General features: G+C 46.3%; 7 protein-coding genes and 1 long non-coding RNA gene across 32 annotated transcripts; 5 read left to right on the forward strand and 3 right to left on the reverse strand.

Moving 5' to 3' along the window:
- Positions 1–28754: 28754 nt before the first annotated feature.
- On the forward strand, positions 28755–48478 carry TSKU (tsukushi, small leucine rich proteoglycan). 6 transcript variants are annotated; one of them, XM_080375162.1, is made up of 4 exons: positions 28755–29106; positions 31598–31679; positions 43363–43462; positions 45067–48478. In XM_080375162.1, exon 4 carries the CDS (start codon positions 45074–45076, stop codon positions 46130–46132), a length of 1059 nt encoding a protein of 352 aa, XP_080231288.1. In that variant the 5' UTR covers positions 28755–29106; positions 31598–31679; positions 43363–43462; positions 45067–45073; the 3' UTR covers positions 46133–48478. The 6 variants fall into 6 exon arrangements, with proteins under 6 accessions (XP_080231288.1, XP_080231284.1, XP_080231287.1 ...); XM_080375163.1 differs by lacking the exon at positions 28755–29106 and adding an exon at positions 29528–29873; XM_080375158.1 differs by lacking the exon at positions 43363–43462 and having other exon boundaries at positions 28761–29106.
- Positions 30283–31591, reverse strand: LOC308058804. Its single transcript, XR_013925974.1, has 2 exons — positions 31149–31591; positions 30283–30609 (listed from the first exon to the last, which is right to left on the reverse strand). It is a non-coding gene; the product is annotated as an uncharacterized lncRNA (long non-coding RNA).
- Positions 48479–85830: 37352 nt separating the features above from the next.
- ACER3 (alkaline ceramidase 3) lies at positions 85831–155404 on the forward strand. Of its 2 annotated transcripts, none has more exons than XM_080375156.1 (11): positions 85831–96096; positions 116421–116531; positions 124731–124783; positions 129282–129334; positions 131553–131634; positions 132747–132782; positions 140808–140866; positions 144114–144215; positions 146888–146992; positions 148722–148767; positions 148987–155404. In XM_080375156.1, the coding sequence occupies exons 1-11, from the start codon at positions 95469–95471 to the stop codon at positions 149038–149040; spliced, it is 1329 nt and encodes a 442-aa protein (XP_080231282.1). In that variant the 5' UTR covers positions 85831–95468; the 3' UTR covers positions 149041–155404. The 2 variants fall into 2 exon arrangements, with proteins under 2 accessions (XP_080231282.1, XP_080231283.1); XM_080375157.1 differs by lacking the exon at positions 85831–96096 and adding an exon at positions 96534–97884.
- Positions 155405–173092: 17688 nt separating this feature from the next.
- CAPN5 (calpain 5) lies at positions 173093–230660 on the forward strand. The gene is made up of 13 exons (XM_080374781.1): positions 173093–174554; positions 190691–190867; positions 208805–208936; positions 219867–220075; positions 220509–220701; positions 221270–221463; positions 222199–222276; positions 222800–222995; positions 224002–224124; positions 224644–224840; positions 225209–225327; positions 228361–228497; positions 228819–230660. Exons 1-13 carry the CDS (start codon positions 174345–174347, stop codon positions 228999–229001), a joined length of 2148 nt encoding a protein of 715 aa, XP_080230907.1. The 5' UTR covers positions 173093–174344; the 3' UTR covers positions 229002–230660.
- Positions 208943–218585, forward strand: OMP (olfactory marker protein). Its single transcript, XM_080374785.1, has one exon. It carries the CDS (start codon positions 214077–214079, stop codon positions 214554–214556), a length of 480 nt encoding a protein of 159 aa, XP_080230911.1. The 5' UTR covers positions 208943–214076; the 3' UTR covers positions 214557–218585.
- Positions 230661–230797: 137 nt separating the features above from the next.
- Positions 230798–345233, forward strand: MYO7A (myosin VIIA). 6 transcript variants are annotated; one of them, XM_080374780.1, is made up of 51 exons: positions 230798–235280; positions 236534–254653; positions 277109–277222; positions 278183–278335; positions 281365–281382; positions 284823–285007; positions 286483–286604; positions 288165–288307; positions 288409–288522; positions 289399–289552; positions 290191–290267; positions 291171–291290; positions 292538–292680; positions 293056–293266; positions 293746–293881; positions 294270–294376; positions 297541–297597; positions 302857–302994; positions 306723–306881; positions 307229–307321; positions 308984–309078; positions 310220–310304; positions 311193–311411; positions 311579–311686; positions 312242–312451; positions 313001–313204; positions 314026–314202; positions 315968–316057; positions 317348–317475; positions 318858–318984; positions 323629–323748; positions 324476–324649; positions 325823–326050; positions 327273–327443; positions 328459–328576; positions 328867–328993; positions 329107–329276; positions 329386–329576; positions 330129–330253; positions 331068–331225; positions 331750–331903; positions 332018–332173; positions 332600–332705; positions 334310–334423; positions 334894–334981; positions 335613–335719; positions 336635–336820; positions 337591–337707; positions 338841–338924; positions 340171–340290; positions 341019–345233. In XM_080374780.1, the coding sequence occupies exons 2-51, from the start codon at positions 254636–254638 to the stop codon at positions 341106–341108; spliced, it is 6609 nt and encodes a 2202-aa protein (XP_080230906.1). In that variant the 5' UTR covers positions 230798–235280; positions 236534–254635; the 3' UTR covers positions 341109–345233. The 6 variants fall into 6 exon arrangements, with proteins under 6 accessions (XP_080230906.1, XP_080230905.1, XP_080230901.1 ...); XM_080374779.1 differs by having other exon boundaries at positions 254596–254653; XM_080374775.1 differs by lacking the exons at positions 230798–235280; positions 236534–254653 and adding an exon at positions 260546–273977.
- GDPD4 (glycerophosphodiester phosphodiesterase domain containing 4) lies at positions 344574–389409 on the reverse strand. 3 transcript variants are annotated; one of them, XM_080374783.1, is made up of 17 exons: positions 383536–389409; positions 372021–372087; positions 367861–368069; positions 367135–367238; positions 365988–366081; positions 360246–360305; positions 358564–358662; positions 356435–356528; positions 354375–354520; positions 353943–354025; positions 352930–353080; positions 352141–352365; positions 351174–351331; positions 349418–349565; positions 348222–348304; positions 346543–346625; positions 344574–345678 (listed from the first exon to the last, which is right to left on the reverse strand). In XM_080374783.1, the coding sequence occupies exons 3-17, from the start codon at positions 368041–368043 to the stop codon at positions 345647–345649; spliced, it is 1743 nt and encodes a 580-aa protein (XP_080230909.1). In that variant the 5' UTR covers positions 368044–368069; positions 372021–372087; positions 383536–389409; the 3' UTR covers positions 344574–345646. The 3 variants fall into 3 exon arrangements, with proteins under 3 accessions (XP_080230909.1, XP_080230908.1, XP_080230910.1); XM_080374782.1 differs by lacking the exon at positions 372021–372087; XM_080374784.1 differs by lacking the exons at positions 348222–348304; positions 372021–372087.
- Positions 389410–395470: 6061 nt separating this feature from the next.
- Positions 395471–468985, reverse strand: PAK1 (p21 (RAC1) activated kinase 1). 12 transcript variants are annotated; one of them, XM_080374813.1, is made up of 17 exons: positions 467391–468248; positions 465998–466114; positions 442499–442577; positions 426540–426750; positions 420739–420839; positions 419169–419316; positions 418005–418042; positions 415994–416110; positions 415499–415673; positions 412172–412235; positions 411162–411210; positions 408498–408610; positions 402651–402768; positions 402093–402192; positions 400084–400280; positions 398471–398608; positions 395471–396685 (listed from the first exon to the last, which is right to left on the reverse strand). In XM_080374813.1, the coding sequence occupies exons 4-17, from the start codon at positions 426727–426729 to the stop codon at positions 396599–396601; spliced, it is 1635 nt and encodes a 544-aa protein (XP_080230939.1). In that variant the 5' UTR covers positions 426730–426750; positions 442499–442577; positions 465998–466114; positions 467391–468248; the 3' UTR covers positions 395471–396598. The 12 variants fall into 12 exon arrangements, with proteins under 12 accessions (XP_080230939.1, XP_080230932.1, XP_080230938.1 ...); XM_080374806.1 differs by lacking the exons at positions 465998–466114; positions 467391–468248 and adding an exon at positions 468946–468985; XM_080374812.1 differs by lacking the exon at positions 465998–466114.
- Between the last annotated feature and the right edge of the window lie 24519 nt (positions 468986–493504).

The following is a 493504-nucleotide window of genomic DNA, read 5'->3' on the forward strand; positions in this document are numbered from 1 at the left end:
CGGGCAGGACAAGGCCTTTAAAATCTTCATGCCCACCTTTTCCAGTAACTCATGGGATGAGGACAACCCTGTTGTATGACGAACTCTGCCTGCTGGAAGAGTATCACTGACATTGATTCCCACCTTGAATCATCAGGTTTAAAGTCCTCTCCAAAATGTATTTTTCTCGGCTATGACAATACATGGTAACTCCTCATGTAAGTAGGGTGAGGGGATGGGAGAAGGACCCTGTCTCACTGACAGACAAGGCTTCATCTCAGCAGAACACCCCAAACATAACCCTGTACCATGGCCAAAGTCTGGGAAAAAAAGGCAGCCTGGAGAAAGGAACAAGCTGGTCACTTTGGGCTGGAAGTAAAACATCATGCAGGCACAGAGTGATGCTTTTGGGGTACTCACGGAGCCCATCTGGGTACCACACAGGGTAACTTAACCCTGGGGCTAAGCTCACTCTCAGGTGTCCTTGGGAAGTCCCAGAGTGCATCAGTGACTCCTCCTGTTCAGCAGCTACACTATTACTGGGGTATCCCTGGACCTCACCCTGATATAGCCCAGTTAGAGGTTGTCCCAGTTAGCTGTGTAAGAGGGTATGAAAGTCAGGAGAGCATGCAGGTGGGGCACCCACTCATCATTATACAGAAAGGATGGGAACAGAGCAGTGCCCAGTCTCAGCCCTGAATTTTGTCTGCCATGTGCTCTCACAGAACGTTCAGGGTTGGAAGGGACCTCTGGAGACCATCTAACCCAAACTCCTGCTAAAGCAGGTGCACCTAGAGCAGCTTGCACAGAATCTTGTGCAGGTGGGTTTTGAATGTCTCCAGAGCAGGAGACCCCACAGCCTCTCTGGGCAGCCTGTCCCAGCGCTCCGTCACCTTCAAGGTAAAGAAGCTTTTCTGCATATTCAGATGGAAGTTCCCATGTTGTGGTTTGTGCCTGTTGCCCCTTGTCCTGTCGCACGGCACTGCTTAAAAAAGCCTGGCCACCTCCTCCTGACACTCACCCCTGAGATATTTGTAGGCATTGATGAGGTCCCCTCTCAGCCTTCTCTCCTCCAGCCTGAACAGCCCCAGCTCCTTCAGCCTTTCCTCATCAGGGAGATGCTCCACTCACCTCGTCATCTTCATAGCCCTCCACCAGACTCTGTCCAGTAGCTCCCTGCACTGGACCCAGCACTGCAGGTGGGGCCTCACCAGGGCAGAGCAGAGGGGGAGGATCCCCTCCCTTGATCTGCTGGCCATGTTCCTCCTGATGCCCCCTAGGATCCCACTGGTCTTCCTGGCTACACGGGCACACCACTGGCCCATGGGCACCTTGCTGCCCACCAGAACACCCAGGTCCTTCACAGAGCTGCCCCCCAGCAGGTCACCCTCAGCCCGTGCTGGTGCCTGGGGCTGTCCCTCTCCAGGTGCAGGACCCTGCACTTGCCCTTGATGAACTTCATTCGGTCCCTCTCCGCCAGCTCTCCAGCTGCCTAGGCCTCGCTGAACGGCAGCACAGCCTCTGGTGTATCAGCCGCTCCTCTCAGTTTGGTATCACCCACACACTTGCTGAGGGTGTACTCTGTCCCTTCAGCCAGGTCATTGATGAATAAGTTGAACAGGCCTGGACCCATCACTGACCCCTGGGGAGCACCGTGAGCTACAGCCTCCAGCTCAACTCTGCGCAGCTGATCACAGCCCTCTGAGCTCTGCCATTCATCCCATTCTCAATCCACCTGACTGTCCACTCTCCTAACCCACACTCCCTGAGCTTACGGGAGACAGTGTCAAAAGCCTTGCTGAAGTCAAGGTAGACAGCATTCACTAGCCTTCCCTCATCTACCCAGCCAGTCATTCCATCACAGAAGTCTGTCAGGTTGGTCAGGCATGATTTCCCCTTGGTGAAGCCATGGTAACTACTCCCAATGTTCTTCTTCTCCACACGCTTAAAGATTATGTCCAGGATGAGCTGTTCCATCACCTTTCTAGTGATGGAGGTGAGGCTGACCAGTCTGTAGTTTCCTGATTCCTCCTTCTTGCCCTTTTTGAAGACTGGAGTGACACTGGCTTTCCTCCAATCCTCAGGCACCTCTCCTGTTCTCCATGACTTTTCCAAGATGATGGAGAGTGGCTTAGCAATAACATGTGCAGCCCCCTCACTGCTTGGGGGTGCATCCCATCAGGGCACATGGATCTGCAGGTGTCAGGTTTGCTTAAATAATCTCTAACCCAACCCTCCTCAACCAAGGGAAAGTCTTCCTTTCTCCAGGCTTTCTCTCTTGCCTCCAGGGTTGGTGATTCCTGAGGGCTGGCCTTGGCAGTGAAGACTGAAGCGAAGAAGGCATTCAGTAACTCTGCCTTCTCTGTGTCCTTCATCACCAAGGCACCCACCTCATTCAGCAGCAGGCCCACATTTTCCCTTGTTTTCCTTTTCCTACTGGTGTCCTTGAAGAAGCCCCTCTTGTTGTCCTTGACATCCCTCACCAGATTTAATCCCAAACGGACCTTAGCCTTCCTTGTCACCTCCCTGCATATTCTGACAACATCACTATATTCCTCCCAAGTTGCCTGTTCCTTTTTCATCATTCCATAAACTTCCTTCTTCTGTTTGAATTTTGCCAGAAGCTCCTTGCTCATCCATGCAGGCCTCCTGCCCACTTTGCCTCATTTCTTACTCATAGGGATGTACTTACCTTGAGCTTGGAGGAAGTGATGCTTCAATATTAGTCATCTCTCTTGGACTCTTCTACCTTCTAAGGCCCTAACCCATGGGATTCCTCCAAGCAGGTCCTTGAAGATGCCAAAGTTAGTTCTCCTGAAGTCCAGGGTTGCAGTCCTACTTATTGACCTGCTTCCTCCACACAGGATCCTGAACTCCACCATCTCATGGTCACTGCAGCCAAGGGTTCTCCCAGCCTTCACATCCCCAACCAGTCTTCTTTGTTTGTTAGTACAAGGTCCAGCAGTGCACCTCACCTCATTGTCTCCTCCACCACCTGCATCAAGAAGTTATCATCCGTGTTCTGCAGGAACTTAATGGATTGTGTGTGCCCAGCTGTGTTGGCTTTCCAACAGATATCAGGGTAGTTGAAGTCCCCCATGAGAACCAGGGCCAGTATTTATTTACCTGCCTCTTACAATAGGTGTAACCCTTTTCAGGGAGGGGACAGAAGGCAAGTATTCACCACCACCACAGCTGTTTTTAGGGAAAGTCCTCCAAAGTGGAAAAAGCCACAACTGAGCAAACATGATGAAGGATTCTGAGTGGCCTAGAATGCAGACAGCCAAGCACCACCCTGACTTTATCCCTCTGTGTATGACATGGAGTCAGGAAGCAGAGGAGCTGAAGCCCAGAAGATGTGGCTGGAGTGATAATTACATGTGGGAGGTTGTAGCATGGCTCTCTCATGGGATTTTCTCTCAGAGGAGCAAAGTGAGGACCATACCTGCCCAAGGAGCATCCTCTCCTCTCCCTGCTGCAGCACTGTGCTGTGCTTGGGCTTTTTCTCCTGCTCCCCCATTACCCCAGCCTGCTTTGCACAGCAGATGGGTCATAGGGGGTGAAGGGAGCAGCAGCACATAAACTCTCAGTGTTGCTGTACAGGTTGGGCTTTGCAGGCACACCAAGGAGTAACAGAGCTGCCATTGCCCATGCCAGTCTCTAGTGGTCAGCCTGTCAGACGGTCCTGCTCTCCACCAGGTCCTTGCAGGAACCATACCAGGGGAGACAGGGTAAAAGTCCTCCAGGAAGCACCAACATATGTCCTGAAGCCACATAAGTGACACCTGTCAAGCATGGTTTGGCTTCTTGTCTCAGTGGGGACTCCTCACCTTGCAGGACCTTCCTTGGCTTCCAGCTCTAGCAGAAGGACAGACACCATACTTGTCCCATTCTTCTATGGTGTAAACCAGTGAGACCCTCTACTCAGTTCAGTGAAGCTGCTTAACTGACATGTTTTGGCAGGTTTTTCCATTAATTTGTTTGACAGAGAGTCAACCATGGAACCAGTCTCAAGCTGAGACACTATAGCACTCTAATTTTTGTGCAGTAGCATCCAGAGCTTTGCAATGGGTACTATCCAGCCTTTGGACTGGAGATGCATTTGAGCAACCTTCAGTTTAGCTTGCAGAAGGCTAATCTTCCCCAGCCCCGACTGGTTAAAGCAGCAACAGGCTGTTGACTATGTCTAACTCCAGAGGATGCTTTTTCCCACTGTCCTGACACCCCTTTATCTTCCACCCTTTAGACCAGCAAAAGATGGAGGACTCCTGTCATCACCTATGGTGCAAGCACACAGCAAAGTCCTGGGATGTCGAATGGCTCCTCCAAGCAGGATGTAACCAGTGCTGTCTAAAGCAGCTTGCACCAAGCGTTTAAATGTGCACTGTGTGGCTCTAGGAATGCAATCCAGCCTCTCTGCTGTCTCTTCTGCTCCTAACTATGGTCTCTCAGACATTTCAGAGATATTTTTACCATGATCAGGCATTCCTTTCCTGGCTAGTAGCCCATTTTTGATATTCCTCCTGTAAAGCAGAAGTTTCTCTCTCAAGTGTGATGGTCCCAGCTGTTTCAGGGGCTGGATTCATTCAGTTTGTCTGTGCTGGTGTGAGAAGCTGGTGTGCTTCTCTTGAAACCAGTGATGTTACTCCTCTTTAAACTTTTAAAACAAGTAAGGGTTATGTGACTCCTGTAGAGTGAAATCAGGTTGAACACCCCAGTGTGAAGTCCCAGGATAACTGGAGCTCAGCTCACAGCCCCTCAAAACCCACACCGAACCTCATTTTCATGCTAATCATCCCTGATGCCTCGTTCCTGCCCATGACCCCACCATGCCCTGCTTGGGGTACCCAGGAGGGAGCTGCATGAAAGGTCCAAAGGGCCCTCCCAGTCAACCCCTTTCTGTGGCTCCTCCATTTCTCCTGTGTCCCAGCTCACCACTCAACTCATCATCATCCGTGGAAGAAAGGGACCTGCAAGACCTGAGGTTGTTCTTTAATCGCTGTCTCACAAAGCTGTGTTTGATTTCACTCACATGACACCCACAATACAAGCCCTGACGTACTCCTCTGGGACATGGTGATACCTCAGCCAGGCACCACTGGGGCAAAAAGGAGAAGCAAAGGTTATGCATGTTTTGAAACACTGCAGAGTCATCCTGGAACTGCTTACAGAAGAAGTGCCTGTTCATCGTGGCCACTGTTCATCAGCGTTGCCTTGGCTTTTGCTAATTTACAACCCAGGAAGGCTAGACTGGGCAGGTTAGGGGAGTTCATGATGTGAACTGCTACCTAAGCAAATACAGGCTGTGATGAATAATTAACAGGAGCTGTAATATTGAGCTGTCCTATGAAGGGTGGGAAGGAGCAAGGAGAATATCAAGCTTGTAAAAACCCAGTGTTTTCTGACCTTGACACAAAGCCTGAACTCTACCTGTTCCGCTTATCTCTGATCCAGGCAGAATCCAAAGCTCTCCTCCCAGGAGTATCATTAGAGGAGAGAGACAGAAGGTGGGGGGCGGTTTGTGACATGCTTTGCAGGGCATTCAGTGAGGTCTGCATATAGCCAGGTTTGCTCTCTGCAGAAAAGCAAAAGAAGGGAGTGTAAGTATCTTCAGACCTGAATTAGGTACCCAGTTTCCTATTTACTGACGCTGGTGGGGCTGAATGCCGCCTTCATACCTCTACAAAGCTTTTTCCCTGAAATGAAGTTCCTGTCAAGATACAGCCAGGAGGCGTTTGCTAAAGTCAGCTCTGAAAGGCTATTGGCATCAGAGAAATGCTCTCTGCTTGAGCCAAAACCACGGAGTTGAATATTTTCCCATTGCGTGCACTGTGTTTTTGCTCTGCTGACTCAAAGTCACGTTTCCCACCCCAGCGGAAGGAGCACTGTCAATCATTAGGGAGAAATTCTTTACTGTGAGGGTGGCGAGGCACCGGCACAGACTGCCCAGAGCAGCTGTGGGTGCCCCATCCCTGGCAGGGCTCAAGGATGGGGCTGGTAGGAGGTATCCCTGCCCCTGGCAGGGGAGTGGAACTGGATGGTCTTGAAGGTCCCTTCCAATGCAAACTATTCCATCAGTCCATGATCTACCACTTCAGAGCAGCCTGTGCACCCCTGGTGAGGTGCCTGCTATGGTTTGGGGATCCCCAATGCTTCCACCGGTGCTCACTTGAAGAGACTGGTGCAGTTGAAGGAGGCACCTACCCACCCAGCAGGCCAGCCTGGCTCTCTTGGTGTTAAACAGGAGCTCACACACTAACCCACTCTCATCCAAACTGTTCAAGGGTGAGCATTCTTCCCACCTGTGACTTCAAGGGCTGTGTCCTGGGGCCCTGAGAACAGGCCAGCTTTGGAGCTCAGGTAACCAGAGACCCCAGCCTGCAGATTGTTTTGCTTGTTTCATGCAAATCACTGCTCCTCCAGCTCACTCTAGGTACCTTCTGCAGCTGTTTATGGCCATTTTAACCTGTTGAGATACCTTCTTTTGCCTTGAACTATGTGTTAAAAGTGAATCCAAAGCCTGTAGCAGCAGCACTGTCAGCAGCAGCTCATTTTCCCCACCAAGAGAGTGCTGCTGCTGAAAATAGGAAGAGAAGAGAAGAGAAGAGAAGAGAAGAGAAGAGAAGAGAAGAGAAGAGAAGAGAAGAGAAGAGAAGAGAAGAGAAGAGAAGAGAAGAGAAGAGAAGAGAAGAGAAGAGAAGAGAAGAGAAGAGAAGAGAAGAGAAGAGAAGAGAAGAGAAGAATAGACTATTCAGTTCAAAGGGACCTATGGTGATCATCTGGTCCAACCACCTGACCTGTTCAGGGCTGACCAAGTTAAAGCATGTTATTAAGGGCTTTTTAAACACTGACAGACCTGGGGCATGGACCACCTCTCTAGGAAGCCTGTTCCCCTGTTTGACCACCCTCTCAGTAACAAAATGCTTCGTAACGTCCAGTCTAAACCTTCCTGACTCAGCTTTGAACTATTCCCGCACATCCTATCACTGGATACCAGGGAGAAGAGCTCAGCACATCCCTCTCCACTTCTCCTCCTCAGCAAGCCGTAGAGAACAGTGAGGTAGCCCAGTGTTGCATGGATTAATCCTTCTCAGCTTCAGCATAGCCATGCACACAACAAGAGCCCCTTTGGGGTGAGAGGTAGTTTCCATGTTCCTTTGATGCTTTAAAATCTGTGTATCAGCATAGCTGAGCAGTGTGGTCCTTGACTCATGCCGATCCTAATACACCAGGTGTTCTCCTACAGTCTCTGCCCGACTCAGCCAGCATCTCAGGGCACGCTTTCCAGGGTTGGTCTGCACAGGGTGCACCCTGAGGTGCTATCTGGGGGAGCCATGCTCATCAAAAGGAGGTGGTGGCTGTAGTTTAGCATTTTGGCTAATCGTTGCTGCACCAATTAGTATTTGCTGGTGGGAAGCGCCAGACAGCTGAAATACAGGAGGCAAGGGAGAACTCTATACTTTATTTGCAACGTTGTACCAAAGAGGCATATTTAATCTATTTATCTCCTTATTTCTTTCATAGGTTGTTTCATTCTTTCAGGCTAAAAATCCTACACCTGCTCCAGCATTCAGTGGTGTGTGTTTTCAGCTCGGGTATTTGACTCTCTTCTGCTGCCCAAATGAGACAGCTTTCCTTTCAGGCTGGAAAGGACCAGCCATGGCTCTTTTCAGATTGAAGAGTTTAAGGTTTTCCTATGTTTTCTATATACAAAACAAACCCAAACAAAACAAAACAAAAACAAAAACCACACAAGACCTGGTGTAAGAAGTTTCCAGTCTTTCTAATAACACTTCTACACATGTGGATCTGTATAGATTAGTGAAGTGTTTTGATCTTGTATTACTCAGAGTCTGGTTTATGCAATCAAATAGAAAAGAAATCACAACTGCTTGTGCTCCTTCCCTCCCTCCCTCTCCCCCTGTATCTACCTATGATCTGTGCTGTCCTTGCAGTAACTCAATAACTTCCCCATAATTCAGTGGCAACTGAGAGGTTCCCAGTGAGCTTCCTAGAGGCTGTGGAAGGGTTGACAGGGTTAAAACACCTTCTGTGGTGAGGTTCAGGGCTTGGATTTTGAGATTTAATTTTCTTCGCTTCTTGATATTTTTCTATTGGGTAAAAACAACCTGCAGAGTACAGGAAAAGTTTTGCAGAGGGTATGTGTTGGTCCTCAGCATCATACAGATTCCTGGGGAACTTTTTCCCAAGCCCTAAACCAAACGCATTGCAGCTGGTTGGATGAAGCTGTTCCTGGTGGGAGGTCCTCCAGCCTGGTGCTTAAGGACCTCCCACACCTCTCTATGATCCTATTCCCTGGGGAATTTCCACCGCTCTTCCTACTTCTTTCTGGTTTGAATTTCTCAAATTTCAGTTTGGCAAACTAAACTCCTTAAGCGAGAGAAACAGCTTGCTGGGATTGGTATCAGTTTACGTAGAGGTGCTGGGGTAAAAGACAGACGTTGTTTGGAGTACTGGAAACAACAAGGACTGGTGCACGAGAAGGGTCAAGGCAGGGTCTGAGGAGGAAAGGTGGACACCAGCTTATTTTTCTTTCTCTCACTGAGCAATAGCATTTGAAGGAATCGATGAGAGAAGATGTGACCTGATATGTGTGTGAGGAGTACTGCACCAAACTTGGAAGCAGAGATGAGGAGGCTCTGAGGTGCCCAGGTCTGAGGGAGCTGGGATCTGGCTGTAACTGGTGCTTGGATCTGAAGTTTGGTTTGGAGTGGGATCCAGTTCTCACTTAGCCACCCCTTCAGGCTGCACAGAGGGGTGGGAACCACCAGACCAACCTTCTAGCAGCTACCCTCCCATCCCAGCTAATCTCCTTCTCCTCTCTTCTGCCATCCTGTTGGCACTGCATCTTTTCCAGTCTCAGATCTTCCCATCCCCTAAATCTGGAGCAAAGGATGGAGAAGGCAGAGTCGAAGAGCTAAAGCTCTTTTATCCCTCTCTAGCACACAGTGGTTTAAGAGATGCTTTACACCACTGGTAGTTCTGGACCCAAGGCAGGAGCGGTCTTGATTGGATGATGTATATAACCCCTGCCCACGGGGGCTCTTCTCTATGCACGTCCCCAAAAAGCCAATGTACACATCTGGCTTGTCTACAGGGTGCTGGGGCTTTGCTGGGGATATGTATGGTATGAAAAGCTCCTGCTTTTCTCTCTGGGGCATGATGAGGGAGGGTTAGCAGGACAGGGAGCAACACATGATGAGCCAGCGAGAGGGTAAGAAGAGAAGAGGACAGGGAATGTTAGCGGACACGCTAGAAATTCTTTGTAAACTGCAGAATTTTGTGGTTTCAAAAGCAAAACATCTTTGTTTGCATTTGTCTTGCAAACAAAATACGTGTGACTGTTTCTCCTTTATTCCTGATTTGGTGTCTAGTGGCAGCTCTGGCTCTATGAAAAGCCAGGAGCAGTGTTATTGCTCCTGGTATGCAAAGATGAACTTGTGGATGAGGGCCAGGCCAAGGAATCTGGCTCCTCTGCCAAGCCCTGCAGCAGGCTGGCTGCCTCGGACACACAGCACGGCAGCAAGCATCCCTGCAGCTTGAAACACTTAGCTGTCAAGCAGTCTCCAAGGGCATCTGGCTCCAAGAAGAGTGAGAAGAGGGAAGGGGCAGCTTGCCCTTGCCAGCTTGGAAAATGTTGAGGAGCAGCTGGAAAAAAAATAATTTTCTTCTTGAGTTGGACAGCTTTTCATGATGAGGATTCACAGCAACTTCAGATCAAAATCTTATATCAGAATACATGTTTTGGGCATTAAATCTGAGACCCTTTGCTCTCTTTGTGAAGGTCAGAGAAGTGCAGTCAGACACATCACATACCTAGTTCTCTTGGGCTCACCCATCATTCCCCAAACCAAAGCCAGCATCTCCTGGCCCCATCCTGGTGCTCCAAAGCTGAACATCTTCTGCCATATGATTCATGAGCTCCCACCCCATCAGCTTTAGAGAGGACATGAGATTACAGGTCGTTAACATATTTTAGGTGGTAGCCTCTGTATTGTACCTAATGTACGTGTTGATGTGTTATGTTTTGTCATGTTAATGCTTGCAAAGCCCTTGAGACACTTAGGAATAAAAAGGATTTGGGGATCAGGTGATTGCACACATTGCATATATTGATTTGCTGAGCAGGGAGTGGACTTAAGCCCACTTATAAGGGAATTTTAAGCTTAAATGCATCCTGAAGGCATCCCAGTTTGTTTTTATGCAGTTCTTCTATGACAGCACCTGCTGTAATATTACCCACTACATTGTTCACACCGAAACTTAGGAGATCCCTGTGTCTGCAGAGTCATAACAGGGTGGTATTTTCTTGCTGGTTTCTCTTTCGATTCCTCCCTCCTTACACAAGCTGTTATGTGTGGGCTGTAAGCTGCAGGCTGCCTACTTTCCCCTCTTGCTGAAGGTATCACTGCTATTTCAGGTAGAGTTTTCCTTTCATACTCTCCATTTTTATCCCATGTCAGCAGCTGGGTTAATCTTTAAGGGTTTGATCTGCAGGGGGGGTGAAAGCAAGCAGCCACGCAGAGGGAGATTTCTGAGCCTGCCAGGCCAAAGCAATCTCTTCTTTCTGTATCCCTTCCCATGGTTTTATTGTCTGCATTGGCCAGGCTCTTGGTTCCAGCTGCAAGTTTTTATTATTCCAAGAGGAATAATAGTTTGGCTAACAGAGACCTCTCCCTGCAGACAGAGGGAAGGAACAACCCAAACTGATATTGCAGATGGAGGTTCGCTTAGATCTGGTCACAATACCAAAGTAAAATAGAGATTGCAAGGGGTTTTTAACTGAAGTATTTACTTTTTTCCTCAGTTGGCCTTTCTTTCTCTCACTCAAAAAACCCCAACCAAACAACAAAAAAAAAAAAACAAACCAAAACCTGGAAGAAAAGCAATATGAGTGGATAATTGCATAACTGGAAGAAAAGCAGCAGAGGGACAGACCTTCAGGTCCTTTAAAAGACATATTCAAATCCAGTGGCTTATAGAACGTTGGGATCAGGTCCTTTGGAAGAAATGCAAAAGACATCCAAGTGAGGAACCTACAACACCCAGTTACCGTGGGTTGTTGTGAGCCCTGGAGTGGCTGAATGGCTCCTCATTCCTTGAACCAAGGCATTAGAAAAGGAGGTCTGAAAATGGCCCTTGTGCCCCAATTTCTCACCCGTCAGATGGGAGTCATCACCAACACAGCAATGGGCACAGAAGGTAGGGAGGGCACCACTTACCAGTCAGGCGACACAGGTGCCCAGGACTGACAGTGAGAACTGTCCTGGATACAGAAACATTATTTGATCTTTTTTCTCTTTGGTTAAATGCCTGGGTTTGCTGACCAGGTTAATTCCTTTCTCTGCAAGGTTATCATTAATCCCAAGCAGCAGTGCTTCCCTCCACAGTGCACAGCCAGGTTTCTGCCATCGTAGCGGGGAGCAAAACACATGTCCAAAGTGCAATGCCTGTCGGTCCCAAGCAGACTACTCTGCCTGCAAAAACACCCAAGCCTTCACTTTCCCTACAGCAGGCTATAGTGCTGCGGTCCCCGGTGATCAATCCTGAGTTATTGTTGCTAATACGAACTCTACACTTAACCCACAGTTCCCAGTTGCTCTCCACAAGGGATCCAGATGTATTCCTAGGCTCCACAGACTTCACTTTTCCATAGTCACAGCTGCGTGACTCAGTGCTGCGCAGCAGTTTTCATTTCCAAAGTGTTTTGCAAACACAAGCTGACTAAGCTCTGCCAGACCCTATCCTTTGCCAATTGGACTGAAGGGGCTTCTGAGGAGCATGGCTACAGCTCAGCCCAGAGATGTAATTTCATTTTCAATTGTATAAGCATTTGGGGGGAGGTTGAGATACAAAGGAAGTTGTTGTTCAGTCACTGCTGAGATTTTATGCCTGTTTCTAAAATGCATTTGCCATGGCTGCTTGTTCAGAAATACAACAGCAACGTAGATGCTGGTTAGAAACTCCTTTCAAAGCATGGGAACTTCTGGGCCCCAGGGGGAAGTCAAGAAAGGTGATATTTAATGCCTCTCCAGTTTTAAAATCTGTGTCTATAAGAAAGCTGATATCCTGTTTCTAAATCTGTAATCCATCTTCCTTGTTCCACCTCTACCCCTAAGGCTGGAGGGAATTAGAGCAGGGGTTGCTGTTTGTGCAGATTAACAATTCTGGCTGCAATATATCAAATGGGAAAGCAAGTTCTGGTTTCTCAGATTTTTCATGCCATAGCCATCTCCTTTCATCTTATACCACCTGGAGACCTTCCCCGTGTCGCACTGGTGGTGGCACCGCATAGACAGATGGGTGATGTTCTGGGAATAGAGTAACATCAGGAGAGCATTTCCATTACATACCTTCCCAGCTATTTCATAGGATCACAGAACAGTTTGGGTTGGAAGGGACTTTAAAGACCAGCCAGTCCCACCCCCGGCCAGGGGCAGGGCCCCCTCCCCCCAGCCCAGGCTGCTCCCAGCCCCGTCCAGCCTGGCCTTGAGCCCTGCCAGGGACGGGGCACCCACAGCTGCTCTGGGCAGCCTGGGCCAGCGCCTCGCCGCCCTCACGGGGAAGGGTTTCTTCCTCACGTCCAACCGAAATCTCCCCTCTCTCAGCTTCAAGCCATTCCCCCCTGTCCCACCGCTCCCTGCCCTTGCCCAAAGCCCCTCCCCAGCTTTCCTGTCGGCCCCTCCAGGCACTGGGAGCTGCTCTAAGGTCTCCCCGGAGCCTTCTCCTCCCCAGGCTGCACAGCCCCAGCTCTCCCAGCCTGTCCCCACAGCAGAGGGGCTCCAGCCCTCTGACCAGCTCCGTGGCCTCCGACGGGCCCGCCCCAACAGGTCCGTGTCCTTCTGATGCTGAGGACCCCCGAGCTGGACGCAGCGCTGTGGGGGGGTCTCAGCAGAGGGGAGCAGAGGGGCAGAGCCCCCTCCCTCGCCCTGCCGGCCAGGCTGCTGGGAGTGCAGCCCAGGGCATGGTTAATGATTTCAGCCTTCTTAACGACTAGTATGATCCCAAGTTGGCGTAAGCTAAACTTGCTGCTGGGACAAGTGTCAGCCCAGTGGTTTAATGCATAAAAATGTGGGCCAGTACTGGGGTCTCTGAGACCAAGGCAGGAGAGTTAAGTGCTCAGATCCCAGAGAAAGAAATTCCCTGTATGACTTCAGATTTCTTGCCTTCCATCTCTGCAAAGAGCTGGGATTTTTCAAACGGCCTTTGTATTTGGAAGTCTGTTTTAATAGGAAACATGTATCCAGATGTCCACAGGCAGCTTGGAAAACCTCTCCTGTGAGTGCTAAGTTTTATCACTTTTAATGTGTTTTGATGGAAAAAGGAAGCAGAAAGTGTCACTGAGGTCACTTCCAGTGGAAACCATGAACTTCTCTCTACTCACCATCACAGACATCACAACATAGCATCGAGTAATCCTGAGCTATGCTTTGGCTTTCAATAACAGTGACTGTGATTTAATTAGGCATCCTCTGAGAACCGAGGTCTGTGGACCAATGCTTTGAAGATGGGAGGACCAATGGTTTGGATGCCATCACTGCCTTCAGCTCTCTCCTGCGTCTCTTGGGATGGTTTAGTTTTAGGGTCTGTGTGCTGCAACCCAGGAGAAGAGAAGTTTCTGCTTAAAACACTGTCACAAGATGTACGTCTATTTGGAAGAAAAGCTCAGTTTCATCAGAGAAGACCTGGCCTGGGGAAGAGCAAGTCAAAGCAAACTATGGTCCAGTCTGTACCATCTTGCAGTCTAAGACAACAAATGCACACGTATCGGGGCTGTGCAAGAAGTCACTCAGAAGCTCAAGCCACCCCTCGAAGGCCTAAGACGAAAAGAACAGCCAATAAAATCACCAGAAGAGGAAACAGTGTGTTGGCAGCTCTCTGGTCTGACCAGGGGTCTGCTGATTGCTACGTCCTAGAGAGTAGCTTCAGCAATTTGATACCTTTCATTGATTTTCCTAAATGTAGACTCTGAGCTATGTATTTTTGACAACTGTCTATTAGTTTCTCCCATAACTAAGTGTATATTTCTATTTAGGTATTGACTGTTCCTGTAAGAGCCTGTGAGTTAAGAGTTGAGGTCTCCTGACACAATGTGCTCTGGCATAGTCAGTCCCATACTGACGAGTGAAATTTTGTTCCTTTAACGATACAGTAGGTCAGCTTAGGTGATCATGCTGGTTCCTTCCAGCCCTGGGATCTCTGAATCATTGTTGGGACTTTGCCTATGACTGGTTAAGAAAAAATATGTTACATATGGTTTTGTCCTTCAGTGTCCTATTCCAGCCTTGGTTAGGCCTGCTGATGTGTATTTTAACTGTTAAGGAGGGAAGGTAATCCACAATCAATTTACACATCGGCATTAACGGTTCGCAGAAGGGAATGAACTCCATGATCACAGAAAGATCACAGCCGATCTCCATTTTCACCAGTCAGCTTAGATCTATTTCTCTTCATCAACACCAGTTGCATGTTGCTTTTTCTACATTGAATGCGATGAAACGTGAACCAAGCTGTTCTGCTCATCACATATCAGCTCTTCCCTCCATGCAATGTTTTCAGGCATGCTCCAGTTGTTCAGAAGTGCCATTATGGATCACTACTGTTTCTAGTTTGCTGTGCATTTGGAACCCTACAGTCTGGGATCCGAAGGAGTGTCTGCCTGCGGGATACTGGTTGTGCATAGTAGGAATTTCACAGAAACACAGAATGGTCAGGGTTGGAAGGGACCTCTGGAGATGACCTAGACCAACCCCCTGCTACAGCAGGCTTTCCTAGAGCAGGTTGCACAGAGCTGTGTCCAGGAGGGTTTGAATGTCTCCAGGGCAGGAGACCCCCCAGCCTCTCTGGGCAGCCTGTCCCAGCGCTCTGCCACCCTCAAAGTAAAGAAGTTTTTCCTCACATTCAGATGGAAGTTCCCGTGTTGCAGTTTGTGCCCGTTGCCCCTTGTCCTGTCGCTGGGCACCGCTGGAAAGAGCCTGGCCCCCTCCTCCCTGACACTTGTCCTTAAGATATTTGTAGGCATTGAGGAGGTCCCCTCTCAGTCTTCTCCTCTCCAGGCTGAACAGCCCCAGCTCCTTCAGCCTTTCCTCATCAGGGAGATGCTCCAGTCCCCTCATCATCTTCATAGCCCTCTCCAGTAGATCCCTGTCTCTCCTGAACTGGGGAGCCCAGCACCAGACACAGCACTCCAGGCGTGGCCCCACCAGGGCAGAGCAGAGGGGGAGGATCTCCTCCCTTGACCTGCTGGCCACACTCCTCCTGATGATGCCCCCAGGAACCCATCAGCCTGCTTGGCCACATGGGCACACTGCTGGTCCGTGGGCAACTTGCTGCCCACCAGAACACCCAGGTCCTTCACAGAGCTGCCCCCCAGCAGGTCACCCCCAGCCTGAGCTGGTGCCTGGGGTTAAATTCCCAGTGAAACTCTTTGGGAATTGCCCTGGACTTACTCATTTTCACCCCACAAAATGGTACCAAAGATCACCATTCTAGCCATACCTCATACTATTTTGCAGTGGTGATTTGGGCTTGGCTGCTTCTGGGAGAATTCTACGATTCTACAAAAAAGTTGCATTGAGTGTCCACTGTAAATCCAAATTCTGGATGTATTGAGGTGGTAACAGAAGAAGGTTAATTTAAGCTGACAACATCATTCCTTGAGGGAGCTGACTTCCCTGTTGCACCTTGGCGAGACACCTAAGCGTAAGTGTCTCTGTGGTCATCTGAGACCACCAGAATCGGTGGAGATTTGGTCTGTGTGGGTGATGGGGCTGCAAAAGGATTCAGTTGCCTCTAAAACCCAACACCTGTGTTTGTTTAGCTGAATCTGGACTACATTTACAGTGTTGACTAGAGGCTCAGCTAGTGCAAATGAAAACATCAACTGCCTTTCGAGGTGGCATCGGATATCTGACACATCCACGTGGTGTCAGATGATAGGACACAAGAGCTGTTCCCTTCTTTGCCCTAAGGGACTGACAGTTGTAGGCCAGCAGGAAAGCTCAGCCAGCATCTCACATAGAACTGGCTGGTTGTATTTAGGCAGAAATTACATTTTCTTTCACTGCTGTGGGAGCTTAGATGCCTATCTCACATGCAGACACCTAATGCATAATGCAGACACATGAACGTAGGTACCTTAATTTCAAATGGAATCCCATCCTTTTATGTCTTCCTCTGTTCACTGCTTTTTGTACTTCAGCATATTTTAATACACATCTTACCACATATCCTAAAAAATAAAGGAAAACAGGTTGTTCCTATGCTGAGATACAGACCCTTTGTAGATCCACACTTAGGTGATGGATGGGAATGACCCGGAAATGTCACATCAAATATTACTGAATAAAATGTAATTTATTTGTCTAAGGAAAAAAAAAAAAAAGTTACGTCTTCCAGTTCACTTCACCTTGTCTGGGTAGTCTATGTAGGCAGAGGAAAACTAGATTTCAAGTCAAAAGCTTCAGTTGTGGTAGGCAAGATTTGAAGGTGTCACTGATACCTGTGCCAACATGTCCTGCAAGGGATGGTGAGTCTTTCACGTAAATCAGACAGGCATAATCAGTCATTACATCCCAAACATGTTGCAGGAAGAGATTTGCAATTCAATCTGACTGATGGCCCGAACACATGAAAATGGTCATGGAGATTGGAGAACAGCTGAACACACCACACAGCTTCTGAGGTGGGGTCCTGGACCTTCCTCTCACCCCAGACCAGCGAGCAGCACAGCGGAGCTATGCATCCACAGCTGCAAACCAGAGACACCCTGGAGGCACAGGTAATTTGAATATTACACTTCTTTCTTCTTTTCTTCCCAGATGAGTAATATTGCCTACATGTGCAAAAGGAATAAGGACTTCTGTGAACAACAGGAAACTAGTGCCTGGGAGGATCATCACAGCAATATTTACTGCAGCCCGCAGTAATCTCTGACTGGCTGTGATTTGCTGTTATGCACCAAAACAAGTTGCAGAGAGGGGAAAATATAAATTTTATCAATATGGCATCTGAAATGAGGCCCCAGCTTATAAGGCCATTGTAAAGGTGAAAGCTGGGAACATAGAGGATGAAAGCAGAAATAACAAACCAAAGAATATGCTGGGCCACATGGGACTGGGAGGAGTTGAGCTGGTGAGAGAAGCTGAGTAGCTGCTGTGAGGTGCATCGTCTGATCACCGATGGCATTTGGCTGCCTCATGGATTTACAAAGGGTCACCAACTGGTCACACACAAAAACAGATGGACCACATGATTATCTGCAAAAGGCACAACGGAGTCACTGCTGGATGTGAAAGTCTATAGCAACGCTGAAGGGCAACAGCGATCATGAATTAGTTATTGAAAAGATGACGAACACATTAAAGCCCAGGGGAAAGATGGGTGACACTGGAACTAAATTTGATCCTGCAAAATTAAAAGGCAAGTTGTTGAGAGAGACAGGGAAGGTAATGCTTGGAGAACGTTTCAGGCCATTAATCTGGAATGATAAAGAAATCTCAGTAGAGACCAGATGGGAAATACTTAAGGAAGCAATAGAGAACACAGTGGGAAACTTATTGGGAGGCCTAAGCAAACAAGGAGAAGCTGGACAAACATCAAAACAAAAGCAATAGAGGGAAAATGCAAACAGAGCCAGGGATTATGGGAGAGGAGAGTGGAAATAAAAGCACAAAACAAAGCCGAGGAAAATTTCCAAAGGGGAGTAAACCTTTTCATGATATAGAGAAGAACAAGGAAAACAAGGTGTGAAATTGAGATGGAAAAAGATAGTGTTCCATGGGAACAACAGTGTGCCAGTGTTAGGAGTGCCAAGAGGAGTCCTGGTGGCCTGAGAGCAAATGTGAATGAGGAGATGGAGCCATGGAAAGAGTATTTGGCCAGAAACTCTCACCTACCTGCGTATGATCACAATAGACCACAATCAAGAGCACAGCTTGCATGACAAAAAAGCTGTCAACTCTGAGCCAAGGACAGATGATGAAATGGAAATGGAAAGGAAGATACAGCAGCAATGGTCCCTTCCACCCTTTTCCCAGTGTATGTGCCATGGCTGTTAGAGACCATCCCACACCTGAGGAAAAGAGGAGGTCAAAGCTAAAGCACATGTTACTGCCAGCAGTGAAACTATAAAGATGTACATTATAGGGCAGTGGGAAAAATCACAATGGAAGTAATTGTTGGCTGGTTCAAGTAAATTACATAGGAAGCAACGGGTGGAAAACACTAAAGTGTGCAACCAGGTTAGATTAAGTGTCCATGCTATGACTATGAGTAGAAAAAGAGTGAGGATGGCAATTAAGGTGTTTTTGAGGATTATTTTTTTCCTTTGAGAGAAGCACCATAGAAAGTAACAAAATCAGGCATGTTCCAGATAAAAACATTATGAACAGTTGCTCTGTGGAGCAGTAAGAGCAGGAAGAAAGTTAAGCAAGGGCTTCCAGCCAGAAGGCTGCTCAGAGTAACTGTTAACGTTTCCTCATCTTCCCATACAGTGTAGTAACAACCCAAGCTGAGAGGAATCTCATTACACTGGTCGAATGCCATTAAGATTGTTATCTTATGCAAATGACACCAAGCAAGGGGCAGACATATCAGAATTGGTGACAATGGGATTCACACATGGTAAAAATACTTTCGTTAACACAAACTTCCAATAAACACTGAAGTGGCTGGTGCAGGAGTAGGGACAGCAACTGGAGAGAGAAAAATGCAGGAAGAGAACAAAAATATTGATCTGTATTTCTCAGGCAGCATAAGCATATTCATCCAGAAGGAGCTTTGAAAGACACATTCCTTCAGTAATGCTGTTGCATAGAAAGTCACGGACTCAGAGACTAAGGGTGCCTTCATGGAGCTGTATCAGTCGGAGGTACCTACAGCACTGCTGAGGGCAACAGGATCACCTGCCTTCTGTGGAATTCATATGAAGCAGAAGGACCTATGGATGTATCTGGGCCAAAGCAGACACAAAGTAGAGCAGTTTTAAGATTAATAAAGAAGCAAGGGGAGAGGACTCAGGTCAAGAGAAGAGGAGAATCAAGGAGCAACTGGAACAGCTGAAAGGTGGTGGAGGTAAGACAGAAAGTAAAAAGATGGCAGAAGACCAAAGAAACACATTCAAGCATGATCAACATGGCTTATTCAAGAGGTCACCATCCACTAGCAGTTATGCACTCCAGCTCCTATGAGTGATCTGTGTTATTGGGTGGCAGTGGACAGAGAGAGGAGACTCAACTCCAGTATATATGAAGACCCAGAGAAGTCTCTTTCTGCTCCACCCATCCTTTGGCACTTGCTCTACTGGTGTTGCCTACAAGGGCAACATTAACACTTTTCCAGGCATTCAAGAAAATCCACCTGATTGAGTTTAAAAAATAATTTTTCATGCATCATTCTGATTGGACCCTATCTGTGTGAAGCCTGAGGAGATAACCCATATTCACACCATCCTAGAAGCTGCAGCACCAAGGTTCCAGCTGTCACTTAATAAAGCTTGCAAAGTGCCAGTATAGCTATTTTTTCTCATTACCGACACCATTACCATTTCTCTTCTACCGGTGGGAAGAAACTCCAGGCTGTCCCAATTGCGGTTTACCCGCACGAGGTGGAAGAACGGGACAGAACCCCTTGCCATCAGACTTGGGAGATGTCTCCTGTGATAGCATGGGATATCTCCATTTAAAATGAGAAAAAAATAAATTTACCACCAGGCAATAATCACAAAATGGGCCTCCAGGAAGCTGCAGTCCCTCTGAGACCCTTCAACCTCATCACACTGTTCTAACCATAGAAGACAAACTATTAGAGACATCCCTCCTACTGAGATGGTCTCACCACATAAGTCAGAGCTTCTCCTTGGTCCTAAGAAATCTTTGTGTTTAGCCTGCTTTTCTATGAAATTAGGTTTTTGCATCACTCCTCCTCTCTGCCTTCTCCTCTCCATGTGTTGTTGGCCAACAGCACATCATTGTTGGCCAACAGAGGGGCTTGAGGGTAATTACATTTCCTTAGGCTTGGAGAAAGCAGACTTGCCCTGAGAAGCCCAGGTCTCAGCTATTCACTCATTCAACCAAGATAATGTCTAAAACCATAAACAATTTGGACAATAGAATCCAGCAGCCTCACCAAAACACTCAGTGGGAGGAGGTTATGGGTAGAGATAGCAGAAAATCTTCATATCATTCAGGGGAAAAGATAATCTGCTCAGAGAGCCAGCTCTGTTGGAAATACAGCCTCATTACAGCTGGCACACACAAACATGTGATTTTGCCTTATCAGGAATAACATGCACAAGCCCCACCAAACCAACAACAAGGCACTTCGGGTGTTTACACATTGAAGGAGGGTGCTGATTCCCACAAACGTGCCTCCCAGTAAAACAGAGCTGACTTATCTTCCTTGCCTTTTTTATTTCAGAATAACTCTGGCACCTTCATTACTCTTGTAAGGAAAACGCTCCCATGGAGCCCACTCTTTGCTGTGTAGCTCCCCGGCACACTCTGAGCCATCAGTGTGCTTCAGAGGAAACCATCAGGCTAGATGTTCAGGATCTGGGTGGGAAGTGAGCTCCTGGGGAGCTCTGCTGCAGGCAGGAGGGCAGAGTAAAGTAAAAAGGGGTAAAGGAGAGAGACGAAATCACCAAATAGATACGGTTTTCCCCCACAGATATGAAATATGGTATTCCTCAAAGAATGAGCAAAACCTTCTGAGCCATTATATCTATGCCTGGCTAGCTCTATCTCACAACTCGAGACACAAAACATCACATTTCCAGCTATAAGACCTTTCTGCCCCATCATATCCTGTTGTTCGTGTTCCCGAGGCAGCTTTCAGCTTAATTAGCTCTTTTCCATCCCGTGTTTACATCCCCATGCATTTAGGTAGAGAACTGTATCTTCATTCAGCTGTTTGGCAAGGCAAAGGCAAGTAAAGGCTCGTTCCTTCAACCTTCGTGTTTACTTCTTGAGTGGGAGAGGATGAATAAAAGGAAGGCAACACGTCAAGCTCAGTGCTCAGGACGGGAAATGAGAGAGCCTTTGTTTACTGCACCGCATTATGGAACCAGCATCCTGGCCAAGGATATGGCTGGTTCCATATGGAACCAACCCAACCAAGGTTGCTGTGAAGTCAGGTTGATGCCAGGGACTTTAGCAAGTCCCTTTCCCTCTCTGTCCTCTTCCCACCCAAAGCTGTGTGTGCCTGTCACCACTGAGATGTAAAGTCTTTGCAGAAGGCATCATCTTTTACTAACCCAGCTATCATCTCAGTGAAGGCTTCTGGTGCTCATCTCTTGCAGTAGAAATAAAGTCTCCTTGTTGCTGAGGGACTCCCAAGGGTGGAGACAGGCTGTGTTAGCAGTTAATACTGCCCAACGCACCCTTCTGTAATGGAGAAGACCAGCTTCTGCCTCTAGCATTAAATTTTGAGCTTTCTCTGCAGCTAACTCCTCATAAGTTGATGTAAATCTTCGAAGCATTGCTGACAACTGTCGGCTTGTTTCATTATGACACCGTCCTTGGGCTCACAAGGCTTCTGTGTATTGATGGGTATGTATTTTGGAGCATGAACAAACAGCCAATAGATCAATGTTCGCTGGTGCAAACTTGCTGAGATAAAATATTGGCTTCATTTGTTAAACTTTAATGACTGACCTGCCGAATAAAGCCAAGAACGCAATAACTCCCATTTCTCCAGGCATGTTTCACTATTGGGTAATTACACTTTAAGCTCAACAAACATTGTTTCTTTCAAAATATTTCCTCACTGCTCAGTTAAAAATACATGTAATTAAACCTCAGAGGAACGCACCACAAATTTAACGTCCATGCAAAGCTGGTTTGAATGATAACCCACCAGGCTTCGCGGCACCGGCAGTTCAGCGGGTGACCCTGGCAGCTGCCCGCAAGGAGATGCAAACCCATGAAGTCAGCATACGTATGTCCTTTGGGGAACTCTGCAATGAGGGAAGACTGCAGCCTAAACAGAGGAGCTATTAAAGCAGGAAAAGATGCATATGTCATCTTGTCTGTGATACATACCATGCTCGGTTACCATAGCAATGGACATTATAGGTAGCTTCAGAGGAGGGAGAGATTGATTAGCAGGCAGATAAGGGAGAAGACTGTGCTGTACCTCTGCAGTCAGAGTATTTTCATCAAGATTACAAGAAACGGGATCTAGATATTAGACAGCAAGTTTTTTTCAATCTTGTCCTAATCTAACTTTAAAAGTATCAGCAACAAGGACATCCCTTGCTTCCCTCAGCAGGCAATTCCACCAGATGAGATTTTCCCAGTATTTGGCCTCCTGTTGTCTTTATTTCCCACTATATGGTGCTTAATCTTCTCAAGTGACAAGCAAAAGCACTCCAAGTCAATGTTTTCTTTTGAAATTTGGCTGCTCAAAGGGTAACATAATTGAGTAATGATTTTGTGCTTTGGGATAAAACCTTGCTTCCAAGGCTTCAATGCATAGGTGAATTTTATCTTTCAAATTAAAAGGAAAAAACTTTCATAACCATTTTGTCTTTGACTGAGAAAAGTAGAAGAATGGGAAAACTGCTGCCTTTTATTGGGACTGGAGTTATTTAGCTCTTCTAGCCTGGTTCCTGAACAAAATGATGCCCATGTGGTCTTTTGCCTGGACATTAAGCATCAACATTTTTAAGCCTGCTGGCCAGTATCACCCCACTTTCAGGAAAAGGTCTTTGCCACTCTGTGGGGGAAGTTCCTGCAAGTTTCATGAATATCAACAACTAGGGAGAAGAGAATTAAAAGCAAATTAAAAGAGAATTAGTTGTAAATTAATATATGTTACCATGGGTCCACTAATGGAAAGGCAATTCCTTACTCATCCTGCAGGCAGCAGCCAACTGAGCAATCAGCAAATGTTTACTAGTCCACCAGCTGGCACCTCAGGGCCCTACCAGCAGTACTGTAAGTTGCCCTTTCCTGACTAAAATAGTAGGGGACACTGGGAGGAACTGGGAGTACCTCAGGATGTAAATGTGCAGGGGCCAAGGAAACCAGGTTTCATTAACTAGGGAGCAAGAAAAGTGTGTCAACAGCTTTCTCCAACAATGGTATTTAAAACGCATCTAAATATTGTCTATTGTTTCCTTTTTTTCCACAACACGTCGCTGCAGGGCTTGTTTCAGCAGCTTACTTGTACCCACACATTTAACAAAGGCCACAGGTGTTTAGTGAAACACACAGTCCTCTGCAGAAGTGAGTAGAGCCTTAGCAAATGCAAAATGTTATGTGGTGTTTAAGAGCTCTCTGGGATGAAAGCTGGACTTTGGAGTTTTGGACCAAAGACCTCCAGTGATCCCTTCCAGCCTAAATTATTCTTTGAGTTTGCATCTTGAGAGCTGTCTCTGTGGTCTGTATGCACAATACACAGCCCTTACCTTATTCTTCCTTAGTTCTCACCTTGTCAACGTAAATCAGTCTTCTATTCCAGACTGTCCTCCAAGAGGATTTTCAAGTGTCTCATTGTCTGGATAAAGGGCCTCAACCCATGCCTCAACGTCGTTTTGGGGGATGAGAAGACCAAAGTAGCTTACAGCATCCAAGTAGGGTGCTGGTTCCCTGAATGCACCACACAGACTCTTTCTGTATAGATTGACAGAGTAAATATGGGCCACATATTCTGGCTTTGATTTTCAAAGACTTCCACTTTCTCAAAGGGATTCTGATTCCATCTAGCTTATGTGGAAAACAGAGATGAAGAAACATCTGAGGATCTGAGGATCCAAGACATGGAACTGAGCAGAAACCTCAACAAGGCATTAGAAAGATGCCAACACTCCTTCTGTCTGCTGAGGCTAACACGAAGCTGCTAAAAGAAATCAGAAGAAAACAAAAATGAAAGCCCCTGTGCTTTACTTCCTTTCTTTTATGAACCATGGTGACTCCAGATAGCATTCAACACAGCTGAGGATGTGACCTTTCATGAGCAGAATGAACTCAATCGACAAATACCATTGCAGGAACAGGTCTTGAAAGTGTGACAACCATTGGCCCAAGTGCTTAACCATGAATGATAGCACAAAGAGCTTAGGTCACATTGGTTTCATCCAAGTAAATCTAAATATTTATTAACTCAAGAGCTAATTATTGACTGATGTCAAAGAGAAGTCAATATCTGCAATGAGAGACTCAGCATACGTAGAAAGGAAACAAACAGTCCGGTGAGCAGCTTGCTGGGAAACATCCACCCACTTGCCAGGAGCAGCTAATACAGCCAGATGGACAAAAGCCCACACGCCCCTTGGGCAGGCTATTTGAGCTTCACGATACTCAAAAAGTAGATGCCCGGCCCCGGCGTGGTGACAAAACTGTCATAAATGCCCAGGCCTCCTCCGCTGTCAGCAGAGCGGAGGAATCTAGGGGTGATTCAGTGGACCTGAATGAGACCCTTCTTACCTCCCTCAGTAGATGGGACCTGGGCAATCCCACAGGAGGCTCTGTGCTCTTGGATGTTATTCTGTGAGTCAGGCTACCAAACAGCAAGGGGAGGGAGCTGCCCTCCCTTCCTGCTGCTGAATTTTGATCAAAAAGGCCTCCTCAGCCCAAGGGAGGTGAAATCCATAGATGCTACTAGCCAAAATAGTGTCAAGTCCACCAGGCTATGGAGCAACTGAGGTGAGGGGACAGCAGGGGCAGGGGACAAACAGTGAGGAAGGGGCTGTCCTCTGTTACTCTTGCCCAGGCTGGGTCGCCAGACACTAAGGAGAGTAAATTCACGTGGCCAGGCAGAAAGAATGATCAAGAGGGACCTCAACTCTTGCTGACAGCTGTGGGGCTTCCAGCAGGAGGAGCTGGGTTCTGCCTCCTTTCCCAGATACTTTTTGTGTATTTTTCCTACTGGCCTTCAAACGAGAGATATAATCAACATGGTGAGCAAAAAGGTGACACAGTTTTGCATGCAAGTCCATTGATCAACACAGACCAAGTGAGTTGACTGCAGCCAACCACTGATGAGTGGACTACTCTCCATAAGACATGGTGCAGTGACAAAGGGTGAGGATGGACCTGCAGAACAACCTGTATTCTTGACCAAGGCTGTATATACCAGCAAAGTGCAATGTGTTTCCAAGTTTGCCAAGTTCCCCTGGATGCCGTAGGCACAGCTGCAGGTGTTTTTTAAGTCTTGCTTGTTACAGGATTAAAAAAACCCCTCTACTTCTTCTTACTACAGGACTCGCACAAGGATGGGAAACATTCCCAAAGCAGGCAGACCCACCCCTTTTATGTTTTCCCAGTGGGAATCAGTGGTGGTTGTTTGCTGTGGGCAGCTTTTTTCCTAACCTCTTGCAATAACTAAACTCCTGCACAGGTAATTATGCTGGTTGTTGCTGTGGGTGCTTCCTTCTGAGAAATCCCATCAAATGCAGACAAGCTTGGACAACTTCCTAAGACATCTGCTCTATCTCAGCCACGAAGGAGAGAGTTCATGAGCAATCATTTTCACTACAGAAAGGGAAGGCTCCTTCCTCTGCAGGAATACCCAGGGAGGGGGACACGTGGAGGAGACAATCAGTTGGGGATTGCAAGGCACCCATCTGGCGCTGTAGCTTTTTCCAACCATCTGGTGCATGAAAAACTTCCTTTTCAGGGATTGCATAAGAGAGGGAAAGGAAATGAGATCTTAGGGAGGGACTCAAACCTCATGGGGCAAAACTCCAACACTAGCTCTTCTTACTAATCGGGTTTAAGTCGTCATTCACTCTTCAACTCCTTTTACCTCATATGCGTCTATTAGAATTTATTCAGAGGAAACTCAGAGTGACTCAGATATCTTTCCTTTGGCTTCAGAGTTGCCTGGGTTTTAACAAGCCAAACCATCCGTGATGTTATCAGATGTTGAGAAACAAGGAACTGAGCTGGTGTATTCTGGGAACAGGAGGTCAGAGGAAGGCTCGGTGTGGCCCTGGAAGAACTAAGCTGGGGGAAGATGTCTTATCGTCCCCAGACCTGTTAGAGTGTCTGTAGCATCAGTATATGGGGGCTCTTTGGAGTGAGGCTGTTCAGGGCCGCAGGATCAGACAGAAAACTGAAGATCCATCTGTGCTGGTGTGGAGCTGAGCTAGAGTGATGGGCCACCAATGAAGACCAAACCATCACACCTGGAGACAGCAAGAGAGGAAAGAAGCTGAGCTGAGGGACAGCATAGAGATCTGACTCTCAGCTTTCTGATATTTCAACAAGGTGCTGGCAGAATTCTATCTAGACCTTAAAATCAGGGTGAAATGGAGTAATTTTAGCAAACTGCCTTTATCTGCTTTTCCAAAGAAGGGTGGGTAACCCATGGCTACAGCAGTGCCTAAAACCACAAGTGACGTCCTAGCATCATTTGGTGCTGCATGACTCTAATAAAATTCCTTTCTACTTCCATCTTTCATCCACCCTGGTGTATATAGACAGTGAACTGTCCGAGAGAGGTGGGGAAATTTATCCAAACACATTGTGGCTGGCTTTGCATGTGAAGGTTCAGCCCATGGGACCACCCAGCCCTAGGAGAACCCTGGTTTATCTTTAAGAAAATGTGTTCCCATGTGGCAAAGAAATAGAAATAGTAATGGTGGGAAACATCACCTTAAGACTAAATGTCCTCAAAAAATTACTTCGATTTTATCGTGACAATTAACTGCATTTGATCTGCTGGAGGGAGCATCCATCTATGGACTGCCCAGCCAAGGCACTCTGCAATGGAGGGTTTCATGTTAGAGGTGTGGACCACAGCAGCATGAGGCATCACTTGTCATCCATCTCTGCAGGGCACAGACCAAGCATCAGGAGGAGGACCCCCACTTTCAGGAGAAGTGCAGATTTCAGTGGGAGATGGTTGAAAGAGCTAAGAAGCAGAGGTGGATACACACGGGGACTAATTTTGTGTTAGTATCACACCAGGGCTAATCCCTTACCCCCAGATCACCCAGCATTAAATTCTCAGCTCTCTCCCTAGCACGATTTTGGCCAACTCCATCAAACTGGGAAATTTTTGATTAAATTCTCTCTTAGCATTAGAAGTTCAAGCCAGAAGACCTCTCAGCTGATTACCTGAGCAACAAAATTTCTGAGTACACAGTTTCCCATGTCCATCCACCACCAGCTATTGCAAAGCATGCTCATTTTAGGCTTCAAATAAACCCCCCAAAATTTAAAGGTATTTCCTTAGCAAAATCTCAGAGCTTTTAAACCAGGTTCTTGTTTTTCAGTTCTTCCTTCCAAATCACCAGACCTGGCAGTGCTGACCGCTGGACTTTATCTCAGCCAGAGGGTTTAATTCCCAATTGCTCCAGCTTCAAACTGGTGTTTTGCTTTACTGAGGCCAACTTTGGCATGGCAAAGGCCTAGCGTGAGGCACGGAAAAATGAACAAAATGGAAAATCAAACAAAAGCTTCCAGCTTAGCAACTTCCCCCACCCAGAGCTATAAAAATGAACAGCGCAAAGGCTTGGTGAATGGATCCCTGCAGCGGACCGTTCATGTCTGTATATAACACTGCCACTTTTACGTGAAAAATCACAGCCTGGATTAAGGGGTCTTCCCAGGGTTTTCCGTCAAAAGCACTTGGCTCAGAGGAGAACTGAGCACAGATTTCCTCTTTCTGGCTTCCTGGGGCTGCTTGTCCCCTCCTTGGCAGAGCTCTCAGAGTCAGTCTGATGGCGATTCCCAAAAAGCAGCTCCTAAGATGTAGGCGTCAAGTAACCACATAACCCAGACAAGCCTCACTCAGAAGTTCAGAGGGTGGAGAGGAACCACTGTGATCTCCACTTGATGCCCCTGGTATCCCCTGCTTCGAGCCCCAGCGCTGGGTTTGCTGGAGGGGGGTCACCCCGCAAATCTGCAGGCAGGTCGCGGAGTGATGCGCTCTGAGAAAGCAGCTAAGTAGAGAAAAAAACTCTGCCTTTTCGCCACCTTTTCAGCACAAAGAGATGCTGAATGCAAATCTCAGTCACGGTTTTGCTTGAGGGCCATTGGTATGGGGCATGTGGTGCATTTCAAAGCACAGGCTTGACTGAAAGTAAACACAGGGAGCCTGGTTGTACCTTTATAACCTAAACTTTTTAAGAAACAAGCAACCACACAGCCTGGGACCTGGCACAGGCCACTAATGATGGCTAGTGCCCGAGGGGTGCGGCGTGGGAAGCTGCAGCCAGGCACGGGTGAGTCCCCTGTGACTCATGACCCTTGAGGTCCTTTTTGCCTTGTCCAGTGTCACAGCACCGTGACACTAGGTAGGTTCCTGATTCTTTTTCCAGTACCAGCATCACGACTTGAGCCTCTGCCTGGCCATTACACCTTAGTCAAGAAATTCTGATCCGGGGTTGCTCTTTCACAGTCTCCTTGGAGAAGTCCCAGAGACCGCCCATCCTACAGTGATGGGGTCAAGATTCTCTGTTTCCTAAACTGGATTACTACCTGCTTTTTGGGTTTTTTTTCTCCTTTATCCTATTTCAGGGCTTGCACAATACAATTTATAAGCGCCAGTCTCCTGCCTGCTGGCATTACTCAGACCTTGGTGCTGCCTTGTCCTACCCTGCACCCTGGGGTGCCGGAGCTGACCTTGGCCCCATACGCCTGGAAAACTGGGGGCAGTGCTCAGGAATAGCACCCGTCCCTGCAAATACAGGGTCTCGCTGGGAACACAGCTGTGCTGCTGTCAGGGTGACTCTGGGGTGATCCCCAAGAAAGCTAAGGGACTGCAGGGGATTGTAGCCAGGGGGATGCCAAGCAGCAGGGAGGGGGAGTGTGTGTGTGCAAAGCCGGCTTGACACCCCCCACCCCGCCTTTTCCCCCATGAGGGGGGTCTGCCAGCTCGGGAGTGGCACAGCCGAGCCTAAGTCCTGCCTCCTGCCTCCTTCCTCCTCCTCCTCCTCCTCCTCCCAGATGTTCCCTTGTGTGCAGCCATCTGTTGAGCTCCCTCCTCCCTCCTCCTGCGGGGAAGGGGGCAGCCCGCTTGCCCGGCCAGCTGCACGCCTTGGACGAGGAGGAGGAGGAGGAGGAGGAGGAGGGAGAAGGAGGAGGGAAGAAGGGGACACCCGGCCCCAAGCCTCGCTGCTGCCGGCTCCCGCCGTGGGAACCGACCCTGGCCCCGGTAAGTCCCCCCCGCCGCCCCCAGCCAGGCGGGCAGCGGCCGGGGCAGGGGCTGCAGAGCCGCGGGGGGGGGGGGGGGGGGGGATGGGGGGGCTGCAACCCCCCCGCAACCCCAAATCGCATTTTTGGGGAGGGGGGGAGCTCGCTGTAAAGGGGAGCTGGGCCAGCCCTGGGGGCATTTGCTCGGACACCACCACCACCCCCCACCCAGCCTCCGAGTGGTGAAACTTTTTTGGTGTGATGAATTTGCCTCGAGTGGGAGCTCGCGGGGGGGTGGGTGGGGGTGGGGGGGGGCACCGGTTGCAAAACACCTGGGGTGCTGCTTGAGGGGAAAGACAGAGGTCTCCGGTGGAGGTAAAGTACTTTTTTGCCTACCTCTGGCTTTGCCAAAGGATGGCGGGAGGGGGGGTCAGATTTTGGGGTGCGTACGAGCCCCCAGCCTGGCTTCCCGCCCCCGGGGGGCTGCAGCCGGGGCGGGATGAAGCGTCTCCAGGCGGGATCTCTTCCCTTCTCCTTCCCCCGGTGCAATGGTGGTTTGTGGAGTGCTTGGGGATTGCCACGGCTGCAAAGTAATCCGAGCAGCAGCTGGAGGCTCCGCACCGCCTCCCGTGCCCGGCTTCGGGGCTTTGATTTCACGCAGGGCTCCCTGTCTCCCCCCTCCCCATCCCCACCCTCCCCGCCCTCCCCTCCCAGCACGGCGGGGAGAGGAGAAGCTTTTTGGTCGGGTTCTGGTGCTGGGAAGCTCGCAGGGTTTGCAGCTAACACGAGGTAAGGGGAGAAAGGAGGAGGGGGGAGGGGGTAAAGCTTAAGAGGGGGTTGCTTGGCTGGGGTAAAGAGTCTGAAGGTGCTGGGGGGTCTTCTCCCCCGGGTTGCAGAGATAAAAGCAGGGCAAAGCTCCCTGCCTGGGAATTTCCCATGCCTGTAAGTGGATTAAGCTGGAGGGGAAGGTGTGTTTGGGGAGGGGGGGGCAGAAGGGAGGGGAAGCAGACCAGGATTTTTTTGTTCTTATTGAAAAAAAAAAAAAAAAAAGAAAAGGAGAAAAAGGCAAGAAAAAAAAAAGCTGCTGGTTGTGACTTTTGAAGCAGGAGGTCAGAAAGCACGGGGTTCCCCTGATAACGCACACACCCTGTAAACTTTTAAGCAGCTCCATGGAAACTCGTTATTAATGCTGCAGTCATTAAAAGGCACAGACCACGGCAGATTTATTAGCCCAGTTAACCACAACACGTGCCAGCTCTCTGGAAACAAAAGGGTCCGTCAACTTTCCTCCTTAGCTTGGGATCTGGGAAGGCTGGGAGGAGGGTGGCGAGGATGGAGCCGGCGGTGGCTTGTGTCGTGGGGAAGTGGCATCGCCTCCGTTAACTGACGCTCCGTCGTGGTTAGCTAGCGTGGTTAGCTAGCGTGGTTAGCTAACGTAACTCGGTGGCAGCAAGCTCACGGCGTTCATCGCAGCAGCCCGGCGAGGATCCTCCGGTCTCCCAAGTCGACAGATTTCCCCGGGTGCCTGCCATGATAAATCAGCTGCCGTTAGCCTGAATAACCGCATTCACTGAAGTTACAGTAGGAAACTTGTCTGGGTGGACACTGTGCCATTGCTCCGCAGAGAGCAGCCGGCGCTGATCGCTGGCGTTGCGCTGAAATATTGCATTGATCGCCGCTCCGGAGCCCGCCCGGCAGCACGCAGGGCTCGGCTGCCGCGGTAGAGAGCGAGGCGAGTACCGGGGGAAGAGGCGCTGTGGAAAGACAGGGTTAGACCAACGCCTTGCCGATCTCCCCGGGAATAAGGAGCACGCTGGATGTGTTAGATGCTGAAAGGACCGGAGGGAGCCCGGTATGTCCCTGGGAGTATTTGCAGCCTAAACTTGGCTGGCTGCTCGCCGTCGGCGACCAGGCGCTGCAAAGGCAAAGCGGGTTAGCGTCTGCCGTCGTCCTGGCGCGGGGCACAGCTCCTGTCCCCTCGCAACCCACGGGAGCCTGTCCCGGAGAGGACACGGCAGGTGCTGGCTCACATGTAGGTTATAAATGGCCCGGCGAGGCCCTGACCTGTGCTTGGCCGTCGCCTGCCCCCGCTCGGGTGCGGGGTCCCGCTCCGGAGGCGGTGGGTGCGCGGGTGAGCGGTGCTGGCAGGAGGGTGGGTGGCAGCACCCGGACGGACGGGTTCTCCCTTGCGGCATCCTGGAGCAGGCGTGCTGCGGGGGCACGCTGCTGGTTTGTGAATGAATTTGAGCAGCTGCTGGCAGAGACAGTGGGGAGCGATTACAAAATGCTCCGAGGCAGCAAGGACGTGGTGGATATCCCAGGGGACGTTAATTTCTGACGGCAAGGTGGGCTGGCGAGGAAGGCTGTAGGGTTGGGGTGAGGGTCTCCTGCACCCCTGTTCTTTTAAGATTGAGTGCAAGGAATAAAACAGCATTGAATGGGTAGGAGGAAATAGCGAGAAGAGCTGTAAAACAAAAAGCGTGTGCAAAAGTCTTTTATTTTTTTGGATGTAGGAAAAAGGATCCTGTGCTCCCCAGCCCTGCAGTGAACAGCGGTGTGTGCCACCCCAGCGTCAGACAGAGCTTGGGAAAAAAGGTGAGCCACCGTCTTTCAGAGGTTTAGACTTTTCCCTCCATCCCTAACTGCTTTTTTTTTTTCTCCTCTTTCAGTCTCTTCTCCCTCCTCCTCGCTTGTCAGCTGGTTGGTGGGGAGAAGCAGAGGCTGGAGGGTGGGATAAGACAAGGCATCCTTGTCTGGCAGCCCTCCTGACCCCTGGCACCCCCGGGCTGCACACAGTAGCCACAGGGCTGGCTGCCTGGCAGGCTATCAAAAGAAACTTCCGAATGCGGAGAGGTATTGAGGGCTGGGAAGAGATAAAGGCTGGCTCGAGCAAGCCATTTCTTGTCTTAAAACTTGGCACCTGGAGCTAGCGAGGTGAATGTATGAGCGGCTCAGCCATTCAGTACAGGGAAGCCTCGACATTTTCATTTGTATTGCAAATTTTACATTATTTTTTAAAATTTCCTGGGAGTTTCCATTGTTCCCTCTTGGAATATTCATGATGTGCAGCAGTGGGGGGGGAAGGAAATAAGTGTTCTGAGAATCACTCCGGCCTCCCCCCTCCCTTGCAGATGCTGCAAGCGATTAAAACAACCTGCCTGCCTTAGCACGGGACATTCCTGAGTTGCATTAACCAGGCTGGAAATCTGCCTGTTGCAGCAGTGGCAAACTGGTAAAAAGCACTTTATCTCTGCTGTAGCTGAGTGGAGGGCCATGTGCTGTGTGTAACAGCTGAGTGCTGGCATCTGTGGCTTTTCTTTTCCTTCCCCTTTTCCCCCTCCTGCTTCTTTTTTGCTCTCCATGTATCTGTGATACTGACTCCTCTCCTTTCCCCTGGTTTATGCCTGGCAGCTCAAACCCGGGTATAGGGAGAGAAATAGGGATTTTTTTATTTTTTTTTTAAACAACTTTGAATAAGAGAACCATTGTCAGGAAAAACTGAAACTTAAAGGCAAAGCACTGCTGGGGCAGATGGGTCAAACCTCATCATGTCTGAAGTCATATAAGTGCACAGAGCTCTCCAGGTGAGGCAGGACATGTCCCTGACCCCAAAATCACCCATTTTCCTCTCATCCTTAGGAATGAGATGTCTGTAGCAAGAAGCATGGTGAGGCCAAGCTTCACACAGCAGGACAGAGGAGACCCTTTCTCCAAAGCCCTTTAATTCCAGTGCAAAGGCTCAGTTCCCACCCAAGGTGCAACCCCTGTATCTACCCAGGACCAGGGTGTTGCGACCTCTTGCAAGAGATCTCCAGCTGAAAGGATTACAGGATGATAGGGTAACTCTGAATTTAGTCAGTCTTATGCACTGGAGGAGAGGACTGCTCTTCTGGACTGTCCCCAAAGGTCTCATGGTGATGTCCCTATCTCCTGTCTTCACAACATGGTGCATGGTGGCCTCCCCTGGCATTGGGGAGGGGAACAAGGTGCAAGGGTCCAGCACCATGTAGCCCGTATAGGGGGGCACATGTGAGGATGCTGTAGTTTGGGAAGTCTTGTTCTGCTGGTCAGTGAACTCAGGTCAAATCGGGTCAGGAGGTGGCTTAATAGAGAGTGAAGTGGTCAAGGAAGACGGTTGTGTGCATCCTGGGTGACCTGCAGCATCTCCACATGGCATGGCAGAAATGCCACAGAGCTGCACCAAAAACAAGGGGACAGGATGGAGCCAGGGGAGGTGAACAGCATGGGTGGGCAGAGGTCCCTAGAGAGGCAGGCCTGATGTTCACAGCCGCTGAGACTGCAGGCACACTTCAGAGTCTATGAATTTGAGGCACTTAGATACTTCTCTACCACAACCACCTCCTCAGGTGTCACCTTCCCTGTCCCTTAGCCTGGCTGCCCATTTTGCAGAGGGCAAAGCAAGGCTGGTTGTCCCGAGTGTCCAGGCAAGGCAGGAGCTGAACGTGGTGCACAAGGACAGTGGTGGCATTTGTCTGGACCTGTTGTGGCAGTGGTGGTGTTGGCTGGGGTCTTCTGTGTGGGGTGAGACTGGGACATCTTGTCTTGTGCTCCCTTCTGGTGCGATTTGAACCTGAGGATGGTACCCCCATCCCCACACAGGAATGACCACCTCTCAGTCCTGGGGTTAGTCATCCTTAAGGTGTTGGGAGGGAAACTGAGGCACATGAATGGGGACTCGTGGTAACATCAGCAGTGAGAAATGGGTCCTGCCGGAGTTGTGTCTCCCAACACACTATAGATGATCTTTCTCTCCAAAATCCCACACTGGCCAAGAGGGCATCCTAGGCCAGGGAGAGGAGTCAAAGGACTGAGGAGATACTAAAGACCACATCACTGGGGCACTGAAGCATCATCTGGGGTGGGAACTGTGGCTGGGGTGATGCCCCGCTGGTAAACCCTTTATCAGCTTTATGTAGATCCCCTTCCCCTCCCCAAATCCACCCTCGCCAAATCTTGCAGGATACCCACTGGGCATAGCCAATGTCTCACAAGCTTCCTCAGGGTGGGAGCAGCTCCTGAAACCCCAGCTGATGCTCTACCAAGCGGTTTTGTTGGCATTCATTGTTCACAGTGTCACATTGCAAGAATTACTGGGGGGAAGAAAGGCCAGGAGGGGAATGAGACGGGAGCCTCCAGCTGTGCTGTTTGCAACAATAATGGCCAGGATTGTATTTATTATCTTCTTGGTGGAGGGTCTGCAGCTGCACACGGAGAGCCACAGGCAGCAAAGAGGCCCAGAGATTATTGTGCATGGAAAAAAAAAAACCCAACCACAAAAATAAATAAAAAGCCCACAAAGAAGCCCTGGGCCGGCTGGAGCAGTGCTGAGGGGCACCCAGTGTAACATCACCTCCTTGCTTTGCCCTCCCTTATCGAAGCCAGCAGCCCCGCAGGGCTATTGGGAGGAGGGAGGTTGGGAGCTGCTGCCTTTCAGAGAGCTGAGGCCACATGGTATCTATCCTCTTAAAACCCTTCCAGCTCCTGCCAGGGCTGGAGGCATTGCCCAGCTGGGGTGAATTTCTTTTCCGTCTCCTTTACGCATGATTTCAGCTGGTGCTGGCTGCCTCTGCTTGCTGGAGTCGGGCACAGCACTGTGACTGAGGCACGACGTCGGGGGCAGCATGTGGACATCTGATTTGCAGCCACTTCTGTTTCAAGGAGAAAGGGCTGCAAAGCCCTTAGAGATACAGGATGATGGGGCTGCTATGAGCTGTTCAATCCTGGCGGGCAGTATCTCACCAGGAAGGGCAGAGGCATCACCCTGGGATATATCGCCTTCCCCTGGCACCATTCCTCCTCTCTTTTCCTTCCTTTCCCCTGCCCAGCTCATCCTCTCCAGGGGAACCCATCCATGTCCATCCATGCAGCAAGGTCCTTCTGCAGCTCAGGCCAGCCCACTGGCATGGTTAAAAGCAAACCAGGTGAGGGATGTGGGGTACATCCATAGATATCACACCTTTCCCTCATGGACCAGACAGCTGCTGGTGGGTCCTTGCAACCTGTGCTCCCCTGGGATGGAACGTTGTGTATGCCACCCCAGGCTCACCCATGGCAGATGGCATTTCCCAGCTTGGGCACAACGACGTGGCTGAGTGGCTCTGTTAACAATGAAACCCAAAAAGTGTCCATTGTGGGTAGGAGGTTTCTTCTCCCCGTGCTGCAACTCTTGAAGTTTCTTGCTGGCGGGGTGTATGGTGTTCGTCGCAGAGTGCATTCCTCTTGAATTATATCATGTCTCGGGGAGCCGGAGTGCCGTGAAAAAGTATCACCACAGCAGGAGCTGGCACAGGAGCCGGCTGGGGTTGAGGGTCAGATGTGGGAGAGCATCATCAAGGGCTGAAGCTACAGGAGAAGGCTGCTGGGATCACTTTAGCTTCCAATAATGATCTGTTAAGAAATGAGGCCCTGCCTCAGTTTCATGCTTTAAAAATTCACGTCATCTTGCTGGCTTTCTTAGTCTGGCACCAGGAATGGTCAGAGAGGAGGGAGAAGCATGTGCAACCCCAAAATTGCAGATGAAGCTGTGATCCATCATTTTTAAATTGATCTTTTTGCAAAGGGGGACACAGCCCTGAAGAAAGAGGATTTAATCCTCCCAGGGTTACTGCTGTGATCTGGGTAAAGCCTGGGTACTCGCATCCTCCCTTCGTGCATCAGAGCGAGCCCTTGGGCGTCAGAGATGATGGGGCAGGGGGATCTGTTGGTAACTTTACCAGGTCCCCCTACAACAAAATGCATCAGAGTTGGTGTAAAACTCGGTGTAAACCTCTCCTTTTGCTGTGAAGCGCCATGCTGAAGGGCTGGTCTGTCCTTCTGTTTGTGCCAAAATAACTCCTCTGCAACACAGACTGCCCGTTCTGGGATGTGTCGCTGGGTTTGTGATAAAGATCCTATTCGGGCTGAGTTTGAGACAGTTAAGAAAATATTTGTGTTCCTGGCTGAGATGAGGTCTCTGTTATGCTCAGCGAGCGCCAGGATAGCGAGACCTCCTGTTCCTGGAAATGCTCACGGTAACGAAGAGAGGGGGGTGGGAAGCAGGGGTTGCTGGGGATAAAAGGATTTGGGGTGGTCACCCCCGGGGTGATGCTGGGGCAGGAGAAAGCCCTGAGCTCCTGCATACCTTGTGGGCACCTTGTTTGATCCCATGTGTCTAGTGCTGCTGGGAACCGGTGTGGGGCTGACGATGCTCCCAGTTTGATGCTCCCCAGTTTGAGCGGTCCTGCAGCTGGCATAGCCAGGAGCCAACAGTGGGGCCAGGATGCTCACATTCCGTCTGCTCCCCGCAAGCCCCGTGAATCCCCCGCCGGTGCTGCCGGGAGGTTCCATGCCGTGCTGACGCCTGCCTTCCCCATCCACAGCCCCTCCGGAGGCTTGGCAAGCTTCATTTCCTTTTGGGAACGCCTCCTCCGGGCACAAGCACAGCTCAGCATGAGGCTGGCGAGCAAAATTGCTTTCAAAAGCCACGGGAGATTATTTCCCCCACCCCAAATAAAGCTGCTATTAACCTGACAGTTTCCCCGGGCTAAGTGAGGAAGGGGAATTTTTGTGTAAAACCCTGGTGCCACAGTAACATAATTCCTAATTTGCTGGTGCTGGAGGTGGCACCAGCTTTTTCCCACTTGAGGTGAAATTCCTGGGAGTTGGGCTGTATTGTTTGCTTCCAAGACGTGGCTTTTTGAGACGCACTGCTCTGGAGGTGGCAGAAATAGTCTGTATTTCAGCCATGGATGTAAATCAGCTGGAACTCACCGTATGGGCTGGCAGATCTGCCCACGCAGGTTTCCTTTTGCCAGAGCCCAAAATACACCACACTGCACCCTGATTTCCTGCTGGAGGGGGGAGACTGCACAAGTGGAATAAACTGTTAGCTTAGTTTAAACACTAGGATGATAAATTACCTGTGGCCTTTTGCAAAGCAGATGGGATTTGTGACATTACAGTTGGAGCAAAGAATATTTTAATAGGTCTTTCCCATTCTTTTATGAAGAAAGGATTTTTTTTTTCCTTTAGAGAAAAAAAAATAGAGCAGAGGCTGTTTCAGCTGAGCGAGGGATGTCCCATGTTTGAAAGCAAACCCATCATGTGAAGCTGTAGGGTTTGGAGGTGCTCTAGATCAATCCCATATGTCTTCTCTGAAGCCCACGTGGTGGGTTGCAGGGCTGCTTGGTTTTGGCTTTGGGGTTGGGAAATGCTTATGATGCTTAACAATTTGGCTTTGCTCTTGCTTATCTTATCTATCCCATCCCCTGTAACATCTATGAAAATCTCCCTGAAGGATGGAAAGCATGGGTGGAATGCTGGTTAATCATGGTGGTTTTGGCTCAGTGGTTTCTCTGTGTCCGGAGATGAGAAAAGTGAATGGAGATAACTGAGATTTGGGGAAAATGAGGAATGGTGTCTTGTTTTTTCCTTCCCTACCCCTTCTGGCTGTCCACAACCCAAATTCCATGGGTTTTGGTGAGATGTGGACTCGATGCAGAGCAATGGAGTTCTTGTCCAGATCTGGGAGCAACATCTCATCTCTGTTTATGGCAGTTTTGTCCTCTCTTGAAATCACTTCAGTGGGGACAAAGCACCCCACAGAGCAAATAAACCACTGGCTCATGATTTCCTTGTCTTGGCTGCCACCTGTGATCCCTGGGGACCCAGGGTTAGAAAGAATGAATCCTTCCCTGAGCCCATCCATCCCCATCATGCCACTCACCCTGGTCTGCCTTAAATACAACCACTTCTCTGCACTGAGGGAGGAGAGGTGACTTTTTCTTTCCATCCCCAGTTTGGTGCCTATTGTACTTCATTCTTCCATCACCTGGTAATGTCAATTTCTGATACCACTGGGCTAATTGCTTGCTAACAACTCCCCCTTTGGTGGTGAGGCTCTTGACTGAATGCAAAGGAGGTGCTTTTACATACATTATTAAAAATCACTAAAGCAGAAAGGAGTTAATAGAGAAATCATTCCCCCCCCCCCCCCCCCCCCCCCCCCCCCATTCCCTGCATTTAGTTTTGATTTCCCCCAGTGAGTGGGATGACGGGGCAAAAAGTGTTCAGGCACCTGCGGGATGATTTCAGCTCCTGGTCAGGCCCTTTGTGTCTCTGTACATTGAGCCATAAGGGCTAAAGCCACTGTCCCAGTGGCTGAGTTTCCCCCCATCCCAGTGCTTGCCTGCACTGGTGGGGGAAATAGGGTGAGGAGAAGGAGAAAACTGGGTTGCACATCCCTTTCCTTATATCCTGGTGGGTGGCTGGGGATAGCTCTGCTGTCTTTGCAGAGATTTGCACTTCCCACTGACAAAACCGTCAGTGTGAAGGGTGATAACCTATCACCCCAAAGCAACTTGTGCAGTGGCTCCTGATGGAGGGCTCCATGAAATTAAGCTGAATTTAGAAGAGCCAAGAGACTAATTCTCACCCTGCTGTCACTTACACCTAAAGCAAGTCCACTGAACTCCTCCAAGCCCATCTAAGCAAATGCAGGGTCAAACCTAAATAGCATATATATATGGAAGGAGTTTTACATTTCACAGGCTGTGACATTAGCTGTATTTTTTCCTTATGATGTTGCTGGGCAGGAAAAAATAGATCTCAGTGCAATTTAGACACTATTTTTTTTCCAAATACAAAATTTATATAATTTATATATATATAAAATAATGAGAATCTTGGACTCTCATTAGCTCTCCTCTCCCTAAATCCAAGGAGTCATGAACACCGAGTACAAAACCAGGGCTGGTATTTGCAAAGTGTACCCCAGTCCAGCCAACAGCAAAAAATACCGAATGGCTCAGGAAGCCCTGTTCCCATTTACACCAGAACTCCTTTGTGAGGAAGCACTAATTGGTTTAACGGGCTTTATAGAGGGGGTAAACGTAACTCTTTGCTGCATGTATGTAGGGAAGCCTTCTGCAGGGAAGAGCCAGTCTGAAGCAGGCAGAGCAAAAGCCTGGATGACCTTTTACTGTCAATAGATTTGCACAAAAGGAAAGGAAAAGGAAAGGAAAGGAGAAAAGAAAAAAAAAAAGAAAAAGGAAAAGAAAAAAGAAAAGAAAAAAAGAAAAGAAAAAAAGAAAAGAAAATAAAGAAAGAGTAACCTTGTCAGCAGCAGTTTCTTTATCATGTGAGGGGTGTGAGCCTGGGAGTTAAGGGATTAATGGTTGCTGGCTGTAGGCTGGTTTGAGCCAGCTCCACTGTCTGGTGTATGGGATCTGGAGACCGGGCTGTGATTGCATCTGTGGCGTCATTTGGACTCAGCCCCGGAGAGTCCACACTGGAAAAGTGTAGCTGTTGCTAGCGCTGCACTTTACTCGATAATTATTCTTTTTTTACAGAATAATTAACAGGAGGAGACAGGGGGAAAGGTCCCTGAAGCAATTTTATCGTTGGAAAAGCAACTCAGGAGCATCATGGTGCTCCGAAGCTGCCTCTCAGAGCCTCCCAAGTATTTAAAGAGAGAAAGAGCCAGTTATCTTTGGTTTCGTTATTTTTTCTTTTGCAGCCTGGAGGACTTATGGCCTGTATCATATCCTATGCAGCTTGTTTCACTTTCCCATAACGTTCCCTTTCCCCTGCCCCCAATTAGTGATTGCAGCCAAGTGGGCCTTGTGGGCCTTGCTATAAAGACTTTGTTTTTTCTTTACTTGGCTGATGCAAGAGACAGAAGACAATCCCCTAAACTTCTTCCTGATGAAATATTGTTGCTAATCCAGCTCCTCTGTCCTTTGCTAGAACAGCAACTCTGTTTGGGATAGGTGGACTCCTGGCCTTCCTTTTTGCTTCTTTTCTCTAAAGGTTGTTCTGTTGTTAATCGAGGATTTCCAGCACCACATTGGCAAGAAACCTGGAAATTGCCAGGATCTTTCCACCATGCCTTAAGCACGCAGGGATTTGCGTCATACGTGATCTGCTGTAATTGTGGGCTGCAGTGGAAAAGACAGGTCCTTTTTCCCCCATTCCCGTGTCAGAGCCCGATTTGCAGGAAAATTGACCCACCAAAGGGGGAAAAGGAAGATTAGGGTTTTTTTGTTGGATGAGTGAGCTGAACTGATTCATCCTGGGTGCAGCTGGTTGCTGGGTGGGACTTGGGTCTGGAAGATGCAGCCAGGGGTGGGGTGGGAAGCAGTATACCGGGGAGACTAGGCATCCTATTCCGCCACGGACAAGGTAGACATGGGGCATCCCCAAGGATGGGTCTGCTCTTAGGTGGCTTTCATACCCTCCTGGAGCAGTTTCTCTCTCTTCACCCCACTGTAGAGACAACCTGTGTTTCTGCACTTCTTACTTATGTACCTTAAGCTTCATTGGGTGACTTCAGGTCTTCAGCTCCGACTTCTGCTGCATTTCAGCTGATGCTTTGACAAGTGGCATATTCAGGGGGGCTGAGGAGTGCAGTGTGAAGAACAGGGCAGCCATTTTCTGACTCCATCAAACAATGAACTTTAAAACACCTCCTCCTTGTATTTTTTTTTTAATTAATCCTTGATTTTTGGTGATAGGGATTTCTGGCTTGGTGGTTGCCAGGGCAACCGGAGGTAGCCTAGGTAGCATCCTTTTCATGTCTGCATTCCTCAAGGGGGACGCATCCCCAAGCAATGGGCTTCCATCCAGGGTGGGATGTGTTAGCACATCTCCCTTGGATGGGAACGAGGTGGAAAAGTCTCAGCTGTGGATTGGGGAGGATAGTGGGAAATGTCTTCTTTTGAGGAATGAACAGGAGAAGGAGGAAAGCACGTGCAGTGAGAAGTGTGAATTTGCAACACCACTGTAACAGGGATTACCTCTCTCCTACCCCACGCCCTGACCATCAGCTGAGACCTGGGTTTCCTCTGAAGACTGGTTTTAAAATAAGATTATAATGTTCTTTTTGGCAGAGAAACCTCAGTGTGAGGTTTCTGCTCAAGTCCTGCCACATGACATTGCAGGGGATGAGCAGAGCAGGGAGGAGACAACAGGGCATCTGCAGGCTTAGGGAGAGATGCGGGATGTGGGGAGAAGGCTAGCACCCTGCTAGGAGCTTGGCCCCCAACCTTGGCTCCATTATCCACCACCGGGTCTCCCTGGGGTTGTCTCAGGATATTTGCCGTGCAGAAAGGATGAGCAAGATACAAAAACCAGAGCCCTGCAGCCACTCTGGACACGTAAAACGTGGGGGACAATACTGCACCCCCCACAGCTCCTGTTAAAATCAGGGGGTATAACAAGTCCCTCTGACCTGTGAAATGGCCAAAATTTATCCCTAGGATCTCTCCACACCACAACTCCCACAGAAGTGAAGAGGTCATGGCTGGACTAGCCCAAGGGTGGGCTGCTTTCTCCTGGTGACTTTCCCCCCACCATCCCAGGCGATGGTGCCAGTGGTTTCTGGTCCATGGTGTTCCCTCCAGGTGAATCTCCCCAGCGCTGCAGAAGGATAACTCATCTTCCTTTTACAAGGGGATACCTTGGCCTCCTGCCTTTATCAACAGAGCAGCTCGCAGGCAGCAATCCAAAGGCAATTTGATGCGGTTTCAGATGCACGCTGTACACAGATGAACTGTAAATGCCTGTGGCATGTCTCTTTTCCCATTTCAAGGAGCACTGTCGATCGCTCCATGCAATGATAAAGCATGCCTGTACCTGACTAAGCTTTTCATTGATTATTTGGCAATGCAGAAGTCTCTTTCTTGGACTGGAAGATGACCAGAACGTTTATTTCTCCCATCTTTTATCAGAGTTATTAGCCAAGTGGCTTGTTAGCCAATGAATGCTTCATGCTGCTCCGCAAGGGAGTTTTTAACTGGTAGTAGTGGATTGAATCTCATCTGCAAAGCAATTGCAGAGCCAGTAAGAGAGAATCTGGGGTAGTGCTGCGAGAAGGGAGGAGGCAGTAGACACTGTGCAAATATCTAAGCTGAGCTTTCCATACTGCATTTCAGCTGTGTAATGTTTTGTCCTTGCTGCTGGCTGGAGTGATGGGTGTTGCAGTGGGAGTCACTGTATCTGCCTCCTTCTGGTGATAATTTTTGGGGCAGATCAGGAAGGGAATTCCCATGTCAAAAGGGGTTTGAGCAGCTGCATAGCAAAGCCCAGTGCTGGCTTTGATTGTCCTCTCAGTTTATAGAATCACAGAATGGTTTGGGCTGGAAAGGACCTGAAAGGTCATCTAGTTCCACCCCCCTGCCATGGGCAGGGACACCTTCAGCTAGATCAGGTCACTCGGAGCCCTGTCCATCCTGACCTTGAGTGTTCCCAGGGATGGGGCACATACCACCTCTCTGGGCAACCTGTGCCATTGTCTCACCACCCTCATTGTAAAAAAATTCTTTCTTATATCTCGTCCAAATCTCCCCTCTTTTAATGTAAAACCATTACCCCTTGTCCTGTCGCTACAGGCCCTACTAAAAAGTCTGTTCCCAGTTAAACTAGGACTTTGGAGATTGTCCTCTTGCTTTTCTTTGGGTGTCCCAGCAGGAGCCCACAAAGGTCTTAGCAGTACTCAGAAAGCCAAGTCTCACACTGATGTGTCTCTGGACCTGCTGGGGTTTGATCCGGTTCCCATTGGAGCCAACGGGATGCCACAAGGAACTGAGCTGGGCTTTTGAAGAAGAAGTTAGGAGGTGCTTTCCCTGCTGTAGACAACCAGTGGGGATAGCCACTGGGTGGGATTTGGGAAAAAAAAACACCAGTAGGCTGAGCTGACGCTAATGCAGGTACTTCCCTGTATATGAGACATGTAATGTCTGAGGTTTTGGGGTTTTAGTTTCCAAAGAGCTCCCCACTGCCATAATTTCCCCTGGTAATAAAACATTTAAGTGTGTTCCAAATGCAGCTTCACGGGGTGGGAAAAATAAAAAAATAATAATAAAAAAAAAAAAAGCAGCAGTATTTAGTTTTGGAGGGACCACAGAAGGGAGCAAGCTGTGGTCTTGTCTGTACAGAACCAGAGGGGAACAGCCTTGATGTCACTAGGAGAGGGATATCTGGAAATGTGTCTGCAGGCAGGAGCTCTACCCACTGTGTCCCCTCGGCACACATACGTGTTTTCTCAAGAAACAGTTGAGATGGGCTGGAGTAGGGCTCGTCTTACTGAATTTCTGTTATTTCTATAGAATAATGGACCCCAGAGGACTGCATGTTGGCCTTCAGCAGTGCTTTGGTTGCATGCACTTTGGCCAGAGTCCCAGTCTCTGCTCTCTGTTTGCAGGAGGTCTGGGAGTTACTGCCAGACAAGTCGTACCAGTGATCAGGACAATATTTTTGCAACTCTTTTTCCCCTTTGCAGTTCTTTTGCACATTGGCAAGTAATTCCTGGTCGGTCTCCTGGGAAGGAGGGCAGGGCCGAGAAGACGGTGCTGAAAAGGGAGAGTAGCTGCTGCCAAGGGGTGGGTGAGGGAAGATGAAGTGTGAACTTCTAGGAAATGGTCCTGGGAAGGTGCAAGGGCTGTGGGGAAGGCGCCTCAGCCAGATCAAAGGCTGTGTGGGAAAGATGATACTGCAAGGAAGTTAACAAAGTGCTTTTAAACAGTGATGGAAAAGGTGAGAATAGAGACCAGGGGGGCTGAGATGGGGACTGGAACATGTATTTAAAGGGAACTTTTTTCTTTTCTTTTTTTTGGCTAAATGAGTGCTTGGCATGTGTGTCTTTGTTTATGGCAATCAGCATAGCCAATGACCAGTGCTGATGGATCTCGTGCCTGGTTTGGTGGGAGTTTTTGTAGCTAACCTCCTGGAGACCTTGCTGATAAGGCACGAGGATCCATCACCCATGACTGCAATGGAAACAAATGAGGACAGCCCTTGCTGCCTCTGCTGACCTGCGGGATGCTGGCATGCTCCAATTTACCCTCTCCAGAGATGCTTTTTTGGCTGGCTCTTGAAATTACACACTTCTGTTCCCCACAGTTGTGAAAAAGAACTGGTAGGGTGCAATCTGAAGAGGCCCAGCAAAGTCAGGTCAGCTCTCTTCCACCCTCAGCTGTGAGGCTGGAGGGACAGAAATGTCTTAGATGGAGGAGGGCCAAAACCAGAGGGTTGGAGACAGCTCCTTGCTTGTTGGCATTGTTAATCAGAGATAATACTTAATGTATTTAGCAAAGACTGCCCAGAGGCTCTATATGAAATAAATTGGATCTTTCCACTTGATGCCTGTGCAGGAGGCCAGGCCCAACACAGCAGAGTCTGGGTTAGACTGAGCAGTTCTTGGTTCATTTGCTCTGGCAGGCAAGGAACCAAGTGGCTGTTGCCTGTCCCACCTGCCACCAGCCTGAGAAGGGTTGGTTTTAGCCACCTGATATAAAGCAATGGTCATACCTACCTAAACACTTCTAAATTTGCATCTGAAGTCTATGCAAAGGACACGTGCTGTCCATTTGGGCAGTAGGCAGGTGGCCTTTCTAGCTGTTCATCCGCGATGATGTTCTGATGATGCCATTATCTCTGTAATCTATAGGAAATCTGAACGGAGCTTTGGTTTTTCCTTTCCTGATAATACTTTTGGACACCTAAGGCTCCCACTGGGCACACAGCCCAGAAAAATGATTTCTCCAACCTGTCAATGCAGGGTCTTAAACCCAGTGCTCCCCAAACTTACATACATGCCGTGACTTGAAGACCTCTCTGTACTGGTTTGCTAGGCTGTAAAATGGCTGTTTCAGCTGTCATTTAGCTTCTTCCATGGTCCAGTCAAAAGGATGCATGTTGGATAGATCTTTCTTCAAGGCAGCCTGCTTTTCTTGCAGCTAATTTCCAGTTGCGTCTTCACTTGGTTGTATCTGCAAAGACTCTTGACCCAATTTTTCTTCATTAAATTCCTGCTAGGGTTCGTAACATGAGAGACAACGTGTTTGGGATATCCATGCTATTTAAGACTGTACTTTATCTATCCCTTTGGAAAGACAGAGCGGAAGACTGCACAACTCAAACTACATCTACAGTAGGGTAATTTCTGTGGCAATTAAATCTATTTCCTTATCTTCTTGTTTTCCAGGTCAACAATGCAGTCCCTAGCCTGGTTCAATTTGCTGCTTCTCCTTCCTTGTTTTGGTACGACCAAAACCTGCTTCCCTGGCTGCCACTGCGAAGTCGAAAGCTTTGGTCTCTTTGACAGCTTTAGCTTGACCAAGGTGGACTGCAGTGGAATAGGCTCACACATTGTTCCCGTCCCAATCCCTCTGGATACCTCCTACTTGGATCTATCATCAAACAAACTGGAAACAATCAATGAATCGATGCTTACTGGCCCTGGGTACACCACCTTGGTAAGCCTCGACCTGAGCTACAACAAAATTGCCAAGATTTCCTCCACAACCTTCTCCAGGCTTCGGTACCTGGAGTCCTTGGATCTGAGCCATAACTCTCTGCAAGTCCTTCCGGAGGACTGTTTCTCCAGTTCTCCTTTGGGTGACATAGATTTGAGCCATAACAAGCTCTTGGATATCGCTATAGACATTTTTGCTTCAAAAGGTCAAGGAAAACCCCTGAATGTGGATCTATCCAATAATAAGCTCAGCACAATAACGAGGCACCGTGAGAAGAGCATCCCCAACATCCAGAACTTAAATCTTTCTGGAAACAGGCTAACATCTGTGCCAAACCTTCAAGGTATTCCTCTCCGATACTTAAATCTTGATGGGAACCCTCTAGTCAAGATTGAGAAAGGAGACTTCACGGGGCTGAAAGATTTGATTCATTTATCCCTCAGTGGCCTGAGTGGCTTTGGAGAGTTATCTCCTTACAGCTTCAAGGAGCTACCAGCCCTCCAAGTTCTGGATTTATCCAGCAATCCCAACTTGAAGTCACTGACTGCTGAAGTTATCTTTGGTCTGAACTCCCTACAAGAGCTCAACCTCTCTGGAACAGGTGTGTCATCCTTGCCAAAGACTGTGCTGAAATACCTGCCTTCCATCAAAAGCATCACCTTGGGGAAGAACATACAGTGTCTTAAGACCATCAAAGAAGGCCAGTACCACCGACAAATTGGGCTGACCAAAAAAGAGGTCCTCAGTTGCCACGACAGTCACGGCTCCGTAGCAGCAGCACCTTACGTTTCGTGATGAAAGCTGGGGAGAAGGGGTGGGTGAGGGAGGGGGGGGGGGGGGGGCGTGGGGTTTGTACAGATGTCGGACTGAGATGGCTTGCAGTGTGCCTTTTGTAAAACTGTCAATAATTTATATATTTGTATATGCCAATACTTGATTGTTTGTGAATTTTATAAACTCTCAAAAATCCTGGCCCATGTCATCTGCAAGCTCCAGATTTTACCTGGTGCGTTGAGGTCCTCACAGAGCCAGTTAGCTCAAGAGTGGTGATGCTGCACAGCGGGGACCAAGATGCTCTGCAGGTCCCAGGGCAGAACAGTTGGCCTGGAGCAAACTTTTGTGCTCCGGACATGTTTGTAGGAGCAAAGCTATGTCTCTCCAGAGCACACACCAAAATGTACCAACTTTGTAGCTACTTGCTTAGAAACCCATGTATCATCCTATTTTTAATTATTACTCCCGAAGAAGTGCCTTCTGGATGTTGCCTTCATTAGCAGCACCCTGTTCCCTGTCATGCACTTTCAGTCTTGAAGAAACATTTCCAGACAAACCTGAATACAGGGTGCTCCTAATGTGCTGGTTTTTACATGTTATTTGCATAGGTGTGCAGTGAACGTTGAGTAAGTTGAGAACTTTTCCCACAGTTTTCTCCCTGTTTTCCCGTCTCAATCCTTTTCATGTCTAATTACTTTAGGTCCAACCTTGGCAACCTCCTGTCTTTCTAACCTTAGCGAGCCATGGCTCAGAGGTGATGTGCAGCAGAGTGAGGGAAGCAGAGGGGTCTGCCAGCAGTCACATCTCACCCAGGAACCAGCCTCCGATGAAGCAAATTAACTGAGTTGCAAAGCAAAGAGATCATGTAGCCTAGCGTAAATAAATAAATAAATAAATAGAAATCCCTCCTCCCTTTCTGGGGAAGCTTGGAAGAAAATTTTGGCAGGGATTGTCATCTTGACAACCTTATCAAACCAAGAGGCAGACCCAGAAGACGTGTGAGTAAGCTGTTTTTCCATGATGACGTTCCTCATCTAAACACATCTGCGACTCAGCTGGGCACGTGTGAAACAATTTCCAGCACCAAAACACTCTTCAGAATGTGCCACGGGAAAAAATTAACACTGATTCCTGCAACTCTGGAGTGTTTTGTCTATCACAGGAAAGATCTTGGGTTTTTTTTTTCCAGAGTTGTGGTTTTTCTTTCTCTCACACAGCTCCTTGGCTGCCAACTGAAAGCTGATAAAAAGCCTGGTCCTCAGAGATTTACTCGTTTTTTTCCTCCATTGCTGAAATGCTGGCAAAGCAAAGGGGGGCCCCTTTCGTCCCTCTTCTTCCCCAGGCTAGGAGAAAGGGGGAGAAGGCAGCACAGCATGACTCAATGCCACGTGTGAAGCCTTCAGCTTGCTTATAGGAGCTCCTATATCTGGCACGCTCTGCCCTGAGGGTGGGATGTTGTGGATGGGGGGGTCCTGCTCAGGCTGATCTGTGCCTGGGTCTCTAAACCCAGCCTTGCATCAGGGCAACCTTCAGTGTTCGAAAGGGATTTAGAGAGGTCCATGCAAAGGTGATGCAGATATAATACCATCCCACAACCCTCCTTGGGAGTGTTGGGAGGAGCTCAAGCTTCATCCTCACACCCCCAAAGATCTTTGCAAATGGAAACCCTGTTGCCCAAAGCAGCTGTCTCCAGGGATGGCTGAAATCCACTAAGGCCATAAAAGCCAAAGTCAACACCTCATTTTAGATTCTGAAATCCCTCTCCCACATTTTCATCTGTCTCTGGCTCAGTGATTTGTTTGGGGACCTGAGGGTGGGATTTTAACCTTTTCTTTCAGTGCTGGGGCTTTTGCCCCTCTGCTGAATCTTTGCAATGCTCAACCAGCCTTCACAATCACAAGAAACACGATTTTCTTAAAAAGGCAATGGGACTGCCTACAGGCAGGGATCTGGGGAGGAACAGCAACCCACTGCAGTGCAAGACGGGGGCAGTTTGGGAGGAAGGGGGTGTTTTTTAGTGGATCTTGCCTTTTTAAGAGAATTCTTTTCTGCTGGCAGAAAAAGTAATTTTTTTAAAAATGTTTAATTTTATAAATCTGTACGTAGATGAAAAGTTACGGGATCACATACTGTTAAAGTTACTGTCTTTGTGCCACTGTGGTAAATTTAAAACCCAATGTGACAATCCAACTGAAGACTGCAAGATTTCCTTGTGTAATCTCACACTTGCTGCTGGCTAAACAAGTCTTAGCAAAAGCTGGCAAATACTGTCGCTGTGTTAGTTTGTTTTTTTTTAAAGAACCTCTGCAGCATTGTAAGGCTTTGTGATTACTCACAATATAATAAAGTGATTTGGAGGAGAATAAACCCAGATCCCCCAGATTTATTGTCTTAGTGCTGGGAGGGTGGCAGCTGTCACCGGGTCCAAAGTGCTTCTTTCCTTGCTCTGCTCAGCCCCACGGGTGTTGCATCCCCAAACTGGGGGCAGGATTTGTCCCACAGTGTTTGGCTCACTGGGCTCTTCGACTGGCAGACAGGCTTGAGAGCTTCACTGGCTGACTCGAAGGAAATTACGGACACATGGCAGTGGAGCAGCCCAAGAGGATCTGGAGCAAATTTCCTGTTCCAGGATCTACTCCAAAGCTTGTCAGAGATGGTGGGGATCTCTTCATGGACTTGACCAATGTGGGACACGGGCTGTTAGGGTTGAAAGGCTGCATTTGCGGAGTGGATGAAGTGGGGAGAGCCCATGAGCTGTTTCACAAGACCATGGGGGCGGGAGGAAATGAAGGGGTGCAGGAGTGATGCCACAGTACAGAGAGCCGCACGCTGCCAGACCGCAGAGCTTTCAGCGGTGAGATACACGTGGTCCAGTCTCAGCACTGCTCTCCAGGGAGCGGGGGCTGCTGTGTGGAGGGCTGAGAGCATGCAGAGCCATTGCAACTCAAGAATAAATACAGTCCTCTCAGGAGGGCTTTGCTGCTCTTAAATAGCAGATTTAATTTTAAGTACTTCTCAGTGCTGTGTATAAAAGCAGTGTGAGCAGCACCTCAGGGAGAAAACTGCCTCTGGGAAGCTGCAGTGTTCCTGGTCCTCCCAAGCCTGAAGGGGCAACAGCATCTCCCACCCAGGCAGGCAGAGCTGTAGGCTGCCTGGAGGAGGCTGTTGGTTCTTCATCTGCCTCCCAAAACTGCCCTGTCCTCCAGGATGGCATGCAAGGTACAGTTGGACTATAACCTGGGGACTGACATCTCTAGGCAAGGCCAGATCTTGCTCCCAACACTGTTATAGACTGTAGGTCCCTTAGAGGTGACCACTCCTCTGGTGCCCACCATTAGGCTGCGATCATTAGGCTACACCACCATGCTCCTTCTGGGTCGGATCCCTCCTGCCCTGGGATGCAGGCTCGGTCCAAGCGGTGGAGAGTGTCCTGCTGTCCTGGGGAATGTCACTGTCCTGGGAGCGATGGTTCTGAGGCTGGATTCTCCCACTTCCTCATGAATGCCCCACTTATATGATGCCCCAGCACTGTGCTGGACCTTGTCCCTCCCAGTACTCCTTGCCTTAACATCTTAGTTTTTTAGTGATTTTTATTATTTTTATTATTTTATTTACCTTTATTTAAATAGCCTTTCCGAAGTCCTCTGGGTGGGAAGAAGCATGGAAGCCCCTGTGAGAAGCATGAGCCCCCACATTGCCCATGCATGCCATCCCTTTCCACCATGGGATGTGGACACCTGAAACAGAGCACTAGTGTCCCACAGAGGAGAAAAAGGCACAGGGTGGCTTTAGGCTTGGAAAAGTTGAGGAGGCCCTCAAGCCAGTTTCCTGAAGCTGCTGTCAGCTTGGTAATGAGGTGTGATGGACTAAACCCGGTGTCAGACATACCTCAGCCCTCACGCCAGGAACGACAGCCGAGCTGGGTAGCTGCAAGCTCTGGCTGTCTGCAGGACCGGCTCAGCTCTGCGGCCGGATACGTTTGCCCTGGCAAGCAAGATGGGCGTTTTAATTAGACTCGGTATTTTTAGAAGCAGGAAAACCTCAGCGGAGGCTGGGCAGTAAGGATGGGCTGGGTTAGGGAGGGGGAAGAAGTGGCTGAGCTGGCATTTGCTTGCAGCGCTCTGTCCCCTGGGGGGTTATCAACATCCCAGCCCCCAGGATTTCTTCTCCCCATCTGCCTCATGTCTGGGGGGCAGCACAGGACACTCTTCTTCTCTTTGCTTGGAAACATGCACCTCTTGGTACTCAAAAGTTCCCATTTTCTTCTCGCCCGTCTGCTGGAGCTGTTTCTCCGGGTTGTCAGCTGTCAGCCTACAGAAATCCCTTGCTGACTGATTATGTGACTGACTTCATAGCAGCAGTAGGTGCCGTCCTTTTTAAAAATAGCTGCTCCTCTGTACACTTTCCATTTTGCAGGAGGTTTTTATTTCCAGCACGTTTGTTCCACACACCCTGGTTTGGTCAGGCCAAAAAGCGCAGATGCACTCTTGCCGTGCCAGAAAATAATGCTGCATGGCTGGGCATAATCCTTGTGGCTGACCCAGGATCTGCCTCCTGGGAAAGCTTTGGGGCAGCCAAACTCTCTGCCCCATGCATGTTTCCAGAGGCAGGGATGTAGCATTATTCCTGCCCCATCACCCCCGAGACATCCCCTTCCTTCCCCTTTTGAGGGGACAAGCAGACCTGGGAACCTGATTAAAAGGTGGAAAATTGGAGCTGAAACTAGGCCATCAGATAAATCCTTTCCAATAATAAGCAGGGAGTTAGAGCACTGGCCCTTAATCACAGCCTTTGTCTCCTAGCATTTGTATGCCTGTGTGCATGCATCCCTCGGCACCAGGACAACCCCTCCCCCCTCCTGCCCCATCCCCACCCCTGCACTGCCTTTCATGAATGGCATTAAAATAAAAGGGGATCGCTCTGCTATGGAGGAGCACCCCAGAGAAGGCAGCTGCCTGCTGTGCCAGGTGCTGTGCATCCTTCAAAAAACCCCTGCCAGCTGCGAGGGGGTGTGCTGCCACCCTGCCCACCTCCATCCCCTCCAGTGGTCCAACCTCCACTCCAGCTGCACCCCAGTGGGATAAATCAGCCTGAAAAAAAGCAAAGTTTTGCCCCTGGAAACTTTCCCACCGCTGAGGTGATGCCCTTTAACCCCTGCTGCTGCCTGCCTGGACCTCTGCACCACACGCTCCCTTCCTCTTCCTCATTAACGGTGGATGTGTGTCACGGCACTTGCTGGTAATTGACTGGGGCCGTGCTGGGAATTTGAACCTACATTTCAAAGAGATTGTTAACCTCCTTTTCCTTCTCTTTGAACTCCTTCGCTTTATTGTAGGTTAAAGGAAATACATGGTTTCTTCCTCCCAGAGCCCCCTTTTGACAGTGTTTCCTTACCAGCAATGATGCTGGTGGTGGCATGCTGTTAAACGGCGTGTGATGATGCATTCTGGTGGGCTCAAGCTGCCCATTGATTTTGGAGGAGATTGCAGGTAAAGGAATGGTCCAGAGATGTCCAAAGGGCTGGCAGAAGCACATAACATTGCTGTCCCGGCCAACAAAGGACCAATGAAGGGCCACAGGTTATGGGTCACTCACCCAGAAAATGGTTTCAAGCCCCTCTACCATGCCGGACTTTCTGGGTGGGCTTAGGCACATAAATGACAACTTTTCCGAGGTGTGTTTCCACAGGTAGTTTAAGTCACCCTGTGACTGCAGGGCAGCAGGGGGAAGTCGTCTTGACCTTCCTTTCCATTACATCAAAGCCAGCATTTGCACAGCCCTTCACTGTATCAAAAAAGCAAAAAGACCAGTTTTCAGACCCGTCAGTGAGCTGAACCAAGCCATCAGGTGGCCATCAGGCACTAGCAGAAACGCACAGCGAGAAGAGCATGGTGCCCTGTACAATGAGCACCCTGAGTCCCTCTCCATCTGGACTCTACGAGCGATGCCTGCATCCATTTTACGTTCTAAACAGGTGGACTGAAGGCTCCCAAGTACCTCTGAGCATCTTGACTGCTTATAACCTATAATTTGACCCTGGCTGGGCTGCTATGAAGACAAATGTATGTAGGACTGTGAGGCATTGGACTATTAGATTAACGAATGTCTTGACAGAGAAGCTCTGCATCACCAGAGCTGACACCTGCATTGGTAGGTCTCTGTTGAAAACCAGGGTCATCCTTGGGCCTATGGTCCTAAAATCCTTGCATTATTAATGATGCTTTCTCAGCTGACATCAGTTATCCTCTTTGCCCTTGTTGTGCTTTAACCCCAGCCAGCAACTAAGTACCATGCAGCTGATCACTCACTCCTCCTGTCCCCTGGTGGGATGGGGAGGAGAGTTGGGAAAAAAAAAAAAGATAAAATGCATGGGGTAGGATAAGAACAATTTAATAATTGAAATGAAGTAAAATTTAATAATAGTAGTAGTAGTAGTAACAGTAGTAATGGAAAGGGAGATAACAAAAAAGAGAAATAAAACTCAAAGAAAAAACCCAAAACAAGTGATGTACACTACAATTCCTCACTGCCCCCTGAGCGATGCCCAGCCAGTCCCTAAAGAGTGATCCCACCTTCCTGGCCAGTTCCCCCATTTTATATATGGAGCATGACACCATATGGTGTGGAATACCCCTTTGGCCAGTTCGGGTCAGCTGTCCTGCCTGTGTCCCCCCCCAGTTTCCCATGCCCCTCCAGCCCTCTTGCTGGCAGGGCCTGAGAAACTGGAAACTCCTTGACTTAAACACTACTCAGCAAAAATTGAAAACATCAAGGTGTTATCAACATTATTCTCATCCTGAATCCAAAACACAGCCCTGCAAGAAGAAAATGGACTCTGTCTCAGCCAAAACCAGGACAGCCCCCATGGCAGCATCTCTGAGGGGCTGGAGTATATTCAATACCCCTCTTGTTCAGTAAGAATTTGAGAGGAATTATCTCAGTACCTTCTTCTCACCTCCTGGGACAGGACCAGGTATGATGGGAGGGAAGAAGGTCAGGGATGGAGCAGAGATGAATTTGGGGTCCTTCATGGGGTACACACCTCTACGGTTCTGATGAAATCTATAAGGCCTGAAGCTCTCTCCAAGCAGTGCTCTTTTTCACCTCATCTTGACTTCATTTCAGCTGCCCTTGAATGTGGAAGGCAAGTCTTTCATATCCTCATGGCTCTACTACTGTCCCTAATTTCACCACACCAGGCTGTTAAGTCTCCTTCTGCCAATGACTGTCCTTACCTTTTTGTAGGACTCACCCATGCAATAGTTATCACAGCTCAGAAAATGCCTAGATTTCAGCTCAGCCCTGCTCACTCACCAAACCTAAGCTCTTAGCTTCATCTGTCGGGAGGGAGAGCACACCAGTGTGAACTTCAGTCAGACTTTTACACCAGTACGTCCTACCTCGTGGTTGCAATGAACCAAGTGCAGAGAGCTACCACAGGGTGGCCAGCATTCATAAAACCTCATTGTGTTGGTCAAATACCTGAGGACTCACATTAAAGCATAAATCAATCTGTGCTGCTCCATAACCTTTAGGATATTTCTGAAGAACAATATTCTACAGTCTTTTCTTGCTTTACAGGTACTCACTGCTGTCATTTCTTTCATCATTTCAGTGATTACAAAACCTGAAATAATGCATAGGTTTGTTTGCTGGAAGAACTGGGCATCTCTGGAGGTAGTTCTCAGACCTGCTGATCTGCTGTGTCTGTCTAAGGTAAGAAACTCCTGAGGAGGGAGTAGTTTTTCGTGTGAGATACGCCAAGGAGAACAGATTCCTGTTTGGTCCCTTCCTGCAGTCTCTCTTGCAGGAGCACAAGGGGAAAGGCTTTTCCCTATTTTGCCACCAATCTTAATCATCAGCATAAAAATTCTCTGTTTTCCCCACAAGTATTCATTCATAAAATTTTTCTTATTTAATTTTTTTGTGAAGTGTTTGCTTGTCTTCAAAAACAAAGCCCACTCACCAGCTGTCTGTTTGTCATGGTGTCATCTGGGACCTGCACCCTAGAGACCGCAGAGGTGAAAATCCCATTGAATAAACAGGGAAGGAGGAGGGCACAGAACATATCCCTGCTATATCCCGTGGGAAATGCCTGGGTAATCCATGATGACAATTGTGCCACAATGCTATTTTTACCACTGTTTCTTAAATGTCCTGTGGCAGCATTCTCAACCACCCAAGACCAATGCTCCTCCACAGCTAAAGTGGGAAGGATCATGTCCCAGAGATCCTGCAACCACAGAAGACCTCCAAAGAGGATATTATCACAGAAATATGGGAAGATTAGGACTGTGTTTCAGTTAGGTTTCCCAAAGCCTCATCACAAAGTGTGGTTTTTTCTTGGTAGCTTTGGGAACCCACACTGGCTCCATCCAGTCCATATCTGCTTGCTGTAAGATCGCTTTAATGGTGTGTCAAGCCTTTTGACAGGTCCAGTGGACTTCTCCCTTTGGAGGCTATTTCACAGCTGAGTTTATGTTGACCAGTGAGACCTCTTTTCACCCCAAAATATTTCCTGTAAGAATATTCTTGTCTCTACTTTTGCTCATCAGCTATTTCTATGTTCATACACAAGTAGGCCAGTCTCTACTCCACAGAAGGAAGAGTGTAGACACTTGCTGATGCCAGGGAAAGAGGTGCTGTTCTGGGAAAGAGCACTACTAGGCTCACAGTGTGCTTCGGTTTATTGCTTTGGGGGAAAAATAGTGCTTTTCTGTGGTGGCTCAGCAAATACTGTTTGCTGAGTTTCAGCAGCCCCAGAAAAGCCATGCTCAGTCCTCTATGCATGAAGAACAGCCTGCAGCCCATGGGCAACCAGTTTAGGTGGGCAAAAGCTCTGTCTAGAATTGCTTCAGCTTCCCCCTTCCTGAAGCTGAAATCAAAGCTATAAAGCATGCGTTGTACCAGCATCCCAAAGCAGAGTGGAAGCACTGCAGCTGGCAGGGACACCATCCCCTAGAGAGGGAATATGGAAATTATGGTAACAGCCCCAGTAGCCTGATGGAAACGAGGTGGTAAGTCCTTTGTCTTGTCTCCTCTAGCCGCAGGAGAAGGCCCTCAGGACAACCCTTGTGTCAGGACGTGTTCCCATTCCAGTGCCACAGATCCCTGCATTACCTGCTGCAGAAAGGGAACCGGTTGCTCCGTCTGAAGCCACAGTTTCACACGGCAGAGCAGAGTTATGCAGTTTCCAGCAGAGCTCTGGAGCCAGCCAAGCACCATTAGCCTAGTTTTTCATCCAAGCAAGGAAGTCCTGGCTTCTGGCAGGCTTATTAGCTTTGGCACTGAGCTCAGCTGACATTTGGCCAAAACATTCTGGCTGCAGCTGGACCAGCCTGGCTTCTGTCCCACCGGCTTGGGTCTCTCCTTGTCACACTTTCCTACCCTCTTGGTTCAGCACGGACAGAGCAAGCTTGTGTGCCTGCCCAACAGAGCAATGGGGACAGCTACAGGCTTGGGAGTTAGAGGGGCTCTTCAGACTCCAAGCCTCTTCATATATCCCAAAATCCCTGAGATTCAAACACTTCCTTGCAAAGTACTTGGTTGTCCAAGAACAGAGATTTCCCTTCTGTCTGACAAAGGTGGTGCTGGGCAGCTGGGCTCAAGCAGGGGCAAGCAATTTGTTGTATTTGTTTTTAATGCTTATCTTCTCTCCCTCAGACTCAAGGTATGCTTGAAAGCCTAGAAGAAAGCTGCATGGCTCTTCCCAGGGATTGAACTAATCTCAAAAGCAATTGGAAAAGAGGACAAAATCCTGGTAGGTGACAGGCTCTGGAGATCCAGTATGTGGTAGATCTTCCCTAATGGTTGCAAAAATCTACACTCTATTCCTTAATCCCCTTTGTGATGGCTAGGGAGAGAGGAAGACAGCCTGCACCCATGGCAGTCCTGCCGCACACCCACTTCTTTTCTTTCCTGCCCCCTTCCACCAGAGCAGTCCTGGGCAGAAGTACCCTTGGGGTGGCAGAAAGGATTGTCTCTGCTCTGGGAACCCAAAGCAAGGTATCACGTTTCTGTCCCCGTCATAGTGCCTGCCCCCATTGCTGTCCCCATCAGAGCCAGCAGCTGGCTGGGCAGAGACTCTTACCAGGGCTGGCTCCATCATACAGCACAGATGCTGAGAGTATCCCCTATCCCTCACACCCTTGACTGTCCGTACGCATCCAAGTGTGTGAAGGCCATAAAACGCTCCCATACATGGGAATGGTTGCTTTCAGCATGGGAGCTAAGGGCTAACAGCACACTCCGACCTGTTCGCTGCATCCATATTGCTCTGTTATAGATAAAGCCCAGCACCTTGGCTCAAGTCCTTGAACCGGGGGCTTCAATAGCCAGTTCACCCATGGCATCAGCTTGGCATCAGCCAGACTGACACTTTCTGACAGGAGCATGTCTCCGTTGCTCCTGCGGACCTGCAGCAATGGAGATGCCGTATCCTTTCTAAGGAAGAAAATGACAGCCTTTATTTTGTCCTCATCGTAGAATTATAGAACCATGGAATGGTTTGGGTTGGAAAGGACCTTTAAGGATCATCTAGTTCCACCCCACCTTCCAAGGGCAGGGATGTGTTTCCCTAGATCAGGTTGCTCAAAGCCTCATCTAACCTGACCTTGAACGCTCCCAGGGATGGGGCATTCACACCTTCTCTGGGCAGCCTGTGCCAGTGTCTCACCACCCTTATCATAAAAAACTGCTTCTTAATGTCTAATCTAAATGTGCTCCCCAGCTTCTAACCTGAATCTTCCCTAGCTGCAGCCTGAGCGGGCGACTCCGTGTCCTTATTCCCACAGACGTGATGGCGAGGTCACAAAATTAATGACTGACAAGCAATGACGCGGCATATCAGCTATGTTCGAACCGTGGAGCCCCTGCTGAAGGCTGGTTCCTTCACTTACCACTTTCCAGCACCAGGCACAGCCTGGGACTCAGCAGATAGCATTTTTATCAGCTTTTCAAGAAATTAACTGTGGGACCTGCTCTTCTCCCAGACACCTGCTACGCACTGCAGGTTAAACACGGAGCAGGCAGCATGCACAGAAAACAAAGGGGATGCTCTGTTGGGAGGTGATAAGGAGAGAAATTGCCCCATGATGGTGACGTGGGACAGAAATTGACCCATTGCTGGATAAATAGTGCTGGCCAGAGGCAGAGCTTCTGCTAGCCCCAGTCAGGATCTCTTTGGCCTAGGACAGGCAGAAGTGAGGCTCAGAAGGGACTTGGGGTCTGCTTAGAGTAGCAGCCTGTGGATCAATCCCCTGCACAGACACTGCAGAAAAGCGGTGCTACCAGCACACCGAACTGCCATGGGAGATGTCAGGGTGACATGAGTTATCGCCATGTGTTCTGAAGCTGCATGCATTCATAGAGGAAAGGAAATTATTAGATACCACCTCCTCCTGTAAATACTGATACCTTTTCTGGCCTTGAGATAACTTTGTCAGGAAGACACGCCACTGCATCTCCTTGTGGTGGTGGGTACCAACTCTGCTGCCAGTAGGAGGGTCTGGTGTTAGCATCAGCAGAGATGCAAGTCATTGCAAAATACAAAGCACAGCAAGTCTCTGGGCATTCTTGAAGCAAAAGCCTGGAGGTCTAGTGTGTGTGTCTGCAGATCACTTTGTCAGGCAGTGCCTGCCAATTTCCCGTGACACCCGTGTTGACATGAGTCAGCTAGACCAACAGAGGTGTAGCACAGCCACCAAACTCATCCATGCAAAGACATGGCAGTTCACCAGAGGAGAACGCATCCATCAGGGATAAAGGCCATGGCACTAGGAAATGGACTACCCACACTCTTTCTGCCTTGACAACAGGCAAAAGCCCTTTCCTCCTGGTGTATCCCGTCCAGAAGGACTGATTTTGCTGGGAACAGAGAATGAGTTGGAATTAAAATTCAGCCCTTGGCTCAGGTTAACCTCCTTATGGCAGAAAAGTTTAGGTGAGCATGGGTGTGAGTTCTTTTAGAACCAGGTTAGATGAGATGTTCAGCTCATCTGATAGATCCTTGATGGGCCCTGACAGCCTGTCTTGGGGTCTGAGAGCTCCAGGTCTGAGTTTCAGAGGCATCTTTTTAAAAATTTCATCCATACTAAAAGAGCACAAGGTCAGGACTAGGCTGATCACTGGATATTCCTAGCAGGACCACAGTCAGTGACTCAGGAATCCCTGATAGACCTCTCTAGTCCCTGTTTGAAAGGAGGCAGCATGATGAGGTGAATCTTTCCAATCAATAGGCCTGGGTAACTCACGGCCAGAAGCCATGAAGAAATGACCCGAACAGGCATTAACATTAAATCTAGCATGTATTGGGGAATCTCAGGGAAGAGGAATGGGCTGGCACAGGACTCGGGTCATGACAACGTGTGCAGAGAAGGGGACAACCAGAAGGGTGAGCACCATCCATTCTTAGCAAAACAAGAGAGCAGTTATTTTAGTATTTCATCAATGAGATTGTAATCTGGACAAATGTACGTATGTCTATAAACATAGTCAGAGGGCAGAGCAGAAAACCTTCATCAGCATTCACCACATTTCAGCCTCTGAGCCTCTGCTGATAAAGGTAGCTCTGCTGGTTTAATACATCACAGTTCCTCCAAGGCATTCAGCTTTTTTTCCTTCTAAACTGCATTAGATGAGATTACAAAACATGCATTAAACGGTGTCAGAACCGGTCCCTGACAGCTCTTGAAATGTGGCTGTAAAGGGATGGGGTTATAACCCTTTTCTTACTAGTGATGGCTTGATGGATGGGGACGGCAGCGGGGAAGCAGATGGAAGCAGGTCTGAGCATGGGGGATTAAAGGGCTCAAAGCCCAGAGGCAGGCTGAGGAGGATGGGCTGGGGAGGAGGCACTGGAAAAAGGTACAGAAAGACTTCAAGAGGACTGAGAAGCAGACAGGGTTTGCAGGAGCAGTCCCAGGGGCTGTGGTATGGGAAACGTACTGGGCTAATACACAGGTACATGCACAGAAGGAGAGAGCGTCAAAGGGGTGTCAACCTGAAGGGCAAATACCCCATCAGAGGCTATTTCACCTCTAAAGGGTGAGAGACTGCCTTGAACTGCAGTGAGCTGGGGACAGGTGAGAGCCAGCCAAGGTGATGTGCCACACAAAGGTCCTGTACATCCCAAATGAAGAAAGGTCCCTCAGAAAGGACACCTTCTTCTTGCCCTAGTAGACAGGAGGCTAGGGCTTCTAGGAGGTGATGGGTCAGTTCTGCTGGCCATGCACCGGGGTCTGGGGAAATAGCTGAAGGCCAGGGATTAGATGCACAACCTGTCAACATAAACATTTAGGAAAGTAACCTTATTCATCAAAGAGAAGGCTGAGAGGGATCATTACATATTGGTATTTACATAGGTAAAAGCTATCTGATAGTGAGGCAGAGAAGGGGAGGTTCTTCAGCCATGCCGATAAGGGGAATAAGAAGCCATGATGGGTAGAAGATAGCACTAGATTAATTCAGCCTTTGAAGCGGACACCAACTCAGTGCTATGAAGGCAATCAAATATTGCAACATCTTAGGAGGCTGCCAAGTTATCAGTGCTTCTTATGTTGAAATAAAGATTGGGTATCTATGAAAGGAAATGCTCTAATCCAATTTCTGGGAAAAATCTATTTTCTATATACAGAAGGTCAGATAAGATGATCCTCGTGGTGCCTTTTGACTGTGCAGTCTGTGGGTTTAGGAAGCATAAACTCCCCTGTGTAAGGATCCATCTTCATCTGGTACATGACGTGTCAGGCAAATCAAGGGGAAATGCATAACACAGGCTGAGATCCCAGCTCAAAAGCATGTCTCCAATGCTGGGACAAGAGCTCAGAAATTCCTGGCTCTTATCCCATTAGCCTACTGGAAAATAGATAAGCCTCCACATTTCTTCAAACCTCATATGAATCATGGAACTACTTAGAAGTTTTTGGTTTTGCCTGGTATTTATATTGCAACAGCAATAAAGAGGCGCAGTCTGATTGTGCTAAATTGATAGTGGATAGAAAGGTGTCCTCTGCTCCAACAAGGTTTAAAATTTTGCTGAGGACACGAGGCAAGCAAGGAAGGACTTGCCTGCCACTCAGCAGTGGCAGCCTGCAAACAGTCCTCCGACAACTCAATGAGATCATGCAACCCATACCTCTGCGCCAGAAACAGGAGGAAGAAAAGCTGGCGAACCATGGAAGAGCAGATAAATAGAACGGTTGTGATGGAGAAAGGGATGCAAGCCCCAACGGGACGTGGCCAAAGCCAGGATCTATCCAAACAAAGAAAACTTCTGGATGGTGTCATCTCCAGGGAAGAGAATGGCCAAGAACCACCAAGAATAAGGGCTGGGAGTCATCCAGCCACACGAAGAAGTGTCATAATAGGCCAGATGGATAAACTCTTGAAAGCGCCTGTTTCTCCCCATGGGCTTTAAAGGGAGCCAGGGATGATTGGACCAGATGGAGACATTAACGCTTGAGACATCAGAAGTCAGGTGAGATGAACTCCAAAGAGCCAGTAGAGGCCCAGACTGAAGCAGAGTCTGAAGCACTCTCTGCTGTGGCAGAGAGGTATTTCTCTATGGCAAAGGGCTCTCTCTAACTCAGTTTCTTAGCTGTGAAAAAGGACTTTCAATATAATCTGTCTACAATAATCTCATCTAATGAGAAAAGAGACTTTCAGAGGGACTGAAACTGCCTTCAAAACCAGGTTGCTGTGTGGCCTTCTATACCAGCTGGCTAGAGAGGATGCTCAAAAATCCCATTCCAGCAGTATCAGAAATGAAGTGTGACAGCCAAAAGTTCAGACTGGTGTTTCTGCACACACACACCTTTTTTTTTTTCCTTTAATGATCCAAGAGGGGGCAAAAAAAAAATCAAACAAAAAAGGTAAAGCTAAGACATACCAAATAATCCAGAATAAACCCAAAACGTTTCATTACGGACACAAAGGGAACACTGAGCATTAAGCCACAATGAAGTGACTTTCAGTGGGTTTTATTATTTGGTGGGGGGATTTAATCATTCTGCTGAAACCCCCTTGGAAGGCCCCTTTTGCTTCAAGCAGAAATGATTTTTTCTTTTTTCTTTTCTTTTTTTTTTTTTTTTTTTTTTAATCTTCTTGATTTCAGTCACTGAACCACAAAATCCAATTTCAGTTCAGGTCTCTCGGAGAGCCCTGGGTACTGGTGACAGGGAGGCCCCTGTTCACTACGCATCCCTGCGTGGGCAGGAGCAGAGGGGAGATGGAGCAGTCCCAGCGAACACGCATGCACTTACACACTGCCGGAATGTGTTTGCAAGGGTCAGGGCAGGCAGGGTTTCCATCTCTCCCTCTTCCTCTGCTGTCTCAGGTCCCTGCTGCCAGTGGGAGCAAGAACCTTTTAGCCTCCTCCTGCGTGGTCCTGCCTCCCGTGGGCTGAACCTACTGCAAGGTGACCCTGCTGCCTGCGGGGCCTGATCCTGATCAGCAGTGACAGGGCAAAAGGGATCCTGCAAATGCTGAGGGGTGACCATGCCACGTCACCGGCAGTGGGCTGGTGGGAGGGAGGGACAAATAAAACATGTATTGGCCAGACCAAAGTCCCCCTCAGTGTCCCAGGAAATGCCTGAGAAGAGGACAAGTACAGGTGCTGTTTCCCAGAGCATTTTCCTCCACTCCAGTCACATCCCTGGATCCTCAAGAAGCTCCTAAGCTGGGGTTGGTTTCTAGTAGTCTTCAATGGGTTTCTCTTCATGAACTTGACCGGTGTCCCTTCGAACCTGTGAAGAAAAGAAAAGAAAAAAAGGAAGGGAAGGGAAGGGAAGGGAAGGGAAGGGAAGGGAAGGGAAGGGAAGGGAAGGGAAGGGAAGGGAAGGGAAGGGAAGGGAAGGGAAGGGAAGGGAAGGGAAGGGAAGGGAAGGGAAGGGAAGGGAAGGGAAGGGAAGGGAAGGGGAAAGGGAAGGGGAAGGGGAAAGGAAAGGGCAAGGGCAAGGGCAAGGGCAAGGGCAAGGGCAATGGCAAGGGCAACGGCAAGGGAAAGGGCAAGGGAAAGGGCAAGGGAAAGGGAAAGGGAAAGGGGAAGGGGAAAGGCAAGGGCAAGGGCTAGGGCAAGGGCAAGGGAAAGGAAAGGGCAAGGGCAAGGGCAAGGGCAAGGGCAAGGGAAAGGGAAAGGGAAAGGGCAAGGGAAAGGGAAAGGGAAAGGGAAAGGGGAAGGGGAAAGGCAAGGGCAAGGGCTAGGGCAAGGGAAAGGAAAGGGCAAGGGCAAGGGCAAGGGCAAGGGAAAGGGCAAGGGCAAGGGCAAGGGCAAGGGCAAGGGAAAGGGAAAGGGAAAGGGAAAGGGAAAGGGAAAGGGAAAGGGAAAGGGAAAGGGAAAGGGAAAGGGAAAGGGAAAGGGAAAGGAAAGGGAAAGGGAAAGGAAAGGGGGGGGGGCGGGGAAGAAAAGAAAAAAGTAAAAAGAGGAGAAAAAAAGCTACCCTGAAGCTGCCCCTTTAACTCCCTCTCCATCCAGGGTTTTCTGCCACAGCAGAGATGGAATTACAGTGCTGGAGGGAACTCAATGAAATAATGATTACCCTTTGGATTTAATTATCACAAAGCTGAGGCGGTGTCGAACAAGCATGTCCGCGCATTCAAACATTCCTTGTGGCGCCGGGGAGCTCAGACCCAAACCACTGGGGCCTGCCAGGCACAAACTGGGCATGGAAGGCAGGCACCTGGCTGTTCCTTCCCTGCCCGTGGTGCCAAGCCATGCCCCAGCAAAGGTATGGGGCTGGGGAAGGTCCTTTACCCCTCAGGTCCATGGCTCCAGAACTCTGTCATGCTGTGCACTGCGCAAACCTACCGAGGGTGACACCCTCCATCCCAAAAGAGCAGGAGGTGATGGAGGGAAGATCACCCCATCATGGGGCTTCATGTCCTCTGTCTTACAAGGCACAGCCCTTTCTCTCCAGGCAAGTTTCTTCCTCACCCCAAAAGAGCCACCAGTTATTGACACTTCACAGTGAATTGGGATGAAGCAGGGGGGTATTTCCAGAGTTCAGACATGGAAGAACCAGCCCTGAGACATCTAAGCTTCTCCAGCAACCAGATGGGGCAGAGGGGCTGGAAGAAAGCCCCTGACATGGGGCAGGGCTGTGATGGCGGTTCAGGTGGCAATCAAAAATCCTACATCGTGTCTGATGTTTGGTCCCTCTGTTTGCGGAAAAACACTACAAGGAAAGCTGATTTCCCCCTTCTCTTGTCCACAGGCACTTTGTTTCTGGTGCAGTTTCTTCACTCTCAAGTGAGTCATCTGTGAGATGTCTCTCAAGTGAAGAGCACTCAAGGAGGCTGTGAAGCCCAGCATGCCTGAGGAGCCCACAAACACAGTCATCTCCAAGTGCTTGGCTCCCCTTGTTCTCCAAAGCCAGTGTCATTAGCTTCCTTTTACAGAGGGGGAAACTGAGGCAGAAAGCACCGAGCTAGGAGCATAATGTACCCATACCACCTCCCACATCACAAGACAGCAGCAGGAATAAGTTCTTGTCTGCTCATTCCCAATGGACACCCTGAAAGACCAATCCTGTAATTATAAGGGCCAGTAATGGGAAGATGTTGGAGGTGAGTAAATGAAGGCAGGCTTCATTAGCAGGCAGAAAAAAGACACTCAGAGGAAATGGCAGGTCTTCGGTTTCTAAGCTACGCTGCTGAGACCAAGAAGAGAAACACAACTCTCTTAATTTTAATCAACTCTTTTTAATTTTAAAAGATTTCATGGTAATAGCTGTACTTCACCAAGAGCTTCTGCTCCACCACAGTCGGGGAGCCTTTAGAAACTGCTCATTTCATACCCACGGAACAGGAGCTCAAAACTAATGTGAGACCAGAACCTGACCATTTCTATCTTAATTTTCTGTCCCGTCCCTATATGCTCTTCTTCCTTTTTATTACAGTTAGATTTATCCCGCATGTGTTTGACTTTTATCCTGCAGGTATCTGCGGTGATTTGGGGGACAGCAGCAGTATGCGAGCCCCATCCCCCAAATCACAACGCTCCCCACTCATTCTTCCATCACCTGGACACATTTATTAACAGCTCAGCAGGGGAAATTGCTGTACAAATTATGCTGCTTAGCTGCATGTGCGGCTTTTGAGATCCTCTCACCATGATTACAATGCCAGACGAAATCCACAGGACCCAGAAGCTGCTTCTTCATCCCTCTCCCAAAAAGGGTTTTCCTGGGATTACCCAGAAAATGAACAAGTTTGTTCCTACAGCTGGTTAACAGAGGGCTTGCAGTAACAAGATGCACACTGTGTTAGGTTTAAATGAATAACATTGTCAGCTACAGGGTCTGCTGAGTGCTGGCAGCTGATCTCAGATGTCATATAGCTTAGAAAAGAGCATTAAAACTGGTTGGAAAAATTACAGCTAATTGCACTGTCACGACATTAGTACTGTAGTTTCCAAACACTTGCAACAAAAGACTAATGTCGCTTCTGGTGGCTCCCAGCACCACCACAGAGGCCTGAAATTTTCGAATTCTCCCATTTAATGGGGATCTACAGAGTGTTTTCCATAGCTTGGCCAAGCATGATAGTTCTGCTGTCTCAAAATACCCAGTGTCCAAGTGTGATTTGCTGTTTTGTGTAGCTGACATGCAGCCTTACCAATGGAAAGACAGCCACGCAGCTCCAGGCAGCTTAAATGGCCCCAAATTATTGACTTTTTGGTGGGTTGGAAACTGAGATTAAGGAACCCACTCCATCGTCCCCTCGCCTGCATGGCCAAGAGTTGAACCAGTGCCTATTAAACCCTTCTTTATACAGCTGATTTTGCTCTTTATTGCAGCCTGTAAGCGGAGGATTTGGGGTTGGAGCCATTTCTCTAGTACCAGCCACGAGATGGGGTTTGCTCCTTTAAAACAAATAGCTGCCTGCTTTATTGTCCAGCTTGCCATGCTCCCCTTTTTGCTGTAAATGGGATTCCACCCTGGACAATGGGAGATCTCAATGTGCTGCTCCTAATTAGAAAGGCTTTCAGCAGAAAAGAGGAACGAATAAATAACCTCCTCATAAATCATTTGCAATGAAAGGGGCGGGGAGGCGAATGATTTTAAATTGATACTTTGGCAATTCCTTTAATGAGAAGGAGCAGGTAATTACGTTGACCTTGGAGATCACATTATTCTCCTTGGGCCAGAGGAAAGAAATGATGAAGGATTGCCTAGTGCTAGCCAAGCAAGGGGCGATGTTACAGAAGACTGCCACAGTCAGTAGCTAACCTGGTGAAGGTGGCATTTGCTATATTGTCTCACTCCTTTCCTACCTGCTAAGTGTTTGTTCTTGTGTCTGGTTTTCCTTGCCTTTTTTTTTTTTTTTTTCTTTGATAGGTTAGGGCCCTCAGGTTTGATTACTTGCTCCTTCTTGCAGAGGCAATGAAATGGATTGGAGGGTGGGTTCAGAGTTGTCTTTGCATCCAGAATTTTATCCAGAAGCCAACGGGCTTCAGTGAGACCTGCACAACCCAGACCAACAGAAGTTATGCCCCCAAACCAAGCTGCTCTTAGAAAGCAGCCTTCCACCACCCCAAAAAAGGGAGGAAAACTTCATTTTACCAATGGACCAGAGTAGGGAATCCTCAGGGTTCACCTCTGATCCTATCCAATGTCATCATGTAATCCCACAGCTGTGTTACACTGAGTAGGGGTCTTTCTGGTTTAGAGCTACTTCCTATGAAACCCTGAATTCTTTGAGAAGACACCCTGCTATGACTGCTGAGGGTCTCTATACCATGAAAAAGCTGAGCACGTTGGGTCAAAAATAAAGACAGCTTGGGAACCAGGACAAGACACAGGGGTGGGAGGTGGGGATTTGTTTTATCATGTGCAGACATCTCCATTCAAGCTAGCAGCCCACACTCAGCAGAGGGGAACAGGCACTGCTTTGTATGAATCAGCTCATCCAGGAGTGAAGATCTGAAGCAGGGCAGATGGATCACACCACAGATGTGCCAGTTTCCCTCTGTTGACTATTAAGGAAGCCCATGGTGACCAGCTCCATGATAATCCAGCGAGGTGAAACAAGTCCCACTGTGAGGTTGTTCAGAGAAACAATTTCTTCTATCCCTGCCCTGCCCCTAGCACGCAAAATTTTGGAACAAGTGGGAGAAGAAATTACTCCCATTTTCCTTCTGATTCCACTTAAGTACTGGACCTTTCACAGTTCTACCTGGTTTTCCCCAGTGGAACAAAGGTGCAGGCAAAGATGGGAATGAAAACAAGCATTCAACCAAGCAATCTCTCTTCTCCCTCATTTCTCATTTTGCCAATAGCCACCAAAGGTGTGAGGCCAGAGAAAGAACAATTTAGGAACTGAAGCGAAGCTGTGCAGAGTCGCACTGTATGATCGCCTCTTTCAGAGACTGATGCTTTGGGCAGACGCTGTCAGCCACGTGTCTTAAAGGTTAGACCTGAAATTCTCCTCCAGAAGAGCCATTGACAGCTTGTCACACTGAAGTTTCACCCTTTCACATATCACCTGGCAAAGGAGACAGACTTCAGCATCATGTGTCACCTCTGTTCGTTAAAATATCATCCAGACAAACGAGTTGCAATAGTTGGGCGGCAGTAAGGTGGCACGGTGAAAGGCTGAGGCTCTGATGGAAGCAGTATCTGTTACAAGAAGGTAGGGCAGGGTCACTTACAAGCTTGAATGCCAGATACACTTGAGATGTAAGAAAGCCTGCTGTTAAATGTGTGTAAGAATACATAAATCCTTTCTTTTCTGCCATTTATTTTCCCCTAGTCTGCCCCATTTATGCCACAGAGACTTTCTAAAGAAAAATCCACTCCAGTCTACTACAGCCAGATGCTAGGACCACCCAGTCCAACATTTGAGTTTTGTCTAAATTTGCCACACTGACCCTCATATCTCTATCCAAACAAATAAATTCCTTGCCTGGCAACATCCCAGTGGGGACCACTGCTAGATGAAGCATGCAGGAAGTTTGTTAAGAACCGAAAAGGGAAAGTTAAATAAAACTAAGCCATCTGAAGCTTGTGAAGGAGATGGAGAGTTTGATGGGATAAGGAGCTGCTGTTCTGCAGCGTGGGTGGAGGAGAGGACTTGGCCCGGTGGGAACACGAGTGTGCCAGCTTTCTCCTTCCTTTTCATGCATGCCAACCAAAGCTCGGAGGTCTTGCTCAGGGAAGACTCCTGTTGCCAGATGTCAAAATACTGAAGTGATCAGAGAAGATCCAGTAAGACTGTGCCCAAAACTTTGTCCAAAATATGTTCTCTTCCAGGTCTGGGGAAGAAAGAGGGAGCAGAAAAAGTGTGATTAGCTGAAGTGCAGGAGCCCGAAGCAGACAGAACTCTTAAGCCTACAACCAGCCCATTCATATTGTACAGTTTCCTTCCTGCTTTGGGTTGGACTCACTCTAAAGAATGGCCTTGCTGAACCTGGGCCATAATCCAAAGTAGCTTAATTGACTGTTAACACAATTACAGCTGATAGCAGAAGGTATTTCTCACTCTCCCCTGAAGGTCCTGTGCCTCTGCCTGCACGGATCCTCTCTGCCTACCTACTGCTGTACCTGGGTGGTCACACCAGCCTGCCTCCCCATCAGTCTCCTTGCAGCAGAGCTTTGCACAAGGGGAATTTTCCCCATAAACCCACTCGTCTGCAAGTGTTTCTGCCATCAGGTATCATCCTACAAGAGACAAAGAGATCTCAAGCATGTGATGGAGATGAACTGGGGGGTACCTGTGAGCACCAGAATGGAGAAAGACGAAAGAGCATTCTCACAAGAGAAAGAGACCAGCAGAAATAGGGTGTGCAAAGGTGCAGTTGTACGTATGTGGGAGGAAAAAGTGAGAGCAAACACACGATCGCAGGAGGGAACAGCACCAAAGTCTGTGTTTGAAGGAAAGCAATCTCACAACCTCATCCCAATTTGTTCCACATGAATTTCTCCCCACTCTTGTTAAAAGGTGGCACTTGGAAGTTGCCTTCCAGCACACAGTGGCAACCAGCCACTGACATTGCATGTGTTGAGCAAGCCATCAAACCACTCTCCCAGGGAGCACAGTCATTGTGGATCTAATTAAAGCTTGTCATGCAGCTCTGCTCGGCTGACCAGCCTCTGTGTGAATGAGATGACCTACGTTAATTTTATCTGACAATGAACATTGCATCAGGGTCAAATCCCTGCATGGGACTTGACACCCACCAGGAGATGAACACAACAGCCAGAGCTCTGAGGTTGGAGGCGGACCTGGAAACCCCAGTTGTACACATGGGTGGGTCTGGCTCTCTCTTGTCCCACATGGTGGAGGATGGTGCCCACTGTCACGTGTCTGTTGGTCAGAGAGCAGGCTGGCAGAGCAGGGCAGGCAGAAATGGCTGGAAAACTGGGTCTCCTCTAGGCAAAAGCATCATCAACCCTCTTCGAGAAATATGGGACCACCTCACACTGTCACTCAACTCCACCGGTGCAACCTTTCAGAGAGGAAGTGTTATTTTTAAATGATAAGTCTGCTTAGATGTGGAACAAAATACGAATGACCTACACTTTGCTGATTATCACTGTGCAGAGATCTCTGTCTCTCTACCAGCCTCTGGAAAGGATTTTGAGGCAGATGTCTCCTCTCCACCCATGCTCTGGGGTTTCAAGCAGTGTGGCTGTGTTCCTGTACCTGTTCCCTGCACAGAGTTGTGTCAGGGCTCAGCACTGTGCTAACCATGTCCTTGTGGCCCCAGACAGCTTGGAGCACCAGGGGAAATAGCAAAAGGCTGGTCTAAGAGAGGCTGCTCAGTGTGGCAGAGATATAAATGCCTGTCACATAGTGATACAGCTCCTGCATCTCTGCCTCTGCTCCCTGAGGGTCAGCAGAGGGGGAGTGAACATTACTCAGATGCCTATTGGGAATGGTTCGTGGCCCACGTTATCCCTTGAAACCTGCTCATAAATTCAACAGAGGTGTGAGCCAAGCCACAGACCAGTGTGGCAACATAGCAAGAGATAATTGAACGGATGCTCCAGGCCCCAGAGCATGCCCTGGCACTAATTAATCGATTAATTCTGAAAAATGGGAGCAGGTTTTGGATCATATTGTCCTTCATAAGTTCCCTGAAGGAATAAGGTTTGCAGGAATGAGAGAGGAATCTCTTTAACCGATGTTGCTTATTAGTAGCATTTAAATAATCTCTCTGAAGGCACATGTACCCCTTAGGAACAACAAAGGACCAGCAAACTCCTGTGTATCTGGTGGTAAACACAGGCCTGGGTGACCTCTGGGAATTTGATAGATCTGTAGTGCATCTGAGGTGGAATCACTGTGATGGACTTAAAACAGTCATAAATTTCCAGGTAAATAACAGGGAACACAAAAAAAACCCCACCCATTAATCTATGTGGCAGCAAGACCAGAACTGAAAACCTCAGACAACATGAGGTCTCAGCTTGTTATTGTCTTGTTAGAATGTAACTGCCTTTTTAATATAAAAGCTTTTTTACTATAAATACTTCTAAAATAATTTTCTTGGAGTCGCAATGCGGAACCCCCACAAATCTTTCAGGATCGCTCTGTCTTGTTCTCCACACCAGCATCCACAATTCTTCCTGATCAAAAAAAAAACCAAAAACCTCCTTGCCAAAATCCAAAGTTCTCATTAGCATGATCAGTTAATGAGTGGTCATCTCACTGTGATTAATTTAGCATGTGTCTGTTGTATGGCAAACGCTTCACCTGCTTTGTTTCCTCTCTTCTTGTAACTGAAGGTCCCATTTGTGAAGGGACTCAGCATCTGGACCACAAGCTGCTCTCCTGGCTCACGTGCTGTGTGTGTACAGGAGCTGTATCTCCAAGCCATCCTGCCAGGTGGGCACTCGGATGGTTCATGTGACACCCATTGCCTGGGTTTTTATAGCACAGCTTTGAGTATGAGAAACCACAGCTGAAACTTGATTAAATCTAATAGTTTCCTCTCTGCATCCATCTCTGTTCACATTGCTGATGGAAAGAGACAGTTTGGTGTTACTGCATATGGGGTCATTACAGATTATCTATAGCCTTGGAATCCACAAGCCAGGAAGATATTCTGGGTGGCTTCTCCTTTTGTTTTGAGTAGACACTCAGAGCAATCTGGTCTTGGAATCCAGGTTGCATCTTGTGAAGCTACAACAGAAACAATCAACACGCGACCAAGTCTCCTCCATCTAGGATGAGTGGGTGATTTCTTGAGCTCATTTAAGATGGCACAGGAAGATGAGATCTTTGGGAATCTCACAGGAATGACACAAAGACCAGAACAACATGAATGACATGAAGACTTTGGAAAAACATGAAGACTGTGAGTTGTGGGCTCAGTTGCTTAGCTCAGTCAAAGTCACTTGACTATGGCAACATTTTTCTGACTCCTGATTGTCTACCTGAGAATGAAGTAATGATTTTTTTTAAATTCAACCAGTCTGAGAGGATCCTATACACCCATTCAAATCCAGGTATTTGTGAGGCATCACAGAGCAATTAGTGGGTGCTTTGAAGCTTCTGAAGGGGATTTTAAGAAGACATGTAAAACCTGCTGTTAAAGAAGGTTTCCTGACAAGCCAGCTTCCAAGAAGGTTGATTTGAAGCTCGTTCCTTGGTGATGGTGATAGCTAAGAAGGAAGACACCCAAGCTGAGTCTTTGATATGAAAATAGGTAAACAATCAAAGGAAAGAATCTGGGAGGGAGACAGGGGGTTGTTTTGTCTCCTTCAGGCTGCTCACTAGGAGTTGCTCTCAGGCAGGAGGTTCAGGGTCTCTATATTTTTATTGCAAGGACTCTCTGTTCAACATCACCTTTTCCAGTAAACACACTGACTTTCTGTTTCTCTCCCCAAATTGCCACACCTGAGGAATTTTCTTCTTTGTCCTTGGGTACTTTTTTTCCAGTACCTTTGCACTGTTTATTGCTTTGTCTCCCTTCATCCTGTGTCCCCAGTGTCAGGCAACTTGATTCTAACACTGATGCTCTGCTGCATCACCTCAAGGTAACTTTATCAAAATAGGCCAGAGTCTTTGTTTAATCAGATCGATGAGTCCCAGTTAAATCAATAGCTTTAGCTTTTACCTTACTGGTAAAGCAACCATCTGAAGATCCAGCCATGTGATGCTACTCAGGCACCAAGCAACAATACTGCAATGGAAAATCAAGACCACGTAATACTGTTAGGTTTTATTACAGCAAAGATGTCCCTTTAAGTTGGAATCACAACAAAGACATTAATGTTCTGATCCGACTCCTCCAGCTCAATGTGTTATCTCTGGAAGATAAAAAGATATTAATTCTATGTGTAAAGAACATCTGGTAAACCGCCAGATTTTCTTTTTTTCCCCTTTTAATTACTGAAAAGGAAGATGGGGAACTGGCTCCTTACCTAAGATCTGGAGCTAAAAGAATTTCATGAGGAGAAATAACTTGAGAAAACATCCTTCCCCTTATCTCTCAGTTCCTCTAGGCTCATTTTGATATTTTTTTTCTTAAGAACAAATCCTGTGTAGCTAATAAGCAAGGTGATAAAAAGAAATCAATGCTCCATATTCAAACTGATGTACTTCTGCTCTGAGCACAATTTTGCCAGCACACCTCTTAAGGTCTCAGTCATCTTTCTCTTCATTTTGTTTTTTCTTTGGTGGCTATACATCAAATAAAAAGGGGGAAAAGGGAAACCAGGCTGAAAGGTGGCATGTAAGATGTGGAGGTGTAGAGAAGGAAAGGTACAGGGCATGTACCTGAGGGAGAGGCAGCAATGGTCTGCAACAGGCATTGGTTTGCGAGTGTGAGAATTTCACAGTCACTGCACTTACCCTCTGTCCTCGTCCTGTCCCAGTGTTTAATGTCTCCACCTGCCACGACTTTGCCCTAGGGCTAAACAGGCATTTTGTATCATTATTGATGCCATTGATTGAGCCCTGCACATTTCAGCTTTGAGTTCCTCTGTCTTTTCAGTGCTTGCATTAATTACATTTCCCCTAGGAACAGAAGGAGACTCCAGGGCATAAAGGGATAAGCTCTTGTGTGGTGTGGCAGGTTCACTCCCAATTTGCTGCTGGCTTTGGCCTTGCATCTATCTTCCATGAAGGTTCCCCACAAAGTGGTTATTGGTCTCAGAGCACATGGGCTAGGAGCCTTTACACGAGGACTTAAGACTCCTTCTTTGCTTTTACTTTCAACCCATGTTCCTAATGCCTGAAGACACGATCACAAGGTCACGTTACTCTGTCTTGAGATATTGCTCATCAGCTGCCTCCATGCACTTTCCAGCCTGAAGATAACAAGAGATGATCTAGTTTAGGCCCATTCTCTCTGCTCATGAGCTAAGCTCAGACCAGTAAGTGTTTTTGCCCAGTGATGAGTTTACACCCAAGAAATTGCTGTGGCTGAGCTGATTTGTTGCAATCTGCTCATGCAACAAGAACCAACCACTTCCAAAGCTGTGGTAACAGCTTGCTCCAACGACAGCAGTCACAGCTTGTCAGTGAGACCGTTTTGCTTCAAAGCGCAGGCTCCTCCAGACTCCTTGAAGAGCACTGCTGTCTTTAAGGCTGGTAGCACTAGGCTCTTGACCTCCCTTTGGTTCAACAGCTATTGCTGAGAAGAAATAGGACTCTAGTGCCGCTCAACAGCTTGGAGCTACTGCATTCAGACGGTCCCTTTGCAGCAGGGATGTTTACGGAATGGGAGCAATACATGGAAAAGTCGCCCTTGTTTAATTCAGTCCGTAAAAAGAGAGCTGTTTCCTGCCTGCATTTTCATGAGCAGGCATTCCTGGCTCGAGTGAATTAATGAGTTTCATCTAGTTCTCCTGCATATTTGATATCACATTGTCTTAGAGCGTCTACAGGAATGAGGTAGGGTGGTTTGTGGTTGGTTTTTTTTTTTTTTCCATCCACGAGAAAGAGATGTGTCACCTCTTTCTTTATCTTTGATTTCACCAAAGGTTTCCATTTGTTCAGCCTATTAAAATCCAGCAAAGGGAGACATTTGAAAACTCTGTTGTGCCTTGCAGAGCTCGGTCACAACAGATTTCACAGGCCATGCTGCCCCTATAAAAGAAGAACAGGGTTTAGTCTCGCAAGACCTTGTCGAAATGCATCAGTTTAATTAGGGACTATTTTGCAAGGGTGGAAAATAATTATTGTGCATACAAAGTGGAAATGACCAAAAATTGCCTCATTAACGTTGATTCATTGTAGCTGGCGCATAACGAGTAGAGACTGGAGCCCCCTCATGAATGACGCTCCCCCCACGCCAACACACTCCGCATCCATCATGGCTGAACATGGCTCATTTCATGGGAGCAGTGGTGTGGGGACGAGGCAAGGCCACAGACAGGCAACCTGCACAAGGACCAACACAGCGGTGTCACCCGGCCCCTGTGTAGTAGCCCAGAGGCTGGAGCTTGGAGCATCCCCAAGGGGATGGCTCGTCCTACTCATAGCCCCCTACCCCAGTCTGGGGTCTGCCCTGGGGATGAGGCAACAACAGCAAATTAAGGGAAGGGGAAAAACTGGGGGCTGAAATTGGGAATTGTCTCTAGTGAGGTCTTGGCTGCCCTTTTATTACCACCAGCTTCCAATACAAATTTTGCCTGGGCCGGGCCAGGAGTCTCCGACCACTCTACGAGTCATGGCCTGTGGCTCAGGGATGGCACATGGTCCATGGTGCCTTTCAGCATCAGGCGAAGGTCACACAGGGGAGGACACACCACCACCCCACACAGGCTTCTCCCAGATGAAAAAATCAACATGCCCTAGGTCTACAGCTACAGCAACAGCAAGAAGCAACACCCCTGAGTCTGAATCATGATGGGTGACAGGGTTTGCCATCAACTGACTTTAACACAGATGTCAGGACAGCCCAGAAGAGGACATGTCCTCTGACAGTGGTTTTCAACCTGGACTGGACAAATTCCTCCACAGTGCTACAGACTCTTGTAGAACAGCTGAGATGGCTAAGCCTGTGGTTTGTACTTCCCACTGGCCCTCTGGGGAGGTCTGATGGACTCATGAGCATCTGAAGGCCAGAGGACTAAACTGCTCTCCTGGTACACCGCACGGGAGTGTGACCTTCAGAGAAAACTGAAGCACTGCTTAATACATCTGGGGTTAAGAGTTGTGTTAAATTGATCTTTACCTATGTTCTTAAATGCTTGGGGGGGGGAATCCTTTTGCTGATCAGGCACGTGAGGCTCAGTGAAGTAGCTCAATCTTCTACAATTGGCATAGGCGACCCAAGTCAGTGAGGAGTTGTTCCATTTTATCTTATATATGATTAAGACACATCATCTTACTTATCCTAAGGCAGGCACATAAAATGGGCTGGTGAATTGCTTTAGTGGTGGCCATTTCTCTTCTGTGACTAAAAATGGGAGCTGAGGGTGACTCAACAAAGTGGAGACATTTGCACTTAGATGTGTGAAGGAAAATTAAGTTAAGCCCACACCGTGACGGATGTCCCTTGCGTATAGCAACACAAGGATGCTGGGCAGGGTCAGGAAAAAGAGGCAAAACACACGAAGCCCAGTCAGTGCTCAAACTGCAGAGCTGCTGCTTACCTGATCTGTCGAAGGGCTCAGAAAACTCCCTGAAAGAACACAAGACAGCACTCAGACCTTTCCTCCTTGCTTACTAGATGGCAGCTGACTCCTAATGCTGAGGCTTCAAAATGAGATCAAATGCTTATACGTGGATCTGCTGGCACTCACTGGCTGAATTTTGCCCTGCCGATTAAGCCCCAGTGTTGTAATGACTACTGTAAATGGGAATAATAATAATCTTGTATTGTATGCATACATCACAGAAGAAGATGGAGGTTGTATCAAGAAAGCAGAGAGAGAAGCAGGAAAGAAGAAAGAAGTGAAGCAGCCTGGAGACCATGCTCATGGAAACTCAAAGAGCCAATTGATTGCATTTGGAATCCTTTGCCATTCTGATCACTGCAGCTGCAATTCAGTCTTAATAACAACCAGGGTATCTCTATGACCTTTAATGGGTTATATAGAATATAGATGGGTCATACAGAATTTTTCATATTCTATGAAATAATGTCACTTTCTGCTGCAGCACAGCAAGGGAAATGTCTACTGCAAGTGATTTACTGGGTACCAGTTTTCCTCCCTGAGGAGATGAAGACACGAACTCCTGAATCCAACCAGAAGACCTTTTATTAGTCCAAAGCCCATGCTTATATATCCTCGTTCGCTGTTCACGCGCAACATACTAAAATATCATTGGTTAATCAATAATGTTCACACACTTCTTGGCTACATATAATTGGTTAATTACTAAGCTACAATGCACTAAACTTCTTGCATTTTTTTTCTCTCTTCTTTCTTATCTCTGTCAGTTTCATGTTCAATTGCGCATCCGCTCCAGCCTTGCTTCATATCCCATTTTTCTTCTAGGCGTTCAGCCAACCTTATCTTTCTTTCTTTCTTCTTCAGCCTTCAAGGTGCTTCACAGGCATCGTGGCCTCCAGCACTGGCCACAAAGCTCTCTACACCTCCCTTTTTCCAGAAATTAATTCAGCAGAAGAGACATCCTGGATAAAGATCAGCACAAGCCTCGAGAACAGCTGAAATAAGCAGTGAACTGCACTCTCCTCTCAGGACCAAAGTCCATCCATAATCAAGAAAAAGCAGAACAGGAGGGAAGTTTCTCCCAGGGACTGAGTGTGATCTGAAAACCTGGATCCCTCAAAATCCCAAAGGTCAGTAAACACCAGTCCAACCTGACAAAGACATTTTTAGCAGTAAAATAAGGAGGATAAAATAAGGAGATCTGGCTGGCCGCGCTTCTAAGTGAACAGTTTCTGATCAGCTCTCCGTCAGATGACCTCTTCAGATGGATATGTCCTTTTGGAAAAAGCCAAAAGGAATGAATCAAAATGGGAACTCCACTTTAAATCCATTTTTTTCCTAACTTTCTTCTCTGGAGAGAAGGAAACCTATTTCTCTGTGTAGACAGGGATTTATACACACACAGGCATCCAGAGCAGCAAACAATAACCCAACCGTCTCTAGTTTTCAGGCTCCACTTATCATAGTCACCTGTTCAAAAATATCCATAAAAAAATTTTACATTGGGATGCTTAGAAAAGAGCTCTCTTTCTGCCCCATTGGGAACCAGGTGGTGCTGGCAGGCCAGCAAGGCCCGTTTCATCTCAAACATCTATATTTCCATCTTCTTGCATGTGTAATTTTGCACCTCATTGCTCCTAATTGAGTGGGTTTGAAAACTGTAGAGCTATCCATTATGCTGCCACAGTCACAGTGTCAAGGAAAATAAGTTCTCAGACACTTCCATCTATAAATAATTCTGCTTTTGTGAGGTTATCCACAGGCAGTGTTGACAGCTATCTCATTACTGCCATATTTCTCTGTTTTCTATCAAACTTCTTGTTTCTTCCCCCAGACTCTTCCCAAGAGCAAAGGGACAGGAGGATTGCAGGGCTTCCTAAGCAGCATTTCCAGTACCTTCTTCCTCCCATGATGGATGCCACAGCCACCGCAGGAGCTGCCATCCCCAGGATGGGACTCAGGAACGAGACTCATGGCCCAAAATCCTTCACAGCAGTTTTCTGGAGTGAAAGGATGTTAGCTGTAGTCACACAGCCAAACTCCAGCTCTGGTAATTATATCCTGCTAACCCAAATTCCCCCTTACAGTTTGAGCAGGACGCATGAGTCTTCTTACTAAGCAGTTGCACAGCATTGAACTTCTGCTGTGGTTTATATCAGAGAGAGCTCCATTTTGGTGGGGAAAATGATTTCTTGAGATTTGGCCAAGAATATCAGTTGTGAGTTTTGGAGCAAACACCATAATGTTGGCTTTTCTTGGCTGAGCATCAGCAGCTCTCCAGCAAGAAAAAGTTGTTACTGAAATGGGAGCTTGGGGGATTCCCCACAGAAAAAATAAATGTGTTCATAGCAGCTATCGAACAGAAGGACTCAGAAGCTGCAAAGGCACAAAACTTGGTGTCTGACCTGACCTCTCAGCCCCAATACTGAAGCATTCATGCCTCAGGTAATGCAGGCAAACCTTCACCTCTTGCTATCGCTTCCCCACAAATCATCACCGTAAAGCAAACAGTTGTGCAGCCCAAATTTAAAGTTTCTGCACTGCTTTTGTGCCAAGGCATCAAGTGCTTGCACACTCTGGTCTCTACCGCTGTTATATTTAGTCCATAATTAAACAAGCAAGGGACATAAATAGCTGACAGCTTAAAAGCACTTTCTTACACTCTTCTTCTTGCTTTGTAAACACAGACCTTACTTCTCCCATAAACTACAGAATGCAGCTACAACTCATTCTCCCCAGCACTGCCTTTTTTTGCCCGAGTCCAGGGTATATTGTTATCAGTTGAAATGCTTTTTTTGACTTTAAATTTGACTTTTTATCAGAAAATTGTTTTGTCCATCCCTGAGGATTGCTGGGTACATCTCTGAGCTGGAACGAAGTCTCATCAAAGCACTGTCCTCAAGCCAATGTGGGATGAGGATATGCCAATAAGATACAGGTCACAGGTTTTTTATGAGCAAGTTAGAGGAAAGAAATAGTTGAGCTTCTCCAGAACAGGATCAGCTCTGATGAAAGAAGTTAATATCATTTTCATCTTAGCTTGGAAATCCCCACACACACCCCCCGCCAAGGAAAACCGCTACCGGTACAAAAGGCCCTGGGGGATGGATAGAGCTAGAAGATATTATAACACCTATAACTTTGAAACTTCGTCTTGAGCATTTGGCCCTTCAGAAGCTTCAAGTTGCAGTGCCCAGGGTGGGAAAGGCCTGAGCAAAGAGAGTGCTGTGGGCTGCTTGTGCCGAAGTGCCCCTGCCTCGGGGTGCGGGGCAGAAAAGCTAAATTTGGGGTCTTAGAGCACCATCTGCTGGCACCTTCCCCCAGAAGGAACCGGGGCGGCTGGCAGCCAGCCTCCACGCTGGCCGGGGCTGCAGGCGAGGCATGGCTGAGAGTGGAGCAAGGCTTCTGGAGAAACCCCAAGGTCTCCTTTGAACCTCCAGGGGGGAATGGAGCAAGGGAAAAAAGAGGCAAAACGCACTCCGTTCTCTGCAAGTGGAACAAGCACTGAAGTGGGGTGGGTGTCATCTAACCAGCAGAGAGGGGAAGGGACGGAGGAAGGGATGATGGCTCTTGTCACATGGCAGGGAGGACCAGACAAGGTTTGTCTGGATGAGCCCACTATTCCAGCAAGGGTTTCTGGATCATTTCTGTACAGCTTCTTTGCTGTTGACTTGCTGATTATCACTGAGAGGAGGGTACACTGCTTCCACCAGATCCTGGGAACCACCAGGCTGTTGGTAGGCACATCTCCCAGGTCTGGGTAGAAATTCTTGCTGGAAGGGGAAGAATTCAAACCTCTGGCTTTCCAAGGTGTTTCTGATCTCTGGGGCAGTAGATTAAGGGTGGAAAGAAAGCAACCACCTCCCTACCTGCGCCACTTTGGGAGAGGACCCAGGCATTATGTGCCGTATGAGGGAGACCTCGGTGTGGCACATCCATCCCAGAGATCAGAGGATTTGGCCCTGTGCAATGTCCTGCCTGCTGGCCAGCTTGGTGGTTCCCGTTTTGTACTGACTGACTGCCCTCCCACTGTATGGGGACCTGGGTTTCCCCACTCTGCCAAGGGGATCCGATATCTGAGCCCTCTTGTGTGTGCCTCAGCATTTGTGTTGGTTTTCTTCTTCCAAGATATTCCTCTTTGATACTGAAATTAGGTGTCTACATGCGGTGTTTGGGCCATTAGGTGCTTCAAAGCAGCTTGTTCTCCATAGGGCATTCTCAATCATTTCCTCAACCATCTTTTCTCTCCTTTGCTCCCTTTCACAGAATCACAGAATGGTCAGGGTTGGAAGGGGCCTCTGGACACCATCTAGTCCAACCCCCTGCTAAAGCAGGTTCTCCTAGAGCAGGTTGCACAGAGCTGTGTCCAGGCGGGTTTGAATGTCTCTGGAGAAGGAGACCCCACAGCCTCTCTGGGCAGCCTGTCCCAGCGCTCTGTCACCCTCAAGGTAAGGAAGTCTTTCCTCACATTCAGATGGAAGTTCCCGTGTTGCAGTTTGTGCCCGTTGCCCCTTGTCCTGTCGCTGGGCACCGCTGAAAAGAGCCTGGCCCCGTCCTCTTGACACCCACCCTTAAGATATTTGTGTGCATGCATCTCTCCCCTCTACCCTGTTTTTAAGTTCACAGTCCCGCAGGCCATAATGGCTTTCAACAACAGCTTGGCTCTTCAGCCCCAAAACCGTCTACTGTGGGGTAGACCCAACAGGACAGGTACACATATATGTATGTATACATATATATATATATAAAAAGGATTCTTGGCTGCTGAATCTCATCTTGTTCTCACCTGTTCTACCACACCTCCAAGACAGAGGTCTACAGAGTCTACAGACACCTTACAGTTGTGGTGTATGATGAAAATTTCATTCTCGGTAAAAGCTTAGTTTTGTGGAAATAGAAAAGATATCCCTGTCCATGGGGACCAGTACTCTGTTTTCACAAGCCACCCATCCTATAATACCCTTCATAAATCTTTTTCTCACACCTGTAATTTAGATGGGGTCAGAAGTTGAAGCATTTCTCGCATTCATGCAGGGAAATAGACAGCGTTCTGCTTGAAGGAGGTAAACCTTCTGCACGTAATAGCAGAGCAGAAGTGTCTGGGATGACAGTCAGAGAGGATGTGTAAGTGGCATATTGATTTTTACGCGCTGCAAATAGCAAAAGGCAGTTGTCTCTTGATACACTTGGATTAACAAAGCACATTTGGCACTGGAAGCGTTGCTGCCACAAATCAGAAGATGGGACCATCATCTCGCTGCCTTAGATGCAAAGCAGGCTGAAGCAGTTAAACTGCTGCAGTCCCTTGTAAAGCTGATTGTGAGGCATTCATCAAATGAGTCACCAAAACTTCATCTATTGAGCCTTTCACTGTTTTCGTTTTCCTCTGTGCCACTGTGTATCCTACACTGTGGGAAGGTGAGGAGGCAGGGCTGGAAGAGGGGTGAGTTCCAGCTCTTGGGATTGTGTGAATACAGGGGACTCAGTCTGAATTATTCATTTCTAACTGTCTTGGCTCTTAAAAAAAAAAAAAAGTTGGAAAATGAGAACCTGCTGTATCTTTTACAGAGGGAAAAAAAAAAAAAAGAAGAAGAAAATTCCTACAGAATTTACTGGTGTTTTAATCTCAAGGGGAAGCATGGCTTGAGTTGAGAACATGTGAGCTGCTTCAATGACCCCTGTTGAACTGAGCTATGGTAGGAAGCAATACCCCAGTTCACCCAGCTCTTCTGCAACATGGGACATGGGTGCCAGCTCCTCTAAGATTAAGGTGGTGAGTGAGAAATGTCCCAGGACCTGGGGCTCATACAGTGGCCACCAAGAGATATCCTGAAAGCACAGCTGAAGCAGCAGGATAGGAAACACGGAGAAGAACATGTGCCATTTGTTGGATGAGGCTGGGCATCAGAGACAAAAGCTCTGGTTTTTTGGTCACTTGTCTTGCCACATAGCACAGGGGTGCACAACCTTATCTCCATGGATGTCCTGTCCCTGTCACCTCTGTCTTTTCTGTCTTTTGGCAGAAGGAACTACCTGTACATTGGCCAGCTCAGTAAGACTCTGAGCTTAGATGCAAATGTTGGTCTTCATCACAAACAGAAAACAGTTTTATTTAGGTACATGTCTGTTTAGGAATCCATAGCAGCCTTTGGGATTCAGAGAGTGATGTCCAATAATCATTAAACACTCCAGCAGCATCACATCATTGATATGACCACCTTCACAAGTGGTCCTGTCCTAACACAGGGCATTCCTTGCTGAAACACTCCAATTGGCAATTCTTTTGTATTTACTGCTAACCAATTTTAGACCTGACACAGACAAAAATACATTCCCAGTTAGCACAAAGGAGCTTTTGTTTGAAGTAAAGACGGACTAAATAAACACTTCTGCATCAGTAGGGTAGAGATCACTTAATCCTTAGTGGATTTAAAGCACAAACAAATCTGGTTCAGTGCACTTTACCATCACTATCCTACAGGAGAGCTTTTAGGTAACTATCTTAGATCTACCTGCACACAGAATATTTCTAACAGTTGCAGTGGTACGGCGTTTTTACAGTATCTCTTGATATCACTGCAGCAACCACAAGTCACAATTCAGTCCCTAGGGGATGGCACCATGCAAAGTTACAGGCAGGGCCCGTCCTGAAGACCTATACATTGTGTAGGTGAGGGATATTTAAAGATTCAAGGCTACAAATGTGCCCAAGGTCAAACAGAGGGTTTTGTGGCTGAGATAGTAACAGACTCGAGAGCTCCTGACTGCCAGCATTCACTGCATCACCCCACGATCATCTGCAATCCAAATTTCTCTGTGCGTCTGTCCCTGGCCTAATTCACTCCAGTTGTCTGTTTAATTAAAAAACGGTGTGTGGGACAATTGATTATCACAGGCTGCATGGTGAAATGGCTGCTCTCCGCTGCAAATTTCAATTTCAAAGTAAAAAAGCAAAGGAAAAGTTGTAATTTTTCCTGTTTCAGTGAACAGTTACCTTTTTCATGCAAAGAAACTTTCTTGGAGGAAAGGCATTTTGGTTTCCCCTGCCCTGACTGCATTGGTAAAAGATGTTCAGCAGGGTCATTTTCAGTTGTTAGCCTTGCTATCAGTTGCAGTGCACTGGGACCCACTCTCCATCCATAGGTTAATGCACATGGAAGAGGTAAACCATCCTGTGAGCTACTGCTTGATGCTAGCCCTATGCCAGGAAGGGAAGACGAACGGCAGGAGGAATGCAGGATGGAAACCACAGCCTCATGGAGGAATGAAGGCTCCAGAGATGTAGAAGATGTCTTGGAATGTGGAAGATGTCCTGAGATGTAAAAGATGTCAGTATTCAAAGCCTGATCTCTGAGCTGAACTATCTCTATTCCACATATGCATGCTGCAGGGGCCTCCTGCAATATGATGTTTTCTTCTGACAAGGCACTTGGAGTCCCAGCAAGAAAAATAATGAACCCATTTTCCCAGGTAACAAATTATAGGACAAGAGGAAATGGCCTCAAGTTGCGCCAGGGGAGGTTTAGATTGGGTATCAGGAAAATTCCTTCCCCGAAAGGGCTGTCAAGCACTGGCACAGGCTGCCCAGGGAGATGGTTGGAGTCACCATCCCTAGTGGTATTTAAAAGACATGTAGATGTGGCACTGAGGGACATGGTTTAGTGGTGGACTAAGTGGCACTGAGGGACATGGCAGTGCTGGGTTAACAGTTGGGCTCAATAACCTTAAGGGTCTTTTCCAACCAAAGTGATTCTACGATTCTATGGTAAATCAGGGTCCACCAGGAGCCCTCAGGAAGGGCTATAAGGTCTGAATCAGACCAGGGCCAGGGCAACAGACCTTACCAGCCGGCAAGGGGAATAAAGTAAATACACCCAATAAATGAACAGTGAGGGACTGATATGTTCAGTGAGAGATGCTTCAGACAGGTAGGAAATTATCTTCAAAGCCTGAGCTGCAGCCTAGACACACTTGTATGCATGTCCTTCCCTGGAATTGCGTCCATCAGCACAGACAAGCTGGTTTGTTGATGTGACAGCTCTCTGTAACATCAGTGTCTCCATGGCCTTGGAAAGGAATAGTGTTTTCTGAGTATCAGGTCTTTTCAGGTACCTCAGATAAGATAACTGACTGAAAAGTCACACTAACAAATTCAGCCTGATATCTGGAAACTTAACACAGGCGTAGCTGTCCCTGTGTTCACCAGCATAGCTATCCCCAGGCTGCTAGGGGTGCCAGCCAGCCTCCATTCACATGCAAATTCACTTATTTAAACACAAGACCAAGCTCTGGTGTTGGCTTGAGGCAACCTTGAGTAAATCCTAACTTCCCAAATGGGACCTGACCTTACTTGTCAGCTGCTTCTGCATGTCCCTTCTACCCTTGCAGCAACACTGTATGATCAATGGATCCTTCTAGGAAGTGTTTCCAGGATCACCTGTCTCAAGGACATCTCAGGTCTGCAGACAAAATCGGGTGAAGTCAGGACAGAGTACAACTCAGGGCTGGATTCCCATCACTTCAAGACGTCTTGAAAGACATCTTTAAGATGTCTTAAGACATCTGAAGACTTAAACCAATTCCATCTAAGCTAGTCAGCCTGGGTTCTGTGTATGATTAACAGAAAAAAAGAAGACAATCTTATAGCATGATTAATCTGACCTCTATTTAGACATCTACTTCAAGGTTAAATTCTAGTCTCTGCTGACAATAATGGGCATCTGTGGTAACCAGCTTGGATGGAAACACCTACTCTGTAGATATTTGTATTTCATCCAAAAAGTTCAGTCTCTGAAGTGTTACAATCCAAATGTTGTGCAAGGGCAGAGAGGAAGCATACCGTATGTGAAGATAAAGCCAAGAACTTCTTGTTGGTATAATTGAAAACTTAACTCTCTAATTCAAGAAACATTATTATTCTCAATCTAATTTTTAGGAAAATTAAGAATCAAAATTCCATATGGAATAATCCTATACAGAAAAAGTTTCAATAATAGTAATAATACAATTAAAATTGCATTAGTTTAGGTTCTATCCCTTTTTCTGATGTTACACTCGCTCTTCTATTGGGACATTTTGTCTTAAAATCAGTAACTTTGGACCGCTGGAGAGGGTAACACTGTAAGTCATCAGCCTCTGGTGTGTTTCACTAGAATAATATGGTTTTTATGTTACTGAATATCCTTCCCTCACTCTAAAACCTACTTTGGGTCATTTTTATATGCGTGTTCATATCTCTCCATGAGTCTACAGCTCCAGGTTACACGCGAATTTGCTATATGCATGGTATGTATCTTAGATACTATTTCTTTGTTTTCATTGTTACTCCTAAAACTAATTTTGTCCAGATCCAGGTCTGCATTTCTGTAAGTACCCATGGTTGAGGTGTTTATAGCCATGAGGTCTCCAGTGCCAGCCCATGCCCCATCTTCTCTCATATCATGCCTGTGCTTCTCAGCACCGCATCCATTTTCTCCACTGCTTGAGGTCTCTGCGATCACAGCAGCCCTGTATTTCTCTGTCACATCGTTGTGTTAGGGCTATGTCTTGTTTTTCATAGAATAACCGCTTGTTACTGTTACTGATGTAAAGTATGGCTATACAAAAGTATAGCAAACTAGCTGGAGACACCTGGTCAATCAGAGAAATCACTGTCACAGCTAAACCAAGTAAAACAAAGCATAGGCAGCTGAAAAGAAGTTCAAACAGAAAACCTGGCGTGGCTCAGCCCTGAGCCCTTGCAAACTTCATACAAAGCTGATGGTCTGTTGCTACCACCAGCAGTACTGGATCACACCACACATTTACAAAAGACAAGAAACCACAGTGGCACTACAATGCCCGGAGTCCAGGAGAGCACTGGGCTCCAGCCTGCTTCATCCTACAGCATCCCAATATCTGAGAACAGAAAACCAAAGTGGACCAAGCCCCCCTCATGAGACAGATCATCTTCCTGGACCACCAGTTTCCTGGACCACCAGTAAGTGCTCCAGAGAGTATTTCACAAATACCCAGTTAAAACACCCTCGAGGTAACTGCAAGCATTTCGGAAGACAGTCCCCATCTTCCAAAGTCTCTGTATAAAATAAAGTGAGATCCCCTGTGGAAGCCCCTTGTTAGCAGCAGCATAGTACAGCAATGGGAGGAAATCCCAGGGTGTTTTTCCTAATTTTAGAGACCCACACAGCACAGAACAGAAGCTTGTCCTAACTACACTCTCGAGAACAATGATGGGGGCTCCAAGGAGCCACTTATTTCAGCTCACCCACCTGGTTGAACAGGTAAATGCAGCAATTTCCTTGCTTCCAAAAGAAGCTGTTCTCCTGGATTTCCCCCAAGCACTTTCAAAAAGCATATTCTTGGCTTTGGGAGAGCTCACGCTACAGAAGCTTGCAGTTTTTCTAGGGAACCCCAGGAAAAGAGTTCTGTGCTGTGCAGAGAAGCACTCCCAGGGCTGACCTAGACTTTGATGGGACGTAAAGCTGTCCTGCTTTCCTCCCTCCCCAGGGCTAGCTAGTAGGAACTAGTGTCCCTACTAAGCAGCAGACAGATGAAATCACAGTCAAGCCCAGAACAGCTCGCTCAATGCAGGAGCCTCACGTCCCTCTCCCTTACAGTGGTTGCATGCCCAAGTTATTCTGCTAACACTTAAACCAGCTATTTTGACATATCTTTGTGAGCAAAAGTTCTTGCTCCAGCTGTGGATCTCCTTCACAACAAAATTTAGGAATACCAAGGCTCTTTGTTTTCACATGCATTGCTCTTGTCCTATGTATAAATAGTCCCAAAGACTGTCTGGTTTAAGCCCAATTTCAGGCCCAGGCTGATGTCCATGTTCTTCACATAGGTGCACACAGTCCAGGGCACAGCTGAGAAAGGAAAGCTAGAGCTCATGCTGGGTGTAGTCATGCAGGTCCCAGCTCTTGTTCACATTACCCAGTGGGGGGCACAGGAACTGGCAAGGGGGCAGTTTTCTCAGCTCAGCTATTCCTAAAGACGGCATGGAAGTTTTGAACTTCTGCTGCAGGCAGGCTCATAGCCAGCAAAGTGTCCACGCTGCAAGACTTATGAGTCTGAGTCCTCTTTTCAGAGCACAGCTCAGGAACTGCTTCAGCCTTGGAGCTGGACCTGTTGAGCACCACTCACCACCGCTAAATGAATGCCATCGTAAAACAGATATCACGGAAGAGGAGGGGTGGCCAGGGTGGGGTGTTGTTACGCACGATGGTACCTGTTTGGTTTGTGCAGCAGTGTCCCACCTTTGAAAAAGAAGTAGGGCTGTTCATTTAGTGATGCACTATCTTTTTAACAGGGGTACTGCAAACAGCAAGATAACTTATTTTCCTATCTTACCAGAAACACTAGAGAATTAGACATTAATCTTTCATCCCAGATTGCTGAAACAGGAGGCTTCCCGCATGCTGGCAGCAATGCCCTCCCTCCTACAACCAGCCTCTCTGGGATAATAAGCAAGTCTCATTAAGAAAATCCCCAGATTCTGCTTCCTCGGCTCCTGCTCTGACGTATAGCTGAGCTATAAGCCCCAGCCACTTCCTCCTGCTCAGCTGAGGGCAAATCATACTTTCCACAAGCTAAGGCAAAAATAAAAATCAGCTTTCACACTGTGGCTCCCCCTTTCCCCTGCCTCCCTGTACCCGAGGTTCCTCTCTGTGCTTTGAATTAGGAGGTATGTCAGGCTTGTGGAACCAAGCCCAAACTTTCCTGAGAAAACACAAGAGTCAAAGGCATGTTTTGAAAATAAATATCAAAGCTGGCAAGCGAGGACGATGGAAGATGGAACCAACATTGTTAGAAGCTGGTAGGAGCAAAATAAGAGAGACTTTGCACGGCAGTTTCACACAGGACTCAGCCTCCTGCCAACAATATCTGGGGAATATTGCTCAAAGACCAAAAAGAAAGAGCATTGAGTCTCAAGCAGGGAAGAAATTAGAGGTGTCTGTCTCCGCCACTCCGATAACACAAGGAATAATAATGGGAGAAATAAGTGTGGAGAGGGGGTTAAAAAAAAAGAACGAGGAGACTGGGCAACAGAAAAGCATGTCAGAGTTATAAAAAGAGACAGAGAAGGGAATTTTATTCATGAGCTTTCCAAACAAATTTGCCATTATTGCAGGCATGAGAATATTATTCTGCTGCTGTCAGGGGGCATGTGACTGGGGCTCCAGCCATCAGAAAATCACTGCCAGCTGTCAGAGGGCCAAGCCATTAAGGGCGATGGGCCAACACCAATCACACTGTCAAGAAATACACTTGCTTGTCAAGAGATTAGCAGTCTGGCCTCCAAAGCCTTGGGAGAGCATTGGATTCAAAAATGGAGACGGTCATGTGAATTGTGCAGTCTCTGGCAGTGGAAGCAGTGGGTAGAAATGTTCCTTTTAAAAGGCAAATACAAGAAGGAAGGTGTTAAACTGTTTCTGGTTTGACTTTGGTACATCAGGAGCAGTAGATATCATCTTTGCTCTGATGGCATTTTCAAAAAATTTAATTCATCCAGAAACACTGCTTAGCCTTTGATCAAATGGGCTGATGTACAACACTGACCTCTAAGCCCATCACAACCTTCTTTGGGAAGACCGGCATGAGAGGGCAGCCAGTCTGTGCTGCAGTCTTACTCAATTTTATTCCCCTTTCGTTCCAAGCATTGGCAGTTCCCTAACCTATGTCAGTCATACCTATTCATGAACGGGGCATGTGGTTTGGGTAGCCAAAGTGATGCAGAAAATTCAGTCCTAGAGGAGTACAGTTCCCCAGCCTTGTTCAGCAATGGTCCTAGAGAAAAGCCAGCCCGGGACCAGCAGAGCTTATTCTATGGGCCCTTTTTCTTATTTTACAGGTGATAAATGTATAGAATTGTTTTTTGAAGTCTAGCCTACAAGGGACCTGTATCCCTTTCCCAAGACAGTCACACTCCAGGTTCTACCAGAAAGGTACCGAGCTATTAATATGGATCACAGAAATCATGCAGCATTCACAGAGTGTGCTCTAGGGTTTTTGCTAAGCATACTGGGTGAAGTTTAAACCATGTATTAGCATTGCCTAACTTTTAGGTCACACCTACTGTGGCATTTGAACTCAGAAAACCATGGAATGATTCAGACTGTCCACAGCTGCCACGCTCAGCACTCGGTACAGGGAGAAGTTGTCCGAGACAGTAATTCAGTATTATCTCAGATTGACTTACCACTGCAGCCATAACGCCTTCGCACAGACAGAATTCTGCATGTGATTCATGCGCATGATGTAGCTTCATATGCTGTAATTAGGCAATTCACACTGTAATTAAATAATTATGGCACACTTCTGTACGAAACTTTTCAGAGAAGCGTGTCATGATGCACCCACTTCCATCTACAGCTTTGGTCTGACACATGTATGAAGTTTGGTGTGTCCATCTGGACACTACCATGCCCAGAAGCCAATTCTCTTTCATATAAATACAGGAAGGGTGGGGGCCTCCCCAAGGTGATCAAAGCGATGGCTTTCTGTAATACCAGCTGAAGTGACTCACTTCTCGGCAGCTGATGCCACCAAGAAGTAGTGTCAGCGGTACAAAAGCTCCAGAAAACTTCTTTCTTCCCCTGTCTAGTAATGAGCTCTCCTACTGAGGCTGATCATCAAACATTTACTGCAGGAATGACCACGGGGCACAAGCCAACCCAGAAAAAAAGCTGCAAGTGGAAATGTATTATTGCATTTCCTTCTGTTTCCTTTTATCCCCCTTTTAGTTCACAGGTCTGAAATATCCAAGCTATGCTAATAAAGTCAATTTGAACTGTCTGAGCAGTCCCCTTTATTAATACTTTTTAAAGGAAAGAATTTGGCTGAGGTGTAAGTTGATTAGCTCACTGGTAATTAACTGATATCCAGAAAAATAACAAAGGATTTTTGCCAAGTAAGTAACAGCTTGATCTCTTTCCTCTCCTCCTCCTTCCTGCAGTAAATGAGAGAAATATAACAATGGTTTCTTTACATGAGCAGAATTGAAAATTCAGGCTAGGTTGAAAAATTTGCATATGCTTGGGATAAATATGCAACTTTCCCAGAGATCAAGGAAGAGAATAGCAGCTGCCCTCCCCACTGCAGGTGCAGTGTACCTGAAGATATTCCAAGCATTTATTTTTTTAAAAATTCTTTTAACATTTGACATTTTAATATATCTGTACCTGCTTACCACTAAGACTGCTTGGTCCTAGTGGTTTTCCCCTTTTGTTGCAGAGGTTTCCAAGAGCAGCAATAGGAGGAAACTGGATTCCCTATCCATGGGACCACGTGCCAAGCAGTGCACAATTGGATGGGCAAGGGTTTTATAGAGCGTGAGGTGGGATATATTGCCTTCCAGGTTCAGACACTAATTGATTCATTATACAAGACACAGTGAACAAATGGTTTGTTGGTGCTTTCTTCCCTAAACTGAAAATTCTAAGAAAAGGGTGAGACACTGGCAATAGCTAGTTCCTCTAAATGCGTTCCTGCTGGGTGTTTGGGGGTAAAAAACCTTCAGCTTTTATCCCCCACCGACTTTAGATTAGCCTATCTTCCAGAGTTTCTTGCTTCTTGACAAAATTTTCCCTTCAAAATTTGCCTTGAGTCACCCCTATATTGTTGGGACTTCCAATCCTGCAGTAGGTGGTCACTGCCTAGTCTTTGCCTAGTCTCTATCTGATCATACACACAAACGGGTACAAGTGGGAAGGACAGATACACACCAGGAGTTGGCAGTTGAAATCAGTGGTGCCAGAAACTTCAGCTGCATAACCGTAGGTGGGAGGAGGCCCCAACTTGAGGAGTTTTAGCTGGACAGGTTAGCAAACCGATGCTGAAACCCAAAAGCTTGCTATTTATGGCCATCTGCCTGCGCAAGGTAGCCGCTAATACCAGGACATTCCTGCCACATTCACCCAAATGGCTTTGGACACTGTCACATAGAATGTGGAGACTTCAAAGTCTTTCCTGCAAGGTTGAAAATACATTTTTTGTACAACTGTCTTTCCTCTGTGCCACAGCAGTATCATGATAGTACGTACAGATTCTTATTTTAACTGCAAGCTGCCAGCGCCCTCCCTTCTCTTCCCCAAAAGGAGGTGGTTGTAAAAGAGAACCAGTGATGTGCCCTCCTCCAAACCCTTTCTCAGCTCCATTCATGGGGAGGGAGCTAGGATAGGAACAAAAAGAGAGGAGCACTGCTCCTGTTCTCACCAATGAAAAGGGCTACTGCTATTTTTTGAGTCCCAAATGGACTCAGTACTGACTGTTCCAGTCTTGGAGAGAGCCAATGTTTTGTGGCTCTTGTCTTCCAGTATATCTTTCCTCCCAGATTTCATATAGAATCACAGAATCATTTAGGTTGGAAAGGATCCTTAAGGTCATCAAGTCCAGCCATTAACCTAACACTGCCAAGCCCACCACTAAAGTGAGTTTATAGCTGGTAGTAAGGACAGTTTACTCCAATGAGTGGTATAATATCCAGAAGTATGGCTGCTTCACAGAATCACAGAATGACAGCCTGGCTGGGGTGGGAAGGGACCCCTGGAGCCCACCCAGCCCACCCCCCTGCTGAAGCAGCTCTCCCAGAGCAGGTTGCACAGAGCCACGTCCAGGAGGGTTTGAATGTCTCCAGGGCAGGAGACCCCCCAGCCTCTCTGGGCAGCCTGTCCGAGCGCTCTGCCACCCTCAGGGTAAAGTTTTTCCTCACATTCAGATGGAAGTTCCCGTGTTGCAGTTTGTGCCCGTTGCCCCTTGTCCTGTCGCTGGGCACCGCTGGAAAGAGCCTGGCCCCCTCCTCCCTGACACTTGTCCTTAAGATATTTGTAGGCATTGATGAGGTCCCCTCTCAGTCTTCTCCTCTCCAGGCTGAACAGCCCCAGCTCCTTCAGCCTTTCCTCATCAGGGAGATGCTCCAGTCCCCTCATGATCTTGGTAGCCCTGAATTATGCTTCCCATCAATGCCTCCATTCTAGTCAAAGCAAGTCCAAGAGTCGATTAATCATGTACCTTCCATGGATGCTGTTAGTACAGAAAACATAACAGGAGCTCCACTGACCTCAAACCAGCTTGGGGTGATTGTCTGAAGAGAGTATGGAGCTGGGAATCATGACCTCACCTAACTTGATTCAGCCAAAAAAGCCACAGACCTAAACTCAACTGAGTTGCTAAAACACAGACATTTAGTGCTCTTGGACAGAAAGCAGCTGAGAGCTGTGTGGGGTATGACACCGGATCTAGGGAAGATCCAGTGACCCCAGGGCATCCTGCCTGGCCTTCAGCTGCTGCTCTGAAATAATCTCAAATGACACAAGACGCCAGCATTTAAGGAAGTGAACTGAGCCTTTAAGGCAGGATCCAAACTGAGATGAACACACTTAAATACTGTTACAAATTTCATGCAAATCTCTTCATATTGAACTCTGTGTATGTAAATTAGCAGGCAGAAAAATCCAGCTTGCTGTATTTTTCCTAACAAGAAAGCAGTTTACAAGTGTAAACAATGAATTGCTACAGCATTTGCTTTTGCTTTCTTAAAGCAAGAGAAGCAATCCAAAGCACAAAGGCAGACCAAACCCCAAATTTATTTGAAAGTCAATGAGACTGAGGAACATGCCTTTTGTGCTTCTCAAAAACCTCCCGCCCATGACAGATTTTCCTTTGATATTTCACCTTGAACTGGTGTATATTTATCACAGATATTTTGCAGCTGATAAGGGCTCTGATTCACATATAAGGGTGAAATAAGTTCAGATGACTGGAAAAGTTACAAAACTCAGCTCTCCTTCCGCTTTTTTCCCCGCTGTCAACCGCTTCTCCCTCAGGAATGGTTGAACAGCAGGCTTGTCTCCTCCCGCACCAATTTCAGCCCTGCAAATTAGTGCAAACTGACATCATTTTTATTTCATGCTAATACAATGGGTTGAAAGCTGCAGGTGCTTGGAGACACCTACACATGCTGTCTGTTTTCAGGGTAGTAACCACTGGGTACAGGTAAGCTTCAGCTTAATCCACTGCTACAGGAAAGCAAACATCCTGATTTTGGTAAAACGGGCCCTGCTGTGGATGGCATGACCTGCCTCAGCTTTCCGTTTGAAAGGTTTTGGGATACATCTCGATGGACCTGATCAGATAGGCTTGTGCTAGGAAAATGGAGATGAATGATGCCTCCCTAAAATCCAAATTGAGGATTGTATATAGGACTGAACCATCCTCTGTCCTCGGCAGGTTGCACCTCCCATCCTAAATAGCCGCACTGAGCAGCCCCTGTTTTCATCAACGCTTTATAACACTATTCAGGTTGTTGTATTCGTATCTGAGCCCTTCAGGGCTGGATGCTCACAGCATCCACAGAGCTGAAATCTGTGATGCTGTCATTCACCACCACAGCCATTTGCCCAAAATGCGTACAATAACCTTGAAAATATGACTAAGAACAGTCATATTACACAGGAGAGTTTATGAATATTTATATGGATCTAGGACTTCAGTCCCTTTGATGACGCTTTACAAACACATGACTCCATTTAACTCCAGCACAGACATTTCTGCTTTGCCTAGCTATGAATAGGGAATCGGTTCTGCTAAAGTCTGCTGAAGTTTCTTGGATCAGATCCTTCTTCACGTTAGGAAATGACTTCTCCTCTACAAAAAGTCTGATTCAGCCTCTTATAATCCTGCTTTTAGCATCTTACTCACGCTATCTGCATATAAATCAATGGGATAAATTACATGTTACACAGGATCAGGCTTGCAGGATCCAAAGGTGTTAATGACCTTTTTCTATAACCAGTACAGACTAGACAATTCAGAAAGCTGCCAATAATGACATTTTGAGCTGCAGTATTTGGAAACTGACATTATCAAGGGGTGCAAGACTTCAGAGCTGAGAGTCCTGACGCAGGATTCCATACCTAAGATGTTGCGTGTGCTATGACCCAATAAAGTGAGATCCTAGAAGAGGCACAGTTTCATAATTAACGTAAAATTTGAACAGGCAATTTGTAGCACAAAATACAGCTTTATTTATGTGATTGATACCTTTAATTTAACATTATTAGAACTAAGCAGTGAAAACATCTTCAAGATTTTGTGTCAATTTTACCTTCCCCTTTGCCTGCATACACTGATGAAAGGGAGTATGTACAATCTTCTCCAACATATGTAGCCATAACGTAGGGCTGGAGCACCTCTCCTATGAGGACAGGCTGAGAGAGCTGGGATTGTTCAGCCTGGAGAAGAGAAGGCTCTGGGGAGACTTCAGAGCAGCCTTTTAATATATGAAGGGGGCTTATAGGAAAGATGGGGACAGACTTTTTATAAGGGCCTGTAATGATAGGACAAGGGGGAATGGCTTTAAACTGAAAGAGGGGAGATTTATGTTAGATATTAGGAAGAAACCCTTCCCCGTGAGGGCAGCGAGGCGCTGGCCCAGGCTGCCCAGAGCAGCTGTGGGTGCCCCATCCCTGGCAGGGCTCAAGGCCAGGCTGGACGGGGCTGGGAGCAGCCTGGGCTGGGGGGAGGGGGCCCTGCCCCTGGCAGGGGGTGGGACTGGGTGGTCTTGAAGGTCCCTTCCAGCCCAAACCCTTCTGTGATTTTGTGAGTTCTAAGCAATCTGTTTGTTAGGTCTCATTTTCTGCCGAAATCAAAACAACCAGCAGCACAAGCCATAATAAATGTTTGCATAGAGCAGAAAGAAAAATGTTCTTCTACAGGTGTCACTCCCTGTATTTCATGGATCACAAAGAGAAACAGCTGAACATGTGCAATTTTTGATCAGCTGCCCTTTGCCATTCCCAAGCAAAAAAATACTGGATCCATGTACTAAATTTACAGTGCTTACCCCTCTAGTGATGTAAACTGACATGACTCAATTAACCTAACTGATTAATTAAGCCCTGAGGTTTCAGGGCAACATAAAACTGTATGGAAAGAGGATCCTTTGCCACAGGCAAACTGAGGCCACCGGAAATCACTCTCTTGGCATGTCAACCACATATTTAGTAATACTGAAAACGAGCATTTCAGGAGCTCTGTGTTTGTTTCTCTTCTTGTTATTTCAGAAACAAGACATTCCCTCCACAGGCTGTACAGATCAGACAAAGAAAATCCAACACCTAGACATAGGTGGGTTTGACCATTTAGTCAGATAGACCACATTTAGATGCAAATAACTTCAGGCTGTCACATTATATCCAGAGCAGTAATGTACACTACGAAGTGTAGCTCAGGGTTACAGAGGAGAAGTATTGCTTTTAATATGTATTATTGTAACAGTTGAAACGGTCAAAGTTGGTTTTGTCAAAGATGAATTTACCTTTACAGAACAGTGTCAGGGAAAAAAAAGCATGTGCTGTAACAGTTTGTGGCTGCCTCTTCAATACTATCCTTCTGAGCGCAATGACTGAAAGGTTCGCCGGAGTTCAAAAGCAGAGAACCAAACCACAGAGTAAGTTAGAACTAAATGCATATTGTGATGGAGAACACTACAGAAATGTGTCAAATAAATAAAAGTTCCCTAATGATTCAAATCAAGGGCTAGCTATAGCTTTTTGCTTGTCTTTCTATCTAGAAAAAACCAAAATGGGTAACAACCCACATCATTGTTATCTACCCCATACAATCTGTCATTTATTTATCTAGCCCGGTTTTAAAGCCATTTTCATGTCTGACATCTGTTTCTATTGTGGTTATAAATCTTCTCACGTCCAGCCTGCATGTGATGAGAAAAGAAATAAGCATCAATATTATTAATTATTTATTTAAAGTCAACTGTAATTGAGTATACAACAAACTGCTTGGTTTTTCATAATGCTCCATTTTGTGCTCCTGGTGTGCAAAGGGGATATTTATTAGTCTTCAGTTTCTGAACAACTGTGATTTCAAACTTTGAACTATTTTTCTGTTAAGAACTTTAAATCTTAAAATGGTTAACAAAACATAGACCTGAGCCCTACAAACTTCGATACTATGCAAACTGAACCTTCAAAAGTCCAAAAAGCTACAGTGCATCGAGAAGGCTAGAATCATCTTTATTGTTTACAACTGGTTTTGTGCTTCTGAATCAGTTTGGTACTCTTCCAGACCTCAATCTTCAAAATCTAAATCTGGGGAGGATAATGTAGCTCTGAAAAAAATAAAGACAGTACTGCAAAAAAAACCAACCAACCAACCAAAAACCCCATAGTGATTTTGATGATGTTTTGACAATTTAAATATTTTATCATTGCCATCACTAAAATCAATTTTGCTTTGAAGGCTGTATATCACTATGAAAAATGTTAAAATACATCTCTCTGATGCTGAAAGCAATTACATACAAGCTGAACTGCAGAAGGCAGGTTATTCTTCACGACAGATGTATACCTTATGAAACAGCAGCATTTACACTAGGAAAGGTCTGTGTTTAGATTGGAGTTGTTTAGCTTACAGAAGGGGAGGGGAGGGGAGGAGAAATAAGGCGTGGAAAAAGAAGTTGTGTGCTTATATGCAGGTATAATAAATTCTGCTGACTTGTGGGGTACAAGCACTGTGTACAGCCCTCAGGGTCTGTCTGAAGCTTCCCATCAAATCTTTGGACCTTCTTCCAAAACAACAAAAAAAACCAAAAACCCACACACAGTATTATTAGGCCTTTACTTGTGTGTTTTATTCTTTTCCCATGAGTTTCAAGTCTTTCCCTTTTTAGACTCTACTTGCCTTTGGATATCAACTACGCTTGAAAAGCACTTTGCGTATGATGGGTGTAAGTATAGTACGCGTAGTAAGCAAGGAGAGAACTAAATATGGCATCAGAGGAGAGAAAACCCCCGTGTAGTAGGCAGTGCTATAAAAATCCTCCTTCCTCCTCCCAGCCCACGAGTAGGAGAAACACCTCTTCATTTAAAACCACGACGGTAGCGTGCTGCCTTGCTCGCGTTGCAAACCCTCCCCGCAGCCTGAGGAAAAGCACCGAGAGGAGCCATCTCAGCGCCACCCAGCCGGGCCGGGGCGGCAGGGCTCTCCCTACCCGGGCACCCAGCCTGCCCCCGGCCGCACCTTCCCCCAGGCTTTCCCTAAATCTGCCGTTATCACCTCAACATTCTCTACCCCGCCGAGCTTCCCCCCTCAGACGAGCCCGGGCCTGCCTTCCCGCGCCCTCAGGCCGCAGCCCATCGCCATGGCAACCCGCGGGCCGCGGCGGCTCCTCCCCGCGCCGGGCGGGCCTAGGGCCGGTCCCCGCCCGCCGTTGCCGCCGCGCTCCGGGCCCGGCGCCGTTCGCCCGCCTCCCCCTTCCCCTCGCTGCCCTCTGGCCTGAAGCAGGCGCCGAGATGGCTCCGGCCGCTGACAGGGAGGGTTACTGGGGCTCGCCGACCTCCACCTTGGAGTGGTGCGAGGAGAACTACGCCGTCTCCTACTACATCGCCGAGTTCTGTGAGTGGCCGCTTCGGCCCCGGGGGCTGCGTCCCGCCGCCGCCTCGGTCACCTCTCCCGCAGTCCTCCGTGCCCTCACCCCACTGAGCAGGCCCCGCGGCAGGGGAGCCCCCGCTTCCGCGGCCCCGCTTTCCTGAGGGGGCAAATGGCGCGGGGACGGGGCCCCTTGCCCGCAGCCGGCCCCGGCGGGTGGAAGTGGGTGTTTTCCTGTCCCCTTTCCCCCCCAAGCCGTATCTTAAGGAGGTGGCGGTGTAGCCCCTCTCTCCCTGTGCCCTAGCATGTTGTTTTGGCACCCCCGTCGCAAGTCTGTCACTTTGGCCTGTCTCCAAAGTGATGGCAGGGCAGGAGGAGGGTGGCTGGGGGCTTGGGGGGTGGCTGAGGGGGGTGGCCGGGTGAGGTGGGTCTCAGGGGGCTTGGCACTGGGGCAGGGGGGTGTGTGGCACTGCGTGGATGGCTGAAGAAGGGAGTTTTCACTGAAATCGTGCTTGGGGTGCCACGCTGTAAAGCTGCACAGGTCTGCAGCGCGGCTCCCCTTGAGAGGAGGTGGGAGTATCTGCTCGGGCATGGGTGGCCAAACCACATGAAACTGTTCAGGGAGAGCAGAGAGAAGAAGGTGTCTTTGTACCGAAGAGGCATCTTTATCCAGGAGAGACACTTGCCCAGCTGGTCTTTGGTGGGTCTTGATCATCATCTGTTGCAGGTGGTGCGAGTTAGCATAGCTGAAAGGGTCACTCTGCAGCAGGTGCTGGTCTAGGATGGCTCAGAGCAATGGTGGGAGAGAAGGCTGTTGTTTTGACCTCAGAACTCTGTTATTCAGAGGCAGTCAGGAATTTAGATACATTCAAGCACATTTTAGGGAAAGAAGGTGTTTTGAGTACAGGATCATTCAGCAGGTGGTTGAGAAGGGAGTATACTGTGGTAGCTGGTAAAGGATCAAGCCCTCTGTCGCTAATGTTTTACTGAAAAATTAAGTATTTTTGTATCCTGCGCAGTGACTTTAAAGGGTGTAGTAGTTGTAGTTATGTGCTGCCACCTGATAGACACCCTGTCCTATAAAAAGCCTTCACATGTTTAAGATAGGCGGCTGCTTTTGAAGTGTTAAGACCCTAGGAAAGTTGTACTAAAGTGAACAGGCTCACCTACCCTGAAGTGCTTGGAGTGGGCAATCTGAGGAGGCCTTTTGCATAGCTGGGGTGCTTCAGCAGCACTTTGGAAGAGCTTGGCATGCAGGAGGTGGAAGGTTCTGGGCATCCATGCCAGGCTGTGAGTCCTGGTTACAAGCACTGACATGAGTGAAGGACCAGAATTAATAGTTGTGAGAGGTTTCAGAGTGTGGGAATGGGAAGGAGTACAGAGGATCTGAATAACAGTAGCATAGGCGGCAAAGAAACTCAGAGGAAAAAGGAAGTTGGTGTGTAGATTTATGGCTGAGAAGAGGAAGGCCGGCTGAAGAGGGAACAAAATTAAATACTCCTACAATGGGACAAACCTAGAAATTTTTAAATAGAACAAGACTTTTGCAGAGTGTGTATTTTTGTGTTTTCCTCGTGGTAAAAAGTAATTTGTGAGATAATTCTCATAGGGAAGAGGAAGCTCAGTTGTTTCACCCACATAAAAATAAATTTGACTAGCATGCAAATTTTTGAAATAATCCCTGCATTGTTGGACTTGTGAACTGATATTTTTCATCCGCTTCTAGATTATGCGGGAGAAGGAAGATGAGGACGAGATTAATGCTGGGAGGTGGAGAGGCATGTGTTCTGAAGAAAAAGGGACTAATTCTAGAAGGTCTGGTCCCTCCTTAGAGTTTTGGTGTTTGGGACCACAGTTTGTTGGCCTGTCAGTTGTGCTGACCAAAGTGTGTATAAGGGTTGTGCTCTAAATTAAAGCATTTAAATGGTCCAAGATTAAAAAGCAAAACACTAAATACGACCACTTTATTTTGGAGTTAGCTTAATAGCAGGTAATTTCAGTAAGATGTCAAGATGGTTTAGATTTTCCTTAGCAATAATTCTGTAACTGCACTTTCAGGGTCAGAGGAAATAGTTGTGGGTGTTTTGATTTTTTCTTTTCTTGATTATATGAACCCCACTGCACTTAAATCATAGCCAGCAAAAGTTGGTTGACAATGTCTTTCATAAAACGACTAAAGAGTCTTTCCCAACTTTCTCTAAAATACTTAATGTGAAGCTAATTACTTCAGAAGATCAGAGAGATGTTACCCTGAAATCTAGTTGCTTCAGCAGAAGAGCTGAGAAGTATATCCAGGATCTGCGTGGCCCAGTGGTCTTCTGTCAGTTGCTGTGCCTTTATTGCTTCCTTACTCTCAAAAGTTCAAATTTAGAGAACAAACAAGCCAGAAAATAGAAAAATATTTTTCTTATCTCTCTCAGAATTCTCCCTTTGGTAATTTTTGATGTTTCTGATACTGGTTTTCATGCACAGCCTGCATTAATTAAAATATTAAGAATTAGACTTATTATTTACACAGAAGACTTGAAATTGGTTTCTGAATTCTCACTGTCTCTGTACCATACAGTGAAGCTGATGGTATTTAAAATTTTTGCATTAAATATTTGTTATAAGTAATTTATAAGAAACTGTTGGAGGCCCAAAGCTTGGAGGATACTGGCAGGTTCAAATAAAATATTATTTTCCTTAGCTTGCAGGCTGAAGAGCCAAACTGAAAGCTAGTTGTTCAAATTAGGTCTTTGTGCTGTTTAGTAATTTGTTTTTAATATGCTATTTTAGTACAATTTGCTACATTGTGTTCCAGAAGCCTACGTGTAGTTCTTTGCCATTGACTCTGTAAAGAACTAGTGTAGATGATGGCAGCTAATTAATTGTATATATTCAGAGATGTGAAAGTGAGGTAAGGTGTTTTGTAGCACTTCACTTTGCATTCTCTTGATGTACCCCAAACACAATGACCTATATTCAAAGATTAATTTTTTTATAATGAAAAGTGCTTTTTCTTGCCTTCCTGGCACAGCACCTAGCCAGTTTTCATCCTTTGTGGAGGTGGATGACTAACTGGTCTACATCCTTCTGTAGAATATTAAACCAATTGAAATGGAAAACCAGTTGAATTATTTTGCCAGCTTAACTACATTAAACCCTAAAATGACTCTTGTATCCCTCACTGACTACATCTATTGTGTGGTGTACATAGAACTCCTTTTTCAGGGTTTCTCAGGAGTTCTGGATTGACTCCTGTGTGCTAGAGGGCAAGTAATAGAGATGTTTGGTTTTTTTTAACCAATCTTTTCCATCTGCCAGTGCTTCTGTGCTGAATTACCCAAGCTTTTGTACACCAACTTAAGCAAAATAATAATAATAATTATAATAAGGGGAAAAAACGCAGCATTCTTCCACCCAGGCTAACAGAACAAGGTCAAACGTAAATGCTGTTCTTTAACACTTAAGTGCTTAAATGTTTTGAATTTACTCCTTATTTTAGCAGGGTTGGTGTTTCAGGCCAGGTTAGTCCATTTACTGTTCGGTGTTGGGGGTCTGTTTTGATATGAATGTCTATATGAGAAGTGCCTTACCCTTCTTGCTTTCACTGTCATTGCTGTAAGAAGGGCTTGTCTTGTAGAGTATAAGGAGAGGATATAACTAATCTTCATAGATATCCTTTGTGGAAAACATGGAGAGTAGTATCAATTTAAACAAATACTTTACATTCAAAGGAGCCCTGTGCAGTACCCAAGGGCTTATAATTCCCAGTCAGGAGAGTCATGGGGGCAAATTTGTTATTATCAACTCTGTGCTGTGCTTCAGGTTGAATAAAACTTGAGTGATGTTTCCTGGTATGTGAAATACTGCCTTGAGCTATCGTTGTCCATGAATAATGTGCATCATCTACAACATGATTGCTTTTGAGACAGTATATCCTTATGTTGGCATTTACAGCAACAAGCATCTGTAATATAGCTTCGGGCTTCTTGAGGAATTGGTGAAATTGTTTCTTTCTTGGCTTCTGGTCCTGTTTCAGAATGTTCTGCTACCTTCACATAAGAAAAGTTTGGGTTTATTTATTTATGTATTTTTATCACTGGAGTTAAATCCATTGCTTTTTGTTTTCATTAGCAATCTGGTAAACAAATACTTGTAACTGTGCTTTCCTTATGGGTCCCTTATTTAGAAAAAACAAAGTAGATCATAAGAATCTACCCATGTTTCTAGCCACCTTTGCTGTTCTTCCTTAAATGCTTCCTATTTTTCTTTCAGACAAGACATAAGAGATTGAGATGACTGTTACCTGTATTGTTAGATGTGAGATACCTCATTAACGCATACTTTGCCATCAAGCATCCTCTACATTGTGAACAGTGACACACAAATACTGTTATTTTTTTTTCTTTTAAGTTTTGCTCAAAAAAGACGGCTGTCAAAGTTGCACAGATCTCCATTCTGCATGGGAAGCATTACTTTAGAATTTAAAAAATCACAAAATTTATTCAGAGTTAGTGTCTGTATACTGAATTTCAACTCCCACATGTGTACTGTCACCTGTTCCACTTGGGTGTCCTGCTGTATTTTTGCCTCTTTTGCCAGAGGCTTTGGAAAGCAGCCAGGGACTGTTGGGCTAGGTACTATCCATGTGAGTTAAAAAAATATAATAAAGCCATCTCTATCTGGCTTCAAGAGCTCTGTCTGTTCTTTCAGAAATAAAGTGGTAGGTGAGGGAAGAATCATCAGGATTAATTGGGTGTGATCAGCCCAACTGCCTGGCTGCGGCTGAATTATTTAAAGACATCATGACACAGATGAGTTCTAAAGTGCGATTTAAGAGAAGGCGATGTCACAGCCTCACAGATTTTAAGACTGAAAGGGATAATGACCTAATTGCAGGAAGCCCCATCACAGGTTTCCTCTTTAAATTCATCAGGCTCCTTGAGGGAGCTTCCTCAGCTTAGGGGACAGTAAAGACAAAAAGGTAAAGGCAAAATTAAACTTAATTGATGGTGGCTATAAAGTCAAGTAGAGTGTACAGAACAGTGCTCAGCTGTGGGATGCTTTTTAAGATGAACCCTTCTGGCTTGCTTTTTGTGCTGTGGACAGAAAGAAATTCAAAGAGGGGTTCTTCCCTTCAAAGAATAATATGGTGGAAGTAAACTTGTGAGCCAGACAGATGGTCTCTGCTGTCCTACTTTCTTATTTCTTTAATGATTTTAAATGATTTTGAGTCAGTGGCCAATACTGTTGCATTAATTTATTTCCCTTCCTAGGCTGTAGATGTATATACTTAGCCTGAAGATAATCTTGTGGCACTGTTTCACTGTTTTGTTGCATTTTGCCACAACTAATGATTTAAATATTTTTTAAAATTCTTCCTTTTTTTTTTTTTTTTTTTTTTGTGTGTGTGTGTGTGTCTCTTTGCCACTTTCTAATCCATGGTGCAGCTCTACCTTTCATCTCTTAACAGCTTAATTTTCTGTTTTCCCAACAGCTTTCATTGAAAGACAGGGCCAAAGGCTTTTGGAAAGTCAACGTTTGTCCAATCAGTTCTCATTTATCCATCACATGGATATGCTTAAAACTTGATAGATGCTGTGGTCATGGACCACATGTGTGTTTATTTACTAATACTTCTCTAGTTATTAAGTGATGATAAAATTCTTAAGTATGGATTAGCAAAGCGCTTCATTACTCTATAATTAGCACTTCATATTCAGTACTTGGACAGCTGGCAATTGGACATCTGCCACTCCAAATGGTAACAGAGCAGTGGCATTTGTACAATTTGATTTTGCTTATGTGCAAGCTAAGGCAGACAGGTTTATGAACTGCATGATGCAAATTTGCAGAGTATATATTTGTAGCTAGAAATAGGAAGATTAATGAAAAATAAATCATGGTAAAGGAACGCTGCTGACTTTTAAATGCCTTTAAATGAGCCTTTAGTCACAGATAAAAATGACTGTTGTCATAATTGAAAGACAGAAATGTCTTTTGGGGTTTGTTGTATGTTTTTGTGTGTGTGTGAAACTGCTGTTTATGAAATGCGTTTTCCATACTTGCTGGAGCCTTTCGCAGACCAGTAGGGAAGATGTTTTTTTAAACAAAAGAAAGATTTAATAATCACTGCAGAAATGTTCAAAGGAAGTCTGGGAGTGGTCTCCAATCCCAGCAGCTCAGCAGTACGTAGTCATTTTATCTTGCAACGCACAGAAATGCTAACACATTTGACTGTTTCTCTGACTATCTCAGAAGCTTAAAGAAGATCATAGAAATGGATCATGAAAGGTTAAGAAAATGCAAAGAGTTCTTCTAATTCAAAATACATATCAAAAAATGAAATTTATAATGCTGGAAGGGAACCTGCTTACAAGTGGTTATCAGGGAAAAGCTACCTACCTTTGATTGCTTTGAGTTTTCTGGGTGTGGGGCTCTTTACACCTGCTTCATTAATTACATCCATTTTTCAGTCCACTAGCAGAGAATCTGAGCTGCTGCGTGAATTGAAGATGTTTGGTTATCCTGTAGTTGTGGAAGTACTGCAAGGAAGGTAGGTGTCAGGAAGAGACACGTTTCTAGAGAACGTTAAAACTAAAAAAAAAGAGCAGCACTGCTTTAGTGTCAATCTTTTATCATTAATTGATCTGACTATCCCCATACAGGCAAGCTCTGGGTAGAGTCCCAGTGGTTTTGCTGGGCGCTGTTTAAATTTAAGGTTTCAGGCACAGATCCTTTTGTGCAGTTGGAAATGCAGCTGTAAAATACTTGGGCATTTTGTGCTAGCTCAAAAACCTGAACTGTCTGACCAGGATATTTTTTCTATCCATTTCTAAAAATTAATTTCCTTGAAGAAATAGGCTGCATATGCCCTATGATCAGTGACTGAAAAACTGACGTTTTATAAGTGATCAGTGCAGTCGTCATCTGCAGGATCGTTATCTCCTTTGCAGTCAGGTCCATCAATCTCTGGCAGAGTTTGTACTTCAGTGTGCCTGGAGTTTGGGAGACAGATGCAGCCCTCTCTCTCAGTCCCCAGCAGGGAGATGCACCCTTTGTGCCTCCCCCCAGCCTTACGAGGTTCCTCTCCAGTTCTTTGACTTTCCAGTAGCTGGTGACTGAGCCTGCCCTCCATGTTGCAGAGCTTTCCTGAGGGAAATTCCAAACTTTATTTCAAAACTGAGGTTAGTGTCCAGCAGTGTATCTGTTTCCCAGCTGTGTCCTGGGGTTTTATTTTATTTTATTTGGGTTTGCATTATTCCTTGGTTCCTTTGGGCTTGTTTTCCGCATCCATTGTCCTTGTAGTGACCCTGGAATGATGTGTGCAGAGTGTATGTCTCTTTAAGGATCTCCAGCTGGCTTCCGGTATTTTCCCTTGCAGCCTAGTCCAGGCAATGGTGCTGTGATCCTTCCTTCTAACCAGAGGAGCTGGAGAAGGGGGCAAGAGCATGGGCTGGTTCAGCATAATGAGGTTTAGGATGTTAATTTGAGACCTGACTTTCAGGTTTGAGGAGAAGGCACACCTTGGTGGTCTTTAGGCAAAAAAGCAGGTGAGCCGAATTTAGGAAAAGGTGTGGCACTGGGGGTGAGCTGAGCATCCGCCTCTACCTAACAGCAGGAGGTGAGTGAAGCCAGAACAGTGTACATACACTAGGTATGCCTCTTCCTTCACATCTGCTTCTCTGTGAGTCATGGGTGTATGGCACAGGACACCAGAGTATGTTTTGTATGAATTCCAACTAGTAGGATTTCAGTGTATCAACTTTATGATTGTAAAACATGACCCTGTAAGCTCTCTGATTTATACAGTGCTTTAATGAGCTCGTTATTTGCAGTGGAAGCTCAAGATTCTACTACCCTGTAGGCTGGACTTTTAGTAATTGGTAATTCCAGTTGGATAAGGATTTTCATTTGAACAAATCCAGCATCAAGGAATCAGATGCAGTATTAGATCTAAGAAGCAGTTCTGTAGACTTTTGTAGCACAAATGAGAATTAAAAATAGTCTGGACACTGACAGTCTAGGGACAGTATTTCTGTATTAGATCCATCATTTGTTCATCAGGTTTTCTTCCATCTTCCCTGGCTAACACCATTTGTTCAGGCAGAGACTGGCCTCTCACCTGGAAAGCACACTACTCTTTTTTCCTTCTAATGGGTGTTTTGACCTTACAATGAGGAAACCCAACGGTTCCTGAAAAATTACTTACATGTCTTTGAGAAACAGGACTGGCAGATCTGGCTTTCTGTGAAATCAAATAGTCACCTACAACAGTGAGTGGAAATGACCCAAAGAACTGATTTTATTGTCACAGAGTGGAATTCACATTTCTTCTAAGTAAAATGGGTATATTTTTCCTCGAAGATTACTTCACAGGGTTTGCTGTGTAAGAAAGAGTATGTTTGTGTGATTCTCATAGACCTGATTGCTCTTGGGGGTAGTTTGCAGGGCTGCTCTCTTGCCAGAAACTGTCAGGTCTAGTGGTGGCCCCAGACTGCAGCAGGCAAGCTGTGGAGCCTGCTCCGTGCGTTATTACACTCAGGAGGAGCGCTGCAGGGTGTATTTATACAAATATTCCCTGCATTCCTCCCACAGGATACAGATTTTTTTTTTTTCAGGTTTTAAATCTTGTAGACTTAAGAAAACAAATACAAAATATATAAACTCAGAATTGCTTCTGGTGATATTTTGCTCATGAATGAAAAGTGATGCCTTTATATGTTTGAGTTTTTTTCCTTTGGGGTTTTTTTTTTGAAGTCCTTTTCACAGTTGTGGAAATGACCCATATAAGCAGAGACAGAACTAACTGTATGCAACATGCTGACTAGCGTATGAGTAAACAGCCTGGAAGACTGAAGCAACTAATCATTTTTCTTTCTTTTTTTAAATTTAGTAACAAATTTAAAAAGTGGGTTGGCAGTGTGCTTCTATTCATAGTGCCCTGTACCTGCAGATCTGGCTTCTGCAAATGGTCCTGTTTACTGCTGTCTCCATTCAGCTGCAGCTAGCAGCAGCGGTGTGGAAGTTCACAGCTTTCTTTACAAATAGCAGAGTGAAAACCGGATGAGCATTGCCAGTTTTTATAACTTGTGCCTTTTTGAGCTGGTGAGTGCAGTCTCTCATAAGAATCAGCTCAACTGTATTGCGTAGATGCCTTGGAAAGCAGCAGAGAAGTGCACCGTGGTAGTGAAATCATACAGCAGATGTTATTTTCGTTGACTTAAACAAACTGCTAATGGCTTTGTGATCTGTGATATCACAGTTGCTTTTCACTCAGAGTTTTGGGGTTTGGTACCTGTTAAGTCTTTCAAGGCCCAAGTTTTATCTTCGTGTGAGGTCCCTCAGTATAGTCTTCAGCATGTCTAATGTCAGAACAGTACTCATGCTAATACTCTTCGAGTTCATTCCAATTTAATTTTTCTTTTTTTCCTTTCTCTGTTCTAGGCTGCAGAGAAATATTTTAAAGCTATTTCTTTTTCTTAATAGCATCCCCTTCCAAGTTCTTCCGTTCTTTTTCCTGCCTTTAAATTATTCCATGCTGATTTCCACATGGCTTTTGTATTAACTTATTTTTTTCTGCTTTTGTTGTACTTTTTCTACATTTGTTTCAAACCTGTCCTTGAAACATTTCCTCTGCCAGCCACCATTTGTGCTGGGCACCTGGCTGATTTTATGTATGTTTTTGACTGTATCACATCATTGTTCAATGAAAGTGACTTCTGCCCGAATGTTTGCCACCCACCTTATGAATTGTTATTTTGTAGGTACTATAATAAGTTATATTTATGAGAAAAAGACAGCATTTAAAGCTCAAACCTTCAATGTTAGCGTATCTCTTCTTGTATTTGGTTTAGACAATGAGATACTTAAGATTTGGACTTTGACCTTACTGTCTTTGTGGAGAAGCACCTTCATTTTCCTCTAGATAAACAGCTTTTGCCGAGGTTTGTGGGTGGATAGGCAGCTACCTTTTCTTTCTTTCTTTTCCTTTTCAAGCAGGAACAAGAAAGTTGTCTTGAAATAACAATTGGACAGTAACTAAAGAATAGACCTGGAATTAGAAGTTGCAGACCAGGAGCAACAACCTTTGAGTTTTGGGCTGGTGAATTAATTGGGTACTGTTGAAAGTTCTTGCTGGAGGCTGTTGTATTGACTGGAAAAGGTTATAAAGATTTTACAGAAAAGTAGTGCCTATATAAAAAAGTATTCAGGAGTGAAGAACAAGAGTCAGAGTCATTCCTGAGATCAGATGCCTGCCTTTTATCACATTCCAGGTAGTCTTAGGACTTTTCAGTTAAGGGAGTCCTGCAAAAAAAGATAGTTACGGATGGGATTTTCTGCTAGTACTGCTGATCGGAGAGGGTTCACCGATCAGTGTTTGAGTGGTTGCTGTACATCTCAATCAGGCCGTGTTTGCTGATTAGTTTCATTATTCGTATGTGCTCTGTTTTAAATTTGTCACATAGCGTCTCACCTTTAATTTCCTACCATCCAAATAGAGCAAAATGCAAAAGAATGACATGAGTCATTAATAGGAGAGACTTTAATTGTTTTGGACACCCAGGGGAAATCCACACCAGTAGCAAGAAAGGAAGGAAAGCAAGAGAATTTGGATTTTGAAGAAAGGCTACTCAAATTAAAGCTACAAATACCTGGAAAAGAGCACTGTTCACACATCATTCTTGTGCCATCCAGTGAGTGTACTGGGCTCCCCTAATGCTCAGCTTTCATATGTCACTGCATGATTCCTGGAAGAGTCCTGCCAGAGCCTCTGAGATAATGCCCACAGCTTACTATGCCTCAAGTTGGTATCTCTGTTTGTGGTGAGGACTGTTAGATGCTGGGCTGGATGTACTCTGGTAGCTCTAACCATCAACTGCCAAAAGCTGTGCTTTCTGCTCTGGACAGACCCTTAGGCTTAGGGGAGTTGGTGCAGACACTGAGCATGAAGCCAGGATGCTGATACCAGCATAAAATAATAAAGGTTGGAAGGAGCAACTCCTAGTTGCTGTATCTGACCCCTCCTTCTCATTTGTCCCTTACAGTTTTTCTCATAATAGTATGCCAACATCTATGTAGAGCTAGATTAATGCAGCATTTCTTTGTTATGTACTCACTTTATCATATTTTTCTACGGTGTTTTATCTACCTTTAATTTTATTATTTCTATGATCTATGTGAACTTGCTCTTCAGATTTCTGATCATAACATTGTATTGGTCACTGCTTAGTTTCAGCCATAGCTGAAAGGTAAGCTTCCGCATCTCGATTGTTTCCTTCTAGTCTTACCTCATCAACCTGTCTTAAAATAACACTTGAAATATGTTTTATTTTGTTTTCCGGTGAAGTTTATAATAGAAGTAAATCTGCCCTTCAACAACAAGCTTATTTCATGTAATATTCTAACTTTACATCATCTCAGCCTAATCTCTAGGCTTTGATTGCATTTTCCAGCCATAAGCACTAGCTTTTAGTGAGCTTTCTATATTGATATTTCAAATGATCTGCCTATGTCAACTGTTTTTACTTTAAATTCACTTGCAAAATCCTTCCAGGTATACTTCAAAGTAATTGTTCTGCTTGCTATCATCTTAGGTGCACATTTATCAGGGAAATGATGCTTTATTTTCTACGAGGCTTCCCCACACTCTAGTAAAGCAACATTAAAATATGATAGGATGTCGTATAAGCTAATTGTGATACAATTTATTCCTTGTCATTCAGTTAATTGTGGCTGTATTGGTTCGGGAATACTACGTCCTGTAAAGGAGCTGTGTACTATTATATTTGTCCAGGCTTCTTCCTGCAGTCTCAAAAAATGGCCAAGGATAGATGCTAGTACTTCTGTTACATCCTTAAACACCATTCTTTTTTATGTAATGTGTCCCTTCAAAACCCCAAACCATTTATTAATGCTTCAGAATACCCTACACTTCTGACAGGCACAGGTGTGATAGACATAGTTAGAGCCACAGCAAGATAATTAGCAAAACTGGCTTCAGAAGCGAGGAACGTGTTACACCATCCAAGTTAAATCTGTGGTACGACACTAATGTTGGATTTCTGGCATTGCAAGGCTATCAGTTTCTTATAAAGAAGTGTGGACCTTTAAAATTTGGACTTGTGTAGTATTAGCTTTCACTTATTTATTTTTAGCGTAATACACATAAGAAGCGAGGTCAGCATTAGTACAGTCTCCTCTTTGGTTCTAATTTTCTGGTGTCCTTACTGCACAGTAGCAAAGCGCTTTGCAGAGCGGTGAGGGTAAAGAAAAGGATGGCTTAATTGTAACCTAGGGCAGTTTAATAAGAAGTACTTTTCTAAGACGTGCATATCAAAGAGAGGCTTGTGCATTAGAAAATACACCCACGCTTTACAGGCTTGTGTGTGCTTTGTTAGTCAGGACTGTTGAGAGCTTTTTCTTCTAAATACCTTTTGATTGTTTTGAAGAACACAAATGTAATGTGAAATACTGGAATCAGAGTAAAACCATCTACAAAAATATTAGCTGAACTAGTATGATGAATGCCAAGGGAATGAATTCTGCAGCTGGAATATAAAGTAAGGCCATAAATCAGAATGTATCACTTGACGCAGCATGTTGGAACGGCTCATAAATGAGCACTAGGAATAAAAATCAAATTGTTGTTAATAATTAATTTTTTCCCCCTAAAATTACCTCATTACCCCTCCCCAATCCAGTAAATCACTAAAATGGTACGCTGATATCCTTCTGAACATTTACATATCTTGGAGGAATGGAGGTCCAGCAAGGAAGAAGCAGCCTGGAAGATCTAGAAGCACTACATGCTGACTTTAAAACCTCCCAGTTGGCCACCAGCTCTGCAGCAGCAATGCTGCCTTTAGTTTTTTTGGCCTTGTCCCAGCACTTTGACTTACTGGAATTGGCTGTCTGTTGCGGCTGGGGCTGAGACGCATGCGACTGGAACACAGTGTGCTCACACTCGTGGTATGCATCTGTGTTGGTGCTAGCCTTGAGAAGGCAGCTGTGTTCCTGCCTCGTTTGCATCCTTTCTTTGCCCATGGTGGATTGTTTCCTTCATGCTACCTCGCAGCGTGTTGTCCACTTTTGTTTGAAACTGTTTCAGGATTCATGGCCTCTTCGGGAGACGTTGCTGCTGCCAAATAAACTTGATTTCTAGATGTTCTACCTAAACTTTCCTTTTCCTTGTTTCAGTCTGTTAGTGCTGATCAGAATGCTGTTCTTTAGTAATACAAATAATTATTTTTATTTTTTTCAGTCCTTACCCCATGTAAATCTGTTGGATTCCATGTTGCTTTCTTGTAGCTGCTGCCAGGCCAAGATTTAGGCAGCTTCTCTTTTTTTTTTTTTAAGTTTTTTTATTTTCTGATGTAGTACTCCTGGTTGCTGCATTTGACCCCTCCTTCTCATTTGTCCCTTACAGTTTTTCTCATTAATAGTATGCCAACATCTATGTAGAGCTAGATTAATGCAGCATCTCTTTGTTATGTACTCACTTTATCATATTTTTCTACGGTGTTTTATCTACCCTTAATTTTATTATTTCTACGATCTATATGAGCTTGCTCTTCAGATTTCTGATTTTCTTTTAAATACCTAGGGAGATCTAGTAGTCCCACTAATAACCCATTAATTTGAAGTGTTATTTATCCTGACTGCTTTTTATAGTTCTTCAGGAAGCTTTCATACATAGTTTGTACAGTTCAGTAATTGCTTCGCCGTTTTTTTTCTTCAGTGTTTTTCCCATTTTGTCTTTAGAAATGTGGTGTCTAATACAAGTTGCAGCTGAATTGCTGTAGTTGCAACTTCAGTTAATGTCCATGTAAACAAAATCAAGGCTTACTTAGTATTTGGAAAGGAGAATTACACGAGGTAAGAAATTGATTTTGTAGCATAAAAATAAACACTCTAAACACCCAGCACCCCCACTTCTTTTGTTTTTCAGTCTTCATTGTTCCTCTGCTCCAGCCTGGAGTAACACTGTGTTGTGTTTCACTGAGTAACAGGAAGTTTATATTGATCCTTCATGCACATTACTAAGTAGGAAGTTTAGTAATTACATATTGGCAGAATTCCTGTGGGGATGACTCTGTTTTCTCCCCTTGAGGTCCTTCTGAAATATCAAATGGAGACAGGAGTTTTCATTTCCTGACACTCTGAAGTGCAGTTATTGTAAACTTTGAAGTAGAAGATATTAAAAATGGCTGGTGGAAGTGAAACTGTAATTGCTACACAGCCCTCCTGGTGATAAGCCATAAGCGAAAACGGCACAAGATTGAAGTTAGTGGCCAAACCAGCCAATTCTGTGCAGTTGGGTCTTCTAAAAAATCATGAAATGCCTGCACTTTGAAGCATCAGTGATACAAACCTCCTCTGGGCTCTGACTGAGTTATTATTGACTGATAATATATAGCATATACTGTATGGAAACTTGCTGGATTTAATTCAAATTAATTCCTCTGTTCACACTTTCAATGCTGTGATAGGTGAGCTTTGAAGTACTTGTATCTTAGCAAGGACTCTCATATTAGATTTTAACGAGTTTCTTATTCTTATAAGGAAATACTTTAGATTCCTCCTCAGTCTTTAAGCTGTGAGGCTATCTACTTCTCCAGTTCAAGTCTAATCTCCAAACACCTTTTTGTCTTTAATTGTTTCTCCTTACCTTGGGGTGCTGGGCCACAGGACTATCCTTTTTACACCTTTCACTGTTATTCTGTGTATTCATTTTTGGTTTCATATCCCCAGAGATCCTTTCAAGAGAAACATCTTTCGTTAACAGAGAGGGCTCCTAATGGTAGATGGTTATGTTCTCAAATGTGCCTGAAGTGCGTTGCTTTGCAATTTCTTTACATTGGGTAGACTCTAATAATGAGCTGTAGTTTGCACCAGAGCTGTTTGAGATGATTCCAGAAACAAAAGCCATGACACGAAATTCCTTATATCTGAAAGCAGCTAGAAGGATGATTCAAGTTCTGCATGACGACATCTGATAGGCTTTATTTTTTATAATTATTTTTATTTTCTTCATGCAATGATGGACAAAGAAAAAGCTACATGATCCAGGAAGTGCACCGTAATTGCCTGTACAGAGTGCCACGACATCCAGACAACGCAATGGATGTTTTCAGCCTCAAAATCTCGTTTTCTTGCTTGTTTTATTCAAAGGGACACTCTGACTTTATTGCAACTTGGGTATCTGGTTTAGAAAACAGAAGCCAATTTCTTTTCTCCTGTTTCACACTTCAGTGCAGTTGTCCTTAAGGGGAGGCTGTGGAGGCTTGTAATGAATATTATGGTTTTTAGTCCTGGTTTTAAATAAACTTCTTACATATAGTCAACCTTTTTAACTGCAATTTTTTTTTTCTCTCTATCAGTGTAACATCTGTTTCTGTTGGTTTTGAATCTTGTAGAAATCACAGCAGAGTGAGAAATCTATTTGATAGAGAGAAAGAGAATTTTAACTTTTGAAAAGATCTGTGCACCTGGTAGATCTTGCAGTCATTCTGTGTACAAACACGAGAAGAATGAGTAAGAAGAAATCTCTTAACACTGTGTAAATCACATTGATCATCTTGTCAAAAGCTGAAGATGATAATTTTGCTTCTTTTTTTATAATAACACTTTTTCTCCCTCACTGAAAACATCACCTATATTCTAACTCCTGGTGTTGTGTTCCTGATGTTTTTTCATCCTGCTTATTATATCTTTATGACCATGTTCTGTTACAACTGAACTTATATACAACTTATTTTATCCTTTTGATTCTTCATCCAAATGTATTGTAGAAATGACTTTCCTAATGTATAATTAACTATATATTTGGGGAAATTGAGACTTTATGAAGGTATGGTCCTTCAAATTTGTGTATGCTCTAACTGTACCAAGCTGCCTGTATAACAGTAAGCAGTATACTGTGCCTGTGTTTGCTGGCAAATACCATTTTCTCTTCGGATTTATGTTGAGTGTCTTCGAGGTGGTCAGTCTTTGTGCATTTATAATAATATGCATTTTTTTTTTAGCACCTGAAGATAACTCTGAATGTACATGCAGCATAAAAAAGAATTGTCAGGTTTTGCTGTTGTATTCGTAGAACAGGGTTGCAGATGTGATTTAACACTCCTACAGCTGTCCTGCCCGTAGACAGAGCCCTGTGGAAATTGTTTTGCATAAATCTGGTTTTGTTCTGCTGCCATATAGCATTCTCTAAATGAATAAAGCAGTATTTTGAAACAGTGGCTTGGAGTAAAACAGCCTTGAAAGACTTTTGTGAACAATTTTAAGGCCAGTTACACATCTGTATTTATCGTGATTAGGCATTGATTTAGCACTTTACCTAGTGCCATGTATAATCTTTGTGGACAGTGTGTTTTACTAATGTGATGGGCCACCACATCGTGTACTCTGGCTTTTGAGCTTGTTGAGCTTTCCCCTCAAAGCAGGAGGTTCATCATGCTACCCATTTCTGTTGGGGAGCAGTTGTAAATATTTCCTCTTCTGTGGGAAACTTTCGTCTTCATTATATCCTGCATTTGTCTTGGGCTAGTTTATATCTATTTATTCTTTTGTCCATATTATCCGTTAGTTCAGCTAGCTCCTTTCCAACCTTGGCATTTATCCATGTGTTTACAGAGTGCAGTTTTATTCCATCCAGCCATTCTTCTGTTAGGCTTGGTGACCTAAGCAATTGTTGTCCCTTCTGATGTTATAAGCTCCCATTCGTCGCTCCCATTCGTCACTCCCATCTGAGTGATGCTTCTTGGTGCCTGATGTGTTTTCTCTTTTTCTTTTATCAATAACTAGAGAATAACTAGAGAGTATTCTACTATTGGCTTGCTTGAAGGCATTAGTATTTTCCCTGCCTCTACTGAAAGTAAATTTAGGGGGTTGGGTGCCTACAGTGATGTCTTATGATCAGTCATCATGCAGTCTTTATTCACTTTTCTGCCTCTTCAGATAGATTAATCCTACATTTTGAATAAGGAGTCATATTCACATTGAAAGACGTGCTCTTGGCCATCATATTTAATCCTGTTCCTGTCATTTCAGGCCACAAGTTCTTTCCTTTCTTCCTCTGATAACCTAGTCTTCCTTTCTGTTGACAGACTTGCTGAAGATAAAATGCTGAGAAGCAGTCTTGGGTCAATAAAGAAAAAATAGATCACTCCCTGGACCAGTATTCAAGGAATCCAGTACTGAAATAGAAGAATGCTGTACAGAGTTTAAGCCCAGGTCCATCCACATGCATGCATCTAAATCCTGATGTACTGTATTTCTTATAGGCATTAATCAAGAATCTCTTCTTTAATTATTTTGCATACCTTCTGCCTCCTGCCTTAGTTACAAATTCTCCAATCTCTGGTCTTCCCAAGGAGGTCTGCTGCATGAATTTTTTTTCCTTTATTTTTAAAAAGGAGAATATGTTGAAAAAGATTAGGTTTCTTGACAGTTTAACTTTTTTCTCATTTTCAACTTTCATATTGCTTTCCTTCAAAACTGGTTTCACTTCCTTATTTGTTAATTAACTTTAGAGTTATGGGTCTGTAGTTACCTTTTTCTTCTTTCTTGGTATTGTTTGCTAATCTCCGTGCATATCCTACTGCCATCTTTTGATGGAATTGGGAAAAAACCCTTTTAATGAATTTATAAGCTATTCTATGTGAGGATAATCCTGTAAAGACTAGTTAGACTTTTTTGAAAGATGTGCTTCTAGTGACCTTGAATTCGAAAGCAGCCTTGTAGTTTTTGTTCTCGAAAGAAGTAATTTTTCTAGCAGCACGCCAGAGGACTTCATTGTTTCCCTGCCCACATTTCCCTTTTTGAAAAATTTGCACAACTTTCAATGAATATGTTTTGCAAATAGGCTTGCCTAATCTGTGCTCTAAATGTTCTGAATAATGTGGATCAAAAAGTGCAGAGAAGGAGTGGCAGGAATTTACAGCTAGATTAGGTCTACGGTATTTCCTCTCTCAGCAAGACGGTCCTAGATTAAATGCTCATACATTTTCAATGATTTAACATAATTATAGCTTTACAGGAACTGTTGAAACCTTGCTTTCCTACAGAAGAATCTCTTTTCTGCATTCTTACATACATCTGAAGTTTGTTATCCTGCTGCCACTCTCTTCCAAAGTCACGTGCCTTCCTCATTGTGGATAAACATCATGATATTTCTTTTGTTCAGCATTTTCATATTTGAATTTTTGCCAGGATTTTGGCGGTTTCATAACAAAGTGACCTTGAGCAGTGATATTTCTATAATGTCTAATAACCTGTGTTGAAAATGGGCATAGTTGAGAACCGCCTTAGAATGCCGAAGATTTTTTTTATCCAGACTACATAGCCTTTACTCTGCTTTTCAAGGCGGGATGACATCTTTGCATGATTTATGGGTGGACGTGGTAATGGTCAGTTTGCTGCACAATACTGAGTCTTAGTGAATTTCTTCCAAACGTGGTCTCCACTGAAAGTGAATCACTGCCCATTGCAGCACTGTGGGACTGTGGTAAAAGGTTAATGATTCCCCAGAGGATTTAAGCATGAAAAAGGCCTTTTATATTGGTATAACTTGTATGTCTTTGCAGAGGTGTTTTGATTTCAGCTGGGCTCTTCTTTTACGTGGAGGAACTTACTGCAGAGCTGACTAGAAGAGTAAGATCTCTGGCACATCTCTGTTTTGTTTGTAACTTGGTGAATTCATGGTTGTGTGCGAGGTGATGTTAAATCGATAAGGAGGTGATTTAAAGGTCTGATAAACATCAGATGTGGTTTTATCTGGTCAGGAAGACTCAAACTGAGATTTGAATCTACTTTGTGAGAATTTAGAAGAACTAACTTGGTAAAGTAAACTAGGTACACTGCTGCTTCATGTGGTCTCAAATAACCTTTTTTCCATTTGGATTTGAAATTTCTGTAAACTTCTAAAGTATGGAATTTTGTATCCAGAGGTGCTGTAATAATTTGCAGTTGCATGATCATAGTTTGGTAGTTTTCACTTTTCTTTGGAATGGTTCTTGGGAAGTAGGACTCCTGAAAAGATAGGTGCTTGAATTAGGGGAGTCATTTAGGTGTGGCCTGCTCATTCTTGTTTTAGAAAGTGAAACCCTTTCTGAGATTTCCTGCTGAATAAAAAAAGCCAGAAATAGAGGGGGGGGTTCTCTCTCCATAGCCTCATACATTGTTCTTTTCATTGAGATATTTGGAAATTAGAGTTTCAATGTTACATATGTTTAACTGATGGCATGTGAAAGCATGCAATGTTCTGCGTTTTTTAGTAATTCGCTCTTTTTCCCAAATTGTATGTTATTTTATTCCCATTACATAACCTTTATTTTCAAAATTATGATTTGTGGTTAGGCTAAAAAGCTAAATCTGCATCCCTTCTGCTGAGAAAGGTACCGTTTCCTTGTGCTTCACTTAAACTTCTCAGTATTTCATTGTACTTTTGCATAGGCCAGGACAGTTTGAAAAAAACATCTAAATCGGACTGGGAAAGAGAAAACAAAAAGGTTCCTTCATCTTCCTCAGTGCAGGAAGAGTCGATATGAGCCCTGATACGAGAGCTGGGCTCCTGGCTTGTACTTGCTTTCTCTGCCATGTGTCATTTCTTTGTATTGCATCCCAGGAGGGATGGAGAGCAGTGGTGTCTTGCTGAAGTTCAAGCTGTTGATAAGCTTTGACAGTTGCCTATCACGCTGATCAGTAGTGGCTTCTGACTTCTTGCTGTTCCTTACCATACCCTCTTACAGTCTTTGGTCTTACATTATGATCTGATAGGTAAGTATCCTGTCTGGCGTGTTCTGTGTGCACACAGTGACTAGCACACTGATAGTAAACATTGAACTGGTTTCACTTGGGAACGAGTCACTTGGTGACCTTAAAGTATCTGAAGGGAGTGTGAAGGAGAGAGTTCCAAGAATAGATTTAAGAAAAGAAAAAAACCCCAAACAAACAGCTCTCTTAAACAGTTCAAGCCTGGTATTTTGTGGCTTATATCTCCTTAAGGAACTGGGTTTTAGTTCATAAGCTGTGCAGTCAAGGTAACCATGTTTTTCTCCTCCTGCCAAGAAAGTAAGCACCATCTAAGTCTAACTTTTTAGTTAAATTATCGTTTAATTTCTATCCATACAAGTGAAAAAAAGACAAAAGAGTTAAAATGTTCCTAGTCTTCAAGTAGTTAACTGAATTGTACTAAAATTTAATTTTGTGTTTTGGGTGAAACCAGAAGACAACTTCCATAAAGGTGTAACTTTCCATAGGAAAACTATTGAACCTGTCTTTAATGAGTGAATGTACCTCTATTTATTTAAAGTGCATAATACCTAATTCTAAAATATCTGCTTTTGGTTTCTGTCCTACAGGGAACACAGTGAGTAACCTGATTTTCATTCTACCTCCAATCTATGGTGCGATTCAGACCTATAAAGATGGCCTTGAAAAACGGTATTTAGCTGCATATTTGTGTCTTACAGGTATGTGTAAAACTTAATTTGCTTTTTCATTATAAAGAGAGCTCAGATGTGCAATGAAGAATATGAAAATATTAGTAAACAAAGTAGTTAGCTTACTGTGTCCTTTTATGATGATTTACAGAAAATTTCTTGTGTGTCCTACTTCCAAACAGTTTCACACTATTAATATTTTTGTGGCATTTGTATGGAACAGTAATACAAGAAATAGCAAAGATCTTGAAGGAACTGGAAAAGCATTCCTTTATGAGTTTGGTTTGTTTTCCGTTCCTCTTTGGCATATATCGCCCAACAACCTAACTGCCTTTGTATCTGGGAAGTTTTGCAAGGATGGAAGAACAATGGGACATCCATGCATAGGTGACCTTAAGGGCATTCTGTTTTTTTCTAAAATAACAAAATCCAGATAGAACCAACTTCTTTTAAAACATTAATTGTGTAACTAGAAGTTGCCTAGAAGGAGCCTCAAGAAAGTTGGAGAGGGACTTTTTACAAGGGCCTGTAGTGATAGCACAAGGGGGAATGGCTTTAAACTGAAAGAGCGGAGATTTAGATTTAAATTAGATATAAGAAAGAAATTCTTTACCATGAGGGTGGCAAGGCACTGGCCCAGGCTGCCCAGAGCAGCTGTGGGTGCCCCATCCCTGGCAGGGCTCAAGGCCAGGCTGGACGGGGCTGGGGGGAGGGGGCCCTGGCAGGGGGGTGGGACTGGGTGGTCTGTACAGCTCCCTTCCAGCCCAGACCATGCTGTGATCCTATGATTCGGTAAGCCATGTTCCTTTTGAGAAAATGTTTGAAGATGGTTCAAATTTGCAGTTGGGTCTCAAAGTAGATTTCACAGAACTTCTGTTTCACATGATTCCTCTGTTTGCTGTAGCTCCTATCAGTGTGGAGGCTATCTTTCTCATTCTTCTTAGTGGCAAGAGATTGGTTTATTGTAAATGTTACTATTAAGTTTGGCATACTTATGTATTTAGAGAAATACTGTTGAAAACCACATATCCGTATGCTAAATATACTCTTGATGCCAATTAAACTGCAATATATACTAGGTACAACTTCATGGTTTTTCAGTTATGTTGGATTTGCTGATATGTGCTGATAAGCAGCAACAATGTACAGCTTTGGATGTTTTCTGAACACTTACCAAATAGCCACTTGTAGACTTTGTATGGTTTTGAGTAATTATTCATTTTTGTTTCAGTGTAAAACAGTTTGGCAGAAGAAATTCTTGAAGGTCAGGGTTTACTTTTAAAAAAGACAGGGAAAGAAATGGTGTGTAAGAGTTTGCTGAAATTAACTCTTTGCATGTTCTTGAATTTAAGTATCCTATACTGCCATTCTTTCTTAAAAAAAAAAAAAAAAAAAAAGGAAGGTAAAACTGTGTTTGAGACTCAGTGTTCACCATAACTTGTGACTATCTCTGTCAGTGACGCTTCACTATGATCAAAGTATACCACTACCTAACCAGAACGTCAGGCAGCTACGCTGCAACTGCCCTGCGTGGGGATTTCTCATATACCCTTTAATGTTGGGTTTTGTTTGTTTTTTTTTTTTTTAAATTATCTGTCTTTGATTGTGATAAATGCTATGGACTTCAGTTTTGTACTGTTCTTGGTGTTCATGAAGGGGAGCTCAGCCTGCCTATTTGACAGCAGTGCTGGAGGACAGCCCGGAGTTCTGTCTGGGCTCTGCTCATCTGTGACAGGGCTGCCTTTGACTCCTGTCTGAAGTGATAAATGCTTGTGTGGCTTGATTTTTTATCTTGTATGTTGGAACCTAATATTAAATTCCAAAAATGTTTCTCTTCTGCTTCAGTATTAGTAACGCTGGACTTTTACAGCAGTTGAAAGATGTAAAGTAATATAGAAGGTTTTGTAGTTTCTCAGTGAAAAACGGGAACAGGATGGTTTGGAATCAGTAATCGCTTAACATTTGTTCTACTACAGAATAAAAGCAGCAAATGAGAAGATAAACAAGTTTAAATACAGTTGAAATATGCCAGGAACATTGGCATTTTTTCTGTGCATGTGACTGAATCAGAAGCATACTGAAATAGAGTAAGAGTACAGAAATTTATTTTTGTAAGAAGGTACCAGAGAGAATTCTTTGTTATTATAATCTTAGTTAATAACAGATTTCACTATACTTACTTAATTTGTAACAAATAAGTGTAGACTTAATCTGTAAAGGGATAGTGAATTTAACACAAACTTCTGATTTTGCTTCAGGCACCATGCATCATCATGCTCACTCATATTTTGACAAGTACAAAGCTGGTAGAATGTCTTATTGCACTGATGGTTTTTGTGAAGTACATCTTCCTTAGAAACATCGTGATCCTGAAGTTGTCATGAGAAGGGTATCTAAAGATAGTTTACAACCACATCATTAAAGACCATAAAGCAGAGCTTCTAACTAGCTAACTAGTTAGTAGTGTCTAAAGGTTGTTTTGTTAAAGTAGAAATTCTTTAACAATTCTGCTATGAAGATGGGAGTGGAAGGGACAGCTGTCAAAGCATACATTAAAATTAAATCTGTTAGCATTTGAAAACATAAGTAGTGTTGTTTCTAGATGTTATTTTGATCCAAATCAGCTGTTTCTTTTGGATGCTTCCAGACGTTTAGCTGATTGTCAGTTCCTTTGTGTTTTACCACACCATGTTCAGTGCTTCACTTTATACCCCACAATTTCTTTTGTTGATATTTGTTTCCTCTTTGAACCAAATGCATTTTCAATTAGGGAAGGTCTGTTCATTTCACATACATGCTATGATTCTTGTACTTGGCAGGACAAGAAGGGGGATTTCTAAATAACTGTTCACATAAGTTCTTGTTCGTACTGATGCCAACTGAGTTGCACTTTTCAGCAAGTTCTTTGAGATACAGCACGCTGTTCTCAGCCCTTATTTCTGCTGCCTTCCAGCTCAAAGAGTGTGTTATCAGTGAACTCAATAGGAACTGGATGCGATTTTTAAGCTTTAGAGAACTATTTAATCAACCTATAAATTATGAAGAATAATCTTAAGCAATTATTTTAGCATGTTGCATCTCATGAAGTAGGTGGAACAAATTGTCAGACTGTCACTACCTCGAAGGATAAGCAGTTGTTTTTGAATGGTTCCTTATGATGCTGTGGTATTTTATCACATTCTACCATCTGTCATTTCCTTATGGTTTGTATTCTAGAATGATCTTTATTTAAAAAAAAAAAAAAAGTAATGATTTTTAAAGGTGTGTAAATTTTTTTTGGCTCTAAGAAGATAAGAAAAAGCAGTCAATGGAGTCAATACTTAATTAGATGCTTTACTTGAAATTTGGAAGGACTGTTCTGTTTTGCATTTCTTTGGTCTGTTTAATAAGACTTAGTCATTCCAGCTGTGCCAAAATGGAGGAAAAAAGGGTGCAAGAAGTTTTCTGTGTTAGACATAGGAACTCGTAAGCAACTCACTAAACTTAATTTCCAATGAAATGCTGTATCTCTGAAAATAGTTGTTAGCAGCCCTTCAGAGTTAATTCCCTTATTCTTACCTAACAGCTGTAGAGAAGGTGCTTAGGCCATCAGTGTTAGTAAATCAAATATGCTCAGGAACATTCCTGAGTGCTGAAGCCAGGTAGTGTGGAATGGCCCATGTCTGTTTGTCTTACCCTCCAGAAGGAGGTGTATACGTACAAATTCCCTTCTGGGCACAAGCCCTGGGCTCTTTGGGCTGCTGGGCTGTGCCTGGGAGCTACTCAGGGAAAGTGCTAGTTGGAACAGGCCAGATTCACACTGCAGAGTGTTCTAACAATTAACTAGCACAGAGGGTTGCGTTATAGTGCCTGGTAGCAGTCCCGGCTGTGCTGGAATTTACTTCTAGAGCTGTACCCTTGGAGTAACCAAGGTGTCTCCTGTCTCTTACGCTGTGGAGGGAAACCATTACTAAGTAAAATAATTGAATACAAATTGTTCACTTAATTCTGCTTTTTCATCTTGTTTCATTCTTTGACTGTTTATGTTTATTGTTGTTTATCCTTAGTTCAGTTCTACCATTGTAAGAAACCATAGGTGGAATTCAGTTCCAGATTCAAACACCTAAACATGTGTCTACCTGTGCAGAGAGGTCTGGGAGACAGTGTGAAGTCTGGAGAACCATTTGGCTCATCCTAAAATATCCTCTTATATTTGGCCAGCTGAATTACTCTTTATAATGTCATTCTCTTTAGTGGAAGCTTTGACACCTAGGTTGTGTGTAGACACCTAAATAAAGGTTTTTGTATCTAGAGCATTCTTCCTTCAGAATGTTTTCATACAGTGCCTGTAGAGTTTAAATCCAAACCATGTCTATGAAGTCCTAATAAACTGCTTTTTCTGTAAAGGCTTTAGGCTTATAATAAAAAATTTGGATGTTAGTGGGTAGTCTTATGTCAAAATGAATTATCACAGATTATTTGATACTTCTGATTCTTCCTACAACTATTTAAAAATTCTTAGGGAACTTGTGTGTTCCTGTAGGGTTCAGATCCAGAGATTTTATATGGTTCATATATGGAGCTGCATCTTGTGTATAATGTCACATTATTTCTAGCATGGATCGACGTCTTTGATGGTGTTGAAGCATAGTGAAATAATTGTGTATGAAGTAAAGTTTGCAGATACATTGCTTTTTACATCCTCACTAATATAACTTTTTTATCATCTGGCAGTGATTGCACATTGTATTTGCTGCAGGGCAAGAAAAGACAATATTGTTTACATATAGTAGCTAACTTGACTTTGCTTTTCCAGTCTCCTTAAGTGCTATTCTGATCTCATCATATTGTGACTTAATGTGTATTGCATGCTTAATACATAATTTATATATATCCCCTGTAACTAGAGAGATTCATTGATGTAAAAATGCTGAGTGATTTGTATCTATGAAAAGTGAGTTACAGTAGTTGGAGAGGAAATGGTATTGCTTCAGATGGTGTTAAAACTTCCCAACCAATATGCAGCTTTTAGTGAGTTAAGCTCCTTTGCAAAAGGAAACACCTAAAATGAAAACTAACCCCTGCTTACAAAATAAGGAGCAAATCTGCTGCTGTGTTTGTCAATGGCTTTATTGCTGCTGTGTTTGTCAATGGCTTTATGGGGAAATTGATTGCTGTAATTGTAGTGATCATGCTCACTCATATTTTGACAAGTACAAAGCTGGTAGAATGTCTTATTGCACTGATGGTTTTTGTGAAGTACATCTTCCTTAGAAACATCCTGATCCTGAAGTCGTCATGAGAAGGGTATCTAAAGATAGTTGCATTCCTGTACAACCACAGGTAGAAGCTACTTGTGAAGACATTTGAGCTAAGTATTAAATCACTATTTACTGGAGACAAAAATATACATCCAGCCCCTTGTAAGTTTAGAAGTTAGACTTTTAAGTGCAACAAAAAGGTAGCGTCCTCCGGGCATAGCAGATTTCCTAGATTTGATAGATAAGATTTTCTAGTCCTTGGCATGTGATAGGTGTTTCCTCTTTTTACTTCACAGTGTTTTCAGCACTGAACACTAACCACCCTGCATTAAGCAACTCTCACTAGCACAGCTCTTGGCCCAGTGAGTGCAGTATTGGAATTAATTTCCTTCTGCTGAAGTTTACCAGTTATATAGTGATGTTAGTGAAGCAGAGTATGACATACGCTTTAGCTGCTGTGGTTCAGTTAATCTCTTAATGCAGTTTCCTCCTTCTTTCTGTTTAAACAGATTAATGAAGCTTTTTGTGCAATTCTGTGTTAAGATAGAATATATGCCAAATGAGAAACTTGGTTCTTAGCTCATTTGATGTCTAGATGTAAAACATTTTTAAGTTATTCCTCTGCAGTGTAAAACGTGTTTTTAAGTTACACCTCTGCAGTAAGCAGCTATAAATGGGATACGTAAAGAATCATGTTTCATTCCTTAGTCTTCATTTAATCAATCTTTTCAAAATGCTGCTATTGTATGTAGTTGCCACGATAGTGTTTGAGGAAATGTCTGTGCAATCTTGAGAGGGAGAGTGTCATCTGATGAATAATCAAGTCATAAAATTTCTAGTCATATAACATTCTGGGTTATCTGCTGAATGCACTTAAATACCAGACTTCACAGTGCTCATGAGCTCTGTCAAGACTGCAGCAAGCAGTATTACAGCCATTTCCAGTAGAGATTTTTATTTTGGGAAAGACCACCTGATGAGTCCCTGTAAGCTTCTCTTTTTCAGATAACTATTGTATTGCTACAAAATATAGCAAAAGTATCTTTCTCCAATGCATAGTAAAATTTCATAATCAAAGAAACTCCCAAGTGTGATCATTACACAGAAGCATGAAGAGGTTTTATTATTTTAGGAAATTAATTGTAGTCACAGGATTTATGGCCTGAAACACTAATATCTGCAGCATTCTTGATTTCTGCAAAGACCGGAGAGGAAAAATAATCTAGAAATAACTTCTGATCATATAGGAGGAAGTGGAGGAGTTCGTAGCTGATTGTTGAGATTTATTAACCCCAGTAACATTAACCAAAAAAAACCCCACAAAAACCTCACCCCACAAAAAAATAAACCCCCAATTACATATTTTGTTAATTTAAAATCAGTTGAAATTTCTTATGCAATGATGTTACCCATATTTGAAAACTACACTTGTTACAAATTGTAAGCATTTGTATCATGGAGGTGCTGAAATGACTGTGACAGCCAGGATAATGGATGGTACTGTTTTAATGATGATCTTAATGGGGTTTTTTCTTCAGAATGAGCAGTAGTTGTGATATATTCTGTATGCATAGAAAAATGGCTATGAGAATTTCTCATTAAAATCTCAATGAAGGTGAAAAAGAGTTGTTGCTTATTGTTTGGAAAGATTTTTCAGTAGCAAACCAATTTAATCAGAACTTAAAAGAAGTGCATATTGTTGTTTATGTTCTGGTAGACAGCCGTGCTTAATTTTCCCGGAGAATGAATCACCTTAAAGTATTTGGCAATAAGTTTTTAAATCTAGCTGTAGTACAGCTTTATGTTTCAGTACAGTTATGTGCTTAGGTATTTCATTTAACTGAGTATGTGTAATAATCACAATTCTGGTCTTACAGCACCTAAAGAAACATCTCCAGACATTCCCATCAACTGTCTTGGGAATCATTTACAAAATGCACGGTTTATTAGACAGAGGTCTGTTGGTGTGTCAGTGGAATCTAACTTGTGTGTAGAGAAGGTTAGCCTCTTGCAGCAAAGCACAGCAGCCCTACCCAGTGATGAAGGTTTGAGTGCAAATTACTCTGTTTTCTCTGAAACCACAGTCTGAGGTAAAACATAATTTCTTGAAGGAAGACAAGACATCGCATTAATGTACTTGTTCTTGCAAAATAAAAATGAGCTAGTGCTTAATGAGAGTTTTTAACTGATCACATTTCAAAGTAATGAATGATACATTAAATACTTCCCCAGCTTTGCTCTCAACAGTCGAATCTAACTTCCAAGATATATTGTCCTTGTCTAACTGAAAAAGCTGTGTGTAGGCAAAGTAGATATTTCATAAATTGATTTCAGAAGTAAATTTGGACTTTAAAAATAAAGTATTTCAAATAAATGAAAATCTTTGCATAGAGGGATGAGCTTCCAAGAAAGAGGCTTGGAAATGGCAATTTCACAAAATGAATCCATACTGCATGGGTTTTGTTTACTCTGAATTTCTAGTTCTGAGTTCTAATAGCAATTAATTCCTACTTCTAGAGCTGACTAAAAGCTCCTTGTAAAATTTACCTTCTAAAACTGGACAGTAAGCAGAAATATCACAGGCTTTCAGGAGTACTAGCAGTTGAATCGCACTTTGCATTATAGAAGGTTTGAGATAGATAAATCTTAATGTAATTAAAATTAAAAAAAGAGGAGAAATAGAATTGTAATGTTCATTCATTCTGGGTTCTCTCCGCTCCTATCCTCCTTGAGATTATACCAGTTCATAGGAGACAGTATTGAGAGGAAGGAAAGAGGACATCCACCGTCCAAGAAGTATAAACTTGAGGGCATCACTAGTGACTGAAGTGTAAAGTAAAAGGCTGTGGAAGACTTGAGGTTTTGTCCCTGCAATGGGATGCTGATGTTTTAATTTTTCTTCCTGGTAGAGTTAATGCATTGAAGTTAATGCACCTGAAAGTTTTACATGTTGACTTTTATGCTAACCATAGTTTTGATTTGTTTTCAGCTGTGGGAATGGGATCTTGGTGCTTCCACATGACCTTGAAGTATGAAATGCAGGTGAGCATTGATAAGTAGCTGTGAATTATTTTATGTGTGTATCTCACTGTATAGTCACATTGTCGTTTTTTTGACTAGATGAAACTCATGTAGTGTGAGTTATTCTACCTTAAGTATCATTGTACGTGACTCCTGCTTTCAACAAAGTGTAGTGCAGGTCTTGTTTCAGTAGATATTTTCCATCAATAGATATGTAAGTATATATACTTGCATCTAAAGTAAGAGCTATAATCAATTGCTTATGTTGGTAGAAGACACTTTATCCTTTGGGAAATGATAATCCCTTTTCACTCAAGTAGTTATTTTAAAATTCCTACGTATTGCTTAATAGCAAGCAGTATAGACTGGAGTTAGTGTTCTTTAATGTATACTTTTTTGCATCTTAATGTTTTCTATTTTTGTTTTCTATCTATCTAGATGTACCGGTAGCATTAATACTGAAGTCAGTGTCTTCTGAGTAGCGATAGTTGAGCCTTATTCTCAAGGCATTCTGTAATAAATCCCTGGGTGTAAGGATTTGGTCCTGGTGGTTCTCGTTTTCTAAAGGGACGCAAGGAGTCTTGTCCTGTTGTCCTGTTTTAGGTCTGAGAAGATTAAGAAAATTAATCTTTTTAATCAAAGTCAGGGTGGAGTAGGATTCAGTTCGGAATTAAGAAACCTACATTAAAAAGTGTGTGCTGGAAGTCTGTGCTGCCATCGTAGCCCATGGAAATACAATTAAGTCAGTGGAGTTTAGAGAGCCAGCTGGCTGGGCTGAATCGTTCTCTAGTCTCCATTGGCAGTCATGGAGTCATGGAATATTGTCATAACTTAATTTGTATTAATGTCCTTATAATTTAAGTCATAGCTTAAATAATGTTTGTTTGAATACAGGTGTGTAGTGTCGTTTGAGACCGTGTGTTGTCTGGCCTCCAGCTGCCATCCCACAAAGGGTTCAGGTCTCTCAGATGCACCCCACACCCCCCATCATATCTGCCAGTCTTGGGTGTGTGCAGAGCATCTCAGATCCATTAGGGACCTGCGCCCTGGCAGCTAATTGTGTCCTGGGTTCTACTGGTCATGATGAGATGGGACACTGAATGTGTGGACACCAATAGTTAGGTGTCTTAAACTTGAACTCAATTACAATCAATAGTGACGTTTGCCTCCAGAATGTTCTGTTTTATATCTCTGGCACGTGCTGTCAGCTTCCATAGAGCATGATTTTGACGCCACGTAAGAATATCTGCTGCTTTTCCTGGCATGAAGAAGGTGGTTTCTAGATCCATTTCACCATTCCCTCCCAAACTGAGGTGTGATTTACCTATATTCTTTTCAGTGGTGAAACTGCCTTGAATTTGCACCTTTTCATCTCTCTTCCCTCAGCTGCTTGTTCCTAACCCTGCCAGTGTTTCCTATCGTAGAACCATTTAGGGTGGAAAAGGACCCTTAAGATCATTGAGTCCAACCATTAACCTAGCAGTGCAAGTCCACCACTAAACCACATCCCTAAGCATGACATCTACACATCTTTTAAATACCCCCAGGGATGGTGACTCCACTGTCTTCCTGGGCAGCCTGTTCCAATGGTTGGCCACCCTTTCAGTGAAGAATTTTTTTCCTAATATCCAATCTCCCTTGGCACAACTTGAGGCCTTTTCCTCTTGTCCTATTGCTTGTTATTTGGGAGGAGAGACTGACCCCCCTTGTTAAGCTGATGCAGAGGTGAGCAAGGGCGCCCTGAAACCTGGATTATTAAAATTATTCAGGCTTAAAACATTCTTACGTGTTTTTTTGTTTGGTTGGGGTGTGTGTGTCTGTGTGTGTTTTAGAGACCATTTTAATCCAAGTCACTTTAATGCTGTTTATCATTTACTTTTGGTGTTGCATCAGAAGAACTAAGGGGCTCATGAACTGTGGTAAGTAAAGGGGTGGGCAGAGGCAGATGAGAGGGGAGCAGGAATGTCATGCATCATTTTTCCAACTGGTGTAAAAGGCTTCCTGTGAGGCAGAGAAAGTACTCTTAGTATTTTGGCAGCCAAGTGAAATCTGCAAGTGGCCCGTAATTACTTGATTGCTAGCTCACGAAGAGGAAACGTTTCAACCAGCAAATAATCTTTTCTCATTCAATTTATCTCTTGTTATGATTTAAAGTCAGCATTGATAGCTGTTTGAAGAGATTTTTTTTTTTTAACCTTTGTTCTGCAATGTTAATACCATAAACTGTCAATTCAGATTGCTTAATTAAGAGAAATATGAAAGCTTCTGTTCTTGAAAGCAGTTATTTAGAATACTTCTGAAGCAATCACCTCTCATTTAATGGGAATCTGCTTGATTGTGCATTCCTCAAGAATCCAAAATGCTTATTTAACCAGAAAAATGAGCTCACTGAGTTTACTTCTATCCATGTTTCTTCATTGTTCAGACACGTTCAGACATGCTGTTGACAGTATTTCTGGAAGCATCAATTAATTCCTTTGGATACAGAAGCCATTGTCTTCTGCAAGCAAATTCTAACTAGGATCCTTTAAGAGGCTCTTTGATGTTACCATTATGTTCCTGGGATGCTGCCAGCATATAAACTTAAGAGTGTACTTAGCTGTCCATATCTGAAAAACTTTGCTCTATTGTATTTCTTACTTGTTCCCGCCCCCCCCCCCCCCGCCATTATCTTTAGTGAGGCCTTGAATGACTCACACTCCTGAAGAGTTTTTCATGAATTAATCAGACTTGATAAAGCATGTCACTGAACTTATAAATAATAACTGTTAGTATAAAGCTGATTTCAGTTATTGCTTCCATTTTTTCTTCTCTAAGGCATCACAGCAAAGATAACCTGATGTGATGGCAAGGTGCCACCTAACGTGCCTGTTAGCTTCAGCTGCCATCTATGTTTCTGCTACTTTATTTGTGCTACCTTTTGTGGTCCCTGACCCTCTAATGCACGGATTCAGGGATTTAAACCTTTTTCTGCAAGGTCAGTTGTGTGCTGGATCATCTGTTGGATCTGGCTCACCATGGATCAGACGAGCACAACTGCCTCGCTTGAAGAGAAGCAGTAGGAGTGTGGGTGAAGAAGATGACAGATCTGCCCTTTCAGGAGCAGCTAGTCCATAGATCTGTTTAGCAGTATTGTGAAACTTTCCTGATGTTTCTATGACCAAAACCACAAAAACCTAGTATTTCCTACTCGGGATAATACATCTCTGTCCTTCTGTAAAGAACTAGTTAACTTTTTTGGCAGTATCTAATTTGAAATCTAAAAGAAAGTTTTTGTCTGTGCAGTTAGAAACATTCTCCCAAACCAAGTAGAATCAGGCTGGCTTTGTAAAAGGGTTTGTGAAAGCTGCTATTGCTTTTAATGTGTTTCATTATTCAGAAAAACATGGTTCTGAACATTAAGTACCCTGTAACAGTAGTAGCAAGGTAATTTCTGTACAGACGTGGCCATCGAGAACTTTCAGAGTGATAATGGGAAAAGATCAAAGTCTTGTTTGCATTCAGTTCTGGTTTTTCATAAGAGTCAAACCTGGTCTAACTATTCTTAAGATGCCTAACTATTAACCTTTGCTTAACATATAAGAAATCAGAGGCAGTGGATCTTCATTGATCTGTTTGTATGCTTTTGCGTTTTCATGATTTTCAGTCTTTTATAAGAGGAGGTAAGCATAACTCTGTGTTTAGGAGCAGCAATTTGTTAATGTTCTTTGATGAAAAAAGTCTTAGAAGAAAATAATGCTACGATTTTTTAATTTTTTTCCCCCCTCTAATGATAAATAAACGGCAATTTTGAACATACCTGTTTTTGAGAAATTACCTCTCTTGTGGTTACTATTTTAATGCTGTCTTCATTAAGGTAACAAGTTCCTGGATAAATAATTGGCTTAGCTGTAACACATCAGTGTTCTCCCAAAGTATAATAATTACTTAAGACAATAAAACATTATGTGGCAGCCATAATTTTGAAAACAAAAAAACAAACCAGGAACCCCACAACAAACCAACCAACCAAAAAAACCAACCCTGCCTCTGAATTTAAACAACATAAAAAATTTCCAAAATTAGGAAGTAAACATGCAAGCACATCACAAGGTACTTCCTAATGGGCTAAAGTTCTGGTTTTATGTTATAGAAAACATTTATTTCAGTTTCTCTGTGAAGTTCATACAGAAGTAAGAAGATGCCACTGGCTGTATTGAGCAGGCTACAAATGGGGTAGTCTTATTCAATCTGACTTTACACAACTAATTCTTTTAAATGTTTCAAGAGGCACAAGCAGTGAAAATGGCATGATTCTTTGAACATGCCGACTTTTATGAAATGTAATAGTCAAAAGATTCAGAGAAATAAGCTTATTAATGAAGCAAGCTTTCAGTAGAAGACTACGATTTAGCACTGCTGTGTACTGAAGTAACAGTCAAGAAGGTGGGTATCCAAATGACTTAAAACTTATTTCTCCATAATTAACTTACACAAGCTAAAAGTAGTTTTCATGTTTTGATGTCTTTGCTTTTTATAGCTGTTGGATGAACTGCCAATGATATACAGTTGTTGCGTGTTTGTTTACTGCCTGTAAGTATTTGTTAAATATTTTTTCCTGAATATTTATGAAATACTAACTTCTGAAATGTAGATTCTGTGAAGCCCAATCTAGTGTACAGAGAGGGTGACACTAAAGCTTCGACTGATTTCAGTGAGATCTCAGTTTTGCTAACAGTACAACATTATGACTTGGCCGTTAGAGCACCAGGCTGGCCTTAGTGCTAGTTTTTGCTAATTTAGAGATGTTTGCTAATTTAGAGATGTTTTACCAGTGTTTCTTTAGGAGAAAAAAAAAAAAAAAAAGAAAAAAAAACAACCTCTTGTTAAAGACTTTATGTAGTATGCAACCAGAGCTCAGTGTTACTTGGTATGTAAACAGTAGGCATAATAACATCAACTTCAGTAATGCTGACAAATTTCTCAACATTGTAACTTATTGGAGCTGTATTTCTGTGATGTAGTCTGACTCCAAATGCAAATTTCAGATTTCTGGTTAAACCCGCTTTCCACTCATCTGGAAAATTAAAGAAATTCATTTTATGAAGAGTGCATATTTTTGTGGAGAGTGTCTTGAAACATGCATGCCAGCTTAATGCTATGCCAGGATGTTTTCCCCTATTTAATTTTGGGAGCAATGTAGCATTTGGTGACTGTAAAGATACCATAAGTTGGCTTTTTCTTACCTGTTGCTGCAAGGCCTGGATTTAACATGACTTGTTCTGTTGCTTGGAAAATCCAAATGATAAATCAACTTATTGCAGTCAAAAAGACAAAGGTTATCTTTCTGCTTTTAAACATATCAAATATTCAGTCATTGAAGATTATAATGTCTTTGGTGACAATTACTGGTAGCTTGCAATGGAGATGGGATGCTGTAGGACTAAACCCACTTCTGTGGAATTACTGTCAGTTTGTGATTCATACATTTATATGATTTGTGCTAACTCAGGACCAGAATCATAATGCCTCTGTTAGTGGAAATATTTGCATTGTAGCTCTCTATCTCCTTGAAATTCCCTTTGTATTTATTTTGTCTGATTTGAGTGTGATTGGAGAAAAGGATGAGAAGTGGCTATAAAAATCTGTTTGGAAAAATAATCGTTCTTATTTTGTGCAATGGTTACTCTGTTCTCTTCAAGAATATTGAAGCCTGTTACAGCATTTATAGCTCTAATAAGATTCTGTGAATGTATGCTTGGTAGTAATTAAAATGTTCTGAAGAATGAGCTAATGCTTAGTTTAGGAGGCCTTTAATAATCATTTTGGTTTTCTTCAAGGTAGGTGGTGGGGTGGTTTTGCACAGGACATTCCCTTATACGTCATTCAGTCCTACTGACTCTCAAGCTGTATAATTACTGTGGCAAACTGTTTTGCAATGTAGCACAGTGCGCTGTCTTAAAATTAATTTTTTTCCCACAGATATTCCTGCATGGTTTTTCTTTGTTTCCGTTTAATCATCCATGATAGTGTCTGTCTGTTTTCAAAAGATCATAAACAAATAAACTAAGTGGATGTAACTTGGAGTTCCATAGACAAGTTCCTCTAGCCCTAAAGATTTTGTGCTTCTCAGAGTGCAGTTTTGTTGGGATTTTTGGACCTTATTTCTGATAATCTGGTCTGGGATGTGTAATTCCATCACAACTGTGACTGAAGTGTAGTGCAGAGATTGTGAAGTAATTTTAATTAGTTGTTTTACATACTGGGAGCAATTAGTTGTTGTTGGGTTTTTTTACGTTTCACTTATACCAGTGCCCAATCTAGCAAATTTACTGCGCTGTGACTGTAGTGAAGCCATAAACAATCTGGATTTTAACAGATCTCTCGAATTCACTGTTTGGTAAGCAGTCCCTTTCCCATACTGCCTTTAGCTCACAGATGTAATGTTTTTTGGCAGCTGTATTGCATTTTAAACTCATTTCTAATTTGCCATCCATTATCACCCCTTAAGCACCTTCTTGAAAACATTTCTGCTTCCCAAACTCTTTCCACTGACTGCATTATTTTTTGTATATGCATGAGGTTATTGGGTTTTTTTTGCACTATATATTTTTTTAAAACAATTATTGTAGAAATGTGAATTTCTATATTAAAAGGATACATCTTTATTGGAGGAGCTACAATTTCTTGAAGGGCCTAAGACTTATTTGGATAAATTTTCTCACAAATTTTGTGATAATATACCTTGAAAAATGCATCCTTTATATGGTAAGTGATGAATGTTATTCTTCTCCTTTATGTTCTGTTCCAGGTATGAATGTTTCAAGTACAAGAACACAGTCAATTATCCACTGCTTTTCTTGTTAATAACATACAGCTTCGTAGTCAGCATAGTAAGTAACTTTTTTTAATACGGTATTTTCACCTGTAGATTGACAGTTTTCCTGCCAGTGAGAGCACATTATACATGCAGTACTGAATTGCTCTCACTTCCAGTCAGGAAGAACAAATTGTTCTTTCGTTGTGAAAATTGTGCTGGCCAGAGAAACCTGAAACCTTTATCTAAACCACTGTATAGAATAGATGAAGAAGAAAACTAGTAATCCAGTTGCTAGAATAGGAATGTGGAAAAACAGTGACTGTTGACTTGTTATGAGACCTTGGACAAACTGCATTCCTCATCTTCCCTTACTTTAATTCATCTACAGAAATGAGAATAATCCTGTTCAACCAACTGTGAAAAGTGAACTGCGATACACAGTCAGGTTATTGACTGGTGTTTTAAAACAGCCAGAATAAGAAAGGAATGTAGCTGTTAAAAAAATTAGAAGAATTTCAACTGTCATGGCTAACTTGATTGTCTTTCTCAGTGCAGTGTGCTACCTTTATTTATAAAATTAGTATTGTGCTGGCTGTCACCTACAGAGAAATCGCCTTTGTTATTTTTATTGATAACTATTTCTTAAAAAAAGTACTATCATAGATCATCTGCCTTCATGTTCTCTTCTGTGCCTCCTACAATTTTTTGCACTTGTGGCATGCTATTCCTAAGGTCTAGTGCCCTTCTCTTCAAAAACAGAAATTAAATGAACTGCATTAACAATAGGAAGAACTATTAGCTTTCTGTAAAATGAGGCATTGAAGCATTGTCAAAAACACTAATCATAGCAAATCAAAGTAAATTTTCTTATAGTGCCTACTGAGAATGTGTCTAATTTCTGCATCGTTTTTGTATGTAAGTCTATTAAATGAGGAGATTCTAAATGTTAATGTCTCTATTTGTGCTTCTTAATTTAAAGTAAGTCTTCAGTTAAAACCTCAGGTTTTGCCAGTGGAAGCTGGAAATGTTTAATCAACTTTAATGGTGCATGGGTAGGCACTCACATCTTGGTTCTAACAGAACAAGTATTGGCAATATTTAGATGAGTAATGTTATGATAGTTCTCTATTGCAAATTATTTATCTTTTTCTTTTTTTTTTTTTTTTTTTTTTTAAATCTTTCCAGGTTTACTTAAACTTGAAAGAGCCTGTATTCCATCAGGTAAATCTTGCTCAGTTGGAGAAGCTAATCTTGTTTTTAAACTATGCTGTTTTAGCGGAATGTTTCACAGGATTTTATAGCTGGAAGGAAGATGGAAGGCAAGCGCAATTTGCCTTTTTCTTTAAGCGGCATTGCTGTCTGTCACGTTGCTGTCCTTTTACTTGGTGACCTGAAAAACTAGAATGGTTTAATGCATGCTGTGTTTTAGCATTTGACCTAATATTCCATGTGGTTTTCAGCAGTGGCAACCCTTGCTATGGGCTAAGGTGTGTGTGAGAGGGAGGGCTTAATGAATCCGTGTTCACTTCTTGCCATTAGTGGCTGCTGTGAAATTGTGACCTGACATCATAATGTGGCTTAGCACCATGTTCTCCTCTGCACTTAAACTTATGAGGTTGGTTGGTTGGTTGTTGTTTTTTTTATAAACACAGCATGTCTTCTAGGGTTACGTAGCAGACTGGCTGTTAATGGTCTTACAGGCTTAATGGCATATTGGTACAGGTTCCTTTTGTAGCAGCCCAAGAGTATTAACATGGATGTGTTGCCTGTGGGGATAGGACTTCTATCACTTCTCTTCACAGGAGGTTAGAAATCACGCTCGTTTATGCATGCCATGAGTAGTTTTCCAGCACTTAGGATATTTTTATTAGGGGTAACAGCTGAAAAATTGCCAGGCAAAACAATGAGCTCTTTGCAGGACAGAGTTTTAAGGCCTGGATTTCTAAAATTGGTGGTGCCATCGCTTGTCAAAATGTGCCTGCTGCATCAGCATTTGTAAAAATGATACGTGATTCCTGTTGGTGGATTAGTGAAGCACTGATGAATAAAATAAATATCCAGCTGCTCCAAATAATCTCTCCTAGAAACATGAATTGTTACTCTACCTATAGAGAGAAATAGAAATGTGCAGGGTTTGTTTGTTTTTATATATAATGTTAATTAAAGACCTTTTTTTCCCCCCTACTTATGTTTCTGGCAGGAAGATACTGGCTGGGGTGAAAGCAGCAATTTATGATGCTTTTACTGAGCTGGTTATAACTGGTTTTCTATGAAGTGACTTAAAGTAATTTTGTTGACAAAGTAGCAGAATTTACTACTGATACTGGAATTTTATTTCTTTAATCAATTATCTACTCAACCTACATTTATGGCAATAAACACATCACAGCTTCACTGTATTTCAGTTTGGTGCATTGGCATAGGTATTGTCCCATGTCACAAATACTAAGGTGACGGATACTGTGATATGTTGGGAAAGAAGGAAATTGGGAAACTTTAAGCTGTTGCTCCAGACCTTTAATTTTTGGCATCTGGTTTCTCTTAGGTTTAGAATATGAATTCCCTGTTACAATATATACATGAGGAATCAATGTAGAAAAGATTTAGGGCCATAAAAGCGCTTGCCTTCTTACAAGTGCTCTTTCCAGACTGATTTTTATAGAGAACATACAGTTATGGCCAAATTCCAAGTGTTCAAGTACAGCACTCATTTTTTCACAATCTTTGCCAGATATGTTGTAAATTCGGAGGAAACATTTCTCTGTCTGCACCACTAAGCAAGGTTATTTTCTTAATGCTTGTCCTCATTTTAGAGTGCACATGGGGAAAAAAAATAACACAAAACCCTTCAATATAATTTCAGTAAGTATTTTCCTACTGAATGGGTTTCATAGACTTAAAGCTAAATATGATCGTGCAATCATAGTTTAAATCACAGTCTCGGTCCATAACTGTATTGGAAAGCAGCATCAGGAGACAGAGCAGCATTTTATTCCTCTAGCTATTTGTCTGTGATCATCATCATTTGTCAGCCTTGCAAAAAGGGGAATAACTACATGGACAACTTTATATTGTTCATTGTTTCACTAGGGTTTTTTTTTTCCCCTGAAAGGAGAGCAGTAAGAATGGAAAAAGACCCTATTATATTTAGTAGCCAGGATCCAAGCCTCATTTTTTCAGTGAATTACTTTCTACTTTCCTTCTCAACTTAAGACTCATAAATTGCTCACTGCCAGCAGGGTATGAAGGGGATTTCAGTTTGTTATTCATGGCACAGTGGCAACAGAGACCAACTTCTTTTTCTTCGTCCACATATTGCAGATCTCTGAAGGCCTTAGCGCTTTAACCGCAGGAGGGATGAGATGCATGCTTTGGTCAGTTGGAGGCTACACATCATTAGAAGGGAAAAAAACACCTCCCTGCCTGACAATGGTCTGGTATTTTTTTACTGCCTCATCAATTAAATGAAAGACAGCAGTGGCCTTTACAAGCATGTATTACCTTGTTTATGTCAAAATCTCTGTAGCACTGTTATATCTAATTTTCATGGTGCCAAAGAACCCTACATCCCAGTTTTCTAGTTGTTTTAAAGCCAGCACCACTGTCAAAGAAAACATCTGTGCCTCTCCCCTCTTTCCCATCTGGCACACAAATCTACTCTCTGATGTAAATTTGATTGGGGAACAAAACAGGTTAAAGTCTCCTAAGAATTAATTTTAAATCAAATGAGTTGCTTATTCCTGTTTACCACATGCATGTTTGTGCTTATACAAGGAAGGGGATGGGGGAAGTCTGGCTGCTGGTGTGGGGTGATCCATAGATACACAAATATAAGATGGCCCTGGAAGCAGAAGAAATTACGCTGGCAGTTAACCTTTTAGACTCAAGCCTTATGGGTAGCTCCCTTTTTAATATGATACGGCCTAGAAAGCTGTCACCCACAAAGCATTGTTTTCTATCTTGATGTGTTTACTTGCTACATACCATGTGCTGGCCATACACTTCTAGTGATCAAAACCCTCATTCAGCTAGCGGGCTAAGTTATGTGAATAATGAAATAGACCTAAAAACCTGTTTTATTTGCATAGTCATCTGCTGCAAGAGTTTGAAGCAAATTTTGAGCAAACAAATAATCAAAAGGTAAATAGAAAATTAGGTTAAATAGCTGTTTCTTTTACATTAGGAAATGTGATTTTTTAAATGTTTTTTGTATGGACATTTCAGAAGTGTTGTTATGGTGTCCCATGAGAAACTAAGCAAACTGGAGAAGTAGGTCAGTATGAGAATTGCAAATAGTGTTAAGGGAGTGACTAGTGCAAAATGACTAACAGAGATGATGAAAAGCAGTCTCAGTCTGGACTTTCTCGGATCAGTAGTGGGACTGTTTTTATTTAATGACCTGTAGCACAAAAACCAGAGTCATGTACTGTGAATACTTGTGATACTTGTGAAGATACACAATTCAGAGGCATCACTGAGTACAGAGGAGGTGATGCAGAGATAACCGGGAGACCTTGAGGATTAGGATGATAAATGATTCAGAACGGAAGAGCATGCACTGATGGGCAAATATGAACTATTATTGTTCTAAACCGCATACAGATCACCAAAGGAAGGAGGGAGGGAGTGCCTGGATGAGTTTGCTGATCATGGCATAATAATATGACCAGTGAATTTTCTGCAACAGTGATAGAAATAAAATACCATTAGATTTACCAATTAAGATGACTTTGGGTAAGAGGGAGAGTGAGCATGGGAGAAAAGGTATTTCATTTGCCTCAATGAAAAAAAAAAAAAAATTGTTCTCCACAGGTGTGTTAAATATGCAAATGCATTGAAAGAAGTGAAAACAGGATGAAACATGTATGTAGAAGTAGCTATGGGAGCCTGAAACTGCATGAAGAATATGTTATGTCAGGGAACAACCTGTTCAGACATGGGACTCCCCATTTTGGGGAATCTGTGTGGACTCACTCAGTGTCCTGCAGCTCTCCAGAGTCCCTCCTGCTGCTAAGGCAACAGTTAGTCGTAGGCTTGTGGCTTAATATATTGTGCCTTTTAGTGAAATATGTTCTTACTTTCTACATGTTCCGGTTGCCAAGCAGTCTGTGAAAAATGACCTTTTCAGGGCATGTCTTCACCACAGAGCTTTTTCTACTTGGGCATTGCCTTGGTGAAGACCACGTGTAAAACTAATTTGAGAGACATTTCACTCTGTTACACAGCTTGTTTGGGGATGTCTTCCAGAAAGCGAGTACAGCTTTCATTCTGGCTAGTACTTCTACGTGCACAATAGCTTAGGGAATGTGGAAGGATGCTCTGACTCTCCAAAGGATCAGCTCTACAAGTCATTGAAAGGGGAGGCTCAGTTTACTGCTGCAGACAGTGTTCCAGAAGCTCTGGAGAGCTGCTCTGTGTTGTGCAGCAGCAGTGACTTGTGTGTTGCTTTGCCATCACATACGTGCCTCTAAACGGGACCAAACTTAGTAATCTGAATTAGTTAGTTCAGGAGCTGTCAAGGCAACATGTAGTACTAAACCAGCCGTAACTATGCTGAGTTATTTGGTGTTTTCAGTGTCATTGTGGGGATTGCCCTTCCTTTTTCTCTCTCATCAGATTTCTTTTCCAGAAATCCAAGAACATGTAGAAGTCTGGTTTTTTTGTTGTAAATTGCAAATAACAATTTCCAGCTCTCAAGTACTTAGGCTAACTATCTTTTGATAGCTGGTTGGTTTATTAATAGGTAAGCAATGGTTGCCAAGAATCCAAAATCTCTTGGTGCGGTTTCCAATGTGTACACTAATATTTGAGGCTGATAAATGGGCTTTATTAACCAAGGATGGGCAGAAGGCCAGGAGCAGGGGAAACAGAGAAGTGGATATAACAGGCTGTTGCTACTTTCTGCACTAGAAGGGTAGATGGAGAACCAGTTTTGTATGCTTTCCCCCAGTGTGGAGTACCAGCCTTGCCTCCAACTTGCATAAATGAATCTGCATCACTTGCTTAACTGCCTCCGCATCAGAAATGCTGCCAACACTAAGCCCTGAAATGCTTGCTTCCCATTTGTGAATTAGAAGGATGTTCTTCATATTTGGCCTTCATACCAGGGAATCCACGGGGTGTTAGTAAGACTTTGGGGTTTTCCCCATTGCAAAGATACAGGCTTCAAAGCTGAAATACAGGTCACTTTATTTGCATCCTAAACAGCAGAGGGAACCGTCTACTGATAACAAAAGATGAGTTTCTGTTGTTTCCTTTTGTTTCGATTGTAGTGCAAGGGTGTTCTTTGGCTTACAATTTAAAAGTGCTGTGAGACAAAACAGCACAAAACTTGCTTGGTTTTGATCTGTCACTTAAGTGATGTGGTAGTTGAAGAAGAAGAACAAACGGAGCTAAAGGAATTGAAAAATTTGAGTCAATACTTTAGATATTTTTTCTTTTTTAGTTCTTTCATACTTTATCCTTCTTTGGATTACGGATAATACCTAACAAATTTTTGGCATGATGAGAATAGTAAATCCATGGGTGGTAAAGGAATAAAAGTAAGCACTGCTCCCTGAAGTATAAACTAAGTTGTTTAACTTGGTTTATAGGCTTCTAGTAAGAAACAGCTGTAGTGAAGCGTGCAGCTACAGTCTCTGCATATCGTGGCAACGCCTCCTTGGTGCTTGCCTTCAGCGTGGAGGATTGGAGCGTGCAGAGCAGAACAGTTTGTTGTTCCAGTCTTTCACAGGCTTTTAAACATGAATGTGTTTTACTGCTAACAACCTGTTTGTGTGGGGGAGTGGAAAAGGCAAGAAATTGAAGTGTCAACTGTGGGCATATTTTTCTTCAGTCACTACAAGGTTCTTTGTATTTATTTCTTTCCTTTCCTCCCTCCATTAAGACTGTCCTATTCTGCAAGCCATTAAGCAAGTCACTAGGAGATACCGAGCCAGAGGCTTTACAAAGAAAGCTTTTCTTAGCTTTTGCTCTTTCCTGCTTTTAGCAGCTGCTGTAAAAAAAATAGCATTTTTAGCCTGTGTTTTACCTGGGGTTTGGGCTCTGTATAAGATGTGTTTCTCTTGGCGCAGTCTGACACTCTTAACATCTTGTGCAAAGAACCTGAGAGCAAATTGGGTAAAAGCAAAAAATAAAAAGGTGGTTACACTCCTAACCAGTATGATAGAAATTTCTCTTCATGGGTTAGTTTTTTCCTGTGTCTCTGCTGGAGAAGAGCATTTTAGCAATGGAAGTTATAAGAAAGAGGACATGAGCAAGGAAAGGGCATTATATTGTGATTTGTGTTCCAGAGGAGCCTTTCTGTGAGTTTCTTCCTCTGTGCAATCCCTCTCTTAGAATTATTAGATTAGAAAAATGAAACAGGCTGTTTTAAATGAGGCTGATGAAGTAAACGGTACTTTAACTTTTAAATATAGTCTGTATTTCTTACATGATGGGGTCTTTTTAGGCAAAATGTCAGTGATACAGAATTGTACCTGCATGCAGCGCCTAGCACACCTGAGCAGTCCCCTTTCTACCTTTAGTGTGGAACTGATAAGCACTTAATATTCAGCCTGTGTCTACCAGGTTTTTTGGGGGTTTTATTACCCCCAATTTGTGCTGTACCCCGGCAAGGGGACTGGAATTTGCTAACAGTTTTGTATGAAGTACAAGCCAGAACCAATTAGCCTTTCAAATACTTTTGCTTTGTTTAGCTCTACAGAGCAGAACACAGAGTAGTAGTAGTTTACTGAAGTTATTTGATCTCACTCTGAGTGCAAATAAAGAGCTGCTGTGCTGAATGACTTTGCATAGTCAATATTGGAGCGTACTTTTACCTGTTGTCAAACATAAGGGCTCTGTTGTCTGTCTTGTTCTGTATATATGCACTCATAATATGGTGTGTGTTACTAACCTCATCCTTAAAGCTAAACAAGTTTGAAAATTTGCCTTTATGGACTTTTGAAAGGTAGGTTTCACTTTGCATTATTGCAGCAATGTGGTTTGTGTCAGGTGACTAGACGTGTGCATATGCTTGCAGGATGGTAATAGCCGAATGCCCCAGTTACAGCAGAGTAAGAGGCGGGTCCTTGTCTTGAAGACAATGTAGTTTAAAAGAAGAAAAGTATGAGCAGGTCAGGAGAACATGGTAAGGACACTAGTTTCTAAGCACAACTCTGTGAAGTTTAGTGGCTTTTAAAAATAGGCAGCAAACGTTTGTCATTTTTCTGTTTCACATGAAGAAAAAAAAGGCAGCATTAGCTGGGAGTTAACTAAAAACAAAATGAGAAAGGAAAGTCAGTGAACAAGGAAGTGGAAAAATAGTGAGGGGCTTGTGAGCCACTGTAGCAAAGCAAAGAGCAAGGCACAACTGCTTGCAACAAACTGCCTTTTGGCGGGAGGAAAACAGTGTTCGGAACAAAAAGCATGGAGAGTCATTTCATGTCACCAGTGTCTGAAAATCCTCCCTGCTGCAGTGGCTTCTACATCACTTTTCAGGCATGGATGATCACATTTCTTCTCTTCTTTAGTCTGTACGTCTTGGAGATGGTGTTATGTGGATACTAAGCTTGTGAAAAAAGAGAGTGATTTAAAGATCACAAGGCAGAAAATAAATTATTACTTTGACTTTTTATATAAGTCAGGCAATTACATTCAGATTCATCAAGCCTACAGTGAGCCAGATTTTGCTCAGGGATCTTTTCAGAGCATGCAGCCTTCCCACTGTATAATTAGACTGCATCCCGATAATCTGTAAATCTGTTTTAAATGCTTCCTTGGAAGTTTCTCCCATACTGGTGCTCAGTATGGGCATGCTGCCTATGCAGTCTCAGGTATTTGCTTTCAGGAAAATATATTCATCAAATATCAGTGAAGAAAATGCAGGTTTCAAAAACGGTGTTAGCTGATGCTTGTGCAATCCTGGGCTAAAATGCACAGATAGAGAAGAGATGGTAGGAGTGCGTTACCATTTTGGTTTCAGCGTGCTTACTGAGTGCCATCTAGTGTTTGCTTCCTAATTCAGAAAAGGGAAAGTTTTGCACAACTGACTTCCTGTAATTGCGTAAAGGGCATGGTTTATAATCACACTTATATTTGAAACTTTTATGGAAAACTGTCTGGAGAGGAAGTTAGAGAGGATGCTATTTTTATGAGAATAAGAAATAAGAATTAACAGAGGCTTCAAAATTTTTTTACTCCTGTAGTGTTTTATAAAGTCTCTTGAATCCAACTGCTAAATTTTATCTCTGTTTTTATTTCCAGGTCATGTATGGAACACTAGTTTCCATTATAGTTCTAAGATCTGTTTATATAGTATTATGGTAAGTAACCATTTAGTTCAGCATTATAAGATATAACTTCGCATTTGCATCTTTTTTGGTGGGCTTAACATGAGAAATTGGCAATGGCCAAATTTTTTTAGCTAGGTACATAATGCTAGCTCGTGCTGTGATTGGTTGAAAGGGAGTGGTTCGTCTTCTTGCATTTTTTGGGAAGCCACTGGGATAACATTAAACAAAGCTGAGATCTCTGCACTTATGATCACTGTTCACTGCCAGGTGTTCTGCTAGTGGCTTCAGCTGTTAGCCTGGGACTTTAAGGGAAATGAAGTTTCTGTCTCCATATTGCTGGGTAACATGTGAAATCTATTGCCAGCATCCAACTCTAATGATGATAATTGGGGAGAGGTGAGAGTAAGACCACAGACCTGAACCATCAGTTAATATTTTCCTTTGCCCTTCCCTACTTCAGTGTCTAAAATTCAAATGTAAAACATAGTAACACAGAACACTAAATGATACTTCCCCTTACGGTTTTGACTGGGTGCAGTCATATGTTATGGAAATTGAAATAGGAGCTATGTATAACAAAAAAAAAGGTATTAGAAATGGCAGGAGACATTGAGAAATGTTTGCATCATCGAAGTACAGACTTGGTGGGTAGAAGTGACGAAGAAAGAATTTAGTCTGTTGGAGTAAACACATACCTTTAGCTCTCAGGGGCATTGGTTGCCCCTTACTCTCTCTCCCCTGTGAACAGTTGGTGTTCTCATGTGTTTGGGGTTTGCCCCTGAAAATTACTGTTTTCTCTCTACTATCTTCATTCTAAATGTGCTTTTTGTTAAACTTGGTTGTTACACACGTATCTGTTCAGAAAAACACGGAAGAATTTAACAAAAGGTGTGAAATTAAAGTAGATTCATTGAATTTCCTTCCAATTGCAGTTTCAGCTAATTTGGTTTGACTTTCCCCAAGAGATCCCCACAGACCAAGTGTAATTGTTCAGACTTTCGTTAAGCAAGAAGAACTTAAAACTGATGGCGTGTTACTTGCAGCTTTAGAAACAATCATCAGTTTAAAGGCACTTTTCAAACCCATGAACATGGAAACTTTAATCCTAGCTTGGAGATCTTAAATGATGTTACCTTAATCTGAAACGATTCTGTGATTTTTAATTCACTTCCAAGGGAAACTAAGTTGAATCAAGTTCAAGTGGTTTTAATTCCATTCATATAAAAGGATTTAGCACAGTTCTAGTCACTTAGATTAGATTTATTTCTGTCTGTATAGGCAAACCCTTGGCCCTGCTATCTTTCCGGTTCTGCAAATTCCACACACTTGTGCATTCTCATTATTTCTAGAGAGTTTCATTGTCTTCCTCCAGAAAATATCAGTCTCTGAAGTTCCACCTACTTTTTTGCTTCAGTTTTAGGGGTTTGGGAGTGTATTTTCTTAACTAGCTAGATCACTTCGTTGTAACATGGCCCTACTTGCTTCCCCCTGTGGTTATGTTATGCAAGCTGGTTAGAAAGTTGAGATGAGGAGCGAAGTAGGTTTAAACTACTTCTAAATTTTAACTAAAGTATGATTAATTTTAAATTAGTTCTGCTAGATCAGTTGTGTCAACTGGAAGGTACCCTTTCTTTACTCTAGAAGTCATCCCCAAGTACACTTTTGGTTTTATTTTTCTGGGTTGCTAAAACATATTCCTGTCTCTCCATTAGTGGCACTACACTTGTCCAAGCCCTTTTCAACTTACATATCTACCCCAATTTCTGCTTATTTTTTTTCTTTCTTAATATATATTAGCTTCCTATCACTCCTATTCCATAGCGTGGGGCTTGAAGTTCCTCTGAGCTTAAGAGTAAATATCTCAAATAGCAGCGTGTTATTCTTTCCAGGCCGCTGCCTCCTCCGATCCTCATCATGCGTTGCTGTTCCTGCCCGATTCCCCTGCACTTTCCATCTCTTTCTTGGGTCTGCTTCCTTCCCAAGATAACTACTTGGGAAGTGTTTTTTGCTCACGAAGCGTGTTCCCCATTAATAAGTGATGCTAGCTTCTCTCTCATTCCCTCACAAAATGCCACCATTTATTCCCTGAACAATTCTAGCTATAATTACCTAATTACCAGCATGTATAACATACCATTTAGTGCTTTTTCATGTCCTGGGCTTGCTATGTCTCTAGAGCACTGAGTTGGGAATATTAACAGTGTAGTCTCTGCCATGTATCACATGGTGCTCCATGCATTTATTACTAGACTAAAATAATAATTTTGCTAGTTTATATTGGCAGTACTCTTGGTGTGAACACATACAACATGCTTCTGGTTAGCTTGCCCTGTGGAAGAAGCTCTGCCTGTCGTGTTTTGCACGTTGCCAGTGCTCACAGGTCTGAAACATGCGCTGTATATAATACAGTGGAGAAAAAGCAGCTCAGGAATGCTTTTTAACCCAGAATCTAAACTGCATTCAGAACGCTTAAAAATAACTTGAACAGTATTTCATGGCAACCTTTTAGGGTTGGAATTGGATTTGCTTTTGGACTCATCTTATTAGTGGGAAAGGAGCAAATGCTCCCAACTGCCATGTAGGAAGTTCACAATTCCATTGTCCAACCTGAATGCAGATAGTGAGGGTAAATTTATTAATGATGCACTTTCTTGCATCTCGTTCTTCAGTGTGTTTCCCATATTCTAAACAGGATTTTTTTTTTTTGTCTTAAAATGAAATGGACATTTTTCCATCCCCAGTAGCACTCAGTGATAAAATAGAGCAGGAAATTACTGTTTTCTAAACCCCTTCATTTGCTTGGCTGTTGGTCATGGTGGTCTATGTTCACAAAAGTAATTTTGAAAGACCTTATTCCTAGCATAAGCATATTATGCTTTGGAAAAGAGCCACCTCCTTTGGGAGAGTCCTAATTTGTAATCTGGCTATTTTTTAACTGAAAGATTATGCACAGTACCAAAGAATTAATACTTTTTAGCCAACTTCAGTTTTCCCACTTACTTGTGGTGTTAGGAGAGAGCAGTATTTTGGGGAACAATTAGAAATACAGAAGAAAAACGTTTAAAAAACCAGTCTCAGAGAATGTGAATTCAGGAGAGAGGGGAGGTGGTAAAATATAATACTTGAACAGATGAGATTTGAAGTTGGTGTTTTTCCTTTTAGGGAAAAAAATAAATTACTAAAGTGGTTTATTTGTATGTAATAGTATTTATGTATGTTACAAGCTGCCTTTGAAACATCTTGAACTAAATTTTGCATTTTTTCTCTCTCTCTCTAGGGTATACCCATGGCTTAGAGGTCTAGGCTATACATCTTTAACTGTATTTTTAATGGGATTTTTTCTCTGGAATGTGGACAACATTTTCTGTGATAAACTGAGGTGAGCTTTTTCACTTTGTTCAGATAACTCTTAATAGTCTTTTAGCATAAAGCTTTGTATTTTCTGTGGTGTATAGTCAAGTCCATGTCATGGTATGTATGGTATGCTGCCTACAGAACATTCCATGAGGGTTTTATGCAGTTTGCTCACGACTAGATTCGGCACTCAAGAGCTTTTTTAAATCCATGAGTATAAATTTTTTTTAAAATAACTGATTTTTATTTTTAACTTCAATTTAAATTGAGAGAAACTAATGTCACTGAAGTATTTTTGAGGATCTGTATCTTACTAAAGCCTACTATTCACACTTGATTTCATCTGAATGAGTTCTTTATCCTGCTTTTTTTTTTTCTTTTTGTTTCTGCTCTTGCCATTTCCCAGGAAAATACCAAAAGCAGTAGTTCTGCACATTAAAGAAATATCTATTGCAATATATCTGTCACCAGTAAACAACAGCTGTTTGAGCATCTCAAAAAGAACAGTAACTCTGTGAGCCAGTACACTGTGCTTGGCTGTCATTATTAGCCTGAAGTCTTCTGGCTTAGCACTTGTAGAGGAGGCCAGGAAAGACTTCCTCTCTGTTTAGTGTATTGCCAGATGGGGTAAAAAAGGCCCCCAGACAAAGCTTGTAGGAGTCCAGCATCTCATCATGTGGTTAGGTATCCTGTCTGTGCATGAGAGAGCACCAGTCGAACAGGTTGTTCCCTTAATGTGTGTTACACCAGAACTGGACAACTGCATCATGGCACCTTTCTTCCACTTAGTTGTGGTACTTGTGTTCTGCCGCAGGCTGGAGGAGATGGAAAGGTTGATGCCAGCATCCAGAAAATGTACTCTTGGCTATCTGGTGCACTGTTATGCTGCTGAATCTGTGGTATACAGAATCGTCCTAGAAGGTTGCTTTGTCAGGGTCAGACTGCAGCATGCTGTAAAGAGGTCTAGCGTTTTCCATCTGTCCTTGTTGGCTCTGTAGTCCCTGCACTAGGTTAAGCCAACTTAAAGTTAACTTCAATGGAGTTTTCTTTAAACTTTAAAAAAAAAAATATAAGTGTACTTAATATAATACATGGTGCCTTGTCCCTAGAAATGCTTGATACAGATGGGATAGAAAAGCTATTTGCCGACACAAATGGGTGGATATACAGTGACTTTGCACATACTGGCATCAGGGTTGATTTTTGCAGCTGCATCACATCAGTGGTGAGATCATAACCCCCAATTCACCGAGCCTGCTGAGCTGCTGCGGGTCCGTGGGGCTTTTGAACTTTTTCCTAGACTCAAAGATTACACCAGCTGCTGAAGCACTTTTTTCCATCTTTATTTTGTAAAGGGAAAAAAAAGTTAGCATACTTTCTGTAATATTTATTTGGTTGTGGTGCTGGAAAAAATTAAATACACTTGTTTACTAGCTTTAATCAAATGTCTGCAGAGCCTTGAATTTCTCCAGGTGGTACTACAACTTGAACCTTTGGAGAAAGTATATTCCAGTTCCTTGTAAATTTTTATTCTCTAAAGATCTAACTTGTGAATCATCCGCCTACCTGCTCTTTTGGTTTTAACGTTCAAAATTGTATTTTGGTTCAGGTTTTGTTTTTCTGTATTTCATTAAACCTAGAACTTATTTTTTAAAAAAAACCAAAAACATAACACCACGTCTAAAGCACTTAGCTTCCCTGGTTGTATCCATGCACTTTTGAATTTGAGATTTCCTGCCATCCAAAGCCTCAGAGGCTGTGCTGGGGTGATCAAAACTCTTCATACGTGTGACTGAGCAGCTCTGGAAACTAAGCAGTAGCTCAGGGATTAGTGTTTAGTCAGGGGGACTGAACATTGTAACATCAAGCAGTAAATAAGTATTACAGAAGCTGCAGATTTTTCTTCCTTAACACCTGCAATTATAATTTTCCTTTTTTTGTTTTGACTGAATGTGAAATGAAAGTCAAGAAAAAAGACAGATGGAAACATTTGTTCCACCATCAACCAAAAGAGGCGTTATCTGCAGAAGCCTAGTGAGCAGGAGAAATCAGGGAAATGGAGTTCCTTCCCTTTCTCTGTGTCCATCCCTTAGCCTCTTCCCAAGTAGTTCACACCCCATAACTGTGCAATGTACAAAGCATGTTGGCAGAGTATTTCAGACCCTCTATCATTGCTTCCTCACTGAACACCCATTTTATCCCTGCTTTAGAGTACAACAGAGGAAGGCAACCTGAGCTTCCATGGAGGTGGAGAACAGGTGGTGTGATTGCCAAATGTAAAGTGGTGGCGTCTGATGGACCCCATTTCCTCTCTCAGACCTTAAACTCAGCATTTCATCCTATGGACCGTTGTTGATGGGGTTTTGGGGAGGAGAATGGTAGAACTCATTTGGGACTGTGGGATGCTGTACATAGATTCCCTGAAATCTGAGTCCAGAAGTAACTGATTACTCATTGTGTAAAGAAGCATGTGTTTTCTTTAAATGTGAAGAAAGCCAGTTTGCTAGTATCTTTCTATAGTGGCAGCATGAGCTTTAACTGCTGTTCCTCAACTGCTGAAAGCCTGAGTCATGAAGCACATGCCTGAGATACAGAAACAGTAACATGTGATCTGACAAATGAAGCACCGCAATTTCAGATTGCTTAGCTTGGGGAAAAAAAGAACAACCAACGTTGCATAGTGTTTCTTTCTTTCAGAGCACTACGAGAGAAGATGCCTCCTGTTGTGGGAGCTGTGACACAGTTTCATGCATGGTGGCATATCCTCACAGGCCTGGGCTCTTACCTCCATATCCTGCTAAGGTAGGAAATGTTTCCTAAACTGTAAAGCAGTCTTAAGAGTTTTCCCACGTTCAGCTGTACTTCAAAATGTATTGTCCAAAAGAGCAGGAAAATGACTTCTTACTAAACCAATGGGAGTTTTTCTTTCCTCTTTGCAGCTGGTCTAAAAACTTTCTAAAAGCAATTTATATTCTTCGAAATGTAATCATTAATCTTTAATAGTCATGGTTTTTCAGGAAAATGTAATTCAGAAATTGGAAACATGTAGCAGTTAAACTGGAAAACTATTTGACAGAGCATTAATTTCAAAATGTGAGCTATTAATACCTTTCTGTTCTTGAGCAGCAATCCCGAAGTACTTAAACATGTTTAATTTTAGAAGCATAACTAACCTTTTTGATAGGCACTGTCCCTCCTGAGAACTAGCGCGCATCATGCTGTAGAGCAAAAGGGTGACGACCAAAGTGGTTGGAGCAGAGCCTGTTCCCAGAAGGGCAGGATATTAGTTTTAGGAGATTTAAACATGAACCCAAGTTGGCTAGTCTGCAGCCCGCAGATGTCTGTCGCTTTTTTTCTATACTACCATCTAGTGGAACCAGGAGCAAAAATAGAATTTAAGCTGGAATCTGAAGAATTTCTATAGTATATATGGTATAATATATAATGAAATAACATTAACGGTAAATTGCCGTTTGCCCATAACCAAAAGAATTTCTCTTTAACACATACATTCTATGTAGTGAGGAAACTTCAGTACGTAAGGTTTTTGCTGTCTAACGTAGTGTTCTGCTTTTTCGTCAGGTGTTAAAATAGTTAGTAAAAGAGAAGTGCAGGGAAAACTGCAGTTCCAGTATCTGATCTGACAGCTCTTATACACGTGTATACATATACATATATATGCACACATATTTACACGTATGTGTATTTATGTACATGTATATATGTACATTTATTTGTGTGTGTATATATGTATATACATTAAATATGTCAGAGTATGTGGAAAACAGCTTCTCCATTTTGGCTGATGGGTTGCCGGCTGCCCTAAAGGCCCCAAGATAATTTTTTGAAGAAAATTCCTCGCAGAAAGCAAGTGATACAGTAAGTTTGGATAGCACAGGCAAGGTTTTTACAGCATGCTGCACAGAGAAAATAATTTGCGTTAGCATCCTCCAGCCCTTGGGGAATGTACAGATTTGTCTGTCCTACCTGAATGAACTACATGCTTTCCCTGCAGTAGTTCCCCTAGTATTTTGTCAGCCACACAGTGGCATCAGCTATGTCCACTTAAAGAGCTGAAGTTATATACAGGAAAATATCTGCTGAGGGGAGGGAGGCGTGTAAGAACAAAAATGAGGTACAGAATCAATCTATGTTGCTTACCCCACCCCCCATGTAACATCTGCTACGTTTTGTGGTACATTGATCTAATTTCATCCTTCCAAAATGACAGGCTGTAGTCTCTGCTTAGTCCTTTCCATAGTGGAGAGAGAAATTAGTTCTTCAAATTTCTCTCTTTCTCCCCACACAGGTAATAGGGTAGATGAGTTTGCTAATCATGGTCTAGTACAAAGGGGTTTACTGTAGGCTCATGCTTCCTATTTTGCATAGATCTAGGTGGAGTGGGTAGCTCTGTAATCACAGAAGCAATACTTTTCTAGTTGGAAAACAAAATTTGGATTATTGCATCATTATTATTTTATGTGCTGTGTTATACATGAGATTTTAAGCACACTTTTCTCCTTTTCCTCAGTTTATACACAAGGACACTTTTCCTGAAACACAGGCCGAAGGTGAAGGTAAGGAAGCAATATTTTGTGTCCATCGGTGCACCTGCAGCGTTTGAATGTCTTGTGCTTGGAATATACATTGGGGCTAACTGATTATGCCTGTTAGGGTACTATCTTTGATTTCTACTACATCCCAAGAAATGCAGTTGAAATGATGGTTAAACCGTGTTAAACCGAGACATAACATTCCAGGAAATCTTTCCCCTCTTCCTGTTTTTGTTTTAACAGTTTGTTTTTGGAATATGGCCTGTTCTTCTGGTGGAGCCGCCCAAGAAGCTTTGACTGAGACCTAGGCAGTCACGTGCGATCACCTAGCCTGGCTGAATAAAGCAATTCAACAGTTACTGTGGCTGAAGTATCAAAATTATGGATCAATTCAAGCACCATTGCTATAAAAGGACTTCTCTGTCTTACTAGGCCAGCCGGCCGGAACAGAGCAAAGAGTTGGCACACTAGGGATATAATGTTTAGTACAGCTTTATTCTAAGTTGTTAAAACAAAGATTAAGACACAATATTTTTATGTATATATTGTATAGCTGATGATACTGAGCTAATATTTCGTGCTGGTCACAGAAAACTAACCATTTTTGAAGTGGATTGCATAGTTATTCATTCAGTTGTTGTTCTTTCTGTGGTTTAAACTGATACTAGTAACTGAATGACAAAACCAGGCCATGGATGGCCAAGCTAAGCATTTGCGTGGCCTACAGTGAACTGAATGCTTAACCCGAACTACTTTAATCTTGCACTTTTATACAATTAATGAAGTATGTAATGATTGATTTAGGGCTTTATCTTGCTTTTCCACAGCCTCCTTTGCAATTTATATTTTAAGCAAAATGGTTGGGATACCTGTGCCATTTAGTTCGCTTTGTACCGAACTTCCATTTTCTCTTTAGTCCAGCTGATGTACATCGTGGAGGACATTCCAGGGTGTGACCAGCAGAAGACACTTAGATGAGAAAGCATTATAGGGGTTCTTGTTTGTGTGTTGAAACTGAATTGTTAATTTCTTTGACCAGTGATCCATCAGGAGGCTGCAGGGTGACTGTATAAACACAAGAAACACTTTTTTAAATTTTTTTATAATTATTACTTACATGCCTCCCTTTTCTATCCCTGCTTTTTACTGCCCATGTCCCATTCGTACTACAGATGGACAAACACCTTAGGTGTGTGCTAGTTCAGCTTTGAGCTTTGAAATCATCTCTTTCGCTTTTTTTACAAGTCTTAATATTGGTCAGACTTTCAGAAGCATGTTCTTACTCAGAAATATTGAAGAAAGAGTAAAGAACAAGATTGATGTTGAGGATACCTCAAAATATAATTGGCAGCACCTTGATTGCTTGCTCTTAATCTGTCCATCACATGGTTACTCTTGAAAATATGACCACCTTTTTAAAACCAATTTTGGGGATTAATGGGGGGAGGGAACCCACTGATTTCTGCAATATTTATCTACCCAGCTGATGAAAGTTAATAAGTAAGCATAAAGAAAACATTGAACTAACACAATTTTTCAAAATATACCTCATATTGGAGGCTGTGGTTTTGACTCTTCAGATCTTGAGGAGACTAACAGAGTCTGTCTCTGGGCCTACTAGCTGCCGTGCTATGCAATTTTTGTCTGCTTTTGATGCTCTGAGGGGCTTATCCATCTTGCCCTGAAGGAGAAAAGAGAAATGCTGAGACTAATTGGGAATTCCATTCTGTATTGATTCAAATCATGCCCACAGCAAGGCACGGTAGTGTAGCTATAAAGCTGTCTCCCGGGTCACAGAGTCCTGGCTATTGTACAATCAAGCAATGACTAAAATGTTCTCCTCCCTTTAATGTCTTTTTTTCTGTTTGCGGCTCAGCTGCATCTTCCATGGCCATCAGTAGCGCTCCTACTGATGTGAGACTCTAAATAAAATCATGGCTTTTGTTATGTGGCAGACCCTGGACTCTTGGGATCAAATAGACCCAAACTCGGGGCTAGAAAAGTGACGTCAGTGAGGTTTAAGCATGTGCTGATAGCAGGGCATTTCAACCTGTAAACCACTATAAAGACTCCTGAATGATAATTTTAGAACAAATTTGTTGTCAGTAGGCTCCAGTTCCGTAGATACAGTCAGCATCTGGGTTGGGAAATTGGAGTGATCTTTGGTCTGAGAGAGGTTGGAATAACTAGAATAGAGGTAGGAAAATGCTGTCTTGGATCAAGTGTCTTTGATTATCCAGAAGGCATATTTTTTGTAAAGAGATTTGAGAACTGTTTTTAAAATGTAGCTTAAAAATAAGTGCCTGCCTGTTCACATCCAGGCTCTCTCAAGCATGCTTCTGCACACTGTATGCAATTTTCTTTCACATTTACTTGTTTTCCTAAGTTAGGGAAAGAGTCCCATAATAGGAGCAGTGCAGCAACAAGACATATCAACAGTCAATTGTGACATCTGCTAGGTATGGTATTATTTTTAAGAAAATGCACAAACCCTTTATTTTAGTGGCCTTAGCTTTGTTACTGGAGGATCTGGGGGCTCTGGTTTCCCTTTAATTGAGAGAACCAGTGTGCTGAAAAGCCACTCTCTTATTGGTAAGGTATCTCTACAATGGTATATTTTAAATATATTTGTTGACTCTCCTACACATTTGCAACTAGGAATTGGTTTGGTTTTGAGTTTTGGTTTTGGTGGGTTTGTTTTTTTTCAGATCTTGTTGAATTGAATTGTCAGGATTTTGAAAAAAGTTGGAAAAGCCCTTGTTTTAATTTTATGCGTCTGTTAGCTTTTCATTCACATATCGTTTGTCACTGGTTTTATCTTTAAACAAATTACGCAAATTGGCTTCTCCATTCCAAATGACCAAAACCATGCACACCTCTACCAGCCTTCCAGCAGCCTTTCTTTCAGGTTGTTGTTAGACCCTGAAGAATGTAATTTACGTATTTGTCCTTCTAAGCGTAAATAATCTAAAATTATGGGTGCTTTGGTTTAATTGCCTTACTGATCTTGTGAGTGATATTGAAAATGGCAAGCCATTTTTAACTGCATGTCACTGAAATTCAGACTTGCCTTTTCTAGTGCCTGGGAAGACATACATCCTTACTCCTGTAATGTCTTAAATGTCTGTTAAATTGCTTTTTATTTATATGACTTGTATGACATGCTGATTATTTTTTTTTCTACAAACCTTAGAGCAGCATATCCCAAACTTTTCTTGCACTACATCTTACAAGGTGGGTCATCTTTGATCCTATTTTTTGAGTAGGATTCAGACAACAGCTACTTTAAAGAGAATTATGGAAGTAGCAGGTGTTGTTCAATATGAATCCTATAGGATGTGTTGGACAGACTTGATAGCAATGAACTCTTCTATTCTTTAACATCCATGAAGAGCCAGGAAATCTGCCACCTTACGACCGTCAGCTGGGCACAGATCAGCAGCAAGTAGTTCTGCAGACCGTGAGGTGAGAAACTCTTCCTTGGGAATAAGAGAAAAAACCTCAAAATTACTCTCCCAGTGCAGATCAACACCATACCTTATGCTGGGAATCTAGATTTTTTTTTCTGCATACAGCTCAAGACATGCATTATCCAGAACTGAAGCTAAGACATGATAAACAAAAATCTGCCATCAGGAGGAATCTCATCTGTGTTTTGAGGACAGTGTTTGTGGGCTAGCAGTATTAGTCATCTCGGGACTTCATTTTAATGCTTTTTCTTTTAGCACAGGGAAGATGTGCTACCCCTAAGTTCAGAAGACTACTCCATAGTCAGAATTGGAATATGCAGTCGAGCACTTGCCGATCTACCTCTGTCATGTATTGTACAATACCCATGCTCTTAATTATATATATATTAGAACAGCCTGACTTAGACCATGCAGCTCCTGAGGTTGGCAACAATATTGTACTGCTCTGTGGCTGACTCTCTTCACTCCATAAACATCCTGACTTGTTCAGTGTTGTGTCAGTCTTAGCTTGTGCTCAGTCTGCTGTTGATCTGTGTGCAGAAGTCTGGCTGCTTTAGAAAGAGACACAAGTAGGAGAATTTCAATTCAGACAGGTGAAGTGAAAGCTTTTTGGAATTTAAGTTACGTTTAAAACTAAGATGCAAACAAAATAACATGGTTTACATGATTTTGGGAGAGATGTGATGAAAAATACTGTTTCACAATTTGTTTTATTTCTCTTTTAATCTAGTATTGTGCTGTATTCATCCCTGGGCTTGTCTTGTTTGGCTAAAGCAAAATTGTGTGTTTTGAAATGCAGTTGATTCTTTTGGCCATAGTGCATTTGCTTCCAACACCTGGTTTCAAACAGCTAAATGAGTTTTTTGGCTAGCTCTTCCATGTGAAACTCAGCAACAGAAAGTTCACCCAACATTACTAGTGTTTCTCACAGTCACTACCACCTTGTTTAGTCTGCATTCCAGAATTTCAGTAATACTGTTTTTTAAAATCTGTTTCTCTTAGTGGATATATTTTTGGCATTTGATAGCTGGTGGTGAAACAAACGATTCAATACAACATTTCTCGGTTGAAGACAAGCTGTAATGAAGAAGCACTGTTGTTTTCTTCAGTAGACCTCAGAATCCAGGAACCACGCCTTCATTTTAGTGGAATGTGTGCCCCATAATTTAAATAAATGTATTCAGGTAAAGTGGTTTACTTTAAGGAGACCCCATCTGCACTTTGTAAGTAGGTGGTGGGAGGCTTTAACTGATAAGTACTGTTTGTTTAACTGTGAGACTTCAGTAGGAAGAGGGATAAATGATGGAGTCTTTATTACCCATGAGAACCGAAAAGCCAGAAGGAGATTGAGAAATCCTATGTGGAAAGAGAATAACAAAAGATTAAGCATAGAATCCCATAGTATTAGGTCAACCACACTCCTGGGAACTGCACTTTAGATACTTCGGTAACAAGCTTGAATGTGTTGCTATTTTTACCTTTAACTTTCCATGCTGACTCTGCACTCTTTACCATAGGAGTGATGTAGTCTACATTGAATTCATTGTAGATTACTTAGCTGCTGTTTTGCGAGGATGGAATGTGACAGGGATCGTTTCATACGTGAATGAATACCTTTCTTACCCATCTGGAACATCCTCCACCAGCTTTGTTTGAGAGTCGGTAATGTAACTACAAAGAATATACTCTTAAGGTCGGTTTGGGGTTTCTTTGTTCAGTTTCTCAGTGATGACTGCCTACAGCTGCCAAGTGCCTGATCTCTCTGTTGCAAGTCTTTTCTGAGAGCTGAGGCTGTGTTTTCTACTGGGGTCTGGAAGACAAGGTCCTTGGTAGGTGAAGGGTCACTTTGTTTTTTGTTAAGAATTCTCTGACTGCAGGAGTCACAGCACTCTCTTTAGTCGCTTTCCAGAAACACAGTTACCCAGTATGTGTGCCTCTGCTTGGCTCGGACTCGAGCCTGACTACTCCATGTCCCTGATGCTGTTGCATCTTTTCAGATTTGGAAAGCTGGCTGAGGGATTTAGCCCCACAGCTGGTGTGTGTTTTAGTGTGTGTAGTTCCGTGACGGGCAGTGTGAGGGCGAAGCGGTCAAGCAAGCACTACATGCAGAGCCCCGTTACTGGAGCTCCCAGCCAGATGCTCCAAACAGGACTGGGGATGTGGGGGTTCATGTATACAAGTTTGGGGGCAGGGTTGATGTCTGAACCTCTTCCTTTACTTCAGAACTCTCCCTTTTTACTTGTGAAGTGTTTAGATTGGATTAAGCATGTATTTGCAGATTTTGGAAGAACCAAGTTCGGAATCCAGCTAATTGAAGACCCTAAACCAGTGCCTGCAAATTTTTGTTGCACATACTTCACACAGGTTGAATCTGCCTGATGTTTGGAGCAGATCGTTGAGATTTCAAAAATGCAAAGATAAAGGGTCTTCTGGTTATTTGTCCACAGGAATAGCTGTAAGCACAACCTCAGATTCATCCTTCTTTCCCCAAATCTCTGGAACACGCATATGTTTCTCCAGAGCCAATGTTGAATAGCGTGGGTTTTCACACATGCTCATAGCAAGTCATGTACCAAAATGTTTTCTAAATTAAAACCTTGGTCAGTTGCTGCAGAAGAATTTTTGTTGTGCATACTATTGCTTTTGGAAGAGAGAGTTTCAAGCAGTGTAAGTAGCAATTACTCCTTAAACTGACCAGGAACTGGTTTTTCTCTTCATATTCCAGACTGATGTTGACGATATGATGTTGACTATTGAATTCAGTTTAGTGCACTGATGATGTTTACCGTCTTGGCAAGTAACGTCTGTCTACCTGTAAGGCACATGAAATACCCCACGTGTTTTGTGACCAAACTTTCTAACATTGACACTATTAGTTCTAACGTGTGTTTGGGTTTGTTTCCTGAAATTCAGTATATTGTTGCAGATGGGTAACAACACTGTGACAGATGAATAGCAGTTGACAGCCGCATTGAGCAATGCTTATTGACAATTTGGATATACTGAACTGATTCTTCATACCAAACCGGCTGGTAACTAACATCAGGCTTATGTGTATCAGCATATCTTGTTTTGCAAAGCACAGTAGCTTTGAAATATTTAATGTATTTCATTTGTTATTCATGCTGCAGTCAAGCACTAATTTGTGTCTTTATAGTTAAAATTATTAAAGAATTTTGTTTTAAATACAACTTTTTCCAGGTGTTTCTTGGCTTTTGTGTTGCACAGGGCTGGCTGGTTCGTCTTGATTGCTCTTCAGTAGATGGCTGGTTGCCTGTCTTGGCAAGTGGGTGCACAAGTCAGATGGCAGGATCGCTATGACCTGCATTGATGGGGAAGCTGCCTGCCTTGCAGCTACGAGGATGTGAGCTCCCATGGTAGTGTCACAAAGCTTGATCATCTTGGCTTCTTGCCTGCAGCCATCCAGTAAACACAGAAACGTTTTAAAATGGAGATCTGCTTGCATTTGTTTTGAACTCCAGTGCAAGGCTCTGGAGTTTCCCAGTCTTTACTGCCTTGTGCTGGGGCCCTTCGAGCACTGGCCCTTGCTCAGAGGTGTAGCTGACTGCAGATAGAGCAGGATCTTCTCCCTTTCAAAGGCCTTCCCCAACGCACAACAGTTAGAAGGGAACTCAGGTGCTTGACATGGGTGGGAGATGAAAATGCAGGCATCAGATGAATGTGGTGTTAGCTTGGAGCGTGCAGTTTGCACGTCCTTTGCCTCATGCTTTTCCTGTTTCTTCCAGTGAGAGAGGAGAGTAATCACTGCAGGGCAGGGCCTCCCCAGGCAGAAATCATGGACCAGTAGGCACTAATCCAGCCAGTCTCATCACACCCCAGCAGCCAGGATTAGTGACCATCAGGTACTTCCCCCACTTCTGGCAGCTCTCCTGGGTCCTACTTAGAGCCTCCATTTTCTCCCACTGTGTATTTTACAGCCATGTCTCTGCAGGGACAGTCTTGAACTAAATATCGGGGGAGGGGGGGGGGGGGGCAAACCACAGAGCAGGAAGCCTCATAGCTGTGTGTAAATGTTTGGGGGAGCCAGTGCCACCCCCCCTCGGTGCTTGCTGCGTGGTGCTGCACACAGAGGCACATCCAGACTCTGCAGTCAAGCATCGCCCGAAGGCTGGGCTGGGTGAAATCCAGCTGTGTGTTTTGAGCTTGTGGCTAGCCTGGAACTGAGTAATACTTGGAAATTTCCCTGGGGATAAAAACATTGTGGTTCTGTCAAAAACCTCCTCCCGACCAGAAAATTCAATTTTGAGCTTGACAATTCCCTTTCAAGACTGCCAATTTACTTGCAGCTTTATTAATTTCTTATTCCCTCTTCCCCCCGCCCTTGTTTTTTCTTTATTCAGCCTGTTCAAGGGCTAAAACTGAAGCTGTATATTTGTAACATTTACTCCCAGTGGCTTTAACCAGAGACCTGGCTGTGCTCGGTGCTGCACCCACAATGGGGGCAGTTGCTGCCGGTTTGGCAGAGGAGCTGGTGATCCAGCCTTGGACCCTCAGCGCTACGTACATGGAGATGGTGGGGATAATGGAGTCACTAATGGAGCTATGATGGATCTCTTTTCTCTGTGGGTGACTCCTTTTTTCTGCAAAGGTACCTCAAGCAGCCCAAGTGATCTTGGCTTGGCTCTTCTCCAGAGGGATCAAGCACTCAACATGCTTCTGTTGAAGGCGCTTGTGTTATCTCTTGGCCTTATCAAAAACAAGATTTGAACTGGCCAGAGGTGAGATCAGTGCTTTGGCATTACCTAAGGGAGTTCTGTGTCCTCAGAGAACATCCTCAGGGCAATCTGCTCTGCCTCCCCAAACAGCCTCTTCGGCAACAGCTAAGACAGGGCAAACTGGGGTTGCCTGGAGGGGTAGGCCTAATACCAGACTGGGGTTCAGCAGGGCTCCTCTGGTGGGTCCCCACCTTGCTCACATGCAACAGCCAGGAGTCTTGGTGTATGACGCTTTCAGCTGCTACAGCAACCCAAATAGCTACTGAAAACCGGCCAACCTCATTAATCTCCTTCATTGAGACTGACTTTGTAATTTGCATGCAAGAGGCACCGGCTGACTTAATGAAATTAGCAGTAATTAATGGTGCTGACATGCATGTACAGCCAGCACAGGGACCAGCTGAAGCTTGGTGTGTGCTGCTCCTATGGACCGTGCGGCCACAGCACCCAGCAACGCCTTGAGACATCAAGGGCTCTGACTGGTTCCTCATCACTGACATCAGGTAGGTGGATGCTAATGAAGAGCATCTCGCATGATCCCACAGAAATGGAATTAACCGACTTACTCTGCTGATGTAAACTGATGTCAAACCCCTAATATTTATAGGCTGGCCGAACGTCGGAGCTGCGGTGATTTATGTGGATGCCTAACCTTAGTACTGCTTTCCCCTCATAGCTGGTGTGTTGACTCACTGCCAAAGCACAGAACAGAGTAAATTTGTTAAAATAGTGCAGTATTATAGAAGCCTGGCAACAAGTCCAGCGTCTTCTCCTCAGGTAAGAGAAGTGATGAACAGGACGGCCAAATCCACTCTGCACCCAGGCAAACCCTGCGAGTCATTGCTTAACAGGATTTTGTTCATTTAGAGTTCTCCAAAGGATTTGTTTGTTGTTTTGTAGTTGTTGGTTTTTTTTTTTCTTCTATTTGTTTGGTCTTTTCTTTAGTCTTCTTGTTTTTAACATCCCACCTTGGCTGGAACAAAGCCAAAATGAAGTGCTAGTTACAAGATGAAAAACAGCAATGGACCTGTGAGCAACAGCACCAAAGTAGAGCTGTTACAGAAGTGGTATTTTTATACAGGTTATCTGAAAAGCAAACAAACTCCAGCTGTGTTTTCTTGCTGCTGGTGTTAATTGAATCAGGAGGGCTGATTAATATCGTGGACTTGTTTCTGCTGAAGATCGCTCTGCCATATCCCCCTGAATTTCACTATCAATTTGCTTTGCAGCAGATACAGACGCTCATACACACCCCTCTGGAGTAGTTGTGGCTCTTCAGTAACACCCAGGACATCAGATACTCAGTGGGTTTGTCCGTATGTGGTGTTTGTGTTCAGGATTGAGTAAAAGAACTTCTTCCTGTACCATGATCCATTTAACATCCCAGCAGACCCCTTGCTCTCCAGTAAGCATCACGGGGCACATCAGCAGCCCCATGTCAGGTTTGTACAACCACCACAGCAACAGCCCCAAGCCAACCCATGATGAGATCTTGCAATAGATCAGGCTTTAGGGGAAATCAATGTTTAAACACCACTCAGGACAAACCATTTTAAAGATGGAACCCCAAATGAGCATAAAACCCTGGCCTTTCTTGCCTTAAGATGTAACAGTGCTAGGCAGTGTGCCTAGCAAATGCCTCCAGCAAGGGTGGTGATGTGTATCTGGAGCAGAAACATCCTCAGGTGGCAAGGCTGGAGATGGAGAGCATCGCTATTCAGCCTACAATTTCAAATGAAACTGTTTTCCTGCCTGAATCCGTGTCTTGCCTGAATCCTATCTCTGTTTAGAGAGCTGTATTTTAATTTTTTTGTGTATAACTATACCATCCAATAATAAAGAGAGATGACTCCTGCAGCTTAAATTCAGAAGGCAGCAAATTAGGGACTGGAAGAGTCTGCGGTGTTATTCATTAAAGTGTGACAGTAGCAGTAAGTCTAATATATCAGTCCCAGAAAGAAACATGTATCTGTATGAGCTGTGAAGGTACAGTCCATGTCAATGCGGAGAGTAAAGCCCTACTGCACTTGTGTTAAAGGCCTCATTTCTTTTATGTTTTTCTTGGCTTGGCTAATGAGAAGTAACCCACCCAGTTCTTCACAAGCAGGCAACATGATTTCCGCATCGCTCATGCTGACCCAGATATGAGGCTGTGGGATTTCTCCTGGCAGACCCTGGTTTGACAGCATCAGTCTGTGGGTACATCTGGAGCAACACTTCCTCAACTGAGGTGCCCGGAGGCAGGGACGATGCCCCATGTCCCTGGCTGAGCTGTTTTACTGATTAACAACCCACAGAAACAGCCCCCGAAGATAAAAACTGGCATGCAGTGGTGCTGTGGTGGTGGGAGCCATACCCAAAGGCACAGGGGTGCTTATGCCTGGGGGATCACCCCATTTCCCCTTGCTAATGGGGGACAGTAAGAGCCAGTTAGGGCCAGCATGATGCTCCATCCCCCTATCCTGCACACCCCAGCTGCCGTGCCCTAGTGCGATGCAGCCTTTCCAAGGTGGTGTTTGAAACCTCTAGGGACAGAGATGCTACAGCCTCCCCTGCCTGCCCACTCCAAAGCTAGACTTGGAAAGTTTTCCCTAATAGCTCAATTAGATACAAGCCTTGTCCCTCCTTCGGGCTTTTCTCCTTGTAAGAAGCTGAATGTGAAGGGGATTTCCATCTTACTTATTTTCTCTAAACTATGTTGCTGAGCAGGAATTTTTTTTTAATATCACTGAACTGGAGTATTTGGCTTTTTTCCTGTCTTTAGAGCTGAAATAGAAACTTTTTAATTCTGAAACCCTTTTTTCTTCTATCTCTTGTTGGCATCAACACCTTCTTTCTGGCAAAGACATACAGCAATGAAAAGATACTTCATTGGCTCTGTATATCTAGACTTATAAGAATACCTTGTGCAAAGAGGAAAAAATCTGGATGCTTTGGGATGAATTTATATCCTTGGGCAGTATGATTTCCCAGCCTCACACATGGCAATCGGTCTTTTTGTGTTATACAACCTCTGCTGGGTCTGTTTTTTCTCTATTTTTCCACTTTAAAACATAGGGATGCCCATGTGAGACAGTGCCAACCCCCGGGAACCCTTTGAGCAAGACCAAAGGCTCCCACAGGATGTAACACCCAGGTCGGGCATCCCAAGCCTGTCCCACTGGCCCCACGCAGCAGCAAATATCTCCTTCCACAGCCCAGACCACCTGAGGTCCACTGAAAGCACCACAGTAAGTCCCAGGGCTGCATTTAGGCTGCAAATTCTTACCCAGATAAAACAAGAGGCTTCACTGAGAATTTAAGGCAAAGCTAATCATTTTGTCTTTGCTTTTCCATACCAAATACTTCACACAACACACTTGCTTGCTAATTAATACAGCCATTTCTTCACAATGGGCAAGTAAGTGAGATTACTTGAGTTATTAAAAAATGAGGACCTGAGATTGTAAGGAGGACCATATAATTATCTAGCTGGCTGCTGTCCCCTATTGCTAGCTTGGGATATTAATTATTTTCCTGCTGATTCAGAGGGAAGATAGCCAAGCTGTGAATCAGCCCTGCCACTTCTTGCAACACCTGTCTTTTCCCTAGATCTCCTCTCCAAATCCCAGCCAGGTCTGGCAGTGCTTTGTTAATGAGATCAGGCGTAATTGCAGCACGAGCAGGTAGGGTTGCAAAGCTGGGAGAAAATTGGAGTAACAGCTTTTCCTTCCGCATTGTAAAACAGAAAATGCGAGCTGTAAGCTGGATATATTTTTCTCCAAAAGACGGATTAACATTTGCTTTTTTGCAGAATCAGAGGGTTCCTGTTTCCTTCTCCGGTGATCTTCTGGTTGCCTGCACAAGTCAGACTCCTTTAAAAAACACACTGATAATCTGAAACACAAAAAAATTGCTTAAATTCTCAACTCATGTACACTGCCCAGCAGCCAAGATAGGCATCCTTGTGTGAGTGGAAGTAGATATGACACAGATTTAATGAGGCAAAAGCTTCTTGGCAGCACCACAGGTCTGCTCAGAAACTGCATCGTTATTCATTTACTTGACTAACGCAGTTGTGTTGTGCAAAGGGGTGGCGGGGGGGTAGTAAATGGGGTTTTTAAATGGAGGGCCAAGTAAAAGTTTTTTTTTAAAAAAAAAAAAACAAAACAATATAGCTAACTCAGCAAGGTTTTCTGAAGCTTAGGTGGGCCTTGGGCATATTGTAGTTTTGGGGTTGGTGGAGAAGCCTTCCTGGTGTTGAGTACACTGGGAACCCTCTGAAGATTTAGGTGTCCTCATCACCATGTATGCAGTGCCCGAAGCTGCACTGGCTAAAAAAAGCATTTTAAATTACTGTTATGTTCCCAGTATCTCTGACTGAGACGCTCCTGTTCTCTAAAACTTTGGAAAAGAGGGGGATCAAGGCACACAAGATGCCATTGCTATTGTTGTCATCTGCATTACTGGTGTGTGAGGTGAGTATCTGCACAATGCAGGTGGTAACCAGCAATCTCATCCACAGTGCTGGATAATTGCTGCTTTTCCCAGTATATGATAAAAAGGTGCATCTGGAGCTTTTTCAGAAATTGGTGGAATCCATTTCACAAACTGGCAGCGATGAAAAAACCACTGGTGTCAAAGATCCTTTTGAAAAAAAGTATATTTGGGAACATCTCCTACGCACTCGCTTTGGCAACAGCACAGTATTTCCCCCTGAAATACAGAAGTTGCAGAGGAGGAAGGGGCAAAAGCCAGGCGCTAGACACCGCAAGAAACACGGATGATTTCGGAGCATGCACTGAGGGGCTGTACCCAAGTCAAGGCTCTTGTGGACTCCCAAACACAGCAGCTGAATTACGGTTCAGGGGTTAGACAAGGATGCTGCACAGTGCCTTGCTGCTGGGGTTTACATGAAGAATTACATCCCTGTTGTTTTTTCCCACACCCTCGGCTCCACCTTTCCAGTCAGTCTGTACTGCAGCAAATAAATCTTGATTGCACTAATAGTGTTATGCTTGTCTAACGTTTGAAGCTAAGCCCGGATGATGCTGAGATGTAGAGGTGACCTTTCTAATTAATACTCAAGCAACTTCCCTGAGCTCTGTAACCGGAGACAGTCCGGGAGCAGAGGTTGGAGTTGGCTTCCTCACCAACTGCAGGAGTCAGCACAAGTGCTGGAGTTGCTGCATGCTGATGTTAGGTCAAGGTTAGGCTGGTAAGCGATATCTAAAGGAAATACCCTAGAAGCCACCAGGACATGCCCTAGAGATGTGTCTTGCTGAAGAAAAGTAGGTTGTGGAGTGAAAATACTTGCCTTGGAAATGGTGGGGAAATGCCCAGATAAGTTCTCATGGGATGAAAGTGATGGGAAACGTGTATGCATGGTTCCTGGTGCGGGGGTGTGATGGGACACACGGTCACCACAGCAAATTATCCTCGGCCCTTCTGAAACCTCCGTTTCCTTGAAATGCAGGGGGTGTGAGTGGCCAGCCCACAGGTCCTGGTGGATGTTGGAGGTAGCTCAGTCAGAAATATATTGCACAAAATGAGTAAATCCCTGAGGAAAAATTCAGATCCACTGGCTGCTTGTCTTACTGTCTTGTCTTGTAGGGAATCATGAGTCATTTTAGTTGTCTTCTAGGAGCTTTGCTCCACATATGTAATAGCAAGGACTTGGTCAAGGGTGTTCCCATGAGGTCTGGCATTTGCCTGCTCCTCCTCCCCGGAGTTGGCCGCTCCAAAAGCCAAGGAGGGCAGTCCAAAAGTGACACCTGACAATCACCATCTGGAAGGACAAAGTCCTTTCTGATGCAGGAACCAGGTGGTACATTGAGGTATCTACACATTATAAATGGGCAGTATTGTTAGGCAGCTGGGGAATAAGGACAAGCTCAAAACACAACAGTTTTTTAAGATTTACTTAGGAAAAGCAAATCTTGCCTTTCTGTGAGTTCTTCAGAAACAAGCCACCAGTTTGCGTAGTGAGTGTGACTGGAAGAAGAGGGAAGCTGTTATCAAGCAAAACTCAGGCTCAGTTACACCAGTACAAATCCAAAGTCATTCAACCGATCCCAACATTGATTTAGGCTTGTGAAGCCGAGATTAGAATTTGTCCTGATTTCACCACAAGCTGCTTATCTGCGAGAAGAGTTGTGTGGAAGAGCCTTGATGTGTGGCTCTGCCTTGCCTGGCTCTCTGTATGCTCTTGGGAGCTGCTGGAAACAGGAGCTTCAGATGTGTCTCTGCTAGGAGCTAAAGGCAGAGATGGTGACAGAAGGGGGAAAAAAACCATGGTTTTTTTGGTTTTAATTTTTTTTTCCCCTCTGGGGCGAGGAAGAGAATCAGCAGGAAAATTGCCTGAAAAGTTCTTGGCAGGACTATTTGGAGTCAGCATTTGTTAGGGCAGCTTCTGACCTGCCCTAAATAAAAAGCAGCTGAGAGGAGAGCGGTGCCATTTGCTCCTTCCCTTTCTCTCTGCTCCGGGGGAATGTGGGGTTGCTGGCAACCCACTTGTTTTCCAAACCATTTTGCTTCTCGCTGTGGAAAACCCCATGGAAAAATCAAGGTAATCAGCTGACCTCCTATAATGCAGCATGCTACCAAGCAGAGGTGCATCCCTGCCAAAGCAGCTGAGCCCTGGTCCCCTCCAGCCAGGTGATTATGGCTGAACAACGACCAAAGTCCTGGAAGGTTTGTGACCAGGAGATGGTATTGACTTCCAAGTGTTCCAGTGCTGCTGCTGCTATGAGAAACCCTGGCAAGGTGGGAGCTCTTGGCCAATGCCTTTATCTGCTGATGTCTCAGGGCTTTGGCAGAGGGCAGCACCCATAGGTCATTACTGAATGACTCTGACCTAGTCCTGGCATTCCGCTGGGGTTTCCGGAAAGATTTTGTTATTTTCAGTTGAGGAGGAACATAAGGAACATGGTGCCGGGAGTGGTTATCTTCTTGCTTTCTTTATTAGTCCAGCAAAAGGATGGATGGCAGTTAAGATGGAGGTTTACCACTAGCCATTACTCAGTTCTCTGCTGTTCCTAGGTCCATCAGCTTATGTGGAAGCCTTGAAAATTTGAGGGTTTCTCTTCTGTTTTGGCAAGATGGGTTCAAGTTCTTTGAAAATCCAGGAATAGAGGAGCCATGTCACACTTGACTTCTGGAGCCCAGAAGGAATTACGGTGGGTTAAGAGGCTGGGAAATGCTCATACCTGCATCCTCCAAGCTGCCCTTTAGGCGGTATCTCCCCATTCTGTGCAGCTGTGCAGCTGCAAACCCAGCTGAGGTTTAGCCAGGACACTCGCCCCAGCCCTGTCTCCTTAAGTACAGATTACCTCGAAGTCCTGCAGGGCTGGGCTGGCACGTTTGAGTTTAATATCACAGCACATCCCTAGACCAGGCTTTGCAACACCATCTTTTTTTTCAGCACTTGGGCATTTTCCTCTGAAGTTGCTTGTTTATGAGCAGGTGAGTACTCACCTACGTAGATCAGATCGATGTGGGGTAGGAAAGCTGTTAAGAGTAAGCCCAGCTCTCCTCTAATTACACATTGCTGAGCAAAAGACTGCTCAGATGGCCAAGGAACTGGGGACATGAGCACTGTTTCCCACACTTGTGTCACCCGGTGTCACCATCAAGGAGGAGGATTCAGGACAGAGGAGAAGGGTAAATGCTCAAGCAGCCCTGTGCTGCCAGACCTTGATCTGTGATACCTGAGCTGCCTCCTGTAGATAGAATCACGGACAACCTTTCCTCTGCTGATTTACCTTGCTAGCTTTTCAGAGGAAGGCCAATCTCTTAGCATCTCCCTGGGCCACAGCTCCCCCACAATCTCAGCTGCAGCATCGAATCTCTCCTCCAGTATAAACCCTGATGTCATGTTTTCGTTTCTCTTCAAGCAAGCTTCTTGCTATTTGACTTCTTGTCTTGCTTAACAGCGGCTGTCCCATTAAAAAGCTCTCTGATTTGTGGCTGTGCAGAAGTAAGTGCTGATACAGACAATTAAGTGGAGAATTTAATGGTATGGATTTCCCAGCAGAGTTATCAATTAGCGTGAGCTGTTTGCCAGCCGGCCGCTGTGCAGTTCACAGCGTGGGCACGTCCTGAACTGTGGCCGATGTGTTCATCAGGTCAGTGAGGCAGAGGGCAGTTTCATCAGGGCTTATGGTTTCCACCTTGCCTGTTATGCAGGAACAGGGTGAAAATGGGCCTTTTCCTGATGAATGGTTATGGGTTGGATCTTTGGTTGAAAACGTCTCTTCTGGCCAGGCGTTCCTATCATTAAAGAACTGAGTGCCGTGATCATGCTGCTTTCCTGTGAAAGGCCATGCCATAAGCTACAAGGTGTGGATCTGTTGGCTCCCAGTGACTCCAGGTCATACTTGCCCAGTTTACTCACTGATTTTTTGCTGTGGTTCTATGATATTCCTACCTTAGCTGGTCCATGGTAGTGCATGGTAGAGAAGAATGGAAAGGGAAGAGATGCCTGGTCTTAGGGAGCTCTTAAACTAGGAGGAAAAGGGTATTACAAGGTCTAATAGCTGCAAGAAGATGCTGGTGAAGTTCAAATGGGAAATGAAATACAAATATTAACAGAAGAGGTATGCAGCTACTGCACTGTCTGTCAGGAGAGGTGGAAAAATCTCAGGTGAGGACCTGTTTGCATGAGCGACTAAAGCATCTCAGATGCCCTCTGAGACCTTCACCCAGCCGCTGCCCAAGCTTTTTTGTGGGAGGAGCATTACCAAGCTCAGGCCCCAGCTGCATTTTGCAAGGGGGCTCTCCCTGGACCATGCCTCCTGGGGCTTCACAGGGCCTCGGTGAGCATCACAACACTGCCTTTCAATAGCTTCAACTTCTCCATCATAGTCAAGGACAGCAATTGGGCTTCTCATCCAAGAGCTGCTTTGCCAAAAAAACAAAAGGAGTTGCTATAGTTTCCCTTTTTGTTACCAACTGCTGGTCTTTTGGTCACGATGACCCCCATAAATAAAACAGCTAATTAACGTCCTTCTCATCCCACCAGTGATTGACTATGACCTTGAATGACTTTGCTTAATTTAACTTTCTCAACCAGCTATTTTTGACAGCGAATAATTTAACATCCTTGTGACCCCAGTCTTGTCTCTCTCCTGCCAACTGACACTGCAGTTTAAATGAACAGCAATAAATAAATACATATCTGCAGAGGGACCTAAATGACTCCCATTACTGGAGCATCTGAAGGCCTGCTTAAATAAATCAAGTGAGTAGGAGATTATGCTGCAATCATGTGGAGAGGGAAAGGAGAGAATACATTACTGGTATTTTAGAGGCTGCAACCAAGGCAAAAAACTTTGTAGAATCCAGAAAAATTAGTTTTAATTCAAGTGCAAATGGATGATCAGAGGAATCACAGTAGGCTCATTTCTTGATATCTTCAAAGAGGAGCAGAAGGCTGCAACCTGATGGAGGCAAGAGTGCTCAGATTGCTCTCGCCAGCTAGCTCCTGTGCTGGGCAATGGGGCCGTTGGAGGTTGCTCCCCACATCTCCACAGCATGAAAATGAGGATATGGGCACCAACCGCCCACCTGCAGTCACCTTCTCACTTTCCTCCCCCAAATGTGCCCTCGGAGTGGGAGAGCTGGCCTCGTAGGAGCAGGGGTGGCAAGAGTGTGTAGTTCTTCTCCCACCACCCTGGGCAGAAGACCCTCACCTTGAAGCACCTCAAGACCAAACCTCATGTTGGGGGTCTGCTGCATGAGCAAAACCAACAAATTATTCCCACAAGGGCGGAAAACCTAAGTCATCTGCTTTGAAATCCCAGAAGGAATAATTAAATTTCATTTGTTGAAGGAATGACCAGCTGTAATTTTCCTCCTCCACTTTGCCTTTCACCTTATTCCTACTTATGTTTGGGGTCTGGTTTTAAAGCATCACTATTTCTTCCTTCCCCTCTGTGTAGCTCTCATGTCACTGCCATCACCACGGCCTCATTTGCATCACGCTGCCGAGCAACAAAGTGTCGTTATAAATCGTATTTACATAATTTCCCTTTCCTTTCTGAGGCTGAAATTGAAAATGCAACTAAGTTAATCAACAAGATCTGGGCCTGCAATGAGAGTGAGCTCAGACTCCATGTCCCTGCAGAGAGATGGGAGCAGCTGGGGACCCACTCGCTGCCTTAATTCAGCAGAGGAGCTTTTCCCTAATGTTTTCCAGCTTTTCCCTAATGCTTTCCAGCCCGTCAACTTAATAAAAGCTGGACTCCTGCTGCTGCTTTGTCTCAAGAATAAGCATATTTTCTCTTGTTTTTCAGTTTTCCTTCCTCCTCTTTTTAATCCCTTCATCTGGCACTGCACAGCATCACCCATCACCCCCATGGGTGTCAAACTCCCCCACGTGTACCCCAGTCCCCACATCCCCCACAGCAAGATACTCCCCCTTAGCAACTTTGGGGTCAAATAAGTGAAATAGTGCATTAGAAATTTACCTATTTACTTTCATTGCCATTAAAGCAAGCTAACTGGGCGGGAGGTGTCTGTACAGGTGGGAGGAATGACGGGTGATGATAATTAATTAACACTGATGGAGTTTCACCCCATTTAAGCACATCGCAAATCAAAATGGGCTGTATGCCCTCCCTGCCCACCCAGGGAGCAACAGCAGCACCCATCCCTGCCCTAGTCTGCCTGGCAGCTGGTTTTTGGGCTGCTACCGATGATTTTAGGGCTGGAGACCTTTTTAGGATCATCTCTTCCCCCTTACAAGCCTTCAGAGACTGAGAGTTTCTCTTATTTTTATTTTTTTTTTCCTTTGCCTTTTGCTGCTGGAGTTTCTCGCCGTGGTGGGGTTGATGGTTCAGCACTGTACGTGACCAGGTTCAGGACCTAATATGGGGTCCTAAATACAGTGTCCTAAATCCCTGTGGGTTTTAGGGTTATTTTCCTAGGTGACTTTTGATGAAGGGAGAGAAAAGGGGTGTGTGAAACAGGACTCTTCCACTGACCCAGTTCTGGGCAGAACCAGATCACAGCAGCCCCAAGATCTGTAGGAGAGAGGGGAAAACAAGCAGAAGGAAAACATGACAAAATGTCTTTTGCTGCCAAAGAAAGTATTTGTGGAACAACAGATTTTTGGCTTTCCTATTCCTTCAACTAATACAATTATTTAAATGCATTTAACACAAGTATCACACAAACTGAATAAGTAATGAAATTCTCATAAAATTAACAGGAAAACACTAAGAACCTTAATATGAAAAGTCCAGAAGGGTTTCAGATAATAAGAAACTTGAGGAAATGGCCCTAGAGAAGGCAAATCACCCATGTGATTTGTGGTGACCATGTGCCATTGCAGGTGACACCGCAGTCGGAAGAGGAGCGCATGCCAGGCCAACGCTGCTCCCGGCACAGCCTCCTATCTAATTTTATAACAAAAATTTCACTGCATTACTGCAAATGTGGCAAGCAGATGTCCTTAAGTGTTTGCTTTGTCATAAAATCACAGAATTGTTTAGATTGGAAAAGACCTTTAAGATCATCAAGTCCAACCATTAACCCAGCACTGCCAAGGCCATCACTAAACCATGTCCCTAAGAACTGCATCTATGTGGTTTTTAAACACCTGAATCACCACCACCCTGGGCAGCCTGGTCCAGCGCCTGACCACACTTCTGGGGAAGAAATTTTTCCCAATCTCCAACGTAAACCTCCCCTGGTGCACCTTGAGGCCATTTCCTCTCGTCCTGTCGCTTGTTACCTGGGAGCAGAGACCAACCCCGTCACTGCAGCCTCCTGCCAGGCAGCTGTAGGGAGCGAGAAGGGCCCCCCTGAGCCCCCTCTTCTCCGGGCTGAGCCCCCCCAGCTCCCCCAGCCCCTTCCCCAGCCCCTGCCCGGCTCTGGACACGCTCCAGCCCCTCCGGGTCTGTCTGGGGGTGAGGGGCCCAACGCTGAGCCCAGGGCTCGAGGGGCGGCCGCACCAGGGCCCAGCACAGGGGGATGGGCACTGCCTGGCCCTGCTGGCCACGCTGCTGCTGACACCGGCCAGGGCGCTGCTGGCCGCCGTGGCCACCTGGGCACACGGGGGGCTCATGCCCAGCCGGCTGCCGACCAGCCCCCCCAGGCCCTTCCCCGCCGGGCAGTTCCCAGCCCCCTGCCCCCAGCCCGCAGCGCTGTGGGGGGCTGGTGTGACCCACGGGCAGGGCCCGGCACTCAGCCCCGTTGGGCCTCATACAACTGGCCTCGGCCCCTCGGCCCGGCCTGCCCAGACCCCTGCAGAGCCCCCTGCCCCCCAGCAGGTCACACTGCCCCCAGCTCGTGTCCTCTGCAAACCGACTGCGGGTGCGCTCCAGCCCCTCGTCCAGGTCACTGGTGAAGACATCAAACAGGACTGGCCCCAGCGCTGGTCCCTGGGGACACCACCTGTGCCCGGCGCCAGCGGGATGTGACTCCATTCCCCACCACGCTCTGGGCCCGGCCACCCAGCCAGCTTGTTACCCAGCGCAGAGCACACCCGTCCCAGCCCTGGGCACCAGTTCCTCCAGGAGATGCTCTGGGAAACGGTGTCAAGGGCTTTGCTAAGGTCCGGGTAGGCACCATCCACAGCCTTTCCTGCATCCACCGGGTGGGTCACCCTGTCCTAGAAGCAGATCAGGTTCATCAAGCAGGACCTGCCTTTCATAACCCCACACTGGCTGGGCCTGATCCCCCAGGTGTCCTGCACGTGCCCTGTGAGGGCACTCAGGATGATCTGCTCTATAACCTTCCCCAGCACCGAGGTCAGGCTGACAGGCCTGTAGCTCCCCGGACCCTCCTTCCAGCCCTGCCTGTAGATGGACATCACACTGGCTGACGTCACGTCAAGTGGGACCTGCCCAGTCCTCCAGGACTGCTGGTAAATGATGGAGAGCGGCTCGGTGAGCACTGCCAGCAGCTCCCTCAGTGCCCTCGGGTGGATCCCACCCAGCCCCATGGACTTGTGCATGTCTCAGTGGTGTAGCAGGTCACTGGCCATTTCTCCATGGATTACGGGGGCTTCACTCTGTCCCTGTCCCTGTCTCCCAGCTCAGGGGGCTGGGTACCCCAAGAACAGCTGGTCTTACTATTAAAGACTGCTCCAAAGGCATTAAGTACTGTTGGGGTTCTGCAGACCTGCTGCAGACCCCAACAAAGTACCTCAGGCTTTTCCTCAGCTTGTGTCACTGTGTTTCCTCCCACATGCGATTAAGGATGTAGATTCTCCTTAGCCCTCCTTTTCTTGCTAATGTTTTTATAGAAACATTTTTAGTTGTCTTTTACAGCTGTAGACAGATTAAGTTCTAATTGTATGTTGGCCCTTCTCATTTTCTCCCTGCATAACCTCTCGACATCCCTGTAGTCCTCCAGAGCTGCCTGCCCCTTCTTCCAAACGTCACAAACTCTCCTTTTTCCCTGAGTTCCAGCCAGGCTGCTTGTCTTCCCCACCGGCTCATCTTTCAGCACGTGGGGACAGCCCGCTCCGGTGCCTTTTAAGTATTCTTTCCCGAAGATGTCCAGCCTTCCTGGGTCCTTCTCCGGTCAGGACAGCCTCCCCTGGGACTGTCAGCCAGGCCCCGCAACAGGCCAAGTCTGCCCTCCAGAAGTCCGAGGTGGCGGTTCTGCTGATCCCCTCCTTGCTTCTCCAGGAATTGAAAACTGTCGTGATCGCTGTGCCCCAGATGGCCTCCAGCCATCGTGTCACCCACCAGTCCTTCTCTGTCTGCAAACAGCAGGTCCCATGGGGGCCTTCCCTCGCTGGGTGCCTCACCAGCTCTGTCGGGAAGGTCTCTCCCACACACTCCAGCAACTCCCAGACTGTTCCCTCTCTGCTGATGGCATTTCCAGCAGGCACCTGGTAACTTGCAGTGCCCCATGAGAACAAGGGCTCCGATCGTGAGACTTCTCCCCGCTGCTTATAAAGCATTTCGCCTGCCTCTTCGTCCTGGTTGGGCGGTCTAGGACAGACTCCCACCATGATATCGGCCGTGTTGGCCTTCCCCGATTCTTACCTGTAAAGACTTGACCCTTTCATCACCATCATCAGACTCTAGATAAAAACACTTCCTAACATAAAGGGCTGCCCGACCACCTCTCTTTCCTTGTCTATCCCTTCTGAAGAGTTTATAGCTGTCCACTGCAGCACTCCAGTTCTGCCAGTCATCCCACCATGTTTTTGTAATGGCAACTATGTCTGTTGAAATTTTGAGGCCCAACAGGGCTGAGTGCCGGGCCCTGCCCGTGGGTCACACCAGCCCCCCACAGCGCTGCGGGCTGGGGGCAGGGGGCTGGGAACTGCCCGGCGGGGAAGGGCCTGGGGGGGCTGGTCGGCAGCCGGCTGGGCATGAGCCCCCCGTGTGCCCAGGTGGCCACGGCGGCCAGCAGCGCCCTGGCCGGTGTCAGCAGCAGCGTGGCCAGCAGGGCCAGGCAGTGCCCGTCCCCCTGTGCTGGGCCCTGGTGCGGCCGCCCCTCGAGCCCTGGGCTCAGCGTTGGGCCCCTCACCCCCAGACAGACCCGGAGGGGCTGGAGCGTGTCCAGAGCCGGGCAGGGGCTGGGGAAGGGGCTGCGGCACAGCTCGGGGGGGGGGGGGGGGGGGGGGGCAGGGGGAGCTGGGGGGGCTCAGCCCGGGGAAAAGGGGGCTCAGGGGGGACCTTATTGCTCTCTACAGCTGCCTGGCAGGAGGCTGCAGTGACGGGGTTGGTCTCTGCTCCCAGGTAACAAGCGACAGGACGAGAGGAAATGGCCTCAAGGTGCACCAGGGGAGGTTTACGTTGGAGATTGGGAAAAATTTCTTCCCCAGAAGTGTGGTCAGGCACTGGACCAGGCTGCCCAGGGTGGTGGTGATTCAGGTGTTTAAAAAACACGTAGATGCAGTTCTTAGGGACATGGTTTAGTGATGGCCTTGGCAATGCTGGGTTAATGTTGGACTTGATGATCTTAAAGGTCTTTTCCAATCTAAACAATTCTGTGATTTTATGTCATATTTATTCTGCTGTGCAACAGCTTCCAGCTCTTCCTGTTTGTTGCCCATGCTGTGTGCATTGGTGTGGATGTACTTCAGTTGGGCCATTGATCCCACCACCTTTCAGGGAGAGAAGCCCTAATTCCTATGTGACTATTCTCAGGTACTTCCGTGGTTTCCAACACACCAGTAACCCTAGCGTCTCCGTCCCCTGCCTCCACTGAGACAGCAGACCAAAGGATCTCACTAGCACACCGTCCCTCAAACATTGGTGTGCTGCCCCCAGGCTCTCCTCTAGAGAGCCTGGATTTATCCCTTTCCCCCTTCAAATCCAGTTTAAATGTCTTTCACTGAGTCCTGCTAACTCCTGCACAAGGATCCTTTTCCCACTTGGAGACAGTTACACCCCTCTGTGGCCAGCAGGCCTGGTGTCATGTAAACTGACCCAGGATCAAAAAACCTAAAATTCTGCCAGCAAGCTCAGAGCCAGGTATTGATCTGCTGGGTGTTCCTGTTTCTTCCCTCATCGTTCCCTGGAACTGGAAGGACAGGGGAGAACACCACTTGTGCTCCTGATCCCTTAACCAGTTGTCCCAAGGCCCAGAAGTCTCTCTTGATTGCCTTCGGATTTCTTGTTGCAACTTCATCGCTGCCCACCTGAAAAATCACTAATGGATAGTAACCTGAGGGCCATACCAGGGTGGGAAGCTTTCTCTTCACATCTTTAACTCAGGCCCAGGGAGGCACTAGACTTCCCTAAGAAGTGGGTCTTGTCTGCATATTGGCCCTGCTGTTTCGTTCAGAAGGGAGTCCCCTATGACAGCGACCCATCTTTTTTTCTTTATGGAAGCAGTTTTGACACAGGACATAGACCAACTTAACCTTGGTGACACCTCCATGCTAGACGAACCACCATCCTCATCGTTGTTTGGTTCTATTTGCAGAGCCTTGTACCATCATGCACAGGCACTTGGGATGGTGGGGTAGTCACAGAGGGGCTGTGCCTGCTGCCAGCCAGGAACTTGTCACCATTGTCCCCATTCCTTCAGTCGCTGTGTTCTGCCAGGAGGAGAGGACAGGGAATCCTCTGTGTCATGCATCCTGTCTCCTGTGGGGACTGTCCCAGGGAGACAGTCCTATAAAAGTCCTATAAAAGCCCAGGGAAAGTGGGGTGCAATTCCTATTGCTGGCAGGTTAACAGGGCAGGCTAACCTTTGGTCCTGGTTTTTTGTCATCTGAATGATTCTAATCACCCATAATTTTGAATATGAGAAGTTTATTCCCATCATTTACAACCATTCTCTTCATTTATTCTTCCCTTGCCATCTCTTTTTGGCCTAACTTACGATAAACCCTGAATACTGCCACTAAAGCTAGTGTGTCAAGTCAGAGCATCAGATCAGGGCTGCCCAATGCCAGAGAGTCTGTAAAACCCCACTGGCCCCTTCCCACCATGAGGGATGCACTTTTGGGTGGGTCATGTTTATTTTTCCCCTCCTGGATGTGTGTTTGTGGGCTGCAAGTGCATGTTTTCCAGCGTGGGGGAACAGCCAGTATCATAGGGACACAGCCGGTATCACCAGCCCTGTGAGACCTGTTGCATGTCCACCTCTGTGGATGTGGTGCAGGGGGCCCAAGTGCTTGCCCAGCCTTTGTCCCCCCTCCCCAGTGCCTCAGTTTCCCTCTTGCACAACAGAAAAAGGGAATAACGTTGGTCTTGGGCTGGAAAACATGTCTCCTTCAAGCCCTGTGGTCCTGCCCAACACCATTCCTGACTGGGGGACGTCCCCTCTGCACCCACATCCTGCAAGCCCTGATGACTCTCCCCTGCACCCTCCATGGGTGATGTCCTAACGCACCCCAGCTGCCTGGTGCCTGGGTGGCCCTGGTGTGCAGTGCCCAGCTGGTGTTGGCGCGTGGTGCCCCAGTTTGCCCAGTTCCCAGTCCCAGTGTAAGGTCCCAGGCACAGCCAGTAGGACCATGTCCCAGTGTCTAGTGCCAGGGCAATGCTGGTCCCAGTGCTGGTCCAAGTTCCAGTGCCTGGGAGGTCCCGGTGGCTGGTCCCAGCCCCCAGTACCTTGGTGGTGGTACTGGTGCCTGGGCAGCTCCAGTTTCCTGCTCCAGTCCCCCATTTGGGTGGTGCCAGCCCCAGTTCCCACTGATAGGCCCATTTCCCGGATGATCCCAGCTCTTAGGGCCTGGGCAATGCCGGACCCAGATCCTACTCCCCAGTGGGGTTCCCAGTTCACCAGACTGGTCCCCAGTCACAGGCGCAGGTTCTGGACCAGCGCCAGCCAGTGCCGCTCCCCATTTCCCGCTGCCAGGCGGTGACAGTCCCAGATCCCAGCGGTGGGGAGCGCCGCTTCCCGGTCCCAGTGCGCGTTCCCGATCCTGGTTCCTGATCCCGGTCCCCGGTCCCGGTGCCGGGTGCCAGTTCCCGATCCCGGTCTCCGTTCCCGGTGCATGTCCCCGTTCCCAGTGCCGGTCCCCCTTCCCGGTCCCCGGTCCCAGTGCCGGTCCCCGTTCGCGGTGCCGGTCCCAGCGCAGGCGCGGCGGCGGCGGCCGCTGCCCGCCCCGTCGGGGCGGTGCTTGCGGGAGGCGAAGCGCTGCGGGCAGCGGCGCGCCCGGAGCGGCGGCACCGGCCACCGGCATCGGGGCACCGGCACCGGGCAGGTAAGGCGAGCCCCGGCCCCGGGGAGCGGCGGGGGCGGCTTGTCCCTGCACCCCCCCGCTGCTGCTCCCGCGGCGGGGAGGCGGCTCCGCGCCCTGCCCGGGGGTCCAGCCACCCCCTCGGGGGATGCTCAGGTCACCTGTGGCTGTGGGAACCCCCGGGCAGCTGCATGCTGGGGGGTGGGGGTGTGTAAGATCGGGGGGGGGGGGGAACGCAAACAAAGCTATAAGCGGGCCCCCGCCCCCTCCCCTGCGCTGCCTTGCCGGGAGCACGGTGCTGCCCTTGCCTTTAGGGGGCGCTGGTGGGAGGTCGCGTTTTCGGGGACGCTGGAAGTCGGGGTGCGTGCGGCTGGTGCATCTGCAAGTCGCACCCCGGATGGTTAAAACCCCTCAGCTGCTCCCAGTCCGGCTTGTTTCTGCTGGCGGAGCCAAGCTGGGCAGAAACTTTCAGCCATGAGGCCTCGGTGCTGGCTGGAGAAGGAGGATTTCTGCACTGGGAAAAAACCCTGAGGTTTCAGTATTGTTCTTTGTTCCGTTTTTTTTTGGGACAAACGCAAGGGCTTTTAGAAAGTCTCATGGAAAGTTAAGGCGAGAGAGAGCTCCTGCCCGTGGGGCAGACCAGGCTGCTACTGGGGCGCAGGGCACTGGTGGCTTTTTGGATTTCTAAGCAGAGATGTGAATCTGAATTTCCCATATATCCCAGAGGTAGGAGGCACCATCCATTTCTCCCTTTCTTTTTGCCCTGAAAAATATAATTTCGGATCTGAGAAACCAGGCCGGTGCTTTCTGATGATGTCCGATCAGAAGTGGCTCCGGTCCTCTGTCCCTCACCTCCCACTCCAGTAGCTGCCAGGTGAGCACAGGCTGCTCGCCTGGCTCCGCAGATCCACCTGCATGCGATGCTTGGATTTGTTACTAATTATTAATTACTGATTACCATTATGTTTCTGCCTGGATGCTGTATTAGCTCTGAGCTTGGTGGGGAGTGCAGGCAGACATGGCAAACAGAGATGAAAGCAGGGCAGCAAGCACAGTGGGTCGCAGAGGATGCTGTTAAATCCTCAGCTGCTTTTCTTGCTGCATCCAGCAAGGACTGAGCTGCAGACTTTCCCCGGGGTGCTTTCATCTCCACCCACTCTTCCATCTTAGGGGGCTTGGATCCTCCTCCCGGGCTCAGCCTGGTGTCCGAGTGTGCTGAACTTGTGTTATACCGGGGTGAGGGCAACACAGCGTCCCTGCAGCTGCATCTCCCACACTCTGCACGTGGCTGTTGGGTAGCCCAAGGCAGATGCATCCATGCCCGCCCATGCTGCTCGGGGCAGCAGTGAACTGAGGAGGAGCAAGCTTACAGGTGCAGGTGAAAGCAGGTGTCACCTGTTGGGAGCATCCTTGGGGCTGCAAGAACCAGGGAGTGGGAAAAGCAGAGCCAGGTGAGGATGGAGGAGCACTGCCTGATTGGGGTGCTGACCACTTAGCTCCTGCTCAGTGCAACATCCTGCTATAGGCACGTATGTCCTGGTGCAATCTATTTCCCTCCCGGGAGCATCAGCTGCCTCCTTCTTCCTTAAGTAGCTCCTTAATGTGAATCGCCTGGGGCTCAGCTCCAGCCCGTGAGCCAGGCAGCAGGGTTGCAAAACCCAAGAGGGGCTGATGCATGCTCTTTGAGAGACCCTCTGTCCTTGGGAGCTGGATGTGAGGTCTAAATTCTGTCTGCAACAGGTGTGTGCATACAGATGCTGCTGTGTACGTGGGGGCTGGCTCGCTTGGTGTCTGGTGCTTGCCAGGAGTCATGTGCTAGAATTGGTTGGGAAAAACTTTCTCGTTGGCAGCAGAGTTGAGGATCAAGGCATTAGTGAAAGGAAAAGCAGGTTTTGAGGAAGGCAGCAGGGCTTCTATAGCAGGCCCTGCTCAGAGTAGAAATCAAGCCCCTTTATCATGTCTTAGGGACACCCCATGTGACATGCAGAAGCAAAGCGGTGACACCTAAAAAAGAGGCAAAGCAACATGACTAAGGCACTTGGGAGGTTTGTGGCAGACTCAACTCCAACCCTGCTGTCTGCCATCTGCCCCCCCGCCCTTGCCCATTCTGGTAAGAAATTACTTAGGTGGGGCTTTGACATGGCCGTGAGCCCAGCAAAATCCCTGGGTGGCTGCCGTCTCCCCTGCAGCGCTGTCTGTTCAAGGCAGCTCTTCCAGCTGGTGATGGATGCCCATGGAGAGCTACCTCAGGCATCCTCAAGCCCTGAGGTGGGATGGTGGGGTGGTGGAACCCTAGGACTGTTACCAAGGGGGCTGTGCTTTGCCTGTGGGTTTGCTCTCCTTTTTAGGCAAAGGAGATGATACAGGTCTCCTTTGGACTTGAAGGGGCTTTACACACCTGGCATGCGGGAGTATGTCAGTGGAGAAGACTTCTGCCAAGGGGTGGGGTGGGGTGGCTAGGGAAGGTGGCAAAGGACACTGCTGGATGGATTAACCCCATGCAGGAGAGCTTAAATCTGCTTGAAGCTTTTAAGGGAAGATCTGAGCTCATTCTCTTTTTTAATGCTGTGATTAACCTGCAAAACCAAGCTGAGAGGCACCATCCGTATGGGGTGGATGCGCTGCTCGGCCAGAGGGAAGGGGCTGACCTCGAGGGTGAATTGCAGTGTGTGGGCACGTCCTCTAGGACATCTATCAGTGGGACACTGTATGGCTGGGCTTTGTGCTATGTTTGGAGGCTGAATCATGTTGGGACAGCCGAGACTGGGGGTTCAGGGCCTGTTGGTGCTGGGTGCCACTGGGAGTACTGCAAAAAGGCAAGGGGAACCAGGCAAAGGGTGTTTCTGGGACAGGGTTATGGAAGAGTTAACACGGAGGAATGGGGCTTTGAGATCTGGTGCTTGAGAGGGATTAACTCAGCCTGGAGCAGGTGCAGTGAATCTGGGCTGTGAGGCTGATCAGAGGGATGGAGAGCTATTATACCAGGCTATAAAAGCTCAGCGAAACAAAGGCAGAGAGGGGATGTGCTTGCTGAGTATAAATACATCCGAGGGGTGAACACCAGGGAAGCAGAAGAGCTATTTAAACTGGAGGACAGGATTGGCGTGGGGACAAATGGGTGTGAATTCATTTAATTTAGCTTGGGAGGCTTATCTAGAGGCTCTGCAATTGCATCCCATCGGAGGAGGCTAGGAGAGTGTGAATTAGAGCACATTACCTCTCCTCTAAGGTGCCTGACTATGATATGAGGAGGATTTGGGGCTTGTCAATGTAGGAGGCCAGGACCCTCTGGTCCAGACACCCGGTCCTGGTATCTCCTTTGGGAAGGGCTGTTAGCCAAGCAGGTCTCACCACCTGCCTCATGCAGGACCAGACCAGGCACAAAGCAGATGAAGCCCAGCCATGTCACCGAGATAGTTTTTTTTGTCTTTGATTATGCCTCAAAAAATCCCAGCTGTCCCTTCCCTGGTCGCTGTACAGATTAATAACAAAGCATCTATGCTTTAAGAAGGCTTTGGATCTGATCCCAAGAGATTTAGATAGTGTTTGTGCTGGAGTATGGTGATATTAAGAATGGCTGCATCCTCAAAATCTGCTCATACTTGTGCTTTCATTACTGGCTAATTTTGGCCAGTCCAGGGGTGCTAAGACCCCTCTCCTGATGCTTACTCCAAGCAAGGCAGCAGCAGGTTAATACAGGGAGAATGAGAAGGATACAGCTGTGCCTTGAAGGCTGGGGGATCAGGCACTCTCCCTCCTCCTCACTAGTATTCGGAGGTGTCAACTCCTTTCTCTGCAGATGTCCAGAAGTGAAGCAACTTCCATACTTGCAGGAGGGTTTCAGCCCCCAGAGAGGCGTCCATGGTCCTTTGCTCGTGCTGTGGTGTCATTTGGCACGCTTGGGTACCGTTTATTTGCTGATGTCTCCATGCCTTTGCCTGCTCTTCTGAGCTGCTTGTGGAGCACAAAGGCTCAGCGATGGGCTTGCATTGACCTGCTTCAGGCCAGGCGGTGCTCCTCCATCTCCTGGCCCCGCAGGCAGAGTCACGGATGGGGAATGAGGTGCAGTGATTACTCTGGCTCTGCACACTTCCAGTTGATTACCCAGGGAGAAAGGGCCAGACTCTGGGCGCTGCAGAAAATGGACGCAGACCCATTGGATTCATGGGGGCTGATTTTCACAACAGTCGGACATCTGTCTGGCTGCAACATTAACCCTTCCCCTGCTCTTAGCTCTCCTCTTTGCACCATGAAGCCTTTTCATCCATAGGTTATTCCTGCTAAAATTGGCTTAGACTGTAGGAGAGACCCCCGTTCTGGTGCCTCAGTATAGGCGTAACTTCTTGAGGTCGTGGTGGAATAGGGATGCTTGCCATTGAGTTTTTCTCCCCCTATGGGAAAAAAAGTCCTTTCTGCTCCACACTCTGGGACCCAGGAGGTTTTAACAGTTTTTGCCATTCTGCACTACGCATTAGTTTTCAGCCAGTATTGCAGATCTTCATGCTTTGGGGATCCTCCTGTGCTGGAGAAGTGACAGATGATACCACTGCAAAGCCATGCTGGAAGCCCACGGGGTTTGCAGCATGTAGGTCAGAGAACCAGCTCCTTTGGGCCTGATCCAGCCCTTCAGAGGGGGCTGGACTGAGCTCCTCACCCCCTGCCTGCTCGTGCATCCCTTAGGCAGCTTTCATGTGCTCTAGGAGGCATGTCCCAATTCAATAACACTTTGATGCATTTTACCTTAAAATACTCTTCTGGCACAGAAAAGCACTCCCTGCCCCTTCGTTTGTCCTTGCGCAAAAATGACCAGACTTAGTCCTCGTGCCGTCCATCTGAGCGTTGTCTCTGCTCTCTCAAGTCCTGTGACTGCAATCAGTCATGAACGTAGGTTATGGGGAGAGCGGACTGTAAAGCATCCCAACCACCTTAACTCAGCCCCACGCTGGGAGGCTGGCAACCTTAGTGGGAAGCTCCGAAATGGTGTACGGGAGAGAGCTTCTTCTCCCCACCCTGCAGGGACCTCCTTAGCTGATCGGGCAGATTGTCTCCTTGGCTGGCTGCGGCTGACCCTCAGATGAGGGAGGCTGTAGCCCCGGTTTATTCCTTTAAGGTTTATCCTCTAATCTGGCTGTAAGTAACCAAACAAGACTGTGGCAGCCCAGGGCAGGGCTATGCTTTTACCACCAGGGAAAGGGACACGTAATACTCTCTATGGAGTTACAACATGACAGACAGCAGGTCTCTGATCACTGGGTGAAAAGGGTAAGGGCTCTGCTGCTGCCTGGCCTTCCCTTAAACCAGGATGCTTTTTCCCCACTGTGTTTTTGTTGTTGCTGGGTTTTTTGGTTGTAACTCTAGATAATTCATACAATGAATTCCCTGGCTGAGAAAACGTATTGCTCTGTTGCAGTTAGCACCCTCCACTCCAGCTGACATTGCATTTCTACTTGTTTGGGGTTCCTTGGCTCCTCGGTGCAGGATGCAGGTGGCTCTGGTTGACTCCATCCCTTCTCAGCCCAGCCTGAGCTGTTCCACCGTTGCCCCCAGACCCCATACAGAGAAGGAAGCACCCCTGTTTGTCCCACAGGATTTCGGGTTGCTTTGTTTTATTTTGTGCAAGCCACACCCTGGTAAGCAAGAGCTGCTTACAAAGTATTTGCAGGCTTGCTGCTCAGAAAGCCTTGCAGAGCTGGTCCTACCAGTTGTCTGAGTATGTGTAAGTATTGTAAGGCTTGCTCCGGGGTGATAAAGGGACGTGATTTCTCTGCCCAGCAAAGGGAAGTCTTGCACTGGTACAAGCTGCAGCTGCAAACTCGGCTCTTGCAGAGCCAGGCCACCCGCTGCTGTGTGGGCGTTGGATGGGGATGGTGTCTGTTGGCTGCTCGCCTGGCAAGTCTTGCCTTCGGCTGCCCGGCAGGTCTTCGTGCAGGAGCAGGAGAGCAGTGATTTGTGCCTAATGCGGGGCTGTGGCCGTGGCTGCAGTGAGTTCCTGTCCCATGAGGGGAAGCGAAACCCTTCCCCACGTCAGGGTACATCTGGTACATACCCTGTGAGTTGCTGCTGCAGTTCAGGGCTGCAGCAGCATGAGGGTATCTGAAGAGATATGGAGCAAGGACTTCCAGCAGGATGCTTGCTCTGTACCTCCATCCCAGAGCCCTGTGCCCGGCCCGTGGTCTCCCGCTTGCCGTTAACTGTGTGGTAGTAACATGCCCTGAGCAACCTCCTTGCAGATAAGCTGGTGCCTGCTCCAGCTTCGGGCAGAGTTTCCAGTTTCCATCAGAGCGGTGACAGACGTTATCACTGGGGTGAGAGCAGGGGTGATGGATCCAGCTGCCAGCCGTGGCAGCAGGAGTAAGCACAGCCATGCTGGGCTCCAGCAAAGCAGGAGAGCTTAAAAAGAGCAGAAAACCTCATCGGGGAGAAATCTTTTGAGCTGGGTGGACAGCTGCTTTTTATCCTGCCTGTGTAGGGTCTCCCCTGATGCTGCTGCCTGTAATCCTGGCCTCTGGGAGATGTACCTCAGGGGCAGCCCTGGGAAGGTGAATGCCACAGGGCAGTGGATGCTCTCAGAGGAGCGGTGATTTTGGATTTTAGCCCCAAACGCGAGGTTGGAGTTGCAGTATGAGGAGCAGGGTTTTGGTCTTACTGTTCAGGCTTGTGGCTTGGCGATGGGTTAGTTTGACCTGGGGAGCCTGCCTGAGGGCACAGCTCAGGCTGCTAAGAAAGGGCTAGCAAAGGGCAGGGTCTTTTTCTGGGTTACCACAGGAAGGGACCCAGAAGACCATGTGGAGCCCATGGGTGCAGAGTCCTACCTTGCCCTCTGGACCACATGGAGCAGGATGACATGGGGATGCAGCACATCCTGATGGCTGATCCTGTTACAGAAGTGCTGGGAAGCAAACGCAAACAAAGGGGAGCATGACCCCCTACCCAGGTCATGTTGAGATGGTGCATGGAGACCTCTTGCACGTTCTGGAGCCTGCTGTACCTTGTGAAATGGATCAGTCTCTCCCTGAATATTTCTGCTGTGCACAGTGTCTCCACAGCAGGAGACAGTCTGTCCCTACCCTAGCAAATATTGCACTGCTGTGGCGTGTCAGCCACGGTGCATAGCAGGAGTGGTGCTGTGGTGTTTGGTTGGCTTTGGTCATCCAGCTGTAGGTCATGGACCAGATGTGTCTCACAGGAGGTATCCATCCAGCCTCCCGCTACTTGACAGGGAAGATGCTTGGTAGGGAGATGAGGCTGAATGGAGGTAAGCTGCGGTGCTCAGCATCGTGACCTGTACCCGTCTCCCTGGGCGAGGGAAGTGGCATCTAGTCCCTCCTGGTGAAAGGCTGCAGCCTTTCAGCTCCGAGGGCAGCGTGGCAAACTCTTGCCTCTATGTTAGAGAAGAGCAGCACTGCTGAAATAAAGGAATAAGGGGGCAAAAGTTGACTGGGAGGTTGGGGTTGTTACAGCATCCAAGGCAGAAACACAACTCGGAGAGCTCAAACGGAGACATCGGGATCTTACGTTCAGACCTTTCAGCTTGCAAGAGCTGTGTGGCTCCAGTAACGAAGATTTCTAATAAACCCCACACATCTGAGGTGATCCAGTTGACCTGAGAGAGGCTTCCCTCTTCAAAACACTTAACAAATTGAGTTGCCACAAGCCTTTAAATACCACTTTTGTACTCGCAGTGCTGTGGAGGAGTCACAGAAAGGAAAACTTATTAAAGGCAGGGAGGGAAAAGGAGGTAAATTAAAAAAATGGCTGATCTTGCTGGCACATCCTGAAGGTTTTGCAGACAAGGAGAATGCTCTTCTGAAGTCAGGCAGTACCTAGGTGTGGTCTGGATATTTGCTGTTGTGGCTATGGGATTTATAGGACGTGGGGCTCAGGAAAGGGCTGGCAAGGGGGTTATGAGCCTCTCAAAGGGGAAAACTGAAAACGGAGGACCCAAGCAGGCGGCAGGCAAGGAGCAGAGTGCCTCGGTGCTTTTATTCAGGTCTAGATCATGCAAAGAGGAAATACTAAAACTGTTTATTAGCCAAAGCTGGGAGAAGTTGTCTTGGCAGAGGTTTGAGTCCTGACTTGGGTCCAGGAGCTGGAGGGTTGGGACAAAGCCAATCCTCTGTGGGGTGTGGAGCCCATCATCAGAAGCAGTGGGGAGCGAGGAGCCCTCGCTGGCTGAAATTGCAGGTGATGGTTGAATCCTGCTTGGTTTGAAGTGGAGCAGGTCAAGGGACACATTTCTGGTATGGCCAGGAGTCTCTCAGGAGGACACCTGAAGGACTTGGTTGTACCTCCAGGCCTCCAAGAGGACAGTTTTGGGCTCTGCCTGCAGCCAAGGGGTGAAGGTGAGGGAGAGAGAAGAAACCCGTAGCCCTGGGGAAGGTGTTGGTGTTATGACGTGGTCTGGGCTGAAACTGCAGCAGGGATGCTTAGGATCAGCCAGAAGGACAAATAGCACAGCTTGTCTGGGAGGGATGATCTTGTAGGATCCAGCTGCCTTGATTCTGTCTTTTGCAGAGTAGCTGCAGCCCTGTTATCTCTTCTGCTCCTCAGGCATGCGTCTCTGCATCTTTTGAAGTTCAATTGCTTTAATTATCCTAGAGGCTGCAGAAGCTATGGAAGGCAGAGCATTTGTGTGGAGACGTGCTGCATTTTATCTGTGCTAATGATGAGTTTTCTGAATGAATTTTCCGGTTACCCAAATCCCTTAGTTAAGCACCTCTGTGACCCATAATGCTCAAGAAGAAGGCTCTCTAGGCTACCTCAAGTGGTGCCCTGTGCTGCTTCTGTCCTTCCCTCTAGCCATACCACAAAGGTACAGGTCTGTCTTTAGACTATAATTTTTTTGCCCAGCTGGCAAGAAAAACAGCACAAGTGTATTGACGTGGTGCAGGGCTTCCAGTGGAGTCAGTGTGACCAGATTTAAAAGAATCTGGTCCAGACATTCAATTAGAAGTCCTGAATAAATAATAGAAATATATGTTCAGTCCACTCCTGCAAAGATAGCATCCTTTGGGTTTGGTTTTTTTTTTTTTTTTTTTTTTTTTTTTTTACCAACGGTGATCAAAATGGATGCTGAGAAGGGCTCAGCACTCCTGTAACCTCATGGGGTGGGTGGTCTGTGTTCAAAGCAGTGCATGTGTGGGGTGACAGCCCTCTTGGAATAAGCAAGGTCCATGTGGCTGGATGACCATAGATGGAGGTGGCTCAGTTCTGCATGTGTGACTGCTCTTCCTAGGCTGTGTTTCTCCAGTGCCTGAAAACCTGCTCTGAGTGAGCAATGCCATGTTTGAACCTAGACCTTACTACGTGAGTCCAGCCCCACATCCCTGTGCTACTCCATCCTGGTTTGAGCTGCTGTATATAAAGCTGGGGGAGCCCTGGAGAAGGTTCCCGCCACCAGGAAGGGTTGTTTGGGGAAGCCTCAGGGCTGCTGAGGAGCTCAGGAGTGCTTTGTTGTTGCTGGTGCTCTGTGCTGCTCCTGGCAATTATTAACCAGGGTCAAGGTCTGGGTGCTGGGCCACGGAAGGGTTAGCAAAGCAGAGCAGTGCATTTCTCCAGGGGCTGGGTGTAGGCAAAGCCCATTAATTCACCTTTCGGTGCCTGTCCTGCAACCTCTGCTGATCTACAAGGGTTTTTAACTCTGCTGTGGTCTGGAGAACAAGCCTATTGTAACATGTGCTTGCCATGGTAAAGCTGGCCCAGGGCTTGAACAGGACCTGGGGCTGTGCTGGGGGATACCCAAAACTGAGCTTTTACGTTTTCCCCAAAGCATGAGTGGGTTGGGATGAACTGGACCCAGAGTGGTGAATATCTTCAGCTCCCCTCTGCATGCCTCAGCCAATCCTGGCTGCTTGGTGACACGTTCTAGCCTTCCTCTTCCCCCTGTTTGTAGGTCTGTCCTTCTGCCATCTCCTTCTGCTGTTCTTCCACCCCTGTCCCTGCTAGTCCTGTGTCTCTCCAGCCTCCTGCTTTTCCCAGCCTGATTGGGAATGCTGCCACCAGCTTTGCTTTGAGCTTGTTACTCCTGCCTGTGCCAGGATGCCTTCAAACATATGTCCTGGTCCCATCTGACCTTAACGTCTGTGCTGAGCAGAAGGGCCAGTCTGGCTGGTGCCACAAACACATCTTGTGTGCAATGCTCTTGCCAGGCAGTGCTTGCCACCAGCACAGGGTTATTAGGGTGTTTACGGTTCAGGGCTGCCCTTTCTTCCTGCAGCTCCAACAGCGACTGTTTGCAAATGGTGACTCATACCTGCAAGGAACGAGGAACTCCTGATGCCAAAGGTGTCCCCAGTGTGAGTTATCCAAGCAAAAGGGAACTCCTGGCCATCACACCCAGCTGGTTCCTTGATTCCCAGACCCCCAGACTCCCATTAACCCCAGCCTTCCCAGGAAAAAACATACACAAAGGCTGCACATACCCAAGCCCTCTTGCTGGCTCTGTCTCCCTGCGCTGTCTTCTTGCCATTAAGCAACAAGGGAGCAATGTTCTGGAGGGAGAAAACCAGAGGAAATAAAGGCAGCATGATAAAAATCACCGTGCATTACTGGAAACAGCCTCCAAATCCGACATACTCTCTGTGGCCGATTTTGTGCGGATGTGGCCAGCCAGGCTTGCCTTGGTGATACGGAGTCACATGCACTAATTCTCTGCTAGGATGAGTGACCCTGGCTCCTTCCCTGGCAGTGCTGCAAATGCATTTTAAATGAAAGACTACTTTTTTTCCCGAGTTTTTTGCAGTAATAGCCAGCTGCTAGACAGTAACTTCCTCTTTATGTCTCTGAGTGCTTTGCAGGAGGGACCAGCATCCCTGCAGATGGAGGATGATGCTTTTTCCCACTCCACAGAGGAGGAGATGTCATCAGGGAGCATTTGCTGTACTTAGCCACTTTTGCAGAAAGCTTATCGATACAGCAAGTTTACCCAGAACAAACAGCCTCTAACCACATCAAGGATTTTTTTGAGACTAAATCCACTATGCCGAGTTTCTGAGGGGGAGCGGCTGGTCCTCATGTACATGCGTGCAAGATTAACCCTCTGGCTAAACAGTGCTGTGTTCAGGTGTCCGGATTCTGATCCCACCTCTGCTGCAGTAAATTACTGACAAAAGTCAGAACTTGATATAAATATAATTAAGAGTAAAAATGGTTGTTCCACCTTTAGCCTAGTGGAGTTTTTAGCTCTTAGAGGAGAACAGGGATACCACCGGATGAAGGGAAGAGATAAAGCACAGAAAGGCTCATTCTGTTTTCTATTCTTCAGCAGTTTTGTTTCAGCAAGTAACCACTGTAAATGCTCGTTAATTTGCATTTTGGCTAAAGCAGCTGCTCTGGAAAGATGCCCAACTCTGCTCAGAAACATCTGGAGGTGAACTACCTATAAATTCCCATAGGAATTAGCTCCCCTGGTTAACCGCAGTCAATTTAAGAAGAAATAATGTCTTTTTTTCTAATTTTCGTCAGTGTAGCTTCACCTCCCAGTCCTTCTGGACATTGCTAATGCAGGATGCTATGCGGTGCGGCTGGCTCTGGGCCATGGCACTCCGACTCCAAGCCAAAACTACGGTAGATGTACAACTGGGAGTGGGAAAGGGCTTTGGGGATGCAGCTCAGACCTGCTGTGGACCATGTGCTGCCGGTCCTGATAGCCTTTCAATGGGACTGTCACTTTTTAGCCTGTGACTTGGGGCTTTTTTGTTCATAGACATGTTGGCTAAAAGGTGTGGAGCGCTTATCTTGTGTTCAGTGTAGAGAGTGATTCACGGTTCAACTGCATCTTCCCTGGTTTCTGGAGAAAAGGCATGTGAAGCTGTCCTTGTGTCGGCAGCATCTCCCACTGCTGAGCTGGACTTTTGTGTTAGCAGGTGGAAGGTCAACCCCAGTGTTGTCCTGTGTCTGTCAACAGAAACACCCAAGGAGACTGGAAAAAAAATTAAATAACATTTTTAGGAAGAGCCTGGCTGCTCTGAACACCCTGCTATTGGGCTGCAGTGTTGTAGGTTGCCCCTACCAGGTTGCACCTGGTTGCAGACTGGGCAACCACATGCCTGGTTCCTGCTTCATCTTCTTGGCTGATGCTATGCCTTTACAATGTGATATCAAACATATCTCGTGTTTAATGAGAACAGAGCTGGAGAACACGGGCCAGCAGATCCTGTCCTCTAAGGACAAAGTGTTTTGTCTGACCTAGAGGCAGACAACTGCAGAATCTCCAAGCAAGGAGCCCTTTGCTCCTGGACGGGGTGCAGACTTGAGATAAAGCAAGTGTGGTTAGCCTGTGCCAGATAGCTGTGTGGTACAGGAGCCTCTGAGCTGGAAGGGAAGGAGAGTAAGCAGTCTGTGGGGGAGGAAGGAAGAGCTTTTCAGCAAGTACCTGGTCCTGGCCAATGCAAGTGCTTTCAATCCTTCTCCCCCATTGCAGTGCTCAGAGCCCTGATCGTTACCAGCTGGCAGGAGCTGGAATGCCTGGATGATGCTGGAGGTGAAAAGGGCCAGTGTGCAACACCCCTGAGTCATAAGTCTGGCTCAGTCCTCCAACAAAATAGTTTCCTGTTTAACTCCTTCAGGGTTGGACTGAAGTTGGGCTCAGGCCACTGTTGCCACAAATTTGGCTCTGCTAAGAGCTGTGAGTGCAGATTCCCCTCCCTGCTCACACACAAACACACTCATGTGCAAGTGTAGGGTTGTTAATTTGGACCAGGCATGAAAACGCCCAGTTCTTGTGCTCCTGGAGCATCCTAGCTCAGTGCAAGAAGGCAAAGAGTAATTAGACAGCCCTTAAGCATTTTAATGTGGCAGATCTGAAGTTCAGCCTGGTCAGCATGAAATTAGAGTAATGGACTTTAATACTGCCCTAAGAACATATCCCCTATCCCTTCGTTTTAATTATTTTTCAAGTTTGTTCATTTTTTTAAATTATTCTGAACAATATCATTTCTTGTTCTGCATGACATTTCCTTTGTAGCTCAAACCCATCTCTGCCCTCTCATGTGAGAGCAGCCCCGCAGCGAGGACAGATGGCTGTCTAGGTGACAGTCACTGTGGGTTGGGACAGGAGGGCAAGGCCCTTTTCTCCCAGGTAAATTTGGGCAGCAGAAAGGCTGGAGCACCTCGGTCGAGAGCACCGCGGTCCTGTTCTCATAGGGATGGACATTGCTCAGGGTGTCTCGTGGAAGTCAGAGTTGCAAGGGTCATTGGAAAATACAGCTCCAAGCTGTCATTGCAGAGCTGCCTGGGGAGGAGCAGTAATTTTATGAATGAGCAGCCAGTGCCAGCACTCAGCCACGGGACAGACTGTGGAGCAGCGTCCAGCATCTCCTGCGTCAAACCCATAACTCCTGCCTTAACTCAAGCGTGGCTTTTCGAAAGGCACCACACCTCCCTCCTCTCCTTTCCAGGCTCCCTTCCTATATCTCTCTGGTTCTGTCTGCACACCCTCCCGTGGAAATGTCCTTGTCCATCTGTCAACCCAGCTCATGCAACAGTCCAAGCATCTCTGCTTGGACTCGGCATCCTGCATCTCAGTCCAAAGCAGCATCCTTCTCTCTCAGCCTGTTGTATTCATGCAGCTGGCAACCATCCTGTCCCAGCACTGCCACTTTGCATGTGTCTCTCTGTAGCAGTGAGTGCTGAAACTGCGAAAGTCCTGCCTGATTGTCACTCAAAAGGAGCTCATTCACTGTTAAGATGTCCCCGTGACCTCCCTGGGGACTTCTCCCCGTCCTTCACCCTCTTCCTCAGCTGGAGGTCCAGAGGTTAGCTCCTTCCCTGATGCTTTTAGCAGGGTGGGTGCATGTTTTGGCTACTGGGTGCATTCCCTGACTGCTCAATGAGGCTGTCTGCTGTTCTACAAGGAGTAAATCTGGTGTATTATTTAGATTTTCCTATTGGGCCATTTATTTTTAAGGCTTTTCTGAGGGCAGGTGATGCACTTGGGCTTCTTTGTGGCATCTGGAAACTGGTCCTGATGCCAAGGAGAAAATGCTGTGAGCATTGCTATAAGCCCTGTATACAACAGCACTTCAATGCATTGCTGAGCTGCCTGCAAAGGCTGCTGCATGAATTAAAACTTCTGTAACTGGCCTTACGCAGGCAAGGTCCTAACCTTGGTTTCCAAATAGAGCTGAAGGCACAGCTGCTCTCCCTGTCTTTGACCTGCAAGCTAAGACATTATAAACTCTAAAATCTCAGATCAGCAGTTCTGGAGGATCATCACTAAATGCTCCCTATGTTCTTCCTCCACAGCAGGGACGTGGGAGTAGAGAGACACTGGGGTAGCTGGGTTGTAGCTGCATCTCCCATGAGGAGACCGTTGGCACTGGATGGCCAACCTGTTGCCCCTATCCACCCTATGCAGTCCACCCAGGGTGGTGCCTCTTTTGCAGTTCAGACCATGTTTAATTGAAGCCTAATTGCCCCTTCGTGCAGTTTTTGCAGTTGCTGTATCTCAGGGCACGGGGCCAGGACACACCAAGCGATTTGGAGAAAGGTGGCTGGCTGGCACAAAGCACCCCCCAGGCTGCTTCAGCGGCAGGGACCTGTGGAGCAGCCAACAAGGGGGTTATTTTGGATTCACTTAAGCTCTGAATGAAGAACACTTGTGCTGCTAATCAGGTGATAAATACTGGCAACTAAAACTTATCCTTTGCTCTTCTGCTTTGCAGAAGTGAAGTGTTTTCCTCTCTCCCAGATGAGAGGAGACTGGCTGGGTGAGTGATGCTCTTGGAGGATTACTCTGATCAGCACAGACATTCATTTAGCACTCAAACACCTACTTTCCTTCAGTTAATCCTAGTGGTTCATTAACAAGGGATGTGACACTGTTCCTAAATTGATGTTCAACTATAAGTGATCATATAATCCCTTGGATTTTAGATGTTTACAGATTAGGTGCTTCATATTAGCCTTTATTGCAACTGTCTTGTCCCACCACTTGTGATAATACCACAATAAGCATATGGGTTTTGTATGTTTCATAGCGAGCAGTTAGAGGTCAGTTTGCTGGATGCATCTGCCTGCTGGATGGGTCACCCATCATTTTACTATGGATGGTGCTGGAGACCATAGTTGGGATTATGTGGCACACAAACCCCCATTTCTTTAGGAAACCAGCCTATATGTTTTCGGACCAGAGTCACTAATGATCAACATTTTAAAAAGGACATCCTGTTTTGGGGAGAGAGAAGGATTGTACGTAGCTGTTATAAATAAATACAGAGAAACCGTAGGGAAGGAGCTTTGGAAGGTCTGTGATTTAGTAGAGGGGAACAAGGTAAAGCATCTGCTTTCCTTCTGCCTGTTGTGGGGGACAAGGAGGTGCAGCCTGCAGGGTGAAGGGATGAGGACCTGAACAAAGGGGTTGGTACGTGACTGAACGGCAGGGGTGATGGAGCAGTGGTGAAGAGCAGGGGGGCATTTGGGCAACGGTTTCCTGCTGTCTTCTGGATTGCTAAATTCACATCTCTGCCCTGGAAGCTAGGCGCTTGTCAAGACAGAATAATTAATCTAGAAGCACATGGTGCTCTGCCAGGAGGCCTTTTTTTAATTAAAACCAGATATAATAAAGTCTACTGAGAAACTGGCATCTCTGATGAAACCATGAAGTGTATGTCCATGATTCAAGGCTGCACGGTAGGGGTGCTCTGGGTAGGGCTCAGCCCCCATAAAACCTCTGCACACCCATCTTGCAGAGCATGTTTTCTCCTCCTTTGCTTCAGAGGGCTGTGCTTTTCCCAAATGAGTTACAAATTCACTAAGAGGCAGGACACCAGCTATCATCTCCTACTGTGCCTGTTTTGGTGGCATTTGGCCACCTTAAGGGGTAAATGGGAGTCCATCGTCCAGGGGATCAGCAAGGTACACTTGGGCTTAAGGGGGTCATCTGTCCCTCCTCACTTGGATGCAGAATTTTACCTGCTTGTTTAAATTGGTGATGAAGCACACTGATACCTCCTGGAGTGAGCCAGAGGTGCTTCATGGGACTATAAATGTGTGGTCTAGTGATGTAGGTCAGCCAGATCTGGGGAAGGGTGGAGACAGAGGATGGGTGGTTATCTCCAGTCATGATGTCTTGGTCTCACCACTTGGGTGCTGCAAAGGAGGACTGAGTGTCCCTGGCCGGACCCTGCCCCATCTCACTCCCACTCTGTCTGTCCTCCCAGGGCCGGTGGGGAAAGATGTTTTCCTCAGTGAAGCCATATGAGAACCAGCGCTACGCCTCCCTGAAGAAGGCATGCCAGCGGCGGAAGCAGCTCTTTGAGGACCCGCTTTTCCCTGCCAATGATGACTCGCTCTTCTACAAGTCAAGGATCCAGGGAATTCAGTGGAAGCGCCCAAAAGTAAGTGCACTCATCCCCTTGCCCCTCAACACTGCTTTCCACCATCTCTGCTCTCAGGCATCCCCGAAAATACACAGTGCATCCTTCACCAAGGGTGCCAAGCCTCAGCCAACATCTCCTCTCCATCCCCAGCAGGGTTTATTTGCCTAGACTTGGTGTTGTGAGACTCTGGGATTCCAGGGAGCCCTGCTGCACCCAGGTCCAGGCTTTTCTACTGCCAGGGAGGACCAAGTGCAAAGGAGGCTTCACTGTGACTTGGTTTCCTCATGCATAACCCAGAGAGATGGTTTGCAGCCAGGTTGGTCTGGTTAAGCCTGGTGGGTCCAGCAGGGCAAACTTATCTCTGAATACTCTTGGTGGTCCATTTGGGAAGTGAAAAGAAGATAAGCTTTGGGTAGGTGAGGTGGTTTTGGGGTCTTTGGGAGGTGAGTGGTCTAACCCATCCTTCCTCTCCTGCACAAAACCTGCATTCTCTGCATGTCCTCTGCAAAAAACACTCTGCACGTCCTCCATACAGCAGTGTGTCATGGAGGCAGGTTGTGGGAGGTTGAGGGTAATGCTGCCTGTCCCCCTTCTGCTGTCCTCAGTGCCAGCCCAAATGATGCATGTCAGGGTCTGGGGGCACTATGGGGAATTTGTGTGTCCTGGTATGGCCAGCTGCTTGGGGTTAACCATGAACCCGCTTCTCCGACTGCCATGAAATACAAGGAGTCCCAGGGAGCAACGATCATTGTGGCTGGGGAGAGGCAGTATCACAGCATCTAACACACCTGGGTTTCCTTCCTTGCCTGTGGGTAGAAGCAATCCTCTCTGCCCAGCCCATGCTGTTTTGCATGCAGCTTGGCGGCATTTCAGCATGGTGGGGTCGCCTGAGCTGCCTTTGTCATCTTCAGCCACGCTGGCAGCCCAGAAAATCAGCTGGCCTTTTGCAAGACAGTGCTGCGTCTGTCTGAGTGAGGGCAGTCTGGAGGGGTGGACAAAAAGGCTTTGTGTGAAGGGAGGGATGGAGCTGAACTGACTCTTTCTGTGTGGCAGGAGGGGTTGAGCCCCCCAGCATCCTACCAGGCTCCTGGTGGGAGGAGGTCTGGCTTCCCTCTGCTCTGCCTTGCGCTTTTCCACACCAGCTCTGCCTGGACACACAGGGTTTGTGCAAAGCTCTGTGTGTGTTTTAGTTTATTCTCCTTGTCTTCTGGAGTGGAAAGATGCTCTATGCACAGCTGCCTTCTGAAGACAAGACCCACCATGGTGTGGTCTCGTTGTGGGGGACAAGGTGAACACACCTTGCACATCCCATTTATACAGCAGATAGGTGATGCCTGAGACTTTCTAAACAACTTTCTCTGGGACTAAAAGATAGGGAGGTATTTGACACCCCCTTGCTGATTTCCATTCAGAGACATGCACATTAATTCAGCCCCATGTCTAATGACAGAGGACTGGATCCAGTTGTAGAGGGACAAAGTTTGCCTGTCCTCTGCTGAGCATCTGTGTCTCAGAGCTTTTCTCCATCCGCTTTGGCTTTCAGCTCACTTACAGCCCTCGATGTTCAGGCATGTAGCATCCACACTTGCTTAGGAAGACATGAGGTCAGCCAGCAAGGTATCATCCACTTGCTGCCTTGCTGTGGTGAGCATGAGATCTTTCTAAGAAAGCTTTCTGGGCCTTCTGGGCTTCACCTGCAAGGTGGCACCCTCATGTAGTCCAAGGCCGTCCCTGCTGAAGCACGGTGTGAATTCAAGCCCTTTGCAACCAGCCAGCTCTGCAGTTTCATAGAATCATAGAATAGTTTGGGTTGGAAGGAGCCTTTGAAGATAAAGCAATTAGCAGAGGATGGTTGAACTGGGGCTCTTTCTGGCATGGGCTGGCAGCGGGAATGGGTGCTGGAAGCGGGTCCCACATGCAAGCAAGGTCCTGTATGCTTAACTAGACATGGAGATGGCCCCTCTATTGCTGCTTCTGTACCAGAGGAAGGGAACTTTGCGAGCAATTTTGGCATTAGGAGTCTGTGCAGAGCAATAGCAGACTCCTTGATCGTTTGATCAGACCTGTCTAGCTGCCTTGACCACAAAATCACCATAAAACAAGAAGTTGAGCTCACATCTGCCCTGGTTACTGCTGAAGTTTACAGAAGCTTCTTTCTCTAAAGGCTTTGCCCAGGTTCTTTCTTTCAGTTGTTCCTTTTGGTAAAAGTGACCAAATTTCAGAGGGAGAATGGCTTTGTGCCAGCCAGCTGATGCAAAGTGACGTTTTAGTTGCTGGACCCAATTCTGCCTGAATTCCTACCAACTCTCTGAGGGGAAAAGCCCAGAAAAAGGTCCCAGCATCTTCTGCAAGAAAGCAAATGCGGTGCACCTGGGTGTTAGGGATCTTGATATATATCTCACCATTTTGCTGTCCGCAAGAGAGCTGGGAAACACCACCGGCTTCTCCAATTCAATACAGTATTTAGTCCACAAAGTTCAAACCAACTGCTCTGCCTGTGTGGTAATTGCACAGTACAGTTACTAAGCCACACGGAGTCCCTGCAGCATCCTCTTCCTATTACAACCAGCAAATCTTCCCTTAGGCAATCATATTTCATTCTTGTTTAGAAAAAACAGATAGAGTGATAATCCTGACTTTTGATATGTGCTGGTTTGGGGACTTCCCGACCCAGAAATGGAGTCTGCCGGTCTCATGGATGCTGTTTGCAGGGAGGGGATGGCATGTACACACCTCTGTTATCTCTCAGGGTGGCCATGGTTTGCTTTGAAGAGTTTCAGCTGAAAACGCGTGATAAAACATAAGAGCTCGCCATACTTTGCGGTGAGAGCAGAGTGGGTGGAGAGTGGAAATAAAAGCTGTCAGCTATTAAAAACAAGTGTTTGCTTTCTCAGAAAGATTATCATGTGATCTAGTGAGATCTGGAGAGAAGTGATACGTAGGAGCTACGTTTTTCAGACAAAGCACTTGCATGTGAAAAGTAACTGTAGTGAACTCGCTGGTGTGCTGGGAATGAGCTTTGGCAGGAGCGGGATCTCATTCCCACCTATTTTACATGGTACTAGTACAGGTCTAAAGAGCCCATCCCTCACCTGTGCATCCCTTCCTTCCCCACCACGACCTGTCCTCATCCTTTCTGCTCCTCCACGTGCTCCCAAAGCCTAAGCCTAAGGCTGCTATGGAAAAAAAATTAAAAATATCTCTGCAGTGTGCTCCCTCTTGCTTGAGGTTTCTCTGGGCGGGAAGGAAAAGGGGAGGCTGAAGGGCTTTGCTGGAACAGCTCATGAATAACCCTTCCCAGGTCACTCTGTTTTGCTTCAGCTTCCTCCTGCATCTGGCGCTGCAGCCTTTCCTGGAATGGGCTCGGCCTTTATTCTTTCCAGCGGGGTGTCCTCCCTCCCTCCCTTCCTCCCTGCTTCCCCCTGGCCTGGAGCCCTGCTCAGGATGCCAGACCTTTGCAGAGGGAGCAGCTGTTCCAGCCCTCTGGTCCGGCCTCCGAATGTCTCCGTGATGCAGCAGGACGAAGCCAGAAAGCTAATTGCTGGAGTGTTTCGGAGGGAGGGAAGCCGTAGCATCAGCCCAAGCTGGGGAGCGGGTCCCGAAGAATGTTGTTTCACTGCATCCACTTACAAATTAGCCTGGCTGCTCACTGCTGAGCCAAAGCAGATTTCGGAGCTGGCTAGGGCAGAGATGCTAGGGCAGCATCAGCGTCCCTTTCTGGCAGCAGCACTTGCCTATTGCATTAGAAATTAAACCTAGCTTTTTGGGCTAAGCCCAAATCCCAGCACCTTGCTTGAAATTCCTTTCCCTTGCGCTCTGCCTGTTACCGTATGAAGAAGAGGGCGGTCTCTGTATTCAGGCAAGTAGTACCTCCCATAGAGAAAGTCTTAGCCTGATCCTCAAGCTCTGGGTTTTGCCCTCCCAGTTTGAGACAGGAATGCTGGTAGTGCAGTACGGGGGCAGGAGTTTTATTCTGTGCACTGGGTGCGCTGGTCTGGGCTTTTTTGGGAGCTAGGTGAATGGGGAGGGGAAGGGGATGGATGAGGTGCAGGCTGGGTGGTAGAAATAAGGGGAGATCTGGGGCACCCAGCTGTGTCTGCTCATCCCCTGGGGAAAAACCAGTGATGGTTGAGGGTGGAATTGGCTAATCTACTCTGTGAGGAATGTTCATCTCTTCTAATCATCACAGTTCCAGACTCTCTTCTTGGGTACAGACTGCTTCCAGTGACACCATGGGGTTGGTACAGGGTTAAATTTGGGTCGTTAGTAACCCTGGGCTTTAGCCAAGACTTGTTTTCTCTCTGCAGCAAGGTGGGCCACACAGTTCAGGTTCAGTCCACCAAGCAATGACCTGCTACTGAGATGGGTCACTAGCCAGGACGAATTTGGGCATCACTATGCTCCTGCAGGAAGCAAGTGATGTCTGGGGGAGACTTACACTGTGCACAGATGTGATGCTGAACCACCCAAACTGCATGCTCTGGTCCTTCCCCGCTTCCCAGGGAGACAGATTGAGCCTGGAGAAGGCTTTTTCTTCCCTGGCCTGAGAGGCATTTCCCCGTCCACAGCAGTGTGTCACAGGACCTTGCAGAAGCACCTCGTGGTCTTCCCTGAGATGCAGAGTGGTTGGGACAAGAGATCCCACAGGTGCTTGGGGGGACACCAGGTGGCAACTCAGTGCCGAGCTGCACCAAAGGTAATGTGATGAGAAGCACAAGGGCTTCCAAGCAGGCTGTAGTCACAGTGACTGGGTGGCTCAAGGTGACGTGCGGTGATGGTTGAACCTGAGCTGCACCTCTGCACTGTGAGTTCAAGCCCGGCTGGTTGCAACCACCAGAGAAATTCTCTTGGATGTAGTCTACACCTTCCCGTTTTCAGGGGGAGAGTTTTGCCTTCCAACCCTGTTTCTCAGTATTTTTATCTCTCGCCAGTATTCGCTTGCAAGCACCGAGTTACCTCTGCAGGGATTGTCAAGGGAGGTTGTCACTGATTAAACAGCATAAAGGTAGATTCTTGCTAAATGGCAGTATTATATCTGGGTGAAGGCAGTGTCGTTTGGAGGGGAAGGTCTGAGAGTCAGAGTAGTTTTGGGGGAGACAGAGGGGCAGCTCTTTTGGGAAGGCCTGTGGGAACCGGGAGGTCCTAGGGCAGCAGGGCCATGGCATTTGCAGCCCTACTGTGGCACCGGGGAGGGATGCTGTCTTGCACAGCCCTGGATTTTTGTTTGATTTTTTTTTCTTCCCCCCCACCCCCAGCCAGACAAGAGAAATCTTGTTTTAGAAACCAAGAAAATATCATTTTGCAGTAGCCAATTCCCTGTTGGCCTGACATATATCTAGCCTGACTTGCATATAGGGGTTTTGTCCATTATATCCATTGTCTCCTGAATTCAATGTTATTGTGTTTGGAGGATAAGGAGATATTGCAGGATGGGAGAGTGTCTCTCAGATCCCCTTTTCCTTGTGCTAGTGAGCACTTAGCTCCTTTTGCTTGCTGAGTGAGGGTTATACAATCAATCCCCGTGGGGTTTTCCTGGAAGGGGAAAGGAGTCAATGAACTAATTCACTAAAAGCAGGACCGGCACTTGCCTGCCCACAAGTTTCTGCATTAAAAGGTCTGTTCCCCAGTGTATAGCACAGGCTGGGAAGCTGGCAAAAACACAAGGGTGAAGATAATGGGGAAGACAGAGGTTAAGTTCTTGCATTTCTTTGCTCTGAAAGCTCACTCAGAGTAGGCACACAGAGGCAATTAGAATGGTAACAGTCAGTGGGAGCAATAACCTCCTGGTGCCCCACTCGGAGCTTCTTCTGCCAGAAATACTAACCTCTGGGCACCTGCACTCCAGGGATGCCTTTGCTCAGCTTTTTGCAGCTTTTTGGCCTGTCTCACTCAGTTTTGGTCCTGCCCAAAGGATGCCTGCAGTTGGCATTGATGCCGTGGCTCGTCTGTGCTGCTGGATGGACCAAGGAATCATCTTTTCCCAGCAGAGTCTGTCATCTGTCTGCGATCCATCATGGGAGTCAGAGTCCTTCCAGATCTTTGTTTCTCTCAGCTTAGGAATTTATGAGCTGCTGATCTGTTAATTTATCTGCTGTTTTCAGTAAAGCGTGGATCTAATTGCCAGTCTGGTTGCTCCTTGCCAGGAGAGGATTTGGTCACCATTTAATGCAATCTCTGAACTGACCTTGTTTTTAAGCCATTCACAGGCTCACCCCATCCCTTCCCCTCAAGGATGGAGAAGATAATTTTTGGTATTATTTATGCTTATTTTAAAAGGTGTCTCCTCTCATTACATGTGATGCTGACCTTGGCTGTGTTCTAGCAGACCTTGCTGGATCCCCCCAGGGCCACAGCCCCATGGTGCCAGGCAAACACACTCCTCTTCCCCCTTGGCCCCAGTGAGGATGGGGGGTGATGAGCTTCCCAGCATGAGAACAGCTTACTGCAGCCTTTGGTAAGAAATTAGCCAGCCAGTCAGCTCTGTCCTTGGCATCAGAAGGACATGCCCTTAAATGCAAAAGTAACAGTAAAATCAGTGGATTAGATTCATTGCCTGCTTCCTTATGCAACTGCGTGTCAGTGTCTAGAAATTATTGTGTGGGTAATGGGAAAGAGCATAGCGATAGCAGAGGGTGTTGCAGAGAGGAGCCCTGGGATTCTGCTGCCCTCTGAGCTCCGTGGGAGGGAATGGTGCAAATCCTCCCAGATTTGGCTCTGGGGTGCCGAAGGGGCACATTTCAGCCTGCGGGGCAGGTACAGAGCTAGTTATACCCTGGATCAGCCCAGGCTTTTAATCTTCGTGCAAGACGGTGAGCTCTAATATTTGAGCCCTCAGAGAGAATGGGATTTTGGGACGATTTGCCTGTGTTAAGGGCAGGCTCTGTCCTGCTGGAACAAGTGCCTTTTGCCAAAGCCCTTCAAAGGCCCCGTGCAAAGACTTGATCAGGCACAGTGCTGCTTCTTGCAGAAGGAAAATAAAACATGAGGTGCGGTAAAGCCGAGGGCTGAGTCCGGCTGCTGCGAGAAGTGGCTAAAGAAAGAAAAAAACAGAAGGAAGTGTTGGTGGGGGGACGACAGCCAGAGCCACGCTGGCCCTGCAGTTGGAGCAGAAAAGGAGCCGTTTCCTTGGTCTGGTAAACGTGAAGCTAGAGGAAACCGTCGATGCGTCGGCTGATTTCTGCGTAACGAGAGGTCATGGCTTCCTTGAGTTAAGTCCTGTTGAACTGAACTTGACCTGCTTCCTCTAAGCACTGTGCAGGTTTGTTTTTCCAGGAGAGGAAAATCCTCCATGATTTTGGATCACTTGCTTTAAGACCAGTCCCTGCCTCAGGATTTGCTTTTTTTTTTCTTCTTTTTGGCTTAACTTCAGCGTACACCCTTTGGATCTTGTGTGCCCACTTGCTTGCTTCTGCATTTCTGTTCCCTTTAAATGTATGGTAACCCTGTAATGCATATGTGGTTGGGGCAAAGCGTTACCTACAGCTGTAAAGAAACAGGTACAAACCCTCCCTCCATCATCTTTCCTTCTTGCCTTGCTCAGCAGAGCCTGGACTCCTGTCCAGTCCAGGAGCATCAGTGGGTTGATGGGGGCTGAATAAATGCAGCTAGCGTCTGTCTTTGTAAACACCCCAGGGCAAGGGCTTGTCTTTTCCTCGCTGCCAAACAACTTGACGCTGTCTGAACTATTTGTTCGGAGCATTAAATTCTCGGAGTCGTCCCTTTTTAAGATAAAACCCCAACGTTATTTGACAGTGAGTGGAACGGCACTGTTTCTCCTCTGTTATATATGATTTAACACAGAGACTGTTCAACTACTCCCCCAAAGCCCTGAAAAGATTAAAAACCTGTTTATGGGGTGGAGTGAAATGTGCAGTGCAGGGAAGCATGGTACGGTGGGATTTTTGTCCTATGCGAAGGTGCTTAGCCCAGTGCCATCATTTAGACCTGTGTACACTGAAATGATGTGCTATGGGGGGATGAAGTCCTTGGGATGGTGTTGCCTGGCTTGACGATCCTACCCGTGCTCCTGGCTGCATGCTGCCTCGCTGCCGTGTGCAGTTGTAGGGACCTGGTGCTCAGCTCCCTGCTATGCCCCAGCCACCCCTATGGACAAGACAGTCCTGAACTGGGGCACTTGGAGAAGAGTAGGAGAATGAATAACATCCTTGAGAAAGGACAAAGCCTTTGGGTGTCAGCGGTGCCCTGGAGCACAGCACACAGCACAAGCACTTGGTAGTTGAGCTCACCAGCACCAAGCCTGCGCAGCAGGCTGCTAACCTGCGTGATCTGTTGACCCCTTCACATCCTCATCTGGATGCTCATCTCTGTGAAACCCCACCAATAGGCCCCTTTTAGACCGTCCTTTGGCACAGAAAGCGTAGTCAAGAGCAGCACCCCAGGCTGATGCTGTTAAGGGAGTTTGCCATATGCTCTGGCTTCACCCCCACCTTTTCACCCCCGGCTTCTCAAGTGCCCTAAAGCAAATCAGTGCTTCAGCTGCTATTCCCTGTGGAGCAGGGGCAAGCTGGCACCACTTCTCCACCCATTGAGGTGGGTAGTGTCTCACTCAGGTCTTACAAGAAGAGATCAAGTCAGCAAGGGCGAGCTAAAACATCTGTCCTCTTCAGGTGATAGCTGGGGCCAGAGGAGCTGTGTTGACCAACAAGGCAGCTATCACCTGAAGGGGGAGACCTGTGTGTTCACGTAGAGATGAAACAAAGCATCCCACATCTTTGATATTTCTGCATCTTTGGGAAGAAACCACCACTCAGTGATGCATTCCTCCCAGTTCCCCTCCAGAAGGAAAAGGGTGGACGAACCATCTTAATGGAGAGTGGTCAGGGATGGTTAAGGCTTGACTGTGGTCTGGTAAAAATACCATTGATAGAGTTACATAAGAATTAATGATGGAAAAAATGTAAACAAAGTGCTTAAAAACTGGAGAAACTGGCTTGAAGTCTAACCATATGTGTTTAACTTGTGTATAGCCTGTGTAAATCACGTAGTAAGTTTGTGTGGAGACCATGTGCTACCTGTTGCTGCAAGAGCTTGTTCGTTCCATTTCTTGGAGCTGCTGCTGCTGTACCTGCATTGTTGTGTCTCTCAGTAAACTGGCAGCAAACTGAGCATGAGCTGAAGGCTTCAGAGTCCCACCTGGAAATACTGGGTATTGCCTGTCTTAGTGGGAAACTCAAACAGGTCGGGAGAGCACCATAGGGGAAAGCAGTGCTACCGAGGAGGGATGAAGCTTGCTTGAGTTCGACATCTCTGTGAACTCCTGAAACTTCGTGACTTGATCCCGTGGCCTCTTGGGAAGATCCTCATGGATTGTTAAATACAGGCTTCATCCTTTTTGGGGAACACCCCCTTGGAGGTGCTGGAAAGCTAATACTGGGTGCCTACAGCCAACACTGCTGCCAAGTTAATTTCTGCATCCTTCTCTCAACAGTGGCAGGAGCTCAGCCTTTTCCTGGCGGGTGAATATTGAATCATTTTCTCTAAATAATGCCCCTTTTTTTTCCTTCTCCCAGCTAACAGAAGCTCATAGTCCACATTTCTAGAGGGTGGTTTTCTCATAAAGCAGGTTTCTCTGTTTGTAAAACTACACCCAGGGTATGAATAACCAGAATAGGCGTGGGCTGGATGTATTTTCTTTAAATGGCTTAAACCCATGATAACCTCTTCATTGTCATTGCATAGTCAGGGATTGATTTGGGCTGTGGTGGGATCAAGTCCTGGTCTCGGTCTCCTCTAGATGCTGCTGTGCTATAAATATGACACAATCATAAACCAAAGGGTAGTTGCTCGCTCTGGGACAGTATGGCTTGAGGCAGTGTGGGAGGTATTCCCTGTGGAAAAGTAGTTAGGAGGTTTTTATCTGAGATATGCACAGTGGAGGGTGGGGATAATTTTCCTTTGCAGTTTTAGGTTCTTTGTTTTCCCATCAATAACCTGGATCTTAGGATAATTTAAGAAAAATAACCAAACGACAAACAAAACAAAAAAGCCCTGCATGGTTTGGATTCCTAAACCTGTTTTAGAAAATTGGCTTTTGGTGAGACACAGAAACGGATTCGGGAAGGGCAGCATTCAGCAGGCACGAATGCCAAACTTGAATTATGTCACTTGGAGGCAGAAACAGTGCAGCTGAGCTCGTGGTCATGTCAGCTTGCTCCAGGATTTCACAATAGCTCTGTGATGAGTGGGTGGGTTTGGACTATTCCTCCCAAAATACTGTGGTTTCTCGCAGCAGGGCTTACTTGAATAGGTTCCTCCCTTCTCACCAACATGTCCCCACCACCATGTCCTCCAAGGTGGCTCTAAAATGGTGCAAGCTGTGGGACAGCCTCGTGGCTCATGCTTGTGGTTCATGGTCCCTCATTTGTACCAACAGGACCGGGAACCTCCCCAAGTACAAGTTTGGGGCCTAATGCAGACAGTTTCAAGCCAAAGCAGTTACTCTGGTTGAGCATAGACCCCACAACTGGAAGTGCTGGTGCAACTGGTGAAGGGTCTGGAGCACAAGTCTGGTGGGGAGCAGCTGAGGGCACTGAGGTTGTTCAGCCTGGAGAAGAGGAGGCTCAGGGGGGACCTTATCGCTCCCTACAACTACCTGAAAGGAGGCTGTAGGCAGGTGGGGGGTGGTCTCTTCCCCCAGGTAGTAAGCAATAGGACAAGAGGAAACGGCCTCAAGTTGCACCAGGGGAAGTTTAGATTGGTTATTAGGAAAAATTTCTTCACTGAAAGGGTGGTCAAGCACTGGAACAGGCTGCCCAGGGTGGTGGTGAAGTCACCATCCCTGGAGGTGTTCAAAAAACACGTAGCTGTGGTGCTTAGAGGCATGGTTTAGTGGTGGACTTGGCAATCCTGCAGTAACGGTTGGACTTGATGATCTTAAAGGTCTTTTCCAGCCTAAATGATTCTATGATTCCGTAACTGAGGGCGCAGTGTGTCATGATGAGAGGATGGGCTTTGGAGGGCAGGTGTGTTTTAAACCCATGATGCTGCCAGACCAGGGTTGTACTTATCCCTGCAAGTCTTTAGCACCATCGCAAGTGAGTTTAGTCAAAGGAGATCCATAGGAGAGCTCAAGACTGGGATATGATGGAGGGTGGGGTGACTTGGGAGAAGGTGGCCAGCAGCACTGTGGTGAATCAGAGAGGTGTATCTGCCAGAGAGTGTTAAAGTTAAAACAACCATGGGAGCTTATTTTTGTTCCTCCTTCTCCACCTCTCCGGTATAGTTCTCTAGAGCCCATGCCTACATGTACCAAGATTTAAGGGGAGGAGATCCAAGTGGAGCCATCTTTGAGAGCTGCTGTGTTTGCTCAGTGTCCTTCACTTCTTGAACCTGTGGTTGTGTGCACTCGTAAGGGTCAGGCTGGCTCAGGCAATGCAGCAGGAAGAGGAGCCAGGTGACATCATTTCCATAAAGGAACAATGGCTCATGCGGTGACCAGACTGTGTTGGGACTTGAAACTAGGAGGGACCACCTCTGCCTCTGAATGGGGTAACCTGGGGGACATCACCTCTGAGCATCCTATCCCCCAGTTTGTCAGCGAGGTGTTTTAAGACTTCCGTGCTTCGGTGCTGAAACCTGCAGATCTCAGGGCTGTTAGGATCCAGGGAGTACTTTTTCTTAGTGGCTCTGCAACCAGACGTGTCAAAAAAACTCGTTGTGGGAGAGGCAGTCTGGGGAGGGCTGCGTCTGAATGTGTGGAGATGCTAAAAGCTGGGCTGTGGTGGCCTCTGCATCAGTCTTGCCTGGGTAGAGACCGAAGAAGTGTTGGGCTCGGTAATGGTGAGGCTTTCCAAGAGCGCATCCCTGGAGAGCATGGGCAGAGGAATGGGAATGGCAGTTCTGAGGTCTCTGCACTTGTTCCAGGCTCCTTCCCATCCTTTTCCCTCTCTGCCTGCTCCTGCAGTGCTCTCACAGCGTGTTGCGTCTCTCTACTTCAACAGAGAGCTCTTTGGTGACTTTGTGCTTTGGATACCTGGCAGATAAAAACTGCAGAGGGACCTGTCTAAGGCTGCAAAATTGACCTTTAGATCTTGTTTGTCACCATCCCTGCTCTTTCTGGTGCCAAAGCAAACGGCATGGCGTGGTGCTGAGGTACACAAGCAGTCATGGGCTTGGTGGGGGCGTGTTTTTTTGATGCCTCCCTTTACAAGCAAGTCCTGTTGGCTCTGGGCGGAGTGTCCAATGCCCTTTGCATGGCACAGGGGCTGATAACAGATACAAATGTGTATACACTGAGATACTCTGGGTGGGTTAGCATTAAAGACGCCTGACTGAGGCAATACAAACCCCCATGAACAGTTTTATAGGTGCAGATATTGCCAGCCAAACCTGCCCTTCACTGTGGGTGAAGCCGAGCCACTGAGGATGTAATTTTCAGTCAGGCTTGTTGCGATAGGACAAGGTGCAATGGTTTTAAACTAGCAGAGGGTAGACTTAGACTAGAAATAAGGAAGAAATTTTTTATGCTGAAGGTGGCGAGGCGCTGGCCCAGGCTGCCCAGAGCAGCTGTGGGTGCCCCATCCCTGGCAGGGCTCAAGGCCAGGCTGGACGGGGCTGGGAGCAGCCTGGGCTGGGGGGAGGGGGCCCTGCCCATGGTGGGGGGGTTGGACTAATTGACCTTTAAAGGTCCTTTCCAACCCAAAGTGTTCTATGATTCTGTAATAATCCATTGGAATACATGGATCCCTGGTGTTCTAAACTCACCCTGTTCCCCTTCCCTTCCTTATGACACTCAAGTGCAATTTTTTTTTTGCAAAATTGCATCCCCGTGCAGGTACCTGCAGCAAGGCAGTGCAGGGACCTTTGTGTCATCTGTGTCACCGTTGCTCACTGTGCTTGGATGCCTCCTGCTCTCTTGGCTCTGTGAGTGACATTTAGGACGCAGGATCATTGTGGTTCCCCATTGCCCAGGAGGGGGGAAGCGCACCCACACTAATAGATTATCTTGCTGGTTTTGTAAGTCTGAGTGAAAGCATTGATCCTGAAACAGGCAGACTCTGCAATCCAATTAAACTAGTCTGCTCCTTGCAAAATCTTGTTAGCAAAAAATGGTCCTGGCATGCAGCAGATGTTGTATCTCACAAGATTATTTCCCCCCTTAGCTTTTTCCCTCCCTGCAGCTGGCTTGACACAATCCAGATCCCCAGTGAATCTAAAGCTCAGAAATCTGCACTGGGAAACATTTATGGCAAGACAGTCACCAATTATAAAGCCAATTAGGGGGTGATTTGCTCATTACTACTCTGTGTGGAATTGGACTAGCTGAGGGTGATATTTTCTGGTTTAAATACATTTGGAAGAAAACTGTGTGCTGGGGGAAAGAGTTCCAAAGGGGAGGGCAGAGGAAAAGCCCGCATGCTTTTTTGGTGGGAAGCAGTATTACACCAGCGAGTGCAAGAGAATTGTGCTGATCGGGTCTTTTTTTCCTTAATCCACCTCAAAAACCCAAAGCCAGAGGCAGCAAACTGGCTCATTCTGCATAAGCCAGACTTGGTACCTCTGCAATCAGCCTCTCACTGACCGAGAATTCAAAATCCTCTCCCAGCCCTGGCTCTGGTTTCCCCCTCTGTCCCACATTTTTGCAGGAGGAAGGATGTGGGAGGGAGTGTATGAATCACCAGAACTTTGAATCACTGGTTTGGCCCTCCCTGTATTATCAGGCGATATCTTTCCGTAGGACCATCCACGCAGGCTTTCTCTAAGTTGTATTTTGTTGCCTGGAGCTCAGTGGCCATTTCAGCAGGCACTTTTAGGGAGAGCAGATCATCTCTGATGGTGCTTAGGATCTTAGGGATCCTGCAAGACAGGTTCTTCTTGGGAGTAAAGAGGCATGGATGTCTCTCTTGGCTGAGATGGAGTTAAGGGCGACACATCAAAGCCATAGCTTCCCTGCAGCCATAGCTCTTGGCTTTCTCCTGCTGTTCCTTGCTGTTTACCATCTGTGTCCAACTAGGAGTAGCCACAACCCAGGATCTGGCTGTGATGAGATGAAGGACAGGATGGACTCCCTGTTTGCTGAAGTCTTGGGTGCCACGGGGCAGTTTGAGCTGGTTCTGTGGTGATTGGTACTTGAAGCTAGAAGGCTCCCAGGGTGTGCGTGGGTGTGCACGTTTGTGTGCTTCCTTCTTCTCTAGGGTTTGTGGTGCTGAGAGTGTGACCTGGTATTTGCTTTCTGGAGAAGCGTCCATCTGGGTAAATGTTATTGCTCACCTGGTTTCTGTCTGCTGCATGGCAGGAAGGGGAGGAAGCCAAGGGGATGACCTTCTGTGACCAGAGCATCTCTGCATCTTCCCTCCCCTGGCACATACAAACCCCAGGCCCTGTAATTCAGCCTGGCTGCTGAACAAGCTCTTCGTCTCTTTCAGCTCTGTCTGCAGGGGGAGGGAAACAAAATTAAATATTTTCTTGCCCCTTTTTGACCTGGTTCCCTCTGGTTTCTAGTTCATCACCCACCTCTGCATGTGGGCATGGTGCTGCATGGCTCTGAGTGTCCTTTGCACCCTGAAGGTGCTGCATCCTGCAGCGGGGCCCCACTGTGCTCCATACGATCCTGGGGGCATTGCAGTCTTGCTAAAGCAGCACCATGGTCCTTTGCTTCCACCTCAGTACAGGCACCTAGGGAATGTCATCTCTGCAGTTTGAAGGCCACATAGTCTAGACCAGGGCCAAAATGTGTGAGTGGGAGCTCAGCAGCTTCAGTGGGAACTGAAGAATCCAAGTAATTTAATATTGGGAAGCACCAGTCTAAGGGATTTGGGAAACCTCAGGAGGTTTTGCTGGGGAGACTGACCCATGGGTGAGTCTTATCCTGATGGGATCAGCTCTGCAGTGTTAGAGCAAGGAGGCAATGCTGCCTTCCCCTGTGCCAGTACAGCAAAAGGCCATGAAGATGATCATCAAAGGACTGGAACATCTGACACTAGGAGAGGCTGAGAGAGCTGGGACTCTTCAGTCTGGAGAAGAGAGGGCTCAAGAGGATCTTAACAATGTGCATAGATACCTGATGGCAGGGAAAGAAGAAGACAGAGCCAGACTTCTAGGTGGTGCCCAGTGACAGGACAGGAGACAGTGAGCATAAATTGAAAACCAGGAAATTCTATTTAAACATGAGAAAAGCCTTTTTTACTGTGACAGTGGTCCACACACTGGCAGAGGTTGCCCAGAGAGGTTGTGGAGTCTCCATCACTGGAGATATTAAAAATCTGACTGAACACGGTCCTGGGCAACCTGCTGTAGCTGACCCTGCTTTGAGTAGGTGGGATGGACTGGGTGATTTCCAGAAGTTCCTTCTAACCACATTGATTTGGTGATTCTGTGCTTAGCACCACTGGGACTGAGCTCGGTCCTAGGACTTGGGGGTGCTGCATGGTCTTTCTGCAGGGAAGCATGGCAGCCCCTCTCTGCCCTTCAGCCCTTCAGGCTGGACTCCTGGGAAGATTCATTGAGCATTTTGGGATTTGCACAAGTTTTGTGCAGAGCTCACGTGGTGTTTCCTTCCAGCTGGGCTTGTATATTGTGCGGGGCTGATCCTCATGCAAAGCATCACTCCTCCTCCAAAGCCTGATGCATCTCCAGGCACCAGGCCATGCAAGATCCTAGATCAAGGGAGAGGCTGTCACCCCCTGCCACAGCAGAGGATTGTGGCATTTAGCAGCCTTTGTGCTCCTAGGAAGCTTCCAATTCAGCTGCAGACTGCCATGGGGTCTTGCACACTATGAGGGAAGGAGGTTAAAAAGTCCACAGGCTGCTCAGTTGTAGAGCAAGTGTGTGCTTTCAGCCACAACCATGCCGGACCAAAAGCACCTTGAAATGCCACATCCAAGTGTGCACCTGGATGGGAAATGCCTACTGCAGCATCTGAAGAGCTGCCTGAGTGAATCCTTCAAGAAGGATATACCCTTAGGGACCAACCTGCATTAGTGGGAAGAGAAGCTGAGTCAGATGAGCATTGTGTGTGGCAGCAGGAGCCCGCCCTGGCGTGAGTGTTTTCAGCTGCAGCACCTTCATTGCTGCTGTGGGTCCAACAGAGTAAGGTCTAAGGAGCTGCACCTTTCATCTGTGCCAGGGCAGGCTGCTCTTTTGATGAGTACACAGGGCTTCTCTCTATTAAAATGAGCAACCACGGGGTTTTAATTTGCAAACTTTTTCCTGGTGATGGGGAAATCACAGCTAACTGGCAGCTCTGCTGTTAGGAAAGGTCCCTGAGCATCTGACACCTTCTACCCTATGCTAATTTCTGCCGAGCAGGATATGTTTTTCGTGCTTTCTTGCTCTCCCCTGTCTACATAATACCAAGTGACTCCTGTTTTTTGTACAATGCAGATTCACCCAAGGGTAGAAGGGGCAGCTGTGGTCCTTAAACGGGGTAAACACAGTGCCTCTGCCCCCCAGAGCAGGATCACTAAGAGCTGATCCTGCAGACATCCCCGACACCAACAGACAGGACAGCCCCATCCCCTGCTGCTAGCTGCTTCCTCGGTGGTATGGGAGAGCAGGTAAACCCCACTGCTCCTCTCCCACCCCCGTCTGCACGCCGCCATGCCTTTGGTGGCTGTCAGCTTATCTCAACCTCCTGCAACGCCAGCAGCTAGGAGGGGGTCAGTCCTCTCCCTTGGGTTTGGTCCCGGCCCAGTTTGTGTCTGGCTGGAGCTCAGATTATTTTTCAGGTGTACAGGGCTGGCTGGGTTAGTTGAGAATAGCATTGAGAATAGCAGGAGGTGCTTATGGAGCAGCTATTCTTTTTCCTCCCGGCGGTGGGCAGAGGCAATACAAGTCCTCATGTGTAAAGCGGCAGGGAGCATGTTATTCTGGATGCAACCAGCCTGAAAAACTGATGGGGGAAGAAGGAAAATCTGCTTCCCCCCCCCCCTTCAAATTAAATGTAATAACAAAGGAGGAAAGTTTCTTTCAGCTCTTTGTCTGTCCCATCTGCTCCCAGCCTCCAGCTGGACGTGTCCTTCCAAACTGGATTGATCAGGAGAAAAGATGTCAAAAAAAAAGTGCAGTGTTTCACACGAAGCTTGCTCAGCATCCTCTGTTATTTAAATGCTTTCTTGGCCAGGCTCTGAGTGGGAGTGGGAAGAAGGGAGGGCAGCCTGGCAGGGGCTAGGCAGAGGAAAGGTGATGTAGTGGGCACCTGAGTGGTTGGAGGGATGAGCTCACCTCCTAGCTGGCCTCCTAGCCAGGTTTCCCAGCTCATGGTATCCATGCACAATCCACCATGCTGGTTTTGGTGTCAGAATGAGCATTTGATCTTCCTGGCCCTGCTGCAAAGCTTTTAGCTCACTGAATGTTCTCCTTCTGCTATGCTAAGATCTGGAAGGAGAGACCTCCCGGGTGAGGACATTTGACTTCTTGCAACTGTGGCTGAGCCCTCCATCTGTGTTGAGCTTTCCTGCGCGAACCACCTCATTTAGGCACTGAATTCATTATCTAAATGCAGGGTTATATTTTTTGAGGGCTCCACAAGTTCCAGTATGGGAGAGAGTAGGTTTGGGTGATGCACTCATGCTGTCCAAAGCAAAATAAGAGAGGGAGAAGCTTGTAAAGCAGTCACAGAGCAAGCTGAAGGGCTTATGAGAGGTAACAAAGAGTGGACGTAGAAGATGGAATGGGTCACTAGGGCTGTGATGGTATGAAAACGTACCATTATCATGTGTGGTAGTTATAGCAAAGCTGTGCTGATGCTGGAAGAGAATAGGGAGTGGATCTGCTGTCACTTTGGTAGTGATGCTGCCTGTATCCCAATGAGAGCAGAAGGCAGGACAGGGTCCTCCTTCCACTGGCGTGATGAGTGAGGCCAGCAGAAAGCTGCAGGCAGGACTCAAATGGAGCCTGAGGAAGAGAGAGAGAGATTTTCCTTTGCCAGGAAGGCTTCCTCCTGATTTCCCTGTCTCCTCACTTACCCAGTGTGTCTGGTTTTCTCCTGTCCCACAGGAAATCTGCAATGATCCACGTCTCTTTGTGGATGGCATCAGCTCCCATGACTTACACCAGGGTCAGGTTGGGAACTGCTGGTTTGTGGCTGCCTGCTCCTCCCTGGCGTCCCGGGAGTCTCTGTGGCAGAAGGTAAGTGGTTCCCCATGCCAGGGGAAAGCCTGCCTTCAGCATCTTGGTTTCACGTTGCGTTCGTCCAGCTAGAAAACTGGTTCTTCAGGGATGCCTCAGATCCTGAAAAACTGTTCATGTGCAAAAACCTTCCTTAAAGGACTATCTGTCAAGGGGAATTAGTCATCCTGGCTGCAGTTACTTTACACTCGAGCCAAACCCTTGGCCAATTTCTCCTTAACCAAGTAAACCAAGTCCCGTCCTGTCCTCTGTATCCAAAATCTGACCCTTCCTGCCCAAAAATAACCTAAAAAACAACAAGAAGAACAAAATTCACGGTGTTCAGCTGCAGCATTTGGCCCCGTTTCCCTAGTCCCTATGGTGTTACCTCGCTTTGGCTGCTCAGTGTGTGCCCATCTTGGCAACGAGACACCTTGCGCTGTGGCAGGTAGGGTGATTTGAGGGTATAAGTATCTCTCCCAAGGTGCTGCTTCCCCAAAGCGTCCATCCCTGACATGTCCCATGGCTGGATTGCACCTGTAATAGTGCTCCTTCGAGTGTGGGGTCCAAAGGGATGGTGTTGTGGGCCATCGAGCCACCAAGGAGCTGCACCAGAGCAAGGGGCTGCAGACCCAGGGAGCAACCACAGAGGTACAGGGGGAAGGAGGTGCTTAGTACCACGTCCTTGAACAGTCTGTGCCCATCACCACCACGTCCTCAGCATCAGAAGAAGTCAGTCCTGTGAAAGCCAAGGCGGGGGGGGGCTTCAGACCCTGGTACAGGCATGTTTCATAGTAGGACAAGAGACCAGCAAGTTGCAAGCACCCTTTCCTAGATTTTACTGCAAAAGGCAGCCACCAAAGTCCTTTGGTGTGTGCAGACAGCATCACCTGCTTCACCCACTGCCTCCTACTGCAGTGGACCTAAAAGGGGTCCCCTCAGTCCTACACCTTTGCATCCACGCTGTGTGCTGTGGTACTTCCATTCTCTGCTGCGTGTGGTTTTTGGGATCATGAACACTGAGCTCAGGAATTTGTGTTCATTTCAGCATCCCCATTTTCTGTTAAAAGCAAGGTTTTTCTTTAGATGGGAACAGGATAGCTGTTGTCGGCTTCTGGATAAGCAGTAAGGTTGCCTCCCATCGTGGCTGTGGTGACTGTTGTGGCTCTCAGGTGTGTGCAAGGGGTTGTTTAGCTTGTTCTCTGCCAACATCTCCCAAGGGTGAGCGGCCGAGTTTTCTTCCCTCCTCACCATTCATTTCCAGCCCTGCCCTGGGAAATGCCAACCAAACAGAAGCCGTGTCCCTTTGGACACCTCATTATTTCAGTTTGCCGACGGCTTTGCTTTTCCTCCCTTGGCAATTTGACTGTGTGTGTTTGTGACTTTCTCATTTTCCATGCCCTTAACTCTCAGAGGCTCTGCTTTACCTGCCTCCCCTTTCTTTCAGAAAGATTTGTTCTGTGGCGAAAGCAAAAGCTGCAGCCCCCTCCCCAAGCCTTCCTCCCAGTGATGTTGAATTTGCTGTGGTGTTTGCTACAGGGCTTTGGTCAGACATATTTCATCCCTGCTTTTGGAGACCTGTGGATTAGACGGGACCTTTGCTCACACTTTGCGAGTTGCTTTGAGGGCTTATGGTGAATAGTGAGGAGTAAGCATGGCTATAAACTGCAGCAGGAACTTTTAAAGCAAAATGGGAGATGTCAAGTGCACAGATTAACCCCTTGGTCCAAAGAGACAGCAGCTCTGCTGCTTGTGCTGTGATTAGAGCATGGTCCTTGCTGAAGAGCTTGGAGCCCTCGGTCGGGTTGCACACACAATTGTGATAACGTTGCTGGAGGTACCTGCTGCTCCCTGGCCCTCAGGCAGCTCCACACATAGGGCAAACCTTTGCTCCTGAGTGAGCAATATGTTAATGCAAGCAACAGCTGAGAGGACAGACTTGGCAGCAAACACCAGGTTTTTAAACTGTCATTAGACACCAAAAATGTCTCTGGTTCAGGGTCTGGAAGGAGCTGAAAGACATTGATGCAGGTGGTGTTAGTATCACTGAAATACCAGGACAGGGATCCTGGCCCACCTCATTGCTGCTGGAAAATGTAATCCTGATTTACACCAGGATGTAACTTAGGCTCTGAGTGTCCCTTGTTCCCGCTTCAGACAGTAAAATTGTCTCTCTCAGGTATGGGGAGGGGGAGTACCTTCAAGGGAATAGGGCAAGCCAGCCCATCCCTGTGTATCCCAAGAGATGATTTTGTTCATGCTCCTTCTTCTACCTCGCCCCAAGGCTCCCCCCATGTCCCTACTTACCATTAAGCCTCTGTTTGAGTCACTGAGTGTGAATGTGGTACTGGAATTTAATTTAGAACTGTTTTCTAAATTCCTGAGTCTTGGCTGACCCTGCATGGCTTTAGGTGTGATCAGGCTCTATAACACCCTTTCTGTGATCCTTCATATGTTTCTCACTCTTATGAAAAGAAATGGAGGCCCTGAAATGGGGGAATTTAAATAATTTCCAGCAGCACTTTGTCCGAAAGGGTTGTCTGGATCTGTATGTGTGCTCCCACAGGTTGCATTGGTATTGCTCAACAAACAAGGGACAGGGGCCGGCCTCTGAAGCCAAGTGGTTCAGACAGCCCTGCATCTCCACCACCTAGCCTGGTCTTTTTCCCCCTCATCTGCTTCCAGACTGCAGGAAGGGATGGGATGCCATGAGCAGATGGCTCTGAGGGCAGTGACCTCCAAAAGTTCAGTTTGCATCGGTCTTGTACAACCTGTGGTTGGTTATTGCTCTCTGAGAAGACTCTGAAGGCTGATCTTGTACCTCAGCAGGGCAGGGAAGGAACATCAGATGTGCCTGGGGACTGGACCCCCACTGCAGTACTTTCATCACCAGGTGCTCCTACTGCCACCACATATAGGGGGTAAAAGAAACAAGGCAGCCCAAGCAAGGTCTGTGTGACGTTGTCACATGTAGGTCAGCTCCAAAAGGTCTCTAGGGTTACCTGAAGGCATTTTTAACTTTTAAAACCCAAAGGTTGGGTCAACAGTTGTTGCTAAAGGTGTTTTAAAGCTAATAAACAAGTGAGGCAAGAGCTCAGAGACCAGCCAGAAGGGTCAGGTTTCCTCAGACCTCTCTTGTCCCTTCAAATGGGGCTGTGTAGCTCTTAGCTTTCGTGACTTTGTCCTCAGGTTCTTTAGTAGTAGAAGCAGACCGGTGACTGCAGGACAATTCCCAGGAAAATGACCCACCTTGGGCCCCTGGTGTCAGTGACTTGTCTGGCCATGGTCAGCTTCTGATGGTCTTTTTTTGGGACTTCTGGAAGTCAAAGTGATAGCCTCCAGGGATGATATTGGGAGGTTGTGAGTCAAATGTGGCACAGTCCAGGTGCTGGCACAACCTTTTGTAAAAATATTTTAGAAATTTTCCTGGAGTTCATTTAACACAGTTGGAGCTCCTCAAGCGCCCTGCAAACATGTCCTGTGGCAGGAGCCAACCTGAGTCACAGGTAGGATGGAGAGAACCCAGACAGCTTGACTCCACATAATGTCTAAAGCTTTGTGCTGGAACCCCTGCATCTCTTAAGTGTCCAAACCAGTAACTACATCCCAAAGATACCACATCACACTTGCAGGAGTCGGGCTTTTTCCATGGTGCACCTAAAACCACCTCAGTGATTTAACCATTGGTGAGGCTGCTCAGCAGAGGGGAACATGGTGTGGCACCTCTCTTCAGGGTACACAGCCTCATGGAGCCACCCAGCACCCTGCAAAGAGAAACACATTCACCACTGTTCCCCTTCATGCCATCCACTGTCTGGACAATCCACCAGCACAGCGCTGGTGCTCTGGATTTAACCATGCCCAGCAATTGCTGAGGAATGGGTGGTTCCAGGTTGGGAATAATGGTCTTGCTGGTGTTCGTGTGGTCTCAGAGCATCCCTATGGTGCCTGGGAAGAGTCTGTTTGCGTTACTTGCATCTTGAACGTGCTTAGCCACCTGGCCCAAGGAGACAAGTGTTAAGGCACAGGCTATGCCTGAGTTCCCCTCTCCCAGGCACAGTAAGGTGAAGCCCACCTGCCAGCACCCTCTGCAGCTCTGTGCCAGTCTGTTGGAGGGTGGGCAGACCCACGCTGAGCTGCTGGTGCCCAGCTGCTGCTGCAGGAGCAGTGTGGAGCCCAACTCCTGCCAGCTGTGCGATTCAGAACAGGACATGGGGTCCTGAGGGACAAGCCCACTGTAAGCCAAACGTGCACCACGGCAGAGATGGGGGCCAAACTAACAGGAGTGCAGCCAGCAGGGTGAGGGAAATTATTCTTTCCCTCTGTCTGGCATTTGTTAATCCCCACCTGGGCACCATTTTGGGGTCTCCAGAAGATGACAGTGGCACTGAAGCAAGCCTGATGGAGGCCACCAAGATGGTCTGGAGCACAGGATGTATGATGAGAGGCTGAGAGAAGTGGCATGTGCATCCAGGAGGAGGCAAGATGAAGGAGGAGTCTATTGCTGCCTGCAGCTACTTAATGTGAGCGTGTGGAAAGACAGAGCCATACTCTTGCTGGGGATGCACAGTCACAAGACACAGGACAAGCTGCAGATTATTGTGAGCATTGAGTGTAGTCAGATAGTGGAACAGGGGTCCAGGGTGGCTGTGGGCCGTCCATATGTGGGGATACTCAAAGATGCGCTGGCCAAAGCCTCGAGCACCCTGATTTAACCTTGAAGTAAGTCCTGCTCTGAGCAGCAGGCTGGACCAGACCCCTCCAAAGTCTTCTTCCAACCTGGATTATCCCATAAGCCTACACTCAGAGGAAGCCACTGCTACCCAGACCTGTTGGGTGGCATCCCTGGCTGCGCGCCTTCATTTCAGGATAACAAGCCATGGTTGTCAGGGAGGTTGCCAGGGATGCTGACATCAGACGTCCCTTCCCTATAGATTATCGTGCACAGCAGCACCATCAGTTCCTAATCTGCAAACGAGGTTGGAGGGCATCCAGAGGAAGCCTCAGGGGCTGTTTTGCATCACTGGCCCAGGTTGCCTAGCACTGCTGGGACTGTGGAGAGGGGGCACCAGCTCTAGGGGCTTGGCAGCTTTTTTCCCCCTGTGTGTTCTGCTTCAGAGCCAAACGTTGCTGAGGACGTAGCAGAGAAGCAGCCGAGGTGATGGCAGCTGAGGCAGGGATGCTCAAGCTGCCCTTCGTCCATGATGACCAGCTTACCCGTTGCATGAGGCTGCGATTCCAGAGCCTGCAGCAAAAAAACATGAGGCCCCAGGATGGCGAGAAACTGTTGCATTCCAATGAGCATGTCTACCGAGTGGATTTCATCCGACAGCACAATCTGCGCTTCCTCCGTTGGGACATCCAGCTGGAGAGACCTGGGAAGGTCATGGTGACCGGCACCTCCCAGCACTGGACTCCTGATCTCACCCACCTTATGAATCGGCAGCTGCTGGAGCCAGTGGGCATCTTCTGGAAGAAGCCAGGGGCCAAGGAGGTAGAGTACAATGAGGCAGATGCCCAGGAATTTGGGGAACGGATAGCAGAGCTGGCCCAGATCCGCAAGGTGATGTATTTTCTCCTCACTTTCACCGACGGCCTTGAACCAGCTCAGCTGAAGGGCTCCATTATTTTTAAAGCCTGATCCCCTCTTGTTCTGCCCTTCTTGCTCCAGCTATGCTTTTGTCTTCGTTATTCTTTCTCTTAGTTCAGTGTTTGTGTGGTTCACTGCAAAAAAGTGGAGGACAGCTTGGCACCTCTGGAGCCCCTTAGCCCTGAGGAACATTCCCCATACGTGCTGTCCTCTGAACGATGGGGAGGAGAGGGCCATGAGCTTGCTGCTGTATTTGCCTAGAATATAGGACTGCATGCTTGTAAATTCAGCAGGGATTCACCAGGTCTTGCTGGCTGGAAAACAGGAGGCTGCCTTAACCTTTCCAACTATGGCAACTGCATACCAAAAGCCTGATGGAAAAATAAGAAATTGCCATACTAGAAACAGGAGAGACAACGTGGAGAGCGCCCTGACTTCCAGTTTCCATCCTAGCCATTAAAAAGGGAGGGCTTGTTTGTGATGGGGTGCTGCTCCTTGAAAGAATGCTGAGTGCCTGCGGGCTGCAGTGACGGTTGCTGCAACTGTAGCTGCTTGGTGTCTCTGAAGACCAGTCCCGTGGAGGATCACTTTGCTGTGAAGCTGAAGTACATCTGGATATGCTGTATTCTGCAGATTGCAAACCCGCTGGACAAACGGGTCCAAGGAGGCTGGACCACCCTTTTCCTGACAGCTGCCACCTTTTCTTGCAGGGGGTCACTGTGAGGAGGTGTACTCCAGCATGTTGCTCACCTTGTGCTGCCTGGAGGTGGTTGGTCCCGAGATGGGTTGGACCAAGCATGCATGTGTGTGCAGAGCCGGGCAAGAGAGCCAGCAGCTCAGAGGAGGCTGTAGGTCTGAGCCAGCAGCGAGTCCCCCACAGCAAAAACAACTTGTGCATTGTTGTGGCCTTAAAGCAATCATGAATATATCTATTTTGAAGCATCTATAGAGAGCCGTGAGGCTGCAGAGCACTTTGCAAACCACACAGCAGGAACCTGCTGCTGCTGTCCCAGAAAGCGGTGTCTCCTACCCTCTACAAATGCTGAGGCAGGGAGCAGTGTCTGGGTGGCCATGGGAGCAGAGAGGAGAGATGGTACCTTTGCAAGTTTAGGAGCAGGAGGGTATTTTGTGCCTGGCTTGTCCCATGACTGTGAAAAAACTAACTTTGGACATTCCCTTTTCCTCCAGAAAAAAGTGGAGGGTACTTTGGTGAAGCTTCTTGAGACCCACAGGTAGGGATGTCCTTTGAAAGCATCAGGTATTATTACAATTGGTCCTTTGCTAAGCTTGCACTCAGATGTGGGTGAGCGCTCCTCAAGGTGTGGCCTGAGATTTTCCTGACCTGTGTAAGGAGAGGGCAGTGATAGGAAAGCCAGGACAAGGTGACCTTCTACCCGTGGCCTGCTGGTTTGTGCGGACCATCCCCAAAAGGGTCCAACCTCTTCTTCAAAGCCTCCAGAGATGCAGACTCGATGCCCTCCCCAGCCCAACAATAGTGTATAAAATGATATGCACAAGCTGTGCTAGGCAGAGAGGAGAAGGAAAGCAGGAAGATCAGCTACTGGCTGAAGAGGTGGTGGGAGCTTTGAGTCTTGCCCACAACCAAAGCTCAGCAACCACTGAATCATACAGCCATGCCATGAGCATTGCCGGAGAAGTTGATGTCTTTGCTTAGACCCCAAGAAATGCTGGAGTCTGTGAGGAGAGGTAAAAGTGGATGCATCCCTGCTCGGCCATAGCATAGACCTACTGTAGACCAAACCCACTTCTAAGGTCCTTGCAGATTTTCCCATATGAGGCCCCTCCTTGTACATCCCAGAGCGGAGCTTGTGACTGCAAACCACATTAAACCTGATAACCGGAGCCACTGCCAACATCCAAAGGGGTTTTTGCATGCCAGGTCTCACAATGTGCCATTGCTGTGTTGCTGGTTGCTGGAGTACAGTTCTTGCTGCACATACTTCGCTGGGTATTGATGTACCCAGTAAATACTGATGTACACAGTAAATAAAAGCCTAGTCAACAGGGTTCCCCTTATGGACTGAGGCTGTGCGTGTCTTCTCCATGCCCTTTTTGGAAGCTGCCCCAATCCTGCACCCAATAAAGCAGCACCCACCAATTTTCAACTCATTGTTGGTACTTTTGAGCACCTACCTTTTTATTTCCCATAAAAAGTAAAATGAACATTTACCTTCTCTTAGTGTGAAAGGCTTCATGGAGCATTTAGCAGTTTTGTGTGGTTTCGGGAGGGGATTGAAGCTGGGTAGGGGAAGGGAAATGATCCTCAGGTGGATCCTTAGGTGGATCCTCCTTTCCATCAGAGTTGGGAGTGGGAGGTGCATGGGGCAGTGTGATCTCTGTCTGCAGGGAGGATGAGCATCTTTATATCGGTCACTGAAACTCTCCCTACATAGTTTCAGTATCCCATGAAGGCTTTCAGATACACTGCTCTGTCCTCTCCCAGGGGAATTTCATCCTGGTTTGTACCATGGTTCAGCAAATTGGCACAGTTGGGTCCCTCCCTCCCCTGCCTGAGCTGGCAAGTTCCCCGCAGAAGACCCCCTGCTTGGAGGAATCAGCATCTATCAATTCCTCCTTCTAATCAGGGACATTTCTCCAGGGTCTCAAGTGCCTTTCCTCTTAATTAGCCACTCTTAGAAAACATGAGAAAAGCCCTAAACCAGCTTAGGGAAACGAACCTGGTGTTTCTGGGCTCCCAATTTACCTCTCTCTGAGCCCTTTCACTGTAAATTTGTCCCACTAAAGGGGACAGCTCCAGCTGTTACAGCTCCAGCTTTTGGGACCGGAAAGAAAAAAGCAGCACAGCTGGGTGAATAAGAAGGTGTGGTCTCCACCGCATCAGTGCCACACGGCCAAGCTGAGTCCAGGACTCAGTGGGATCCTGGGATGGGTGGTCCATGGCATGCGCTCCAGCATCCACTGAGGAGGGAGGGATGTCTGGGAAGGTTTCCTTGGAGTGGGTATAAGCCGCAGACTTCAGTCACATGATGATCTTCTGGGGGAGTCTGGGCTCCAGCAGCTGCTGGGGTTTGTAGATGTGCCCCGGGTTGATCCTTTTAGATAATATGTAGCATCGGGTCATAGGCAGGGGTTGTGCTGTACGCCTTGAAGTGTGGTGTCCCAATAGGCACTGAATCCAGAGCTGTCACCTCTCCCTGACAGCCAGGGCGGTCACAAACATACTGGCCAGGGGGTGAAGCAGCTGGAGGATCCTTGGCCTGGGTGGGATGCTTTGCTCTGGGAGGAGCTGGGGGGAGGAACCTGCTGTTTGAGCTCACATCTTGCACTTTGGCAGGTTGAGGCCAGATTGGGCTCTGGAGATCAGGCTCTTCTCATTTCCTCTTGGGTCCGTGCAGAAAAATGACCAGCCTTTACTCCTGGATCCTGCTTTCCATGAAGGCTGGCCGCTTTTGCTACTTTTGGCAGCAGAGGGTGTTTTCAGTGCTGTCCCCAAATGAAGGGATGGAGGAGGATGGTGGGGACCAGTATCTCCTGCCACCAATGTAATGACACATCTCAGAACCAGCCAGCTGGAAGCTGTCGCTACCAGCTCTGGCTGACAAGCTGCCTCTAATCAATGCTGTAATCATTTCTAAGCCCACATTAATAGCAAGTTGATTAGCACAATGGTCCTCTATGACAATTCATTAGGATGAGCTCCAGTCAGGACAGAATCGATGGTTTCTGATGGAGGGCTGTCTGACCTTTCCTGGCACTCCCATGGGGAGTCTGGGGCATCGTTGTTAGCACTCATGGAAAACACCAAACACTCCAAAAGCAGCTCTTTTTCATGGCTCTGTCTGCTCTGCTTCTATTGATTCAGACAACTCAAGAGTGCCAGTGAGCTTGCAGGGCTGATAGCATCATTAATATTTCAGTGTAGGAGCAGTAAAAGCCCTGGGCTTGGATTGTTGCTAGTAGCTAAGAAGTCAGGGGCTCTCCAGAGAGAAGCATCTCTGCAGGGTTACGGCTTCATGACACCAGTCAAAAAAAAAGAAAAAGAAAAAGAAAAAGAAAAAGAAAAAGAAAAAGAAAAAGAAAAAGAAAAAGAAAAAGAAAGCTGAAGGTTCCAGAAGCTGGACAAAGGGCCAAAGCATGGTGCAGGGGGTCTCCCCATGGCCTGGGACTTCCTGAAGACCATGCATTGTAGCTGTGTCCTTTCCTGTCCCACCCCACCACTCAGAGCTGCCTCCACGGGACAGTCATTAGTTGGAACATAATTTTCCCCATGGGCACGTGCAGGTTTTTCCTCGCTTAGCTCATGATGCTTTGAGAGCAGGTAAGTAAAGAAGCAAAGGTGTGGGACATTACTGCAGCTGAATAGGTCAGTCCTTGTCGGCTATCCACTACATTAACTGTACGTGGCCTCACAGCCCACCCTGGCCATGAAGTAATACCACATTGCCTTCACCCTCAACAAAAGCTAAGCTGCGGTGTGGCAGTTTCTTGCTGTGTGCCCCAATGTCCTGGTTCTAAATAAAAAGCAGATCCTCCTAGACGTAGCATCTGCACGTGGCTGTGCCTGTTTGTCTCCCAGCTGTTGTGTGGATTTTCTATCCAAAGCAAAGCTGGTGGTGCCTGCAGCCATGAAGGACTATGGACGTTGGCAGCTACGCTTCGCTTGTGCCTGTCCCACTGGCAGTGCAGATGGCAGTGACACCAAACCGGCACTCCCTCAGCCCCTCAGCTGCTCTAGGGATCTTTCACGGCAGGCCCTTTTCCTTCTTTCAGCAAGTCACCTCCCTGTGCTTGCTTGGATGAGTATGGTAACTCTTTACAGAAAGGAATGGAGATCTTGTGGGAATGGGGATCTTGCTTTTCCCACTTTTATTCAGCAGAGTAGAGGCGCCCAGCGTCTGGTCCCTGTTCATTGCCACCGGGTAGGTGAATACAATGCTTGCTCCTGGGCCAATCAAGTCACACCAGAATCAAGTAAGCAAGTCAAAAAAGGTGCCCTCTCTTAGTGGTACCCTAGTGACACTACGGTGAACAAAAATCTGGTCATAAAAATAACCAGTTCTGGTTGGACCGAGGACTCTCCTGCTCCAGTAGCCTGTCTACAGCAGCAGATGGCAGCAGATCTCCAGGGTAGAATTATAAGAGGGCAAGGAGCTTCAGCTCCATCTTCCAAGGTGTGATGAAGGCTACACTATTCCAGTACATGTTAATCTAGTCTGCATTGGAGGAACCAGGTCCAAAATCTGGCCCTGACAGGCTGTAAGCTAGTCCATCCACCTCATATTCTTCCTGTCATTGATACTGTCTGCGTTAGTTCCGGGATGAGAGTCAAACCCAGCAAAAAAGGGAGTAACCTAGGTGCATGTGCCTCCTCTCTTGCAGGTCATCCCAGACTGGAAGGAGCAGGAGTGGAACCCCGAGAAACCCGAGAGCTATGTGGGGATCTTCCACTTCCAGTTCTGGCGTTTCGGTCAGTGGCTCGACGTGGTCATAGATGACCGCCTGCCCACACTGCACAACCAGCTCATCTACTGCCACTCCAACTCCAGGAACGAGTTCTGGTGTGCCTTGGTGGAGAAAGCTTATGCCAAGTAGGTATCCAGGCAGTTACAGGACAAACTGGGACCTGAGCACCCTGTTTTTCCTCTCTGTTCATTCATCAGCTGGCTTGCACCAGTGGAAACAACAGCTGTCCTGGGGAGGCATAGGACATATCTCAAACGGGCAGAAACTGTAGGAAAAAAACCACCCTTCTCTAGCTTTAGTTCACCCCCAAAGCAAAATATCCTCCAGCTCCACCTTTAAGTAACACCTATCCTAGAGATTTCACATTCCTTTTACTTTGTCCTATGACAGCAGGAGTGCTGTAGGCAGCATGAGTCTTATTTTTTCACCCTACTTTGCTGTCCTCACCCCCTGGAAGTTTATTACAAATCTCTATTCTCTGAGCTGCCCAAGAGCTGTCCCAGACCCCTTCAAATGTCAAGCCAGTGTTTCTGTGCCATCCCCGTCACCCTCTTCCAGGTTATCAGGCTGTTACGAGGCCCTGGATGGAGGTAACACAGCTGATGCCCTGGTAGACTTTACTGGTGGGGTCTCTGAACCTATCGACCTGACCGAAGGGGACTACATTGCTGATGAAGCCAAGCGAAACCTCCTCTTTGAGCGTGTCTTGAAGGTGCACAACCGGGGAGGCCTCATCAGCTGCTCCATCAAAGTAAGCAATATTACCTGTACGGTCATGTTCTCATGGGAGTAGGCGTTTTAGGATGCAAGTTGTCTTACATCGGTGGAGACTTTTAAATTAGAACAGATAAATTAAGGCCAAGGGTTCCTACTTCTTGTGGATGGCAAAAGGAGTCAAGCCTGGATGCTAGCCCTCTTTATTCCTTACTGTTCTGTCCAAGAGCCTGGATTTATCCCACCACAATTTAAATGTTAGGAGAGAATTCTCTTCCAGAGGAAGGTGTTTTGGTGTCTGCATGTGGACACCTCTACAAACACTGGGTGCCAGACCTCCCATTATAGCCAGTAGAATGAGCTTTATTGGTCGACAGTATGGGAGCTCGGAGGCCTCATGTGGTAGATGAAGACCAGGAAGGATCTAGCACCTAAAATGGCATCTAATACATCTGCCAAAGCAATTGACACTGTCCCTGAGCATTGGTGTTCTTTTTTCGGGCTCCGAGAAACCTACGGGGAAATCTGAGTTCCTCTTTTCTCCAGTCCCTGCTAAGGCAATCACATCCCCCCAGTACGAGCGCTGTCTGTGTCCCCCTGCCCAGGCCACGTCAGCAGCTGACATGGAGGCCCGCCTGGCCTGCGGACTGGTGAAGGGCCACGCGTACGCAGTGACAGACGTGCGGAAGGTCCGCCTGGGCCACGGCCTGCTGTCCTTCTTCAAATCGGAGAAGCTGGACATGATCCGCATGCGCAACCCATGGGGCGAGCGGGAGTGGAACGGCCCTTGGAGTGACACGTGAGTTAGGATGGGCAGCAGCAGCACCTTTTTTTTTGGTGGGAAATGCTGGGTTGGAGCAAGCTTTGAGCCAGGAGACAATTTGACTACGTCCACACCCATAGGATAGCATTGTATGGGCAGCTCTGGGATGCTGCTTCAACCCGCGTCCTAAACCTGCTGTTTCACTGGGGTAGATTCATTCCTTGCCCTGGGGTCCCTGGAGATCGGCAGGAGGGTGGCTGAGCTTGGCAAACTTTCTCATTAAGGCTCTGGCAGGTGTTGTGATGAAATTGCCCAGCATGTTCACACTAGTGAAGGATGATTGTAGCTCACCTTTCTGCTCCCAGTCTTGTTCCAGCAAACATAGCACCCAACAGAACCTACCTCTGTCACCAGTGACTGCTGTGGTGTCTGTGGATGGGATGAAGAACCAAGGGCTGGTGTAACCAGAGCCTTTGGCCAGAGTCCCTTTTGTTGTCTTCACCAATAGGGTTGTGATTGTACTAGCCAAACAAAATCTTGCCGAGCTGGATTCAGCTCCATTAGCCAGGAAAGAAGTTGAAGCTCCAAGCCATGCTGCAGTCCCCCCTTGTTTGGAAGGTGAGCTAACCAGAGCAGTGTGGGGACTGGTTGCATGGCTGGAGCTTTATACAGGGCTTCTGCCCTTGACAGATCCTGCTGAGGTCAAGTAGCCTCTTGAATTCTTGTCTGTCCCCTCGCCCTCGCAGTAATGATCCTGTACTCTTCCCACAGCTCTGAGGAGTGGCAGAAAGTGAGTAAAAGTGAGAGAGAGAAGATGGGGATGACAGTGGAAGATGACGGAGAGTTCTGGTGAGTCCCTCCTAGGGTTGTCACCGCAGGCCATGCCCACAGAGTCCTCCCACTCCATGAAGCATGCTAGTCATTTCCATGCATGCAGCTAACCAGAGCGAATGGCCTTCCAAGCCCTAGGATCTTCAGTGTAGCCTCCTCCTTGAGCCCGTGGGTGTTAGCTTTGGATAGCCCTAGGATTGCAAGCTGCTCAGTATCACACTGGGGTCCCAGTCATTTCATGAGGGTACTGTTACGAACTTAACAGCCTCACCAGATAACGTTTCCATACCATGTGTACCCATGAGTGGAGGAAGGGCCACTACGCTGCTTCTCCCACTCCAAAACACATAGCTGTGTTTTTCAACTAGAAAACAAGTATTTACTGCATGTGTGGAGAAAGGTATCTCCATCTCTTCTGTTATGCATCAGCCATCAGAGGCTACCCACCCTCAGTCTCCAACAGGTGATCAAGAAAATCCCTGCAGCGTATTGTTCAGGGGAACGAAGCAGCACAACTGAGCTCTGTCCTGTCCTCACTTAGGATGACCTTTGAAGATTTCTGCAAATACTTCACAGACATCATTAAGTGCCGTCTCATCAATACATCCTACCTGAGCATCCACAAGACCTGGGAGGAGGCAGTGCTACATGGGGCATGGACCAGAAACAGTGACCCCTTGAAGAACCGCTGTGGAGGTTGTATCAACCACAAGGACACCTTTTTGCAGAACCCCCAAGTGAGTCATGGAACAGAGTACCTTCTGGAGCCTTTGCATGTGTTTCCAAATGTTTAAGTCTCCTACAGGGACCTAGAAGGCCAAAATGGCTACCAGACCTCAGTAGGTTAACTGTGCTCTCAGCCATTCTGTGGCTGAGATGCCTGGCACAGCATGACCAACATCCAGGCCAACTCTATGACCCTTATCCCTCCTACCAGGGAGACTGCATCCAAGTGCCTGATGTGGAGCATCTTGGCACAAGCAAACAGCAAACTGTGCCCCAGGGTAGCAGTGAGAGTTGGTGCCCGTCAAACTGGGTCAGGAACCTTTTTCCAGCAATTTGGATGTCTGAATGATCTAATTCCAGTTCCTTTGCCCAGAGCTTGGCACTGTTAAATTTGCCAGGACAGGTGTAGTCTATAGGGCCTTTTCTTCTAGCCTGGCCTTCAGAAAAGACCCTGCTCTGAAGTTCATGTCCTGGAGCAAGCTCTTCTGTCCTGTACTGCTCTGATCTGGGATTCTCAGTAAAATGAGACAAGTTCTGTGAGTCCTTCATCTAACAAGCAGACAAAAAGTGGTCTGGTCCATTGCAGGAGTTGTCATCAAGGATGTGGGAGAGTTGTTTCCTGCTTCCAGCTTTGTATTAGCCTTCATCTTAGGTCTCTGTAAACGTCGGTTCCTCCTTCCATACCTTGTAGGAGGACCGGTGGCAGACTGCAAGGGGTGAAAGTCTCTGGTATGAGACTGCATCTAGACACCTTGGATTCTGCCAAGCAATTCAAAGACTGGATTTCCCAGTCTTTTTCTAAGATGAGCCAAAAAGGTCTCTGGCTTGGCAAGATGATGCCAGTTCCCAGGAGAGGTGGGTATGGGTTCTCAGTGCTGCTACTGATGCCAGGCTGTCCTTGCAGTGAGGCGGGTGAGGAGAAGCTGAGGTTAACTCTACTGTGTGCCCACCCGACCCGTGCCTCCATGATCCTGTATTAGTACAAGTCCTCCCTTACCTTTCTCCCTTTCCTTCTAGTACATGTTTGATGTGAAGAAGGCAGAAGACGAAGTGCTGATCTCCATCCAGCAGAAGCCAAAAAGAACCAGTCGCAAAGAGGGCAAAGGAGAGAACTTGGCCATAGGCTTTGATATCCATAAGGTAGACCATGGTTCCTGCATGTTGCCCTGAACACCCCCATAAATTTCTTAGTGGTGGAGCAACAAGTCAGTACTGCATGACTATTTGTATTGTTCAGTTAAGCATTATCTGTGTGCCTCTGGGGTGCCTTCAGCACAGTGTGCCCCCCTCTAAATATGACGAGATTTCAGAGATGAACAGTGACAGCATGGACAAGTTCTCCTTGCTAAAAGCAATGATTAGTCTGTCATTAGCCTGTCTTCAAATGTTGAAATTTGTGAGACTTTGTTAGGCTGATCCTTATGTGTTGCTTTTTGGGGGGAATGCAAGAGATAATGAGTCCCTGAGCCAGCAGTTGGGAGAGCCATGTCTGCACTTGTTTTCCAACCACCCCAGTTGGAACCATTTTGCTGGTTCTCTTAATTCTCGTTCTCCCAGCACTGTGGGTTCAGTCCTTGCAGTCTGGACCCCCGGGGCGGATACCAATACATTGTCAGTCAGCGCCATCCTGCTGACCGTCCTGCTGTGGTCTCTGCCAAGGTGGAGCTGAACAGGAACTACCGGATGCACACCCTGCAGCAGAAGGTGGCCAGCTCCATCTACATCAACTCCCGCAGCGTCTTCCTGAGGACAGACCTGAAGGAGGGACGCTATGTCATCATCCCCACCACTTTTGACCCCGGTCATGTAGGCGAGTTCCTTCTCAGGATTTTCACAGATGTGCCTTCAGATTGCCGGTAAGGAGCAAGAGCAGAGGTGGGGAGGAGCTGGCTATTTGGAGACAGCCCTGTGCTTCTGACATGCGATTTTCCTGATCGGAATTGGCCGTGGCCTTGCCTGGAGCTGGCGTTTGGCTTCCTTTCAAGCGTGGCCAAGAAACAGGGCACCTTCACAGGTCTCACCACAAACATGCAGGGAAGCTCCCACTCTGCTTCTAAGCATGACATGGGGGAACATCCCAAACCCAGGCTGAGGAGATCAGAGCGGGGAGCAGAGTCTGACAGTGGACACTGCATGGTTCTGCCATCCTGCTAGAGCAAACTCCATGGCTTGCCCACGGGGTAAGGCTGGGCACCTCTCAAAGGCCACGTGTTTTTCCTTCCAGAGAGCTGACACTGGATGAGCCACCACACACCTGCTGGAGTGGGATGTGTGGTTACCCGCAAGTGGTATCCCAGATCCACGTCCTTGCTGCAGCTGGGCTCAAGAATCAGGACTCCCAAGGTACTGGTCTTTCTCTGCCTCTCGTCTAGTGCCGGAGGAGCTGGGAAGTGGTTGTCTCAGTGGGAAAAGGGGGAGGTGGTTTCTTGAGGTGGGACATTGCTGGGATTTATGATGTCCTCAGATATTATTTTCAATGTACATTTCAGTATACAGTGTCAGACACCAGAGGAGGAGAAATTCCATGGAGAATCAAACTCACTTCTTGCTCTGGGCATGATCTGGGAGCTGTTATATTTAGGCTGTTGTGTAAGATCCTTGGGAGATCCTCCTAAAACTTCTCTAAAGCCTGTAGCAGTGGTCCTATAGCAATCCAGGCTTTCCTCCGGAGTATGAGCAGCTGTAAAAGTCAGGAACTGTATTTAAAGGCTTTTTAATAGGAAGGACAGAGAAGTGATGGAACAGGCTGATGTGTTGGGGTAGTGTTCATCACCGGAGGCTGGATAAATAAATATCTATCAGTAGAGGGTATGGCAAATATAGCTCATTTTGGGATGGTGGGGATCAAGACCCTCTCCCTCTTTATTTCCTGTAAGTCCTGCTCCATGCTTGGCTCCTAGGAGCCCTCTGAGATGACTTGAGCCACCACCAGCACACAGCGTACTGTGTTTCTGCCTTCTTGGCCCTCTACAGGTTTATTTTCATGGTTCTACCATGCTATCATGCAATTTTGACATCCAGCACTTCTCTTGCATGAAAGACAGCAGCAGCACCATGCCTCACCATGTCCTACAGCCATGCAGAAGTTCATGGCAAGAGCCCCATCTTCAGTCCTCCTGGGGCATCTGGACCAAGAAACCCAGGACTAGTGATGACTTGCACCGGGAGATCGTTGAAGTATAGATGAAAGGTCTAGAGGTTGCAGTTAGAGAAGCAAATGCCTTTCCACCATGAGAGCAGACCAGGTCCTAGCTTTTCTCCCCAGTTTCTTGAGTCAAGGACATGTTTTGAATGGGGCAAGGTTCAGCCAGCCACTTTCAAGCCAAATTTAAAGTATAAAATTGAAAACTTAATTTTTTTTTAAAAATCGAAATTAAAAACTTAATTAATTATTTTTTTCACCCAAGCATTATCGTCAGGGCTGCGTATCACCAGAGCCCTGGAAGTAACTGCCTTAGGGCAAGGACTAGCCCGATTTGATTATTTATCACATGCCACAAGGGGAGTCCTTCTATCCTGTCTGATGTCTGGGGAGGGAATTTTATCCGAGGTAGGTTGTTTCTTCTTGGGTTACTCGCAGTAATTCAGTGTATGGGGAATGCAGGGGGAATCTGTAGCCAAAGGTCTCTGAACTCTTCACAGCAACAAGGAGATTTATCTTTCCTTCAGACAAGGGTACATGTGGTTTCTGGAGCCATGAAACATTTTTTCAGCAAGAGGCCCTTGGGAATGGCTTTTTTCCAGTTGTTTAGTTCCCGCCACCAACAGCCTGCATGTTTGGTGCTTCCTAGTGTAATGGCATCTCTCGTATCTCTCAGCCTTTCACACTACTTTGGAAATAATGATTTACAGATAGGAATTTGGCTCCAGCTTATGGAATATGAGGATTTAACGGGACATCCCAAAAGACGAGGCTAGTTTGGAAAAACAGCTGTGAAATCCAGCAGCTGTGTCTCACCAGGGGAGCCAGGTCCTTGCAAACAGAAAGCTAGCGAGGAGGTGGTCTGGCAATCAAAGATGTGGTTCTTAAATCCCTGGCCCTCAGAAGAGAATGGTTTGTTCCTCCTAATTTCCACATTTTTCTTGGACAAGAAAACTCATCCACCTGGTCTGTGTTTCCATCACAGCCACTAAAGCTCATGGTAAGAAAATGCATTCTGGCAGTTACATTTCCATAGCAATTGCTCATTCTTTACTGAAATTCCCAAAACGAGCACTTGTTTTGTAAGGGGAAAATGTTCACTAATTAGGGACTCCTTCCCTCTCCTGGAAGCTCAGGTACAATCCAGCTGTGGGCTAGTAGTCTGTGAACTTGGTAACTTTACTCTCATCGTTGTGGCTTGCTTGTTCCCCATGACTGCCTTGTTCCAGCTGGGATATTGCAATAACTTTCCCACTTTCTCCTCCACTTCCCACTCATTTCCCGTGATTGCCCCTTGATGCCCAGTCTTTTTCTTCCCCGTGTCTCTCACTGCCATCGATGATCCTTTTTGACATTTTGACCTTCTTCCTGAATTCTTGCCCAAACAAATATTCTAAGAACCATCTTCACCTCTTCAAAAGCCTTTCAAATACATTTCCATCCTAAGGCTCCCCATCCATCAGTTGCTCACCAAACCTCCTCAGTGCCCAAATGGTCTAGTTTTTTGATCTCATGAATTAGCACATCTTAACACTTCATTTTGGCTCAGCATTGTGCCATCTCTCATCACCTTGACCACCCAGCATTTTTCTTAGCCCAACATTAGTCTGACAGCCCCTGCAGCACTGGAGTCTCACTAAATCCAGGAGGAAGATGTGCCAATGATTTGTGCATAGGGGTGAAAAGCAGAGTCCCTGCTGAGGTAGCTAGTTACCACCTTGAAGTAAAACCAAGGTTAGTCTGGCTTGGGAGTGTATGAGCTGCAGTGGAAGCAAGTGGAGTTTTGCAGCTGAAGGCCCTTGCCTTCTTGCGTGAAATGACCTCTGTGACCTCTTTCTCTTCCCCATGGCTTTATTTCTGCCTGCCTTCAGCAGGGCAAGCCCTGAAAGGAGAGTTGAGCAGAGCGGTGTCTTCCATAAAATATTTATCCCAAAGGTCAGAGGATTTGGAGTGATAAAGGAGTGTTTAGGTAGGTTATGGAGTCAAGGAAGAGGTGGCCATTTCATAGCAGTCCATTACCACCTGCTGCCCAGGTACAATGTCACCTAACAGGAGTTGGCCTGAGCCCAACAACTGAGCTTCATGAACATCATCTGGGTTGTGATGAACTCTTTGGCAGATATCCATCTCCTCTGGTGGGGTATGGAGGAAAAGTGCTGCATGCCATCCTGGAAAAGGGCTCTGAGGAATTACAGGAGCTACAACAAAACAAAAAGCCCCTTTTCTTTCCCCAGGAGCTGACCCTTATGTGATCATCAAGTGCGAAGGGCAAAAAGTTCGTTCTCCGGTGAAGAAGAACACAGTGTCTCCAGAATTTGATGTGAAAGGGCTCTTCTACCGCAAGAAGCCAGGACAACCCATCATTGTTCAGGTAACCAGGAGGCGAGCAGCAAGCCGAGGGATGGAGACTCTGTCTCGCTTGGCCACCCCACCTGCCCTCTCCTCACACTGTCCACAGTGGATCTGTTCCCCAGGGCTGAGCTTCATCAGTTCATGCAGCTCAGCCCCTCACCACCACGGCTGAGCGGTGACATCTGGTAAACGCACATCCTTTGCCCCTCACACATGTCTCTGAGCCCCACATCTCAACAACCTCCATGGCTCCAGCTCAGAGCAGGTCCCTCCCCTCTGGTGTATGAAGGTTGGCTGCATCGCTCAAGGCGCTGCCCTCGTGTCTGTTTTGTTTCCCCAGATCTGGAACCACAACTTAATAAGTGACGAGTTTTTGGGCCAAGTGGTGCTCACGGGGGACCCCAGCGATCGGCAGTCAGTGCACACACTGCACCTCCAGGACAGGGGGAACAGAAGATCGAATGATCTCTCTGGGACCATTGCTGTGATGCTGCTCAGCAGCAACATCCTCACCAACGTCTAAGTACTCAAGAACTCTTCTTCTGGTGCCACAGATGTGTATATAAACATGCACACATACATACATACACACATACACACACATAGCCTACCTACCATCTGCAAAGCCTATATGAACTATGCATGCATTCCATTCTTAGGAGCCAGTCTTGTGTTTTCAATGTTAAAAAGTGGTGCCTTTTTGGGGAACCACAACAATCCTTCTGCTGGCATCCTCTGCAGCCCCCATCGCCGCCGTGTGCCCTGGGGGATCGCTGCAAGCACGCTGTGTGTCCTGACAGCCAGAGCACAACGCCCTGCTGCTGTTTGTTTACACAGGCTGGCACACACGTGCCACCACGCACACATGTGGCCACCGCGGTCCTACCAGCTGCTTTCATGCATCTTTGATGTGTCTGCTTGGTTTAAGAGTAGTGTGTGTGGAGTCGTCTCCTGTGAAACTGCTGTTTAATCGCTTATCTGTGGAGGCACCTCAGCAAAGGAGAAGTGGAAAACAAGATCAGGCCCTTTTGAATGTGGTGCTGGGCATGGGTTTGCATATTGCAGTTGGAAAGAAAGTGCACCAAGGCAGTCCCAAATCCCAAATCCACAGGGGCAACAAGACTAAAGGTTCCATCATTTTAGGGACAAGCTGTTTCCTCCTGAGTCTTGTTCAACCCCATGAATACAAAGATGCCAACAACTATGATGCCAACAACTATGGTGGGGCAACTGTTCTTTGGGGTCAAGTTTTTGAACCAGTCTGGACTCAGCTCCTGCATGTGCCTCGAACTGCCGTGGTGCCTGCTCTCTCCATGGCTTCATGCTGTCCCCATCCCAAGAGCTCACCCCAGTAGCTGGGGTGGGTTGTCTACTGGGGCCATTCAGTGTTTAGATAAGAGGAGACCATATCCTCTGAAAGCCAAAGCATCAGGTCCAAGGGATAGGGAGCTTTGCTCAATGGGCTCCATCTTTACTGCTGCATACAGTGCATCATATCTCAGTGCCTCGCATTCCCAAATTCTCTATGAAAATAGTGGGATTTTAGCTTGTGCTGGAGGAGCACTGCTCCCAGCGCAGCCTGAAAATGCTGGGAATCTTTGATCCATGCCAGTGTTCATCTCTCACCTTTAATTTCCAGTCTCCTGGCCTGGAGGATGAGTTGCACAGTGCTAGAGCCAGTCTCACAAGCACAACCCAAGCACGTCCTCGGGGACATGTTTAGGGCCATGGTCTGCTTCTGTTCATCATGAAGACTGGATGTATCTTCCTTGTTCCACTGGGTGGCAGAATCTGGCTGCTTCTAAACCATCCCAGCTAAGCCAAACAACAAACCCTCCTCTGGCCTTTCAGCAGCTATCAGGGCAGGTTTCAAGGCATTTTTTTTCTCCTGTTGTTTAGGTTCAGGGGTTTTTTTAATTAATGTGCCTTTAAAAATGGTGCAAGTTAAGGGTTTTCTCTGTCAGGTTTGCTAACAAGAAAATATTTTGCCGCCACCTGCATGCAAGTAGAAATGGATACATATGATGATGTAATCTTTTAGTCATGGTAGATTTTGACCTGAGCAGAGTCCTCTGCCTGCAAGGACAAGTGAACAGGAAAGCCTTTTGTTGCCATAACAAGTAGAGTTTCTGCTTGTCCTACTAAATGCCTGTGTTTGTGCTGCAAGTCTGTATCTTTTTTTTTTAAAAGTCCCTAAAGATCTGCCAAACCTGTAACGTCGTAAGACGTTCCCCAGAACCACATTACCAGACAGCTCAACTCTTGGTGCATCCAGAAATTTACAGTACAACTAACTTAATCGATTTTTGCAGGCTGTTTTTCCCCTTTCCTCAGCTTCAGAGTTTGCCTCCTGGTTATGAATTGGGTTTTTGGCCAAATTGCTTATTTTCTTAGGTCTTGTTTTCCAGGACTTAGAGGCAAGCAGTGGCCCACAGGATGCTCTTTCCAGGTCTCAGTTATTCCTGGCTTGCACTGAGCACCCTCCGATTCCTGGTGCCATCACTGCATGTTGCAGAAGTGCTTCAAATACTCCTGGTTTGGTAAAGTGACATTTTGACCCCAAGGTAAAGACAATTCCTTGAATCTGGGCAGACTGATTCAGAGGTATTTTGACTTTATACTGGGTTTGTTCATGGGACTCATCACTGAAAAGAAACGAAAGCAGCATTGTGGGGTTAGAAGGCGTGATTTAGGTCTTAGGTGAAGATCTCACAGGCTCATGTTCAGCATGGTATGTGAGAGGGACCATGATGCCCAAAGATACCTCACCTGGCAGGGAAAAGAGCTGTTTAGCTAAGGGAGAGCATCACAGGAACATCACAGGAGCTTTGCACCATCATCAGCCGATGGGGGTAGCCAGCCTGCCTGCATTTGCCTTGTTTTCTCAGCAGATCGGGCTACTGATAGCTTCAGCTCAAGTGCCCTGACACGTGCCCAACTGCACCGTGATCCCCAAGGAATGGCGTTGGAGCTTGCTGAGGAGTAGCGGTGCCCTGGTACCCATGGACAGCATCCTTCCTGCCTACAGAGAATCAAGCCATAAAGAGAGGAAAGGCAGCTTTTAAACAGCTTCAATAATAAAAAAAAAACATCAAACTATATCAGGACCAAAATGGCTTAACATCAGTAATATCTATCCTTTTTTTTTTACCCCAAACTTTTGAAAATCTAAAGCAGAAGCCTTCTTCCCCTTACATTTCCAATGGAATAACAAAAATTACCTTTGTTGCTTGCTTTTTTTTTTTTTTTTTTTTTTTTGTCTTGGTTGTAGAGCAGATGAGGGAGGGTAGTTATTAAAATGCCATTCCTAATGTGGATGCCTTTTCTCTTTGAATGAAGTAAACAGAAATATTCAGGACTTTTTGTCTGAGAGGAGGACAGGTCTGATAAGCACTTTCCAGAGCCTCCCAAGTAGTGTAGGACATGTCTTTGATTTATTTTCCACTTCTTTTGTTGATCATTTCAATGGTTGTGAGTAGCCTGCCGTTACACTCTGTGAAATCCATTTCTTTTTGACATGTCCATGTTAAAACAGGCTACAACTTGTCTTCATCTCCAAAGGCACTGATGTGTCATGCTGCACAAGCTCAGAGAGTGGTCCAAACAGAAAGCCAACGTTGTACAGCTGTAAACCTCCTATAAATAAATTGTGTATATTTTATTCGGACCTATTTTGCTGTGTTCTTCCAGAATGCTTTTGATGGGCACAAGGTGGCTCTGCAGAGCCTTTTTCATTTGCTTGATTCACTAAACTCCATTCAAATTCTTTTCTCTGCGGACTTTGAGACTGAGGCAAGGCAATCTGCATGAAGGTTTCACACAAGGTTGCACTCATGTTCACTGGGAAAAGCCACGGAGGGGAGGGGTAACCTCCTCTGACTATAAAACCTTTGCATCCTATGCCTCAGAGTCACCACAATGCAGGGAACTTGGTTTTTTTGAGCCTCACCTGACTTGGAAAAAACTCTGAAGACTGCTAAAAAGGAAAAAAAAAAAAGGGGGGGTGGATTTTGGGCAAAGCAGCAGGAGGATGTGATTTTAGGAAGTCTTTCCCTTGGAGAGCAAACCTGCACGTTGCACACTGGGAGCATTTGAAAAGTGAACAGCCTGTCCCTGCCCGTGGCAGCCTCCAGACTTGCTGCGGTAACACATGGTGCTGAAGTGCTGGCACTGGGGTCTTGCTTCCATCTCAGCTTCCCAAAGTGCTGGCACTGGGGTCTTGCTTCCATTTCAGCTTCCAGCCCCCAGCTCCACCATTTAGCCTGTGCTCAGGTCTTTGCAGCATGGAGGAGCTGTGCCCATCTACAGCTCACCCTCCAGAGCCTGGAGCAGGCAACTGGAAAAAGCCTTTTTATTGTGGGATGAGGACACCCATCCAGAAAGCCCTGCTCCTGGGATCATCCCCTGGGACAAAATATATCACCAAATGCTAGGCACAGAAAGGAGCATCCTACTCTATCACTGAAAGAACTTGCAAGGGGCATTTTTCAGGGGAAGGCCTCCCAGACATCTCAGCCTCACAAACATTCTAATACTCTCCTGGAGGATGTCCTGAGCAGTAGGCATGGCTGAGCACCTACGGGGCTGTGACACTTGTTGCTAGATATAGCACAAGAGCGAGCTCTGGTGTAGACTAGGTAGCTTTATTGAGTCTTGCTTTGTGCACTTTCAAAAAAAGGGCTATGGAAGCCTGGATAAGCCACAAATCACCCTGTAGGTGTGTGTGGAAGTCATGCATCCCCACCATCACCCACATCTCGGTTTTGCTGGTGCTGGGGCAGTGGACTTGAAAGTGGGGGTTGCTTTGCAGCCCTGCCTGTCCCAGTGCTGGTGGTACACACCGATGTGGACTGGCAACATGGGCAGGGATGTTGGAATTAGTGTGGGATCCCAACACATCACTGTGGAGATGTGGGGAGTATGTGCATGTTTGGAGACTGGCAGCAGGTAGTAGAGTGGTGCACAGCTCCAGGCAGGATTCAGCCCAGGCTTCCCAAGGGTACTGCAGCAGCTCTGCATCCCTCCAGCGCTGCCATCTGCCAAGAATTTCTGCTCACTAATGTTAAACTAAAATAACACTTCAGAACCTTCTTTTGACCTGCAAGAGCACCTTCATGGAGGAACAGACATCCTACCATAGTTGCAAGATGACACTGGAATATTTCTTCTTAGTGTTGGGTTCCCTACATCTTGCAGCTTCCCACCCCAACACCTCTATACATTCCCCCCAACTGCCATGTGGATATGAGCCTTCTGCTGCTTAAAAGGACCAGGGATTACTAGGAAGAAGGGCTACAGAGGTAGCAGGGCTTTCAGCAAGGGGATGGGTTCATTGCCTGACCCTCAGAGCTGCTCAGGTGCTTCCATATCCTTGGCCAATGTCCCAGGTATTAAACCAGGGGTTAGCCCATGACCCACAGCCATGAGATGCTGCACTGAGCGTTGCCCAAAGGCTCCTCGTGCTTTTCAAATCCCACCTCCAAACCCAGTGGTGCAGGCAGAGGAGCATGTCTGGCCCTGTGTCCCTGGCAGAGTCTCCCTTGCTGCCTTCCCACACGCCCATGGGAGACGCTGGGCACAAGAAGGGGCTGCCCGAGGCTGGACCACTTCCAGGCACATCGGCTGTGGTCCAGAGTGAAGCAAATCCCAGGCACAGCCAATATCTGCCCTCGTACCCACACAAACCACATTGGCACAGTGAGTAGGGCTTAAGTGAAACCAGGCACGGCCCCAGGTGGCCATGGTTTGTCTCTCTTGTGCTTAAAGTCAACTGATTCTATTCACAGCTGGTTCCTCTGAGAGGACTGGGCAGTGGCAGGGAGTTCCTCGGGGTTGAGCAAGGGACAGGGTGGCTGTGCTGTGACTTCTCCCATGTTTTGAGCAGAGTTCCTAGTGTGGTTTTGGAGGAAAGAAACTTCCTCTTATTGCTCCTTACTTCTGCAGTATCACCAAAAAAAAAAAAAAAAAAATATTCAGGTGTCCTAGTCCCCAGGAGGGGTTCAGGCCCCCTCGTTCTAAAGCAGAGCTTAGAAACACCTTGTGTGATAACGCTGCAAATAAAAAAGCATGTTTTGCACCATTTACTGGCTAAAATGCCGTGTTTCATACCTAAGTGAGAAACCCCCGTGATGGGACACAGCTCAATTAAAAGCCACCCCCACCTTCCTCAGCAGGAAGGAGGAAAGACACTAGCTCAGATTTGGGCAGGGAGTCACCAGGTCAGAGTTAAGCTTCTAGGCAAAACCTCAGCTCTGAGTTTCCTGCTCCTCAAGCATTTTTCTGTCCCAGTTTTCCCGTTTACAAGCTCAGGCTGCTGTGTTCAAACCAGAATGCCTGTCAGCTGCTGGCCCCATCCCACGGGGCCTCAGGACGGTGCCCAGTGCAGCCCTGAGTGGGCTTTGCGTGAGGCAGCGGGATCCTTCCAGCCATCCCTTTGCCCAAAAGGCTATCAGGGCTCTGCACAGCGAGGACTTGAAAAACGCAGCGTAACTCACAGCAGGGCTCTTCATGGGTACCACGTTCTGGGGCAGACCCGGGGGATACAGGAGGATGCACCCTTGGGGTGTGGGGACGCTTGGGGAGCGCGGCGCTTGCGGTGTCGCCGGCCTGGGAGTGTCACACGCACATTCACACTCACACACACCCCCCACACACACCGGGGGCCGGCTGTATCCCGGCTCCTCCCCCGCTAAGAGGCTCAGGCAGGGCAGGCGCTGCCCTCGCTCCGTGCCGGAGGCAGCGCGGCTCCGCGCCGGGCACCAGCGCCCCTTCCCCGGCCCCCGGCCGGCCATGCCCCGCTAAGGTAAGGCGGAGGGGGTGGCAGGCGGCACCCGGGAGGGACCGGGCTGAGGGCTGGGGATGCTCCGGGTGGGGTGCGATGGGTGCAATGGGGGTGCGGTGGGCTGGGATGCAGCGGGGGTAGCCCCGGTGGGGCTGCGCGGCAGCGAGCCGGCGCTGGCACCCGCATCAAACCTGGGGAAGGGGCTGGGCTGGCTGCGGGGGGCGATAGGACCGCAGACCTGCCAGAAATGCCCGGCAGCCCCGAGCCAGCTGGGCTCCTGCAGCACGGATTAGTGTCTGACTAATTTCTAGCTGCTGCTTAATTTAGCTTGGGTCACCTAGCAGTGAGCGGGGGCGGGGGGCATTCCCCTCCAGCGCTGCGCCGTGCAGCCCCCCACCCCTTCGCTCCACAGCCCTTTCACATCCAGGGATACGTTTGCAGGTGCTTAGGGACGGGGATGTGCCTGCTGCACGGACCCACTGGCGTTGCTGGCACGAGACCCCAGGTGTCCCCCCCGGTCCCATCGGTCCCGGGACCACTCCCTGCCCTGACCCAGCTCCGAACGCACCACCCAGGCGGTGAAAGCACGACCTGCCCTCAGGCAGAGAGCAGCAGGGCTTTCCCCCGGTTCCAGCATAGCACACCTTGTGTCCAGGCTATGTTTTGGTGGCAGGTTCCCTGGGTCACAACAGTGCTCGTAAGCAGTGCTCAGGACCTTCCCAAGCTGTTGACATTATTAGGACAGTCCCTGAGCATGGGATAGGCAATTCCCATAAAGCAGTTTGCATTTTGCTGCCTGGTTTGGGAGGGCAATGTTATGTGGACGGGCTGTGCTGGACCAGCTGAGCACCAGCCATAACAAAGAACAGCCCCCCGGCTTTCCTAGGGTAGTTATCCTAAGGAAGGTGGACCAGGCATCTCTTGGTGCCTCTGGGAGGACTGGGGTATATAGTGGAGGACCTGTCTTGTAGGCAACATAGAGGGAGAGTTTGAAAGGCCAGTGAGTCTAAAATTGCCTGGTTGTCCCTGACTGCTAAATCCCCCCTGCAGAAGGAGCTGGCAGGAGCTGGAGGCGGTCTTCACACAGCTCTAGTTGTTACATTGGTGTGAGAGTGCTTCTTTCCATAGTCTGAACAAAAGGATGCCCAAGAGCCAAGCTTATGGGGTTATCCTGTGCTTTACATCAAGATGTCAACTACATGGCTTGTGTTGTAAGCTGACCCCTCTCTCTTCCTTCTCCACTATATGATGGGTTCTATCTTTCTTCCCATGAGGTGAGGGACCGCAAGGTCCCAACAAAGGTGGTGTAAAGGCATGAGATGGTTTTGCAGCTTTGGACTGAGCTTTGCCAAAACTTCAGTCAAAACCTGGATCCCTGTGAAAGCCTGTGTGACCCTGTGCAAGTGTCTTCCCTACCCTGTGTCTAAACTGCCCCAGGGACAGCTGAAGAGGGACAGACAAGGGCAAAAAACAGGACTGCATTTCCCTCCTCTTGGTTGATGGACAAATTTGTTTTTTCACCTGTGGCTTTGTGATCTCTGAGCTCTGCCGATTTCCAAATACATGTCTCTAAATCATGTGTAGTGTTTAAGTCGTGGTGATGGGCAGGCGACAAATTGTCTTACTGTCTTTCTCTTCTACCTGACCTCGTTGAAAGCTTTGTGCTTCTGAAAAAACAGTGTAGGGCCAAAGTCTTTTCTTGGGCTTTTTGGAGTGAGACTGGAGTAACTTCATGAAGTTACAGTATCTCCCCACTGACACCAACGTTTATGAGATCTGAATCCAGGCCAGGGATGAACCTCTTTTCTAAGGCAATATTATTTCTAACTCATTTCCCCTCCTCAGAGCAGCTGATTCATCTCACTCACTATTAAGTTTCCACAGACCGGGACTGCTGTACAGTGTTTCTGTCTTACGCTTGCTAACTTGTGACTTCGCAATCCATGGGTTGCCATGGAAAGGATTTTGCTGTGATTAATGAAGGCATTGTCAGCTCATAGGTTTTTTTCAAAGCCTTTCCTGGAGCTGCGGAGAACAGCTTCCAAGCCCAGCAGAAAGGGGCAGACAGGACAGGCGGCTTCAGGCACTCGGTCCTGGGCACATTTTTGGTTCCCCACACTGACACCATGCTGTCGGGTAGTAGTTGCTGCCTGCACTCACTGCCAGATCAGGTCTGCTGGTCCCTTTTGAGGGAGAGGAGAGATAGGGACTTCTGTTGTTCTCTTGGGACAGAGCCAGAGTCTTCTTGCTCCCGAAGCAGAGTAGGACAAGTGTCGCTGTACCAAGGGGCTGGCAGGATGTGGAGACGGCGTGTAAGGGAGCTTTGCACCGTGAAATGCTCCTCTGCTAGGCAACGTGCAAGGAGAACCTGACATGGGATGAGATGGTGTGCTTGTGACTGTCTGGTCCCCCAGCCAAACTGCTAGGTAGAGCCAGCAAGCTTCTCAGGACAGGACTGCCCCGGCAGTGCCCATGCTTAGGCTGTCCACCCATCCCCAGGTAGCACCCCCAAACCCCACTGCACCCAGAGCTGTTCACAAAAACCCTGTTCTAAGAAGCTCTTCCAGTCTGGATACTGGGAGAGAGCAGATACAAGCAACAGGGCAAGAGGGAACAGCCTCAAGTTGCTCCAGGGGAGGTTTAGATTGGATATTAGGAAAAAATTCTTCATTGAAAGGGTGGTCAAGCATTGGAACAGGCTGCCCAGGGAGATGACGGAATCACCACCCCTGGAAGTGTTCAAAAAACATGTAGATGTGGTGCTTGGTGATATTGTTTAGTGGTGGATTTGGCCTGGGTTAAAAGCTGGACTTGATGATTTTAAAGGTCATTTCCAACCTAAATGATTCGATGATTCCCACTTCACAAGGAGAGAACAATGTGTGGAAATTAAATGAAAATAAGTCATCTGAAGTAGGTTGAGTGCCAAATAAATACAGAAAAGTTCAAAATCTAAAGCAAAAAGTCTCTGGGGACCCCTTCATTTTTTGGCACCATTGGCTGAGTCCTCCCCAGATCTGCCCAGCCTGAGCAGCTTGGTACTAACTCCCACCTCAGCCCAGCTGGGATCCAAAAACTGAGTTCTTGATCCCACTGGCAGTTTTAGAGCAATGGCAGAAAAGTATCGAGCTCTTCTTGGACCTCAGTCCTAGCAAGTTCCTTTCACAGCATGTTGGTTCAGCTGCTGCCATCCCCTTTCATGCATTTAACCTGGTGTAATAACCCAGTGTTTACCCGGGGCGCAGGTGACCTGAATACATTTTCTACATGCATGAAAGGAATTAAAACTTACACTATAGGTTGATTATAGACTTAGGAGCTGCCTTGCGTGGAGGTTTCCACTGCCTGTTGCTGCTGCATAAGCAGCCTGGCCTCCAACTTTAAGATGTGTGGAGGAAGGAGGGCTCACGGAAGGGCATGCCTAAGGTTATTCCGAGTGTTGGGAGAACTGAGGCTCTGTGGAGCTTGGTCTTATCCTCTCTTCCCCATCTGACACTGGGCTGTATGGTGGGAGCTGTGCTGTGCTGGGGCTTCACCCCAGGAGGCAAAGCCACCCACTGCAACAGTTCCTGACTTTGGAAATGGTAAGATAAATCTGGGATCACAGCAGAGATGGAGAGAGGATGGGCCCAACGTGAAGGTTGGCAGAGGGGGACGAACAGAAAATGGCAGGTATCCGCAGTGTCTGAATGAAGGCAGCTGTCGATGGCACTGTGTAGATGTGAAGACTTTTAGGAATATTATGGTTTAGTCTCATAGTGCTTGCAAGTTGCAGCTGTGAAATACCTTCCACCTGAGAAGGCTTTGCAAATGCTGGGCAAGACTCACCTGCCCAATACGCTGAGGCATAGGGAAAAGGTGCTCTGAGCCCTGCCTGGGCTGTGCTAGACTTGGGACCAGGATCCATCTCTTGGGACCAAGTCCTTGTGTGCTCCCCAGGACATCTGTCATTGTCCAGAGAGCACATTTCATTCCTCTGCTGATTTATTTCGAGTAATCCAAAACAAACAAACAAAAAGATTAAACAGATGTCAAAAGGGGAATGAGGATTGAAACAGCATTGTGCCTTTGTGAGTCCCTGGTGTAACTGCAACTGGAAAAGTGTGCACTGTCCTGGTCCCTCCATCTCCAAAATGATGTAGGTCAACTGGGGAGAATTCAGAGAAAAGAAGGGTGGCCAGAGGTCTGGAACAGCTTCCGCACAAGGAAGGACTGTTTAGACAAAGGCTCCAAGCTGAAAAGAGATAGGATGAAGGTGTGTTCTAGATCCTAGAAGACCATGCTTGCAGGTCTAGGAAAAAGGAGGATTTTCCTTTGCAATATAAAAATTAGAGAGAATCGAATAAAGCTTATAGAGACCAGGCTGAAATCAAAAGGGAGTTCACACAACCTGACATCTGTGGTACTCCTTACTGCAGGACCCTGGGGATCCTTAAAGTATTAACGGGTTAAAAAATGACTAGGACAAATTTGTTGATGAAAAGCCTCTCAAAAGCTTTAAAATACATACATTAAAGAAGAAAGCTACCATTCTTTGGCTCTAGAAGCTCTTGAGCTGAAAATTATAGTGTCTGGGGGAGTACTATGGAGTAGTGCCACTAAATCTTCACCCTGCTTTTATACTGCTCCCTGGGCATCCTCTGTTGTCCGCTGTCAGCAAACTAGAATAGATGGGGAGCCCACAAGCTGGACCTAGCATGGGCTGTTTTATGCAGAGCTCATGCTTCCATTCACCAAGAGTTGTTCATGCCCTGAGATTCTCCTTGAAACAATTCTTCTGAGATATTTGCCTTGCTGCACTTCTTAGTTGTCATGAAGAAGATAAGGTGTCAGCCTCATCACTTCATTAGCAGTGCCATGTATCATGTGGGTCGAGGAACAAAAAGCCTCTCCTCTTCCTTTTTCATTGAAAATACTTTCATGCCAGCAAGTACGGAGAGGAACTTAATGGAATTTCTTGCAGGCTCTGTGTCAGATCTCTTGTAGACCATTAGGGAATTGCCACAAAGATGGTGATCAGCTAGATCGCTGCTAGACAGAAAGGAATTTGCAGGAGGTTCCCTGTGAATCCCAGAGCTGAGCCATGCTGTTGTGGGGCTGAGGTTTGCTTTGTAAGTCAGCAGGATGGTTTTCCATATACCCAGCATGTGTTGGTGTGTGGGGGGTTGTATCCATGCCAATGGGAGAGGCTGGGAGAAGAACATGCTTTGCCTCTTGGTGGCACCGAGTTCCCAGCCTGGGCAAAGGTCCCACTGAGCTCATGTGGGCCCAAGGAGCTTCACAGAAACAGTGAAGCTGAAAGGGAAGGGGGGAGCACCCACAAAGCATAACACCTCCCATCATCAGAGACAGGGCTCCCTTGCCCAGCTGAGGCTGTCGGGAGGACGCGCAAACCTCCTGCAGTAGGACAGAGGGGTGGCAGGTGTATGTTGTAGTGAGATGGAAGGAGCCCCGTAGGCCTAACCAGAGTGTGTCAAACTTCTGCCTCCTGCGTCTGAGCCTTTGGGGGGTTTCCAGCACCAGTGGTGGTTGCTATTACATTGTACAAGCCCAGCTATTTCTATCCCGCTTCCTCTCATCCCTCCGCTTGGCTGGATCAGTGCCATCAAGGCCAGCAGATTTACCCTGGGCTGAGATGAACTCCAGAAACCACCACCGCTCCCCCGCCCCCCCCCCCCCCCCTCCCCAGGGTTTGTCTCTCCTACAGCCTGCAGAATGTTTCAATCTGCAGAAATAAAGGTGGTGGTTATTTCATCTGTGACCTCCGTGCCAGAGCATTCCTCAAGCCCATTGAGGAGCTGCACGCAGAGGGCTGTTGAAGTCAGCAAGATGATCCCCCTTTGCTCTTCAGCTCCTCTGCTCAGCTTCTCGGCTGCCTTTAATCCCAGGGGAACAGCAGAGCCAGGATAACCCAAACTTCTGTGTTCTGTCCTTGGAAGTAAAGCCCAGGAAAAGGTCTGGCATAGCTGGCTTTATGTGGAGCATTTTTATATGCTGGAGAGCTGCACGGGCCCAGAGCAGTCTTTGGCACAGACATGAGAAAGCATCGTATTGCTGGAATTACTGGAAGTCCCCATGAGCTGTTAACAGTGTTAGCGATATACCTCCCAAACATGCCCCCCTGCCAGGCTGGTGGGGCTACAGCATCCTTGACCAAAAAAAAAAAGGCTGGATAAAACTCTCCACTAGTCCTTTAGGTTTTCCTTTCATTTCTGCAGGATTTCAGAGCTACCAACCATCCTAGAACACTTGGGATGCCAAGATACAGCCCACCCAAGGATCAGGATCCCTAGCAAGGACTATTAGATGTTTTACATAATTCAGTAAAGTGGTACATGGAGACGTATAAACAATTAATGAGCAGGTCAGCCCAATCTGCTGTCAGGCAAGGGAGGTCTCTCAGAGCAGGTATACTGCAGGGACATCATCCCTCCCATGTAAGAACTCTCTCCTGTCCAGAACAATACAGGGGAAACATTGTCTGGTGATGTCACCAGTGCTTGTGGTTAAAGGAGCAGGTCCTTGTCCCACAGGGAGGGGAGTTTTTGAGAGTGCAGCTGTGTTAACTCCAGAAAGGCACTGAGACGTTACTTTCTTCACTGCTAAATGTCATGCCTGCACCCAAAGCATCAGGGGGGAGACAAGAGAGCACCCGGTGATCTTGGCCAAATGGCTTGGAGAGCCATGTCAGCTTGGGATGCCACCATGGGGCAAATCGGGACTGCTGTTCATTCAGGTTACTCGTACCAGCACAGATTAGGGTGGCGGGTAACAGAGGATGAAAGGTGTTTGGGCAACCTTATTGCTGTTAGAAAGAGCCCTCTGGATCTCCCCCAATGCCCTGTTATAACTGGGTTTTGTGCAGAGCACGCTCCTGTTTGGACCTGCAAACTAGGTCCTGTCCTCCCAGTACTGAGCTCAGCACTCAGGGAAGGTATTAAGTGAAAATGGCTGGAACAGAAGTCAAGCTTCTCAGGTGCAGCCGTGTTGTTGAATTCAGCCCAGGGAGTGAAACTTGTCTCCAGCAAACACCGATTCCTTACGTGTAGCTGAGAGAGAATCACAAATAGCAACAGCCACCCCTTTTCTGGGAGGGGTATCCCAAGACACGGCAAAGGAGGGTGGGGATGGAGCAGCTTGTTAAAACTGGCATAAGTTAAGTACCTGATTAGAGCCAACTTGCTCATCTAGTCTGATTTCCATAGGAAACGAGGCTGTGTGGTCACATTGCCTGTCTCTTTAGATGTGTCACCTAATCATGGTAGTTTGCTGACCAAGTTCCCTTGAAATTTGACAGAGCTGTAGCAAGGGAAATGAAGTTCCTAGACACTTCATGAAAATACATAGGCGAACGTGGGAGAAATCTAGCGCCCCGCAGCATGCTGCCAGGTCCTGTTGGACACTGGCCAGCCCAGGTGGGGTGTGAAAGCTGTTCTGGATGCTCCACCTGCAGAAAAGGCTTCTTGGGGGGACTACACCCTATTGACCATCAATAAATATTTGGAGTTTTGTGGTTGTAAAAAAGGCTTTTGTTAGCTTTGCTGCTCACAGGGAATTCTGTCATTATTTTTGGCCCTGCTCTTCACCAGGTGGGAACTTGGCATGGAGTAAAGTCACTTTACCTCCTGGAGCCCCCAGTTCTTTCGCCCATCCAGGCTCTTTGGGGCTGCAGTGACTTTTACTTTATGTCTGTGCAACACCTGCCAAATTATAGAATCATAGAATGATTTGGGTTGGAAGGCACCTTAAGGATCACCTCATTCCATCCCCCCTTCCCCGGGCAGGGCCTCCTCCCCCCAGCCCAGGCTGCTCCCAGCCCCGTCCAGCCTGGCCTTGAGCCCTGCCAGGGATGGGGCACCCACAGCTGCTCTGGGCAGCCTGGGCCAGCGCCTCGCCGCCCTCACGGGGAAGGGTTTCTTCCCAATATCTCATCTAAATTCACCCTTTCATATGTCCTTTATTCTAACTCTGCTTTGGCAAAGACCTATAAGCATGACTTCAGCTCAGCCAGATGATGCCCTTGACAGCACGGAGCATCCCATGCACTGAAGAACTCTCAGTGACTCAATATGCTATCAAAACGTGAAGAGCAGCAGCCAGCCCCTGTGACTCAGCTTCCCCAGCTGAAAAATTAATAACATTTTGCATGTGCAGCCAATGAGTCAGGGAGTGCCTGTCCCCCTCTCACCAGTCTGTTACAGGGCCGATGTCCCCTGGCACTGCCTCCAGCTGCCCTCAGGGATGCAATGGTGACTGCACCAAAGGCACCCGGCAAGGGCAGAGCAGAACTCTCTCCTTAATTTGTACAGTCCCTCTTCAAGCCAAACATCCTCTGGAGTCATCAGGAGTCTTAGCAGGATAAAACAGGGCTGGTATCTTCTGATTTGAACCCACTTAATCCTCCTAGTCCCTGCATTTGGAAGCTGACCCCAGCCTCTCTGAAGGGCCGTCCTGAATTTTTCCAGGACCACGAGAGATAAGAGGATAGTGTCAGGGCAGGCCGAGGGAGGATTTCACTGAAAATCCCAGCAAAGGGGTTTCTGCTGAGAAAAAAACCCCACAGGATTTTAACAGCTTGCAGAAGCCCTGCTCCAGCCAGCACTAATAGCACTGGAAGGAAAGAGACCGCACAGCCCAGGCCAGACCATTAGGGACCAGCAAGAGTAGAGGGTAAAACAGCTGCTTATTAGAACAATTTAAGGACAGTAAAGAGCAGGGGAGCTGCCTTTATTAAAGGCATGTTGATCTGGAGTCATAGGCGCAGCCTTGGGTGTCTGCAAGAAGCACATTGCACCTTCCTGGTTCTCCTGCCTGACCTTGGGGAAAGCCATGTCCTCCGTGCCTCAGTTTCCCTCTGTGTGAAATGAGGGTAGCATCATCTCCTCCTCCATAAATAGGCTGGGGTTCGTGTGTGTGTGTTGTGGTTTAACCCCGACTGCCTATGAAGTGCCATGCAGCCGCTCACTCACTCCCCCTCTACAGCAGCGTGGGAAGGAGGATTGGGAAGAAAGTGAAACTCATGGCTTGAGATAAGAATAAATTAATACTTGAAATAAATTAAAATAACAACAACAGCAACAATTGTAACAAAAAGGAGAGAGAGGGACAGAGGAATAACACACACACACACACACACACACACACCATCAAAAAAAACCAAAAACAAAACCAAAAACAACAACCCAAGTGATGCACAATACAGTTGCTCACCAGCCACTGACTGGTGCCCAGCCAGTCTCCAGCAGCAATCGGCACCTCCCAGCCAGCTCTCCCCAGTTTATATACTGAGCATGACAATATATAGTATGGAATATCCCTCTAACTAGTCTGGGTCAGCCGTCCTGGCTCTGCTCCCTCCCAGCTTGTTGTGTACCTGCTCACTAGCAGAGCATGGAAAACTTGAAAAATCCTTGATTTAGAGTAAGCACTACTAAGCAACAACTAAAGCATCAGTGTGTTATCAACTTTATTTTCATACTAAATCCAAAACACAGCATTGTACCAGCCGCTAGGAAGAAAATTAACTCTATCCTAGCTGAAACCAGGACAGTGAGGGAATAACAGCATAGTAGCTTGCTGGACTGAGTACTGAAACAGTGGCCGCAGTAAAGACACTATTTAATGAACCTTTCTGTAGCAAGCATCAGTGGGTTAGTAATTAAGTTATTGGACTGCCATTAGTCTGGTGTTCAGATCTTATCTCTGCCATACGTTGTCTGGGTAGTGGCAGATCATCTAGAGACTGTTAAAAGGGAGCACCTCAAGGGTGTTTAGAAAGAGCCCAAGTACCTAAATCACTCTGGAACCACTTCAGGAACAAGCTCCAGTGTGCCACAGGACAAATCACCTGATACCCCAAAAATTTCATTTTGAGACCCTGGACCCAGACTGCAGTGGGTGCAGCGCTCCTTCTCCTGCCCTCTGGCTTGGAGCAAGGCCTATGGTCTTGTAGGTTGATGAGATAGAAAGCTTGGAGGGCCAAAGAGATGATCCAGTCCAATCTCCTTCATAACATGGCCCAGTTTTTCCTAACTGGAGCCAGTAAAGTAGGATTGGCCGGAGTATATACCTAGGGAATATATCTATCTTTCTATAGGAAGTGTATATATAGACATGTACAAACCTTCCTTTGGACCTTCATGGAGTTGTTCTCAGGTGGTAGGTGCAGTCTTTGCAGCTGCCTGAGCAACAAAACCAAAGGATTAAACCTGTGTCTGAGCTAAGGGCTAATGGATGTTGTTGAACTGCAGGGCCGGCAGAGCCCAGATGGCTGGGAAGGTTGTTGCCTCCTGATCCTGGCCCAAAAGAGAATGCACTGCACAGGAATCTCCTCCCAAATCCATGCACACATTGTCAAACACACCAGCCTGGAGTCGACCACCGTCTGTGTGTATACCTTGCTCTGTCAGTGGCAGGGGTTGAGCAGCCCATGAAGGACCACATCTGTGGTGGCTCCACCAACACTTGTTGGTGTTGGTCTGCTCAGCCTAGGCTAGTTGGGGTTCCCTGAGCATGGGTGGGCAGGATCTGAGCTCTGTTCTTGGCGCAGTGCTGGGTGGACATCCCAGTGAGCTCAGGACCAGCAAGGGGACTTCCAGGACAGCCCAGCACAGTGAAGACAACCCTACTCCAAGGAGTCTTGAGAGCACATGCATGTGCTAAATCACCCTCAATTTCAAATATAGGCTTTATTTTAATTTTTTATTGTTGTGTGCCAGGCCCCATGTGCAGGTCCTAGCAACACCAGCAGTTCATCTATGGATAAAGAAGAGATGAAAACAGACTGCAAACACCACGTGGTAAACCTGCAAGTGCAGCATTTTGCCTAGATCAGCTCAGCCTGCTCGGTCTGGATTATGCTGAAATTACACCTGGCCTTCTTGCAAAAGGATACTTTATTTGATTAATTACTGTGGCTGTTGAAAAATACTCAATTGCCGGTAGAGGCTGATGCACAAAAGGAAATTGGCCTCCTGAGGAGGCTGTGCCGAGTGCTCCGCGGCGAGCTGGGATCGGATGCCGCCGTGGTCCATTGTTCTGCTCTGGCTACGTGAAAGCACAGGGAGGGAGAAAAGGTCAGGGCTTTTGTTAACTCCTCTACCTGCCGGGCTTTTCGGGGGGATTGAATGCAAGGCAAATCTATTGAACTTCCTCCTGGACACCTGAAAAATTGATGCCCGTTTCCTGACTACTCTCAGATGAACAGAGGCTGCGTATTGATTCTTTGACTTTCCAGAGGCAGGAGTTCTCCGTGGGTTCTTGCTTTAATGTAACCTGTTTGGCTGGGGCTCATTCAGTTGAGGTGTTTCTCTCTGTGGCACTGCTACCAGGACCCTTCAAATAGAGGTTTGAGGGCCAAACCAGTCCCACAGAGTCAGCTAAGTGGTCTTGACACATTCCCAGCTGCTCAGGGAGCATAGGGATAGAGAAAGGAGGGGGCATACAGATGAAAGCAGTCACCTCAGGCCTCCTCTGCAATTTATGGACAGAAATAATGCTGACGTTTCCAGCAGATGCAGTGAACCAGGCCTTGGAAGCACCTGTTTGTCCCCACAGTCGCGGAGGTGATCCTGGCTGACTTGATGAAATGCAGTGTCTGCATACGGACAGCTCAGTCCCACTTTGGGCGTCAGGTGGGACTTGGAGCACACAAAAAAAGATCGAGAGCCACAGTCACCTAAATGACAGCATTGTCACAGGAGAGGGCACAATGTGTGCTGATGTGGCATAGAAAGCCACAGCAGAGAGGTATGCTAATGGACTCCCATCCTAGAATTTTCACGCTTCTGCCTTACTCTGTGGTCCCCAGACTCGTGTGAATAAATACCAGCGACAGATATTAGCTCCCAGCTCCCTTCTGATCCGTGCACGTGGCCAGGAGGAGCCAAGGAAATGCTCAGGCATTGCACCGTTCCTAGGTAGTAAGTGCATTGCACAAGGGGTTCTTGGCTTTGTGGGAGCTTTGGCTTTGGTCTGGAGCTCTGTTTAAAATCACACCCTGACGTCTGCAGTGTTTTGGGGTTAGTTTTATTTTCTTTAATAGTAAGACGTCCTGTGAATCCCTGGTGTCAACTCAGTGTTGCACTCTTGTACCCTCAGTGTAGCCAACTACACGTGCAGTGTCAGCCTCACTGGGAAATTGTCAATCTTTTCCTAATGTGAAATATGAAAGAGTTTGGGTGACTCTGTGCGGGGATTGGTACTGACATGCAAAGGACCAAACAAGCTCTGAAATCCTCTAGCTGGAGTTGAGTCCTTTCACCGACCGACCGGTGTGATGCTTTGCAAAGGCAAACGGGGTGGCACAGCCTGGAGCTGTCATCGTGGGCTGTGATTAATGCCTGCAGCTCCTGGCAGAGGAAGGCACAGAGGATCATATTCCTTTCACTGCTGTCTTTTAAAACCCTTCACACCCAGTCTTTGACCAGGTCACCGCCTTGGAATTTTGTGGTGCCCTGACTCTCAGCTTGTGGAAAATGGCACGGTTGCATTGAAGTCAGTTGTATCTCAATTATTTCATATCACTGGGGGTCTGGCCAGAGGTTTTTTTCAGCTGGGTCAAAAGAAACAGCAGTGTTTACATTTTCAGCTGATCTGTAGTCAGCCTGACCAACGAGGAAAGTTCAGGACATGCTTTAAGTGCTCAGTTTTCAGGGAGAAGACAGATTTTTCAGAAGACTTCAGTGCTACCTGAGGTCTGTTGAAAATCAGGCCCTGATTTTGTGTGCTGAAGCCTTTGGCTGGAAACTATCTACTGCACAAGCCCTGACACCTCTCTGTCACTCACGTTGAGTAGATTACGTGCTATTTATTGGTGGTTTCAGTTACGAGCATCATTTCCCTAGGTTTCAGTTGCACTTGCAGAATGACAGACTGCAGTGGGCATTAGCACTGCACTGTCTTCCTTGAGCTACTTGCATGAAAAAAACTCTAATATACAGAAATGCAAAGTATCTGTGTATCTAATGCATTAAGCCTACTCCCACCCTGGGCTCTTTCACTACAATAAGAAATCTTGGTGCCTGCAATCTTTTCTCGCTGTAGTTATTTGGCTAATTGATCAGCAGGCTGGCTGTGTTGCTCTGTGCAGGAAAAGTTGTTTTTATTTTGAGTAGCTGGAATTTTCTGGGTTGGAGATCCCAGATGTGCAGGATGACTGGGCCATCCCTTTTTGCGGAAAAACAAAACAAAACCAAAAAACAACTAACAAAAAAAGAAGTCCCAAACCAAAACACCCACACACACACAAAACCAGCAAACTACCAGGTCTTTCCTGGGAACAGCATCCGCCCACCAGAAGGAGAAGCCCGACAGGAGCACCCTTAAATCTCATTAGTGCCTAATCCTGTGGATCTCATCATTGTAAGGCTGAATGCTGCAGGAATAGCTAGAGAAAAATCTGCACGTTCCCTAAAACAGCCCTTGCAGGCTGTCGTTTAGTTGCACAGTGTTGCATCCATGACTGGGCTTCATCCGTGACATGAGGAGCTACTCTGAGGATCCAGGGCTTCACAATAGATCTCTACTTCCCACTATCACCTACACCTTCACGTGTCAGCTTGCAGCTCCATTTGAATCTCTCTTCTCCCCTCACTTCTCCAGGCAGCTGGACCTGCAGCTGATGGGGAGGTAATTCTTTACACCAAAATTCACCTCTTGTTCAAAGCAGCTGTTCCTCTGCCTGCTGATACCAGCGTTCACTGGAAATCTGGTGGCCACTCAAAGTCTCATCCAAAGGTGGTAGGAAAGGCTTTTCTTGACTTTCAGTGAACTTGGATCAGAGTTCTGCCAGGAAAACATGCGCTGGGCTCATGGTGTCCCAGGCCATGCAGAGCCCCGTGTCACAGATGCATGTGAGAAATGGTGATTCTAATGTTTTCTGCAGCTTATTGCTGTTGTGACCTGCCTTGCTGAGGTGAGACAGCTTCCTTGCATTCCTCACATCACCTATCAGCGCGACCTCAAGCTAATCCATCCATGCGGAGGCAGCAATTAAGTCATAAACAGGGGAACTTTCTCAGTGCTGTGGCAGGCAGCGTGCTGGCCAGGTGATGCTCGCTGTGTCCTCACATCTCCATCACAAGAGTCTCATACTGTTTTCTCACTTGTAGAAACTCAGGGAGTGCCATTCTGTGTGTAAAAAAAATTAGCAAATACTCTGCATGAATTCCTGTTGCCATTGCATTCAGGGCAATACTTTTGCTTTTAACGGGGATGTATTTTTTTCTCCACATTGAAAGAGATGAAGTGATGGCTGGGTTTTACGCTCCATGTAATTTGCACTGGGGAAATTAGAAATTATTATTTCTTCTTGCAAGGATGAAGATATTTGTGCCACGAGAAGGGAAGGTGTAAGTGAATGGCCATTACCATGAAAATTTCAGTCCAAAGCTCAGATGGGGGGAAAGGGGGAGATGCTCAAGTTTTAAGCAACACTCCAGCAGTTCAAGCACTCGTCTAGCGAGACTCAAAGTCTGGGTTCCTCCACCAAGGTGGGGGTTTAATTCGAGTTACCCACCTCTCAGCAAGTCCTGGACAACCAGCCTTCACATAGGCTTTGAGGGCAAACCTGAGCAGCTGGGAGAGCTCACCTTCTGTGCAGAAAGGAAAGGAGAATGGGAGTCTATGGGCCAAGGAAACAGCGACGTCCCAGGCAGCACTGGATGGCAGGAGATCACACATAGCTAAAATTTACCCAAGACAGGCTCAGGCACCATGACAGGTTGTCTGAAGTTCTTACTGGGAGAGCCTGAGCGTTTGGTTTATTGAAAAGCAGAGCGAGAACCGATGGGAGTAGGCTGTGAGTGCCTCCACAGGGAGCAGATACCCGGCACTGAGGCTCTGACAGGCCAGTAGACACAGGTCATACCAGGGAGAGGCCTCAGTCTGATAGCAAAGCTAGGGCACGTGCCTCTTGCAAAGAGTTACCCAGACACGGTCTATCATCCTGGCTCCCCTCCGCTCCATGTCCTGGTCACCACTCCAGGCTAAGTGGTGCACAAGATCCCAGCATGAGGGAAGTGGAGGTGCAGCCCTGGGGCTGGGCCCTGCCGTGTGGGCCCATCGATGGGTCGGTTGTGGTTGGTAAGGTATGACTGGCCTCATCTGGGAAGCTGAAGGCAGATGCAGATGAGCAGTTACTTGTTTCATTTTAAACACTAATGATGATTTGACTTTTGGAGCTAGTTACCTAGAGAAGTAGTGGGTAGTCTCTGTTAAAAACTTGCTTGTTGATCATGCTAGCGGGGAAGACACCTGTTAGTCAAGAAGATGGATGGTGCCATATTCAGACTAATATCTTCTGACCTGAAAGCCCTGGTTCTGATTTGGGGCTCTAGGAAGAACACAAAATACAAACTGCCATAGCTTCCCAAGCATGCCAGCTTTCAGCAGGACAAAAAGCAGAAGGAATGGTATGTAGTGGCATTGCCTTCTTCCTCTCCACTTGCTGTCATGCGCATTCGGTGGTTAGAGTCCGCTGAGCTGGTTAGTTTAACCTCATTCAAGAGCCATTGTTTTTCTTCCTGATCTGAATCCTGCTTTTGATAAGGACAAAGGCGCTTGTCTCCAAGGGTACAGGTCTGACCTTTTTATTCACCATTTCTTAGATGAACAGTAAAATACATTGCAAAATCTTTAATCCTTCTCAGATCCACTGCTGGAGGGGAGGGAGTCAAAGCAGCAGTGTGCAGAGAGCATCGGTGTGTTAAATCTTTTTGCTCAGCTAAGGTGATAGATTATGTTTCTGCCAGTCAGATGAAGTAGACATAAGATGAATGAACTTCTGATTTTTCACGCTGTTAAGTGCCCAGGGTTTCTCCAAATGACAGGCTCTATACCACACTGGGTGCAGAGGGGGACTGGCTGTCACTGAATGTGTCACCTCATAAATAAATTATTCAATTTCTTTGCTGCATTTGCAGACAGGAAAATCATGTGGCACGTGGACTTCAGGAGAAAGGAACAGAATTTACATTTAGAATTAAATACCTGAATGTCTCTTAACCAGTGCTTAATGAGCATGTGCTCTGGAGGATTAGCACTGTGGAGTGATCCCCCAGGCAGTATGGCCAGTCATGTGGTTGGACTCCGGTCCCAAAGTGCCAACAAGGAGCAGAAATGCCAGTTAAACAGATTAGAGTAGCAACACCCCTCTTTCCAATTGCATGATAACGGTTTTGTCCAGGTTTCTCAGCCTTTCACCCTCCAGAGTCAAGCTCTGTCAGGTTCCTCTTGCATTTGGGATCTCTTCAGATCCAAGAAAGACATGGCTGAGGTTGCTGTGGTGCAGACCTTGTACCGAAGCACTCCTTGGCTTCTGTTGACCACTGCTTGCAAGCAAGAGGTGTATATAGTTCCGTGTCGCACATGACCCTGCATCCAAAAGTAGTTTAAAACCCTTTCAGCCTCACCCACTGCCTCCTTCAGATGCTTTGTTCAGATAATGCTCAACTAGGGATGCCCACAAAGCTGCAAAACGAACCAAATTTACAAACCCCCCACATTTTCCAGAGGAGTGTCTTTGTGCTTTTGTTTTATGTGTGAGTGATTCTGGGGAGGTGTAGGGTACATTTTGTTTAGCTCAGCTCATTTTCCATACCACAGCCAGCTGTAGAGCTTCACGTAGGAGATGAAGGTGGGAGGGTTGGAGGGTCCAGATGGCCATTTTTTCCCCACCAAGGCTCCCATGAATTAGTGGGCAGCTTATCTATCTCCCTGGTGCTCAGACAAGTTGAATCCTTCTTACTGATCCCTGTGGGAATAACAAGGAGGGCAGTCGTCAGCTCCCCCTACCCTTCCCTTTTGGGGTTTTCCCTCTTGAGCAAGCCCTGGGGAAAGCCAGCTGTCCATGGTGTACAGCCTCGCTTGCAATAGCGTCGTGAAGGGACTGGTGACTTGGGCTGAAGGTTAGACCTTCAGAAAATAACACCAACATCAACACCCAGGCTCTGGGTACCAAAATCCTGTTTAAAAGCAGTGTGGGGAGTATGTAAATACTCTTCCAAACCTGGCACACCTATTCAGCATCACCACAGGCTGTGCTGAGCAAGATGCCCACATACAGGATAGTTTTTATGCCGGGAGCCAGGGCAACCATGAGCCAGTGCTTTGCTTCAGCAGCAGAAGAATAAATGACTAAAGGAGCAGTTCTGAGACCTGTGGCTCTAGCCCAGCCTGTGGGAGGAGATCCCCCATATATGTTTTTTTGCAATATGTACACTCAATGGGGCAAGCCCATTTGGCTGATTATCATGCAAATAATGGCTGGACTACTTAGGAGCTCCCCTGTTGGGTGAGATCTCTATTTTTCAGAAAGGGAAACTGAGGTGAGGAACTATAAGATCCCTTGTCCATAGCAGATATCCTTCAAGCAAGGAACCCAAACTGCTACCCAACCCCGTGTTCAATGCTGTACCTACAATCATTGTGTTACGGACCTGAGAAGAACCTCTGGAAGACCTCACCCAGTGCCTGCTCCGAGACAAGCCAAGTTTTCACTGACTATTCCCAGTGGAGGAGACCCTTCAGCATCCCTAGGAAGTCTGTCTCAGGGCTTACTACGTGGCAGGGTTAGAAAGTTATTTTCAAGCCATATGAATTAAGGAGAAGAGGAATAATTTAATGTGCTACAAGAAGATTCAAACTGAGGATTAGGAAAATTGCCTCACAGTCTTTCAGATGTTAAAGTGGGCGCATGATTTTCCACCAGTCTTCTGTCTTCTAGAAAAAGCAAAATTAATTTGTTAAATATGGTCTGTGGCCAATACTGTCTAGTGAGTATTTCCTAATGAACATGATGTCTCCGCTGCCCTTAGGACACCAGTTCCTTTTCTGGGCAATGCAGAGGGATCATGTAGATGGGTTCAACAGCTGGATGTTTTCATTAAGGTAGTGAAGGCACATAGATGGCCAACTCCTACAGCTTTCAGTGGGGTAGCTATCTGCCTTCAAATATGTGGTCGCTAAAAATGTAGAGGTGATGCAAGCAGCATGGTGAGGAAAAGGGGAATAACTGGAAATGCTGTTGAACCTTTGCAGTCCCTGCAGGAACTAATACTTTCTAGCTAGGATGGGAACATCCATGTTTCCCACTGCAGTTGAGAAGCTACAGAAAATTCTGCAGGATCAACACCAAAGACTAAGACCTACATCACTGAATGGGACAAGTGCAGTTGCTGCTGGTGGGGAAAAGAGATCGCTCTCCTTGCCATGAGCAAAGTGTGTTGGGACACTGGCATGGGGTGTTATCACTCCTTTTTTTTTTTTTTTTTTGCAAGGCTGAGTCTGTCCCATATTGTGTCTCTTTAGGGCATCTCACCTAGAGATGGCTGAAGCAGGGTGGAAAGACAATGTTATTACCTCCTATCCCTCCAAGAAATGTTCTTCTTTTGGTGGGGAAGGCACAAAAATAAAAATTATGGCTAAAACCTGAAACAAAATATTTAGGTTTGTATGATGAGTCTGGACCAGTTTTTCACTGTGAAGGGAAATGTCCTATGTCCTGTAAGATCATCCTTCCTCAGCCTTCACATCCCCAGTTTCTTGTGGGAGCTGTTTAACAGAATGCCTTTTTGCCTGCTTTTTAAGGCATGAGTGTTATTACCATACTGGAAAATGTTCCACATCATAAATATAACAACAAACAAGGATGACTTGGAGATAAAAAGCTGTAGAAATTCAATTCTTTAAAAGAAATGTTCACTTATACACACCAAACCTGTATAATGCTGGGAGCACCATGAAGTGGCACCACATACCAGCAAGCACAAACCCAGGAGCAGCACGGGACTTTCCCATGAAAACCCCCAAAAGGCACAATTTGCACCACAGGCAGGAGCAGAGCGTGGAGGTAGTCCAATCCAGGCATCACTTGCAGGCTGTGATGGAGGCCTTGGTATTTTCTCTCATCTCCTGAAAGCAGTTTTGATAGAAAGATGATAATCCAGCCAGCCTTGTGGGCTGTAAGGACAGGGCTCTCCTTCTCCATGTGCTTTAGTTCATACCATGGGATCTGATGACACACGTAATAAATCAGTATCAGTCTGTTTGTTAGGTTAATCCTTGGATAACTTTCTAGGACTCAGTTTACAAACTATTACTTGCATAAGCAACTTCCAGTCTCAGTCTCATTAATGCAGGCATTAATCTGGACGTATTAGAGGATTGTCTCTGGCTGTCTGCAATTAATATTATGAAAGCGTTGAGAGTTTAAGAGCTCCTAGCCCTCTTCCACACCTAGGTGCTGCATCTGTCCCTTCAGGGTTGGGACAGTCCCTGAGCTGGGGTCTATGAGTCAGGGTGTCATTTCATTAATTGCCGATTTCTCTTGGTTTAGGTCAATTCCTGGTGATTGCTGATGTGTTTATACAGGAACCATGGTCATTCTACGACAGGTAAGTGAAGCATTCCTCTCTTTAGCATTTCTAATTTTACTCCATCACTCCAAGGACTAATAAAAGCCTTTTTTTTTTTTGGGGGGTGTGGGGGGGGGGAAGGTCAAGTCAGTCTATTTTTATCCTATTCTATTTCCCTAAAACGACTGTTACAAGATACAGAGATATTCATTAGCCTTAATCCTCGATTGGCTTAGAGGAAATCATTGCTCTGTGTGTGTAGTCCAGATTAACCTCGTGGAATGTTCCACTTCTATTTTCTCATCTGGGATGGCCCAGAAGCTGCACAAGAACAAAACAGCTTGCTGCCTGCCTTGAAAAATATTCTAGTTGAGAACTGATTTTTCAGTTTCCAGGAGTGGTGCTGCTTTGGCCGTGTGAAAATAGAGTCCTTTTGCACATTTAGAAATAAATTGGGTTGAAGAATTAAGTTGCATGTCAGGTCTCATGTAGATTCTGAAATAATTTAGGGCTTCAAATTGAAGTGTTTTCCCTGTGTCTAGGCATAACTTGTCTCTCTCACTCTTGGCTTCTGGGTTGCCTCATTGCAATGTCTCACCTGGGGGGGACTGACAGTACTGCCACGTGTCCTGGGTTGGGGCTACAGATTGAGACTCAAATATGTCAACACAGCCAAGCGTTGAGGTGATGGAGCAAATCTACCCAGCAGTTTTGATTCAGCTCTGTGTCTGTCTCGGTAAATGAGCTTTTGGCTGCAGCTGGGCAGAAAGCACTGGGCCTTCAAAGCTGCATGCAGGAACTCCCGTGGGATCAGTTTATACCACTGAAAAGAAGAGCTGAGAATAGCTTTGAGGGTGGAAGGAATGCCAAAGATCTCATGGAGCAACTGAAATGCTCTTTACAGAGTTGCCCTGACTGTGGCCTCCCAAAAACCAGGCTGCACTTTGGTAGGGGTGGTTAGAAGCTCGGCCGTCCTGACTGGTGCAGTCTGCAATGCCAAAGAAAATGGGTGTGGGAATTAAAATGAAGCAAATTCATATGCTGATTTGAAAGCTCAGACTAGCAGTTGCGGCTCTAAGAAATGCCCTATAACAACTCTTGTCTGGGATGGTATCACTCCAGGCTGCCTGTAACGTCTCCCTGCTCAGGGTTACCCCTCTGTGGTTCAGCTACTAGTTCAGTGTCTTCTGTATCACTCTGAATTCACCTTTTGCAGAGCTTTAATCAAATAGACCATCTTCCTGGTGTGTCTTGTGTATACAGGGTGCTTCTCAAGTAATTTCCTTCCCACCTGTCTTGGGGTAGGTTGGATCTCCTTTCTGAAGCTGTCTCTCTCCCTTGTCTACCTGAGCTCTATGTGAGAGTGGCTTAGCGCTTGACTTTTAGATGGACCCAGCTGTGAATGGAGAGCTGCAGTACAGGGACATCATTCTTCTCTTCTGTCACCCTTGCTACCATGAAAGTAACTTACAGCAAAGGGGACAAGTAGATGGCTCCAATAACATCACCAAGGCACTTCAGGCCATGCATCTAGGCACTAATTAGCCAGTCCCAGGTTCCAGCCTGGGATCTGGCTCCTTATTAAAACCTCAGGATGTGGTTGGTCTGGTGTGGAAATGGGGCGGAATTCTTGGGCTTTTATCTCTCGCGTCTGTAGTGTTACAGCAGTAAAGCTGGAGCAGAGCAGGAGTGACGCTGCCCTTATGTTAGCTGACGAGGGGTTATTTCTAGGATGTTACAATGGGAGGAAAAACATAGTGGTATTTCTGTACTGAAAGCTGAATGCTGGAGAATAAACCTGGAGCCATTTGTGACTCATGTGTATGGATCTCCTGACTGTTCAAAGCCCATCACCTCCAGGCAGGTTTTACAAGAACCCTTAGCAGTGAAGCCTTAATAGTCAGCATGCATGTTCAGTCTCCTATAGGCTTTTTTAGAGAAGATACTAAGTTGTTTTCCAGGCAAACATCTTTTAGTTCATAAAGACAGGTTGTCAAAAGTGTATAAAGAATCTCCAAGTGAATTCCTAGAAGTTATTAACAATATTTGATACACTACTTTGGGATTAAAGCTTCTTATTATTAAACAAGAAAAGACCCTAGCTCCCTAAAACAACCTGCAGTTTTCAAGAAGCTCTTCCATTTCTTGCTGTTCTTGATAGTTTTGAGACTAACTCTACCTGTGACTTCGGAGGCTGAGCAGGGCATGACAAATATCAGGGAAACGGGTTTGTGTGGGGTTCGTTGCTTGCTGCAAACATGCCTCTGCAGCACAGATGAGGTAAGCAAGGATCCCTCCATAACGAAATAACAAAACCCAGTTGTTAGCAGATAGAGGCTCGTCCTGAGGTCACTTTATACAAGTTTACCCCATTTAAAGGTCCAGTCTGAGTCACACTTGAACCACTTTGCTCTCGGTGGTGCAAAGAGCTGCTGTTTATGGTGTTGCTTAATTGCAAGCAGCAGCAATATATGTATTTTGCCTCATTCAGTTTTGCTGTAAGATCTTAGAGATACATCTATGCTGTTCCTGATTGTTATGACTTTCCAGTGAGCTTCCCTCTGTCTTTTCTTTTTTTTTTTTCTTTTTTTTTTTTCTTTTCTTTTTTATTCTTGAATGCACATAACATGTTTATGGTCCTTCCTTCCCACCCCTTTTCCTGTGAAAACTTTCTCCAACGTGATCAAACAAAAGATGGAATGATGGTCTGAGATAGATCAGCACAGAGCTTTTGGCCTTCACAGCTTACTTTCCCTGTCCTTAACCAGCTATAAATCCAGGAACTTTGAAGATGAGCCCTTGGCATTGCACCCCTTCCACCTTCCCATGAGACCAGTTCGCACCAGGCTCTCCCGCAGAGGCTGGCCCTGGGCAGCTGAGCACAGAGGGCTCCAAGTGCACAGCTCCGAGCAAGGAGGAGAAAACACACAGAGCTCCTGCCCTCTGCCTTCCACCCACTCATTCAGAAGAAAAACCAATATTGTTCCCCAGCAGGGGCCTGCAGGGAGCCAAACTTATCAGCTTTAGTTTCTAGCAAATTACTCATGGCAAGTCCATTTCCATGCACAAAGAAAGGGAAGATGAAAAAGGAGGGTTTCCTTAATTCCTGCCTTGGCAGCCTGACAAAGCCGTTTGGCTCCGCAGCACAGCAGCAGCTCGTTCCCTCATGTTCTGTCTTTTGTTTAAAGCAGAGATGTTTTTAGAACTGGCGTGGAGACAAGGAGGGTGGGGTGGCCCCAGCCGCAGATGACCACACAGCCTGGCGAGGGGCACATCACAGCTCCAGAGAGTGCATTATTTGCCACTGAGGTCCTGGTGGCAAATAACGAATGTTTGTTGCTTGCTGAGTGGTTGTTTTTGCAACTCCATCTTCTCCCTCATGTAGGCAACCCTCATACAACCTGATCTTAAATCCGGGATTTCCCAGTGCTGCAAATTTCCTGCTGCTGGGCCAGACCAAGAGAAATCAAAGCCACTTACCTGCTGGGGAATGAAGCGTGCTCACAAAATTTAAGTGTTTTCACGTAGGACCAGGTTCAGCATCCCACAAAGCACATCCACTAAACTAAACTTGGCATAAGATAGTATCTGTGTTTCTGTGGTCCCCTGACCGTGTCCAGACCACATGAGAAGCATTGCTGCTCTTGTGGGTTTCTCTCAGCCTTAGTGCCTCCCCAGCCTGCTCCCGAGCTTATAGGGCGAGAAGTAGACATAGGAGTGAAAAGAAACAGCCGAGACATAAGCTAAATAGATGAAGGAAACCACAGCTCAGCCAGAAATTAAGGCCTTGAGGGATCAAGCACTGTGGATGCCTCTGCTGTAAAGCTCTTTTTAGCTCAACACCAAAGCAAGGAAGGTGTCTCCAACTAGTCTGAAGCTTTGCAGGAGCCAAGACTTGGTCAAAGACTTCAGCTCTGCTCTCCTGGCTGGCTGTGCTCCTGGTGAGGTGACTCTTGGGGACAATGCCAAAACCTCGCAGTTTCTGTGCAGCCATCCATTCTGCAAAGTCTGTGCATTTCTTTGAGTGTAAAACTCCCAGTACAGCTTCAGCTTTAAACTCCACAAAACAAACCCTACATGAACGAGACTGTCCTTGGTATGTTCATGACTCTGTTTTTTGAGGGTATTTGTGGCTTCATGTTCTTGTGCCTGGACTGGCTTTTAGCTAAAATTATCCTTTCCCCTTCTTGCCATTTCTCAAGTGTTTGAATAGACAGCAATCACTTTCCTTCCTAGCCTCGGAACTGACCAAAATCCTACAAAACCCCTTTTTTGCCCCCTTGTAAAACAAGCTCTGCATCCTTCTCATGACGGTGGCAGCCCTTTCTTCACCTGTTCCAGCTTAATTTCTTCTTGCTAAGGGCAGAACTGCACACTGCACTGCAGGTGAAAGGGATTTGTGCAGTACACTAATGAGCAGGAATAGATTTTGTGACCACTGGTGTTTACAGAGACTCAGTTTGATGCTCCAGGAGATGCTTTCCCTTGCTGGGAGTAAAATAGCAGAGCCCAGATTCTGAAATCTTTCAGTTCATGCACAAACGTTTCCCAGCTGGGGTCTGTGAGCACTGGTTTTACCTGGAGCTGACATACACTATTTTGGGTGTTATTGGATAATTTGCATTCAGCTTTGCTAAGTGATTCATTGTGCTATATATTTTGTTAGCAAGGAGGAAGGGGCGGGGGGAAAAAACACAGCGTTATTGTAGATCTTCTCAGGGCTGATCTGTAATCATGTTATTATAAAAAGCAAAGTGTAAGTCCACTGTTTGGATTCTCTTTCTCATAAACACTGAATAATTTAAGTCTTCTCCCATTTATGCCTTATATCTGGCTGATCTATGAGTCTGAGGCTTCCCTGGATAGCTGTAATGCAGCAATGAAAAGTCCAGCACAAGCCAACCAAAGGGCACATTTGCATATAGATTGAAACATGAATCGTTGGGAGCCATTCATTAGTTGCAGTGCTCAAGACATTTGGCATTTTAACAGCTCCCTGCATCAAATCCTTTCCATCAAATTTATGGGACAATTAAAGTGCTAGGGTAGCTGTGTGCAGAAAATGAAACTGCAGGCTAGGGAGATGTTCTTGCAGTACTATGGCTGCGGAATATAAATTGCATGATGTCAAATAAAGGTAGGGTGAGCAATACCAGCCCTGGTGTAGAGATACCCTGCCTCTTAGAGCCCCTGTCTGAAACACATTTTTTCCTGCTTTCTGATACCTCAGACAAGCCCCCAGGATCCATCTTCTCTCAAGTGTATGCACTGAAACTGTAACTATTTGATCACAAGGTAGAGAGAATGCTTGGAGTGAGAGCTGTCATATATGTGGGTAAGTTTAGTTCTACTTTTTTAAGAGGCAGTAGCAAAACACCCAGCCAATGGGACATTCATTTGAGGGTATAGGAAACTTCAAAGGACTCGATAACAACATTTACCTTGAATTAATCTTGGGACCTTAGGTTTCCCCAGGGAAAATCTACATCCCCGGGGACAGCTCTTGCAGAGCAGCTCACATATCATCTTGTCTTGCTTGATGGTAACTCCTCCATGTCCGTCAGAGCCCTTAAAGATGCCATTTAACTTGCTGAGACCTGACATTTGGAACACGAAGAGAGAAATTCAGCCCCTCAAACTGCTTCTTATAAGCTTTCCAACTCATCGTGACCTCAAGTTGTACCAGGGGAGGTTTAGGTTGAATATTAGGAAAAACTTCTTCCCCAAAAGGATTGTCAGGCACTGGAACAGGCTGCCCAGGGAAGTGGTGGAGTCACCACCCCTGGGGGTAGTTAAAAGATGTGTAGATGTGGTGCTTAGGGACATGGTGTAGTGGTGGACTTGGCCATGCTGGGTTAACGGTGGGACTCAATGACCTTAAGGGTCCTTTCCAACCTAAATGATTCTATGATTCTGTAACCCGAAGCTTTCTGTAAAGAAAAAGCCTGTAATAAATCTTGAACCTCACACGACCGCTGTGCACCAAGTGGTGGAGGTAGGGGCTGCTGGCCCATCTATCAACCCCTTTTCAGGAGTGAGGTTTGGGGAGTGAGGTCAGAAATCTTTAATTCCAACCCACCTCCATCCCACCCCACTCCTTATCCTGCTGCTGGGGATCGACACAAGGGTTGATTTCCCTTGGTCCTCATTCCAGCCATTGTGCCTCTGATCTGTGCATAACAGGAGGAAGCATCTTCATCCCAGCTGTGCAATCAGAGCGGAGTAAAGGGGTCCCTGTCCCATCCCATCACCACCCCTGCACACCTACCCCCTTCTATCTGCCCTCCACTTCCTCCCAGATGTGTGATACAGCTGTTGGCTGGACCATGTTGTCCATAATTTCACAAAAATCCTATGATTTACAAGTACTTAAAAAACCCTTGAAGAAAATTTATTATTTCTTACTTATTGCTGCTGGTTTTACTCAGATCAGTTCTCAGACAGGATATACAGAGTCATGACTGGAGGGATTTGGGCAAAAGGTAGACATTTAAGCCAACGTGGCTGCTGAAAGAAATGTTTGTGATGCAACATCCTTAATGCAGCATGGGACTGTGCTTTTCATCTGCTCCTTGTACAGATAGCTGTGCAGTGGGCTCTCCCTGCTTGAGGTGACCTTTCTCTTCATCAAATTCCTCTTCCAAAACTGGAGAACACTCAACAGGAAGGCATTAGAAAGGAAGCCCTCAACATTTCATGGATTTGGGGTCGCAGGCACATCTGTGGCATGACCCTGATGTACACTAGTGACAACAGATTTGGCCCTTATGGTGTAAAATTCATTCCTTTTTCAAGCCACAGCATCATTTGCTGGCACAGTGTAGAGTTGATAGCTATTTTACTAACAAAAAAAAAAAAAAAAAGCAAACCACAAAATTCCAACCAACAAAAAACCCCAAACAAATCAAACAACAACCCTTAGCTCTGGCTTTCTGCAATCAGGTTCAAGAAGCTGCACACAGCTCCCGGGGCCCAGGGGAGGGAAAGCAGTAACAGACCTTTTCAATAGCACAAATTGAAAAATGTTTTTTCTTTCTCAGGAGAAAGTTGAGCCGTCAGTACAGAGAATATCTGCTGAGATGTCATTGCCTGGTCAATAAATAAAATAATTTTACCAGAAAGGAAAGATTACCTTGAAGACAGAATTCCCATGAGGATGTCAAAATTATATGCTCCATGTCAGTCTTTAGCCAAACTCAAGTGTTTTCATGAAAAGATTTGTTGGTATGTTTTTCCTGCATTTTAGGTTTTGGTGAAATGGCATTCTCTAAGAAAGATTTCTTGTAAGCATTTTGGAACAGTAAATCTATTTTTAGTTGTTTTATAAATATAACCAAAACAGAAGGAGGATTCAGATGTTTGCTAGAATACACATAAGGAGACTGTTCTGAAAAAAAATACAAATCTCTTTAAGAGCAAAGAAAATTCAATACTGTGGGTGAAATTGCCTGAGATATGCTGGTAAGGCAGCTGGCACTTCAGATTCCTCTGCTGGGGCTTTCAACAGTGTGGAAATGAGATGAATGAGAGAAGACTGGGGCTTGGGAATTTGTACGCTGATGCTTTTGCATTTCCATTTTGCCACTCCTGGGTCTATTTACGGATACTGCTCTCGTGGTCAGCAGCACTGAGCAGCCTGTGCAGGGGTTGTACATTAGACTGTCAATGGAGGGGAATTGCCTTTTCCCTGTTGACCATCTATATGAATCTGAGTCCTGCACACACGAGAAGGTGGTACGGTGGATCGGTCCTCCTTTCCTCTCCTTCCCAAATCACCCTTGCCGCTATCTGCAGAAGGGAAGTGGCACCGGTGGAGGGATGCAGCTGCTTTCTTGCACTGAGGAAAGGTCAATCGCAAAAGTTTGCAAGGATTTCATCCTCCATTAGGCAATTTTTGTGAAAACTTCACCATCTATAAATTATATGGACTTCTGTTCCTGAACAGAAATTATTATACAATTCTGACCAGACTTACAGTGTGATGAAGTTGGGAAGACATATAAAATGACCATATCTGTTCAGACCCAGGTCTGTCCTGCCTGGTATTATGTATCCAAACTGACTGTTGGTGAACACCAAGGGACAAGTAAGCATACAGTGTAACTTCCTCACAATATTTTCCCATCCTTCAGCTAATTTCCTGGCCCTCCCGTATAGACATACAGCTCCATGATTTCCCAAGCCTGATATGATTTATTTTTTTTTTTTAGTAATCCCTAATGCATCTCCCTTCCAACCACTTGTCCAGCTTCCTTACTTCTCCGCTTCTCCACCTATGTCGCTTTTTGCTGAACCTAGTCCCTACTGACTTTGGTTGATGTCTCCTTATTTTTGGACTGGAATAGTATTTTAAAGAAGTATCTCTACAGACTTGTCCACTCTGTTCTAGGCATCCACATGGGCAACTGGTGAAGGTAGAACGCAGCACTAGATGGTCCTTTGGTGTGACTTAACCTTGCACACCTATTTTCATGTCCTGCTTGAGGCAATTCCACTTACACCCTGAATAGTGTTGGTCCCTCCCAACTCTTCTAAGATGATCACAGAATCACAGAATTGTTTGGGTTGGAAGGGACCTTAAGGATCACCTCGTTTCAACACCCCGCCAGGGGCAGGGCCCCCTCCCCCCAGCCCAGGCTGCTCCCAGCCCCGTCCAGCCTGGCCTTGAGCCCTGCCAGGGATGGGGCACCCACAGCTGCTCTGGGCAGCCTGGGCCAGCGCCTCCCTGCCCTCATGGTAAAGAATTTCTTATATCTAATTTAAATCTGAATCTCCGCTCTTTCAGTTGAAAGCCATTCCCCCTTGTGCTATCACTACAGGCCCTTGTAAAAAAATCCCCCTCCATATTTCTTACAGGCCCCCTTTAGGTACTGGAAGGCTGCTATATGGTCTCCCTGGAACCTTCTCTTCTCCAGGCTGAACAAACCCAACTCTCTCACCCTGTCTCCATAGGAAAGCTGCTCTAGCCCCTCTGACCATCTCCATGGCCCTTCTCTGGACTCATTGCAACAGGTCCATGTCCTTCTTAAGTTGGGGACCCCCAAGATGGACACAGCACTGCAGGGGGGTCTCATCAGAGCGGAGCAGAGGGGCAGAATCACCTCTCTCGGCCTGCTGGCCACGCTGCTTTTGATGCAGCCCAGGACATGGATGGCTTTCTGGGCTGCAAGCACATGTTCCTGAGTCATGTTGAGCTTCTTGTTAACCAGCACTCTCAAAGCATTCTCCTTAGGGCTGCTCTCAATCCATTCTCCACCCAGCCTGTGTTTGTGCTTGGGATTGCTCCAACCCATGTACAGGACCCTGCACCTGGCCTCGTTGAACTCAATGAGGTTTGCATGGGCCCACCTCTCCAGCCTGTCAAGGTCCTCCTGGATGGCATCCCATCCCTCCAGCATGTCAACTGCATCACACAGCTTGGTGTTGTAGACAAATTTGCTGAGGGTGCACTTGATCCCACTGTCCATGTCCCCAGCAAAGATGTTGAACAATACTGTTCCCAATGCGGGTGCCTGAGGGACATCCCTCATCACTGGTCTCCACCTGTTCATTGAGCCATTGACCACAACTCTCTGAGTATGACCATCCAGTCAACTCCTTACCCACCAAGTGGCTCATCCATCAAATCCATGTCTCTCCAGTTTAGAGACAAGGATGTCATGCAGGACAGTGTAAAACGATTTTACACCAGTCCAGGTAGATGACATCAGTCACTTTACCCCTATCCACCAATGCTGTAACCCCATGTAGAAGGCCACCATATTTGTCAGGTACAATTTGCCCTTAGTGAAGTCACGCTGGCTGTCACCAATAACCTCTTTATTTTCCACATGCCTTAGCATAGTTTCCAGGAAGATCTGCTCCGTGATCTTTCTGGGCACAGAGGTGAGACTAACTGGCCTGTAGTTTCCCACGTCTTCCTTTTCCCCATTTTCAAAAACTGGGGTTATGTTTCCCCTTTTCCAGTCCATGGGAACTTCACCAGACTGCCATGACTTGTCAAATTTGATGGATAGTGGCTTAGCCACCTTATCTGCCCATTCCCTCAGGTCCCACAGATGCATCTCATCAGGTCCCACGTGCACTTGTACACCTTCAGGTACCTTTGATGGTCTTGAACCTGATCTCCTACAGTGGCCAGTTCTTCATTCTCCCAGTCCCTGCCTTTGCCTTCTGCAACTTGCAACATTTACCAAGAAGCAGATGCCCTCCATTCTTTCCCTAGAGTCACTTTAGCAGAACTCAGGAGAAAATGAGGTTGCCTTATTTCACAGGCTGAAGAAGAAAGAACCAAGTGCTGCTTGTCTTTAAGATTGGGGGAAACAGCTGTCGGGGACAGAGCCTTGCCAGTGATTTGCACACCACTATTCAGAAGCCTTTTGTGCAGCCAGTGTGAATGCAATGTGAGCAATTTATGTGCATCTCCTACCACCCAGCCAGGCATTTTATTGCCAGCACCATGGCTGGCAAATGACTCTTAAGGTCACACACTGCATTTTCATGATCTGCAAATCACTTTGTAAAGGCATTTTACTGCCCCTTAACCCCATTAAGTTCCTAGATTTGGTGTGAGACAGACAGGCAGCCCTTTTCTATTAAGTAGATGCTTGATGTTAAAGAACATTTGCATCCAGCAAAATGCAATGGAAGCATTAACCATATTTCCATGCTGGTACTCTGTCAGCCCATTCTTTATGGAAACATAAGCATAGTTGGTATATCTATGTGATAGTACTCTTGCAGTCTCAAAACTAAGGCTATATGGCAATTACCAAGTTTCTCAAAACAAGTATAAAATTGATGAGCATTCTTTACATGAATTAATTCATTCCCCTTTACACGGTTTAGGTTTTCACATGAGCACCAACCAGCTGCCTGTTGCTGGACCAGGATCTCTGCCAGGCTAGGTACCTTGCAAACCCGCAACAAACCCAAAAGTTTGGTTCCAGGAGTAACATTTAACAAAACTAATTTGTAATGCAACCCTTTTCATTGTAAAGTGGATAAAATGTGAGACAAAACTCCTTTGAGACCACATCTGCCTGTGCAGCATATGCAAGATGGACTGTCCGTGTAATAAAACACCCATGAGGCAAATAAGTAGCAAGAATACAGGAATTATTTGCTGTGCCAAAATCATGCAGAGCTCATTTCTTTTATGGTTTTATTCTTCTAGCTGCTAGAGTTCAGGATGTCAATATGAAAGTCTAATCCCACTGGCGATCTTACCAGCCACTGTTCCTTGATAATTTCATGTAAGAAATAGGTCCAACTTGCTTTTTCAAGCTGTGGCAATTGCTTTGTTTGTAACAGCCAGTGATTATTTCGTGGGACTTGGATTTTGAAGGAAGTTTCTGAGTTTGTGTGTGTAAAAAGGACTGATGTTCAGGATCTGGCTTCTGATCTCTTTCTGAAAGCCAAGTCTCTTCAATATGTGCTCAACAAGCTATAAACCATCAGCTGTCAAGCTGTCCAAAGCTTACAGTTTGAAGGCATACACAGTACACACCTGTACATGTCCTGACCCAACCAGGCAACTGTCTTGGCTGGGTCTGCCAACTACAATTGTGATTTGAACAGTGATGATTGTCCCTACCTCTGTCATCTTGTGCCAGCCTAAAAACACCACTGTTTCTACGTCTGCAACCTTTTGGTTAGGGTTTGTCTCGCTGGACTTGCTGACTGATTCCTTCAGACCCTTAAGTAACCTCGTTGTCCTCTGGACTGCTTACCTTCTTCCAGAGCTTTCTGGAATTTCACATCTTCCACAGCCCAGCGGTGATGGTGTGAAATTTGGGATAAAAATGCACACTGTCAGTCCTCATTCTGCTTAGGGTACTATTGGCATGAAAGTTTAATTAAAACCCATGGAGAAATCATCAGAAACAAACCTCCTGATGCACTTGGTAATTCCAGAGAGTTACAGCAGATGGGGCTGGTATTGTGCTGCTGGGAGCCCACAGCGCAAGTCCGCTGATGGTCCACCTCCTCCCTTGGAGGGACCCACCACCAGCAATTTGGGAAGTGTTCCAAACAGGATAGGCAGAGGGGGCTTGAAGAATCAGGGCAAGTGCCTGCAATTACCAGCCTGCTCCTGATTTCCATTTCAAGGGCAGTTTTGCATGGAGCCAACCCTGGAGACTTCAAACCCATGAAGCAAGCAATGAAATGGATGATTTTGCTGGGTTTAAATAAATACTAGTAGGATTCTTTTTGTTTTCTGTTTCCTGACGACAAAAAAAGTTTGGGTGCTTCACGTTCTCAAGATTTTTTAACATCTGGGAGTATCCTTTCTTCTTTTGGATGAATGCTACTTGTATCGCAACATCTCTGTACCCTTGTGACTGGCACCTAAGGAACAAAAACCAGGATCAAGATGTTTTGGATTGCATTGCAGACATGGCCTGCATGATTTTTTTTGTTTTCCATTATGCTTTCTCCCACCAACCATCCCTCTGAGGTACTGGCTTTTCAAACACACCTCTGGAGCAGCCCACTTCTCCCTTCAGCAGTCATATCACCGACTCCCTCAAGATGCCATTGCCTGAGCTGCAAGCTAACCTACCCCCCAGACCCCCTCACTCTCCTCAGTAACCAAGACAACCCTCAGTGCATAAGCAAAGGCAATGTATAAAAGGGGCAGTGCTGCTCAGATCTGGCATGGTAGTGAGGAAAAAGCAGCATTAGTCCCGCTTCATTCAATACTTCCGAAGATGAGACATGCTATTTTAAGTAGTAGGGCTTGTCTAGACATATCAGTGTCACTTTGGCTAATGTAGACCCTTAGCATGGGCATGTTTCTGCTGGGAAAACTGCGTGAGTATAGATTACTACTATATGGGGAAAGAATACATTTTTACTAGGACTAAACACTTCTTTGTGCTATGTCTACATTTCTGTTCATGCAGGAATAGCTGTGCAGATTACAGTAGTCCCATGTCAATTTGGTACGCAGTTACTAATTGCAGACTAGATCCCAGTGAGGTTGCAAAAAGGCAGGGAGGGGGTAAGGAGGAGCCTGAAGTAAAGAAGTGAAGGAGAAAGGATCTTCCCAGAGCACAAAAGATGAAGCTGAAACTCTGAAAGAGAATTTGACAGGTTGCATGTGAATAGTAGAAGAGATTTGTATTGCAGATGGTGAAAAAATCCTGGTTTGTTTCCCCAGGAATAAAATCAGATAAAACAATTGAATTCATGTGGTTGCTTTTAAGCTTCTTTGAGCAATCTTTCTGAACCAGGATGAAAAACATCCCTTGCAATTTGCATTTCTGTGTATGATCCTTTTTTTTTGTTGTTGTTCTGGTTTTTTTTGTTTTCTCCCTTCATCAGTACTGTACATTGGAATTCAAACCGTGTCCTGTTTGCCAATCATTGCAATCTTGAAAGGGCTGTATGCCTCAGAGGCAGAAAAATGTTGGGTGGAAATATCTGATTACCTCCATCTGTTGCACAGTTCTGTAGCTCTCGTGCTCATCAGCTGCGACTCTTCTTTCATTAATCAAATCAAACAGGTCTCTGCCCTCACCTGGGAATAAAGCTTATCCATGAGCAAGGCAGAGCATCCATCAGTGCCACTCAGTGATGCCACAGCAGATACCTGCACAGGCAACAGCTCCACTCCCCGGGATGTGCTGCCAGCTGTGTGTTCTTGCTGCTCTCCCTGCTTCTTCATTGAGTGCCTGATGAGCCAGTTCAGGGGCTAAACCAGCAAAACACTTTGCAAAGACACGTGAAAATGTTGCTGCTGGGTTATTTTCCTGAGCCATTTTACCATGGGATCAAATCAAAGAAAGGGGTGGGAGCATGCAGCTGAGCTGTATTGTCCAGCCATAGGGACCTGTTGGAACCAGCATCCCTCCCCAGTGGTGCTCAGAGAAGATGGCCTTCCTTTAGTCCCATCTTCCTAAAGTTTGACATACAGAACAACTTGCATTTAAAGGAGAACATAGAAAATCTTTGCTTCTGGATGGCTAGGGGCAAGGGGTTTCCATTGTGCCTCCTATTGCAAACCAGGGAGCTCTTAGCAGCACCCTCGGTTGTCTGGGGGCAGAGGGGAGGGGGCAGGGGTGACTGTTGTTGGCAGATCCAGAGTGGACCCAAGAGCTCCCAGTGTGGTACCAGTGCAACCTTTCTGCTCCCAGGACCTTAAGGAATATGTCTTGGTCTGACTACTAAATTACGTGCTCCCATTATAAAGTGCTCCCCCTCTGATTCCTCCTGGTTTTATTTTTCCCCTCTCCAGTTTTCCAGATTTGTACATCTTATGATTGCTCTATCATCTGCCTTCTGGATACTTCCATTTGCATTTAGGACAGGAGCCAGCCGTGGGGTTAAAAGGCTCAGTCTTCATTTCCTGTTCCACTTCTGCATCTTAGCAGGGTTTTCAATCACATCCCAAGCGGTGCCTATCAGCTTTTTGTGTGAGACCTGATACACAGTGCTCTGGCACGGCATTTGGGGGTGATGCCCAGGGCCTAATCTGCTTGTAACGTCAATGGATTGCTGGATTCTCCACTTTGCCCGCAATGGTAATGCCATAGGAGTAGTGGATTAAATCTTCTATCTCCGTGTTTGTCTGCACGTTTATATCGCACTCCTGAGCCAAGAGATCCCGAACTGTCAACAAGCAGCTTCTTGCCAAAAGCCGGGGATGAGGTCAGACATCACTGGGAGCTGAGCCTCATTGCACCATGCCAGATTGTGCCCCTGCAAACCTGATTAAATCCATCATTTTGAGGGGAGTCTTTGACTATCCCTCAGCACTAGAAGGGAAAATGTTGGGATGAGTGCCACGTTTGTGGGTAATTTTTTTCCCTCCTGTCAGTATCAAAGTTACAGGATGAGGGAGCAGTGCATTGATTATTGAATTATTTAACGATTCCTCTTGCATCTCTGCCTGTGCTTCAGAAAGCCTTTGTGTGTAGCACGTTACCTTGGCTGACAGCTGGTGCCTGATGTGCTACGATAAATTGGGAAGAGAATCTTATTTATTTATGAAACACAAAAAATTCTTAGGGTTACTGACAGCCAGCATGTGTGTTTCTTGCACTGTGGTTTGTTGTCAAGTAGAAATTCAAGTTTTTTCTTCCTTTCATACCTTTTCTTGCTGCTAGTGGCAACTGCGCAGCTAAAGGCGAGTGTAAAGAATAGAAATTAGCAGTTCTAACTGTCCCTTGGGCTGTTCAGCTGTGGATCCAGGAGAAACTCCATTAAACTGAGAAGGCTACACCCATGTAATCGAGAGCTGAACTGAATCAGACAGGTGATATCTAGAGGTGGTGATACATGGTTTTAGCGGAGCACAGACATTATACTGCCCAAAGGATTCAGGTAGCTGCTGAAAGTCTGCACTGGCATAATAACGTGCTGCGATACACCAATACATTTAGATTTCAGTCTACTCTCCAAATGACATTGAAATTTGGAGCTGGGGGAACGCCTGTGTTTGCATTGCACTTGTGTCTGTGTGCACTGAGGATTTTCTGCTTCAGAGACTAGCAGGAAGGAAGTAAAGGATTCAGCTTGGATCTAGCTCTCTGGAGACCTGGGTATGTGATTGTGCTTGTTTCAGGAAAAAAAAAAAAAAAAAAAAAAAAAAAAGCTGCATAAACAGGTTGTTTTACATCAGTTGTCAGTGGTATGGCTCACAGATCAGATCTGGCCCATCATTCTGCAGGGTATCATCTTTCCTTTTTTAGAAAAGTAAGTTCAGTGCTGCAGGGAGTAATTGGGAGGGCACTGCTGACCTGAGTCCACAGACAGCTTCCGATAACCAGTGGTGTTCCACATCCTTCAGCAATTTACATGAACGTCAGCCCTTACGGACTGCCAGCAGCCATGCTAGGCGTAGGAGCCACCTTAGCTAGCTTTTGACACCTGACAGTAGATTTCTACCTCCAGACTGTCCTCTTCACACACCCCCTTTAGGTCAGTATCATCCAATCTATTTTAATTGCCTGCTTTATGCAGAGGTGACCATAGAATTGCCTCTTTCTTTCGCTTTAATGTAGGATATAATAGGATAGGATAGAATAAGGATAGGATAGGTTAGGATAGGATAGAATAGAATAGAATAGAATAGAATAGAATAACAGAATAGACTATTTCAGTTTGAAGGGACCTACAATGATCATCTAGCAAAGATCTTGATGCCTTGCTCAGAGGTGGGCACATGCCCTGGGTTGGTTGAGTCCCACCTGACCTGTCTCACAGAATAACTCAGCTTTTCAGTGACAGCTGAAAAACAACTGGTTCAAGAACATTTCCTCAGTCTTGGCAGTGTCTGATGCATTTTCTTTGGGTCTGAAAAACAGGTTGGGGCAAAGAAACCCAAGCTTTCCTTGAATTAGGTGGTTCTCCTGCTGTGAGGGTGTTTCCTGCAGGTGGCATTTCCCTTTTTGATCCAGCAGTGATGTCCACACCACCACAGTAGCACTTAACAGGAGCTCAGGTCTCCGCAGCAGCATAAACCTATTGCCTGGGTCACATCAGTTCCTTAGGATAAGCATTTGCCCCTTACTATGCGTGTGCCCAAAATGTGTCACAGCAGGACCTTGATCTCAGCTGTGCCTGCTGCTGCAGAGGTATCGTGAATCATCAGATCAGGGTCCAGCATGGCTCTTTGGGCTCATACTTCTATCTCTTCAGTGGAGAGTCTAATGTTACCCCGAGGAGCTGTAATCTAAACCGGATGGCATTGCTGACGGGCTCCCAGCCAGCTAAAGGTTCGTTTCCCTCCATCGCGTCCCTCCCCTTATTGTCCTAAGTGTGTTTCTTTGTTTCCCACATAAGGCATAGCATGTTCCCTTAGAAAAAGCGTGCTGATAGGAGGCTTAATGCTGTTGCTCTGTCCCTTGATGCATACGGAGGGGAGGCTTGTTTCCAACGTGTTTCCAAGCCAGGTCATCCCTTCGGAGGGATGGGATTTCCCGTTTTCAGGAGGCAGCATGCTCGGGCCATTCAGACAGCACTGCAAATGCCAAGTGCCTCTGCCTAACACATGTGAGACTCTCTAAGAGTCCTCACAAAATCTCCTGCTAGCAGTGGAGCAATGCAAAAAGTACACAGTGGAAATGTGTGAAATTACAGACCTTCAGCAGCCCCAGCGTCAAGGGAAAAATAAGCACGCTCATGTAATAGGACTGCAGGGACTGGATTCAGCCCTCTGGGCTCCCATCTCTACTTCGCTCCAAGGATAAGCTAGGACAGATCATTCCCACTCCCGTGCTCCTTAGCTTACTCTTTGGCAGCACACAGAGATACCCGGCTTCAGAAATACGGTACAGAGTGTAGCTGAGCAACGATCATAACATCTGCTCCAGTGCAAAGTGAGATAAATACATCGGCTGCTCTTTCTCGGATCTGCAGCTCCCACACTGCTCCAGTTACGCTGGCACAGCAGTGAGGAAAGGTGTGCTGATGAGCAAAGAGCCTCTAAGACCCAGCTGAAATCCAAAGAGCCCATCCTATGGGTCACTTTATATATATTTATTCAGTCCTTCCTTCCACTTGCATCCTCTCATTGATTATTAGCTTTGATTTTACATCTATCTTGTACTTTCTAGGGGAGCAAAACCACAGTCATTTACAGCACTGTGGGTTCAGGTCATGCTGGAGGTAGACATTCCCGTGAGACTGCGACGTTCCATCTATGTCTCCTTCTCCCTACATTACTATTGCACCTCATGTACATATTTGCTTGCTCCTTTGGTAGACATTCATCTCATTAATCTCTCCCCTGGCTTCTTATCCGTGAGACTTGACCTCTTCCTTAATTCACCTGCACTGCTACAGGAATTAGACACCTCATTGTTTCTTCATAATATAGCTTAATCCTACAAATTATCTGTCCTTTGGGCAAAGGTCGCCTCGCTGTTTTCACTGCTGTTCAGTGATGATCAGAAGTAGCTCGGTATGAGCTTGATATACCCATCATCTGCTGCTGTCCTTGGTGACTGTGTCCCATCAAGGGGACATATCCAGCCTTCTTTCAGCTAGAAAGCTTTCCACCAAGAATATGTTCTCTGCATCATGAACAGATGGATTCAAAACCCCGTGGAATCAAGGCACCAGTAAAGTTTTGCATTAAAATAGTGATAAATGAGAATGGTATGGAAAGCTCATCAGCTGCACCATTATCTGGTCATGCATTGCTCTGGTCTGTGTAAATGACATCCATTTAGTATCAAAATTTCTATGAAAGAGACTGGGGCCCAGTTAGAGTGGCCTTAAATTCTCTAAATGAGCGGAAAAGCCTTTCTTAGATGAAAATGAGAAATCTTAAGTGTATCAAAGATAGGACAAGAAAAAGCAAATCTGGGGTGACTAAAATGCCTTGTGCTCTTCTGGTTGGGCCAGCAGTCCTGATCAGTCCTGACTAAAACAGTCCTCCCTACATAGAAGGAGAGGTTGCCGGAGCGGGTCTGCAGAGCAGTCAGGTGCAGGGTCAGTGCGACCTCATCATCTCTGTGGTCCTCATGTTCAGCACATTTTCACCCACAGCTCAGGCTCTCCTCTCACCTATAGGCACAGAGGCCATGCTGCTCTGCACACCTTCCACTCAATTATTTAAAATTCAGTTGCTATGGTTCTACTCAAGGCGATCAGTTTAAAGAAAATGCAGATGGCCTCTGGTTTTGAGTTCCCGCTGCGCTTTGGTTAATTTGGTATGTAAAGGTATTAGGTTAATTAAATGCCATGTGTTGCATGGGGACTGACTGCATTTGTGGATTAATAAGTACACGAGTGTGTTCTGTGCTGTAAGCCCTCAAGCTGGCAGAGGGTTATTTCACTAAGAAAGGAAGGTAATGGGGAGAAGTCATGGGGAAATGAAGAGGTTTCCTGTTAATGCTGCAGTCGTTTTTCACGAGCGGGTCATTGAAGTGCCCTTCATGTCTCTGACCCAGTATCACCCCTCACTGGAGAGACTGGAAGAATTTCAGTGAAGAGAGGCAAAGTTGTTCAGTTGGCTTTGAGACTCCTGCTGTGCTGGTCATATGGAGGGAGTATGGTAGCTGGCCAGTGGAGGATCATGGCAGGCGCATGGAAGTTTTTCTGCTAGGAGAAGATCTTTACCAAGAGCCATATTGTGAATCAGGTGAGAGGGTGTCCTGCAAGCAGCAGGCATGGTCACGCTGGAGGTCTAAAGCAAGCTGTCCACAGCTCTCTGGCATTCATGGTGGAATACACGTAGAAAGCAGACAGAGACAAATACTACTGCAAGGTTTTGGAGATGTTGAAGAGGAAGAAAGTTGTTTTCGTTCAGCCATGCCCCGAGGTGGTGGAAGATCAGGAGAGAGACCAGGGCAAATGGACACTACTCCGCAACGTCAACCAGGCCCTGAAGCCCACAACCATTTTAGCGGTAAGATAGGGGGTCCCACACTCCGAGCATGGCTGGAAGCTTTCAGGCTAATTTGAAATTGGTCTCACTGTTTGTTGGGATCCTTATACTGCTCGTGTGAGCTTCTCCCACCTTCTTCACTAGTCTTTGCTCAACCCCCAGCACTGCGGTTCCCCTGTGGTGCAACCTTCTTGCTTTTTGCATTTGGAAGCTCCTCCTAAAGATCCTCTTCATGACTTGTGTTGATCTGTGTGTGTGTGTGCACCCATCGTGGTGTTTCCTCCTTTTGCACCCCTGTGTGGTTGTCACTGCCTATAGCTTGTGAGGTCCTGAGGGTCTGCCCCAGAGCGTTTGGAAGGGCACTAGCACCCAGCAGCTGCGTTGAGGAGGAACAGCTGGACCATGCTGATGCTGCAAGGTGGCTGGTGGTTTTCTCACTTCTCCAGTACTCTGTTGTGCATGTTAGAAAATAAACTACATCAGTCTAGGCATGAGGCAGGTTATGCAACTTATAAGCCAGTCTGCCCAAGCTGTCAAATGCATGAATCACCCCGATTTTCCCTGAAATCCCCAATATTTCTGCTGCTTTTTGGGCTGATCCAAAGGCGATTGTATCAGCGGAAGGAGTGTGACTGACTTCCACGGCTTTTATATCAAATTGATTAAAGTCAAGGGAGGAAATAGGTCAGCATTCTTAATAAGTGATGTTATTTTTTAACCTCCCAGACCTTTCTGAGCTTACCAGCTTAGCCCATCCCATAAGACTTGCTTTTTTCAACAGTATTAAGAACTGCACTTTAATGTGTTTAGAAAGAGCATTTTGAGAGGATGAGCACTCTGTGCATTAGGCAGGCACAGCACAGGAGTCCTCTTAGCGCTAGTACAGTATCAATTTACCTCGGGTAGAGCAGGCTGCCTTTTTATCTCAGCTGTGTGGTAATAGAACATATGAAGCAGGCTGCTTTTACAGCTGTTGAAAACTAGAGATTTTTTAAAAAAAACTAGCATTACATTTCTTGTTTTCTTGATTGAGAGCAATTTTTTAACAGTTGCTGAGGTGTCAGAAGGGCTTTCTGTTCAGCAGAACTCTTCTCTTGCTGACACCTTGATCAAGTTACCCACCCTGTGCATGAATTTGCTCAGCTTTGCAGCAAAGGTAACAGTGCTGAACACTCTGAAATGCTTTAAGAGTCTGGGATCAAAGGAGCTAAGAAATAAATATTAATATAATTGGATTCATAATGTATCTATGCTTGACTTACTGTATTCATTAGCTGTTTCTGGGTTGTTTTTTGGTTTTTTTTCCCCTTTTTTCCTTTTTAACTGAGTTATGAGATGTGAAGGTAAGGCAGTTAATGGGAAAAAGGTCTGAATAGTATATTTTTATGAACAGGGTAAAGATACTTGCAACAGTGCTGTAGCGCAACCCTCTGAGGAAAAGAAAACCCCAACTAGGGGCTGCATTCGCAGCTCCATGGAAGCAGGATGACTTTGTTAATATCCCGGGTGAAACCTAGCAAGCAGCTGCCAAGGGTGGAGTCTTCCAAAAAATGGCTGGGGACTCCTCGTGTGCAGTGTTTCTCCACGTGCGAGTCTCTGGATGTAGCTTTACATCCCTGCGACACTCACAGGTTAATACCGCTCGCAGTCCTGGTGTGCGATGACTTGGATGATGGAGGTTTCATCATGGTTTATATTGCTAGATGTCTCCCGGCCCCTCCACCTGGAGTGGAGCTGAAGGTTGTTCAGCAGCTCATTGGGTCAAACCAAATCTATAAGCACTTTGTCCACAGAAATGGTCGATAGTGGATGCTCAGGAGAGGGGTTATATCAGAGCACATGCAAAGTGATCCCTCCTATTTTTCACTTTCCCTTCTCCCAGCAGTTTTTCCATAATTCCAAAGGCAAGTAATGCATTTGCATTGTGCTTAACAGGTACAAGTGGAGCTGGCCCCCAGAAATGTGGTGTTAGGTGGGGCTGCAAGTTCACAACATTAAACTCAGCTGCATGAAAAAGTACATTTACTTGCTTGATGCAAACATACCTGACAAAAATTTAACTAGATGGCTCCCAGTTTTAGCACCTCTTCATGTCGAGAATAGGGGTAGGAAATAATTCTGCTGTGTTCCAAACAGTGTAGGTCTGCTTGGGAGTTTAGTTTGGGGTTCTTTGGGGTTTTTCTTTTGTACTGAGGAAAACAGCTTCTTTAAAAGCCTTTTTGCATTCAGGTAATTTAATATCCACAGAGCTGATGAGCAGATAGTCCCTGCCCAGCAGGACTGACAGAGGTCTATAGGATCACCAGCAACATGGAGTGAGTGGATAGGGGTCAACTGCTTGCTGTGTCTTTCCAAAACAAAACCACAGAGGTCTCAAATGAAAGAGGTAAAACATTTGAAACGTGCAAAAGGACGTTTTCATGCTATTTGTAGCTAAATAGCTTTTCATGCTATTTGTAACTAAATAGCTTTTCATGCTATTTGTAGCTAAACTCTTCCTTTGAGGTTATGGATGCTAAAACTTTGCACAGCTTCAGGAAGCAACTGGACATGCTCACAGTAGAAAAACCCACTGAGAAGTATTAAATGCAAAAAGCCCACCTAGAAATTGCTGTAGCTGGAAGACCCCCTGAAGAAGTACATATATCAACCTCTTTGGTATGTTCTTAACCCTTCTTTAGTCATTCCTTTTCACCAGTCTCCAAGGTAGGGCAATATATATTTTATAGTGGTTATTTGCAAGGAAAGGATGTGCCACAAGCCTCCAGACAAGGCTTTCCAGACCTCAAAACTGTCTCCTAAGCATCGACTTTCTAGCTTTGTACATTGCACAGATGGAAACCTCTGCCTGAGTGGGCTTTTCTGCTCTGCAACCTGCTTGCTGCTGGATTCAGTGTGTGGCCAACAACCACTCATAAGTTCATGGCACGAAGACATGGTGCAGTGGGTGCCTGCTATGTGGAGCGTGCCCTGCTGCTATCACCTCGCAGGGTGTTTCCTGAGCAGCTGTGAAAAAGGGATGGTTTGTGGTTTGCAAAGTAATTGATTTGATTCATACCAATGATTTGGATACAAAATATGAGCAACTTGTATCCCAAGGGATGCTGAACCTTCTGCAGCCCTGAGTGTAATTGTCCTCTCTTCGGTTCCAGGGGGATTATGTGTGGATGGACCTGAAAACCGGACGGGAATTCGATGTCCCCATTGGAGCAGTGGTTAAACTGTGTGACTCTGGACAGATCCAGGTTGTGGATGATGAAGGCAATGTACGTACAAAGGGTTGTGATGACCCTTCTTCAGCTCTACGGCCTGGCTAGACCAGGCTTTGTCACGGACTTCTCCTATGTCCTTGGGAATCAGCTGTGCCATAGGTTTCTATTTGAATGTATCCCTACTTTTGTGGCTGTACTGGGAGTGAAAGGTTGAGAAGCTTCTTGAGCACAATGGTAATAGAAGCCTCCAAAATACATTTAGATAGTGCTTTGGGCAAACCCACCCTGACCTGCTACTGTTATCCAGTCTTTCCTGACCTCCTACAGGGTGTCCCAAAAAATGGTTCCCCTTCAGGTTCCCACCTCTGCTTCTGGCTGTTTCACAGTAACACCTCTATCACAAGCAGAGCATGACCTGAGCAGGTTCTCTATAATTTTTTCCCCCCAGGCTGAGATAGTTATGATTGCCGTCATTCCCTTCAAGGATGGTAGAAAGAGATTTGGTTTAGCAGGGTCCTTGTATCCAGTTTCTAGTGGCTTTCGAAACCCTTTAGAAGTGATCAGTCTAAGCAACATTGTCAATAAAAGTTGCCAACCCTATGCATCCCTCTCCTTTTCTAAGTCATCTTTTCTCTGCTGAACAGTATTCTGTGGCAGAGGGTTAACCAGTGATGTGAAAACACAGTTGTGTGAAGGGAAGAACAAATCTGCTGTTTTGTAAAAACTCCCCTTGTGCTGGATGTCCACGCTGCCCTGGATGATACTCCTGCCAGGATGACTCGTGTCTCATGTCTCTTTGCTGCTCCACTAAACCAAAAGATCTTTTCCTTCTGCTATGAATATTTCAAATTAGTCGCTGTCATGCACCAGGAATAGAAGCTGTGGCCCATGGTGCTAATGCTCTCCCCATGTATTTTCTTCCTCCTGGTCCTTCTGCCTGGGGTGGGCTGTTTCTGTCTCATCCCAGTGGTACTTCATGTGACTTACCTTTCCCTGCCCTCGCTCTCTCCCCAGGAACACTGGATTTCCCCACAGAATGCCAGCCACATCAAACCCATGCACCCCACCTCCATCCATGGGGTGGAGGACATGATCCGCCTGGGTGACCTGAACGAGGCAGGAATCCTCAGGAATCTGCTGATCCGCTATCGGGAGCACCTCATCTATGTGAGTGTCCTCCCCACCTCCACCTCTTGCTCTGCATTTCACCCTCCTCTCTCCTCAGCTCTGGGGAACCCACATAGGGGAAACCCTGATTGAACTGAGCATCTGGGTTTCTACCTTCACCTGGGCCAAAGGGGTGGGGAGCTTCTGCACTATAAAGGACACACTACAGAGTTTATGGATGCCTCAGTGAAAGACCCCATGAGTTAGGTAATGAGCAAAGTCCATGTCACCTCACTGTGTAGCCCTTGTAGAAGTTTTGGGAACGTGCCTGAGCTTTCTGCACGCACAATAACCAGTTCAACCCAAGCCATGTGTGTGTTGTAGTAATCCTAAAGCAAAAGCCTTGGACAACTGTGTGCTGGATGTGGCCCTTCTGCCTTCTCCCTCTGAACCACGAACTCATTCAACCCAAGTGAGTGAAGGCAACAATTGCTGGAGGTGCAACAGTGGAGGAAGGATGAGGAGGTGCCTGCATGAAATATGCATGGGAACAACGAAGTGAGGAATTCCCAGAACAGCTCTAAAATACCTTCCCCACCTGTGTTTATGACTTATTAGCTCTGGGTTGACTGGGGTCCCAGCAGCTGATCTCTGGGGGGAGCAGTGTCCTGCCTCAGCTCAGCTCAGTCATGTCATGCCCAGTGGACCCCGTGCAGCCCCTTGCCAACCCAACAAGACATTCAGAAATTGAGGGTTTTACAGGGAGACAGCCAGAACTGCATCTTTTTTTTTGCAATAACATTGCAAAGGCCACCTCCTCAGCAGGGCAAGAGTCAGCACCCAAGTCTGTGCACTGGTTTTATCAGTGTGCTATATGCTGGGTGGTCTGGTGCACATTCTTAGGTAGAAGTGCAGAGCATGTGTGTGTTTGCCACTAGCTAATGTATTCAAACAGCCTATGCAAATGTGGAAAATTTGTATTGCTTTCAAATCCTACAGTTTTCGGGCATTCAGGTAAGTGCCTGCTGTGCCTTTGAAGGCCTTTTCAAAGCCACCTGGTAATCTAATTTTTAAAAGGCTCTAGAGACTACTAGATTTTCAGGGCAGAGGGAATTGCAGTGCAGTCCGACTTCCCAGGTAGCAGAAGCTAACAGACCATACCCAGGATTTTATCTGTGAAGTCTGCTGGTTTCTGCTTGATGTCCAGTGCATTTTGATAGGATGGTTTTGGATTAGAGCTGGGCAGTGGTGACCACACCACTCTGTTACGCAGGCTGTTCATATGGTTGACAGCTCCCTGCCCCCAACCCTGGAAGATAGCCATCTCTTCTTTCAGAGATGGAGTTCAATCCTAGAGGAAGGCAACCTGGCTGCTGAAAAGGCACCCATACATCCCCAAAACTCGGAGGAGAATAGAGACCCCCAAATTCCTTTCTCATTCAGACACCTTATTATTTATGCATGATGGCTATGTCCCCTGTACTGTCAGTTTAGAGAAATAGGCATGACCTGAAAACTATTCACACATTAGATGAACCGAGTTACTCCCTGGAGCTTCAGGGAGCCACAGCCATTTATAAGGATAAACTAGCAAAAGTTAGCCACCCAAATTCATGCTTGAGGTGGTGTCTCCATGTGCACTAAGCACCCGTGGCTGTCACCAGGGATACAAATACAACCAACAGAGCCAACACTGCCTTTCAGCTGGGCAAACATAGGTGCCTGTTGGATGAGGTGACTGCTTTAGAGCTGGCTGAAGCTTGGGTATCATAGAAGAGTTTGTTGTGGAAGGAAAGTTCAGGTTGGAGGTCGACAGTCCAACCTCCTCCAGCTTAGAGCATGTCCATCTTCAAGGCTAGATGTAGTAGTCATGCGGATAACTAAATTCAAGCAACCTGAATGCCAACCAAGAAGTACAGATAGCACAATATTTGTAGCTGATTGGATCATTCAGGGAACATGTACTTATCCATGGAGCATTCCCCCTTTTCCTTCTGTTTGTGGGCACCTCACAGTGGTACCAAGTGGATTCCTGCAGCTCTCCTTTGCTCTCTGAGAAAGTCGGGATCATGTTGGATATGTTTTCAGTGGTGTCCATGTTTCTCTCCTGGGGTCTCTATGTCATCAGGCAAGCACTCATTGCCTCACTAAGTGAACAGAGGTCCTCAGGTAAGATTTCACCTGTGCAGTATCAGATTGCCTGTGAATATACCCAGCTTTTTCACGAAAGCTCTGCCTCTGAGCTCCCTCACCAAGCTATTCACAGGCATCCAGGGGGATTATGAACACAAACGAGCACTGGGCAGAGCATTGTTTGGCAGCATCATACTAATAAGGGCTAATGCAAAGTGCAGCTTCTAACCTGGAGGTGAACGTGGGTGGTGATTTGGGCTGAAGTGACTCAGCAACCATGTGGTTTCTCTACAAGTTATTCGGGTCTGATGGTGACAGTGCTGTGTGTCCTACAGAGCTACTGCATAAGCGATGGTCACATTGCACAAAGGGATTTGCATCACAAAGCTTCCAGGTTACTGTGCCTTAATTTCTCCATACCACTAATGGCTTTCGCATGCCAGCCCATGATCCTGGGCACAATGCAGCCATTACAGCCATCTCAAAATCAGAATGACACTCTCAAAGTGACATAGAGCGCGTAGCTTGATGGAGTGGCACCTAAACCACCTCTGTCTACATGTGTGTTGTTGGAGGCTCAGGTACTCAACTTTAGAGCTCATGTTTTAAGAGCGGTGGCACTAAGAGGGGTAGATTTGTGTCGAATGTGGTAAATATTAGTGGTAGTTTTTCAGACCTGAGGTACCGCATGGATGCCATGTGGTTAGGTAACACCCAGTCTCTGAAAGGTTTATTTTCTGTGGTATAATATGCTCTGCCTTAAAGGTAGTGAAGCTCAGTGTGACTTTACCTTCACTGCTTGGAAGGATTTCTGAGCCTGCTGAGTAAAGGGTGACTTTTTCCATAGGACTTCAGTCCCTCTTGTCTCCTCATCTCCTTAGCTTTGTGGAGAGTTTAATTCTGCTCTAATAAAATACAATTTTCTTTTTTCTCCTCCCTCATATTTTACTCGTAAGACAAACTGCGGTGGGAGGGTAAGTATGACTCTCGGCACTGTCATTTGCAATCGCTGTCATGCCTTCCACTGGATCACTTGTTTCTGTTCACCATTGTGGCATTCTCATTTACTTTGCACCATCATTGCTGCTGCTTCACAAATGCACCAAAAGCATCAGCCACTTTGTCACAGAGCTTGACCCTCATGGTGAAGTTGTGACACCTTCCCAGAGCTGGAAAGTCCCCAACCCGTGAATGTGGTCAAAGCTGTAAGTACTTCTCAATAATGACCTCAACTTGAAGGAGAGAAACTTCTGCAGCAAAATAATAAAAACTTCAACAAGGGTTTGTGGCCCATGGTTTGTCTTGCATGGACTAGGAGAAACTATGCTGAATAGTAAGAGTGTCTGGTGGGGAGTTTGGACTCGTGAGTAAGGTTAAATCTGTTTATCTGGAGACAAAACCAATGCCTGCTGCTGCTCCCGAAGGGCTGCCAAAATGCAGTAGTATTTGGTAGAGCTTTAACCCCATAAAAATCCAGATGAAGTCAGCTGTGGTGTTCTGGGTAGCAAGGGAAGCAAGCTCAGAAAGGATTTGTTTGGGGCTAATTAAAATGTAGGTCATGTAGGCAGTAATGAATTTTCTCTGAGATGTGGTTCCTGTGGCCAGCTACGGCAGAGCCTCTGACTATCAGGAAAGCTTTATTTCCCCAAGGCAGAAGGGCTTTGCCCTCACCCATCAATAGAAACCCCAGAGACAGTATTTCCTTGGAGGTGCCCTTTGGCCCCTCATCAGCAAAGCAGACAAGGTTTTGCATTCCGTCAGCTGCAAGAATCGGGCAAATGGTATTTATCAACTAGGAATGACCTACAAAACCAGGCAATAGTACAAGAGTTTGTGCTGACAAAGTATTTTGTGGATCACAAGGGAAGGGTCAGTGAGAGCATCCACAAAGCATTCCTGCAACTAATGGTTAACTGCTTTAAAGGTCTGGCTGGCTGCGTTCAGGACAGGGCAGACCAGTGTGACTGAAATGCAGGGATTTCAGAGATCTCTGCAAAGAGTTGGCCTTTTTGGAGAAAGGCACAAGAAAGATCAGAAATGTCCCTAAAATCAACCTGGTAGTAAGTATGAAGAGGAAAACAGTCTTCCAAGTATCTTGCTCAGGACTGGAAGGAGTTTGGGGATGCTTTGAGAATCTTGGTGACACAAACCCATTCAGAAATTGAGCTCCTTCCTTCTCCTAAGCACTAAGCTTACCTGCTCTGTCCCTGTTGAAGGCTGCTCTGGGACTTCTCGGCTCCCTTTTTTCAATGCCACCTTCTTCTAACATCCAGCCTACATGATTTCACAGCCAATTTCTACCCTTTGGATTTCTGACAACTTTCTTCTTGAGCTTAAAGAACTTTTTTTTTCCTTTACTGGCACGTAACCCCCTATTACAGGGAAGGCTATTGTGTCCTTTCTCAGTTATCACTGTAAAGTCAAACCTCACTGGGGAGCGAGCAGAAAGTTGCTCCCTGGTGTTGGCCATGAAGCTAGAAAGTGAGAAGTCCTTAAGGGCTTTCAGCATCCCTACTATAGCACACAGTTGCCACCTACTGGCTGCCTTTCAGGAAGCCTGAGCTGGTGGCAAGTGTTGTGTAGCTGCTGGCAAACAAATGATCTCGCTCTACTCAAGCCCTTTCCATCAAGATTGAGGAATACTGGGCCTGGTGGGAGAAACTCAGCCTAGGGATTCCATCTCCAAGTCTCCCTTTCCACTCCTCTCACCAGCAGTGTTAGGTTTCTTGCTGCCCACACAAACGAGAAACAGTGAGGAGATGAAGACACAGACTCCTGAATCTGACCAGAAGACCTTTTATTAGTCCAAAACCCACGCTTATATATCCTTGTTCGTTGTTCACGTGCAACATACTAAAATATCATTGGTTAATCAATAATGTTCACACACTTCTTGGCTACATATAATTGGTTAATTACTAAGCTACAATGCGCTAAACTTCTTGCATTTTTTTTCTCTCTTCTTTCTTATCTCTGTCAGTTTCATGTTCAATCACGCATCCGCTCCAGCCTTGCTTCATATCCCATTTTTCTTCTAGGCGTTCAGCCAGCCTTATCTTACTTTCTTTCTTCTTCAGCCTTCAAGGTCCTTCACAGGCATTGTGGCCTCCAGCACTTGCTGTAAAGCTCTCTACAAAACAGCTCAGACTTGTTCTAGAAATCAGCCAGTTTGTAATATGCACAAGAAGAGGAGCAGCTAGCAGAGCACGGAGAGGTTTTCTTCTCAGTTTGCAAGCATTCTTGCCCATGCCATTTTGCTGCTTCATGGCAAAGGCTTATTGTTGTTTTTAGGCCACACAATTAATTATTTTTATGTTTAAATGATTTTTTTTCCTTTTCTGAAAAGGCTATATAGACAGCAGTGGGACAGTTTCACAGCTGGTCCCACCAGGAAAGAAAAGTGAGATTAATCTTGCAACTTTAGCTGCCAAAAGTTAACCTAGAGAGGGTGACTTGGCTCCTTTGAAGTCATGGAGTGAAAGCAGCCTTCACCTTATGCCCTTTGGGTGGCCTGAGGTGGAGCCGTGTCACTTGCTATAGACACTAACAAAAGTTAGCTGAAGTCGGCAGAGATCCTCATTCTCTGCCTTGAGCTTGGGATGTGGCCAAACCTTCTAACGTCAGAGCTGCACCTGAGTAAGGTCCTGAGCTCTTCGGTGAGAGGTTTGAGAGAAATGGCTCCCGGAAGGGCAGAAATGAAACAGCAAGGCACTACAAAGGGATTTTCTGCCCAAGGCTCAGAGCAGCTCTGCTCATTTGAGTGGCACAGAGAGCATGGGGTGGACCAAAATTTCCAAAATTTCAGAAGTAGCTGAGAGGGGGTGTGTCAGGACTTGGTGGGCCATATCCATGTGCACAGGACAGGGTTTGAACTGCAGCGTGGAGAAGTTTGGTTAGGCAGAGATGGTAGAGAAGAAAGTATTGCAGAGGGAGGCTTAGCAGCTCTGTTGTGGATTTATAAAAACAGGTTAGACAGACATCTGTCAGGAATGCTTTGGATCCAGCTGGCCCTGCTTTGAGAAATGGCAACAGTCTTCAGATTTCTTTCATCTCTGGTTTCTCATAATTTGTGCAACGCAATAGGTATGTGTGGATATGTGTTGGCTCTTATTTGCAAATATAAGCTTGACTTGAAACTCTGAATCTTAACTGAGTAGCATCTAAAATATGAATTAAGGCTTGAATTCATGCTGTGCATGAGCAGGGCTGAGTATGAATTGATTTAGATAGCTTGGGACCTCTGTTCCAGTTTTGCTCCAGGCTCCATCCTGCAAGCATCTTTGACTTGACCATCATCTTTCATCCAGCTTTTGAAAAGCCTTGATTTTTCTGGCCTCCACACTCCATCCAAGCTGCCAAAGCCTCTCAGCTCTATCTCACTGTCCCCATAAACCTTCATGTGCTTCTCCTCCAGACATACACTGGCTCAATACTGGTGGCAGTAAACCCCTACCAGCTCCTACCCATCTACTCACCTGAGCAGATACGCCTGTACACCAACAAAAAGATTGGTGAGATGCCACCACACATCTTTGCAATTGCGGACAACTGCTACTTCAACATGCAGCGCAACAACAAGGACCAGTGTTGTATCATAAGGTGAGTTTGTGAATTTCCAAATGGGCCATATCCTGAAAATGAATGCTGAGCACCTTCAGCGTTGGTTGAGAGGGAACAGCTTATCAAATAGACTCGGCAATCTGAATGATCTATTAGATCTTCCATCCACATATTCCCAGTGCAGAGGTGGTCTCTGTGGTCGCTGTTCCTAGTAAAGATGTTTTATCGCTCCTTTGATACTTACCCTACAACCCAATAGATCTCATGTTATCTTTGACCTTCCCTTTTAAACTTAAACTCAATACTCCTATAGACATCAAAGATGCAAAGATCTATATGTTCTGCACAAGGAAGGGCAAGGGACAAGCTTGATCACTGGACCTGTTGTTCACATTGCTGAACTGGTGTCTCCGTGCATGGCTCTGCTCCGGACTGATCAACCTTGGGCACCAAGAAATCCCTGGTCACAGTTATGGGTATAGTTCATTCCTGTATCTGTCCCAAAGGGTGATATGATCCAGATTTGGTTCCCTGAGTCCTCCAACACGATCCTGTCAAGTTCTGAGCCCTCAGACAGTCTTTGTGCTTTCAAGACACCACTTTTCTCCGACGCCTGCCTACCCTAAGTTTTGTTGCATAACAACATAACTTGGGAGCATCCCGTGCACAGTATTTCAGGTACATGGGACTAAAATGCCATGCAATAATGATCACTTTGCAGCACTAAAGAAGCATCAGAGGAGAGTCAGGGTCAGGCGTGATGCAGTGTGACAGTGGCCAGCCAGCCCTCAGAAGTGAGGCAGTTTGGCCATGGAACCAGGGCTGGTTACTGAACACCAGGAAGGTCCATTTCAATTACTTATATTGGCTCCCTCATATATCAGGCTGTAGACTCACACCGAAAGATGTCTGCCCAGCTCTTCCTCTCATACCATCACAAGGTAACGGCAGTTATCTTCCAGTGGAGAGAAAGCTTTGAGGAGTAACTCTTGCTTCCTGCCCCACGATCTTCTCCTCTCCTACCTGCCCATTGGTAGGGCAAGCCTAGGGGACCTGTGAAAGTGTCTTTCTGCCACTTAAAAGGCAGTATTTCACAGTCTGCTTTGTGGTGCATTTTGGTGGTGAAGATGCCCCAGGGGACCAGCTAGCCCCTGGATCACAGGTTCATGGTCTGCTGTCCATAGCTGGAAAAACACTGTCTGAAAGTTCTTCATGACCTTCTCACTGCTGATTGAATGATGGTATTTGCTGGAAAGACCCAAACCCAAGCAACAGGTTGGGCCAAATGGGCTGTAAAACAAATCTGGATCTCGCCTAGAAGCTGTCTGGTAGTGTGCCCTACCATTTATCCTACAACCATTTCTCAGGATGCTGGAAACCCATCCGTAGTGGCCTCACCCTACCTATGCTCACAGAAGAGGCACAGAGACAGCAGTCCTTTTGGAGACAGAGAGAGGGACCCGGGCAGGGATGCAGCAGGCTTTCACTGACCTCGGTTCCTGTTGTCTTTGCAGCGGTGAATCCGGAGCAGGGAAGACAGAGAGCACAAAACTGATTCTGCAGTTCCTGGCGGCGATCAGCGGTCAGCACTCCTGGATTGAGCAACAGGTCCTGGAGGCAAATCCCATCTTGGAAGGTGAGGCCCTCAGATAATGGAAGCATTTTTTTGTTGGGAAAAAAAAAAACATCAGATTCAGGAAACCCAAAATATGGGCAAATGTAAGTTACTTTTGTTGCATTTTGAGTTTCAAAAGTGACAAAATAAAAAAAAAAATCAGAAGCAATGATATAAACATTTGTTAAAAAGAATATTCATTTTCTTTCCACCTGAATTTACTTTTCGCAAGACTAATAATCATTAATTCGGGGCCTCAAATTTTCCATTAATATTTTTGACCACTATTGCTGAAAGTGAAGCATTTCAGCTGACCTGAATTTTTTTCCCAATTGTTTTATTTACTTAAAATTGAAAATACTGGGTTTTCCACTTAAATCAGTACTTTTCCCAAAAAATTTCAAAACAGAAACCTGAATTTTACCTAATTCTCTGTGTAGTCTGTGATTTCAAAAACACTGATCACCAAATACACAAAGCTCTTTTGAAAAATCTCCCCACCTCTTCCAGTGCTGGAATTATAACTGTATGCAGAGCACCCATATCCTGTAAATGCTGCATTCAGCTACCTAGATTTTTGTTTTATTTGACCATAGCTGCAAAAATCCTATTCTTTGCTGGTTCAGCAGAACATGAGATTAATTTGACCGGAGCTTCACGGACCAAACACCTTGTGCTAGCAACACACGATAGCAAACCCCACCTTTTCCTTCCAAGATCAGTGAATGGCAACAGAATGTAGAATAAGAAATAAAGGCAGTTCAAGGAATAACCAGATAACGATAATCAGCTTGTGGCCTCAGTAGGTTTCAGTTATGGCATGAAGGACACAACGAGGTTCTCAGGGCACGTCAGGGCTGCCTGACCACTGGCATTGCACAGCATCATGGTGCATGGCATGCACTCAGGGCGGTTTTGAACACACTACATCACTTCTAGGGTTGAAGGGAAGAGATTTGCAAATGCAAATACATTTTAAAGATCTCCATCACCTGCCAGCAATCCTGGAGCATAAATTCCAGGGCATGTTGGCCAGGGTGCTCATGCCAGCAGTCCACACCCACACAGAGGACAGACATGGGTATCTGTGTCCGCACAGTCTGTTTGCAGGGAGAAGTCTTCTGCTGAGGGTTGGGTTAGTCCTCTATATTTCACTGAAGAACCAGCTCTTTCCTTTCCCTCTCAGTCACCAAATCACTCACCAGCAGCTCTGTCATTTCCTGCATAGCGTCACCTTGCACGCTGCGGCATCCTCCTGCCAGCCTTGCTCAGCCCACTTGTATTTCATCGGCTGCTGCCAAAATCCTGCTGTCATAGCCCTTCTTCCTGGATAAGGTCACCCCATCCTCATGGCTCTTTCTCTGTGATCCTCTCTGCATTTCCGAGGACAGCCATCTGCTATATATCCTGTTTCCCCACACTGAGACGGAATTGAGCCAGCCAGCCTTAAGGGAAAGTCTTTGGGGCTGCTTTTGACCCCCTCAGCCTCACTCTTCTAGGATTTTTTTTTGCCCATGAAACCAGATCCATGACCCTCTCTGCATCAGGTCCTCTCCAACCTGCTGTGATTCCTCCCTGCAGCTTTCGGGAATGCAAAGACTATCCGTAATGACAACTCCAGCCGATTCGGGAAGTACATTGACATCCACTTCAACAAAAGGGGAGCCATCGAGGGGGCGAAGATTGAGCAGTACCTGCTAGAGAAGTCCCGGGTCTGCAGGCAGGTAAGGTGATGCACCTGCAAGGTGTGGGAGCTGGCAGTGCCCCGGTCGACCTTTGTAGTGCTGTTGTCCTCGCAGAGCTGACACGTGCTCTTCTACTGCAGGCCCAGGATGAGAGGAATTACCACGTGTTTTATTGCATGCTGAGAGGCATGACGATGGAGCAGAAGAAGAAGCTGGGTCTTGGGAAAGCCACGGACTACAACTACCTTGCGATGGTGAGAGCGCAGCGAAGCAGAGGTTCAGTGGGGCGATGCAGTGAGAGCCTGTCAGCAAGGTAGAAAGAAGAGAGCGGTGCTTTCTCTGCAGCTAAGAGCTGCTTTGCTGCTTGTGACCTTCCTGAGTCTTAGCCACAGGGCTTGTGGGACTTGTTTGTCCCACCACCACAAGCTTCACAGCCTTAGTGCAAACCCCTAGCCCCTGTGTATAGACTGGGTTATTTTCACTCTTCCTGTGGAGAAGGGCAGAGGCTTGGATGCTTTTGGTGTTTGGTGCCCCGACCACTTGTTTGGAAATAACCAAGGTGTTAGATATGACCCAATGCTCTTGCAGCAGCGACAGACAGGGAGGAGTGCGTGGCTGGGTGGCGCGTTCTCAGCAGCACACAGTGCCAGGCTGTCTCTGCTCCACATGCCTGACTGAGCCAGTGATCTCCAGCCCCACTCCCTACGTACCAGCATGGCAATCCAGAGGAGCTGGTAGAAGCAGGTGTAATTTAGGCTGGCCCATCAGCAGCAAGATGGGACCCAGCTTTCTAGCTGGATGAGTGGAAGCCTCTGGCACATTTCCTTCTCAGTCTTTATCCCCATCTCAGGGAGCATTTTCTCCTCTGCTGACTACACCAGGCACAGGGTAGTTGGGGACAGCAGGGTAAGTGCAGGTCACAGGGCTGAGCACTAAATCATAGTATACACCGAAGGGCAGAGCCAGATCCACAGGTTCAAAATCTTCTTTTGCTCATTCATCCTGTGAACAAAAATGTCTACTGATTTAGGATGTCTACTGATGTAGGGGCAAGCCCTGCACAGGTTAGAGTTATACCCAGGTGCTCTCTGCTTTGGCCCACGCACTGTGTGACCTCTTTGCCTCCCCAGGGTAACTGCACAACCTGCGATGGCAGAGATGATAGCAAGGAGTACGCCAATATCCGCTCTGCAATGAAGGTCCTTATGTTCACCGACACGGAGAACTGGGAGATCTCCAAGCTGCTGGCTGCCATCCTGCACATGGGGAACCTGCAGTACGAAGGTAAAAAGGGCCAGATATGGGGATGGGGTCCAGCACACCTCTGCTCTTTATTCTGCATGGTGAGAGGGAGCCAAGCTCAGGGATGGCGGGCTGTGTCCAGACCACCTGCCATGGTGCCATGCCAGGGACTCAGGTGCTCATTGTGGCATGTCAGAAAGGGCGAATAAGTCTACCTGCACACCCTGCAGGGCTGCCAGACTCCAGTATCCCCAGCGACATCCACCTTTTCTGAATGTAGGGAGGATGAATACGGCCACAGGCCATTCAGTAGACTCAGGTTCTGCAAGGAGAGACTAATGGAGTGTTTGACGAGTGCCTGTGTGGTTGGACATGCCTTTGTAAACCTCCCTGCTGTCAGAAATGGCACAGTGATTTACAAAGCCTCTTTGGAAGTCAGAAAGCTAGAAACATTTTTACCCCACCAGTCATTTAGGGTGTCTGGCAGAGCAGCGTACAGGTCCTTTGCAGCCAGTAGCAGGACTCCAGGTGCTGCATGAGCTTTTCTCTCCCTTCTGATGGGTAGATTTTGACTGGCCATCACACCGAGGTGGTGGAGTAGGACCCTTTCCCTCACCCCGTCCACCTTCTGCAGAGCCACATCCCTTGCTGATGGCTTTCCTCCTGCTTTCTTCCCCCAGCTCGGACCTATGACAACCTGGATGCCTGCGAGGTTGTTCAGTCTGCGTCGCTAATCACTGCAGCATCATTGCTGGAGGTCAGTGGCTCTGCAGTGCTGCGGTCCCCTTTCTGGCTTGTTCCCATATTTCTAGTATTGTGGCAAAGCTTCCTCCGAGCCAGGCTCTCCTTGCACCACCAGCTCTAGGAGGCTGAAGAGACCTGGGTAAGCCATACTTTGCCCTGTACTGGCTGCATGAAGGTGGATGTCTCCATCTGAGCTGGGTATCTGAGCTTCCCCTCATACAAGTGGAGAGAAACAGAACCTTTGGTGGCAAGTCATCCTAAAAAAGGCATCCAAAAAGCTCAGTCCCTAAAAAACGAGTGTTTCTCTCATTGAGTTCATTGCAGTAGCTGAGACAGAGATGTCACTTATACTGTGTGTATCTGAAGTGAGGTGAGGTGGCCCACACCCAAACCATCCATACAGTGCTTGGAGCATCCTTCAGTGGCCTCCCCAGCAGGTAACAGCGCTCTCTCAAGGGACACCATCTCATCTCCATAGGCACCGCTGGTCCCAGAGTATGATCCACAGCTGTCTGCAGGCTGGTTTTGTGTACTTTAGGGGATGGACATTTCCCTGGCTTGATCTCAGAAGTATGAAAAGGGGTCAAGGGGATGCAAAGCTACACTCATGCTGGTAGGATACAGCTTTGCAGACTTTGCTTTGTCATCTGCTCTCCCCATGCCTCATTAGCATCTGACATTAAGTCACAAGGACAATTTCCATGGTAAAACACTGTATAAAAGTGTTAACTACTCTCTGAAAATACCTGTGACATCATTTGAGATATTTGCCCTGTATAGCTGAGAAAAGTCAGTTGCCACCAGCCATGGAGGGCTGCGCTGTTCCCCTCTGGCCATGCACGTTCAGGCCAGGCCATTCTAAGAACACCTTGTGTTTTATAAGGTCAGCAGCAGTGTTTGGTGGTGTCTCTGCCAGGTTGACCCTCAGGACGTGATGAACTGCCTTACCAGCCGGACTATAATCACCAGGGGTGAGACTGTCTCCACCCCTCTCAGCATGGAACAAGCGCTGGATGTGAGGGACGCTTTTGTAAAGGTAAGTCTTTGGACATTCCCTTCTGCTCCTGTCGATAAATAGAAGAAATCCGCTACTTTTGAGCCCAGGGCGTCCAGTGCCCAGGAGAAGTGTCTCACTTGGTGCCCACATGAGCTCAGATAAGCAGATGGCCTTGAAACTGTGTTGTCATTGGGATGGACGCAGAGCTGAGATGGAAGGAGAAGGTTAGATAGCCTGGCCTTCAGAGGATTTGAAATCTGGGCTTGAGACTGTCTATACTCAAAGGTGACCTATGGAAGGGGCCAGGCTTCTGAGGTGACTTCACCTCAACTTCAGGAAAACATCCCACCTTGAGCCCCAGGGTTAGATCCCCAGCTGCTATAAATCAGGGCAGCATTACCAACACCTGTAACACCCACACCTGAATTGCAGGATTTGGGCATGTCTGCAGCAGTAAATAAAGCTGAATTTCACAGCAGCAGGAACAGAGCAGTTCAGCAGCCATCAGAGCACTTAAAGCATCACCTGAGGCTTTGGGGTGATGGAGGTTGATGGGGTGGGTCTGCATCATTGCTGTGCTGTTTGCAGCCCCACGTAAGGTTGCAAAACAAGCATCAGTGGCATACTTTGGCCAGCTTGGGCTCCCTGCTCTGCCTGTGGGGAACCGGTAGATCAAGCTAGCTGGTATGATACCTAACTAGTTTGCAAATCCAGGCAGTGACTACTCTAGTGGTGATGGGTGTTTGAATCAGGCTCCCCTCCTGGTAGCACTGCTGTAACTTATACAAAAGAAATTAATAATGCTGTAAAACATGGAGTTCTGGAACTGCTGAAGCAGCAATAGCTGCTTCATTAAATCAGCAGATTGTTCAGCTGGTGCCACAACATTTATGTCAGCACCTTGCCCAGGCGAGATGTCCTTGGCTTGTGTCATATGACTCTGCTGATCTGCAGAAAGAGATGTTTAGAAACCAAGAAAAGGACTGTCTGGCTTTACAGCAAGCCTATAGATCCAAAATTTAGGACTATCCAAAGCTGGGATTTTGCTTTCAATTTTCTTTTATCCAGGCTTTCAGGTCCATTTTCTTTGATCTACATAACAGCTGCTGAAGCTTTAAACTATGCCAAGAGTCTGGCATAGATGTTGCTGAGTGTGTCCTCAGGGACTGTCCAGTTGCTGGCCATGCTTTAGGGAAGCCTGTGCCATCGTGAATGAAGTGGTGCTGTGGACTAGCAGGGCAACCTGCTAACCTGTCTCAGTGACCTCCATCTTTGGGACATTGCAGGGAATTTATGGGCGGCTTTTTGTGTGGATCGTGGAGAAGATCAATGCTGCAATTTACAGACCTCCTTCCCAGGAACTGAAAAGTATCAGGAGATCCATCGGCCTCCTTGACATCTTTGGCTTTGAGAACTTCACTGTCAACAGGTATGGAGCCTGCAAAAGGACAACCAGATCTTAACGTCCCTTCACCAGCCCAAGCTCAAGGTCTTGCAGGCCTTTCACTTCTCCTGAGGTGAACAGGACTGGGCCAAGTCATTTTCTGTATGAGAGATTATCAGAGCTAATCATTTTTATGTGGGAGCAGACAAATTTCCTGAACTGTTTGGTTTAAGCTACACACTTATAATGGCTATTAACGTTTTTGGAGAGAGAAACTGGTTATCTGAACCGATAAGGAAATTCTCAGCCAACAGCAACCTTACTGAGTGGTTGATGTCGTCTGAGAGTATTGCTTCAAGCATGGAGAAAGATAGACCATGGTGGATCTAAAGTGGCCTTTCCTTGACCTTCCCTCCACAGTTTTGAGCAGCTTTGCATTAACTTTGCAAATGAAAACCTGCAGCAATTCTTCGTGCGCCACGTCTTCAAACTAGAGCAGGAGGAGTACAACCTGGAGAACATCAACTGGCAGCACATTGAGTTCACAGATAACCAGGATGCCTTGGACATGATTGCCATCAAGCCCATGAACATCATCTCCCTCATTGACGAGGAGAGCAAGTTCCCCAAGGTGTGTTTTGGGCTCAGCCCTGCTGCCAGTGACTCTCTGGTTTTTACCCCCTTTGCACTTGCATGCTGGCACCCTGTGAGAGGTCTGATCAGCCCCAAACACATTCATCAGTGGGTTGCCTATGCATAGCTTTTATTGCTCTGTCACATTTTCTTCCATGAGTATCACAACCAAAATTAAAACAAGTTAGCATTTCTGATGGAAGGACATGCCTGCAAGAGGCTCGAGAATAGCCTTTGAAAAGGTTTAAGAGAAAATAACATTATATATGCTCCCTTTGGAGCACTATGTTGAATATAGCACAATATACTAGTGATATTTAATCGATTTCTTTAATTTCTGCACTTGAGATACCCCTTCCAACACTTCACAAAATAAATACACGTTGTCACCCAAGACGAAAAAGAAATGCCCTATTGATTGGAAAATTATTTCAATTGGACAAAGCCTGGTTTAACATCAGATCTTTTCCTGCACAGGGTACAGATGCCACCATGTTACACAAGCTGAACTCCCAGCACAAGCTTAACACCAACTATATTCCTCCAAAGAATAACTATGAAACCCAGTTTGGCATCAACCACTTTGCTGGAATTGTTTACTACGAAACAAAAGGTATGGGGCAGCTCCAGTGGCACTGCAGTTGTGAGGGGATGCTCGGGGGAAGGTGATCTGCTGCTGCATTGGAGCAGAGCAGGACTGTGCTCCTTTCCTGGATGCAATGACTTGGCCCTTCAGTGGTGTGTATGAGCTGCAGTTTGGTGCTTTTCCATTTGTGTGTGCCCATGACAGAATTGCAGTGCTTTGCACGACATGCATCTTTGATCCAGTCTCAAGATGCACCTCTTTCTTCCTTCTCTTGGTCTCCCTTTCTCTGCCCACTCATCACTACCACTACCTCCCCAAGAACAGCCAGTATTCCAGCAATCCAGCGGCTGCTTGTAGAGCACATACTGCCCATGTTGCACTGTGTCATCTCTCTATTGTCCCATTATTTCTCTAGGTTTCTTGGAGAAAAACAGGGACACGCTGCATGGAGACATCATTCAGCTGGTGCATTCCTCAAAAAACAAATTCATCAAGCAGATCTTCCAAGCAGATGTGGCAATGGTAATGCAGGCGGGAGAAGACCTTTATTCACAAGGAGGGGTGTTCTTGGGGAGGAGTGGAAGATTTGTAAGAGTCATATTGCTCTGATGCTGTTTGGGGTGTTTCAGACCTGTTAGTGTGAGCCAGCCATCAGAAAGCATTAATGCAGTGTCACGGGTACACCCACGCTCATGCCCCCAGTTCACTGCATTCAGCTCGTCAAATATTATTTTGCACTGTGATTGCTCCTGTCTTGTGCAGGGTGGGAGCGATAAGGTTTGTGTTTGTAGAAATCCAAGAGAGAGCTAGCCCCTTGAGCTGAATAGTCCAGATCTGTGTATAACAGAGCGAGAAGTGAAAACCAAATACCTGTAGACCAGAGCAGAACGAAGGGACAATCCAGCTGGCCCTTAAGCACAGCAGCAGGACTGGGAGGGACCACCCAACAGTCTTGTTTGGCTGTAAAGACAGCAGAGAGAGGGGCACCAGTTACACAAGCTGAACTTCAAAGTTCCCCTTTCCACATGCCAGTCCTCCAGGAGCATATGTGCTTACTCCATGCTCAGTGTGGGAGAAGATCATGTGTGCTGAAGCTTTGAAGAAAGGCACAGTTATTGCTTTAACCCTTCGCACCCCGTCTGAGCATTTATTACTGGGATATCAGCTTAAATGCTGAGATTAGTGACTATTTCCATTAAAAACACAAATATATGATGTTTTCTTGAGTAAGTTGAACATCTACATCTCCCCACTAAAACGTCATCAGTCCCACTCCCAAAATTGAAGTACAAACTGTTTTAAACTATCAACCTTGCGGAACCTGAAAGTCTACACAGGTAGGTCACCATGGCCGAATCCCCCAGTCCTTCCCCGGGCAAAGCTATGGGACTGCCAAGGGTGTGGGGATACAATTTTCCAATGCAACCAAGTTTTTTAGAAGCTGGAGTCCTATTTCCAAATGCCAGCCAAGGCCACTGATGGTCCAAGGGACTTAGGGACTTTCAGGAGTGCCAAACAGTTTTAAGTGCTCAATTCCTTCGCTTGCTAAGGCAAAGGAATGGTTAAATTCCCAAGAAATGTCTTTAAATAGGCTGCAGACAGTTTTGCAAGCCTTGTTTGTAACCTTTAGCCATTCAGTTTTGCTCCTGCTGAAATGAATGATCAATGTTAATTAGGAACAAGATAACATTTATCAGGGATTGACAAATATTGACAAATATTTATTGGCACCACACTCCCGGTGGGTTCAGAGCTATACCCAGATGTGGATGCTCATGCTGAACTAGACGCTAACTCCCTTAGCATCAGTGCTGCCATTTACTTTGCTTTTTATTGCTTGTTCCTCACTGCTTTTTATTTTCAGTGCAAGCTTTGCAGTTCACCTTGGATATGATTTCTTGCTTCTTTGGGCAAAGCAGAGATGCACTCTGGGGAATCGATGAGAGGGAGCGCTCAGTTTTACAGAGTCATGTAGGCTTCTTCACAGGGACATTTACCAAGCATCTTTAAAAGATAATGGAAGTATATAATAGCAAAATTGAAATCTTCACCTGGGCATTGTCTGCAGCCTGAGACCTTTTAAAGCATCAGAGCAGTTCTTTTTGAGATAAACATATATTTTTTTATTGTTCCATTAAAAATATTCAGAATCTGTCCCGAGTAGTAGCCCCTGTGCTTTGATACTTTAACAATCTCTGTTTTTCTTTTTTGAATGAGAGATTTGTAGCCAGACTGGCATGGAACTGCAAGAGGAGCAAACATTGTGCACCAGCTCCCCTAAGTACACACAGTGTTAGTGTGAACTGGGAGCGCACAAATCCCCTGAGCACGATGTAAACAAAACTGCTCAGACAAGCAGGATCCAACATGGAGCTGAGATGATTTTGCCATTGCTTTCCATCAAAATTCCATAATCTTTGCAGCCTCTTTCTTAAAACATTCCCCAAAAGAAGGAGCATATGAGCCTGGGTCGTAGGAATTGATTGCATGTAGCAAAGAGCTGGGACAAAGGCTCTTCTTGGAAGCGTGCACGCCTTCGCCAAGCATCAGTGAGACAACCCGTGGAGAAACCTTCCAGAGGCACTCAGGCCAGGTCAATCAAATCTATCTTCCCTTAAGAAGAGAGAAGTGGCTAAGTGCTAAGAGCTAAATCAAATAACGAGGTGTTTTGCTCAACAGCTTCCAACCTTTGGTCCTCAGGAGCTTACCGAGGAGTTTGTAACATTTTGTGAGTCAGTGAAAAGCAAGTCCGTATCTGCTTTACCTTCAGCCTTTCAAATGGGATCCTTACGTGCCAGAAACTTGAGAAAGCCACACACCAGAGGAGTTTGAAAACTAGTCGAGAGTGTTTATTTGAATACAGTAGTAACTGTTTGGTCTCTGAAAGACATAATATTTGTGCACAACAAAAACTGTGTGGTGAACTGGGCATTGCTGGAGCACATGGGTATGTGAAGCTGGTTTTATGCATGCCCATCGTGGAGGAGGCCTATTTGCATGTGTTTGCTGAATTGGAACATTGCTTTGAGTGGTGCCAGGTGAAATGATGGATTCTGTGGGAATTGTACACCATTACTCTGAGGAATCAGCTAGTGTGGTCTGACAGCACTGCTTGCTCAAGGAACAGGTAGAATGAGAAGTGGAGGATGGAAACTGGTGAAGGGAAAAACAAATAGGAAATTTGGGGGATTTCCCCTTGGCAAAAATATCAATTCTATGGAAAAATATTTGATTTGTTGGATTAAAATCCAAGAAGAAGGGAGGGATTTCTTTAGAATTTTGGTGAAAATCTGTTTTTTCCCCTGGCATCTTCCCAACTGCTGTGTATTGAAAGCACCGGTCACAGGAGAGCAGGGATGTGAGAGGGAGAGGAGTGGGGATGGCTGAAACTGGATGGATAATGAGTGACATTAAAAGATGTAGAAGAGTTGTTCCAAGAAGCAAAATCTGGACAGGGGCAGCTTCAGGGGTGTCCCTCAGCTTCAGGGATGTGAACATGGAAAAAAGGGGAAAAGCCAGGAGGGGGATAGACAACACTCTAAGAATGAATTTGTTTGTAAAATATTTTAACATCTGGACCACCAAGATTAACAATGTCAGGATCCCATTTCAGTTATTCTTTCTTTTCACTATTTGCTCTTCTCTGTCTCTGTTTTGTTTTTGTTTTTCACCCGTGCTTCACGTAGTTTCTCTGTGGCTATGCATCCAGCACATTTGGCCAGTCGCCCACACCCACACCAAAGGTAAACTGAATACACGAGTTCCTCTGTTATATATTCATTCTCCTTGGCAAGGATTGTGCTTTGCTTTTGTTGGTTTATTCCTCTTCTTGCACTATCTATAGAAGATCCATTTCAAACATCCAATGTGATGGAGAGCATTTTTACAGCTTGTTGAATAGATACAGGTGTATGACTGTAATTTATTTCTAGAATTCAGCTCAGAAGAGCTTTGTAATGACAGGAATTTGGTTTGGATAAAATCAGAACCAGCCTGAGCAAAAGTTCTGAGGATTTTTTTCTGATATTTGAATCATGGTTCATCTGTGGGATTTGGTGGTTGTTTATCATGGTGCCACTGTTGGGTTCAGTGGGACATTATTCCTCCATGCAACTGCAAATCTGGCCCTGTGTTGCCCTTTTGGGGGCAGGAAGCTGACAGCTCGTGTGTGAAGAGAGACTCCTGGATTGCATTTCTGGATTGCTTGGAAATGCCATCATTCTCGGTGGGGTTAGTTCTTGTCCAGAGGAGAGTTCAAATCCAAGCCTTCAAAGACACAGTTAATATTGAACTTTGCCATGATCACCAAAACATGCTCTTGGCACATTTTTAGGTCTTTTCTGTTGCATCTCAACTCCTGACTGGTTCTGATAGCCTCCCAAACCTTTCTTGCTAGATATTTGGCCATAGGGTAGCATACTGTGTGCTAAAGTTTTTATGTTAGCTTTGCAACTCTGCTCACATTTCCATGACAATCTTTTGAGAGCCAGAGGGTTATGTTCGAGATAGATCTGACTTTCCAAATTCAGGTCCTTGCATGGGGCTGAATTTCAACCCTTCTTACCTGTGCAGTGTCTCGGATGTTTGGACTTGGAATTCCAATGAGGGGGATCAGACCCTAAATGACCCGAAGCCATTCATTCCAGAGTTGGACTCCTTTCCCCTCCATATCATGATTGCAAACTGTTTAGATTGCAGCATTTCATTGGGCCTGTCTAGAGTGGTAGCAATGCCACGCACACACACACAAAAATCCTTCCTGAGTTAGCACATAGTGGGATTAAATCCAGGAGAAGCTTGTTGTGCAAAATCTCTTAGAAAAGCCCAGGCCAGTCTTTTTCTCTGAAGACAACAGGAGATACAGAGAAATGGGAGGCATAATGCTGATGATTTCTATGAGTTTTGTTGTTGTCATAGTTGTTCTCATAATACAGCCTCTAGTTTTGTGCATTTTCTAATTAATAATAATTGACAGCATTTGTCGGGCACTGAGGCAAGGGTGGAACAGCCAAGCCACCAAAAGTTTTCCAAATACATCAACGTCAGTAAGTTTTATAAAATGGGGGTGTAGTTCAAAATAGGGGGGTGTAGTTCCAAACTCATCACTGTTATGTAGCCCATGTCAGCTTTGCATCTGAAGGCGCTTTCCAGACAGCACAGCCTTTAGGAAAGAGACTGTCTCTTCACTATATGTACTTTCTCTTCACTATATGTCACTGCAGAACCTGCTGTGAGGGGCCCTCAACTTTCTCTGGTCATCTGGAGGCCATCCAAGTGACATTGCATATAACAAAATAACAAACAAAAACCATCATTTTTCTCAGACTTCAGAAAAAAGGCTGAGAAGCATCATGTCATGTTGCTATGGTCCATTTTAGTGACCTTATAGTCCTAAAGAGATGAGATGACCCTCCTTTGACCAGAACCTTTCCCCACAGTACTGCCGGGGGTACATGCTTCTCTCTCTCTCCCTAACTCACCTTAAGAAATTAATCTTTCTGCATTTCCACCAAAGCCATCGCTCTGTCAGGCCTAGTGCTGAGCAGTGTTCCTGGTTCACCATGCAGCCTTCTCCTTAAAGGAGGAGAAGGTGCAGAGGGACAGCATTAGTAATTCCTACCATTTCTGTCGCAGTGACATTTCTCCTTTTAACTTGCCTTTTGCCTTGCTTCTGTTTACTTGGTTTGGATGTCAAAAACTAAAAAAACCTTTGTCATCATCCTTGCTCAGGCTCTGGGTCTGTATGAAGACCATCCTACCCACCATAACTTTGCGTCCAACTTAATCCACTGAACCTGCCGGGTGCAGGTAGGCTGAGCTGGTAATTGCCTTCTCAGCTGTGGACATGTAAGTACCTAAACATGTCCAAGACACCAGAGGAAGGAGCCTGAATAGGTCCCTAGAGATTTTACAGCTTCACAGAGATGCTGGGAAATGTCCTGATGCTCCAGCTGTGCCACTGGACATCTTGGACACCCCATGCTGGGGGGGCATACTCTTGTGTTCTTCTGGTGATATCCTGCCTTGACTTTTATCTTTATGTTACTGCAAACAACCATGAATGTGTTTGCACCCCTAAAGTTCAGGCTGGCTTGAGTTGGCAGAAAGAAGTAGCATTGAAGGTTGTCTGAATGTTGTGCTGGTCTGCCCATCCTTCTGAATTCTCTTCTGAGATGGAGCTTCTCTGTAACCACGTAATTCTCTTCCTTTTTCTTATTTTTCTTTTCCATTTTTTTCCCTTTGATGCTGAGCACAGACTGAGTGATTATTCAGTGCCCCAGTCTGGGCTACAGAACCTGTGGATCCCGTTCGTCCTTCCCTGTGACACACAGGTCTCATCCTCCCTTGCGCTAGGCTCTGTATGGACACCTGTGAAGAGATAAGCTGAGTCTCAAAGATGTTACAGTTTCAAGAGTTTGAAAGCTAAGACATGTCTGGCCAGGAGAAAAGCCGAATGTACTCAGCTCTTTCTCCTTCAGGCTATGGAGCCTGGGTCTGGTTTTAGCTAAAAAATGCTCCTCCTGGGCAGTAAAACCTCTATTTTCGCTGCCTTGCTAGGCTGTGTTGGCAGGCTGCTCCACTCCTTTTTTTCGCCGTTTTGTTGGGATAAGGAAAGAGGTGTGATTCTCCCCACACTGGTGTTGAGGTGAGGTGAGAGGAACCGCGATGACTTCAGTGGTGTCACCCTGTCCCTGCAGGAGGAAGCTGATGCAAAGCCCTTGTATGAGTATTCATTTTGTGCCTGAGAGCCCAGTTAGTGCCCATAGGGCTGGTGCCCACCGCTGAGAGGGGTCTGTGCACCAGTGTCAGGGCCAGGAAGCATGTGAATGGATGGGATGGTGCAGTCTTGAGAAGAGGAGCCCAGACCACTCTGACAATTTGGATAGGAAGACAAGCTGCTTTCTGGCTGCTGTCCCTTCCCTCCAACCCCTCCCAGCAAAAAGCTGTCAGGTGCAAGGATGGAGAAACCATCACTGCTTTTTACCAGAGCTAGATGCATGCAGGGAAGCAATGCAAGGCATCAGTGACCTAGAGAGGTAGGTCCTGCTGTCTGGGAACAAACCGCTCATGCATTCCCTTGTAGACACTCGTACAAAGTCTTGCACCTTTCCTACCACCACAGCTGAAAAATGACCTCTCCCAGCCAAGCCCAAATTGACAAGCCTAGCTAACATGCAATTGCTTCCAACTTCTGGCCCTGCTCCTGCATCTGTTGCTGCTTCTAACCCCTGCGGCTACCCTTCGACATTTCAGAGAGGTGACCCCTTGCACATAATTAGCAAAGTAATAAGAAAACATTAATCAAAGCTATCCAGACCAGGATTCTTGCTGAAACAGCCTATTCTTCATCAAATCTGTGATAGAATGTGAGTGCCAGACTCTACAGTGCTCTGCAGGTAGCAGCTGCATCCATTAATTACTCTAGATTTGTTAACCCTTCAGTGGAGGATTGTACTGGCAGAGATCACCTATAGCTGCCCCTGCTCTTCTTGACCAGCAGGCCAGGTTTTCCTGGTGTGTGCATGAACTGGGTTTTCTCTTGTTGGAATTCCATGACGATTTTGTGTTTGTGTTGACTGGGTTTGTCTCAACATCATATCCAGCCTGAGCTGTGCAAATTCCTTGCCCATGGTGAGGGCGTTGGACTAGATGACATTCATTGTCCCTTCCAACCTGAACGATCTGTGATTGTATGAAATTCCTCCATTTTGGGGGGTGGGAATGTTATCTGGCAGGTTATTAGGGCTGTATGATGAAGCACACATAAAGATTTTGGAAAAGTGGAAATTAAACTCACCACCTTGTGAAACATAACAGCAAGACCAGTGCAAACAGGGACTTTGTGACTCCACAAGTGGCTTGACCACCGGTAAAGAAGAGGATGTTTGGAGGAAAAATGCTTTAAAATCCTGCTGGAATCTTCCCTTTGGGAAATCCCTAGCCATTAGGTCATGCCACAGCTTGCCCTATTTTTTATTTGGGGAATGTTGCATACTGGTGCTTAAGTGTTCCTCCAACCCACCGGCAGTACCTGCTATCCCACAAAGGCTCCCTGAACACCAGACCCTACAAGACACACAGTATCGCTGTGACTGATGTGTGATGAGCTCAGCTGATAGTGACTGACACATAAAATGAGCTAGGGGCTTCGTTTAGCCTGGAGGTGGTTTAACAAGGTTCTCCCAGGGCAGGGAGAAGGGTCTATTAAGGGAAACATCTCTGTTCTGCTTTAGAAACACTTGCCCGAAAATGGAGATTGGATTATTAACTTAATCAAGGGAGCTAAACTAAGCAAAATACTCAAAATCATCCTGATTTTCCCTAAATACCTACCTCATTTAGTCTAGCCAATATTCTTTTCCAAACACAGCTCTAATCTTCTCTGTAGTACAGGCTGAGGTATATAGACCTTACTAGAAGTTTCTAGAACTGTTGTAGAGTCGCCCTGCAGCAGAAGTGCCCTGGCTTTCTTTTTACCCTACATGGGTCTCTGGTCCTACATCCCAGGGAGCAGGAAGGGCTCAGCCTGACATAAGGAACCATGAGAGAGGAGTTGGCATGGCCATGCTGCAATGCATGGGGACAGGGAAGCCCAAGCCATTCCCAAGGAGCATCCCTGGGCAGATGCATTGCCCCAAGCTGCAATATAGAGTTTTTCGATGGTCCAGAAGAGGCTGTTTGCCCTCATGGGCAGATCTTCCTCATGGCTTTGCATAGGGCAGATGGGATTGCCAGTCACCCAGGAAGGTTTGAGCAGGAGAAATTAAATGATGGCGCTTTTCCTCCCTGGGTAGAGGTGTATGGAGCAGGTTGCCAGAGTCCGGCCATTGCAAACTGTCCAGCTCTGCCCCTGCCCCTCTCCTGCCACAACACTTAACCGCCTCTGGCCTTGCTCCCTCCTCCAGCCCCGGCTGTTGCGGGAGGTTCCCGGGGATGTGGCCGGAGGGGAAAGGCACTGTTATCCTTTCATTTCCTGAGCCCGCTCCGCTGCGGTTTTGCAGGGAGCGGAGACAAGGAAGCGCTCGCCGACGCTCAGCAGCCAGTTCAAGCGGTCCCTGGAGCTGTTGATGAGGACTCTCAGCGTGTGCCAGCCCTTTTTTGTTCGCTGCATCAAGCCCAATGAGTACAAGAAGCCCATGGTAAGTCCTGCTTTTCTCTCCTGGTAGCTTTTTGTACAGGACTGGCCGCGGGGTCACGCTGCCCTGGAGCTAATGACAAAACTCCTTGGGGCATCAGTGGAGTCAGGAATGATCCTGGGTGCTTAGGAAGCCAACCCACAGCCTATTCCACCAGCAAGGGGTTCACCAAAGGGTGGGCAAAATCAGGCACTTGCTTTTCGATCCCATAGCACCCCAAAACTTTTTTCACAGAGGGGACCTCCTGCCCCTGCTTTTCTTCCCAAGGACAACCTGGAGGAATTCAGCCTGCATCCCTTTTTCCTATTTGGAAATGTCTCTGAATTTCCATAGGGATAGGTGCCACCCTACCAGGTGAGCTGTAGGGCCCTGGGTTTAGTCCCTATGGCAGGGTTCAATGTTTCCTAAAAGTTATTCCCCTCCCCACGAGTTTTCTCCAAAATCTTTGCTCCCATTAGTTCTCACTCAGTTTCAACCCTGTTTGATCCTTTCAGCTGCTTTCCCCCCACAATTGCCAAAGCTCAATCCTAAAAGCAGAGAAAAATAGAGGCAAAATAGCACAGAGGAATGGTGAGAGGAATTGTTTTGCTGTGATGCCTAGGGACTTGCTTCAAAAGCAACAAACACTCTGGGGACAAACTTGAAGAAGCAAATGAAAGGGAAGGAGGTGGCTGTAAATCCCTTTGACCACAAAATGGTCATGCAGGGGACTCTGAGATTTGCAGTTAAGAGTAAACAATAAGGCAGGTGCTGAACATCCCAATCCCACAGTCAGCACCTTGCAGGATTGGTCCCTGGTGCTGTTAGCAATCACCGTTAGCTGTTCACCACTATTAATAGTGATACTGCTTGGTGAGGACAAGCTTCATTTAAAAATAATTCCAACTATTTGTTTCTTTGAATCATTTTGCCTGTGCCTTGGCACTTAACCTAGCCAGAGCTGGAGCTTTATCTAAAGTTGGTGTCTGTTAGCAAAGCTCAACTGACTGCAAAAAAACGCATAAAATACTGAATTTAGGAGCTGCTACATACAAGCAGTGTTTGTTTGAAACTTACTTTTGCTGTTCAGTGAACCTGGTGTGATGCAGGGTGAAAGTTCTGGAGGCTCTCAGAGCAGTTTGCTGTGCCTTTATTCTGGTTTTTGTAAGCATAAAAAAGGGCCTAATAGCATATTAATGGAATATTTTGGGTTAATATTTAACAATATGTCTGATCTGAGGTCATCTTTTGAGCTGAGATCAACCTTCTTAGGAAGACCTTCTTTAAGAACATGTGATGTTGAGGAATAGATGTATATCCTGAACTGATGTTAACAAATTATTCCCAGTGCCCTGACTTTGAGCTGCTTTTACACCCAGATGGCTGGGATTAGGTCTGGCATTTTCTGTCTGTAGGAAGTCTGTATTTCATCAGTTCTTGCAAGCGCTAAGCCAGAAGTCTCTGTCCAACCCATTTATCTACAAAACTTTCAGTGAGACACAAAAACAGCTATGATTTTGAAATAATTGGACAAAGAAATTAACCTCCCCATTAAAGTAATGAGTAGATGAGCTAACACTGAATTAGAGACTTCAGTGCTATATAATATGAAATGTGAATTCTTGCCAAATTTATTTTGGGCCTTGGTTTAATAACACAAAGGAGAAAAACAAACAAACAAACAAAAAAAAAAAACAACAGCCAGCTAATGGTACACAGAGCTGTACAGGGTGACTGCAAAAGAGAACATTTTCTGGGAGTTCATTTTCTGTCCCTGGCTTTGAAGGAAAGTGTACTGATAGTGATAGGAAATGGGATAGTGGGAAGTGAAAGGTCAGTGGAAAGTCCTGACTGTTTGTTACTTTATGTTATTTTAAAACTTTTGCTTCCTTCTAAATGTGCTTTTGGGGGTGGGGGTGGGTGGGTGTTGGAAATTGTTTGCATCAGGATGCTGGCTGGAGTTCTCTGGGTCTGTACATCATCCCATGCTGCTGTTTCCGGGCATTGCTCTGTTGTTCTGGTTAGTGCAAGAGAAAAGTGTGGGATGAAAGAGGTAACAAGCCACGCAAAGTCAAACCTGTTTCCAGCAGCCTGTGCCGCCTCATCAGGCCTGGATGCCGGGAGCACACGGTTGCCCATATGTGCAATGAACTAGCCCTACAAACACTGGAGGGTTATTTGCAAGCCCACAACCGTACACACCCCCTTCTGCTTCATGGCAATGGGAGACAGAGGAACACACACCTCTTTCCTCTGCACCTTTCTCATCCTCAAGACCCACTTCAGATAGAGACAGCTTGAGACCAAATCTGGGTGATGCTACTTTCTGCCTTTTCCTCGCTCATCTGTTGTCTTCTCCTGGGATCAGGATCTGCCTCACTTCACTCCAGCCCTTTCATGGTTAAGTGGCTGCTGTGAGCTAATCAAAAATCTCCCTCCAGGGATGGGGAGATGGGTGCATCCATAGGGAATATCCTCCTGTCCCAGCAGGTGCACCTGGGATACAGGGGTATCTGAGATACAGGCACATACCTAGCTCTCCTCACCCACTGCAGGGAGAGCCGAGGTGACTCACATTTTAGATGCTCCTATCTGTACATGCACAGATCCTTACATTTTAGACAGCTGAAGGGATGGCAGATGAATAACACCCTGGCAGTAATTCTTTGGCCCAGGCTGAGATTTACTGTCCTGAGTTTCTGTGGTGTGCCAGCACCACACCATGTCCACCTTTGGTTTAGACTTGGGTTGAGCACTATTTGGATGCTCCCAGCAGACAACACAGGCTGCAAGAGGGTGCTCTCAGGGGCTCCAGGATCCTTCCTAATGCACTAAAGCATGGCAGAGATTTTCCTAAGCCTCCCTTTGCTTCAGCAGATCTGCTCACCTAGCAGCACCACGCATTCTCCTCCCTGAGGCACCCAAAGCAAGGGAGAGCAGCCAGGTTTATTAGCAAACATCTGCAAGGACTGGGTTACCTGTGTCTGCTGCCTGGCCTTGAAACCATCTGCTGCTTGTCAGGAGCAGCCATGAATGCTGGTCTGAGATTTGCCGTTCCCCTTAAAACCCTCAGCTGGTCTCAGTTCTGACCTGCCCATCTGAAGCTCCTCGGATGTCCTCCTGGGTACAGGGTGGTTTGATGCTTACAGGCTTATCTCAGGGCCTCAGCATTTCTAAGGCTGCATTTTTCCTTTGTGTGACTTCAGGGTGTCACCTACCTTAACTTCAACTGATGTCAGCACCCTAAGACCTCTGAGTGTCTGAGCCTTTGCTGGTACGGTCCTCTGCTTACTCTGCCTGCAAAACAGTACCATCTTGCCTGTACAGGAGTGCTGTGATCATGCCAGCAAAGCTCAGAGCAGTGGTCAGAAGTTAACAACCACGAGTGGTCATTGCAAGGATGACTGTATGGTTTGACCCTTGCAGATGCAGCATTGCTGCCCATTTTCCCAAGGTGATGCTCACCGTTGCATTGTACTCTCCAGTTCTCCTCCCAGTCCTTAGTGTAATGTGTAGGACACATCCAGTCTTGCAAGAATAAATTAAAGAAATGGAGTGAGTCAAACACACTGAACAGTTCATCGGATCAGGCCCATGACAGCCAACAGTCCTACAGCCTTGGGTTCATGAAGTGATGGATTTGGGTGGGTGCCTGACTTGCTTGCCCCACTCACCTTCAGAGTCCCCACTCTCTTATGGCCAATCCAGGCCAAGATGTGCCATCAAACCGCCGTGTCCTGTAACCTCCCCAGCTGTTTGACCGGGAGCTGTGCGTCCGTCAGCTGAGGTACTCGGGAATGATGGAGACCATCCGGATCCGCCGAGCTGGCTACCCCATCCGCTACACATTTGTGGAGTTTGTGGACCGGTACCGGGTGCTCATGCCCGGGGTGAAGCCAGCATACAAGCAGGTGAGCATCTTCTTCCACAGGAAACGGTTGCTCTCTGCTGGGCTCCCCAGAGATATTTATGGGGTGTGCTTCCTCTGAAAAAGCAGTTATGCAACATTTGATCCCCAGATGTTACAGTGGTGCTCTGGGCTTTCCACGTGAAGAAAAAATGGTTATGGGGCTGGCAGGGACCCATGGCCATATGCAGCCTGCCCTTCTCACTCAACCTTAAATGTGGTGACAGTAAAACCCTGGGAACCTCATTAGCAGAAAACTGCTGGTATTGGGATCAGAAAAGGTCCCCACTGGGCTTGGGAGGAGCGATTGGTGAGGCTGGTCCTGGTGAATCCCATCCCCTCTCCTACCAGGGCGACCTGCGTGGGACATGCCAGCGCATTGCTGAAGCAGTGCTCGGGAAGGATGGTGACTGGCAGATTGGCAAGACAAAAATATTCCTGAAGGTAGGTGGTTTTCCAAATCCCCCTGCCATCTGGAACCCTTGCCTGTGAAGGGGTCCCCTACCACTCCCTTTCCATCACAAGACTTGACCTTTACCCACAGTCAGCCCCTCCTGGGCTGGCGTGGCAGTGGGTAAGACATGGGCCAAGGCAGGATATTTGGGGCTGGCTTGGGAAACAGCGGGCAGGAGGAAGCCCTGATACTGCCAGCACTGATGTATGCATGTACCCATGCGGACACAGGAAGAGTCACATACAGCACACGGCCTTTTCCCTCCTGCGCCGAGCTGTAGAGGAACGAAGCTGGGTTAATTAGCATTGATAACATACAGCTGTGGGCTGGCTTCAGGGACGGTGGGTTGGCCGATGTAGATAAGGTGCAGCTGTGGCTGGTTCTGTTAAGTGGTTGGGAGCCAATGAAGAGAGAGCAGCCGAGGGAGAAGGTGAGAGGGGAAGAAGCAAGAATGCATGCTCTGGATGAGGTGAGATGAGAAGAAGGCAGCAGAGGGACTGGCATGAAGACTATGCTGGTATGAGATGGTGAAAGACCTTGTTGCAGCGTGATAGTTTGGATAGTGCTGTGACACTGAGCTGCTCAACCTCATCTCCTATCTTCACCCAAAAAGCACAGAAACAGCAGGAGAAATGTTCATGCAGAGCCCTGCAGAGAGAGGAACTGAGAGCATACCAGGCTCACTTTGCTTTCAGCACATCTTTGCACCACCCAAGATGTGCCTGCAGCCTCCCTCTCTGCATCATTCTGGCTGACACAGAGCAGCCCGGCACTGCCGCCCCATTCATGCTCACTGCTCCTTACAAAACCCATTCCTGTGTTTCTCTGGAAAGGTGAAGCTGAGCTGGAACCAGGCTGGAAGCAAAGTCTTCTCTTGAGGGCAAACCTCAGTGGTAAACCCTGACTGCTTATATTGAAATTTACCCTCAACCCCATCACCAGCATGAACACCCCCATCTCTTCCCTAGATGCTGTTCCCACTAGTGGCTCTTTCTAGAGCCTGTTATCACAATCTCGCAGCTGTCAGGGCAGGAAATGGAGAAACTGGGAGGCCCCGAGGGCTGCGTGAGGTCGAGCAAAGCAGGAAACGCATGGAGCTGCCCCTGCGGCACCCAGCACGGCAGGGCTCAGCATGCCGCAGCCGGGAAAGAAAGCTGAGTTACAAACAGGGTGAGAGGAGTCAGCAGAAAGCTTGGACTGGTGCATGCTCAAGGAAAGTCAGTGTTTCAAGGAGCTGTTTTGCCCTTAGGGTACGGAGGCATTGCAGCCTTGGCTAGAGGGAGTGATGGGACTCAGGCAGCCTGAAGTTTGTTCCCAAATGTGTCCCATGCTCCTGGGAACTGCTCCCATGGCTGACAGCACTATCAGGGAGCTCTGCATGGCAAAGCAACGCAATTTGGTTGTTTCCAAACGATAAAGTACTGCATACACAGCTTTTGGATGCTCTGGTTCATTTGGGGATGAAGGCAGCAGATCACTAGGGTTTGTTAGGATTTCCCCAGCGGGTAGGTGGGGTGATACTTGGGATGTAAAATGTCCCAAGAGGGGTTTTTCGGACATTTCATCTGGGGAAGGGCCTTGTGCCACCTCTCCTGCCACATCAGGCAGATGGAAAGCTTGAGGCATGAGTGCTGTGTCACTTCCTCCCACAGGACCACCACGACATGCTGCTGGAGATTGAGAGAGACAAGGCCATCACAGACAAAGTCATCCTTATCCAGAAGGTGGTCCGTGGGTTTAAAGACAGGTAGGTGTGAGCCCCACTGCCAAATGAGAAGTGGACTACGTGGGATGTGTCACCCAGCAAGCAGCCCCTAGGGGATGCATCACTCCCTGGGTGCCCACCTGCCCTGTCTGCATCTGGGGAGGGGGGAGCCCTGGTGTGTTGGCACTCAGGAGCATCAAGTATTGTGAGAAAACAGTAGAGGAAATGAGGAAAACTGTTTTATCTACTTCAAACATGGATGGAATAGAATCTTCTGTCCTTGTTCAGTGTGGTCTTCAGGGGGGCTGATGTTTGCTATGACAGTGCAGCAGTAGGACTCTGAGCCTGCTGAAGGCTCAGCTGAGCCTCCAGTATGAGGACCCCCACAAGACTGCAATAGGACCACAGGGTCATCCACTGTAACTAATGTTGCTGTCCCAAAGGCCAAAGGGGTTCAGGACTCTCCTCTTTGCAACTCAGTTGCCAGACCTGGGAGGAGGGTAGGTAGCCTTGGAGAGCTCATAGCGCCGCTGTGGAAGAAGAGGGGGAGCCACAACCAAGGGCCAGCTTCACCCACAGAGAAGGGACAGTTCTTGGGGCTTTGTGCTTTTTGACTCTCCAAGCCATGACTGCGACTCAGGTTGTACCTTAGGTTTTGCAGAAAGGGCAGATGCTAAATAACTCAGCAATCTTTCCCACAGTAATCCTAGCAAGACCCTCAAGCCCTTACAAAAAAATTGTCTCCAAGGTGTCTACAGGTAGAATCAAGCCAGGCTAAGAAGAATGGGAGCAGCAGGGTGGTGTGGCCGAAGTTTGCTCTTGATCATTTGGATGAGATTAAATCCAGGTGTTAGAATCAAAGTGGGGAGAGCACACTGGGAAGAGATTTTAGATGCGAGAGAAGGGTCCCAGGTGGGGGGAAGGAGGGGACCATTCCCAGCATCTTCTGCTCTGCCCATTCCCATCGCCTGGCAGAATCTGCCTGCAGAGACCTGTCAGAGAGAGCCCCTACAGATCGTTTTATGAAAGCAAGGAGAGCTGGGGGAGGAGACTTTTCCAGGCCTAAAATTCAGTGTTTACTCTATCTGGCTGATCACTTTCAAATCTCCAAAGAATGAGGCCCAGAAGATGATGATAACTTGTGGCCAAACCGCAGAGGCAAGTGATTGAAATGCCTTTGCAGGTCCAATTTCCTGAAAGTGAGAAATTCAGTCCTCATGATTCAGAGATACTGGCGTGGACATAACTGCAGGAAGAACTATGGTGCTGTAAGTACAGGGGTGCATCCTCACACCTCTGCCTTCCTACCTCTTTCAGCTGGGTCATTAAAGAGTTTTCTGGATCAAAATACCCCACTGAGTGTAGGAGGGGGTTGGGCTGGCTTTTGTTGGTTGGAGCAATGCATGGAGGTTTGCTTTTGCTGCTTTGCCTTCTCATGGAAGAGAGTACCTGACCACCTTCTAGTTGTCCTTTTCCCCATGAGTTAGATGTCCATTGCACCAACTGGTCACTTAGGGTTTTAAAAGTCTTCCCCTAGTCTCCAGGTGACTGAAAACTTAAAAGCAGCTTCCCCTGAAAAACAGACTCCATCTGCAGGTGGGACCGTAATTTGGTTTCTCACCAACCCAGCCCACGGCTTTCTTCTCTCCTGTCCCAGCTGGCTCTGACCCAACAGCAGGTCATTCAGAAAATGCATTGGGGTCTAAAGTATCTCAATATCATTCTCCAAGCCTGAAACCTGATATGAATAGCCACTCCCAGGTGGGTCAGGATGCTGCCTTTTGCCATGAAACAGCAGCTTGGTTGTCAGGCAGGAGGTCTGCAGATGGTGGACTTCCATGGGAGCAACCCTCATAGTTTGTGGCGACTTTGAGTTGACCAGCCAGGCCTCCTGAGGCCTCTCAACGTCAGAAACTCTATAGGACTCAGTGGGGAAGAAACTGCCTTTGTCTTTCCTGGTCTCTGAATCAGTGCCGCAGATGAAGGGGTTCATTTCTCCAGCCTCTTGGAGAACCTCCCTCCCGAAGGCTTGTCCTGGCGGGGGCTGATTTCAGCGGCTGTTATTTACAGCCATGCAAGAAGATTAGCATGGAAATCTGCTTATGCTGGGTGAGCTCCTGGGTGGTGGGGTGGTTTCATCCTGCTCCTTCTTGCAGATGCGGATCGGCTTCCTGAGACTGCAGGCCCTCTACCGATCCCGCAAGCTCCACAAGCAGTACCATATGGCTCGCCGGCGGATCATTGAGTTTCAGGCACGATGCCGGGGCTACCTGGTCCGTAGGGCTTTCCGCCACCGCCTCTGGGCTGTGCTCACCGTCCAGGCATATGCCCGGGGCATGATCGCCCGCAGGCTGTATAAGCGCCTTCGAGGGGAAGTAAGTACCACGGAGGAGAGATTGGTCACGGGAAATGGAGGTGGGGAGAGGGGAAGTAAACATACTTCTGCATCACATGCTCTTGGGATCGGTTTTTAAAGAGCAAAAAAGAATTTCACAAAGAATCGGATGCCTAAACAGAAGGGCTCTTGTGTTTACTCCCCCAGTACCATCGACGCCTGGAAGCAGAGAAACTTCGGCTGGCAGAGGAGGAACGACTCCGAAAGGAGATGAGTGCCAAGAAAGCCAAAGAGGAAGCAGAAAAGAAGCACCAAGTACGCAAGGACTGATGTCTTTCTGGGGTTCCATCTCTGTTTTCCTGCTCTGATTTTGCTTCTTTGAGAGGGAATGCCAAAAATATCTAAGGGATTTCTGCTCTGCTTGAGCGGTTTGTATTTAATTCACTACTCTGTGCTGTAACTAGTTTGAAGCTGCTCCAGAATTTCTGATCTGCTGCACAGGAATGCCAGAGATTATGGTTATTATTCACTTGCTTTTGCTATTGTATAAAGGCTGAAGGGGGAACTGGGACACTCTACGTGTGTGTACACATACAAGGTTGCTGTAGGAAAGAAAAAAATAAGGTCAGTGAAAGTCTCTGTGCATAGACAAACCCCTTAAACAGGTACTAAGGAATGAGAAAATGCTATTGCTTTGTCCTTCTGCAGCTAGGGAACTGAAGCATGGACATGTCACTGATTTTCTCCAAGTCATGATGCTGGTAGTACCCCAAGCACGAGGCAGTCTGCCTTTCTAAAGCCAGGCCCTGTAAAATTTAGCACCAGCTCTTTAAAGGGAGCAGTTCAGTCACTGTACTTGTCCTCTTGCAGGTACGTCTGGCCCAGTTGGCACGGGAAGATGCAGAGAGAGAAGTAAAGGAGAAGGAGGAGGCACGTCGGAAGAAAGAGCTGTTAGAAAAAATGGAGAAAGCTCGCAATGAGCCAGTGAATGACTCAGACATGGTGGACAAAATGTTTGGATTCCTGGGGACTACATCCTCCCTGCCTGGCCAGGAAGGACAGGCACCCAATGGCTTTGAGGTACTGGAGACATGCATGAGCCTGTCTTTCACATGAAAGGCTTTAGCAATACGTTAATGAATCAGGGGAGAGTACAGCAATACAAAAGCGGGTCTCTGAAGGCTTCCTTCAAGACCAAGCTCTTCTGTGCGGCCCCAGAGGGTTGCTGGGCTGTGGCTGGGGACAGGAAGGCAGTCTGCAGGCTTTCTCTGGGGCTATGGAATGCAGAGCAGTATCACTATAAGATCACTGAGGACCTGTGACCTTTGAGATATTTTCCTTCATGGTTCATCACAGGCTCACAACATTTAGCTCTTGGACACCCTTTCCCCATGCTAGGAACGTGGCCATGCTTTTTGCTTCTCCGACTACTATGGGGACACTCCTGGGCACAGGCATGTCCTTCAGGACTTGTGCTTTGCATGGGCTCCAGAGTTGTATTTCATAGTTTTCCCTCCAGCTGGCTTTACCTTCGGGGATGGAAGTCAGACAGAAGAGTCAGGCCCGAAGGGAAAGGGTAGTTCAGTATCCAAAGCCATGCTGAGTGCCTGACATGTCCTTCCCCACCAGGATCTTGAGCGAGCCCAGAAAGAGCTGGAGGAAGAGGACCTGGATGCAGCATTGCCTCTCCCTGAGGAAGAAGAGGAAGATCTCTCAGAGTACAAATTTGCCAAGTTTGCTGCCACGTATTTCCAGGGCACAACAACACACACCTATATCCGCCGGCCTCTCAAGCAGCCTCTCTTGTACCATGAAGATGAAGGAGACCAGTTGGTGAGGCAGGGGATGAAAAACCTCGAGCAGGGCAGGGTGGGTTGGGGCAAGCCTGGGCAACCCTTCAGCCAAAGGGCACCAACAGTTTCCCTTTGGAATACACTGGTTCGGTGGGGAGTACAGCCCCCATCTGCTGCACGTGCCAGTAGACACTGGTCCCACCAGCATGCTTTGAGCACTGACAAGACAACAAGCATTAGAGGGGTGAGTCCATCTCTGTGCCTTGATGTTTGTGTTAAGACAATTAATGAAGTTCTCTGGGCTCAAGGCATGGACGATGAAAATTGTTGAGCGAGTGCTCCTTGTAAAGTTGCTACTCAGCAGCTAGAAAAGTTGCTTCTTACCTTGTCATACACGCCAGGGCAGAACTAGCAGAGAAAAAACAGTTGTGCTATAGCCAGCAGTACAAGAGCAGAACTGTGTTGAACTTACATGACTATAATGGACATTACATTGGCCGTGAGCTTCCTTCTCTGTGGTTCTCCTTCCCCTCTGCTCTGGGTTAGGGGTTGCCAGTTGCTGCTCCTCCTTAAGGCTTGCACCTCCTAGCCAAGAAGAAGCCTCTTGCAGCGTGCATAAACACAGTCATGATGGCATGAACGCAGAGCCTGAACTTGTGGTCCCAGCCACCAGCCTGCCCGGCTTGCTCAGATGCATGACTGCTGCAGGCAAAAATGTTGTGTGTGATTCAGGGAAGTGTTTCACCTCCTGTAGATGTACAGAGAGACCACAGTGGTGATCCTGATGGATTCAGCATGACTTGACCACCCCCTTCACTACCCTAGTGTGAGCTAATGAGGTGTAACTTTCCGTTCAAATAGGCAGCACTTGCTGTATGGATCACCATCCTCCGTTTCATGGGAGACTTCCCTGAGCCGAAATACCACACAGCCATGAGTGATGGTGGTGAGAAGATACCAGTGATGACAAAAATCTACGAGACTCTTGGGAAGAAGACCTATAAGAAAGAACTTCAAGCTCTGCAGGGAGAAGGAGAGGTAACTGCTGCGGTTGAAAAAGAGACGCCGTTGTTAGGAGTTGGATGTTGAAATGTGTTAGAAAGGAACAACTTGTGGGGTTTGCTGCAGGCAATCAGTTTGTCTATTTTATTTGCAGTTAGGCTACAAAGGGCAAATTTCCCATGTGTCAGGTATTGATCCTGTCCCTTCTTCTTCACAGGAGTAACTGAATGTTCCCCAGCAGTATGGTAGGGGGGATGCCTCCCACGGTATCTCTCATGGGGCTTTGAGCTCTCCCTGCACCCTATAGGGCAGAAATGCAGGGGGGGAATGCAGTGTCCTGTGTCATTGGTCTCTTGTTTGGGGATTTCTTCTTGATCTTCCCTGGGTCAGAAGAGACTAAATTAAAAATGTGCCCTTAATCCTGGAGCAGGAAGTAAAGAATTACTGGGAGATTAAGCTGTGGAAATCAAGAAAAAAATAAATCTGTATTGCATCCTCAGTGCATTCTGGGATGTCACTAGAGGACTTCATCTTAGGACTCTTCCAGATAAGACATTGCTCTGGATAAACTACCATCCATAACACTGATATGCTTTCATCTTTGGCAAGTGCTTTATTCAATAGGACAAGATGCCACCTGGTATCGGCATTTTCTAAATGACACTGTTGCGTTTACAAGAAATTTTCGGTAATAACGTTTGGACAAGCCCCTGTGGCATTTGCAGAAGTAATTTAACAAATCTAGGTTTTAGAGACGGTGATATCATCCAGCACTTTCAGTGAATTACCTGAGGAGAGTAGCCTCATGTAGATTGTAATTCTGTAAAAACACACAGCAAGATTCACTTTTCATTCCTTCTACCCGTAGTTTCTTGCTTGTTTATTACAAAGAGGCATGCTTTGTCCAGTTGAGACATCAGGTAGTACAGAAAAGAAGGAAAATTTAAGCTCTCATTTTCCTCTGTGTTTACATCTGCTTTGCAGAATGCACAACAGTGCAGAGAGGTCTGACCTGACCCTGAGTGTGATGATATGCAAATCCAGGTTTACAGTACCAACTTGGCTTTATAATGGATATAAACCATCACAGCTGGTTTGGTTTGATCTCTCGAAGTGTTGATCTGGTGTAAAATTATAGTTTTTTCGAAGCTGTTTAAAAGGGGGAGGGGGTCAAATAGTTATTATCCATGCCATTTTAATTCCACGGCCAATGTAAATTTGATGTAGAAGTAGTAAGCCAACAGTAACTGGATGATATGTAGCCAGTGCCTGGGTCTGTCCCACATCAAATTTATTCTTCTGGGAAATCTGATAGAGCACAGAGCTGGCTACCGGTGATGAAACTGCAAGGAGTAACTACCTGCCCATGAATCCCAGGCTAGGTGACTTGCAGCTCGCATACCTGCTATGCAAATGGCTCATCTCACAGAGTGATCTTGCTCATCTCATTTGCACTGTAGGAACAAGCCTGAATGTCATACAGCAGAACTGGGTGGACCCAGGCTGAGTAGGAGTCAGCCATGTAGCCAACATAACTTGTTTCAGATGTCCCCAGTATGTAACGTTGATCTGAGGGAGGCTCGTTGATTAGAGAGCATCTACAAAATTCAGAGCCAGACCTGGGTTATCAAGGGGCACGGGAATATGGCTCCACACTTCTGGTTCCCCCCATCCTCTGAAATATCTCCCTCTCCGCCCAGGATTAATGGTCTTTTGCAGAAGCCCAGGGGAGGCAGGGAGAGCGCGTACTCAGCAGGGCTCTGTGTCTCACCACCTTATGTCCACACCTCTTGCTTTGCAGAGTACTCACATTGATGGGCACAAGAAGAACAGTGTGCGGCACAAACTGGTCTCCTTAACACTCAAGAAGAAATCCAAACTGACGGAGGAGGTGAGAGGAGACGCTTGGCCGCCTGGCAGCACAAGTGCCGTTGGATTGTCTGCAGCCCTCTCTGACTCTCTTCTGCTTTTCCCTAGACAACATAGAACAAGCCCTCCTCTGGGTTTGGCGCTACCTGTCTCTCTGCCCGAAAGATTTAAGGAGTGTTTAAGGGGAAAGGTTGGCTTCCCGTGTCTCCTTGAGTCATTCTGCACCTCGCGCCGGCCTCCCCTCAGCTCCTGTTCTCCATCCATCCAGCACCTTCCCTCCCCTCTTTCACAGCCCTCCATCCAGCTGCCGATACCTCTCACCACTTTGTAATGGTCTGAATGTTATCCCTGCTTTTAGCTTCCTTCCCTCCACCGTGGCATAGGTAGCAGAGGTGGGGTCTCCAAATGTGCTCACCCATCCACCCTCTGCTCCTCTCCAGTGCCAGGGGTAAAACTCCCCCAGGAGCAGTTAGCCCAAGCTGAGACCTTTCAAAAATCCCATCTCAAAAGAGTGAGGAGTAATAAATATCTTGGGTGGGGAGGATGAAAGCAATGCAAAGACATGCATTCAGTAGTCTTCTTTTACACACTGCCATGTCTGCTTCCAGAGTAGGCACCATCTTGCCTGGCTATAGCTGCTTGAGAGCATGAAGATTGCTCTCTGACAGAGTCACCCTCCTTCCCTTTAGGGTCAGTGGGAAGAAATAGGACCCAACCCAGCTTACCCTATGGTGGCTCTGAACACGCTCTAGAAATGCCCATCTTTCTCCAGTGTCTCCACATGGAGACTGGGTTGACTAGCTGAGGCAGAGAGCTGGTAGGTGCCCGAACGCCATCCCTGTTTCCACAAACAGCACCATGCTTATGTGCTTTCAGCTGCCTCATTAGCATGGGGAGTGGGTTCATTCTGTCAGTATTTTAATGATTTTTGTAATATTACTGAGTTAAAGGGACAAGTTCTCCTTGTCAATAAGCTGGGGTTATTCCAAAGATCCTTGGTGGCCCTCTCCCAGCTGCTGGACCACCTCAGAGCTGGGATGCAAGGCTGCCATTGTAGAAACCCTGGGCAAGGACCAAGCAGGTGGGAGTGTGACTAGACAGGACCATTTTCAGCTTCATCCATATGTGATTAAAGCCAACAAAGTCAAACCCTCCCGTTGCTGTTCAAGTACTAGACTGAAGAACTTCTAAGACCCCTCCTGGCTGGTGGAGGAGTCCTTCTGGGGGAGCACCACACGTTTGGGATGGGGGGGGGGGGGGGGGTGCATAGTAACTGGCTGTACTGAAAGGGAGCAATATGTCTGGTTGGCAGGTGACAAAAAGACTTCACGATGGTGAGTCTACGCTGCAGGGAAATAGCATGCTCGAAGACCGACCCACCTCCAACCTGGAGAAGCTCCATTTCATTATTGGTAATGGCATCCTCAGGCCAGCCTTAAGGTTAGAAATCAAGACAAAGGCATGAACATGCCATTCTTTTCATTCCTTCTTCCTTGAGCTTTTCTTGAGCTATTCAAATGATTTTGCTACTCTGTGTGGCTTCAAGAAGTTCTTCTATCATTTTTCTGGTTGTGTTGTATAATACGGGCTGGGCTGGATCTTGTTCATGATCTGTATCAGGCTGGGTGGAAAGACCACACAGAAGGAATCAAATGCTTCTGAAAGTGATAGCAGCTACTGGACTGGGTGTTTTTTAATACTCATTCTTGTTCACTACCCTTTTTTTTCCCATTTAACCATTAGGTCTCTTTTGTTTGTGTGATTGCTTTTAATGGTACACTAATAAAAAACTCAAAATCATTTCAATTGCTAAATTAAACATTCAAAAATTGGAAAGTGCCAAATTAAGGCTACTGGAACATCTTTGGTTTATCTTATTTGTGTGTGTGTGTGTCATAACGTATACAATGTGTCCTTTTTTATGTAGTCTCACACTTTTCACTCACACTTACCTGTGTAGTCCCAGAACACGGCGAGCATCCTCATCTGATAACCAGCTTCTCTCATTTTCATTTTATCCTCCCAGTTCAGCATGAAACTCTTAGTGTTACTTTTAAGCACAAAATCTTCTCTGAAGGCAGACCTGGTAGTGTCCCATGGGCTTTCCCATGGTGTTTGTCAGCGTAACAGGTTGGCTAACATTTTTGTTGCCTCCCATGTAGGCGAGGAAGTACTGTTATCCCTTCTTTTGCATGTGGAGAACTAAGGTTAAAAGTTAAAGCTTAAAGAACTTAAGCTTAAAGGTTAAATATCAAACATGGACATTACATTCTAAATTGAGATACCTGACAATGTACATGCCTGTTTGGATAAGAGCTGGGCAAACCTTGACCTCCACTGGAGGTGATAGTTCCCAACACTTCCACAAAGCAAATTCAGGTGTCTCAAGAGGGACAGCCAGCGAATGAAGATTCCCAGCTGATGGCCTTCTTATCACAGTAGTTTAGGAGGCTCTTCTGGCATTACTGGGAAATCTTTGTAAGAAGGCAGAGTAGACTCCTTCATCCAGTGACACTGAGCTTCCTTGAACCCTGAGACTCCCTTTTATTTCACTCTCTCCAAGCAGTGCCAGTTAGCTGTGGGGAATCTCAGCTGCCGCACAGGGAATGCTCGGTGGACATTGCAGGACTGGTGGTGGGTGGCATTTTATAGACACTGCAACAATCAGGGTGACCATCATCAGGGCAGTTTATTTATTATCCTTGCAATGCTAAAATGAAATTTTAGCTATCAATCACGGGCAGACAGGGTCTGTCTCTTTCTGTTCCTGTGGAAAACCATCACCTCATTAACTCTTAATGCTTTCTTCATTCCTATTGCAGGGACGAAATCTATTGTCAAATCTGCAAGCAACTGACCCAGAACCCATCCAAAAGCAGCCACGCCAGGGGTTGGATCCTGATGTCCCTCTGTGTGGGATGTTTTGCTCCTTCTGAGAAGTTTGTGAAGGTAAGTTGTAGGTGATATTTGTCTCATGAATTATCGGCCAATGTATTTTCTTTTCCATCCATTGGACCAGCTTTTCTGTCGGGTTTCACAGTAGAGGATTTTCTGGTCTATATCTTCGCCAGGAATGAAAATGACAGTTCCTAAGGAAAGTGTGCATGATCCCAGGTTCAAAGTCTAAAGCGGATCTGATGAGTCACTCCTGAGAAGTGACTCGTTCTTTTCTGTGACTTTAGAGGGAATGTAGACAACCAGCTCAGATGATGCCTCCTGCACTGCAGATGTGTGATTAAGTGACTTCTGGCAGGAAGGTTGATTGTGGGGGGCTGCAAGTGGAATTTGTACACCCTGAATAGCCCACATTTCTCCCCTATTTTTTGCATGCTAAAGTTCATTCAAGCATCTACTGACTGGCAGTATGACCTCAGGCATGTACTCTAACAAAATTGGCAAGGAATAGTACTACACAGCTAATTATAAATATAACTTAATATAAAAAAATGCACATAGAAAGGGAAAGGTTTAATTTACCTGGAAGTATGTTTGCATAGTTGCTCTCTGCATGCTAAAACTAGCCCCACTGTGTGTCATACTGAAAACATCCAGCTCTAAACAGCCACATAAGAGATGACATGTAGTATGGCTTCAGAAGTACTGTGGGTCAGCAGGACTGAAGTCAGTAGGAGATGCTAAATCAGGTTGGTTTTAAGGTTTTTCTTTTTTTTTTTTCTGGGTTTTGTTTTGTTGCCTAGGTTTGAACAGTCTGCCTTCCAAATGAGTTACACACCTCAAGTTTTTACTTACACCCACTACACTGCTTATGTTAATCCCATGCCTAAGACTTTAGCGAGCTCAGGGCAAAGGGCTCAGCACTGTGTCTTTGCTTTGCCGTGAAAAAAGACCTCCTTTGTCCCTCTCAGATCTTTGAATGTTGGAGGCTGGACCTGCTCCAAAGCCTGCTGGAGATAAAGATGTTCCATTAATTTCCATAGATATCAGATCAGGTACTCCTCAGTCCTGAAGCCAAGAATAGAAATCCCTCCTTCATTGCCAGACCTTGACAATATGAAATCTAATTAAGCAGATAAATCACTGGCAAAGTGGCAGAAAATTAAATTATGTCTGGAAATGAGATCTGAGAAAGTATGCCACAGGAGATTGTGTAGGTTTAAATCTTTAATAGCGGAAGATTATTTTAGGTGAGTGAAGCACTTCTCAGCAATAATTTATGGGTAGCTCTGGAGACTCAGGCAATCATAGAACTGTAGAATCAAAGAATGGTTTGGGTTGGAACGGCCCTTTATAGGTCATCTAGTCCAACTCCCCTGCCACAGGCAGGGACATCTTCAACTAGATAAGGTTGCTCAGAGCCCCATCCAGCCTGACCTTGAATGTTTCCAGGGATGGGGCATCTACCGCCTCTCTGGGCAACCTGTGCCAGTGTTTCACATGTACCTCTGCCCAAAGTTATGGTCAATGCTGAAATATGTGGCAATATTCCCAACAGCTCTGGAGAGGGTTTGTACTAATACTGCCCTTATTCATCACCCTTCTGCACCTTGAGCTATTGGAGATGATAGGCAGCCTGTGGTGACTGAAGCTTCTCAAGTATCAGTGCAAACAACACTTGCAGCAGCCCACACTGTGGTTACCTATCAAGGCCGCAGTCTTACAAAAAACATGCAGGCAGTGACCTGGGCAATGTCTTGGAGCTCCTCTGAAGCCACTGTAGTTACCCATGGGGACATCACTGACACCTTCCAGCTTAAATGTTGTATTTTAAGATAAAGCATTCTCCTGATGAAACACCCCCAAGCCACATATGTTCCCATCCAGACTCATTTTTTGTTTTGTGAAAAGCAGAGGAATATTTGTTGAAAATCAGTGAACTCTTCTGTTTTGAAGCTACATTAACTGATACCACCTAGTCCAGTCTGTTCTTGGCTGGGAGACAAACTCCATGTCAGTGCCAGACCTTATTCTCAGACTTTTAATCTGTTAGTACCATGTTTGCATGAGCCATCCACAATCTGATTTAGTATTTCACTAACTACTGCTTTAACCATGCAATAGCTACCATTGAATGTATGATAGCCATGCATTGGCCATCAGCCAGTTAGCTAGATAATATTTTGTTAACCTCACATCTTTTTCAACTGATGCCCTAACTTCTCATTTAGCAGTAATTATCCACCATTTTAACAGAAAGAAAGGAGTATGTAAGGGTAAATATCTCTTAGTATTACTTTCCTGTTCTCTTCCATGCAGTGAGTGTCGCATCAGACTTCTGGTTACTTTTCTCCTGAAACCTCTAGACTCTACCCTTAATAACGGCAATATTGGGGGCGGGGGGGGGTGGGGGGTGGGGGTGGGGGCGGGGCGGGAAATGAGGACTTTCATGAGACTGTTGTGCCTGGAAGTTTTTCCACAAACTTACAAGAGTAAGACTCAATGTCCAGGTGGAGACCAGTGATGAGTGGCATTCTTCAGGGGTCGGCATATGTTCAACATCTTTGTCAGTGGCATGGATGCACACTCAGCAAGTTTGCTGATGACCCCAAGCTGTGCGGTGGGGTCTGCAGGCTAGAGAGATGGGATGCCATCCAGGGGGACCTTGACAGGCTGGAGAGGTGGGCCCATGCAAACCTCATTGAGTTCAACGAGGCCAGGTGCAGGGTCCTGTACATGGGTCGGAGCAATCCCAAGCACAAACACAGGCTGAGTGGAGAATGGATTGAGAGCAGCCCTAAGGAGAATGCTTTGAGAGTGCTGGTTAACAAGAAGCTCAGCATGACTCAGGAACACGTGCTTGCAGCCCAGAAAGCCATCCATGTCCTGGGCTGCATCAAAAGCAGCGTGGCCAGCAGGCCGAGGGAGGGGTTTCTGCCCCTCTGCTCCGCTCTGATGAGACCCCACCTGCAGTGCTGTGTCCAGCTCTGGGGTCCCCAACTTAAGAAGGACATGGACCTGTTGCAGCAGGTCCAGAGAAGAGCCATGGTGATGATCAGAGGGGCTAGAGCAGCTTTCCTATGGAGACAGGGTGAGAGAGTTGGGTTTGTTCAGCCTGGAGAAGAGAAGACTCCGGGGAGACCATATAGCAGCCTTCCAGTACCTAAAGGGGCCAACAAGGAAGCTGGGGAGGGGCTTTTTACAAGGGCTGGTAGTGATAGCACAAGGGGGAACACCTTTAAGATGAGAGAGGGAAGATTTAGGTTGGACGTGAGGAAGAAACCCTTCCCCGTGAGGGCGGCGAGGCGCTGGCCCAGGCTGCCCAGAGCAGCTGTGGGTGCCCCATCCCTGGCAGGGCTCAAGGCCAGGCTGGACGGGGCTGGGAGCAGCCTGGGCTGGGGGGCGGGGGCCCTGCCCCTGGCAGGGGGTCTGGAACTAGATGGTCTTGAAAGGCCCTTCCAACCCAAACCATTCTGCGATTCTATGACCTGATGATTTAAAGTGTCAGTTAGAACTGAACATTTTGAGAAGGATTTAGCTGAAAATGAGGCAGTCTTTGATATGTTTTCCTGCTCCCAGATATGAAAGTCATGCTTTGAATCACATTAGACACCTTTATTGCATCATATGCTAAGCATGGGTCAAGACACATTAGTTCTTTGTACCTTTCTTTCAGTTAATAACGGACTTCCATGGAAAGGTTCAACCACAAGGAAGGGGAAATACAAAAAATATATAATTACATGGTTTGTTATTAACAGCAAAATTAAAACTGCACTTCTACACAGCATCAGCTGCTTGCAATCATTTGCAACAGCTCCCATCCATATAACTTGGCTGTATTACCTACTTACTTCAGAGTATCTCTGCAAGTTATGATTGACAGAGATATCTTTCTCTCTACCCATTTTATTTATGGGCTGACAGTGTTATAGAGCAGTCTGTGTTACTGAAGGAACAGCTATGTAGTATCATTCAGAGAACTCTCTATCTTTATTTTTTTCAAAAAAAATAAGTTTTACATAACTATTAGTCTTAGCTACCTTTTTGGCCAAGATATTTATGTACTATTTTTAAGTTTATTATCTTTGATATTGTGGAAGTCACTGGATTTCATTTTCTCTACAGTAATGTGGTTGCACATTTAACATATGGTGAAGCACTTTGAATTCTGATTTAGGGTCTTCTAAAATGCAATTTTAAATCTGACTAAAGAAACATCTGTTTAATGTAATTGTGAAAGATCTTTTTTACTGGCATCTCAGCGTTCTGAGTGACACTTCCTTACAATTGCCATGGATCATTACTTACACGTCTTTTTTTCATTCACCCCCATGTTTTTAGCCAGCTCAATAACATTTTATAATACATCTTTGAAATACAGAGATAGAAATCACTGGCAGCAATAGCAGGAACAGAAAAGCTGCCTCACTGGCTTTGATCAAAGGTCTGTCAAGGCTGGCATCTTGTCTCCACCGACGCCAGAAGTGCAATGTATAAGAACAAGGCAAGGGTGCAGACTGTCCTATTCTCTCTCAGCTTCCAGCAATGTGATGTAGGAACATCCTGATCCTTGGCAGTATCACTGCTGTTGGTCCCAGAGGGCTTTTCTTCAATAAAAATGTTGCTTTTAACCTTTGCAAATGTTTGGCCTTCTGGAGCTGATGGTCTAACCAATGTCTTCCCTGCTGCCAACAGTATTTAAGGAACTTTATCAATGGAGGCCCCCCCGGTTATGCTCCCTACTGTGAAGAGAGGCTGAGGCGGACGTTTGTCAATGGGACAAGGACACAGCCACCCAGCTGGCTGGAGCTGCAGGTACGAGCCCCTGAATCCACTCCTCAGGTAGCTGGGGCTCAGGGTTTATGCTCTTCACGATCACAGCAGCTACATCTCTCTGGCAGGATAGCAACGAGCGATAAAAAGCCCATTTCTTTCAAGAATTTTCAGGTATTTCTGAGATACCACATTCCCTGTGCATCCTGGATTTGCTCCAGAGTATTCTGAAGATCAATCTCTTTGGCTACATCAATACTTGTAAATTGTATGTGCTCTGGAGTGCTCTTGGGCACCGAGACCAGCTGGCACAGGGCAAGCCCCCTGTATGCTAGGAAACTCTTCCAGGTGCAGGTGACTGCAGGCAAACTGCCTGCTGAGAATGGTCCCTGGGACTTGTTCAGGGATAGCCACAGCTGGAACTGGCACAGTTTGTGCAGTAATTACTCATTTTCTGTGCTGCTCTACTAGCATAGACAGCTGTGCTCCAATGCCAGGAGCATTCCCAGGTATGCTTGTATTTACTCGATTAGGCGCTTTGATGACTGAATGTATTAAATAAAAAATCTGGGACTTCCAAGCGCTTCCAGTGGCTGACAGCACGTTACCCTGTTGAGAAGTATGCAATGGTGGTATTGAAAAGCAGAAAGCCAGTGGGATCGGGATTTAGAAAACAGTTACCACAGTTGGGTGGAAGAGTACGTAGGTAAATAGTCTTGATGGGACTGAAATACACATGCCTTTATAAAGTTTGATTTTAATCCACTAGGCAACCAAGTCCAAGAAACCCATCATGCTGCCTGTCACATTTATGGATGGGACAACAAAAACGCTATTGACTGACTCTGCAACAACCGCTAAAGAGCTCTGTAATTCTTTGGCTGACAAAATCAGCCTGAAGGACCGATTTGGCTTCTCGCTTTACATTGCACTTTTTGACAAGGTATATCTTATGTTCCTGACTAGCTCTATGAAAGAACGGGGGGGGGTCACATATCTTCCACAGGGCAGAAGGAACATCTCTACAGTGCAAGGGCCAGCCTGATTTTCACAATAAGAGCAGTCAAATGCTGGAACAGGGTCGTAGAGACACTATGAAATCTCATTCCTTGGAGATATTCAGATTTTAACAGGAGAAGGCATGGAGAAAACTACTCAAAGGTGGACCTGTTCTGCCCTGTGGGCTGGACCAGAAACCTCCATAAATGCCTTTCCACCTACATTATTCTGTGATGCTATGCTCTTACTCTTAGTTGAGCTACTCTGAGGTGAATTTCCAGTAAAACACCCTGGATTTTTATGCAAGGGAGAATCTGCATTTAATTGGAAAGCTAGTGGTTGAAATTAAGCTTCCAAAATGAGCTAAAATCCAAACTGCCATACCTGCATTGGCATTTATGTCTATTTATTTAACCTAAAACCATACCTTTTTCAGAAGTTCCATAAAAATGAAGGTGAGTGTAAATGAGTAGGGAAAACAGACCTGAAGTAAAACTTCACCAGGTGAGACAACAGCTGCAAGCCAATGAAACAGAATGGTTCCTACAGCTGCTATGTAAGAGGATGAAGTATTTCTCACCTCCAGATGTGACCGCCTCTGCCTGTGGGTAGATAAGAAAATGGTTTATACTCAGCCTTCTTGGCTTTTTTTGAGGAGACATTTATTCAGGGATATTCACTCTGAGGAGATGTGCTTTAGGGCTTCACACCAGACCACAGTGAGAAGACAGAGGTGACAAATCTTCTGTAATAGGACAGGCTTTTTATTTTGGGTTTGTCTGATGCTTAGATTGGTTGGATTCATGTCTGCAACTTTGAAACAGGAAGTTTCAAAGCACAGTATTAAAAACTAATACTTTATAATGGGACCATTTGCTTTGCTAATTCACATTGATGCTCTCCTTTCATTCCTGATGGGTAACTGAGGCTCAAAACAAAATGGTTTACCCAGCTATGCTGTAGACCTGTTAAATCTCAGCTGGCTAATAGAGATAGATACTTTGATTTATTTTGATTATAAAGGAAGTCTGAATGAGTGACTCAGAGATATATATCTCTACCTAGAAAGATCAGTGTTTAGTTGGGTGAACGCCACATTTCCCTCTACCCTGCCTAGGTCTCCTCTCTGGGGAGTGGCAATGACCATGTGATGGATGCTGTGTCTCAATGCGAGCAGTATGCCAAAGAGCAGGGAGCGCAGGAGCGCAATGCGCCATGGCGGCTCTTCTTCAGGAAGGAGATCTTCACTCCTTGGCACAACCCAAATGAGGACAATGTGGCCACCAATCTCATTTACCAACAGATCGTGCGAGGGGTGAAGTTTGGGGAGTACCGGTGTGACAAGGTATGTGACCTCAGCAGCTACTGGTCTGGTCCAGCATGTATCCTCGACGCGGTGAAATAGGTTTCACCGAAGGGGATGAGAAATCTTCATCCCTGAACACCTGCTATCTTGGGGATTATGGCATTCTCTTGGGAAACAGTAGCTACAGGAATCAGATCCTCTTGGCTGCAGACAGACCAGTTGCTCCTATATGCTGCATGGGCACTCCTCCTGGTGAATTTTGGATGGGAGTGTGAATGACCATCAGCCTCAGTTTGGAGGGCTGCCGATAGCCTGTAACCAGATCACCAGATCAGGAGTACACAGCAGGATCCTGTTTGGTGAAGCCTGCTAAGCCTTAGGTGCGAGAGATGCTTTTCAGGATACCCAGACCTCTGCCATGCAATACCAACGCGGTGTTGCTGCCATATGCTGAAGGGACACTGGCAACATAAATCTGTGCCTCTAGAGTCTCTGGGAGCTTACAGAATTATTCCAGTGTCATTGAAACAAGCATCTCAAGAAACATCAAAATCTCTGACACTGTCTTTTTTGCTTGTGTTTAAAATCATCCAGGTGACAAATTGAAGACCTGTCTCTTCCGCAACACCTAATCATTCTCCTGTTGTCCAACAGAGTCCAGTCAGCTTGGGAACTAAATTGTCTTTTCCCATCTATATTGCATGAACTGCAGCTCTTTTATCCTATCAGAATTTCTGCTCTTTCTCCCTCCCCTTCTCTTGCTCCTGGGCTTCTTGTGCTATTACCATCTCAGTAGCTCTATTATTTCACCCCAAAGCACTTGGAATGTAGCTGCACCGAAGGACATTTTACAGTTCTGCTTTATGGATGGGTACTTCAGTTGCTGGGCTTCTCAAGTACAAGAAATGATGGCTACATGCAGTTTTCAATCATTAAACTCTGTCTACCATAAACTCTGACTGCAGGCATGAGAACCAGACTGAATGCAGGAAAGATGGCACAAACATGTTCACACACAGTAAAGAGTTGCATGGTGCTCGTCACCGAACATGTTAAGGCTTAATCATAGCTTTTAGGGGCCAATCTCCTGAACTTCAGATGTGCAAAAAGCACTGGTGAAGTTCTGCTGAAAGCAAGCATCCCCACACCATTCTGAAGCAGCAGCACATCCAGTCTCCACGGAGATCCTTGAGTGATGGAGCATAGAGGTTGAGGTGATGGGCTGGTAACAGCATTAACTTGGCTTGTTTGGCTCCCATAGGAAGAAGATCTGGCAGAACTGGCTTCTCAGCAGTACTACGTGGACTACGGGTCAGAGATGGTACTGGAAAGGCTGCTAAATCTGATTCCATCCTACATCCCGGACAGAGAGATCACAGCTTCGAAAACAGTGGAAAAATGGGCTCAGCTCATTATAGCTGCACATAAAAAGGTGGGGGCAATAGATGACCTGGCAAGGACCAAGGCTTGCTTCAGTAGCTTTGTGTACCTTTTCAACGTATGTCAGACATCATAGCTCAGCTCTTAGCTAAATCAAAGAGAAAGGGCAGGTTTTGTACTAGCTGTACAGCTTTACCGCTGGTTTTGAGGCAAGATCTGACAGAAGAAGACAACCTGCAGAGATTCACTGTGAGAAGCAAAATGCCATCTCTGGGGTCTTGTTCCTTTTTCACAGGATTGTAGTGTTATTGGTTGTATTACAGCAGTGGTTCGTGTCTCCAGGCAATGTCAGAACCTTGTATACAATGCCAGGCAATGTATAAAACCTCCCTGACTTCCATTAGAACATTTGTGACACCCCTACACAATGACACCCTTGCTTAATTCACTATCCATAACCATGACCAGTCATGAGGGTGGGTCATCCAGGCATGAAAATTGGCACTCATTTAACAGTAGGAGCCAGCTTCAGATTAAGACGCCCTAAAATTTGAGCATCTCCATGTGTGTTAGGAGTCTCACCACCTATTACCATCAATGGAGACCCAGGGATGCAATTCAGTTGTATCTTGCAGGTCATCCATCAGCCTGTCAGCTACATACAGAAGTGTCAGGTATCTGAGGATGTCCTAAATAAAGCTAGATGATTGTGCTTGAGGGCTGTTGAGTGTCCTTTTCCAGCTAAAGGACAGTCAAGCCGAAGAGTAGACACCTACCTTAGGGAAACCCAAAGTTAGCTGAGATGAATCCCACCCAGACTGCTCACTCTAGATGTTTGTCCAGTCTTCTCAAAGTCAAATTATTCCCTGAAGTGGGAACCAAAGACCAGGACTTTTTCCAAACTATCACTTGTTCCTGGAGGATTTTGTTTGGCCCTTAACCACACTGAGTCCTCAATTAATATTAGTTCCAAGATTTTTAGGTGACAAGAATTGGTTTTGTTTGCTCTTTTCCTGGATATAACTGGGTTTGTGCTTCATGTTGGTTGTGGTTTGCTTTGTCTCTAGGGAATTTACACTCAGAAGAGGACAGACCCCAAAAAAGTCAAGGAAGAGGTAGTGGATTTTGCACGTTTCAAGTGGCCTTTGCTGTTTTCTCGTTTTTATGAAGCCTTCAAATTCTCAGGTGAGTCAGTAGAGCACAACCCCAGAGCACAGGATGCTCCAAAGTAAAAGGAAGGAGAGACAGGGATTCCATAAACAAGACTTAATGGACCACCTAGCTGGTGGATTTTTGGATGCATTGTTTTTTGGTGCATCCTGATTAGCGATGGCTCAAGCTAGGAGTCTGCCACCATTTCTCTTCCTAAAAATTACACCGAGGTTGTTGATCATTGCATCCACCTTTGAAATGCACACATTTTTTATATGCTAAGACCCTTCATAAACCGATGGCATGTCTTGTGTACAATCCAGGGCCAAGCCTGCCTAAAAATGATGTGATTGTAGCTGTCAACTGGACAGGGGTGTACTTTGTGGATGAACAGGAGCAGGTTCTCTTAGAGCTCTCTTTCCCAGAGATCACGGCTGTGTCAAGCAGTAGGTAAGGAGGAACAGACATTGCTGATAATTTCACCATGAACCAGTCTTTTCCAGGCTTTGCCTCTTGATGCCATTGTGTTTCTTGTTTATGTCTCCTATAAAAATACATCCTAGGGGGGGAAAGCTTCAAGGGCAGAGTTTCACCTTGGCCACCATTAAAGGTGATGAATACACTTTCACCTCCAACAACGCAGAGGATATCCGGGACCTGGTGGTGACCTTCCTTGAAGGACTAAGGAAAAGATCCAAGTATGTTGTCACTCTTCAAGACAACCCAAACCCTGGTAAGTAAATGGCCCAGTCCAGTGGTAAACTTATAGATAGATTAACTACTCCCAAGGGATTTGGAAAAAAAAAAAAAGTATTGAATTAATGTTTTTTTTTGTTTCGCAGTAGGAGAAGAATCTGGGTTCCTTAGTTTCCTCAAAGGAGACCTCATAGTTCTGGACCAGGACACAGGAGAACATGTGATGAACTCAGGGTGGGCTAATGGGTTCAATGAACGGACCAAGCAGAGAGGAGATTTCCCAACTGATTCTGTCTATGTCTTGCCTACAGTCACCATGCCTCCGCTGGAGATCGTGGTAAGCTGTCTTACAGAATGTGCAACTTCATACAGAGCCCAAGGAGGTCAAAGCTTTCCTGAAGAACTTAGGTCTGGCCAGACACTCCCTGATGATAAGATGGAAACCAAAGTGGCTGAGAGATATGACAGCTTGTCCAAGGCAGAAGTGATCTCAGCCTTTCTTCTGTTCTTGTCACTTTGAATGCCACAAGCTTGTGACCTGGAATATCCACGAATCGTGCTAAGTCCCTCCAATTGGCCTGATTACTTGAAAGTGTATTTGGGGTTGGAGGGAACCACTACATTCATGTACAGAGCTGTAGGATCCAGAGCACATTATCTTCATTAGAAACTGATCCACACTATGGAAACATTTGTTATTCCTTGCACTAGTGACTGAGAATGGCACAGAGAAACAAAAAATGACAGTTGCACAGTTCTTACTATTAACTGGAATTAATGGGTTCTTCTTCACTCACTGCTCTTTTCATTTTGTATCTGCTTCCTCCCTCTGAATAAGTCAGATGTATACATGAATACACCGGGTAACAGAGCCCTTTTCATTCCACAGGCACTGGTCACGATGACTCCTGACCAACGACAAGATGTTATCAGAACCTCTCAGCTAGCAATTTCAGACAGTGAAGAGAGAGTAAAGCCATACACTTTGGAGGAATTTTCCTATGATTATTTTAGGTGATTTTTTTTAAAACATCCTCAAAAATTACAGGAATAGGAATCCATCTCCAGGTAGCTTGGGAATCAGGAAATTTTGGGATACTGGAAAAGACTCTGAATATCCCCTTGTGTGTCTTCATACAGCTGCAGCCTCCAGTTTAGGTCATGGCATTTGAACTGCAGGTTTTCCACAGGCAAAATTTTATGAAGGATTTCTTCAGATTGGCTCAGCACAGGTGTAACAGTGTGAAATTTAGTATATGTAGGAGGCTGTGCTTAGTGGTCTCATATTCCTTTCCTGTGATCCCATGCACAGCCTCAGACCGTATAGGCAGCAGTTGAATTCAGTGCAGGTACTTTCATCTCAACTCCAAAGATTTCAATGTGCACCACTGCTAAATGCAGCTGACCAGACTGATCCCAAAACTCCCACCCCTGTTCAGATAGGCTGGCGGTCCAAACAGGCAGCCCAGATCCTCTGGTACGTCTTCACCCTGGTAGCCTTGTTCTGCAAGGCAATATTCCTTCAGTGATGCTGCCCTGACCATCCATTGCCATCATCCTTTCTCTTGTGGTTAGAAGCTTTTTGGGTAGGGAAGGTGGTTTTGGTGTCAGTACTTGGGCAGGGTCCCTAAGGGACTTTTCTAAGGTCTAGGAAAGTAAAAATGGTTATCTTTGGGCAGAACTGGTGCTGGATACTTCCTAAACTGTGAAGTCCTATTTGGTGTAAAAGCTTATTAGCAAAGTGCTGTAAGCAACCTTCCCAGGTGCAACACTGGCTGCAAGCTGTCCCTTTTAACCCTGTAACCTCTTGCTTTGCCTTGGCCACCAGGCCACCTCCCAAGCACACCCTCAGCCGGGTCATGATCACCAAGAGCCGTGGAAAGGACAAGCTGTGGTGTTACACCCGTGAACCCATCAAACAGCCGTTGCTGAAGAAGATCCTGGGCAGTGAGGAGCTGTCCCAAGAAGCCTGCATGGCCTTCATTGATATCCTTCCAATGCCTGGGGGAGCCCTTGGGCAACAGGTCTGACAGGCAAAGAGCTGAGAAGGCTCTTTAGGGCCCCAGGCAAAGCCCAAGGAAAGATTTGTGGTCCCTCTTAAGGGATCTGGGACCACCTCAGAGGCTTGGAGATAGGTCTCCTCCTGAATCTGTACTCAGGCATCCTTGAGAAGGGTTGTCTACTTAATAAATGAGGGCCAGGGAACAAATGACTGAGTCCCACTGGCCCACACTGCTTAGTGGTCAGGTAATACATGATCACGCATGGCTTTCTTAGGTCTACATATCCAGACCCCAAACCAATTCTTTCAACCTGAGATGATGCACGATAAGGGGGAAAGCTTGCTGGACATATCCTAAAGAAATTTAAAGCCTTTTCCATACACTCTGCCCCCTCCACCAAATTGCAGCCACTTCTGTAGTCATGTGTAGGATGTCTTTAACCACATCATCAACAGAAGGGCTTCCCCAGACATCCCGATTAGCCAGTCCTTAACTCCTACCTCCCACCAGTGCTGAAGTATATGGGTGACTATCCATCAAAAAGGACCCGCTCAGTTAATGAGCTGACAGACCAAATATTTGAAGGTGCCTTGAAAGCCGAACCCCTGAAAGATGAAATCTACTGCCAGACTCTCAAGCAGCTCACGGACAACCACATCAAGTAAGAGTTGCTCATTCCCCTTGGGCCAAATGCACTAGCTTGTGTCAGGCAAAGCAGATCTGAAGTGTCCGTGCTGTGAGTGATTGTTTTCCTCCTGGGTCTCTCCTTGTGTAGATACAGTGAAGAGAAAGGCTGGGAGCTGTTGTGGTTGTGTACAGGCCTTTTCCCTCCAAGTAACATACTCCTGCCCCATGTCCAGAGGTTCCTGCAGTCCCGGAAGCATCACCCCTTGGCAGCAGACTGCATCCAGAGACTCCAGAAAGCCCTGAGGTACAGCACCAAAAGACTTCCTAGTCCTGAATGTGCCAGAGCATCCAAATACATGTGAGAAAATAGGAGTGGGAGATATTTTGGTGGCTGGGAGGACAGTGGAAGCTCACAGCCTCTCTCTCTCTGTTTGAACAAGCTGAATGAAAGGGACATTGGATGGAGGATGTTGCTGATAAACTGGGTAGGCAGGGAGAATGGAGATTAATTAAGTTGACTTTGTCCAGGACCACTTAAGTCACCTTCAACCTAAGCAAATGCACATTCCCCACTACAATTTTTCTTCCTTCTTTTTAGGAGGGGAAACAAATATTATATATTATACCTATTAGCTGAAGTTACTCAAAAAAGGGCTTGTATTAAAATGGAAGATTTAAACAAATTATTCTTGCTTTGATGCTGTGGCACTTGCCACCTCCTGTTTTGCAGGAATGGATCTAGGAAGTACCCACCCCATCTGGTAGAAGTGGAAGCCATTCAACACAAAACCACCCAAATTTTCCACAAGGTTTACTTCCCTGATGACACCGATGAGGTAAATAGGGAGAAGGAAATTCTTCTTTTCTGTTAGGATGGCTGTCAGTTTTCTTATTAAAATCTCAGAAGAGGCTAATACTGGTTCTGATTTGGAAAAATTCAGCCTTTCCAGAAGACTCTGGATCAGAGCAGTGTAAGGAAAACTTATCCTTATCTACCCTGGCCAGCTCAAGCTCAGGAGGTTGATTTACCACAATTCACAGTTTTCAGGACATGGGTGCTGTGCTAGTATTCACTGGAGGCTTTATAGTAAAACTGCAGAAAGAAGGAAACCAAGTCGTGTTATCTCCATTTGCTCACAGTAGTTCACAAGCCGTGGACATCAGTTATGTGGAGCCTAAACATCTGATATTGCCCACCCAGCCATACCCAGCAGGGTACCATGATGGGGCTCCCTGGGGACAGGGCAGACTATGGCAGCACTGGCAAGCAGGTAGCTGAAATTATATCTTCTGACCTGAGATGACACAGAAATCATACCTGCACTCAGGAACCGCTCATTAAGCATCTTACACGCTAATAAGGCAGCTAGTTATATTGATGCCAGAGCGGACGTGCATGTCGTTGCAGATACTGCTGTCTCATGCTACTGATTAGTCTTCCTGTGAGGCTCACATCTCTCTCTCACCTCATGCCCTTGGGCACAACTAAATGCCTGTATTTCCAAGTGGGTTTATATGTAAAGCAGTGCACGACCGTGGAAGCAAAAGGATGACTCCTCTCCAGCAGCTGTGCATGCCCTTCTTCTCTGTAATGGAGAGTTGTAATAGAGAGTTGAGAAAACTGCTGGGATTTCTCATCGCTTTGAGTATTTTTTTCTATCTGACCAGCAATAAGCATGATACTGCTTTACACACATGCATATGCATGAGAGGTAGGAGAAGGAGGCAGTGGGTACTGCTGCACTTGGATGGGTTTGCTGTGATCTTTTTGGCCATGGCAGTCACCCATGCAGACTGGCAGAGTAGCATCATTCCAGTACAGCATGCATCTGCACTGAAGAGCTGCTGAACACCAGCAGCACTGAGCACCAGGCTAGTTTCTCATGGGTTGAGGAACATGGGTCCTGGTGGTTTGGTGGTTCAGGCTAACATAGTCCTGCATATGGTGGTCAGAAGCTTAATTCCTTAAACTGCTACGAACTGGATCTCTGTAAGTAGGCAGAGCAAAACCAAGGTGATGTACGTCAAGCATTTGGTCTAAGCCAGGCATCTGGCCTCATCATCATCATCATCAGTGAAGAGACAATTGGGACAAATCAACCTGGAGGTATCTCACGCTCTTTCTCTACCTCCCTAACTAACAGCTCTGAGATCTGACTGTTAGATCAGAAAAATTTCTTGAGTTGCCTGAGGAGCCCTGGATAAACCAGTGCAGGATGTAGGTAGGGCATCACGAAACACAGTGATACAGCAGTAGCATGGCTGAGCTTCCACAAACGTCCCTTCCCATGCCTAGAGCCATAATCCACAATGTCACTGATTTCACTGGTGGTGGGCACCTAAATTCCTTTGTGCTTCTGAGCCTTCAGTTCCTCAAAGACAGCATAAAGTGGAAATTCACCTCGAGGTAGCAGTGGTGAGGATCTTCCTTTCTTTGCAGGCGTTTGAGGTGGAGTCCAGCACGAAAGCCAAGGACTTCTGCCAGAACATCTCCAACAGACTCCTCCTAAAGTGCTCTGAAGGCTTCAGCCTCTTTGTCAAAATCTCCGACAAGGTAAGTGACCCACCCAAAGACTGGGGTAGCCCTCAGGCACTCGGGGTGACCCACCTGCTGGTGGATACACATTGGTGGAGTCAGAGCTATCTGTACCCTCAAAGGGTGCTTAAAACACAGACAGGCAAGGCTGTCCTACCCTGTTGCCGAGTCGGGTTTACAAGAAAGGACTAAGTAAGAAAAACGTGCAGCTTAGAGCTGCCTCAGGCAACTGGAAGAAACCTATGAAGATAGTCATCATGAAGGGAAATTAATTGCTCCGGTGGAGCAGGAAGCTGCAGTAAGGAGTAATGGGTGAAACTGGAGGCAGAGCCTGCAGCAAGGTGCTGGCAGTGGCTTTCTCACATCAGCAGTTTCTTACACATCAGTGTAACTGGGGCAAAGCAGTGAGGAACAACTACAGGAGTTGTGGCACAGGCCAGCCTCTTGCCACTTGCTCAGCCTTTGTAACCATGTGCTGTGTCCCCCAGGTCATCAGCGTGCCTGAGGGAGATTTCTTCTTTGACTTTGTGAGACACCTGACAGACTGGATAAAGAAAGCAAGACCAGCAAAAGATGGTAACAGTGACTTTTTTCCATTGTGGGTCGCAGAGCCCTCCTAGAGCCCTCCAGGCCTTTCAAACAAGATTGACCACATAGTCTGCCAAGGCTGTTGGGCCGCACTATTGTGGGTGTGCTGTCTGCACCAGCCCTGGGGACATCACCCAGGACATGATCTGTCCAGGAGCAGCAAGACTTTTGCTCCAGTCCTAGACCTGGCCCCTACAAGGAGCACCTGCTGATGGGCAGCTCTGCAAGGCTTGCCTGCGGGAAGGTTTTGGTGGTGGGATTCATCTCACCTTGCCGCCACATCCGCAGTGGAGCTGGCTGCAGCTCTGCTGAATGTGTCAGTGGCTGCAAGGCACAGGTGCCTGCAGGGTGCGGTTCCTCTGTCCTGCACTAGGCATGAGCACTACCACTGAAGTACCGTCACGCAAAGGGATCCAAACACTCTTTCCATTTTATTCCAGCTTTGCAAGGGAAAGATGTGGTTTTCTCTGCAAGGTCAGAGCCCATTTGGCCTCATGAACACCCCTGTCCCAGCAGACTGTGATGGCACACGGGCACTGCTGGCTTGCAGGGACACTGATTGCCAGCTGGTACCCACAGCATTGCTCTTACATGCCTGCTCCCTGCTTCCCTTGCACAGGTATAGTGCCTTCCCTCACCTACCAAGTGTTCTTCATGAAAAAGCTGTGGACCAACACAATGCCTGGAAAGGACTCGATGGCAGACTCAATCTTCCACTATTACCAGGTACTCCAAGAGCCTGCAATAGCAGCGGAGACTTGGGAGGAGTTAGGAATGGGTTACCAAGACTTTGACTATCTGCAGAAGCGTGAAGTCTTGCATTAAGTAGGAAGAACTCTTGCCTTAAATAGAGCACTACAAAGAGTGCTGTTGAGTTGCATGGCAAGGAGCAGCCTTCACGCACTTTAGGGTAGCCAGATCAGCTGGGATTTGGGCCAACTGCTCTTGGGTGGGCAGCAGGAAATGGGTCAGAGTATGTCCTGCTGGCAGCCTCAGCATGGAGACTGAATTCAGAAGCATCCTGAGGGTGTTTAGCCACCTCCATTCACGGAGATGAGCTGCGATGGTCCCAGTAGGCAGATAAGAAGTTACACTTCTGTTCTTGTTTCTTCTGGTATGGAAGAGACACCTTCATATCTCAAAGCTCTCTCACACACACTGATACACTCCCTGTATTCTTGCCTGGGTAAAGGGGTTATCCCAATATGACTGTATCCCTTAATGCTTGAGTTAGTCACTTGGCACATTTTGGTAATCAGACACTTTTGGTAATGAGGGAATAGATTTTTAAAGCTGCAAAACAAGCAGAATACCCATTCAGTTCCAAGTGGCCATTACTAGGAGTGGATTTCCTGTGATGACAGAGGGTGAACAAGACTGTAGGTTCACACACCTGACATAGGGACCTCCCTGTTCCACATAACAGGAGACTGTTTTAGATCAGAGAGGATCTTTAAACATCTAGTGTGGTCTCAGCTGAGCATCTGCCGCTGCACCACACTCAACACAATTGCTATGGGTGTTCCCAGGGCACAGCCTCTTCACCAGGGGCTGGATACCTCCACAAACTCCGTTTAACATCTGAGAGTGAAGGTCTGTGGTCATCCCCTCTACCTCTGAATTGTTCTTTCCTCCATGCAGGAGTTACCAAAGTACCTGCGCGGCTACCACAAGTGCACACGGGAAGAGGTCCTGCAGCTGGCAGCTCTCATCTACCGGGTGAAGTTTGAGGATGACAAGTCCTACTTCCCCAGCATACCCAAGCTCCTGAAGGAGCTTGTGCCTCAGGACCTCATCCGTCAGATCTCTCCAGATGACTGGAAAAGGGTAAAACAGCAGCTTGACTCATATGCCAGGCCTGGCTGGGGGAAGCCTAGTCTCTCGGGTGACTTGTCTGACGTTCAACATTCAAGTGGGACTGCCAGAATGTGACCCACGGTCCCTCTTGAGCCTTAGAAGAGCTACAGCCTCCCCAACATCAAGAGGAGGAATTGTACATGCACATTCATACATGCATGCCTTGCAGTGGGTTTTCTTTGTGCTGCATGTGGCTGTGGCTGTAGCTGTGGATGCAATGCCACAGGGACACGTGCTGGGAGATGGCCTCATGTAAAGGTCTTTTGTTTAAAGCAAACTACTGAGCAGAGGAGCAATTCTCCCTGCTTTACACAGGGAGAGCAGTGGCACAGGTACAGACAGGTCTAGAGCCTTAAAATAATATGCCAAGAAATGTCTCGCTGCCAAGAAACAGTCTTTTAAGTCCTTTCTGTTTCCTGGGACTTGAACTCAGCCACGTGCCTAACCAGCGAGCTATCAGCTTCTCTGGGTTGTAAGTCTCCCAGTCTCCTCTGCTGCCTAATTTGGAGGTTCATAATTTATAATCCCTTTAATATAGCCACCAGAACAGTTCATCTAAAAAGGAAGGACCTGCTTTGGTTCCAGGCCCTGCTCCAGTGACCGGCCAGCACTTTTGTGAAGTGTTCATTGGAGTAGAGACTAGAACCAACCATCTTTGTGGGACTGATGCTCCTTCCCTGCAAACATCTGTGGTGCTAGGCAGTGCAAACCCTCCAGCTGTGTTGTGTTCTCTGTTGCAGTCCATCGTGGCATACTACAACAAGCATGCAGGCAAAACAAGAGAAGAAGCCAAGCTTGCCTTCCTAAAGATTATCTTCAAGTGGCCTACATTTGGATCAGCATTCTTTGAAGTGAAGGTACCTGCCCTGCTTGGGGGTCTCTGGCAGCTTTTAGTTAGGGTCAGAAGCCCCGTATCACAGAGGGGTTACAGGTATGCAGGGTTGTCCCAGTGTCCGGACCAGACTGGAACAACCTTGATGAAGAACGTGAGAGTCCCCATCAGTGAAGGGCCTATACACTCATTACAGAGGCGTTGTAGAGCTTCAGCACATCTGTCATTGGGTCTATACTCACAGCTGTGCTGCTGAAGAGCTAAGAGCCAGTTTTTTCAAGACAAGGAAGAATGTGGGTTTCCAAGTGACATGTCTGCACCCACCACGAACCAAATCCAGACCACTCACCATGGCACCAGACTCCCATCAAAGACAGTAGAGGCTAGGAGTCACAAAATCTGTCCAAGTACTCAGGACACCTTATTGCAACTCTTTTCTCAATGACCGCATAGTGAGCCTGGGCTGGAAACAAGTTGCTGAAATTACTCATCAGTTCCTTGAACTTGGGCACCCCATTTTCAGTTATGTCCATCTTAGATGACATGAGGGATATGAATATATCCTGTGATTTATCCATCAAAAGTGACTTGGTAGCAAAAAAAAACCCCTGTGGCAGGGCCAAGCGCTGAGCCCTTATCCACTGTGCTCTATCTCTTCAGCTGAACAAACTAGAAGTCCTCATGGAACAGGGCTGGGAGAAGGGTTTACCAGCAGGAAGAAAACTGAATGCAAAGATCAGGAGACAGAGCAGTGTAGTCTTGGCCTGGAAGTCCACAGTGGCAGGCACGAGGATAAGCAGAACACCAAACATACTGGAAGGGGAGAGAAGACATCTGGGGTTTGCCAGCCTGTCCCAGCTTTTCCTTGCCAGTGGCAAGATAGTTTCACTTTTGGGAGGCCACCAAAGGGAGCAAGGGACTTAACGCTGTGAGCAACTCACCCACTGGTTATCGTGCATTTAGAAGATCTATACTTAACTAGACAGCCCTGACTGTTGCTGATATCTTAATGAGCTCTACGTTTATCCTTAAAGGATAAACTGGATAGCAGTTAGTGGGCCACTAAATGCTGGCAGGAGAAGGCAGTGAGAGAGGAAATAGGAAGGGGTCTGATTTTGCATGACTTATCCCCTAACTAGTTCATCATATTTCCAACAGCAAACTACAGAGCCAAATTATCCAGAAATCCTTCTAATTGCCATCAACAAACATGGAGTCAGCCTCATTGATCCAAAAACCAAGGTAAGCAAAACAGGTCTTCACCAGATGCTCCTGAGCCCACTCTGCAACACCTCACAAAGCTCATCCCAATAAGCGTGTTGTTCAGAACTTCAGGAGTTCTCAATAAGCCCACTTAGAAAGGCTGGATAGCCAGAAAAGTTTCTGGAGGCAGAAATTTACTGTTGCACAGAGCCAGCCCAGCCTTTTTGAACAGGAGCTGGATTGGGAACATCAACTGTTAGGGTCCTGTAACTGGAGGATACACACACTCCTTCCTTAATCCTTTTACAAACATTAGGGCAGGATCTAGAGTAAATGAGCTCCTACTAGTTACTTCTACCTACCACATGGTCATTCTAGTACGGCAGTCCTCCACAAGCACTGGAGGATCCAGAGCCTTGCATCTCACTGCTGTTTCCATGAGACCATGGTATAGTCTTAGCACAGTGGACATTCTTGTTGTGCTTTCATGGGAAGTGAGCAAGGACATGATCTGGGCTCTCAGCCAGAGCCAACTGGATTTAACTCCATTCCCCACCACGCTCTGGGCCCGGCCACCCAGCCAGCTTGTTACCCAGCGCAGAGCACACCCGTCCCAGCCCTGGGCACCAGTTCCTCCAGGAGATGCTCTGGGAAACGGTGTCAAGGGCTTTGCTAAGGTCCAGGTAGGCACCATCCACAGCCTTTCCTGCATCCACTAGGTGGGTCACCTTGTCCTAGAAGCAGATCAGGTTCATCAAGCAGGACCTGCCTTTCATAACCCCACGCTGGCTGGGCCTGATCCCCTGGCTGTCCTGCATGTGCCCTGTGATGGCACTCAGGATGATCTGCTCTATAACCTTCCCCAGCACCGAGGTCAGGCTGACAGGCCTGTAGCTCCCCGGACCCTCCTTCCAGCCCTGCCTGTAGATGGACATCACACTGGCTGACGTCACGTCAAGTGGGACCTGCCCAGTCCTCCAGGACTGCTGGTAAATGATGGAGAGCGGCTCGGTGAGCACTGCCAGCAGCTCCCTCAGTGCCCTCGGGTGGATCCCACCCAGCCCCATGGACTTGTGCATGTCTCAGTGGTGTAGCAGGTCACTGGCCATTTCTCCATGGATTACGGGGGCTTCACTCTGTCCCTGTCCCTGTCTCCCAGCTCAGGGGGCTGGGTACCCCAAGAACAACTGGTCTTACTATTAAAGGCTGCAGCAAAGGTCCCCACAGCCCATCGTTAAAGTTGAGGCTCTCACATGTTAAGTGTCAGTCTTGTGTTTCTCACCAGGATATTCTCATCACTCACCCCTTCACCAAGATCTCCAACTGGAGCAGTGGCAACACGTACTTCCATATAACCATTGGTAACCTGGTGAGAGGAAGCAAGCTTCTCTGTGAGACCTCCCTGGTAAGGACTGTTAAAGATTACAGGGCACAGTGAGACCAAATCCTGACTTTGGCAGGCAAAATTGCATGCTTCCAGCAGCTTGTGTCTCAGGGATTCTCTGGCCTGAAAGTGGTCTCTTAGAAGAGCCCCCAATGTGTTGGTTTTTTTTCTTCTGGACTTCCCATGGCTCTGCTAAATGTTGGTCCACCATACAACTTGCAAGCCTGAGGTTCTTGGGATGTTGCCAGCTCAGGAGCATGGGGAGCTCCCTGCCACTGGACCAAAATGCACATTAAATCTGATGTCTCAGGGGGTACTCTTAAGCCGATTTACCAACATCCTTTGCCCAGCTTGTCCCTAGTAACAGTCACAGCAACAAGTCTTCTCCTAGACTATCTTAAAGCCAAAACATGAAGGATAAAAATTCCTACTGGATTAATTGTTATTTATCTGAGGCACTGAGCATTTTGTTGGCCATTTGAAAACTCAGGTCCCATCCAAAACTCCCTAAGTCCTTAGCCTCAACAGCATCCTGGGACGGTGAGTTCCTCCTTCTCAACACTGCAAATAATGTTTAGACTGTGTTCCTTGTGGTGGTGGTGTCTCATCCAAGGAGAATGGTGGAAAAGGTCAAAATGTACCTGAAAACTAGAAAGTCAAAAACTGGCAGCCAGTGTGTTCAAGAGCCACGAGCCAGAGACTGTATATTGTGCTCTAAAGGCAAGTAACATCTTCTCTCCCCTCTTCAGGGTTACAAGATGGATGATCTTTTGACCTCGTACATCAGCCAGATGCTAACAGCCATGAGCAAACAGAGGAGTGCAAAGGGTAGCAAGTGAACTGCAAGAAGCCACTGGCAGGTGGCCATGGGGCTAATTCACCAGCTGAAGCCTGTTGGATACCCATGCAGCTGGGGAAGAACCTTTGCCTCCCAGATGTGGAAGATGAGCCGAACACCATCAGGGAGTTCGCTGGACTCTGACCTTGAGGGCTCAAATCCCACCTCCCCTTCCAGCGAAGATGACTATCTCTGACCTCCCGTTCTCCTTCCTCACCCTGCAACCCAACTCCATCTTACACCTCAAAGATTTCCAGGGGACACCACTGCTCTCAGACAGTGACTGAGCAAAGACACTCCAGCAGGAGGTTTGCCTGATCCCAATGGCTGGCATCGCAAAGGCTCTTGGAAGAGGATTTGTGTGTGTGTGTGTGTGTGTGTGTGGCTTGGTTTGGTTTGGTTTGGTTTGGTTTGGTTTGTTTTTCTTAAGTAAGAGAGAGCTGTCAGGATGCTAACAGCTTTTTGGTGAGGCTATGGGCATTTCAGATTTGAAGGGGATTAGCAGAGCCCTGACCCAAGCTGTAAATGAACACCACAGGGCTTGTTTCTTGACATTACAAAAGAATATGTTGTGTTCTTAAGAAGAACAGAAAGAAAAAGCAGTCTGGGAGGAGAACATTTTAACTAGGAATCAGAATAAACAAACTACTGACCGAACAGGCTAGAGTACTAAATGCTGTCTGTGCAATGCTGGAAATATTTAAAGAACAAATTTGAAAGTTTTGTTTCTTCTTCTATTTATTTTTTAAAATATTAAAAAGGAAAAAAAAATATATCCTGCATTTCGTGCCGGTATCTGGATGCTGACTCAGGGCTGAGGGCAACCTACAGGACAGTCCCTCACCCAGGGATTCCCCCAGAGCCATGATTGCCAGACGATGAGTAGGACACATCTTTCTCAATTTACAGGCTCAGCTGGAAGTGACGCTTGTAAGAAGAATTATCTCCTTTTTCCCCCTGTGCCCAGACAAATTAACCCTGGGAGGATCTTTACTGCAAGCTTCAATACGGATGTTGGAGTTTTGAAGTCCCCATGCTTGGAAGACTGAGGTCAAGCCTGTGTTGAGCTATAATTTAAACATGGACTTGTCCATCTGGTTTGCAAACAGCTAATGATTTTATCGTGCTTTTGTGTGTGTTGCTGTCTAAAATGGCTCTTCATGAGTCCCAGCTGGACCTGAACCACTCACAGCAAGGGCAGACCCTTAATTTCAGTAGGCTTTTCTCCATCATTGGCTGGTTGTACTGATCTGCTGGCTGGTTGTCCCATGCACAACGTGGTGCAGAACAGCCTGCTTTGGAGCGGAGATAGGACTTGCCAGCAGAGAGGAGGCTGAAGCCATATTGTGTTTGGGGGAGATGCAGGGGCAGGAGCCTTGGGTGCCTTTCCAAAATCCAGGCTTCAAAGGAGCATGTGTGGAGCACCAGGAGGGGTGATAATTGTCCACCAAGATCTGATGCTGGCATCGCTGACACTGAATGGATCTCATTAAATGTGGGACACCTCTTTTGGTCCCGCACACTGGGCTGAGCTTGGTTGCTTTCATAAAAGTCCATATTGTAGGGTGTTGTGTGTTGTTCTGTTAAGCTCATCTGGGCTCAGTCCTCCAACACCAGGCAGAGTTGGCAGAACTGCCCACTGGACCTCAAGGATCGCGACATCGGACCAGGAGGCAGCAGTGACTTTGGACCTCGATTGCTCCACCAAAGTGAATGAGATGCTGCACGGAGTCATCCACCAGCCAGACAGGGCTGCTAGGAGATCTCCTTCCCCCACCATCCCCCTACCCAAGGCACTCTGGTGATGGGAGCATGGTTACACCAGCCAAGGCTACATTGGGAGCCAAGCTGCCTTCTCACCATCCATCTCTGATGCTTCTCTCCCCTCCCCAGATGCCATGATCCAGCTGTTCCAGGGATTCCAGCTGTCCATAGACATACCCATCACTCCACCCCCGCCACCACTGCTTTTTGTGAGTCTCCAGCCATCCCTGCCTCCCACAGCACACTCAGCAATGTTTTCCAGGGCTGTCCTGGGCCAGCTTTTCCCTGCCACCACCCTCATCCCTCCACTCACAGCTCTGTCAGCCTCCCATGCTGACACCCTATTTTGAGGGGTGCTGGGACTTTGTGTGCGTGTGCCTTTGTGTCTTATGTATTAGCGTCTGCTGGCCTCTTTGTATTCACAGCAAGTGATGTAACATGAAAAACATATGTCCAAGCAAAATACCCTATTAAAAAGCATCAAGTGGCTTGTGGGAGGCTGTTCTGTGCTGCGCGGTTGTGGTGGTGTCTCCACAGGAAGGTTGGGCTCAGGGCTCCCAGGTCCTCACTGGGGACAAGATTTCTCCTTGCAGAGTGGGACTCCTAATGAGAGAATCCAGCAGTGGGGAGCAAATTAAACAGCGTGGTCTGGTGGAAGGTGTCCCTGCCCATTGCAGGGAGAGCTGGAACTAGATGATCTTTAAGGTCTCTTCCAACCCAAACTATTCTATGATTCTATGAAATTATCAGTGTTCTCAGACTGGAAATTAAGTGAAATCCTTTTTTTGGGGGTAAAAAGAACACTGGAGTGCATGGAGTGTCCATTGCTTGTCCTCTCGGACAAGGTCTGGTTCTTCTACAAAGTCCAGTTTTGAGCTGAATCACTGGATGTAGGAAGTACTGGGTGAAATGTTTGTGTGAAGGAGTCAGACTACCAGGCACGTGGTGAACGGCATGGCCAGACCCTGCTAGCTGTGAAGCAACAAAAATAGGAGCTGAGATGTGACAGGGTGTAAGACATCACAAGAGACCACAGGTCTAATTGGCCAGGCTCTGCCTGAACAAGGCTGCTGAGGATGAGGAAGGTGAGTATGGGGAGATACCACTGTGTAATGGCCAAACAGCAGCCAGATACATGGACAAAGGCACGTTCAGGTGGCTTTTCCTAATACATACTAAAAGCAGTGGCTGGGGGACCACAGCCAAATCTCTCAACTGGACACCAGGGAACAGGCTGAGGACCCCATGGTGTACACCACCACTCAACCCACACACCACCCACCTCTGATTTTTGCTGCTCACATACCTCCACATGGGTGGTACCCACAAAAAGATAAGAATGAGCTATGGCTGCGGGGCACGAGGAGGTGGTTTAACACCATCCGTAGCACCCTTTCCCAGTGCTTCATAAATCTGGAGCTGCTCTATACCAATCCACCAGCCCTTGAGCCTTTTTCCAAAGGAGGATGCTGCCTTTTTGCATTTCTAGCCTCCGAAATACTCCAAAACTGCAACTTGGAAAGGTTTGAGTGCTTCTCAGCACACTTACCTGAAACTTAATGTTTCCCTGTGATAGCTTTATTTAGCAAAAACACTGAGCTACATGGTGCTCATGTATGAGAAAATGTCTATAGCATGATTCAGGTAAAGACTACAGTTTTCTTCCCCTTTCCCAGCTTGCTGAAATAAGAACAAAACAGGATAGGAGAGCTAAAATGTATTTAAAACAGCACTTTCAATTTACAAAAAATGTGGTCTTCTTATCTGTCCAAGTAGAAATTTATGGCTTAAACCTAGGAGATGCTCACATCTCCCCTGCAGATCAGGGCATAGACCCCCTTCCCCGCTGTGTGCCAGCAGCCACTGTGGGAGAAATGAAAATCAGAACAAATCCCAGGATGCAGCACAAGTATACAGACTTGCCCAAGGGAAAAGCAAACAGGACCCTTGGGGGGACCAAATCACATGCAGCTCAGTCCTTCTGAAGAAAAATGGTGTGCTCCTGGTCATAGTCCCAGTTATCTACATAGCCAAGGTACCAAAAAGTCCTTCATCATCCATGGGAAGATATGCCCTCGCTTACAGCCACAGTGAAGAGACTGTCTTGTTAGGGACTATGGCAGGGCAAGAGTGGGGGAAAGGAAAACCTAACCCACCACTGCCTGTGTTATAGAAAGGTACGGACCCTAATGACCCAGCCGGTAGCAGCTGACCATCGTGGTGGGGCAAGCGTGCTCTTGGGGATGGAGGACACTTGTGAGAAGGGAGCATGTACAGAAAAAGGCTGGTTAACAGTAGAAACATGGGCAGTTGAAAATGAGGGCAACTGGAGAATGTTCAGATGTTTGCAGCGTGTGTAAAACACAGCTGTGGAAACAGACGGCTCGCTCACAGGGATTGCAGGATGATTGCCCTGTGGGATGCCGGTGGTCTCAGAGGTAAATGGTGGCTCCCATGTGGCTGTTGCATCTTACCGTGGTGCGCAGCTTCTTCATGGCTGCAACCCCATCTGTGCTCCCCTACACCCCAGGGATCCCTGCCAGCCATGGGATTGCAAGAAAAACTGTAGGAGAGGAACCTCAGTGCTCATCTCCAGCAGGGTCATGAAGCGAAATGGCTCCTCTTCACCAGGTGGATCTGAGCCCCGATACCACCACACACACACCCCCCAGCTAGCCCCTTTGGCAGGCTGGTGTTTACATTGCAGGAAGGGGCAGCAGGGGAGGGTCTGCTCTCCAGTCCTCATCAAGATGGCAGGTCCCCTCCTTGCCTATGTCAGGCCATGATGGCAGGCATGTCGCTGAGCTCTAGAAAAGGGGACACATAGTGAGCTGCTACAACTTCTGCAGTTGTTCTGCCAGCTGCAATGAGCAAACAGAACCTGGCTGAAAATGTGTGCAGACCAGGTTGAGTCAATTTATCTGGATGATAGCTCCATGGGTGCAGAAACCTGGTGCATGGGAGGGTCCTCAGCCCATCCCATCCTGCCTTGCAGACCCAAGTGCTCAGAGCCTCTGGGCTCCCTTTTCACAGCATCACAGAGTAATGCATATGGGAGGGGACATCTGGAAGTCTCTGCCCCAACCTCTGCTTGAAGCAGGGCCAATTAGATTGGCCTGTTTAGGGCTTTGAACATCTTTGAGGGTGGATATTCCCCACCTGTCTGGGCCCGTATTCCAGTATCTGACCATCCTCATTTTTTCTCTTTACATCTAGTAAAAATTTCCAAGGTTGCAGCTTATATTGTTGTCATTGCACATCCAAGAAACATCTGGCTCCATCTTCCTTACAACCTCCCATTAGATCGTTGCAGACAGTGATGATGCCCCTTGACATTCGCTTCCACTGTGCAAACCCAGATCTCAAATGCCACGTCCTCCAGCTTAGTGGTCCCACTGAGCTCGCTCCCATTTTGTACCTGCTGATACTGGGGAGCCTGATCATTTTGTACCTGCTGATACTGGACCCAATGCCTAGACCTGGCCTCACCAGTGGTGAACAGAGGGGAAAAAATAACTGTCATTTTCACCTGAGATTGAGACACCCCAAGACACAGCCAGTTTTCACCACAGCATGGGTACCCGTCACCAACCCATCCATCAGGAGCCCAGTGTCTCTGAGGACACAGCTCTGAGCAGGATGCCGCTCCCGGCTCTCCTTGCCCTGCTCACCTGTCCTGAACTTGTTGTAGGTGCCGCTCTCCAGCATCGGGCCACCATCAGGAGCACAGCAGGAGAAACTCCGCTCTCGCCACCTGCAAGCGGCAAAGCACTGGGTCAGGTCACTGCTTGCTGTGGTTCCCCTCTCAGATCCCTAGTGCCCTGGACACCTTTTTTCTACTTTTTCAGGGCAGAAATGGCATTTTATTTTGGGATTTGCTCAGGTCCTTACCGAGAAGGGAATCCAGTGCATGGCTGATGTCTAAGCATCTACGCCTCATGTGTGCAACAGCATTTTGAAAGCAAACATCATCACTAAGCCCTGCTTTCTAAGAAATATTTAAGAGTTCAAAAGCCTCAGAAATGTTTGCAGCTGCTGGTTCCTAAGCAGCCAAGGATTTTAAAATTGTGATTTTGATGCATTCAAACAAGACCACACAGGGCACTCAGGCACCGCTGCTGGCCCATCACTCTCGGCAGAAGAGGGGGTTATTTGGCTGGATCAGGAGTATCTGAAGGGTCCTGGGAAATGTGCACGCAGCACGAACACAAGCCTGGAGCACACAGGCATGGGAAGGTCTGATGGTGGTTGTGATGTATTGCGGGGGTGATTGCAAATCATCCTGCAACCTGCAGCCTTGAAAGCAAAACGAAAGCCGCCAAAGCAGGACCCGAGAAGAGCAGGGCAGGGTGAGAGGGGAAGGAAGGGAAGGAGCCGCTTTGCCTTGGGAAGAGAAAAGCCTGGATACTCAGCAAACATGCTTGCACATCTGCTAGTTTGTCACCTGGCTATACTGCCACTAATTCATTTCTCCACAATCCCAGAGCAAAGTTAGAGCTGCCACCCTTTCCTATGCCAAAGCAAGTCATGGTTACAAGCACAAGTCATGGTTACAAGCAATCCAGACTGCTCACCCAGCAGCTTCCCAAACTTTCCCCTTGCTGTCACTTGCAGCACTGCTGCAGAAGACACCCCTGGGCTGGCTGGGCTGGTCCTTCCACCCATCCACATCTGGCCAGCTGAAGAGCTGAGCCCAGCACCTCCTGCTTTCCTTGAGAACCACTGGGATAAGAGCAGAGGCAAGTTCCTCTTTCCACCCTGACAGAGCAGAGCATCCAGCAGCCACCTGACCTGCTGGAGTGAGCCTGTGCCATGAATTTCCCACATTTCCCACTTATTAAACAGTGGCAATGTCTGTGACAGCATGAAAGGAAACAAAATATGGCATCTGCGACACACTCGAACATTTTCATCTGGGAGGATGGATTTCCTCAGGTGCTCTGGTGTATGCAGACAGAGAGACACAAGTTGTTCAAATATTAACATTGAGAGCTTTCCTTCTAAGTCAGTCCAATGCAACAGTGTCTAAATAGTAATAATTAAAAAATCAGTTCCTTTCTTAGCCCAGCTTTGATAACTGGCTTATGTTGCTACTGTAAATCCACCAGGTCTCCACTGAATTTCTGAGGGCAGGTGATGCCTGAGCTGCCAAAATGGAAAGAGAAAATGAGAGCAAGCAGGAGAAGCAGAGATGTTTTTGGAGACTTTGAGGGTTTTCCTCCAGTTCCCGAAGCAAAACAATGTTCTCAAGAGCAGTTTTAATCCTTTACACCACCTGAAAGCATCCCTCCTTCCCTTCACCTGGCATAAAACATGAGGTTAGGATGGCCATTAACAACTTGGTAGTTACCAGTGCAGAGCAAAGATAAGTGAGATGAGGAGCACAGAGGTCAGATCTGTCAGGATCCACATGATGTTGTACTGCTGCGGAGTCTGGAAGAGAACAAGAGGATGTGTCCACCACCAAGGACCCCAAGATATGCAAAAGAGTTGCTCTTTCTTGCTGCTCAAATATAGCCATTCAGCTGCCTGGTTTGCATGTGCTGTAACATCCCTCAGGTGTTTAAAGCATTTGGTGGCATTTCAAAGTGGCCACTCACCAGTAGCTGCTGGTGCCAAATCATCATCCTTCATAAAAACAGGTCTGTTGTGTGATCAAGAAGACTGTACCACTTCATGGTGAATATAACAGGGACCTCTTGTTTGTACGGTCAGGCCCTGTAGGTCTCTCATTCCCTCCATCATTAATATTAACTGGTGGCATCTTATTTTCTCTGGCAAAACTGTCCTTTAGTGAACACCACAGAGGGTCTGGGGTGGCTCCTACTTTAAGTCTAAGAGCATCTGAAGATTCACCCTTAGATGGCATAGTCTCACTCATCCTCAAAATGGACTGAAACACTGCAGTTGTCTGAATGGGAGCATCATAAAACCTACTTCAAGCATCTGAAGCCAGTGATTCTACATAGTAACCCCTTTAGGCTTGCAGGAACTCTGGTGGGACCAGTGCCTCAGGTGCTTCTTAGACCTGTAGGTTGTCCAAGGCAGAACAGGGAATACACAAATTATGTGAAAAAATTCCTCCCGTCAAGGAAGGGTTATTTCTATGGTTGTTTCCCTCAGGCTTGTGGAACAAGACCAAGTTTGAGAAGGGCAGTGGGAAGCCCTGGGAAATGAGGACCTTCTGACATCAATAAGATGCTTAAAAATTTTAGAAGTGGAAATCCTCATGCATCAGCTTGTGCCCTCAAAAGGCTGTTCCTTTCTCCCTTCACAAGTCTCAATATGACTTTTTTTTTCAGTCATCTCAAGGCCTAGGTTGCAAATCCTAACAAGCAGGTTGCTTCTACCTGAGCCAAGAGAAAAAAGAAGAAGGTTTTGGTGCTATCTGTAGTGGCTCAGAGGTTCCAGAGAAGCCAGGTTTCAACTCAAGTCCTTTTCATGCAAAGTGTCCTTTATCCATGAACCGACCCATGGTCTCCAAAAGTAACCATGAACATCCCAACTCTACTTCCTACCCCTGGGACAGGAACGATTTTCACTTACCATGAGGAAGAGTGGCTGGCTGAGATTCTTCAGCATGTGGACAGCATTGGTGGTCACAGAGTGTGCCCCAGAACACCACGCCAGGGAGAAAAGCCATGGCTCGTTGACCACATAGAGGTTGGTGGTGATGTTTGCCTCAGCATATTTCCTTTAAAAGACCAAAAGGCAATAGCCTTCGTTAAGCAAGGAGGCTAGTACTTCCTTTGGGCTGAATCAAGGAGAGACAGCAATGTTCTGTAGGAAAGGCTTGCTTTAGGACCTAGGTAAGAGGAGAAAGGAAAGCCAACCAGCCTATACTTAACCATTCACAACTGGTCAATACAGAATAGCTGATCTGCTAGAAGTAAATGCAGGTAAAATGTCCAAAAGGTCAACATTTTCTTACCCTTCTGCCATATGAATCAGTGTAATAATGTGTTTGTAAAGGAGGTTGTAGCGAGGTCAGTAGTGGGTCAGTCTCTCCTCCCAAGTAACAAGCAACAGGACAAGAGGAAATGGCCTCAAGTTGCTCCAGGGGAGGTTTAGATTGGAGATTGGGAAACATTTCTTCCCCAAAAAGTGGGTCAAGCATTGGAACAGGCTGCCCAGGGAAGCGGTAGAGTCACCATCGCTGGAGATAATTTAAAAAACGTGTAGACTTGGTGCTTAGGGATATGGTTTAGTGGTGGACTTGGCAGTGCTGGGTTAAGGGTTGGACTTGATGATCTGAAAGGTCTTTTCCAACCTAAACAATTCTGTGATTCTGTAATCTCTCAGTTGGGTGTTCGAAACCACCTCAAAGCTGGCTACTAATGTTTGTCATGCTTGCTGCATCAACTCATCATTTTTCAAGTTTTTACAGGCTATTGGAACAATATGAAGTAAGATCATACTCTGTATAACGATAAAGCAATATATATCATTAATATCACCATTTGTAAATCTACCTAGGATCTATCCAGGGTTTACCCAAATGGATCTACCTAGTATTTTACATCCTGTGAAAATTGTCATTGAGAAAACACTAACATTACTCTTATCCAAATGATTAAACTTTTTCTTTTCTTTTTTTTTAAAATTGGATTTAAATATTTTTGTGCACTGGGGAAATAAAACTGTTTTAAAAAGGAGAGCTGAGCAGATTGTTTTTTTCTTTTTTTTTTTTTACTTTTTTTTTCTTCTTCTCTTCATATAAGACAGCCATTTTGGAAATTCATGAAAGAACGTGGAGCTTTCCATTGAAGAGATGATATTGTCAGTGTGTCAGAAGCAACAGAGTACTGGTAGTAACAGACACAAGAAATGAAGTCTCCAAAACACCAGCTACAAGTGGGTGATGGTCTCTCACTGCAGCATTATGCACTCACACTGACGTGGTGGAAGAGCTATGGGAGGTTAAACGGTTGTCCATTCTCCATGATTCAGAGTTGATGGACTGAAGGTGGCCTGAATGAAAGGACATGAAATCAGGAGACAGTTGTGTTATTCTACCCAGGAGATCCTCAGATCCTGGGCAAGTAAATAGGGACTTGGGCACAGGGGGGGTGTAATTACATATGCCACCTCTTGATCACACACAATGTCAACAGTAGGAGTGAGCTACAGTCCTTCACTCCCAAAACACAACAGGGATGGTCACTTGATCTAAAGAAGCTCTTCTCAAAATGCTATAGATCCTGGAGCTAGTCACTGGAGGGAGACATTGCCACATGCATGAGGCAAACACAGCCCAGATGCAGTCTACTGACGGGTATTTGGGGCTGAAACTGCAACCTACCGGATATCTTCGCTGGACATTTCCGTGTAGGCCAGATTGAGTTTGACAATATTGTCCATCAATAGGTCTTCAACCGGGGCCTTACTGCCCACTGTCTGCTGAAAGCCAGGAGCAACAGATTGAACAAAGGACCTCATGTCATTCTCCAGCCATAGGACCTGTGGGCAACAAGACCACCCAGTAAATTCACAACAGACGTACTAATACACCCTGCCCTTCACACAAACCCTGTAAAGATAATGTCTTGAGGGGATTAACCCAGCCTGTCAAACGACATGTTTCTCTCCATGATCAAAGAACATTTGGATGCAGGGTTAAAACTTGCAAGTCACTTTCATCAAGAAATAAGTATTCACGGCTCCTAGCTTATCAACTTGAAATCAGCGACTACATTTCACACAGCCCAACAAAAGATGCAATGTTTGACATGAATGAAAAGACAGCTTTGGTTTATGGGAAAGTCAACAGAAAATATTCTGTTCTCCCACTCTCCCAGCATGGGAAAAGAGATCTTCAGCACAGACCAGAGTAACTGCCCAGATATTGATGGGTGCATAACCTGATCCTCAAGAGTTTAGCATTAATCCATTGCCAGGGGAAGGAGGAAGGCAATGAAGGCTCCCAGATCCCTGTGTTTTAATTTAAGCCAGGAGTTTCTATGCAATATATAAAATGAGCATGGGTGACAGGGAGTAGGCTTCCATTTATTACGATGAAAGGATGCTGTTTGGGGACAATGGCATCAGTTGGTATATACACTGGCTTATTTCCCTGTGCTGCTGTAGGGCTACGCTATTTTGTACCTGCTGAGGAACCAATAGTAGGGATATCCTCTAAACGATGCCTCTTAAAACAAATGAAATGCAAAGCGATGGACCTTTTGCAGGGGAAATCATGCAGCGTATGACCCCAAAGTCCCAATTCAGAGAGCAAGAAAAAGAGATGTGGAGGAGTGAGGCCACCCTACCAGATGGGGTCTAATCCCCGACTCATTGAGGATGACTTCCAGGGTTCTGTTGATCCATGAATTCCTGTAAGGATGTTTCTCTGGAGGACGGTAGAGATCAAATATCACAAGTTTATTCTGACTGTCTGCGAGGCGCAAGAAATTACTTAGCTTGTAAATTGACTGATTCATTGCCTGGTTTTGATCTGCCCTTGACAGTGAGCTCATGCATGAAAATGGTTTGTCCTGGAAATAAACAAATACAGAAAAGGAAATCAATCAGGCAGTCGCCTCTGGGAGTCAGCTGCATGCAAAAAAATTGTACCTCTAAGAGGGAAAAAGTTTGACATCAGCCTTTGTCAGGTGAGGATATTGTATTTTGCTTAGCTCTTCTACCTGAGAAACAGGGGAAATTAAGCCAGGCTGTGATGACATTGCTTCTGGGACCTCGACTACACAGTTCACAGCTAGCTCTGCTGTGCTTCTCTCTCCCACCACGTTAACTATGACTATTACACACAGCACCGTGCACAAGTAGGTCTTGTGTTCTTCCCCCAGCCCATGTGTTCTGCTGCTGCCATGATAAGAAGCCACAAGAACAGCCACCAGCCAACTGCTATAGGTCTCCTAAACCTAAAGGCCAACAGGACAAAGCAAGGAGACCCAAACTGAAGGTTTTCTATTGAATTCTCTGAGTTTGGCTCAACTCCCAATGAACAGTAGTTCCTCTCCTAATATTCCTGCTATTAAGTAGTAGCCAGCTAATGTCTTTTCTACATTCAGTTGATGACAGTCCTTCCTGGTGCTTACCTTAAGAAACCACGTTCCAGCATTTAACTCCTCCAGGGTATCCCAGGAGAACAGCGCGGCATTTTGAGCAGTGTCATTGGGGTAGACCTCCTTGATGTTAGTTGTCCTCCTCAAGGTGCTGTCATGCATGAGGAAAGGAACTCCATCATAGCTGTTGGAGAGCAAGAGTTCGGGTCACCTGAGGTGCAAGTTCATTCATGGCATGAGCAGACTCACACCAGGTCAGAAGACAATGTGTGAATGCAGCAGTACAGCCTCCCTCAGTGGAGATGCTGGGACAGGGAGGAAGGCTGAGGCTGAAGACACAAGGTTATTTCCAGATTAAATACTGTTGGGTGACCTTGGAGAAGTCATGCCTATCTGTGCCTCAGTTTCCCCAGGGGCAACATAGAGATGGTCGCATTTATGCCTGCCAGCCACTGCCCCAAATATGGATAGCAGCTTATGGTTGAAATCTTTTTGCTGACACCAAAGTGTTTCTATGGGTTTCAGAGGACTGAAGGCTAAATGGATGGAAAGGCAAATTCTTCCGTTATGGGAAGGTCTACATTAGTAGACGATCTAAGCATTTCTATTTTTCTCACTCAGCACCCAGAAACCACTCATCCTGCAGAGCATCCTGTTAGCAATTCATGGCAACGGATGCCCCAAACAAAGGCAATTAAAGATGTAATAATTAGGACAATGCTGTCGGAAGTCTGAACACAATTTTCTGTTGGTTTGCAGGCCAACCTACAGCCCTCACTGTGGCCTAGAGGTCAGGCTAGGGTAGGAACTTGTCTTTATAGACTGCAAAGCATTTGAAATACCCTGTAGAAATAACGATTGTTAAATCAATAACTTACTGACTTGCCTGAGAACAACCATGCCCTACAGCCCCCATCATCACGTGTCACCTGTGGGACCCTGTCCAAGCCATCAGTAAAAACTAATTGCCTGGAGTTGTGTGTCTCCAAAGGCAGCTGTTGGAAGAAGCAGTATATATTCTGTGAGATGCGATGTTTTCCCCTTACCTAATGGTGACGTCTGTTTCAAGACCATCCCCACCATGTTCAATTGTCTTCTGAAAGGACATCTCAGTGTTTTCTGGTGCCAACTGGAAAAAAAAGGATGCATGAGCAGGTAAGTTTCAAACACACTCCGGGGGACTCTGTAAGTACTTTCTGTCTCTTTGTAAAGCCTCTGTCTTTTATTAAGGGAACATCACTATCTTGTTAAAGTCTGCTGTTTGTTTTCTTCTGCTTTAGCCACCAAATCCATCCTGTCCCTCAGGAACAGCATTATCCTGGCTAGCAAATCCATGCAGTGATGCCTTTGGCATGCAGTTCCAAACAGAAATGTCTCCCCTTCTACCCTTCACAGATTTCATGGAAAAACACAGATGATGATGAAGGTAGCGAGACACAGGTTGAAGACATGATGTAAAATAACTTCTCCAGACCTACCATTGGTGCTCCACGGTGTCCAATGAGGGCTGGCTTTGGTCCAAGTGTCCCCATCTCTCTGATGCAAGGAGAGTACATCCCCAGAGGTATCAAGAAAAGAAAGAGAAGGATAGCCAGGTATGGACCAACAATTATCACCTGAACAACTGAAAGAATTTGAAGGAGGAAGGCTAGAGTTAATCCATGAAGTAATGTACGGGTTTGCCTTGCGGCTTGACTTTTAATACAGCCCTCCAGCGAAGTAGCTGTTGGGCTTTGTCCCATCCCTTTTTCCATCCTTTCCTCCCCTAATTTTCACTTTCTCTCCAAACAATGCAACCCAGGAAAACAAGCTGGTCAAAGCAAGGACATAGACTAAGTCAGAACTGCAGATTTTGTGCTTTAATGACATCTCACTATCTCTTAATAGCAAGACATGGCCTTAATTTCTTTTTCTTTAGAAGTGGTGCAATGAAATATCCCCCACCTGTAGAAAAGCAATCCTCAACAGAAGGATGCTAATTTTTTTCTTACTCACGTAGAAACAAGTAACATTTTGAAGTTTCATTCACAGTGAAGAGGAGGAACCCTCTTCAACTATGTTACATCCCTTTAAGGTGAATATTTCCCTGGTTCATTCAGATTGTCGTCAGCAACCTTCCACGTGTGACCTACAGAACCCTACAGACTGACTGCACGGGCATTGCATCTCAGAAACTTGCCAACTGATTACCTATGGTCTTCTCTGGAGTCTGTTGACACACTGCACAAGAGCCCCAGTAAGCCTTTGCTTCAGGGAACAAAACAGTTCCTCTGAGAAACAAGCACCTACGTACCAACATCTCTTTCCTGAATAGGACCACCACCCCTCTGCACATTGTCCCAGTGGCTCTGAAGTAACCTGGGCTTACACCAAGCTGACTTATTGATCAGAGGGTCCATCAGGCATGGTGGACAGTAACATCTAGGGTCCCAGCCTATTCCCTCCCAACCTCCCCAGTTGCAGTTCAATAAGAACAACCTTGGGCAAGAAAAAAAACGCTTTCACCAGCCCATTCTGTCTGTGATTTTTATTACCAATCAAGATCTGCAGACAGGTGTCATGTAGATCGTTGGATCACAAACAAACTACTAGGCTGCAACAAAGCTTTTACCATCAGTCAGATTCTACTGTCCATGCTGTTTCACCTTCCTCCAGAAATCAAACCACACTGCTGCTCCTCCATGCAACCCCCTCTTCCACTATCCTCAGTGATATTTAACTACTTAACGGGAGCCAGCCACAGCTGCACCTTATCCACATCAGCAAAGCCAGCCCACAGCTGTATATCATCAATGTTAATTAACCTGCCTTCATTCCTCTACAAATCCCCCCCTTTTTTTTTTCCTCTTTTTTCTTTTCTTTTTTCTTCTTAACATTTCGTACCTTATGTATTTAACAATCAGTAGATAATCTTGACTATATGGAGAGACTAGATCAGAGAAAAACAGCCAGCCCCAGAGCCAGGCTCTTCTGCAGCTGTTCCTAGCCCCTGGTCTTGTCCTTACACTACTTGGTCATACTTCTCAGAGATGGATGGAAACTTCCCATGAGATAACACTGGGAAGTGATCAAAAAGCTCTTTCCCCTATCTCAGCTGGCTTCTCCTGAGATGCACCAGCCTGAAGTGGATTGACTGGACTGGAGATCCCTTCTGAGACAGAAAAGCTGAGTATAACAAACAAACATCAGCCAGGAGAGCTGCCGCTGGCTGCTTTCTCCCACAGAGGGCTGAACAAATTTCCACGCATGACTCAGAACATGGGTGCTTCTGCTGATCTCCTCTCTCTCAAGGCTGGTCACTGCCCTGATATAAGGCAAAACTGTGCAAGGGAGCAAGCAAGCCAGCAACACACCTGCACAGCCACAGGACAGTGCACAGTCCAAGCCACAGTCCCACTTACTTCCCTTGGATACACAGACATTAAAAGTTTCCTCCAACTGGAGTGCAGGTGTGGAAGAAAGGGCTCCTGCATGCCTCTTTTCCCACACTAATACACGCCTTTTGTCGTATAGGGAGCAGGAAGCAGAGCTACTGTACCTTTCTTATCTGCTCTGATGGCATGAAGAGCCACCGGCCAGGACAGGAGGACCATGATAGTTATTGCCCCTATGTGGAGATAGGGAGCTGTGATCTGGCAAGGAAAGAAAAGAATTTTAGTCAAAGGATGATGTGTGGAGACAGATGGAATCAAGCGTCAGCACAGCTGCAGCTTCCACCTGGATGGGCTCTGGCTGCAGATACCAGCAGCTTGACCTCTCTCCCACACCTGTGTTGGATCCACCAAACAACTCTGGAGTTGGGGGAGAGATATGTCCCCCAGCCAGGCCACCTACCCAGGCTGAGGAGTGCTCCTTACTGCCCCACACAGCTGTCCACGTCCATGAGGGCACAATTGCCATTACTCTGTGCCATAATCTGGGAGCATCTTCTGGGGAGTGGCCAGTTTAATCCAGTCTAACCCAATCCAATCCCATCTAGGTAATAGTCATCTCCATGTCACACTGCAGCTAAATCACTAACTTGGTGTCAACAAAGCTGAGTGATAAAATGTGATATTTACACCTGCATGGAACATATACTGTGGTATAGGAGAAGGAGATATATTAGATAATGCCTATTGCTGCACAGATACAGTAACTGGACTTGATTTTTTCACCTTAAAAATTAAACAAGGATATCAGAAGCTAAGAATCGCTTCTGTGCTTAACAGGAATGCATGAGCAGAGCTGGAAACCAAGCAGAAACAGTTTGTCACTTGTGGAGATGCTGAATGGATGTTGGTATGACACACTTTTCATAAAACTAGGCAAATCTGCCAAAGAAACCAGTCCATTTTCTCATGCTCGTCAGATTTCTGCTCCAGCCAGAACCGAGAGTTAGCAAGGTATGTGCTAGGAAAAAAAGCTATCCAGATACAAGCCTTTCCTTTTGCTTAATCCATGCTGATCCTCTAAGCTGGAAAGGTTAAAGAAAGCAGCAGTCATTGAGAGATGTTATTGCATGTGATACTGTCTGCCCTGGACACCTGATACCAACATCCTTCGATCAGAAGCAGGATTCAGTTGTGTAAACAGAGGTGCCAACTGAGATGTCCAGGATATCTGAGACAGCCCTGAGACATCATGCAGGGCTAATGGACATGACACATAATCTACAAGAGATTCATGTCCTTTGGGAACAGCAGCAGGAGGCCATGCAAAACATCCCAAAGGGCATGGACACCTGAAATAAACACCACCTGTGGCTGTGGGGAACCCAAAGACCCTTGTGTCTCCTCCTCATCCACCTCCTCTGGAGTCTGTAAGGGGAAGGAGAAGCTGATGGGTTCTCGTTACCTTTGCCAGCACGTAGCCCAACAGTTACCAGCCTCTGTAGAGCAGGAACATGCAATTAACCACACCCCACAAACACCACATCTCTGATTGCTCTCCCAACACTCACAAGCAGCAAGCCACAGCGGGGAGAGGTGATAGGCCCAAATGACATCTGCAAGGCAGCTGTGTACTCAAAGGCTACATCCTTCTTCCTTCCCAATACATGTGGGGATATGAATGCTCAGACACTAAACAGCACTGGGCAGCCCTTGCCTCCATCTTCAGATCTGGTGAGAGTTGAGGAGAGCAACAGACTATGCACGCTGACCTCTTGCATTGTTGTCCCACCTGAATCCAGCGTTCCCCACCTGCTCCCCAAAAACTCAGTGCTGTCCTGCCCTCAGAAGAGGACTCTCCTGAGTTACAGAAGACTTAAGTTGTGCTAATGCTAAAGCTGCTGGACTGGAAGGATCTGATTATAGAGAAAGTTCTTGCTCCAGCAATCCTACCCATCAAAGAGGTCTGATTTACCTGCCCTGGGCACCTGCAAATTAACAGCAGACCTACTTTTTGCCAAAAAGAAAAAAAAAAAAAAAAAAAAAAGAAAAGGATGTGACTTCCCAAACTGAGACGTGTTGTAGATCAGAGAGCTTGAAATTCAGCCTCAAGTCTGGGTTTCCTTTCTCCCAACAGGACATGTTAAGTCATAATAAAACTTTACCCGAAACCATGTACCCTGCCAGGAAAACCCATGTGAAAAACACCCACGATATGGAATATTTTCTACCAATTACCACAAAATACTTCTATGAACAAGTTGTTCTTTCAAACAGACCTCCCAGCCCCTCTTACCTGGAACGACAGGCGCACAGTTTTCCATTGATCTCCCCAGAGTACTGATAATATAAAGAGGGCTGTGATAGAGAAGCCCAGGACAAGAAAAGTCCCAATCTGGGGAGACAAAGACATAAATCAGCATCAGCATCCCTGCACAGGCTGTGCCATCCATTTGACCCACAGGTTTATGTAAGCAGCTTGGACTCGGTAAGTTTAGGATGCACGAGATTGCCAGTTCAGAGACGGAGAGATCCAAAGGGACTCAAACCCGGCCAACAGTGCTATCGACTGGCTTTTCTGTATAGCAAGACTGATCTTAAGAGTTGGGTACCCAACTAATCAGCCTTCAGGGCTCCCTCTAGAATCATTGGAGAAAGAGAGGGATTTCCAGAGGTGATCCATTCCCATTCGCTTTATGAGGGAAGACGCCTCTCTCTCTCTGTGTTGATGTAGCTGGAGCACAGACAATCAGTTTATGTTAGATCTCTAACCTGCAGGTGGCTAAATTCAGAAGTGATGAATTCCACACAAAAGGGACAGCAGCACAGCTTCCTTATGTTATGAGCTGCTTTGCAACAGGCTTCAGCAAACACTCCCATAATTAAGACATGATTTTAACCAAAAAAGTGAGGAGGTAGCTCAGTCTATTCTTTGGCTTCTTGCTCAGTTTGGTACCAGCACAGTGGTGACGGCAGGCTCTTCTTTGTACATCATCTATCTGCTGAGAACTAAGAGCAAGTAGAAATTGGACCAAGGCCTTAACCATTCTTCAGGGGGATCCTACAGATCAACACCTTAATAATCCATTCCTAATCTGTTCCACGCAAGGATGCAGTCTCAATTATTGTTGGGTTTTTTATATATAAATTGTTCTACATCTTTCTGGTTCTTCTGTAAGTTGGTTTCCAATAGTAAGGGTGTCTGTGTTTTCATTATTTAAATGAAGAAACACAGGATCAAGTATCTGCATGTTCAGCTATTCCCTCCTACTGTGAGATTCACAATCACATTACGTTCTAAACTGCATGGCTAGAGGCTCATTTTTAAAATGCCTCATATAGCCTCAAGAATTTCTTAAGGAAGGTGATACTAATGCATCATTTTGCAGCAACAGTTCTCCAAAGATTTGTTTCTGCACCTTCAAAACTCCACATGGCATTTCCCAAACTACCCAAAGACCAAAAGGCATAAGGCACCAGGATTCCTTGGGAAAGCCACTTTCTCTTCTGCAGAGATTGCAGCCAATTTTTTCGCTGCTGCTGGAGTCTGCTACAGAAAATTATGCAGTGCTTCTCACGAAAATTTTGCTTTTGTCTTCATGTTACCGCATGTAGGCCTGTCAAATATAGACTTCACCTGAATGAATCACTGCAGGCTTCTTTTAGAGTCAGTGGGGGAAAAACATGCTTTTTTTGAACTGTGATTCATCTCATTTTAATGTAGATGTCTATGAGCAGCTGGATGAACTGCATCCTCAGAGGATTCATTTACCTCCACTGACTGCAAAGGGAGTTTAGGCGATCAGCTCAGGTGGAAATATCGCTCTTATAGGCATCTAAAGCCTCCTAAGATTAACCTCTTCCATCTCCTCCTCCTCTCTCATAAATCTAAGATGTTTTCCATGCAGGAAAACACCACAGACTCAATTAATTTAAAGCATGTGTTAGAGTTACCAAGAAAGCCCTGGCTCATCCCACCTTGTGACTCCAGTGTAGGTACAGCTGCTGGCCTTCTGCAAGCAAACACATCGCTAGGACCTGGAAATCAAGAAGACATTGTTTGCATCCTGGTAGAAGATGATGAAGTGTGTTCAATGAGGTACTCCTGGAATTATTTTTGCATTGGGAAGTCACTTTACACTAGGTCTTCCTGCACAATGTCAAGGCTGTTAGCAAGACAGGTGTATGAAGAGAAGTGTGTATTGCTATAGTAAAAATGCTTCTGAAATGGCCAACCACGTATCAAGGCTGCCCTGCAGGATCAAAGCCCTTTCATGGGTAACAGATAATGAGGCTCTTTGGGGTACACACTTTCAGTGATTTTTCTTTGTGAGTACAAAGTCTGAAAGAGGAACGGTGGCCACGTTCAACTGCTATGGTGTGAACCAGCACAGCACTAACCTTGCTTATTTTCTGTGCAATTGTTGGAATTAGAGGCATATCAACCATGGGAGAGAGGTCAGGGAATTAAAAAAAAGCCTCCAAAGCACCACAAAAATACGGAGCAGGCAACAAAGCAGAACACTTCCAGAGCACTCGCAGGAAACGCAAGAGGCAGACACATCTCAGAACAGGGAAAAGTGCCTTGGAGATGACAAGACTCTCATTTTTGATGGCTGGCACATTCCTTCCCTCCTGACAGCAAGTTGGAGCCCTTGGTGCCGGGGGGGGTGGTGGTGGTCGTCCTGTGAGACATGGCTCAAACCCCAGCCAGGGCAGGGGACAACCTGAAAAGCCTTGAACACCAGGAAGCAAAGGGTGAGGACAGCCAGCCCATGACTCCGATGGAGTGGTTTTTTGAAGTTGTCCCAGACCCAAACCACCAGTGAACCTGGTGATGAATCTCAGCAGGAGAAGTACCTCGCCGCTGTGAAAACACACAGGTCTATGCTCAGGAATCCAAGTGCCTGGGGCAAGCTTCCCAAGCAGTGTAAGGAATAATTTGGGGACCAGTATCACCAGATACCAGAGTTTAGAGAAAAGTTTCTGTTAGTAGACATCAGTGTTCCACTGAGAAGGATCATTTATGATACAGGTCCCTAAAGACTGTAGCACAGTGGGATTGTACTAAAACAGGACATATAGATTTAGGGGAAGGGGCTCTTCTTTCCTGAAACAGAACTCCAGGGCAATGTAATCTGTTTCCCATCCAGCTAAAAACACACTCTCTTTACAGGATCATGCTAATTAGAAGCAAGTTATAAGCTCAGCAGAGAATATAGATCAGCTTTTAAATGCTTCTTGACATGTTAGCCTCCTTTAATCAAATCCTGCAGCCAGGACATGATGAGTAACTGTGTTCAAAGAGCAGCTCAGAGAGAACTGAATTACTGCTAAAGATCTTAAGCCAGGCCCATTTAAATAAGCTACTTCAGAAAAAGGAAGAAAAACGGCACTTTGTCCCTTTTCTGCCAGCAATGCTATGCAAAGACCTGGTCCTTGGCTAAGGTACAACCAAACACTTATCTCACAGACCATGCTCAACTGGACTTTTCCCTGCTACTGCAATACAACTTTCATATGAATGTTGCATCACATCTAGGAATGCCATTGGAGGGTGAACCCATTTTTATGGATGGAAACAACATCTCATTATCAGTTTACAAGAAGAATAATTCCCCGGTTTCATCCTCAGAGGGTGAAGAAGGAACACCTGAAATTGCAGTACTGGTCACTGTAGGAGAACACATCTTGATGGACCTGATGTGATGTGCACACCTGAAGCTTAACACCTTAAGCCACAATCACCTCACTTCGCCCTGCTCCTCAAAAGCTGCCTCAGGACCTGTCCAACATGCTCTTCCACACAGAGCAGTTGCCTTTAGCAATGTCCCATGCGGTTGCACCTAGGACAACCAACACCAGCAGGTCCGTCTCCTCCAGACTGCTTCCACACATTTCCTGGGATTGTCTGACACAAGCACCCAGACATGTGGGCTTGGGTGAGCAGCACGTTTCTGACTAGTACTGCTGAGGCTAGAACCTTCTTGTCAGACCCTCTTCCAGCCTCCAACACTTGCATTCTTGCCTTCTTTAGTGTGAGGTGCAGAAGTGTCTCCTCTCCACCATCTGCCTGCAAAGTGGTAATTAAGGGATGCTTAAGGCATACCAAGAGATGGATTCGCTGCAAGGAGGGTTGCATCTCTGTCTCCCTCTTCCTGGGTGGGTGCACTGACCACAAGGTTAGGCTGCAGAAGGATGGACAATTCATGCTTAACCTCACTCTACTTTAGCACAGGAGTGACCTGGTACTTATCTCAATACTGCTGGTGAGGCTTAGGCAAGCCCTGAACCTACCACCACAAGGACATGGAGGCAGGCACTTAGATGCTCAGCTCACCTGAAGTATCTGCTCACTTAGATGTTCACAACAGCAAAATTTCAGCTCCTTACATTCACTTTCTGGTAAAAATGCAGCAATTCAGAACTTGTCTGGTACCCTAGTCTCTCAGGGATGGAGGCATCACTTTTTGGACTTCAGTGCCAACGTACTATTTTGAGCTCTCTCTTAATATGCGAATGGAGAGGCCACAACTTATCTGAACCTCTTCACTTCGTACAACCATGAGTCACCTCCCCAAAACCCTCAGCACGAACATGGTTAAACTGCAGAGAGGAAAATATTATCTGTTAGTGTCTGAAAGACTGAACAAGAAAAGTTTTTTTTCTTCTCCACTGAGCATGAATGGTCCTGCAATTAGACCCCTCGGCTTAACCTTTTAGCTCTAATGGGGGTGAGAAAATTGTCTTGGGGAGTGATAACAATTGAATTAATTGAAACTGATTGTCTGAAGAAATTACAATGACGCATGCGGATGCAGAGCGTCTTTGTACAGACAGCAAGTGCTTTTTTATGCAGCATTTTGTTCAGCTGCTGGTGGCCTGTGGGCAGAAGAGCGTTTGCTTCAGTGGTTCACAATAAGGTCATGGAAGCAGGCTTGCGGGCTCCAGTTGGGTGCCATCATTAAGGAAGAGGGTATGGTGCTCACAAAAAAAAGCCAAACCAGCCCAGCCCCTGGTTGTTATAAAATCTTTCTGCTCCAACAAGGGCATTAGGGTGCTCAGTTTTCTGATGTGATGGGCTGCTGGTGGAAAATGTCACAAGGAAACACTGCCTGGGTGAACGTCTCCAGTCCTTCCTGTAACAGGTAAGGGGACAGTCTTCATCCAGCACTGTTCAACCAGAACATGGGATGTGATTCATCGTGGGGCAACCTATTTGGACATCAGTTTTCTGAAATGTATTAGAGTGATCCAGCTATCATAGAGTACCCACACTGATAAATTTATCTAGATGTGGAAGGGCTGAGTTGCACTTACTAGCCTGTGAGGCTCCTAGTGTTTTGCTGGGTGGTTCATCGAAGGCTACAGTGAAAGGCCAGACGCTGTGGCAGTGGAGCTCTGCAAACAGTGATGGCAAGGTGATTCCTGGCAGAGTCCTCTGAAAGAAGCCCTTCTGGGATGAGCATTGCTGATCCACAGTTATCACCGCAAGACCCTGCATGCAGGCTTGTGACTGTTATGTGACCCCACGTGTTTTGAGATAGTGGGAGCATGAGTGGTGGTGGTGATAATTTTCCTTGCTGCCCTTTCCTTCAAGACCTAATCCTATTGAGGTGACAGCTCCGATGATGTGGGGCCTCATGCCTCCCAGTGCCCACTGCTCAACAAATATGCGTGCGGCAGTCTTGCCAGATAAGACACAGTGACACAATGATGCAATCAAGCAGGGCAAGTGCCCTTAGACATACCCAACAGCTTTGGGTGGGTGACCTAACAGCTTCATGAAAGCAAGGAGTGAATGGACCCTCACTGCAGGGGCTGTCCCCAGAGCAGAGGAACCTCTGAAGTGTTTCTTTTGTAGGACTTGTCTGATAGCATCCAAACTACTTGTATTCTTTCAGGTTTGCCTGTGTTCACCCTCCTGAGGAAGGCAAATGCCATCAGCCTTGTTAGAAAGAACTGAGCTGCTGAGAGGAGGAAGATGAGGATGTGTTTATACAATGAAGAGTTGTATCAAGAATGAACTGAACCCTGTAGGACACCAATTTTGCCTCATATTCACCATCTTCCTTTCTAGCTTTACTTTGTCCATCACCCACCCTGATAGCTTCCAGTCATCATGTTCACACTGCCAAAGACATGCAACTCCTCTAAGAAAGCCCACTGCTTGGACACTGGCTGATGCTTGGATCCAGAGAGAGCATGACCCACCAGCCCCAGGGGTCTTCAGGCTCCTCAAACCCAGGAAATCCTGTAAAGCTCATTTCCAGCATGTGCTGTGATGGCTTAGTCTGATCCTGAGGTTCACTCCAGATCCACAGCCTGCTGAGGTATGATCTCAAAGGGATCCATCTCCCTTGGGCACCTCTGGCAAAGCTCTGAGTTGCCCAGAGTAGCACTGTAATCACCAAACCACCCACACTTCTCCATGGATTGCCCAGTAGGCTTTGCTGAAAAATAGATGTCAAGCCCTGGAGTCACCAGGGTGTCACAAAACCTTTGCAATTAAATATTACTTGTCCTATTCAGAGCTCAGTTAGTCCACAGCTTTTATGATGCTGTTGATCACTGTAGGCATAGCCAAGCAGCTGCCTTATTTATCACTTGGGCTTTTTATTGCTAGCACAAGGGTAAATCACTATTTATTTGTACTTCAGCAGGGACAAAGGACCTCAGAAACATACTGTGTTACACACTGCATGAACAAAGCAAAAAAGAGATTCCCTGCCATGAGCAATTCACAGATTGACTATATGATGACATGCCAGGGAATGGGTAAGAACAGCAGGAATTGATGATAAAAGCTGGTTGTCTTGGTCACAGGGGTGAGTCAAAGCCATAACCTCACCCTCAGCACCTGGCATTTCAGAACGGAAGATGAAGCAGGCATGAGACTGAACATGGATTTCAGTCCCTGGAGTTAAAGTGATTTCTTAGCCTATAGCTCTGGATGCAGAAGGTGGAAACAAGAAGAGCAGAGCTGTCTTTATTTGGGGAGGGGGTGGTGGTGGGGGGGGGGCGTGTCCCTATGAGGGAAAGGACAGAGGAAAAGGATGAGTAGGTAGAAACTTTAGGAAATGCTTGCTTTTGGTGTGTTTCCAGTAACCAAAGCAGACAGCAGATCATGGATTTGGAAAAGTGAAGATTTCAGGAATGTTGCCTCTTTGGGCATAAACTTCAACAGTATTTTGTGACCACATCTCTAGTCTCTACCTGGAGAGAAACCCTCCAGCAAAGCAGAGTGATTCAAGGCAGCTTCAGTGATAATTTTACCCTTCTCCTGATGAGCCTTTTATTCAGGATTAGAGGAACTATTCAGCTTTGATGGCATACCACCACTGCTACCATAGTGTCCCATACTTCCCTGCTGCCAAAGCAACAGCTCTAGCTTCTCCTAAACCTATATCCAGCCACTGATGGCTTGGCTTTCCTTGGCTTCAAGGAGAGACTGGACACATTCATCAAAGGGAAAGCATTGAGAGAAATCACAGAAACTACACCTGGCTCAGAGACCCCCAAGCTGAAATTGGTGATCTGCAGGTGGGCGTGGGGAGAAAGTCACCAACACTCATCGTGTTCCCCATCTTCCCCAGGTATCCAATGTGTAAGTATCGTATGTGGGGCTAGGCTGAGCTTTGGTCTGACTCATTAAAGCCACTCCTATGTTTATTTTTTAGGACTTCGAATCCTGGTTGGCTTACAAGGAGCATTACTTACCAATAACAGCGTGATGTACATGAACAAGATTACAGCCACGATCAGGAGAACAAGAGACCAGAGGAACCAGAAGCCCAGGTTCCCATAGTTATACCTAAAAAGCAATAAAATGGTTTAACAGTGTTTGTGTTTAGCACATAGACTAGAGGCGAACCACAGCCTTGTTCCTTGAAGTTTTGACGTTTTCAGAGCAATAAAACAAAGAGGGAGGGAGGAAATCTACCCTGTGACACGCAAAAGCGGTTAAGAGCCTCATTCCCCAAATCCATGCTTGCATTAACCTCCAGAGTAACACCCCAGTGTGCTGGGGTGGTAAAGCACAGGACCAAACCGATGGGCTGGCTCCAGAGAGCTCCCAGCCTGACTCTAAGGCACAGCACTTTGCTGCAGACAAGGCAGCCTGAGGAAACACTAAGATGCCATGACAGGCCCACAGCCCACCTTGCCTGCCTGTGGTCGTGTCAGGCACCGCAGCAAAAAGGAGATTTGAGTCAGGTTTTGAAGCAGAAAACACCAGAAAGCTGGAGAAGCTGCAGAGGGATCGCCCAAGGGGAGAGAGAGGGAAGCTTTGCTTTTTACCTGAAGGCTCAATAGGAATGAGTAAGATTATGACATCTTTCCTCCCCATAACATTTGAGCTGTTTAATTTTAGGGGCCAGATTTGCATAACTGTTGCCTGAGTACTGCAGAAAGAAAGGATCCACATAAATCCCTGCTGGTTATTTCTTACTTTTGAGCCTGGGAACATGCACTTGTCTTGCAGTGAGATAGCTGGTGGAATGCCTCTGATGCCAGCCACGACATTTCTTCAGAGGGAGCAGGGGTGGAAAAAAAGACTCAGAGAAGGAAAGGAAAGAGCTATTTAGTACCCTTCACTCACAATTTTTGTGATGATGATTCTCTCCTTTCTCCCAAATACACACTTACACCTAAAAATTGTAGCCCAGCAAAGGACATAGCCTCATCACCTTTGGACTCAGTAGACGGTCAATTGCGATGCTGTAACCAAGAGTTTAAAGAGCCAAATCTTTGGCTTATGGCTCAAGGGTCCTGCTGCAGCACAGCTGCTGGGGAGGGTGTTCATCTCTTCCCAGCCAGCCTAGTGACCTGCCCAAGGAGTGGGAGAGGAGGAAAAGATGGTACTTACCAGTCAAAGTTATTGTAGTCATTTTTTGCTTCACCCCACATGTACAGAAAGACCAGAGAAAAGCAGAAAGCTCCAACAAGCAATGGGAAAAACACGCATTCCCGCTGCAGAGGGAGAGGAAGGACAAGTGGTCAGAGCTTTGCCTATCCCAAAGCAGTCAGAGCAAATGGCAGATCCTTTTAGGTTGTCCCTAAAACACATGGCCTGGTGTTGGACTTCCTCAAGTAGATATGGAGAGGACTTCCCTCCCTACCCCCTGTGACCAGGGGAACGTCCTCAAAAGCGTACTCTGCAGTAGTTATTTTCAGGGAAAACAGGTCTCATGAGTTCACATATAGGTTTTAACCACCTCACATGAGAGGGAATCGCACTATGCACCAGCCCTCTTTGCAATTCTTACTGCACATCCATCCCAAATTTTACTTCTCCAATTTGATCCCATGGCTTTGAGCTGTTTCCCTGGCCAGAAGGGTTTGGCGTAAGGTTTTTTTCCTGCCACCACATATTTGTCAGCTGCATGGCGGCACAGACAAACTAAGCTTGCTGCAGAAACACAGCAATACATCAAGCACTTTGAGCAAAATCTAAGAACCCAGCAGAGCTCAGTGGGTTCCAAATGATGTTGGGCAGGGATGCCCTTGACCCACAACATCAACCACTTGTCAGCTTGGGCTGACCTGTCCCTACAGAGAAATCAATGTCTGTGCTGGTTTTGAGCTGACTTACCGTCTTGCAGCAGCATTTCCCAGGCTCGGTCCTTCTGCGCTGGTACCGCTTCCACCGGCAGCTGTAGAAACCAGCCAGGCAGGAGATGAAGGGCTGATGCTCATACCTCTGTAGTAAGCGCCGACGTACCACCTTCAGCTTCCCAAACTTGAGCCTCTTGAGGCTGGTGGAACTAGCCTCCATCTCAGTGGCTTTATCTCATCTTCCTTCTGAAAAAAGACCACAAGTTTTATGGGGAGGCAGTAAACCCTCCTTTTCTTTCAGGTAAGATTGTCATATCAGGAAAAAGAGAGGAAGCTTTCTCAAGAGGATGCTGAGACCAGCAGGAAGGAGTACTGAGGACACCCCACCTGATTTTATATACCTAAGTGAGATGTCTAACAAAAGCATTGTCATTGCATGTCCCCTCAGCAGTCAGTGGTGCTCCTGGTTGTAACATAGGTGTTCTGAATCACCTCTGAGGGAACCTCTGCCTCCTTCTGACTATATGGAGAGCTCTGGGAAATGAAATCACTAACTTAAGCACTCCATGCAGATTCTCGAATTATGCCAATGAACCTGAGCCTAGGCTTAGCCATGGAAATTAATTCAACATCACCGTGACCTGTCTGTAACCTGCTATCAGTTTAACCAGCTCATGCAGGAAAGGGACTAAAACCTTCCAGGTACACAGCTCTCTTAATCCTGGCAAAACTGTAGCACTGTACAGACTGATGTCTTAAATAAAAATTATTCCTGATTGAAATAGCTTTATTTGGCAGAGTTTTTCAAGGGTAGAAAGAGTAGCTGTAGAGACGCACACATAGGAGATGTCTTCATAATCAAGATTTTAGACAAAGAACTTGGTGGTAAATTGCAACCGATGTAGTTAACAGTGAAGCAAATAGCACAGGGGCTTGTGCCAGCAAAAAGCCCTTCACCCAGCAGGGCACTGTCCATACTGCAAGGAAAGATTTCAGAAAAAAACATTATTGTGTGGGTATACAGACAAACATCATTGCCCAGCACCTCTTTAAAGTACAGAGACAGCCAGAGATATTTTTCTGTTGCATTAAAAAGTGCCATCGTATCCTTGAGTCCATACCAAACGTGTTCAAATCCAGGCATGTCTGCTGCAAATTTGTAGCTTAGGACTCCCAATTTCACTGATTTATCTGATGTAATAACAGTCATTTAAGAACAAGAATGAACAATTTGCTGCACTATACAGATGGATGAAATGCACACATAAATTGTTTGCAAATAACTCAGAGCCCAGCATGTCTTTGCAGAAATCAGTGGATAAATCCTTGCAAACTGACATTTCCAAAAAACGGATCAGTTTGCAGAAAGCAAAAATAAAATGGAGACATAAGACGCAAGTTAAAAATGAAATTATGCATCCCCTGTACCCTTTCCAAATGTCCCAGCCTATTGGAAGCTGGAGTGCAAGGAGACCGGATGGAAGTGGAACAAAAGGAGTTTTGACCACTACTAATTAAGCAGTGCCCAAGCGTGCCATGCACTCCTGAGACAGACATGTCTGCCCATCCAGGGCAGTCACACACTCTTAGATACGGTGGGGTCAAGCCCTCCCAGAAGCTCAGCAGTATCGGATCTTGGCACCAGCAGGTCACCCCATAGTAAAAAATTGATGCCGATCTCATGTGGCAAGATGGTGATCCTGCTCTTAAATTACCCACAGCACGGATGGGGGGATGTGGGCATTATGCCACCGGTGAGCAATGCTGGCCGCAGCTGATCTGGCTGTCTTCATTAGCTGGCCTAAAGTATGCCTGGCATAAACCCAGCAATTACCAAGTTACTCCAGCCACGTCTTTTGAATATATTTGACCCTTCAGAGCTCTCACCAGAAGGGTGTCATGTGCCACGGGGTCGCAGTATTTGTTACCTCCTACAAGGTTCCTTAAACCACGAGTTCCCCTCTCACCAAGACTTAGTCTACCCCTCATGAAAATTGCCAGTGATGGAGATCCCACCAGCTCCCAGGACAAGCTACCTAACTAGCTTTACTATTAAAAGTTGGTGTGTAGGGGTATGCGTGCGTGTGTGTCCCCGTGTCCCAGTGTCTGGTCTTCTGTAGTACAGTTTAAGCACATTACTTCACACCCTGTTCGTGGTGGGTATAGAGAACAGCTTAAACTTTTCCTCTGTTACATACTTCATGTATTCACATTTGGACGTCTCCCCTTAAGCCTTCTCTAGCCTGAACAATCCCAGATTTTCCCATCTTTCCTTGTAGTTCATGTTTTCCTCTCCTCAGAGTATCCTTGTATGGAGTCCACAGTCACCTGTTAATTGGGGTTTTCCTTACGTTTCCCATGGGTTTTGGCACACGGTGGCTGTAACAGGACTTGGTGAACAGCCCGCAGTTTCCCCGGGGTAGACCTGTTCACCCATAGCACAGGCCACTGGATCCTTGCAGCATCCAGTTTCTCTCATGTGTCAAACATGGTCTGGCCTCAGCCTTCTGAAGGCTGAAATAATTCACCCTGGGCTCACCCCCAGCAGCAAGGGAAAGGTGTTTTCAACTTTATGCATCAAAGCACTTCTAACATCATTATAATAAAGAATTTTGTTAACTTCTGCCTTGGTCTTTCCACACAAGTCACCTCTCCAAGCCCAGGGGTTGTTGGGGAAGGCACCCTTCATCTCAGAGGAGGCTGGGGAAGGAGGAAGAGAAGAACACAGCCTCCTTTCCACTACCACCTCCACGTGGGCCTCCCAAAAACTTCAGGCTGGTGAAACAAGAGCAAAAAACCTTTGTGTCTGGCATCCCCTGAATCCCCAATGACCCTGTTGTCCAAGATGTTTAGCAGTACTACTATGGCAGTCAGACCTCTCAGCGTCAAAGACCATAACCTGTCCCGTGCTTTGGGTTCTGGCTTCTGCCGGTGCCCCATCCATCCATTTCTCTTCCCCTGCCCTGCCCCTTTTCTTCCCAGAGACCTTTTCTCTCCTCTCCTATGCCCCAAAGGACAGAGCTACCTCACCCAGCTGCTCCTCTGCAGCCTGAAAAGGGCCAAAGCACCCCACAGAGGCAATAAGCCTGGACTCACATCTCATCTGGTTAAGCACAGATACTTTCTGACATATCTACACTCAAGTAAATGGAGATACGTTGGGCTGCACAAGACTATCTGGACTACTGAGGAGGTAGATGGTCATTACAGGCCAATTGCTCTTAGCTACCCCAGTTATGCTACACTGAAGTTACAGTCTTGTTACTTTGAGAGGATTTCATAAGCTTAGGGCTTTGACGGCTGTTGCCACCAGCAGGGGAAGGTACGGCTGGAGCTCTTGATGCAATGCAGTGTTTGAACATACAGGGGACAATACAGTAGGAACAGCACAAACAGCAGAAGGAAGCCACTATGAACATGGTGCCACCCCTTTCCTTTTCTTTGGGATGCCAGTCCAGGGCTAGGCATTCATCACGGGCTCAGACCTCAGAGCCCTCAGCGCTCAAAGGGGACACCTTGTCCAAGAGCTGACCCCAAACAACGTCCTAAGGTCATGGTGGCACCCAGTCCTTGCCAAACCTTGGGAAATGGCACTTATGAAGCTTAAGTTTAGGCATCTGAGTTCATCAATTATGTGCCTAGAAAAATGACTTTTGTTTGTTTGTTTTAAATCCATAAAGATGGAGCTGTATAAGAAGGAACTCTTCATTCTCTTCCATCCTTTACCAGCATCTGCTTTTTCTCTGACATAAGGTGACTAGAGAATGAAAGCTACTGTAGCTGAAGTCCTCCTCTACCTAAAAGATAAAATGGCTATGCACAAAAGATCTTGCAGTCACCTGCCAGACCCTTCCAAAAATACGACCAGAAGTCGACAGAGACTAGAAAACAGGGAACCCAACAAACACATTATGCCACATCTGCTGGGATCAGCAAGCTCTCATCCAAAGCAGAAGCCACCCTGCCAAGTCCCAGATCATGACTTGACCCAAGGCTGCTCCTGCTCCCTCTGGGCATACAGGGCTCACCTAGCAGATGGGAGACTTTGAGCCACTCTGCCCCACAGCTGTAGGGGACTGCTGCGTCTCTGCTGAGGAAGGAAGCACAGATGCTTGAGGCACTAGACAAAAGGCAATGCTTGTGTGTTGATGCAAAGGCAAGAGTTGACAGGGATCAGGAAGACCAGGGACAACTCACCAAAGATTTGGGCCACTTCAGTCTGAAGGCAGTGGCTCCTAAGAAGAGCTCATCTCCCTCTGCAGCTCTGCAAGATGAAAGTATCTGTGCTGCATTTACACTGCGCTGTTGCTAGTATCAGCAAACACTTCAGTGGTGACTCCAGAAGTCCAGAAGAAACTCCTCTTAGAAGTGACAAGTGCCACGTGAGGATAAGGAAGACAAAGGCAAATAGAAGGGCAGCCAAAAAGGTCCTTCTCAGCTCAAAATGTATACAGATCTCCAGGCACTTCTTTCTTCTCTTTGCCTGTGTCCTTCCACACAGGCATCACTCCTTCCCTTTAACCTCCACATCTTCTCCCAGGTGCCCCTCCCTGTGTTTAGATAATTGTGTTTAATTTAATGCAAGCTCCCTCCTTACAGCTCACTCACCTCTCAGGTTCTCCATGACCCTCCATCCCATGGTTTCATCCTTGCTCACAAATTACCAGCCAGAGCATTCAGGAGCCGTAACACCTCTCCCAAGGTCTGACTGAATCTGAAATGCCTCAGACCACATCAAACGTTGAAATATTTAAATTTGAAAGCACCTGATCCTAGCAAAGATAATATCCCAGCATCTGGACCAAGCAACAGCATCACAGCATACGGTAGATGCAGAGGCCTGGAGGCAGGAGGTCTGCATCAGGGTTTGGAGCAGTTCAGTCATTGCCAGGATGTAGCAAGAGGCCTTACAGTACTTGCCTTCAGATTTGAAGCACAGCGCTCCTAAAATTTAGAGGTTGTCTGCAATCCCTGCCCATCTCCACCAGGCAAAGGTGAATGGATCGCGGAGGGAAACAGCAAACTCGAATCTATTCATTGCAAAAGCCGCAGGAGCAAAGAGCAAGCTGGAAAACATGCATCAGCAGGAGAGCAAAGTTTAGGACTCCTTAGCAAGCGAGCCGTGAAAGCAGTAACATATGTTTTTCAGCTCCATAAACCCGATACACCTCAGGTCTTTCCCATGCAAACAGAGACTTTGTTTGCGCGCAGATAAAAGTCCCCATAGTGGCAGGCGGTTGGACAGGGCTGCTCATTTCCCACTGCTAGACAGAGAGTGAGGAAGATCATGAGATATAGCGCAGGGGGATGGAGCAGGAGTGGAAAAGCAGGAAACGTATTCAGCCACACAGCCTGAATGCAGAAGGTACTGCAAGAGGAGCTTGCTTGAGAGGCCAGTGCACAAGCGAAGAGAAAAAGCCCTTTTTTGGTGCTATTAGGGCTGCGGCATTCATCTTTCAAGGGGTAAACAGGTACAGCAGCCCAATTTTTCATTGTCCTATAGCTTTTTCCTGGCTCCTTTTAAATATTTCTTTCCTTTCCCATACATCTACCCAGTCTTCTCCCATACAGTATCTGCAACATGTGGGCAGGGGGGTGCAGGCATCTTTCCAGATATTACAAACACACTTCCCAGTCCACTGCAAGAAGAGAGTTGGAAAAAAAAAAATTACATAGGTACCAGGACCTATGTGAGGGACATGAAGATGGTCATTTCTCAGCACCTGAGCATGGCCAGCTTGCCCTGAGCACCTTGATGACTTAGGAAGGGAGCAGATAGGAGTGATGCCCACCTTGCCTATACGACCATTTCCAAGGGATTTGGAGAGAAAGGGAACCCCATGCTAGGGGGAAGAGGTGTTCTGAGCCTGATCTGAACCTCACCAGCCCCTTCAGCTCCCTTGCATGGAGATTTCTGGTGCCATCCCACCACTCTCTTGGGCATCGTTTCCTGCCCTTCCACATGGGAGTCTTCCACAGCATTGCACCAACAGATGCAAAGGAGTGAAATCAACCTCCTGGCAAGCTGCTGGTTGATCACCATCACCACAAGCAGCACACAGATCTTGGAACTAGCCAGAAAAGCTCAGCAAAGAGCATCCCTTAGACTTGCATCTCTACCCTACGAGTCTACCCAGGGCTCTGGATCACAGCCTAGGTCGCCTTTTATTTCATCATCGCCTGCCTTCAGTTTCTTTTCAGGGAATTAATGAGGTTTAACACAGGAAAGGAAAAAGGATCAAATAAAATAAAGCTAGTCATAATCTCCCTATGATAGGGAATACACTCTGTATCTTTTTCTTTCCCTGGCAGATGATAATTATAATTTATCGCTAAGACTTCCAACAGTTTCTTTCTAAGCCTTAATTATACCTTACTTCTGTGTGGGAACAGGGAGTGTGCAGACTGGGACAAACACGTGCAAAGCACATCTCACGAACCGATTAGCTGTTGGGTTTAAGGTGGAAGAACACAGCTGTTAAGACAAAGAAATGATAGAGCTTAACGACAAGGGATAGAGGGAACAACAAGCAAATGTGGCAGTAGAAGGGGTTAACAAGGTATAACTGTTCCTGCAACTGCAGAAACAATATTTCTCCATTTCATTCACCGTAGTACACCTCCAGGATGCGGTTTAAAAAGCTATGGGGAGGTTTCCACCCAAGTTAATGCCCTGTGTTTGGTAATACACCACCACACTTTGAACAGGCACAAATAATCAAGGTAATTTCAAACAAATTAACCTACGAATAAAGTCAAAATCCTGTATCCGTTAGGGTTGCACAGGGACTTATCCCCAACACAGAGGACTCTGTGCTATGGTCTGAAGGTCAGACATCCCACAGGAGCTGTGCTGGAAGTGGGTGGCGTGGCCTTCTCAACCATCAGTCCGTCATCTATAGTCACATGCAAATGCTGTAAGGCAAGATTTTCTGAGGCAGCCAGTTGATATTGTGGGGTCAATTTGACAAGCCCTTGAGGAAACTCTGTGGCTGGGGATGAGTCATATGGGTTCGGTAACGCTGCTGCTTGTCGCAGCACTCTCCAAACTATCACACTGCAACAAGGTCTTTCACCATCTCGTACCAGCATACTCTTCATACAGTCCCTCTGCTGCCTTCTCCTCACCTCATCCAGGGCATGTGTTCTCTTCCTCTCTCTCGTGCTCTCTTTCTTCCTCCCTCTCTCTCTCCTTCTCCCTCGGCTGCTCTCTCTTCATTGGCTCCCAACCACTTAACAGAACCAGCCACACCTGCACCTTATCTACATCGGCCAACCCACCGCCCCTGAAGCCAGCCCATAGTTGTATGTTATCAATGATAATTAACCCAGCTGCATTCCTCTACAGCTGCTGGCCCCAGATTTCTACGCAAACCCCTGCATGTTGAAGCAAGCCTCAATCCAAGGTGGGATCTATTCACCTTAAAATGAAACCAGACAGTGGCCACGAGAATTTAGGGTAGAAAAGACACCTTAATCCCTGGCTTTGTTCCAGAGTGACCATCACAGGAAATAAATCTCCAAAGTTGAACCACATTTTTACACAGATCACTTTTTCCTCTCCCCCAACCCTCCCCAAGAACTGTTTGGTGTCTCACTACTCCTTCAAGGTATCTCTCTCAACAGTCTCTCACGTTGGGAGCATGTTTGTCCTCACTGTCCCATCCCCAGGGCTGACTCATCCACAACCATTTGCAGAAACCTTGCTTAATCATAATCATCGTCATTAGAAATTACAGCTGGTTTTCTTCATCTTCAAAGCGATTTGCGGACTGCGTTAACAAATGTGTGCCCAGGAAATTATTGGCCAAGCCTCAGAGCATTTACAGTGGTTTTTATACAAATGCTTTCAGCTTCACGTGGAAACAGGCAAGTGGAAATCACCATGTTTTTAAAAGGGTCCCACGGTGCTACAATAGATTTCCCCTCTCGCCTGCTAGGAGCAAATTGAGTGTTTTGAATAAAGCTGATGAATAGTAGCTTAACAAAAACAAAACAAACAAAAAAAGGGGGGGGGGGGAGGGGTGGAGAAAGACTTTGCCATGTCTTTGGCTGGACTCAGGCATATTCCCATCCATTATTATTACTCAAACCTCCTGAAAGGGCTGAGTGGTTTCTGTTCTGCAGAGGTTTGCACACCACCAGCATCCCTCTATTCCAAGAAGCAAAAGCATGTGTCTGGCACAGATGGGGATGGTTTCAGCGAGGGAAGCTTTCCGTTGTCAGGGAATGGGACATTATTCCCAGAACATCTGTTCAGTGTGGTCTGGGTTTAAATTATTTTTGACTGATTGCTTCTTTGTAGAGAGGTTCACACTACCTACTTTCTAAAGAGGTTCCCCCCAGCCCACTCAGCTTTTCTTCTGGAAGGTCTTGCCCACCCTAACCATCCTTGTGGAATGTGGCACCTCCCCCTCTTCCTTCTGGAAAGTCCCAACAGTCCCACGCATCCTTCTAGAAACTTCCACTGCACCACTCGAGAAAAAGTGGCCACCTACAGCCACCAGCCCAGCAGGCTTGGTGGCCGTCAGGCCCTGCCAGCCTGGTGTCTCCGTGGTCTCGAGGACTAAAGCTGCAGCTGCTGCATCATGGAGGGTCCAAGAGATGAGTGGGCAGGAGGCCTGCCAGCCCTTGGTGCTATGAGGGAAGGGATGCTCCAGTCCCAAGGAGAGGAAGGGGTGACCCATGTCCAGCCCAAGGTGCTCTTCTAGTCCTCCACAGAAATGACTGCCGCCAGCTTTATTGATGGTAATGGAGGAGAGGAGACTCTGGCTGAAGATAGCAAAGCAATCCCACACTCCGACATCAAATGCTGACCCAAACACAGCAGATTTCTGTACTTTCATGTCTGTTTTCCATATTTCCCTCTGCACAAAAACATGGATAGGGTCCAGTTTGGCCATGGAAGGTCCTGAAAAACTCTGGCACGTCAGAAATCTCATTAAAAAAAACAGGCAAGGGGAATTCATCATGTTTTTTAAAGGGTCTCACAGTGCTACAGGAGATTTTCCCTCTCAAAAAGTAGATATTCACCTATATGAAATGGTTCAGGTTATGTGTTTTTCAAGAATTGCTTGCCTTGGGTGTATTCACATGGCTCTAGGTGTGAGAAAGCTCTGATCCAAGTGTCCTTGGGCGCACAGGCGCTTTCCCAGCATCACAGAAACGGGCACAGCACACAGGTAGGTTTGGCCCTGTTGGTGCCAGACCCATTAGCAGAGCCTTCCCTCTGTTTTTGACCCTGAGCCCCTTCATAAGCTTCAGTTATGGCTCCCCTTAGCTTAGTCTTGTGTTCCCCCACCATAAGGATAGCCAGCCCTTTGGGGAAGCTGGCATTCTTTCCCTGGGCAGTACAGGTGGACAGAGGCAGAAATTAGCCCCAAAAGGGATCAGGAGCAGCGACCTTCCAGCTGTGGCCAAACGGAGACCTTCCACCGCCCAGTCAGGTGTTGGTTCCAGCCAGCAGCAGCAAGGTGTCCATGTCGAGGTGTCATTTTACTGACCCAAAAAGGGTATCAGGGACATCAGCGAGCTCATACCTCCAGGTCAAGCCTGAAAATAAAGGCTCAACATGACCAGTTGGGGATGAAACACTGCTCCCCACACATCAGTAGGGACAAAAGGAGAAGGGAAGAGTTTTGTCCTCACCAGGCTCGTGGCAATGCAACATCAGCAGCGGCGATGTGCGCAGGCGTGCTCAGCCCAGCCCCTTGCAGCGCGTGGGGCACAGCTCTGGGCTTTGCCCCTGGGTGGCCCGCGGCTTTCTAAGAAGTTGCTCTCCCTCCATTGAAAAGCCACCGTGGGGAGGCAAAAAGTGCTTCCACGGCTCAAAGCCTGCCTGGGGGGGAGGAGGAGGAGGAATAAATCCCTTGCAAAAGAAAAAAAAAAAAAAAAAAAAAAGGATCTCGGAAAGGGGGGAAATATTTCTTTGAAGATAAATCCTACTTTGTGCAATTCAGCATGCCCTGGCTTGGGTCCCTCTCTTCTCCCGTGAATGCCTAAGTGGCTCTTTGTGCCCTGCTGTTAAGGGGAGACAAGGAGATTGGGACGCAGTGTGGGGGACCCTCTCTGGCCCCACAGCCCCACCAAGGGCAGCTCACCGCCGCAAGCATCATCTCCAAGGGAAGACTTCGTCTGTCAGCCAAGAGAGGGAAAGAAAAGAGGTTTGCAGATTGCATACCGACGCCCAGCAGCTCTGCAGAGTGCTATTCAGCCGGGACAAAGGACAGGGGCCCTGGATGGCCATCATGCCGAAGCCCCCAGCACTGGCCCTCCCCCAAGCTGCCAGTGTTAAAAGTTAAGCTTTGGAGCAAAATACCCCTGCAAGGAGGGGAGGAAAAGAGAGGAAAGGACATTTTCCATGCCACCAGCCGAAGGTTTCTCTGTTTAGTTATCTGCAGTATCCAAATGCATCAGGGCTGGCCCAATTTTGCCTTTTAAGAATGTGGTTCTGCTGTTCCCAGAGGAAAATCCTTTCTAGCTAATTAAACACTGCCACATTTCTGCATAAGCCATCTCAGAGAGCTTTTGAACCCACTTCAGAGCAAAAGGATAGTCGACACACAAGATCCATGCTCAGACCCCCTGACCTAACACCAACCTGCAGATGCAGCGGGGCCATCACCCACAGCCTCAGTTTCCCAACTTCGGTTGTGCCAACGGCGTGGCAGGAGCAGCAGATGATGACTGTACAGCTCATTTGATTTCTGTCCATCTGCTGGTGCAAGCCATGGAATCTGCTTAACAAGGCAGAAAGATCAGTATAGACAAGCCATGGGAGGACCCTTGTGGGACCTCCTCAGAGCTCAGGACACCCAGTACAGTCATCTCTGTTGGACCAGTGCCTGGCAGCACTCACATCCCAGCAGTTTGGAAGAAGGGAGCAATTTATTTAGTTGCAGAGCTTGAGGTGGGTTGGACTCATCTCCTCCATGTTTGAGTGGTCACCCTGAGCTCCTGGTACAGCCAGAGAAGAGAAATGGACCCTTCATCCAAGGGCAGGTGTCTAAATAAGCCAGATGAACTGTCCCACACATGTCCAAAGTACCGGGGCACAAACCAGCCCAAGACAAAGGGGATTACATCACTCAAACCCAGAGAGCCCATTTCAACCCTGTGACCCTTCCATCTCACCGTCGAGACACCTCTGTACCTTGGGCTTCGCCAGCTGCCTTGGTATGGGCACCCAAGCCCATGGATACTTGGAAGACCCCCCCACAGAAAAGCTCAGATCAGGCAGACATCAGCTAATGGTATGAAGAAAGTGTTTCCCAGCATCAGGGAGAGCCAGGCACCACCAAGCACGTGATGGACCTTGCCCTGCTCAGTTTTGCCCAGCTCAGTTTAGCTCCTCTGGTGCTGGGAGCCAGCCCTGGACATCTGTGCCTGAGTTGAGGCATGAGGGCTCTGTGGTTACAGCTGGCAGCAGCAAACATGCACCAGCTCAGTGCCAGGAGCCAGCAGTGAGCCTCTGATGTCCCATATAGGCTCTCCTGACACCAGCCATGGTGGCACTTCCAGATGACAATATTTTCTGGATCTTTGTTAAAGCCCTTCTCATCTATAGATCATGGTTTGCTTCCTTCTAGCCCACCGTACACCTGTTTCCAAACAAGGGTTTCTGCCACTTGCATCTCACCCCCCTCGCCATAGGGACACAGGTAGTCAGGGCCACTTCTCGTCATCCAGCCAGCAGCATGGAGAGGCCAAGGCCACCACTTCCAAGCGGTTGTCTCCCCCTTGGCTGTAGGTTTATCCCTGCTGCTGTACAAAAAGCAGCCACAGAAGTTCTCCATGCAGAAGTCATGGGGACCACAGAAGGTCCCATGGGTAGGACCACATGGAAGACAACAACAGGCTTATGGAGAGCTGTAGTTCCCAACCCTGTAGTGCCTCATTTTCACAGAAGGGCCAAAAAAATCATCCACCAAAACAGCATTCACCGTGAATTGCAGAGAAATATGGGAGAGGCTCAGCTTGGTAGCAGGTTGCCAGCTGACAGCAGGGAGGGAATGAAGAGGTCACAGTGGTAAAGCACTAAGATTGGGGCTGGATAATCTGGGGGATGGAGAAGGTAAAAGGTTTGGTGTCATTCACCTGTGTTTCTTGCAAGAACTGGCTTTTACTCAACAAAAAATTATTAAAGGCTTTGCAGGGAGAGAGAGAGAGCACTTAGGAGAGAGCCACCATGACCCCACAGAACCTTTCTGTCTGCTTTAAGGCATGAATCAATTAAAGCAATCATGGAGCAAAGGTTAATCAGTAGCAAGTACATCTGAAGAAATAAGCAGTCTTTTAAAAAGGAATTGCTCTTGCCAGTTTCCCCTCTCCTGCCTTTTCTAAAGTGTCTTTTATTTCTCAATTTCTGGAGACCTTCCCAAATAAGTTCAGTGATTAAGAGCAGCTGCCGAAAGGACCGGACTGAATCGGTGGTGGTAGGCAGGGTGGTGGGAGCAGAGAGGACCAGACCCGTAATTGTCACAGAGGCTCAGTGCTGTACAAAAGTCTTAGGGATTGAAAACCTCCCAGGGGCTGCCAGCCTGTTTAGAACAGATGGAGGCTGGAGAAACAAGGAATTGCCCACAGTTGTGTTGGAGAGCAGAAGAAATGAAGTGGGAGAGCAAGGAAGGGACTGACTCCAAACCATTTCTACATAAGCAATGAGAGTCCAGCCTGAGTGTGCAGGCGTACAGTGATGCTTCGAGCTGCTCCCATGCTCTGCCCTGCTTGCAGATATGATCTCCTTTCTTCTTGCACCCAACAGTGGCGTTGACATCAGAACTGTCCCCATAGGCAGCTGCCAGAACTTCATTCACACGTGTACAGATTCCCCCACTCAGCCCTGCCTTACCTCCCTGCCTGCTGCTGTCACACAGAGCACCACCATCACGGTTAACTTCTTGCCCTTGCCAGCTTTCCATGTGAGTGTTGACTAAAGAAAAGTGTTGGCATGCTGTGGTGGCCCCAGGAGCCTTCCCTTGGCACCAGATCTACAGAGGATGAGTCCCAGGACAGGGTTCCTCATCTCTTTCTTGCTACAGCATCATGTACATCTACATGGACTACAACTGCCCAACCACCAGAAAGGACCTGGGGCAGGACCATGGAGAGTCCATGCTGACCCTGAGAGCAGGTCCTCATCATGCTTAACACAGCATCTTCCCTGAGGCCACCACAAAGACTAGCAAGGCAAACAATAACAAAACAGTAGGACCGGTATGAGACCAGGACATGAGCACATTCAATCTGTCCAACCCTCTAAAGTATCACTGTTTCTTCTTCCTTCCTTTTTCCTGGAGAGGACAAGAAACGCAGCAGATGCCAATGTCCTGCTGGTGGGGAGAGCCACAGGGAACATGGCCCAAGGTCACCCTCTGTTTACTGGGATCTTATAAAATGCCAGCCCCTCAGCCACCAAAAAGCCATGGGTCCTCCTTGAATGCTGCTGGGAGAGCAGTGTCCAGCACATGAAGAACAGGGTGAGGACAAGATGCTGAAGAGATGAGCATCTGCAGACAGGCTGCTCAGCTTTTGCGCAAGGTGTCCGTAGCTGGAGCAGATGTGGAGCAAAGCTCGTACTGCCCTCAGGGCTCATCCTGCCATGAAAGCATGGTCCAGGGTACATCACAGGTCACGTCTCCAAGCTGCTCTACCCATGCTGGCTCCCTTTCTTTCCCCCCAGTATAATCTGGAGCCCAAAGGATCTTCCCCAACTGCTTATCCTATCTGCTCTTCTAAAAAGTAGCTCAAGACCCTCATTTATGGTACACCACAGAGGTCTCTGGGGCAGTTCTACAAGCCAAACCACAGGTGGTCACTCCAAGACAAGGTACAGATCTCCTCGTTCAAAATATCCCAGGAGACGTGGAGTTAGGCTCGGTCTCAAGCCAGGCTATTGCTGCAGAGCTCCCTCCAGCCTGTCCCCCATGCAAAGCCACCGAGCTGGGACTTTGCCACGGGGCAGGATCTGTTCCACACTGCAAGGAGGAAGGAGCACACGTGTCTCAACTGGTGGGCGGTAATTTCAGAAGCCATTTGCACGCACTGAGAAATGTTTGCTGAAGGAGTGCTTCTGGGGTCTCACACAGCAAGGAAATGAAGAGCAGGTTCTCAAAGGGCCGCAAACTCGGGAAGTGGGGGGGAAATGCTTTTTCTTGTATTTTGGCTGATACTTCATCACACTAAGTACAAGTGTATGGTAACAACTTGCACAGAGGCACTTTGTAAGCTGCAGGTACTCTCACAGCAACCTACCGCCACCAAATTTCAAGAATGGCATTTTCATCACCAGAAAAGACACATAAAGCTCCAAAGATCAGTCACCTCCTCGGTCCAGCATCATGGCATAAAAATGTCACAGGACTGGTTGTGAAACCCAGCTTTGTGTTTCTCTGCAAAGATTTCCAAAAAATTGCCCTGGAAATCTTGCACACTTTTTAAACGTTTCAATAGCAAAATTGGAAAGGAAGTGACAGCTTTGGCTCCCACATCCAGAACATTTCTTTAATTAAAATCCAGCTTGTCCCATGGTGCGTTATGGTTATTGTTGCTGTTGTTAGTTTGGGGTTTTTTTTTTTGTTGTTGTTGTTAAATGTAGTTTAAAAGCTTTGAGCAGCTGTAGGAAATTATTTTTTTCTCTCTTGCCTTTCCACCTGGTATTACATGCTGGAGAATAAGTCCTGAGAGATGTTATACTGTGAGGTCGGGATTCCCAAAGCAAGCATAAAAGTGAAAAGGAGGTGATGTACACCACGGGCTGGACCTCCAGCTAATGAAAGTTTGCACTACCCAACCCCAAAACTGGCCTGGTGCCAGTCCCCAGGTTCATATCAGCTGAGCACCCAACCCTGAATTAAAATTCACACTTTCCTAGAAGTGAAAATTCCCCCTTTTCACTGCTAATTATGGATATGCCTTCAAATCATGTGGAACAATTCAGATAATGGCAGGGCCAGATCCTGCTTTCGGCTGCAAACTGAGCTGTGCTCCAAACAGTTATCCATCAAAACTCCCAGGGTGACGTGCAGCGGCGGGGCAATTGATGGACCAGAGGGTTTGTTCCAGCCTTTCCAACCTGGTCCTGATTATTTACAGCTGTTCCCAGATGTTAGCCTTTCACGGGTTATTTGTTCCTGAGTCAGCCTCCCCGTTCACACGCTAGGCAAGCTCAGAGGAAGAAAGAGAGAGGCTCCTTTCTCCCTTTTACTATGGAAACAGCCCTTTATCCCAAGAACTGCAAATGCTTGGCCACTGTTTCCCTCCCGCCACTGCCCCAGCTACAGCAGCCCCACCAGCCACCCACCACTCACATCTCATCCCAGCTCCCGTTTCTCCCCTCAACAGGTCAAAGCCAACTCATCTGGTGCGGACCCCGAGAGTGAAGCCAGACTGCCAAGCGCCTTCTCCTCCCCAGCAAACCACCAGGACCACCCACCACTCACAAATCACCCCCTTGGCTCCCCTTTTGTTACCGGTTCTCCCTATTCTCCAGCACTTCAGGCTTTGTTTCCCACTGCAATCCAGGCAGGAGCCGGGTCAAACTCCCGCTGTCGCATCCCCAACCAACACACTCAAAAGTCCAAAGCAAAAAGGGAAAAGTCAAAGAAACCCCCCACCACAGTGCTAACTTTTAGGGCAGGCAGGAAAGAGCAAGAAGAGGCGCATTTCACAGGGCAGGAGCATCTTTAAGGGTTCGGAGAGAGGAGATAATTACCTCGCCGGGACGCTCATGGAGGGGTTATTTTTCCTTTCTGCCGCACTTGGGTTGCTGTGTCCTTTGCTTGTGACACTCCGGGACCCGAATGGTGGCACCGCTGTGTGACACCCAGTATTAGAGAGGCTGCTGAAGCCGTCCCTCCCACGGTAGGAGGGGCCACGGGAGGCTTAATAAATTCAGTCCCCAAGGCTGGAAAAACTAAAATCTGATGATGGGATGCGGGCAGCTGCTCACTGCGTGGCTCCAGGAGGTGCCAGGGACTTGCGGGCAAATCTGGGCTTGATTCACCCATCTCACACCTAGAGCAGGAGAGGCTGGCATGCAAATCCTGCCTTAGCAGAATTAGGTGTGCAAAGGAAGGGGTCTGAGGAAATATCCCAAAGGAGATTTGGGCAAAACGTGTCGTCACCAACCCTCAGAATTAAAACTTCGGAACGCGCTCTGTGAAAATGCTTCTCACAGCTGTAAGCCCCAGGCGTGAATCCGCTGCACCAGATTTCTGAGCAACCCTAGATGCAAGCCCTGCTTATTTTACTTATTTTTCACACAGTTTTGTGCTTTAATATCTAAATCCTATTAGAGACATAACTTCTTTTGGCGGGGGAGAGGGGGCAGGTCAGTACAACAAAAGCAGTTTGTGTGGTTGTATTTTGTAATCTCCAGTGCACCCTGGACTCTCAGAGAGGCAAAAATCCCACCGTAAAGTTTCTCGGGTTAGGGAGCTGACAGCCTCACACCACTCCTCCTGCTCCTAAAAACCTCTTTGCTGCGTGAGAGGCAAGAGCAACCCCCCTACAGCCCCGGAGCACTCTCTGAAACGCCACTGCTGCGAGCGTTTTGGCCCTGTGGTCTCTCCCACTGGGATTTTTCTCGTTGGATGAAAAGATGGATCAGAGGGTCCCTCAAAAGCAAAATCAGCAAACCGCCCTGGCAGACAGAGAGAGGAAGATGAGGGCAGACACGATGGCCCCGCAGCTTTTTGGGGCAGCTGACATTAGAAAGAGAAACTTTGAATCAGCAGGTGAGCTATAGAGACGACAGGCTGGTTCACTCTGAAAACTAATGATGAGCAACAGGCATATAAAAGTTCCACTTTAAAAGCAGTATTGCTAATCCTTACTTAGCACTAGGTCCTAAAATAGCATCATCTCCCTTTGGAATTGGAATATTATATAACTGTGGGACCCGCAAGGTATGAAGGTAGAAACAGCCGGTTTTATTACTGACTGTCTCCCATCTCAGCTTAGCTGGCTGGCCTGAAGAGGCTTGGGATTGTGTGTGAGTGTCTAGAAATATTATCTGTTTTATGGTGTGGTTCCTGGGAACCTGATAAATAGGGCAGGACAGGGTGAGATTAAGAATGCTGATGGCACTGATGAGATGTAGGAAGATGCAATAGCAGCTTTTCCAGGTACCTTGCAGGTATAATCTCCCGGGTTAATCCACTGGATTTTTCTCCTTATATATTTGCGGTTGTCCTGAGCCCAGCTTCATCACGGAGCCACACTAAGGTCCTGAAGGCCCGTGCCCAGGGGCGGCATGGCATGGGGGTGGCCTGGCAGGTCTGAGGAGCAGCAGAGAGCCCAGAGAGCCTGAGAGCTTTGCTATGTCTTTGAAGCCAGCAGCAAGGTCTGCACTCCCCGAAATACCTTCCGAAGGGCTTCCCTGTCATCCTTGTCCCAGCTGCCTTGCTTCCAGCTGCTGTATCCTCATGGCATGGATGAACTCCAAGGAGTACGTGGGGGATAAGGGCACAGGGTTGAGGAACATCCTCAGCACTAAAAAGCTCCCTGCAGTGGAGGGAAGAGCCCTGAAAAAATAAAAAAAAAAGGTCATTTAAACCACAACCATAGCCCCACCTCTTAACAAGCAAAGAAAATCCCAAATATCCCTGTTCTCTGCCCGAAAATAATGCCGTGGTTTTGCCACCTTCTGGGTACAGAGACACAAAGCCTTCAGTGCTGCAGTTTGCTCTGCAAACACCTGGCAGAGGACTCACCAGCCGAGCAGAGGTTGCTCTGGGTTCAGTATCTTCAGCTCAGAGTTCACCCGCTTATCTCAACGGCCAGACCCTCGCCGGTGCCCCAGCGCGGCTGGCAGCGGGCAGGGGAGGATCTGCTGGAGCCCTGCCACTGGTGAGCCCAGCCGGGGGGTTGTGAGCCCATAAAGAAAATGCCTACAGGGAACAGGTGCCCTACAGCCCCTCCCCCGAGGATATCAGTGGGGCAGGTCAACCTTGAACCCTGCTGAGTTTCGCCTCTGTTTGTGTCAGGAGAAGAAAACCAGGGGGGAAATGGCACAAACAGGGAGCGGGGATGGTCCCCCTGCCCAGATGCCGGACACAACATGGAGTATTTTGGGGGGGAATACATATGGTCACATCCTCCCACACTAAGTACTCCCCAGACTGGGACATTTGCCTCCTTGCAAAGCCCTGCCTTGGCAGCAGGGAGGGGCCGGTGCGTGTCCCCCTGCCCAGGCTGTGCTCGCACACCGTCCCACCTGCCGCACGGTTGCACAACGAGCTGCTGCAGAGCCTTGAGAGCAGGTGACTCATGCAGGTAACAACGTCCCCACAAGATTAATTACAGAAACGGCACCATTTACGGCGTTGGCGTTTCCAGGAATGATAAGGGAGTTGAGGGGCTGGAGAAGGAGGAGGTGACCTGAAGTGATCCAGACTTCTCCCAGGGGATGGCAGCGTGCTGACACAGACCCCACAGCCATGGGCGAGTATCCCACAGGAAAGCAGAAGTGTCAGTCAGTGGAGGCACAGAAGGTGGGCTGGGGGGAGAAAGGGGCCTCAGGCAGCTCCAAGCCCCTTCGTAAGAGAGCCGAGATGCCTCCAGAGCTGCAATGTGCAGCATGTCAAAGTATAAAGATGCTGACAGCCAGCTTCTCTCTGAGCCCTGGGGGATGACGCTGCAGCAGGGGTCTCTTTCCCCATCTCCCAGCCTGAACCCTCTGACACACAGCTCTGAAACGTCAACAACCAGGGAATCCATCAGCCCCCTCTGCCACGAAGTGCTGGTGTGGCAAAACTCAGGGTAAAGCAGAGGCACCGTGCAAATGGGGAGCAGCAGCTTTTGCAGGATGCTGGCAAGCCTCCAGGGAAGCCAGGGCCTGACCCTGCTCTTGCACCCTGGGATATCTCCTTCATCATTGTTTCTGAGGCTGCTTGGATTGATCAGACTTATTTTTAAGCCCACGTGCTCCCAAGGAATGCTGCTGTCCCTTCCCAAGTGACAGCAGCGGCTGTAAATAGCGGTCGTTGAATAAAGCCCATCGTGTTGTGCCAAAGACTCCAGTTTCTTCTGGAGTGTGCAGCCTACCAGGTGCAAAACTTAACCCAAGCGTCAGAATTTAAACTCAAAATAATCAACTCAGGCAGGCAAAATTGCCAGGCAATTTCCTCTCCTGAGTCCTGGTGCTCAGAGTGGGGCTCTGAGCATCGTTTCTGAGCGAGCTGCATCCCTCAGGCGGGCAGCAAGGGAGGATCAGATGGATTTGTGCCCCCCAGGCCAAACGCAAGCCGCGTTGTGTGGACGGAGGGCAGCCACGGGACCTTTCACATCACCCTGCAAAGCAGCCGGCAGCCGTAAACTCTCTGCCTCTCACAGCTGTTTCTGCAGCAGCTCCGCTGCCGGCGCTCCCACGGCAGGGCTGGCTGCTGCTAGCACCATGGACCGGCCGATACAGCGCTGTACAAAGAGGCGGAGAGGTGGTCCTTGCTCTTCTTCTCCCATGTTTTATGGCTGTCCTTCATGAAACAGAATTGGTTTGTTCTTGGCAGAAATCAGGGAGTTGCAGTGTACCCGGGAGGATGCAACTCGAGTTACCCCCAAGGGCCACAGAAGTCTTAGAGGGGAAAAGCAGATGCAAGGACCAGTGGTGAAGAAGAGGGTCCAAGAAACCATCCCTTGGCCAAATGTTTCTGCACCCAAGCACCATAATATGGCAAATGGTATGGGGGCACCATGAGGGATGTCAGGAGCGAAGCATGTTCACGGTTTTGTTTTGTGAGGGCGTGGGCAGCTGCTCTGTGCTGCCTCCTCCTGCCTTACCCGCTCTGGTGGGTGAATCTGGAGGACCACTTTAGCCCCTTCCCTGATGGTCCCTCCCCCCAGGGTGGTAGGGACACCCTGCTGCTCCTCAGTGGGGATGTCACGGTGGGGAGGTCCCCAGCTACCCCAGGGTTATAAGCCACATGGGCCACCCTTCAGGGAACTGCACAGCGTGTGATGCTCCTGACCCCCAATAAGTTTTGTGGGGACTCCAAGCTGATGCTCCATTTCGGGTCAGAAAGGTGTTTCCCACCACTCAGGCTCTTAAACCCATGCTGTGCCCCACTTCTCCCAGCCTGGGCCATGATGCTCGTGCTGCAGCTTTGTCACCATGGAGCCTCTTGGGTGACACTTATCATCACCGGGATGAGCCCAGAGACTTCACCAGGTGCTTTTCACCCTTCGCATGAGTGGGTGGCCCAGGCAAGCAGAGCCACACTGGCCAGAGGGAGCCACCATTGATGAGACATCCCTTCCCCAGCACCCTGACGCAGGTGGTGGCATGGCTAAAGCTCTTGAACCTGCCTGGGAGCACCCAGCCCACCCTCTCTGGTGCAAGGGGAAAACCGAGCTGGATGGTGCCTGGTGTGGGGACACCTCCATCTCTCACTGCCCCAGCATTGCCACTGGCCTCACCTTGGTCCTCCCCAGGCTGGGACCTACCTGCCAGCTTCTTCATGATGGTAAAGGAGGTGGGACAGCTGACAATGTTCCTGGTTTGGGTCTGAGTTTTCCAAAGCTGGAGTGTTCTGGAGTGTCTACAAAACACAGAGACCTTGGTTGAGGGGTGGGGTTACAGCCTGGCATATTTAGGACAAGTGGGGAATAGAAGAAATTGGTGGATGCTTCCACTGCAGGGATCACCATCCAGGCACCCGTGAGCTTGGGGAATGGAAAGGAGTGGGGCTGGGGGAGCAGTTTGCCCCCCAGCTCACTGCCCTCCAGTGCCAGTCCAGCCCCCCAGGAGAAGCCTCTGAGTATTCCAGCCCTTCACCAGTGAGAAACCAGAGGGCTGTTACCTGCCCACTGCCCCTCAGAGCTGGATCCGGGCACATGTGAGTCCTGGACACCATTACGTGACCAGGAGGGCTGTGACCTTGACTGCCAGAGGAGCTGCTAGCCCCAGATTTATGCAGTCAGTGGGTTTGGGGCACAAGGTGTGGGGTGAGGGACAGGTCCTGGTTCACTTCACCCATGGCTGTGTTCTGAGGGGACAAGCCCCAGCTCAGCACTTCCTCCCAGCTTCCCTCAACCCTGCCAGCCATCATGGCACAGCGGTGAGATGCCTCTTCCCAGGCTTAACCAGTATGTCAGCGCAGACCTGGCCCGCCAGAAGGCCCCACCAGACCCAGGAGAAGCGCGGTGGTGCCTGCCAACACCCACCCTGTCGGTGTGCACAGAGGACCCAGCATCAGGGACCTGTGTCGTAATGGGAGCAGAGGGCCTGTCCTCGATGGCTCACGCGTGACCGTTGGAGGGACACGTTTGCCACAACACCCAAGTGCAGACAGTAACTTAAAAATGAGAGGGGGGCAGAGCTGGAGATGGGTGATGGCAGGGGAACGGGCACAGCGGGACACCAGATCCCGTGTCGTGACCATCTCCTTATCCCTGCTGGTGCGTGCCGGCTGCCCTCACCTGCATCCTCCAAAGAAACATAAAAAGGGTGGGTTTTTTGTTGCTCTTGGAAACTGAGCAACAAAAGGGAACGAATCTCCCGTGCAGCTGCCGGGAGAGGGCATTACAGCCCCAGGAATGGGGAAGCATCGCCCAGGAAAGCCCAGCGAGCTTCCCGCTCGCAGTGTTCAGGCTAAGGAGCTAAGAGGACAGGGCACTAAATTTAGGGATGAAGAAAGTAAAATTTTATAGACCTGGGGGAGGTGCCACAGAAAAAGCAGTAACTGCACCTGTAGCCTCAGGATGCCCCTCTGAGATCATCACACTGGGGCTTCCCTCCCACGCAGATGGAAGAAACTGAGGCATTGGGAATAGAGAAACCAGGACACCTTGACCAGAACCACTGCAGAAGCTCATCTCCTGTGCCATGGGTCTGCCTTCCCACACGCAGCTGAGTGGGTCCTTCCTTTTCTCTATTTAAAAGGTGCCACCACAAATCTGCTTGCAGACACAGGAGCAGCTGAGGAAAGCACTGCTGAACATCCCGTTTTGCCAGTTTGGACCTCAGAAAGGCACCTGCAATGGACAGGCACCAAGGTTTGAAAGGGTGACCTGGCCTGGGTCAACCTTGTTAGGAGCTTCCCAAGCGGAGATGCATTGAGACCTGTTTCATAGAGATGTTTGGTTAAAGGCTGAAATCTTCAGAATTATTTATCAGACTCCAAAACTGATTCAGCCATCAAAAAACTCTCCAATAATTATTTATTTTAAAATTTGGTTATAAATTACCTTTGAGGAAAGCTCCCTAGGGCTCTGAAGAGCCTTCAGATGGGTTGCACTTCACTGAAATCAATGCCAACCATTTCTTAAAGCCTTGAAATCATTCATTGTCCAACATCTCCCACCCCCAGAAGCTGCTGGACAGTTCAACCAAATTCATCTCAAGGGAAGAGGCCTCCAAGACAGAAAGTTCTCCCCAGAAACCATGCAAAATGGTAGCTAGTTAGAAACAGACTGTGCATCCTCCACAGGGGAAGAGGTATAGCCATCAAACATCAACCCAGCAGCATTTGTACATGCACTCTTGGGGGTATGTTACCAGGAGCATAAGTTTTCCTGGTACCCTCCTTTGTGAGGCTTCAGAGGAGGAGGAGCAGGTGGTGGTGGCTCAGTTACATTTCCTATCTCTAATGCGACAAGGACACCCCATGTGGGATGCTACCACATCACCGCAATCCCAGCCAGCTGGGCTGTGATGTTCCTCTTGCCCGAGTGATGGGGCTCCTCATCTTTGCAAAAAACCAAGAGAGATGGGTCTCTCCTCTGGCTTTCCTGAAAAAGAGCTGTTGGAAAGTAGTCTTCAGCTAGAGCATCTGTTCTGGGCAGAGGGGATTTTATGAAGTAACATCAATTGCCTTATTCAAGTTGGTTAAGTCCCCCATTCAAGGTGTTCCCTTTTCTTCCAGCATCCTCTCTACAATCTGGCTGACCACCCAGCTGAACTTGGGAGAGCTTGGCAAAGCTCCTCACTGCTCCTCACCCCCACGTTCCCCGGAGGCTGACCTCAGAAAGTCCTCTCAGCACTGGGTTGGGTTTCTCAGACTTCAGAGTAAAACACCCAGGTCGGACATTTTACAAACAGGAGATGAACTGCAGAAGGGAGGGGGGGGTGGCACAGGTGTCCTCCCAAAACAAGAGATGTTCCTGCTCCCTCCTGCTACGAAGCATTTGTGTGAACCAGTATGTAGGATGATAAACTCCTGCTCTTGTCAGCCTCATCCTACCGACCATGCAAGAAAAAATGATGCTGGGGAAGGTGGTTGTAGGTACCTATCCCAAACCCTCCCCTGATTTCCTCCTCTGTGCCAGGAGCCTCGGGCACCAAGCTCTACCTGGGGGGAAACCAAGCACCCAGCAGGCAACGATGTCCCTCACCAGCCGCTTCCTCCTCAACCTGTGATCTAGATTCTGCTTCCAGACTAATGTTTATCAGGCCATTAACTATGCCCAAACAAGTTAAAATAAGTCATAAAAATCACACTTGCTGCAACAGCTTTTAGTGTAGTCGCTTTGCTCAATCAATTAAGATCTGATTAATCTAAAATCTTAATCTAAAATCTAAAATAGGTCAGAGAAACACAACCCCTCCTTTAAGCGTCCCCACTCATCTGTACTGTCACTGTGAGGGTCACTGCAAGTGACTTCACAGCAAGCGAAGGAGAACCAAGTAATTAACTCCGGTTTACGTAAGGTTTCAATTTTATTTTTAAAAGGGCTGAACTGACCTCACACATTAAACAAACCGGGCACTACAGGAGAGTTACACCAAGACAATATGAAGAGAAATGCATTATCTAGCTGATTTGAAAATGGCAACGTCCCCCGTATTTCCAGGTGGGACGCAACACAAAGACGTCTGCCAACAGGTGAAGGCTGCAGTCAGGAATCAGTAGGCGCGGAGAAAAAAAAGTCTTCTTTACAAACACGAGAGCAAAGCCCGGCAGCTGCTGACACGATCCCAAAGCAGTGCTGAGCGTGAACAGACACTGTACTGATGCGGCCAGGCGAGAGGGAATGAGCCGCCTGTCATCCACAGAAGCCTGCATGAGATTTGCTTCTGCTGTTCCACGTACCCGTGAAGACTTGCCTCTCTCTTCAGTTCCTTGGCACATCAAGGCCATCTCGTCCGTTCTAGCTCCTACTTTCCCTTTTCAGCTGAATTTTGTCATTTTTGCAAACCTCCTGGGTTAGCTCCAGCGCTCTTGGCACGGGCTGTGACTCAAAGCCATATTGCTGCTCCAGTCTCCACTTCCAGCACCTTTTCCTCTCCCAGGCTCCTTTCTGCTCTCCTCCTTCAGAGACAGCAGCCTTGAGATGCAGCAGGCCGCTGTGGCACTCCCTGAATTTCCTCAGCGATTGTGTCACTGAGATTTTAGCCTTTGCTTCATCCTACCTCAGCACCCCTTGGACCAACACCATCTTCTTCTGTAGCATTTCACACCACTTCTCTGCAGGTGTCCACTTCGGCAGCGAGTTTCTGTCCAGCTTCCACCTGTATTACAGTTTCGTTACTGTTGGCTATTCTCTGTCGAAGTTGTCAGCTGCTTCTCCAAGATCCCACCTTCAACATTGCGAGCTGTCATCATCAAATGATGAGATCTTAAAAGCCATATGTTTGATCCAGTTGGGCTTACGACCCCAAAATACATCTACAGGCTCTCCATTACGGTTAAGAAGCCATTAAAAAATCTCGTTATTTTATGGTGGCGAGACGAATGGGGAATCAGACGTCACCTTTTACAATTTTAACATTGAAGATGATGCCATCCACTGTACAAATGGATTATGCAAGCTCTTAATTAGGAATGAGGTTCAAACAAGGACTTCGATCTGGACCACTCTGACCATCAGCCAGGGATGGGAGGCCTTAAGGAAGCAAGTACCTGCTTACAGACCATTGCAGTCCATTCTTGCACAGCTCTTTGCTGCAAATATGCCCTACTTACACCAGCCTGCCACATTTTGAGAGACAGATGGATTAGGATACTAACAGAGATCTCGGCTAAGAAGCAACAGCCTTTTACACACCTCACACTCCTGACCAAGCAACGTTTTTTTGCCACTTTTTCAAAACCAGGCCCCTGAAAAGGGGCATCAAGTTGGAAACGAAACACTGCAGCAATCCCGCTTGCTTTGCAAAATAGTGGCTTTTTGTGTGGATGTGGTGTTTACCCCCCAAGCCTCTTCTCAAGCCCATACCAGATCGTTCAAGTCAAGTAAGTGTCTCCATGGAAACCTTTTTCAAGAAGCCTCCTTGCTGGAGAAAAGCATGCACCCCTTTTGTTTAAAAGGGGAACACAGTTTGGTAGGAGCATAATGCCTGCCCAGAGTAACGACTCCTCAGCCAGATTTATGCCCTTTAAAAACACATCGATTCAATTAAGACGTTTTAGGGATGGCTAAAGGTGTGAGATTGCTGTTGCAACTAAACTAGCAAGTTCTATCATCCCCTCCATCCCTGCCCATGGTCTTCACACTCAGCATCACAACCTGCCTTCTTCAAGGTACACGGGCTCGCCGTGCTCCCACACACAAACTCTTGGCCCTGCTGAATTGTTTGTTTGTTCAAAAAATCCCTACAGCTGAAGTAACACAAATCAACACCCAATCCTGAAATATAGGAAGCATCCTATCAAAGCTAGCAATACTTCTTAAATAAGACAATCTTCTGTGTTTTGGAAAAAAAGATGTTTTAGCCTCATGCTCCACCGAGCCCTTTGTAAGCTGTAGCATGTCGCAACATTTCTAGTGTAAGATGGCTTAAGATCCCTCAAAAAAAGAAGCCAGTTTTCTGAAAGGATACTCAAAAAATGGAGCATTTTATGTTCTGATATAGAAGAGAGACTTTAATATTAACAGGCAAATAAATAATTAAGGGCTAGGATTAAAAATGGTTTCAACTGGGGCAAATCAGTTCATAGAGTGTGTAACAAAAAAAAAATAAAAAAGAAAAAAGCAAAGCCACTGAAGAAGTTCTCTAGTTGGAGTCGCTTTCAAATCACAGCAGAGTCAAGACATTCTCAGAAAAAATAAGCTCCAGAGGTTAATTTTTAAGTCAGAGAGTCACTATTTAAGAGCCCTCTGCAGACAAGAAGATGCTGTAAAAGGCTATGTGAAAGCTAATACAGGTGCTGATGCCAGGCAATGCACAGTCAGAAAGTGGAGGAAAAGACGTATTTCAGGAAAAAAACCCTAACAAAACGATCCCATTCTCCTAAGCTTACAGTAGTTACAAGATTTTTTAGGATTTTTTGAGAACATAGAAATGTGGCATGCCTGGTAACTTGAAACTAGGTCCAAGCACACTGTAGCAGCTGCCTCCTCTTCCCACCACCCATCACGGGTGGGGAAAAGAAAAAAAAGCCTGGAGCAAGATGACACACAGTCTTGCAGCTTCCCAGTGGAGAACAAAAGGCTTTTAGCAAACCTTCTCTCAAGCAGCTAAGAGAAACCAGGCAGGAACAATTCAACATGGAAGTCAATGAGACAGAAGCACATCACTACCATCAGAGGAGGGATAAAGTCATTTGTGCCAATTCCTTCCTGTTACACAACAGAGAATGCAGAAGAGCTACTTAAACACACACCAATAACCCTTTCCACCTTCTCTGGGGAAACTTTGCAGAAATCTTGCTGCAGAAAAATAAGCTCATGCATGTGCCTGCAGATAAGGTGCATCTGCGTTAAGGTCCTCATCTCAGTGGGATGCAGAGGCTGGAATGGGGAAGGGAGTTAAAAGTTGGAGACATTAAATGCATTTGTGGATCAGATGTAATCCTGTGCTGTCAAAAAAAGTAGGTTACTAAATCCTGTAAGACCAGAGCCATATGAGATTTTAGATCAAGTGAGATCTAGCCCCTAATTCCTTTCTTCCCATGTAGGCCACCTTGAGTCTTCAAGGAAATACAAAACCCTTATTAAAGGAATTATTCAAGTGTAGTGGCCTCCCATTTTGAGATCTCCACCTAAACTCCAAGCAGAGGAGCTCATAAACAGATCGTATCCCTCTCCAGGCTGGCAGCTTTACTGCTTTGCCCAAGGAATTCGCCCTTGGGTACAATCTTTGCAAGGGGGAACTCTTGAATATTGCAGATGAAATATACATACACAAAGGGAAAGAGGCTGCAGATTTTGGCAATGGACTTCAGCTTTGTGTCGAACAGTGACCCTCCTTGGAGCACAAAGGACGGGAGAAGGCACCACAGAAGCAAAAGACCTCACAAACTCTATCTACACCCAGCAAAACTACTGTAAGAGCTGTCACGTATTGTGGAGCAAATAGGAAAAATATATTTGAATTATTTGAATTACAACCCAGGTGGAGGAAGAAAAGGGCTGAGCCAGCAGCAGGTCTCAGCAAGAAGCAGGAATGAGTTTCTGCGCAACACAAGCGCTTTGGCGAGAGATGAGAGGTTATTCCAGAATGGGTTTAAACTTGCCCCATAAATGACCAAAGCAGTACAGAGAAAGCAGCTCCCTCAGCTACAATACAGATCATTTATCAATTTTCTCTACGTGTAAAGCTACTCCCTTGAGAACCACTTGCTGTCCCAAAGGACTAGAGAAGATGGGGTAAGAGTTATATCACTTCATCCAACACATTCAAGCACCCGGTGATGATATGGGCAATAATCCCATCAGACAGACTTGATTGGTGACAGTGAATTCTCCAATCCTCCCTCAGCCCCAAGTTAAGAAACGCAGCAGTCATTTTATTAAAAATCAGTATACAGTTGAACATAAGCCCAGTGTTTACAACCAATCCCTCTAGTAGTTCCAGGTTTCCTGTTGTTTTACAGACTATTAGCAACCAAAGGAATCAGTAGCATAAAGAAACCACTACCATTTAAAAAAAAAAATTAATGTCCCCACGTCTCCAAAAAGAAAGCAGCATCCATGATCAGTTTGTTTTCCATTGGACTTGCTCTAAGAAACAGAGTTTTCAACATCACTTTGCAGGCAAATCTTATCTTTATAATAGTAATTTTGCTCTGTTTGCTTTATCATACAGGGCAAGGGTCTCCAAGATGCCCCACAGCGCTGATAAAATAACCCTCACAAGCTCTGTCAGTCAATTTTTCTTGTTATTTACCTTCTAGAACATCAGAAATGTTTGAGATTTAACTAGTCGAGTTGAAACTAAAGGGGTGGGGGGGCCCCAATTCACACAATTTGGCAAAAAAGATCATCCATGAATTAAGTTCTTCAATGGCTGCAGGAAGCACATGGAGGCTTTCTCCACGTTCCCTCGAAGCACCCAGCAGGGCTGTAGGAAGGATGTGTGTCCATGCCCCCATTCCCCTTTCAGTTGTTACAGCTGTTCACATTTCTGCTGCCTGCTTCCTTTCCTGCTCAAGACATCCAAAGCACAGAGCAGCCTCAGTGGTGTAATAGCAGCTTGGCAGAAGCAGGAGAAGTCCAGCCAGCAAAAGATTTAATTTATTAAGATAAACATGGTCTAAGGCTCCATATTATTTTTAAAAATCAACACAGTAAGAAATATGAAAACAAACTGGCTCTGCTACGTGTGGGTCAGGTTCAGATGTTCTCAGGCAGATCTTCTGAACCATACAAAATACTCGTCCCCTCTCACCCCCATGACAAGGATGGAAAGACAGTTCACTACGCAAGATCAGCAGTGTCCCTGTTGCGTGCCCTTCCACATTCAGTGAACAACACCTCTGCCACCCTTCAGGGCAGATCAGAGTTTAGCGAACAGCCCTGTGAAGAAGGAGCAGATGGGGACAGGGGCAGGTAATTCAGTCTCTGAAATGAACATCTAAAAGTCTTGACACGATGACTGTGTTGACTCCACCACTTTAATGGTTGTTCTTGGCTGCCTCTTTAGCTGCAATGATCAGAGGAGTGAGGCTAGACAGAGGCTTTGCAATTTTCAGGAACTGGTGCTAGGAAAAAGAAAAAAGAAAAAGGGTTAGATTTTTCAGAACATGACCCAAAAGTCTGGCAGCTATTCAAAATGCTGACACCTAGACCCATACGAAGTCCAACGACCCACTCTAATCTCTGAACAGGTGAAAACAAAAGGTCTGTTACCACCACAAACTTTAGGGGTTCACCCAAAGCGATGAGCAGATTTGCATCCAACACATGCTAAATTCTCCAGTTTTGTACATGTTCAAGACCAAGCAAAACTCAGAGAATTCCTCTGCGGAATCATAAAGTCTTGCAAAACCTATGGTGAAATTCTGTGTGGAAGGAAGGTGTACTAAAAACAACCTGTGCGGTTCAAACACAAGGCAGAGGGCTTCCTGCAGGCATCGCCTGTCATTCTCTCTTCCCTGTAATCACAGGTCTGGTGAAAGCATTACCTTGGCCTTCTAGGGATACTAGAAATTTGTAAAGCAGCTGGAATTTAGGAGAGCAGCACAGAGATTGCAACACAGAACCACTCAGTCAGTCGCCTGTACAAGGTGCTCCGTTAAGTAAAACAATATTGATTATCAATACAGCTCTCCTGAGAGCGAAGGCATGTAGGGCAAGTCCACAAGCTGTTCTGAAAACAAAAAGCAACTATATCCCATTGGACTTCTGAGCGTCAGAAAGAATCGATCACCCAAGGCAACAAGTTTCAGAGATGGAAAGAGACATTAAAAAAAAAAAAAAAAGAAAAGAAAAAAAATCAGGGGCTACAAGGTAGTTAAAACCAGGCAGAAACGTCACAGTCAAAATGTTCTCCTGCTCCAAGGAACAGAACATTACTGCTCTGATATTTTGGGGCTGGAAAGTCCAGGAAAAAAGTGATCTTTCAACCACTGCCACTCTGCCAGTGATTCATGCTGCATTACAGTCTCAGAAGGCAGCGTCTGAAGGCATCCAAAACTGAACCCATAGACTAACTAGGGGAAAGAAAGGAAAACAAAAATGGGTACTGTCTCACAGTTGAGGTCTGAGCGCCCCAATCACAGATTTATTTTACAAAGAGGTACATTTTGCACTCCCATGGCAAATCCGACAGAAGGAACACACAAACCACTCTCATCCCTGTTGGTAAAAAGCCTGGCAGACTGGCCCTCCTCTTTCACCAGCAGTTCAGACTACAACACCAGGTTTTCAGTGAAATAACTAATGATAGTGTGATGAGGCGCTGGCCCAGGCTGCCCAGAGCAGCTGTGGGTGCCCCATCCCTGGCAGGGCTCAAGGCCAGGCTGGACGGGGCTGGGAGCAGCCTGGGCTGGGGGGAGGGGGCCCTACTCCGGTTAATGCAAGGCATGCATATTCCAAAGAGTTTTGTGATCCCTCCACCAGAAGGGAGACACCCAGAGCTAGATAGCTAGAAGTCCTCCTGCTGTCCAAATTGGAACAAGCACAGCAAGCCCATGACAACACATGCAGATGTCACGGCCAGCTGTGTGATGAAGCTGGAATTAAGCCACAGAAATTAAAGGGCTCAGCATTTGGCAGGCCTGGGGCACAGCTATGATTTGAGGAACAGTGCACAGCTGCTGCTAATAGGAAGTACAGCACAAAAAAGGAGTAGTCTGTTAACACTTTATTAATAGGTTTAGGTTTTGGGGTTGTTTTTTGTTTTGTTTTCTGGCAGGTTACCTTAGCTGTGCTTCTGCCTTCAGCTGATCCAGTATTTTAAAACCCCAAACAAGATGATGCCATAAGCCTGGTTTCGCTCCGGATTGCACGATTACATTGATTCAGCCCTGTTCCCCATCACCTACCTGTAGCAGCTCTTTCGCAGAACCTCTCTTTTCCACGTCCATTTCAAGACAGCGATTTAAGAAGTCTCGGAATATGGATGAAAGCTTTTCTGGATTCTGCAGTTCTGGGGTCCCATTAGTAGCAATGAGATACAGAGCCTAAAGCAAAAACAAGCACCAAAGGAATGGGAGGTTAAGGAGGTTAGATTCCGTCTCTGGATTGCAGACACCCATTTCCCCTTCCCACAGTTCAATGGGGAGGAAAAACCCCCACCTTATCAGGGTGGCTAATCAATGCTTAAGTTTCAGCAAACAGAATAGCTGCTAGCTCTGGTTTTAGGTGGACGGGATCCAATCCTTTATTGTTTTGCCCTCGTAATCTGGGTTTGGATCCTGCAGCCCTCTCAAGGGACTAGGAGGACAAAAACAACATTCCAGACCATGTTTACATAGGGAAGTTAACTGGCATGACTCTACCAGTGCTAGACTATGCAATGACTATATCCTCACGGGAAGGTACCCCTGAATAAATAGGAGATAATTTTTCTCTTGGTACTTTGAGTGCACAAGGCCTAAGAAGTGAATACAAGACACAGTTGGCTCCTTACAAAAGGAGTCCAGCAGACCCTCAAGCATTTTAACATCTTGCAGAAACAAGCAGATGTGCTACCACTTGGCGGATTAAGCATTCACAAACACACCCTCTCTGAGAATCAAGGAATTCAGAACTCATCCACTTCAGGATTTCATGCAAGAAACATCCTGGATGGATTTTCAAAGGAAACAGAAATCTGTCAGAGACTTGTTAATATACAAGCCCTTTGAGCAAATCACTCGGCACATCCCATGGGAGCAGTACAATAGCCTGGGAATTGGCACAAGTGGAGTTAAATGAGGCCAAAGCACTGTTACTTAGCCATCCTCATTTTATCCGGACACCCAGTTTCTTTCCTTTCACTCTTCTTTGCTGCTGCTCTTCTCTCCCAAAAATCACTTCCAGTGCAAGAGATGGAGACAAGAGTTAAACAGAATTTTTCTAGATCCCCTCATCCTGTGCAGCTGCAGGAGAAGCCATAAACCTGGCTTATATGAAGAGCAGTTACCTCCCTACAAACTGACAGCACCTCCCCTTCCATTAGAAACTGAACAAGGACATCAGGAGGCTTAAGCCCCGTCTAAAGGCTTATTAAGCTTGTAGCTTTATTTGAGCATGCAAGCAGGAACAACCCGCCAGCAGCAAAAAGCTCCATTTTATAGAACAGTAACGTCATATTTTGAATGTAAAGAGAACCCTTCCCCACTCATAGGGCCCAAGGATTCAAAGTGTCAGCTGCTTTGGTGCCATCAGGTACTCTGCCTCTATCAGCACCTCCAGGAAGTGGGAAATCCTGAGTGTGCAAGATCTACCTCATCAGAGCTGACCAGAGGGTCTGCACGGGAAGAATCCACGTCTCTGCTACCCAGAGCAAACTATGGCTTTTAACTAAAACTATCTCAGTCTTCTCACTATGACATCTAATGGGATACAGGGCTGTAGGTGGTGAAACCACACTGGAGGATTCACCTGCCTCCTTGAGAGCCCAGTTTCACCAGCATGCTTAGCGAAGATCTAAGGGCAAAAGAGAGTTGCTTACTCTCAGGGGGTTCTCGTTGAGGTAGGGGGGCTCTCCTTCGATCATCTCGATGGCCATTATCCCCAGCGACCAGATATCCACTTTGGGCCCGTATGCTTTCCGCGTCACCACTTCAGGTGCCATCCAGTATGGGGTCCCCACCATGGTGCTGCGTTTGCTCTGCTCAGGAGTGATCTGAGCACAGAAGCCAAAGTCAGCTGGAAAAGTAAAGAGGAGCAGGGGGGGAGAAACAGACACAGAAATCAGCAAGTTTCTCCAAAACCAGTGCTTACTGATGCCAGAGCTGTAGTATACGTTACCCTGCTGCACCACCTGGTGCATTGCTGCTGCAGCTGTGAAAGGAGTGGTTTTGTGGCTAGCACAGAAGACAACAGTGTTGAGAGGCAAGTTTCTAAATTTGACTCACTGAGGCCATGAGGACGACAGAGTTGCCGCCTTGTCTATGTGGATGATGGGGATCAGTAAATAACCGTATATGGATGCTGAGACACTTGACCGCGTTTGCAGCATTATGCAGGTGTAATACACTGTGTAATGGATGGTCTAAAGACTATTCCTCCTGGGCATGTGAAAACAGAAATTAATGCATAGTCTGATCTAGATGCACCCCTCAACCCACATACTGTATTGTCTGGTGATATTTTCAGTCCCAGAGATGCTACTTCCCCAGGAAATACATCATCGCTCAAACAGGGTCTCCTTTATAGAGCAAACTGCAGTCAGAATAAATCTACAGTACCTACTTTTATACTGACTATTTTCTTTCAGTAAACAAAAAGATGGAGAGACTTCATACAAAGAACGCTGGGTCCTGTGTCTTATTTGCATTTGACATACCAAAAGAAAACTAACTCTGTTCTTGTGAGCCCAGCAGAATCAACACAGCGAGATGCACTGCCCATCCTGACCCCCGATGGCACCACGGATCTAATTTCAGGCACAATGATGAAAATTAAACTGATCCCTAGCTGAGTTTTCATCAAGGGCAACAACCAGGAAAGGGACATATGGTTCATAAACAGATCAAGTTTCCAGCAGAGCCCATAAGCAGCTCAGGTCCAGAAGGTTACTGCATCATATCCACAGGGACTTCTCTAACTTTAAACTGCAGTCCGGAACCTGCATACTGTGCTCAGAGAAGTTATTTGATAAGAACAGAGCACTTTGGCCCCAATCAGCTATACAGCACTAACACTCCAGAGATCTGACCGTACCAAAGTACGGCGTTAGTCTAAAAAGCAATCATGTGCAACAAACCCCCACCTTCTTACTCAGCATATCTGCACTGTGTGAATTTTGAGTCATATCTGCTGTCACTGCTGACAAAAATAGATTTATTTATGCCTGTTGGGTGCTAGCCAGCAGAACTGAGAGGAAGAGAAAGGGAGCACAATTCCGTTAAAGCTATAGATGGAAGATAATCGTTCACTGGTTTCCAGACTTATCTCGGCATGGGCAACAAGCAGCACAACAGCTACCTTAGCACCGGAGGAGCAGAACAGTCTCAGGGTCTTCATTACTGGTGATAACACAAGGAGGAAACAACATTTAGAGTCCAGCCTGGGCTGGCATTGTAAGATAATGTTTTTTCTAGTTACATAGTTTTCAATTCTCCCTCCGCTTTCCCTGCCTCACGAGTACCTGCAGTATTTTCCAGACTGAAGAGACTGCTCACAAATGAAGACTTCTGGCCCTACACCTTCAAACCCAGCTTTCTAGACTGGAGTAGCATTAAAATACTGTTATTTTAGTCCAAAAAAACAGATGGCCCAAAGCTAAATGAACCCCAAACCTCAATTTGAGTCTGGTATCAGTTCACAAGGATTCATGCTTGCCAATCTCCATTAAAACCAATGCCACAAAAATAACTACAGGAGCATTTCTACAGCCTCTTCACAGCCACAGCATCAAGCATCTCAAAACACCCATATCAATCCAGGCCTGGTCCAGAGCAGATAACAGGCCCAGGCTGATAACTCAAGTCATCACCAGCAATGTTCCTTGCATACTTAGTTTGACAGAGCCATCCATTCCCAGCAGGATGTTGTCACTCTTGATGTCTCTGTGAATAACTTGGTTTGAATGGAGAAATTCCAGAGCTTGAAGACACTGAAAAAAAAAAAAGATGGGAGATATTCTTACTGTGCATGAAATTATTCACCAGTTACAATTAGCCAACCAACAGACTTTTAACAACTTGCATTTTGAGCAGCAAGGGGTTAGTGCCTTAGAGTCTTTCATATATTCAGTATGTGCAGGGCTACAGAGATGGCCCGCTGGGATCTGCGGGTCCTAGGAGGTCCCAAAAGACCTGGAGGATAGGCATAACCGAGGGGATTCTGACCCCAATTTGCACCCTGGTCCTCCCTCTAGGACAAAATATATTAGGCTTGCATCAGGACTGTACGCTGCAACCTCCCAGAGGACATCCATCCTCTGAATGACTGCTGCATTACAGAAGCTGGACACAGCTGTTCCTGTGGAACCAGTGACGGGTCATGGAAACCCCATGTCCCCTTCCCAACCTTCCCAATCACAGCTCCCCCCAAGCACCAGCAGAGCTCTACCTCTCGGCACACAGCTGCAATTTGTCCTTCGTCCATGCAGGTCTCTGTCACAACATCTGTTAGGGAGCCTCCTGCCAAGTACTCCATGACCACCCAGAGCTCTTCTCCTACAAGGTAACTGAAGAGCCACAATCAGATTTTAAAAGCGGCAAATATGAGCATCACACTGTTTACCCAGCCAAAATCCACGGGGGTTTAAAGCTGTCTTTTAAAGCTGAAACCATGAGGCTTGAGTAGTGTACTTAACAGCACTGGGGCACCAGGTACTCGTGCTGCTTTCTGCACACAGGAGGATCTGATCACAACCTGAATGAGCGGAGAAGGGTGAGTGCCGAAAGTCAAGGAGAGAGGTAACGGGAGAGCAGGGTAGAAGTTTCCTGGCTGTAAAAGCAAGGCTGAATTTTTCTGCCATGGAAAGGGCCCAGACTAAGATGGAGACCCCACCTTACAACTGCTGCCGCTGGGAGAGAAGGGGAAGAGCAACTAGTCAGGGATGGGGTACAAGCGTGCAGCCCTGACATCTGGCACACAGCGTGGCTTTTGAGGGCTCTGGCATCAGAAGAGGCGGCTGGGGGCTGCTTTGTTACTACTGGTGTCCTGTTGTCCCAAGCAAGTGCCTACTTTGCCTGAGGCCAGGGGCAAGTGTCGGTGACACAATGGATGGCTGCCTGTGAACAACTAGGAACACTATTTTTTTTATTTTTTTTTTTTTAAGCATCATGCATTTGAAGCTCACCTCAATCTGTTTAACGCTACCAAATTAGCCTGAGATTTTGTCTGGAAAATTCAGAACTATTCAAAAGGGCAAAATGTGATCATCATGCTGGATGCAGTGGTAATTCTAAAGACTTAGAATAAAAAGAGGAAAGCCCAAAAGGGCACATCTTGTCTGGTAAGACCCATAGGAAGATGGGAAGGAGACAGCTGAGGTGAGGGTGAGTTCTCTCAGCCATTTGGGACATTATTCTCAGCTAGGAGTGTGTGTACTCATGTCAAAGTAGGAGACCTGGGATGAAGACTACAGCATTAACTCATTTGAAAAAAAAAAAACCAAAACAACAAACCCAAACCACCCACCACTTCTGCCTTTTTGGGCCCACCTGGAAAAACATCAACACAATCTTCCATGACAGACACATCAGGATGACACAATCCCAAAGGAAGGAATCATCAGCTTGTAAACTTGAAAACCCACCTTCTCAGCATATCCTCCCATTTATAAAGTGAGTGGACAAACGAGTCAAGAGACAGGGCAGAGGATCTAATGAAAAGCTTCTGCTGGCATTAGAGTTCATCAAGCAGGTGTTTGCTTTGCTCTGAAACACAGATCCTACTGAAAAATAATGAATTTGCTAGCGGCCAAAGGCAGAAAGCAGGGCAGGTTCTGGGGAACAATTAGCTAGAAAGCAACAGTGAAGGAGAAAGAAGTTATTAAGCCCAACTTGGCATGGAAAGCAGACAGAGATGTGTGAGACATCACAGGAGTAGGCATGGGGTGGGCTTTGGCCCCCACAGGGCACACCGACAACACCCAGCTGATAAAAAACCTCCCCAAAAGTGAGAATCGTCTGGGCTCCACCTGTATGACAGAAGCGTTGGTTATGGAGAGCTTTTAACAGCAGAGACAAAGATGGTATCTCGGTTTGGTGACACTGAAGACCACACAAGGAGAGAAGAGTGGGGAGTTTCCTTCAGGACACAGAGCCCAAAGGCGCAGGGCTACGCTCCCAGAGCCGACAGGTCTCCAGCTCCACTATGGAACAGAAGGAGATGCACAGGCGGTCCTTCCCCCTGGCATCACAGACCCCAGCAAAAGCAGTATCACCTGCACAGCAGCCCCTTGGAGAGAGGGAGGAGCAGCAGAACTGCTTTCAGAGTCAACTCTGTGGATCATCTGCCTTCTAATAACGGGCTCTGAAAGCTGCTCCATCCAACACCCTTCCTTCTTGCCCCAAAGCTGTTGCTACTTCTTCATCACTTCTGCCAGGCTCTCTCCAGATTTTACCAGTCACCGTGGACATCACACCACTTCCCTTCATTGCCGGCAGCACCCTCTGCCACCCACATCCACTTGACTCTAAGGATGGGGGCAGAATGGGCTCCACTGCTCCGGCACAACAATCTCAGGTGGCACATGCTGGGAGCAAGCTGGTATCTCTCCACAGCCAAAAGGGATGGAGAGAGCCAAGAACCACACTGTGAACCAAAGCTGTGCCACGAGCAGCCAAAGGCATGTGCCAAGCCCCAGACACCTCAATAATTGATAGATTTGACATAACACGCAGGGAGGTAGAATTAACGGTGGCTCCCTGCCAACTGCCACCAGACAAATGTCATTTCAGAAGACAGGGTGGTACCGTCTCAGGGATCTTTTCGCTCTCTTGCTGCAGCAGATGTCTATTTTAGTCACTGAGCTGCCTACTGGAGGTGTGACTCAAAACCATGTTCTCAGCAGTTCTGGAGATACCACCAGGAAGTCCATACGTCTACGTGCTGCTTTCCATATGATGTCAGGCATAGTACGGTGTTGCACCTTCTCACCTACAGCCACCTTCCAAAACAAGGCTGGCAGTAAAAACAAGCTGATGGAAGTCTTTGAGGAAGAAGAAACTGATCCACAGCTTCTTCTCTTCATTCACCTGCAAGAGCAGGTAATGTCTGCTCCTGTAAGGTGTTCCTCAGCTCCCACTTAGGTACCTTAGGAAGGTGTCCACCAAGCCCTTCCTATCACAAACACACACCTGTCAGTCATAGTCCTTTCTTATTGATAAACTTCATAAACTTTGGTTTTGCCCAGAAGTGCAAGATCATTCGTTACAGATTTCTGCACCAGTAACATGACTCCAACATGCAGACACAAAGTTAGCCTGGAAAGAAATCAGTGTTTTCTTGTAGCACGACTGTCACACATCTTCAGCTTTATTCACTGCCCTTGCAGCCCTAGCTGAGTTTGGGGTTGGGTGAGGGTAGCAGTGGCTACCACTTCAAGTGAGGATTTGTGGGTTTTATTAGGTTAAGGAGAGTTCTTCAGAAAGAAAGAATTCGAAGGGCAGGAGTTTGCTTCGCCTGACACTGGGCATCCGACGCCTCTGTTTAGATGGCTGAGTTTGGAAACAGGGCTCTTTAACGCAGCAGAAAGAAACTGGCACCTCCAGAAGGTAATTCAGTGCAAGTGGCTGCTTCTCTGCACAGGATACTAAATTCAGCTCCTAAGTACAGCTGAATTAGGCCACGTCACTATCTCAAATGTCACAGCACATCTTTGTGCAATGCTGGCCGCTTACACTGCAGCAGAAAAGCTGTCTTAACCACAAGCAAGTAGGCCATGCAGGTAAGAGAGGATAAAGTAAGGAAACCCTTGCACAAGAGCAGGAGCTGAGGCAAAGAGAAGCAAGACAGCTGGTTTATACCGATGACTACCTTGCAGCTCACATCAAGGACCCAGAAGGGGAAACACTGTTGAAAACAGAACCACAAAAAAGAAACCAGCTCCCACAGCAGCAGGCGCATCCTTCCTCGTAGCTCCTTCTGTGACGGCAGTAGGCAGAAGCCAGCAAGTGGCAAACAAGTATCAGATTTATGCAGCACTGAGGAAGTGAAGAGGCACATGATGCCAGGCAGGAGGGACACAGCTCCCCAGCAACAGCATCCTGCAGTGTTGTTTTATTGATATATCGATATATACCACTGAAGTGGCATAATCGACACAAGAACCCCCATGTTCATCCTAGTTGCCGCTCTGTCCATTTGCAGCACTCAAACAAAAGCTAATCCCTCTGAAAAAGATTAGTAAGAGAAAGTGGAGGACAAAAGCAGCAACTTTGGTTGCGGGAAGTTTGACCGAGACAGCAAGACGCGGGCAGCTACCCTGCAGATGGGATGTACTGGCTAGAAAGGCAACCGCATGTACTCAGGGATGCTCCTCTAATGAGAAAAACGTCTCTCAAAGTTTTGCTGAAACAAAGCCTCTAACCAGCCAGGAGAAATAAACAGTTTCAGCCCAGACACAAGTCTTAGATCTTCTTTACCACTTGTTTCATTTCACACAGGTAATATCCTTCCGCTCTTTGCCTGCCCAGCATCACTCCCCTGTGCACACACTCCCTTCCACAAAGTTTCAGGAGTGGAGTTGCTGTCCCTTCAACAAAGCAGCTCTTTACAGCTATGCGTAGGACAAATTACAAAATAAATTCAGCATCACAGCCGATGCTGCAGTATATGAGAAGTACTTTTTTTATGGACAAGACATTAAAAGCCTTTAAAGAAACCTGTTAAAGAAACAGCTGATAAGATTTTGGTATACACATAGAGCAAACAAGTGTGCAGATAGTCTCTCAGATTTCCAAAAGAGATTCTAGGTCACATCCCTCCATTGCATCTTCAAAAAAACCCAACAACAACAACAACAAAAGAGCTGCCAAGATTGAAGCCTGCAGCTCACCCTATCTAGGCACTCTTTACCCTACAATAAGCCAAACTTTCAGCTCATCAGGACTAGATTCTAACGTTCAGCACAGCAGACTGAAAATCCTGCTGCAGCTCAACTGAAACTAGCTGTATCTTTAACGTAAGGTGAATGACACGGGCTTGACACAAGGCACCCATGTTATGTCGATGGTGAATTCAAGCCACCATGCAATGCTTTTTGCCTGTTGGGCTTTCAGTATGCCCCAGATTTCAACGCTGACAGCTTGTGACTGTCTCCTGGAACTCACATAGGGGAGATGCAAGAATGTCTTGCACTTCCAAAGGCAGCTCCCTTCCCCCAAAGAAGCACATTTTACCAGTTGCTCTTTCCAAAGCAGTCAGCCTCCAAACAGCTGATGATGGTGGCACTGCTACCATCACCCTTATGTACAAGCATTAACACCGTGCAGGGAAGAGCTCTCACAGCCATGTTTGTTTGCACACCTGGGACATTTTACTGCCTTGTGCTATACTGACCAGAATTTTCACGGCTACATATGTTTATTTAAAAAATAGTTTACATGCAGCACAGCAGCCACTGTGCTGCTTGCGTTTGCTCTGTTATTGTCATAGTCCAAGGGACATCAGCTCAAGAACAAGCAGAGCAGGTCTGTACGAAGGTAAGTTGTTAGGCGCTGCTCCTGCAGTAAGGAAAAGCAGGGATTCAAGGAGCAGCTGTCCCATGTGGGTGTAACATACCCAAGGCTGAGCAGAAGTGCCACGGCACATGTATGAGCCCACAAAGCCCAGCTCCGAGCAAGGAATAACCCTGTGCCCTCTGTCTTCCGAAGAGTTATGTACTAGGTGTCCTTTCCTCCCTTATTCACACCCACAAGTAAGCAGCCTCGTTTGGTTACGTGTTGCATGTCATTCACCCTTGTCGCTGTTCTGCTACTGTGCAAAAACCCTCAGTGGATGGTCACAGGGACGAGATTACCATCACACTCTGGCAGAATGCTCCTCCGCAAGCAGAATGTCAGCATGGCTCAGCAGAAGCAGAACAATGAGGAAGAGAAAAGCAAACACAAATAACAGTTCAAATTACTTCTGTGTCTCCTCTAGTGGCAGGAAGGAAACTGTTCATTGTGTCAAATTTGGCAAAGGAGAGCGCTGAAAAACGGAGTCCCGTCAGCACGCTGCTACTAATGCCTTGGCTGCCAACATCTCTAAAGAGAGCCTATGTACCCCATTAATGCCAATTCAGACACTTGTTTCTCCTTGGATGTGGAGGGAGACCACCAAGCCACCCACCCCCCAACACTGCATTAAGCAACCCAAGGTTGTCCTATACCTGCGTTAAGCTGAAAGAGGATCTCTTAAGACAGTGACAAGGAAGTGTTTTCCAGAGTCCCTTCATGAACTCTTCAAATCACGACATACCTGTCCAAGTAGTTGACGATGTTGGGGTTTTTGTTTTCCCTCATCACAAGGATTTCATTAATAATCAGTTCTTTTTTGGGCTGCTGCTGCAAATTCATCTGTTTGATTGCAACCTGCAGTGAAGAAAGACCAAGTAAATTATTATTGCAACAGTCCCCCAGAAAGCAGCCAGTACCATGTAGATTAGTTTAGTCCCACATTCATGTGAAGTGGGAAAACACTTTTTCAGCACAGGTTGCTCAGCCATTTACTAACTCTGTGAGTTCCTGCAGCCAGTCCATTTCAACACATATTGGAAGATACTTAATGCCCAAAAGTACGAGGGGAGTTACTATATTCATACTGGACCTTTACGTCACAGTTGGATAGCAGTCTCCATCTACAGCTTCTTGGTAACAAGTAGTATGGACCCTAGTATGGACAAATATGTCAAAAACATTTTATTTCTTAAAGGAATCTTGTTCATTTTGTTTTGGATTGGATGTTTCTGGAAGTTCTTTAGTGGTTTTTTGCTGCTCCCCTGCAAATTTCTGCTTCTAGAAATCTACAGCAGGTTCGCCATGCATGGAGGGGATAAATAACGTAGCCTAAGCTTAGTACTTCAAGGTGGTAATTCTGTTTCTTTCTGTCACAGCAAGCCCTGGGGGAAAGAAGCAACAATTTTTAGATAAAAAGCTGAAAACAAGTGCATTGGATTCAGCTTTATCCCCAGACATAAGGGATATGCCCTGTTAAGGGCAACAGGGATGGATTTGCCAGTTGTAGCCCTTTGGCTTAGTAGCTTTCCGTCTGCTTCGGGATACCTGCTCAGCATGTATATATACAGAAAGCAGGAGGGTACAACATGTTTTTAACTCTTACCGGTACTTCGTGAGACCACCTGGCCCTCAGAGAAGCCTTCAGATTGGTAAGACTACTCAGCACAGCAGGAGGCAGAAACACTTCCATAGATGCTACAGCTCAACTCTTATTTGGTACAATATTTAGGCAAAGGGAATGAAAAGTAATTATATCTTTACAAAACTGCTCCTTGCAGAGAAAGAGGCCTAGGCAAATGGATCGGAGCCAGTAACTCCAGCTCACAAAAGCAAGGATTAAAAGAAACAAGCCACAGAGTGCCAATATAGACAGATACAATTAGCATTTTGGTAGTATAGCAGGGGAGACGATAGAAAAATCCCAACACATGAGAAGGCAACAACAGACAGACACTATGCTGTTTTCCCACAGTATTCACGAGGGCTGCCAAACAGCACTTAAAGAAGACAAAAACGCAAATGCCGTGCTGCTCTTTGCGCTAGACCAGAGAGGAGAAAGAAAGATGGAGAGGGAAGGCATCTGATGCAGAGAAAGAAATCCCAGGCCATTACTGAACAAGCTCCAAAGAGGCTCCTGTACCTCCTCACTCCTGTTCAGAGGTAGGTCCACGCACATACAGGGGTATTTTCCCTTTCTAAGACTGTCCCATGCATTAGGATACAAAATAAACAGCTGCGGTTATACTGGAGCCATCATCAGTGAAAAGCTTCCTAACCCTGGGAGCTGCCCAAGGGGTTATAGTGCAAAATAAAGGAGTTTCCCTCCAGTGCTTCCAAACTGTGTTGCCGTTCACCGAGCTCCTGAGGTGCAAGGATTGGTAGCAGCACAGTTCACAGAAAGGAACATGCCAACAGCATGCCTAGGTTACAGCAATCCCAAGTGCAAATTTAAAAAACCAAGGCCTGATCACACTAGTGTAATGGGAATGATTTAAAAGTCTGTTGTAATAAAGTGTTCAAATATTCACAGGGGAGTCCCTGAAGTGGTCGATAAAGCAAGCAGAAAACCGAGAAAGGAATTCCTCCTCCTAAAAAATTTCTCATTGCTTCAAAACAAATGCGATGCCTCTCCCTCAGAGGCTGCAATTAAACTGTATTAATTCTTCCAGAATGGAAAAGGGGGTGAAGGAGTTTCAGCAAAAAGCACAATTATGAAATTTCCTGGCGGATAACCCTGACATTGTACAAATGCTAAGCAGATACGCGTCATGCATTGCTGCAGACTTCCATAAATATGTTTGGAATAAGGCATACACTCTCCTCTTTAAAAATCCTCCACCTAGCAATGATGGTTTCCACAGATGCTGCATATCCATCACTACTAGTTCATCATGCAATACGCAGGGCACCTCTCAGTATTCGGGGCTGAGAGGGGTTGCACACAGGCAGATAGACATTCCTTGTCTCTCAATTCAAGGGCGGAAAGCAAGTGGGCAAAGAGTGGGAGAGGAATTATTTCTATGCAAGTCAACTAGTACAAGTGTAGGAAGCAAAGGAGCAGAGGGCATATAAAAGAGTTTAAGTGGGGACAGGCAGGAGTCTTGGGGATGAAGAAGTACACTTCTGCTGAGGAACCATCCAGTCTGAACATTTGCTTCTAGCCTTTGTGGTCACAGAAAGATTCTTTACACACAAAAAATTATTCAGGAATCAAAACCTCCGAAATCATCTTATCCAGTTCTCTGCTCAGACCACTCAACCACGCCTCATTAGCAAGTAAATAAATACCTCATTTAAAATAAGATTTCATGAACCCCTGAAAGACAGTCTTTATTTTGTAGCATCAACCTGAACTTTTAGGGACACAATCCAAAATCCACTGCTGTAGTATTCTGGCAGCACTTACCTCCTGTCCTGTAGCTACATCCATCGCTGTGTAAACTGTACCTGAGGCTCTAAATAAAAACAAAAAACCAACAAAAATCAACAAAACCCGACATTTATTAGCGCCTCATAGCAGACTGAGAGCTTAACACATGCCCCTTCCCACCTGTCTCTCTGAAGTGCTCTCAGTCCCATTCCTTTTCATGCAATAATTCCAGTGGTAAATACTGTCTGGAATATTGCTGAGCCAAGATTGCTGTTGGACCAAAAGCCACAGAATTTATAGGGAACAAAGCCCCTAATAAGGGACACTGTGGTCATCCAAACTCCTCCTGCTAAACCAGCAATGTAGCACAGCCTGTAGGACCGTGAGCTGATCCCATTTAAACTGGCATGACTGCACTGACCTGGCTTGCATGCTGCCCAGCATCATTACAGAGCAGATAGGATCAGCTGAAGTAAACAAATGTGGCATTTGTAGTGAGGGAAACAGGAGCCTGAGCCTCAGCACACGAAGCTGACAGCAGATCTCAGTGATCTGCACTGATCTGCCCCCCTACAGCCTCTCCCACAGCCCCTGCTTCCCCCTACCCTGCCAAGAGGCGCACACCACCACATCGAGGAGAGCTGATTCACAAAGCAAATCTGCAGTTTGAAAATTGTCTTGCACACTGAAAACGAGCAGTTCCTTCCCTGCTTGCTGCTATATTTAGCAACCTGATCATCTAATGACATATTTTCATATATTAACACAGAATTGCACAAAAAAAAACCTCCAGTCCCTGTGACTCAAGGCTTTGCCAGGAAAGGGAGAAGAGCTGGGCGGGTGGAACCCACCAAAACAACAATAAAATAAAAATAAATTTAAAAAAAGCAAAAAAAAACACCAAAAGAAAACAAAAAAACAACCAACCAAAATAAACTCTCCAAAGCATCACCGACAGCTTTTCCAGCAAGCTAACTTAGCCTGGTTTCAGCATTTCCTTCTTAGCCTAAGGAAAGTTATAGGATGGAGGAGACTCGTATACTAACCCTTGTCCAATCTTCTCAAAACACGTGTACTTCTTTTTTGGATCGCCCACACTCACAATACTTCCTACAAAAGAAAAAAAAAATACCCAAGAGGATGTTATAAGTACTTTTTTTTTGTACAGCTGTAAGAACCAACTGTACTTTAGGAGCAGCCCCGTGGCTGCAGCAGGCTCTGCCGAGCCTTGCGAACCGCTGCGTCAGCCATCCAGAGGCACACAACCACCAGGGATGTCCTCAGTTATTTACACACATACCAGCTGTGGCATTCCCCTCTCCCAGGTATTTCCCTTCAGAAATGGTAGAACACAGACATTAAACTTGTTTAATCTTCGCTAGCAGCCAGCGACTGCACACGGCTAGGAAGAAGATGGGGACATATGGCCCTCACGCAGGTAAATACAACTATTTGCTGGAAACCTGCAACTTAAAAGTCACCCCTCAGCTTCAACCCGCTGGGTGATACAAGATGTCCCTACACTGCAATGCCCTCTGAATTTGGAGGCCAGGACCTCACTCACCTTAGAGCCATCAGCCTGTTGCAAAACTAGCCAAAGATTTCCTTATACCACAACAATTTCTGGCAGAAAAAAGTATTCGCGACATATCCGTCCTGGCACGACCTATTACTGACCCGACGACTGGGTTGCAAGACTGAGGAGGGAAGCTGGAGAGACACTTCAGAGTCAAACCTCCCCTGGCCTGGGCAATGCTGAGCTGCTCTTCTAGGAATGCAGAAGTCAGTTTTAGCGGCAGTTCCCAGGCGACTCATTGCTGTGGTTTTGGAGAGCAACCCGAGGCAATCTCAGCTCCTTCTCCCCTAACGTGGCTGTTCAGCCAGAAGAAAGCACATTACTGCATCCCTCAGAGGGAAAAAACACTTTGCCTGGTGTTCTGAAGCACAGGGCAGCGAGGGGCTGCTCAGGCTCAAGGCGGATTTGGTACCCACGAGGAACACAATGTTTTCTGTAGGAGGGGAGGGAGCTCTCAGCGCAACAGCAGGCGGCGGGCAGGCTGCATGGATGCGCTCGAGACCTGCAAACAGCACAGCGAGTTGCCAAGGGTAAACTGGAAAAGCATCACTGAAGCTCAACGCTCCCTCAAACATTAACTGCTAACTCCTAACACCCCTTACAACAGGCAGGAATGACACCCTTTGTAGGCTGAAGAAATCAGAGCCAACAATTCCTGGAGCTCAGCTGGGAGCGAGTCTCCCCTCTGACAGCACCAGGGTGGCCAACAGGACCGAGGGATGCAGAGCTGCATCCCAGCTGGTGTTTGCAAGTCACTCGAGCTGCCAAGACATGGTGCTGCTTTCACAGGGGTCTAGGGCTGAGCCAAAACAGATGCATCTTGGCAAAGAAACTGCTCGTGGTCATTAGGCCAAGAAATCCAGTAGCGAGCAGGGTAGGAGCAGCCTATTTTCAGACACCGCTGGAGAGCAGCCAAACCCACAGGGTTTAGAGCAGACAGAGGTAAAGGAAGGGAATACGGCCCATGTTTGGAGAGGAGGGTGGGAAGAGAAATCTGACTACATAAAACCCACCGTGCAATTACGGAAGCAACGCTGTCTGCCCTGAGGACAAGTATTTCTGGACAAATGTTCGTAAACCTTCCCTCAAAGCCTAGCACAGGCTACAAGTTCAGACTGCAAGACAGCCAAGTGCTTCCCAAGGCAGTGACAGGAGCGAGTGCTGCAGCGACAGAGGCAGTTGCCGGTCTTGCCCTGTTTAATGCTCTCATCTGTAAAATGGAGTAATGTTTCCTACCTTCCAAAAAGTCAGGCAAGGATTCATTAATGTCTGCGCCAATGCTGTGTTAACGCTAGGAGGTGAAGATTTACCAGCTTCCTTTTAAGCTTTGCACAACTTCAGTATGTGCAAATACATGTAACGCTTTAAGATTTTAGTCATTTTATTCACATGTCAAACCAAAACATGAAAAAGTTGCATGCCTTTGCACAACTCATCAGTTTACAACAGGATTAACACTTCACTGCGTGTTTCTGACTAGCCCACATCTAAAAGCTGACTCCTAACAGCAGTCACTGAAGTTCAAACCTACCCCCCACCCCCCATATATTTGTCATGAAACCCCACAATGCCAAAGAATCAGCTCAGCACTGAACACCACTTGCTGGAGCAAGCAAGGTATCAGAAGACATATCTGCCTCCCAGCTCTCCTAAGAGTACCTCTTGCGTTTCTCTTCATTACAGGAGCCTATTTGTATTAGAATAGCACTTCTTTCCTGCCAGAGTCCCTGCTTGCCCTACCGGGTCACAAAAATGGCTTGAATCCTTAATGGTACAAAGGTCTCGCTAATTAAGTGGGTGAAGTCGTTGCTTTGAAACAATGGGTATGAGTTTTCCAATAGCGGTTACAGTGAACATGGCATCAATTCAATTTAGGCTTTATGTAGAGGAATGAGGTACTCGGGTGCTTTTTTTTTTTTTTTTTTTTTAAAGCTACACCCTCAGATTAAATTTTCTCTCATCTTGCTACTAGCCTTGGCTTCCTAAAATACTGACCTTTAGGGTTATCCCCCCAGCCAAGACCAGCCTGACTGCAGCGGTGCTAACACAATTTACATCAACTGACAAGCAAGGCATGTATGTAATTAATACAGGATTAGTACTTCAAAGAATTAGAAAGGCTCTACCCTAATAAAAACTGGCCCTGGCTGAGGATCAATCAAAAAACAACCAATTGCACAGAACAGCTGGGTCAGCTGCTGGATATGCCACAGCACAACCCAAAAATACCAGGCAGCAGAGGAGCGCTTGAACTGAAGGTAGGGACTGTTGAAGACACTAGGACACAACAGAGAGACACAATAAATTTTTCTCAGAAACAACCACTAATTTGGGTACCCACAACGTTAAGGCACTTTAAAATAACCAATTCACTTTACACCGTGGTACTGTGGAAAGTGAATCTGGGGATGCATTCATTTTTCTCTCCATCTTTAAGACAGTTTATGTCTAACATTGTAATATAATCATCCACGACCCTGAGCTACATAATATCACGATGCAGAACAATCTCAGACTAAATAGTTAAGATGATGTTACTTGTTCAGGGCTTGTTTTGCAAAGACTGAGGAGCTGTAACTCCTTAGGGATTTCACTTGGCATCACAGGTGCTCGGCTTACATTTATGCTCTCTCCTCCTTCACGTCTGCCCCCAATTTTGGCACACAGTCACAAGGCAATGTCTTCAGTAAGGGAACTCAAAATGGGAATGTCAAAACATTTCAGCTTATTAAGATCTTGGGAAATCAACACAGCAGGACCAGGAATTTAATTAAAGAAAAAAAAAATAGGGACATACTTAATTTTTCCAAGATCTCTTCATCTGACATTTTTGGCTTTTTCTTTTGTTTCTCCGTGTTCCTGACCAGCATGTCAGACGCTGTTGTGCTGTTTTCCGAAGGAGAAGAAATAGGAGAGGTGGCCACATCTCTGGTAGGAGGAGGAATAGGATCTATCACAGAGCGGGTGTATATCTAATTTTGTTGAGAAAAAGATGCAAGTCAGGTGAAGACTTAAACACTTCTATTCATCTTGTTATTGTTGCTGTCAGGGATGTGTTTCTATAGCTACTTTGTTAACAATTAATGTCACCAAGCAAAGGCTCTCTGGTCCCCCCACCCCAAACAGGCAGGCAATAACACAGAGGTGCTCTGCCAGAAGGAATGGCTCCCACCTCCTCCCTCTTGCTCCCCAGAAGGGCTCAGCACCATGCCCTGAAGCGTGCATGAGGGGTCACGGTCAAGACCTGAGTGTGACTGCAGCAGCAGGGGCTGAAAGAAGTATTTCTGCTCACAGATTTTGTGTGTTCAGGTCGTGGAGCTATCACTGGGGGTGGGGCTGCATCATCTTCATCATCTTCATCTTCAGACACTGAGGGCACTGCAGGGGTCTCCGAGACAGCCTTCACATTCTGCACGTGGTTACAGAAAGAGCAAAAATAAAAACTCAGTTGCTTGTTGTGAACAAAATCACAAACATTGGATTGAGCTCTTAAAAGTGGCTGCACTGAAGTGCGTGCAGACAAACAGCAATCAGAACAGGCAAGCGAGTAACAATATCTGAAAAATTCAAACCCCAAAGATCCTGAGCCTTGGTGGGAAATGGAGGTGCAGTCCAGCGCTGCCTGATGCAACCGTTCAGACAGTGCTTGTGTCTGCCCGTGTGATGGCAATCCTCTTCCTAAGGACCCACCTGGGCGCTCTCGCTGCCTTCCCAACACCCACACGGCAGACGCAGCAATTCCAGGGCCACCATCTGTGTTTGGAAATATCTGTCCCTATTTATGTTCCCTCTTTCGTTTTGCTGCTTGCTTCAAACCCTGATCATGCAGACTGGAAATTTCAGTCTTTAAATGTTTTATTTCGGATCAAAACAACATTTTCTCTAAAAGCTGGGAGGTCAAGTTAACATCAGCTTTGGTACTGTGACTGAGAACTAAGTAATGAGAGATTCTGGCAGTAAAATCCGGAAATGTCTTTTCAAATCCTTTCAAAATTGCTTACAGAGAGAAAATTTTATGGAAAATAGGAACAAGGATTTTTTATTATTTGTTAAAAGTATCTGGATATTTTTGCAATACCGTGGTTAGAAATCAAAGTCACTTTTAACCTTTTAAATTTGAAACTGGATTTGAACTTCATGGCATCCTTTATGGTATAAACATTTCAAAATAAACTTCCTCAACCTGACAGAACAGTTCTGCTTGTGCATCATCAGTTCCCCAAGAGTGGCAGGGGGGAAAAAAAAATTAAAATGAAGTTTTTTCTTCTAGAGGGGCAAAGCAACACAGTATTTCACTGAACCTAAAATACTTGAAGTCACCAGCACCCTGATATACAGTTGCTAAAGTGCACTTGACATAATGCAAAAGCTTAGCCTCTTAAAAGCAACAAGAAAAAACACCTGTGTACTGGGAATTCCCTGAATTTCCCCAAAATTAAAGGTTACCCAGTGTCTTTCAAAAATATCAGGCTCTCTCAGTAGACTAGTAAGTACTGTTTTTTTCAGTTTTTACTTTAAAATCTAACAGCCTCAGATATTCTAAACTCCTGAGGATTGATGTACTATGACATGTAATAATGAACAACGGCAGAAACGTTCTCCTTTTCGGAGAGAGTCTGAAGCAGTCAGATCTGGATATGCTGCCTCTGGAGGGAAGCAGAACAAGCCAACTCTAGATAATGGCACAGCAGTAAGAAAACAAGAGATGAAGGAATTGTGGGGGTTTATGAATCATCTTAAATTGAAAGTTTTGTTTCTTCCATTTCACACACACATACAGAAACATACTGTCTCTCCTAAAAGAGCAAAACGGGAGTAATGCCTGCCCTAGTAAGGACAGAATAAAAGTCAAGCAGAGAAGAGGACAACCTTTCATTTCTTTTTCTGCTTGTGATTAGTTTGGTTAATCAACAATAATCAACATTAGTTTGGGACAATCAGACCTTGAAGGTTAGTAACTAAACTTTTTTTATATTACAGATGTTTACAGAGACATAAAACCTGAGAGCAGAGTGATTATCAAATTCTAAGTTCAGTAACAGATCGACTTCTATAAAAAAAAACAAACCACCAAATTATTTTATTCATTAATTCACTAATTTCTATTAGCTAACAAAAGCTACTTCTGCCTACGTAATTCTCCTACAGTTGCAAATAAAGTGAAAGGAGCATGCTTGGTTTTATAAACACGTATGCACTATACAAATATATAATGTTCCGATTTTAAAACACTACACAAACGAAAAGTTCACACGCAAGATTTTAAATCCCCAAGCTCGAGGCAGAACGTGAATATGGCTTACCAACGTATTTGATGAATTGTAATCCTCTGTCGATTTATCTGTAAAAGACAGAAAGTAATGCCATTATGAATTGTAAACGCAGCAGCAGCAGGGAGAGGAGAAAGGGACAAGATCCCTTCGGAAGGGGCAGGAAAAAGGGCTGCTCCTAAACCTAGGCATTACCGTCAGCTCCCCAGAACAAGCTGACACCCAGCAGATACGGGAATAGAGGGTAAAAAAATTGTGCAGATAAATGCAGCCGGCCCAAATCCCTGCTGCAGGAGGGTGGAATCTCCAAGAGCAACACCTGAATGAAGACTGTCCTCCATCCATATATACAAAATACTTTCAGTGGGTTAAATACCAACAGAGGCATTGTAGCTAGCCCAAGACCTGCAAGATGTTCCAGTCTCAGCCACCTAAACTTCCTGAAATAGCAACAGAGGACCCCACAAGCCAACCCGTGGGGTTTTGTTGGACTCTCCAGGCACATATGGGGAAGATTTGTGCTTTTATTCCTGCCTGGAGCCTTCCTAATTAATCCCAGTTCTGGTGACATGGCTCTGTCCTCTTAAAAGAGCCAAAGCAGGGGTTAATATTTAGAAAGGGAAGGAGTTACAGTTGAAAGGGAAAAGGAGTGGTGAGCAATGGTTGCAGGAATCATCCAGTGAGCAGGTAATCCATACCAAGAAGGCACAAAACCTCAGCAGCTCTGATTTTTAGAGGAATCCAGCCAGCAGTTATCAGGCATTAACAACTGAGACATATTCCTCAATCATGGCACGTGGGAACAGAAAGACCCTCACCCCGAGCATGCACGAAGCAACATCCACAGCCATGCTGGAAACTGAAACTAGTGCAAAATTTAGCTGCCTGTTTTCTTTAGGGTTTTCATCACTGGGATCGCAACACCAACACTCTGGGATCTGCCTTCCAGGTGCTGACTGTAAGTTTCAGAAAACCAATATGTTTTGGGGATTCAGCTAATTGATTGACCTCTTTTGCAGCTATGCTGGGCATCAGGATGAACATTTCACAGGAAGAGGGGTGCTTGAGCAGCCAGAGAAATTCATTCACATCTTGCTTGAAAAGACAGATCTACTTAATCATTAAACGAAAGAATCCCCACATGCAGTGATAATGGAAAGCTGGACAAAGCAGCTGCATGACACAATCACCACGTACCTGTGAAACTCATGTACTTCTGGCTGTTGGAGATCTTCTTGGAGTTGTAAAATTCCAACACGTCCAGCACTGCCTGGGGATTCTTCTTCTGCTCCAACTTGGTGATGTTGGAAGTCTGCAGCAAACGCGCCCATTGCTCTGGCATTCCCTGTTGGGACACATACCTCGTTAGCCCACAGCTAGCCTACCGTAGCTCATAGCACACACAGCCACAGCTGCAGTCCTGCCACAGTTCCTGGAGTTATGCTGTGCTGTGAGGGAAATGGGGAGAAAAGAGGACAGGAGAGGAGAGGAGTGGAAAGGAAGAGACGGTGGGTCACTACCTTCCCAGCCACTGCCTGTGTTACAAGTCACTTGTTCCTTACGCGGACATGCAAATGCCACTCTGCTCACGGGGCTCTGGGTGAGTCCCAGGTCCCTGGAAAACCAAAAGGCAAAAACCAGACAGGAGCAGACCCAAATGCTGCAGCTCGGGAATAGCCTCAAGCAAGAAAAAAAAACCCAAAAAACCCTTCATCCATAGATATACGTACATTTATATATCCAAGAAAGACCACAGAAGTAGCACACAGTGTATAGCAACTAGCACAACAGACACGCAACATCATTTGAGTCTTGTTGCAGTCCTAGAGTTCTTTGGTAATAGTGGTTTGGTGCCTGTTGTAACCACAGCTGGGAAAGCAGAGGTGTTAACTTCACGTATGAAGCTCAGAATTCCGTTACAGGGACAATCATTTCAGCCAGAAAATAAATACACCTGGAGTACAACCAGACTCGTGCCTTTCATCGCCAGCAAGAATAACAGTCTGTGTAGATGAAGTGGCAAGTGACTTGGATCCTTTATCAATAAAGTTTCTCTCCTTGTCCAAAAGGAGGGCTGGATACAGCGCTGAGGTAGTGCCCCACTGGTACATCTAGGCTAACCCGGGCAAGTCTAGAGGCTGAAATGCAAAACACAACTGTATACACGATTCAGGTTAGGGGAGCAAAGCCCCTGAAAAGCAGCGTATTAAAGACAGGTCAAAACAGCTTGCTCACAAACAACTGCTGCTGCTATGAAATACTATCTCACAATCAAGAATAATAATATGATTAATTAAAACCCTTGTCTTCATAGTACTTTGCATGCCAGATGCTTTTATGCTTTTTTTTTTTTAATTGACATTTAGCCTCAAGACAGCACATACATATTCTGTCATAAGTAGTTATGCACAGCTGTGTCTGCCCTAAAGGGGAACTCTTGGTGGACACAGACACGCTGTAAACCTAATCCAGCCCTAGGAGAGGAGGGGAGGGGAAGGGTGGAGAGATAAACCATGTTTTGGTGTCCACATCACCGAAAAAACGGGAAAGGAAAAGTTTGCTGGCAGCCCAGCTCCCAGGATGTGCCAAGTTTGACAGTCTTTCAGCAGGAATGAGTGGGTAACCTCTGCAGATGTGTTTCAAAAGAGAGCAAAACAGATGATGGTAATAGCCTTTCCAGCATTACTATATAAAAGATTAATGGGTCTTGGCTCCTCCCAGCAATAAGCCAAACCACAGAGTTCTCTCTTCCTCCAGATTCACTTACTGTGAATTCTCCCGTGACTGCATCAAACCCCACATGAATCGTGTGTTCAAAGTCTGAGGGGAGGGAGATCTCTGGCCGCTCTTTCTCTTTCTTTTTATTGGCTGGAAGAGACAACAACAACAAAATCCATAAATCCATCAAGAAATAAAATCTCCCCAATAAGTTCAAGTTCACCTACCCAACCGCCTGCCCCTTTTGCTAGTCACAGGATTTCGATCTAAGGCAGACAAACTGCAAATTTAAAAAATTTGTTACTTAAGAGCAGCCACAGCGAGTGGACAACAGAAATAAAAGTCCTGTAATGCAGGACAAGGATAAGACAAGGAAACTGATATTTTGGGTACCTCAAATATCAACTGGTAGGGCTAGACTCAACAGTACAAGAGCTATTTACCTAAAATATTCACTCGAACTTATGAAGGTCTGAGTCAAAAGCACTACAGTGGCAGTAAGTGGAAGCCATGCAATTTTGAACACATTTTTTTATTCATTGTTTTAATCAACTTTTTTAAAAAAAAAAATTATGTGCTGTTAAATATACACTTGCTTCTCATATTGACAGGGACAAAATTAACTACAAGCACAGCTTATAAATTGCTTCCTTCACGCTGCTTCTGCAAAACAGAGTTTATGAAGAAAACCAAGTTTAACATGTGTGCTTCTGCTACAAAAGCTTATATGAGCAAAATCATTTATATTTTACTGCTCACAAAATGAACTAAATGTGGTTTTAATAAGAAGCTTTGAAGACGCGGAGCAAGAGGGCAGAATCCGGCAGGTGAGGAGCAGAAGTCATGAAGAAACAGGAAAGGAAATAAAGCAAAGCAGATGCACCCTGCACATTTTAAAGTCAGGTCTTCAAACAAGATTATTATTATGCCTTGGATTAAATTCATCCATATTTATGATGATTAAGGACCCCACCTTCCTTTTAATATTTACTGTACTCAAGAAATCAGGATCAGTTTAAGAACAAAGCACATTCTGCTCAGATTTGCTGCTGCTTGCAGTTATAAAATAAGCAGAGCCAGGAGAAGGTGACTAAACCACTTATGTTTTCCACCTGCTAACTTTTTTATCTCAAGCCAAACAGAATTTGTTTCGTGGCTGACATTCTCCAGTGCGTTTTTGGCAACATGAATACCAAACCCCAGGTACTTCAGAAACCCGTGAGGCTAATGCTCAATATTGCAGTTATTTAAGATAGTGGTTAGTTGTGCAGAGATGGTCAGGGCTTGCCCCAAAGGACCAAATCCTGTTCCCTTCAGTGCCAGCTCTGGCACCGTCCTCTGTGTCATTACAGAGTTACTGCTGCACAAGAGTCATTTTGGAGGAAGAAAAGGATCAGATTTGGGACGTGAAGATGGAACAGATTGTTTTCAATCCCTTTTTCAAACAAAGCGGATGGGGGAAGCTGAATCGCAGAAGAATGACAGAGTTGCCAAGGAGAAGGAGAGAAAGGTGCCATGCTGGAGGAGCCATCACCAGGGGCAGGGGGGGCTAGAAGGAGATAGAAGCAGCTGCTGGTTAGCAGATGGTAAGCATCTGCAGTATGGAAGCCTGCCAGAAAGGGAACAAGCAGCTGCATCCAGCAGGTATACAGAAAAAGCTGCATGCACTAGCGGTGGATGGAAGGCAAGAGGAAGAGAGATGCAGAGCCAGCCGTCAGAGGCACCATATTCTAGAGGCTCAGTCCATTCCCCAGCTCAGCCCAGAAGCCCATCACTCAGGTGAGGAACAGGGCACCTGTACAAGCACCACGGTGCAGGAGTGCTGCACACCCACACATGCTCCAGGACAACTGCCACAATAGATTTGAACGTATCCCTAAAAAAGCTTAAGGGTATTAAGCTGCTACCCAGAGGTCAATATGCACTTAGGTTGTTGGGTTTTTTTAATTTTACTTCTGCATTCAGCCAGCCTGAGCTTCCTGCTGCAAACCCCAACAAACTTCTCTGCCACCAGCTGTTGCAGTGTCCACTCAACAGCAAACGGAGATGAGTGCTGACTGCTAACTTATCCAAAGAGGCAGATGATGGCCTGAACTAGCCCCACCTACACAGAGGAACAGAACAGTTCTGGGGGGACTGATTAAATAACTTAACAGCCTCTGTCACATCAACACTCCAGCTCTCTGCTCACACTCGACACAGAGAGTTCCAGTATGGCTACACTGCAATATAAAATCAGGGAGTGATTCTTCTGCATTTATGACTTTATTTTGTTTTCATCCCCCTGAAGCAGTTAATGTTCTCCCAACCACCTTAGTTTCCTGTGACCATCTCCTGCAGCATCTCAACCCCTTGCATTTTCCCTGCCTCTCAACAACTCTTTGGGACAGCTACCACAAAGTCAAGCTAAAATCACTTTGCCTTAGCAGTAACGTTACAGCAGGTGGGACCATAGTTGCTCTGTGCCCTTTTTTACATCTGCCTGCCTGCCACACTCAGGGTTTTAGAGCACCCAGCCTGAATTCACCACCATGTGAACCACATGAAGCTGGCACAGGAACTCCGAGATTTTCCTTCAGCAGTCTCAGGGGACAACGAACTTCAGAAAGTTTTGATCCAAACTCTGACAGATCTAAAAGCCTAAACATATTAAACCATTAATAACATAACTGCATTTTGTAGCAGATATTTGTAGCAGGTATAAGATAAAAAGAATTAAAGAGATGGGCACTCCCAGTCCTGCTAAACACCTAATCCCCCTCTACAGTGCTTATCTTATCCTTGCAATGAGGCAAAAAGCCTTCAAGAATCTTAAATTAAAAAAATAAATAAAACATAAATCGTAACTCTGTTTAAGAAAGCCCTTGGTGGTAGGCGGGCCTTATTCCAACAAACACCTTAACCACCTTCTCACTCAAAATGTCACATGCTTGACGCTGTTAGAAGAGCCACCCCCCTAAAGTTTCCTTATGATGCTCTGGCAACTTGGGCTGCAACTATGAAGCACGATGTTTCACCATGAAGTAAGCCTGTGAGCCCGTCCCAAAGCATAGGGAGATGAGAAAGGTCTCCTCCACTGGTAATGTTAAGTAAAGTGCTCCTCCTGTCACCACAAAAAGGGCTCCCAGGCGCTGCAAACTGTCACCTTGTAGGTAAAACCCTCCGGGAGGCAGCTGCGAGTGAGCTCAGCAAAGCTCAGATTTGCTAAACGTGCCACGTTCATGCCAAATTCACACTCTCAGCTGGGACACTGATGAGCCCTGAGCCCAAGAAACTTCAGATGTTCACAGCTCCTGTTGAAAGCACCAAGTCATGAAGCTCTGCATCCACTTGGATAGAACCCACCTAGTGTTTAGTTTATTATTAGTTTATTTTATTATTTAAAATAAACTGTCAGTTTGGGGAGTTTAGGCTGGGACAGAGGAATCAGGACTATAAATTACACCCTAAATTTTGCAGGCAGAGCACGACACCTCCAGAGCAGCCTGGCAAGGGGTCATAGCTCAATGGAAGCATGCAAACACCTATGAGGCCCAGGATTTAAACCCTATGCGTCCTTTACACCACAGTTCTGTTCATGCAGAGGGGTAGCACAATGCAAAAGACTTTCCAAAGCACCTTCAGATAGAACTGCCCTTCTTGACCCAGCAACCTCTAAAAGATGCTCTCAAGATAGCCCCCTCGCCTTGTTGGCCTCTCCTCTGATCTGGACCCACAAGCTCTCAACAAGTCTGTTGCCTGCTCCACAGCAGGACCCCATGTGTTTGAGCTGCACCTTTGCATCAAGCACAATCCCTTCACCATCTTTCCCACCCATCCTTCGTAAAGTGCCTGCCCCAGCACTGTTCCCTGCCTAAACAGCTATCGCTTCTCTAAAGGTATCGACAGCATTGACTTCAACAGCTCTCAGGCTACAGCATAAAAGCATACGTCCATATTTGCTGGCAAAATTAACCAGCAAGCATTTCAGATCTTCACAGGCTCTTTACAACCCCAGCAGAGGTTAAATGCAAATCACTGGCTTCCCTGGGTGAAGATCCAGAGGTCTTGGATTTGCCCAGAATTGTATTCCTCTAACTAAATGGAAACCAACTCGCCTCTTAGTCCAGTCAAACTAAGAACACTCGAATTATCTCAGGCACAACCCAAAGAGAGGTATCTGAACACCTGGGAATTTCATTAATGCTTAAGCAGCAGGAGGCACTAGGAATTCAGTTGTCATGATGGATTAGAAGCTTTCCTGAGAGGAAAATCAACCAATCTGAAGTGAAGGTGACAGTGTTATAGGTATTTTTTCTTGACAGGAATTAGAGGACAGAAGCAACCATTCTTGTTTGGGCAGGTGTATTGCAACAGAAGGCTCTGCTGGGCTTGGCTAAACAAAAATCTCTCATGTCTCGAAGCATCTGTCACATTGGCCAATCTTCAGCGAACACAGGCGTCTTCAGATCAGTGGCAGTCTGTCTGCTGATTTCACCCAAACCGTTCACTTTTGCAGCTCTCCTTTAAAATCCAAGTTTTAGTTCAAACTAGCATTTCAGGTTGTATTTCACTTGCCTATAAATTTCAGGTGATTTCTTTGTTCTCTGCAACTGTTGAGCCTAGAGATTTAAAAACCCCACTCCCCTAAGTAAGCCAACAAAAAAATTCCTGCAGCTTTTTAGGATTAATACTCATAATGACAAGTTCTAAGCAGGATCTGGCAAACTTTTAACATTGAGTTCATGGCTTTCTGGATTGCAGATTCAAAAATCTACATTCGTAAAACAAATCCAAGTTGCTAAAGGTATTAGATAATAATAACAACAATAATAATAAAAATAATAATGAATGCTGCCGTATTTTGTAGAAAATAAACCTACATTTTGCTTATTTAGCTACGAAAAACCATCACTCCCATTAATCTTTTCACTAACAATTAAGGAGGCAGCCTCCTTCCTGAAGCCCAGGAAGCTGAAGATACCAAGGGCTTGATTTAGTTACCCAGTGTCCAAATACCATTGCAATGCAGATTCTACAAAAAAGCTGATGTATTAGAAAGAGGAACTCCAAAAAATAGGTCAGATATAAAAAGAAACCAGCATATATTAGGGGATGGAGGTGGTTTTCTTCTTCTATCACTTCAAAAGGTTCACAAGAGAGAGGATTTTTAAATATCCTGGATCTTAAAAATTAGCATTTCATGTAAAGTTCACAGTTCCTATCTCCATTTCCATCTGTTACAATCCCTGTAACATCAGAAAATTCCATCAGTTCACACGAAATGTGCAAAAATTTGCAGTAACGGATTATTCTTCATGGCAAGTAGACAATGCCTGACCCAAACACTAAAACAGACTAAATGACCACGCAGTAACATATGACAGGCTTAGCAGGAGATGGCCTGTTAGTCATGCTTAACTCAAATTATTTGCTGTTTAAAGCAACAAATCAAACAAGACCTCCCTCTGCTCTCCACAAAGCAATTGCCGATACCAACTTTAATTGGCCAGCTTGTAATTGGTACAAAAATTTCTGATTTTCAAGATCATTAAGGACAAGTCAGTCTGGGAAGTGGCACAGCTAGTCCCAGTCTTCAGGGGCACTGTTATCACAATTTAAGGGGGGTGGGGGGAAGGCATGAAACAGAGTACGCAGGGTGGATTAAATGCGGCAGGAATATACATTAGAAAAAAACCAGACCTACAGCCAGCACCTTATGTACCCCAAAATGACCAAGACAGTTGTACAGGAAACAAACACACAACATTTTCTAAAACCTAAACCACAACTAAGCATCAGGTGCTCAATTAAGGTCATTCGGAGCAACATTCAGACAGAAGTTTTATAAGAGGAGGCAAAATACCGCACTTTTATCTCCTGGTAAAATAGATCGGTAAAATCGGTCCTTCCTTTTCTTTTCTTCTGGGTTGGGAGGCAAAGGTTTTGAGCTGTGGTTTAAAGTCCCAGCATCTTTGCTTCCCGATCCAATCATAGTGCTGGTATTTCTCATTGGAGGTGCGGGCGGTTTGTCTTCCGTTTCAACTCCATTGTTAGACATCTTCAGCTGGGGAGGCCGTTACTAAGAATAGGAAAAAGAAAAGAAATAAGAAGGCTTGTTGGTTTATTTTTTGTAAACTGGAATTTCACACTGCCAAATGAATCACCAGCAGGTATTTGCAGACCAGCCTGTAGCCTCGGATCTACACAGACTCGGTGTCAGCACAACAAATTCTACTCAAGTTCCAAATTTTTTCTGTTAACGTGACTATGATCAAGCATTTCAGTTATTGATCATTAGGAAAAGCTTCTTTCAAGATACAGCCAATTCTCAAGCAAACCATGGATAGTAAGTGCAGGGCAGGGAGCCAGATGATTAATACAAGGTAGCGAAGAGCAGGGATGCCCGAGAGGAGCCAACAAGTTGCCAAGCTCATAAAGCCTCTCAGAACCATATTAGTTCCACCAAAAACTACATCAAGAGGTTCATATTGGTCTCCAACACAGCACGACATGGAGAGGCTGAAGTTTGCACTCCATGAGTTCCGACGGAGCCGCTCAGGCTCCTTTGCTAAAAGGCTGCTGAACTGGTTGGGAGGCAGCAACAGGCAGGAAGCCACAGAGCCGCACCACGTCACCTCGGATGCAGTGCCATGACCCTCGCTGATCCCGAGCCACCCTGGCCTTTCTGCAATAGCGGCACGCTTCAGGCGCAGTTCAAACCGCCGGGAAGCTGGCTGCATTTTGTTCTGTTGGAAGGGTCAAACAAAACTAGATCCCAAACACACACACAAATCCTTAACTAAATAATCCCTGCTGTGCGGATTTGAAGACGGAAGCTTTGGAACAGGGTAATAGATTATTTCTGCAACAACTCGTTTGTTCCACCCAAATGAGATCAGCATTACTCCAGACACAGCCTGGCTGCAGCGAGATCCTTCTGGAAACTGGAATTTGTTTGCATTATGTTCTCAAAAGAAAGTTGGGAGTTAACTGCAGAACAAAGACCAAAGCAGGAACAGTTTCTGTTCGGGTGGGAAATGCAGTGCAACGGCTTTACAGATTTCACAAACAGTAAGGGAAGATGCTTTGCTCATTACTGGGTAGCAGAAAGTCAAAAGTGGAGAGCAAACCGCAAGTGAGAAGTCCAGTTACAAAGCCGAGGTCACTGCTAGCTTCCAGGGAGCTACTTTTCCACAGGATGGACTTAGAGGAACCGCACTGGGTCATACCCCAAAGAGATCCCACAAGCATACCACAGTCCTATGACCACACACCACCCAGCCAGCCTTTAAAGTCTTCTTTGGCCAAGCTACTGATGCCCAGCCTAACTGGCAAGATGCAGACCCAGGGCACGCTGCTCTTAAAGCTGCAGGGAGCTAAGGCAGGCAAAGGACGCCTGCAGAAGGCACTCAGCAGCGATGTGTTAAGGCTTTGCTGAAAGCAGCGGTTCCCAAGCTGTCACCCACGAAGCTGTCGCTGGTCTGCAGCTCCACCTTCTTGTCCACTTGTTTGGTTCCCAGTTTCTTCACACTTGCTCTGCACCGGGAGGGCTGGCAGCACTGCACAGCCCGTAAGGCTTTGGACAAGCCTTCACACACAGGGAGCTTCGGAAGAGGTTTGAGCCCAGCCCCGCTTCCTCCCAACACAACTATGCACTGGAACTTTAAATGACAGACTTGCATGTGGAGTATTGATTTTAACGGTGGGACAGCCTGGGCATTCAGGAGGGGTAGGGGGAAATTTGCTGTGCGTTTATCTGGGCGTGTTTTGGCACATGCCCTGTGCAACGCCCATCGCTCATGCTTTAGCCTCATGCCATTCTCCAGCACAAAACGGAGCAGAACTCAGCAACAGCAGAAGTGCCAGCCGTGAAACGGTGCAAACAACTACTCTCCTTGTTTAAGCAGAGGGGAAAACAAAAGCCCAAACTAAAACCCAACCGGTAAACTTGGCAGCCACTGCTGCACACATAACTTTGTGCGACACGAAGATATGGAGGCCTTACTGACAGGCTTTGCACATCGCAGTGGCAGCGGTTGGTGCTGAACTGGCACCACTAAAACATGTGAAACATAAGCCGAAGTGCCACGTAAGAGCTGCATTCTTTGCATTGATGCTTATTTAACCACAAGAACACAAATTGCTGGGAGGGTGCTAGGAATATGCCGCAAATAAGGAAACAGAAGGAAAATGAATGTTCGCAGCTCTGCACCTGCCAAACAGCCCACCCCAGGAGCAGGCACCACATTTGCAGCTCTAACACCCTGGTTTACCCCCCCCCCGGGGTTTGAATAAAGGTGCACCCAAAGATTCCCCCACCAGCCAGTCTCCCTGGAGCCACAGGCATGGCTGAGATGGCAGGGGAGACTGCCTCACTGCTGGGTCCCTCTCCCACTGAGCAGAGATGCGAGTAGGTGAGAATCGGTCCTTGCTACCTGCTGCCAGAGGCACAGGGCTAAGCAGGGAACAGAGTCAAGTTTCCTGTATTGGGGAATGGATGCAACATCAGACCGAAGGGCAGTACAAGGAAGAGAAGAGAGCAGCAATGCAGGCTGGAGAAAAAGAAGTGAGAAGACACCCACCGCCACCACCCAGATTACAGGCAGAGACTGGCCTAGTGTTGGGGAAAGAATAACATAAGAAAGAAAGAAAGAAACAAACAAAAACCAAGGCAGCATGAAAATATAAGACAAACCCCTGGATGTCAAGCATCCTCACTTTCAGTTCCACCAGTGCAAAACCTCAGGGACATCTGCTCACATCTTCAATATCAGAGGGTTTTTCAAAATCCCTCAGTCGGAAAGGAGAGCACACAATACAGTTTTACCACAGGGCTAGAAACACTGGCAGTACAAGCTCTTGTTTATCTTAACATTATTCCCTGAATGAGCAAGTAACTGCTGAGAACTTACATGGTTTAACAAACAAACAATATTGTTTTACAACTATTTGATAACTGCAACTGTCACGTGGGCAAAGCCTCTAGTTCACCCTCTCCTTTCTTCTTCATTGCTCGAGCTCGCAGATCTTTCTCCTCATCAAAGTCTTACGTTTGGAGTTACAAGAGCTACTTAATGTTTGGAGATGGGAGTGAGAGAAATCCTTCAAGCCACAAAATTAAGAGACTGATTCTACAGAAGTTATCCCCTGTAATAGCAGCACTATCCTACAAGGTTCCCAAATACCTTTTCCCACTACATATTTAAAGGGAACGCCAAAAATCTGTTTACATGAGACCTTCCACTGTGATACAGTGACACAGTCTATCCCCAAACTCAGCATCATTATACTTTAAACTTGTGTTGTCTTCAAAGTATGTGGATGAAACCCCGTTCTGGCAGAATTACGGCCACCTCTCCAGGGCTTTACAGCAGAGCTGAGAGCCTGGAACACGGAGCCATAGCAAGAGTTTACGGGGGTGGCCGCCTCCCTCACCATAGCCTAGCTGACTGTACAAATTCTCCTCTTCCTAAAATAATCTCCTGCCGATTCACATGTAAGCAGGCTTTAAACCACCCCTCTCGTGCAGGGCTCTGCTCAAATTCAAAGCACCAGGCAAGTGCTTCCCCAGCCAGCGGAACATCAGCGCTCCGCCACGGAGGTTGAGTCACTTGGCGTGATCCATCCCAACAGGAATGCAAAGCGTCACCAGAGCGAGTTACTCCCTTCACACCAGCACAACTCTGCTTGGAGAAAGTCATCTTACGTTTCCACGGCATGATTAAGTGAGCTGCGGAAGCAATGAAACAGCACGTGAACTTTTCAGCTGGAGTCAGAGGAGGGAATGCATTTTAGCTGCAGACACAATTATTCTCCACTACTATATATTAAAATAGCAGCACTCAAACCAAACCCCACAGACACCACTAGGAAGGCATAGCCATGATGTAGGACTATTATTTCTGCAGCCATTTGGGAGTCCTGAACTGAAAGTTTGAGTGGTCTCAGCACACAGGACTTATGAAAAGTTTTATTAGGTACCGTAACCTGCAACTGCCATACGTCAAATTACAGTGGCCTTCAAATGCTCCCTGCCCCTCTCCCCATCAATTTTTGAAAGCCATTAGCTAAATTAGATTACCCCGGCCTCACCAGCAGACCTGACAAACGCTCCTTTCACACCTCTGGAACACTTCTGCAGCCAGGAAGGAAGGAGTGGCAGACAACCACACACAAGGGGACGAGAGGCTCAGGAAACCACTTGGCAGCTCAAGACAGAGCAAGCGGAGGCACCGAGCAGGAGGCGGCACCCACAGGTGCCAACAGCTGCGTCTGAGAGTTCAAAGATCCATGCAGGTCTGCTGATCTGTTTTCCTGTAATACAGGTGCAGGTTCCTGAGCCGTTTATCTAGCAGAGCGGGACCTCAACATGCGCAGAGCCTTCCAGCACTACTGTAACGCACACACCAAAGGCGGGGGGGGGGGGGGGGGGGGGGGGAAGAGAGAGAAAGAGAACAAAGATACTCTATTTATGTAATTTTTCCTTCTGTTAAACCACATCATTTCAAAGCTGCTGCTCCATGCTGAACTCTTAAGTTTCTATCAAGCTAGTTGTGTTTTCTTTGCATTCCTTAGCAAGACAGGCAGATGACTGATTGCTAAAACAGAAAGCAATTAAAAAGTCAAAGGAGCTGAAACCTACGCTACAGTAGATGCCATAAAGATAACTATGTCCAATGCATACTAATTGCTGGAGTCAACACGAAAACTCATAAAAGAGCCATCTATAATTCATGCAGTCTGGCAAGACAGTAGCTGTAAGTTACTCACTACAACTTACAGATGAATAAAGTATATTAAACAAGAAAAGGGGGGAGAGAGATGCTCAGCAACTGTTTATCCCTCTCTGCCTACTACCAGAAGGGAATCTCACGTTTTTCCAAGATGCTATTTTTCTGTTGTTGCCAGGGTGAGGAAAGTGTGTCTTGCCCACAAAAAAAGGCAGGAGTCCTGACTTTTAATTGAGGCGATCCCAATTAGAACAGCGGTTTTACCTCCACACCAGTATCCCTGCACCCTTCCACCCCGTGGCTAGAGATTGCCTGTGCAAACACACGGTTAAAATCTTCTTCCCCCTTGTACCACCTCAGCAGGCAGGAGCACAGGCGTCCCCTGCTCTGCTCACATTGCAAGCAGCAGATTCCCGCCCCGTGTGTCACGCTTTCATCCAAATCCCAGCAGAAAATTAACAGCAGACTTTACCAGCTAGGTTTTGACATAGGATGAAAAGACACCCCTTCATTTTTTCTTTATTACTTTATGTGGGACTAAGTCTCAAACACAGTCTCACACTGAAGGAAACGTGTTCCACCTGAAAAAAAGGCAAGAGGTGTCCTTTTCCTCCTCCCGACAGCAGATGGGATCTGGGACACATGCTGTCATGGAAAAGGGCAGCAACAATACACACACCCTGAGGGAGGACAGACTGATTGTCACATTTAGAGGTGATTAAAAAAACAAAACAAAACAGAAACTGTAGCATCTAGCTGTCTCCCCAGCCAGTTAGCCCACATCTGAGTGCTGAGCAAGTGTGCCAATTAAACAACAAAAAAAAAAGTCAAGGGCTATCAGTGCATCTGCCCAGACCCCACATTTACATGTGAATTAAAAAAAAGCACCCAGGTTTTCATGTAATACATGAAACAGCAATGTTTGTTCATCTACCTTTAGAATTTACCTGTTAGACCCCTGCAGGTGCTGCCAACACCTAGAGACACAGATGAAACCGCTAAATGAAATAAAACAATAATCACTAAAAATAAGTTTATAAGCGAACGTACCCACTGCTACAGCCAGAGTGGGTGGGTGTGAGGAGGGGGAAAGGAGACACTCATGGCAGGCGGCCACCTCCTGGTTGCCCTCTTGCCCCACTGCCAGCCTTATTTCATAGTGCTAGACATCCAGGATGACTGACCAGTTACAACCCAACAGCAATGCTGGCAGACTGGTGGCTTTTAAAATTCCAAGTCAGGGAGACTCGAGGGTCCTTTTAAAAAAAAAAAAAAAAAAAAAAAGCCTTTAATATGACCCTACCTGTTTGAGCTAAACTGCTGGGTGGGGTTCCCAAGCCCATAGTTTGCAGGAAGACAGGGACACCAGCACAGTGGGCGCTGCTTCTGGGCAGGAGAGCTGTAAAATCTCTTCCTGGGCAGATACACACACTAACCCATCATACTGCACAGATATGCTTCTAAAGAAGAAGAGACTAATTATAACCGCTTGATTCCTAGCAACAGCGCAGAGTTCTCCTTTCACTCCAGTTAAGCTTCTTTCTGGATTTTTTTTTTTTTTTAATTTAAATAATCAAGGCCCAGCTTTCGCCAGCTTCCACGGTGTGGCCCCATGCATGACTGCTCTGCCAGTAACCCAGACACAGAGAGGGTTTCAGTAGCACCCAGGCAGGTCAAGCCCTTTCCACCAGCTTAGGCTCGAATCCAAAACTGCAGAGGGGCGATGCCAGTTACATTGCCATGTTTCGCCTTAGCTTTGCTTGTTTCACCAGTAACTGCCAAATAACCATGTCACCATCAATGCCAGCTATGCACAAGTACCTGGGGCGCAGGATGAACTCACCTTGTGTTCTGGGTGGGTAGCTCATGCTTTGAGAGCTGCAGAGACTAGCTCTGGCTGTTCCTCTCCCTGGGCAGCAGCCTGCTCATTTTGAGCACTTACCCCATTCCAACAGTTTTTAAACCGCCTGAGAGAAATAAATTGCTCCCGTGTTTAAAAAAAGAAGAAAATCTGAGCTGAGACAGAAGGAACCAAGAGTATCATTTTAAAAAGCTCTCAGTCCACAAATCATCCTCCTTGTTTCTTCATCTCCAGAAGTACCATCTCCCCTCCCCCAGCTACATGCCTTAACACGTAAGTTCCCCGTTGCAGATGTCAGGACAGGCTCCCTTTTCCAGCGCAGTACAGAGCAGCCTTGGCTTCAGTTCCACTTTTCCTTGCAGGAAGGCAGAGAGCTGCAACCACACAAGTCAAAGTAGCGACTAGAGTTGGAGCTTGCTTAGCAGGGTGGGAAAAATAAAGGCCTCTTATGTTAAAGCATACCCAAAGCCCATATAAGCACGTTTCCTGGAGGAAATCTGTGTTCCGGAGGAAATGACTAGATGTAGCATAAAAAAAATATATTAGCACACGCAGTTAAACACACCCCAGCTACTCACCACCGAAGTTACTTGGCTCTAAGTCCAAACTGCACATTAGCAGCAGTGGTAACTGAAAGCAGCTGAATCATTAATCATTTTTCCATCCAAAAGTTTCCTATCCAGAAGATGAACATAGAGCACTGGGCTCAGACTAAGCCCTGCTATCCCCTAATGTGGATTAATTCCTAGTACAACGTATTCGTGTTTTAAATACACGTAGGTATTTACAAAAACCACACCTTGTTAAATGCAGATCTACCATCTGACATTTAGCAATGGGGGTGGGGGGGTAAGAAATACGTCAGAAAACTAGAAAATTGTCAGGTCAAGCCAACAACATCCCACACACAGAGGACGCGATAATGCAGCGGTTAGCAAAAAGCCACAGTATGTAAAGAGCAGAAAGTTTGCATTAATCTGTAAAAGGTGAGTTTTTCTAAGGAGGAGAGACACCGAGACAGAGATGTGCAAAGAGGAAACCGCTGGTCTTAGGAGTTGGGAGTTCATCTCTTTTCTCACTGGGAAACTAAAAAGCAAGGAGACAACGCAAGCATCATTCGCGGGTGAAGCCATCCAAGAGCCTCAATTAGACTGAGGGGGAAATGCCACAACAGTTCAGCGCTAATTGGAAATGCAAACATTTATTATGAGAGTAGGGCTCGCTCCTGTGTATAGCTCCATTGTGTTCCCTGCAGCTAATGACAGTAGGAAGCCCTGTGCTCTGTAGTATTTATGTAACGACTGGCAGAGCTGTCACATTCCCTTAATTGCTAGCCAGGATTTTCATAATGGCAGAAGTTTTCAATTAAAGGAAATCGCAAAAATTGCTTCAGTTTCACATTGCTTTGTTAAAGTTTTGGTTCTTCTTCAAAGTTGGGGAAAGAGGAAGAAAGAAAAATTCTCCCAAGACAAAATAAGCTCTGCATCAAACAGGAGCTTTTTGTAGACAAACTGTTTTAAGAGGCAAGGAGAGCACAGTCAAATACCCAGAACTGAAAGAGCTAATTTAGCATCAGTAAAGACAATTTGAGAGCTGCACATAAATCTGCTTCAAGTTTACAACGATTACTTCTTCAATTATGATACATGTGATGCTCCAAAAGCAGTTCATTTAAAAGGAAAAGTGAAAAAGCCTATGGTGGCTTTGGGTTTCCACCTAACTGAGCTTTCACAGAGGAGCCCTCCTTGCTAGTAGAGCATCAGCTCTGTGTTTATAATTACATGCTATCTAGCAAAACACCTTTTGTACCTACTTTATAATCCCAGTACGTACAGAAGTAAGTGCAGTAAGTATACTGTGGCCAGGGTCTGGTGTTCCTAGACTTCCTTACTTGTACCCAAATGGGCTGCAGAGCATTCACGAGTCCATTAAGAATCATCATCATCATTTAATTTAACGAGCAGCAGTTAGTTTTTAGGAGGTACCATCAGGCCTTTTATCGCATCATTTATTCTGATCCCAATCGTACTTACTGTTTGCCAGTTGAGAGAAGAAAGCTCTATAGGACTGGTACAAAGGAACTGCTGTTTCTGCAATATATTGCGACACAACTCTGCATTAGTGCTCAGTTAAATAAAGCCCATGAACCAAGCGAACTATTTTTACTCCCCTGAATAAAAGGAAACATAAGAACATCACTTACTACTGTAGCAGGCCCATTTTAAGGCACTGTGTAATTACAAGTAGAAGTTAATAACAGGAGCAGAAATAGTAGGCAAGGTTTTCCTCAATATCTTTGTGCAAGTCTTTCTGGGGCATGGATCTTCTTAGCCTGCATTCTTGCTACGATTACCTAAATGGCTTTAAGAAGACACACGGATCTTCATTGCTACCTATTCAAAACTCGTTCTTCCTCATGAAGCAGCACCATTGGATGCAGCAACAAAACCCGATCCAGCAGAGGCTGGTGGAGCTCCTGTGCACAGCCCTGTCAGCATCTGCAGCAAGTGATTTGCCTCTTTCAATCCAATTCCCTGTGGACAAGCATCTACATCATAAAATTAGCAACAATATGAACTGCAAATTCAGCAGAATTCAGATTTCACTGATGGATGGATTGCCAGGATGCATGTTTTATTCATCTCAAATGCTTTGTCAGGTTGGTTGCATACTCCCTCTGCACTTAAAATGCTAAAAATGCTATGGTCAGTACTGAGCAGCCAAGCAGCTCTGTTGTACCTTTTCTAAGCGCTAGCCAAAACTCACCAGATTTCCAAAATGAAGACAACCAAAAACTGGCATTCTAGGAAGCTGTCTGAGTCAAGGTATTTTTGTTCAGCACAGAATTCCCTCCCACTGCTGGAAGTCACCTTGCTGAAGGTCCTTAGCAGGAAGTAGCTGTGGGTCATCAGCATGTGAATTAGCCTCCCTGGGAGAGCACAGCATGCAGCAGATCAAGATGCACAGTTTTCTGATCATACTTTAATTCCAATAATTAAGATTCAAGGACATTCACTGCCAGCACGCTCTTGTAGAGGTTCCTGCTAGCTACCCATAACCCCAAAGCTTCCTCAGTGTTCAGGCTGTCAAGCCAATTCTCATTTCAGCATCCACCCCAGGTTACCTGCCCACAAGCCCTCTCTCTCCTGTTGTAAATCAAAGGCAAGAGAGTATAAAAGGAGTTATTTTACATTCTGCAGCTAGCACACTATAATTCCACCTCTCGCCTTTGCAGTAACAGCTCTGTTCGCTATAAATCTGATACAAACAGGGCAGTCAGTTTTGGAAACAGCTGTTTCACAGCCCACAAGAAATTTCAGCGTTGGTCTCTGAGCATCCCCAGGAGGAATGCACGGGGCTGCGCTTCCCAAACCAATATTGCCCCAGCCACTTCATGGCATTTACGACCTGCCTCACGTAAGTGCTGCCTCCATCTTTACTGAGGCTCACATTTGTACACCCACTGCAGCACAACCCACACTAACTCCCCCTTGCCTGTTCTTACACTCCTCGCAGAGCGACGTGGTGAAGTGAAACACACTGGCTGCAAGAAAGGGCATCCTGCAAATCATTCCAAAACAGACCATGACCTGGTGGCTTAAGTGAACTGTCTCCTTTGCAAGTACGAGGTTGCTTCCTCCACTCTTTCTTTCCAGCCGCATCCTTCGAGCTGAGTTTCCCTCCATTCCTAGTTATTCTCGTACCGCTGGTATTTGCAGGTGCTGATTCACAGCCACCTGAGGTATGCACATTTGGCTGCTTTTATTTTTAAGGAAAGTTACTTTGGGCTCAAAATAACTTGTTTTTCTGTGAATACTCTTCAGTATCTATCTAGTTTTATCTGAGGAGCTTAAGTAGTCCTCTTCAAAAAAAGCGTCCAAGTTTTATCATTCTCTGTTGCTCTATTAAAATCTAAAACAGACATTCAAATTTGTGGCCTGCCATTATGCTTGGTCCCTTTTAGCTTTAAAAACGGAAGTTGGATTTGAGCCTAATATATATTCTTTAAACTAAAATATATTCTTCTATCATGGTGTGAATATACATCCCCATAAGTGAAACTTCCCCTAAGGGTTTCAACCCTTAATACAATTAAAAATCTGGAAATACCTAATGCTTTGTTTCTGACAAAGCTGAACCTAGACATCTCAAAAAGAAGTGGTCAGATGCCAAATCATTACTTTTTGAAATGGGCTCTCAAAAAGCAGCCCCGAGCAGATCAGCCCACAAGTCTGTCATTTCAAAATCCGCAGACAGCTTCTGTCTAAGACTCAAGATGATGTACTGTCTCCAGCCCCTCTCTGCTGGCTCCTAACCTGCTCTCCCCCATGGAACATCTGTGTTCTGGATATTTCCTTGGAGATTCGTTAACTGCTGCTTCCTCAAAGGCTGAGATTACTGGCATTTTTCTCAGACTACATTTCTAAGCATTTGAAAGACCTGTCAGGACAGATAAATAAATAAATAAATACAGAAAAATATAAATTCATCATCCTGTCTGTCAAGACACAGCAGGTAAAGAGAAAACCGAAGTTTAGGCTAACGTCTTTAAAGACCATTTTCTGCCTTGCCTGCCTGTATATCATTTACATAGCATTTCACACTCACACTTAATGTCAGTGTCCTCTGAGGGATAGAGTGAATTTGAATATTGGTATCTCTAATTTGGGAGGCAATTAGGCCAATAACAACAATCCAGAGCTGAATGTATACTCAAAACAATCTATTTAGCATTCTATTTTAATTAAAAAAATCAGTCAAAATAATCCTGTTATCCCTGAGGATTGCTTTAGGCACGGTTCCAATCCTGCACATCTTTTTTTTAATCTTTCAGTTCCACACACAGAAAGTGATTGAAAAAACACTGTAGACTACTGGAATGGTTCTTTCTGTACACAAGTTCCTCTCCCAGTTGGAGAGCTCAGGAAGACAGAGAAATAAAATTGCCCAATGCCAATCAGCCACTTGCTAAGCCAGTTTAAAAAAAAAATAAAAAAACCAACAAACAACAAAACCTAAAAGAAAACCAATAAAATAAAAGCAGTATACACCTGAGGCCAATAAACACAGTTTCCCCATTCTTTGCCCCACTACCTGCAAATGTCATGTCAAAGGGCACCTCTTATTTCCTCGTATTTCCACCCTTTGCCTCCCTTGTCGAAAAGTAACATGTGCAGCTGTAGAAGAGGTGCAATTTACATCTTTTTTATTTAAAAAAAAAAAATTTCAAAAAACTTCTTTCATTTCTGGATTTGCTCTCACACGCTCGGTGGGGCCCTGCTGCATAACTAGCATTTTATCCATAGGAGACAGCAGCAGCACAAGCCAGCACAGCTGCCAGCACCAGTTACCTGCACATAGCACCCCACTGGGGCCCACGGGGAGGGGGCAGAAGGAACAGGGCAGAGGCAGAGCGTGCAGTACAGTAGAGAGCACATACATATGTACATGTGTATGTACACACATATACACACGTGTGTGCATATCATTTGCACCACCCAAGTAACTCATCTTGCTTACTCCCAGACAGCACGTATGCACCATATGACCATTTATAAAATCATTTCTAAAATACCGGTGGAGACCAGTGACAAGTGGCATTCCCCAGGGCTCAGTGCTGGGACTGGTGCTGTTTTAACATCTTTGTCGGCAACATGGATGCTGGGATCTGGTGCCCCCTCCGTGAGTTTCCGATGACCCCGAGCTGTGCGGTGGGGTCGGCAGGCTGGAGGGAAGGGATGGCCCAGGGGGACGCTGACAGGCTGGAGAGGTGGGCCTGTGTGAAGCTCGTGGAGTTCAACGAGGCCAAGTGCAAGGTCCTGCACATGGGCTGGGGCAGTCCCAAGCACAAATATGAAGACAACAACTGGCATGGAGACAGGCTGGGAGAGTTGGGGTTGTTGAGCCTGGAGAAGAGAAGGGTCTGGGGAGACATTAGAGCAGCCTTCCCCTATCTGAAGGGGCCAACAAGGACGCTGGAGAGGGGCTTTTTACAAGGGCATGCAGTGATAGGACAAGGGGGAATGGCTTTCAACTGAAAGAGGGGAGATTTCGGTTGGACGTGAGGAAGAAACCCTTCCCCGTGAGGGCGGCGAGGCGCTGGCCCAGGCTGCCCAGAGCAGCTGTGGGTGCCCCATTCCTGGCAGGGCTCAAGGCCAGGCTGGACGGGGCTGGGAGCAGCCTGGGCTGGGGGGAGGGGGCCCTGCCCAGGGCAGGGGGACTGGAACCAGATGATCTGCAAGGTCCCTTCCAACCCCAACCATCCTAGGAGTCTATAATAATTATCCCCAAGTGAAGTACTTTAAAAAAAATATAAAAAAAAGAGCTGTAAAAAGTTATAAAGCACAATAGACAGCTCTGAATTCGTATTGTTTGGTATTACGCCTTGCCTAGTTACTTCTGTACATATGCACACACCAGATCTTGTTTCTACTAACTGGAATTCATATTAATTTAAAAAATAAATAAACCAACTCCCCAGAGGCATATAAACAGGGTTGTTGCCCAATTCCATGTGGACCTCACGCACACAGGTTACTCAGCCACTACCACTCACTATATTGGCATATGCTTAGGAATTAAACAAGAAAAGTAAACAATGCCGCTTCTTGAGTCCATTTCCTCTTCCAAGACACTTGTGGGAGAGAGGGCCGGGCAGCTCAGAAAGGTTAACCTCACAATTTCCCTTCAGACTTGTGCTGGAGAAAAAAAGAGATTCAAGATCTTCCAACTCCAGAAATAAAAATCCCCCTCTGCAGAAGTTTTACTCTACCAGGTCAACGCACAGAAGGCAGCGGTGGGTCCCCAGCCCTCTCCTTCACCACTCCTTATCCTACTGAGCCCTCAAGTCTGCAAAACTTGAACTCCAAATGCTCAAAGGCTCATTGGGAGGTGGAAAAGGTGCCAACAGACAAAACTAATAAAGTTCCTAAACCACTTGGACTATCTTCACATTCTTTGTTTTTAGCATTTGAGCGTAGAAGCCCAAGGAGCTGGTGGGTAGAAAAAGGTTTCACTCATCCTGGAATTTAGTAGTAAGACTAAACTTCAGCTGTGAAGCTCTCTTGCCTCCTCCACTGCCTGCATCCCTCAAATACCACTGGGAAATCAGGTAGGATGGTTTCAGTGTGTCAATAGCCCACGTGATGATGATGAAGTGGGAAGGTTTTCTTCATTACAGGCTTTCCACAGCGTAACACTTTGAGAAAGTCTGTCTGAAGAGACAAAAGCTCACTCCTTGCTGCTAGGACAGGGCGTAGAGCCAGGGCAGCCTCCGTAAATCTGTAGAGATGGTGGGTAAATGTTTCTCTTCCTCTCCGCACCCCCAAAAGAACCAACAGTTGTAACAGCTTTTAGATCTTTACACTCCAGAAGAAAATCATCACAGAGCAGCAAGGTCTTAGTTTAACCTGGCAAATATCTACAGTACAGAGTCAGAAAGCCAAAGCAACTTAGATTTGCCTGCAGGCAGGACTAAGCACCACCACCCAACAGCGAACCATGCCGCAGGCCTGCAGGATCAGGACCACCGCCGCACACCTGCAGGATCAGGATCAGGACCACCGCCGCGCTGCAGCTTGGTGGTCACTAGGGCCAAACCTCACCTCACCTACACACACAAACCCAGCGCAGAATATTGTGGCGTGAGGCCATAGGACCATACAGCAAGAAGCACCTCCGAAGACCCACGCAGCCATGTGAGTATAAAGCTGATGGAAGAGGTAATATTTGGTTTGGACCTTTTCTATACCATTAGCGCTTGCACTAATTACAATAGCCAACAGCAGCAGTCACTCTGATGGGAGGGCTGAACAAAAGTGACACAGCTGTCAACCACATTCAAAGAAGCAAATCCTTAAGAGTTCATGGGTTTGGGGCCAGAACACAACCCAGCCAGCAAGATACGTGGGTTTGCAGCTTTTCTAGGGCAGAATGCTTCAGAGAGTAAGTACAGCTGACGCAGACGTTAAAAAACTAAGCGCGTTTGCCTGGTTCTCAGGGGGATTTAAACAGCAGGTGAGTGGGGCTGGTCTGTGGGACATGACCCTTTTTTATTTCAGCTATTTAGATGCAAATTGTTCCCCCTCCCTCCCCCTCTCAACACCATCTGTTAGCCCAGAGGTTTAGAGTGTGCCTAGGGTGTAGAGGTTTTGGGGGAGGGGGATATAGATAAAGCATTGAGAAAATTTCAGTTGATGCCCATATTTCCTCTGGGGCACAGTTTAGGGGAGGAAAAAACCCCAACCCACCGTCACTCTGCAATACTATTGAATAACAAAAGGATTTTTCTCTCATTCTGCTGCACTTTTCCTACCGACACCGTGGATATCCTACCCTAGAAAGCATTCCTTGTCCAGCTTTTGGCCAACAAGCAACATCATATAGTGACACTTATAGAAGGTTGCTATGGTGTTAGCACAGGGCATGAGCTGGCATTGCAGGAAGTATCAAAGAGCCAAGGAATTAAAGTCTTTAAGTAATAATGATGAATTCCTTCACTAGAAGGCACAGTATTAAATGTTCTTTTACTGCTAGGGAAGCTACCTCGTCTCTGTCTGATTTTTCCCAGCGAACAGCAACGTACTTTCCAGAACTGTTGAAACACTTCACGAAGGGCTCTGGATTCCCCGTAAAGGAAAGATTATGGGTGATAGCACAGAGTCCACTTTCAGGAAGCTTGACAATGATGCAGTATTGGGAGGGGTGGCTAACAGACCAGATGGGTGTGCTGCCACTCGGAGGGATATTGGACAGGCTGGAGAAACAGGCCAACACCAACCTTGTGAAGTTCAACAAAGGAAAATGCAAAGCCCTGATGCTCGGGAGGAATAATCCCAGGCATCAGCACAGATGGGAGCCAAGAGGCAGAGAAACAGCTGTGCAGAGAAAGACCTGGGAGTCCTGGTGGACATCAAACTGACCATGAGCCTCCACAGTGCCTTTGCCACAGAGAAAGTCGGCAGCATCTGGACCGCATTAGGAAAGACACTGCCAGCAGTGAAGGGAGGTGATCCTTCCCTCTGCTCGGAGCTAGTGAGACACATCTGGAGAGCTGGGTCAAGTGCTTGCCTCCCCAGTACAAGAGAGACATGGACAGACTGAAGAGAATCCAGCAAAGGTCCACGAAGATGATTAATGGACTGCAGCATCCGACATATGAGGAGAGGCTGAGAGCTGGGACTGTTCAGCCTGCAGAAGGAAAAGCTCAGGGGGATCTTGTCAATATGCATAAATACCTGATGGAGATGTAAAGAAGATGGAAGCAGGCTCCTCTTGGTGGTATCCAGCAACAGGACAAGAGGCAACGGGCACAAACTGAAATACAGGAAATTCCACTTAAACATAAGAAGTTGGGGGGATGGACACGACAACAAAACACAAAACAAAAAAACAGAAACAAGAACTTTTTTCCTGGGATAGAACCAAACATACAGAACAGGTTGCCCAGAAAAATCATGGAGTTTCCATCCTTGGGGGTGCTCAAAACCCCGCTGGGCGTGCCTCTGAACATGCTGCCACCACTGTAAGTGGGGAGCTGGACTAAACTACCCACTGAGGCTCCTGCCAACCTCACCAGTTTCACAATTACAAGCCGCACAGAGTGGCAGGGAGGCTCTAAAGGAAAGAGATATGCAACATCACTCAAACAACTTATCTGAAGCAAGTGGTTTTAGTCAAACAGCCTCCATGGCCCCAGTTCAGTGATGAAGAAAAATTACAAGAGGTGATAAGTGACAACCTTTAGCAAAACAAAACCCAAAAAACAGTGGAAGAGCTGGGATCAGTGAACACCCTTATTTTGAGCTTTAACATATGCAGTACAGTCCTGATACTTGAGAGATGCAAGCTCTTGTTCTGCTTCTCACAGAAACCTCATTTATGATCTTGGAGACACAAGAGCCAGGGAAAGCGTGAGTACTTCTTGTTTGCTTTGCCCTCCTGCAATCAGTCAATTACCTCTTTCAAGGAAAGGCAATTCACGTGTTACAGCGCAGGCATCATGAAAAAAAATCCCTTTCAGGTGCTTCTGCAACTTCAGTTCATAAGAAACACATCCCCAGTTTAAAAAAAAAAAAAAAAAAAAAAGAAAGAAAAAGAGAATTGTGTATGCAATCCCTGATGGGAGGGTAAAGGGGGGCAAGGAGGGATGACAAAACCCTTCCTTCCCCTTGGAGCCCAGATGATGGGACAGAAGAGCTCTCCCTAACTTTAAGTGCAGATAGGCAGAGACCACCTTAGAGGAAGCAGGGAAGGAAGAAAAAGCGTGGGCTTCGGAGCCTCAACCGCAGCTGAGCAAGTCCTTAGTTCAAGGCTGACACCAAGACAGGTTCAGGCAGACTTTAATGATGGTGCTCCATGGAGGTGAAGGAAAGGAGCTCAGCTGGGAAGACTTTCTGCCAGACAAGGTTTACACAGCAACATTTTTTGAAAAGTTTTTGGGCCTTTTTCTTTTTTTTTACTGTTGGGATATTGTTTTGGTTTGTTGAATGTTGCCAACACAAACACTTTCCTCTTTCTTGCACAGCCAGAAGAGGCCAGAACAACATATGATCTCAACTGTATGGTGACAGTCAGGAACTTCAGGTACCTACTTCCAAATTATTAACATCTAAAATATATGCAATTCAGTATCTCTTACTGGAAAGCAATATTCTGACAGTCACAGGCATTTCATAGAAACATTTTTTTAAAAAAAAATCAATTATCTGAACAAATAAATCTAATAAATTTGTGCTGATATTTTGAAAGAATTTAAAGTTTTCATTTTAAAATAAAAGCAGTTGTATTTTCTCCATTTATGAAAAACAGTTTTCAGAACATTGGCATTTCCCCTACACGATGAGAGTCATCTTTATATGCTGCTTTAAATCACCAGCTCATTTCTGTTTCCAGGTCTCTGGCACGTCACCAGCATTACTGAGAATCTAAAGAACAGTTACTGGAAATGTTTTTATTTAACTAACTTCATGTTCACAAAGCACATGTATAAATTTTAAGGGCTGCAATCCTGCAGTTTGATCTGTGCTATAAGATACAGGCATCAATTTTCAGTCTCCTTGACTTTAAAAAAGATAGAAAGGTCACCTGTGATAGCTAAGAGGTACTTGGCCTTAATGCCAGCAAGCCACCCACTGAAAACAGTGGGAGTTTGGCCTGAATTAGGATTTCAGGATTTATCCCATAATGCCCCGTAACACTTCCCACACAGCACTACCTGACAGCTTTGGAAAATTGGCAAAATGTGAAGGACCTGCTGACAACATCTGAGATGAGGTTTCCAAGGGTATATTTTATAATTATTGAATTCAACCAATACCTGTTTACATATGCATATAACTCTCACAATTCCACAGGAGTTTTAGCATGCTGATTTTAAAAGCAGTGGCTAAAAACACATCTCCAAAAGCTACTCAATGCCCAACTAACCATACTTTTAAAAGCAAAAAAACCACAAAGCAGGTGCATCCAGGACATCGCTTAACTTGTGCATAATCCCCCAGCTTTGGTTCGCTGCTGTTTTTTGTGATTAGGTAAGTAACACCAACAACAGACAGATGCTTTTCTAGAATGTCTTTCCAGCACCACCTCCCAAATTGCCATCTTCTCCCACAGATACCTCTAGAACAGCCCTACAATAACTACTGACATCCCCAGCATGACCTGGGGCAAGGTGGATGGGTTTACAGCCAGGACACATCAAGGTCTGAGAGCCAATTGCTGTCCACACGGTGCCTTTGCGCCCAGATCTAATGGCAGGGATGCTCAAGAAACCAGTCTGCTACTGGTTGATGGTCTTTCCCATCCCTGTTCCACACTCTGATCTGGTCACTATTTCCTTAATTAACTTGAACATTTCCCCTGAGGTTCAACCTAATCAGACCATCCTGCAGGGAGCCAACCAACAGCCAGGTCACATATTCCACAAGCCCAGGGCTTCGCACAGTATTGCTGCTCTGAACAGGGGACCTGGCGCCTGCCCAAACTGAAGTCACCAGTTTCACTGACAACAGCACAGGGTTTGCAGCATCCAGTTCTTACACGGATCCTTTATTTGGATCCCTAGACGCAGCAGGGGCTTGCACATGACAGGATCAACACCTATGGTGTAAGTCAGATCAGATCCCTGTGAAAAAAATAAAAAAATCAAGGCAGCAACTGGGACACAATACATAAGGATTCGGTGCAGCCTCTGTAGCAATCGCAGCAGCTCCCTGACAACCAACAGAAAAAAAACCCAAAGAAAAGAAAAAAGTTTCAAAGGTAGCCAATGGAAAGCAGGCCTTTCGGGGATTGAAACACGACTCGTTTTGGAGCAAGAGTCAAACTAAGCACACAGGCTGCTGAAGAGACCAGACAGGTTCCAATTTAAAACAAATTACAAGAAGACTTCCACGGATTAGTTGGTATGCTTGTGTTTTACCGTGAAACTGGTCATTTTCTTAAGACGATCTAAACGCAGGAGAAGGCAAGAAGCCTGACTCAATGAAGGGTGGGGGAGAAAAAAAGCAGCCAAAAAAATCCCATAGTTGTCATGTTTATGACTTATGTTTTCTAGACAGGAAATCTTTGGAGCAAGCAAAAGCCTGCCTGCCCTCCACTTCATAAACTCTTGATATCACAATCACATACTTAAAATATTACCTTCTTGAATGATGCAAATTAAAAGGCATAAGTAATTCTCTGACATACTACTGAAAACCACACACCAACACGAAATAGCAATTTATTGCGTGCAAGTCCATTAAACTATTACTTACAGCGTAATAAACAGCAGCCACACAAGATACCACTGTCACCACGGAGCAGAAACCCTAGGGAATTCCTCACCCCTGGCCCTGGGAGTTTGAGCGAGAGAAGCTGAACTGCTCCTGCTTGGAGCAGGGTTTAGTCCCCCAGAAAGACTGCAGTACCTCAGCTAACACAGCAATTGTCCCGTAATTAACATGTGTGCTTTATAGGCAATAAAACAAAAGGGACCCTTAACTTCAAAAGTTGTTTTTAAGGCAAAAGCAGTGGAAAGTTTTTCAAATGATGACTGTGAAAGGACAAAGAGGGAGACAACTGTGACTGACGATGCTCATGGGAGACCAGGGTTCAGAGGCCACATCGACAGCGGTTTGATTTTCGCAGAGGGAATGTGGTTACCGACCACTCAGAGAGCCCTGAATGAGAAGGCAGGCTGGCAAGCCAGAACAAGACACCCAGCTCCACAGGCTAGACAAAAGCTTGGGTCTCTGAGGCTTTTTATTTTCTCCTCCTCTTCCAGAGTTAAAACTGGGATGCCATCAGTTCCTCTTTCCCAAATGGAATGCCCTCTGAGAGCAAACCAGATTTCAAAGCTTTCTAACAACCACACGGAACACGCTGCCAGAGCTTGCTGCTTCCATCTGAGCATTCAGGACATCTGCAGCGTGGTCCTGGGATCAGGGCACAGCTACAGTTGGATATTGTCCAGGGGTATTTTAGGAGAATGAATCAAATTGCCACACAAACGTAATTGCCAAGTTTCAGTCTAATGTTACAGCAATTTTTTCGACACGTTTTATTTCAGAGGACAGACTGGTGAACTAATATTTTGTTATCAGTATGTTCAAGTCCTCTAACGCAATGTCCATATCTTTGGTAAGGGATAGGATTCCTTTTCCTTCTACGTTTGATAAGAGAAAGCACTACAAATTCTTTGTCCAGACTGGAAAAAAGATTTGGATAGACTGAGTTTAAGGCAGTCAGAGAGAGAGAATCAGTGAGAGATGCAAAGTAGTATTCTTGAATGACCTATTCCCTCCCAAAATCCACAAATTTGGAGCAGAGGATGTTTGGTCCTCTGCTTTTTCTTCCAGGAGTCCCTTCAGAAAGCCAGCCTGCAAGACATTCGCTGAATATCTGATCGCTGCATTACTTGATGCTTTCAATTCTTGCAGCCCACACAGAGCCAAATCATCTGGGAAACAAGGTTTCCCTGCTTCCAACGTCACAGTATTTAAGAGGTCAAATTCTGACCCCTTCTGAAAAGGCTGCCCAGAAAACATGCGCAAGATTAGCACACTTCTGTGCTCCCATCACCAAATCGCTGTCCACCCAGCTCTTGTCCAGTGCAAGACTGTTTCCGAGCCTTGGAGGCATCTCGCAGCACCTCAGAGAACACAAATGATCTGCGTGCACTAACATGCATTTGGACCATCTGTTAAACCCACAAGGCATCCACCGTCAGATCTGTAAAGAGTGGGGAGTCACTGGTAGGTAGCAAGTACGATTTCCTCTTCACTATTTCTTTTAAAAAATGTTTTGGTCCCAGTTACCACGGAACTGGAACGTCACTTAAAGAGGACCTTTTGCTCACAGCGCCACATGAGATTTCAGGTATCAGAGTAAGGCTGAGCTATCCAAAATCCAAGTTGTTTGTCCACCCTGTTCCCATTACAGAGCTAGGAACTCCATAAGGCTCTCCAGGCTGGACGACAGCACCTTCTCCACCAGACAAAGTTTCCTGAACATAGGGTTAGAATCTGCCGCTACTTGATAGATGTGACTGGGGGATCAACCCCTACTCATGGTTTGTTCAAGGTGTTCATTTAAATCAAAGCAGCCACCTCTAGAACAAAGACTGAAAACAATATTTTTGCTTACAGAGCAAGAATCTGCTTTAGTAGAATACTGAGTTGGTTGGACTGTACTACCATGTGAACTGTGCCTCCAGGATTTCAGAGCGAACAAATCCACAAACTTTTAATCCAGAAAGTGAGAAGATAAAAGAGATTTATTTAAAGAGATTACAGACCCCTAAACCAGTTACAAAAGCCATGTCATTCTGTAACACTGTTCACAAGAACTGAGCTCAACTTTCCAAAACCTGTCATTCTGCGTTATTATATTTTTGAACTTGAGAGGGCTGTACCCCAGCACCGAGCTTCAAGCCTAACAGCCTCTTTGCCTGAAGATGACTGACCGTAGCAAAAAAATCAAGTTAAGGAGTGTGAAAAGTGGCTTCAGATCTATTTAGCAGGTGTATGATTCCAAACACCAGCTTGATAATTAGCATCCACAGACACAGGAGGCACCAACCATAACTCAAAGGAGGGATAGGTCCCAGTCTACAGTCACATGGAAGCACCAAAAATCTATGGGTTTTTTCCTCCAACTCTCTTAAGTTCTTCCAGGGATTCAAGAAAGGAGAGAAGAGCTCTATTATTGCTCTATTCTACTTTGCACAGGATTCCCTGAAAGTAGAAATTCCCCCCTTCCTCTTACCTTTTAGCATGATCTTCAAGGAGGAAGATGTATTTTAAAGAGAGCTTGAGTCTGAATGAACCACACCTTCCTACTCCACAAGCGAGACAAAGTGCTCCAAAGTCACGCTCTGTGTAGTGACGGAAACAAAGATTTCTATCAATTTCCTCAGAGCCCTGCAGAGTTGATGAAAATCATTTAATTATCAAGTCACGAACACCACTGACCCCCTGGAGCCTCATGGGCTCGGAGCAGTTTCTGAAGAGCAAGCCACACTTCTGGAGGTGACCCCCCAGCCTCGAGCAAAAGCACTGTTGGCTGGAGCTGTGACGATCCAAAGCGACGGGCTAATGACAGCATCACTTGAGCATAATCTGTCCTGCAGGACAACCGTTACCGCTTCCAGGTCCCAAGAGAATTCTAAGAGATATCAGAGGAAATATTTTTGCAGAAATCCACTCACACACACAAAGGTGGAGAAGGAAACAGCACAAAGCTCTCCAACACGACCTTGCTTGCTCTTGTGCTAGTTACAGAAATCCACGGTAGCCCAGACTTCGGCATAAACATTAGCCACTCAGGTACGTACTCTGGGCTCCAGGCAGCTCGACACATCTGCCCGTGCTCCAAATACACCTCTGATGGCAGTGCAGACTGAGCCCCAGAGACAAGCCGAGACCCAGGTGACAGAGATTCCAACATGATAGCGCTATTTCAACAGAAGCTCGAGCACAGCCCCAGTTCCCTCTAAAAATGAAAGGCTTGGTGGGACAATTCATGTGATTAAAAGCTACACAAAGCCTTGAGTCATTTGCTGGGTCACGATCCAGCTGATTCTAAGAATCTGTATGCAGGCTGTTTACCCAGAAACTAACCTACTGCCTTGGTAAGCGTTGCTTAATTTAGAAGAGTGATTACTTACAGCACCTGCTGCTAGCCTTACAGTCTTTGATATGCCAGCTTCTCCAAAATTAATGCTAAGTGTTCTAAAATTATTTACAGAAGTAATTAAGGAAAAGACTAAAAAAAGAGCACTAAATGTATAACGTAACAATCAGTTGGGTTATCAGCAGCAATTGAAACTGTAATTTCCAAAGCAAACAGCATGAGTTGAGGCAGCCTGAGCTGAAGTCGTGCAGTCGGTCCCTGCAGCAGACTCAGCCAAGTGTAACCGCAAACACATTGCACAGGCTACACACACCGGTGTTACGTGCAACACCACCGCCTCAGGAGAAGCTTTCCAAAGGTGTCCTGCCTGTAAAGCCACATTACCTATAGGCTTTAAATCTAAAGCCTAACACACAGGAGCCTTGTCATGCAAGTGTAGCGTCTTTTGGAGTAATTGAGTGCTGAGGTCAGCAGGCAATAGATGGAGGAAGAAAAGGGAAGAAGGGAGAGCTGAGGAACTGGCTCAGTTCTCAAGGCCTTACTCCTCCTCTAGAAGCTTCTGTTCACATCTACAAAGGGGGACTCAGAATTAAGTCCACGGGCCCCGATGGGTGCACCCATGAGTGCTGAGGGAGCTGACAGATGTCTTTTTGCGAGGCCAGTCTAGATAATTTTTTATCAATCATGGGGACTGGGAGAAGTGCCCACAGACTGCAGGAAAGCAAGCATCACTCCTAATCTTCAGCGAGGACCCAGAGAACTACAGGTGGGCCTACAGGAACCTCATGAAGTTCAGGAAGGAGAAATGAAAAGTGCTTCATCCAGGGAGGTACACCTCCAGGCTCCTGAATATGCTGGGGGTTACCCAGCTGGAAAGCAGCTTGGCACAAATGGACCTAGGGGTGCTGGTGGACACCAAGCTGGACAGGAGCCAGCAATGGGTCCTTGCAGCAAATGGCATCCTGTGCTGCATTGCAGAAAGTCCTGGTGACAGATCAAGGGAGGTGATCCTTCCACTCTGCTCAGCACTGGTGAGGCCACACCTGGAGGGCTGTGTACAAGGGAGCCCAGCACGGGACAAGAGAGACATGGGCAGGCTGGAGAGGGTCCAGCAAAGGGCCACGAAGATGCTGAGGGGACTGGAGCATCTTCCCTATGATGAAAAGTTGACAGAGCTGGGACCGTTCAGCCTAGAGGAGAGAAGGCTTGGGGGAACCTCATCAATGTACATCAATACCTGCAGGGAAGGTGCAAAACCAACAGAGCCAGGCCCTTGTCAGTGGAGCCCAGTGCCAGGGGCACAAACGGAAACACAGAAAGGTCCCTCTGAACATCAGGAAACACTTTTTTACTGTGAGGGTGACCAAACACTGGCAGAGATTACCCAGAGACGTTGTGGAGTCTCCTTCCTTGGAGATATTCAAAAGCCACCTGGACGCAATCCTGGGCAAATGGCTCTGGGTGACCCTGCTTCAGCAAAGGGTGTTGGACCAGATGACCACTGCAGATCCCTTCTAACTTCAAGTGGCCTGTGATTCTGTGAAGACACGTACCTAAAGGCATACAGGCATCAAGAAAAGCTCTTCCCATAATTTCAAGAGGCAGGGCAAACCTTCACCTTAATTTCAACTACTGAATGTATGTTTCACTCCGTTTGAAAAACAGTGACATTCCAGTAATGGTAACTGAGACGTTGGATGCTTCCTTCCAGGGAAAGGAAGAGTTCAGAATTAAATATGGAACCCTTTCCCACACAGGTCTGTCTCAGACAAGCGTCAGTCCCCTCACTCATGTCCACATAAGTTGGAAGCAATTCAAGTTTGGGGGCTTATTTCTGTTCCTAATCAAGACAGAAGTTATTTGCAAAAGTTCAGCTGGGATCTTAAAACCTCCTTCATGCATTCAGAAGGACTTTTTCAGCAGCTTGAAAACATCTAACAGACTATGCCTGCTTCCTCCCCTGACCCATATATATCAATGTAGAAAAGCTGCAAGTGGCCAAAAAGGTTTGCCTTTTAGGAGATGGAACAAAGCACATAACATTCCTGTCTGAGTGCAACAAAAACAGTTTGAACAAGGTTTCAAAAGGTCGCAGTCATTACAGCCTCCCAGAACTAGAGGCACCCAGTTACAATTCAAGCTATGCAGCTCATCTCTTTCAAGCCCAAAAGCTTAGCTAAGTTAGCAGGTCTTTTGGGGACACTAAGCAGAGTATTGGAGTGCCTCAACTCCAGACACTGGCTGTATCTGAAGCCAAAAAAAACAGAAGTCAAACTCACAAGTACTGAGGTTTAGCAGATCTATGCGATCTGTGAGGGCAAAAAGCTCACTTCACCCATTATTTCACAGCTGTGCAGCAGTCCAGAAAGCATCACACTTCACATTTATTATTCCTTTGGATGTTCTTACGTCTTTGCTTGTGGCTTATGTATTCAAGTGTCTTCTAATCTGTGCAGCTTTCTAAAAGAACCAGCTATCTGCTGTTTCTCTGCACAATGAATTAACAAAGGCTTGGAATAAAAAAAATACCCTGAAACTGTTTTCAAAGGGAAAATGAGCAATGGTTTCTGCAGGAAAGGGTAATACTCCCCCAACCCCTCGGCCAACTTTTTCTGCTTACACTAGGGGCTCATAAAATTTCAGGATCTTCTTCTAAATTTTAAGCAATGCACAGAAAATCACTCCTCCAGAAAACACTACTTGGTGACAAAATGTTACTGATGTGGGTGAAGAACAGCTTCTTCTGGGTAACACAGAATACCTGAACGTGCCCAATAGCTCCACTACCCATGTATAAACCAAGGACACTAAGTGAGCTGAGAAAGTTCACACATTTACAGCAGAGGAGAAACGCCATGTGGGTTTCCAGACTTCTGTCCTGTCCTGCTCTGGTTCCGAGTTTTCTGCTGCCACCCTCCAACCCCCTGTGACTTTTGCAAGCGACTCCAGAGCAAGGCAGAGAGCAGGGATCTGCCAGCTGCGGCAGGCTGCCAGGGAAACTGCTGGCTCTGGTACCACACTCAGAATGGAAACAGCGCAGAGAGAGTGGAGCAGGAGCTGGCAGTGCTTGCCATCCTTGCCCATCTCCTGTGCAGCCTCCCCCCATCAGGAACATTGGCACTGCTCACTCTCTTTTTCCTTTCCTCCTGAATAAACCTCACAGGTTTGTTCCTGGTTCAAACTATCAAGCAATTACAACACTTCACCCTGCTTGCTGCAGGGCCCGAGTGGCATGAAGCAGAGATTTTGATCACTGGTCCTGGCACAGTTTATGCTGTTCTTGTTCTGACCACCTATACCAGGGATGGAATTTTCATTTCAGGACCCTCTCTCTGGAAAACCATTTCGTCATCAGAAATTTCTCTATACTCTCTGCACCCTGACATGCTTAAAGCCCTCAGCACACCCTCTCAGATTTACATAGAGTCATAGAATGGTTGGGGTTGGAAGGGACTTTAAAGATCATCCAGTCCCACCCCCCGCCAGGGGCAGGGCCCCCTCCCCCCAGCCCAGGCTGCTCCCAGCCCCGTCCAGCCTGGCCTTGAGCCCTGCCAGGGATGGGGCACCCACAGCTGCTCTGGGCAGCCTGGGCCAGCGCCTCACCATCCTCATGGTAAAGAATTTTTCTTGTATCTAATTTAAATCTAAATCTCCCCCCTTTCAGTTGAAAGCCATTCCCCCTTGTGCTATCACTACCTGCCCTTGTAAAAAGCCCCTCTCCAGCGTCCTTATCGGCCCCTTTAGGCACTGGAGCTGCTCTAAGGTCTCCTTGGAGCCTTCTCTCCTGCAGGCTGAACAAGCCCAACTCTCTCAGCCTCAACATGACTGACATGGCCCTTGTTCCCCGCTTCCCCCATCTGACACCCGACTGAATCTCTGCTGACCTCCCCTAGAAGCACATGCCCCAACCTATGCACTCACCTATGCAAGGCACACCCAAGTTGTGACATGACCGTCAGACTCCTCTCTGTCTAAAGTGAAAGTGCACTCATTTCCATCACTCCACTGAACACCTGAAGAACATCTATTCCAGGCAGTTTGTCTTTGCCCCATCTCTGCTGATCTGGTCCTCCAAAGTGTTTCCTCCTCTCATAGGAGACTGATGGCTGATGCCCATCAGCTCCGTACAACTGCAAAGCCCCAGCATCACTGGTTACTTCCCATCAGTTTTAAGTCTAAATACTTTTCAGACTGACGGCAAGAACTGCCACTTCAATAAAACGTTAAAGAGTTGAGCATCAAAAGTTTCCTCCAATTCACGTAAGACAACTTATTTTGACAAGAGAACCCAAATATCTAGATATTCTCTAGAGACAGCTCTCAGGGCAAAGAACAGAGGTATAACAAAAGCAACATGGACATCACTCAGTGACATTGGTGTTTGAGCCTGGCTTAACACAGTAAAAAGGAAAGGTATCTGCCCTTTGTATCACTGGATAAAACAAACAGACATGCCGAAAACTCTCCAGGGTTTTTACTTCAGAAATTGCTGGCCACCACCAGGTTCAGCAGGACACCACAAGGTCGCAACTGTGCAGTCTATCAACAATTTAATTTCTTCAACACTACACTGAGACTTTGATAACAGGGTAGTAAAACTACCACCAGTACGTAAGACTTGCTGAAAGGGATGCTCACTTCAGCCACTGTAAACAAGTACCAGATGCTAACAACCTGCCAGGGTTTACTCAAAAAATTAATTAGCATCTTTACAGAGTTTGTGGTTTGGTTTTCATATTTCTCTTTGTGCACAGTGAAAGAGATTCTCTTTTATTTGTATACCCTGCTGCCAGTACTGCAACAATAGAGTTTTAACACCTTTATTCCTTCTTTTTTCTTAAGAGAAAAACACTAAACAAACAGAAGACCATGCACATGCCCTGGATTTTCCCACCTTAACGGCACAGAAACATTTTACTCATCTGCTCCCTGTCCCTTCCAGGCTTTACAACTCAAATAAAATTTTAGTTGACAGCATGTAAAAAACAAAAACAAGGAATACACAACCAGCTCGAAAAGGTTTGTTTGTGACTTCCAGTGCAATTTGTTTTCATTCTCAAAGATTCAGAGAATCACCTTGACCCAATCCCACTAGCATTACTACTAAATCTGAAGCAACTCAACTGGGGGGGACCAGACTGATTGCAACATGCGCCCCTGTTCCAAAGAGGTGAGCGAATGGAGTGTTGCAATTAATACCCTGGCACCAGGCATAGTGGCAGAAGTTGTCTGAACCAGCACCAAGCCGTGGCTGAAAGGGCTTGGAAGCAGATTCACATCCCGTTTGATTATTCCCACTACAGGGACAAGAACCTCGGGCAGAGCTGCAGCTGCCACCCCTGTATCTGCCCAGAACCACAAGTTAGTGGGCTAAAATAAAGCTGTGAGAAGTCTGTCCCTTTGCATTGATTCAACCCCTCTGGCTGTCAGCCAGCCCAGAGCAAGTCCCACAGGTAGAGAGAGCTGAAGAGAGATCAGAATCAGGCCTCCCATCAGTGAGGCAACCGATTTCACTGGCCTCTTCAGCAGTCCCTCAGGGCTGTTTTCACTCTCTCATGAGAATCTGGGATATAGTTATGTAAAACAGATTCCTCACCCTTAATTAAAATAAAGTTCACATGCACACCCTGCTGAAGGCAGCATTAAAAAAAAAAAAATCACTCCTATGAGGGATAAGTCACTTATAATTAAAAAAAAAAATCTCAGCATGCACACAAGGGAGTGTCTAACACTTGCCAGCCACCTGGATAATCACTTCCTATGCAAAGCTGTGGAAGAGAGCCCTGGGGAAAGGAAGGGTCATGCAGACTCTCTTGCAAAGGCAATGCATGTAGGCTTTGCTCTGCACAGGCGAGTACCGCAAAGCCTGTTGTCACCAAATTCCACCTATTCTGAGGCCACAAGCACCAATTTTTCTCCACTACACTAGCATGCACTTTCAGCTATTTTAAAATCAAAGCTCATCTTGTTGTATCAAAAGTTCCCTGGCTGCGATAGCATGGGAGCTGACGGATGTTTCATACTCAGCTTTACCTGCTGACTTAATCATTTAAACCTCATCCACGTTGCTCCCCTCCTTCTCAAAAGGAAGAGTCTCAGCCATTTTAGCTCCTCCTTGGAAGGCAGCCCATCTCTTTGACCCTTGCAGCTGCAATACCACTGTGTCCTTTTGGAGATGTGGAGACCAGAACTGCACATCACATACAATATATGGGTGCAACAGTCATTTACACTGAAAGGAAATGGTATCGCTCATCCCTTTCCTGATGAGGATGGTGGCTTTTTGGTTGCTGCTGCAGTGGTGTTTCCCTCCCCATCCTGAAAAGTGAAATTATCCCAAATTTTTTACTTCCTATTATTCATGCGGCTTTCAAACTATAAAATAACCTTTCCTCCAAACTTGTAAGAGCTTAAGATCTTGACAGAGACTGTCTGAAAATCCAAATATATTGCATTCACTTTAAGCCTTTCTTACTGACACCCCGCAAAACTTCATGGGGTAGGGCAGCAGGATTTTCATTTTCAGAAGCCACATTAACTCTTTCCCAACAATTAACATTTATCCGTGTATTCAGAGATCCTTATTACAGACCCTTCCATTCCTGGTAGCACGACTCTCTGGTGTGCTGTTCCCAGGATCCCCTCCAGACCCCTTTTTATAGATGGGAGTTACACTAGCAGCTCCCCAGTCCTCTGGCACAGCGACTGTCTGTGGTGATAAATTATACAGCTTGGCCAGCAGTTCGGCAGTTTCACATTCAAGTTTGTCAGGACTCTTGGTTGAACGCCATCTAGCCCTGGTGACTTAATAAAATCTAACTTATCTATTCGGTCTGAATTCTTCCTTTTGCATTTATCTCAAATTTGTTTCTCTGATTTATTGGCCACAAAAAGGTGCACTTGGTGTGGGAATGTCCCCCGTACCTTCAGCAGTTGCTATTCTCTGCTATGGCTTTATCGACACCAAGTAACCTTTTTAACACCTCCCAAGGTGTCACCAAGCACTCCCCACGATACTCTAATCCTAATGGATTATATTCTAATTTATCTAATATCTATGTCCTAATGGATATAAAAAGCAAAGCCCTAACATCTCAGAAGAGCAGCCCCAAGACAGACTGTTTCACCTACTCACTGTGCCCGCTCTCCCCTATAGCAACCTGTGCCCGGGCTGGGCTGCCACCCTGCCTTTTCTTCCTGCTTGCAGTTTCAGATACCATAAAGAGATCAGTGGGATTAAACTGTGTCACCGTGGCAGCCAGCTCCGCTGTGATACAGGATGGAGATCTGAGCACCAACAATGCAAGTTTGGGACCCGAGCTACCAGGGCCTGAGGCGGGGTTTCTGTCTAGGCTCCTCCTGATAGAGATGGCTGGCACAAATGGAAAGTAACTTTTGTGCAATGTGATGACATTGATGCCAGGCAATTGGAGGTGCAAACAACTGCAGATTTAAACGTTTTATCCTGGCTGAAGTACTAAAAGCTGGCACCTTCCTTGCTGCCTGTCTGTTCCTCACCAGCACATCCCAGTAACACAAGTTCAATGAAAACGCTCTTTTGAGTGAGGCTGTGTGTGAAGTTACCTGCCTGCACAGGCACTTGCAGAGTGAAGACTGAAAGTTTCCTTCTTCCACACCCTCCATTCCTTGGCATTTATGCCCTTCAGAAGCCCATAAACAGTCCTGCACTCCTCCTCATTTTAGAAAAACTACACAAGTATATAGCTCTTTTATCTTCCTCTTGCGTCAGTCCCTCCAGCCCCAAAGTCATTTCTGTTGCTTTCCTTCAATTTCCTCCTGTTTATCTGCTAGAAAGTAACAAGGATCAAAGGCAGCAATTACTTCAGAAAAAAAAAAAAATACCCCCACCCCTCACTGATTAGCAACATCAGACCCAATTCTCCAAAAGATACTTGAGAGTTTTTAAAAATACTTTACCAGCTTAGGTGCCAAATCCCAACAGTTTCCGAGGGAATCAAGCACCCACGCGCTTTCTGGATTCCCACTAGATGCCTACCCACATCTTTTAGTATGTAACCACATTAAACACTCTACTTTTGTTCTCAAGGTTAGGCTCTCTAAGTGCTAAGACAGTGCCTGGACGTTCCCACTGAAACCCATAGGCTGCTGAGAGAGTTATGTCCCGAGGTCAGGGGAGGGGGGGAGGGAAAGAAGGAAAAAAACAAAGGAGGGGGGGGGGAAGACAGGGAAAACAACAACGCATAAGGGTTTTTTTTGTTCCTTCATGCCCAGCAGATCTTACCGAATACCTGCTGCACAGATCCTGACAGCATGAAAATTTGTCATCTGGTTTTCCATCTTGGCTATGAATTCTGAGGCACAAATATTGCCATACTGTATGTATTTCAGGGCATTCTGAGATAAAGCAACATTATGCTATAGCAGAAATGTGTTTTCCTGTTCCTTCCTGTACCTGCTGCTTCTGTGTTTGCCCTTTACACCTGCAGGACAGAAGACAGTGTATTACTTCACCAGCATAGTTGTGTTTTATGTTGTGAGCCTTTACGGGCACCATTTAGGCAGAAGGTTGCAAGGAATCTCAGCATCTCCTTGAATAAGCCACCAAGCATTGGTACAAGACAGGATTCCTGTGCTATAGCACTTTGACTATGACCTAAAGGACTGCAAAATGGAAGTAGAACAGCAAAAGAGCAGGATTATTTAATAATGTTTGTGTGACTGGCACTAGCAACTTAATTCTGTCTTGGATTGAACTATAGTGCCAGCTGGGCACCAGCAAGAAGTTTGGGCCCAGCTTATAACCTGCTGGGGAAAACAACCTTCCAATTCTGACTCCTCTTTTCAAGACTGAAGGAACATATGTGTATACGTATATATATCTCTCTCTCTACAACACAAGACATTATGGAGGTAGGTGATGTGAGAATCCCAAAAGTGCTCTGCTACACTAACAAAAAACTCACTAGGCAAAGCATGGAAGTCCCTACACAGCATGAACAGGGATCACAGGCTTCATGCTTCCACATGGAATCAGAGGATCCAGAACACCACCACGACCACAGGAGTGGGGAGAAACACATTGTGATTTTCTGTCAGGCTTTCTCCAAAATACATTTATTAAAACACAGAGAGCCAGTTAGAGAGGAGTCAAAATCCATTTGGTACCAAGAACTTTCAGATACGAAGCATAAGCAGGTCCAGCAGAACCTTACCAGGCAGGTGCTAGAGGCTCACAGAGCACGGGGAGAAGTTGGTAAGAACAAAATAACCAAAATTAAAAGTATACAGCAGATACTGTAATAAGAGAGTCATCTTTCAGGAGTTAGAAGGCACTTGCTTGTGAGCTAATTCTGAGAAGCCACCAGATCTAGCCATATGTCTTACAGTCCTTACATCCAGGTTTCAACCTACAGACAGCTCCGGGATCTCTAATACTACCCCACAGCTACATTCACTCATATAGCTCTGTTAAGTTTTCTGCCAGGTCAGCTCACAGCCAAGTGCTGAAAGGGAAAAGCACCCTTGCCTGTGGATGGCTGCGTGCCATGAGAAGCTCAGCTGTGTCGAGCTTCATCCCCCGATCACAGCCTCCAAAAAAACTCAAGCAAAGAGCACGCTCCCAGCAGGTGGAGAGAGAACTCTCCTGTCCTTTCATCACGCATTTGGTCTCCAAGAAAATGCAAGTTCAGAATTACACTTCTAATATTAATTTTGAGTTGACCACATCAAAAGGAAAACAGCTGCCAACAGCCACATCCTTGCTTTATAGTTTTGTGATGGGGGAGGGGCTCATTTCTGGAAAAAAAGGAAGACACAAGCTTCTCATCTGTTAGGCAAGAAGAATGCAGTCAACCACAGACTCTTTCCTTCCAAATTTATAGTTAGTTCATTAGGAATTTAGGATCTTGTGGAGAGGTCAAACAGTCTCTATGCCGAAACTAGCACAGGTTATGCTTTATACGGAAGCTTTTCACTGCTCACCCCATTCACATCCCAGTGAAAAGAAAAACGACACTAACAAGAGCTCCACTGCAGAAGGAAAGTGTGTGAATTCCTGGGAAAGGAGGAAGACAGACTGCAGAGATCACACATGCTCATCCTACTGGATTTCAGATGACTTACCTATAGCTACAGGAAGCGCAGATGGACCAGAATCTCAAGTCTTCAAAAACAAACACAACTATACCACATGTCAAATGAGATCACCTTGTTGAAGTCACTGCTCCTCGCTACTGAGCCAAAATAACTGGGTGGGACTCAAAGAGCAAGCGAACATCATCAGATATGCACGGCATCCCCTGTAATACTAAATGTAAAGCTTGATGACAGAAACAGGTACGATGTTAAGAGCAGAAAGCCACTTGCTGCTCAGGTGAGATCCTTTAAATCTCCAGCACAGTTACTTCCTGAACTACACACTTATGCATTTAGTGCTGCTGCATGTCAGCATCTGACAAAACGTTTTTGAAATAAACAAAAAAAGCCCACACAAGCACTGTTGGTGGCATTTGGACTAGGTCCCAGGATGAGTAAGTATTGGATCAGAAGGCAGGAAGGGCTCCTGCAGGATGTACCTAGTATTAGAAAGGATTGGCTCTTAAAAAAAGCAAAGGGCATCTAAAATGAAATTGATTATATGAATTAAAGAAAAGACAAAAATAACAAAACAAACCCCATGATCCTGATGATCACCTATTAAGCTGCAGGAGGTAAAGGGAACAAGCTGAGATCATTTCAACATTGGCATTTTTTTAAAGTAGCCAATAACTTTAAAAGACAACACTGCACACAAGAAAAGACACTTTTGGATGGACCAAGTAAATGACTTAATTCTTACAATTACGGCCAGCTCATCGCTTCTGAAGGTTTTCTTTTGCAACTCAAGGACTTGTTTCAGAGACACACAGAAAAATGAAAAAGGGGGCAATTAGAAGTCTACAAGGAAGAGGTAATGAGACTTCTGATCATTTAACCGGCTCTTGCCACCTTCTCCTGCCCTGTCCCCTCACTGTGACTGAACTGGAGACAAGTTTGGGATGGGGGGGCTGTTAACACAAGCTGGCAGGACGCTGTTTCAGCAAGTATAACTTTCATGTGAAAGTCAGAAGTTCTACTATGACAGTGCAGTGAGTCACTTGATGACAAGTCATCGAGGCATTTAGATACTGGGTTTGAATTCTAACAAATGACACTGTTTTGCCTTGCCTAACTGAAGGATGTGCCTTTATTGAACCTAGAATTCAAACACCGCCTGTAACCGTCTGCCTCCATTTTAAGACAGCCTACACAGAAAGATATACTGGTTGTGTTCTACTTTCTGGCTTTCAGGAAAGCCCTGAAGGAATCTTGAGTTTCTTGCTTTTTCTTCTGGCTGGAAGTCCGGCTTTTGCCATTCCCAGCCCTACCCTCACCTCCTCGGCTTTTCTAAATGAAGTCTGTGTATTTAAGTATTTCCAGATATCTCATCAGCAAAACTACCTGCTTGAGAGAGGAAGGTAACGAGGCCAAGGATTCTGCCCCTAGCCAAACTTCACCCTCCTCCCAAGCCCCAAAGAGGCTGCTTCTTACTGAGGTGGAGGACAAATTGTTTTACGTCCCCATGGTTCATCTGTATTTGCCTGGCATCTTCAGGATCACAGGTGTATGAGGATTCTGTTTTTCATCAGTCTTAGGGGTGGCCAGGGCAAGTCAAGATATGTGGGAGATGAACAACATTTCTGTAGAAAGGCAAAAGGAAAACAAACAAACCAGGCTTTAAGAGAGGTAAAGAAGGACCAGAGGGAGAGAAAAGAAACTAAACAAACAAGAAAAATACCAAATTTAGTTCCCACATAGACACCACAAGTGAAGTTTCGCATGATTGTCAGGGGCCCCAGATGTGGAAAGAGAGCCAGTGGTTTGGCGCTGGAAGTTACAGCTTTGTCAAGATAAACTGTCAGGTTAATTTTGTTCACACTCCTCAAAATCTGGTTTAGGAAAATAAGGGATTAAAGCAAGCATGGAAAAGTAGTTCTAGGCCCACTCTTTCAGACTCTTTTGGCAGTGGCCTAGCAGTGGATAAGACTCCTGCTGCTTTCTGTGCATTTGGTACAGCCTTCTTATTCATCCTCTCTGATACCAAGGGAGTCAGAATTGTGTAGAAAAATTTATAAGAGACACAGAAGTAAGAGATTGCAATTTTTACCAGACACCTTATTACCAAGACATATAGGCTGATGCAACAACAAGAAATTTGATGAGCCAGAAATTAATACAGATTCCTTTTTTTATTAGCTCAACATAACTATGATGCAACACTTGTAACTGGTGCTACAGTTCCCGCTCCTTCCTCCCCTCACAACTTCTCTGGCTTTCTGTAAGGTACTCAGTACAGATTTCCATGATTCTGGACAATTTCATTATAATGTTAATAACTTACTGTTAAGATGCAGTAGATACCATTACTTTCCCCAAAAAAATTAGGAATTGGAGGCTCAAACCAAAGCCTCTGTGTAGTTAAATCTCATTATTTAAGTCTTCAAGGCACACTTGGATCACATTCTGTCATTTCTCTCTACAGATAGGAGTGGGAGAAGTCTCTTTTATATGACACAGATTTTTGCATAGCTTTCACATCTCCAGAATCCTGGAGCTTAACAGAAAGCATCAAACACCTTAACACACACCCACAGCATGCATACATTTTACCAAAGAACGTTACCATTTACTTTGATTATCAGAAAGCGGATGGTTTTGATGAACAGCTAGGCAGCATTACCACCTTTCATTTCTAGGCAACTCCTTTGAGTTCGACTCTCAAAGCTTTTCCATTATCACCTGTAGTCTGCCACAACGGCAATGCCAGAGAAGTAACACTGAATCGGACTCACATCTTACTCTAACGTGTGACTGAAGATGAGCACAACGGCAGGGCATAACAGGGATGTGAACTATAAGCTTGCGGTTAAGGTTTTGTGGTTAAATGGGAGACTCAGCTCTCCTGGGCAGTGTGGCAAGAAAATTCAATCAAACTTCTGTGGAAAAAAGAATTAGCAGTGACCACATCCATGAGAAGTGCCATCCACTTAACAATCATTCCAGGATCTTTGTTCTACATCTTGATCTTCCTCCAGCCTCTCTCTTGCATGGAAATTGAGTATTCCTAGAGGAATTTCTCATTTCAGCAAGAAGTACCATGAGTCAAATAGCTCAAACTCTCTCAAGCATATCCTTTATTAAAGGTATTATTTAACAAATTACAATACTTAGTAAAGCATAGAGATTCACTTTGGAACCCAGCTTTAAATCATTTAAGGTTCCGCAAAGCAATTAAATCTGTAGCCTGAAAAATCACATTTCAGTGTTATGGAGGCCATATACATATTTCTCAAGAATTAGGAAAAACATGACACTTTTCCTTTTTATGAACCAACGTTCCCTTTCACAAATTTGTTCCTTGAGTTCCTGAGCTTGAATCATAGGGTTTCCCCTCTACGTGGTTTGTTTTGAAACAGATTGGTCCAATTTGCTAAAAATTAGCCAGTATGTGAATATCTGCCTTTTGATTTTTTGACCCTAACTACAGTGACATTGGTCCAGTTATACACTAATTTGGATCAGTCTCAATTAAAGCAACTTTTTATTACATAATACTGTGACCACAATTTCCAATCTATTAAAAACAACATTTCACTAAACAAAACAGTCAAACATGGCCTCCACTAAGAGTTAACAGGTTCTGTGACTTGCAAAGGAAAATGACATAAAAATTTGTCTTGAGTGAGGTATTCCTGAAAGGATAAGGACACGTAAATTGTTCTATTTCCAGTAGAACTGCAAAATGTGATGGGAGTTTTATAATTGAGTGTCTTATTAATTTTAATGAACTAATCAATATTACATTTCAAATCCTGATGTGTCCATTTGCTGCTAATTCCTTTCTGTGCTATGCACTCCCTGGTCTTTGCAGCTGTTACCTGACTGTTAAGTCTATCTTGTATTAGGATGGAACCCCAAAGTTCAGACAGGTGAGCAGTTTAGAAAAAGCCTAGAAAAGCAAAGGATACGTTATGAGCCTGGCTTCATTCCCGCCACACACACACACACCCCAACACACACTGGGGTTACAGAGCTCAGTGATGGCCTCAGACACACACTGCACCTTACACAGAGGTTAGCACAGGGCCTAGAGCTGAAATGAATGCAACAGCATAGGGAGGATCGGGAAAGGCATTTGGAATATCCCTCCTTTCTGCTGCTGAAGGAAATCAGCTCTTCCTTCATCCCAAACGACTCTGAACTACGGAGGCACACGAGTTCTACAGTCAGCTGTGACTTCCAGCTTCTGCAAAGCATGGCTGAAATAAGGCATTCTTGAAATTCTACTAAAGGCAAATGGTAGATTCATCCTGGCACAAAGCCTTTAAGTTGAACTTGTCAGGGAAACTGCATAATGCTCGCTTACAGATAGCTGGGGAAATTAAATCCGAGTTTGACAAAAGGAATCACTTCTCTTTCTGCAGAGTTCGGGTTAAGTGGCCAAGCGACTCATATTTTAACATCAGCAGAGAACATGCATTTGGGAATATGTAGGGTGCAGTGATAAGGTATTTCACATTACACTAAGCTTTCTATATGTAAATGAGGAGAAAAAACACATGAAGCAAGCCACCAGTTCAAATAAAAATATTTCTCACTCTGACTCCTATTTCATAAATAGAACATAAGCCCTGAGAAATGGGCTTTGTCTTGTAAGAGAGGCATCATCTAAAATATTTGTGTGCCACTTAAGAGTCATTAAGAATATTGATAGTTCAAAGCCTTACAGATGCTTAGCAGCAGTAACTCAAAGTCCCAAAGTGGTGCTGTGGCACCTTGGCAAGCCAGTCTATTAAACTGTCCCCTAATCTTTCGTATTTGATTTTCCCTTTCTCTGCTGCCATCTGTAAAGTCATCAAATGCCATCAGCTGTAAACCATGGACAGACACACTGTAACTAGATGCATCAAGCTCGTAAAAGCAGTAGTCAAAGCTTTAAGGTAAACTTGGACAACATCCCCCGTCCCAAAACCACACACAATATAAATAGTAATTATTTTCCTCCCCCATTTTCCATTTAGATTACAGGTATGGAGTGAATTTATGGAAGTAGAAGAGGGGGGGAAAAAAAGGCATGAAACAAGGCTTTACGCCACACTTGCACGCAGCACGTACTTACCACTTTCTTGTAGTCCCCACAGCTAGAAGCCCACCTAGACCAAGGAGATGTTTGCAGCTAGATGTCATGTACTTCAAGGCAGTCACAATACATTACATGCATTGCCTCTCGCATGATAACTGGGATCCCAAAGGGTTACTGTAGGAGCAATCACTTCTTTTCAGAAAGCACATTTGATTACTACTTCTGCAGTCTTCTGATTTGGCCCAATTTTCCCAAATTAGGACCTTTCTTCTATACCATTAACATCTTTTTCTCCTCCTTTTTTTAAACCTAAGATGATAAAAAGATGTCTGATTTGCCACCACTTCACTGATTCTAGACAGGAAGCAGGAAATATAACTGCCTTGAAGTCGTTCTATCAGCTTAAGAGTGAGATAAACCAGTTATATAGCAGGTCCAAAGAGCATAGACCTCAAGAAGGAAAGAAACCATAGAAGGAAAGTTATTGTTTAACCTGCATCTCAGACTAGATGCAAGAGATAGAGCAAGGCCATCATCACTATACGACTAGAAACCGGAACACCCTTGGATGGCCAGTTTGAACAGCTATTCTAGACAATTCACCAGAAGTATATTAGTACAGAAACCAGAACTGAATACCTCCAATTTTCTGCAAATTCCCCTGGAAATGCACTTAATCAGATGGCTTTTTTGTTTCCCCTTCTCCCACCCCAACAAACAAGTGATGAAATGAAGGGAACTGGTGAAAGTTATGCTACTACAGTGGTTCTGCCAGTGGATATGTAAGCAGTGCTGCCTGCCTGCATCCCCACAGTGAGAGGAGTAAGGGGTAAGTCCTCTCAGTTCCCTGCTGCCATGTACAACACAAAGCAAGGGAGACAGAGGAGACCAGGGTGACTACAGAGAGCAATCAGCATTTTTAGAGTGCAGCTCTGTGACCCATTTTAAAACATCTACTGGAGAATGATATGTACCACATCCTAAAAGCATCTTTTCTTCTCTACTGATCATATCGGGAGCCTGGGGGGAACATGTTCAGCTCTGAGCATCCGTGTTTTCAGCTCTGAGCATCCATGTTTTGATCAAGTGAATCCCACGAAAGACCCCGAAACTGTGACACGCACTCCATGTTCAGCCCCATGCTGAAAAGGAGACAGAGCATGGGAAGAGCCAAAGACTCCCATCTATGGCTCTGGGGATGTGCTCGAGGAAGGACAGGACAAAAGGAAGCTTGCTGTCCTGCACAAAGCCAGGAGCAGTCATCACTAGTGGCAGCGCTGAGCGTTACCCCCCACAGCCAACACATCCACACCTGCAGTGCACAGCCGCACCCAAGCTCAGGAATTTCAAGCTTGGACTTAAGCTTAAGTAAAGACCTGGTTAGCATAAGCAGCATCAGGCATTTTTAAGCTGTTCATTCCTAAAAAGCATCACATGCCTTCTGCTTAGGAGTGAAGAACTGATCGCAGTGACTTACGTGCCACATAAGCGAGCATCTGCTGACAGTCCCAGTCCTGCTGCCGCCAAAGGGAACGGACCCTGCCATTCCCATCTCTGGGAACAGGGGTGCAAAGCAGTTCCTCCCAGGTGAGAGCTGTGCAAGCGCATACAGAGAGTGACACACTAGACAAGTTATTTTCGCCTTAAGAACAAGCCCTCAGTATCAAGCAGAACACGCTTACATTCTCCCCAATTCCCATAACAGGCCAAGACATCAGGCTAAGAAAATTAGTTTAGCTCCCTGCGAGGTGCAGAAAAAGGCTCTTTCACACAACACAGTTCTGACACACAATATTCTTTTGCCCTCCCATAGAGGTAAAAAAGCCAATAAGATACATTCTTCTACCTGTAAAACGGCTAACATCGACCAGGCTTTAAGCAAACATGGCTTTAGTTTTTAGATGCCTGGTTTCAGTCTGTTTCTTATACCTCCTCAGGAAGATGGTCAGATCCTTTACAAAGTCAATTTGCTTCTGTTATCTGCTGTTGACAGGATGAACTGTAAACTCCGATCACTTTGAGGGTGGAGCTCCAGGTCATTTCTGTATTTTGCTACTGGGAAAAGTCTGTTTGAGCTCTAGGTGGTTCTGTACTCTCTTAAGGATATAAGGGAACTGGACTGTAGCAACTAGCTTTTGAAATTAGAAAACTTCCCAGATCAAGGAAGTGAGACAGGGGCACAAAAGGGAGAAAGAAGGAAAGAAGCCACACTGCAGCTCACTCATATTTAAAAACAAAACACTAGTTAGCAAACTAGGTAAAATTCATGCACTTGTAGTCAAAGCTGAGAAAAGGTCTGCACAGACCTGGAAAAGGATACACAAGAAGCAGCAGTAATCAAACAGTTCTTTGGCCTCTCAGGCAAAAAGAGCTAGCATCAGTTTTTAATCCAGCACAAGCAAGGCAGACAGAAACACAGTAAATAAGTAATATATTTTCACTTCTGGTAGTTATGCTGGACTTGTCACATGTTTCTCCCAATATCCCTGTGATGCATGGAAAAGCATGGACCAAAAGCCTTACATTTGCCTACTCTTTTTTTTCTGAGCAACATCCAGAGCACATAATATTCCCCTAAATCAGTCAAAGCATTCCCACTGCCATGGTCCAAGAGCATTTTCCTCTCAAATTTTATTTTTGGCTTTAATTTCCGAGTCCAAGAACGGTAGTTACATTATCCCATTTAAAGAAGCTGCTCCCCACAGGGCTCAGAAAGGCGAAATACCAACCCAGCTTATCAGTCGCCCGTCTTCAACTCCAGCTTTGTTACACAGTACAGCTAAGAACAAATTCTCCCCCATGGCACAAGACAGGGGCAGTCCATAGTTAAACAGATTCAGTATTTAGACGCAGATAAATTTCTACTGTACCTTCTGTTCTCTGTGCAGAGACGAGCTTCACTTCTCTGGCTTATCCACGGGAAAACGCACAGGGAAAAGCAATTTCTAAGCATCCAGCAGACACACACACACACACAGTTCCACAAGGAGGAGTTTTTCCAGCCTTATCCTAAAAAGTTGCAAGCAAGATTAACACACCCACACCAAGAGATGTCAGAGCAGCAGACAGGAAGATGCTCCCTGCTTTCTCAGGTAATGTGTGCAACACCAGGAAACTCCAGGCTCGGAGAAGAGGGAGGTAGTTCAGCAAAAGGCATCCATGAGCCACTGTACAAAGAGTAATTTGCAAGCAAAGAGAACAAACACTCTTCCGCCTGTGCCCGACACGGCCATTTCACCCAGCTACAATACCCGCTTTCACTTTGAAAAGCTTGGCTAACTGAACAGCTCTTCCAGTTGTTCTTACACACACAGCTAGATACATAATCCCTCATCACTGCATAAAGTACATGCCTTACAGCTGGTAACAGGTCCCCACCGAAGAGCCAGGTTTTGACATCTATTTATAAAACTTGTTCCTAAAGAAAACTCCTGGAGGGAATGTTGGACTAAGGATCAAGTAGTGCTCAGCAGGAGCAGATACACCATGACACACACACACACACACACACACACGGAGCCGGCTATTCCCAATAATCATGAATTTTAAGCCCTCTGGATAACAAAAGCAGCAAGAACAGGGATTGCAGGCATGGGAGAGCTGTGGATCGGGGCATTTCCACGCACAGTGGAAGAGAAAAGCACTAAAGCCTCTGAGGGCTCGTCCTGCTGGTGCTGCCTCTCCTTCGGGCTCCCAGGGGCATTCAGGAGCACCCAGAGGTGCCACCCTGCTCACGATGTCCCTTCACTGCCACCCCTCCCCAGGGAGAAGCCCCTGCTTTGAGCAGAAGGCTCGACTAGAGACCTCCTGAGGTCCCTTCCAATCTGAATTATCCCACCAGCCTAAGTTCAGCTTTGCTTTTGAGTACTTTAATAGCAAAAAGCCACGGTTTCATAGGCACACACAGGCGGGCGGGCGGGGGCGGGGGGGTGTGGTATTAAAAGACACGCTCCCACCTCTCCATCCCCGCGCACCAGCCACACAAAGCCGGGGGCTGCATCACCCTATCGCCCAGCAAGGGTCCGGCTCCTCAGCGCTTTGTGTCTACCCAAAGCACACGGCCCCCACCCCAAGCCCAAGCCAGGCCGCGGTGCTGAGCAGAAACTCTGGCCTGAGCCCCCACTCCCACCCCAATCTCTGCCCCAACACCCCGAGCATGCGGCCCCAAACGGCCCCCGGCTTCGCAAAGCCCGGGGCCTGAAGGCAACTCCCTTTGTTAAATGAATGAGCCGGGGAGGCAGGAGGGGGGAGGCAGGCTCAGTACCCCCTTCCTAAAAGAAAATAATTTAAAAAAAAAAAGAGGGGGGGGGCGGGGCGGGAGGTTGAATGCGTTGGAATAAACCGGCCACTCAACCCTTTTACAAACTTTGGGGGTCCAGCAGAAGTGAGGAACCCCCCTCCCCAGCCCAGCCCAGCGGGACTCACCTTCCGCCCGCCGCAAGGTGCTGCCCGGCTCTCCCCGCCCGCCCCCGCCCCTCCCGGCGGCCCGGCCCGCCCCCGGCGCCCTCCCCGCCTTGCCGCGGCCATTGGCTGCGGGGGGCCCGCCCCGCCGCCCCCTCACCGCCGGTGGGCAGCCGGGCCCGGGGCTTCCCGCTTCCTGCGGCGGGGGGGCGGCAGCGCAGCCAGGTGGCCCAGGGTGAAAACTTGGGGGATGGGGGGGGGAGGTTGCCGGTGTGGCAGGTCGGGACCCCGGCGCTCGCTGCGCCCCTGCGCTGCCCGGGGGGACCGCGGGCTGCGCTCCAGCCTCGCCGTGCTGCCGGCACCCGGGTTGGGCTGGGGGTTAGCGGCGGGGACCTGGGAGCCGTTCTCACGCCATCGAGGCAGCTACAAGGCGGAGAGCGGATCACCGGCAACGACACCCGCGGCGTGCGGCGCTGAGATGACTTTTATTGCCGTGATTCGTCTCACGCCGTGCTACGGAGCCGGCCCCGTTCTGCCATGCACTCTGCGTGCGGACCCAAAAAAGGCAAGAAGCAGACGCGCTCTGCCCTGCCGCGGGGTTGCGCAAGCCAAGACATCTCTACCTTATATTGCAGGGGTATGGGGGTTTGCTCGCCCTGTGACCCCAAGCTTGCTGGAAGCTCCTCACCCTAGTTAGCAGGAGTTTTCGGCTCGGCGCTCATGCTCTGCTGAGGGAGGAGAAGAGGGATTTGATTGCACAGATGTACAGCTGCGCCGCTCTCAAGAAGAGAGCGTGGGCATGGTGAGGTTCTTGGAACATGCTGTCTGGAGGCACAAAAGTGAAACGTTAAGTGAAGCAGGTAGATGCAGACAAAAGGGAGACACCAGGTCGTCATTCCAGACGTTCGTCTTAAAGCAAGACAACATGACCGATTATGACAGATTACGACAGCGCTGCCACAGTCTCTCCCTTCTCCCTCCTACCAACGTTTATCAGTTCCCATGATAAGTTTGTTCGGGAGCTAAACCAGCAGAAAATTAACCTGGCAAAAATAAACAAATGGGGGAAGTCAGAGTGTGAGTCTGGGACTGGTAGGGAGAGCGGGACTGCAGCAGAGCTGATTGATCAGCTCAACCTGATGTGGAGTTGCACACTTAGAATTCTTTTGCACGCTTACTTCCCTCTGTTGGACACATTTAAAATGGGATTCAAAACCACGCACACAGACAGGCTGCATGAACGCATGCAGAGCATGGTCTGTCCATAGTCTGTCCTCGGGTTGCTACATAAAGGTGCTTATTTCAGTACAGGGCAGTATAGCAGCTGCTTCACTTCAAAGATGGCCATGATCAGCCTGTATCAAGAATTCTGCAGTTACGTGGGAGCCATGCTTATGCAATTGCTGGGGGGATGGCGGGGATGACAACAGAGGAGAAAAATCTTTGCAGATGGCCATATCTGCAAAGAGGGCACCATCAAAGCTGGAGTTCAAACTGAGCAGTTAGCCTTCAGCCCTGAACTGAGACCTGAAGAGTATCTTCCTTTCGTACCGCACTCAAAATCACAAAGCCTTTTCAGAAACATGGGTGCACCCTGATTATTTAAAAAATAAATCTTGAAGCCAAGCAAGAGATCAGTCCAAAATACTCATAAACATGCCTTGACTGACAAGATATTCTAACAAATACAATAATTCAGCTGCTTGGAGAATGGCTGCGTAAGGCCTGGTCCACATACAGCCAGTGTATCGCTCTAACAGCCCCTGCTATAGCTGTATTTCTATCTTTATAAAGGTACTCAAACAGCATGAAATAACCAGAACTTTAATTATAGGTGGTTTTAAAGCCACTTGAAGCTGACAAAAGATTACCTTCACACAGGTTAACTCAGTTCAGAAATTGTTTCAATTGAATCTTTGTATATTAATTGCCAAGGGATCTCACCAAAACATTCTTACATTTCGTTATTATCCTCCTCCATAGTAATGCGGAATCCTAAAAAGATATCCTGAAGAGATGTCCCGAGATTATGATACTTACAGGGTTTTTTTAATTTATCCAAATTTCAAGACTCTTTTGTCTGAAACTATTGCCGGATATTTCAGGGGGAGTTCCCAAACAAAAGGAGGAAGATGCATTTGGGATGTTCATGAACAACATCAGAACAGGATATAGAGCTACCGCTGCAAACCAGAATTTGATACTTGAGAGAGGAATGAGTGAAAAGTAGATCATTTTATTTGCATTCTAAGCACTCGGACCAGAGAAAGTGCTCAGGGGGGAGGGGGGGTTTCAGGGAAAGTATCCATCTTGCCTCTTACACAGAATAAATCAGATGGCCCCTTTCCAGTATGGGGGGAAAAGGGGATTTCTTACACCTAAAAAGGGTCTGCTGTGTTCTGTGGGAAGAAGCCTGGCACCAGGTCCCAGCCTCAAAGACCAACTCCGTTGAACAGTTGATTTTACAGCAATCATGTAAGAACTGCATTTTCCTCCCCTTCGGACGTACAGCAGAATGAGCAGTTCAGCTGCCGTAGGGCATAGCCTGACGATTTCTTCTTTGTCAGCAGTACCAGTATCAATAGTTCCTACCCTGCTGCACTTCTCTGCTCCTGAGCTACTCCCCATGCTGTGCCAGCACAGCTATTTGTGCAGCCATGTAATGGAAGGGATCAAGGAACTGGTCCACCTAAGATATCCTGGGTGCTTTTCAGCCAAATCAAATCCCCAGATATCTTGGCTGACACAATGCAGCGGAAACACAAGAGCATGTGAAATCACAGAAGCTAAATCTCAGCTGAGGGACTTGTTATGACGTAACTTGTTATGACGTACCAGCTTAGTCACCTGCAATGATCCGTCCACTCCTTTAATCTGCTCGAGCAATTAGGGACAAATTGGCCTCAGCCTTCAAGGAAGAAACCAGAGTTGATGAATGACTGGAAAACTAATTACAAGTCTCTAAGTCTTAGGAGTCAGGCAAGGACTGGAAAAAGACAAAAAGAAAAAAAGGAGTCCTATAGTCACCCAATACACAATTACAAAGATCCTCAGCCAAAGATCTCTCTGCAAAGATGTAGAAACAGCAAGCACTGGCAAGCAAAACTGAAGGTGATGGTGGGTCAGCATACTACTGCCTGGAGGTTTCTCACCCAGTAAATCAGAAGTCAATCCAGGAAAATAATTTTGTTACCGTGGTGTGAAGCGACAAAGATGATGATTCATCCCTGCCCTACATATCATATAAGCTTGTACCGCTCTGCAAAATGTACATAAAGCACTTCCAAATCAGAACTATCTCCTTTGCATTCTATCTCATCCAGGTAACACAACAAACTAAAGCAGTGGGGAATGTGTTTCTGGACACAAATCTGTGATGCATAAGAGTAAATGTTTTCTCTAAACAAACACATAAAAGCACGTCACCAACAATCTTTCATTTCCTCAGTAAGTTCTAGGGTGTTCTAGTGCCAGGAAAGCAAAGTAACAAAATAGCAAGAGGGCCAGAACATCTGGCTGGTGTACAGCAGCACCTGGTTCCTATCTTACATATCCTGATGTTAGATGGTGTGTAATGCCCATCACAAAGGAAGCTAGAATCAGTTCCAATCCATATGCAAGTAGCACATTACATCTGGTGCACATTTAACATAGACATGCATTTCCTACCATCCTGGAGAAAGGTTTGCTAAGATTTCGCTGCCTAGAATGAGTTCATACAGAAGGGTAAGAACCAGGGCCACCATTTTAGCAAAGTTGGCTCTGAATTACACTTGTTTGACCTTAGCACTGTCTGCAGTTTTATCAACTGAAGTCGAAAATACAGCTTATGCACTACCGTTTCTCAGTATTTGGCTATACCTAGTCATTTCATTCCAGATAAGTGGTTAGAGTGTCATACTGGACATGTTGCTGCTTGCCACTTGGTCCTCCATTTCTGTGTCAAGAGGCTCACAGTAAAGACTCGGAATCTGTCTGGTACAGGCATGACAACCTGGTGTGGCTTTTTGATGCTTAAATCCCAAATTATTTAGGTTCTCCTTAAGGGTTACTTTCTTGTTTGTTGTTACCCTATAGTTGATTGAAAACCCGGAGGAATCTTCATGCCATTCCAATTTCAAATCGTCTCTTACTGCTTCATTGAAGTCCTGGAATCTGGCAAAACCTCTGGTGATGAATACACTTTTACATTCCAGATCTCCTTTAGCCAGGAAACTGCAGACAGCTAAGAGCGCTCAGTGCTTTGGTGAGCAGTCAGCAAGTCAGGGTGAATACTAGGGAAGCCACAAGTAACTATTTGATCCTGGAAGCCTTGTATATCTCTGGAAGTCATAAAATACAGATGGGTAATGGCTTAACAATGAGGTCAGTCTTTGATTCATTAGCTAACAGCTGAATCTAAGTACACATATCCCAGTTTTGATGCATGCTGCTAATTCAGGCTTAAAAAGATGGAGGGAATTTTACCCTGTGTTGTTAAGTTTCTGTGGAGCTGTCATGGATCCTGATTTAACTTAGATTTTGCATGTTTTCTCAATGATCTGAAGAGTTTTGTTTCTTGAAAAATGTGACTAGCCGCTGGTAATCTTAGCTAAAGAGCATATTCAGATGCCATACCATAACGAGCAAACACACTGGGTCAGCCACTGGAGCTATGCTAATCACACCAGGATCTGACCGTTTGCATTTTAACCCTGTTGTGCAAGACTCTGTGGAGATGAGTGCCATAACAGTAAAGCCTGCTTTCAGATATTAAAACCAGTAGCGATGTGCTCCAAAAGTGGGCATGAAACTAGAGTCAGAATTTCCTCTTTCAGTCTCCCAACTACAGTCATTGCTATACTTCCCTGCGTCAGCTCTGCCTGCATTTCAAAAAGTCCCTCTCCAGCCCTACCCCTATTTTCCCCCAGCTGTTTCTTGAAACACCTAGTCCTGCTTTCTCCCATTTCCCCTTCCCTCCATCCACCCAGTCTTACTTAATCTTTCACCTCATTTTCTAAAGTCCCATCCCTTCCTGATCCCGCTAGCCAACCTAAGGCAAGGATACACCGACAGTCTAGATGCTGCTGTAGTGATCAGCATTCCATCTTGACTGGAAATCATGACCGCAACTCTGCTTTGTAAAATACAGGCAGTATTTTACGGCAGCACCGCAGATGAAGAATGAGGCAGGGAGAGCTAGAGGGGCACCACTGAGGTGGTGGGGAAAGGGAGGGGTGTAAATAGTGCCTATTCACTTGGGCCTTTGGAGCATGAAGGAACTTGCTGACAGTGCAGGCAGTGTGGAAAGTAGCATGGTAAAGGCCAACATCTCAAGCACATGTGAGCATATCTCAAGACTGGAAAAATCCCTGCAGCAATCACGGAACAAGCTATGGTTGCTGGCTCTGGCCCAGCCGCCAGTACAAGCAAGTGGTCCTGGCCTGTGACGTTGTGTGGCACAGCCTCCTCAGTACTGTTTGGGTGACCGTCCTCGCCTCAGGTACGAACAGGTACTCTGAACTGTTCCGGAACCATGACTCTAATTTTCTCCCCTCAATACAAAGAATTCAGAAAAAAATAACTCAATGTTGCCCAAAATATAAATGTGCTGCCCAGCACAATGCTTCCAACAGACAACTCTGTGGCAGGTTTCCCTTCCAGGATTCAGCTTAGAGTTGGAATGGTTTTATAACACACACTCAGAATCACTTTTCTATTTATTTTATTCTGTCTATTTTAGTATAGACCTATGATGAGATAAATCCTTGTCTGCGCGCATATGGAAGAACACAGTAGAAATGGATTGACATGCAACTTGAGCTCAACAACTCCTGCTGAACCAGTAAGAAATCCAGAATAACACTTCTGAAAGTGAAATTAATCCATATTATCCTGAACTATGTTATTTTTTTACAATATCCTTTTACCTATAAGTGGGGAGAAATAAAAAAGAAAGCTACAACATCAAGGCAACAAGGGAGACAACTCTGACAGTGTGGTAAAACAGACTGCAGTAAACTTACCTTTCATTAGGGACCGCCCAGGTTTAATGGGCTATCTTATAAAGAAAATACTAATAAAAATAATTTTAAAATCAATTAGCTTTTCCTCTCTTTATTGATTTTTTAAAGTATGCCTCTGGAGAACATCCACTTCCAGTATAAGGGTTTAAAAAAACCCAACAACTAGGTAATGCGAGAGACTGTCTGAATGAGATGCCAGACAGGGACTAGTAATCCAGGGCTATTTATTACTCAAAACCTAACAAAAGCAGTTAATTTCTTTACACAAAGTTCTGGCTGCACTGGCGGACATGGTAAACAGAGGAGGGTAAGCCCAAAAGAGACTGTTAACAGCATAACTGTACAAGAAAATTAGATTATTTTGCTGGTTTTGCTGAGCTTATTCAAACTGAACGACTCTGAGGACCCAATCCTGCCCTGACTGAAGCCAGCGAGAGATTGGCCACACATTTCAGAGAGAACAAAACCAGCCCTTCAGTAATAGCACCTCTGCCAGATTTTGTTTCACACCCTGCCAAAATGTCATAGCTTGAATCACTTCAGAAGCTTGAGCTGTTTAAAACTGGACTCAACAAAACCCTGGAGAATGAACTGCAGAGAGAAATCTTCCCCCGTTCTTTCCCCTATCTCTGCTCTTCTGCCTCACTGGGTTACATGAATAGCAATCCAAAACTGCAGAGCACTGACAGACACGGAGTCTCTGGGTGTTTCAGATGCTTCACAAGCAAACCGTGAAAATACGCAACCACCATCCTTCACTTCCACATATTTGCATTGTGTCCAAGATGGACTAAGTGGATCATAACACAAAGATTACAGAGTACTTGACTTAAAATGTTTTGGAAAAACAACACTGAATTTGAGATATTTCATGGCAGCTTCAAACATCAGAGCAGTTAATTTCTATTAAAGTGCAAAGTAAAGGTCTTCAGCAACATAATCTGTACTGACCTGGAGGACACAAAGTGCCATGAAAACAGCAAGGTAATTCAAATTATTACCTCATCAAAAAGCTGGAGAGATGGAGCACCCGTTTTGCCAGGTAAAGAGCAGCTTTTATAGTTAATCCGATAGAGTGACACTGGTAATTTAATTATACTGGTTGGTCACACTAAAACCAAAGTTACACTGGAGATATAGATCACTTCGAGCCTGCCAAGAGAGCTGGCCCTGCAGAATTCCTTTGATATGATGTACATCTCAGTACTGTCCAAATCGCTGATGAGTCACGGATTGTTCTGCAGGACACAGGAAATCTTAATAAATTAATTCTATTGCATAATCCTTTCCGATTGCTTCCTTATATATACCTGCAGGAACTGCAAAATAACATGCAACCTCCTGAGCCCTTCACCAGCTGCCTTAGCATACTACATAGATCTTCCAAAACTGCTAGGATAAAACTGAGGTTTTGGGAACGTGCCATCCTCTAACTTTACATTCCCGTTAAGCTGCCCCTGGAATCACAGGAACATCAATTGCACTGGCTGTAACTGGCAGTAATATCTCTGATGAGGTTTCTATCCTGAATCTTACCATCTTGTCTGGGTTTGTTAATTACAGGTTTAGGGCTGGGTATTTTGTTTTCCTTTTCACCACATTTTCTGGGATACGTAGAGATTCTTCCCAAATTATTCAATTCGTACCAAATAATTAACTTCATCAACATAAATTAATTACCAAACCATCCTATGAGCAGTATTGCAAATGGGGAAAATGAGGTAAGAGCTCAACCCGTAACCTCAGGCCATGCAGCAAAACTACTGCAAATACGCTTCTTGAATTCAGAGACGTTCCTGTCTCCCAGTTCTGTTCTTAGACTAGATCAGTCCTTTAAACCACCCTTGAATGCTTCCAATTGCAGCAAATGCAAACCTTGTGGAACAGACCTGATTCAGTGCAGTCATATAGAGAAATAATCTTCAGCAGGCAGGCAAACGATAGGGAAGAAACATTTATATTTGCCGTTTGCATCAGATCAGCAGCCTCTGTCCAAAGGCTTTGTGTTAGCAGACAGCAGCCTTGCGGAAAAACATCATAGTGAAACTTATTCTCTGTTGACAGTGGCCTTTATCCCACCCAGACAGGAAGAGGTAAATGGCTGTACAGAGAAAAAGGGCCTAGAGGCATAAAGTAAATAATTGTCAAAGAACAGTGCAGAAAGCGAGCCAACAGGTAATCTATGCGGACTGTGTTTGAAACAGTGTAGGAAAGCTACTTGCTCATGGGGAACTGGGGTTGGGAACATTTAAGTTCCATGATGTGCAAAGCTCTGTTGTGAAATCTGTGTATGGAAGATTTCTTATTTTTTGCCGGATGGCTAGATTTCTGGGAAGAGCACATTTAATAAAATCATATTCAAGATGACCATGCTGAAGTAATTGTTTTTCCCCTTTAATTTTTAAGTGGTTACAAAACAACGAAGCTTTCAGTTCTTTACACTTCACAGGGGAGAATGTACAAAGAGCTGCTTAATCTCTTTGAGTTCAGCTCTTTCATTCTCATGGGTATCCAGTTGCAAGGTATCTGTATCAGTCTCTGAATTCTCAGCCGATCCCCAAAGCAAAGTGCATCCAACTGTAAGCTCTTGTTTTAACATGCTGTTTCAGGACCGACCAGGTTTCAGCATGAGCATGTGAGGGTTGCTATGCCGAAATCCGTTTGACATTGGCAGAGGAGCAGTATCACAAAATCCAGCAGTATTCACTCTGATGATGAAATGCCAAGTAAGCGCTTTCACAATGCTAAGCTAATCTTAACGCTGATGTTTGCAATCTAGAAGGAAGCAAGCCATACAACTAAAGTAGGCATGTCACCAAGGAAGATGTGAATACTTCCTGATTGGTTTTCCAAATAATTATTTCATTTACTTCTAACAGACACTAGCTTGCAATTCAAGTATTATATGGTTTTCTTCATTGCGAACTGCAATTAAGGAATCAGATGGCGAGATAGAAATCATACCACAGAGTCAGCTAGGAAAGAATGGTGAAACCAGACAATATTAGGGATTCAAATTAATTTTCTCCCATTATTGCCAGGCAGTCTCACATGTAAAGAGGAAAAAAGGAACATATTTATAGTTAAGGTAATAAATTAATTTATTAACACCTGTATGCTGGATTAATTTGTTAAATTTGCTAAATTAAAATGCTAAATTTGGCTCAGTCACTTAGCAACAGCTGCATCAGTTTAAGTTGTTTCCATTCTGCAGCTGTTAGCTGTCACCTCAGGCTGGAGCTCCCATCCCTCTAGCAAAGTCAGCGGAAGGAAATGTGTGCCTACATTTTGCCTGCTTCTCTCCAAAATCCAGCGTCTTAACTCAGATGCATCGTTATCAACTACCTACTAGCTTGGCTTTGTCATCAGGTAGAAGCCTTAGCACACGTTCGTTCTGACAGCTCTGATGTGTAGCCGTAGCACACACCAGAGGGGCAGAACAAGCAGCCATGTCTTAAACTGCCATAGTAATACTCACCAGAGTGTATCCATCAATGCCTAAAGTTAAGATGAAAGCAGAATTGCGAATAAGCATGAAAGTGCCCAAGGAAATAAGGACAAAAAAAAAACCAAACCAAAAAACCACAAACTTCTACTGGATTTCTGTCACAGTGCAACAAGCAATTTAGGAATTATGAGGCCAAAAAGAAGGAGCCTAAGGGTTAGAGCACACCCCAGGGGAAAGGAGATCTAGCCTTGGTCCAAGCTCTCTTGGCTACTTAACAACAATGCTGCCGCATCCTCAGTTATTTACTTGTTCCCTGATGTGAGTGTGTGTGCTGTGGTGTGTGTTCAGTTCAGCACTAGCCCCTTGAGGCAGGTGTGCTTGGAGCACAGCTTCCAGACCACAACCCTCAGTGGATGCAGACAAAGGAATGCCTACCCTGAGGATCCTGGGTAGGGTTAAGGAGCAACCCTCCTTAGCAGGAGCTGAACTGCTTGCCAAGACAGCATCCAGCCCAATGCGCAGAAACAAAATTAAGAGTGCAAGAAATTTTGCCAGCCAGAAAGAAATCGCTTTGGTGATTTTGAAGGACCATGCTTGCAAACCTACACACCTAAACTCCAACAGGACAATGCTGAGAATTTAATATTTTGATCTTTAGATATTCCTGTCAGAGAACACCACTGGAATAAACAAATTACGTAAGTTAAGTCACAGAAAGAGAATCTCTGTGGGCTGTACTCGCATTTTCTTGTTCAAGTGGATCAAAGAAATGGCTCTCTAGGAGCTGCAGCATCTCCACCTTCGCTGAATGCCCTTGGGCAGGGCATAATGGCGTATCTGGAGCAATGGGGGAAGATGGTCTGCCAGATATCACCACTTACTATTCATCAGGCTAGAACTCCCTCAAACACTGTGATGTTTTCTCCCATGCTGTCTTTTGACAGGAAGAACTTAACAAAATCTGTAAGAGTAACACTGCGGCTTCCTTCCCACCATAATAAAATTTAGGCTAGGGATGATGCCTTCATACCACTCAGCCACAAGGAAGCAGTTGGTATGCTGGAAATGATGGTTATTTTACTAATCATCCTCATTTTTCATTGTTTTTGTTTCTGCTTATGAACAGAAAAAGACGGGCATCAACCTTTCTGCTCTTACCCTGTGTACATGCTGCAGTTACAAGGGTTGCTACAATCTCTGGCTGATGCATTTCAGATTTAAAAACTAAGCAGACAAAACATGCAGCCAGCCTAGGCCACACAGACATTAAAATTCTGTTGAATGTACATACATGAAAATCATACCTAGACCACATGTATTATACAGACCAAGGTTTCTATACGATATTTTTATCAGCACCCCCAATGGCAAGGCCACAATTTAGCTTGTAGGCGCCACCTTAACACTAATTCTAAGTAATAATTTCCAGCCTAAATGATTCTATAATAGTTTTCCAAACCTGAACCCACAGCTCCAGCATGACACACACAACTCCCAACTGCCCACTGGTATTGAAGAGAGCAGGAGTTGTTTTGTGGGAGCAGCGCATCCTTGTGTAGCAATGGAGGAAAACCATCCAACGTTGTAAATACATGACTCATCTCTGTAACAAACAGGCATTGTAAATATACCCAAGAAAAAAACTTCGTAAGCTAAGTGGGCCTGATTTTCCTCTGTTCAGTATCCCTCATGGTACTCGTGTTACAACAGGGAATAGGCTACCAAGAGCATCACCTCTTTTTTTAATCTCTATTTTGTTCTACACCACAGGTACCTACATAAATTAGAGCTATTAAAAAAAAAATCACCTTCAGAGTATATGGTGCTATATACACAGCACTCCTAAGTCTGCTTCAGCTTTTGCTAGATTATGTAGGAACTGCATGTGATTCCTTCATACTAAAGGAGGTAAGTTTCCTTCAGCAGACAGTCCTCATGCATAGTAAGTAAATGCAGAACAGAATATTGGCGGGGAAACATGAAAAAGAGGTAAACAGGATGCTATTATTAAACAAATTCAGGTCAGAGATTGCCAGTGGCTATATCTTTTCCTTGTTTTCTTCCTGAAACCTTGTAAGATAATGTGATGACTAAGAAGATCACAAAAACTGCAGCAGGTTATAAGGCCCGCTTCATAAGGGAAAATAAATGTAAATGCATAAACTGGAGTTCCTTAAAAAGAAATTAGCTCAGCAAGCAATCTCAGTCCTCCAAAACTGTATAGGAAGTTCTCCATTTCCAAAGTATTACCCCCACCTTTAGCCTTCCAGGTTTTGTTTATTTAACAGCATGGTTACTCGCAGGTGTTCAGGGTGAGCAGAAATGTAGCTGAAATTACTGCTTTATGTGGTGGGAGGAATGCTTCTAGCAGATTCCGACTACAGAACAAGTCTCCTGTCTGGCCAGTCACTGTCAAATGAAAGACTCCACTGTTTTGTCTGACAAACGGTGTTGGACTGCTCCCAAAACTTACTTCTTTTTCCAGCCTGACCCTTTCCCTTCTGCCTATCCCAGCCTACCTGTCCCATTCTTCACCCATTCCAAAGGCTGGGAGTGAGCCCACACAATCCAAACAAGGAACTCAGATTTTCTGCGTCCTTCCCAGAGCATTTTTTCAAGCACATCTGGATCCTGGTAGAAAAATCAAATAGATAAAACCAAGACTGACAGACAGCTTTCCCTTTTAGGTCCACTCTGCAATTAAGTCTTAGTCTACTTCCTATGCTAATAGAAAATTGGCCTTTGGTAGAGTTACAGGCACGATATAGAGAGTGGAATTTGCACTTGCCCTGGACTGACCAGCAAACCATGTCAAGCACTGAGTCACTTCATCCAATCATAGACAATTTAGCATATCCAGATCACATAGACCTCAAAAAAACGTGCCCAACCTACACACACGCAGTGACTTCATCTTCCAGTTGTCAACCTGAACCGAGCTGGGCAAGCCCAGGATGTGATTCACCCTTTTGCTGTTTACCTGCACATTTTCCACGAGTCCTTCCTTGGCGACCTGTTAGTTTTATGCAGATAATGTGGCAAAACCAGTTTAATGGATTCACAGGACACAATCATGAAAAAACCCAAATAAGTAGAGAACTTTGAACTCACCTGTTTATATCACCATTCTTGCCATAATTATCACTTTCATCTGTTTTACTTAGTTTTCTTTGTGGCAACATACCAACTACTTCACCGAAGTCCCAAGAGTTCCCATTTTTCTTGTCAAAAATCTATCATTTTACAAAACAAACATATACCCTTTTTTGGATACTATCTGGTTTGGTTAACTCCTTTTACTTTTTGCCTGATTGCCACTTGCCTCTAAATTCTCCAGATTTGTGGTAAAGCCTCCTCTTCCATCAAGGCCAGATTAGCGGGTCTGAGAAGCTTACTGGCTAAGCTGCAGTTTGCTGGTTGCTCTGCAGGATGGTCAAGGGAAAACCAGCACACTCAAGACCTCTACTCCCCAGAGATTTGGGATTTTCTTTAAGTAATTTGTCTTTTTGCTTGCAAGGCAGTCCCAAAGAAAGCATTCCATAGCAGTGAGGGCACAATGTCAAAGTGTTATTTACACTTTGATTGCAAAAGAACAGTTTTGTGAGCGAGGCCCACTATTTTTGTTCACTGTGGTGTCACCTTCTGTGGTGAGGGGGGACATCATTAGGAATATCTTTACTAGCACTTCTCCCTTATATAATGAAGTAATAATTTAAAGTGTGATCACTGGTACTTACTGCAGATCAAAAGAAGGCAGCTGATGAGACCTAAGTTTGCCTAAGCGTGTGAGATGACTTCTCTTTGTTATTTCAATTGGAATGGAAAGTTTTGATCCTGCAGTTCATCCACATGCCTCCAAACCGAGCCAAATTCTCCTGTCAATCACAGGTTTACCACATGCATGAATTAGACCAGAGTCATTCCAGGTGTAACTCTACAGACTCCTGTGCAATCAGATCATGAAAAATTTAGCCCCCTGTTTTCTTTCTTTTAACGAAATCTTTTAGCCAGGCTTCTAGGATACGGCAGAAACTTAAGTGGACAACACAGCCTTCCTGTACTAAACATACCAAACAAGTTTAAAGAGGAAGGGAGAGACAGAGCTGCCAAAAAATGTACTGACTTCGAAGAGCTGCACCCGGAGACCTAAAGGCAGCTGGAGCAGAACAACGGCTGGCATCCACAGGGAGCGAGCTCCCCAGACAAGCTTCCTGACCTGAGAAAGCCCTCTTCTGCCAGCTCAGTCAGAGGGGATTGCAGGATGGAGAACCAGACAGCCAGAATGTCCTTGACTGTCGGCCTGCCTGAGGAGATGAGTGATGTCAACTCAAGCACTTTCAGGGAAGACAATTCTAGCTGTTTCATGTGTTACAAAACCAGGGAGCTTATCTAATACTATAAGAAATGCATAGAAGCCAGAAATTTTCACAGCCACTACTGCATGCCCAAATCACTCTGAGCTCTGTGGGAAGAAGAATGGATGTCTTCAGAACCACAAGCATTTACAACGAAACAAAATGACAGTCCTATTGTCTGTTAACAGTACTCAGCCTGCAACGTCCAGCTGGGGAGTTCAAACATGCACCAGTGAGGCTAAAGGATTTTAAAAGGTTTTATATTACAAACTATTACTAATCATCTTTATCACCACAGAATTTAGAATCCTAAGGTCATAACAAAGGATAGTAGAAATTGTACAAAGATAAGATGTCTCCTATTCTGAAAAGCACAGTCTAAATAGGCAAGTCAGGGACTACATACCACCAGTCGTGTTCCCAAAACAAAGTTCATCCATCTCAGGTTTTTTCAAATGTAGTCCAAGTCAGTAGTAACTGAAAAATCTGGGCTTCTGACAGCTATTTGGTCTTGTGACTGCAAAGCCTTAGAATACTTGCCTAGATCTTCCGGGCTTTACCTCTATACAAACCATACACAACATTAATTAAAGACACAAAAAGGATGCTAAAAGAACACTAATGAAATTTGCAAATCTAAGCATTTGAAGGCTGAGAAATGCCAGAGCGAACATCAGCTGCACCACCTTAATTAATGCCCTTTGCATATACACACCTTACAAAGGATTTTAATTATCTGAGTTGGTGCTGGGTTTCCACAGATGCCTGCTTCCTCATTTGGTTCACAAAAAGAACAACACTCACTCAAGGGGAGATTGGCGTCATTTGTCTTTATGAACCAAATTTAGGTAGCCTGAGTCTTAAGTAAACTGAATCTCCTTTTGAAATACAGATCTTACCACAAAGAACGTGCAAAACTATAACTTAAATATCTCAGGGATGTGGCAGTAATCCACCTTGTAAAGCAACAGCAGCTCAATTCCTTTTTTCCTTGTTATTTCAGGCATGTTCCGATTCACTGTGAGCTGACCAGAACTGGAGACAGAAATTATTAGTTTATTCTATAGTTTTCTATGATTTTCATCATAATAGAACCTCAGCATTTCTTTCTTATTTTTGCAATACCCTAGAAGGGGGAGCAGTAATCTCTCCAGTCCTCTAGGGAACAGCTCTTGCTCAGTCTCAGTTTGTCACTTCCCATACATCCTGTCAGTTCTGTTTCGTTTGTCCAATATATTTGTCCCCCCACACACCAGACTGTTTAGGTAAATCTGTCTCTACTCCCCCACAGCCAATCCAACACCTCCATAAGGCCAGTCCTAGTTTCCTGTTCATGTCCCCTCTCTCCCACCATCTTCTCATCCAGTCTCTGTCATTCTCCCACCCACTGTTTTATTTTACTGTTGAAGTTCAGCACATCTCCCCGGAACATGAGAAGTGAGATTCTTTTTCAAAGGTTTCTGACTTGGCCAAATTTAGGTCAATTTTCACAGGCACAAGAGGCACAGTCCTGACACATAGTCCACCCTCTTGCCAAACTGAGAAAAGACAAAGGCGTTTGAGCTTCTAAAATGTTTTTAAAATGAAAAACAACCTAGTTTCTTTTCATACTGGGAAATGACTGAACAGCTCTGGCTGAATTTTCAGGGGGAAGTTGGGATGAGTCAGCCCAAGACAGACCCTGGGCTGAAAAATGTTAGTTAAAACTAAATAGGTAGTCTCAAACCAAGACCCCATTACAACTGGTTACAGGAAAATAATTATTTTTATTATTAATTATGCTTTTTCATGGTCTTCAGATGAGCTGTGATTACCCTGGTAAGTCATTAGTCACATTTCTGAAGAAATCTGTGAAGTTACAGTGTACTGACTCTTGACATCAGTTCATTAGATTCATTGCAGATCGTAAACACTAAGCAAGGGAATTAGGTTTTCACATGCGCTTGCTGAATACCTCACCCAAGGGGATCCATGCTGCTAATTATTATGTTTTGAATATGTTTTAAATATGTTTTGAATGCATTGCATCCTTTAGCGTACAAAAGGTTACCTTATTTTAATTTTTTTCTCCACTCTCTCTTCACCAGAAGCAGCAGGATTCATTTTCCATGTAGTATTACCAAGTCTAGTCCTTTGGTTCATTTTAAGTCTGTGTCTTGGAATCTTAAGCATTTATTATCCTTGTTATTGGTGGTTTACCAGTTTGAGGCTGTGGACTTGGTCTGGAGTGAGCGCTTCTGCAAACACTGATGCAGAATCCTACATAACCATGATTTCTTTCAAGCCCTAGCTCATCAAAAAAAGCACAGGCTCTGTCTTTCTAAGGTATATTTACATATGAATGAAGATGTACATCTCTCTCCCTTTGCTGACCCTCAGTTTCAATTTTGATCTAACGTGCAAGTCAGTTTTCTCATATCCTGGCTGGGTCTGATTTTACTTTTCGGGGGTTGGGCTGAAGATTCTGCCAAGAGCAGACTAGGAGTCATGGCATTTCTGAGATCTTGTGATCCTCAGCTTCATTCAAATCCACTCTTCCTGTTTATATTTATTGTTTAGACAAATTATGCAGGGTCAGTTTTGCTCTGGCACAGCCTAGTGAACTCAGATACAATTGGTAACTTTGGCTTTTCTTTAAGGCTGCTTCCCAGGTTTCTTGGAGGTTGTTACATTTTAGCAGGGAAAAATACTACTGACAGTAAATGAGCGTGCACATTTTTTAGCTGTGATTGTAGGAACGTAACTGATAACATGATTGGAAACAAAGCTTTGACTCATAAATTTGTGTTCTCTGCTACTAGAAGCATGGGAATCAAAGCTTAAAATGTGTGGTTAGTTTTTTGCTTAGAAATCTTCTACTTTGCATGTTACGCTTACGTCTTTCCGTTTGTTCTTGTGTCAACATTGTCTTTTACAATAAACCGGTCATCTCTCTGCGGAGCATTGGCTTGCTCCACGCATCCTGAAACAGCAACCAGAGACATTTTAAGCTTTCATATACCTTCATCTGGACACATCTTACTACCGGTCCTGTAGCTGCATTCAGATGTTTCACTGTGTACTCTTTCTGCAAAGCTCCTCTTTCCTATCAACATTTTTTGCCTTAGTCGCCAGTACATGACTTTGCGGCTTGCACTATCAAACGTCACCTGATTTCTATTACGCCAATCCTCAAGCTTATGCAGTGCTTCCTATATGATGTTCCAGTTCTTTGTTTTGACATCGTTTTCCAATTTTATGTCATCAGTAAATTTAATGAGCAGATTCTGTCTTGCCTGAAAATTAGCACTGAAAATATTGTTCATTTATTGTTTTCACATGTTTTGTTTGTATTGTATTACTGCTCTCTGGCTTTGCTATAAACCCTTGACAAGCTTATAACCACATAGATCTAATAAAAAACGTGTTTATCTAAGCAGCACAGTTGTTATTGCTGCTGTTGCTTTTTACATCAAAGATTTTCTATCAACTTTAGAACTGTCATTGTTCAGTTACTTGGCCACTAGGCAGCCTGGGAAATTGTGATGGCACTTTAGGCCAATTCCTCAATGGTATTCTAGCTAAAATGAACTGGTCTCATTTGTTAGGTTCAGAAATGTTACCCACTGAGAAGAAAGGCATCTGTTCGTGTTTCTCAGAACTATTTTCCCCAAGGTTTCTGAAAACTCATTTCAGCCACATACTGAATTTTTCTCCGAAATCCTGAGGGCTAGAAATTGGAGAAGGTGGGAGAAAATGGGTGTTTATAACAAAAGCTTCAATTCTGGGAAACTAGTGGCATTACAGAAAATTAGCAATTGTCTGTAGTTAGGTGCTGGCTGAATCTGACCCCAGACCAATTTTGTTTAAAGGTGACATGGAAGTTCAGGCTTCAGAGACTTTTACATGGCACCTCTCAACAGGCTACAACTCATACAAAGGTAGAAACAGAATAATTGAGAAGTGGCAGGCTTGACAAAGAAGTTGTTTCAAAGATCTGGTGTCTCAATGTTCCCCTTCAAGTTTCCTGTTACTGTCTTGAAGGATGATGCCTAACATACTACTGAGGAAAGAAAATTTCTTGATACTCAGTGCCCTCACCTCAACCTCACAAAAACTTTCAAAGCTCCAGATGATTCAGCTTGGGCCCAGCGCATCCACAGCAAATAGCAATGCCATCACTCACTTTTTAGGCCAAGAATACCCAAGGAGCAGCAGCTAAAGGTAAAGAACAATTAACAAAATCATAGCCAGTCACCTGAGTGCAGACTGCATGCTCACCATACATGACTTGTGCTGTGCTTTCTGATATCACCATTCTCAGGTTTACCAATAACTTGAAGTGTCTGGAAGGAGTGTCTTGGGGTGGGGGGGTGTTCGTCCATACTTTGATCTTGTGATCATGGTACAAACTCCAGGTCAAAAAGCCTAGATGCTGCTCCACATAATCCACAGCCTTCCTGTCATCTCAGGCAAGGCATTTAACTATCTGTTGATTTACTACCCAGTAAAATGAGTAATGTTTTTACTGCATCTTGTAACTGCTGTGCAATGTGCTTTTAATGTTCGGGTAATATTCCAAGATCATTGTTATTACTAGTTCTTTGTATTACATTAGGGCTAGAGATCCCATCTGAGATCTGACTGCATGCCACACTGCAGTGATGATCCATACACTCAAGTGTTTACATTGTAAATTGACAAGTAGAAGGATGCAGACAAACAGAGCAGGAATCAAATCAAAACACCACAGATAATTATGCAAAAAGATTAGACTGCACCTCTCTTGACTAACAATACATGCTTTGCTACCATATTACCTCATCTCTCACAATTGAATTAAGACTACTGTATAGAAGTAGTCCATTCAACACCTCTTCTTACACTGAAAAAAATTTATATATTAAAATATAAAATATAAAACCCCAAAAGATTTGGTAACCCCCCATAGAAAACGCACTTTATCTGCTTGAGTGAAATGAAAGAAACACAGTCATGTTATTAAAGCTTTAATCTTATTAAACTTTCAAAGCAATTATGTGAATACAATGATAAACAGGCATGAGATGTCTCCTAGCGCTAGAAGCAACAACTTCCCTAACATAAACTTCTGCCACAGGGAGCCACTCACTCAAATTGATCTTCCTGTCTAATGCTGAAGTTTTCCTTTGCTTCAGCTTCTGGCGTCAGAAGCATACAATGAACAAATGCACCTTATCAACAGGGACTCCAGCAAGGACGAGCTTACAAAATGTTCTCTCAGAAAGAAACGAAAATGACACAGGCCTAATACAGCTCAAAGTAAACATGTAAATATAAAACCAGGCATAAATCAGTCACATTCCTTTTCCACAGTCATGTTCCTTTTCCACAGTCATGTTCCTTTTCCACAGTCATGTGCCTTTGGCACCAGAAGCAGACATTATCAGAGCCAACTAAAAGTTCTGATTGTTCACTTTCTATCTGTTTTTTCACTCACCTTTGGTCAAGCTTGCTGCTGCAACTGTCCAATTCAAGCCTTTCTAAGACGGGCTGCCTCATTTCTTCCCTTAAAATCTTTCATCACCTGTTCATAAAGAGAAGCAGAGCTCCCATTTGTTTTCTGAACTACTGCTATTGTATTTTTGAGGCTATAAGCAACACATGAGTCATTATCACTAACAAATGAGAGAGGGAGAACAAAAGAACCCACTTCTTTCCCACAAAGAAGTTTTTGGCACACTTGCTAACGTACATTTTTTGATAAATGCTTTCATACTTGTCAAGAGAATGTGATGTCTGATAGCAGGTTCAGAAGGGCACTTGGCAGTGACATTAGTGAGATAATTTATACCCAAATATGCAGTTTACCTACAATTAAACTTGAATTCAAGAACTGTTTTTCCTGGGCCAAAATACTGCTTTGGTAGCAAGTGCAAAAGGAAACACTGCTAGCAGCCCTCCTGCTCACATAGTACTGCTGCTCACAACCCAGATCCATGAAGGACAAAGTCAAAAATGAGCATGAACCAGGTTGAAAAGTTTTCAGACTTTGTTTTGCTAAAAGTCAGACAGCATGCTGACAGACTGCTAGACTCCAAATCTCCAACTCAGCCCAGCAAAACACAAATACATATTTAAATATATTTTAGTGCTACATGAGACAATACAGTCCCTCTTAACCTTCTTTCTAGCCTTAAAACCAGATTTGTACAAAAACACTAATTTGAGCCACTCTAAATCACAGTGGCAATTTATTTGTTGGTTTTCTTCTGTAGCACTTTATAGAGTCAGAGAAAGCTAATTACCAGCAACAGCAACTGGAATTCAGTAATGTGTCTCTTATACAAGTTCCACTGAATATTGGGCTTTGCTCTTATGCAATTATTTTTCTCAGAAACACCCACAGGTAAAAAGATAAGAGAGCAATAATAATTTTTGTTGATATATGGCACTATGCATAATAAACAGAAGCAGGGAATTCAGTTTGTTGTTTCTGAGACAGTTGTAAATACACTCAAAAACTAGTCACTTCACCTCGGGGCCTTCTGATTTTTCAGCATGTACAATTCTTAGAAATATGGTTGGAAGTTACCTTACATAATTAAGGTGTTTATAAGCAACTAAAATAATTGTGCACTTATCTCCTTCAGGACATCTTTACATTTCTAACAGGTATAACTTATTTTTTAATATTAAAATATTATTTCAAACTGATGGCACCCTTGCAGGAGTAGCAAGCTATTTCAGAGGAAATAGAAAAGGGGATATGCAGAGTACTGTAATACCTGAAGAAATACCACTAGCAATTAGACTTTTGAGGCTGTGTGAGTAGGCACGCTACCTACCTTTAAATGCATATATAGCAAGGTGCAAAGTAGTGATCGCAGGAGATGATGAGTTAGGGCAGGCAATACTGCTTTAGGAGGTGCATCACCAGTGAGGAGACATACTACCCTAAAGGCCTGACTCATTTTTGCAGACCTGGAATTTGGAAAAATATTTTGGAAGTTGGGTGCAACAGATATATTGAGACAATAAACATTCACTTAATATTCAAATATTCACTTCACATTCACTCCCTGTTCAATATAGGACCATATTTTAAGGCAAGCAGTTTAATTCTGGAACAAGCTTCAAACAGATGGAAAGTAACACAATGTGAACAAAAGATGAAGGGCTGCACACTGTGCAATTTTTGTTAGCAAGTGTCACTTTACTAACATAAATGGGGCTGTGGCAGCTAACGAAAGGCAAAGCTAAGCATGATCTTGTATTTCATAACCCAAAGGGGAACAAAAAAACCCCACCAAACACCAGAAATGGGCTTAAAACCCAAAAACCTTTAAAAAATGTGAAGTTTTTTCTCTGTCTTTAGCTTATTGTTTGTTTTAGCTTATAGCCTTTTGGATTGTGCCTACAAGTTTGTCTTCAAAACCAGGAAAGTTAGAACCTTCTGGTTTTAAAACTGACAGACAGAATCACTTGAATTCAGGATCTTGGTCTCAGGGGGAAATGAGAAATAATATAGCACTCATAAGAAAAATCAAGCATCAGTTAATGCAAGGGTCTTTTGCCAACAGGACCTGTCTTCAAATGATCATTTATTTAATCTATTTTTGCTCCAGATGTATTAAAATTTTTCTCTAAGTCTACATACCCTACTGCAGTAGTAACAAGTAGGTTTCTACAGCAAAATATCTGGTTTTGTGTAACACTGAAAGCTGTGTCTATTATTATAGAATAGTGATTTTATTTATAATAATTTGTGTATATCTTGTTGTGTCAGAGATTATGACCACCAGGTGGTTTAGAGACTTCCTTTCTCCATGACTCACCTCATAAAATAACATTGCTTGTTAGATTTTTAGGAAAAAAGTGTTTCCCATCAAAGCTAACAACATGATCAGAAAATAAGAATCAGCGGTATAACTTATTTACTGTGCCAGGTGGCCAGTCATGACTGAAGATCAAATAAACCTTCTGGTCCTTCTGTATAAGGCAGTAACCTTTGGTAGCAGAGTGGGGGAACAGATGGGGGTAACCCCCCTTCAGTTGCTGCTGCCTAAACCCAACAGGGTTTGCAAATCCAAATTTTCAGGCCGGTGGCTGGGTCTAGTCACTGGGATTACAACCACATTAGTAAATTAAACAAGTCTGGGAGCAGACTCTGCCCCGGAGGCCAACTGGCACAGGACATCCAACATCCATTCTATCAAAGCCTCAAAAAGTCAATGAAAGCACCAATCCACCTATTGGGTATAGAAGGATGTATCTCCTAAACCGTGTCCTGCAGTATTTGGGGAAACTGCTCATTGGCCCAGGCTAAAACCATGGATGGATTAATAAGAATCAGTAGAAACAACGGAGCTGCAGTGCTCAGGAACATCCCTGATGTGGTTTAATTTGCTGATATTGGCAGAGCTTTAAAGAGCCTGTACCTTTTTTGCACTTTGATCTGTGCTACTATCCTCGCCAGGTCCTTACAGCAATAGCCCACAGACGAAGGGGCATCTCTTGCCCTAATATCACGCATATACTGTCTAAAAGTTCCTACTCATGTACTGAGCAATTCCCCTAATGTCATAATCCCTGGCTCTTTCCTGTGCCCGTGTGCCAGGATTACTGCCTACATAGCAGTATAGGTACAGCGGAGCTCCCAAGTGCCTTCTGGTGCAAAGTCTGGCACCATTCTTCAGCTGCTGTGACAAGCAGCCGGAAAGGGGTAACGTCCTAAACCTCCACAGCCACTTGCTAAGAAAAGCTGTGCTTGAGCTTGCCAGGGCCTGCGCTCAACAAGTTTTTTCCTCTTTAGAGGCACTATGACTACTTTTAGTTTCTGTATCTAATTGATTTCCAGTGAAGTTTTAAATGTCAGTGGAAAGCTACTGATTTGGGAGAAAACCAACTAAACCACAACAGAGAAAAGAGAGGCACATGAATTCCCTGATACATTAGCTGAACTACAGACTCAGTTCCTCTGCAATTGTTCATTAACATTAAAGTGGTTGGAAGTGTTTGCCAGCATCTTCCAGCATGATAATGCCCAATTTCACCCTTGCAAAACCCATCCAAGATTTCTTGGCACATTGATACCCTTCAAATGACTCAGCCTCCCATAGGAAAAGGAAGTAAACCAGGGAATTTTAGGAAGGAAGGGCGCTGAAACCATACAGAGAGCTAAGAACCGTTAACTGCATAACTGCTATGGAAAAGGCAAGAAATATGAGGGCTTGGGCACAGAAGGGAAGTAGGAACACACACAAATAGGAAAGAAAATGCAAGCACTAATATGCATGGAAGGGAAAACGGGAGAAAAGTATGCGGAGGAACTCTGAAACAAGGCAAAAATGAAGTGGGGAGTATCAGAGAAAAGGGGAACTAGAGATCCCCTGGTACAGAGCAAGCAGGAGCATGAGAGAATCTGGCACATGAAGAAGACAGAACAGACACCAGGACAAGCTGGAATGAGACACAGAGCCAGCAATGTCACAAGGAAGAAGAAACTGATGCGCCCAACTTATTCAGTTTCAAAAAGCTATATGTTGTAAAATTAATTTTGAAAGACATTCCAGGTTTGAACATTCGTTTTTAGAAATTACAAAATTAAACGCTTGCACTGGTATGTGGAAGATCTGTATTCTCACCTATCCGTGGCAAAACACAAAATAAAGCTGCTGTAGGAGCACACCAAAAGCCATTGTCTGGAATGACGCTACCCTCTGGTGGTCAAAAAAACAGCTGCATGGAAAGTAAAATACTTGGAGCTGGTTGTACAGATTATGACTTGTTTGACCCCTTATTCATGTCATTGGCACCAACTATACTTCAAACAAAAAGAAATGCAATCAATTCTAGACTACACTTCAGTGATCCGCCTTGAGACCATGGTGTTAATTGACACATTCACCTTATTAGTCTGCTTTGAAATGACACATTCATGACTGATCCTAAGCACAAGTAACTGCCTGAGGCTCAGAAACAGACTGGCAATAATTTTTATGTTCTCTGGCAACCTGCAAGAATAGGAACAACACGCATAGCTGTGTTTAGCTGTGTAAGTAAAGGAAGTAACACAATACTAAATTCCCAGATTATTCCCAAATAAAACATAAAAGTCTCACCAGGAATTTTCTGCTTTCTATCTCTGTAAAATAAGCTCTTCAGAACTGACATCCACTTTCAGTATGTGCCAGAGAGCTCCTGGACCAACAGGCTCCAGATATCACTTTAACACAAGTATAACAAAAACTAACTACAATACCACTTGTAAGAAAGAAACATGGAAGATAATTTCTCCAAGTGAGTGCTGACCACATCCATAATTGTGTACATTGTCACCAGTGAATTCAAAACAGAGTGCAGAAAGCTGTGGTCAGAGGGGAAAAAAAAACAACCAAGAGAAGCCTGTATAGACATGCATTAAAAGCCAGCTTTCTGATTTTGATCTTTACTTCTAACAGAACATTCCTTAATTTCATCCAAAATCTTAAATATGCAAAGGATATAACTGGTTTTTTTCTTCCATATTACAGTTACAGAACATCATTGCTGAGAAAAGAATTGCTTCAGTTCAGGGTTTTCACGAAGGTGCTTCGGGACTCATGTCTCCTGCCTCTCTTCACTTGCATTTCTTGATATCTGATCTTGCACAAACAATAAAATCCAAATATTAACTACTCTGCCATTTTCTCCTTTCTTCTCTTTACATTATTGCTGTTCAACTGCTGGGTTTCTTTCCCCTCCTGTTAAAAACATCCCTATTATCCTCTTGGAAGCTGAGCCTTCCAAATACTCCTAACCCCAAACTTCCTCCT

The sequence above is a fragment of the Falco punctatus genome (genome assembly GCF_963210335.1).
Source record: "Falco punctatus genome assembly, chromosome: 2".
NCBI classification, from domain to species: domain Eukaryota; kingdom Metazoa; phylum Chordata; class Aves; order Falconiformes; family Falconidae; genus Falco; species Falco punctatus.

Coding starts and splice junctions, on each gene's coding strand:
- PAK1 (XM_080374806.1), bottom strand. CDS start 426,729: ATGTCTAACAATGGAGTTGAAACGGAAGACAAACCGCCCGCACCTCCA. Junction 420,840..426,539: donor TATTTTACCAGGAGATAAAA/GTGCGGTATTTT, acceptor TGTCTCTTCCAG/CCAATAAAAAGAAAGAGAAA. Junction 402,769..408,497: donor ATCGTCAACTACTTGGACAG/GTATGTCGTGAT, acceptor GTGGCTCTTCAG/TTACCTTGTAGGAGAAGAGC.
- ACER3 (XM_080375156.1), top strand. CDS start 95,469: ATGGCATCAGAGGAGAGAAAACCCCCGTGTAGTAGGCAGTGCTATAAA. Junction 129,335..131,552: donor TGCGTGTTTGTTTACTGCCT/GTAAGTATTTGT, acceptor GTTCTGTTCCAG/GTATGAATGTTTCAAGTACA. Junction 144,216..146,887: donor ATTTTCTGTGATAAACTGAG/GTGAGCTTTTTC, acceptor TCTTTCTTTCAG/AGCACTACGAGAGAAGATGC.
- GDPD4 (XM_080374782.1), bottom strand. CDS start 368,043: ATGGAGGCTAGTTCCACCAGCCTCAAGAGGCTCAAGTTTGGGAAGCTG. Junction 367,239..367,860: donor GGAAATGCTGCTGCAAGACG/GTAAGTCAGCTC, acceptor CTCCCTCTGCAG/CGGGAATGCGTGTTTTTCCC. Junction 352,366..352,929: donor CTGGAACGTGGTTTCTTAAG/GTAAGCACCAGG, acceptor GTTTATTTCCAG/GACAAACCATTTTCATGCAT.
- CAPN5 (XM_080374781.1), top strand. CDS start 174,345: ATGTCCCCGTTCCCAGTGCCGGTCCCCCTTCCCGGTCCCCGGTCCCAG. Junction 208,937..219,866: donor GGGAGTCTCTGTGGCAGAAG/GTAAGTGGTTCC, acceptor CCTCTCTTGCAG/GTCATCCCAGACTGGAAGGA. Junction 221,464..222,198: donor AACGGCCCTTGGAGTGACAC/GTGAGTTAGGAT, acceptor CTCTTCCCACAG/CTCTGAGGAGTGGCAGAAAG.
- TSKU (XM_080375162.1), top strand. CDS start 45,074: ATGCAGTCCCTAGCCTGGTTCAATTTGCTGCTTCTCCTTCCTTGTTTT.
- OMP (XM_080374785.1), top strand. CDS start 214,077: ATGGCAGCTGAGGCAGGGATGCTCAAGCTGCCCTTCGTCCATGATGAC.
- MYO7A (XM_080374775.1), top strand. CDS start 273,846: ATGTTGAAGAGGAAGAAAGTTGTTTTCGTTCAGCCATGCCCCGAGGTG. Junction 309,079..310,219: donor GTCCGTGGGTTTAAAGACAG/GTAGGTGTGAGC, acceptor ATGCCTTTGCAG/GTCCAATTTCCTGAAAGTGA. Junction 314,203..315,967: donor CTCTGCAGGGAGAAGGAGAG/GTAACTGCTGCG, acceptor CTTGCTTTGCAG/AGTACTCACATTGATGGGCA.